Genomic DNA, 576716 nt, shown 5'->3' with positions numbered 1-576716 from the left:
CCGTGGTTTAACCCAGCAGGCAGCTCAGCTCCACGCAGCCATTGGTGCGCTCCCCGCAGTGGGGTGGGGGAGAGAACTGGAAAAAGGTAAAACTCGTGGGTTGAGATAAAGACAGTTCAGTAGGACAGAAATGGAAAATAATAATAATAATAATAATAACAACAACAATAAAAGAACATACAGAATAATTGATACACGACACAATTGCTTACCACCTACTGAGCAGCCCTCCCAGGCCGATTCCCCCCCATGAACTGTTCGGCACGATGCCGTATGATGTGGGACATCCTTTTGGCCATCCTGGGCCAGCTGTCCTGGCTCTGTCCCCTCCCAGCTCCTTGTGCACCCCTGGCCTCCTCCTCGCTGGCAGGGGGTATGAGCAACTGGCAAGTCCTTGGCTTCATGTAAGCACTGCTCTGCAACAACTGAAACCTCAGGGTGTTACCTGCATTGTTCTCAGCCTAAATCCAAAACACTGCACCATGCCAGCCGCTAGGAAGAAGATCAACTATCCCATCCCAAACCAGGACACTCCGGGGTTCCTGATCACTGTTCTCACAACAGTTCTCTTTCCAGGCATGACCAGCCCTGGCCTGCCCCAGCCCCAGACAACTTCGGGGCTGCAGCCCCCAGCCCGGCCCGTGTCCCTATGGGATGATGCTCCCCATCCCTCTCGCTGGGTTTGCTCATCACACCCCCGTGCCACAGCCATATTTGAGATTTTTTAGGCTGCTACAACAGGCTTGTCCCCTTTCTTAATGTTGGTGCATGAGAAGATTTTCTAACATGGCTTACATTGCAGAGATCAAACGCAGATACAGATTTGCTCAACACAATACCGGTCTCTTCAAAAAGCCCAGTTTTCTGCCAACAGACTGTCAAACCCTGCCCCCGATACAGAAGGAAAGAAGAAGCTCTAAACCTGTCCATGACCTTGGGGGTTGATTTCTCAGTGGCTCGGTTCACAGAGTATCTAACTTGCCAATCCACATGCTTAACGATTCAGAGGTTGTGTAACGCTTTGGAGGCACAAACACTATCTCAGTGTTAAAGTATTATTATGAACAGGGTTCTGATATTTTCCAGACTCCACTCAGCAGCAGTTTTGTTATTTGCACCAACATTACTGTGACAATAACCTCTCACACTAGATCATCAGCAACGTCCAAACTTTCCACCCATGACATGCAGCATGAAACTCATCTACTTGAAATGAGCTGGCAGAATTAGAATTATCCTCTCTATTTGCTATTACTGAGGCACCAGACATTTTGCAAACATCCTTTCAGCAAGGGACTATGTCAGTTTACTGATACAATAATCAACATAAATCTGCAAAACACTTCTGCTGACATTGCTGATAGGGAACAAAACACAGTGTTAAGTGCACTCAGCCCTCATTCCCCCAGTGCAGCTTATCTGGGGTTGCTTTGTAGAGAGGATGTTGTGATTTTTATGCTGGTGTATCCAATTTGATATTCATACCTGCTGTGTATGTGCGGAGCTGTAACTGTGTTGTGCCCAAGAGCTATCCTTACTATGCACCGACTACGCTGTAACCACCTCCATCGTATACTTCTAAATGGTTCCAAGCAGCGCAATAACATCTGTATTGATCTAAGAACATTTTATTGATTAAAGGCTGCGGAAGAAACCACATGAAACACAGGCACGTTATTTAACAATGTTTTTCCAGTGCCTGTGTTGGAAATAAAAACATGACGCTGTTAATTTTTTTTTTTTAAATCAAATGGCTTCCACTGAGATTGCTGTAATGATGCAAGGTCAAACTGCTAGGCTTTGGGTTCTCCCCCCTCTTCTCTGCTCTTCCACAGGGAGGAGAAAAAGACTGACAGAAAAATGCTGCTGGATGTTGACATTAAAAGGATAAACAAGATGAAAGCGCATCTCCAAACTTTCTACTGCAAGATGGCACACAGGTCTACCACAGCTCAGTGTGAGCAAGCCAGGTTTGGGGCAGGACAGATTTTAATGGTCTGTTTTCACTGTGTTTTTGTGTCGCATTACAGGATACTGTCAGGCTGAAGAGCCTTCCATCTCCCAGGCCTTGAAATTACTCTTGCAGACAGAGAAGGGAGAGTTTGTAAAGAGCTTGAAGAATGGCACAAGAGGAGCAAATACACAATTTAAAAGCCCACTGGCATGTGTAGCCAGCTGCTTTCACATCTAGGACACAGTAGAGAAGCTTGGAGTACAGGTACAGCGGATCAGAGCAAGGGTGCCTCCTAGCAGCCACCGACAATTTACAGTTCCTTCTGTTCATGTCTTACACTCCAGTTCCGTTCCTGAAGAGAAATTCAGAAAACACCACCTGACATCTCTGCCAGGAAATAGGAAATGTAAATAAAACCCAACAGCCCCTTGGGAAATCCAAATTCAAAGGCTTTCTGACTCAATCTCCGCACAGCTCTGAACTCCCTAAGATTGTGGGAGCTCGTTCTTGTATGAGAAATCCAATTCCAATTGTTTTACCATTGATGTTGTGTTGTAAGGGGGAAAGATACTACAAGAAGACGATGAAAATCTAAGTCAGGAAATAGGCTGAAATCAATGCTTTGGGGGGAGAAAGGAAAGGATTCGATGTGATCCAGGATTCTGACACAGTTCAGAGAAGGTCTGGCTATTACATTACGGCCACATTTTGAACTGGTTGTATTTGTTGCAAGCAGAGAAAAATATCTGGTGATTTTGATGTGACGGGAATGCTAATACCTATCTTTTAATGCACATCAATTCAGAGAGAAATTCAGTCACTATGTAGGGAGGAACAAAAGGCGTGGTAAAGCTGGTAGAGTCAGTTCAAGAAGGTGTAAGACCTGTCTCTGTTGAAGAAATTAAGATGAACTATGCTGGTCTTTGTGAACCTAAGCTAGACAACTGAAAAAACTTTTTTGTTCTGGATTTTTTTTCTACCCCAGAAATCAATACCACCTGCCAAATAGCATCTTCTAGAGTGCCAGGTTACCTGCCAGGTTTCGACACAGGAAACCAGTGCCTGAGCACACAGCAGGCAACCTGCTGCTGCTCCTCCAAAGACTCATTACAGTCCCTGCTAAGCCTCTTCACATCCCCTCCCATATCGGCATCATGGATATAATTCAGAGTGGAACACTGTGTCCTGGCTTTGACAGAAGGCCTACTGTGAAGCAGAAAAGTATTGCACAAATATTAGTAGTAGCAAGGCTGGAAAGGAATGCCCTAAGAGTTTTCAGCATTATCTTTGTAGATCTTATCCCAAAGCACAGAAAAAAAAGTACCTAAAAATCTTTTCTTGGACACACCCTTCCCAGTTCGGGTTTGCATTAATAACTTATTGATTAATAATAATATCACCCATTTTGAAAAATCTGTTTCAGTCACTGTTTTTGAGGTATGCAATTTAAATTATTTTCCTAACTTTCATTTTGTATTTTCAGGAAATAAAAACTGTTCATAAAAACTACTTGGCAGACAGCAGTGACTATTCCTTTAGAGATTAACGCATTCTTGCAACTACCAAAAAATTAACACTTTCAGAAAAAAAAAAAAAAGTCAGGTACATTATAGAAGAGATTTTGTCCTGTAGAAATAATGTCATATGACAAAGATTGAAAATTTAAGCCCACTTTGTTTTGTGTTGAAAAAAATGCTTTATGGTTTGCAATGGGGTAAGCACAGTTTTGGGCACTCTCTCAGCGATGGGTTGAGTGCACAACCTGGATTCAATACGGATTCCCTTTCAGGGAATCCTGTAGCTTGTAGCTAGACCTCAAATACCCCCAAGCATTTTGAATAAATCATTTCCCACCTCCTTTCTCCATCTGTGACAGAAGGATAATAATGCATTACCTCCACTTCATCTTCCATACTGAAATTAGGTCCTCAGGTTGAGATTCCTGGTTTCTAGGGACAAGGTACTGAGCATAAAGTTACTCACAGATGAATTTTGTGGGTAAGCCAGACAGGCACTACTGCAGGCTGGATGCGGGATCTGTACACTCTGAAAGAAGACTGAAGGACAAAGACTGCTTTAACTTCAGCAGTTTTGCCAAAGGAGTGCATTGTTCATCCCGGCTGCAGCTTGAGCTGCTTCTGCAACAGTTGAATCGAAGCAGAGACTTGGAGGGAAGAACCTGTAGATCGATGTCTGTTGGTGACATGCAGTCACTGAGGAAATGGCTGAGCCTGGCAGCAAGAAAGCAATAAAACTGGGGAGACTCACAGAAGTGAGGCAGAGCAGAGGTGTTTTTACAGCCAGACACGAGACCTTCCCCCTTGCGGCTCTCCTTGCAATGTCTCAGGGACCTGGAAATCAAAGTCAGAGTCAAGGACACTGCTGAAACACACTGTGGCTACACAGCCTGGCACAGCGTGCAGGGAAGCCCCTTAGGGGTGTTTAGGCAATTTAATGGCGGAGGGTAATGCAAATGGTGTGTTCGGAGCATTTACAAAACAGAATGATTCTCTTGCTGTTTTGCTACTGGAAGGAGACTTTTTTTTCAGTTAGTTACAGTTCATTAACTGCTGCCATTGAGTGGTTCTTATTTTAATTTCTTTGATCTAATTCAGACAGGTTTTTTCTTTTTCAGCAATCAGCCAGAGTGTAAGCTTTGGCCTAGTTAATGAAATAAATAACTAATTTACATTAATGACTATTATAGGACACCTAGAAACATTCGGACTGAACATTTTAATTTCATCTCTTCAGAGAGAAGTGCTGCCTTATGCAATGGAAAAGCTAATGGCCCACACTTCCAGCCTTTTTCTTGTTTTATTTTTAAAGAAAATAAGAGTTTCAAAACACCTTAATCAAAAACCACAAACATATGGTTTGGGAAGAGGAACTATAGGGACACTTAACGAACACACAGAGGTTCAGCAGAGCCATGGACACAGGCACTCTGCTGTGGTCTCAGACTGAAAAGCCAATTTCTAGTCTGGCCTCCGGTCCTCTGAGAACCTCCAGCAGCGAGGAGCTAGAAGTCCACATCCAGAAATCTCAACAGCTGGTTCTTCTGGACCCGAGCATTTCTAGGTCTGGGATCTGTGAAGGTGACAGGCTGAAATGAAGACATCTTTGGAAAAAGTCCTCCTGTAACTTGGAGCATAAGCCAGTGTTTTATCACAAAGGTATTATCCAGGAAACACGTTTCCATGGGTCCCAGAGAGATACTACTTGTGCCTTCTTTCCGTCTTTGGGTTTCAACAACGTGCAAGAAAAAATAGCTGCATGGAGCAGGCTTCAGAGGGGCATGAAATGTTCACACATTTGAGGATCAGACAAACCAGTATGATACAAGAGCAAACAGCACCATTCGGCATGCAGTACGGCCCTGGGCAGAGCTGCAGGTAGATGGAAGCACTCTGCCTGGAAGCTCACCTGATAGCAAGGGGCAGGAATCACAGCCATGCCCAGCATTTTTTTTTCTTTCCACTTGAAGGGGCAAAATCTCTGAACCAAACTTAGGCCAGAGATGCCATGAGTCAGACGGAACAAATCACGGCTGCCTATCAACTAGAAGAAGCAAGCTGTATGAAAAGTGACTAACAGCTTCTGGTTGTTTTTGTTTTCTCTTTAGTATCTCCTTTTTAAAGGGACTTTAAAAACTTGAGATAAGGAAAAAAGTTAGAGAATGTAATACTTCCAGTTCTCTTGATTGAGGAGAAGGGTTTGGTTTAGCAAAGAAAACCACAGAAACCCCAGGAAACCCAAGGCAAACTGTTGCTTTCCCAGTATTCATCGCTGGAAGGCTACAGTTACCCAACAGCCCTAAGCCAAAACAAGCAAAACTGATCGCATACTGGGGAAAAGCATGCGCTATTGCAAAGACCAAAAAACAAATAAATAAATTCCTACTCGAATTATATGGCACAAACCTGACAAGAGCATGGTTCAACTTCCTATGACTGAAGCAGACGGCCTCTAAAAGGCCAACCGTAGGAAGCACTGACAGACAGGATCCGGCCATGGAAACTTTCCTAAGAGTATCTCACATCTCGGCAGCAGGCACAAGGGCACGGTGAGGCATCCCGCTGCAGGGCGGTGTTTTACTGATCACTGGCACACCCACAGTACAGAAAGACATCAGGAGTGTGAAAAACCTCTGGACTCCACATTTTTTGGGGGGTGGACAGTCCATTTAGAGCTACAAATGCCTCTGATCTAATTCCTGATGGTTTATATATGAATAGAGGAAGTGAAGCAATTGTGGGAAAGGTGGAGTCTATGGCAGAATAATTGCTTTGATTATTCCAGTAACAACCACCCCAAACTGGTTTCCAGCTAATTTCTTTGCAACTAAGCATCTGGGATTCTATTGCCATCATTTTTAGTTGTCGAGCTCTCTTTCTAAGCCACTGAAGCTTCTCCTTTGCCTCCTGATCTCCCAGAGCACTGTAAACATGGGACAATGTAACACAAGCCACAAAATAGGCTATTACTTAAATAAACGGATGGGGTCGGCTTCATTTATTTGACGGCTGCCATCCTCCACCCTTTGCTTTCCTTTGTTGTCTTTTTTGATTGTCTTGTTTTGAAGCCAGGCAATTTGTCCCACATACACTGCTGTTCATGGGCTAATTAGAATTTTAGAAGTAATTTAAACACCCTTTGCAGTGTGATGTTAATTCCCTCCAGATTGCTGGGAACATTAGCTTCAGTGTTTGTTTATTTTAAGTGACTCTAAAATATCAAACGCATTAGAGGTTGTACCAGATTTGGGATAATTCACCTTTAACGATGAATTCATTACAAAAGTAAGCATCTTATTCAATCAGTGCCAGCTCGTGGAAGGACCCACACCCCAAAAGGTGGCAAAACCGAACCAGACGGCAGTGGGTCCCTGTGCAAGTTGGTCGGGCATGGCCTCGGCACCCCGTGCTGGCTGGTACTCATGTGGGGCATTGGCAGAATTCATCCCCTCATCAGGAGTGTGGGCTAAAGCCCCAGCTCCAGGACAACCCTGCTGCTGCTGTCTGTGCTGGCTGGACCAGCAGAACCCAAACCCTGGGCTTGGGGCACTCCCCCTGGCTCCAGCAAGGCCGATGCAGAGCATCACGGCGTGGCTGTAATGCAGGCAGTAGCAGGCACAGCAAACCCCCAGCCAGATCTCAGATGGAAGCGTCCTGACCACCTCCACATTGATACTTCTACGTGCAAGCTGTGTAAGTAGAACTAATTGCATAAGAAATAATGTTATAGCAAGAAACAGAATCGTGATTTTTGAAAAAAAAAAAAAATGTGGGAAAAAATTAGCAGCAGTCTACAGAAAAAAATAATAGCTCACTTCATTTAGTCTGCAGAGCCATTTCATTTTTCCCTTTCTACATCTCTCTGAAAAGATAAGCTATTCTATGAAAAAATAACTGGTGCATAATCCTGCACTTCGCAAACATCCTATTTGTGCAAACAAAAAGCTAGTGTCAGTAGAGATGTGACATTGCACAGTGAGCAGTATTATAAGCAATTAAAAATGAATTAAACTTGTAAGATAAGTGCATAAGGTAGACAGCAGCAGCCCCAACCACTTCTGCAGAGCGTATTTGCTTACACATTAATGCTCTGACTAAGCCAGCCAAGAAGGTGAGAGAACCCCATCTCGCCGAGCACCCCGGCAGGGGTAAGGTGACCCCTAGAACGGCGCAAGAGCGCATAGAAAAGCATCCGTGCTGCTTCTCAGTTGTCTCACAGCCTCTGAGTGCTTTCTGCTGAAGGGAAGTCAAGAAGCTAACATTGTTTGTCCATCCGGTAACACTCAGGAGACACCTCTTCCAAATGCTGTGCAGACTCCCTGGAACTCACACACTCTTTTTGCCTGTACGACGGTCTTTGGCCAGCAGATTCACAGACGTATTAACACCTCCGTTTGCCTTCAACACCTGCTACCCCTGCCCATACCTCCTGGGTTTTGGGCTACAGGGACTGAACAAACAATCCCTTTTGCCCGTTCTGGGCCACTCACGGTTTTGCAGAGCTCTGCTGTGTCTCCACCAAGTCTGCAGAGTGCTGACATACGCAGTCACCTCTCTCAAAGCAGCTGCTCCTCACCACCGACAACCAGTGTCCCCCTTCTCCAAGCCTTCTCCAGGTCTAACACAGCAGAACACCATGCAGCATTAGTATATGGGCCAGCCATGGATTTGCACAATTACATCATTTTATTTTCTGTTTCTTGATGACTTACTTTTTTAATTTGCTTTTCTGATACTCAGCTGACATTTTCATGGGATCCAAGCATGCCCCACACTCCCGTGATGCACACTGTACAGCTCTAACCCCTCAGCAATGACTGGTCTGACTTCCTTAGGTGGTTACCAGGACACCCCTGCAGCTTTGAAGGAGCCAAGGATGTTTATACCAGTGCAACCACATCTGTACTCGAGGCTGCTCAGGCTGAACTGCCGGTTAGTGTAAGAGTTCAGAACCGCAATACTTAGTGAGGCACGAGCCAGTACCCAGCCCAGCCCAAACACAAACCACCACTTCAGGGGCTTGGAGCACGAGTCAATTGGCACTGCTTCATCAGAACCAACACACCTGGCTCTCCTGATGTAAAAACACTCCCCTACTTCTCTATTATTAATCTCTATGCTTTTGTTTACTCCCCAGAAGAATTTGTACACAGCGCTCAGCCTCAAACATATCAAAGTATTAATGAAGAGTTTTTAAGCCATCAGGTTGGCATCAGAAGAAAGTTGAGAGCCAGTTTCCCTTCAGTTTCCATGGTTACTGCATCCCCAAAGGACAACTCAAATCCCTCCTGTCTCAATTTGCTCCAGGTAGCTTCCCAAGCTGCCACTGTGGTGCAGCCCCCCCTTGGATCACAAGGTGGAGGGCAAGGGCAGCCAGAGCAATGCTCACGTGCGTGGTGCTCAGCCACCCTCCTGCAGATCGGTACTGCTCACGGATGTCGGGTCAGATGCTCAAGGCTCAAACCTGGCCTGGCTGGAGTCAATGAGATTTAGTCTGCAGCTGAATCAACTTTCCATTATGAAATACTCGCTGATGCTTTTTATAAATCCATCATTTCCCAAGAGGAAGCAGGAGACTGCGCAGAGCGCTGCAGGCCCAGGTTGCCGGACTCCCAGGACCACATTTGATATGCTCAGAAGCCTTTGGGATTCCTTTGTACTCCAGCAAATCCCATGCTAAAGCTCCAGAGAGCCTGACAGACTAAAGCCAACAAGAACCCACTTAAGCAGCACAAAGGAACACGAGAAACACACAGAAGCCTGTAAAATGCACATTTGTAACCAGCAGATAACATAACACTAAGTGCAGACAACAATAACCGTAAATAAAAATCCCCGGGCCAGCTGAGATTACAGGTCTAACACATCATTTTCCAGCTACCCAGTCCCGCAGATAATCCTGTAGCAACAGGAATTGTCAGTCGGCTGCTCAGGGCCACGGGAGAGGAGCCCGCACAGCCGAGATGCAGAGCGCGGCGCAGCGCAGACGAGGCGTTACGGCGGCAGGGCACATGGCCCAACACATGCAGCACGTTTGGAGCTCGATCATGGAGTGGAAGCCAAGAGCTTTGTCAGAGCAGTGTACAAGAAATGGGTCTAAAGCAGTTGGGGCCAATGCTCCAGAACGTGAGAATGCTGTTCCATGCTCAGGGCTCAGCTCTGCCATCCCTCCCTCCCAGAGGGGCATGTCCTGTCCCGACAGTGTGACGGCACCATCCGTTCTCCTTGAGAGCACTCACCCACAAACCAAGCCAGACATCCCTTAGCGAGATGCATTTCAAGTTTCCTCAACTGGAGTATCTCAAAAGGCCAACTGCTGAGCTGCTGTCAGCTGAACACAAGCCCTGCTCGAGCATCTGAAGGTCTCGAGGCGGAGCCACTCTTCCTGCAATTAAGGCTCATGGCTTCAGGAATTAATTCAGACTGAAGGGAAGTACACCACCAGTGAGGAAATACAGGGAGAGGAAAAGCACCATGACTAATAAACACAGAAAATAGGAAATTTACTTCTTTACTACACCCAGTTAAAAATATTTTAATTTCTGATCAGTCTAGCTATGCTTATCTACAAAAATAAAATGACATTATATGTCCCTTCTGGTGGATAAAACTGCAAACAGTCAACAGCATGCAAAAATAATCAGGGCAGCAAGTGGAAAAAAGCTCTTTTCTACCACAATTTACACACAGAATCTAGAAAGAGAGACTAATCTCTCCCTGGGACCCTCTGATTAGCTAAATCTGACTTGTAAACAGCTGCAAGATCATGATATCAAGGAGTGGGTACCTCTGTTTTCTGTCTCAGTGGCTGCTTCTGACACATTTTTCCCCTGATTTGAGCTGATTGGGCCTCTCATTTACCAATTAGGGGATGAGACTGAACAGGGAGGAACGGAGGATGATTAAAAATCTGCTCTTTGCTATTTCTGCAACAACTGTGGACCATTCTTTTCCAAATTAAATCTGGCTGCTGGCGAGCTAACTGGCAAATGCAATCTCATTCCCCAAGTGCCAGAGCGCATCAGCAGTACATGTGCCATTTGTGGTCCATCTGCAGGAAACGCAACATGCCAATTGCTTTCGGGTGGGCTGGGAGGGGATGCAGCAGCAGCAAGAAGCATGTCACCGAGCTCTCCTGCTCCTCCCACCCACGTGGACGAGGTCTGGGAGCCTTGTGGGGCAGCACTTCAGATCTGCTTTGGCAATTCATGTCTCTAAACACCTGCTTTTGTCAACAGGTCTGGTTCCCAAAGTATTCTTTAAATGGGAAAAAGATGCTTGAAATTAGCCTTCCCTTCCCAATTTAGTAAGTCTTTTTTTTTTTTTTTTTTTTTTTTTCCATAATTCTCACTAATTGTTTTCCCAAAGTAATAGAAAATAGACTTGGATGCCTCAGGACCAGACTGTCTCAATGAAACCTTTTTATTGTTTAAAAACAATTACAATGTGAGCCAGGCATTGTAGGAAATGCATTTGGTTTTGGTTTGGCTACTCTACCTTTTGGGCTAGGGGAGGGTGCAAAGGAACCGTCCCCACAATCAGGAAAAAATTCAAATACAGCTACTTGAAATTCCCTCTGAGCCAGATGAGAAGTAAAACATACCCATACGAAAACCACATTCTCCTCAGGATAATTCTTGGGCACAGGCCTTCCACAGGAAGGAATTAAGCTGGTTTTATAATCTCTTTATCTTGGGAAGGGATTAGTGCTGTTAGGAGAGGAGTGCTTTCTAAATAACAACGGAGCTTTTTTTTTTCTGAACAACTGTGTGTCATTCTTTTTAAACTCCTTTTCCAGAGAGAGATGTCATACTGTATTTTATGATGTCACAGTTTCTTCCAGCATGATAAAGTCCTTACACCAGCACAGTGGTAGCAGTGCTGCCTAGAATTACAGCTCACTTCTCTAGCTCTGTTTCAGCGAATAGGCAAAATGAGCCCAACAGTGCTACCACAGCCCATTTGTCTCTCTCTAATTCATCCTAACTAATTTGTCCCAATAATCATCATAACCAGCAAATGCATTTCAGGAAAAACTTGAGAACTTTTTGCAGTTACCAGTACAGTTTACAGTGAACTGCCAGAGTTACAAGGGGAAGCTAACAAGGCACCTGACTTCATTATGCTTGGAGTAAGTCAGAGCTGTCAGTCTTCTACTCTTGAGCACTCTCATTTGAGAAAAGCACAAGCTCTTGAGTGCCTCTTGTCCTCTGTGATTGCATCTGCACTCTAATGCTGCCATCCTCTTCGAATTTGACTAAGCCCCATGATCACCACGAGCTTATTTGCTGTTTTCTCAGCATACATGGGGTTGATCCATTTCTTTTTTTAGCCTTTGTTTGCCTTGCCACAGCTGAAAGCAGATGCAAACAGATAATGCCCAACATCGTCAGTGGACAAATTATGTCAGCCACTGGTACCCTTAATGGTGACTGCAGCCTAAGCCAAAAACTGCAGCGAGTGGCCTGGCTGCACAGCACTGAATTAAAATGTTGCACTTATGAATAAGCTTCCTTGACATTAATATGAATAAAAATGGCAATAAGCCTATATTTTATATTCTGTCATTTCACTCTGCATGACTAGTACTGTAACTTTGTATGCTCCCACTACACTCATACAGATTACACTTACAAATTGCCCCTCTGAATAAAGAGCACTGCGCAGGGATGACAAGTATTGATTTTCAATCTCCTTCCAAAATGACTCTATCATTGCAAGTAAGTCATGCAATTTGCCTCACTTCACACTTCAGGCTATAGGCCTCAGATCACATTGACAGGCCTGATCCTTCAGGAGATGTTTAATTAGAAAAGAAATGAAAGGAATTACTGTAAATCAGCACTTAGTCAGCGGTGTTACAGAATTTGTAAAGCTCCTTTCTCCCGAACCCCTTCACATACCAACTGCCTAATTTATTCTCTTATCCTTACCAGGAAGTTTGAGAAGGTTGTTTCACATAATTAGAATCGCTGTCTTTTCTCAAGGAGGTATCTCAGCACTGTCTCGTCAGTGTTTTTCTCCTCAGCCAGATCCTCCTCCACCTGGTGACGCTGGAGGAGCACACCTGCACCACCGGGGCTGCCAAGGGCTCACCGTCCCCGAGCTGCCTGGGAGCTGCCCGGTGCTTTTGCTTTCAGAGCTACGTTTGAACCTAATTATGACTAACATGCAATGAAAATGCATCTTATCAGAGGAGAATTAGAACTAAGTGCTGCACACATCGAGAAAAACCTCACGTATCCCTGTTCAGAGGCACCTCCACACAGCTGCTCTGGGGCCCAGGCTGCTTCCAGCCCCAGCTCAGACGAAGCCAGTAGTTAAATATATTCCCCCCCACCCCAACCAACCAATTAGAGTTCTTTGTGTTTTGTATTATGGTACTTTTAAATCTGAGGTTCCATGACGTTTGTTTTGTGTGTTTAAACATATGGTTTTTAAGTTCCCTTCCACTGCCCCGTGCCTTGTTTTCTGTCACACACAAACCAGCTCATCCACCCTCCTAGCAAAGCCAGCGCAAGCTCCATCATACACCTGCAAACCCCACAGCGTTCTGAAGCTCCCCAGATCCCTTCATTTCACCTCACACATGCCCCCCACATGTATTTAGAAGCCATATCTGAGGGAAGACCCACTCACCTGTGCACACCACCACACAGCCGCTGCTGCCCAGGCCTTCCCGCCCAGGGGCCGCCTCTCCTCACGGCTGCGCCGCCATTACAGGTGGCACCTGCTGTGGCACCGAGGGGAAGCAGCCAGCTATGGACGAAGGGTGCTCGCCTCCTTCCTGAGCCTTCCTGACGCTGTTGAAACCCTCCTGAGCCTGGCTGCCTGGCCCTTGAGGAGAGGAGACAGTGCCCCGCTTGGAGGGGGGGATCTTAAAGCGACGCGGGGCTTTGGAGCAGTCTGTAGTTGTGTGAATGACCTATCAACCGTGCCATCTGAAAGGGCTACAGGAAAAACCTCTGGACCTTTTAAGTACTTGTTAAAATAGGAATATCTCTAACCTTAAAAAGAAGGATGTACATCCGTGACTATGAAAGAGGTTTTAAAAAATTACCTGATTTTGGGAACGCGGTAGGGAGGAAAAACTCTCCCACAATTTTATTAAAACGTTACAAATGGTGAGTGCAATCATCCATCACCTTGTATAGATTACTTTTTTCTTCTCTTCAGCACAAGAAATGAAACCACTTGTTTACTGTAGCAATAATACACAGAGAACTACTTTCAGAGCTCACAGCTGTGCCCCATCTACCACTCACCATGGAAGTGGCCAAAACGAAAAGCCAGCCAACAGGTTCAGATGCCAATCGTCTGACGGCACCGACTGCACGGACCACCGGCCTCCTCCCTGAGCAGCTTTACCTTTCTGTGACATGAAGGGAAACCATGCATCTCTTTGAGTCAAGGACAGCAAAATCCCACGAAACACTTCAGATTAATTTCTATTTTTGCTGTAAAAAGTCAGAAAAAGGTCATTTTATTTTTATAAATGCATAGAAAATTTGAGACATCTGGACTCTTCAGTATTTCTTTGAACACAGTGTTCAAGCTCAGTCGAGCCTATGGACTTTGAGTAGTGCTTTGCTGTTAATTGGGGTGACTGAGGTCACTCAGATGACTTGGACTTCTTCCTTTGGTGTTGTGAGGAATTCTTACCATAGAACAGTCTACTTGTCATTGCTGGACATAGTTTTCCAGCTGACTATGTACAAAGGCTTTTAAATAAATAGCTTGAGTCCCATTCTAAAACATGGTACTTCAGCCCTGACTTGCTCGAGTCAGTGGAGGAAGTACTGAATGGATATTTTTTCCTGAATAATTCTGTAGTCTAGAGAAGAGGAATCATTGTATTAAATAATAATAATAAAAACACAACACTATGAACTACTTTAAAAATACTCCATGATTAAAATATACTTTTATACTCAGAATTCATTAGAACAAGAACCAATCAGAGTGAACCTTTACTACTACCACCATTAATATTTTCAGAAATTTCCAACTGCTTCAACCGTTTGCTCTGGCACTAGAAAGGAAAGCTTTGGTTTCTAGTGGTCTAAGCTACACAGACAAAGTTGTTCTGTGAACAACAGAGCTAATGGAGTTGAACATCCTATGAAGTTGACCCTTCTGTTCCTTTGTACCCTTCTTTTTCTACCTGGAGTAACCACAGCCTCCTTACATGTCCTTTGTGAGAGCCACACTGAGCAAGACAGGCCAGACAGTAACTTCCAAGCCAAACACAACGACCAAGGCCCACTTGCCTTGTCGCTGGCAGAGGTGACAAGGTGACCCTCATTTGGGTCTCTACATTAGGTTGATACTAACTGGCACAAAAAAAAAATAATTATAGGAATGTATTTATCCTATGTAATTTTTTGTTAAAATGGGCCAGCAGGTTTTTAAGTTTATGAGGGGTTGTTTTGGTTGGTTGTTTTTTTGGAGGTAGACTGACAACGTGGTCACAAAGGCCTGGTTTCTTCAGGAGATCAGGCCATGGGATTTAATGGCTCAAGTTTACACTCATTATCCTGGGAACTTCAATTCAATTTTCAGGACATTCAGGAACAAGTAACACTTCCTCACTCTCAAACAGCAACATTGCACACAAGGATTAAAGAATGTAATGCAGTGAAGGGAGCCCACAGCTTTGTGATGGATAGGAAACTCCTGCAGCTACCATCATCCTCAGCCCCAGCTTGCTGTGGGTTGTAGTATTGCTGCAGAAGCTATGATAGCATCAAACTTGCATTGAGAGGGTATTTCTTGCAGCTTCATGATGCAGATCTGTTGGAATGGTAGCAGCAGCATAAAAACTCCTTCATAAGTCCTTATAACCAGAATAAACTATTCTTTTATGGGTCTCTCACAGGATGCCTGCAATTAATCTGACAGAATGGCCACACTACCCAGAAAATGTTAACTTGGTTCTCCTGTCCAGGCACTCCCTAGCACCAGTGTTTGATGCTACTTTAAAGTTGCTGAGAACATACCATTTTAATAAAAATATCACAGCTTCTTTCATGCAGATGAGACCCGAGTGGTCCAACCAAGTGCCCTTCCTCACTTGCACTCTCTTCCCTACTGGGCTGCTGTCATGGGGCTGTTTTCCTCCTGGTCTGCTGGCAAGCACCAGCAGGGAGCTCCTGTTCTGCACCCAGTTCTCAGAGCTCTGGCTTTCCAACATTACAAGAACCTGTAAGGAATAAAAGAATAATAAAATCTTGGCACCTCCTTAGGATTGTTTTTCAACAGATCTCTGTTGTTACACACAGCCTGTGACTATAAGGTCACTTTGCACTTACAAATATTTTCTGCTAGACAATGTTTTAGCCAGCCACTTATTTCCCAGTGTTCTGTAATTTTTTATTTTTTTTTTAATTAAAAAACAAAAGATCTATTAATCTCAATATGCCAGAATACAGGGCTGGATTTTCAGTGCATAAGTTATTTATATACGCTACAAAAGAGATTAGAATCGTGCTTAATATAAATCCCTTTTTCCTTTTAAAGCTCTTATGATGTAGGTACAAGCTGTACTTTACAAATGGGGAAAATGAGAACACGGTAAAGTAAATTACGGACGACCATGCAAAATTAGCAATGGTACCGGTATCACTAAGTATTCTGTTGCTGTTATCTCAGGAAGGAGGGGGAAATAGCAAGTATATAATCATTTCAGAAGCTTCAGATCACTGAAGAAGGAAAATGCTTTCAGATTGCCTGGCAGGAATGACTGTCGGAGGGCATCACTGCAATTCCTTTGTTGTGCAGCAGTTCTTAAATTCCATTACGCAGCTGCTATTTTGGTCAGTTCTTGCCCAAATGCAGGCCCTAGCTCTCAATTCACTTTGGTGGATTGCTACACCTGGGGTGCTGTGGAGCATTGTCTGCCCACAGGCCCGAGTACAAAGGACGGCTTTCTGGGCTGAACCATTTAGGGCTTTTTACATTGCCCTGCACAGCACCGTGCACACTCGAGCCTTCACCCACCAGCACCTTGACTCTCTGCTTTAAACTCGGAGGACTGAAAAATTACCTAAACATTATTTCTCCCTTATTACCCATCTCGTCCCTTCTGTACAAATAACTAATAATCCCCAGTCCTGTTTCAAAGGGATATATGCCTCCTTGTGCTATTGCCTTACTGAGATAACTTCTGAAGGAAGCCTTTTCATTAAGCCAAGTTCAGCATGCTCTGTTTTGCTTTTCAAAGATTGTGTATGAGAAGGAGGGAGATAAGTGACACGGGCTATTTATTGAACCAATCCAAAATACAGCACTTTACTTAGAATTAAGTAATGAAAATGGTAACTTAATTTAAAAGATTAATTAGGTCTTTGTAATTCTGTTCTTTCTCAATAATGCATATGATGCGAGGGGAAAGAGGCTGTCATTTGGATGATGGAAGAATAAGTGGTTACTAGTTGTTCACCAGATGATCAGAATGATCAGAATAAATTCTGACATTGACTTGCACCAGTGCCCTTCCCTCTGGAAAGAACCTACTTCTTATTTCCGTTATCAGTTTTGCAGTTTCCCTGATATTCCTCCCAAGACACACCAGCCCTCTCCTACCCCTCCAATATGTCTAAGGTGAAGGAGGAAAGTTTCCAGGGGGGACCCTTCTGTCCCTTATTATTTTCCCTGGAAATCCCTTATCTGTTCAGTAGTTTATTGTTCTACTTCCTTGTCCTATGTTCCTGCTCACCTTAGCCTCTGTATTTGGGATTCTCCCTCCTGCCTTGAGAAAAGGCTTGTTATCATTCCAGCTGTACTTGAGCCTGTGTGGTCTGAAGAGATCATTTTATTTAAGCTGCAGTTTAAAAATAAAATCCCCTCTCCACAATAATTATAGTGTTGCATTAGGAAATACTGGATGTCTACATATTGCATACATAGACTGTACTCTCTGCACTGAGATAGCTGCACCATCTGCTCTCCTGCTCCCTGTTCTTACTCCTGCAGACATTAGATAAACATGTTGAGAGAGCAGCAGGCTGTTTTCAATCATGACATATCTGAGCTGTGTTTAAAGTCAAAAGCTTTTATTTACAGCTCAGTGAAGAGAGAGGACTCATAATCAAGGGCAATAAACTAGATCCATAGCAGTTTAATGGTTCAAAGGGATAAGAGCTGTCTATGCCAGTCCTGTCACTTCTTTAAAACGGAGAAGACTCCAAAAAGAGAAGAGGGGATACAACTGTTCCCGGTTACCATCAGATGGCATTCAGTGCTCTGGGTTGGGTTTGGAGGCACAGCAGTGGGGCAAATATGTGCTGCTTCTCACAGACCTCATAGGGCGGCCTGAAAAAAAAATCAGTGCTGAAGCAGCATGAGATGTTGGCAGCAATACTTGAGAGGACATCCCTCCCCGCTCTGCACTGCCACAGCTGCTGCTAGCTGAAAAATGGATGTTAGGTCTTCCCCCATGCCTGGAAAGAGAGGAGAGCAATGAAAGGAAGGGGTACTGGCAGGATGGGCCTGCGAGGGCCTGGGAGTCAATTAGCCTGTCCCAGTTCTCACGGCAGGAACACGCAGAATTCGGTGCCCACCTTTAAACATTAACCCAGTCCTTATCAGCTGAGTTCAGTCAGTCCAGTACTGACTCAGTATTTTCACCACCACCAAGTAGCATCTCAAAACTAATAATCTAAACTCTGTCTGAACCTGGACACCACCTGGGCCTTTGTGGTGTGAAGATGTTGATCAGGTAACTCTTCAGTGCTGTGAATCGGATATTGGAGTTAACATGGAGCCTTAAACGTGATGGATTGGTTGCTTTGTCTTTGCAGGAGTTGTAATGGATCTGACATTCACTCTCCTGTTCTAGGGCTAGAGCTTATACAAAAGTAATTGAGTGGACAAACTGATCCTACAGCAAAAAGTCTCAAAAAGTCCCAAGCCAGCTTCTTCAAGCTGAGGTTCTCTAGCAATGTGAGCACATTTTCCTCTCCTCATTCCATCAACTTTTCTAATTTTACTTGTTTTCTCTCTGATCCTTGGAATTCAATTGTACTGATTTCCTGAGCATTAAACATACATGAATGTTCCCCTAGTCTGCTTAATGGTCCTAGCAAAAAAGTGTTTCGACTCATTGGCAATGCAATTGGAGCAATCACTGAACACAATCTTCTCCTTCAGGATTGGATGTTGGAACCAGCAATTTTTTTACAGTTAGTGAGCGTGCAAAGTTATGATATCAGAAATGGCTCCTGAGAAGTGATAAATGGGCTTCAAAATACAGCATAACGATCATTACAAGATGGGGTTGTATTTTGTTCTTGAGCTGCTATGCACATTTTATTGAGATGAGAGTAAAGATCCTACAGAGCGAGGCTTCAGTAGCCAATATGAACCCAAATTGGGCTTTCGCAGTGAGCATGAACTTGGAGTCCCATATTTCTATGAACAGCGCTAAGAAAGGATGATGTGGCTGTGGTGCACTGGTGAAAAGTGCTTTAGAAAAGCTAAAGGTGTGGAAACAACAGCTTTCCTCCAAGCCTGAAGCATGTCAGAGCTGCACCCTAGCAGTTTAGTGGCTGTCATGTTGCAAACTCTCTGGAGTATGAAGTCAAGTTAATGTTGGTAGAAAGTCTCTGAATTCTCTCTCAGGATCTGCTGACTGAAGAAGCACCAGACACTGTACGCTTGCCTGCCAGATAGCAACAAAATGGCTCTAGTACCTGAGTCGCAACCTCAAGTGCTGAAGGTGCTGGCTGTGTAGGCTGGACCCGTTATTCACGCAAGCTAAGCAGGTTCTTCAGACTGCTTCATGAGCATATCCAACAGTCACATAAAGCTGTTCCCAGCTGATTTCTGCTCCCCGCAGATCTCAAAGTGTAGGAAGTTTCTACTCCCTTGAGCTCCATCTAGGGAGTCTTCTGTCACCAGTAGGTTCTCTGCAATCCCAAAGTGCCTTATCTGAATACTAAACCAGTCAGGGGGAGGACACAAAAAGCTTCTAGTTGCAGTTTCAGAATGGTGCAGATACTTCTCTTTCTAAGCTCTGCACCATACCTCCACTATTACACAGTGCTTCATACGGTGCTCAGGCCAGGCAGTGTCAGCATCTGGTGAGGTCCTGCACTGCAGCATCGTGTGGATACTGGCCCTTGCTCTGGGTTCATTTGCAGCCAACGTGCAGAAAGGTGTAAGGGAAAACTCTGCCCCTCATCTATCAGTATACTCACAATTCCTGTTCCTGGTGTGAACAGCTGAGAAGTTGTGAATCTCCTGAAGTCACACTCAGCAAATGCAGAGTGAGCTCTGAAGTGGCGGGAGCAGTGCGTTAGATGGCACATTTGTGATATCCACCATGGCCCCCAGAGCTAAAGCCTGGATTGTCCATATTAGTCCTCCAAGAGAGGAAAATTTCATCTTTGCCTGCAGAGGAAGAAGTGTAATGCCCTGTGTCCAATTTTCTTTTCATTGCTGTTTTTATTATGGAAACAAAATGTTCACTGGTTCTAAAATGAAAATGGGGAAAGCTAATTTTTGTAGTTCTTGCTAATAAAATTCTTAATGTGCTCTTCTCCCATTATCATAAAGATTGTTATGGTTTACTTTATCTCTAGAATCTTATTATTTTCCCCCAGAATACACGGGCATTCCTTATCTTCAAAACTATTTTAATCTGTAGAGATACTCCTCCTTTATCTTACCTTCATCCTCATAGTTAGTATGAACATATTTTTATTATCCTACTTCTCTTCTCATAAACAATAAGTGGATATTGATCACAAAGGCTTTAGGGTCTTTAAGAAGATGAGGCAGCAAAACTATTAAAGCACTAGGTATGAGTCTAAAGAAGAGATTCCGGCCTACAAGTAACCAAAAATCTGGTGGGTAATGTGAGACAATACAAAACCTTTTAAAAATAGGTATTTCCAGTACTACTGATAAGTGTTGGCTTTATTTGCTTGATTTTACACACTGCAGGTAATACACTGAGCTGAGGCCCTATTCAGACTGGCAAAATGCAGGTCCAGTGTCTGTATCAAATGCTTTGTGGTTCAGAGACAGCTGTACTGGGACCAGTCCTACTGGGCTGCCTTGTGCCTGACCATACTTTAACGTGGGTTTCAGTGGGGTTAAAGGGCTGCTCTCCGTTCGTAAGATACTCTTAATTCTGAAATTGTTTTGTACTTTATAAGGACCTAAACAAAATTAAAATGATGCAGTCGCAAAAGATTTGTTGGGAAACACCTCTTAGCTGGTTTACTTTGACCAGTTTGCACAAACATTTGTGCTTTACAAGCATGACAAGTGTTCTGAGCACGAGTACAGGCAAGTTGCATGACCTACAGCCCTGGTAAAGGCACTGCTGCACATGGGTGGGGCACAAAGCCACCAATATTCTGACAGCTGACAGTGGGAGAGCAGGGCCCCTTCACAGTGACTATTTTCATCCCCAGAAAAAAATCACTACAGAAAGGAAAAAACAAGAATTCAGAATGATTTTTACCTTGCATTGCACTTGCAGAGTGTAGGAAGTCTGTAGTGTGTGGCCCAACCACCTCAGAGCCAACATGTCCACCGAAAGGGCTCAACTTGTGACAAGGCGTACCAACACATGCTCATGCTGTCTGTTGTGGGCTGGCTTCTTTGAGCTGGTCTAGTAGATCAGGCTGGTAAAAGAAGGAAGGAATATGGTTAATTTTAAGGCATTGAAGTCTGACTGTGCCTAGGTAGCAATTTAGCTAAAGGAGAGAATCAGAATTGTCACAAAATTTTGTGAATTTGGTGACTTGCAAAATCCTAGAACTTTATCTGTCTTTTCCTGAGATGGGAGCAGGAAACCAGTAGTAAGCATGCTATAAAGAGACTGAAATGCCTCTGAGCTGTGCACCCCCCACACCTGAATTCACCTTGTGTGAATTCTTCCAACATCCACCCGAATGAGTTGCTCTCTCCTGGAATAACCTGAAAGCTGGCAGCCAGGAGGGAGCCGGAGTATGATGGATGGCCCAGGCAGCCTCAGCGACTCTGGTGTTGGCGGGTAACAAGGCAGCTGGACCCATTTTCAGAATGTCCCCTTCATCTCCTTTGAGCCACCAGGGCAGGCGAAGCACATGAAATATGGCATGAATCAGGCCAGCTTTGCCGACAGCACACGCTGACAGCAGGCTCTCTGGTGCAGACCCTCACTCCTGCCGTTAATCTTCCTTGCGCAGAGCCAAATGCTCCCAGCAGCTTTCCTCCACCCTCTCCCTGCTGAAGGCAAACTGTTAGGATTGCTGCTGAGGTGAGAAGGAGAGCACAGGGCAGCCGCACACCCGAGGATCGAATCGCTGCCAGAAGGGAGAACATGCAGCCCTTGTCCTGCCCGAGCAAGGCTGGCCTCTGCACGTCGCTGCATCACACTCAGGCTCTTGCGTGACCTGATGCCATCAGCGAAACCCGCAGGAAGCACGGGCTGGCAGCAAAGTGTTTTGAGCCCTCGCCACCATTCCTTTTCCCCACACCATTGAACTCAGACCACCGCTGAACTCGCCAGCTGCTCTGGAGCACAGGCTGTAAGATTCCTGGAGACATAAGCTTTTCTGTTGGTTTTTGGTTTTTGCTTTTTGTTTTTTTTTTCATTATAACAGTTTCTGCCTTAATGTCCACACACTGCTAGTACAAAAAAAAAGGCAACAGAAGGATAAAAGCTAATTATAGCTGCTGGCAAAAAATGGTGGAGGCTCTCTCCATGCTGGCAATAGTTCACTTGATATGTGATTAATAGTGGTTAGTGTGGGCCCAGCCAAAGCTTGCGCAACCCCAAATAAATAATAATGAAATTTAAAAAGATATATGCTCCTTGAGTTAATAATTTTAACAGGCTGAGAGAAATGTTGCTGTTCTCATGGTAACAGGAAGGCTGTAATTTCATCTCTAATTTGAGAATGCTTGTATAATGCGTGCAGATAGCTTTCTGATGAGAACTTTTTTCTCTCTTCTTTAATTGAAGCCTTTTTAATGAAGCGATATTATTGTGTAGTTTGGGCAAACAATCCAAAATGGACTAATTAGCACTAAATACACCGTTGAAAAATGTTGTCAGAATTATTTGGAACTGGGATTGCTGTTCAGAACCACTTGTGTCCGTATCAATCGGTGCCTTATACTCGATTAAGAGATGTATGTGAGCATCTCTTAGGGCTCTTCAGGAGACTCTGAATGCATTTGTAGAGTCACATTCATTAGATAAGAAAGAAATGCATCCACTGGTCCTTATCTCTGTACTACAAGCATGTGCCTTCAGTGTGGTGAGTATTTGAATAGTGACCTCAAGAACAAAGACTCAGACTTCAAAACAGCCCAAAGATTTGGACAATCAATCTTTTTCTATCACAGCTTTTAGCCAAACATACAAAGACAAGAGTCCCATCCTTTCCACAGTAATCCTGAGAAAATACAAATCAGGCACCTCAATACATGCTGCAGGTGTGAGACTGAGAAGGAGTCTCTTGAAAAAACAGCAAGAATTAGGCCCGTGATTCTTGAGCACCTTTGGAAGTATTATCCCTGGTCCTTTTCAGTTTATTACAATGGCTTAGTCATGGAAACTAAATGACAGCAAACATAATGAAAGCACTTCTGCTAGTTTTACCAAAGCATCTCCACTGACTACTAATCTTAAGCCATTTCCAATGCTCATTTTTCCTATTAGAGCTCTATAGTCAGGTTTATTATCTTATATCTGTTCAAAAACATTTACGTGCCTGATACTGGGACAGTTCCAAAGCAGTTTTAGAGTACTTAGGAACACAGATTAGTGTTTTACTTACAGGAAAGCAAAATGTGACCTTGCCCCTGAGTGGATGCGTATGGGAATTGAAGTGGGATCTCAGAGACCCAGGGGTAGGAGCAGAGGAGCGGGTGGTTGGATGAGCCAGCGGGAGCTGGAGCTGTGCAGGGAGGAGGAGGAAACTGCCATTTTTAGCTTCTTGGTTTTGTCTTTCAGCACAGACAGATTGACATGTGATGAAACATAACATTTCATAGTTAGCTTTTCAAAGGCTGTGTTACTTCAGAATCATTAACCTGGCTGAGATCTTCGCATTCTTATCTGCTTTGTTGAATATTTTCATAGCAGCAATCGGTGGTGGCTTGCACATCCTTAAAGCTGCAAAGCTAGCATTTTAATTTATCCTAATTCAGAACCTAATTGTCTTGCACTGTTGGCTAATTAAATGTTCAAAGAAGTGATAAATTAGGCAGGTTGATCATTACAACACAAGTAATTAGTCAGTCCAACTGAATATGAGCCTTGAAATCCATATTCCCTGAGATGATGGGCATTTTGGGAACGTGCAAGAAAGCAAAGTGTGTCTCAAGGTTCAGGGGGGAAAAAATCTTCCCTGAATATTTCATGTGAAGTGTTCAAATTCATCACTTTGGGGACTTTAAGTGTGTTTATTTTGTGCGTAGGGAACTCCTTTTCTGGAGGCCACTAAGAGAAAGTGAAGTTCTAAGACAGAACTTATCCTGAAATACTGAGATCTCAGATAGTTTCCTACAGGACCTGCCATTTTCCTGTATTAGACACCCAAAGTGTACTCTGTGAAAATAGGTCTACGTGGGTTTTAAAAACAAAACCAAAAAATACCATAACCCTCTCAACATTAGATCAGTATCTAAATAGGCAGTTGCAAATGTAACACTCCCTGGTAGGGAGCTTCCAGTCACAAAGGTTTCCAAGCAGCATTTTACTAGAAATTGTCCCTGGGGCTAAATTAGTTAAGAACTAAAGACCAAAATGTATGTTCTGAAAATCTCAGTCTAACTATGCACCTGCTTAAATTCTCAAGACAACTATCTGCCTGAAGAAAAAAAATAAGAAATTCAAAATTATACAACATGACATCAACAGCAGCTTGATATTCTTGCTAATACATCCAAATCCCGTTTCATCTTCCCACACAACCCACCCTTACGGAGGTGCGTGTCGGCGCACCGGCTGGCAGCACCGCATCGTCAGAGCTGGGCTGAAATGGGAACCTGGGGATGTTGTGCCCGGGACAGCACAGCCCACCTTGCAGCTGAAACAGGGATGAAAAACAGCAGAGGTATTGAGATGGTTTAATTAAAGCCTGTGGGGGACCTTATCTGGGAGTTTGCCTCATTAGTTAGGCGAGTGTGGCTCTTGGCTCCTGGCTGCCAGAGAGAAGGATGGCGCAGAAGTAATCCTTGGTGTGATCCTGGGGAGTGCTGCATCCTTAGTGGCTCCTCTCCGCTCTGTGTAGCATCTTGCTGTTAGAAGTCAAACTACTCCACCCGTTCTTGCTTCCACACTGCTGAGCCTCTCTGTGGGTTCAATTCTCAGAACTCATTTCAGTCTCCGCTGCTGTTCGCGGTCAAGAGACGAGGGGCCTTGCAGAGGGATGTGGCTATGTTGGGGCAGCAGGCAATGAGCAGCAGCATGAAGCTGAGCACAGGGAACGCCGGGTGCTGCCCCCAGGATGGAGTAGGGCTGGGGGGCAGCTCAGCAGGAAGGGGCTGGGGGGGCAGTGGCAGCAGCCCAGCAGGAGCCCTGGCAGCCAAGGGGACAAGCCACACATTGGGGCACACGAAGCACAGCATGGACAGCCCCTGAGGGGATTCCCCTGCGGCATGTTGTGCTGCTGCAGCCTCACCTTGAGCATCACGTGGAGTTCTGAAGTTCAATATAAAAAGGTCCCTGAGGTGCTTGAGCACGGCGAAGCTGGTGAAGGGGCTGGAGGGCACGTCCTGAGAGGAGAGGCCAAGGACGCCTGGGCTGCCCAGCCTGGAGGACAGGAGGCCAAGGGGTGGCCACGCTGCTCCCTGCAGCTCCCTGGGGAGGGGAAATGCAGAGGCAGGTGCCAGCCTCTGCTCCCTGGGGACCGAGGGCAGGAGAGGAGGGGACAGCATGGAGCTGCAGCAGGGGAGGGACGGCTTGGGCATGAGACAAAGATCCTGTCCCAGGAGGGTGCCAAAGCTGGAACTGGCTTCCTAGGGAGGTGGCTGATGCCCCATGCCTGCTGGTGTTCAAGAGGCATTTGGGCAATGCCCTTGTTAACACGCTTGGACTTTTGGTTAGCCCTGAGTTCAGCAGGCCGTTGGACTGCATCGTCTTTGTAAATCCCTTCCAACTGAACTACTCTATTTTTTTAAAAACCAAAAACAAATTAAGCAACTGTTTGCACCATCTCCACAGCTTACAGCCCACACAGCTGTCTCACTTTATTTGCAATCATATCACTCACTGTTCATTTCATTAGTAGGGTTTTGTTCTCTCTTCCTTTGCATTGGAGGCAGTGAGATTTGAGGTTTCCAGTCTTCTGTGGTGGAAATAACAAATAATAATCGCTAACAGTGTCTCCCGAGGGTAAATCTCAAATGTTGGTGTCCTACAGGCTGTGATTTTCTCACCTAGTCACAGTGGCTGCAGTGTGGGACCAGCATTTAGATCATTCTCACTGTGCTGCTGCAACAGCTGACTACTCTGTCTTCTTCAGCCTGCCTCGTCTGGAGGTGATAATAAGTTTTAAAGGTTTTCTGCTTGTCTTCTCCCTGCCACGAAGAAAATGTCTTGTCATGGCTTTTCGGTTTATCTACTATTTCCATGTGTAGTGGGTTACAACTTGTTTCCTCAACTCACAACTCCTGCTTGTGTTGCTGAATCAGCTGGTCTTTCATGCTGCAAACAATACTCTTAAAATTAAAGCTCCTATAAAGTTATGATTTTTTTTCAGTGTTCTAATTGGTCTAGCTGGATTATGTTAATTATTTCTGATCAAAACTGCTTAATTAGCATGTCAGGTCAATTAGCAAGGGCCTTTGGGGTTTAAGAGAGTTATTTTGTTTTTACTTTTAGTTATAGTGTAGTCATTCCACTGTTACACATTTTATGTTTCTAGACATATCCCTGAATTAATGAAAAGTTAACAGACTGGGATATAAGAAAAAGCTTCATAAGCATCCACCAATATCTTACACTGGGGATCACTGGAACCTAAAATGCTTCTTTAATGCTTCATCATTGAAATCAGTCTTGAAAGCAAAGTTCACGGCCTTGCAGCTGGCTCACGAGAGGAGAAGCACCAGGAGAGCTATGTACTACCCCAAGTCTGAGGGACGAGGATTAAAACAGAGAAAGCTGCAACCACGAGAGTTCTCCCTTCCTGTCCATAAAATGCAGGGATAACAATAATTTCCCATCTGTGAAATCCACTTCAGGAACTCCTTGTAAAATACTGAAAGGCTGCTAAATGTTATGTTCATTTCTTGCAGATAACTTCTTGTAATACTCATTCATAATCAGAGAAGCCTTTGGATTACATTGGCATAGAGGCTGTCAAATAAAAACTGTCCACAGATTTAAGTCTTTTTTTTTTTTTAAATAATATTCTAAATGCTTGATTTATTCAAGTGAGTGTAGGGTTTCATCAAAACATTTTTCTCCTTAATTGAGCTAATAACTTTACTCCAGTCCTCGTCTTTGTTCAGTCTACGAAGCAATTTCCCAGCCTCATCTCCCATCTCATATATCCACTTTTGATCTGATTATTAGCATTTAATCTTCTCCAACATTCAGTTTATGATATTCAAACCCAGCCTTATTTAAGGAAGTAATACCTTTTGGTGTGCTAGGTGTCACATGTTTTCCTTTGTAAGGTAACAATTTTATCTTATGTTCTTGAAAGTTATTTGCTCTCCATTTTCATCCCCCCTCCCCCCCATTCTTTAACTGGCATATGACTTCTCAGAAGAAGATATAAATGGAAATGCAAATGCAGAATGAAAATTGAGGTAGGCATAGATTTACATATGAAAAATACCAAATGAGCAGGCACTGGGGGATTTAACTGAGATACTCTATTTACCTGCTTCCAAAGCAGCTTATACCTCTAGGTACTCAGTGGATCCTTCCAGAAGCGCTGGATCCCTAGCCCTTCCTTACCCCATACCCAATTCTCTGAGGCCAGTTGTTCAAACTGAGATCTGGACGGGAAGTATGCTATGATTTTCCTGTGTACCTGAATCCATCTGTCTGACAGCCTGGCCTTCACACTCATCAGCCCGGGTCACCCTGTGCACCTAATCATCTAGTTACAGACTGTGCAGGTGGGTGAGCTGCCTTGCTAAGTCCCGTGCCTGCACCTCAATCAGGGAGGTGTAGTTAAGCAGGCTCTGTGCTAATTGCTTTTAATTCTGTTCCATGGCTGGCCCTTCAGGCACAAGATGCAAGCTGGAGAACAGCTGGAGAACAGAAGCTCCCTCAGAAAGGCCACCACAGACAAAACCTGTGGTGCATACATAACATGTACAGATCACTTTTTGCTCTGAAACTTAACTGGGAGTACAGGTAACTGAAACAGACTGTTCACAGTTTACAAACATTTAAATATGGGGAAAAAATATATATATATATATCAAAAAGCAGCATGTGATCTGATTGCCAAGTCTCAAATGGAGGCGTGTAGTGCACAGACCTGTTAGTGGTGGGCTGGTCTACCAAGGACTGCTCGACCTGCATTACCACAGCATCTTCACCATGCTCACTGCTGCTCCTTGCTTGCTTATGCTTGTCTTTCCTTCAGCTTTTTCCAGTTAAACTCCTAGGGATCAATTCTAAGCTTCTTCCCCAGAGCACGGGACTGGTTTGCAGCTATAAACAAACAGGAGAGGTGGTGATGAACAACAGGTGCCCGAGTCATATCGCAATGGCTGCTGCACTGCTCACCCCTTCACAGGTGGTGACCTTCCTGCTCTCACATTGCATGGCTGCAGCTACCAACAAGAGATCAAAGAACCTTTTAGCAAACAAACAAACAAACAAAAAACACTCAGCATGAGTGTAGCACAAAACCAGTAAAATAAATTGCCTTCCTGCACCTCTAATTTAGTTGCCTTTCCATAGGTCTTGGCCAGCAGTCACCTCTGTCTGCGTCCCAGCCTCCATCCCAGACACATCCACTCCTCACTTCAGGAATCAAGGAACCAGGTTATCAGAATCAACACCCATTTTTAACAGTTAACAGCCTAGCGTGAGTATTCCTCATTTGGATAAATCAAGGCTTAAAATTTACTATAAAACAATTAAAGATTTGTTGTTGCATCTTTCAAGTGCATGCTTATTTTGTCCTTATCTGTGGCACCACTGAACATCCTTTCTGCTTGTTCCTAACTACAGTCCTATTCTATGTTAACATAGGCTGTCTCAAGCACCGAATTATTATCATTAGTCTTAGGTGCTTCATGTGTGTAAAACAATGAATCTCTCAAATCAGTATGTAATAAGAACTGAAAAAAAACCACACATGACATTCTGAACTCAGTCATCTCTGAGTAGCATGGAAATGGGACACAACTGCATTTTCTGTTTAGGTCTTCTTAGTCTGAACCTTTGCTGCAGTTACACTAAGAAAACGTGCTTCATTAGGGTCTAATGTATGGCAATATTTTAAGTAGAAGATTTTTCTGTTCTATGCAAATATATTCAAGGGCTATCAACAATCAAACTCGGATCCCTGAAGCACATAACAGTACTCTATTTTTCAAACAGTGTAACATGACTAGAAATTCAAATTATCTTTTTATACAATAAATTAAGAATATTTCCATTATTTTTCTTTCATTCTTTAATTTCATTCACATTACAGTATAAAGTAGCTCACTAGCAATGATTTACACATCAGATGAGCAGGTGATATTGTTTAGAAAATTTTAACAACAAATACTGTCACTGTACTTACTGTATTCACACTAGATGAGTTGGAGGGTGTTGTGGCTTCTTTTTGTTTGTTTTCTGGAAAATAGCTTTTATTTTAGTCCTACTTCTTTGCTGTGGGATGGGATGCTGGGGACGGGTGTCAATTTCAGATCTGATTAGGATTGTGAGTTGGTAATTTGGAGACTTGATTGCTAACAGCCGAGACATTATGGGGACATTCTGCACAGGAAGATTTGAAATGGCTGAGGGAGAACTGCTCCTAATGATTAATAACACCTTTGCTCTACACTTCCTCCAGGCAACACACTCTGAAAATAGTGTAAATAGGGTGTGGAAGGCATTGGCTGTGCAGCCAGGCTCAGCTGAGGATGGGGTTGTGTGTGGTCTTCAAGCACCTACAGAATGGGATGGAAAATCTGTGCTGAGGATGCAGATTTCCCTTCTAACCCTGAAGGCCCGTGTCTGTGAGTGACCACTTTGTTCCAGGTGCTGGAACATGAATGCTTCCACTCACACCACAAGCTCCTCCAGGCAGAGCTTCCTGCTCCAGAAACAAGCAACTAACACAGTATGGCTGGGGTTCTACTTCTCACACACCACTGGAGTGCTTATCCTTGTACTAGCAAATTCCAGTCACTGACTTGTGTATTGGCTTTACTCAGCAAAGTGTTGGTAGTGGGGGAGCTGCAGTGCTGGCAAGTGAGAGCAGAGCCCAGCAGCTGCCCCATGTCAGGTCAGAGCCAGATCTAAAAGTGACCTGCTGCTGGCCAGGGCTGAGCCTGTAAGAGATGTTGGTTGTGCCTCTGGGAGAGCAGAAAGGGAAAAAAACTGCTGCATGACAGCAGCTGGAGACAGGAGTGAGAGCACACAGAGAAGCAGCCCTGCAGCTCCCAAGGTGAGGGCAGGAGGTGCTCCAGGCAGGCAGCAGCAGTTCCCCTGCAGCCTGTGGAGAGGCCCCTGGTGGAGCAGGCTGTCCCCCTGCACCTATGGGTCCCACATGAGCAGATCTCCACACTGCAGCCCGTGGAGGAGCCCCTGCAAGACAAGACTCCAGGCTGGAGCTGCAGCCTGTGGAGAGGCACCCACAGTGGAGCAGGAGGCCTGGTGGGAGGTGCTCAGGGGGGAGGATGTAGAGGAGGATGGGTGTGGGGGGGAAGGTGTTTTTAGTTTGCTTTTAGTTCTCACTGCTCCAGTCTGTTAGTAATAGGCAATAAATTATATTCATCTCCCTGCACTGAGTCTGTTTTGCCTGTGATAGCAACTGGTGAGCAATCACCCTGTCCTTACCTCAATCCTTGAGCCCCTTTCCATCATGTTTTCTCCCCCTCTTCCTCTGAAGACAGGAGTGAGAGAGGTTGTGGTGGACTTCAGCTGCCCACTAGGGGGGCACCACCATGACTTGCAGGTGGCCTCTCCAAGGTGACCGGCCCCACTGCATAAACCAGTGATGACCAAGTACATGAGTTGGTTGTTTTTTTTTGTTTCTTTTGTTTTTAAATGCAAGAAATCAAATTAGATTTTCTTCAAACATGGCTAGAGGTTTTAGCCCTTCAGATATTCTGAAGGAAATGCAGGAAACACAATCAGAAAGCTGGGTGCTCTGGGGGCAGCTCTTCTTATTCACGTTAATTTAAGTGTGGTGGCTGGGCTTCTCCTTACTAAACATGCTGACACATCACAGTTTTATGATGTCTGTCTGAGTATGATTCCAGCACCCAGCCCATACTGATAAAACAAAGGTAGATCCCCTTAATCCCCTAGGGAATCCTTGGGCTAGACTTCCCTGCCATGTATCAGCACAGCACAGCTGGCTATTTAGCTTGTCATAATCAGTCTACCTGCATGCATGTGCACTAAAATGTCTTGAAAATGTTTTTAAAGTGCTTTTTGTTTGTTTGTTTGTTTTTTCCTAATTGTCTTTCCACTCTGGTTCCAATACAAGCAGTTATGTAAAGAATAGCTGACTTATTCCAGAAATAAGTGGATCTGTAACTGATAAGAAAACTGCCAAAATGATGAACTTACCATGGAAATATCCTGCTGCTGTCCCGGTCTCCTTGTGATCCCATGCTGCAGCTGTGCACAGGGAACAGTCTGTTCCACGTAGCAATGCACCTTTCAGCCACGGGGGAGGCCAAACCTGCTTGCATGAGGGATGAAAGCACTTCAATGCCTCTCACATGTTTTTATTGGTCTGTGTTCATTAATCTTAATTAGCAACATGTAAGGAAATCACTGAGTGATCTTGCAAAGTTTAATTCTGTCCTCAGCTAAATCCATTCAGAGCAAAGCTAGCCCTTTCGAATAGCCAGGAAGAAATAATTTCATACATTTAGAAACTGAAATAGAAGCAGGACCAACCAGTAGCCGGAGGCAGAGCACAGTGAACATCAAGGTTGCTCCGTTAGCAAATGGAAGCCTTCCTAATGACAGAGCTTGGTGTAACCATCCACTCAATGCAGCAGAGAAAGGACAGTTCAAAAGGGCAGAAGTACTAAGCTCCCAAAATTTAAGGATCTGATAGCTGTTAGATGGCTCACCACTTCTGAGTTCTTGCACAAAAACAAAGCTGTACTCAGCTCTGAATGAAAATGCATGTGTTGGTTTGCCTTTTTTTCTTTGAGAAAACATAATGAGAAGGCAGCGTTGTGGATTTTTGCTTAGGGTTTTGTTTTTTTTGTTTTTCCTCTGTTTGTATAAAGTTTCAGGTGCAGATTCTGTAACTTTTTATTGAAAAATCTTCACAAGTACTCTCTCTTCAACAATGTATCTAAAGACATTTTGATGTGTAAAAGCTCATGAAGAGTGGTTAATGTGATAAAAGCAGAAGCTTCAAGCAATGACATCTAAAGAGAGTCTGTCTGAAGATCTCGAAATCAGATAGAATAAAGAGAAGGCTAAAATGACAAATATGTTTGATCTTATGTACTTAAACAGAAAATCATTTCTGAGTCCTGTCTTATCCTATAAAAGAGCTGATGAATGTCTTGGATTTAGATACATGTAGCTATATTTGCTACAGAGGAAATTACATACTTGCAATTGAACTAGCACTGTATTTTGGGAGTTTATTTATTTAAAAACCCAAATCATCCACTTCATTCCTTCTCCCCTCTTTGCCTACAAAAATATTCAAGTGGAAAACAGTACTCAGCCTTCTTGTACAATGAAGGAATTCATTTCCTTATGGAAAAGCAATGAAATACCTCCAAAAATGAAGTAGTGAGATGAGTTTGGGGTTAAGTAGGAAAGAGCAATGCTCATAGAAGTGGTAGCTGTTAAGTCAAGTGCAGTAACTGCAATGCAAGTACACCATTTTCAGGGAGAAGGGCAAGTAATTAAGGTGAGAGATGACAATTTCTGTGGCATTAGACCTTTTAAATGAAGGAAGAATATGGAGGGATAATATGGAGTGTGTCCTAAACCTGTCATTTCCGCATTCAATCTGGAGCTCACAGATCAAGAGAAGCAGAGGGCTTGGAAACAAGGAGGTAATGATGATAAACCTCAAATTTATCAACGGATTTGTATAGGCACAGACAAGCTTACATGTGGAATCTTTCCTTTAAAAACACAGGCTCCATTCTTACAGAATTAAAGGAAATTTGCTTAGTATTTGTTCATATTTTGAAATACTTCCCCTGGCCTATAAAACATCTAAAGCCTTTAAAATAAATTTTATACAAGAAAATTAATTTTTATTGTCTGCATTCAGGAGGTGCCCAGTTCAACCCGTCCAACTATGGAAAGCTTTTGGTCTATCATGGCCCTGATTCAGCAAAGCATTTAAGTAATTGCTTTATTGCAAGTGCAGCAGAGCCCCATCGATGCGACTGGAACTACAGATACTTGAAAACTCAAAGGACTCGAAGCTCCAAGTTAGAGGGGAAGAGAGCTTTGAAAGTAGAGAATGGTGCATTAAAAAAAAAATCATCCCTACTAACTTCTGCCCCTGTTCCTTCATTTTTCGAAGAGGTGCCATGGGAAGCATAGAAGGCTGACACTGCAGTCTCTGCTTACTGATCCACCAAGCAAATAAGTTTGTGTTTACCAGCACATTCCCTTTCTCACAAATCTGCTTTTCTGTTCTCCACCCCCACCCCACTTCTGAAAGACCTGTAGGACATCTCTGGTTAATTCCTGCTGGCTCTGTCCATCCAAAGACATTACAATCTCCCCAGGTTCTTGTGAACGACTCAGTGGTGGAGCTCAGCTACTGAGCGGGGCTCTGCAGCCCATCACAAGACACCCAGACAGTGACCGAGGGAGCCTCTTGGCTCCCTGTCCAAATGTGAAGCACCTGCATAAACAAAACTATGAAGAAGGTGTCAGCACTAGATATCCATCAGTGGGGCTGGGGCCACCTAGGCCACTGTGCGTGGACTCCAGTCAGCACAGAGAAGCAGTTTTAATATTAGAGTCTCTCCAATTCTTTATGTACCCACATCTCTGGGATTACGCTGAAGTTGCACTTGAATGTACAATATTTGCATTCCACTTGCTAGTTCACGTTGCTTGTTCTCTCTAACCTCAATATCACAGCACAAATCCCTTTCATGCTCTATTTCCTGTGCAGTGCAGCCTCCTGGTTTTGTAGCCAACACGACTCTTTCCACTCAATGTGACTTCTGTAGTAGGCTATAGATAGGCTTTAACTCTCTCACCCACCCTACTCCTCAGGAGGAGCTGTGCAAACAAAAGGCAGTTTTTTATTACCTTTTTAATCACCTTACAGGCTACTGAACTTCTGTTCTTTCTTTTCTAAAGCCTGATGCAAAGCTGGCAGGAGCTGTTACATTCACAGCATTGTGGATGAAACTACTTACGACCAGTAGAAAATCAACAGAGACGCTGGGGAGCAGGAGAAAGGTCCACGAGGAAAGCAGAATGAGTCTCCATGGAGGAGGCAGGGACTCTGCATAGTACTTGCAAACAAGATGGTGAAGGGTCTAGCATAGAGTGTATGAGGAGCGGCTGAGGTCCCTTGGTTTGTTCAGCCCAGAGCAGAGCAGGCCGAGGGGAGGCCTCATGGCGGCCTGCAGCTCCCTCACGAGGGGAGCGGAGGGGCAGGCGCTGAGCTCTGCTCTCTGGGGACAGCGACAGGACCCGAGGGGATGGCATGGAGCTGCAGGAGCACTGACCTGAAGTGGCAACTGGAGGAGCATCTAGAACAACATTTTTGCAGCTGAGTCCCAGCCTTGCACTTTTCCCTCAACAGATGGAGAAACGGAGTTATTTTCAAAACTGAGTTCATGTGCTGACAAGTTACAGATACAATCTCTGTTCCTGTAGGACTGACAGAATAGTCCTGCGCTTCAATGAATACAGCAAAAATCATCAGGAATTTAGACCAAAAAAAAACAAAAAAACAACAGTAAAATCGTAGCAGGCCACACTTTGAGCCATTTCTAAACACACGGGAGGTATGACAGAAGAAATGAGCAGCCATTTAAAGCACATGCTGCTGTTAATGCTCACTGTCTCTGCTTTAGCCATGTATCAACTATTAAGCATATACTATAAAGTGCACTTGGACATCAATGGGTATTTCCTTCCTCCCCCTCCAACATGCAAAGAAGTTCATGAAGAATTTTTTATTATAAGCCACCCAGAAATGCATTGCCATGTCTCCTGACATACCTAGGAAAATACCTTTGTAAGAAAATGAAGGAGAACTAAAACGTGTCACCCCATGGCCAAAAGGAAAAAGCAGATGGTTTTCTGTATGAGCAGAAAGCTAATGCCGAGGGAGTAGAAGTAGATATATCGGAACTTTCACTGCATGTTGCCAGGCACAGCGATGGGACAAGGCATGATTTAAAGAGTTACGGTGTTGCTGAAGCTGGGGACGCTTCTGTTGATGTCTGTTGAGAAGCAGTTATATAACTCATACCCCAGCACTGAGAAATGTCAGAGAGCTCCAGCAAAAATACAACTTGGAAAGATTTTTCATTACAGATGGTCCAAATTATACTGCACAACACAGCCTGTGTTCTCTCCTACAGCATTCTGCGGGCTGTGTATGTAAGAAATCCTATATTCCCCGCTATTAAACTAGGAAACGGATCCTGAAATCGTTTCTTAGTGTAAAGTCAGCAGATATAAAACTGATGAATGAGCCTTGACTCAACATGACTTTCTCTGGGTGCCAAACCAGACCTTAACCAGGACAGGCCAAGATCTAACAGTTCTGACGTGACATTACAGCTGCCACTGAAAACAAACAAAAGCTAACCGAGTAGATATTTGGTCAGTGTTCATCAGCAGCAGCTGACAACTTCTTACACAGAAGGTTTAGGTTAGGTACTTTTAGCTGTGACATTGTTTTACTAAAAACAGGCCTGCATGGCTGCTGCAGAAAGAGTCAGCCGATCAGCAGAGCCAAGGGAGTTAAGAGGCTTTTTCTGGGGACATCACACATACTGAAAAATCACAGAACCAACGGAACATCCCAAATTGGATGTGACCCACAAAGGTCACCAAGTCCAACTGGCTCCACACAGAACCACCCAAAAACCAGACCCTGTGTCTGAGAGCCTTGTCCAAATACTTGTACTCTGCCAGGCTTGGGGCCGTGACCATGTCCCTGTGGTGCCTGTTCTAGTACCTGGCCACCTCTGGGTGCAGAACCTTTCCCTAACCCCCAGCCTGACCCTGCCCTGTCCCAGCTCCATGCCGTCCCTTCGGGTCCTGTCGCTGTCCCCAGAGAGCAGAGAGCGCCTGCCCCTCCGCTCCCCTCATGAGGGAGCTGCAGGCCGCCATGAGGCCTCCCCTCGGCCTGCTCTGCTCTGGGCTGAACAAACCAAGGGACCTCAGCCGCTCCTCATGTCTTGCCCTCTAGACCCTTCACCATCTTCAATGCTCTTTGTTGCCCCCTGTAGCTCTTTTGCGAGTCCTGTGCTACAACCACTGCCCTGGTCTGGATATTTCCCATTTTTAAGCACTTGAAGTTCAATTTCCAGGCCTTCAAGTTCAGTTTCTGGCTCTGCAACAAGTTAATCTGAGACTTTTTAAAGCAAATCTCTTGATTCCTCTGCAAGACACAGATAACGATCCTTTCTATTTAAACAGTGGGAGGTTTAAAGAAGAACAGCAGTTACTGTATGTAGGTATAGATCCTAGCACAGCGGGACCGCATGTTAGCTCATCCTCATGCACTAGACCATTGATATGCATTTCATCTCTCTCTCTGCAACTTGTCAGCATTCTCTGGCCAAGAGAACAGCCTGGAGGCATTTCAGGGGTAGAACGTGGACATTTAAAAATGTTATTTGTGCATTGTGCTAAGAAACTTAACCATTCTGGGACAAATGAATTGATACTACTTGTCCCAAGAGCGCTGCCACTACATGGTGCGAAGACCAGTCATAGCTTATGCAGGCATTTACATGGCATTGCCGACCTTTCCACTTGTTCACCTCTTGTTCTCTGAAGTAACACCACCTGCATGCTAAACGGTATATGGGACACAGCCAATTTTTATTATTTTCTAGAAGAAAAAGAAAAAAAAAAAAAAAGACTGTCTCCTTTAGACCAGAATACCTTCTACATAATGGTAAGCCACATACTTTATCTGTTTGTTATCTTATACTGGCTCATGGGAGAACATTAACAGAATACCTGTTTATGCCTCTAATTTAAGGGTTATGTTAAATCACATTAGTGCCCTTAAAAGATAACAGCACTGATTTTCCCTTTTTAAATTCTACCACTAATTCAGAACTACAAAATACATAATTATACTGCACAGAGTTTCATTCTCTCTTGTACGGTGCTTCAAGTGTTTCATTCACTTAACAAATGTTTTGTTTCAATATTTGTGGTCTAGGGTCTTTTCATGGGTCTTGGAATATCACAAATTCTCCAAAAACTCCTTTCAAAAGGAGTTTCAAAAGTCTTTATTTATGAAACCACTTTTTGTGTTTTTTCTTTTTCATGCTGCTCTCCACAGTACATCTTCACAAAGTCAGCTGCATTTTTTAATCAACAGCAGTTTAAAAATAATGGATTACATTTTATCTCTGAGTACAGCATTATTTCCTTCCTCCAGTGTTGCTTAATTCCTCACAGAAACTTTTCAAGAGGTGTTTTATTGTTGTTTTTTTGTTTTGTTTTGTTTTGTTTTCCTACTTGAATAAAACATTTCTGTTGTCTTTCCTTTGTCATCTCTACTTATAGCTTTTGGTTAAGGCAGTAGCCCTTGACCTGCCTGCAGTCAGCTACACAACAAACGGTTATTATTTAACGTATGTTCTCCTCCTTCAAATGTGTTGCTATTTCTCAGTCATAAAAAAATCAGAAACCACCCTCACAGAGCTTCAACCACACCGCTGGAACCACTTGGACAAAATGCCTTTGCTCTGACAGGTATTTTTCTCAACTTCTCGAGCAGGGGATGAGGGTGAGTGCAACACGAGTATGCAGAGTTGAGGTGAGTGCAACACGAGTATGCTTCCTGGGGTGAGGAAGGCAGTTTGGGGACTGAAGCCTGCAGGCCATGGAATTTTGTGTTTTGCAAATCATTGAGCTGTAAACAGTGCAAGACAGGAGATCTCTGCCACAGTCTGGTCTCTTGGGGAGCACTCTATTTAGAAAAAATGAGCTGGAAAATACAGTCTAGTGCAAGGTTAAAGTGTAGCACTGAAAATGGTCAAACCCAAACTCATACTGAGCAATAAGCCATGGATTTGGATGCACTTTCTACATGCAAAAGGCAGTTCAATGTACAGAGGCTTTCAGTGTTGTAATTGTTAAACAGATAAAAATGGAGGGTTATTTTCTACTGCTCTCAAGAGCAAACCAAGGTGGGGAAATGAATCATCTCCTTCGTCTCATGGCTGTTGGTCCCATTCCCAGTTCAGGAAACCAGTCTCTGCCCTCGGAGAGGACGGTGGTGATGTCTGCTCCTTCCAGCCTGGCTGCGAGCCGCAGCACACCCCTGGAGGATGAAGTGACTGACTGCTTTAGGGCTATACAAATGTGATTGCTTTGTTGATCATCAAGAATGATGACTTGCCATTCACAAGCAGCGTGCTGGAAAAAAGAATTTTTCATGGGATCATTTCTAGTTTACAATTTAACACAAAACCTGTTAAAGCACAAGAGCAGTCTGTTATAGTCCTGAAACACTGTGCACAGCAAATTTTGGTGTTTATTTATGAAAACAATATAGTGTGGTTCCAGTGGGAACTGATCAAGTTGCATACAAGATTTAAGAGTCCATTCTGTAGCTGTAATAATGCTTTTAGCACTTTCTCAGATCCTTCTCTATATTCCACCAGAGTGGCTTGTGCTAGTTTATCTTTTGGACCATAAAGCATTTTACGCCCTCGGTATTTTGGAAGTGGTATCACGATAAAACAGATTTAAGCCACAAAATAATACACACATTTTCTGTTTGGAAATGTGTTAAATCTGTTTTTGGGAAACTAACTGCATGTGAAACTATTAGCACAGTAGTGGTAATACCCTGGAATATCACTCTAAAAGTGATGGCAGTTTCTTGTTAGCCAGTAATCCTGTTTTAATATAACTCTATTGAGAAATTCATCATTGAAGAATTATGTTCAAGAAAAAATATGCTGAGTCCTCTCTTAGACTTCAAGCAATGTATTTTTTTCTTTTAAATTTAATCTAAAGAGTTTTTGCAGCCTTTTATGAAATGAAAACTAGTGTTTGTTCCCCCCCCCCCAAAGTTCTTTAAAAACAACAGATTTTTTGAGCAATACCTGGGGTTTTCTAAATATTCAGCAGGTAAATATGTTAAAATTAACAATAAAAAATCAGTATTTATAATAATGCAGGTAGGGTGATACTGTCCTTGGATAATGTTTGCCATGTGTGTGTCATAAGGGAGTATGGCAGCAGACAGGGCAATTTCAATGTGAAATCCTTCCTGTGAAGACAATTCAGGTATCATAGCTGGAGTGAAGCATTAACATCGATATCCATGCTTTAATAGGTACATGAGAAATAACTCCCTCTGCAGTGCTTAGAAGAAAGTAATTCCATTTAGGACTACATAAATTTTCAGTTTGTTAATTAGGTTAAGAGAGGAAAAATAACATTAGGAACTTCCACAGGAGCTCCCATTAACTTCAAAATTGTGAAGGAATTGAAAGTGAGTTTTTGTTATAAAGCAGGTTTGGTAACCAGCTCCACTTCCAAATCAGAGCCCCAAAGTCTTCCCTTAGACTGATGATGACATTTTGCTCCAGCAGCACTAACTACTTTCTATTTTCTCCTTTTTTTAATCATTTGTTTTTCATTGCCATTTCTTGAATACAGTTTTTAAAACATTCTCCCAGTACATAACAAAATTATTCTCAAATCTGTCATTTTAGGAAGCATTAGCCAGAGCAGATATACTCAGCCCAGGCATGCAAGGTCTTATGTAGCAACTACTTCAGAGAAATACCAAGTAGCTGGAGACACGTAGAATGTCAGGTCCCCCTTCAAAAATGATTCAGAGTCTGAGATCCTGACCTGTCGTCATGTTGGCTTTGGCTGGGACCCCAGGCACTGCTGTTAGCAGGATCACCAATTGCCAACAAATGATGAGATCCAGTGAATCTTGCTGAAAACTGGAAGTCTTCCAGAGCGTGGAAGAATGGTCAGGCATATTTTTGGTAATGCAGATGGGAGATTTTCTAAATCTGAAATAAGCTTTCTACCAGAAAGGTTCTGTCAGGTTCAAGAGGGATATTAATGCCCTCCAAAACCTCACAAACTGCTGCTTTAGGCACTCACACAAGCAGAGGAAAGCCTTGAAAAGTGGCCTTTAGACTCCCATCTGAGGATCCTGAGATAGATGGAGAGAGAATGAAAACCTCATCTTAGCCTTTAACCTTTCCTGGATGAAAACATTGTTGCTCATCTATCTCTATCTTGAATATGAAGGACTTGGATCACTTCTGAAAGCAGCCATGAATTTCTAGCTCAGTACTCACATCAGGGAAAAGATACTCAGCCCTGTACCTCTAACCAATTGAAGCACCAAAGCTGGCAAATATCTCAGACCTATCCCTTATGAATAGTTATGCCTGCTCTTCAAAACACCACTTTCAGATGTGGGTTACTGACCCTTGTCCACTGTATTCACCACCTATCAGTTAAACAGAGATTTGCACAAGGCATCAATGGCCCCATGCAGGACTTTGTGATCAGTCCTAGGGATGGCACCTAGATTTCACCTCTCAGCATATTTCTGTAGGCACTCACCCTCTTTCTGAGGTTTCTACTCCCAAAAACCCAAAGCAAGGGGTTGCGGTGTTTGCAGCAGATGAGCAAAGTGTTTATCTTGGGTGTAGGCCAACTCACAAGAACTAACATTAGCCTTGGTGCAATCCCTGCCCACTCTGTGCTGGCAGTTGAAAGCTGGCAGCTCTCACATGTGCTATCCAGCTAGTGGGCACAGGCAGCTCTCTGAGCTTTTGAGCCCAGTCTAACATCTCAAACCAGAGCAGGCAGGATTTATCTGGGGGCAGGGCTGAGAAGCAATCCCCTTCAGAAGAGTCTTAATGGGCTCTCTGTGGCCAAGAATCCCTGTGGACCTGGCTTAATAACCCACAGGAACTGTGATGTGGAAAGTGGTCCTGGTGCAGTCGTACTTGCCACCTTCGTCAGGGGAGCAGAAAGCAGAAGAGGAGAAAATCTAGGGTGTGGATACAAGCAGAATGTTGAGAAATGCTGCTCCAGTCTCAGAATACAACTTCCCTTTTCTGTAGCTTGTTTGAGTGTGTACTGAGCCACTCAGGGATGGGTGGGGGGTGCTGGCACAGAGTATCCTGGCATGAATAAACAGCATCGCTTACAAGACCAGGCAGCCACAATTGCAGGATACACAACACAAGGTATAGACCTCGACACACTTCAGCAGCCAGCTCCGTGGTGGGCACAATAGCCTCCAGCTATACTTACAGCTTCCTTTTGGTGTTTGGTCCCTGCCTGTCATCTGCAGCACATACTGAAGGGAACAGCATGCACCTCATTATTTAGATTTACCGTTCGATTTGCAGCACTTTAGAGCCAAGCAAAAGGGTTTAATAACCCTCTCCCCACCAACTAAGGGCTGAGGAAATCGGTGGGAAACCAGGGCCCCACTGCATACTTCCCCTGGCAGCAGGGGTTTGTTTTAGCTGCTGTCTGCCTGATACTGCTTTGTGTTCTGAGAGGCGTTCGCTGCACTCACTTGATGATTTTGTGTGAAGAGCAGGCATCTGATCAGACTTTTAACCGGGGGGGAGGGAAGCAAAGCAGAATTCTGGTGAGTTAAATTACCTTCTGCTGCATACAATCATCCAGCATAACACAGCTCAGCAATAACATTCATGTTGCCATTAATAGAAAACACTTTGCATTGCACTCCAGAGATTTTTTTTTCTTTTGGTATGGAAGCGATCCATTCAGATTGGAGCTGCCTGAACAAAGCCTAGGGGCTTAGACACCACCAGCAGCATCTCTCTAAATATCTCTGTCTTATCGTGTCATCTCTACATTTACTTGAAGGAAATGTGCCAACTGCTGAAGCTATAGTGCTCTGTGTATATAAAACACACACTTAGCTGAGTGGCCCTGTGGGGTGACATGAGTTATTTGCTGATTTACTTCAAGTAAGTCATGATAATACTTCAAGAGAATTGTCTTGGCTTCAACAAAATGTGTCAAAGCATTTTTACGTAGAACGCTTCATCTGTGCCTCACTCTCTCCTAGTATAAAGCAAAGAAGAAATGTGACTATGCACTATGCTGGTAAAAGGCTGTAAATTTTGATTAAATGCTGTCGGGCGGGCGTGCTACCATGCTCAGGGATAGGATATCTTAAGTTGTCTAAATATGAAAGCTCATCTTGGAAGCTTTTGGTCATCTTGAAAAATAAATTGAAATATAAATAATAATGATGATGTCAGAAGTCCAGAATCAACATTTCCCCATATATATACACACAAATATATCCCCCAGTTTATATACATTAACTGCTTCCACCAAGGTGACAGGTGCCCGTAGACCTCAGAGATACAGACAGTAACATGCTGAGAGCAGACAGTGATACCTGACTGAAAGACAATCGAGTTGTCAGGCAGCCCGGGTCCAGCTGTAGGAGTGAGAGGGGCTTGCAGAGGCTGGAGACAGGTGGATGCAGCATTAGTACCTCAAATGTTATGGTATTTTCCATCCTTTGTTCCTGAAACGTTCAAGGGACAGTTACCCTACCTGGCTAAAAGACAGCACCTCTTGAGTCATTTCATTAACATTTCTGTGTTGCTTAATGATGGTTGCATAGCCTAAGGCTGTCTACTCTGTTAAAATTAGCAACCATGCCTTGTGTTGGAAAAAGTCATCCTGTTTTCTCAACGGAGGTAAATCATTCAAAAACCAAGAAGGAATGCTGCAGCCAGCCCTTAATTGAATTTTGTGGCATTCTGAATGATAATGCATGAGTCTCCTCTCCAAATCAGGAATGAGGAATTATTACACAGAAGGATAAACAGGATAAAAATGAAAATTAATGCTCCTGGAAAACAAATCAAATATTTCTGCAAATCTGTTTACTGGCATTTCTGCTCATGGACTCATAAGTTAAAAGTCTCTGTTACTGAACCCAGAACAATCAAAGATGATTATCCCCTAATTCCTTGCCTTTTTACTCCTGGTAAAAGACCATGAAGTTACATAGAGCATTAAAAACATTACTCTAAGCAGTATGGTAAATAGACTGTGCTTATTAACCTTTGTATAAACAAGTAAGGTAGGAGTTGGATTATGGAGGATAAGGCTCGTGTTTACACACATTTATCTTACGTAATTAGACATCAGGGAAGAGGGGTGTAAACCACAAGTACAGGAGAAGAAAAATGAGTTATTCTCTGAAGTTGTCTGCCTTGTACAGTGAGATCTAAAAGTAGACACTATCAAGTAATAGCTTGCTATGTCATTTACATTTAAGAATGAAAGTAACAATTACCAGCCCTCTTTATAGGTCCAAGGTTGCTAGACAAGGTTGGCTCAGCATTTTCACACAAAATGCATTCAAGTCTTTCAAATTCAGACCTCTGTCATAATTGGATACCAGAGAAGTCCATCACAAAATAAGTAGAAACAACAGAGCAACAGAGGCAACCGAGTTTACGGACAGCGGTGTAATAGAAGATTGACACTGGGAGGCTTACTTCTCATTGCAGAAACTGAAGTCCTCCCTAAATTATCACCAGTTTGGAAAAGTGTTTTTGTTTTAAACTGGGAAGATAATTAAAAATCTCTAAATTCAACAAATTTCTGATGTACATCACTACACACTCAATATTCCCTATGTTACAGTGAGTTAATGTTAGCTCAGCAGCACTACTGATGAGATCCTGAGATACCACCAGATAAGATTTATTCTGGTTACTTTAATCTGTTTTCAGAATATCTTGTTCCTATAAATGGATGGTTGAGTAGTTGTCTTCTCTATCCAGGGCAGGAGTTTGTGCTATGGAAAGAGGAGGGAGAGGAGGTGTGGGAGCAGAGACTGCACTTTGGTCCAGCTGATCTAAGGAAGCATTTTCTTTTTGCTTGGTCTGTCTCTTGCCAAGCTGACTGTTTATTCTGAGTTTGAGCTAACAAGGCAACATTTTGAATGCTGGAGCTTGTAGTTTCATGTAACAGTAAATTTACCTGGGTTTAGCAGACTTCCCAAGTGCCTTTTCTCTTGGCTGAAAACAAACACAAGCAAAACATCAGGAAACAAAGCTGCAATTAACACTACAAGAACTACAATGTGAAGACACTTTAAGCTCTGTAATTAAATATTTTTTTAAAAAAATTGGGGGTCTACAAATATATTCCAAGATAGGTGAAGCATATAGGGTCACCCCTGCTAAGAGTTTAGATATCCCTGTGAAACATACTGAAAATGAGTTACTGAGGCTTTTTTCCTCTGCTTTTTTTTTTTTTTTTTTTGCTTTTTTGCTTTTTCTGTTGAGGATATTTTTGCACAGATCTGATGCCTTGGGATTGTTTGCGGGAGTGCAGGGACAGCTGTTTCCTTCCTGGATGCCAAAGATTTTTGTGGGGTGTTTTTTATCACTCCCTATCCTTCAAACATGTCTAGCACTATCATGCCTAAGACCACTTAAATGGAAAGCACTGTTTACCACACTTCATAGTCTACTTTACACAAAAGTTTGGCATGTTTGTATAAGAGAGGCTGATGTCCAAGTACGTGTTTCTCCTCTGTAGAGCTTGAAGCCAAGTGGTTAGGTAGCTAGTAACTGACTGGTACTGCTGCAACCTCATCTAATAGAAAACTTGTCCTGACCGGAGTTTAAGTTTCTCCTGGTGTTTGTGAACCATCTGTGCAGTTTTTCATTAGCAAAGCTTGCTACATTGACCATTGCATTTTGCAAAGGTTTTCTGTTATAAATTAATTGAAGGTAAGACAAGGAGCAAGTCTTAGCTCTTCCAGTTGCTGAGTAAACACAGAGATATGTTCCTGTACATCTCACTATTCACAGTAGCAAGCATTTTCTCAAACGAGTGTATCTGAAAATCATTTTCTCCCATGACAGCTCTAAACTACAGGTAATACAGAGTCAAACAAAGCATTTCTGTACGAGGACTTGAAGGAAATCCTCATGTGGCATCCCTGTTTGATGGAGATTTTGCTTTCCTTTATCTACATAGATTACTGCTGAATTTCAGCATTCCAAGATTATCAAGCCAAGCTTTGTTCAGACTCTAAGCAAGGCTGCTGCCTCTTACTACTTGCCATGTGGAAGTATCTACATTCTGTAGGATTGGTAATGACTGGGTAAAAACCAATCTCCCGATGATTTACTGCATCAGTACTTTTATTTGAGACCTGAATTAAAAAATGAGGGGTAGAGCAAAGGGATATTTTTCAGTATCCCTACTTCCTGCCTACACTAGCACATTTACTACCAGGACAACCAAGAGTTCAGTATTCCCAGTTTTGACATGCAATTACTTCACAGCATCTTCATTCTTCTCTGTATGGTTTTATAAATATAAGTATTAAGAAGATGGACTCACCCTGCAAGGTTCTGCCTCACGTGGCCCAGTGCAGATCAGCATTCTGGAGCTCAGAAACATACTTCTTATACTGATTTTCTTAGGACTTTGGCTAATTTCTGGCCACAGTGGAAAGAGCAAGTCTATTAGACTGCCTTCTGCGTGAAGGGAGCCATCTCAGCCAACGTGAGGACCAGGACAGCACTTCTTTAAATAGCATGTAAGCATTTCCCAGCTTTACCACTAGCTTCTCTGTCTGAAGGCTCCATAAACTAGTCAGAAATGGTTTGTAACAGTGTTCCCATTGTGTGAGCGTGCACGGGAGCTTTCTGATTCAGGACGTGTTGGTCTCTCTTTGGTATATTTTCTTCTCTCTCCATCGTCAGCTGATTCTTAAGCATGATAACATTTGGCACAGACACTTCAGGGTGAGAATGGTTGTGTGTTTCATTTGATGACAGAGATATTTGAGAGTTCACTATTGAGTGTGTTCAGATTTTTCTTCCCTTAAAAAAAAAAAAAAAAAAAAACAACACAGGATGACTGATTAAAGATACTGGATTCTCTTCAGGGAAAAATCATTTTTGCCAATCAGCAGAATATCAGCTCTGCGTTAGCAAGCTGGCTTGAGCACAAAATGACCTTTTTAAATTCATGTGTATCCATCTCTCTAGAATTAATCATCCATTCAGCTGGTAGTTTATTTAAACACAAATACCAAAAAAAGGTGCAGTAAGAGTACTTTCAGAATCCAAATATTTGCTTTCTACTTCTTTAACCACCTACTCACCACAAGAGTGAAAGCTGCCAACTGGCAGCTGAAAGCAACATTTTGTCTTCGATTAGTCATATTTGAATTTTTTTTTCCTGTGAAATAGTGCCATGGGGACAAACGTGTAACAACAGAGGGCAAATGAGGTCACTTGAAAACCAACTCCCGGGGCATGTCTGGATTGTGAATGGGTTCATGACTTTTGTTCGGAGCTCCCATTCTCCCACTGAGATTGTATTTCCTGCCTTAGACAGATCACTTCACAGAGCCAACAACTGCCTCCAGGCAAGCAGGATATAACGCTGTGCCCTGAGCAGCACAACACTTAACCTTGTGGGATATTGCACACGGGGTTTGTGTGTGCATGCACAGGTAGGAGGGGGAGGCCGGTTAATGTTACTTACTGACGCCACCGAGCGCTTCTGCAGTAGCGTGTTCTCTCAGCTGTCTGCTCCAAAGGAAAGGACTGTGTGAAATGCTTCATCTCCCTCACGGCACAAAAAATCTATTTTGCAGCTACTGATGTTAATCACTTGTGTTGGGGCTCTTCCAAGGATGCCCAGAGGTAGACCAGGATCACAGTAGGTGGTTTATGGACACCAAAGAAAAGATGTCTATTGAGATAGAGGCCAATTTGTTTGCTAATATTTATGTTCCAGCTCTCTGTGAGCTCCAGAAAGAGTGAGGAACTGTCCAATATGAGATCAGTAAGAGTTAATATGCTGACATGTGCTAATTATGTTTTGGGGACTGGGGTTTGATGGGTTGGAATGTGGTTGAGCACAAGGGTCACTCTGAACTGAGCCTGCTGAACCTTCACTTCATACGTGACTTTACAAAGGCTGGAAAGGTTACATGGAAGGATTCCCAGTGAAAGGAACTGGAAGTGACTGAGTTCCCCAGCTTATTTTTCAAAGTGGTAAATTCCCATGGGGCTATGTTATAAAATGACATGGGTAAGAGAGAGTACGTCCTCCGAAGACATATCCAAAACTAACAAGAACTCTAAGCACTGGCACTGTGATTGATTCCCCCAGCACTCAGAACTTCTATGACTAAAAAAAGCATGTCTAAAAGTAGGGGCTTTTTCTGAAAGGAAGGAAACAAAGTAAAGCATCCTCGCACGCCTACCTCAGGTCTGCTTTCTGTGTTACCGTAGTGGTTAAGAGATCTGTTTAGACAGGGCTGGCCACAGGCTGATAAGCCATGGACACATGAAAGCTGTAGCTTACACACCACAACTTCATCTCATTAGCACAACAAGAAAGTATTATCATAGAAATAGGCATTTATCTCCAGGCCCAAATCTTCCCAGTATCTCAATAGTTTTCCTTATACATCATGTTTCTAAAAAAAACCAAACCTGTTCTTGCAGCACCTGCACACCTGCTCCCATTTGCAGCACTGCATGGGTGACATCCTCTAATAGCTTGGCTTCTCCAAGCCAGCTCTTCTAAATAGCATCACTGGATGAATAGCTGCTCCTGTATGAGAAACAGAATGAATTTAATTCCTCCTTCCAGGACTTCTCTATGCACTCTGTTTTGAGAGCTCATACGATCAGATATGTTCTGCTTTTATGACTTAGTCCGTGCACATTACTAAACACTTGGATAGTTTCTCTAAGGAAAGCTTAAGAAAGCTCTACAACAACTCAAACAGTCTTATTGACTGCGAAGTCCCCAAATGGTATCAAATTTAAACTTAAATCCTGCTTGGAGAGGAAATGAAACAGAGAGGAAGGGATTGGGGAGAATCAGAGGTTTTTTAATTAGTTTGTGGTTGAGGCACAGGAATCATCTGCTGCAATACCCTGGCACTCGCATGCATGTTGTTCTTTCCAGGGTCAGCTCTGGGAATGTGCTGAGTGACAAAAGGAGGAGGTAAGCTTACCACTCCCTCCTCCCATTCTCTAGTCTCAAATCAGCACAGCACTGTTAAATTCTACCTTTACCTCTACCTCTCCTTGGCTTTGCAAGTTTTCCCAGTGCAGCAGTGAGGAGAAATGAGTTAGGTCGTGTACACATCTTGCGCCTGGACTCTTCAATCAGTATTGTGGCTGCAAGGCTAGGTTGCTTTGGTTTAAGTATTCAATTCAGCAATGACCTACTGTCTCATATAGAAAGAAAAACCACCTAGAACATAACTTCTATTTCGTATTATGTCCCTGATGGACAGCTAAACATCACTCCTGCAGCACTCGCTGCATGGATGAACAACGCAGCTGCTGCTGCTCCAACTCCCCCCGATGAAACCCAGTGTAAGGAGTTTTCAGCACTTGCTCTCCAGACACTGCTCTTTCACGGAGAACGGGCTAAGGAAACATATAGTGGTGCCGAACTTTCCATCAGCATAACGCCACCCCTTTAGAAAACTGACTTGACCTACTTTTGATTTGTAGAACCAAGTGACACGCAGTTTATTATGTGCAAAAAAAAAAAAAACTTACAAAAAAATTATGTAGCGCTCATGCTCCTTCCATGCAATCTAATATTTCTATCACGCTGCGCATGCTGCTAATTCAAAAGGCTGATATGGTCACAGACAGCCCAGCTTCTAGGATTTACCATTCAAACATACTTGAACTGGCACAAAAAATGCAATAAAATAATTCTTTCAGACAAGTTTAGAGAGAGGTATTCCCAAAAGACAGAATTCTGGCTTCCAGTCACATAAAGCTTACACTTTGTCAATAACACAGTGAAGGAAGGCATGAATGAATTTTATTTCATTGGACAAGTGACTTGGAATACAGATAAGGCAGGGTGAGCATATAAACCCTTAAATAAATGTTTTAGCACTATCTGGAAGGGAGGAATGCAATTGATTCCAATCTTTTCTGACAGAAAATCAGTTCCTCTAAAGCTCTTGGGGCAACAAACACTAACTAAGAGCGTCTGTTACTAATAAAATCTTTAAGTACAACAAAATAAAACATTGTCATTTGCAACTAATAGGCTATAATTAATGCGAATTATTACTCTGTGGTTTAATTGAAATATTAAACTGTGATATGAAGTCTTTGTTTTACTGTGGCTTTAGAGTCATATAACTTTGAGGAGGGATCTTTAAAGACCTCAAGAAAAACCTAGCAGAGAAATACTGGACAAAGCCCCAGACAAAACACAGTGCAAACACCAGCATCAGGAATACAAGATTCTGCTGCTCAAAAGCTAGAGGACTTTTTTTTTCCACTGAGCATATTTATGTTACCTTAGACTGCTATAAACAGTTAAAAGAAAACACTGAGCAATGATTATGCCCAACAACATTCTTTGTGGGTGTTTCTCTACAAAGTTGTTTCGTGGAAAATCTTGACCTTTCCTTCCCTCTCTGCCTGTTTAACATGAGACTGGTGTTACTCTGTGCACTGCTGCTACAAGCTGGAGCAGTAAAAATTGCTATTATAATTCTGGTTTTGCTTTGCAAACACCCATTATGCTTCGGACTGAAGGAGTGAATTTGGAGTTTTAGGAGAGCCACATTTGGAACTTTTACATGAATAACCCACAGAAGGTGCCAATTTGTTTTACCATTATAAATCTAACTCAAACCAGAACATTGATTTGCAGTTATATTTGCAAAACCACAGGTTGTTAAAATTCATAAATCAAACGTAACATTATTATCATAGGGGCCCCAGGGATGAATGATACTGCTAGAAAAAAGGGACTGTACTCAGTCACAACCCAAATTTCAGATAAAATGGTACTTCATTCATATTGCCTATCTCAACCTATCACATCTGCTATGTGCCTGTTTCCTTTGCCAATATAAAAGGTCAGTGAGCATCAGAAGAGGAAGTGCTGAAAGGGAAGTGTAATGCTGAGCACCTTGAAATGATTTATGTGCCTAAGTTCAGATATATTAAACCTAACAAATGTACAGACGAATAATCATCTGAACAGCATTTTAGGTTAATAACCCCCCCCCAAAATTGCGCTGATTTTCAGCACCTTACAGAGAGCAAAATTCTTGACTAAAAGCCGAAGTACTTGGCTGCTGCTATTCCAACAGCCTTGCACTCTGAGCATTTGAGAGAGAAATGGTTAAAAATGAACCAGCCTTCAGAGACCGCCACAAGGTGAAGCATTTGATCCCTGTTTTACATCCTGTCTCACATTACTTCTCACAGCCTTCCTGACATACAGAAGCAGGAAGGCAGCTTCACACTATTTATGTTTTCTTCTAAGATCTCGGCGCGCTGTCCTTAACTTATTGATTCATGCATTGCCCATTCTCACAGCATTCATTTAGTTTCGTACCTTTCTGTAGCTGAATCACTTTCCAGTTACAAAACATTTATTTTTATGGAGGGCTGAATGTCCTCTAGAATTTCTGAAATTACCACCTCAAAGGAGTAACTTTACTTCCAGTATTAAATGTTCTTCTCATAATGCCTTCCATAACAGGAGCAAAAATTATGGAATGGAAAAAAAATGCATAGAAATGGAATGCAAATATACTTCGCCTTCTAAAACCAATTTGTTGACAATTTTTCTTGTCCAGACACACCTGCAAGCCCCCATACTCATCATCTCTCCTTTAGCAGCAATGAGGGCCTGCAGGTAAGTTTTGCTAACGTAGGGTTGTGGCTGTTTCAGTGGCTACATTAAAGCATTTAGCCTAAAATATGTAGTAATCTCTTTATTAGTTGATAGAAAACACTTTCTGGATTAAATTTGCTTTAAGGAACTACTTATTGGAATCAACTTAATTCAGACTACTTTAGTTATTATAGGTAACATGTCCTTAAAAAGTAAAAGATGCCACGCTATTTCAGGTACACATGCTTGCCATTGTAATCATCTAAAGAGCTCTCATGGTAGACACTCAAGTTTAGGTCTGAGTTTCCAGGTCTCCCTGCCCAATAATGACAGGATGTCTGGATCTAACTTGTGCCTTCCCACCTTAAGCACTCTCTATTTAGAGTTAAGTTCTCAGCCCTTAGACTTCAGTGCAGGCGGGCTTTGGTACCACATGAACACAAAACACAAGTGATAAACTCGGTATTTAGAAACAAAGACGTATTTCTGTTTTCCTATTTCCATGGTGAGAGAGGCAATAGAATCCATTTGGCTATCCTCTTAGGAAGCCAAACTCCCCACACTGAGGGTAGCTGTTTCTTAAGGGACTGCTTTTTGGTTTGGCAGAAGAAAGCATTCAGAAAGCGCATGGAAACAAAAATCAAGTATTAAACAACGGACAACGTTTTACTTATGTGGATATGTCTGCACAGTAATCTATACTTCTGCACTGCTGAACCCAAAATAATTGCACCAAATCTCCAGGACATAAGAGTCATCACAGAGACCTCTAAAAATACGTCCCAGAACTCTTAATGCTAGCACAGGGTGGAACACAACCCTTCTGCAATCTCCTCTCTCAATTACACATTTCTGGCAACAGGCACTATGCATACATGTATATATGCTTTAAATAAATTTCTGTATTTAAGTGACACTAAAAAGTGGGAGTTTACATACTGCAGTGAGAGGTACTGATAGATAAATCTACGAAAGAAACATTCCTGTATACTCAGGGTGCATTTTTAAACATTAATTTTAACATTTCATCAACAGGAACAGAATTTCCTGCCTTGTGGTAGAGTACTGCAAATCTGAAGTTTTGGAAGTGTTTCTAGAAAATTTCTTCTGTATCTTCTGCCTTTATGGAAACTTTCAAAAATTCTTTTTGATTTCAAAGAGAGGTGGCAGATTTCTTCCCATTCTCCCCCCAAACTTTGGTAATTCTAATTTTCAATCATCTCTCATGATTACAGATGTCATTAGTGGTGATGGCCTCTGCTGCTTACACAAAAGCTGCACAACCAACCCTGCACCTGAGAACTGAGGGGTTCTATAGCCAGTGCTGATGCTTTCCCTCTCACAAACTGCTTAATTAATGAGAACTGACTGAAGCTGACTGATATACCATGGAAAACTTTCATTGCAGTAATCTGCCAAATATCTCCACCTTTGGCTGAAGGAGACTTTTCTTTCATTAAATATAGTTTTTAAATATAGTTTTCCTAATGCTGAAGAGAGCTAGTTGTGATTCTGTCATCAGCTGGCTATGACAAATGACCGGACAAAACAGTAATCTAAAAAACATCAGTTTGTTTTTATTTATTTATTAACCTATTCAGTACTGTAGATCATAAAACCAGAAGAGATTTTTCCATCATTCAGACCACGTAACACTTGAAAAGTTACAAAAACTTCTTTTAAAACAGACCCTGTTTAGCAGGAACGCGTGACCTGGAACTCTGAGTAAGGTAAAGTGTGTTTGGAAATTTGGATGTAGCTCCTGATACCCTAAGACTGTGCGGACTGTCCTCACCAGCTGCTCCAGGGAGTAAAACTGGGCCTCACATCTTAGTTCCTCTGAACTAGACCAACCTAAAAAAGGCTGACCATATGCACACTGGATTTGGCCTTTGTGCTTTCTGAAGCCCTTACAGTCTTGAAACTTTCTTTTTGTTTTTTGATTCAAAATAACGGTGACTACCAGCACGGTGTCCTTACAGTCTGATACGGAGAGCACAGGCCTGAAAGCTCGCAGTGACATTTGAGAGCACAGGACTGCCGGGGGTGCCACCACACAGCTCTCCTGGGTGGAGAAGCCTGAGTGGTGTTGGGTAAGGACAGAATTAATAACAAACAAACCTTAAACACATTCTTATGCTTTCCTCAAGAACTACCTGGGGCTCACTCTACAAGGCAGTACAGAAGTGAACTGATGTGCTTGCAGTATGGCAAACTGCCCTATGGCAAAGCAGGGACATGAGCATTAGACTTTGCCCTCTATTCTTCCACTGGAGGCATCTTCCTTAACTTGCTGTACCATCTCTTTCCTTTCACATCCCTGAAGTGTTTCCTCTTATTCCCTGTCCTCCTCCCTTTCTGCTGAGCTCCTCTATAAGCAAGGAAGCTTGCAATAATGATTTTTCCAGATATAGCCAGTTGAAAGTATTAAATGAATGCAAGTCAATCATTTGTGCATACACGGAGGAATCTGGTTTTGATCAACTAAGGCTTTTTTCAGAATGTTGTCTCGAGACATTTCTGCCTACTACATAAAATAATTAAAGCTTGTGGTGAGTGATTTTTATTGTTTTTGTTTTTTCTTTTTTACTAGCTGTATCAAATAGTAAGGAAAACCACCATTAAGATTTCAACATATCCAATTGTGCATGCTCTCCTAACAACTAATCCAAATTGTTAAATTTCTTGTCAACAGCAGGCAATGATTTATGTGGATGACCCTGACTTGCTGCACCTGTAAGTCTTTAACAGCTACACTTTCAGCTGCAGCAGCTTCCAGAAGTAAGTAATCAATCTGGAACATGTTGTTTCACAAACATAACTAGGTGATTTTAAAGCTGTGTTTTTCCCATAGTGAAAATACCAGGTTACTGCCAAATCGAGCTAGCTGTCACTCCCATCTGCCTTCATGCAGGCAGTGGGACGCACAACCAAAGTCTGCCAGGGAATCTCTTTGTGTCCCTTCAAGCTGGAGAACTGTGCGAGATCACAAGGCCCGGCGGCACTGGAAGGAAGTGCCAGAACATAATCCTGCAAGCATACTGTTACCAGGCAGATCTGCGGGGATGATTGTGCTGTGTAATTCACACTGACATCCCTCTAACGCATAAAATACCAGGTTAGTACCTGTGTCACACAGAGCACACTTTGCTCCTGCTGCTCTCGCTCCCTGCTGCGCAGATGAAGCTCGGGCTGAACTCCCCCATTTAGGAGGGCAGTGGCACTCTGGATTCATTTTTCTTCAATTTACTCCAACACAGAGAGCAAAGTAAAGCCCACGTGCAGCTTTCACCATGTACAGAACTACACTGCCTGTTACTCTAACACAGCCTTGCTCAGATAAATGGTGCCATACAAACTGTGCTGATCTCAGTGCAGAGAAAAGCTGCGGTACCTTGCAGGCACAGCTTCTCTCCTCCTCCCAAGTCCCTGGAGTACTACGGCTGGCGCAGATGTCCAGCCAGACTGTGCTGCCCTCCTCCTCCGTGTGCTGTGGTAGCTTCTCCCCAAGGATCTTCCCATTCTTGCTCTCTAAAGGCAGATGGATCCATTTGTTGTGCACATCTGAAAAAGAAAAGGGTAAGTTAAAATGATATATACATGGAAGAGGAAGGAGGAGGAAGTTTGCTCAACTGATGGTGAACGATCCCAAGAAAGCTGGTTGCTGGGCTGTCCACTCTGTTCCTTCTCTCCTGCACCACTGGAAGCAGGTACTTCTCTCTGTGTGGTTCCTCTGGAAGGATGCTGCAGGAGATCTGTCATCCTAGAGAAATACTACTTACCCTGTGCCTGGATGTGAGTTTGTTTAGAATTGGAAATAAACACAGGAAGCTAATTTTTATTCCTGACCCCATCACTGACCTACTGTTTGACTCCTCAGTTCATTTTTCAGAGCTCCCAAACCATAAAACAAAGTTCCACTCTCTCTTTTAACTGTGTCAGCTCTTGGTAGGTAGCAGTTACTGCGATCCTATCTTCAAATCAAAATGTTGCTAATAGCACACAGAACAGGGTAGGAAACATACAGCATTGCACTGTAAGTGAAATACAGCATTAACTGAAATGTTTTGTTGTAATTTGCTTTGCTTGGCTTTTCTTTCACAGAAGAAATTGAGACAATTCACCAGAATCAAAGCAAGGAATACAGCGTTTCAATCCTGCTTACACGTTCTTTTAAGGAAGGTGTGTGTGAGGACATACCTAAATCCCACCTCTTTGAGACACTGTATACTTAACTCAGTGAAGCCTCATTCACTTCTAGTCTTAATTCCAGCATCCCCCAGGACCAAATAAATCTAAACCTGACTTTGTTGCAGTAACTTACTCCACTTGTTGCAAAGTCTCATGACAGAAGGCAAGCATGATCCTGAATTTCCCATTACCAACTCTGACCGAGAAAATTATACACATTAAGAATGAAAACCTCCAGTGCTTTGTAAGCACTTGTATTTGCCTTCTCATGAATAACACTTACAAATAACTGAAGGAGGTGCTTCAATTGCTATTAAACATAGTTTTAAGTATAGCAAGGGCAATATGTCAAAGCCATTTAAAAAATAATATTGACAAAAGCAGGCTGAAGTAGGGGCTGGGACTTCCCAAGTTAAATAAAAGCCTTTATAAATGGCAATGCTGACCAACAGAAATTCAACTTACAAAGCTGAGATACAGACAAGAAATCTGGGGTGGTTTCCACGCTATTTTTTTTTAGTTTTTACTTTACCGACTAGCTGAACTGACAACTTGAAGAGGTTGCCTTTTTCCCCCCTCATCACACTGACAACATTAGCTAACAAATAAAATGAGATGCTGCCTTCAAGACCACACTCACTGGCTAATGACACCAGAATGTTTTATTTTTCAATAGTCTTGGAGCAAAGACAAGGATATTAGCATGCAGCTACTTTAATTTACAGAGAACTTGAAAGGATGCTAGCACAACGTTTGGGGAGGCTTTCAGGATGTTACTCTGCATTTGCAGCATCACTCTGACCATGGACAGGATGTTGTGTGATTAAAATTAAAGCCTCAAAACACGGAACCCGTATCCATTACCACAGGAACAAAAAGCTAGCAAGTCAATGGTTTTTGGTAAGATATCATAATTTTTGTTTACTGTATCTGCTAAATTATTTAGGAAAGCTCTGCATAATTTATTTCTTTCAACAAGATACTTCTATGTCTTGATGTTGTTATCTTTTTCAAAACAACTTGTATTCAAAGCTAACGTGTAAGCACAGGTAGCTTTAAGTATGTGTATGTGCAGTTATTTTTATTTTGTTAAAGGAAACTTGCAATAGTTTTGAGAAGATAATTTTGTATAAACTTACACTACCCAGCAACAGCACTCTGAAGCAGAAGAGTATTTGCTTGTCTTTCAAAAGGGCTTTTTCATAACCTGAATATTATTACTGTAATAATTTACTTTCTAAAATCAGATCTGGTAACTCTCAAGAATTCAGAGTCCTTTGTGATAGACAGCAGAGAGCATGACAAGTTTCCCTAAATACATTTCTGCATTTTTATGCAGGTGGCATTAACATTCAGGTATTGGACCCCAGATCACACTGCTTACCGATTCTGTCCCAGACCTGAGCTCTGATGAATATAGGTTTTCTCCTTCCCTGATTACATCAGAGGAAAACACACAATTACTTTAGAATTGAACATATTCCACGTTACCTCCTGCTAAAGATGGTAATACATTCTGCAACAGAAATCGGTTGATTGGTGTAACACATGGCCAACAACCAGAGTTGCTTATAACTCACCACCAGCTTACCTAGAATGAAATGAAATGCTCATTGAAATACAAGGAAGTGGCAGCTAGTCTACTTCTGAGGGGTCTGTGGTTTTGTGTTGTTTTTTTTGTTTGTTTGTTTTGTTTGTTTGTTTTTTAATTATGCAAGCATATCTAATTTCTTCAAATTCCAGTCCTTCATGTTCTCTCCACAGGAGTGAACTGTCATCCCTTACGGAGATGCTGTTCTCCTTTGTACCTCCTGTATCAAGTAACCTCTCTGTCCCTATTACCTGCTAGGGACCCAGCAGTCAGAGGTTAAAACTGAATTCTACTTACTAGATGTAAGCGCAGCCCTTATTCTTGATACCCTTTTGGTCACGCTGAGCTGCACAGAGCCAAGCCCGTTCCAAGGTGGGCCGTGCAGAGCAGCAGCAGGGCACACAGGAGCCGGCGGGGAGGGCAGGGCAGGGCACCAGCAGCCTGGGCTTAGATCTGCTTAACCTTCAACCAAGCAGGACCGTGTCTTACAGTCAAAAGGCTCACCCTAGGAGGACTAAGAAGAGCATGACACTTAACTGTGTGCATTTCTGGGAATGATTTTACCATGCCACCTTTTCCTGATAGTGTGAAGGGGCCTCTCACAAATCCATCACCTTTTTATCAGGGCATGGAAATTAGCACCTTACTGTGAAGCAAGTCAGTGCCTATCAGCTGAGCCAGCCAGATCTACCTGATATGGGTCCAGGGTACACTCCTGGGTCTTACGGCTACCGTACAGACAGAAGTAGGCAACTGCAGGCTACAGCCTAACCCTCCTCCATCCTTTAGTGAATACAGTGCCCTCCATTTATCTAATAACCTGGCGTCTCCAACTCCTGCAGCTGTGCTTAGATAACCTCACTCAGGGACATGGCCAGAAAACAACCCCCCAGAAGCTTTGAAACAGTACCCAAATGACAGGAGATCCTCTGAGCTGTTTGGGATCAATCACAATGAGAGTATTTTTAGTTGTGGATAGACTTGTATCTTTCTGGAGAATTTTGCCCAAATAGGTCAAGTGAAGAAATGCAAACACCTCCACATCAGGTAGCAGGTGGGGAGAGTTTGAAGAGCACATTTCTGAACACTTCGATTTTGATCTGGCCTCAGCACTTCAGCTACCTGCCTGTGTTTGAGTCAGAAGATACAGGATTCAACACAAGTTCACATAATTTAAATTCAGACTCATGTTTGTCTCTCTGATGCATCACCTCCTGCACACAAGGAAATAAACCCCACAGAAGATGGTTGATGTAATGAGAATTAAGTGTGGTTAGTTACAATGGAGTTGCAAACGCTGACCACAGACCTCCAAGAAAAAAAACAATTAAACCGTGCAGCAATTTCCAGTTAAAAACAAACAATTTGAAAGTTATACTTTCATTGTCAAATTGCCTCAAATCTCTCATTTTTCATTATTTACTGATCTTTGCTCATTACATACAAAAACTTGGACAAATGATGGTAAAATAAAATAGGTTCTCTTTAAAAAGAGAGCACTGAATTTTGAGCACTGAATTTGCAATTGGCTTTTCTTTTTGGCTGCCACTAAAACTTTTTCCCCTTTCCTAAGCTGTAGCTTACCCTCTGCTGTGAGCAGAGCTAGCAGAAGGACAGGCAACTCCCCTTCTCCGGTGATCTGTTGCTCCAGTCAACTACTGAAAATTCATTAGTGCACAGGTTACACAACATCCCTCTCCCACTCACCGGTACACTCAGCCCTCTCATTTATGAAGTTAATTCAGTGAGGTTAAATGACACAGTGTATTTGACTGCATTTTCTCACCTCCAGCTCCAGCCCTGTCAGGCATCCTAGGTACGAAAAGAAACACTCTCCTGCCTTGTTTTCATACCCACTACAAAAGGAATTGCATTACCTGCCCTCCCCCCCAACCCCAATTACGAGGCTGTGGAAGGAACTCCAATTAAGTGGTTAGCCATAATAGCATGGCAGCCCTTTAGGAAACTGCTTATCTAAATAGAGATGTACAGAAGGCAGTTTTCTCTCTAATAGTGATGCATTTTCAATTTATGCAATACAAAGTGCATTGGTCTGCAGTGTCCCTGGCTACTGATGATTAATAGCCCATACACTGCAAGGGTCTACAAAGAAAAGTGCCAAGGGAAGCAGATGCAGCGGGTTTTATATTATCATGACTGCAACAAACTCATTCAGTGGTGTCAGCTCTGACTGCAGGATTCTGATTATGAAATATGATGCGTGTTGAATTTAATGGCTTTCTCTGCCCTTCTGGTGAGTTCACTGCTTTCCAATGTCATTTTGTGTTCTCATCTGAGTGGTAATAAAAGGAATATCATTGACTGTGCTAGCTCTGTAACCACTGTGTGTTTTACAATAAATTGTGTTTCAGGACCTTTCTACCCAGGAGAGTGTGCAGGGCCAGAAAGTAATATTCCCCAGTTTTCCAATATGAATGCTTTCTGTGAGAGGACAGGAAATTATGCAGGGCTGCCCTTCTCTCGAGGCATTCCTTATGTGAGCAGGACATCTCTTTTTCAAAGTGGTTATGTAGTAAAAAGGTCAGTTTGGATTGCAAATGATATATAAAAAAAAAAAAAAAAAGATAAAATATCAAAATAAACAGCTACTGCTACAGAGCACAAATTATGATACCTAGATGACAAGACGGTAAAAGTTGTTCAAAATAACATTTAAATACGGAACCTGGACGTATGTAATGTTACGCACGTCCAAGTGTGAAGTCAGAGGAGACTTGTAAGGTGGAGGGGTGGCTCTTTAGCTGGCAGTTTGCTGTTTCACCCAACCTGTCAGCATGCTGTGGCCCACACGACTGAGTTCAGCGCTCACCCTTCCAGACAGCTGGGGAGTCAGCTACAGGTGTTCAGGCAAATCCATCTAATGCCCGCAATTCAGCAGTTTTCTTGCTTTTGCAAACAAAACAAGCCTCCCTACAAACACACTGTGCTGGTATCAGTGCTACAACAAGAGTCCACGTGCACAACATCACTGCGCTGCTGCCCGACACTGCCCCAAGCTGGGGCCATTTTACCACAGGGGGAACTTTGCTGAGCTGTGCAAAGAGAACAGAGAGGGTCTCAAATCAAAGCCGAGGCATCTTGAGTTACCTGAAAGGCTTCCAGTACTTCCAGCCTCCTTGCTTGCATGCATCTGCATTGACTGTTGGCAACTTCAGGGGCTCAGATGTTCACACATCTGGACTGACCAGGGAAAAGCAACATACCAGATAAATAGAAAGGAACTTTTTGGTTTTGAGACTTGCTGATAAATCAGCCTGTCTGAGCTTTCCTCTTGGTTTCTGCTGCAAGCTACAGCCATCCTGAAGCACTAAAGCCATGGCTAGGTTAGACACTGTGTGAGCAGAATGCAAGCCCCTTTACCCAGAGAGGGTGACACATAAATAGACTCTTCCTTTTCCACCCAAGAAAAGGCACAAGTTTAAGTATTCCTCACTTCTACGCTTAATTTCACAACTGTCCAAATCTAAAGCATCACTGAAACAGCCAGAGGCTCTCTTCACACAGAGCAGAACCATACTCACAGAGGCAGGAGCACATGAAACATAAATGGCACTTCACTCCTTGTAAATGCACATCCAAGTTTACCTGTGATGTTTTCTTAACTACAGACCCTGCACCAGAGTGTTGCTGCTTCTAGAAACACAAGATATTTTTTTCATGCAGGAGGACTGAATCTACATTTAGATTTCAGTTCACTATGATCTGAGTCCATGGCTAGGGCTTGATTTTATTATTATTTTTTCTGATGAAACCAAGTTGCAAAGGTTGTTCCCACGAACTCACAGTTAAGGGGGAAGCTTGCCTGATTGGTCACTTTGTACATTCATCTGTTATCAGAAGACAAAGGCCATCAAGAAACCAGGAAACAAGCAAGTTACTATCACAGATAGATGCACCATTCAGAGCCAGCACTGCCCTGATTCAGTTCCCTTCAACTGAGGAAGTTTGCATTCAGCAGCTCAGTTATATCCTGTACCACTATTAAAAGGGTCTTCAAAAAGAGTTTAGGAATGAAACTTCTACTTTTAGAATAATCCAGAACATTTTAAACCTTGTTTTCCTTTGTCTCTAGTTGAAATGCCAGTGATATTCTCTATCATATTTTATGTATGAACACTTACAAAGCTTTGCCTAAAGGACAAGTAAGTATATTCTTTTGTCCTTTCAGAATGTAACTCATGTATTTTCACATAAAAATGTATTGAAACAAGATTTAAAACTGTTACAGATTTCATCGAGACCTACCTCCAGAGGGAGAAGAAAAGCAAATTAACATTTAACATGGTGGCTCTGTCTTCTTCCTTCACTGTTTGCTGAAAAACTTGCAACAGTTGAAATGTAGAAATGTCAGACAGCAATCTGTGATCCGTCTCAAAGTCAAGTTATGTATTGCCATAATGAAACAGAGCATTTGTCATCTTCGGTATTCTCAGCAAAGAGTCATCAAAGGGGCAATGAACATTCCCAGAGGAAGAGATCATAGGAAAAGGAGGTCCTGTGAGTATGGTGGTGAGTGTGACAATCCAGTGATGCTCTTCCCTTCTACGCTATGTGCCCTTATCCCTTGATTTCCTCTGGTTTGTAGGCACAAGAAGTTGTGTGTCTGTCAGTGCCCATCTGCGTACAACACAGATGGGGCAGCGCGCACGAACCAGGCACTTGCTCTAGGGTTGGAGCCAACAGAGCCACATCAACTTCTGCTTTCTGCCCGCCATTAACAGAAATAAGAGGAACAGCCCACCTAAGATGCTGGCCATCCTACCCCCTGGTGTTCTCAGGATGCTGGTAAACTGCTGTTTGCAAGCAGAAAAAGGCAGCAGAGAAACTGCAGGCTTCTTGGAACCAATACAAAAGTGGCCAGCACTGAAACCTCTCCCTTTGAAAAAATCCCATCCCTCAGTCTTCTCTGCACAATTGTCCATGAAGCGCTGCTCTTTAATTCAAATACTCTCATGGACAGTTAGACTGATTCAACACGGAGAGGACCAGAGTACACCAAATGCATCCACGATGTTCTTCCCAGGCCAGCAGAGACTCTGCACAGCAGAGGAGAGCTCAGAACACCAGGGCACGAGAATTTCAAGTAGGTAGAGAGAGGTTCAGCATGACTAAGAGAAAAGTTTCTTTGGTGGCTGATTATCCTGAGTGGATGGGTGTAGGGGGAGAGAAAGATGTGCTATTCCCTGTGATGTCTGGTGTGAGGTACAGTGCTTATTCTGAACTTATTTCTCATGTTTGAAGTTGCAAATCTGGTCCTGAAGTTCAACAAAGTCTTTAAGCAGCAGTGTTTGTCATATTGACTTCAGTGGGGCCTCCGAGCTGCAGGTCTGCCCTAAGCAGAATAAGGCAACGTGTTTAAAGCCAACCCAGTGTAACCACCCGTCACACTCCACATTTACACCAATCCCTAACATTGCCTAACTGGAAGCCCTGATGTCCCTGCACAGTACGCCCCTCGATTTGTAAACTTTTTGCTGCAGAGGTACACAACCAGCCAGGTTTCTGATCAAGCTCTGCCTTTTGGGAACTCCAGTACGGTCCCACTAGGAGCATGGCACAAGGCTTGATTCCACAAACAGCAGCTGATCGTCATCAAGTGCTCATTACTCAGATCGAGGCCTCCAGTCTTGCTGTTTAATTTATGAGCACCTTGTGGTTACGATAAACATGAGATGCTAGATCACTAGGGTTGGTTTTGTTACTTTGGGCTGAGCAAAATTTCATACCAATTCTGCCTGTGCCAGGGCATGTGCCAAGAATGGCTATTTTGCTACTTTTTTTTCACCACAAAGACCATACCTGAAGTGCCCTGATGCATGTCAACGTTACCTTTGTATTTTCCCTCCACCTAACCATGGCTATCTTGTAACATTCAGGCTCCTCCAGTCTGGTGGGATAAGCTATATGAAACGTACTCTAAAATGTGCCTCTAAAATCTAACTAGCGGGGCAGGACTGCTTGGCCCTAAGAGAGTAGGTGTACAGGACAGGGACGATTAATATTCTTGGAGGCTTCCCTTAGCACACACAAAGGCACTAATAACCTCCTTGAACAGAGTGTCTTTTCTCTTGGGAGTAATAGCTCAAGGAGAGAAAAAGAGAATTTTTACAATATATAGGAATATTCTTTTTCTTGTATAAAACTAACCATTTTGGCTCTTCAGTGCAGAACTGAGCTACCTCAATCCTACCTGTGTATCTGCACCTGTGTAAGGACAAGTTTGAGCGCCAACAGAATATGCTGTAAGGAGTCTATCTTAGGCATCCCCATTTGCACTTAATTTGTTTCATCACATAGGGATAGGAATTAAAGGCCTTCACTACAGTTTAGGCAGCTTGCCAATACCTATTTTATAGCAATAAAATATGTACAAATTAAGGAATCTCATGTGGAAAATTCATTCAACAGCCTCAAAAGCCAAATGAATGGTAATTACTTCAAACACAATGTGGTGGCAATCAGGCAAGATTGGATCATGCTCTTAAATGTATGTCTAAATTTTTAAGAACCAAGATAATTATGAATTATGAAAATAACTCAGACAATGCCACAGCAAAGACACTGCTTGTGAAATAAGAAAGATGTTCTGCAAGGAATGGGGAGCACTCATTCCAGCACCTGCATGGGAATAGTCAGAGAGCAAACGTGGGGCTGATACTTTATTTCCTTACTTTGAGCCATCATTTTATACTTTAGGATGGATCACGAATGCCTTGAGGTAAAGAGTAAGTAGAAGCATATAAAATAAAATACAAGTAAAAGGGATTTATCCTGCTTACTAAAAGCAACAGAAGTCCTTCCTAGTCCACATTCACAGATATTGTAATGTAAAAATAAATTTGCCATCTTAGTTCTCCTGGTGAGTTTTCTTCAATATGGAAAAATGGCTTAGTGCTCATCTGCTTATGCAATGCCAACTGAATGAGCAGAAAGTGGGTTCATTTATCGTGGGTAAAGCTGAACAGATTTAGATCAATATATATGCCTGCCTTTTACAAGAAGACTGACAAATACAACCATACCTTTGCTGTCTTTTTGAGAAGTCTCTAGGAAACTCTTCCATCCAGGAAAGTGCAACAACATGGATCTAGATTAAAATCATATCATTCCATTAGCAATTAATCAAAATAAAAATACAAAACAAGATACATACAAAATGTAAGATTTATTTTTTCACTGGAAAAAATGCCAGGGCATTGGACCAGCTTTCTTGCAATTTTCTTTCTTTTGTTGTAGACAATCTGGTATCAAAGAATAACTTCAAGTTGGAAGGGACCTTTGGAGGTCTCTCGGCCAACTCCCTGCTCAAAACAAAGACAACTTCAAATGTTTTGCTCATGGTCTTGTACTGTTAAATAGTAGTGTCAGTACACACTGCTGCACTGCTGCAACTAGTGCTTATCTCTGCACCTAGCAGGGGCTGCTGACACACCAGCAAGTGTGAAAAAGCCTACAGGAATTATGTAAAACCTGGAAAACCTTGGCCTCACAATGCCTTGCACCACAAGTATTACACTGCAGCAGCAGGGTGGCATCACTGCCTTTGCATTGCTAACTTTTAGACCCTTTCTCACTGTGCATTTGTGCAATGTCAAATCCTTTCTTTGGGTTCATTTACAAGCCCTGGGAAAATGCCATTTCCTAATATCACTGCACAGTGCACCAACATTCAAAGCTGCTTTGAAAACTAGAGTGAAAAAGTAACCTGTCGTGGTTAGGATTTACCTAACTCAGTAGGGAGTATCCTGTCTGCAACAAAAGGCCGGACTCAACCTCATCACAGGCAGCACTGCTGGTTGCTTTGTCTTGCTATGGCAAGACAAAACCAGGTAGCACAATCGCTCAGTGTAACTTGAGAGTGAGTTATTTGTTACTGGAGGGTTATCCCAACTGTTTCCCAGGGAACCTTTGTTAACACCAGCAGCGTGCATGGCGAGGTCTGACATCAACTGGAATAATAAAACATTTCATTGATCCCTGAGCCTCCTCATCTTCTAGTGCTCTGTAACAGCTGCTGCTGCTGCCTTGGCTCCCTGTGCCACAAAGCACAGAGCCTGCAGCCCACGGGCAGAACAACCACCTTGAGCTACAGGGGAAGTTATCAGGCAGTGAGCTGCATCGCCCAGCACCAACAGGGAGCGGGGACACAAAGCTCACAGCCCCTCCTTCCCACCCTCTCATCAACTCCCAAGGAAGCTGTCCACCGCTTACTGCTGTGTGTGCATATTTATGTGCTGCTCTTTAATTAAAGCTATCCAAATTAGTCATATTTGAGAAGCCTCTCCCTGTGGGAAGGTCTGGTACTACTGTCAGATCCACAGTGGACGGCTGTGCCAGCTTAATGCACGAGTGAATATAACCACCACCCAGCCTGACAAGTGCAGATGGATTGCCACCAGCTGGGGTGAGAAGTGACAATGATTGACGTCTGAACAACCTCCCAGTGACAAACCTGGCCTACTTAACGCACCTTGGTCTCTCTCCGAAGTGAATTTGATCTTACAGACAGTTCAGCAGGTGCAGTATCAGGGAGCCCAACTTGAGGGTTGTGTTTTTTTTAAAGCTCATTGAAGATTTTCATGTTTATTTCAAATGTTTTTCCTCCTCTTCAGGCTTTGCCATACAATGAACATATCTTTTTCTTCTTTAAGGTTTACATGGAAATACAAGCATTTTAAAACTCTGTAAATGTTTGTGAAAGGAATTACTTGATTTCTTTTTAATTTCAATTCCCTAACTTTAAACCTATTAACAGAAGATCAGTTCAGGTGAGGTGTCAGAATTAAGTCTTCCCCTGACTCGTGCCTTTGCTCTTTGCTGACTTTTCAGCCTCCACCAAAGATGCCTACTGTGAAACAGGAAAGAAATTACAGCTCTGGCATTTTGTAGCTTCAAAATAAAAATAAAGAAATAAATGAATATTAGAAAGCACAGTAGCAAAAGAAGAAATATGTAGCAATGAAAAAAAAAGTGGATATATACTGAATGAATTAATTTTTAAGTTTAAAAAAAAAGGTTCAAAAATATTTCTCAGGATATTTAAAAATAGTGGAAAATGTGGTGCCTCAACAATGAAAATATGAGAATATGATTACCTGATGTTTTGCTGCTTCAAACAAGCAACATGCATTTTTTGTTTCTCAACTAACATCTTTATTCTCCATCTTCATACCTGGGCTATACGATGTTCCTATTTGTAGTCTGTATCTCCTGCTACTGAAAAATAAAAATGAAGCATTTTCATCCTTGAAAATCCTAGTACTTTGTAGCAAGTAACTTAAATCAACCCCTTTTGGAAAAAGTTCTGAGCCTACCATAAGAGAAATTATTAAATTCAGAGGGCCCCACACCCTCCCTTCCAATATTAATTGCTTCTTTTTTTCTTTTTTTTTTTTCAGCACTGGCAACTGCAAATTCAACATGACATCTCCTTGTTTAAGGATACCCATTATGTACACGGGTATTGCTGAACCTTAGTTTCTGAAGCTGCCAAGTAAGTGTTCTGTAAAGCAACAAAAAGACAAGCACAACATTGAAGACATTATCTGAAAATGACCACAAAATACCTCTTTGTAGATATTGGAAGTGGCAGACGATGCCTTGACTGTGGAAGAAAAAGACAAAGAGCATGCAAGGGTAATTCTTGTTTCACTGCTAATAGATGAAGATCCAATACAAGTCCTGATTTTCTAGGGGGCTGTGCATACGTGTGTGTGGTTTAATTTAAACAGCTCTGCATTTCACTAAATAGATACCAAAATTGATTCTGCCTACTTCAGGCTAAACGTGTGAAAATGCTGACTGACAGAATCACCTAAGGGTAATAAATCTGCCAAGTGTTTTGTTAAACAGCTATTCAGTTTGAAATGTATCCTGGCATTCTAGAATAACAATGGGCTACTGTAATGTATGGTGCATTAATTATATAGTTGACAAGAAAATTACCCTTCAAGCCAAAATTGCTAAAAACTTTACTAGGCTTTTTTTTTTTTTTTTTTTTAACCCTCTCCTCTTAAATGCAGTACTCAGTGCAGCCTGCCCGGAGGTTTTTCCACCTCCTCCTGCAGAGTTAACAGGCACAGCAATACAAGGAGATTTGCTCTGATGTTCCTCCACCAAGAACATTTGTTGCTTCCCCAAATTTTACCACAGCTGCTAAATGATAAATATCAACATAAAAAACAGCCTCGGCTTTCCTCAGTGTAAGTTTTTTTCTGATAAACATAAATAATAAGTTGTTTCAATGTGTGAGTATCTTCTGCCAACCTGGAAAAAATCCACCAGCTTTCGAACACTGCTCACATACTGGTGGAAGGTGACAGGTCAATGCTCAGATGAGTGCTGTAAGTGTCATGCCAGGACTTTGTTCTGTAGTCATTTCTTTTAGTACATATTTTTGTTCAGAAATTTCACGATGTGAGAAATCCTGACTATAAGACTTCAAATTAAACTGCAAAGATGACTAATTCTTAATTTTAAGATAGTAACTTTCTAAACACCAGTTATGCATTTGCTTTTTTTAGTTAGACTCTCTCAACACACAGCACAATTCTCCAGTGAGTTTTCAGTGTTCACGCACCATTGCTGATATGGAAAAGCACTTCTAGTATTGCCAAGACAGCAAAGAAACGTTTCAAAATTGTACTGAAGCATACTCTCAACAACGATGTGACAGGACTAAAGAAAATATTACAGATGGTGTAAGCTGAATTAAAATTGAAAGCCCTCTTATAAGCATAAAACTGAACACCCCATTTCCTATAAGCAGAGGTACTCGCGTGACTGACAAACATCTGAAAAACGGTAACACCAAGATCTGCCACCCTGCGGTACAGTCTGTAGGGACCTAGGTTTTTAACACAGTGTAACACTTTCTTGAAATGGGATACACAGAAATTGACTTCAAAGCATAATTCAAGTGAGTTACATCTTTTATAGTTTGTTTTACTGTAGGTTTTGTAAATGCACTATTAACACAGATGAACAGGTACCACAGACTAAAAACCATACCAACTTCAACCATTATAAACCCCATTTTACCAAATCTCATTACCATGCACGTTATTCTAATGCAGCACATATGACCCTTTAAAGCCAATTCCTAATCCTTAAGCATATCCCTGAACATCATTTTGGTTGACTTGTCTGATGGAAAGCCCACATCACTCAAAACCTTTCCATCCACCTCAGCAAGCTGCTTATTATTCACTCCAGAAGTTGTGATGAGTTTGGTACCGTAACAGTGTTTTCTTTCGAGGAAAGCTTCAGGTGAAACAGTGTGGACAAGATGCTTAAAGAGAAAATCAAAGTAAATACTGTGCTCTCACGATGACCAGGAAGGCCTTCAGCACCACAGGAGAGAGATTTCTGCATAGTGAGGACAGTTAGATCCTATCAAGAGATGCATCAACATCACTAACCATGAAGTGACCACAGCCACACCAATATTTAATAATGCACCAAGTGAATCAACAGAGAACAGACTGAAAAAGTACACCTGAAGTCCTCCTCCCACTTTCCAGGTCACCCACCTACTTATTTATTGCCACCGTCTTGGTGAGCATCTTCCACAGGTATCAGATGTGGCCACATCATTTACCTACATTTGCAGGCTTGTCAAGTTTCATCCAAAATTAGGTATGTTGTTCTTCCCATTGCCCCATGATTACCTGATTTGTCTAACACAGACCAGAGCATTTGTTGCAGAACATCATCAGATCTGCAGTTCTGAGGACTCTGCCTTGATCACGCAGACTTCAAGCAGCAGCCAGTGCCCGGCACACTGAAGGTGATCCAGCTGACAAATACACCCACAGACAAAACTCTGCCTTAACCACGTGTAGCTACGGCTGCCAAACACGGGCTCTTGTACTTTCTAACATGAGATAAAAGAGCTGTTATTATCACAGATCTCCTCCTCAAGTCATCTTTTCTTCTTTTCAAACAGGAGAAAGAGATTAAGCCTCTCTTCAGATGGCAGGATTTTCAAATCTTCCCTGTAAACCTTTTCCAAATCCTGTCCACTTTGCCAACATCCTTTCTGAAGTTCACACATCAAAATTGGCCACACATTTCTGATAGTTAAGTAAGAGCACTCTGAAGCTAATTAGAGCAGTTCTATTTAGCAGTTCTCCATTTTACAGCCATGCTTTCACCACTCACTGCCTTTGGGCCACACATGCTCTGTTTGCCTGCACTTCACTTGAGCTGGGCTTTCTTCAGTGGAAAGAATAAAATGTAAATGCTTGCTTCCTTTCTCATACAGCTTAATTCATGCTTGATCCTACACAACTCCATTACTTCCATCTGCTTCCAAAATGAGGTATAGTTACAATTTTCCAAAAGCAGGGTGGGAAGGGGGGGCATACAACTTTGTAATTGGCAAAAATCTGTGTACTTCATGCTCACAAATAGGCATTGCTGCATCTGTAGAAGAGGAATCTTGGCTTTGCTGACTTCAAATACATCAGGTTACAAAATGGGAAATCCCTTCCCAACAGGCAGTACAATTGCAGTTGCCATTACACGGCACAACTTCCAGCAATTACTGGCAACTTCTGCGGGCAGCTGTGCAGCCAGACAGCACCTGGCCACGTTTCTGAGGGTGATCACACCCTGCCGAGGCCCCACCTCACAGCTCCCCAGGAGCACCACTGGTTACTGACGAATTCTGCTGAGTCTCCAGAGCCCACGTGATCCCGTCCCAAATCAGAAATGTCACACAGATCAAATCACAAGAGGCATTTGTGCCAGGAATCACACAATTCCCATGTACATGTGCTAGGTACCTTCCATGATAACGCCCTCTGCACCAGCACTGCCAGCGTCAGCCAGACTCACCGGGACTAAACACAGCTCAGGACCATCTTAGCAGCCACATTTTCATGAGCTTGAAATGCTTTAACTGCAGCAAACACTTACCTCCACTCTCTACGATGTAAAAAAAGGCTGCCAAAAATGCTAAGCTTACAGGAAGGGGAGAAGGCACCAGAGGAGGTTAAAACCAAGCAACAACTCTAAAGAGACGCTGCGAGCAGTGACAGCAGCAGCTGCCAGGTACCCTGGCAAGCGTTAAAATCTCCGTTCTCCCCTGAGTTCGACATAGCCATTTTCATACTCCCTCCCTGAAGACAGTAAAACAGCATTAAAAGATAAAAAATATCAACAACCTTTCTACATTTACATGAGTGCAACAGTGAAAAACAATGAAAGCCATTTGGCATTTTTATATGACAGTTCAAATAAAAATTAATGGTACATGTAATAATAATTCCAAGCGCATTTTGTTTCCATTTATATCCAACTAAGAGACAATTTTTGGTGCATTTGGTTTTATAGCTCTGTGTATATGCAGCAAAGTAAAAATTCTGCACAGGGGAAAATAAATAAGTGGCTATATGACTGGTTGACAGTAAGATTTGTAGAGCTAATTAGTTCAATGAATAGGAAAGGCACTCAAAACTAACAGCTCATCAAATAGTTCTTCATACAAGAGATATCTGTCACCCTGCCTCCGCTGAACAAATATTTTTACTGTATTCCAGAGATCAATGCCAACAGAAGCAAATAAAAACAAACCAAACCAAAACAACCCTAAAAGCTGCGCAGTGACCCAGGCTGACCTCGCTGAGCTCAGAGGTGTTGGAGGTTACTGCAGAGACCACGCCAGGAATTACCTTCTGCCCTAGCCAAAAGCAGCTTTCTGCGATCCAACACTGATGAGCGCTGGAAGCTTCTTTTGAGCTCAGTCGCAGCTGTTGATGCACCTTAAACTCTGTAACAAAAATAAATAGTGCTCCCAGTTTTAGTCTGAGACCAAAATCATTTTGGCCAGTTGCACAGCGGGGATTATACCATAATGTGTTATTACAGCCCTGAACAAAACAACAGGTAAGAAATGGACGAATTAGCTCAACCCACCTGCTCTTGGTCTGCCCTGTAGGACTCAAAACCCGTCGGATTTGCTGCGACTAAAGATGCCTGTGTAGGAAGTAAGTCCTGGGTATAGTTCACCACAAGACAGGTATTTCCCTAGAAAAGCAGCACCTTTCAATCTGGTTATCCACAGGTATGCAGCTCTGACTGCAGGACAAAGCCAAGCTGGATGCAATTCAAACCCCGTCAGCTGACCAGCACCACTGACAGCCTGGGAGGATGGCGTGGAGATGGACAGGGAGCACCTCGCTCCTGTGCAATACAGCACAAGGAACTTAAGGACCTCTGCACATCTCCCAGGTACCCATGAGCAATACCTGTATCAAGACTCAGCATCTTGAAACACTTTCCAGTGGTTTTCCTACTGCTACTGTTGAGAGAGGTGAGAGGAGCTGGTTCCTTAAGGGTGAAAAACTTCTGCCCTATCTCTGAACTAGAAATCTGCACCTCTGCAATCTGTGAAGCAGACACTGGAATAAAACTGCAAACATACAATGCAAAAACATTTGAATTTGGTTCAGGGTTCAACTGAGCCTAAGTGCTGTAATGCTGCCAACCTGTCTCAACAGTAAGGGGCTTCACAGCTTGGGATGTGCTCTCCACACGCTATCCCGATGTTCATCTCAACGCTCATTTCCTGGATGCAAAGCTGGGCCCAGTTCACATACCTCAGCTCCATTTCAGATTCCACTGAAGGACAAGGAGACAGCACACAACTATTTGCAAATTTTCTCAAGCAACGCGTAAATTTACCCCAGCACTTCACTGCTAACAGCAAGCCAGCGTGCTAGAGCTTAAACCTCCCCGAGCCAGCTGCCAGGCAACCTGCAAATTACAAGTTCTCAGGTATCCCCAGAACATGTGCTGTAGCACAATGCACGAGCTGCGTGTGCTGCTGTCGTGTACCAAGTCCTCTCTTGCATGGACCCAACACGTTCCCAGAGCACACGCGTGCCCTGGCAGAAATGCCAGCACCCCATGCAGTGACTCTGAGGTCAGCAAATTCCCATGGGAGTAGCTGCTGAAGTGTTGCTTCATCAAACAGCAAGACGTTTAAGCAAGTGCTTTTGTGTCAGGGGGACTCAATGGGCAAAGTACTGCAGATTAAGGAAACAATCATGTTTTCAACTAATAACAGATTAAATGATAAAAATCAACACTCTTCTAAGAAGGATACTGATAATGCTGCATTTCATCTCAGTTTTTAAAACTCACATATATCACCTCTTTCAATCTCCTTCTCTAAAAAATTAGATTCTCGGGAATAATTTTATTCCCTGAGGAGAACTTGTACAAAATACTGTATGAAACACATAATTAGGAGAGACAAGCCAGGTTACAAGGAACTGGCCTGGGCAGAACAGTTAGTTACAGCTGGCACAATACAAAAGCATCTATCTGTCCGTATCTCCTGCTTCTTGATGTGCAAGAGAAAATAACGCACGAAGTAAAAATACAAAAAATATACAAAATACAAAAAAATAAAAACACCATACCACTAAAAAGAAGTGATAATCATACACTGAACACCGCCAGCTGCAGCCCAGAGCAAGGCCCTTATGTCTGTCCTTCCAGCAGCAAGTGCTGAGCAGGACGGAGAGGAGGAACAGACCGAAGGCTGGGAGCAGCCGATGGGAGGGAACCGCTCACACCGGCACCAAGAGGCAGCAAAACTCCCGCGCAGGACCCTGAGAGCTGCTTTACATCTGCTCATAAACCAGCCTGCCCATCTCCAGCAGCTCCTGCCAACTAATAGCAGCAGAACTGTCCCTGTAACAGAGAAATGTAATAATGCTCAATAGTCCGAAGTAATTCATGGCTTATACAATTTTATTATTGACATTTAGGTAAACCATCTCCTCCTCTGGCGAGCAGTATTTCTAATTGATTTGAAATTGTGATAAACCTGTTATTCAATCAACTCCGTTTTGCAAACTAAATTGATATCTGAAAGCATTCCAAGAGATAACAGGAGAATGCAGTAGCTACATATTTAAAAAAAGGAGAAAAAGTAAACCATCTGTTTGCTTTTGTACAGTAATATAAAACATATCCTTGCCATCTCTTTTGATTTTGCCACTCTACTCTTTTGAAAAAGCAACACAGGAGAAAAACGCTTAGGCTATAGCTGGCTTTCATCGTACACCCCAAATCTTAGTGCTCTTTTAAAGCAAATCACTACAATTCTATTCATCTTTTTATGCCTATAATCCAGTTTCAAGCACACTCTTGGATAGAAAGGCCATTTGAGACATACATAAATTGATGAAACATTGGCCTTGTCTTCTAAGCATTTGAAAATGATGAGATATATTTCAGTATTGAAATACTTCTAAAACTGAGGAGCAGGAGTGAATGAAAGCAGAATTGAGTAAACTCACCTCTGAACAGTCATTTGTGATTTAACTTTTTAACACCACTCTGTCAAATCTTCCTGAGCTATCTTAATAACAAAGCAGTGCAGCAGACACATTTCCACTCAGATATTGAAACCGACTCTTCAAAACAGGGTACAAAAAAAGGCTAATAGTCGCTTCTTTTTCACTATCTTAGCGCCAACGCAGCCCCCACTGGGTTCAGTAACTTCGCAGGGTGACTGAGCCAGGTGGCCAGAACGGAGAACGCCCACGTTCACAACGAGCAGCATTCAGGACAAATTGCTCCTACTGTGCTCACCCTCTATACTGAATTCTTCCTGTGTGCAGAAAGGCAGGCCATGGACAAGGCTGCAATAATAATTAAGGTTCGCTAAGTTGCTGTTTCCATTATCAAGCCCAATTTCCAAGGTTTAATAAGTCAGCGTTTCCAATTGCACAGGGGTGAAATTCGACATTTGACATATCAGCAGAGAGACAAGGTTTGGGCTTCCCTGTTTATCAAAAGCATAATTTAAATCCACTCAGCTCTTGCTGAATCAGAAATGTAAAAGGCAGGGCCGGAATCTTCCTCTTCATCTGTTTAGGGGTTTCATGCTCTGAACACCAAATTTTCCACCGGGTCAAGTGAGCACAGGTGCATTTCAGTGAAGGAATCAGAAACGCCTCCTGTCCCACAAGCTTTGGGTTTATCCCCAATGCTCCCTGTTTATTCCTATAGTCTCCAATGAACAGAATGAGTTACTTACTAAATTTAGATGTTCACATGCACATGTGCAAAAATTAAGCTACCTGGTAATTCAGGATCTGACTGTATCAAGAACTTAAAACAGACAAGACCCATAAGACTCATGGTACAGCCTCCTGGGGAGCTCAGGGAGTGAAGTGGGAGAGGAGAGAGGTCTGTGTGCATCTTACCAGCACAGAGCCCAGTCTGGGCCAGGCTCAAGGCCGGGTCCCAGGGAAGAGGCAGGGCCGGTGTCAGCAGCTCCTACTGGCTCCTTTCCCTTCACATCAAGCCCTTCAGCTTGCTGGCTGACCCAGCACCAGTTCAGCCCTGCCAGGCGAGAGGCAGGGGGAGCTGTGCCAGCGCAGACACCCACATGGAAACCTCTGAGGTATCACAACCTGATGGAACAAGCCACGGGCAAAGTTCATCACCTCCCAGAAACCCTGCAACCTGTGGTACACAGACCTGCTCTGTGGTACACAGACCAAGTGTGCATAGCCTTACAGAACACAGCATACTTAAGATTAATACAGCCAACTTCCTATTACCTTTCCCCTTCATCACTGAGTTAGGAGACAATTACATTACGAATAAGAAAAGGTATAACTCACATGTTTTGAAAGTTACGTGCAAAAAAATAGATAAAGCTAAACATAATATACTTATGTGCAAAAATGGGAAATACATCTGCAAAATGGTAGAAGATTCTTGATATCCCAAGTATCAGACTCTTCTTTGGGACACAAAATATGCCAGTATCCCACTGTGGTAAGATCAACGTACATGTAAGAGTCAAACTATAAATGACAGAAGAGCCAGTTTGATTCACCACTCTATCCAGGTCCAGGTCAGCTTATAGCTTCAACAGACACATCCTCTGTTCTTAGAATGTAACAGGAACTAACTTATTCCTATCAAAAAAAAATAATAAAGTAACTGAAATTAAACACAGGGAGAAATATCTCCCAATTTTTTGTCCACCAAAACATCCTTATGTAAAATTGGCAAAAAATAAAGAAAAACCTAACGGGCCTTTCTGCATCAAAAAGCAACACTGAATTCAACCTTAGTTCCTAAGGACTTGAATTTTCAAAGCTGTGTATGTAGGTCAGGTATGCAAGCCCCACAGAAATGCAACAACTTCCCTAGGTTATTTCTGAAATGCTTTCTCTGAAAGAACACAGATATGGACAAATTCTTAGATGGTTGAAATCAACACAGGCCCTTCCACTTCGGAAAAAACACCAGCTGAGAGCTGACAACTTTCATCTTTTCAGGTGTCAGCGTTTTGGCCTCTACAAAAAGGTGAAGTACGGAATCCTCCTGTGCAAAAGAGAACATGAATTCATTTCTCAGTCATGATAGTGAAACCTCTGGCCCACAAAACGCTTCTTTCTCTGCTAGTTGAGACATGCAGCAACTCCAAGTTGTCTCAATGGGGTCTGCGTGCCAGAAAAAGTAGAGGCTCACAATATGGTCCATGTCGAGCCCCAGAAGGGAGTAGATTTGGGATACCATGATAAAACATCTATGGGGTGCTTTATACAGTTTTGCATACATTGCTTTATAGAAAAAAGGCAGCAAAAGAGCCTAACATTGGAACTGTAACTGAACCTTTCCACACTGGAGCACCTGGATATAATCAGGAGTAAAGCCATAGCTGTGTAGATGAGCAGAAATGAACGTGCGTAGAAGACAGCAGAATGGTGAGCACAAGAGTGAAATGGAGGCATGTCCAATGTTTGCATTTAAGAGCCCCTAGCCAGGCAATCTCAGCAATTACTCTGCAATTGTTTTGTTGAGACACCATAAAATGCCTACCGTGCTCTGTGACAAAGCAGAGAGATGGTGCTCAGATTCAATTTCATGTGTGATAGAGGCAGAAAAGAAAAACCTGATCAAAATAATCCATCACATAGCATTCTTAGAGAGGCAGAATTTACTATTTTGGAATAATTTCTCTCATCTAACCGTGTTCCGCTCTTGAGATTATTTTAGTCTGGAGTAATTCCCCTGAACTGCTGCTGCCCAAAACATCCACAATACTTTGAGGAAAGATTTCTGTGATATGGAAGAGTGAAAAAATGATTAGTGGAACACTTCAAGAAGAATAAAGTGAAGCCTTGGTAATATCATTAATACAATACCAATACTGCTGGTATAAGGAGGACACAAGTCCAGCACCTACCTATAACGTGACTTTCAACCTTCAAGTCCTCTTGCATACTACTGAGAATTCAGAGCACTTTCTCTCCAGACAACCTAATTATAGCAGTAAGGAGAGAATGAAATACTCAAATTCAGAGATTCATTTCACCTTCCTCCGTTATCGTACCTTCTTTTGTTTTAGTCAAGATTGTGAAAGCTAACAATGATGAAGCACATCAGAATTGAGAAGATGAGCACATATAACTTGCTAAACTATCTCCAACGTGTTATGTAATGTTCAATATTGATTTTGATTCAACTAGACTTCTATTAGAATTATCTGTTCTAGCCAGCTGCCAAATATACCTGCTCAGTAATGTGTCCAAATTCATTAACAGTTTTGTTTTAATAATATTTCATTTTTAAAGTTTAATTTTATCCACACATTAGCTTCATATTACTTATGCAAATAAAAGCTTTATGGCTATATTAGCAATAATTCATTATCATTCCCTACTGGCTTAGTGAAGGAATTTGCAACTTTGGAGCACATCCAGCGCTTTTAATTGAAGATACTAAGGGAAGCCTACATTTAGTTAAAATCATTTGCACATACAAATTAAATATGATTAGCATAAGTCTCTAAAACTCTTTCCAGACTCAGAGATGGATTGTGATTTTTCCTTGAGCCCTGTCTGAAGGGTGCTGTATTAATGTGGAATCCAATGAGTGTCCTGGGGAAAGAGGCTGTAACTATCACAGCTGGCATCCAAGACAGGAGAGCAATCTGCTTATTGGAAGTTATTTCCCGCTCTCTTCCATTTCCACTCTCTTGGCAGAGGTTAACATTTGTCCCCTCCTCACCTGTCTACCCCACATCACTTCTGAACCGAGGGAGAGAGGAAAGCAGTGGCTTGACCCATGGTAATTTCCCTTCCAGGGACTCAGACCTGGTGGTAAGTGCTTACAGCAAGGAAATAGCAAGATTTGAGCATCAGGTTGCAAAGCCAGCTCTGTTCTTTGCTGGGAGAAGGAGCATGTTTTGGTGCAACTTTGTTCTTTTCTATTGCTTTACATCTCAGAACTAGCCCCACATAGGAAGCTTACAATGACTAAAAATACAGAATATTGCAAATACATGACATTGATGGTAGTCAGGTATTGGTTGCCACAGCAGTCCTGCAGTGCCACTCTTCGAAGTTCCAAGTGTTTCTATCTCTGCTACAAAGGTGGAAGACTGGACCCGAAATTATCTCAAAAGCTCGTTAAGGAGATTGCATTAAGCACTCTCCTTTCTTTGTGCTCCAAATGAGCTCTTGTTGGATTAGGAACTGACTCATGTTTACTTTATTATGTCCCAAGTCACATAAGGACCATGGGTATCTTCCCCATCTCCTAGAGAAGAAGATGTTTTAATTAGCCAATTATATTAGTAAAAAGCAATCTAATTTCTAGGCCAAACAATAGCGTGGCACAGATATTAAAATCAAATTAGCAAGACATACCAGTGTTTTCCTTTAGCATGCAAAAACGACCTCCTGCACGGATAATTAGCATTATGTCTGCATTGTGATCTGTGGCAGTGAAAAAACACAAACAGTGGCGAGTAATGAACACGGTAACAGGTGTAAGGATTTCTCTCCGCTGTCTCTCTACGACTTTTGCCCTTTTAATTTACCTTATTAATAACCATGGTGTGTCCTTAAAAAGAAAAATACTTGTAAACAAGCAGCAGTGCTGCTTCCAGGAGACAAGAGCTATGTGCAACTCCAGGATCCAGTTCTCAGCTTCCTGCAGATTTCCTGTGCCACTGGCAAAGCCACAGAATTTCTGTACCTCTGTTGTGTGAGGACAACCTTTCTCCCAGCTCCTTCTTCCCTCCATTTCAAGCAAGTGTCATCAGACACAACCTTCAACTCTGGTGGGAGAAATTAAGCCTTCTTCATAAAATATGCTTATTTAAAAAAAAAAATAGAAAAAAAAAAAAAAAAAAAGAAAATGTGGGGTAAATATTACAGCCTCACCTCTGTACTGCTTCTTTCTTTACTTGCAACTGCAAGTTTTAGCCCAAGCCGAGACTTCCAATTTTTGATCCAGGCTGATGGGTGCTTTTGATTGCCAACTAGCGTAAGCTGAAAGGAACCTTTTAAATGGTGCCCAGAATCCACGTTCCAACATGGGAACAGACTGAAAATGTGTTTATTTGGGAATTAAAAACAGACATTTGCTAAACAACAAGCTGCTTTGAAAATGCATGTTTCTCCCTTCCTCCCCAAAAGAAGCCAGAAGCCCGTTCCCTGCTGCCTTCCACCAGTAATGTAGGCACCAGCCATGCTCCCTGACAACAGCTGTGCAGCAAACTAAGTCGCTCTGAAAAGCGGTGTGGATTTGTCTGAATAAGACATTTATCCTTCAAAGGCCAGGGCAGCAGAGCACCCGTCCTGGAAAAGCTAACAGATCAATTCTGCTTAACCCCTGAACTCTGAATCTCTATTACAACCCTTTGCAGACTCTGAGGTGTAAAAGGACCTCTAAGCAAAACAATAACAAAGTCTGCTGTGCAGTGCAAGGGATGGAGAGGAAGAAATATGCTAACAGAGCAGCTGCAGCAGGCTATCGCCTGACCTGCTGAGCTGCAGAGCCTCTGTTTCTGCAGTGTGCCTGCCATGTGCTTCCTTACCTTCAGCCCCAAACTCAGGCTCGACTCAGACTTGGAGGCATTGTTCCCCTAACAGTGAGTGGCAGCCCAGAAACGCCCAGAACCAGCACTGACACTTTTCTCATCTGCCCTAATGCAGAAAGGGAATAATTTCCTGTGTGAAATGGTAGCTTTTAAAGGTGCAGTACCTCCACGTTTCTGAGGCCAAGTTAAAACTCTGTTATAAATCAGTGCAAGAGGAGAAGGGGGCTACAGGGACAAATCATGCTTCCCTGGCTGTTTGGTGTCATAGGTCCTTCTACATAAGTGTTGTGCTGCTCACCTGCAGTTCTGAGAGTGTTCACAGTCAAGAAAGGCAAATGAAACACAAAGGATGCCACTGACACGTACCTACTCTCACTGTTGCTGGTTACCCAAGTCAATGGGTTTGTATGCAGTTTACTTTGCCTGAGAGAGCATAAGGTCCTTCTGTAATTTTTCAGTCCAGCTCCCCTTCCCCTCACCTCACTCCATGCAACACTTACCCACTGCCCCATAACCAACTGGAGCAGCAGGATTATGCCCTGGATTAAACCACATGTTCCATCAGCTAAACAAAGTGATCAATTAAAAGCTCACTTCTCCACATGCTTCCAAAAAAAATGCATGCAGAATTATCCCATTTTTGAAGCCTCTGACACTCAAACCAATGACCCCAGGGCTTGCTATACCTGTTGCTGCTCAACACTTAGCAGCAATATTTTCTTAATTGCCTGTGTCCAAAGAGGGATTAACATTAGTATCTTAGCCCTCTAAACCATTCCATTTTTCTGTCTGTTGGAGAGCACTTAGGTACATCTTTTCTTTAGCCTTTTGCTAGCTATAGTAAATAAGATGTTCTGAAATTACAGCTCATTAATTCTGCAGAAACTTAAACAATTGAGTTTCTTTTCCTATCCTGCAGTTTGAAATGCAGTAAAGGGAATCAGGTCTGGACTTTGCAATAACATTTGCCTACACTAACGCCTAAACTTTGCCCAGACTAATGGTGACACACAGGAAAGGCCGACAGAAGGATACGGGGGAGGTGATGGTTTCTGGTAGTGTTTGCATCCCGTTTCTGGTAGAACAGAGCTTTTGGTAGCATAACAGATGGCTGTTTCCAACACCTTGATACATGCAGATTGCCCAGCCCACCAGCTGGAAAGCATTCACTTACAAATCCTCCAAGACACCCCACAGATCATGACCACCAGGGCAGCTCCATTAGGAACACCTGCAGCACCTACAGCCCTCTGCCAGGCACGTTACCTCCAGGAGCAGCACACCGGTACTGAGGTCAGGCACTGCTCTCACAACCACCACCAAATCCACTGCGGGTGGCACGGTTGAGCTCTGGGAATGAGCCACCCAACTGCCTTACAGGGGGACTCCAGACATGATCCAAGCACTGCGCTTGTGCTGCAGACATGCTGTCAGCTGCAGCTCATGTCCCTGGCACAGGAACACGGAATGGCTGAGACTGGCAGGGACCTCTGGGTCCTTCTGGCCCAGCCCTGCTCCAGCAGCACTGCGCAGAGCAGGGTGCCCAGGCCCACCTCCAGGTGGCTTCTGAAGATCTCCAAGGAGGAGACTGCACAGAGCCTAGCTCTGTTCTCTTCGCACTGTCCCTTCAGGTATTTATGGACATCGATGAGGTCCCCCTGAGCCTCCTCTTCTCCAGGCTGAGCAGTCCCAGCTCTCACCCTCTCCTCAGAGGAGAGGTGCTCCAGTCCCTTCACCATCTTGGATGCCTTTCATTGGACTCTTTCCAGTATTTCCACGTCTCTCTTGTACTGGGGGGCATTCTGAAACTTGACACAGGTCAGGTCTCCAACCTGCCTCACCAATGCTGAATAAAGGCAAAGCATTGCTTTTCTTGTCCTGCTGGCGATACCAGGCCTAATGTAGCCAAGAACTTCATTAGCCTTTTAGTGGCAAGGGCACACCGCTGACTCGTGGTCAACTTGGTGTCCACTAGGAGTCCCAGCACCTTTTCTGCAGAGCTGCTTTCCAGCTGGGTAGCGCCCAGCACGTCCAGGTGCCTGGGGCTGTTCCTCCCCAGGGCAGGGCTCTGCACTGCACGAGCTTTCCATCAGCCCCCCTCCAGCCTGTCGAGGTCCCTCCTAATGGCTGTGCAGCCCTCTGGGCAGTCAGCTACTCCTCCCAGTTTCGTGACATCTGGGAATGTCCTGAGGGTGCACTCTGTCCCCACTGTCCAGAGCATTAATGAAGACATTACAGCACTGGACCTAGTACTGACCTCCTGGGGTACTCCACTCCTTACTCCAACTGGACTTGGCACCACTGACCACTACTCTATGGGCCTGGCCATTCAGCCAGTTTTTGATCCACTGCACAGACAGCTCATCCAGCCCAGGCTTCAACAGCTTCTCTTCTCTTTCCTGTAGTACAGGAGTCAATATCCACTGCTCTGCTCCCCATTCATCCATTGTGCTGGTGACTTCATTATGGAAGCTCATCAGGCGTGGCTTCCTCTCAGTGAATCCACACTGACTACTGATGATCTACTTCACGTGTCTGGAAGTAGTTTCCAGGATGAGCTGTTCCACCACCTTCCCAGGGATCAAGATGAGGCTGACCAGCTTGTACTTCCCTGTGTCCTTCTTGCCCTTCCTGAATACAGGAGGGACGCGTGCTTCCCTCCAGTCCTTGAGCACCTCTCCCAGTGCCACAACTGACCAAAGATTACAGAGTGGCCTTGCAATCACCTGCCAACTCCCTCGGAACCTGTGGGTACATCCCATCGTGGCCCATGAACTTACACATGTGCAGTTTAGTTAAGTATTCCCTGACCTGATCCTCTTCCACCAAAGGTACATCTTCCTTGCTCCAGCCTTTCAGCCTAGTCTCTAGGACCTGGGATTCCTGAAGGCCACTCTACCTGGTAAAAGGTATGCAAAAAATGCATTCAGTACCTTGGCCATTTCACTGTCCTGGGTAACCAGGTCTCCCATTTCATTCAGCACCAGGCCCACAATTTCTTTAGTGTTTTGTCACTGATGCACTTGCAGAAGCCCATCTTGTTGCTCTTGACATCCCTGGCCAGATCCAATTCCATCTGGGCTTTCCCTACTCCATCCCTGAATGCTCTGACAGTATCTCCGTATTCCTCACAGATTGTCTGTCCTTGCTTCCACCCTCTGCAGGCTTCCTTTTTCTGATGGTTTGGCCTTGAGTTTGCTCCCTGTTCAGCCATGCAGACCTCCTGGCATTTTTGCTTTGACTTCCTCTTTGTTGAGATGCATCACTCACGAGCTTAGACAAGGTAATCCTGGAATATTAACCAACTGTCTTGGGCCCCTTCTTCCCTCCAGGGCCTTATCCTACAGGACTCTCCCAAGCAGATCGTGGAAAAGGCCAAGGTCTCCTTAAGTCCAGGAGAGCAGACTTCAGACAGACCCCTTAGGCTAAACAAGCCTGGGGCACTGTCACACTGAGGGGCGAGCAGAAGTGCATCCATGGCACCAGGCAACTACCTGGCTACTTGCAGCTCACACCTACCTTCAGTAATCACACCCCTCACGGCAGCATGACCAGGCCTTACCAGTGAAGAAGCAGTAAGGAAAAAATTAGTTTATTAGTTTTAGGCTTCTGCAGCACAGTGCATAGCTGGGATGGAAATATAGAGGCAAACGGCAGGCTGAGAGCACAACATGCAGAATCCAGTTTGTGAATGCTCCATAATCTAAGATCTAGCACCATGATTTTGGAATGAACTTCCCTCCCCCAGTGTTTAGCTACAAAGTATTTGAGTAAAGAATGCTAAATTACATGCAAGTCACATTAAGAACAATCAGTCTCATGTAATAGGGAATCTAATAGTTCATAAATGAGATGCAAATTCATTTTTACGGGTGCACTATAATAAGCCAATTATTTCAGAGCTCTTCAATTATGCGTTTTCAAAAAGCTGAATTGCTTTAATTTTTTATTTTTTTTTAAAGAAGCTTTAGGTTTTTCCATAGCTTACAAGGGGAAGAAAATATATCTGCCTTGCAAGCAACATCAAAAAAAAAAAAACCACCCTCAAAAACCATGCCAAGTTGCAAGCAAGGAGCAATACAAACATAAAAGAATAAGCCAGCTGGCAAGCCACACACATAGCAGACAAGCAGACAATGGACCTCTGTGTTCCCACCAATTAAAGACATTCAGAAGCCCATCCTATAGCAGGCTGGCATGAGTATCACAGCGTGTGAGATTAGCATTAGGGAATCTCAACAGCAGCAATATACCAAGTCTGCACACAGAACTGGCACTGCAGCTCAGTGACAATGCCTTACCACCCTCAGAATGGCCCTTTGTGACTTCTGGCACTGAAATCGTGAACAGAGATGTTTCTCCTTTGGAAAAAGGATCAATGCTGGGACAGTCTTCCTGGAACCCCTGCACTGCTGTTCTTCCAAGGAACTGGGGACAGGAGAATGTACGTACTGGTTTGGTCAGTAAAAACCTAACTGATTATGCAAAGCCAAAAGCATTCTCGTTTGTGCAGTACTTGCAAAAGAAGAAAAATTGAGCAAGAACCCAGCCAGACTCTGCAACCTGTACGGTAACATGAAGTGCAACCTGTATCAACTCAGCTGTAAATCTACCTTACAGTTTTTCCTAGAAATTTTGCAAAACCAAAGCAATCCTTCCAACAGGTGACACTCCCTAGTTTTACAGAAATCTTCCTTTCTTAAATTTTATTGCTGATTATTATTAACAGGCTTGAATCACAGATCACATGAGGACCAAACCTCTCTTTATGATTTTAAGACCTTTTAAGGTTTTTGCTGCAATGATTGCTATATGGGATCTTCACTGTTGTTGTCTTGAGTACCCCACTACTGAACCTTGACAGCTGATGAGACATGGCATGGTTTTGGTCTACTAAGTTCAAGTGGGACAAAATAGTTTGAATTATCTATGTGCAATTCCTCTCTCTCATATAAACCGTATTTTATTCACAGAGCCACACAGAGGAAGATCACACAAATTGAAAAATCACAATTGCTTGGATCTTAGCTACACAACAATAGTAAGCTTAGTTTTAAGCATGATCATAACATGCAGTGCCTGCCTCCATTTCTGCTATTCATCACTCCTCTTTATGCTGTTCTTATTCATACTGTGACCTCAGGAACAAGAAACTCTTCTAATACAGAGCTCAGACACTGTCCCAAAGAGGCTCAAAAGTGCTGGACTCCTGTCTGATCTTTCACATTATCTTTTAACCTTTTTCTGTGCAGCACATGCACATAGAGTAACTGAGGACAGCACTTCCCTTCTGGTACAATGAGCAGGCGTATCTTTCAACCCTTGCTGTGGAAGTGTTTGGAGCAAATGAAATGTGCAGACAGAAGTAAGGCTGCTGTGAGAAATGGTAATTGCAATGTAATGTAATCCGCCCCACGCCCCCACAGGTTTCCAGCCACCCTGCCATGTGGGTTCAAGGCTGTTGCTCAGGCACACTCACCGTCTATTTGTCTTGGACTGCTCAGGCTCACCTCCAGGCTCAGAGCTCTCCACTGGTGCCTTCTTGTAGCAGGCATAATACTGCTATCCACTGGCCTGAGCCGCTTAGTCCCTCAGAAATGCCTTCTGCTGGACCACAGGTATTCAGAGCTTCTCGTGTAACCTCTCTCAGGGCTGCCACAACAGGAAAGCAAGAATACATAGAGAAAAGTTAAGCTGGGATGCAGATGTAGAGGTGATATCTTACACTTCTGCACTGCACAATTCTTCTTCAGTTCTATTTTGTTTCAAAGCATGCTGCTTTTATTTCAGAATTCAAGTAGGCTTACATGCCTCAAGCATGCCAGCCAGTCAAGTAAAATACACAAGTTCTACTTAGGAACCTTGTCTTGGTCCGAATTTATCATCTAAACTGTTACTGAGATTTGCACATGGGTTTTCCTACCATCACAGAGATTGCTGTTTAAAGCCCTGCAGAGTCACACGATGCCTCCTCTTTTCTACCCTGCTTGCGAGCCTTTGTCAGCTTTGCTACCAGGCCTGGCAGAGCATGGCTTGGGCTGGTATCTCTGACAAATCTTCTTGCACAGGACATCCCAACAGAGTAAGTTTCTGAGCAGAAGCAAAAGAGGCAATCAAGATAAATTGTAGCACAGCATTTTACACTGTTTATGTTTTCTAGAGGCTGTACAAAACTGATGTTCAGATTTAGAACTAATTGTTTAGTTTGGAACATGATTTTGATGAAGACTCAGAACAAAGCCTCTCAGAGCTTCGAACACATTCCTATCTAAATCCACGGGTACCGCTTGAAACTGGAAAATGATCCTCATTTTAATAAAAGCCATATCCAAAAGAAAAAATATTGAAAAAATAATACTGGGAAGAGTCTAGTGCCTGGATCAGAAGTTCTGTGGCTAGAGGCTGTGACAGACTCAGAGATAGCTTTTGAGAAGGGCCCCCCTTAGCAGAGCTCGGCCTCCGAGTCAGCAGCCGGTTGACCTTCTGGGACGGAATGATTTTAATGGTATTCTGGGCTTATAATGCTATAAACCATATTGTGAATACATACATCAGTCTTGGGTAAGAAGCTTAATAATAAATTACTTAATTTTTTTTCCTTCAGCCAAAAGGCAGTCCAAGCCATAGCTTTATTTACAAAAGGTTAAACATTTCTTTAATTGGATTGCTGGCATTTAAGTGTGCAGCAGAATATCCTTCAGCAATGTCCCTTTTATTTGTGACTGGAGAAGTGCCTAGAGAAATGCCAAGGGAAGATTTCATTTTAATAAAAAAGAGAAGCTTAAGATCCCTTTGGAGGCTTATGTTACATCTCAAAACTACCATGAACTAATGAATTTAATCTAAAAGGTCCCCAACCACAGGACCGAAGAGAAATTGCAACAGTGGTGTAGCTTGACCAAGCTGACTTTCTATGCACGTTAGCAGTTGTATCTTTGTGCTTACATCCTGTAATGAATACAAACACGCACATCTGAAGATTTTAGTCATTTAAAAGATATTTTAAAATGAGAAATATGGTTGCCCTACAGCATCCTAAAGATACTTCAAAGAACCATTTGTGTCAGAGACTTACACACAAATTGAGCAAAAAGGAAAATCCACACCCCCCTTCTCCCAGGAGTCAGCACTTTGGAAAAAACATACACCAAAAACTCTACCGCCTGGAAAAAAAAAGAGCCCCTTGTTGGCTCATATTGGGGTCACGCTGAGGACCCAATTCTGCATGGTGCTGGAAACGGAGTGCACTCAGCCCTCCTAGGCTGAGTTATTATCTCACAGTTGTTACATGCACAGTATGGAAGTCTCCTGGGAGAGTGGCTAATGTACACTTTGCTTCCCTAGAAAGCAGGGCGGGAATTTATGAGGAAAGAAAATAGGGCCTATAAATTACACAAAGGACCTTTAAATGAAGGTACAGGTTTCATTACTGGAGCATGTTACTGGATGGTCAAAATTAAAAACAGCTTCTAAAAAGTGGATTGCATTTAACGTTCCATTTGGGAGAAAAGAAAAAGAGAAACAATTTCAAACACAGGCCTGATTAACTGGGCAAGTTATGAAGTATGATGCCAAGTTTGCATTGACACACTAAGTGACCAGCATGTAAGTTATCATCCATCAGGTACCTCTACTTTAACATCTCATTTTGCTTTCTGAAATGTGGTAATTCAAACATTGCTTTAATGCTACTGATGCATCTAGGAGACAGAATTTCCCTGGAACATACTTTACTAATGCCTGAGAAAGTGTGAGCCTGTAATCCTCGTACAATGGTTAAGCTCCAGTATGCTGCAGCTGCAGAGGCATAAGAGAGCTGGGGAACCGCTGCAGAATGTGGGCAGTGAACACCTTACCTCAAGGCAGGATTTCCCAACTCTACCAGCACAGAGTACCGCAGCCAGACCTCCCCACCTACAAACCATCCCAGAGTTTTGCCCTCACCAAACCTCTAAACCCATCACAGCCACGGTGCAAGGCAAGGCTCTCCAGAGATAAGGTTTTGCCCCTTACTGTACCTAGAGCCTGAAGCATTTAAACAAAGAATTACGATTTCAGGCATGCTGGCTCCTCTCTCACAAGATACCCACGCTCCCAGAAACACCAAACAACCCAGGAGAAACTCACCTATCTCAGGAATTTCCAATGCTGCTTTACTGTTTTAAGTCACAACTGCCAGAGTTTAGATCTGACGCTCCCATTTCACGGAGAAGTGAGCGTTATGCCTTTGTGGTGCTACAGAAAAGATGGAGAAAGAACAATGAATACTCTTAACAACCTGCAAACCAGATGGCAAATCGAAACAATCCACAGTCGCATCATACCAATAGTTTGATTTACTGTTTAATACAGTTTTTAGAAATTTGCAGTTGGAAACCTTGAACTTTCCAACTCTATTATACTCAAAGAGTAGAAGTCTCAAGTCACAAAATCAAGACACGAGTTTACTGCTACATAGACCTACAAATAGAGCTGGTGACAACCAGGCCTTATTGGAATAGAGGAATCCACATTCAAAGAAAACATTTCAGGTTCTTGCTTGCATTCCATCACACTGTTACTTGAAAAGTTATCTAAAGAAAGAAAAAAATAATAATAATTTATAAAATTTTGAAATGGCATTTCACTCCAAAATGTTTTTAACCATGGCTACAATCCTTTTATCTACTAAATCTACTAAAGACAAAAATAAAATATTGCATTTAAGGTTAGCCAAAGCATTCTTCCAGCTTCAAGAAAAAAAACAACTTCTTCCTTAATTATTTCGTTTTTCTCAATCATCCTAAAACAACCTTTCTGGTTTGATCTGAAACGAGAGCAAAACTTCAACAAGTCACTTACCTGCATGGGGTTTCTTCTCCCGGGAGAAGAAACCCTGTAATCACCTCCAAGGCCCAGAAGTGGTAGCTTCCTTCTTGTGGGACAAAGTCCTGAGAAAAAATCCTGGAAACATCAGCCTCAACTTCTTCTATTCTGAAGTCACATATTTGTCCTTTGAGTTGTGATTCTTTGACTCTACTCACCACTCTCTGTACTGGATTTTTACATTTAATGAGGTTGCAGGCTGCTGCTTTTCACTATTATCCTTAATCAAGTTTTATTGATTACTGGGACACAGCATCAATAGAAAGAACATTACAAACAAATGGAAAAGCTGCCCAGAAGCTACTGGTATGCTTTTTGTGTTCTAGCAAAAAAACAGCTGATGTTAAAAACAAATAAATAAATACTAATAATGTCATTGCCTCTACCATTCAATCCAGCGTACTCTGTTGCTGTGCACTCCCTGCAGGATACTCTGATGATCCTGGACTACTCTGTAACCCTGTAATCCTGACACTCCCTTGATGAAAATCTGGTTGATGGGCAGAGGCTGAAGGTGCAGGTATGCAGATGCTGAGGAAGAGCTTGAGGCAGGAGGATCACTCATAGTCAGTTTGATGTGGGCAGGTAAAAATCTTGCAATCTTACACAGGCTCTCTTCCTCTCAGATAGGAGGAAGGCTACAGAAGGCTGAAAGGATGGTGAAACACAAAGATTATTTATTTTGCAGTTATCTATAACTAATTAATCGTATTGGAGTTAATGGCATGGAAATCACCTAGGCCAGGTACTACCAGAGGTAATACACCTGCAGAAAATTAACAAATCAGAAAAAGTGACCAGTCATTCTCATTACAGGGGATTAAATTAAAATGTATTTAATATTCTACAATAAAATCCAAGGCTAGAAATTAAATCAGCTAAATTTTAAGCCCCTCATGAACAGCAGCATATGTACTATCAAGGTACATTAGAACATTAAATAATAGAATTGTGGAATTTATGATATGCAATATAGCTGTGCCCGAGGGACTGAGCTAATTAAAAAAAAAAATCTCTGCCAGTTCTTAAACATCCATTATTATTTAGAATGAAAGCAGGGTGACAGCAGTGACCCATACTGACACGTGCATTTCCATGAAGAGTATTTGAGAAAAGAAATTAGTTTGTGAGCCAGGATCCCATTAAACACTGCAACCCATTGAGATACAGGCTGTACCTCACATCATCACATCATTCTTCAAACTCATCCCATTCTTTTCTAGGCATAAGTTGCAATTTCCCAAGAAAGTTGAAAGGAACCAGAAAGTTACTGCTGTTCTACCCCTTCTGGCTCTTCTCGTCATTGTTACAGATGATTTCGTCATGGGATTCAGCATACCTTGTGAAAACATCCCTCAAAGAAAGCATGCTGGAGCTCTTGATTTCTTTATCTTGAAATTCCCAACTGCACTGCGTAAGATTAATGACTAAATGTTTTCCATGAAGAACAAACACGTAACAAAGGGTTGTCTGCACAGGGTGGAAAAAACCTTCCTTAATTTCGTGTAATTTATGTCTCTGCTACGCCATGAAGGAAATGGATCTCTCCCCATGCACCTAAGTGGAGCTACATGGGCAATTAATAGTCAACAAAAGGAAAACCTAACTCAAAATTTTGCCTTCATGCAATTACAATTATCTGAAAGGCATAATCGCATTAATGCAGCTCGTAATGGCCATCATTTGCAGGAGATAAAGTAGCCAGGTTTAAACAGATAAACCAACTCTACCACTAACTTAACTGCATGTTAAATGCATCAAAATCTGGGTGATTATTGTGATTATTTCACTCACCCCTGCCCCCACTTTTAAGCTTCTGGTCAACTGTCCTGAAGAAAAGAAAAAACATTCATTCAGTATCGCTTGCAGACGTGATATCCTGCATCCTTCCTGTAACGCCGCTGTGATGTGATGTGAGGATGTTATCCAAGGAGACACGCGGGTGAAGAGGAACTGGCTGCCAGCACTGGTATTCCCACACTTCAAACAGCTGCTTACACGGACACATGTCCAGCCCAGCCTGAAAACACACGGTGCAAAAAGCACGCTGGAGGAGCCCCAGCAACCCAGAGCCCCCTGCCACTACACACCTGGCATGGAAAGAGCAACCAGTGCTGAGCCCTGGGTACGCAGCGCAGCCCGGCTAGGTGCCTCATCCAGGTCCCTCGCAGCATAAGCCTGCAGACACACTCTGGTTACACACATGGGCTCGGAGAAGGCAGCAGATCACATGTGGTTTGAGGAAAGGTTTGAAGAAAACTGCATTGCAGTGATTGTTTTTTGGAGGTTTTACATATCCTTGGACATCTGATAGTTAAGGAGTACCCAGCACCGCAAGCAAAAGCATCTCGTTCACAGCTTTGTGTTCCCTGGTACCACGGGTCCTGATCCTTTCCTGGGGCTCCCCAGTGCTTCTGCAGTGGAAGTGATGAGTCCAAGACTTATTAAATGAGGGCCATTTCCTAGCTGTCCACTACGAGAGACAGCAAAGCAGATGCCTTGTCAGGCACAGACTACGGATGTTTTCCAGCTGGTGCCACTCATGCTCAGCACTACATTACTTCGTTCCATTTCTCTGCCCTTGTTACTCCTTGTTCAGAGAAGGTGGGATGGAAGTTCCCGGATCTTCAACCTGTCATTTGGTGACACAGCTGCAATGCTCACATGCCTATCTTCTGGCTTGCAGTTTTCCCCCTGCCCCCACTTTGTTTTCCCTACAACATACATGTATGAGGAGCTTCCTCTTGAATTTGCTTTATTTTATGTGTGCATTAATTGCTAAATTACTATGTGTCATATCCTTTCAACTGCTCATGAATGTCTTTGTAAGTATGATATTTTATGGCAATTTAACTGTGGAGATTACAAATAAAATTATCAGCTGAAAACAGAATGATTAGTAAGCCAAGATAAATGCTGTAAATTAATCATCATTTTATACATCACACTACGGTTTTACATTTTCACATTAATATAACAGACACAAGTTGCTGAGGTGAAGAGAGTTACAATTTTAACTACACCAAATACCAGTACTTAAACACCAAAAAAACACACTTTGGAAATTTTTAACTAACCTTTCAGTCACACACACCTTTGCAGAACAGTATCTGTTTTTTAGCAGATACTTACCCAATTGCCACACAATGGTTATTCTGTCGTTTTCTTTGACTGTTCAGCTGATGTTGAGGAGCATACAAATAGCACCACAGCCACTGCTTCCTTTAGTTAGATTTGAAAGAACAAAATTCAGTTGTCTGCAAGTCATGGTGGGGCAGGACACGCTGTTCTTTCCAAGTTTATGCAGCATTTGACACAAGGGACAGGTCCTCGTTTATTAGAAGACTTCCGGATGCTCAGGGAACATCTTCTGCAAAATAACAGAGAGAAACCTTTTCATATGAAAACTAACAGATGTGTACCCTGACACCCTCTAACATGAAACACACACACAAACATATTCCTCCTATGTCCAAACGCAGAAGCACACGCTCCCCCATTTTAAATTACACAGCATTGGCTCAGCTAGACAGAAAATGTGCGTGGTTACTCCAGACAAAGATTAATCTCTCTTTGATATATTCAATACTTCACATGCTCCACATTATCTGGTGAGTATATATGCCTTGCCTTCAAGAACGTGATGTACTATGCCATACATCATCGTCTAATTTATTGAGTGCACCTCTGCAGCACGCACTGTACATCGCTGCCCAGGGTCAGGATCACACGCCAATCTTCAGCCTCGCTTTTCCCAGCCCCAGGACTCTGCCGCATGCCAATACTGCCGTGGTCTGTGCAGCAAGCCGTGTGCTCACAGCTCAGCTGCACCCTACGCTGCTTTTGTCAGAGCAGGTGCATATTGAGCCTGAAAATCCAGAAGTAGTAGGAAAGGTGGCACCCCAGCAGGAGGCCATGGAACAAGGAAAGCACCTGGATCCACAGGCTCACACACTGGCAGCCAGACAGAGGTTCTCCTGGCTCCATTTTACAGAATGGAAATCCAGCTGGGGCAGTTGAGGTTTCCATTTGCCACATTTACCTCCCTGCAGCCCAGCTGTTTCGTAAATGAAGCTGAGACAGAAAGATGATCCTGACTCACCCAAATCAGGTTCAGCTTCAGAGAGATTTCCATGGACATGCAGCAGGACGTGCTCCTCGTTCCTACACCAGGCCCTCTCCAGACACCCGCTGTGCCCAGCAGCAACCAGTACTGGAGCTGCCGGCCAAGAGGTGCCCACAGCCTATGTGGGTACGAATGGCAGAAAGAAGAAAGGATCAGACAGAAATGCAAATGTCTTCTAAGTGCATTAGTTCAGTTTGTTATATTAAAGACATGGGGCTACGGAAGGGAAACAGCCTGGAGAGAACTTGCAGTTCTTTGTTACAACCACACACCAACTTGCTTCTTGTCAGATAATGGTCAGAACGCTCCCTCCTCTGCTGTGATTACCAAGACTACCTAACCCCACTTATTTCTCTTTCTTTGGTGTACATATAAGAATTGTCATCTACAGCTGAACTTAAATGGAAGCATGCTGCATAAATATTGATACTTGCTGTGATTAATATTGCTATTTACATTAGCGATGAATTGGGTTCACATAAAAATAATTAGCACAGCATGCCTGGGTATTATTTGCTCCTAATTATATCACAGTTCATTTCACCAACAGCAATGTGTCACCAAGTCAATAACAACCAATGATTAATACACAGAATGCATTACCTTAAAATAATACCTCGTGTAACTCCCTGCGTTACGATGAAATACTGTTGGGAAGCCCCTGGGTAATTGCTTCAGGTGAGTTCCTGGCTGGAGTTACTGACACTAACGTAAATTGTAAACGCAGGTTTAAAAAAGGTGTTACTGGGCTTTTGCTTGTTCATTTTCTTGCTTTTGCTCTTTTTCCCATTATTTACTTTCACGTTGAGAGTCAAGGGTGACTGGGGGCACCAAAGGTCGGCACAACCTTTCTGCAACGTGTGACTCCATCAGTCCCACCGCTGCCCCCAGGAGCAAGGCACAGTGGTTCAGGTGCTCCCCCTCAAGGAGCAAGCAGAGCTCCCTCACCTTCAGCCTGAGAGCTCCTGACGCACTCTTAGCAAACACCTCTCAGAACAGACGGACTCAGGCAATTACGTCCCAATCACACCACCCAGGCAGCAGCATAAATATAACAAACATGTAATAAACCCAGCCAACAAAATCATCCCCAGGGTCCGCCTCCTACATCTGCCCAGCCTCACTCATCTCCCAACTCCCCTGAGCAAGTCATTTAACCACTCTCTTTGCCATCTGGAAAGCTGGGACACTGCTGCTGCTGCAGCACTCACGGGCTATCAGGAGACTTTGTTTACCGGGTTTGTGAAGAAAACTGAGATTTTGGGATGAAATGAGTTGTCGTGGGCTCCATTCTGCAAGATGCTGGCTCTGGCCTGCATCCAGCAAAGCACTTAAGCACGCGGTTATCCCTTTATAAAAGTACAGCAAATTTTCTCTGATACAGTTAGTAGAAAAGATATCTAAAGGAGCTTAAAAAATAGCTTAGAGGCCATAAGACACCCTAATACAAGGGCAGACTCCAAGGCACAAGCTTTATGTTGTTCTCAAGAGCAGCCTTCCCACTTTGGGCTCTGATGGCACCTGCGGCATTTGAACAGATGAGAGCGGCCACGTGTCACAGCTGGAATCAAAAACTTTGAAAGATGCAGATCCACAAATCATTTTAAGACAGCAAATACAAACTTCTCTTTGCTCATCACTTACTGCTTAAGACAAACTTGGATGTAAGTTAATACTTCTTGCCAATATCTGTCAAACATCCAGCCAGCTAACGAATACTAAATATCCCCCTGTATATTGCATGCCCATAAATCAGCCCAGCCAGCATTAACATACTGAGCATCTTTACGGTGTGCTACTGCCCCCATGTGTAATAAACATTTCTAACACTAATCCTAGAACTGAAAAGCACCAGCCTGATTTTCATTAGCACAGAGCTAGCGGAGTATCATGGATAAAATATCGTGGTTCCCTGCAGCCAGAAAGCAAAATAAAAATCAGGTGACTACGGTACTGCAGGGATATCTGACTTTTTCTTAACCTGTCAATGACAGTGCAGCACTGTCCCTTCTCATTTATTCAACAACTTCATTGACAGACTTTTGTAACAGTCTTGATGAAGCACAGAAAACAGCATGTTGAGACACTGGAAGTGAGCTTTTTCAAGACAGTTCAACTATTATTTAGGTATAAAACCAAATAATCAGAATTTGAAAGTTTTCAGCAGGGTAACTCAGGTGCTTTTGAAAAGTTATCTGAAAGTGTTACCCTCAACACTTAATGAAAGCCTTTTCTCTTTGGAAAAAATGAGATTTTCAACAGGCTGCTGAGCACCCTGCAGAGCCTGGCAGAGTTCAAGAAACATCTCAGTGCTGGGTGCAAACACCCAATGGGAGGGAAAACACACACCTCGTCACAGAAATGGCAGAAACTCCCCAGTCTGATCAACCTCTGTGCATCAAAGGCTTCTCCCTCAGCGGAAAACAAATGCAGTTTCCTGTCCTGGCACACCTTTCAGTAACTGCTCATCCAGTGATCTCCATCTGCAAAAAAAATGACCAGGCCGATCATTTCAGTTTTATTTCAAGTAAAACCAATACTTCTAGCCTTCTTGTCTTAAATGCTGAGAACAATGTTAAGTAACAACAAAGAAACTCACTTTGTCATTTTGCCAATATTGGTATCAAGCATTTTGAAATTACTAAAAAAAATAATAATCCACTACCTTCTCTTGCATCGAGACCCAGTTTTATAATCAGCATTTTTTGATTAAAAACAACATAATGGCAACAATTCTCAACAGCTGTACTTAGTACCTCGAGAAACGAGCTACTCAGCAAGTACTTCATTTAATTTATGAAAAGAAAGATGAAGAGGATAAAATTTGCTTCTCTTACTTTCTAAGCACATATTCCCTCACCCAAGGTAAATGAAAGCAGGGCCCCTGCTCCCTCGCCTGCCCCAGCTCCTCTGCCAACGCTGTACGCAGAGGGCCTGTCCCCAGCACCGGCCTTGCACACCCAAGGGCAAAGGGGACAGGACGCGTCTCTTTTTCCAAGCCCTATGGCTCCCACTCCCACAAACCATCTCCCAGGTGCGGCCCCATTTTCAACACAGCTTTAATGAGCTGGGAAACAAGTGCAGCAGCTGCCCTCTTCCCCCGTTATCCCAGGATTGAAGAGCATGAGCTGCCACCCCCGGAGCTGCAGCTCTCTGCTGGCCCTGTAACTGCCTGACCACACTCACCCCATCAGCCAAGGCAGTCCCGGCATGCCAGGGCCACTGTCTGACAAGCCCAAATGTCCCCAACTTTTCTCAGGACACAGGATGACCCAGTTCTTATTCCCACATCACAGGAACTTGCCTTTTTTTTCCAGCAGAAGATGGGGAGCTAGGTGTCCCCTGTTTGCACGTGAGATCCTTTTCTGAAAGGCCTCAGACCACTTGCCCTATTTGCAGGCCAGCCCGTGGACAACCCCCACTCCTGCAGCACCACGGCCTCGCATCCCTGGTTCAGGGCAGAGGGGAAGGCCTTGAACAGCCCCTGAGTGGCCCCTGCCAGCACTCTGAGCGAGCCCCGAGCTGGCCCTCTGGAAATCCCCTAACAGCCACAAGATCTGAAGTTCCCACTGTTCCAATTTATGCTGCAGCTTTTTCTGCAGGACAAGGCAGAGCCCAAGCCCCGTCGAGGCCGCACCAGCCGTGACCGTGCCTCTCGCTGCACCCTCCGGGCGGAGCTGACCCACGACGGAGCAGGGGAAGCTGCCCCCAGCCTCACACCTCCAGATGCCCCTGCCAAGGGTGTGCAAGACACAGAAGCAGACGTGTTTTAAAACTTCAGGGCAGAATTTCATCTTCTGGCAAGCTTCTATGTTCGCTAGGTAGCATCTCGGATGGCAGCGGGCTTCTCTGCGCCCCTTCCAACTAGAAGCAGTGTTCCTCTGCAGTTCCACTTCACTCACCCTTATTTTTCAAGATGAATTAACCCTTTGGTCTCACGATTAATTTCCCAATGCAAAGTACATGCTGAGAGAGTCAAAGAGGCAGTGAAGCCCCACACACCTGCCAGAGGGAAGGAGCCCCGGGACAAGGCCAGCGGGATCACTGCTCAGAGCTTAGGGGCGTTCGGCCCGGTGCCCCTACGGCACAGAGACGCACGCAGCAGGACAGGCAGATGATCTATGGCTGCCCACAGAACTTTATTAACACATTCAGGTTTACAAAAATATGCAGCCTAAGCTTTTTCAGCTTTTTTCTTTTTTTTTTCTTTTTTTAAAGAAGATATTTTCCACTAACTAAACCGATTTTTAAGTACGGAGCAGTCATTTGCCAGGTTTTCAAAGCCATCTGTTTTCAAAGCTTACCTTCCTTGTTGTTTACCACAGGCTGTCTATCTGTTTTAACAACCTCCACTGGGATTTCACATACCTCATTATGCAAAATCACTACTTATGCATTCACTCCAGCACTTGTCTAACTAATCTGCACTCATAACACCTTCCGTGGAAGATGCAGCATTCCTCTTCAGAGGCTGCAGATCAAAAACAATAGTAGCTGGTGTCATAGCAAGACAAAACACAGCCTCCTGTGTATTACTGTTGTGATACAGGCCTAATCCAAGACTGCTCGGAGCTGCTAAAATATAATAAAAAAATACCCTATCACAAGAGATTTTGTATCATATGCAAGATAAAAAGCATCTATTTTTAATGCTGGGACTTATGCTCGTTTTCGTCAAGAGGACTCTCAGTATTTTGGGCTCCCGGGCTCGTCCCCGGCAATCTGACGAGCACCCTGACCCTCCTCTGAAGTTCCTCGCGGCCTCCTGTTAGGTTCATCCCAGGCACTACACTTTTCTTGCCAGTTTTCCAGCTGCAGCAGGCAGCCCGAGCAGCTGACGGAGCTGGAGCTGCTGTTCAGAGCCTCCCTCTGCCTCCGCTCCACCTCCCCGCAGGTCCCCGCCGTACGCCGCGGATCATCGACAGCGCCAGACCCGCGAACTGCTCCGGTCTGTCGTGTCGAGGCCTGCTTGGGGACCCTTTAACCACACATCATTGATACAATCCATCACGTTAAGAGCTTGCTGGGGGATGCTTTAATTCACGGATTATTAACACAATAGACTGTAACGTCTGGTACCATTACGGCCGGCTGTGTCACAGAACATCCTCAGGTAGGTTAAAAAACAAAGAAAAATAAATTCTGCTAGCAGGAGATCCACTGTATATAGGGTTCTCCAAATAATGAAAAGAATCAGAATTTATTAAGATCTTTTTTTGCGTAAGAGATTCAAGCATGAGTTCATCCTCCTTGGAAAATCGTGCTACTATCTCTGTTTGTCTGTATATTGTAAAATTTGAGAGCTAAACATGAAAGTAAAACTTGCTGTTCTTAGATCTTTAAAACATTACAGCTGCAATGACACTGCTGTGCTAAGATTTAACACTAAAATTCCAAAAAGACAAAGTGACTTTAAATTATGTTTATTTTACATCGGGGAGCAAGGGAACTCCTGTTGAGCAAAGCACAAGAGACTGAAGTAACAGAAAGAAGTGGAATTTCATGGTTATGATTTCCTAGAAAAAAATGTAATACGTCGGTCCTATAAAAGGCTTTTCATCTATGAAACTGAAAGCATTTTCTGAGTGAGGTAAGCATCATATCACTATCCCATTTCACACATGAGAAAACAGAGATTAGAAATAAAGGGGGGGACGTTTCCAAAACGCACGCATCCAGCTCTGGATGTGCCTGTACCACGTGCAGATGTCACGGCCCTCCACCCCACGTCCTACCCCTGCATGCTACTGCTCCCCAGGATCCATCAGCCTCACCCTTGGCTACAGAAAACCCCCAGAAAGATCTCCAGGCCCCCCTGACAGAGGGGTCAGCCTACCAGAGCCTGCCCTGAGCAGGGCGTGAGGGCGCATCTTTGGCCGCTCGGCCTCTCCTGCCTCCCTGCCAAGCAGGCAGCGCTACGCTGCCAGCCCACTGCAAAATGACTGGCCCCTAAAACACTGCCCCAAATTGGGCAGGATATTCTTCCCTTGCCCAACTGAATCAGTTCCATAATTGTATCTGTCCAACACAGCCAGCGCCTCCAAGCACTCAGTGGGACCCCTTCTTGTGCACGGCACAGCCCAGCAGCACGCTCCAGGATGTGGAGCGGGGTCTCCAGGTGGGAGCCTCGCTGCACCGGGGGGCACAGGGCACGTGGGGGGCACAGGACACAAGAGCAGAAGTCGCCTGCTTAGACAGCCCCGGCAGCCAAGCTGGGGTAGGAAACCAGAGCTTGCTGGAGGGGGTTCTACCAGGCGGTTTGGGAACTGGCTGTGATTTCACCTAAAACTGCATCCAGCAGGGCCCAGGCAGCGTCACCACAAATCTGCCAACGTCTCGTGTCAGCCTTGGTCCCCCTGAAATCAGAATGGTTTTTATTGCTCATGGAGTGAGGTTCCAGGAGAGAATTACCTGTAACATCCATGCCCGTATCTTCTGCCATAAGCAGAACAAGCCCAGAACCAGGGCGTGCATTTCATTGTGTCTTTCTCTTGCTTTGACTCAAAATGGAAATCATCCCATTCCCTCACTGTTGCAAACCATTCTGTGGTTAAACGTGCTTTTACATATAACGCCCGTTATATCTGGAGAGATTTAACATATACAGCAGCATTAGTGTTTTTAGTTTCTATGCAAGAAAAAAGCTTCACTTAAACCTCTTGTTTGGAAACACTAATTAAGTTTGTATACGCTGCATTATCCATCTCCATTATATCATAAACTGCTGTTTCTCTTTACTTGCTTTACCTGGCTGGTCTATTGTTACCAACAGTGCCAATTCAAGCGGTATTTGCGTTTTGCTCAGTGAGCACCTATTTTCTGTTGGCTGATATAACTCTGCCAGCACAGATGTTCCAGGTAAGCGCGCTAAATACCTGACCTGCCTCGTACACTACTTCTGAAACACATCGGGCTCATCAGTATGGCTGAACACTGGCGTGTCCCATTGTCAGGAGACTGCAGGTATGGATTAGGATTGCATCTGTGTAGGCACTGGATAAATATGGAATAATGAGCAGGTTTTGCACCACGTTGTTCAAATGATTTATATAAATGCCAGCTACAAATAGGATCAGATTAACTTTCAGCTCCGGTGAATACTAGTTTCATTGGAACCAAATCCTCTGCTTCTAGAGAGGCTGCTGGAAATAGCAGGCTAGCTATCCAAGAAGCGTTACGATTACAATACTTAAGAACAGTGGTTGGGTGGCCCTAAGGCAAAACCCCATCAGTTTAGATTACAGGTCAGATAGCTCGCACAGACCTGTTAAATGTTTGTATTTAAACTAATACACTCCCATCAGGAGCGGTTCTATTCTTCACCGCACAGCTGGTTTTCCAAACAGCACAGAGCGCAGCACCACTGTTCTTAAATATCCCCTTTCAGCTCACTCATGATGTAATTTAGCAAACTGCTACAACGGGGATCAGAACTGCATTAAACAAACACAACAGAAGTCAAGCTGCTGGAGACAAACACATAAAATAAACATTGTACTAAAAAAACAAAGCACGGGGTATGGGGGCCTGAGCTCCGTGCTGGGCGAGCAGTGGGACAGCCCCGCGTGGCAGGGAAGGCACGGACACCCCACACACTCCTGATACAGAGGCCGGGGCAGCTCCTTAGGGCTCTGATGGAGATGGAGAGCACACTGCATTCAGCAACGGGCATGGGAAGCTTTACCCAAGGGGCAGCGACCCCTCCTCGGACAGCTGGTTGAACACTGGAGATGGTGCAACACGGCCTGGGTGCACTGCACGCCCTATTGCTCGCCTTCGCATCAGGTCGAATCCTGCTTCTCCCCTGTCTCAGGAACACTTTTGCTTAAGGCAGGAGCAACGATAACCAAGTTAGGTGCTGGTCAGCAAAACAGGGCTGCCAGAACCTACCCGTTTTGATCATGAGGTGGCCAGAGGAAGGAGGACCGTCTCACAAAGATACCGTTGGCACTACAGCAATAAGCAGCTGCTGGTTTTGTTTTTTAAGAGTTTGATTCCTGACAACCCCTACTGAATGAGCACTCGCTCCCCATTTCCTCTGACCTCTGAAGCATTCCTCACTCCAGTAGTTAAGCAGCACACTAAAACCAAGCATCAACAGGTCCCAACTACAGCACAGAAGATGGATACAAGTATCTAGCCTTTTGCTTCTAGTGGACCTCGAGGTTAGCATGACTTTTTCTATTTCATCACCGTTTTTCAGAGTTTAAATTCTTTAGGAAGGGAACCTTCTAAATTCCTTCTCCAAGTCTGCACAGCGTGAGGTTAGATAGGTGGCTCTTGGCTGCTGCAGAGATAAGCAGAGACACAGGGACTGCTTAGAAAATATGGCCAAAGCCCAAGTGCAGAGTACACAAGAGGTATGTAATACACACTCATAAATGAGAACATCCTTCCCTGCAGTTTTTAACCATTTCCAAGCAGGGTAATCTTCAGTACACTAGTTTTAATATCTTCAGTAAATGATACAGTGGTAAAGCTGAAGCTATAAAAGAGTAACAGAGTGAAGTCCAAGAGTTACGATTACTGATGAACTTTACAACCAAGTCTAACAGCAACTTCTGGGGAGAAATCAGGTAAAAAATTTTGCTCATCTATGGTTTGATCTTTGGGGTCCTTCTGGCCCCCAGGATCACAAGGACTAATACTAACAGCCTCACAGGCCTGCTCCATACATCCCTGTACTCAGCCAGAAGAGCTTCCACCACCATTTGCAAATGCAGAAACCACCACGATGATGCTCTGCTCTATAGACCCCATCTACAAAAGCATCTCAGCTGTAGGCATCTGCAAAGCACAGGAGATAGGGAAGATCTCAGAAGCCTTAAGACTCATTGGGAACTTAGGTCCTCATCAACATCAGGAAGATTTGTGCTCTCAAGTCAGGTATCCTGCTTCAGTTACAGCCCTCGAGGGGCAGCTCTGCCCCCAAAGGGCTGCCAAAGCCAACCTGGGCGATTCGACGTGAGCTGGAGCAGCCCTGCTATTTCCTCTGTTCCACCTCCCTGAAGTTCAGGGCTAGCTTTTTGAAATCGCAAAGATCTACATCCAAAAGCTTAAAATCCAATCCAGATCTCCTAATGTAATATTTCGTAATATACTACTGAAAGATTTGGCATTCATCGATCTTCATTCACTGGAGTAGTCTAAAACCAGAAAAAGCGCTCCCCGGTTTCTCTTTGCAAAGTGGGATGACAAAATCTAAAGGCTCCTGGACTCCCAGCATTGGTCAGCTCACAGAGATGAGACAGCAGCACTACTGCAAGTGTTTGGGATTCACTGGACAAACCATGCAGCAAAGGTTGGATGTGTTTATTTTTAGTACCAGTCAACACAGTGCTTCCCTAACAGCCTCAGAGCCTGCTGGTGTCAGAAACCTGCCACCAAACCGAACTGTGACGTGTCCATATCTAAATCCTGACCTCACAGGAATCTGCTAGACAGGTGTGAGTTTAAATTAATGGTTTTGCCCTGGTTTACTTCTAGAAATGAGTGGTCTGAAACTGCCAGCATTAATGTGATGCTTTACTGTGCAGTTTAAATTTGGATTTTGCAGCAAAGCTGCAGATAATGTAATTGACTCCTTTTATAGCTTCTCAGCTACAACATCAATATTAGAAGAGGAAATGTCATTGCTAATTTAACTTAATTTTTAAAGAACACGTTTCTCTAACTTTAGGTATGTAATATCTTTTTATTTTAATTTAAAAACATCTCTTTTCAATGATAAAGTAGGCTAATATGAAAGCCAATATTCAGTTAACCGATAATTTCAAAGTAAACAAGCCCTTTCTGCATAAATGGAGGCCATCAGTCAGCTTTGGTCTAATCTTCTGAACTCACAAATATTACCCCAGAAAGGAAGTAATTAGAAAATATTTTATGCAGATTTGAATAGGGGTCTTTGTGCAGGCAAAGAGTGAGACAGTTGCTGTCACCACGAGCCATGCTACCAGAACATGTTGTTCTTTTGATTTCAGAGACTCCGGGCATATTTATGATTTTAAAAAAAAAAAGCCAACCCTGGGATTGGAAGCTACATGTTAGCTGACTTCAATTAAAATATTTAAGGTTGGCTTTTAAATCACGCTAGCAGCTTGGGCTCAAATTCCTTGTTTCTAAGGTTCTGGTCCCATGCGGATATGTAATGCACCGTGATAAAGAACAGGAAAGCAAAATCGGAACATATGTGATTTAAAAGGCACACTGCAACCATTTTAAAACCAATTATCTCTCCTCAAAATACTAAAGAAGGGAGAAAACCACCCACTCTAAAGCTTAGCTGGACTCCATCCAGAGCCATTAGTCCACGAATTCAAAACATGAATGCTGTCCTTTTTTTAAAATCCTAAACTTTTAAGTTTAATTTCTGCTATCTCTATCTTTTGAGTTAAGATGGCATCCTTAAAATGGATATTTAATAAACATAACATGAAGTTCACATCCAGTTTTGATGAAAAACATCAGTCTAACCTTTCCTATGCCTTTGCAATTACTGTCTTTCTCAGTTCCCATTTTCCTTCCTTTATTAACAATTGCCTTTAAATAAGGTAACCATAGCAATGCTTTTCAACCTTGATGTCTTTTGTTTAGCTTGCTTGAAGACAAAGTCACAACATAATTTTCACCAACAACTCTTATGACAAACAATTTCAATACCAAGATATTTTTTAAAGTGTGCTATGAAAGAGGGGGTTCCCCCAGAAAATGCACCTAAAATAAAGAAATCTAAAGAAATGGAAGGCACTGTGTCTGGTGGTATAAAGCTCTTACCTCACCTTTAGAGCTGAGCTGAACGATCCTAAAACTTTTTTGAGTTCGATGATGTACACAGGCCATGAATCGGAGTGAGGACATGGATTCTGTCAGGCCCCAGCAGCTCCTCGATGTCTGTTCGGGCTGGGCTCAGCCTCACCGAGCACACGAGCTGCACGTCCTGCTGGCAACTGCTGAGCAAAGCCACGCTTGAAAGCTCAGCACAGCCCAATACACAAAGACTACGACGGGTCAAAGGAGGTTTTTTTTAGCCATTTCCCTCACTTTGAGAAAGATGTGAAGACCTCTGGCACATGAAATTTGTAAATGATCAGTTCAGCTGCATTTTTTCAGGCAGGGCGTAAGGTGTCACACATTAACTCTCCTTCCACATCGCTCACTTTGGCGCACAGATCCGCGGTGTGGGGATGTCTTGCTTTCACGTGGTCCTGGCTACACACCCTTTACAAATCTGTTACGTAACATTCACCACCTACAATCACAATTTTACTTAAAGTACTGGAGTCCCAACATGAATTTTGAACAACGATATGCTTAATATTCTACCATACAGAGTTTGCGTCACAGTTCAAGTGTACCATTTATTTCCACCAAGAGTATTTTGCATTAAGCTGTATGCATGGAAATTGCATCTGAAGAAAAAAAATGTAGCAATTAGTAATCTGTTTCATTTAAAAACAGCCTGCTAGTTACCTCCAAAGTAGAGGTTAAAATGGGAAGATATAAATACTCTCCGGCCTTCTTTTTCTTCCCTTGAGGCTGTGTTAGCCCCACCCCATAGTCCTTCTGTGTCTCAGGCACGGTCCCACACCAAAGCTGAATCATCACTTCTGGTTTTGCGGTGATTCACGAGCAGGACCCCAGCCTACTCCTACTGATCAGAGTGCAGAAACGCCTCTTGTCTTTGGCAGGAGCAGGAACATTACTTTGAACTCGTCCTCCCCTACAGATGGGATGTTGCTAAGTCATGCAATGTTAACTTAAGCCATTGTCTTTGTATACTGCTCATGAACATCATTTATCTTGTGATTAACTGCACGCAGACTGCAGACCGGGACCTGAAAACCATTTATAATCCTGGCTGTGTCCAAGAATAATTCAATCTAAGTTAAAGAGACACTACTTCCAGCATTAATGTTAGAAAAATGGACCCACTGCATGTTTTAGTACTCTTTTCACCTGAAATTATCAATACTAGCCCATTATCATTCAGATCTGCTCTTCGCACAAAGACTTCTGCTGACCTTTACAAGATCCCTGTCGAGGTGCACTCTTGTCCTTCAGACCCGTCACTTCCTTTGGCCACAGGATTTTTCCATGTACTCAGAGGCTTCCTCTCTAATCAGATTACTCATCACAGCAATCTAAAACCCACTGCAAGTATCAGGCTTTGTGAAGGCTTTTCACAGGCTTTGGATCAGACCAGCACACTGGCAGCAAAACCCTTGACATGTCTGACAGCCTGGACAACATTTTCTTGTACTTTTTCCAAATGAAAAGAGCTCCAACGGCTCTTTCCAAAGGGATTTGTTTCTCTCTCCTCCCAGTAAGATGCTTACTACTGTGTAGGCTGCACAAAATATTTTGCTAAGGCAACTTGTTCTTGCCAGTCGAGACCTCAGTGTTTAATCATAATACACAATCATCTACAATACATATGGGCTGCTACTACATTTTGTAATTGCATGCAAAACAGAGAAGCTGGCAACTGCAACATTTGTATTTATTTTGCCTTCTCCCCAGAATGTCCCTACTTCTCTCTTACACGTCACATTCTTACCTCCAAGCAAAAGTGCTAAGTACATTTAATACTGGCAATTCCCCAGGATTATATTTTTTTTAATAAATCAGATTTTCTGCTGTTATAGCCCATTTCTCTCATCTCCCTCCCTCTGGCAATAGCAACTGCAAGTGGAAAGCTGAGACACCAAAGCTGGTTTCCTGCGGCAAAGCTCGGTGCCAGCCATTGTTCTAGCAGCGCGTACCTGCTCAACAGTGCCTGCATTCAGTGCCTCTGAATGTTTTCCTTCCCTCCAGGGTGACAGCTTTGAACAACAACCCTCTTACCATACTCAAACCCCCAAAAGCTTTCTGCTACTGCAGCAGTAATTTAATCAACAACTCAAAGGTACAAGCTCTCAGCAAACAACCACATCTACATACCAGCCTCCCCAGTGTGACGCAGCTTCCCACCATCTCTTTTTTCCTTTATCTTCTGTTGAAAAATCTTGAGAATCTTGCTTATACCATGGGGATGTTTCCCCTCTCTCACTGGTCAAAAGCTGGCTCCTTGTAAAGAACTTGAAGAACGAAAAGGAAAATAAAAGAGTCAGGCTGGGGAACTCAGCTCTGCTCCCTGCCTGTCTCCCCAGAGGACCTCGCTAGCACAGATCCTTCTGCAGCCATGGTTTATTAGTGCCTGCAGGACTTCTCTAGGTCTTTGTACAGATGGGAAAACATTCTCCCATTGTAGATCTCTTGCATGGCTCACTGTTAAATCAGGGCCTGCAAGCTTGCTTCAGATTGAGGGAAAACAAAGCAAAGGTAAAAACTGTGCCTCGTCCTTGAGAGTAACACAGATAGCACAGCCTGCCTGCAGAAGTCATCACCAACTGAGCTGGGATGGCCTGAGGCCACCAGCTGACACTGGACTTTGGTTCTTGCCAGGCCTGCAGCAAAGACGACTGAGAACTGCCTTTTTCTGGAGACCATGGGGCAGGAACCTCTCCGTTTGCCAATCTTAACAATATCTGGTGGTTTTCTCAAACCATCTGTGGTTGGAAGTTCAATAACAAGCTAAGGAAAAGAACGTTATAATTTGCAGTATTGTTCACAGTAAACAACCTCAGGACTAAAACTTTTCAAAAATAATACCCGGGCTCCTACACAACCCTTGTGGATTAAACCTGGCCTGGAGAGAAGAAGGGAAGGGAGGGAAGGAGGGAAGGAAGTAGGGAAGGGAAGGAGGACAACCCTGAACTTGCGTCTCCAATCCAAAGGAAGCTGAAACACAACGCCCAATACAGAGCACCACCAAAAGAAACTCAGAAGAGCGTTGTGTCCAAAGAGAGGGATTTTTAGGGTATTTTGCTCATTGCCCCCAGCAAATGAGGCTGTGGGAGGTAAAGGAGGCACTGCCCAGCACACAGCCCGTGTCCCTGGCAGGGGACCACCGACCACCTCAGTAACGTACTCCTGAACCACAGCATCTTCCTCACCAGAAACCCAAGGCATTTCACCTTGTGCCAAACTGAAAACCTTTCATTATTCTCATGTTTCCAATGATTTCATGACATTTTCTCTACTTACCCAAATTTCTAGTGGGGAAAAACTTACTTCTTTCTGTAATAAGGCCTATAGCTATTCATATATTTTAACAGACAACTGTCAGAGCATTAAGATCAAACTTCAAACATTTTACTCTTTTGTGTGTGTAGGTGCACTTCCACGCTCATTACCTGTCTTACTTACAAGCTCCTGTTGTTATTATGTTTTTTCTCTTCCCCACAGTAGCTTACCCAAATATTTCCTAGAGATTAAGAACCAGGATTAATCACATACCACACACGGTGATTAGCACGATGGTGGGACCAAAATTCACACATGCCTATCTGAATCAACATTTTGACTTCCCAGCTAGGTTCCCCGTAATTAATGCCCAACAAGCAGCATGTCTAATACTCCAGGGATTGAAAGTGGGAGCGGTTCATGTCGTGTCACAAGTTGATTTAAGTATATTTTATTTACTTTAGAAAATGAGTATTTTACTCTATTTAACACCAGAGGGGGTGATGCAGTTTTTAATTAATTTACTCTTTTGGCTTTTTTAATGTCAAGAAAACAAATGGAGCAATATAAAAACAACAGCAGAACGGCTGACGTGGGGGTCTATAATGTAACCATAAAAGGAGCATTTTCAAAGCACTTGCAAAGTTCCAGCCACATGATTCCCATTAACTGTAATGAGCACTGGACAGATAAATTCACACATGTTGCTTTGATGATTTATTCTAAATTGGCCTCATCTTTGTTAGCACTAAAGGAATAATGATACTACACAATATGAAAGAGAAATCTTTCAATTTGCCCCCTGCAATTTTCATCATTATCCACAGAATTCTCCAGTAGCCAGTCAGACTACAGATTCATAATCTTTCCAATTTTACAGACAGTTAAAAATATTAGCCATAGCAGAGCGGTCAATCTCTGCAGAATATAGTGCTCAAATGTTCCTTTGTTTAACGCACAGGCTTAGCTAGTTGTGCTCTGAAGCCGTATCAAAGGCCTGAATAAGTAGAATAGTGCAGGGAGAAAGCTGCTGCTGTGTAGACGCCAATCCATATTACCTTGCCAAATCTTTAATTGCTGTGTGTGTACATTTGGCTTGATCTTGGGCTGCTTTGAAGTAAAGATATTAGCTTCAATTAATCCCAAAATGACCTCAAGTTACGGGCTTTGGGAAAAAAAAGAAAACCAGAAAGTGGTACAGAAACCATGTGAGCTGCTTGTTTTTTTTTCTTCTTCTTCTTTCTTTTCCCCCTTCCTCCTTTTCTTGTGTGAGGACTGGATTTATGTTCATGGCAGAAGCTGAACAGGCGCTGCAAATGAAGGCTCCTCTCCGCCCAGCAAGGAGGCAGCGCCTCGGTTGTGTGAGCGGGCAGCTCCCCACACCACCACTCCTCACACCTGGCCTAGCCTGAGGAGATGGGGAAAGTGTTTCACAAACACCAGGCAGCTGAGCCAAACAAGTGTAAAACAAGTGTAAACAATGAAAATGAAAACCAAGAACCCACAGATCAGAACCTACCTGCTTCCGCTCTAGGACTTCTCAAATGAACAAGGGATTACAGGGGTTACATCAACCAGCAACCAAACAGGCATAGGGCTGCACCCAGCTCATGCTGCCAAAGCCACTGACCCCATCTTCCTACCCACCGTTTTCATCCCAGTGAGTTAACACTTTAGAAATTCATTTCATACTTGCGGTGTTTATGGAGAGGACACATCAACACTGTTAACACCCAGATACTCATACAACAAAATCTTTATAACCAGTGTGACCCAGAGTGGGGGAAAATCCCCAATAGACCAGAAATTTTAAGGTCTCACAAATGTTTCTGTACTAAATTGGTCAAAAATCACAACTGAAATATGTGCTCTCCGACAACACACAATATACATCATTCAAAAAAGACAAGCAATATAAACCCAGAAACACTAGAAAAAAGAAACAATTCTTGAATACCTTTTGCTTCTGCTATTGCTGTGTGCATGGCTCAAGCTACTGGGTCTGTCCCGAAGTTTACCATTTTCTGTACCAGACAGTGGCTTCAGAGAATAGCGGGATATTCTTCTTCAGCACTCAGAATACTCTTTCTTCAGGATTGCACCTTCAGGGAAAAAAATAAAAAATAATAATAATAATAAAAAGGTTTTGTATTTTAAAGCAAGTAGTAAAACAGTATGACTGAGGTTTCTCCTCACTGTATTCTGACACGTGCAGTGCCAAAGGCATGCTCACTGCACACCGACTGCAAACCCCTCATGCACCGCACCTAACCAGGCAGCAGCAAGCACAATTACCTCCTTAAGCTTCTTGCTGGTTTTCCTACATGCATTTTTTGTAGTTGGAATTTTTTTTTTCTTCTAATGGGATGGCATTTTTGTGCTGTTCCTTCGGAATCCTAAGTAGCTAACACTACTGAACCAGGCTCCAATTTCATAGCTTCCTTCAAATCAAAAGACTTCCGAACTACTTAGAGTTATCTTTATGTCAGCACATTCCCTTGAGGGCAAAATTGTCTTTTTCCCTTGTCAGTTAATTTGTTCATTGCAACACAAGTTTATTGAAAGCACTCTGAGTCTTAATTAGTGCTTTTACTTACTTGTTCCCTTAGCTGTTGTGTCTCAGTATACACCAAATGCTGTGGAGCAGAATTGAGAAGAAATTTCATTACAGCAGTGGCTTAAAAGTGAAATATTACAGGTACCGGTAGCAACATACTTGTACCTAACTTCAAGCCCTGGAATTTAAATATTTACACCTGAAAAAAATCACCCCTCCATTGCACGCATAGATGCACTGATTCCTGGAAGTCTCCGCGAAGCCAGACAGGAATCAATTTCAGAGCACAGAAAGAAGAAGTCTTCTCCTGGGCCACAAAGGTCTGACAACTGCTCAGGCAGGCAACTGTGCCTTACAGGTTCCTACACAACACCCGTGATGCTAAATGCATGTACCTACATGCCAGTGGCACACCTACCAGCAAACTGCTCCAACAATTCTACTCTGAACCTCCCTAAGTGCTAAAAACCTCCTAGAACAAGTCTACATCTATTTTTACCAATTTATGTGCCTTTAATCTTGTACCTTTGTTGTGTATGTTCTTTATGAGATCTCCCCCATTCTGTAGCCTTTCCTGCTGACCCATTTGCAGACACGGACCACATCCTGCTCCACAGGCCTCATTCTGCCAGGTGGAAGAAGCCCAGTCTCCCAGCTTCATCTCACAAGTTGAGCTCCCTGATCCTCCTGGTAGCATCCTCTGCAGCCGTTCCTGCATTATTTCATTCCTCCTAAACGCAGGGGACCAGATTTATCCCCATATTCCAGACACAGTCTCGCCTGTGCCTGACACAGCAGCGGTATAAACACCGTGGTTGTACTACCAGCGACTTGCTGGATGTATGCACTGTTGTTCTGCGTTTCCTCGACAGTTAGTCCCAAATTACAAAGCTCCACCTTAAAAGTGAATTTTTTATTACTAACCCCTAATTACTCACTTGAATTTTACACTAATATGTTTCACAATCTCTAATTTCAGTCCCTGGGACTACCCTCCACTTCCACTATGACAGTCTCGTCCTTTGCCCAGTTTGATGGAGGTCCCCACGTGATATTGTCAGTAACACGAGTGACTTCAGACCGACTCCTGTTGTCATTAAAGCTGGTCACCCTTCATTTCTGTGGGCATTCCAGCCTGCTCTGCCCCAGCCCACTTGCTCCCTAAACATCACAAAAAGGGGTTGTTTTTCAGCTGGATCCTTGTACCAACTTCCAGCTTCACTAATAATTTCCCATGTGGCCCTGTAGCTAATGCCTTACTGAAATCCAAACAGATTAGATCTTAGAGACTCCAAGATCCCTTCATGGCTTTGAAAACGACACCAGCAAGACCTTATGGTTAATGTTATTTTGTTTATTTTAATTATGTGCTTTGCTGCACATTAGAAGAAAGCAGCCTTTCATGTTTCTCTGCTCCTGCACCGACTGAGAGCTCTCTCCTTAATGAATCTTGCATCTGCAGGTGAGGGAGCCCAGGCATAAGGTAGCAGTAAATCAAGCACTTCCTCTGCTAGAAAAAAAGGACCTTCAGAGCTCTGCTGCTCTTGGTCAAAAGTTGCAATGACTACAAATAAAGGTTTTAGAGGAACAGGTAGATTATTAATCCCACCAAAATATAACGGATGTGTAGAGTGGGTGTGACTGTTACCCGCTGTCTCAAGTCCTGGCAGCTACAGTACCCCCGGGGCTGCAAGCAAAATGCTCCTCCCAGGGAAGAGGAATTGATGGGATGATAAGTGCTGGACAACTTGGTCCTGACTATTCCCATCTTCTTCCATTTACACACACTGAATTCCTTTCTGCATCCGTGGAAGGGAAGTATCCGATCATTTGGGGTTGTAAAAAACACTGCTCCAACTTGCCTGTCTTGAGACAGCAAACAGTAATGGAAACGCACAGACTTTGCACTGTGTGCTGGTCAAACACTGCTGATTTGCCATGGTACAGGATGACACTGGTGTTTTGTCATGTCCCACACCAGTTTCCACCATGGAAGCAGCAATGCTGCCCTATCCATGCTGGCCCAAAGCTATATGCCAGACAAGTTCTTGGACCAAGACTCTGTGGCACAGGAAATCTCATACATGTAACCTCACCTCTGAATCCATGTGATTCTGCAATGAATGTATTATTTCTCCTTCCAGACCTTGTCTTCTCACATTGCTTGTATGCAACACCATCTTGAAACCCAAAGCATAGCAAAGAATCTCACTAAGCCAACACTTCTGCGACAAAGAACAAGATATAGCAAGTATAATTTCAAGCAATTTTGAAAGAAATTGAAAAGAAACTTTTATTAGTCTAATAAAAATACATAACCCTTGAAATGCTTTCAAATAGTTCCACATTTCCATGTTTTAAAACAACTATATGAAAACTACGTGAACAAAATTGCATAAAGGAGCTGATTTGAAAGCTCCTCTGACTACATCATCTTTGACAACAGAAGAAATTTCACTCTAAGAAGAGTGGGCGCCAGCTTTACACTCCCCTTGGGTTTACTTTAGCAAAGGAGTTGTAGATGCAGAATTCCAGTTACGTGGCTTAGCATACAAGACAAAATATTTCCGGAGATCTGTGAAGTATTTTGCATGTACAGTTATGCTACTCCCATTAATTTTAATACGGAGCTGAGGAAATGTGTAGTTTACCAATCATATCATCATCAAAAACCTCCTTTCCCCAAGCACAAATTTAGTAAATCATACCTGTAATTTAATTCTTAATCAAGAGGCCCTTGAGCCTGACTCCCGAGACTCACTTTATGGATTTTGTTATGCATAGTATGAAAATGAAGCAGAAACTCTGCACTTTGATCTGCTCTCGGTTCACACCCCTATCTCCTGCCTTTCCACCATTATGAAGCTAAAAGAAAGAACGATCTTGTACTCATTTTTTTCAGTCGTTTAAGAAATGAATTTTCAATAGTAAATCACTGGCTACAATAAGGATAGAGACAGCCTAAATGGTTCCAAACCTGAGAAGCCTGAGCAAACTCCTCGTTTCTAATGTTCTGTGTCCAGAATTGAAAACAGGATTTTGAAATAAATTTTGTCTTCCCGTGTAAAACAAGAGATGACATTTATGCCTGGAAAAATTAGGTGTGGTAGGTTTATTTGTAGAGGGAAAAAAAAAAAAAAAAAAAAGAAGCCACCAAAAGCAACCCACAACTGCATTTTTTAAATGAACAGTTACCTGTAGATTTGGACTTGAGTCTGATAACCATTTCAGCTATTCCAGCTTCTGAAAACAGCAATTAATGCACCTAGTCATTGCATAAATGAAATATTTTTAATACTTGGTTCAAAGTTATATTGTATAGAAAGAACATACATGTATATTTACTTATGTTTCAAGTGTAAGCTGGGAAATTGAAAATTAATAAAATTATTTATTTCTCCCCAAGAATTATTTTAGCAATGGTGGAAAAAAAATGCTAAAAGCCAAGTTAAAACTTCGTGGAGTTGCAATTAAGCAGTTTCATTTCACACTGCTGCAGTTCCCCCACCTTTGCAGCAGTGGTGCCATGAGCTGGCCCTGCGGCAAGCAGGCAGAGCCACAGCAAAGGCACGAGCAGGGGCTCGGTCCCACCCCAATGCTCACCCCGCTGCTTTGCCAGTGGAAGAGCTCTGGCACGCTGGCGTCTTCTCCATCAGGCCTCTAGCTTAGTAGAAAATGATTAAGAGCTCACTGTAGGAACCTCTCCAACAGCTGCAAAGTCTCAACTTTAAGACATCGTTATTTACAGAGAACATTTCCTAACCTGAGGTGGCCCCCAGAGCCTATCGGAACAGGCAGTGAGAAGCAGCAGCCGGAATGGTCCCTGTGGAAAGCGTCAAAAGGAAATCCCAGCAAGTCCAAGTTGGTGCAGCATGTTGGTGTGGAGGAAAAACTTCAGGTACTAATTCTAAAGCATTCTGCAAAGAGATCCAACTGGATGTTCCTGGTTCTGACACTGCAATTCAAAACAACCAACCAAAATCCTGGTGGTATCATTTAGTAAAGCCCGGATTTTGGTAATAACCCAAAAAGAGGAACAATAAATGTGGTAACGGAATTTGTTTCCATGATTTGAAGACACAGAAGGAAAATTTCCAGCAATAAGCATGGAAGCGTGTCTTGTACACATAAAACTATATCCAAATTATATCCACACATGTATGTGACTGCATGAAACTCTAAAACATTTATTATGGCTAAAAAAATGTTCTGCCACAAACCTAGACCAGGTAATCTGTTAGTAGGAACACAAGCCTTCACGTAACGAACCAAAGATGAAACCTATTTAGTTTGATATTTCCTTAATTTGAAAAAAATGCACCAAAATAAACAAAGCATATAGAAAGGGCAAGGTGTCCCCTTGAATCACTGTTTTATCTCAGTGCGCAACTTATTTTGCATAAAGATTTTCAGTAAATAATTAAAGATAAAAACATTCTGCTTTCCAAATTGGCACAGATGTTGGAAGTAGGCCCACATAAATAACCTTTCCAAGTGGCAACACGAATAAAAGTCTAATCAGTACTCTAGCTGTGCAGAGTACAAAGTGAACATTTTAATACAATCAATAATCCCAAGGTAAAGAGATGATGGCTACACAGCAAGCCTCAGTGGGATATAGATTTCAGGTTACAAATCAACAAAGATGTAATAACTCACCGCAGCTGCAGCATATTCCTTGGAGGCCTACTTGCAAGCTCGTTCACCACCCAGGGATATTCTCAGGAGCAGATCGAACCCACTGAAGGATGCTTCTTGGCATGGCTGTGTTCTATGTGAGCCACAGGATGAAGAGCAGGAAATACAGCCACCAGAGCACAAGTCACGGGGATTCCTAGAGGCAAGTCTTATAAATCCCAGCAAGTGAAGCAAACTGGGTAATTCCCCCACTGCAGCAGCAAAGCCTACTGTTGTCACCCCAAAATCATTTCCATTAATGAGTGACTGGACTAACGTGGGAGTCCACACGTTACCCTCCATGATGGGCACACACGGTGCACCTGCCATCGACAAACTACAGACCTGACCAGGACCTGACTCACACCTTGCACGTGAAATTCAGCCAGCACCGGAACCCAGCTTCACGAAGTACCGTTCTGGCACGTTTGACTTCACATCTTACTGTTCCTTCGAGTGCTACAGCTATCAAATCTCCTAAAACGCCTTGCCAAACTTTATGAAAAGCTTCCAGAGCTTTATGGAAATTTCAGTTCTTACTGCAGACACACAAAGCTTTGGGTTTAAGACTCCGGAGGGCTGGCTGTCTACACCACAATGAAGAGTAAGTTCCCCTGCAGATGTGTAGAAGCACTCCTGACTGGACACATCTGAGCACAGTGGATACTCAGCAGCTCATCTCTATTTTTACGGTAAAAAAACTTTATTGCATTTTATTGCATGTCAAGTCTCTCTGGAGTCTAGACAGAGCTGGAATCTTGTCTGGTTTATGCGGCTTTGGTCGAATCATTAAGTGAGTTTTGCAGGGCAAAACTCTTTCAACACTGCACACCTGCATGGTTTGCTTTCCATTTTCTCCCCAGGCCACATTTTCTGCAGCTGCTGCTGCTGACTCAGAGCCATTTTAGACTCCATTCCTGCAGAGCCCACTCCCTGCAGCTTTGACCAAAGTATCTGCCTGGGCAGGGATCCAAGGGCCTCGATTACTCTTCCTGTGCCAATACACTTTTATAGACGTGGTAAGCCCTTGGAAGGCAGTTAGCCACTGTTCGTATCTGGAGCATAGACCTCTCTCTGTTCCCCAAATCCCTGCCAGTAATCCTTCCCTCCCCAAGACGAGCACAACCGGTGGGCATCGTTTGAATTGCACATGGAGTTAGTGCTGCTACACCACCAAGCAAGAATTAAAATATGGGACATTTATAAGAAGCACAACATGAGGGACAAGCATTAACGGACAGGAAACATGCATAAAAACTACCGGGGAAGCAGGACTCACACTAAGGCAGGCAGAGAAGACCTTCAGTGTCAGTTCCATTGCACACAGGCGTTTGTGGGGATTTCTGCAAGCTCCTTGTATTTATGAGCTTAACAGAAAGTCGACACTAAATAAATCACTTACATATGAGACATAATAAAAACAGTTTACAGTATGTTTCCTCTGGTTTGCAGTAACAGTTCATTTCATAAACTACATTATAGATTTTTTTAAAAGCTTTTCCTCTTGTGATTGAAGATGGCAGTCATGATACCTGCATTACCCAGATAATCTCAAACAAATAAATTGAAAAAACCGGCGACCATCACTGGAGCTGGAATAAGATGCACAGGTGCTTGTGGCCATTAAAAACTTTCCAACAGAACAATTTCCATCAGAAAAAAAAAAAATCAAGTTCATCAAAACATCTTAGTTGATTAATTTGGCTAAAATTCTGATGAAAACCAGGCACCTTTCCATCGGAAAATTACTTCATTTCCTCATAGCTCCTCTGCAATCATCCCAGCAGGCTGATGGAAACCCAGGGATAAAGAAACCCTGACTCCTAAACCCACAGACTTGCAAGTTCACAAGCCAAATTTGCAAGGCTCTCGGTCACACTGGTGGGCTGCCAGGCAATGTGCCCTGAATTTACGGTAACCCCACTGCCTCTGAAGTCTCCAGCTCCTTAGGAGCTTTCTAGCAATAGGCAAGCTGAACTCCAGGCCCTCTGGTTTCCAAGCGCTCCAGGAATTTGGTGCAAGCCTGGATACATTTAGAAGAATCCATGTATTTGCAGAAGGAAATTTCAACATTCCCATTCTGCAGGAAAGCTGAATGCTTCGTGTTTACACGCCGTTTGGAACAAGAACCTTACCCTTCAAACACCTGGCAAACAGGATGTAGGGTTTCCAAGTAAGTTACTGTTATCAATTGTCCTGAACAGGAAAAGGAGCCACACCAGTTCGCTATTCAGAAGGTAACAAAGCTGTGTGCAATAGAGAATCAAGGTTTCAGTTGCCGCCGGCTCACAATGACATGGCTGAGCACTCGCTAGACAAAGAACCTGTAGTTCTGTAGCAAGCCCACTGGCCCCTGTGAGTCCAGGCACAAAGGCATGTGCCCCTTTCTCTGGGCTTCATCACAGGCACACAAACATCAGGGCAACCAGCAGTGTCGTAAAGACGACTGCCAAAGCATACCAGGAACATGACAGCCATGATTTTCTTCTATTCAAAGAAAAAATAAAATCAAAGAGTAAGGTAAGAGCTTTATCATCCTTTCAGAAGCTGGAAAAACTGTTGTTTTTTTTTTAAATTTCCTAACTACTGTCCTCAAATCCTTCGCCAGTTCATAATCTTAAACTGGCACAGACTGTGGTGCGTGTTCCCACGACTGAGAACATTCCCAGCAAACGATTGCAGATACTCTGAGAGCAAATTGTAACCAGACACGGAAAGGTGGACTGAACCAACCTTCTTTCGCATGCAAATTCATTTCAGACAACTGGGATTTCTGCATGAAAAACAAAGTACGTCTAGTCAATCACTTTCAGAAAGAAGATGCATTGAAATTATGAACTTTTATCCACGGCACTTCAATGAAATAGGTTATTTTTCCATGAAAAATCAATTTCATGGAAAATTTAACTGATTGGAATACATCTGTCTCCTATCACATCAATATTTTGAAGATACTTGTAATTCCGAATTTCACACAAGCATAGCAATGCAGCGAGCTCAGCCCTGGAACATGCCTATGGTTGCACAACTCGGGCCTTTGGAGCGATCCCAGAGTCAGCACGGAACAAGGCAGCCGCTCAGCTCAGGCAGAGACGCGCTGTGGTGTCCCACCTGGGCAGCCGAGCCCTGGCCACACGCTGCTCCAAGGATCCAGCCTGCCCTTTCTGCACAATGCTCCTGCAATACACAGCCAGCCCCGTGCTAGTGCTCAGCACGTGGATGCAGACGGATCTTTACAGCCCCAGCCTGCCAATGCCCTTGCTATGCTTTACTCTAAAAGCTGACCTAGAAAGGATGACAAAGAAAAGGTTCCTCGGTTCACCCTTCTGTGCAGCACAGCCTCACAGTCCTGCAACGAGGGAGCTGCTGGGTGATGGCCCAGCCCACGCTCACCCTTTTGTCCTGATCACCACTGGATTCCGTGGTGGTGAGTGAGAGCTCTGAACTAATCTTGAATCTTCTCCCTAGAGCACCTGCATGGATACCCAAGCACAGGACAGGTAAAGCACCAGGAATTCATACCCGGGGCAGCATCTGCCCTCCATAGATACACCTACAGAGCACACGAGAGAGCAGTAACCAAGAATCACCCACACCACTGATAATTGGCCAAAGCAATTCTTTGCATACGAGGCCCTTTTCTTACTTGCCAGAGAATCCCACATCCTTACTGGCTGCATGGATTCCTGCTTATGAGATTATCAACAAAATTTCACAGCTTCCCTACTAGTTTAATATCTGAATACAACCTGTAATTAGCTAAGAGGGACAAAATAACTGAGTTGATTGAGTCAATCTGATTACCCTGTGCTGCAGCTGATGAATATAAGCCATTTAAAAAAAATTAAAAAGCTATTAGACTATTGAAAATAGTTTTGAACAATAATCTCTGGATGCATTATTTCCATGTTTAAAGACCAACTGGTAGAAGCACGAATGCTGATGCAGGCTGCCAGAAAATTCAATAACTGGAGATAACGGTCAATTTCTCCAACCTTACTGTCTAATTAGAGAATTCTACTTCAGCTGAAATCCATTTAAGTGAGCAACATCCATACATTGTAAAGAAAGATTAAGAATGTGCTACATTGGGCCAAGAACCCTTATGATATGAGCAGGCTATTACAAAAGCTGCCTGATTTGCTATCTCAACTTACTTATCTGCTCTGACAATGCAGAACAGTGGCAAGAACAGAAATCAGTAACAGCTCCCCTCCCCGCTCTTTTCTTTTTTTAAATTGTCACGGTAGAAAAACACAGACAGCTACCAAAAAATGGTTTTGCAAGAACACATAAATACGCTCACTAAGAAGCAGAGGAAAAGAACGATCAGCGTCCCCTCTAACACTAATGGCAAAACGTGCTGGAAAGCTGCACCCCCAGAAAAGGATGCTTTGTCGGAGCTTATGGACAGCCAGACTGCAAAGGTTTAAGGTGAAAATCTCACAGTAGCAGCCCTGCACATACATGTTTATGAGTAAGAGCAAGTGTCTGAGGTTCAAACAAAGGCCCTTTCTAAAGGCCCTTATCTGATTTCTAAGCACTGCAACACTCCAACTGAGTAAGACAAAACATAATCATCTCCAGGACATTTTGTGGAATTAGACTGCTGCCTAGAGCTCTGGGTAGGAGGGATTGTGGAGAACAAAGGGCAACTGCCCCAGCAACGCCAGCGGAGGAGGAGGAAGGTTCAAAAGTTGGCCAGAAAAATATCTGAAAACTGATACAATAAAGCCCATAGGAAACTGTTATTGAATGATCAGCTTTACGGTGCGTATGGCTACACTTTTATATCTCTGCAATTACCTTACCTTCAAAATCAATGGGAGGCAGCGTGGGATTTGTAAAACCCTAACAATCCTGCCGCGGTAAGAAACTGTTTTCCATGAGACACAATTGCATCATTTCATCTTGAGGCAGAAATACAACCTCATATGTCATTAATATTGGGAAATACACAAAGTTTTCTTGGGCTTTCAAGAGTGTTATTCCTTTTAGTTTGATGTATCAAAGAAAAAGGTTTTAAAAGTTCAGTGCAGAATTTACTGACTACCAATGAACTTTTGCAAACGCCTATGGTTAAGACAGGGTCATGGTTATGTCACTCCCAATGGCAAAGCCTCTTAGCTACTTTCCTTTCTTCCTTAACGATGATATAGTTAACAAGAGCAAAGTAAAAGTTAGATTTTCAGGTATTTGCAAAGTTTCCTCAATAGTCTTTCATTTCTATTTGGACTGAAACTTCATGTATTCCGAATAATGGAAACAATGTTCAAAGCATACTTTTCCCCCCCAGCATTACACTTGCTTAATGGTCCTTTACTTGTGATTTTGTGCATTAATTTCATATAAAGGTCTCCTTTAGGTTGGGGGAAAAAAAAAGTGTTTTAACATTTAAAGCAAAGCTAAATAATGCTGTACTGCTGGGCAATTTTCAAAGCCACATTAAAAGAGAATCGTAGGAAAAAGAGACATCCGTTACAAAAACACTACATGGCTCCTGCTCTGTGCGCCACGATTCTGTTAAGATACTCTTTTAATGCAGCCATTTCCAGTGATTCTCCCCAGTAACATGAAATCAGGCTTAATATTGTGGATTAAACGTTATTTCCTCCTCTAATTGACAGATTGGATTTGGTGAATCTTAACCCTTGCATCAGTTGCACAGAAGCCCCTCTGTGTACGGGTATCGGGGAAAGCACACTTCCCCGGTGAACCCGAAGTGCAATACGGTGTCTGCCTTCGGCATGCACGGGGCCAAGGGATGCAGGCTTTCAGCAAATGCTAACTAAACAAAATAATGCATAAAACCACATGTGAAAAGTTTGCTGCTAACATCTCCACACTCTATTCATGCAAATAACCCCGATATGTTCAAAAAATGGTACCTCAGCCTCCAGATATTCATCCGAGCACTTCCAATATTTGGTCCATCACGACAATCATGGTGCAGAGGAATCCCTTCCCTACCCCACCACCCAAAAAAGAACCTACAAACCAGAGAATTACTTCTAGGGTTGAAAGCAGAGAGAATGATTCTTACCCTGACATTTGAAATTCCTCCTGGAGGAAACACTGGGAGCGATACAGCTCGATTTTCTGACTGTGACCCCACTGCAGGACCCAGTATTTGCCCTTGTTGAACGTTGTGTGATTAGACTTGGCCCATCAATCCAGATCCCTCTGCAGAGCCTTCCTACCCTCATCAGTCACACCCAATTGATATCGTACACAAACTTACCAAGGATGTACTCTATCCCCTCAGCCAGGTCACTGAAAAATGTTGAACAGAACTGGCCCAACGCTGAGCCTTGGGGAACGCCACCTGTGAGCGGCCACCAGCTGGACTGCGGTCCCTTCACTTGGGCTCTCTGAGCCCAGCCAGTTCACCCAGCAAACTGTGCACCTGTCCAAGCCCTGAGCAGCCAGCTGCGGGAAAATCTGGGAAGTTGAATTCCCCCACAAGAACAATCACGACACTTCTCCTAGTTGCCCGTGGAACATTTTGCCTACCTCTTCATCCTGGCCGGGCAGTCTATACCAGACTTCCACCATAATATCTGCATTATTGGCCATTCCCCAACTCTTACCCAGAGACAAAAAAAAAAAAACAAAAACAAACAAAACATAGATAAAGGAGGATAAGTCAATTTCTTTGCAAATCATCATCCCTCTCCCCAGACAGTCTGTCAACATCAGCTGCTCTCTAGATAACAATCTCTGCTGTGCCCAGCATCTGTTTTTCAGGTCACTTGACTGGCTTAGCTTGCATGTTCCATTGCATTCCTCCTGCTCGTTCATCTCTGTCTCTGGCACTACAAAGAACAGCTAAAAGTGACATTTAGTTAAGCTTTAGACAGCGGAAGAGAGGAAGCCTGTAACGGCTAGCCATTTGCTCACATTGTATAATATCAGCTTCAGTACCTGACACTTGGTTTGGTCCACCCCGGTGTGAGACCTAGAGGAGGACACAGCAAGGTAGTACCTTAGGGGCACAAGTCCCGTGCGATGACTCCAGTCACAGCCCTGAGGAAGCCACTCTGGCTGAGTGCACGCTGCAGCAAGGTGCTGCACCTCAGACACAACTCTGTGGCAGCTCCTGCCCTGCTGTCCTAGTGCAGGCCGGCAGGTTGGCCCTGCAGCCCCCAAGCACCAGGCAGGGACAGGCAGCACAGGGGCACCACCATAAGCTCCTGTAATTCAATGGGAAACTGTAAGTGAATTACCACATCGTTTGGGCACTTGTAATTCCATAAATAACTTCACAGGTCTGTTTATTGGTGAACGTGAGGCCCCTAATGCTGGGTAAATTGGCTAAAGCTTGCAGGGAAGGTTCCCTACAGGACCATACACATCAGGCCAGAAGACAGGACTACAAGTCTCTAAGTAACTTCCAGATTTACTATCCTGAAATGAGGCAGTTAAGAGTTTCGCTCCTTTAAAGGCTGAGGATCAGACAGATCAGACTGTCTAACACCTTTTCCCAGATACTGTGCTCCAGAGCCTAGAAACTTCTAGGTTATCTCAATTCTGAATTTATTCCATGTGTGGATGCACTCACGCTCCTGTATTTAATGCACATATTAAATTTTAAATAGATTGCTTTTAACTAATCACATCAAGTGGCATTTGTGCAACGTAAATATTTGCTTTGTTCCTTCAACACTCTTTCAATTACACTGAAAATTTCAGAGAAATAAAATTACAGCAGGTTGAATATTAAAAGGGGTGGGGGTGGGAGGAAGAGATAGAAAACTGTAAGCTTCAAAGGGAATTCTACACTTTGATTTTAGTTTGCATATTCCAAACGCTCACATTTTGCTACACAGATGTCAAACCAGGAGGTAGGTAATAAAGCAGGTTTCTTTAAGATTAAAAAATATATACATTTGAAATGATCAAATCAAACCATATTCCAAGTGTGACAGAAGTAAATGACGTATTATTAGTTCTTCCCTGAACCTCATTGAACCACCTCTTTCCATCATAGCAGGGGTCTGTGAGCCATGAAGATCCTTGCCAAAAATAAAGAAAGAATGGCAGCATTCCCCATCTGCTGATGAGTCCAATCTAAGGAAAGACAAAACACTGATTTTATTTAACTCTGTTCCAATTACTGTCAGGCGATACAAACAGTCATCATGACACGCAGCCAGGTTTATTCATGTGCCCAGCAAGCCAGGCCAGACATAATAAAGAGATTACACACAGCTTGGAATACAGGCAACTTGGAATGGCTTTTATTAAAACTTAGAGCATGGGAAGTATTGGGTGGTAGATTTAGGTATCACACAATCAGAAATGTGTTTGGCTCCAAAGCACGACACATGGCATCCTCAGCGAATGAGGGCGACTATTAGTACAGCATAACAGGCCTGCTTTTCTCTCCTTGCCAAAAGAAAAGCTTGGAATAGCACAGAGCACATGGCACTTTAAACTTAGAAGAGAGAGACTGGCACGAGCTTTCCTGACAGAGTAGGAAGGAAAAAACAAAAAGGAGCTTTGTAAAGTGTCCGGCCCCTTGAAAGTCAGCTCCCCATAAAACACCGCCAGCCTCTGTACTGGTGACCCTGGACGAGAAAGGGCCCTTAACAGCAAGGGAGAGGGCGAAAGGGACAACAGGAGGGTCGTGAGCTCTGCTTGACTTCTGGGGTTCCCCTGCTTCTTGCTGGCACCAACTTCTCTGTAGGACACAGTTAGAGGCCCAGGAGCCTGCTCAGGGCACGGGGGATGGAGATGTGCAAGAGCACACACTGCCACAGCAACCAATTCTGCTTCGGCACTTCCCTCTGCTACTCTATCTGTGGCCATCTGTTGTGTGCCTTCTCATAAATATTTTGGGGTAGGACCGTCTGCCTACCCTGAGGCTGTGCAGGTGAGATACAACACCGTGGTCCTGAATCACAGGCAGGAACCCAAGGCACACCCACATGGCACCTAAGGACAGAACAGCTCACACCGGCAATCCTGGGCTATTAACTGTCAGACATCTCAGCTGTTTACATTTCACACTAACCTCACCAGTTCCAGCAGCTCTCCCATTCAGTCTTCTTGTGCAAAAAGTGTTCTTGCCTCATTCTAAAACAACCAAAACACAAAAAAGCAACCACTACTCAGGCACAACGAGGTGTTGCAGTTTCTGTGGGAAAAGAAGCCAGCTGAAGAAAAGACCTGCAAAATAAAGTTTGGGGGTTGTTATTTGGTGTTGGTTTGTTGGTTTTTTTGTTTGTTTGTTTGTTTTGTTTTGTGGTTGGTTGTTGTGGGTTTTTTTTGCCTTCGTGGTAACCTGTGCCACAGACACAGGAACAGCCAGGGCCAGGAGCCTTCCCCAGCCCATGATGCCATGTGGAGTAGAACGGATCTCCGTGCTGGGCCTGACAGCGACTGAACCTCGTGATGCAGGAGGATGAGATGTCTGGAAACTGAAGAAACTTCTTTTGCACTGAAGAAGACAGCAAGCTTCTGTTTGGGGTATAATCAAACAGATAAAAAATGCTGATATCCAGACAACTACTACTGCCATTTCACCTAACGTCCTTAACTCACACTACCTGTACTTTCCTCAATAACACATCACTCTTCAGCTTCTTCTTATTTACAAGCCTCTGTCCTTAGCCACCTGGCTCTTCTGCTTAGCTGTTTAATGCTCTCATTCAGCAAAGCAAGTTAGGCCATAACAATATAAGGTGTAAGAATCTCATATCAAAACCAAGAACTGCTCAACTGCATAATGGGGAAGTCCCGTTATGGGGTCTTTTGAAGATCTTCAGAACAAACCCTAAGCCTATGAGGACGGTAAAGCCTGGTCTCAGTTAACAAAAAATGGACAAGAACAACAGAAGAGGCTCAACAAACCACACGTATGTGGGAAGAACTGATTTCTAGAACTTTTACGATCTATTAAATAAAGCTCTTCTCAAAAGACAGGGCAATATTAACTAGCTGTCTGCATCGAGGTGCGCAGCAATGACCTTGTCACGGCGAGCAGCTGAACAGCAACTTTCCTCTGAATTAATCCGTAACAAGGAGGTGAATTGTCTAGACAGATCTAATGCAAATAATAATTATTGCATAAGGCAACAGGATCAGGTTGTATTTAACAGGGCTGCAGCTGGAGCACAACAAAGGTCACTGAGATAGCAGCAGCTCTTCGCAGTCAGGATGCAAGATGGGTCAAGCCGTGGAATGTCTGCTTGTTGCAGTAACGAGGCATCATAACAGCTTCAACATCTAAGGCTGGTTTAAGCTGGAAGGGAAAGGAGGCTACACCAGATATTACAAGCAGACAAAGCCTGGAGGGCTGATTTAGATGAGCATATTCTTGAAATACAGTATAAAAAAGCAAGTTAGATGTTTGTGTCATGGCATATAGCTGAATTTCATTTGAAACTGCTACCCACGACAGAACTGTGTAACAGCAAGGTTTTTATTTTAGCAACCAACATATTTGACCATAGTCCTAGACAGGATGAAAGATCTTTGGTTTTCAATTTTTTTTTAATTTTATTTTTTTAAAAAAAAGTCCCCAGTAATACAGATGGCAGCCAGGAGAGATCAGAACTCAAGGTCTCCAGGTCCTCACTCAGGGCATTCCTGTTCAGGCCAGAGGATATTTGTACTCCTCAGGCACGCACTGGAACTGAGATGTGGAATATCCTGAAAAATCTGGTAGACTTAAGAGCTCTATATTTCCAGAAACATGAATCTTACCCTAACTTCACATTCTTAGGAATTATCTTTCCAAGCAGCTAAAGTAACGACTCTATCTGAATACAATTCAATTTACTAAAACCCCTGCAGAATACCCACACATACTTGGAACAGGAAAGGGAAATGCAGTTATCTGACATTCTCCATTCATTTAGAGCACAAGGCTGCTGAAACCTGGATGTAAATGTTTCTCAACAGCACTCACAAGATGGTGTAGTAATTGATGCCAAAAATTCAGCAGCTTTATCATATGCAATTTTTTCCTACTGACAAAGTATTCCACGGAGCTGTATTTCAATTCTGATTCCATATGTCACTTCAATTTCTGATCAGAGCTTGAACATAAAAAAAATATATTATAGCCTGCCTCAATGGACCAATAAAAAAGGATCATTTCTTTTTACATATCAACATTTATTAGTCTCAATCATTTTACAAATATAATCATTATGGTCCCTTTTACTGAGAACAGCAATTTCCCTCCACACACTCATCCTGGGGGCTCCTCGGTACAGATGCTCTTATTCCTTTTATTTCTGAGGGTAGCTTGTTGTTCCACTGCAAAATCTGCCATCACGCATAACCAAGAGAAAAATTAATTAAAAAGTCACCCCCCTCCTATTCCCAATACCCAAGCTCTCTACATTACTATTATTTCCCTCCCTCTTCCCCCAGATACATAAACTTTCACTAAGAAGCCAAAGGCAGAGCAAGTTTCAAATCAGAGGAATGAGGGGGCTGAGCGGCCTGAGCCCTGCATCTCCTGGGCCTTTCTGCTTCCAGGATCAGCCCTTCTCGGGGCCAACTGTGTTTAACTAGGGCACAGCTCGCAGCTGGCTACAGCACATATTCCAGGAGCATACGAGGCCCTGGTTGGAGGCCGTCAATACTTAGATTAATCTCAGTTTTCAGAACCACTGATCATATCTGTTTGTTTTATGCTCTTTCAGAATCAACCCAAAGAAATTGATCCATCCTTCCTACTGAAAACCCAAGACAGGCAGGATGCTGTTTTTGAAGAGACTCTTACAAATCCCATCGATACTGGAATAAAACCAGAAAAAACAAGGCAGCTTTATTGATTTTCACATTAAAATAACATCTGCTTTTTGTGCATGTGCAGTCTCCCATGAGCGATAACTTAAAGAGAATCTAATATTGAACCGATAAGTATTATCCATCAGTTCTCCTCCCCCTTTTCATAACAGCTACAAAAGATTAGAGATAACATGCCTAATTAGTGTAGAATGATGTAAAAATCACTGCCTGGACTGAAACACATGGTGCAAACAGTAACTGAGCCTGCCAACTAGAGATCGTTTAAGTCAAACCAGGCATCTTTGGGCCTCTGGATACAGGACTGGGAAGTGGACACAATAAGACTTCTGCACAGTGCATGCCATTGAAAATCTTATTCTCGCTGAAGTCATTTTGGCCAATTCTATTACTTCCATTAAAGCATTTGCTCATTTTCATCCAAAATTGATGTCCTTGTAATTTAAGCCACCTCAGCTCAAAAGAATTTTATCTGAGCAGAGATTAATCCCCACATTGTGTGGAATGGAACAAACAAAACAAAACCTGTTTCTCATTTTCCAAGGCTAACTTTCCAGCTTCATGAGTTACAGCAGAAATGTTGAAGGTTCACAGTCAAGTTACACCTAAGTTTTCATACAAAGTGAAAGGAAGATAACTAACTGCACAGTTTTGCTTCACACATCACTGTTATCTCGAAAACTCACACCCTCTGCAGAAGTATGTGCTAAGAAGCAAAGCAAAATAACACCTCCCCCACGGCTCTGTAGGTTTTGAGGACTGGAATAAACTGTGTATGCTATATACACCACTCCAATCAACAGCACTCATAGCCAGAAAACACTTTTTAAAAAATCATCGTTTGGCTCATTTTGCCTTGATTTTTCTTCTTTGTATACAGGATCAGAGCGAGATCCTCAGGAGTTACGTTCAGCTTGAACAATACGAATCAGCTGCAAGCCAGGTGCCAGGGAAACCTCAGAAGATGACAAAATCCTCACCAGCACTGCTCCAGGCACAGCCCCGCCACAGCCCAGGGCTCCTTCAGCACGGGGTCAGCTGCTGGGGCTCCCAGCCCAGTGCCCGGACCTTGCAGGCTCCTGGCTGGTGCGAGGTGTTGGCCAGAGCTGCCAGGCACACGGTGATGCCATCTGCTCGTGCCCCGCTGGAACGAGAAGGCAGCCCCACGCCAACAGGGTGGAGGCAGCAACCGGAGGGTTCCCAAGCCTGGAACATGTCGCAGAGCCCAGGCTTCACCTACCGCAGGTCCTGCCTGACTTTCCTTCAGCCCGCCTTTGCTTGGTAGGAGACGCGGCGTGGCTACTCCAACACGTAGCAGACCACTCGGATACACAAATCTTAATTACAGATTTTGACAGCAGGCTCGTCAACCTCACGGCAGCTGCCTTGCCTGCACCCTCCCGCAAACGCTCCTCACTCTGCTCTCAGCAGGCACGGTGTCGCTTCACGGCTCAACCTAGCGGAGCAGCATTTTGTTTTTCCTACAGCCCTGTCTCTGTCACCACTCAGCGGGTGCTTCCACATCGCTCCACAAACAGCAGCGGAGCCGCTGCGAGGCCAGCAGAGCTGCCGGCCCAGCGGACGGCTGTGCCGTGTTGTAATGGGTCTGCAGCAAACAAGATTACAATGAAACTGCGGGGTTTGCATTTCCTTGCGGGTTCACGGGCAGGCCTCCGTCCACAATTTAATTTAAAAAAATAAAAAAATAAAAATCCAGAAGCTAAAGACCTTTGCCCGGTGACTCCTGATATCCTCTTGGGAGCCTAAGGAAAGAAACATTCTGACAAACTCCCCTCTCACTGCCTCCACGCCACTCTTAAATGTGGAAAACGTAGCCCCTGGCTTAAATGGCAGTAGAATCAGTGCCGAGGAAATAACTTCTCTCTCAAAACCATACTGTTTAGCACAATGCAACATAAGGTGAAAACAGGAAACAGGCAGTTGGTTTTATTTGTGTGTATGTGTGTGCACATATGTATGTACATAGCTCTCACGTACACACTACAGAAGTGTATCCTCCTTCCAGATCAGCTTTACTTTACAAAACCATCTTCACTCTTAACTGTAATTTACAGGAAAGCATCTCTGTGCAGAACAGCATTTAAACTCATAGCTTTACACTTCAGCAAAAGTCTTTGGTGACTTTAAGTCCAATTTATTTTAATGTTCATCTTTAGGCTGCAAGAAGACAAAGATATGATTGCTGAAGCATCCGCTCCAACAAAGGAGGGGAAGGAAACATGAACAATAAAAATAAAATATGTCAATATTCTCTGTCTGGACCTTTAGTTTTGCTGTGAAGGTTACCAGAGAGCACAGTGCCTCCCACAGACCCTGGTAGAGACAGGATCTCTGCTGGCTCTGCAGTCTCTAATAGCTTTTCTTGCTGACTTACATCTCTCAGAAGCAAGATGCAGTGCTGTCAGATTTAAGTTTACTTAGTGCTAAACTCAGCCAACAAATTGCTCGTTTCTGACAGATGTTTCTGTTTAAAGCCACCAGGAACCGTATGGATCATTCCACCTCATCAGTCTCAAGAGCCAGCCCAGCAACTCCAAGAGCCAGAAATTTGCCAGGAACAAATGAAAAACCTAATTAGATCAACAGACAAAATTTGGATCAAGATTAGAGGATCTGACATGACAATGGGATTAGACTATTAATGAGACACAACAAGGTTTGGCTATTTATCATTTCACAATCAGTTCTTACAGTATAAAAAGGAAGCCCTGGTAAATCAACATGAAAAATGCAAACACGAGAGCATCATTGTTTCAGCTTAGTGCGTGCTCCCTTTTGATGCCAAGCTCTACAGAACCAGTAAGTTTATTCTTGGAGAAAAACCACTGCAATAACAGGAGGAATTAAGAATTGAAGACAGCAATGGAAATAAAAATAACGAAGTCCTCAGAGCCAGATACTGATAGCTGCAGGTGTACAAAAAGGCTGAAAAATAAATAATTGCAAACAGCCGTTTGGAGCTATCCATATGGAAAACTGAGTGCAGACAAACATCTGGACAGTCTTTGCAATGACATTGTCCTTTTTGTCCTCTCCTCTGTTCCAAGCAAGCATAAACATGCTTTAAAACAAGGTTGAAAAACGAACAAATAAACCATTGTTGCTTCCTTGCCTTGGCACACAGTGGGACTGAACAGAGTGTAAGGGAGGGGGGACAGGAGACATCAACTGGATCCCGACTTTGTACCAAAATACCAAGTAGCAGGCACAACAGTGCTCGACACCACACACCGTGGTCAGGTGAACCGAGCTCTATTTGCTACCCGCTGGCTGCCCTTGCACAGCTCGTGTGGAATGCTCTGCTCTGCCTTCTGACAAGTCTCGGAGATCCAGCTGGCATCCAGGCCACCCAGAAAACGAGCAGAGCACTCAGCATTTCTTCCATCCCATTTCTGCTCAGGTATGCTGCACCTTCACCTTCTGCTCTCACGTCTGTGAAGCCAAGCTTGGAAACAAACCCAGCGGTGGAGCTCCTGCAGTGGAAGGAGCCTCTGCACATCGCTACCTGCCTGCTTACCTCTTCCAAATCACAAATGAAGCCACTGATGCCTGCCTGGAGGAAGCTCGTTACCTCCAAGCATCCCCCTGCCTTCCCTGGGGAAGAGATGCAGGCGATGCGCTGCGTGCTTCCCACACAGCAAAGCAAGCGAGGCCCATCCCCAGCACAACCCCGAGTTGGCTCCAGTAAAGAAGTTATCACCAGCTTATTTCTATTTTGAGCAGCAGCCACAGAGGCCTGCTCAGATACAACAACACGGTTTTAAAGAAAAGAAATTAAATCACAGTGCACTGCAGAAGAATTTTACAGACTGTGACACGCTGAGCTACATCTCGATGGCACCCGCAGGAGAAATAACTAAATCCCCACGTGCTGGCTCCTCTGCCTACCAGGAGTCTCTTGCTTTGTATTTCAATTGCAAAGCGAAGTTTAAAGCAACTTTAGCTGCACATGAACAACAACTGATGCAGCTGAATCCTCAGTTCAGGTCTGGAGGAGCTCCTTAATAGCACCAAGTTAATTTCCATTACCAGCACAAGGTATCAGAGGGGGGCTGCTGCACTCCCAGGATAATCCTGCCAGTGAAGCAGTGCTTCCTAAGTGCCTGCGAAAACGATCCTGAAGGAGGCAGCAATCTCAATGTAGTTGTCAGTCTCTGACTCAAGAAGCTTAAGAGAGATTACCCGAGTGTTTACAGCTTATCACTAACCAAACTGTAACACCAAGCAAAGCGATTAACTAATGATACACTATAAAATACAAGCACTTCTAGGATCTTTCACTGTGTGGAAGCGCCTGTAATAAGAAGCAAATACATCTGCAGCACAAGAAGCTGCAGCTTTGATTGCCTGGATGTCAAAGCGTGTTTGGGAGCACAGCTGATGGCAGTCCCAGGAGGTGCACGCTCCGCCCCGAGGTGTGCCTGCCTCCTGGCACAACCACTGACACGGCTGCACAGCACGGGAAGGCTTCAGGAGAATTCAGATGGGCCAGCAAGGAGGCAGAGACAGAAGATGAGATTTTTGTCCCAGATTGCTTCATCGCATCCTCAACTTTAAGCACAGCACCAGTTCCAGTCAGAGGACTTCTGTTAACGTCTGTGCCAGTGCTGGCAGCAAGAACAGGATGCATGGCAGCAGCCACGTAACTACTCTTAGTAAGTGCACGGTTTAATCCTTCCATACATGTTTCAAAAATAATTCCTCTTTGTCAAATTAAGTATGGCTTTTTGATACAATTAGGGATTTGCCTGGAGCTCTGGTAGTCCTGATATGAAAGGAATCTAGATACGCATCAGTTCTGGTTTCAGTCTTCCATTTAAAAAAAAAAAGAAATTAAAAAAAATCCTGCCACTCAAGTTCATCTTCTCATAAATCCCATTAACAGAGATATCCTGAGATAATTACAAGGAGCCAGCATCTTTCCTTTCTTCAGTGACTTTGATATAATACATTGTCATGAGAATTGAATAGCATCACTGCCAGTGCTAGCACCTATAAACACCATTTTAATTTAACCACTGCCTTTCCACTGAATGCTGTCTTAAAAAAAAAAATGAAGTTTCCTTGCTACTTCTTTTTTTTTCTTCCCTTAAAAGAAGCATGCACATGAACAGCAGAGAAGAAGGAAACAATGACAGAGAGCAGCACTCACACAGTAATAATTTAAAAATAAACAAATAAAAAGCATGCTCTCCAAGCCCATAGCAAGGACATTTCAACAGGGCAAGACAAAAACCAGGAGTTCTGATAGCACCTGAGCCATGGTACAGCGGGGGCTCCTGTGGGTAAGGTCCCTGTGGCTACTGCGGGGCCCAGTTAGAGATCACCCACAGGGCCTCACCTTCCCTGCCCAGCTGCCTTCTTGGGTTCTGGGACCCAGCGTCTTCAACCCCACGCAGCTCCATGACTTCTGGAACCACCTGAAAGGAGGCTGCAGCAAGGAGGGTGCCGGCCTTGTTTCTCAGGTGCCAGGACACAAGGCAGCGGCCTCAAGTTGTGCTGAGGAGGTTTAGATTGCACGTGGGGAAAAAACTCCTTCCTGGAGAGGGTCCATCCCCGGAGAGATTTAAGAGACATGTAGATGCGGTGACAGTAAGGGACGTGGTTCAGCTATGGGACTCTGTAGGTCAGGCTGATGGTTGCCCTCGGTGATCTTGAAGGTCTTTTCCAGCCTGGGTGATCCTACTCCATTCTCTACCCACAGCATTGGCACAGTGTAATTATTTCTCCAGGAAAGCCAGCAAAAAATCCAGCCACGAGGAATGTGCTGGGGGTGTCCTAGACAGTATTTTTTAGATACATTTGGGCCATTTGCACGATTCTGCACAGAAGGAGCAAGCTGTGATGTTCAGCTCTTACACACAAATGGCACCGAGTCCTTCTGTGGGACCCGCAGACAGAACCATTCACACTGGCTTGGAATCAGTTCAAACCTCTACTTTCAGAGAACTCAGGTATTTGAAGTCTGCAGTCCCACTTGACGTCTCCTATTGTAGTAGGAGAAAAGTAAGACCAGTAGGAATGCCACCTGTAAGATACTCCACGTGCTCAGGCATGAGCAGTTCCAGTGGCAAACAAAATTAAACGAAGCTAACATGTGCAGCTAGGACTAGCAAGGACTTCTGCAGAGCCAGAACGTTCCAATTACATCCCCAAGGTATAAATTGTAATTTCAGCTGTTGTTGGGAAGATGACGACGAGCATCTTACACCAATGCAGTGCCAGGGTTGCAGATCCTTGTCTGTCACAAATTTGCCCTCCACACGGTGATAAATGTCACAGATGCAATTCAGCTGCTTTTGATGCGTGGCACGTCACAAATACCTTCATCGTAAATAAATAAATAAATAACTCTTCTTATAATCATTGTAACTCATGAGGGCAAAACCTACCAAGAAAGGCTTCTCCAGTTAACAGCTTAAATGTGACAATTTTAGCAGCCACACGTGTACGCAGTACGGTTCAATTTCCCCCAAAGATGTGGTTCTGATCCTAGGGAGGCAAAGCAGTTCATTTGTCCTAATTCTGAACCAGAGCATGCTAGTCTCCTTCAATCTCAATTAGCTAGTAGGAAATTTATTTAGAAAGCTGACAGGAACTATTTGGGGGATTAATGATCACTGATTTATGAATATTGAGTAGCATTTCAATAATCCAAGCAGAGTAATCACTTGTAGCTGAAGCCAGTTCTCCCAACCATTATAGTCTGTAGCAATCACTCAAAGGCAGTTAAGTGATTCTGATTTATGACCTTAACCTGCAGGGCCCAGTACATTTGCTCTATCAGTGTGTAAATTCTAAAAACGCAATTCCCTGCACCTCTAGAGAGCCAATTTAAGTCAACATTATGCATGAGCTGAGCATGCTTGAATTCTCAGATCTCTTATTTCACTCATTAAATTTGCACTGAACATCTTGCAATTAAAATTTCATATAGATTTTTTCTTATGATTGACATTTGGCCTTGGCAAAATGAGTTTAAATTTTGTTTCTCTAAAGATTTAGAAGGAGATAGATTGATCTAGACATTGTTTTCTGCAAGATGATGATGATGGAGCACTAATGCTTTTATTAGCATTTTGAAAAGCCTCCCTTTTTGCTGGAAGACTCTCTCTAAGTAATAAGTGAGAGCAATTCAGTAACCAAAGCCAAGGCTACAGCTAATACAGCAGCATCAAAAATGCTGCTGCTCAAAGCCTGCATGTGACCCTTTCCTGTTTTCAGGCCAACTTCTTTAACTGGGGTGGAACAAATTGGGCCTTCCAGTACAAACCAATATGTGCTCATCTGCAAGGGCTGAACAGCCCCTCCGTTATGTGATTTGGAAAATAAGCCCAGGACAACTAAGAAGAGCTGAAAAGTACTCGAGTGTTTTCCAGTCCTGATCTGAAATGGTGAACTGTTTGGACTGACTCGAACACTGGATTTGTTGTGCTAACTCCAGGCACCTCATTTATTTTATCTCCTGCTCCATTCCCGGGGCGAGCAGTTCAAAGGAGGAACAACCTTCCCCTTCCGTGCCCCGGGCACTCGCGGTTCGCAGCAGACCTTCCTGCAGTGAATGGCTCTGATCACACGAAGCCAGCCCCTGTGTAGAGGAGTTCACAACAAAGGGACGGACAAACAAGTAAGGGAAGAAGAACAATTTATGCCTGAGTTCACTAATGGCTTAACAGGACTGCAACATTAATAGCCCGTGGACACGAGTACCACACAGCACAACTGAAGGAAACGCAAGGTCTGTTTGTACCGATTCATCTCCTAACACAATGACACATCAATTTCATACAGGACCTGGTGCAACACTGGCATGTCACAAATAACCACGTGCAGGCTGCGGCAGACGTATTAATATTAATGGTTTGTAGCTTAAGCAGCACATCAAGACGAAAATGTTTCACAAACCTAAGGAGCTGACTAAGGAAGCATCCCCTGGGCTGAAAAACTGTGAATATACATACACGATACACATTTAGCTCCACTGGTCCTAGAGGCTATGGAAGTAGTGCAGGAGATAACATTTTAACTGTTACCTAACCTGATGACCAAAAGATTATTTACACATCTGTGCAAGTACTCACAGCTGAAGCAAAACCCAAATGTGCTTGCATATTGAAAATCCATGTGATGAGAGAAGCTAATTTCCTTCTCATACCACAGGAACATTTAAGACACTTCAGGCTGCCATCCAAGCACAAGGAAGGGTGGGTAATACCAACGGCTATCCCACCTCCAGTCCCACCACCCCATCTACCTGAGCACAGTGTTTGCCTTTTAGCAAATTACCAGCAAAGAAAGCAAACCAAAATTTGTCTCAGTATGGGAACAGATCAATAGAGTACCTAATTCTATTATGTAGCTAAAGGAAAAATCCCACGGACTAGTCCTGGAGAATATCAATCTTGCAGCAGCACCATGGTTTACTGCAGAATAGTAAAGTCTTTACGGTCACAGCATAATTACACTAACATACCGGTATTTTAATATCATCTCTCTGAAATGAAATTTTGTTTCCATGTCCAGTCAATAATTCTGTCTCATCTCAGTGATGAATAGAGCTTAGTGAGTAATTTGTTATGAATAATTTATTCACTGCATTTCACCTTTCATCTCTCTTTGAACATTTTGTGAAATTCTGCAATGTATTCATTACGCAAAATTATTCACAACTAACTCGTGCTTGCAGACCGTGTGTTGACAGTTCACTGCAAATATTCAAACTGATTTGCCACTTGGTTACACTTACGAGGTGTTGTACCTGCTCCTGCACTGGCTGGGCTCTGTTCAACCTACCTGCATCCCCAATTGTTCCGACAGCTGGGGCTCAAGTTCAGTCTCAGCCATTTAAGCTCAGAATGCACATTATGCATCACTCACCGCTCCCATTTCAGGGCCTGGAGAGGACCCAGCAGTGTTTGACACTCACTGTTCTCAGTGCTGTTTCAAGTCTGGGCACAAGAATTCAGGCAAGATGGTGGGAGTTATCACATTACTTTACAGATAGAAACTTTAGAAAACCAGTACAACTTTTGTAAAGTTCAAAGTCTGTAGTAGAAATGGAAACCACCACCTTAAAATACTGCTGGTTTTCCACCCTACCAGAACTAAACAAGCCTATCAAGCCGGGAGAACCTTCTACAGTGTGACAATTGAGATAGCTGGCAATTTTCCCAATGAATCCTTTTTTGGTAAGAACAAAGACTTTTATCTCTTCCTGAACATAACAATTTGTCCTTTTCTTCTGTAAGAAGAAAAAATTTTCCATTGCAAGCTCTAAAGGAATTATTGCTTTTAGAGTTGGATGGGCCTGTCTGAAAACCAAACAGAAAACAACTGCCCCAAGCATTTTATTTTACATCACTGTAAAAAAAACATTACATTATGGGTCCAGTACTCAAGCAAAAAAAAAAAAACAAAAAAAAAACACATCTTTCTCCCAGAGGCAGCTCACCCCTTGCTAGCCCCCTAGAAGATAAAAAAAAATCTATCACTACAATGCAGATTTTGAGGTGAGATAAGCACTATTGTTTAGACACAGCACCAAACCCACAGGGACAAAAAATCCTGAAGTACAGGCTCCTGGAGGCAATTTGTCACTAGAAAACAATCCCATTTAATATCACACCACATCATAAGAAACTTACTTTAGTCGGATCAGTGCATCGGAATTTCACATTCCAAATTAATTACCAATCTTTCATACATTTTTTATACAAATTTTTCTGTGCAAATTTGGTTTCATTTCCATTTCTTGCTCCATCCCAAGAGAAAGAAAACATTGAAGTGTCCTTCTCATGGCACAGAAAGATTTGTACAAGTCTTTACTTGAGCTGGTGAAGCACAAAAATAGTGACTGTCTCATTTTATGATAACAACAATCAGGATGTGATCTCTCAGGGAAGACTGCATGGAAGGAGTGGTTAACCGCAGGTACGGGCCCTAGGGAAGATGATGGTTCTCTGCCTCTGGAGATACAGAAGCTTGCCAAGGCCCTGACCAGCACCACCCAATTGAGATCAGCCCTGCTTTGTGCAGGAGGTAGGACTGCATCGTCTGCAAGGGCCTTTCCAAACAACATAACTTTATAATTCTACATGGCCTCTTCACAAACAGAAATCTAAACAGTAACAGCAGCAAGGCAGGAGCAGTAGGAGTTCACCATGCTGTCCTCCTGCTGTACTGTGGCAGCTGTCTTGCACAGAAACTTCCTACAGTCTGGTTGAGCTGTCACCACACACATCTCGCTGCACATACAAATGGCTCCCTGTCGAAACACTCTGATTGTCTTTTGCCAAGCACTTGTTCATATACAGCGTTCATCCTTATAACAGCTCCAGAGTAACGTGGTTCTGCCATTCACACACAAACAGAACCATAAACTCAGCTGCAAGGAAGGTAAGAACCATGAACGTGTTGCTGCAGGATCACTTCCTAACAACCAGCTCCCAATCCCAGGTCTGCCAGTCTGAGTATGCACGCTGATTCAGGATCAGAACAGGAAAATCTGATGCAGAAATAAAAGGTGACAAATTGACACTAGAAAGGAGAAGAATCAGAAGCATTAACAGAATCAAAGGGCTCTAACAAGCAGGCCGTGCCAGAATTTGTGATACAGGCAGGGATCTTGGGCTGACATTCATGCAAACTGCATCTATGATCTGCTCTCATTACCCTGCACTCCGGACTGTCCATCTCTCATTGGGTTTTTGTTAGTAAAAATCTCAGCAGCACTCAGTATGCACAGAAGAGCAAAGCGCTACTACAAAACAGATGGCACAACTGAATATTAAGCAAGCTTGTATGAAGAGCACTGCTTTTCAGAAGAACCCAATTTACAATTAATAGCTCATAGACTGTAAAACTGACTAGCAAAATAAAATGCATCTCAGCTCAGTTATTATCAGGGGGATCTAAAGGAGAAAGCAGTCTGTAGATTATGCAGCTGGTGGAGTCTGCTGTCCTCTCCCAGCTGAGGCAAAGTCATGCACCCAACATTTTAGCTCTTAACGTGAGTCTGGAGTAAAAACTCTGTGCTCACCTCAATCCCAAGGCATTTTACTACTGCACCCTGCTATTGTGTGGAAAGGAATTAAGCTAGATTTCAACCAATTAGTCTGCTATAACCAAAGCTTTCCATCCACAATATCACACTCCTTTAGGACTGATAAAAGGTAAAGACAGTCTTGAGGCTACACATCCTGAAGAACTAAGACTGCTTCCCTGAATGCAGAAGGAATCAAAAGGATATATATATATATATATTTTTTTTTTTTCCCTCCACTGCCATCCTTTTCTTACGAGGAAATCTAGTTAGCCCTCTTCTTCTAGAGCTTCTGTCTTTACCCTTCTGCCTGCTGCTCTCATAGGCACACACACATATCCTACAACTCCTCCAAAGAAGAGATGAAGAAATCCTCTTGTCCACACATACCTACACTGTGGATGAGGAGAAATGCTTTCTCTGACACTGTAGTGAGGGATAGGTACTGTAGCAACAGCAGCAAACGAGATTTCAGTGCTTATTAGTATGTGAATACTGAAGGAGAAAGAATGGGACAGGACTAAATAGTATTTTCCTATATTTCTTAGCAGTTCTATATGGCTAAACCCCAAATTTAAGCAATAATACCGAGAACGTAGGAGATGAACTGCATGTCTCCCAGAGCACGCCAGATTAAAACATATTCACAGACAACACGTTCATTACGCTCATGGTTATGGATTTAAACACAGCCCAAGTCACAAGTGATGGATGGTCCTTGGCATCTGGTGGCTGTCTGATAGCACATATCGAGTGAATTGTCATTCGCACTCCATGCCTCAAACTGGCAGGTACTGCAAGTATTTGGTGATCACCTCAAGCAGTCAGATGAAGGCGTAAGTAACCTTAAGGATTTGGTTTCAGAGGCAATAGTTTGAAGCAGAGCCCTGAGACTGGAGCAGAAAAATGAAGACTAGAAAGGCCTTTATTCAATGACTACAGATATTTAATTTCACCCCAGCAATGCCAGTCCAAGATTTCTCTAGAAATCAAGGTGTTCTGCAGGTGAAACAAAAAGTAAAATTATTAACATCAGAATAGTAAAAACTGATTTCTTACGTGGTTTTCATTTTTCTCTCTTTCTTCAAGGCTGCTCTCCTAACAAAACTTGAAATCTTTCCCACAGTTTAGATTGTCCTACTTCTCTCTTCATCACTGCCAATTTTCATTAAATTTGACACCACAACCCAGAATCTAGCTTTGTTAAAATCTGTCAGCAGAATCTGAAGCTGTGAGTAGACAGGACATGCATAACACCACAAGGCTGGCTTTCTTCAGAAATCAGTCTTAAGGGTAACCAACATTAAGTGAGATAAAGCAAATTATGCCTGGACTAGAAAAGAGCAACCAAACAAGTACTTCTGAGAACTCTTTCTAGAAACTTGTAATTTGCATATGCAGGGGGGAAGCGTGACCCCCCCGCTGCCAACACTTGCTGGGGGTGCAGCACCCTCACTAAAAGGCACTTCATAATAAAACAGCAGTTGTTAAATAGAAGAGTTAATAAGCTACATGAGGAATTCATCAGCCAGAAGGGGAAGGGGAGGTTTAAAAACTTACTGTCAAGCCTTTTCTATGCATTTCTTGCCTAAAACCACAGCGTATACATGTTCGGACTGATCCCTGCCCATGACAGGGGAGCCCACGTTCATGCACTTAAGTTCTTCAGCATTGCACTTCCAGCCACTGGAAGCACACTGACCTGAGTGGAAATCAAGAACAGGAACACACTGAAATGAAACGAGACATCACGACAGAAGCCCCAGTTCCATTTGACTCCAGCCTTGAAATGTTTTGTCCTGCACCCAGCACCAAAGCGTACACATCCAGGACGTGAATTTGGAACGCTGCAATCAAGACCAAGGGCGCACTCCCTCAGCTGGCTGAGGTTACCAGCCCTTCCTTGAACAGGACCAATAATCACAGGCAAGCCATGACCCAAGGGAGGCCCATTCAGAGCAATCCACCTATTTTACAGGAGGAGAATTAGGTAGGCGAGTGTCTTGAAACAGTCAACAACACAACAGGGGAGAAGTAACAGGCAGCCAGGAAGGAAGGCAGGCTGCTGGCCTTGCATCGAGCTCTCAGCACCTCGGGGTCACTTTGGTGTTGAAATTCAGAGGCCTGCATCTCTTAAACACTATACACCGAGAACATGGAGGCATCTACATCAAGCATGTAACAAATAGAGTCTCTCTTCTTAACTGCCATGTCACAAGCTTAAAACAGCCACCAAAACATCAGTGACAGAAAACCAACACACGTACGTGACCACATGGTTAGCATGGCTATAACCTGTCCTGCCCCTAAGGGAAACAGCTCGCCTTGCAAGGCTACCTGTTCAATATACCAAAACTGGGGTGAGGGAGAGAGTTGTTATGATGTGGGGTTGGCTTTCTTGGTTTATTTTTATGGCTCCCATTTCTACTTGCCACTATCTGGCTTTAGACAGTTTGTAGCTAATGCAACGTAGCCAACAAAACAGAATTCCATGAAGCCAAATTAAAAGCTCTGCTTACAGATAAACCAATTCAATACAGGTTTGCTCTGCCTTCTCAAGTATGGTCAGATCTAAGAATCCATTTTATGTTACCATGAGTCCCTCTGGAAATATTAGATAACTTCACTAAACAATCAGTGGTTACTTAACTTATGGAAATCCAAGTGTTCAGAATGATGAGCTCTATTTCAGATCTGTGTTACAACAACAGCAAGACTTACAGAACTGTAAAGAATAATTCTTTAGCTTCACATACTTGTGTAATTATCTTAAAAATTGAAATGTCACCAATGATACAATACGGTCATAAGTAATTAACCACCTCATTAAAATCTAGAAATTAAAAGTAATTCATGTTCCAATAAAATTGTCCTTCACAGCTGGATCTCGGTAGTCCATGAACCTAAGCAACAACGGCAATGAAGGAAATTAAGAGACATCGAATACTTTTCAGGGGAGTTTGCAGTCTGAAGCAAATAGGAACAGCAGGATAGAACATGCCGTGATGATTAGTGTTCTGCTTAATTGATGTTGAGATGCCATCAGTGAGAGAAGGCAGGTGCCACTTTACTGGGGCACTTTTCAAACGCAGTTTTTAGAAGGAGGGAGTTAAGGAAGACAAAGAGCACAAAAGTTCCTGCGTTACTGGAAAAATCTTTGCCTATTCAGACTATGCACAACTGAAACATTACAGCATAAAAATAACGAGAAAAGAAAGTTTGTGAAGTCCAAAACTTTACATGAAATAAGTCATATTTTTCTCCTCTTCAGCACTCTGTAGGATAATTATCAAATGAAGAAAAGCAGTAGCAGCTTATTGCATGGCATCAAAGCATTCCCCTATTTAGAGATCACAAGTTGCAGCCTATCAGGGAGAAATTAATGCATTTTAAAGTATTCTCAAGCTTTTCAACAAAACACTAGCAATTGAAACTTGTCATTCTGCAGTCACAGAGTAAAGACCTACACAGTCATTACCGACAGTTTCTGTGTGTTCAGAGACAATGATCTGCGACAGGTTAAGACAAATTGCTGCGATAAAAGCAACTGAAAAATATATTGTAGCACAATTCTGAGGTCTGGCATTGCAGGGAGCTCCCATATTTAAGTCAAAGTGCTAGAGAATGATTAATGTCAAAATTTACACGGGTCCTTAAATAAGATTTGTCATCATGAATTCTAAACCTGAGATTAATGGGAGAACTTAAGTTTAGTTGCAGTGTAATATTCTGTAGTTGAAAAAGGCTCCGTGTGTTGCATAAGGAATAGGTGTCAGTAGCAACGTGTGCACACTACTAGAGAAATCACATCGGGGCTGACAAACTGAGGTCACAAAGGTACCAAGAACTCGCCGCACCTTCACTCCAGGTCTTAAAAGGAGTTAAGCACTTGCTTCAAGTTGGTCCCGAGTGAGCGTACCTGAGCACAAGCTCACCTCTACGCACTGACACAGGCAATGCTGATGTCAAGGGCCTTTAGCTGTGAGCACACATGATCGCCTGAAGAGGTGGCTTCCTGACCTGGGTTTTGCCAGGGGCCTCTACTGACAGAGCACGGCAGGACTAGATGCAGCAGCCTTGACCTCGCCAGCGTGCAGGGCTTTCACAGACCATCAGCCGCAGACAAGCTCTTTCCCTTCAGATATGCCCTGTTAGGAAGGGCTGGCAGAAGATGTGCATCTGGCTTTTGCAGATGTTGTGCATTTGTTTCGTGTCAACTTCCTCCAGAACACCAGACTGACAGTCCCAGCTATCTCACACACTCCCCACCATCTTTGAAGGGAGAGGACAGGTAATTGACACACCATACTGACCCAGTTATTTGGTTATACATGATTATATTTTGGTTATAGCATATGATAACATATATATATTATAACATATTTCAGTTATATTTCTATAGCTGTTATTTAGTTTTATTTTGAAAGGGCAGTGCTGATCATGTGTAATTTTATGACGACTACCCTGTGATATGGATTTTTTTTAAAGCAAATTCACTGGAAGAATCCTGTTTGTTTTTTTTTATTATTATTTTTGAGGTTTTGTGGCAATTTCTATAGAACTGCATTAAGTATTCATTACATAACAGTAGTACAACCATCTGCTCTGACTACCCGAAGGGGAATGAATTTTTGCATCCACCGAAAACCAGACACAAGGAGCCTGAAACCTCAGTGCCCATCTCAAAAGACCAAGTCCTCGTCACTCCACGCGGGCTATTTCACGAGCTGTTCGGAGACAAGCAGACAATGGATCGTTAATCTCTGATTACATTCCAAGACACATTTTAATGCATCCTGCATGGTTACAGGAAGGCGTTGCAGCTGGCTCACTGTTCGCCCACCCACTGAAGCTGACTGAAGCTTTGGCTTGCTCCCTCGCCTTCCCCACCGACCAGCACAAGCCGAAAGCCAAAAGCACAGAGCCAGCCCCCAGCAGGCTTGTTCGGAGTGCAGAGAGCGGGGCTGCTCTTTGCTTCAGACTTGTCCCAGTTAGAACTGGATATTTCTCGAACTGCCAAACTGCTTCACTGAGTTTCTGTCTGCTCATTTTTAATCACCACCATAATTTCAATCTTCTCCAACTACTGTGAACAATGAATTAAGAAGAAGAGTTACATAAGTCAGGGAAGACTTTATTATTACTTTTTTTTCCTGATTTGGAATGTCCTTAGCTTGCCATGCGGAGCAATGTTCTTTGGTCAGTAAATAATGCCACCTGCTGAGCCAAGGATACACCCAGAACGACTGCATGCACCTAGGTATCACCAGAAGACCCTTCTTTTACTTTTCTGTTTTATTCTTTTTGCTTGAGCAGAATTTGCAGGAGCCTTGTTTTATTTCTAGGAACAGAGAATGCATGGACAACACATGGATTTGTATAACCACAACTGAACAAGCTAATTAACCCAGTTTTTATACTAGCACCCAGCACTGTAGGCACGTACAAGCATGAAAGGTGTTGCACGCTACTGCCCACAGAAAGAAATCCCCAACTTGCTGGTGCTCTTCTCCCTTCGAGCTCCTGCGCTGTTCCAAACTCTTTGGGGCCAAAAAGCCCAGAAGGGAAGCGTCAGCACTTAAATGTTAAGACTTCTCAGGTGGCTGGTTCACCTTGTTATTTTAAAAAAGGTTGGGAGGAAGGGGGGGTGAGAAGACTCACCATTTTACCCCCATCGTCATTTCACAGATTAAGAGGATTTAGCATCAGTTTCGCCCTGGAGATTGCCTGGAAAAAGCAGGGTGACCCCCAGCAGGCTGCTCAGGACCATCTCCTGTTGGGTGTCGAGTATCTCCACTGATGGAGACTCCATAACCTCTCTGAGCAACCTGTGCCAGTGTTTTATCACCCTTAGAGTAAAATAGTTCCTTTCTTCTTATGATTAAATGGAATTTCCTGTATTTCAATTTGTGCCCACTGAAGACCCATTTTGTCTGCCTTGATCAAGCCTCCCTTTTTAAATGACTTTTCTTTAAACTAAATATCCCTGGGGTCATTATCTGTAACAAAGGGGATGGAAAGAAGCTGCATTAAGATTTATGTATCCGCATCACACCAGCCTGCACAGCTCAGCGATCAAACAGGCTGTGCACCTTGAAAGCAGGCAGCCCTGGAGAGTTTCTCTTACCCCTCAGCAGTCTTCAAGAGGTATTTGCTTCTAAAGGACATTGTCTCCCTAGCTGCTCTTGAGCAGTTCTGATCAATGTTGTTCCTTACTCAAGCCAGAGCCATTTATTATTTGTCCTAATGGCCAAAGAGATGTTTAATTTCATTATCTCTTTATGGGTTGCTTGGTGCAGAGATGAGTTAAGTGGATTACAAATGCCACCTGTTTTCCAGGGCAATTTTAGAAGCAGATTAAGAGGGAAAAGAAAATGCAGAAAGATACTGAAAATGACCCTATACATGTTGCTAAACTCGACATCAGGACTTCTCACATAGAAAAGTTTTGTAATGATTCAATTCTTCTGTCAATGCCAGGTATAAGCAGCGCTGGAATATTAACCCTGCAGTTCTGTACTCAGCAAGAAAAGTGAGAGTAACATTTATTAGGCTGTCTTTCTAAAGACTCCAGCAAAGCTATGCTGATTCTGCAAGGAACAGGAAGTTCAGAAATGCAAGCTGAAACGATTACTGCATATACTAAGAATATAAACACATAAATTAAAAGCCAGCCACCCCAGATGTGTTAGTTACATGAACCAAACTCTAAGCATGGTATTTCTTTCTACTTTTCCAAAGGCACGACCCTCATTTTCTTCAATTTTCTCCCCATATGGAAGCTCATCTTGTTTTTATCTGTTCTTTTTCTATTGTTAATAGCTATAGACCAGCCATGGCAGCAGAGGAAAGAAGAAAAATAATTTTAAATGAACACTTCCATTTTGTTAGGCGGAGCCTCCCTCCCTGAAATGAGTTACAAAAGAAGAAAAGAAAGATCTGAGACTCATGATAAATTCACATTCCCAAGTGACACCAGGAAAATAATTTCTTATTTTACGTTAGAAGTCATTGAGGTTCACCATGCTCACGAGGGCTCTGAACTGCAAGGATTCAAGGGACAAAGGAACAAGGCCACGCACACACAGACGTCCCTCAAACGTCCTGCATGAGCTTCTCTGTAAGGCCTCAGATCTCCCCACTCCCCACCAAGCTTTTCTTTATCACCATCTGCCTTTCCTCTACTAACTAATTTTTTATCCTGAAGATTACAGGGCTCTTCTACTTTTAAATAACAAAATGGACATTTCACAGTGGTTTAAAACATAGTAAGATTGTTTTTCCTTTGGGGGGAAAAAAAAGCAAAAAACAACAAATGCACTTTCAGCAACATTGCGAGAGAGGAAGGTACACAAGCAATAGGTTACACAGTCAGAGCTCTAAGGTGGGCAATCAATTTTTAATTCAAGTTTTTCTAATATTGAAACAGAAATAATATAATCCCCATATCATGCATGAACAGAGAAATCCAGACTTCTACAATATGCACAGGTTAAGTAACAGCTGTGTAACTCTGCTGCTTTTAAATACACTCTTAATGTTTTCACACAAGAGGTGGGGTTATTGATACAGTCTTGCATCCAGTTCAGTACACTTGGGATATAAACAAGACTGAAATCTGCCAAATTGGAGCACTGTAGTCTACTTCTCCCCATAATTAATTTCTTCATCAAGTTCTTTTAAAAAAGGACACCCCACAATCCTGATGCCATTCAGAAGTCATTTTGAAGCTCACTCTTCCCCCCTGATCCACAGCACCGCTCACAGAGACCCCTCCAGGTATCGGCCGCTGCTGTGCACGGCCTCGGTTACGGACAGAAGCCTAAGCTGTGAGCCTCATGGGGAGATGGGGGGCAGATAAAGATGGATTCAGGCTTTTTTGGTTTGGTTTCTGACTGGTTGTTTTTTCTGTTTGTTTTCCTAGACAAATGGATTTAAAATTAAAACGGAGCAAAGAGCTGAAAGCAATCTGTCAAGCAAGTGCCCAAAGCCTCTGAGAAAGAAGGCAGGCCCAGCCCTAGGCACGTCTGAATGCAAGCACACAGTCAGAGCTGAGCAAGTTCTCCTGGCAGGTCTTATGCCACATGCACCCAGCTCTACTGCGAGGTACAGAAACGCAGGGAACACTGCACCAGGCTGCTATCCCAGCTCAAGTGTCCCAAGAGGCAATTACTTACATTTAATGGCCGTTTGCTTTTCAGGCATGGCCAGGAGGCATGTGGAGATTCCCCTCAGGTCCACAACAGGGACAAGTGGCTGCCAAGGAATGGCCAACAGCAGCTCCCTGAAAACATCAGGAGGAACTCACAGCACTCACACTTCAGACTACAATCGCCCTGTAACACCGCTCGCTTGGCAAGGACAGGACAGAGTCTGTTCCCCCTACAGCCCAGGCAGCTTCTCCCCACAGGTCCCCAGCCCGCAGCTGGCTTCTGTTTGGGGAGAATGGGAATCGGAGCCGGTGCGCGCATCCCTGGCGTGCCAAACTCCTGTCCTCCTAAGTACAAACCAGGTATTCACAGACAAGAGCCAGCCAAGCATCCAAATACCTATTGCTCAGGCAACTATAACCACAATTTATACAGGCTTTTTCTGTTTGTTTTGCACTATCGCAGAGTAGTAAAGCACATTGTTTTTTCTCTCTCTCCCTTTCATCGAAACCATTCCTCCCAAATGCACTTTCCAACTACAAGGCCATTCTTCTTGAAAGGGACAAAAAAACTCCCCACAGAGAACCATAAGATCTATTTAAGCAATACTTTCAAAAGATACTAGCTTTTAAATTATCAGCTCAAAATTGTGGCATAAATAACACACCAACAATGGAAAACCATGTGTAAATCTTGCTGTTACGCAGAGAGCTGGAGCAGAAAGTACACAACGAAACTACAGCACATCTCCCAGGATTTGATCTTTGTGGGTTTGACAAACACACTCACAGTTAACATGGAGCAAACAGCCTTCCCCACACGAAAACTGTCTCCCCGTGAGTAAGGCATCCTGGAAAAGTTCTCAGGAGTCTAATGATGAAGGTAAATATTCCCCAGCATCAGTCTGTTCAGTTCTATGTGGTGATTTCCCAGGTCCCCTGCAGTCAGCAGCAGTTTTGCCGGTGACTTTGATGGAGCCAGGTACCACCTCTGGGCTTAGTGCTCGGAGACGAGCTCGCTCACCGCAGCACAACGCAGCCAGTACCCACCCGGAGGGGCAGCAGGAAACTCGCTCTGTAGCTCAGATGAACCTAGGCAATGATCATATTTTAAGCAATATGATTCATGCAGGAGTATCTGATTAGCTTCCCCATCCACTATTGGTTTTAGAATAAAAAGATGGCTCAATTATTCTAAAGGTGCAATTTTCCATTCCTCACAAATCCATAGTCCCACTGAGCACAAGGAAGGCAAGATTGGGTCCTTTGAATACTGTGGCATTGAGGTTAATGGGAGATTTAAATGCACAAGAAACGCGGGATCTGGTCATAAGAGTATTTGAAAGAGAATTATAATAGTCATAAAAATGAAAGGATATTTATTCAGAAATGCTTCAGTATCTCATAAGTTATTTCTTTTCCAGACTCTTTTCTCAGCTGGCTCACTGCAGCTCCTGCTCTCCTTAATCTTTCCTTTCTAATTCTTCTTTTAAATATTTATAAAAAATTTGCACAGATGGGAAAAAAGCTGAAGATCTGAAACAAAATTAATTTAATAAGGGAAGGACTAGAAGCCTATTATTGGTTTAGGCAGCCTCTTTTCATGCTGTATATTGTAACTAGGAATAATTAATTTGAAAGTCCTTGATCTTTGGGAGCTTTTTCATTAATATTATTATTAATAATAATAGCAATTCACATTCACTCTCTCCATTTCCCTTCCTGCCTGTAAGTACTTCAGTGCCTCCAGGCTCCCACACGCTGCCACAACACGGGCTGGATATAAAAGCTGCAGCTCTCTTAGATGTGCAACAAAGGGCTGCGGCGCAGGCAGGCGGCTGCAAGAGCCCTGCAAACAGTGAGATCAGGGCCAAGTCCACCCACACGCACCCGACGGCCGGGCTGGGGCAGCCCTGGCTTGTGGGGCAGGGCTGGAGCATGAGGACCTCGTGGCAGAGCGGGGCCTGGTGCTCCAGCACCTTTCTCATTTCGCATGCCTGTGCGACAGCCACAGCCTGATGCTGAGGGAAAGCACGGTGCTGCCGTGTGAACGCACACGGTGCCAGCACCTGCATCCCGCGTGTGGATCCTGTGTGTGGATCCCGTGCTGCCAGCCCAGCCTCAGCAGATGGGGCCTGGAGCTGAGGACAGCAATTTGCCGTCAGGGGAAACCAACAGGTCTTGACTTCGGTCCCAGCAATCACACAAAACACTTGGCCATGCTCTAACAACATGCTCAATCTACGCAGGTTTTGGTGTTTTGTTGTTGTTGTTTTGTTTGTTTTTGTTGTTTTGTGCTCAGGGCAGCTCCAGAAATAAAAGCTGCAGCTCCTGACCCCAGGGATAACGCACTCCGCACCGCACGGCCTGCTTTCACCAACCAGGCTGAAGTCCCAGAGGGGCTGCCTCACAATGTCTCATTGACTACTTCATGCCACTGTGCCCTATTCGTGACTACGGCTTCTCGGTCTTTATTCCTGTAACATGAACAAACAGCTTTCTCTTACCTTCCTTTCCAATGGCCTTGTGGTCTTGTATATCCTACTCACGTAACTTCTAACACTGCCAGGACACAGCAAGGCTATGTTAGCAGAAGACAGCTAAGTGAAGGCCAGGACTTTTTCTGTCTCCTGAGAGAGCACACAAACCTCTCAGCACAACATAAACACGGCATTCGCTTGGTCTACCTTTTGGTGCCTACATCAGTGCTAAAGCCCTGGCTAACCCCCTCGGAAGGAAATTACCAGCAGTTAATTGCACAAGTCCAAGCAAGCTGTTCATGGCTTCTGTAAGCTGATGGAGAGAAGTAGTTATGTCCAGAGGGAAATTTACCACCTCTTAAGCAACGGGCCTAAAACACTCCAGGGACTCTGAAGGGGACCTCCTTACCTCCACTGCCTGTAGAAAAGCTCAATTCCCATTCGTGAAGTGGAGCTAAAAGCACTTCAGCATCTCACAGTGTTTTCAGGAAAAGCACAAAGTTGTACAGCAGCCAGGTAGTAACCGTAGAAGAGAAGGTAAGTATGCCCTAGACAGTTGATATGAGCTAGCTTTGCAGTGCTCAATTTGTTTGCCCTCCAGACAGCTGAAGCAAATAAGTAATGCACATGCACTCTTCACAGCGCTCTAAGCTTACCATCTACGCTGACAAAAAAGAACTGAAAAAAAATAAGATCATAGAATACAGGACCTGGGAATAAACATCATGTTCCCCGAGTGCAGCTGAGGGCTAACAATGCATCTAAAGAGGGATCAAAACCCATGAAAAAGGCACCGCGCTGCCTGCTAATTCCCACCTTGGCCAACAGCCATGGGCACCTTGCTGCCCACTCTGCAGCTCCCACCCGCACACAGCAGGTCAGGGATTTCTGTCTGTTTCACGAGGAGCTTTGAGCCTTGTACATGGAAGTGTTAGACACAGGAAGCAATTATTAAATGGAACCAAGCTGCTCTTTGCTTTATATTAACAGACATTCGTATTACAGGAATAATTTCAAAATAGATGTAACACTTCTTTGCAGGAACTCCCAACATTTTATCCAGATGACCCTGCTTGTTTTAATGCCAGTAATGTGTTTGATACCAGCCAGCATCGTCAAATTCATACTGCCAAAACACACACACTCCACCTCAGCACCTGTACAGAAGTAGAATTACTGTAAGAATTACTACTTCAGTAAGTTTTAATGGATCTTGGGAAAAAAAAAAAACAAAAAAACACAGACACGTGGGTTTTTACCCAAAACAAAATTTCACCTCAATTCTAAGCAATAATACAGGCAGGGGAGAAGAAAATTCTCAGGAAGTGTTTTTATGTAAGAGAACATGAACATTTAAAAATTGCCAGACAGCTGCAAAATGCATTTAAATAAAAGCAAAGGCATCAAACAGTTGCAACAAAGCCTTCCAGCTCTGCTTCGGAATGACGCTGTTTCAACATAGTTTCTAATTTCAACAATACTTTTTTCTTGTTTGTTTTGGTCACTTTATTATTGTTATTATGCCTTGAAGCAAGATTTTCTTCCAGAACAAACATTCTGTGGGTATTTTCTCAAGATGCAACCTTTAGACTTATTGATTATTCTCCCTTATAAATGTTCATGCTCTGACTCCCATCACGTTTTAATTCAGGTATTTTTGTCGAGTGCTAAACAATTTATTAAAAATAATAATAATAATGTACTGCATTTCATCACCCTGGTTTTATCCATAACAAATTAAGAGAAAAATATTGTAAAGCCCACTGTGCTTAACCTCTCTCTCTAATTAGGAACTAGATACTATCATCTTTTTCTTCTGAAGTCAAAGGAAAAAATACGTTCAGTGTTGAACACAACTCTCCACACTGATCCTTTCACTCAAGTTTTTCAAACTTTAATTAAATGAAAACAATTTGTAGAAAAGGTTGAGTGGATGGTGTGCCATTTCATTTTCCCTGGTAAAGATAAACTCATAACAGAGCAGAGCTTAGCCAAGAAGAAAGGCAGAAGAAAGCCAGAGCCAGTTCCCTTCCTGCACCCAGCAAGAGCCACGAGGTGAAAACAACAACCTGCACTTAACTGACACTGAGCTGTCCCTTGGGGGCTGGATGGAGCTCACAGTTTAGCTTCAGACCACCACTGTGAAGTGGGGAAGACTACAAACCAGACGAAAAAGCTCCTGACTAGTGTAATATTGCAGCCAGCTGTTAAAGCCGGCCACCAGCTTTACTGACACGCAGTTGTGCAAAGCCTTGGGTGAATTCCTGTGCTCCCATCCCATCTCAAACACGTCCCAGGCTAGTGCTGAGCAGGTGTCACTTCAGACAGGACACACGCTTCAGTGATACAGGGAGCTCACCACGTCCCCTGCCAGAGGTGACTGCACTCCCAGCCTATGAGAACAGCCATCAATTTAACCAGGATTTAAAAATAATTAATTAATTACATGAGTTCTTGCTTAAGGAAGCCATCAACCTGCTCTGAGATGGAGCCATGTCCTTGGGTTTTGTCTTCAGAATACAGCAGGAAGGAAAGGTGCTGCCACTCGGATGTTATTAAAGGAACTCACAGCCCATCACGAAGAAGATCAGGGCATTATGCCTAATTCCACTGGTTCTCATGAGGCTCCTTGGCAGGTGAAGTTACTGTCTGAAGAGTCTTCAACTGCATGCTAGTGAGAAGCTACACCTCCCACAGGGTCGCACCTGACCCAGCTGCTCCTATGGAATAGTACCAGTAGCTGGGAACAAAGCAGTAAACCCACAACTATTGATCGTCACATTCTTATATAGAACACAAATGAAACAAATAAAAACATCTGGGAGAAAGATTTGTGAAATAAAAATGAACTTCTCTTTCCGATGTAGCAGTGAAAAAGCCATGTGTCCCAGTCATAAAACGCCCTGCCCTGAACACTCTTCTAACAACTGCAGACTTTTGCTTACAAAAAGGAAATCCTGCAGGATAGGAATTCACATTCATACTTCCTATTTGTCATCTTACCCACAGAAGAAATTAGTGCTTTGTATTACCGCCCAGAGCCGTGGTACTATTTGGAATTCAGGTCCAACAGGACCCCGACCAGATGATCGGCAACAGTGAGGCACAGTCCTGGCCTGCTCCAGGCTGGGAGAATCAAAAATAGAGATTTATACAGACACAGGAGGTGGCACCCTGCTTAAGACTGCTGCATACTAGGACATGCTGTACCTCCACTGCTTCCCCTCTTTGCAGAGGAGGTACAAAACCTCCATAGCACTTAACAGAAGAACTCGATGGCCATGTCTGTTTTTCAGACTTCACACATGTTAACAGACCTTCAGAGAGCCCTACCAAGTTTCAAATGAAAGCATCATACTCTGCTTCCAACCTGAAAATCACAGGGTAAGCGTTGCCGAGTCACACTAACTCCAGAAAAGATCTGCTACCTGAAGTGCCTGCATAGGAGATCTCGTGCTTTTGAGCTCCTACCTGCATGAAACATTGCTACAGTAAAAATCATCATCACTCTGATGACCAATAATCATCCATTTACCTTAGGTGCAATCCTCCCCCTCTGTGATGGCTGAAACCATCAACCATTTTAACTGCCTCATTTCAAATGACACCTGTTTGACTAAAACACACAAACACTGACATACACTTCCCTCATGGCATCAATGCACCAGAGTAACTGCAGGACGGCCACAACCTGTTTTTCCAAGCAACCTCTGTAACAGGCAAAGTCAGCTAAAAAAAGAGTATTTGCTACAGCTAAATCATATCCTTAACTCAGTGCAAATATTTTCCCGTATTTTAGATGCAATGAGAAACTAAATAAGTGGTGGCAAAACAAAGCCACAATGACAACGTTTGACTCTTTTAAGCATTTAGAAGTTTATCATTAGTTAATGTGAGGGTTTTTCTGCACACAGACAGTTTTACCTTCTGTATCTTGTTGCACAGAATGATCATTAACAAGATACATTACATAATTATTCTTTTCTGCTCTACATCTGAGTAGGCTCTCAGCTATAAATCTCACACACTCTGTACTGTGAGCAAAGGCTTCTGGCAGAATCCCATGACCATGATGAACAGAATATGGGGAGATAGTGTCACTCGATTTGACGAACTGACTGGTATCACCATCACCGTAATAGTCCCAGATCTGCAGCAGAAGAGAACAACATTGATTGTCAACATCAAAAGGGTCAAGATAAATTAAATATTTATGGCTCTGTGCTGTGCTGACAGCACTTGATGTGTTCTCAAAGCTGATACATTTCTTCTGAAAGTTGGCCCACTAAAATCTGTAGTGCTTTCTGACATTTACATGTTTATTTCCTGTGCTACTGACAGCTTGCAGTGCAATGGACTAACACTGCACTTCAGTTCTCCAGGAGGGCTCAGCTGAAAACCCCTCACTTCCACGTTTTCCTCAGCCACTGCCATGCATTCCATTCAAAGGGGAGGTACACAGCAGTAGCTCCAAGAAAAAGAAAGTAAAACAGCAATAGTTACACAAAAAAGTGGCTCTTTATGTTACATACAGTTTGTGTGTCTATTTCTGTCCAAAGTGGCTGAAGATTGGTGAAAAAAATCAAATTCAGGGTTGGGTCTTTGTTTTGTTTCCCCCTTAACAAGATAAATACTAATTTCAATAAGACTATTCCCGTGTTCAAGGCTAAGTTTCTGTGTTCCCATGGACTGCACGTGTGGTCACATCAACCCAAATAGGTGCCATGAATGGAATGACTGAAGCAGCGTTTAGGCAACGGAAAACCAGGAACGTAACAAAATGCCAGCAAAAATGGTATGATGGAGACCAGCTCTTAACAAACCCAATTTTGCCTTCCAGTAGATTTCAAGTTAGGTTAACAGCGTAAATTTCTTAGATAAGACCTCAAAGTTAGCACCGAGAATGCAGTGTGACTGCATTACACATTAAATGGATTAAAAATACCTACCTAGCTTGAAAACACAGACATTAACAGGGACTAGTCATCTGAGGCTCAATTACTGGCGAGTTCCCAAAGGGATTGGGCTGAAACTCTTTACAAAGAAATGCTTCCATCAATAAGGAAAAGTAACTAAAGCAAAGCTAACAAAGGGAATTGGTATTGCAGATACCTGCAGACTGAAAAATGAGGAAAAGATGAGAGCACTGACAAAGGAATCAGAGCCACTTGGGAAACAGGACCCACTTGAACAGGATTCATTTTAAATCAAAACTCACTAAATTGTTCATCTGGGAAAAGTCTTAAAAATTCAGAATGGAAAGGTCTAAGTACCATCCAAGCCTTTCTTCCTACTGAGATCTAAGACACACGCACAGATATTTGACTAAAAATTTCTTGAAAATCTCTATTGATCAAGATTCCACAGGCCTGGCAAGTAAATTTGGTCTAATATTCCTTCCCAACATGAAAGGCCTCTCTCACATCTGCACTAAAATGTCCTCAGCAGCCATTTCAGACGACATTTACTTCTTAGCCAGTCCCCAGTGGGCATGAAAACCAAGGCATACTTTGTCCTTGTGACATTTTACAACAGCAGCCTGCAGTCTGTTTGCCCATCTCCCCTCAGTTCTCTTTTCATGAAAAGCAGTTTATTCATTTTTTTTTCCCCTAGTCCTGTTTTCAAGAGTAGGGAACAATACTCAGGAAAATAGCAATGGAAAAAGAAAGCTTGGTTTGCAATCACTGTGAGCTCCAAGCACAGTCCTGTAGCAAAGACTTGATCCACTTGTTGGAAATGTTAAAAGGAGAGTAGGTAGGACTGCGCCTGTGTATGGCTTGATTATACACATTGAAAAGGAGGATACTGAAATAGATGTCTGGAAATGGAAAATCCACCTCTTTCTTGTTTCACTGTTAAAACCACCTGCCTCACCTCTTGTTTTAATTCATCTGGTTTCACTTTCAGTGGTTCTCAGCATGATTTGAGTCCTTCAGCACCCTGCATTTTCTCCCCATGAAAATCGGTACCATTTACAGTGTAATCAGGTCACCTCTCCATCTTCCTTTTGATAAGCTTACCAGGTTGCACCTGCAGAATCTATCACTGCAAGGCATTTTTGGAAGCCATGAGGTGCTCTCATGGCTCTTTTCCAGAGCTACTGTTGGGTCCTATGATGGAGGAAAGAGAATGGGAATCATCCATTCAGTGCTTGCTACAGCTCCTCCTTCCCGGGTTATTTGACAAGATCAGATTTGTCAGATTCAATTTTTGGAAAGTAGTATTTTGTGAGTTTCATCACTCTATGCTGAAAGCCAAGCGCATCTTTTACTCATGTTGGCATCCCTTCCATCATTCAAGGGGAGCAATTTCACAAGGACACGCTGAATTCCTACAGCTCCCCTTGTGCAGCCACAGTACCCAAGCTGACTTCTCACCATTTACATAAATAGGTGCAAGATTCCTCAGCCTGTTCACATGCTACCAGCCCTAAAGCCCACTGCCAGAATCCCAGTCCTTCCAACCAATGAAGTCAAGAGTTTTCCCAAAGCAGGAGCTGCTCCTTTCCTCACCCCCTTGTTCTGCCAGCTGTGCTCAGAGCGAGGGGCACGAGCTGCCCTTCCTGCTCCCACTGTTCCTGCAGCTTGGTGCTCAGCTCCACGGGCAGGGGCACCTTCCTTCTCTTCCATTTCTCATCTTTTTATATTTCAACATTAATTTTTACTGCTCACCCTTATTTCCCCCTTTCCTTTTTATCTCGCTGCTCTCTCTTTGCTCAACACCCCATCTGCTGTTTTGATTCTGATTTTACGTTCACTTCTCCTTTTTCACTGCCGTTATGTGAATACCTTCTGGCTGACACCTTCCATCCTTTCTCCCGGCATTACTATCCCTCCATTTCATTTCAGTTTGATCCTAGTCACAGTAAAGGAGAAAAAAGAAACCTTGTAAAGTTCCAAAACACATTTTCAAGCTCAAGAAATCCGTCGCACTTAGTTTTACATTACACATCTAACGAATGACTTAAATCAATGGCAAGAAGAGAGCATGGCAAAGGACACACACCATGCAGCGTTAGGACAACCTATCCCCACCAATATCAACAGCCAAGCAGCAAGGGCATTCTCCAGGGAAAAACTGGGAGGCCAGACTCTAGTGCAGCTGGCCATCAGGTGGCCCAGGGCTTTGAGTCTGGGTCTCCATCACCTGCAGGGTTCTCTCAGCTCCCCTGGGAGCAGCCTCACCGCAGCTGCCCGGTCAGCTTCCCTTCCACCTCCTCAGTGATGCTTCAATTCTTGCACGTAACCTTGTGCACACGCAGACCGACCTGACATTGTCTGGATTGATGAACAAAAAACACTCAAGCAAGGCTGCATCAGCAGTTACTCCAGTGAAGGAACAGTACCAACGAGATGTTTCATTCTCTGATCTCCATACAAAAGAAAGTGTTTTCTTTAGAAAAGCAGTTGTGAGATTACTAGGCAAGAGTTAATCTCCTAATTAACTGCACAGTATCTCAAGTTTTTTCCTTTATATTACTGAATATAAGGTTAGGGCAGAGAAATGCTTTTCTGCATTAATGACATCTGGTACCAGCAATTTGCAGTTATTTTGACTGGTACAGTACTTAAATTACTAACAACACACACACAAAACTCAGTGGGCTAATAGCATTCTGTGGCAGCAAGGAACATACTTTGTCAAGATCATATTTCCACAGGACCAGATTAATCTAATTACATTTTATTTTATTTATTTTTAGAAAATGGCACTGACAGACATGCATGGCAAATAATTCACTTATAAATTACTCCCACTCCTGCTGTAGATGTTATCAGCTCCAAAAAGCCACTTAGAACTATGTGAATTCACTGTCACTCTCAATCATTGTATACGAAAATGTGTGCAAAATTTTGTCGAAATAATACCCATCTTTTGCAAATACCATGTGTCTGGTATTTGCTGAAAGGCTGCAGACTGGGCAGGAAGCAAGCAGCATTTGCTGTAACAAATGTCGATGCTGATTCTTGGCAAGACACCCCTTCCACTGATACGCATTTTTAAGAAACATCATGGATCTGCATCATCAGGAACAGCATCTACGTGAACTTAGTTTGAACTTGTTTGAAAGAAATGTGAAAAAGCCATGACTTTATTGTAGAAGCACCTAGAGACATGGGCCCTGGTTGAAAACAAGCACCTGGAACTTGCAGGGGAGCCCCCAGCACTGGTTGCCTTGTGTTTTTCAGCCTGGGACTGGGACTCACCCCAGCCCACAACCTCCATCCAAGCTCAAGCCCAGGCCTTCGGCCCCAGCCCAAAGTGTCCTCGGCGTGCCCGTCCCAGCTCTGTCCCCAAGGTGATGTTTGGATTTCCTGGACTGCCCTCAGACCTGGCTGTTGCCCTCACTTCCCAGCTCTGTGGGGCTGTCCCATCAGTGGTGCTGCTCTCTGTTCTGCACTGTGAGCGCCCCTGGCTCCGGCCTTGCCCTGCTCTTGTGCCCTCCGACATGGGAACTCTTCTTCCACAGCTCGGCGATGCCGAAAAGCACTGCCCACTGCGGGCTGCCATGTGAGGAGGCAGCTCACAAGGTAGGCTTTGTTTAGCCTGCAGTTAGACAAAAGAGTGTTTTAAGCAATTAACTTCATGCAGGAACACAGTATGTGTGAGCCTCTCTTTAAATCTGGTTAAGAAACATTAAAAAAAAAAAAAAAAGAGAGAGGAAGAAAGGGCAAACAGACACAAACATACCACACGGCTGTATGCACCTTCAAAGAAGGAACCTAGTGTCATTTTCACAGAATCCTGAGAATCCCATAGAATATCTTGAGTTGGAAGGAACCCACAAGGACCATTGAGTCCAACCCCTGGCTCCACTCAGGACTACCCAAAACTCAGACCATGTGGCTGAGAGCCTTGTCCAAACGCTCCTTGAACTCTGGCAGGCTCAGTGCTGTGACCACATCCCTGGGCAGCCTGTCCCAGTGCCCAACCACCTCTGGGTGCAGAACTTTTCCCTAACACCAGCCTGACCCTCCCCTGTCCCAGCTCCATGCCATTTCCTCAGGTTTTGTCACTGTCCCCAGAGGCAGAGCTCTGTGCTTGATCCCTGAGCTCCCCCATTCTTCCATGTCATTTCTTTGTCCTTTTCCTGTTCCCTGGGTTCTCTCCATAGCATTTTTAAAAAGGAAAACTCCTTTTCCCTCCTCAGCCCTGCCTTAAGTGCCTATGTTCAGATTTGTGCCGTACCTCTGGTCTAAGCTTGTTTTATATTGCTAAATTAGCACTTGAAAGGCTCCAGCAGGTGAACTGACAATACCTCATGACAGCTCCTTCCTGCTATCACACCAAATTTCTGTATTATTAATGCTGCAGACACCTCCACTTCAAAGAATTCTATGATGCTTCAAGGAACAGAGTCTCATGTATACACCAGAAGTACTTTCATGATGATTTATACATAGTTCAGCAATATTAACTGGAAGGTGCTTCCTAATGTTCAGGTCACATTCATTTGGCAATCAGATTTCAGCAGAGAAAAAAAACTCTTACCACGTGTAAAACTGCTAGTTAGGTTCCATCATCCAGCCTGTTCTTTTGGGTAGTAGCAAAGCAGAATCAATACAAAACTCAAGAGAAAAACTTGAGCAAATTGAAGTTCAGCGAGGTAACAAGCACGGCACTTCCTGGGCTGTATTTTGCATTCATCAAACCAGTGCAGGCCAGCAGTGAGGAACAGCCCAGTGAGCAAAACTGGAAGTTACCAATATTACCACCATACAGCAGAAGTTAAAATTCAACCCCAGCTCAACAACACAACCCTCCTGGAAGGGGGGAAGAAAAAAAAAAAAAAAAAAGGAAAAAATAAGATGTTAGAAACCATTCAATATTTTATTATCTAATCAGTATTTTCTGCGTTTGACTACAGGATTTTAATGTGGGAAATTAGAGTTACATATGATAAAGCTGGATGAATTCCTATGATCCCTTATAGAACAGAGATTCACAATCACATCTCATATCCTGTGTTTTACTCTTATGTTGAAAAAAATCAAGGGTAATGCTTAGAGAGCTTAATCCCTTCTTGTACAAGTCACTCGGTGATTCAGAGGAAGCCAAGTTGGAGATTCACATATGATGAACACAATTATCTTCGATTCCTCCAACAGTTCCGTAGTCTGAGATCATTCATCTCACTCTACATTGCCCAACTGTTATGATATCATATTATTAAGAATATTTTGCCAACATAAAATAATGAGAGGAAACAAGAGTTCCTCTGAGAAACACAAATTCAGACATCTAATTTAATGACAGAGCCCTCAGATCTGTAGGAAGTAAAGGTTCTCCTCACCTGGAAACACAGCACGCAGTAACTAACAGTGACATCTAACCCGTAGTGCTGTTTTTATTAGTAGTAGACCGCCCCCTCCTTTACAGCGAAAGGAAAGATTTCTCACCACGCACAGAAGAATGACTGGCCTGCTTTACCCCAGCAAGCCAGCACAGCCAGCAGGGAAGTGCATCTTCTGAGTGGAAGTGCTTGGTTCTCTTCTCAAAGCCCCCATATTATACAGCTGTCCCTCCACTTTGCTAAGAGAAAACAAGGAGAAAAATAAAGCTTTGGAAATATTTTATAATATTTATCCCTTTCCACTGACATATTGAATAAAATAAATTCTTTTCAGGCTTCAACTCCACTGCCTGATCACTTATCTCACTTACTTTCCTCTTCACGTAAGGTAAGTAAATACCAGTATTTCTGAGCTGCTTCAGAAACCTGAAGTTCTTGTTCTGGAAGTGAAGGTTACAATCACAAACTTCAATACTACATACTACATTTATGTCAACAAATTAATTCTATACTCTGCTGCAGCACGAATTACCCCACTCAAGCAAGTCCTGCAGGTGAGCCTCCTACCTCCAGATAAATACCAGCCCTCTCTCTTTGCAGCTCTCTGTCTGCAGTTCCCTGACACAAGTAGCCGCAACTCACCAAGCTCCAGTGCAAGTAAAATGCATTTTATTGCCATTTCTTCACCTGAACCAAGCCAGAAGCAACACCGATGTCACAGAAACACATGCAGCCCGTCTAAAGCATTACCTCTGACCAGGTGGGTTCTCTCCAGCCTAAAGCAGGCCTTGGAAGTAACTTGCTTCCAGTCTCATATTTGCACCAGGGCACCTGCAGGTTTCAATAGGCAAGTTATGGTCTTTGCTGTAGTTTTAAACTTAAGTATATATATAGATATAGATATAGGTATATACACACATACAGACATTCCGCAGATTAGACTACAAAGAAATGTACACATAAAATTGAGAACAAGTATCAAGCCCATTCACAGCTACCTGTTACAGGTTTTTCTGGGCCAGCAAGCACAGTGCTCATCACAACTGCTGTAAAACACTGAAACGGCTCCACTGCTGCTCCACGAGCTGCCCAGCAAACCTCCCTTACTTCACACCTTGCTGCTAGAGACACGCTGCTGCTGCTGCTCCCTCCTCCCCCTCAGGTGTACCCATGCAGCCCTCCCCTCCCCTCTGGGCTGGCTCTGGCACCTGTCTCATCTCCCAGGAAGCCAGTTCAGCTCCTGAACCCAACAGAAAACCAACCCGGCTTTGCTGAGATTTATTCCACTCTAGACAGGCTGATTTGGTAGTCAGAAGATCTGACACAAGCACGCACACAAGAGAGAGCCAGAATGGGACCACCTTTTCCAGCAGGAAATTAATTCAGCCCATCCTTTGGCATCTTGCCCTGGCTTGATACCTTATTATGGACTTACAGTTCAGCCAAAATAGATGTTGATGCTTAGGCATATTAAAAAAAATCCAACGTCCCCACACAGCAACAAACAAAAGCTAAGCACATACTGACAGGTTGCAGCTGTGCACATCAGCATTCTCCAGAATGAGGTGTAAATTAGAAGGGAAGCGCTTGTTAATACATCTACCTATGAAAGCTCTTAAGTACCTTCTCTGAATTTCACTACAATTAGCCAGTCATTGTATGGGACAGTGTTCATTACCAACTCTTCTGCTCAGTGGTATAATTTCTGTCCCCGTTAGGGACACTCCTTGCTGGGTAGCCAAGGAAGGCCAGGAAACGCCGTGCTGGCTCCTGGGCTCTGTGCCAGTCCCATCGCCAGGGCCAGGTCAGAAATTACATAATCAGGTGGAGTACTGAGCATTCATCAACAGCTACGATTTGGGGGAAGAATGGAGGCAAAAAGTAGCAAATATTAAGCTACAAAGCCAAAAAGCTATGAAGTTACAACAGGTAGCCTAGCCAGTCACAAAGCCAAGCAGCACTGCTTCTATGTATAGAGCTCTTCATCACTTCATTTACAAGCCGCCATCCTCCTAGGACTATGTGACACCAGCGTAACAGTAACATTAGTAAGAGCAACAACAATAATAATAAAAACAAGTTTGCAATTTAATCATCTTAAATTTCTGAACATCAGATTTTATTCTTTTACACAGGGAAGACAAACTATTACAAATTTGAAGTACGTCCTGTAATTACAACTCGCCAGCTAAGCTCCACAGCAGTTCCGAGGCTGAAAAAGGAGCAGAAATGTTTTCAGCATTAAGTGAGATGTGCTTACTACAGCCAGTTAACTGCACCTCTTGCTTTAATTAAAGCAGAGCAACAAAATGCAAAAAGTTGCCAAAAAAAAAAAAAAAAAGCATCTCATTTACAGGAGTTTGCAGGTCTAATAACTAGATTACCTCCAGCATTTGAGCAACACATTTAATAATGTTCTCTTCAGAGGGAAAAAAAAACCTTCCTATGGAAGTTAAAGACTGCCCATTCAGAAACACTGGCCACACCAGAATTGTACCAGCTAGCTGAATTTTTACATATAAACATTTCAGTGACATTGTAAAAGCATCATTTTTCTTTTCTAACTATGCACACAAATTATTCATATTCTTACATAACAGCCAGCTCACTGCATTCATAACGCAGCCTGCCAAGATGGCTCACTTTTATAAAGATATAGAACAAAAGAGAACAATAGTACATAATTGCTTTACAAATGGCTTTATAGAGTAATTATATCATTAGTCCTGAGTGGTTCCAGCTTCCAAGTGTTCTGCCACTAATCTTTTGAATACATTTTTGTCAGGAACTAAGTGGATATCACTGGGGAAAAAACTTGCACAGTGCAGAGCATACGACTTCACTTGGTTCCACTCAGCTCACTGAAAAGGAGTCATTTTCTATCCCCACTGCCCTTGAGACAGCCAAAGGAGAAACACCTGACAGCTGCTTCTGCGTACCAGCTCCATAGTAACTCCACTCCCAAAGCTTCCTACCTTGAGTTTTATCTGTCTTCCTGCAGTCATCTGCGGGCAGAGGACCCCTGACAGCCCGCCTACAACCAGCGCTGACATCCTCAGAAGGTCGGGAGGACACAGGGACCAAAACTTCTTTAGGGACCTGGACGTAGCCCAGGTCCCCCACTGACAGCTTGCACAGACTGCACCATCCCTGCAGAACGCATGTCCTCATCTCCTCGCATCTTCAGCTCCGCCTTTGACTTCAATTTCTGGATGAGATCATCTGCAACTGCGTTAGCGTGTACCAGAAGGTACAGGCACTGTACTCAACACTTCTGCAGCTACTACCTGCAGGTCATCTGCAACATCCACTCAAATGCCTCAGACTGGTCAAGGACAGTGGATTTGAAGTCAGTTCAACACTTGCTCCCTCCAAGACCACTCTTCCCAACAGTGCTAGCTGCAAAGCAATGCACTGACCCACGTTATTTCAACTTCTCAGTGCCCTTGTCCTTTTTTCAACAAAATCTTTTCAGATTGGTATCTTGCAGGAAGGAGTCCCTAGTTAGCTCATTGGGGCAGATGCAGTGCTGCTAATCCTGCTTCGGACTTACAACATGCTCCAGTTTCCCCTGCTTTGGTTTCCTTCCACACGTGGAATCCCTCAGCCGAATCTCTGTACCGGCTACCCTCTTTTGTAGCATGTAGACAGGACAAGAATAAACACATTACTGAAGTACCGTAGGTGCTGTTACTGTGTGCAATTACATAGGCAAGTCATCCCAGCACTGAAAGCAAAGCGTTCAAATTCCCTTGCAATTATTCAGTGCACAGACAAGAACTACTGCAGAATCCAGTCCTATCCCCCGAAGCTGTCTCTGTCAGAGATAACCCGGGTCCTACCTCATTTCAACATAAGAGCCATATTAATCATGTGCAGCTTACCGTGACATAACAGCCAAACTTAATAATAAGCTGCATTTTGTAATCTACAAAAATTTGTAGGCTACACACTACCCAGCAAAATATGAATTGTCTGCCTTAAAAAAAAAAAAGCATCATTTGCATACAAATAATTGTGAACACATATCACAGAACCACAGATAGCAGAGAAGAGTTGGGGGGAGGGACCCCTGCGGATTGCCCAGCACCCCCCCTTCCCGAGCAGCACCACCAGAGCCAGCTGCCCAGGACCAGGTCCAGCCAGGCTGGATGGTCTCCAAGCACCCATCCTTGTCTCCCCAGCACTGGGCAGAGGGGATGATCACCTCCTTCAGCCTGCTGGCTGTGCTCCTGGAGCCTAGGATGCACTGGCCTTCTCTGCTAGCTCACGTTCAACTTCTGGTCCATCACGACCCCTCAGGCCATTTCTGCCAAGCTATTTTGCAGCCCACCAGTCCCCAGCCCGCAGAGCACATCGGGCTGTTCCTCCCCCAGGGGCAGGACTCTGCACTTCCCTTTGCTGAACTTGGTAAAGTTCCTTTGGCCCAGTTCTCTAACTGGTTGATGTCCCTCTGAATGGGAGCACAACCACGCGGTGCACCGACCCACCACCTAGGTCACTAATGAAGATTGCACTAATGGATTGCACCACTACCGTATGACCCTGCTGCCACCTCTTCCACGTCTTTTTATGCTGTGTCAGGAGCTCTGTGCTCCTCCATGCAGACCTCCACTCACCTGCTCTTCATTTCCTGCCCATCCACTTGGCCCACTCTTGACTGTGGAGGAGACTCTCCTTGAGCAATAACCAAGCAGGTCCACAAACAGGCCAAACTCTGCTCCCGTGAAGCTCTAGGCTGTGATTCTACTATTTGCCTTGTCCCTTTCCTTTAGGATCCTGAACTCCACCATATCAAGGCCACTGTCTCCAAGGATGTCTCTGAACACACACACCCAACCAGTTCTTTGTCTGTAAGTACGAGGCCCAGCAGAGCACCTGTCCTTGTTCTTTCCCTGACCACCTCTGCTTGGGAGTTTTCATCACTTCAGAAGCCTCCTGCATGACTTGTGCCCAGCTGGGTTGTCCCCTTCCAGGGGACACTGGCATGGCTACAGCTCCTGATGAGGAGCAGGGCATGCAAACATCAGGCTTCTGCCACTCATATAAAGGCCTCACGTATTTCTTCTTCCTAATCAGGCAGTCTGTACCAGACACTGTCCACAACACCACCTGCACTGCCTGGTGATGCTGACCCCAAAACTCTCCCCTGGCTCCTCACCCTCCTCAAGGTAGAGCCCGACGCCCTCCTGCTGCTTCCTCACAGACAGGGCAACTCTTCCTCACCCCCGGCCTGTCCCTCCCCAGGGCTCACATCCTCTGCTGCAGTGCTCCAGCTGTGAGCATCCCACCACATCCCGTGATCCTGGTGGGACCACAGACCTCTAACTGCCCTGTGCCACGTGCCTTTGGGTATGGACTCTTCAGATGGGCACCGAGTGTGCTCACATACCAGAAAGAGTGAGAGTGCCTCCCCCCATCCTGCTGCCCTCTCGGCAACTCTATTTCTCTATTAAAGTCATTTTCACAGCAATTAAATCAGATCCCTGGGGTACCTCTCGCTCAATCACTTTGATCACAAGCTAAAAAATACCTCACGTGCACTGCTTAATCCAGCTTGTACCTGACAGGTATGAAAAGAGCCATTATATTGTCACATTCAATCCTCTGAAGCCATTAATGCTGCACAACATGAGTGACTGTGTCACAAGCTTAGTAAGGGACGGGGGGGAGCACAGGAAGGCAAGGAAACACTTCGGGAAGAGAGGAGCTGAACACTGCCTGCACAGCCCCAGACAATCTCCAGACCTGCAGAACAACTAATCACTCGGGTCACAGACCTAACAGGGATTTGATTCCAGCAAACTTGATTGTTTTGCAGACAAAGTGCTTTTACAATGCCGTAATTAAAGACACCTGAGCAGTCTCTGGAAATGTCCTAGTGTTGCAGTTGGTTCCCCACCCACTGTGAACACCAGCACAAGCTCTGTTATGCCTGGCCTTGCCAGGAGCATGACAGCTACCACGTTACCCTGAAGGTGTACGTCCCCTGGTGCTTGTCCAGAGGGAAGGGGACCAGGTGAAAGCCAAGCAATAACCCACTCAGCGGTTACAATTAATAGCATTTACCACTTGCTGAGAATTTTACATTTCTTCAATGTTTTCAAAACATTAATTACTAAGTCAGGGGAAAAATAAATAAAGTGTCATTGCATTTTGTAGAACAACCAGTATGCTGTGATGTACTAATTACCGCGGGCACTGCTCTTAGATCTGCTGCTACCCGGCCCCTTCCGTCTGTGCAGCCGGGGCGCTGCGTGTGCCTGCAGACCCTTCGTGGCACCAAGGGCATGGAGCATTTGCAGATTGTTTTTTTTCCAGTCTGCTTCTTCCCAACCTCAGTTGCCAAATAAGGATTAATGTACAACAGGAACAGCGAGTTAACAACCAAACTTTTTAATTTTTTTTTTAAGATAGGCTTGGGTAAATTTAGAACGAAGCTTCCTGGGACTGTGCACTTCTCAGAGTGTCACGTACTGTAACCACCCAACATCCACAGAAAGCTTTCAAAACCAATGAGATCTGTAGCTCTTTCCACCTCAAAAGGCTACACCAAAAATCAATGACAACATCTGAATAATCACTATTCCAAAACTGGAAGCCCACTGTTACAGTAAAAATTGGGATGTAAAAACTGGTATGAAAATTTTTCAAACTTTTTTTTTTTTTAATCATCAAGTAGATAAACTCAGTTTACCTCCTGTTACAAGTGCTGTTTCCTCGTGAAGCTGCTATGAGATCTCATTTTCTTGGGCTGTGTCTGTTATGACTGTTATAACCCCAGGAAGAAGAGCAAAAAAATAAATCAATTTAAACAACAAGAAAAAATGGCATCTACTGCAAAACTTAGCGGTCCAAGTTCCCAAGGAGCTTCACCTAAATTCAGGTAGCACCTGGAATATAATTAAAATGCAATACTTAAAATAGGAAAAGGAGTTCCCACCCACAGCTCCACACCACGGACTTCTCAATGAGGTGGAAGCTCTGAAACCAAACTGCTGTTGCTGTTGTGCCTGTTAGCAGTGTCTGAATACTTCATAAATACTTCCCTAGTGCATCAGGACAGAAGCAAGAACGCTTGCTATCCCTTCCGTCTAAAGTCTTAATCTTTGTCCTCAGGAACCTTCAAAACAATTTGTTTCTGAGCTTAAGATGAGGGCATGGTTTACTTTCATAATGGTCACTTTACTATACGTGCTGAATTTGAAAATCCAATTAAAAATCCAATACTTTAAGCTTATTCTCATTAGGTTTCAGCCTATCTGACAATCTGAGGAATGTGAAACTCTAGACTGACATTTAAAGACAGAAAGAGAATTGGTTTAACTTAAGAAGTCACTTCAGAGACTTATGTCTGGCTCCTGTTTTTAAGGATTAAGCGGGTTGAGTATTTCAGTGCCTCATTTTGTATAAGCCTGGCCAAGCCTGAATTCTAACTTTACCATTTTATTAATTCTTTAAGAAAAAGTTTTGGCAAAACTGACAAGCAATAGCTACTTCTGCTCCATTTAACCTGAGGACATGAAGGCAGAATCATGACGCCATTAGGACTGTATGAACACCAAGTTTAATTCCCTGGCTCATGAGGTTCTTGGGAAGAAACCACATGTCAGTTCTCAAAAGTACTTGAGGCTTAACTGAAATAGGAAGCCTTTAATATTTCAGGACATTTCAATAAAGATGCAGAAAGAAACGTGGAGGGAGGTTAGAAGTTACTGCAGCTTAAGAATTCCACATCCCTTCTGGTGCCTAGCTACTTTACGATCCTTGCTCTACATTTCTATTCTGCCAGCAGTGACGTGAGGATGTCAGCTTTTCCCATTCCTGATGTGTTTGTGATGATGAAGTGCAAAGTGATTGGATATTAGAGTGATGGAACATGAGTGCCCAAAACATTGAAAAAAATAATACACAGCATAGTTCTCAGCAGAGCACCTAGAAAGTGAGCTGCTTTATACGAACAGAAGAGACTGCCCCACAGCATCATCTCTGACCCAATGGGTGTGTTACTGTTGCAGTACTGTTGCCTCCACCGAGCCCTCCGGGAGTACACCCACAGCAGCACTCGGCCCCCTCAGGCCGAGCAGCACGCTGAGTGCCGCAGCTGGGAAGCTGGGAGAGCTTCCCAGACGAAGCCCTCTCCTGTCTCTTTATAACCACATGGCCCAGAAGCCCACATCACTCGCTGCCCCTCACGCCTCACTTCAGCTATCACGGGGGCCCTGCATTAAGTTAACGGTGACACAGTTGAGCAAGGGCATGCTTGAAGCAGGGGGTATTAGCAACAGGACACTGAACTCCCATCCGGCTCTAGCCGCAGGTCAGCGCTGTCAAAAGATGCCGAGATGACTGAAAAGCTGACTGCTGCAGCTTCCACTAGCAAGAGAGCAAATCAGAGCATCGCTTTGCACCAGGAACTCCTGAATGAGGACAGGAATGCCATCTACTTCTCTAGAGAGCTTTTCACACAGCCCAGCAAGGCTCCACTGACAGCTGAATCTGCCAGGGCACAACCAGGAAAGGGCTACTCATGCCTCTGCCTCATTTCTTACCCTCTCTCCCTAAGCATCTGCTACCCAGCACTCTCTAAAAGATCCTGGCTCTTCTGTCCGACCTGACGCAGACATTTGCATGTTCCAGACAAGCTTCAAGAGGAGAGGGCTGAACAATTTACAACTGCAAAGAGTACAAAAGGACAAATCAGATTGCACCCAATACTTTTACTCTGCATCAGACAAAATCTCTTTATGTACGATCCAACAGAAAACCGCACTTCAAGCTGTTCACAACGGAAACTCTCGTAAAATCTCTTTCAATATCTTGTCAAAATCAGCATGCTCCGTGACTAGATGACTGTCAGGGTGATCTATAGCCCCTAGCTAGCACTGTAATATAAGCTAAATTGCCTGAGTCACAAGCAATGATAGAGTCATTCTACAGGAAATTGGAAATCAATTCTTGTCATCACTGTACGTAACTCCTTTATCAGAGTTCCAGTTCACCAGTGTAATGCGAAGGAAAGAGCCTGGGAACTGACAATCGTGACAAGTTGAACAGTCACACACAAATGTATGAAGTGCAGAAGTCCTGTGTCTGGAATAGCATTTTCCATACGGAACATGGCAGGTATAAGCAGCCTGACTGGGCAAAATATTGAAGGTTAATGGTGGTCATACACGTGCAAGCAGAAAAAGCTCGAGGTGTGTTGCATTGTGTTACATTAGAGGGATGTACATACCTGGGGTTTCAGCCTGAAAATGGAGGCTCTAGCCAGTAGAGTGTTCTCTGTGCAGTGAGTCCTACTGGGAAAGAAGGGACAAGCTTCTGCTAAACAGCTTGTGAGGTGCATGTGTGATTAAGAAAGGCAGGGCAGCAACAACAGTGCCTGCAAGCACTTATTCACAAGCTTATGATTCACAGCACTTTTTTTTTTTTTCTTTTTTTAAATCAGGACACAGTTAATAGAATCAACTGGTTAAATCAGCTTTTGTTTCTAAGGAGATCTTAGAACTAAGGGAGAAGCCACTCCTTTGATTCTGAAAGGTAGGAGGAAAAAAGAACCCAACATGGTGCTATTCTGAGAGCATGCAATCACCTTTCTGGCAATGATGTTACCCTATGTATGTGTTGTTATATCTGTTTTTATTTAGACTAACCATCTAAGCTCACTAAAATAAGTACAAAATTTCTCTGAAAATATATGCAATTTAAGAAAACTCTCCTTGGAACAAACAAAACACTTCTTATTTCTCCTTTCTGAACTGTCCTGAAAGAAAGCAAACTCACCAAGCTTCCAGCTATGCACAGCAAAACCACAGCCACTTCACAGAAACCCAGAGGAGGTTTCTCCACACAAACTCACTTGCAATTACTTAATACTGAAAACTGGGGATGTGGGAACACGAAGAGCACATGCAGAGGCCAGCACAGCATGTTTCTGAGCTTAATGCAGAAATCTTAACCAAAACTAAGTACTCCTACCAAAACACAATCTAACATAAAATCTAATACAAGGTGCTCCATGTAAAGCATACAAAAAGGTTCTTCCTTACTCTCTGGCCTATTACAGAAAAAGTAGTTCTTTCACAAACCAAATGCAGTAGGACAAACACTGAGGATCCCTCTCCACAGGAGCCCAAGGGCAGCACTCTTCCATTAAGCGGAGCACAGCCCACGGAGCAAACAACCCAGCCACAGCAGCCACCCACCCACCCGCCACAATAACGAGCAAAGCTTGGAACACGCTACAAAGGGGTCTGCTCATGGCTCTGAGAGCTGGATCAGCACTGGCTGCAACAATGTCTGGCATTAGTCAGGCAAACGCTGAGCCAAGGGGTATCAGGAAACGACTGAGAAACTAAATGCCATCATCTTGTGTTAATTAGCTGAAGTTAGTTTACATAAGCCACCGATCTTTTTATCCTCACTGCCCTACAAATCTAAGCACGATATTGTTTATATTCTTATAACTACATCTGAACAAAAACTCATTCATACCCAACTTTTGAAGTGTATGAATACTTTTCAGCTCTTCTGCTCCATCATTCAGAAATATGGTTGTTCCATGCTCGTTTTCATTTCTTTATGTAGAGGGTAGTTAGGAAAGGAATGCATGTTTTGTGGCAGAATAGTTGCAAAATCTACATTTTTTTAAAAAAAGAAAAATCCACCATTTCTTGCCTTTTGGTTTTTGTTGTTTTAAAACAAGCTGAAATCCACAATATCCCAGAAAGACACTCATTTCTACTCCAAAAGTCTTACTTGAGATTAAACACACTATCTACCCTTAATGATATGCCATTATTCATTAAGCTATTAAAAATTAATCTGGTAGATAGAAATTTGGTCAGATGTTTGTTTGTTTAACATCATTAAGCAGTTTTGAACCCATGAACCAAAGGAAAGAGGCTTTTAATTAAGGGATGCCGAATAAGAAGAGCACGGAAGCGTAACATTTAATTTTCAGAGTCTAGTTACATAACATGTATTCCTTGGTGGCAGAGCCAGCATCAGAAGTTCCTGCCCCACTCCACCTCTCCCTTCTTGTTCCCATTAAAATGCTGTGATGTTGTGATACGAGTTCATCACTGCATTAACCCAGGGTATCATTCGCCATCCCTGCAAAAGCGTTGGAATTCTTTTAAATGCTTCTAGGACAGCCTCAAAAGCATCCCGCTGCGAGGGCAGAAAACACTGGCCTGGAAACAGAAGCAACGTGATGTGCATAAAACATAACTCAGCAGTCAGCGTCCAGCCCGTACCACTGCACTAATACCGTCCTGGTTCCCTACAGGCTGGCACATGGCCCTAACAAATTAAGCCAATACAATGCAGCACTGGTTAAGAACAAGCTGCACTGATTTCTGGCTTCCTCAGGTTTACACAACAATACACTGGTTTTGAAAGAGCCAAGCCAAATCCACCCTGGTCCATTACCAGTGACACTCCCTGTTGAAGAAATACGGCCCGTCCTCTTCTCTGACAGTTCACACTTCTTTTGGTGGCCTTTGATTCAGTCTGGAAGTCCCAACAAAGACAGCAACTGTCACACAGACACACAACATTCATACCACCATGTACGGGTGGCCAGCTCAAACTGGAGATTTTTCATCAGCAGACATTTTGTTCTGGAGCTGCGCTCTTACACACACAGAAAGAATGTCCTCAGCTACCAAAAAGCACCACAAAAGAACCAGGAAGTGATGCCAACCATAAAGAGGTTCTGAAAAGTCCACGTGTGTCTGTAGGGAATGAAGGATTAGACGCATACAGCCCAAGTAGGCATAACTGCAGCGCTGTGAACAGCATTACTTACTGAATTTGCAGAGTCCTTCCAAGTCTGTGTCATCTCACAGCACAAAGTAAGGACGTCAACGGCCACCTAGTGTGAATCCGGAGCAGGAAGCCACCAGAGCACCAGCCAGTTGTACTGACTCAGCTGAGAGTCCCCGGCCCCACGAAGATCAGCCTCTCCCCACCGAGCAAGTGCAGCGGTTCTGCCGGCCAGCTGCTGGAGGCTCACAGCCATCTTACAACCAGGCAAAACGGTGCTGCTTGCTGGTGTGTGTATTGCAGACAGAAGGTACAAAATGATCCAAAAGCCTGTTAAAAACGAGGCAAGTAAGAGGGGGTTATCGCTTGTGAAAAAAATGAAAAAGGAGCCAGTGATGTTAATTACACCCACTGCTGGATCCAACATTCTCCCCTACTCTCCCTTTCCAAGCAGAGGTTTACTTTACAGCATCAGGTAGAAAACACGTGAGCAAACTGCCCAAGAAAAGTTGTGCAAGTCATGAATCTTCTCTACAACTGCCATCATAACCATGGGAAAATATTTTATAGCTGCAATAACCCCCTTTAAAGGAGATTACCAAAGTTAACAGCCATGATTGAAAAATAACTGGTCCCAGCTTTGTTTCAGCCCTTAATTTAGGCACTGTTTGTTAACTGCTAGTTATTGCTGAAGCACAGTCAATTTTGCTTGGTAAATCATTTTAAAGAGTGTTTCTCTATATATTAAAAAGCCCGAAAGAGAGGTTAGGAAAACCAATAAATTTTAAAGTATGGAAAGCTACAGAGGCAGAGAAATCTTTTATCAATGCACAGCATTGTAGTGAGACACATCCCGACATGAAAAAGTAATTTCCATGTTTACTGATGCATTGTGGATATTTGTTCAAAGCCTTTAACATAAGCTGTTAGTTACGCAGCACTGATTCATTTAAGTTCTGATGATTTCTCAAAGTTTTAATTAGTTCTGAGAAAATGTTTTATGTAGAAGTCACAAGTCACCGGGAAGTAGACCTCCCCTCCCTTCTTCCCGCATTTCAAAACCTCATGGGACAAGTCCTGCATATTACATTTGAGCAGAGAATAACAATACTCCTTAAACAGAAAGCTGCAGCACTTCCCCAGCTGCCACTCAGCACCCTGCATTTCTTTTAGCACCCAAAGTACTTTACAAAGCCAGCACATTTATCCACATTTTACAGATGAACAACGCAAGCTGCAGAAAAATTCACTAATTTCTTATGGACACGCAGCAGCGGCAGCACCAAGAAAAAGCAGCAGCAAAGGTTTTTGGAAAGTCAGGGCACCGTGCCCATGGTACGGAGGCCAGTGAGCCATGCAGGTGGGCTTGCAAGGCCCCTGCTGGGACCCACACCCCACAGCTCTGTCAGCATGGGACCACTGCCAGGCAGAAGCAGGCACGCTTGCGTTCACCTGGGCACCCCAGCAGCAACACCACCAGCACTGCTCGTTTGCTGCCGCCCTTTGTCTCTTCACACCCTCTGCTCAAACATCGGATACCAGCTGCGTGTTCAGGCCTGTGGCATGACCACAAAGCCCCAGCTGGTGGGAGCGCACGGTGCTCTCTGCAGTGCTGCGGCACAGAACCAGGCATGCCAACTCAGTCCTGACCCAAGTCCTAAGGATGGTGCTGAGAGCTGGTGTCCATGTGTGTGACCAGCTGAGATGGACTTTCTACACACTTCTGTCAGGTGTTTTCTAGTTCTTATTTTAGCTATGAAAGTAATTGGAGCGCACTCTTACAGCAACTCAGAAGATGACTTTCCTGAAAACTGCACCTACCAGACGAATTAAGCAGAGCAAAGCACTTTTCAATGTTACGAGGCCTAAATACCAAAGCATGTACAAAGTGTGCTTAATCTTCTATAAGACCTCTGACGTTTGAGTAACATCATCTCATTGTTCCTCCATTTGTTCTTGCATTTCCAGCTTCCACTTCCAGACTGTATTTAGGACTAGTGCGGCAGAAGGGAGAAAAACAGCTTATGTCTTGTCTGTAGTCTTGAGAGAGGGAAGCACCGGATCACCTGGCAAGAAATTCCAGTGCTGCAAGAATTCAATTTCTGCATCAGAATTAAGACACTGTAAATCTGAACAAGCGAGCACCCATTTTTTTGGATGTTAATCCAAGCTGAACTAAATCCCCGGGTTCTGCCGTTAAAGATGGCTCTTCTCATAATTCAGACTTTTTCACAGCTTGGAAACTTAATGATGCTAGAAAACTGAGCAGAGGAAGAATAAATCCCATGACAATTAGCACAAAAAGTGAATTAAAGGTTTCTTTATTAAATATCTTTAAAACTTTGTCTGAACACGTGCATCTTATGCCAGCCACAGCACAAATTACATACAAAGCACGTGCACGCTGCTACAGCACTGAATGTTATCAGCAGCCTCAATTCCTCGGATCAGGGCAGAACTCCTCGTCCACCATTCTCTCCTCCCAGCCCTGTGCAAAGTTTCTTCAGTCTTTGCTGCTGTTGTCGATCTGTCACGTCTTACTGTCTGGTACTGAAAGATATTACCAGTACAATTCTGGTTTTATTTAAATCACCTCCCCTGTAGGTTAATAGGTGATTCTTGGAAACTGCATTTCCAGTCACATACAGATCAGAGCAGGCACTTCTCTGGTCTCATTCATTTATTAGTATATATTGTACGCTTTTTCTTTATTTACCAGTGGCATACCTCTTTTATACAGTGATTTAAGGTATACCTCTAAACGGCTTATTTCCAAATGCAAGGCAAATAGTTACTTGCCGTGCAGCTGCTTGGAATCCACTTCCTTATAGAAGTTCTTTTCCAGTATGTGACAAACGGAATTCAAATTACAACAGGTAGAACAATCAATGTGATCATGGGGTTTAGCCTACCCTACAGTAACCATGTCAGTTCAGTCTTTGCTTGTAATTTTCCTATTTAAGAACCTGGCTTCCCTACGTCTTTCTAGAACAAGATGCTGAAATGCTCATAGCCTGTTACACCCAAGCTAAATCAGCATGACTGCAGACACATCTCAGCAGGCATCAGCCGCTGGTTCAGAAGTTTCCTGTGGGGTTTTACATTAAAGAAAACACTCGTTTCCGTCCGCAGCAAATCACTGCTATAACTTCCAGTATGGAATGACAGAAAACATGCATACATTGGTAGTGTTATTAAAAGAACAACATTCCCTAATGAAGATGTTGAGCATTACTGGCTTTGCTCTTTAGGCTCTTTTAGGATTGCTGTAGGGCTGATGATTGCACCTGCTATTCCTGGTGCTCCAGCAACCACAATGAGCTCCAGCTCTCAGTGAGGTTTCAACTCGTATTTCTGAAACCTCTTTGATTTCTATACAGATCTCACAAGCAATGTAAGAACATGACAGAGGAGGCCCTCTGCATGCTGGGACAGGGCAACACCTATACAGTCACAATCAGCAAATACTGTTTGACTTGCAAAGCACTTGTAATAGGATACTTAATTTTTTAATTGTAACTAAAGATCACTTATAATCTGGACTAGGTAACTCTGTTTGGTCGTGCCAAAATTAATGCAAATAACCTTGTGGTTGTATTCACTAATTTGAATTTGCTCTCTCTGTGTTATCCTACCTGTTTTCAACAAGTTAAGCAGCCCAAATAGGGAAAACCTTATTTCAAAAGGAAAAAATAAAGGGATGAAAGCCATCACAAGTTTGAAAGACAACCAGAGAAAACGTCACGTGATGTCTGTCTGATACCATAAAATACCCAAAATTTCACACAGTTCTGTTGTAACTGAGGAAAACCTACCTGAAGGGAGCACATTTTGCCCAAGCCCTGAATTCCTTAAGAGTGGTAACGAACACTCTTAATAGCGAGGTTATTTGATGAACTGATAAACAAAGCAAGTAAGCATTCAACAGTCTTCCTCTTAGCAGGTTTCCCCCAGCCATCAAATAAAAAAACTAATTAGGCAAAACCATTTGATGGTGTACTTAACTGAGTGCTACCCTGTTACAGTGGCACTATGTCTTAAAGAGGAGAATAAACTCCCCTCTGCAACTGTTAAACTACAGCCTTTGAAACGATTCCCTGGATACCAGCGATTCTTTACAGTCAACTTTGGTTGAGATATTTTAAACAAGCCGTGAGTGCTCACAGATAAACCCCTAAAGGCAGTAAAAGGAATTCAGCAGGGATGCAAAAAGCTTTGCTGGGAAATTTAAGTTACTGCTGAGGTACCCATATACTGTACACAGGGAGACTGCAATGTCCTTAATTACCTGCAGTCCTCTGACACTGCTCACTGCTCTGTATTTAAAAATCACAGAAAAACAGTGAACAAGCCACATATGTGTAAATTGAGCCTCACCTGCCTACATATATCAAGTAAAAATAGTGATTTAAGACCTTGCTCTGCTTATGCAGCTTTTCACCTGGCTCTGCTAAAAGCAGTATGATGGCAATCACCGAACATCATCAAAGGGCTCTCAAACTGCTAAAGAAAATACTATCATCTACAACCTAATGACACAGCATGGCAGTTAAATCATCCACGTTTACTGACTAGGACTATGCAGGCAGTCAGCTGTTGAAGCTGTGCTGATGAGCTGCTTGCTAAGCCACGTAACACAGTCACTCAGGATCCTAGGAACAAACACAAGGAGCTCCCACTGAAAAACCCAGGAGGCTTCTGCTCCCGATTGCTTTGGATACTTTTGACGATCGTGCCTAGGTAGGAACCGTGTTGCTCTGAGATGCTTCCACCAAAAGACACCATGTGTTCCTCATGCACTGCTCCCTGTTGCTGTACCTTGACCATCCTCTGAGGGTTATTTACTTCCATGGTACTTAGCACACAACTCAGACGTGACACACCAAGGTCTGCAGAGGTCAAAGGACAAGTACCAAACCATTTCACAGGACTTGTCCCATACACTGGAACTGATGACATGCGCACAACACAGCGGTACAGAGCATTCAAAAGGTTAAGATTATCCCAAATCCCCTTAAGAGCTGACGCTGCAGCACCAGGCATTCTTCTCTGTGGGTCTTGCTCTGTGGAGCAGGAAGCAGTTTTCTTTCCACATCACTGCAAGTCATGGCCCAGAGTCCCAAGTGACACAGCACTGCAGGGCTAACGTTGCTGATGTATCTAGCTAGAATGAAAGTTCAATAATAGCCTTGTCAAAAAAATTTGTTTACTACAGTAGGGAGGACTTTTGTGAAACCACAGCACCATCATCTGGTCAAACACCTGCACTGCTTTTTGTCCTTATCACCAGATCATCAGAGTATAAACATCTCAGTACCTATTGCCACATCTCACAGGATCTTCACAGGATGTGACATTATCATGTAACAACTTCCCTGTAATTATGTTTAGAATTTTAAAAGGTCATTAGGTTCATATTCCTTCTACCATTTTACCATGGTTTTCCCCATCTTTCCAGGGCCAAGTCCACTAATCCTTTGTTTCCCGTACATCTCACAGGAAGGACCAGGCTGGATGCAATGGCTCCAACCACTGCCCCATTCTCCAAGGCACCCGATACACCTGCTATGGGATAAAAGCAGAACAGAGCTCTTGCCCAGAGAAAACAGTTGAAAGCAGGCAGGGTTGGCTAGAAGCTGGGAAATGAGAAGATAAAACCTGTTTCACAGCCAGGGGCCAAGAAATGGCACTCTGCTTCAGCTGCTACTGCATGCCCTGGCACCCCAGCTCCCCGGCCCTCCCTTCCCTCTCTGCCACTCACACCCACAGCGCTCACATGCAGATCATGGCACAGAAAAGCAACCAGGGACTTTCTGGTCCTGCACTAACAGGACCCAGAGGAAACTACTGCAACCTACCTCCCACCCTCAGCTCGAACATGCCGTGTATTTACACGTTCCCCGTGCTTTTGTGCCAGCATCAAGAAGTTAACCTTTGGTCCTCTGCCACAGCCTCTCCCAGTACCACAGCACACGCTGCACGAGGTGGATTTAGCAGTCTAGGTCAGCACTAGCTTTAGTGACACGGTTACAGTGCTATACTCAGGGTGCACTTCCTCTGCAGCACCCCTACAACCCCTGTGCAGCACTAGGGACTAGATCAGGTGAACGTGAAACAGGACCACCCACAGCACCAAGTCTCCTCCGTGGCTGTCGAGGACGAGCACACAGCACAGCCCTGTGAAACTGCACAAACAGACACTGGGTTTCTGAAGTCATCCAAAGGATTTAGACACAAGTATCGCTTAAGTCAAGCTATGGAACAGGAATCACTTGTAACAGAGCAAAACGCAATTTCAGCGGTGAACCACAGGATTCAGCCCTCAGAACTTGCTTGCAGACACACACTGTTCGTATTCTCAAGAGTTTTTAAATAACATTCATTTTAAGCTGTAGGTCCACCTGGATACGTCCCTTCTCCACATAGAGCAGGTGAAGCAAGCTGTCTCTCTTGCATTCAAGACTCACGTTGCCCCCTCCACACTTCCCACAAAAAAAGTAAAGTTAGGCAATACCTGAGCTTTGCCCGCTACCGCTTAAAAGAGGGGGATGCACAGAGGCAGTGCTGTACAGAGCTGGAGACAACGTGAAGAGAAGCAGTTTATATCCCTGAGACAGGTAGGTTAGAAGTAGTTTGGCCTCTCAAGTTTTCCTGCAGGCCACAGGTGAGTGGAGTTAAGGTTGCTACACAGCAAATCCAAAGAGATTTCTGGCATCTTTCAAGGGCAAGCCTGAAATACCTGATGCTTCTAGTCCACACCTGCTTCTAAAGGCCTGATGAGGATTTTAACCTGTTCAGACTTTGTTTGCTTTCCTTACTTGATGTGCTACAAGAGCTCCTGCAGCACAGGGGACACAGCACAGTGCGATACACCTAGCTGCACCGAGTCACTGGAAAACAAACAGCCCAGGCATCGCAATTTGATGGGCCTTAATCACAGAGGACTCACACTGATGAGCAGGGATTGCACGGCTTTCAGTGGCTAATGAAGTTGCAGGGGGGCACTTACCAAATGATTTTTAAAGAAAACATCATCGATTTCCTTGCTGTGAAATGTAGCACCTAAGTGACAGGCTCAGAAATGGCTCTGCTACCTGGCCTCTGGGGAGCAAAAAGGTGCCAAGGACAGTAACCCTGTCAGCAGCCACGAGCACTGCTGCCTCCGGCTGGACTCACCGACTGTTTCAATGCAGCACAGCAAGGACTCGAGGATGGCTGCTTCCAGCCTAAGCTGAGCACTCCAACAAGCAGGTTTTGAACTGTTACAGGGGGACATCTCCCATGTTCGCAACACTCAAGACTAAGAACCCTCCTTTAAAATGTTTAGCTACACCAATATGCTTCAAGAAAATATTTCCTTGTTTTGAGAAACCAGCATTTTCTATATATAAAAAAAAAAATCACCGAAAAATTCACAACCAGCTCCAATTATGCTATTCCTCTGGGCACCTTGTGGGGAAGTCATTTCATCACGTTTCACAAACACATTCTAACATATTTGCTCTACCCTGTCCTTTATTTGGCCCCGCTACTTTTGTGCTGTCTCCTCCATCAGCAGCAACTCCATTCTTCCATGGCAAAGGCAGAAGAGAACCAGCCGGAGCTGCTAACTGGGGGAGGCAACACGTACTCCTCCATTTTGGGACACCGTGCTGCTCTCAGCAACCAAAGGCAGTTTGCAGTTCCACAGCCAGAGTAAACGTTTGCAGCCATTGATTACAATCTTGCTTCCTTTTCCCAAAGGAAATGCACTACGGACATCGGATTGTGGCTCCTCTCCCAAACCCCGCCACCACTGCATGGTTCACAGCCTTTTCTGAACCTCTGCACAGCTCGGCCACAGCAGCTGGTTTCTGTAGCAGCTTATCAGTATGGACTGCCATTGTTTTTATTTCTGGTCTCACCTGAAATTGTCAAACTGCTCTCAACTGAATTATGTCAAACAGTCACACGTGGGGGTTGGTGGAAGCAAACAATGCCCCCACAGGAATCACAACCACACCAGACCCAGATCACAGGCTAATGGTAGAGAAGACATCTGGCACATAGGAGGTTCCCTCTGGACACCAAGAAGCAGTTCCGTGCTGTGCAGTGACCGAGCACTGGCACAGGCTGCCCTGAGAGGTGTTGGAGTCTCCTCCTTGGAGATCTTCAAAAGCCACCTGGGCACAGTCCTGGGCACCCTGCTCTGGGTGGCCCTGCTGGAGATGGGGCTGGGCCAGAAGGACCCAGAGGTCCCTTCTGTAGTTCTGCGAGGACAAACTGCTGCAGACCATTAGCTTAAAGACTAGAAATCCCAAAATTACAAAGTCAGTTAAGCCTCTTGAAAGTAAACCCACCGATGTAGATTATAAAAACACGGTGCCCAAATTCAACAGCTGTATGCTCAGATATTTCAGGGGATGAACGCTCTATAGTACCTCAAACGATCTGTTACTGTTAGCCAGAAGACATTTGGTAATTGAACACAGTCAGCAATGCAGTCAGGAGCATGCACAAAAGAAGACTATGCTGGCACTGCACAGCTCATTGTTTTAGGGTACAATTGACAAGACTCCACTGATGCAGATTAAATGCAGCTGCAAGACCCAAATGGACAAGATGGACAAAGTGCTGGGGAAAAGAAACAGAAGAATGTGAAACTCCACAGTCATACGTTATTCGTGAAAGGCTGTTCAGTGACTATTTCAACATGCATCTCTGGTTATTAAAGGAAAAACAGAACCTACATCTAAGATTTAAATACAAATTCATGAAAAATAAAGTTGTGCAAGAGAGCTAATTATCTGCACTAATTGCTACTAAGAGATTGTCTACACAGCGCGCTTGCATTAATCCTCACAGTCGTGATTCAACATTAAATGAAAGATCACTGGTAACTTTTAGAGTTGCAGTGCTTCCCTTAGATTTTGGAGTCTGCAGGCATTTATCTCAACTCACTAAAGCAAACACAACTGTCTTTTGCTATATCAAAAACTGAAAAGCTGCCAGCAACACTTATGCATACTGCAGAAAACATTCTGCATGACTTCCATCTGGTATTCATCAATCTAACTGGATGTAAGGATGGCATATGTTAGTGTTCTCCCACAGCCTAGAGAAAGTAATCATCTTGCCTTCCTTGATGCAAGCACCACATTTTTTGCATCAGATATTTTTATTTAGTTGTTTTTAACACACTACAAACTCTTCTATTGGAAGGCAGCCTTCTGGGCATTCCCACTGCAGTCACCACACCATGGCTGGTGTAATGTCAAGTTTGCCAAGTCAGAAGTCTACCCGCAAGTCAATGAGTCAAATAATCAGGCTACAGGGAGAGCTTCAGGTGGTTTGCACCACCAAAAGATGCGTGGGGCTGCTGCTTTGCACACAGAGTAGACATCATCCTCTATATGAATGAAAAAAAACAAGATTCAGTTTTCCATCATTAGTAACATTAAATTTGCAACTCTTAAAATCACAAAGAAAAGCTAGGTCTTGCAAGACTAAGGGAATAAATTCCCAAACAGGATTATTTTTTTTTCCCCAATCGTTACCAATAACGTAGACTTCATTACTGAAGGGATAGCTGTGTCTACATGCAGTCAAATGGAAATGGAAGTGTGTTTGCTAAAATATGGGCTAAAGGCTTAAGGAACTAGCGTGGTTGCGTTTCTAAGTGCAAAGGGAATAGATGATCTAGCTGAACTCTAGTAAACATGGGGGTTCCAATTTCTGACTGATAAACCACTGCTACAGTGTGAAGTACAGCCCAGTGAACTCGTGGCAAGACTCCCTTCCACATAAACGGACACCAGCTCAGGTTCCAGGCTCAGAGCGTGAACACGGAGCGGCTGTCTCAAGTTTCAACCAGCAGATGTGTAGCAGAGAGCTCTCTGCCAACGAGGCACAAGCTTGGGTTTTGGGGTTTGCTCTTTCTCATGTCTTATTGATTTTGAAACTATTGCTATTAAATAAATTAAACAACAAGAAAATCCAGACAATGTTGGAAGAACAGACAAAGGAATTCATCAACTATTAAAAATGAAAAACAACAAAAAACTTCCCAGTATTTTAGGTTCAATTGGAAACAGTCTCTTTTCCCCCCTCACAACCAATTTTCTTTGAATCTGAAGTCCCAATCCTGTTCTCTGCATTCCGTGGTATTAGACTCCTCAAAATTGAATGAGAAACACAGAAACCTAAATAGCAAGCTGGCAGCAAAACTGTACCAACTACAGGGAAATAACGCTTTCAGCATCACCAGCCAAGAACAATCCAGCAAGGATTATTTCTAGTGCTTTGCATTTCACAACGAAGAACAATCATTTTTTGCCAACATGACCAGAAAATGTGGTGTGGAGGGGACACCAGTGTGGAAACCCAGATCCAGATAGGCTTTTCTGGCCTTGTCTGCTTTTGCAAAGTTAGCTATGTATTTATCACTACAGGATGTTTTTCAGACATTTAAGCAAGTAGTTGTTGTTTTGTTTTTTTGTTGGTTTGGATGGTGTGGGGTTTTTTTGTTTGTTTTTTTGTATTGAAATATATAGACTTCACTGAGAGAACAGACTGGCAAGATAGAAACCCATTTATCTAAGAGCATGCTTTCAGAGCCCCCAGTGCCATACAGAAGACACGTGAGCTAGCTTGTCCTGCCTGTTGGAAGCTCTTTGTTCCCCATATCATTCCTGGAGCCCTTTTCACCCAGTCCCAGTGAGAATTCATCTTTCTTTGGCCTTAAGTTGCACTGGGGGGGTTTAGCTTGGATATTAGGAAAAAAATAATCACTGAAGGGGTTGTGAGGTATTGGAACAGGCTGCCCAGGGAAGTGGTTGAGTCACAATCCCTGGAGGTCTTCAAAAAAAGTGTAGATGTAGAGCTTTGTGGCATGGTTTAATGGTGGACTTGGCAGTGCTAGGTTACAGGTTGGACCAGATAGCCTCAGAGGCCTTTCCCAACCTAAATGATTCTGTGATTTTATGATTCTCGAATGGCAACTCAGAGTTTTTGCACTACATTTTAGGTAAGGCTCTACCAACACGCTGGACAGTAGCAGTGATTGATCTTTGGATTCTAAATAACAGGGGGAAAATGGAAAGTATTGTCCAGTGAAAAGGCAGATGCAACTGCTTAACAGAAAGTTCTCACAGCAAACAGGAAAGCTGCAGTCACCTCACTGCTTCATTTGGGTGGTGATTCATCATTTGCTGCCTGAATCCAACCCCACAGCTGATGGGCTTGGAGCTTTCTCTGTTCAAAGGGCTGCTGGTAGAGAGCCTGCTACTGGCAGCTGAAGACACAATGCCTCCCAAGAAGGAAAAGCAGAGAACATTACCTTTGGGCTTCCACCCTCCAATCTACTCCTTGCTGAAAAGATTACTGCAACAGAAAACAAGAAAAAAAGGATAAAGTCACAGATCTTAAGGGCATGAGTGAACAAAGTCTTACTACTCAGTGTGACACACAACTTCAGTAGTGCATTTGTGCAGCAGGAGCAAAATTTCCAGCGAAGCTTGACTATTTCTTTTAGAAATAAACTCCTCAGTGACGGACCCCCCCACAAGATGGATCTTGATCCAAGAGTTACTCACCTTCAACGACAGGATTTTAAACCAATTTCTTAATTTCACTACATCTAGTTTCAGACTGCAAACACTGAAAGCCTCAGGCCCATTACAGCCAGATAAAAATGAAAGCCATTTTAGGAGCAGAACCACGTCTATATTAAATCATCCATACCAGTATTTCCTCAGGGTGCTTGTGCTTTTGTTTCTTCAGGGTTTTTGTTGTTAGGTGTGGGGGATTTTGGTGGCAGGGGGATTTTGTTGTTTTTACTGTCAGACAGCAAGACGTTCAACCATGACAAATGTCTTCAAAAGGCAGAGTTATCAAACTGCTCGTTCAGCTTGAAGCAATGCTTCTGAGGGAAGAATCCAACAGCCTGCTGAGATGGGGTTGCACTGCTGCAGTAAGCCCTGCTCACCAGAACCCAGGTGATGCAGATCTTAGCTCACCATCTCTTAGGTCCCCAGGCAATGTTCTATACATTCTCCTCTGTACTTTCAAGTTTTACGTGCATATGAACTGGAGAAGGTATAGAAGACTCATTTCAATATATACATGGTCATCTTTCATACACCCACATTTTCTGAGACTTCTACTCTCCTAATTCTCAGAAGAAATCTATACTCCCTATGTTTATTTTTTTCCCATATTAATGTTGTAGAAAAAAAGAAACAATGGCTATTGATTTCAGCTATAACTGCCCATTATTCTGCTTTCAGCATGACATAGTTCAGTAAAATGAATAGAAACAGGAGCAATGTTTTACAGTAGTGCCATATCAACGATTGGGAGACTAATCATATCTTATTGAGCTGTGAGCATCAGCAAGCTCAATACATAAAAACGGAAGCTATGCCCTCAAGCCACATACTTAGTCAATCTATTTAACACATACTCTATCTTTACATCATAGTACTACATACGTTCTGTCGAATACTCTGATGAAGCAGTTATGTTATAACTTGGGACCTCACCACGACTCTCTCCTGTTTTGCCACCTACCTTCTACATCAAGCAAGTAATATAAAAACTGAGTAAAAATCTGTGAAGGTACTTTTAACCTTGAAATCACTCACTGTGAAAATGTGAATAGATCAAGAATTGCTCTTATTTTTCCAGTCTTGCCTCTCATCCAAGCACATGGATTTAAACAGTTACATGCCTATCTGTAATTTATTGGAGCATTTGCAGCTTACATCATAAATACAGGCCTCGCCTGCAGGAAAAACAATGACTAATAGTTGAAAGAGCGCCTTCCAATTAGTCATCATGAAGAACACCCATGCTCACTGCTCAGTCCTCAGGTGCCAGCAAAGTCCAATAGGGAAGTCTGACAAGAGATATTTCATCCAGAGAAATACATCACTTACAAATGGCAAGAGCAGTTACATCAGAGACTGATTTTTCTCTCTAGGTACATACCAAAAGGAAAACTTATGTTTAAAAAAGTTCCCAAAGATGTGAATCCATTAAGGAAGCTGACGGGAAAAGCTGTGCTCTGAGCTGTGTTCCCACCACTCGAACATGCTGCATTCTGCTTCAGAAGACCCACGCCAGACTGTATTTTCTCTTTCCAATTTCAGCATTAAGCCAAGAGACAAACAGTTATGGGAGCCTGGAGAGGCTGCCTCTCGGAGGCAAGTTGCTGCTCAACTGCCACCTTTTGCTTGTGTATCATGGGGATTCTGCTCTGGCCATGTGAGCAACTCAGCAGGACGCAGTAATGGAAGACCTTATTTTTCATGTTCGTTTTTCCTCTCAAAATGTGGCAGCCTTGCCAAACACTACTCAGAATTCACCGAGGTGCTCTCTGGCATCACTGCCACAGGCTGTTGGACCTTGGATCAATCTGCTAAAAAAGTCAGTTGGAAAGCATTTGCACATCTCCAAGTCAGGTTTACTGAAGAAGCCTTTTGGTCAAGACTCTGTTCACTTCCATGGACCTCCTTCCAAGACACAGTGCAGCTCCAGCCTCAGTTCAGACCCTGGAGATGAAGACTACAGCTTGCTTGTGCTCTGTTGGCTTAGAGCAACATATGGCATTTTGCAACTAGAATTGCAAAGACAAACTCAAGGGGATGTAGATTTACCTGAGAGCAAAGGGAGCCATGGTACCTTTCCTCTCCTCCTCTTCATTAATAGTTGGCTTAACACATGTTATGCATCATCTGCCATGGCCACAGGCAGAGGCTGTGCAATCCCACTGTTTAGGTCAGGGCTGTGCCTGCTTCGTTTTCACAGCTGCATATGGTCATGATTAACAGCTTGCTTTGGAAAGGCACAGGGACCCTGGAAACACTGCACCTGGAAGGGGTTCCTTGTCTTTCTAAGCACTGAAGGAGTTTTGTGTTAAGAGTCTTCAGTGTACCCTCTACTAATCCAGGTGACATTTCTGTAGGATTTTACTACAAATTTTATTTGCTCTTTTGGACAACCTGGAGTTCATGGAGGTTAAGATATGACCTGGCCAGTTCTTAAGTCAAGTCCCTTCTACCTGGACAAGTGACTAGGAAGAATGTAAGAACAGAGATCTGAGAAAACCTAACAGTCATCTCTGTTCAAATAAAAAGCATGTTGTCTTCCTGAACGCATTATGCTAAATCTGCATGTAAATGAGAAATGTATAAATAGAATTGGGCATTAACTGACATAAGATTTTTATATTTTTTTTTTTAATGGGGATGAGGCAGGGGATGTTGTTATTAAAGGAGTTAAGTTCTAACATCTGTTTTTAATTCTACCAGCTTATTTGTCTGTTTATACCTACAGGCTTTCAAGGCATCATTCAACACCCCTAATTAAAGCTGACAAGTTTTGTTCAGTGCAATGCTTTCTTGCATCCCTGCAAGCCACTTACTGATGTCACTGCTGTCATTGCAGGTGACATGGCTTCTTGATGGAAAGATGACATGGGGCCAGAATGCCTCCACAAGGGACAAGAAGAAGTTCACTTTCATCAGACAAAGGAGGGAATGAGCAGTGGATGGCAGTGACCACTGCTCTGTCCACAAGCCTTTACCTCACCTCCAAGCTGGGGCAGTATCCTAACAGTTTGCTATTCTGGCTGGCTTGAAGCACAAATCTATGGCAATGCTCCCAAGCATCTCTCTAAAATGCCACAGAAATTGGACTCCAATTTAATAATATGATACCAATTGTATCTGGAGAATGCATGCCATGTTATAGACACGCACGCATAATCCCATCTGCAGTCATGCCCTAAGGAAATGTGGTATTTGTTCTTCAGTAAAAAGAGCACAATGCTCATTCTAGAGAGTAGCACTGCATATGCAAGTAGTCCGTGGCTATGAAAGCAGCTGAGATGCTCTGACATGATGCACTTTCTGGAACAAGCCACAGGACAAATACCAACAAGTTGTTTAATTGCTTCATGCTTTGGACTTTAACCTTCACAGCTTCAGCCACAGATACCATTAGTTACCCATTTCCCTACGTTTTTCATTAAAATTAAAAACCACCCACAGAATTCTGGTGGAAGGTCAAGCAGACCAGGGACAGCTGGTTACAAAATCCCCGTCTCAACTCTTGCACCACACACTTCTCATCATAAGCCCACTGTCACTCACGCAACCAGCATACGGTGATAGCTGTGCCCCACGCCGGGCTGCACAGACTGCTTTCCCTTCTTCATGTGTGTCCCTCTAAGAGGGCAATCCATAACCACGCACGGCGTCTTATTTGCCCCACAGATTCCAATCCCACCCCCCAGGAGTTTCACAATCAGAACAGACTTACTTCTCGGGACTACCAATATGCGTTAAATTGTATTTTTAAACCTGTTTCAGTCTGGCAGAGAGCTTTTGTTACACACACATACGGTGCTTTCTACCTGGGGGCCTGGCTCCCTGGGTGAGGTGTCTAGACAGCTCTGCAGTGGCAAGAGCTGCACAGCCCCGCGCTGTACTGAAGCCGCCAGTTTTAGCGTTAGGAGTAATTTCATGCCCCAGGTTGCCATAATCAAACACATCTGTTGCATGGAAATTATCCACTGGCAACTTGACTGCAAAGCACAACATGCCCAAATTATCTGGGTTCTGAAGATCGACTCCACTTCCTAAAAGACTGCATTAAATACACAACAAACGCCGCCAACATGCTTTAGTCATACCAGAATTCCTGGGAGATTCAAGGAGATCCAAAGACTCCCTTTGAGAAGGACAGAGTTCAGGAAGGATAGCTTTGACGACTAATATTCCAGCAGCCACAGCACTGCATGCCAGAAATAAAAAAAAATAAAAAAAATCTGTATTTCAAATACTTTCACAAAAACAAATTACAACACTTCTCTCAATCCTCTAAGACACAAAGAGTTGTGAAGAAAACAACCATTAAGCCAAGTTTTAGCTTCATTTGTCTACAGCTATATTTCCATAGTTCAATGCAAAAAAACATTATGACAGATATGCAAATCTGGTATTTTCAGGCACAAAAGGTGAAATCCCTGTATATGAAAGGTTGAAGTCTGATCTTTAAAAGAAGCCTGCAGCTGGTTTCTGTCATCTTCCTTTCTCTTCTTGACTCGATAAACAGATCTACAGCTTAAGGAAAATGATGATTTTGTCCACACAAGGAAAAGAACAACACACCTCCCCAGACTAAACTAAAAATTCAACTTTTCCTTGTGGGAAAACACTTTGGCACTTCTCAAAGAAAAAATGGGGTAAGGGGAGTGGGAGGGTTGTCCAGATCTTCAGATATTTATTACAAACCTTTCCATGAAGGTGAGAGAAAAAAAAAAAAGTAATCCTATGCAAGTATTTCAATTCAGAACACTTGGGATGTTCTACGCTTTCTGTCCTTATGTTGTCCAATGCTGTTACTGAACTAACAGGGAGATGTTTTTGCAACTACTGCTTTTGCTCCACATAACCTAAGTAAATGTTCTTTCTTCTCATTCTTATGCTCAGGATGATTCCTGTACTGTTCTCTTTAGCTCCAGGTCTAAGACATACCATCAATTATTGGCTGTATGACATGGGCCTAGAGGGCTGGAAGGCCATAGGATGCTGAGAGCCCCTGGATTACCCTTGCAGACAAGCCTTTGATGTCACAGGGTGTCACGCCCTGTACTCGTGAAGGCCACAGAGCAGGCCATCTCTCTCCCTGGGGCCCTGCACTGTTACCTCGCCTCCTGCCAAGCAGCAGAGCTGGAACAAGACGACTTCTGTGCAACACCCACCAGCAAAGTGCCAGCAGCACCCAGAAGCACAGACAAGGGCAGCCACTAGCCACCATGAAGCTCCCCAATCACCTCAGGTGCTCAAGTTATGAAGCTCGCACCACACACAAAGATGAACAGGGCCCAGAGAACAGCTTCCACATCAAATCCTCAGGAGCTCCAGCAGCTCACACAGTGAAGGTGCACAGCATTCAAACTGATCTCGCAGCAGCTTGCTATGATGATGTCCATTTTTCAACAGTTAGAGCCGAAGAAAAACTTCCTGAAGGAGACCTTCTTAAACATTTCAGATGTATCAAAATTAACAATTACCTACAATTTTATCAAAGAACTCACAAGCAAAACATTTCATCTAGAGAAGCAATACAAAACTGGCAAAGCACTCCTTCATTTGAGCAATGCTCTGGGGATGCGAGCACTCTGCGCTTCCTTTTTAAATGTTGAGCTGCCTAATTGAAATGCAGCTCATACAGCACCCAGGCTCACTTCTGGATCACTAAGAAATTGGTCCGATTTGAAAATGTCAGGATCTGGTTAGCAATTCAAATGACCACAGTGGTAATTACGCCTTTTCATGTTCCAGCATGTTGCACTGCATCAAAACTGACACAAATGCCTGGTTTTATAATATCACAGCATGGAAATAAATGTCCAAAACGATATGAAAATGTACTAGTAAGAGATTAATAACTGTTCTTCTAGGAAGAAAGATGGCTCTTTTCAACCAGTATATTTAAAAAAAAAAAACCTTCTCTGATAGCATCTCTCCTTGAGGGAAACTGAATTATATTATCACTCATAAGCTATAATCATTTCTGTCAGCACCAGTCAGAATATTTGAAGGAAAGGAGGAGGAGAAACAGGGAAAGGGTTGGGGGAAAGAAATAGTGCAATCTTATAAATAAGTCCAGAGAGATACTACTTAAAGGTTCCCCTCCAGCATTTTGTTCTCTCTCCCACCCAGCACAGTAGAACATATTTCAAGTGTTTTATTTTGATCATAAAGTGGAGGAATTATGTGGATAGGGAGCAATGCATCATGAGCGATGTGCTCTGCTCTACAATCTTTGGTACCAATGTGTCATTTTGAAATATGGGCCTAAAGCAATATGGGCAAGGGAAACTTTTTTCTTTTGCAGGGAAGGAGGAGGGGAAAAGGTCTTTCAAAGTCTAACATGCCCCCAGAAGTCTGTTTATAAAATAAATTAAATAAAGCAAGCCATGTCTTCAGCAGCTCTCTTGCGCAGCAGCCAAACCACATCCCAGAGTCATTCAATTGCCTCCTAGATATAGGATGGTTAAAACAGATCAACACTTGGTACTTCTGCCTCCTGCAGGAAGCACATGGGCGGAGATCCCAGCCAGCACATCCCTCGAGCAGCTGTTTTGTCATCTGACAGATCACACAACACATCCCTGGTCACACACATGACAGAGCACAATGAATGAAGTGGTGCCATGTCTCCACAGGTCAACTCGAGCCTTCGAGGAAGGCCCACGCTGCCTCTGCACTCTGGTGCTTCCTTCCCACCTGGCTAGAGGTGTGGGTGCCACTGTCCAGAACAGAAGGTAGCCATGGAGTTAAAATGGAGAGATCTTCTTGGACAATACCATACCCTCACCCCTACCCCACCAGTGTTTCTGTTGTGTTGTTTTTTTTTTTTGTCTGTTTTTGTGGGGGGTTTGTTTGATTGTTCTTGGCAGTATCCACTAATTCAGCAAACAGGGAGCACTGCTAGAACTGCCAGTCCCTCAGCCCGTTATCCACCAATACCCTTACAGACCCACGGCAGCCCCCATTGCCCAGCACTGCTCAGGGGTACGAGGCGGAAGAGGCTGGATGACGATGAAGATGTTTTTAGTTTGCTTTTAGTTCTCACTACTTTAGTCTGCTAGCAATAGGCAATCAATGGCATTTATCGCCCTTACGCTGAGTCTGTTCTGCCCATGATGGTAATGCCCTGGCCTTATCACAACCCACAGCCTTTACTTCATAGTTTCTCCCCCTAATCCTTTGAGGAGGGAGAGTGACAGCGCAGCATGGTGAAGCTTAGGCAGCTCCAGCATGAAGCCACCACGCTGCCACTCTGTTATCTTCTGGCAAGAGAAGAAAATCCTGAAATCACCCCGGAAGCAGACCCATGAGCTGAGGACTCCCCACCCTGATCAGATGAGCCAGGAGGTGAGAGCAGAGGAGACGGCTGCTTTGATCCACTCTTGCTGGGGGGCATAACACGGCTGGCCCAAGGAAAGGTGCTGCGGTCAGCAGGAAGAGCTTCCCTCCCACTGCAGGGCTGCCCTAGGCCCCAGTAAAATCCAACAGAAGCAGAGCAGACAAAGCAACAATCAGGTGCTTACCTCAGGAGGTACCACGGCCATTTAGACAAGACAGACTGAAATGCACGGGGCTCTGCCTTGCAGTGTGCAGAAGCACGTCGCAGCAGTCATGAGCTCACTGCCATGCGAGATACCATCATACATGGAGGCACTACCATCTGTGATAAGCACGGGGAGAGGTGGGAATAGTGAATCTCTGCGTTCCCAACTTGTTATATAAAGCCCTTTAGATGCTGGATTCAGCAGAAAGATGTCCTAATCTCTGCCACTATCGTTTATGACTTAGAGTACACCCTACCTCCATTGCCCTATTCTAAAACAGCTGCAGGGACAGCTGTCTACCTTAACGATGTACTTTGAGAGAAATAAGTGCAAGTCTTCTGTTACAACAGAAGCCTGAAGTATTTTCTCTGCTGATCACTTGTGAAGCATAGCTGCTGCAGAGACAAACAGCAGTATGTTTATGAAGTGAAGTTTACCAAAATTCCAAAACCCCAGCTAGAGAAGCTTCTGCCACATCACCTTTACTGGGTACGCTGCCACGAACTTGAATCTTTAGGAGAGCAGGCATGATTTTAATCAGTTGACCAACACGCAGCAGTCTACCAGCCTTCCTCCCTTAGGCTACCAAGTTAACCCCACAACAGTTCACTTCCCTTTCTCGAGTACAAGTACAACAGGCCTTCAGGGGCTGCACATTCTACTCAGGAGTTCAAAATTGTGTTTACAGAAATGTGGGGTTTGCTATCAGAGGAACAATAATATCCACCTTCCTTATTAAAGCAATTCAGCTGCAGATTCTGCAGAAAGTAGCGCCTCACCTGGCTCATTACCCGATGAAATGTGTTAGGTACATCTTTACTTTTAAATGGGTGGGCGTAGTTTGCTTGTATTGACTGTAAACCTTCACATGCACATAAGGTGCAAAACATACCCTCAAACACACTCCAACGTCCTGATCAAAACTTCCAAACCATCACTGCATGGCTTCACTATTTTATTGACTGGACTCCAAAGAGCTCTAAAAACGTGAGGAAGTGACCAGTACTTGCACACAGGGGGGAGACTGCAGCATGGCACAAGCAAGCCCAGGCGCCAGACATGCCCAAGCTCCAGGTTCCCGGTTACTGGACCCAACAAACGCAGGTGCCAGATTTTCTCCTCAAACTTGTTCACTGCAAATGCCACATCTTACTGGATTTTGAATCCAACTTACGTCATTGAGAAAATAACCAAATTCAAGCCTCTCGTCTACACTTAGAACATTACAAAGGAATAAAAACACATAATGAAAGCATTCAAGACCAAGTGCCACACAGAGCATGAATCACTCCAGAGCTACAGGAGAAACTGTCTGCCTAACGTCTTTCTGCCCAGCTAGAGAGGTGTTAATACACGCTATCACCCCAAGAATGTTTTCCAACATTTTCACGAGGCAGGTAGGTTTTGCAGAGAACTGACTGTTAACTTTACAGCTCCTTCCAGACTTGGGAGGAAGGGAACCACAGCCAAGACTGCAAATCAGGGCTCCAGCCTGACAAAGCACGGCTGCAGAGCTATGCTCAGCCAATCCTTTCAACACCATCTCAGCAAGAAAATTGTCTTGCAATGGTATTACACCAAATAACCGTAAAAGCTTAACCTTCACTCTTGCATAAAAAGTATTCATTGGAAATATACTAGCTACCGACTACACCGGGGAATTAATGAACTACCATTGCACCTCAAACCAGAAATCCCCAGGATTTTCATCTAGGTAAAAATCCCACACAGTTGGGACATCATAATATTGATGTAAGATAAAATAACCAGGAATTGGTAAATCAATGGGGACTATGCAGGAGAAAGTATGCTCATCTGGCATACCATTATTGAGAGCATTTCTTGTCTTCGGAAGCTTGGAAGTAAATCAGAAAACCGCAGAGTCACCTGGAATCCATTTCTGCTAGGACCATTTTGGTGAAAAAGTGCACACTTGGACAATGAAATAGTGCACAGTAGTTTAAAACTGATTGTTTGATATCAACATGCTAATTCTTCTTGAGTCTTTACTTTTTAGATATAGAAGTAAAACTATTCAATCTCAGTTTAAAAAAAAATATTCTCGAAGTATTAATAAGTAAAGATTCTCTTCCAGGTTAACATTCTGTTCAACTTCCATTTTAATATCCTTTTTTTCCCCCTCTCAGTTACAGTATTTAACTAGTCGCAATAAGAATCATAAAGTTACTCCTCCTGACTTCAGTTCTTGAACTGAACAGGTAGAGCAGAGCAAGCAAAATATTGTTCAGTTACCTGGGCAGGCTGCTCTCAGATCTATGCCCGACATCTTGGCAGTTTCTAAGACTTTGTTTGGGAAAAGAGACTGAACAGGACAGAGGCAGGAAAAAAAAAAAAAAGCAACAGAAGCCACACCCAAGAAAACAAGCTTAAAATAGATCTTTTTGCCCTGTAAAGATCGCTAATTACCCAAGAGAAACTGGAGCATGAATATATGGGAGGTGACCTGGTCATGAACATCTTGGTTCTGATCCCACTTGCACCTCTTAGACCCATTGGGGTGCACAGAACCCACTGAACTGCAATAAAGCTTTAAGTACAGGATATTACTCCTATACATACAACATTTATTTTCTTTCCCCTCCAGCCCTTCTCTATTGAAAGAAAAAACCTATCCCAGCCTAGTAGCAATTTAAAAGTTACTAATGAGTTACTTTCAGCTTTGCACATACCTGAACATACACAGTACTACCTAGTATTGAAATTTAGGCCAACATTCATGATCTTATATTCAAGTACAAAGGAAAAAAAACTAACATTACTTATACGATAGATGTGCTTCCCATTACAAAGTGCCAAAAGCTGAGATCCTCCATTCAGGCAGAGTGCCATCCTCAAGGCAGGACCTCAAAGCTGACAGCTGTGCTCAGCAGGTCACCGTCACGCTCCCATCAGAATTTGCAAGAATACACTTGGATGGCCACCACCCTTGTGTTGCAAACAGAATAGAAAAGAAAATAATCAAAGTGGGAACTAGAAATAAAAATAAGAAGCAACTCCTTTAAAGAAGCCCGTCTTATACAAGACAAAACCAAGCAAGAAATGCCAAGGCTTATTCTCTAAACTTGTTTCAGCAGAGACTTTTCCAAACAGGCCTTACCATAAGAAGGGCCCACCACATGACACAGGCTCCTAGGTGTGAGTTACAAACAGTAATAGTAGTAGTAATAATATTCAAAAAAATTGGCAGACTGGATTCCCAATGGATGCAAACAGCCTAACAATTAACAATGAACACATGTTTGAAGTCAACTTCAAGTAATATGCTAACAAGAATTATGTGCATCTGTTTCATGCTCCCTGAGAATAATGCCATCAAAACTGAATTCAAATGTTTCAAAGCTACAGAGAGCCTGAGCGCGTCTTTGACTAATTAAAATTAACCACGTTTCTGAGGTCACAAGCTTACCCCTTTGGACATTAGCAAATTCTGGCTAAGGTCACTTCATCAAGCAAAATAATGAATGTCTATGTTCAAAAGGCATGCACAATACATTTATTTAATTAACACATTACTGGTTTGAAGGAGATTTATAGCATCATTTGAATTTTGGAAGACCCACAATAGCTCTCTTCAGTCATAATACTGTGGAGTCATAACAATATGCAATAAAAAAACAGGTCAACACCAGACCTTAGCTGAATTATTAATTAGGGTACAATATTCTTTAATATGAAAACTACTTATTTCTAGTAAATCGCATACATTAACTTCCATTTGCTTTATTTTTAATTCAAATAAACAAAGTAAAATACAGACTTAGCTGTTTTGCATGTGTATTACTCGGGTTGTTGCATTGTTAAGTCCCTTAAGTTACAGATATTCCTTCTTAGGTGAAATGAAGAAGGGGAGCGGACAATCATAATTTGCCTCTAAACAGAAAATTCAAGACAGTGCAACAGCTTACAAGTTCTTCCAGGCTTCATTTTTCTGTAATATAATAACAAAAGGGGAAAACTATGATCATGATGCAGAAAATACAGATGAGGTTTCTCAGCCTGCTCCACACAGAAAGCCAGAGGAGCCTAATGAGCACGGATTAAAACCCAGACTCTACCAGTGGTGCTGCCAGAACACCCAGGGGAGCTGGGAAAGCTTGGCCGAGGTGTGCAGTTACCAACTGCCCCTGCACCAGGGGCTCCACTTTGCAGGGCAACTGCTTCCCTGTCAGGAAGGGCCTCCGGGTATCATTGCAACACCAATAAATAGTTAGGTGAGGAACAGACAGTTTTAAACACCATTATTTCCCTTGCAAGATATGGAAATACATGCTAAACCCTCCCCTTGGGACCCCTTCCTATCTGAACACAAATTTACGCACTGTGTTCCAACTGTCCCACATGACCACGAGCCATTTATTTCGTTATTTTAACATATTGGCACCAACAAACTGAAACCTACTAAATGAAAATAATCTCCTTATGTCATGAAGTGGAAAAAAAATCATTTTTACCAGACACTGATCTGATTACTCTATGAATAAAGCTCATCAGTGTAATTACACAGTGTAAAAGTGCATGCTGCGGACCCACAGATGAGCAAGGACAATACTTCTGTGGGTGCCAGCTGTGTTTCAGATTCACTAAACTAGAGCTTTACGTAAAATTTTCTTTAAAAAATTATATTGGTTTCAAAGTATTCTTTCAAGTTCAATTACGTAAAAAGAATTGGAAGAAGTTTCCTATCATTTGCTTTCCAATCAGAGCAGTTAGTGAAAAGCTAACAATTTTCAAGATGAAGCACAGTAATTTCATGCATTGTGGTGCTACGTCAGCAAAGGGCTAGATTTAGAAATACCGAGTCCCACTCCATTGCCCTGAGAAAGCCAATCAGCAGTGCGCTGTACTGCTATAACACAGACATTATCCCCACCATGTAGTATTTTGGCATTAATATGCAAGCCTGCCAAAGGATCCTAACTACAGAAATACTGTTAATGTTTAAAAAATAAAGAAATCCATGAGGTACGCAGCATCCTTGACTAATTAACCAGAAATAGATGAGGATGTAGCACTGCTCTTTCTACATAGAGCACTTTGAGAGAGAAATGTAAGGGACAGCATGATAGCCTTTTCCTTTTCATGCCCTGTGGCAGGCAAAACTTAATCTAAAACTTCCCAGGACCTCGGTGTCTGTGATCTGGGAATTCCAGCTTTGCCTTTACCAGTTCATCCAGCTCTGAGCTGAAGCATCAATGACATTCTCATGAATATAGGCTCAGCAGTTCTGGGTTGAAAACCACTTAGACACTTCTGGCTGGGTATCCTGCCCTCAACAAATGCATTTGATGCTCATGTATAGCCTCTTGGCTGCTTGCTTCCACAGCCATCTGTCAGGATGGCGTCCTGCCTGCTTACTAGGTGATGTGCCAGTTTTACTAGCGCGGAGATGCCAAGAGTAGGTGGTTTTAAATGCACAGCCAGCACAATGGTTCACTGCCATCTTGTCTTACTGCCCTGCCTCCACGATCTCACTGAAGGCAAGGAGGAGGCCACACGTCCACCCAGAGGCCTCGCAGAATGCCGCAGCTCATTAGCACAGGCTTAAAATGAAAGGAGAGCATCAAGAGATGAACAACTACAAAATAACCCACTCCTCAACAGCCTGCAAACATCACAGCTGAAAACTTGCATATGGGCTTCTCTGCAGAGCGTGCTATAAACCCTGGAGTGAACTCTCTCATTTCAAAATGAAAATGCCTCAATGCCATTTCACATGAAAAGCAAATTAAAGCCACTCCAGCTCTGACACAGTTCCTGTACAGAGAGCTTTAACACATTTAATTTGATACACAGTCAAAATTAATTTCTAACAACTTTTCTGTGTTTTCTTATCTCCACAACAGAGACGAGCTTTAAACAGAGCTGTTTTACTGCCAGAGTGTGATTAATAGGGATGTAAACAACTCGCCCTGCTGTAGCTTCATGCCTGTGAAACTTAAAACCCTGAACAACAAATGCTAGGTCTTCACTTCTGTGTCTGTCTCTCAGTCTTATGCCTCCCTCGCCCTAGTACAAAACACTGGGTGTCTGCAAGACTGAGGGCGCGATCCTGCACCGTGAGTGGGGCGCCCCTTGGCCAGGGAGGTCGTGCAGACCCGGTGAGCAGCAGTGCACGCTCCCGGAGCTCCCCCAGCATGTGGCAGGAGCCAATTCCACCTGGTAAACAAGGTGGAGCAATTTCTACGGGACGGGGAAGGACTCTGCAAATCTCTTCCTGCTCACATTTAAGGTATCTGTAAGGAAAAAAGCAGCAAAGAGGAGGTTGCCGGCTTCAGGTATCACAGTAACAGACCCACTCTTGAGGCAGGCGTTGTGCTGCTGCTCTCGCTGAAGCAGCGAGCACCAAGGTGGAGAGCTCTACCCAGTGCCCGCCTGCCCAGCCTCAGCACCATCTGACAGGCTCTGGACTGCTGGCACAGGCAGAACATGTATTAAAGATTAGCCTCAAGGCTAACAGCAACAACGCAGGACAGATCAAATCACACAACATTAAAAAGCAAAGCTGATGGTGTTCCAATACACACACAGGGTTCCTCTGAGGAGGTGAGATCCAGCCAGCACACATAAATACGGCTGACCTTGTTTGGCAGAGACTACATTTTTGTAAATACATTTGATTTCCCCAGTTATATGGCACACAAAGGTGCCAATTTTGAAACATTTGAACACTGAGTGCAGAACAAATACTTTGCAGCCCTCAATTAGGACTTCTATCCTATTTGGATAAAGCCCATTTGGAGAAGAAAAAAGAAAAACACACACACACGTCATGCTTAGACTTTCAGACCCCCAAAACAGACTTACCTTCTCTCCACTCCTCTCCCCTCTCTCCAGACCTTTCTCTCACTCTCCCACTCCAAACTCCTGTCCAATTCTGAGATCCAGCTAATGCCAGAACTCCCCAATAGACTCACCTACATTCGCCAAGTCAGCTAACAGCACCTCTGTCTGAACACCAGCCAGAAAGGCAGTTCTGAACCCACCACGTCGGGAACAGCAGCCAGGCTGCATACACCGAACTCCAGGAGGTTCCACCCCAGGACGGTGCCACTTCCACCGCTGGGCACATCCTGTTCTGACAACAAGGGCTGGCACTTGAAAGGAGAGGATTTCGCATTGAATTTCACATTTGCATTATCAGGTGCATGAGTGAACTACACGCACAAGGCCAATTGTTCGTTTGTTCCACGCTGTAGTTGCCGTTATTTATGGATGTTTCAGGTCCTTGCTACATGTAATTGAGCATTATTAACTACACCACTCAAATGTTTCAATACAAAGATATTTCCTCTCATAATTTATTTGTGAAAGATACAAGAGCTGTGAAGAACGCTTTTATATGGATAGTTCTAGTCATGAAAACACATTTCAAGCCTTCCCACAATTGTCCATGCTTTCGGGCAGTAGGCCAGCCACACTAACTTGCACCAGCCATTTTTAATACCTTCTTTAACACCCACCATGGCATCACCTAGACTCTCCCCTTCACTTAGCCAGCTACAGACCCTGAAAAATGTCCCTTGGTAGTGCCAAAACGGGCTGTACAGGCAGCTACATTCCCCTTTCCCAGAACAGCAGCAGCAGAGGTCCCCCTGAGGTACAGCAGCAGCTCCCTCTCCCAGCTTCTGGCTGGAGCATCAGAGCACAGGAGGGGGAACTCTCAGCACGTGCTCATGGAGCTCACCAGCTAAGCAGGGCCATCAGCAGGTAGCTTAAAATCAGTAAGACACATCTAGCGTGCAGCCAACACTAAACTGTGCTCCTGAGCCCCAGATTAAGGAAAGCAGACAGCATTTATCCCTGCATCTCCTGCTCCCCAGCTCAGCTCTGCTCCTGGCTCCTTGATGGCACAAACAGAGCTGACTTGGACCAACCTCTGACAAGAAATAAGTCACAAGAAAGGTGAAACTCCAGCGCATTCCCTGCCAGTGCCGTCTGCTCAGGAGGTGAGCAGCACGTTCTCCAGGTCAAGACGTGATTTCCATTCAGTGGACGTGTTGCTCAATGTGTGCATAGTTCCCTGCAGTATCTGTATTTATCTCCCTTTTGAGAACTCATTGCACATTAAGCTAAATTCCTTCCATTCTTGCTATTTCTACACTATAATTACATTACAGATTTCATAAGCTAAAGCTGTGAAAAGCAACAATCCAGCTCTCTTTGAATGGGAACAGATTACACTTGCTCCAAATTCTATAGAATTTGTTTATGTTTGCATGATTTGAAAACCGCTGTGGGGAAAGAGGATTACTGTAACCACCATGTTTGTTTGGTTTTTCAAAGTGCTTGTTTTTCCATCATGCAGCAGATAACATCTGTAGTCATCATGCCTTAGTACTGTGAGCCTCCAAGACAGATAATTATAGTAGAGACGGACAAGATAAGGCTTGCTGGAATATCTCAGCTGATGCATTCCCTTACAAGCACAAGAGTTTCCAGTGCTGTTGTTTACTGGTACCTTGCTCAACTTAATTTTTCAAGACCTCCCACCACTTTCCTCTGAAAGCTTTTAATTCTTCAGACAATTGCGTGTCCATCTCCATCCCCCCCAAAAACAAAACAAAACAAAAAAAAATCCCTTCTTTTAAGCCTTTATTACAGGAACCATCCCTATTCTGGGAAGAAAAGACGGAGTATCAGGGCAGGCAGGGAGAGCTGTGTGTGTTCCTCAGTCAGAATTACGTTTCCCTGCTTGCTGGGGACTTCACACTTCCACGAGGGAGATGCTGTTCCCACCGCCTGGAGGACACCAATCTTTAGGTGACCCCATGTAGCATCCTCTCCTCCTGGAGCCATGCCCTGACCCAGAGCTAAAAAGCCTGCTGCTTGGGATTCCCTCTGAAGAGGCTGAGGCACCTGTTCTCTTGCATGAAAATCAGATTCGTTCTGTCAAGAGATGTCCTTCAAAAGGGTTAGGTGCACGCGTACACAAAACATCTTTGACAAGCCCAGTTCCCAGAGAAAGGTCGCAGTGGTGCTGCACAGCACACAGCTGTAGGTTACACACAGCTGCAAGTCACAGCCTGATACGACAGCAATCAAAGCGTACCGGCAGCGCGCAGGAGATGCCGCCATGCTATACAAAGCCAGGTTTTAATCCAGTGTACCTCATAGCCACAGAAAGGCAGAGGAAAAAAGTCATTCAAAAGGCTGTATAAAGCCAGTCTGTTCAAAATGTTTAATAAAGCAATTACTGAAGTATGAACTAAACCCACAGAGTATTAAAAAGGCAAGCAAGCCACTTTTAATTGAATACAAGCACTTTTTAAAAGCTCTGCAAAGCAGGTACTGTGTGTATGAAGCTTACTATTTCATCTAGACATGCCTTTAAACGTGAAACATAGCTGAACAATGAATCCCTGGCAGAAGCAGAAATATGTTTCATATAGCTAAAAAAAAAAAAAAAATCAATGAGAAACTCTGAAACTGAACAACTCTGTTAATGGCATACCTACGTCTGCAGTGGTGCAGCAAAAAGGACTGCCAAGGGGCAACACGACATAGGAAATTTTGCTGCAGATCCATGTTTTGAGAGATCAGTAATGACCCCAAACCACTGCGCTGTGGTGGTAACACAGGGGACAGCAGTTTCAACATAACCCCCTGGAGTACCTGTAGGCAAAATAAACTCATCCCATACCTGAATAAAAATATATTCTTGGTAGCATGTCAGTCCCCCACGGCTTTAACACCTTTGTTCTTATGCTCCTTAGAAGTTAGAAACAATTTGCATGTTCCTGGATATAAAAGACAACATAAAATATAATCAAAATACAATAAAACTTCCACCTAGTGTTAATTGAAACAAACCAGGAGAAAGCTCTATTACTGAGCACGGTAAGCCACTACAGCTCCTGCCTTTTATTCTGTTCATGTCGTATTACAGTGATTTGGATTTTGCAGTCTTTTCTCCAAGGAAATTCTTAATATGAAGGGTGGAAAGCTAGTGATAATAAAGATTAACATATAACAGACAGAAAGCGCTCCTTCTGAGTAATATCTCAAAGGACTACGTTTTCACTTAGACACCTCATTCTTTCCTGTAGAGAATCTGAAAACTTTGCCTAAATATATCCAACCCCACTGGATACATTTGGGCTTAAAAATATCATTTCAGTAATCATAAAACCATTAACATATGAGAAGAGCTAGTATTACTACAGTAATACCACTGCTGCCAGAAGTAATTGCACATTAGTTAGCATATAGTCCCTGTAAGAAACATCCACATCACTATACAAATTGCCTTTTTAAAAAATAAAAATTAAGCTTTTATTCCTCCTAATGGCAACAGCACAGGTCCTTGGTGCATTTAAGAAGGTTTAAATCAACTCTAGTTTCCCAGAGTTTCAAATGTCTTCAACCTTGTCCAAGCTGCTGCAGAAGGAAGTAGAAATTCAGCAGCTATAATTACAAGTAACTTTTTAGAACAAATACATGTACTTGGAAAAATCTATTTTAGGAAACATCAGCTTAGAAGAGGCATTAGTCCAGCTAGTACTGACACCTAGCAGTAGTCAAAAATGGAAGAATAGAAAGCAATTAATTTTCTTAAGTTACCTCCCAAAAATGGAGTCCCAAAGAGTCCCAAACTCATTTTTCACATAAAAATGGCAGCATTGAGAAAATGCCCAAGGATCAGTAGATGAAAAGTAGTTTATTTTCTGAAGAGAAATTAAAGAATGTAGATGACCATTCGTATTAATGGTAAGGTCAAACCATGACTACTGTTACCATCCCTACCAGAGATAGCATATTTTTGATTTACAGGTGATGTTTAAGCTATTTTGTGAGCAAAAGCAAACCATACAATATGTACCCAGAACCCCCAGTTCAGGGCTGCTATAACTGTTGATTTGTGTCCAACAGTAGCTCCGTAAGTACACTCATTTTTATCTCTTCTATAGTCCCAGCTCACTGCAAAACTACTTTCCCAACCCACCCAAATGTCAATCAATGCGGAAATGAACAAGTCATTCAAGTCCTACACTGACAGGCAGGCAATTCTGCCATAAAATTAGCACTTTCTCTTACTTCTGTAGCAGTCATTATTGTCAAAATTGAAGTCCTGTAAGAAGGAAGTGACGTCTGTGTGTAACAGTATAATCGAAGGAGACACGGGGTTGAAAATCAAACCAAAACTGTGCAAGGTGAGATGGCAAGGGAAGGAAATCTGACTGGCTGGCTAGGGGAGTTATGTGCTCTGTCTTCTTGGTGAAGCAAAATGCCAGAAAGAAGCCACAATGTTAAGGTTAAAATAATCAATCTCATGTATTAGCTTACATTTCAAAAGACACCTGATCTTAATCAGCATGACATTCAAGCTCAGAAAACATTTCAATTGTCTTCTTCAGGTAAAAATATACATGGAAGTCAGCACAAGTTTTTCCCATATTTTGGTCTGCAATTATACCATTTTGGAAAATAAATTATCTATGTTCTGTCACTGCTATAGTTTCCTAGCTGGCTGAATATCCTTCCTGATATTACCTCCACTTAAAATACATCTCTCTAACTGGCTTTGTTCCCAAAATGAAGATCAAAAACTCATTAAGAATGCTCAATTAGTGACAGGAATTAACACCTACACATGATGAAAATGAACTTGTTTATTCTGTGAGACAGGGCACCAATTTATTGCAGACATTGCCTTTCTAAAGTTAAAGGAAATATTCTTATTTATATGGATGAAATACAAAAACTTACCCAAGCAGAAGTCACCAAGTATCTTAAACAAAATCCCTTACCGTTCTTGCCATCACATCTTTCCAATTTCACACCAGTTTTAGTTTTTTGTTTTAACCAATCTAGTTCCCAAACTATTTTTTTCCATGTTTACTGCAAGTAAACTTAATATATTCTACAGTTAAATGACAGCATCTTCCTCAAATAACAACCTCATTTAGCACTGGAACTCAGGGATCCTCGAATCAGTCTGAACAGAACAAACCACTAACCTTTCCCACTCAAAGAAGCTACGTGAAGCCATTCTCATTTGAGAAAAAGGGGATGCCCACAAGGGCTACTGTGTGAATATTCATGATGTTGGCAGGAGTGGCCACAAAAGTTAGCATATGTACAGGTTCTCCATTGCCAGTTTTTCTGGGGATCCAATTCCATTTCACTATAGGAAGCTTCTGGTGAAGCACCATACCCTGGCCCCACACAGCCATAACCTATTCTACACAGAGCCTCACAGTTTACCTTTCTCTTTTCTGCGTCTCAGACTCCCTTCCTTCAAGGATGCTAATCTCCTCCAGGTAGAATGTGGCTTAGCTTTTTTAAAGCAGAGTATCTCATACCTGAACAGATTCCTCGATAATTCTGTGCAGACAGAGTCAAAATGCCAAAAAAAGAGCATCATGGAAGTTACACTGCATCCAGCCTACCCACATTAGCGTACAGGCCAGCACATAAATGGCTTAAACATCTTTTAGTTAAGAATCAACATCATGCAGTGATCTCCTAACATGTTTTCAGGGCTTCTGTTCTGAGGTTGCAGAAGATGTGAAGGTGTATATGAAATAAAGTGATAAAGGCTTTTAATCCAGTTGGACAAACGCCAAATGCCCCGAATCCCCACAGACTCCATATCTAGCATTTCACATTAAAAATAAAAATAATATAAATAAATAAATATAGAAAAAGAATTTGTAGCATTTTAAAGGTGAGAAGATATCATTCTTCAGGGCACAAAAAGCAGTCCCTAACTGTTAAAGATAAGGGGAAAGAATTGAGTTTTATCCCTTCTATTCTAAAGGATAGCCACACAGTCCCTAGTGAGTACAGCCTAAGCTTGCTCTGGCCGTGCTCCAGGCTTGCAGGAAAGTACATAACCATGTTAGCCTAGCACTGAGCACAATCTAATAGCTCTTGTCTCTCAGCAAGAGCTATTACCTCAGTTCCAATGTGATTTAACTCAGTAAGACAGTTTTCAAATCAGAGTTCATTTACCTGTAGTTGGCCCGGTCTCTTTTGCCCCTTGACAGAGCTCTGATCCAGGTGAAGGAAGGGTGTGAAGTCTGGACAGAATCCTTTAATAGGAGTGAAACTTGCTGCCCTTGTACGTATTGGTGATGGACAAGAACTGCCTCACCAGCTGTGCGTGCCCTGTGCCTACTGCTTGGCTGCTGCTGGCACCCAGAAATACTGGACAAATGTATTGTGCCGTGAGGTACTCCTGGCTGGCAAATCTCTCCTCAGCCTTTCCATTCTGAAACACGTATGCAGAGCAGGAGGCATTAGGAAGTGGCCACAGGTATAATTCTGTGGTTTCTCCTGTTCTCCCTTAAATCTGAACCCTCTTATCTTAACACATGCAACAAGAAAAGACAAAATTGTGAGCTCCAGGAAAGCACACTTCCAGACTGCTGGCTGCAGTGCCAGAAATCCTAGTGACAGGATACAAGGCAACAGCCTCAAATTACACCATGGGAGGTTTAGATTGGGTATCAGGAAGAATTTCTTTACAGAAAGGGTAGTTCAGTGTTGGTATGAGCTGCTCAGAGAGGTGGTGGCGTCACCATGCCTGGAGGTAGTTAAGAGATGTGTGGATATGATGCCTGGGGTCATGGTTTCATAGTGGACTTGTAGTGTTAGATGGATGGTTGGACCCGATGATCTTAAAGGTCTTTTCCAAACTAAATTATTCTATTAAAAGGTCAGTCTGCACTACACAGAAAGGGCTCAGAAAATTCTGATAAGTCTCCTGCATTGTGCAGAGTAGAGAGAAATGAAGGCTGCTCACTTTTAACGGTTGCTTTTTCATTCTATTAGGATACCTTTTTAGCACTTTTTGTTTGTTTGTTTTTGTTCTTTTTTTAAAAAACACTTTCATTACCTGTTTTCTTTTCAGAAAGAAGTAAGTATCTGGAAAATCCACACCAGCTGCTGAAGTTTACAATTTCTTTTTTCTTCCCCCTTTTTTTGTATTCAAATTAGCACTAGTGGCTTCCCATACCAAAAGCTTCCCAGCAGAAAGGCAGTTCCATGACTGACACTGTGCGAGAAAAGGCCAGCTGGTCTTTAAAGCCTGCACACAAGGCAGTGCACTACTGGCTCAATACTTACCTTAACTGTAGCTTAAAAGGCAGGCTCCTACATTTCTATGAAAAATCCAGGATACTTTACCAACAGCTTTAGAAAAAGAAAAGAGGTTTGAACGACTCAAGCAGTCGGACTCTTTTACTTGCCAGCGGTGCTGCAGGGCTTCCACGCAGCAGCTAAGAACATGGAACTACTGCCTCTACAGACAGCAGCAACTGAAGTTTACACACTACAAGGAAAAAAAAAAATACGTTGCACAAGACTTCAGGAGAATGAGGTGGCAACAGAGGCACCACCAACTCAAATTCAAAGCTGCCAGAAAGTATGGCAGCTCCTAAAAGATCCCAAAATGAAATATACTGGGACAATGCACACTTAACCCCTTCCCCAGAGCAGATTTTGCAGCCCTAAGAAAAAAAGGGCAGAGTCTGCCAACTTACTCCATTCAAGTAACTGACAGAAGTCATTTTTGGTATAGCAGTATTGCACAAACAAATGAAAACATTAGCTTGCTTGTTGTATTTCTTTTCTGAGCTCTATGGAAACACTAAACGGAAACTCTTTCTCCTAATCCTATTGAGCTGTTGTGCATACTTGGTTATTTGTTTGCTCACTGGAGTATTTTCTATTCCAGTTTATAACAGCTACACTCACTAAACCCAATGGTTCCTATAATCAGAACACAACCGAGATAGTGCACAAATAGAAATGCAGACTCCAAAGCATCCATGCTTACCACCAGCACACGGCGTAGCATGGAAATAATAAATGGCACATCAAAGACAGTTTCCCAGCTGTAAAAGATTCTCCTTTTTAATTCATCAGTTCATTCAACTGCCACATTACTTTGTTACAGTTCATATTCAATACAAAGTAATCACAAGTGTTTTACTGGACTAAATATGGAATAATTTGTAGCAATTTGATCCAGAAGACAATAATAAAGGCTTTAATATCGCCTTTTCTGTTATTAGAAAGCACTTTTATGATAAAAACAAAGTTTCTTGACTTTCAGTAATTCACCATTTGGTCCTAATGTACTTAGATCGAAAAAAAATCCTTGGAGGTTTCAAAAAGCTCAAAATAGAGAAACATCTGCTAAAATTTAGGTGCAGCTGTTTAGTGAAGAGGTCCAACACTAGAAAAGCCAGTATTAAAGCTCCCTCTGTAATCAATAAAAACTCTATTAAAAATGTCAGGGAACTGCGTGAAATATTTGCCCAGGTTCAAAGTAATTTTTTATTTATTTTAAAGCACTGACATCTTTTGGTCATCAAAACTTGGAGGGACTTTCTAATTTAGTGTCACACAGGTGTTTCAGCCGAAGTCCAACAAGGCCAAATTCCAAAGAGGCCAGAGCCTGCTGCTTTTCCAAAGCAGAGGTAGTTTGGTTTCCAGAATCAAGAGCCCCAAAGCACGTTACCCAGTCTGAGTTTTGGTAAAGAAGACCTGCTGTATTTCTGGCTTGGAGGTGACTGCGCTTTAGTGGTGATCAAAGCGACTCCATGTCAAGTCTGTTACCAGCTCTAGACTCTTTTTAAGAACTCAGCAGAGGTTTGTCTGTGGAGCACTTTACATAGCATTACTGCATTGCTCTACTGTTTGGAGAGAACCTGAATGATATTTACCTAGAAGAATAATCCACATGATGCTAGAATAACCAAGGCGGGTGACCAGACCCTCCTTATCCTTAGCAATGGCTTGGAGGTGTCCCCCTCTAACCTGTTCATTTTTAATTGAAATGAAAGGGCCAGACAGATCAGTTTGGCAGCAATATCATCAATCACTAAGCCTGTACAGAGGAGGTAACACTCCTGGTGAAAAGGACACGGACTGCTCAGATGAGAAAGCTGCATCTGCTCCTGTACCGCAGAGCAATCAGAGCATACCAGAAAACACAGTGAAAGCAAAATACAGGAGACTCAACATCTCCCTGGCTAATGCTATCTAGTGCCTGTGAGTACAGTGCAGATGACAAAATTAGCTAGCTGGTACATAGCGGTGAATAGAGTTCAAGGATCTATTTCAAAAAGCAGCAGCAGCACTACACCCTTCACCAGTTACCCAAGTCAGCACAACTGGAGCAAATTTGTACCTTACAGCCTGTCAAGTTTCAGATGCTGTCTCCTCAGTATTTCTCACGTGGTTTGTACAGCTCCAAGCACTTGTTCAACATCACTGGAATAATTATAATAATGCAGTAGTGTGTTTTTAAAAAATAAGATAAAACATGGATAGTCTTATGCTTGTAATGGAAGAGTGAAAAGGAAGGATTCAAAAACAGTATTCACAACTGTAACATTGGTACCCAAAACCTCAACATGCTCAGATTTAGGTGGGTCTTGATTCCTCATAATTCTTGGGTTGGAGAACCTGACTGATCGCATCACAAATTTATTAAAAATAAAAACCACAAACTGCTTTCACCCTTTGGAGTTAGGAAGCTGAGGTTGTGCATGACAACTACTAGGAGTCTATAGAAGGTAATAAAACAAGGCGGAAGAGAGCAAACTGCACACAAGCTGTGGAGAAACTTTCTGAGCTGAAAGTGATGTGACTGCACATCTTGTGGGCAGTCCCTGTGCCTTCAACAACATGGCCATGGACACAGCCTCTTCCTTCCACCTTCCTTAGATTGAGGTTAGAAGGACTTTGTAATACTAATATTTATGTCACCCTCCTGCATTTTAGGAAAACGTTGACCTAAAGCACTAAGTGCATCTTGAAACAGGTGTGTACTTCTGTCTCTTGTAAAAGATTTGCACTTCCCCTATTAGACCTCCTCAAAAAAGCTGTTCAAGCATTAAAGTGAGAGCCACTCGTTAAATTTGGAAATGTGTTCCCTACCACACAAAAGACAAAACCAAGAACAAACCCCACAGTCCCAGCTGTAACAGAACATACTAGGGTAACATTTCTTTATCAGAGCACAAGAGAACCATAGAATGGTTTGGGTTGGAAGGGACCTTTAAGACCATCTAATTCCAACCCCCTTACCATGGGCATGGACACCTCCCACCAGATGAGACTGCTCAAAGCCCCATCCAGCCTGGCCTTTAAGACTTTCAGGAATGGGGCATCCACAACTACTCTACACAACCTGTGCCAGTGCCTCACCACCCTCCTAGTAAGGAATTTCTCTAATATCTAAATCTACCATCTTTTAGTTTAAAACCATTACAGTTCCTGTAAACTACAGTTTTCCAAATTATAAGATGTTTAGCCACAATGCATAGACATCAAAACCTTTTCCTTTGCATTGTCACTTGAAACACATAACTTCCCAGGTCTTCCTACAAAAGAAGAATTTTCTCAAGAGCTACATTTACAGCTCAGGGATGTTACAAAACCATACTCAAAACAGGTCTGCCCCAAAACAACTATTTTCCTTTTACCTCACAAGATTCATGAGCTGGCAGCTTAGATACATGAAAGATTAACTTCTGTACAAGGAGTAACTTAAGTAGATGAGGACTTTCCAGGTGGGAAATCAGAAAATGGGGGCGGGGAGATTTGAAATCACAGGGAACATAAAAATTAAAGTTTGCTCCTTTGTTCCACAGTGTAAGAACTAAGGAGATTCAAGTGAAACTTCTGGGGGAGCACTAAACCCAGGCAGAGACAGTAGTTAACAACACACAGTTTGCCTCTGGAACTTCTTGCTGGAAGACCTCATGGACACTCGTAGCTTCTTTAACTTCAAAAAGCAAGCAGATAAATTCATGTGGCTCAGGAAGGCTCTGAGCCACAAATGGGTAGCAGTAATGATTCTGAAGAATGTCAACATGCACTTGTCTGTTCCTATACTCACCTCAAGTATCCATCACTGGCCCGCATTGGAGACAGCAAAAGCTCAAGGGACTTTTCATCTCTCCTGGTACAATTCCATGCTGATGAATTCCCTTCAGGGAAAACCAGTGAAAGAATGGAGAGAGCTAGAGACATCCAGGTAAAATTAAGTATTTCTTTGCTGACTGTTCAGGTTAACAGCAAGGGACTGCGGCAACATTTTTTAATTATTTGGGTCAAAAGAAAATGGCTTGTCACGGTTAGCTTTACTGCTGAACAATGCGCATCTGTGAGTGCAAACACTACCCAGAATATCCAAGTGACTTTTAAAAGACTTTTATGGATATTCCACTCTCAAAGGATGCTGGACGAGATCAATGGACGCCAACTGAGATCATTATGTATGACTTACCTTGCCCATTTCCTTCCCTTTCTGCCTTTGAGGCTCTTTTAGTGCACTGAATGTCTTTCTGGGGAATTTCATTTAATATCTTGGCAGCATACTCAATTCCTCCTGTCAGATCCTTGAGGCAGTCCTATAAATAAAGGGCAGAATGCTTTATTACTAGAGTCAGCAAAAGAATTGTGCACAATGATGTCCTTACTCATACCACAACGTTATTAAAATGTGCACAGTTTCTGTGGTTCAGAAGCAAAGAGTCAAGCAATTGTAACTTCATGACTTCAGTTCCCTCTTCTCCTAGCTAACACTTTGTATTTTGAATTCTGCTCCACATGAGCTGCCACCTCTGCCTCCTCCACGTCTGTTCTCTCACTGAGGCCCACATCTCACTGCTCTTGCATGGACCTTCACATTCACTTGGTTTGTTTAGTACTGATACAGCAGTAGTGCCAGAGGCTTCCGAGAGCAAACTGCAGGCTGCAGCACACAGCAGCCTGCTAAGACACAGCCCAACGTTACAGGCAGAGCTCAGGACTCCAACTTAACATTTTCAGTTCTAGTTGCCCTTGCATGCTAACATGCACGAGACCTGGAAGAAGTCCTGTAGGGTCCCCATTCCACGTCCACCAAAACTTCCACAGCCTGTTACTGTAGAACAGTGGCCTCATAAAAAGTAAAGTAAAATAGGAAGCAGGTCATTCATTGCTGAATGTACTAATTTAAAACTAGCCTACTTCAAAAGACTTCAAAGTACTTGCTAGTGTTATGGAACAATCCGTTCAGGGATGACTTACAGACACACATTGCAGCCAGACTTGTGATTTTATCATGACGCTCATCCGATTTGTGCACTCTATACCCATGGGCTTACATGAGCACGCAAGAATTTTAGTATTTACTTTTTTAAAAAGGGGATATTTCTAACGTGAAGAAAGCTCTAAAATAGGACCAAATGTTGCTATTTCAGCGTTTGGGAACTGCAGTCCTAACATCAAAAACATAACCAGTTTTGAACCGGGCAAGCAGAGAGGAAGAAAGGAGACTAGCTCCACTCTATGAGATTTTGTGAAGTTGATCCTTGCTAGAAAGGAAGATGTTGATTGCCAACGTTGTTTCATTTTATGGCAGAGCAACATACATTTCACCTAAACTCAGACTTTTGAATGGGATGTAATTCCTCCAGGCTCCCTCTTTATGATGGCAAATACCTACAAAAGAGTGAATTATCATTAAACGCACAATGACAGCCTGCACACTGCTCTCCCCTTCTCATTCTAGCTGCAGTTGCAAGTAAGACCCACATGGTCGGAGCACTACTCTCACCCTTATTCCTGCCCTCTTGAGCTCCCCTCCTCAACAAAACAGAGGAAGTTGTACCTTACAACAGTTTTATGGGAGATGAATAATATTCAACCAGCAATAAGTCTACACTCCATTAACCAGAGTATCTGTATTTCTGAATGCAGACTTGGGGAAAGACCCATTTAATTAACTGCTGGGCTCATTTCTTGGAACAGGAGGGGGACTGGATATGGACGCATGCAGGTGCTGCCTGCCCAGCTTCTGCTCACAGCGACTCTTAGCCACGGAGCAGATGGGAGGTGTTATAAATGCCTCTGCTATGGTGCGTGTTGGCAGTGAAACAGAGGGATGTTGCAAATGATGGATCTTCTTGAAGACCTAAGAAGCTTTTTTTTTTTTTTTTAACAGGTATCAGGCAGTACTGGAGCAACACTTCTACTTTGAAGGAAAGTGAAAAAATTCCTCCTCCGTTTATACCCAGTGCCTTTCTGCATTTTAATACAGTTGCTCTTCTTAGGCAAGATAACTCAGTTCCACATACCTTGTACACAAAAACAAGGCCATGCAAGACAGAGTATTGGCATGCCTTTCACTTCAGCCCACCTCCAGCCCTACAGTAACCAGTTATCTCCTCCTGCAAATGTATTAAGTTTTATTTCTCAACTGCAGAGATTCTGCTTCTAAATGCTGTATTAAACTAGGCTATCCCTCTTAATAAAGTGTTCATGTAGGCCAGAACAAAGGTTTCAAATAATAAAATTACTGCTGGTCTAGAGTTGTAGCTGATACAATTCAGTATCACTCCACTAGGCCTTATTCACTTCACTGTTTACACAGTAAAACTCATCCTGCTAAGATCAGTCATCAGCTTTTTCAATATGCACTACAACATCTAAATTTTGAATTTTTAATAGCAGGTTTCTGTGAGGGCTTCAGTTTTAATAAAACTGAAATTGTAGTTACAAAGTTCAAGTAGGCTTCACTTATGCGCACGGGCAATTTTTATCACATAGTCATGGGGAACACGAGCAGTTTTAAGCATTATGACCAGAAATATGATTTCATCTATACTAAGGCCAGAATCAAAAGAACTTGCGATTATTGCAGTAATAGAACCAGCAGCTGCCATCCATTAACACAAATCAAAATGTGAGAAAATAAAAAGTGCCATTACACGTGGTTTCTAATTATTACAAGCCACTCAATAAACCTACAAAAAGTGACATTGTTATTTGAACTGCATCCAGCTTAGTTTCATGCCTGTTATGTAGGTCTGTAGCAAAAATGCAATGAACTGTACACTTCATAGCAAAAAGAAATCTTCTGACTGGACATCTGTTGGTGGCACACAGAAACTCTGGTTTCCATTTACCTACAGAACAATAAAAACAGAGCCTGAGGTCTCAAGAAAGAAAAAAAAAAAAAACCAACAAGGTTTGTAAAGTGACTTCTTTAAATTGGTCTGAATAGCCAAAAAAATAATGCAGATGCAACACACTAAACTGTGCGTCAAAAAGCAAATCAAAGATCTATTTAGCAGCTCACAAACACAGGTATTAAACTTGGAAAAGGAGGACGTTCATGCAGTCCTAATAGGTATTTTATCTGATATACACACAATTCTCATTCATATACATAGAAATGAATTGTGTGTGTATATCAAACTAAGGACATACAGTTTCATAGTCAAGGATTAAGCTAGCATTGTGGGACAGACCGCCTTTAGGCACATTAAGGGAAAAAGAAAAACTCTATAAAATCATACATTATGCATTTTTAAATACAAGCAGGCAGTAACACTCCTCACTGTCTTTGAACAGGTATCAATGTCAAATGCAGGGCTGGAATGTCATCGCTGCTGGCAGGGCACTACTGTGAGGACACTCAAGTATGCAGCGGTCCCACTGACACCATCAGGTGTTGTTTATGCATGATCCAAGTCTGGATGTCAAGGCAAAACAGAAGGAGCCAGCAGGGAATATACCGCAGAAGAATGGGGTAAGAGGAGAAGCATTAGCCACAGATACTAATAAAAACGAGAACATTTTTTCCTTCTCTCTTTCAAAAGGGAGCTTATACAAAACTAAATTTTACTGTAAATGGGAATGATCCTGACATTAAAGAGTTGACATTTAGGCTATACACACACTTACGAAGAGCTTAAAATTGGAAACACATTCCTATAATATTCAGTATCCACACACAAAAAAAATCTTAACCCCATTGTTTAAACCAAGTTTTGCTCCAATCTGCCAAAACATGGGACCATTTTGATAGACAAAGCCAACGGAAAACATACACATAAGTAGTTCTCACTTTTTAAAATGAGGTGACCTGCACAATACTTCTAGCTTCACAGTCCATACATGCTTTTGATTTGAACCACAGAACAGCTTTGAGGAAAAAAAGTAACACATTTTAAAAGACTAGATATCTCTGAAACCAGTCTCAGAAAGCATTTGAGTACTTTCCCAGAGGCTTCTTTCACTGCACAAAGAAGCTAAACCCACGGTGCCCAAACACTCTCCTTTTCAGATGAGACACATCACTGTGCAAAGCAGTTCTGCTGCTGGGCAATCACGCTGTATTTCAGGAGATCTGAATTCCAACTTCTCTTTTCCCACTCTAGACTCATGCTCCCCCAAGGGAGCTACAGTAAATTACTTGATTTCTTCCTGACTTCACTTCCCATAAGTAGATAAAAATATTTCTTTGGTTCCCCTCTGTGCCTACTGATTTGGATTTCAAGGTGTGCAGATTTTTAAACTACATCTGCACAGCACTCTTCCTGTACTGTTTGATTCCCATTGATCTGTGCTAATGACAAAGCATATAAAAACTTCCACAAGCTAAAAGAGAACTGATAGGGGCACATCCAGGTTTATGCTTGCAATGGCACCAGCACTGTTTACACCCAAATGCAAAACTGGAGAGCCTGGGCCGGGGAGATGCAGCATATAACTGCTACAATGACCATTCGTACTGCAGGCAGAGCCTGCCTCTCCTCTGAATTTGTAGGATGTGGAACAAGGAAAGCAAAGTGCTAGGGCTTTATGAAATGGTTACAAACCTCTTTAGTTACAAATGTTGTTCTACTAGGTGACCATAAACAATAAATACGCATTCACTGATGTAGCAGAGCACACCACATCAGATGGCCACAAAGTCACAGCGTTGGTGTAAGCATGCTTCACTCTCAGGTAAAGCACACCAACGCATTCACTTGACTGATTTCCCCTTATCAAGGCAACATTTGCCTTCCGTAATCATGAGACATACACTGACAAACATAAGATCCAAGACTAGGCGCAGCATAGGGTACATGTTTAGTGGAATCAAACTAGATGAAGTACTACAATCAGCCTTTAAACCTGGCCACAGAGCAATTGGTTGAATTATTTGCATGAAACCAGTGCTATCTTGGGACACTTTCAGTTCCCCCCCTTTGCTAAAATTCACAAGAGTCCTCATTAAAGATATGAAGGTGCATTAAATGAAGGCAGAAATTAGAGCTAATTTTAAATATGCACTGGTTTAGCAGAGCCTTGTAATCTGCCCAGGTGCATTACACTTGTGATTTCCTTAATGTTTCTTTAATGATTTTGGAAGGCAATTCTCTGCTGCATTGCAAACCAGTTTTGTTCAGACACATTCAAGTTTTCCCACAGTGGAGTAAGCAAGTTATCAAGAGAACTAATTAGCTTGACCTTCTATTTGCCCAGTAATGAGAAGTGCATCAAACAGGTCTCTCTTTTCATGTCTGAGCCTGTCAATTAAAGCCCTGGCTTTCTACTCATTGCATTGTCCTCAGGAATATTTACCATAAGCACAGCCAATATAAGCTATGCCCTATCCACTCACCTCTTCACACCACCCGGTAATAGCTTTGAATTTTCTTCAGTGGAGGAAGACAGCTTTGAATGAAAATTCCTCTGCAAAAGCTGCACAAAATATTCTGAATTCAGAGTTCTTTAAGCAAATTAAGGGCTACAAATACGGACACTAAAGTACTCTACAAGCAAGAACCACTTTCTAAAGACTAACCATAGCCTGATTTATTAAGAAATCCAGGAATTGCTGCATTTCACCAGCTATAGATCCTGATTTCTCTAGCACTCTAACAGACAGCACACCTTTATCATGCAGCCACTTAGCTTTTATATCCCATCTCCTTTCACAAATAGAGGAAGCCAGAAGAGAAACCATCAAACCATCAAAATCAGAGACAAAGACCTGAGGACTAATGGGAATACGGACTCTGACGCAGATTATCCCTCACGTTACACAGACAAGCTCTTAACAGTCAAGGCTGCGGAATGACAGGGGAGCAAACTGGGGAAGGCTTTTTGTAGAGGAAATAAGGCGTTTGTATTTTTTCTATTTTGAGATAACCCAGATGTAAGTGTAATTCCAGCAATTTCTGCAAGACCACGGAATCACAGAATCACAGAAGTAGGCGTTAACACCTAAGACAGTAGTTTTCCATTCTACGGCCTCAGTTCTGGACATTCCTGACATCTTCTGCGCATACTTTTACAAACGAAACCAAAAGCCTTGTAACGTAACATTCCATGAGAGTTCCTCTGCTTGTTAAGGATATTTCTAGGTCTGCTGGATTCAATATTCTCTACCCAATTCATGCCAGGTATGCAAAGCAGCACCCTAACTTTGCAGCTCTGACTCCTCTCCTCAAGCGTGCGATCAAACTGCAGCGAAGCCAGGATCAGGTCCCCAAAGAGACTTGCTTCTCACAAGCACCGCAGGTACCTCACCCACATTCACCAGTGCTATCCCTCACTGGATGTTCTTGCTGAGCTACCCACCAGCTGAACTGCCTTTTGCAAGGGGCAGCATACCTTGCGTCTCCTTCCACAGGAATCCATCTTCTTTCTCTTCTGGTGTTCACACACCTGGCACATCTTGACAAGCTGTGCACTTGCAGGTTGTTCTACTGAACACCAGTGAGCTGTCAATCTTCCCTCTGAAACAGGGCTGACCTGGGGTGTAGTGGCATCCTCCTCTCACCCTAAGCCCTGGTGCTCAGGAGGTAGGAGGTCCAGTTTCAGTTTCCTCCTTTGCTAGAGGGAGGTTAAAAACCACACCTCTCATTGCCCTATCAGCCAGGGCACCCCAGAGCCTGGGAACTTGCCATCAGTCCTGGGCAGAAGATGATGCAGATTTGAACTAGCTGGCAGGCAGGCAGGGAACTAGAACTAGACAAATTCTCATGTTGACATCTCAGAGCCTTTAGGAACTGTCTCTCGAGTAATGCTTAACAGATCTAAGAGACCAAAATCCCAACTTCTAAGTCGCAGCTTCGATCCTATTCCACTTCACAAAACTAGCATGCTGCTAGAAACCTGCACCCACATTACTCCCTGGAAGAAATGAGAAAGTTGAATCAATTCCGTGTCACGCAGTTTTTCGCAGCAGTCTTAACTAAGAAGATATTATTTGCTCTATAGTAAGAATGCACCGAATTTTAGACAACATCAGACATCAGAATTCAACTGGTGTTTAACCAGCTGAACTAGGACCTGCTGCCTCATAGATAGAGCACTACCTGGGAACTGAATCTCTCAATTCTGCCTTAGAATTTGCCTTTGAAACCTCAGGAAGGCCACCAGTTTCTCCTTCTCCAACCACTTCCACAGCTGATAAATTGAGATAATCTGTTGTTGCATGCTTTAAGAACTACATTACAGTAAAATAATGTCAGTACTCAGGGGTAATCAGCACGCTGTAGTACCTGAGGCTCCTTCAAATCACTGGCAAAGAACCCCTGCACTTGAATTTTCCAACAAACCCAGGTAATTACAGTGAAGAGAGTAGCTCCCAGCTAGGCACCCTGCATTCTCAGTCACGGTTTTACACAACCATTGTGAAATCTCTTGTCCAAATTTCCCATTCTTCTGACTTCAAAATGAGTGCAGACTCCCTCATTCACTCTCTTGGGCAACCCAGGAGCTGATGCTGACTGCTCAGAGTCCTCAACAGAACACACAAAGCTTTGAAGCAGCCCTGAGCCCTTGAACACATTCTTGCTCTAGCCAAGAGAAAGAAAAATGAAGTCTTTTACCTTGCAAAAGAAAGAAAAGTCATTGGATAGGGGAAAACAACACAGAAGAACATTCTTGTTTTATAATTAAGAGTATTTAAGAGTAATTAAGAGTAGTATCTTGGAGAAACATGTTGCAAGGACACCTGCCCAGATGCTACAGCCTCTGCCTTACTCCCACTATCCGCACCATCTAATGAGAGCAGACAACCAGCACGGTGAGGTCAGCATGCTGGTAGCTGATATACATTTGATTGGTGACTGCATTCACGTGGCATTGTGCAAGTTACTGTGACACGCACCAAAGGGAAGTTTTCCTTGCAAAGCACACATCCATTTTAAACTACTTTGTAGTATTTATATGATGCAGGAAGGAAACAAAATAAACTGGAAACAATTTTAAGATTATAACACCCATAACTTTAGCTGCATAATCAAATGGCAAAATTAACTCATCCATTACATGAGTATTTCTTTCTTAGTGCCATAAATTAAGCATATTTTTTGGCAGTTTTTTCCTTACCAGGAACAATTCTTTTATTCATGAATCTGCTTACTTTAAGGGCTGAGTCTTTAGAGCCCATTAGGAAAACATCATCAATGCTTTTTTTTTTTTTAATGCAAGGAAAGAAACATTAAGCAAGCTGCTGTTCCCATTTTTCAAAATAAATCCATTCTTCTCTCCCACAGTTATATGCCAGTACATAAAACACTGATTTCAGCAGAGTTATTTCTGATTTACATGGCTGTGGAAGCACAGTCACAAACCCATAGCATACGTAAAAATTTCTGCAGTGTCTCCGCATGTTGCTGAGTCGGCATACACACAACCAAGGACAGCAGAAGAATTTAAAGCGCTATTATGCTGCAAAAGGAAAACGTGCCTTGCTTCCTTGGCTAAGGATTATTATTCATATTGCCACAGTGCCCTGAGAGCAAGACCCTATGTGCTAGTTGCTGTACATATCTCAAGACAGAACATTCTCTGAATATTTACAGCCTGAACTGACAACAGCAGAACTAGAGGTAGGAAGCTGAGACAGAAACTTCCATCAGGGCTTCCTCAAGGTCTCCGGGAGCACCTGTGACAGGCCTAAGTGCAGCTCTAGACCACAACACTGTATTTCTTCCCCACTTGCACTCCCTTCGAACAGGACAGGGCTTTCTGCTACAGCTTGGTATTGTCCTTCTGAACTACAACATAAACACAGCATGACATAGTAAAGGATCTCATACTTTATTCTTTTCATATATGTGGGGGGAAAAGGCCTTAAGTTCCTCTTTACCTTTGGAAGTACACGCATTAGAGCACTTGCAGGTATTTTCTCTCTCTTTTTAATGACAAACAAATGGGGAATTAAAAAAAAAAAAAAATTGTATGCCACCATCCTGACATCTGGATTTAACAACCAAAGGTAGGTTGCTCTACAGTGATTTTACAATCTTTGTGCATAACAGCGGCGTTCCTGTAGGTAGAAGTATTCCTCTGCAAGTCCTTGGGTCAAACAGATTGTTAGGCTTTGCAATTTAATAGGTACTTGGAGGTATTCATGAACTTATGCCTAGAACACACACACTCCAGCTAGTCAAGGCATACCACAAAAATACCTAGCTCCAGTACTTCAGTCAGTTATTGACTTTACACCAACCAAAAGTTCTCATCACTGTTTGTTCATAACTTGCATGTCTTTATCCAAAAAAGACAAAGATAAATAATTCAGTTCTCATTTCACACTGAAGGTACATTAATTTGTTCATCAATTAGTCTCAGACGAAAAGCAGAAGACAAATAATCCTCAGCACTCTCAGTGCCACAATCCGACCTGAAACGAAACAGTTCTCAGACACCTCAGAGGCTGCATGTTTCACCAAACATAACAAATGCCAGCAGCTCTGCCAACTGCCTCAGCATCAAGGCTGCCATTCATGTTCATCCTCTTCTCCAATTAACCAGCACAGTCCAATTTTTGGCCTCTAGTAGAAGGGTAACCAAAATCAAATTTTTACTAGACCCTATCCGTTTAAGTACTCGCTGAACAGACACGTGAGACAGGAGAGTAATCACACCTCTGTCTACACCCTGATTTAGGTTGAGTTGCAAGTCTGACTTCTTCCACATCTGATGCAAGAAGCTCAACAGAACAACACATCACATACCCCGAAGAGATCAAGTCTAGTGAAGTTAGTGGGAAAGTTCCAGAAAAGTCATTGCTAGTTCTTCTTCCTGTTTTGCTGCCCAACTTAGACAAAGAATATTTTTCATCTTCTGCCTGATTTATGTTCACATATACGTATGACAGAAATCCATGTTACCCTTTTGTAATTAGGCACTGTGCAGCCACCTGCCAGACTGTCTGTGCTCCAACATCTCAGCATGTTCCTGTACAACAGAGGTACAGAAATCACTGCAATGCTGCATGGGGTAACAAACTGCAGTAAATACCTTACAGGGAGGCAGTCTGCTTTGCTTACATCTAGGATATAAAACCCTACATTCAACTCAAAAAAACAATACCTAGTGGGAGAGAACAGCAGATGAACAGATGGGAGAGGTTTTTCTCCTTCCTTGGTGTTTTCCAGACTTGCTTTCTACCTTATTGTACCTAGGTTATAATATTGTAAAAAATTTATTTTTCAGTCTGGGTACTGTTAACATATCACCACTCTGTGTGTGGTGTTTACATCCATACTTTATAAATAATTAACAGTGAAACTAAATACAATTTTCCAAACTGATGCTTGATATCAGAGTACTCAACTTGAGCATTAGAGAGGTCTTATTGTCAACATATGGGGGGAGGAAGGGAACAAATCGGGCCCTCTCAAATGGATGTGCAAAAAGCCTCAGAAATCACTCACTGTCTGTCCAGAAGTGGATTTGCACCTTATTTCCACCAAGACATCACTAAAATGTCAGTGAGACCATTTGTGTGCTCACATAGCCATTTTATGATCAGGAGGGAGAGGCAAAACTACTGAAATAACCTCAGTCCCACTGAAATAAATGAATTCCTAGTCAGCAAGATTTGAGCACCTGAACAACACGAAGGATTTGGCCTCAGTTCTGCAATTTCACACAGAACTCAGATGTCAGCCCGTGTAATTGTTTAATAATCAGATGACTTTTATTACCTATTATTAGAAGAACAGGCTATTACACAAACATGTTAAGCAACACCGCAGATTTGTTTCTTTAATTTTGTGACCTACAAGATCCATCACATCACATGAGATAGGCACTCACATGCACACTGGTCTCTTCAGGCAGCTCCATCCCTGCACCAGGGCTTGAACTTTCTGTGCTTCACTGTTGCAAAGTGCCTACCCATAAAGCACCTTGAACCTGCCCACTCAGGTAGATACAGAAATGGTGTAAGGGAAATACGCGTATGCAAAATACCTGAAAAGGATGTCAAAACCAATTCTCAAGGTAAAACATACATACTTGTAATTCAGAGAGCTTGTATTTTAGGAAGCAAACAGTCCTAGACAGAAAAGGTTTTCCTAAATTTTAAGTTAACAACTAAACAAATAAACAGACAAAAATCCCATGCTTGCTCAGTCCAGCCCTGCAATCACAGCTCTACAGCTCATTTTACTGTTTTATTAAATCCATAAAGACCACTGCATTTATAGAATGACAGAATCATCCCGGTTAGAAAAGACCTTCAAGATCACCAAGCCCAACCATCAACCTGAGCTACCGATTCCCATCTCTGCACATGCCTTAGTGCCACCCTCGGTATTAGCCGATCAAATTGCCTGCTTTCATCACATCTGAAAGCACACATCCACTTTCTATTTGGGGACAGCAATCAGGAAGTAAGCAGGCTGAATGTACAGATTACAAGTCTTCAACACAACACTGACATTTCCCCAGCATATTGCACATTTTTTCTTATTAGGCTTCCTAGGCGAAGTTTACAGCAACTTCACTGGAAACTGGTTCAGACCCAACGCTAAAAGTGGTCTTTGGTGAGAGGTGCATACCACTATTAGCTGGTCCTAAACACCATGATTTAGAAGAAGAACTAGAAAGCAAAATACTCATTCTGCAAGGAAGGATGAGAGTTTGACATTTGGTTTCACTGTGCATTAGAACAAAAGCTGGAAACATGAGAAAGAGCAGAAGAGAAGCCTTTCTCTAAATCCTCCCAGACAAGACACTAATGTGAAACACAGGAAACCCAAAATCCAATTACATCTGCTGCTTTCATCCACCTCGAGCAGGGTCTTGAACGAGTTTTTCTCTGAGCAAGAGAAACAAACCTTAAAAACAAAGCCTAAAACAAATAAAATGCCAAAAATCTCTCATCAGACCGGAAACTGTTTAGCTCTAAAATTACCACTATGTTCAAGTAGCATTTATACTCCACATGCAAACAAATACCCTCCACACCATTTCAAATACTACACTTCCACATGAGGGATCTTATCAGCCCTGTAGCAAAAAGTGCACCCTGTCCTTTGTCACATCCATTTTCATTATGCTGTCTATCGATCCATTCAAAGACTGAGTTCCTTCTACAGATGAAAATAGCCTCTTTTTTTCTGGCTGAAGAGTAGATAGGCTATCTAGGACACTAACAGGAAAAGAAAGACTTCAACTTATCTATTATATCCAAGAGGTTTGTCTTCACAAACAATCCCAGTGCAATGTATTGCTCCAAAACGAATTTTCTCTGTTCTCTTTACTATTCAAGTCAGTGGGCATGAAGCACATCTGGATGTGACAAGTAAGAATGAACACAAACACCAAAGAGGAAAGGTGCCTAAGATAAATTGCATACTTGCAAGAGAAATAAATTAAACAGCAAACAGCTATTTACAATGGATTCTGTACAATAATTGTAAATACAGTGCATTTGACTTAAAAACGGACCATGTAACAACTGCCCATCATGTACAAATTCTCAGGTAAATGCTGTTTCCTAGTGCAGTTTCAATAACCCCAAATACCAACTTTTAGCTCCTCATACCTCTTTCCCTTGCTAATGCAAACTGTAACCCAAACAGTGCATCAGCTTGTGTGCATCCAACGATTTCCCCTCATCACCAGCGTTTCTATATTCTTCAACACAAAAAATGTGTAAGTATTAAACTGAAAGAGTTGTTACAGAAAATAGGCCTACACATAGCCTCACAGAGACGCCTGGATCAGGCACCCTTTGTAAGTGATATGCCACTCCAGAAGAGTAATAAACTACACGTACACGAAAAGCAAAAGCTCACTCCTGAGAGATGGTTCTTGAAGACCCTCGCCCACTGCTTTGAACGAACAACAAAACAGACAAGGAAGCAGGTGGCCAGCACCTCGTCTAGCACTGGTGAAGGCTGTTTGCTTACAGAAAACGCAGAGGACTGGCAACACTAGTAGCAGCACCACAGACAACGGAACTTCACAGGCCTTTAAGTGAGAAACGTGCAGGCAGGACATCAGTTGCAGGGTACTGTTAAAACTGGAGTAATAAGCTCCAGGAAGATGACAAGCTCGTGGGTACTAAAATGACAGTTTTAGACAGAGCTGTTATTCAAAGGGCTTTATGCCACAGAAGGAAATTTATTAGAACTTTCAGTGTGATCGTAGCAATATGTAAATTGGACTGTTTGAATGAGGATTTATGGTGTCGATGGATGGTCTGACTCACCAACTACAAACTAGAAAGAGGGATGAAAAAATGATGTGACTAGTTTGGTAAGGCATGCTGAAGGCCTTAGTTTAGCACATTGAGCAAGATGTACTACATCAAAAAACGCTCTAGAATATCGCTGCTCAATAATAATGAAGAGGCTGTCTTCAGCACTGAGCTGCAGAGTACAGTATGTCAAGAACAGGTCATTACAGAGACAGACAAAAAGACATGAAAAATAAATGAGTTATGGTCAAGCTAGAGATTCTGCCATCAGTAAAAATTTTGCCAGAAAAATTTATGAAACTCTTGGATTTGTGTTGCTAAATGGTTACTGTTCAACCTATACTGATGTTCAGATGTGAAGAACAATTTATACAGAGCAAATGATTACAATTAACCAAAGCAGGCGTGCAAGTTTAGCCAGCGCTACACAACAGTGAATTGGGCCTCATTTATTTATTTTTATAAATATATATATGTATAAATAGAACATATCTTCTGAGACAAAAAAGAGCAAAGTTTTCTTACAAAGCAGGTCTGCTTTCAAGTCACAATGAACTAAGACCTACAGCTTGAGAAGGCATGCGTAATGCCCTTCAAATTTAAATTGGGATGAAATGCACACAACCACAGCCATCCAGGGACTACCAGATCCTCCCCTGCCAGCCAGACTCCTCAATAAACCTCTACTGTCATCAAGTGCCCACTATTCTTGCCTTCAGAGCAGCCTCAAGATCATCTCCGATATCTCATTCCTGTACCACAGGTGCTGCCCGTCCCTGCTGGCGTGCAGACAAAGGAAGCGCACCGAACGCAAGGCGTCACCAAGTACCCCGCTGACCTGCACACCTCCTGAACTGCTGGCGTACTGAACAAATCTCACACCCAGGCAACTGCAACCACAAGGAAAGCGATTTGCAAAAATCCAGTGGGAGGTGCAGAACAGCCATATTGCACAGATTACAAGCAAAGTTTGTATCATGCAGAAACAGGCACCTTATAGGCCAGAAGAGATCTAAAATAAGTGGAAAAGGCATGCTGGAGTACTATTAAGACACCTAAATCAACAGAAGAGCCAGCAGAATAAGTTACAGTGAAAAAACACAGACATCTCACCACTTACTCCATGACTACACCATTTCTGCTGGAACGCTTCCCTCCTTATCTAGGTCACATCTCAGACAGCCACTTTCAACCCAAATATATATATTTTTTATCTACAGCACATGGATCCAGTGAAACAAATCGAGTTTTACAGCATCCCTACATATTAACAGTGCTGTTCAGATCACCACATAGCCTTGAACAATAGGGATGCCAACACGTGTTTCTATCCCACCACAGTAGAGCTAACCCTCAAGGCAGATGAGCAATCACACAGAAAATTCCGAGTTTTCTAAGGACGAAAAACAGAGACACTTGAGGGCATCTCATCTATCCGTACCAAGGTCCAACAGACCTATCACTTTCTTGTCACTGAACTCAGGGCTCAGGCTGAGAACCGGCACTGACACCTGGACTTTGTCCACAGCAAGACAGGAGCACATGCACTACAAACCACACTGGCAAGCTTAATTCCCACCTGGATCCACTACAGGCAGGAAGGAGCTTGAATAACCTACCTACCTGCAGAGTAACCTACCTGCAGTAGCTCCCTGAACTCTCCTCATGATAGCTGGGAGCCACAATGACAGCTGAGCTGTCAATAACAAGAATATTTTTTTAGGGTGAGGGGGACGAGCTATCTTCTGGAGTAAGCTCAGCACTGCACTTCAACATGCTGCGTCTTCATACTTCAACATAGAAAGCTACTGCAACTTTGGCAAGACTGTGCCAAAAACAACAAAAAAGTCATTTCTACATGACACAGAAGTACTATTTATTTATTTATTTATTTAAGCAGGAAATTAGAGGGTACAACTAGAGCACCTGTTTGATCGTCAGACTACAAGTAGCAAGTCTGATATCTGGTATGCAGTCACGGGTTATACATGAGTAATCAGGATTTCTATTTCCACCTTCCAGTAAGAGCAGAGGATTTATATTTGATATGTAATGGATGCAATCCTCAATGATACTCACAGAAGCATGAAAAAGCAGACATAATATGGAGGGGCTTCCAGGACAGATTTGTCAGTATCCGGTATAGCCCAGAAACTGAGAAACTGCTGTCCTAGGAGAAAACTTGTCAACCACCATACCTGTTTGGCATCTCTAGAACAAGATGAAGACTTCAAGATATAAAATAACCACATTTTTATGCACAGCTTGCACCTGCTTTAACAAAAGTGGTCATTGTAAGTCAGGGTTTTGTTGGCTTTCTACAATATAGCCCTTAAGGCGCCTTATATAAAGTTGACTAATAGAAAAGAGACTTTCTAGTAACTGTGGTTTTCAGTAGCAACATATGCCCTGGTGACTGGCAGAAGTCCAAATAAATCAATTACCATAGTGAACTACCTTCCAGGTCTTCTTCATAGCAACATAACAATTTCAGCTAGACTAGGAGGATACTGTGAACACACACACACACTAACTGACCTTCACCAACAAATAAGAAAACTATTCCTGGATTTGCCATTTATAGAGATGAGGTGGCACAACTTATCTCAGCACGATGCAGGCTGAGCAAGTCACTTGTTCTACAAACAGATCCCTTTTTAAGGGCCACATTTGCAAAGCCTAAGTTCTGCTCAAGTCCCTGTATCTTGCAATTCCTGCCAGCTGACTAAAAATCGGACTACAGCTTAACAACATAGTTCAGTCCCACGAGTTGTTCTCTTTGGCAGTTGCTCTATCAGTGGCTCTGCCATCACCTACAAGACACATTGAACTTGAGTGATTTTACCACCTCTTAATAGAGTTACATGACAGGACTTCTGGGACCATATTCTGAGTACTATATACAACGACCACAGGTGCTGCCTAGCTGCCTTTTTACCATCTTCAACAAATGCTTTGTTTTGTTTTTTAAATGAATTCTGTGAATTGCTGTCATCAAAAAGAAAGATGCATAAATGCATACTCCCTTTAGAACACAATTAGCAAAGCCTGTACCCTCTCCATGGTGAGATCTCAGCAATGAATCTCCAGAAATATCACAGCAGAGTTTTATCTGTTGCATCCTACAGCTGAATGGGGGTGAAAAATAATAATAATAAGCAGGACCTTCAGCTTCAATCCGCAGCGCATTCCAAGATCACAAATTGCTACAGTGTGCAAAGAAGGATCTGAAATGCAAATGACCAAGAGGCCATTAGAGACATTAAAGATTTAGCAGATGTATGTTCATCCTGTTTTTATTGTGGGGGGATAGAAGCACTAATTCCAGAGAAACAGATAATGAAACACCGTTACCATATTCAGCCTTTCACAGAATAGTTATGTGTCTCATTAAGAGCATTCTTACCGTCCAATCTTTAATGTTTCATGTATTAAAAATAATTACTCCCCATTCAGCTCTAACTTTAACGACTGCTATTTACACCAGTGATTTCACTTACAGGAAGTGCATGAAATGGAGGTCTTCCCCATTGGTGTCCACCCACAGACTTCCCTTCCGATGACCTTCCCTTCGACATGGGACTGGCCATACACTCCTCAAAGGGAAAGAGAGTCTGAGATTCCTCTGCTGCCTAAACTAGCACAACATCGGGACTTGACAGGGTGGTCCTGGGATACAAATTTTGCAATTTGGATTTTCCAAAGCAAAAAGAAAATCTAAGCCTAATCCTTTTTGAAGGGCACTCCCGACGTTTCCTGCAGGACAGACATGAAAATAAACCTTATTCATAGTCACATCCACAAACACTTACGTATGTGCGTCAACAACTGGAAGAATTTTTTGGGGGTTTCTTTAATTTTCATTTCTAGCCATCTTTATGAACAGTAGTGTAAAGGTTAAAAACCCTACCTTTCAACTAAAAGTGGATCTATAAGTTTCTATTTTCAGCCTACAAGCTTTGGGACTCTATTATTGTCACAGTCACATCACGTTATTTCCACCAAAACAGCTGGAGGTTTCCAGTGTAGGAAGCAATTATTATGAAAAGTGTCAATGTGTCATTCTCCCCAAGTCAAATGTTTAACTTCATGTTATAGCATTTGACAAGTATCCAGCTCTCAGTCTACACCACGCAAAAGGAAGAAAAAGAGCACATGCACAAGTCACAAGAGAAAAGAATAGTTTATCCACTGCTATGCAAGCAAATTTTGACATTGCTGACTGATGCCACAGTTGTGTTTCTGGAGTTTAATTGCTTTGGTGGAAGGCAGGCTTAAGTCTGTACGCATGAATGAACACACCATTTGCCCTGACTCAACAATGCATATACAAAAGGTGTCATTCAAACAACATGCTAAATAATTACAAATTCAATGAGTGGCGCAAGCATTTTAGGAGGTAGTAGTCGCAACTCATGGAGGGAGGACAGCAGAAAATGTCCTGCCTGCCTGCCAAATGCACAGTGAGGAAATAAAACGAATCTCTGCTGCCTTTCAGACCTGAAAGACTCGACTCAACCACAGCGCCAGGCACAAAGGACCACACACACGCCTGAAGCTTCCTGGCACAAAAACTTCCTGGGGTGCACCCACACAGCAACACAAAGGTGTGGCTGTAACCTCCAGCAGGTGGATACAGCAGCACATACCATCCCCATAGCTTAACATACACCCACTGTGGGCAGTTGCATTAGGAAATAATAGGCACCATAAGAGCTAATAATAAGCCAGTGACCTGACCGCACGTTCCCAAGAGCGTGCAGGAGTCCCTGCTGCTACACCTTCCCAGTAACTGCTGGCCTGTAAGCACGTGCAGCTCACTCTGGCATGCCCAAGCACACTGCAGCATGACGCTCCTCGGGGGCACAGATATAAATAACCTCCACGTCTCCTCCTGCAGAGAAAATGTGCCAGCACCCCTGTGTGACCCAGGAAGCTTTGACTTGTGCCGCAATCAGTGCATCCCAATGAATGCTGCTCGGGTTCGTGGCTCAAACCACTACTTCTGCCCCCCTGCACAGGTCCTGACCCAGAACACCCAGTTGTGTGGACAGATTTCCTTTCAGAAAGGCGCACAAGATGCACTACACATTGAAGAGGGAAACCCACAGGTAGCAAAAACCACTTTGCATCCTGAAGCACTAATGTCTCTTTCTCCCATTCCATTTTGGCAACACAAGGACCACGTTATTAATTTTGAACCTAACAATTTACAAAGTTACTTTGAGGGAAGACTAGGAGGAACTTTATCAAAAAGCACTCCAATACTTTTTAAGATGGAGTCAAGACAAGGAAGTGATACAAAACATATGAGACCCCAAATCACAATTTCTGCTTAGATGAGGGAATCTCCTGCTAGTACAGTATATTCTCCAGCAATGCATGATATATTAAATTAATGGAAACTCTGAGCTTTAGCATATGTTTAATAGTTACAGTCTGTTTTTCAGAGCAACTTTCTTACCATATACAAAAAAACACATATGGATGCACTTATGTCAAAAATACCCGTGCAGGCTTTGATATTACTCAACACGTATTGTCTATGGCTAAGCAGTGCTTCAGGCTGTACTGAGCAGCTCATAAGTAAGCTAGTAGTAAGTGCACCAGTTCCTCAGAACCTAGCAAAATCTTAAAAATCAGGAGTAAGATGTCCTTCCAGTCAGCCTGAGTCCAACAAAGCGCTGTTCCTCCCACAGCAGAACTAGAACATGGTGCTAGAACCCAGACCTCCCGCACCCTTCCAGCTGCGAAAGGCTGTGGGATGCAGCAAAACAGCTGGCAATTCTTCAGATGAATTACACACTGCCACTGCCTAGCTGCCCAGGCACATTTTGCTAACCCTTGGTGACATGTCACAAGGCAAGAAACCCAAAATCTAATCCTCAGTACGTGCTGCCCAAGACGAGGGTGGCATCACTTCCATGTTTGGAAGGTGCTACATAGCAAAACACATCAAGAATCAGCTGTTGTTGCCACGGTACCGAAATAACTGTGGAAATGTAATCAGTTGCCTAGAAAGTTAATCAAATAAAAGGAAATTACAGCTGTATTTCAATTGTGGCATTTTGTCATACGAACACTGCGTGGATGCATCTGAAAAAGCCATCTCCATAAACTGTACTAAATCCATGTTCCTCAAATTCACTAGCATGCTGCACATTCAACCACAGGAACACCATTCCATTTTCCTCTCACAATACACGCGGCTGAAAGAAACACTGTACCAGAACACATGACAACCACATCAAGGTAGCATCACAGCAGTGTGCAAAGGGAAAAGCAGTTTGGCAGACAGAGTGGGGGATTTCTCAAACAGCTTTCTCCCGCGAGTCAAGAGTGACATCTGGCGGGCCTCACGCTGCTGAACACTGGGTTTTCTTCATCAAGAGGAATGAGATAAACCTAACCCCAAGAAACCTCCCTTCACTGACTGCCAACACAAAGGCTTTGATCCAAACAGCCTGGGGGTGGGAGGGAAGGTTACAGAAAAGCAGGACAAATTGTAATACCATCATTGCTGTCCTAGTAACATGGGCAAAGATGCCTCATGTCTGGGATTTAAACACAATATTGTGCTGTAGCTTGGTTGGAAAACAATGGGCAACGTTATTGTGATTAGATGTACTCCACCTTTCTGTAAAATTTGTGCAGGAAAAAAAGAGGACACAAAATTGTCCCAAGAGTTTCTACTGCACTGTCTAGTGTCTGGCTGGGGCCACAGCTCTGGTACCTTTTTCCCCATATAATATGCAGATATTTTTCAAGTAAGTAATCCCACACCCGTTCACGACAGGAATGTAAACACTGCCTCTGAATGAATGAAATTTTCATTCAAACTGTTTTCATTTTCCATGGAAACAGTTTGAACAGCTATTTTACAGAATTGACAAATTCAGGAAGGGAGCCATAATGGAAATCGATTCATGAGTTATTAGTAAGATAAGGCAGAGTAAAGGCCAACACAAGGTAAAGGCATGTCCTGGTTTTGGCTGGGATAGAGTTAATTCTCCTCCTAGCGACTGGCATGGTGCTGTGTTTTGGATTTAGGCTGAGAACAATGCAGGTAACACCCGGAGGTATCAGTTGTTGCAGAGCAGTGCTTACATGAAGCCTTTCCAGCTTCTCACACCCACTGCCCGTGAGGAGGAGGCCAGGGGTGCACAAGGAGCTGGGAGGGGACAGCCAGGACAGCTGGCCCAGGATGGCCAAAGGGATGTCTCACATCACACGGCATCATGCCGAACAGTTCATGGGGAAGAGCTGGCAAGGGGGTGCTGCTGCTGCTCAGGAGCTGGCTGGCCATCGGTCAGCAGGCAGTGAGCAATTGCACTGCATCACTTGTTTATTTTTTTCCAATTCCTTTTTCTTTTTCCCCTCTTATTAAGCTGGCCTTACCTCAAACCAAGAGTTCTCACTCTTTTCTCCCCCATCTCACTGCAGAGGGAAGGGAGCAAGCAGCTGTGTGGCTAGCTGCCTGCCCAACTAACCTCCACAGGGCACCAGAGGTGGTGAGCAGCTCCCCCGTGACACAGACCTGGCCTGCACACACCACCAGAACTGCACGCTCCAGCTGAGAACAAGGCCACACGATTACAGCCAACACAAGGCCATTTCTGAGATAAGGCCCCAAGAAGTCATTATTCAGATTTGTTCTGAAGAAGACCACAAGAGAGCTTGGTAGACAAAACCACCTTTTTTCTGCCGTAAGTAACAGAAAATTACATCTACACCACAGCATGATTTGATGGTCCCTGTACTCAGATCTCAGTCTGTGCTGTCTCGGTCCCTCCGGTGCGGCTCCACAGGGCCTGTACCTAGCAGAGGTCCAGTAGTGACTGGAGGGTTGGTGAGCATGTTGCAACTCATGTTCCCTCAGTACCAACCTCGGTTGGATTCAGTTTGCACGGGTTTGAGGAAGGACGCTCTGGTAACTTGTTTCCCATTCTATCCCACCCCTGCACCTCAAGGAAAAACAGGAAGAGTGGAACAAAGTCTGTGTGTCTGTAGGGGAGAGGAGGGGGAGAGATGCAAATGAAGTCATCTCCAAGGCAAAAAGTCTCAGCTTTGCATTCTGCAGCTCTAACTTCATGTCTGTTCAACTCCAGGATAGTGAATGTAAAAATAGTAGAGCATTACTGCCATCTTGTGCTACATGAAATCTCTACAATCAAACTTCTCTTTTTGCCTGTTCCCCTCCTCTCCAAAGCTAGCACCAAAACCTGGTAGTATCCTGCTCACAGGGTGAGCAAAGCACTCACATCTCACCCCACTAAGGGCCTGCCTTGGCCCTTCAGCTGAGTGCTGGGGCCAGGGAACCCAGCAGGCTGCGCTCTCCTGAGCCCGGTGCCCAGCGTCCTGCAGGCACCCAGGCAGGGCAGAGGGGCCCAGCACAGCCCCCACACAGCACCTCAAGGCGCCAGTTCTCCCCACTGCCCTTTAACCAACAGGCACCAATCATTTAACACCTCTTTTTTCTTTTAGTCCTTACTCACTAGTCTAAATCACCCCATGCCTTTCTATTCAGGAATTGAAGCTCATCACAAGTATTTGGCATGGCACTGCTTTCACTGTCCTACAAGGGGAGGCAAGCAGCCTACAAAATCTCTTTTCATTTATGGTAATCAGAAACTCTGATTCTGGCTGAGACTGCACCAAGTAACTAAATACCAGCGCTCACTTTATGCGGGCTGTTTCCCTGGCAAAGTTTATGTTTGTTTCCATGCTCAAGCACAGTTAGAATAAAGTCATATTCCTATTGAGAGATTTTTTGCTACACTGATCTCCCAGAAAGATATTTAAAGGGGGCTGCATGATGATCCACATCTTTGGCAGTCACATAAAGATCCTTTATGAAGTAGACCCTTACAATTTATTATAGATGAAATTGAATAGCTTCTTCATAAATGACACATAAATGCCTATAAAATTATAATCGAAAATGACAGATATTCTACAGCAAGTTTAAACAATCCCCGAAAGCTTACTAGACAAGTAGAAAATTCTGCAAGAGAACATTTCTTCCATAAGACCACTCTCCTTAAAAAAAGTAGATCTGAACACAAGATTAATGCATTTTAACCAAAATATTTGTCTCATTGATACTTGAGGGTTTTTTTTAATTGTGCTCATCTCCTTTTATCCCTTTTTTCTGAAATCCATTTCAACTGAAAACTCCTTTTAAAATACATAATTATGATCATTCTCCCACAGCAGCTTCGTGTTAACAGAAAATTATCCAAAAATGGCAAAATATTTTCACATCTTAAATATCAATTCAAACCAATGCTAACACAGAGATGGAAAGAAGGGCAATTGGTGAACAAGAAAATAAAGGAGATCTTAATTCCACCACTAAGTACAGAAATGATCTCTCAGAGAGAGATAAGACTTCATTTCTGAACCATCCGGGATACCTGTCCCTGGCAAATTGGAAAGGCCCTTTTGAAGGCCTTATGTCCATCCTCCACGGTTCTTACATCACAAAATCCTCTAGCCAAAAAGAAACACGGAAGGCTTCTCTACCTGCTGGTACAACAAGCTGCAGAGAACGTGAAGTCTCACTTATCTGACCAAGGGATTGGCTCTGGCCAGGCTCTTTCCTTATCCAGACCAGATTCTATGCTGCTCAACTGATGCTTTTTTCACAAGAAGAAAAAACAGTAGAAGGTCTTGCAGAATTGTTTGATTTTTCCTTCCCTCCATTCTTCTTTCTTGTTCTGTGCTAGGCACCAACATTCAGCAAAACTTTGTGTATATAACAAAGATCTGTACAAAATGGTAACTTTACTTCACTGTTGTTCCTTCTGTCACCTGTTCTGCTAATTCTTAGGTTTTTCTATTCATATCATCCCCTCCTATCAGTACTGCCATAGTTTTGAAAAACAGCAGTGACTTGTGTGACTTGTGTCAAGTTTGGTATACCTGGATTCATTTTTACCCAACTGTTATTTAACAGGGAGATTCTCTTTTATTCCCTGCTCAGTTTATGCAGGAAGGAAGGACTTCACCCTGAATCAGGCAGAATGGACAATAAACATGGAGCATCCCCCAGTCCAGTCAATCATCCCATAACTACAAACTACAACCAGAGATACGTGCATGCCTTTCCTCAACGCGCTTCACAAAAACATTCCCGAAGCAGAATGAAAAGTGTGAGGCTTCCTTCTGCTTCAGCAGGTCTCTGTTGTCTTGGATAACCGAGGTATCCAAAGGCTGTTAAAGGCATTCTGTGACTAGAAACATTTTAATACTTCACTAAAGAATACAATTCCTCTTTATTCCTAATTGGGACTAGCAATGTGATGAGTTTAGCAAATTCAGGCAAGGCAGTGCTGCAAGGTTAAGCAGGCACACAGCAGCTGTGCCTTTCTTTTCTCTGCACGATGCTGCAGCCCCGCTGTACGCAGGCAGCCATTTTGCGTTCACTTCAATTAAAGGCAGTCACCAGCATGACCCTGCCATGGCAAGCTCGCCAACAAAGACCCCACGGTTGTTTCCAGCCTAGAAGTAATTTTGACAGAGACTACAGACAGCCTCTGTGCATGGAGAAAATCCCAGCATTACTGCTCGCTCTAATGCTCTTCATCCATCCTCTAGCGAACATGCAAAGCATGTGTGTTGTGACAGCCACCCACGACAGGAGCTTGGCTCGTTCACTGAAGCTGTCGGCTCTCATTGTTTGAGCTCTGGAGTCCTCCAGTTCAGTCCTGGCCCGTGAGCCAAAAAACGTGGCTACAACACAGACGTGGCTGGAAATACCAGCAGCCAGGCATCCGTCTAAAAAGCTAGCGCCTTACTACCAAGTAACTCAGACATATCCCAGTAAGATGGTTTTTGGACCGCTCTGACATATACCACAGAACTTTTCGGAAAGGACTTAAAATTTTATCCTTGCCAGCTGCGGAGAAGCGGCTCTGACAAAGTGGCAACACCTCTGACACTGCCTCCTGTCTGGTACCTAATCTTGGTGTATTACAAGCTCCAACTAATCTTTTTCATTGTGGACTTCAATTTCATATTGTAACTATTTAAGTCCTATTCAGAAAGGTCATTCCCAGCTTAAATAAAACATTTGTCTTCTAAAACAGGATAGGAGTAATGAATATTATTTTAGTTATGGATTAAGTGTGTTAATACAATACTTCACCCTAATCCTGTTTTCTGAGCAGCATGGGTACTTACAATCTCAAAATGAACTGTGTAATGAGAGCAATTTCATACAGCGTCGGGCTCCTAAAGGTTTTACACAAACGTCACAGATGTTGGGGATAACATCCACAACTGATTAAGCCTGTTCTGAGTGGTACTGGAACAAAGTAAGAATTAATTACCATAGGAAGGGCAAAGTGTTGAAGGTAGTTGGAATTTAAATGTCACATTTATCCAAATAAATCAGTGGTGAATGAATACGTTGATATACTTCTGTGTTTAAAAATCAATTTGTTTCTGTAGAAATCAAATTCTGGATACAAAGCAGTAAGCTCTAATAAAGAAAGGCAGCTTCCAATTTCTAGGTTGGGTTCTTGTCATAAATTCACAAAGACTTTCTTGCAAACAACCCTTCACTCGTGTTCAGAGGTGCATGGGATCCAGGTGCATACACTGTACCGGTGGTGTTACTGCGTACAGCCAGAAGGGTGCTAAAGCGTGCACAGCCTTGCTTTGTGTGATCAGCCCCCAAATGACAGGGGCCATGCTGCAATCCTTGCAACCGCAACATACTGCTTCCATATTTCTGTCCCCAAGAAATATTGAAAGCTTGTCCATCCTAAAGCATGCAGAGATGGATGAGCTTGTAAATCACTTAATTGATACCAGTTGACAACCAAATAACAGGGTAATCACAATTGCTTCTGTGAAGCTGGATTCCTCTGAGCTTCTGCTAGCCGCAGAGTTAAAGAGGCTAGCCTTAACCTCGCTGCAGTTACAGCCGAAGTTTAGAGTGAGGAGGTGTCTCAGAACACAGGAACAGATTTTCTAGCAGGAATGTATCAAACTAAAGGAACATTGTGCTTTTCTAGCAAATCTGTGTCCTCTCATCACCAAACTTGGAACTGAACATACAACCAAGAAATTAGGATTTTCTGGACCATGGTCTTGCATGTTGCAGTTTGGGAACCCGAACAACTCTGCACAGAGCAGAACCCATGAATGCAGCTGAACAAGATGCCTGAGGTGGCTACACGTCTGTCATTATTTCATCAGCTGCCTCAAGATCTGACAGTTTCCAGGGTGCTTCATCCTCAGCAGAGAAGGGAACTGTTAAACTCTGGAACATACTTTGCAGGTCAACTCCTCCCCACGTGAACACAAATGTAGTATAAAAGTAAATAACAAACATAAGCTGCTGCCTTCCCCTGGTGCAGAAAACGCCTGCAACTATCACAGAGCAGCACCGAAACCCCAGCAATGTCAATGCCATCAGCTGCCCGCCCCCTTGGATTTCTGTAGTGCCACCCAATAAAATCTAGTTTCTCACTTTATTCTTAAAAAAATACCCAGACTTGACTGAGGAAGTGCAGTGGTCACTAGCTCCATGTCCAGGTGGAGGCCGGTGACAGGCAGTGTCCCTCAGGGTCTGTCCTGGGACCGATGCTTTTCAATAGCTTCATCAATAACATCAATGATGGGATTGAGTGCACCCTCAGCAAGTTTGCAGAGGGCACCAAGCCGAGTGGTGCAGTTGATACACCAGAAGGAAGGGAAGCCATCCACAGGGACCTGGACAAGCTTGAGAAGTGGGCCCACGTGAACCTAATGAGGTTCAACAAGTACAAGGGGCTGCACCTGGGTTGGGGCAACCCAGACATGAGCACAGACTGGGAGAAGAGCTCACTGAGAGCAGCCCTGCAGAGGACTTGGGGGTTCTGCTGGACAAAAAGATCATGAGCTGGCAGTGCGTGCTTGCAGCCCAGAAGGGCGGCTGCATCCTGGGCTGCAACAACAGAGGAGGGGAGGGAAGGGATTGTGCCCCTCTGCTCTGCCCTTGGGAGGCCCCACTGGGAGTGCCACATCCAAGTCAGAGGTCCCCAGCACAAGGAGGCTGTGGGGCTGTTAGAGCGGGTCCAGAGGAGGTCACGAGGATGCTCAGAGGGCTGGAGCAGCTCTCCTATGAAGACAGGCTGAGAGAGGTGGGGATGTTCAGCCTGGGGAAGAGAAGGCTCTGGGAAGACCTCAATGCAGCCTTTCAGGACTTAAAGGGGACTTATGAAAAAGATGGAGAGGGACTTTGTACATGGACAGATGGTGAAAGGACAAGGAGAATGGCCTTAAACTAAAAGAGAGGACATTTAGATTAGAGAGTAGGAGGAAATTCTTCACTCAGGTGGTGGTGAGGCACTGGCACAGGCTGCCCTGGAGGTGTTCAAGGCCAGGCTAGACGAGGCCTTGGGCAGCCTGATCTGGTGGGTAGCATCCCTGCTTTTGGCAGGGGGTTGTAACTGGATGACCATTAAGCTGTTCTGTGATAAGAAAGGAATCTAGACAGTAGCAGGGATAAAACACAAAGACTTCATCCAGGGAACAAGCCCTGCTTTTGGACTGGCTCTACACTAGTTCTTTCTTGCAGCTGAAGGGAACTTCAATACTCTTTCACCAGGGAAGACTTCTTCTTTTATTCTAACAAGGTTTCTTAGTAATCAAAAAGAGCAAAATAAACCAAAACCAAAAGCCCGTAAGACAGCATGATGCCCACGTCCTTCTCTCATTTCTAGCTGTAGTTAAGTATCAAGTGAAAAGCAATACTATGGCCTTTTAAACAATAATATTTTTTAAGACCAAAGAAGCAATGAATCCCTGAATCTACAGCACTATATGTGCTACTGATATTTTATGGAACACATGGTTCAAAAAAATGCCTATTTACATTGCACACATGCTTAATCATAGATATAAGAACTTGGCAATGAACTTAAACTCTAAACATCTTTAAATTATTGCACATAAAAGAACTTAACAAAAGCAGATTACAAGCTACATGCTTACGTCTCAAAAGCAAAACATGGACTTAAGCTCAAATGAACTTACCTCTCCTATTTTATAATCAAAATTCCTATCACTTCACCTACATGGAGTGAAACCTAACTCCCTAAGCATTCTCAACACATGGGCATGCAACAGAAAACACACACAGGCTGCCTAGTTGTTGAGATCAAGAGCTCGATAGGCTTGCATATAGTAGCACGGTATATCCAACCATCTATGGGAAACATAACATGAGAAGCCCAAAGTCACTTTCAAATACAAACTGTTTTTCTGAAGCTCCGATTCCTGGCAGAGCTAGACTGGCTTAGCTCAGCTTTATTGTTTAAGAGCGCTGAGGTTAGCCTACACTACACACTGCAGCACTGCCTGGCAACCCCAGGGCTACAAGTAGCCAAGGCAGAGCAGTCCCACTCAGATGCCGGCTTTGTCCCTGCGAGGAAATACAAAACATCATAAAGAAATAAAAGTCTTCCATACAAAAAAAAGTCAATGAAGTTGAGGCAGCATTGTCCACTCCTTTTCCCATTCCCCAACCCCACATCTCCAAGCATAGGTTTAGAATACCATTTCCAATACTACTGCTCCACAGGCTGTTTTCTTTTAAACCCCACACCGATGGTACTTGTCAGGCAGCTGTCAGCACTTCCACTGGGGTGATGGTCCCTGAACCAGCCAAGCCTGCCCGAGCTGTCCCTAAATATAAGCTGAAGGGCCCTACTGACATACCAAGACACTAAGGGCAGTACCTGCCTGTCACCATTTAAGTTCCTCCCAGTTTTGACTCCTGCAACAAGGCAGAGGCTCCTCAAGTCAGCACAGCTGCTCCACATAAAAGAGCTGCTCCACCACTGCCCTAACCTGGACCACATTGCGGTCCTTCAGGAACCACACAGTGGCATCCACAAACAAAAGTTAACAAAACTTCCTTTTCTGACCTGAAGTCAAACGCATTCCACAACAATTTCACTTGAGATTTTTCTCCAGCTGCAGCTATGTGAAGAGCAAAGTAGCAGGTGCAACTATCTGAAGAGCGAAGCAGCAGGTTAATCTAGCAAGTTCAAACCTGCCTTCAAACACATTTTCCTTCACACTTCAGGCCTTACAGCCTTGGCTAACAACACTCCTACACCAGCAATTTTCATCCTGTGGTTCACACTTCTCTGGGGGGCAGGGAAGGAGATCATGAACTATTTGTGACAGATTCACAAAAGGAATCTAAGAAAACCGAGTTTGTGCATGCTGTATAGCAACCTGTGCGTAGACCCATCTGAAATTTCACACAACTCCCCCTTGAAATACGGAGGGGAGATTGCAAGAGCCTGAAAACTACCATCTACTGTGATACTCCCATGTCATCAGAGAAGTCATGCGAATTAGATTTAAGTCTCAAGAAATCCAAGTTATTTTATCAGCACTCCCTGTCCATCCTCCACAGTGACAGACAGGACTTATCACTGTCCCGTACCTTAGTTTCTCCACCTGTAGAACAAGGAAGAAATTATTGCATCTGTAGCTTAGGATCTAAGACCTACCTGGGAAGAAGCATTATTTAAAAGGTATGTGTTGCTCTGCATCTTAAATTCACCTCCGTAAACCTCTGCTCAGTACAGCAGGTAGTCACCTTGAATTCTTGAGTCTCCCGTAATCAAGTTCTGGGATTCTGCACTGGATGCCACAGAGCTATAAACCATCTTGCTTGACTACACATAAATAACAGCTGTCACATTGCTTCCGTGTTTACACGGGGTGGGGGAACAGAGGAGGGACGGGACACCATAATATTCTGCTAATTGCTCTGTAAATATTAACGTAGCTGGTGACAGTTACACCATTCTGAGTCATCCATTTCCAAACAATTGGCCACCCAAATCCCAGTAAACATTATCACATAAAATTAGAGCAGGAAGAGAATGCAGAAAAGCAGCAGCAGCAAAGCAGCAGGATAAGCCATGCTACAATTACGATGGCATTAAGAAAAGTCTTACCTAGAAGAACTACTTAGTCACCCAGGGATAGAAAGAGAAGATTTCTTATAACCAGCACATTCACGAAAGTATTTCCATTGCTCCCAGTCACTAGGGAGGGAAATGATAAAAATCCTACACATCTTCAAAGATGCCTTGGTCATTCACACCCTGAAGGATGCTATTTTATTCTAGCAAGTTTACTATTTGTCATTAATCATATATAAGGTTTTGCATACAGACCAATGTGCTAGCTACCATACAAACACAAATTTACAAACATTACCCCCATTCTTGCAAGTATACAATCGTTTTAATAATTACATATGTATTCAAGATCTCATATACAATTCTCTCACATTACTTGATCTGGCCTTCCCATACCCTTGCTTTTAAGGTTCCATCTGTATTCCTACTGCCTCCTGGAGAACCCCCAAGGAAAAGATTTTGTGCATGCTTATTACTTTAAAAAATGCCTGACTTCATCAGAAGTAGTCTCAGTTCTGCTCTGTAGAAACATCACCCAAAACCAGTTTAAAATCAGTGGGCACTTCCCAGCAGCTACACTGAGCCTGTAGAGTCATATAACTGTAATTACTTTACGCATTAATTTGTGCAACAAATGAATCATGCTGCTCTCCATCCATCGTATTGTTGCTTCAATGTCTACCTTCCTGGACATTTCTGCTGGTTTTAAAATATAAACTTAACAATCTATTTTGACCCCATTCTACCCAACTAACATCCCAGGAGTCAAGGAAACTAGATAGGCTCTCGGCACCAATCAGCACTTTCTCTGTCCTTCATCCAATGCCTCAGCTGATGCTTCCTACCGCACAAGCAGATCATTCACAGGCTTGCTCAAACACGCAGTTTCCACCAAGAAAGCTTTAGCTGAGCCTCTCAGGGGAAACAGGACACAGGTCACAAGTTTCCTCAGCTAGAGAGAGCCCAACTTGCAGGTACCACACTGCAGACAACTGCCTGCCCAAGTTTGCTAGGCTTATCTCTGTGAAGAGCCAAAACCAGCAGGATTCCTTCAGACAGAAACATGTATCCTTAGCAGGACACAGAAGGATGGAGGAGTGAGAGGAAGAACGAGGAAAAACTTGAGAACAATGAGATTACAACTTTTAGGCTAAACATTTATGTTAACTTTGGCACACTGGGCTGCACAGAGAGACCTACAGTGGTACAGCATCCTAGCCTTAGTAACAGTGCAACACAGCTGTGCCACATCTCCCACAGCTGTGGACAGGCCTACAAAGGTGCTTGTGCTTTACTAACAAGTCTCTAAAGAGAAACAATTACCAAGAACTCTGCTGTTTGAAAAACAGCAGTCCTCTTGTTATGGTGTTCCCATAGAATGTTTGCACTTAAGTCTCATATTTGTTTCCATCGCGCATCAGAATGAGTACTTAAAGTTTCCAACACTTCATTCAGTAGAAAAATTAGAAGCTGACTTCTTTCACGAAGGCTTTCACCTGGCTGCAGCATTGCAAAAGCTACCACATTATGCAAAATCCAACCCAGCTTTAGGCAACAGGCATTACTGCCTGGGCAGCACACTGTTAGTTCTGAACATCATTCTCCCCTATTAACACGCAAGTGATGTAGCTGTTTTTTGCTGTTGTTGTGTTTTTTTTTGTTTTGTTTTTTTCCCCCCAGGATAAGCATATTTAAAAACATAACGCATTAGCTTCACTCTGCGAAAACCACCATTCTGACCATGGTGTCCTCCTTACCTGAACCAGACCCTTGGAAAGTTTTATTAAGTTAGGAGATGACCTCCTGCTCAGACTGCCACCTTCCCAGGCATTCCATATGTTTGCTTTACCAGCAAATACACTCACTCTCCCAGACACGTTTTTTTGCCATAAATGATAATTGCTTTCACAAATAAATGCCTTAAGGAAAAAAATCTAATGGCACCTTGTGAGTAAACTCACTACTATAGACTAGTTAGAACCATATATAAATCTTCAATTTAAAAACTAAATAAATAAATTACTCAAGTGCACAATGTTATCTTTTTGCCTCCAGAAAAAAAGAACGAGGAAGGCAAAATTAATACAAACTTACATTTTACTCATTTTAATCATTTGCATTTCATGGTAGATCAGCTAGTATTGCTCCCGTGAGGGTTTAGGAGTTCTCACTTCCTTTCATCTAACCACCAAATTCGTATCTAATTGTCCTGTACTGCCATCTCTCTGAACTAGTGATCCTCTGGGGTGGCTTCAGGATTTTCCGACTGTAACTATCTAGCACAAGGGGTTTGTTTATTTTTGGGGGTTTGGGTTTTTTTTTAATGTCTCTTTGAAGGATTAAAGTCAAATGTCTCACCATACCAGCATGAATTATATCTTTACAATACTGCCAGTAAGTTAAACTTGGGCAGCCAAATATTCTTATTCAGCAAGCTTTCACCATGTGTTGGTGGGAAGCCAGAAAAGGGGAATGTATATCTGTGTAACAGCAAAACTAAGCTCACTACATTAACAGAAGTTCTATAGAGCAATTAACACGATCAGCAACACCACACTGCTAGTAACATTTATAGGACTGCCAACAAAAAAAAAAATAAGCAGGATTAAAAAGTCATAGAAAATTAAAAATGCTTTTAAGTATCACATTGTTCTAACTTAATAATTGCAAGAAAGCTATACTGCTTCACTTTGTGTTGAATTACAACACAAAAGTCATAGAACAAGTATTACAGTAACCTATGTCTAGTGAGGTGCTGCCCATACCCAGATGATTTTTCAAAACATTTCTCCCTTCCATGCTTTTGCTAGTAGAAGAGGTATTTTTCTTAGATGTTTCTCTATTGCTCCCCATTCACTTGCTGTGTCGCACACACTGTTCCATTTATAGACACAAGAACTTACTGCTTCATTAATGCAGAAAAATCCTTGATCAGGGAAAAGATTTTTAAAGAAAAAAAAATCAATTCCAACCAGGAAAGCTTAATAAAGCACAGAAGACCTGTCAGATTGGCACAGAAATAAAGGTAAAGAGGGTCTTAAGAGGAATGTAACAACATGCTGCAAAATACAGCTCCAGTAACTCATACTGCGTGGCAAAGAAACTGCTGCATTTGGGATTTATTTATCAATATATTTTTATTTATGTATTTAACATACCACACTCCTGGCAAAGGTGAATTTTTCCATGGGCATTTTAAACGTCCACTCTCATTTACCTCAGGTTGAAATCCTTCTTACACAACAGATCACAGGGAAGTCCTTTTAAAGGGGGGGCAAAAAGTCAGTGAAGAGGCTGGAAAATAAGAACCTGTAGGCACCATCTCTGAGGTAAAGCTGGTCCCCAGGCCCCAGCCCTCACCACGTACCTCATCAGAGCTGGAGGAGAGCTCCGAGGCTGACACAGGTCAGCAGCCAGCGGCACTTGTCACAGCTGCGAGCACACTGCATGGCCCAGAAAGTTTTCTGTCAGAAGAAACAAGATAAAACATGATAGTACAATTTGTGGCGCTGAAAGCCCTCAGGCCGCAAGCACATGATGCTCCCACAGCCTGGTCTCCCTCACGAGCCACTTGAGCGATGGCATCAAGCCTGACCCTCCCTGCAGGAGGGCCCCGCAACTTGCAGCACCCAGGATTACCGTGAGATAATTTAACAGTAAGTCACCGCAAACTCATCTTCGGGGCAGGCACGAGCAAGGAGTCCTTCCCGGTGGCACCACCTTAGTTATGAGGCGGCAGAGCCGGGATGGGGCTAAGGAGATGCGTGAGGAAGGAAAAGAAGATGGCGGCGCGGTGCTTCAGGGGCTGTGGGTGAGGAGGGAAGACAAAATGGCGCCCCCTGGCGTCGCGTTGGGGCCGGCCTGCTTCTCTGAGGAGAAGTGGCGGGAAGGGGAGGAATAGGCAGCGCCCTCAGCTGACTCTATTCCTTTTCCCCTTAATCCATAAAATGAGTGTTTTTGTTGCTTTCAGAAACTTATTTGAAGGGGAGAATTGCGTTATCTTCTCATGTCCTGTTAGAGGTGGGGCAACATAGGCTGGAATAGTGGGATTGGCTTGTTTCAGCAGGTTAGTCAGCTTTTAGTTCAAGCAAATGCGAATCCTTAGTTGGAAAAATTGCAATTAGTACAAGATGATGCTAGTAATATCTGTGGCTTTTGTTTATTAATGTTGTGTAGGTGGCTTTGTGCTGATAAACTCCAGGTAATCCTGCTTGGATAACCCCAATAAAACACAGTGGCTGTCAGGGGATGGAGAAGATACAAGGTCCGTTGTTATTAGCCAGGAGTTTGCAAACATTTGGATATTAAAGCTGCACTCTGGTAAGAAGCACAAAGCAAACAAATTCCCTCAGCTTTGCCCTGCCTGTGTGTAGGCCTGGCTTCAAGGAGCAGGCCTCTGGGAGCTGTAGATGGAGGAAGCTGAGCTCACCGCTAGTGATCGCAAATGTTGTGTCCCTGAATCACGGGTTCATGGGTAAGGCTCGTTTGTGATAGCTTCAGGCCAAATTCATCTAACCCAAGGGGGTTTTAATTTTCTTTTAGTAATCTTATTCAATGAAATAACACAGGCTTTTTTTAAAATAAACAGCTCTGTTGCTCGATGCGTTTAGATGCAAATTAGGAAGAAATAAGCTGAGGCTAATAACTGTTACTTTTTTTTTCTCTCTAATTTTGTTGCTTGAAATCCAATTATGTATAAAATTCTCAGACTCAAGATTCTCTTTAAATACCTGATATTGCAGGCAGCATATGAAGCCAACAACACTGTTATTCCTAGTGCAGTGAAGTTTTTGTGGGTTTTGTTTTTTTCACACAAGACTGCTGCTAGCCCTAATATAACTCAAACAGTACAGTAAGTACTAGTCTCAGTCCTAGAGCTTGCCAAAAAAATCTTTCAGTATCAATTAGACAGCTTTAAATGAGGCTAAAGGCTGAAGGTCATATGTGCCTTTCATGATGGCCAGTAGTGCTCCTGTTGTGCATGGAGGAAGTATTCTAAATAGGGCTGATATTTTTCTAGTATTTCCCAACCTTTCCACCTTTCCATGATAAGTAGTAGGAAGAAGCAAAAGTGAGCACAGTGTTAAAAGTTACTCCAGATCTCCAGTGTGATTTCTTTATGCATACGTTTTATCTTGCTGTGCTGCTGTTTCTCATACCAATCATCTGATCTAATTCTGTAGGGAAAGACATACCCATCTATTGCATGATCCTTATTTCCATTTACACAGCCCTGGAAGGGATTTTTTGTTGCCAGATAGCTATTGTCATTATCAACAGGCACTAATTTTATTTTTCTGCAATAAAATGCAATATTAAAGTTAATACACAGTCACTGTTCAGGCAGCACAAAAAAAATAAAATAAAATAAAATAAAATAAAATAAAATAAAATAAAATAAAATAAAATAAAATAAAATAAAATAAAATAAAATAAAATAAAATAAAATTTCTGTTACTTTAGGAACACTTATGTAATATGGAAGGAAGTGCCATGAAAATTACCTATTTGTCCAGCTGAGAATTCTTCTCCTATGTAACCTTTGTAATACGCTGATTTTTCCATGTGTATCATGACTCCAGCAGTCTCTAGGCAGAAAATGCTGAACTGTGAGTGACTTTCTGCCCCTTCAGGAATTCTGGCAAGTCTGAGTAATGATCACTTCCATTCTGAAAACAGCTGCAGCGAGGAAAGTATCGGGTTGCTAAAGATTTCCCTGACTAATAATCCCTTTGCATTTCTTTTATGTATGGCAGAGTGATGTTGTCGTTTGTCTAATAAAAAATGTTCTAAAGCTCAATAGGCCAGTGAAGATGTAAAGCAGGGTAGATCTTTGTTGTCTGCATGTGAAACACCTGTATTTAACCTATAGAATTTAAAGATAGTCCTGAAAAATTCATACCAGCTATTAAAATAATAACTTGCAGTGGGAAAGCAGCATAAATCATTGCTGCTTGTGTTGGTTGGCAGCTTTCTAATTTGTTCTAAACCAGGCAGTAATATTTCACTGTTCTTGCGAAACTCCACAAATGTCTTTAAAAGTAGAAGACACTCTGTGTATCCAGAGTAGGCCAGACCCCAGTGTGTTTGTCTCCCTAATTAGCTGTCTGTAAACCAGTTAAACTGTTCAACTGTTTCTGAAAAGTGTGCAGAAATAATACATTATATTACATTAATAATGCGTTATAGACTCAACTTAGGAGTCAGGTGTGTAGCTCCATTATAAGGCATGCTTTAGGAAGTTTTGTAGCATTTCTTAATGAATATGACACACTTTCACGCATAGGATAAGAACACTTCTCATCAAGAGAAATGGTAAAAATTCTTTGTTTAGAATTGAACTTAAAAAGTTTGATGTATAAGGAAATCTCAAATGGCATATAACAGTAAGGCTTGCTCTTCTGTTGTTCTTTATCAGTTGAGAGCATTGTTGAAGTTAAACACTTCCATTAAATTCCTTTAAATAAAACTATCAGTGTAATTCACCTGCTTGAGAATAATTCACCTTTACCCGATGGCTGTTATACTGGGGTGACCTTTTATGAGCTAAGGCATTATGTAATCTCTGGTGGGACCTAGGCCATCTTCATGTGTGTAAGAGTAATTGTCATGTCATAGACTTAGACATCTCCCATCTCCAAAGCCAGACAGCTGAACACACTAAGTTTTGTTTTGTTTTGCTGGTCCATCACACAATGTTTGTCACTAACTTTCGCATAATACACCTTTAAAAATATTTGTTAGTGTATCATAAAAGTCATTTCCAGGTAGCATTAATTCACTTATTTATGATTTTATTTATTTATTTGTTCTTTATCAGTTAGCAAGGCAGTCTCAGTCTATGCATCCACAGAAGTAGCAGGGCCAGTCAAGAAGCTTTAAACTCATGCTTCTTCATTAGTTTTTTGCATTGTAATATTTTGGTTTTGGAATGCAAGTGATACTTGTATAACTTGGTCATGAGTCACATTTTGTCGTCTTTAGACAGGCTGAGGTGGTACTCTTCTCCAGGAATAGTCCTGATGGCATCAATAGCTTAAATGTAATGCTGATTGATTGGCTTGGTTATCAGTAGAGGACTGAACTTCATTTATGATTTCAGCTTTCTACTTTTCATTCATGTTGAGTAGAGGAACTTCGGTGCTCTTTTCCTATGCATTATGTAGCCATTGAAAATTAGAAGCAGCATATATCAAGCCATGTACTAGAAAAGAGCTTGCAAGGTCATCTGATCTGTCATCGTCTTCCAAAGAAGAATCATTGCTGCTCTAATCGCAGAACATGGAAGGTGACACAAGCTCTGCAAGTATCTTCTGCAGCCTGGAGACAGGGGTATCCATCAGAGACAGTTCTGTGAGATGACTGTGATATTTATAGTTATGACTTCTCTGTCTATTTTGCTCCGTTTTCCTGTCATATAGCCTATGGCAAGCACTACTGTCTCAACTATTCCCTTCACGTTTCTTAAGATGAAGGTATCTCTGCTATTCTGAAGCCCTGCCATGAATCCTCTGGCAAGTAGTTACCTACTGACTCAGTGAACTGGAAGTAAGGAGACTGCTTACCAGTACGGGTAGGGGATTTGCAGTCTGGACATTTTACAAGTTGCACTGTTTGACCTTCAGCTTGGGTGGTCTGACCAATCTGCATGACTCCTGTTTAGTGTGTGGGAGTCGTGCAGCGCAGGATTATGCACATGTTTATCCCTGAGACCAAGGGAGTACATTAGTGAAACTGCATACACAGCATTGGCTAATAATGCCACTTCTGCTGGTGATGGAGTCAATGACTCGAAAGGGATTATGTTTGTTGACAGAGAGCACATCTGGCTGCCATACAGCCGTGTGCTCAAGAGGTCTAATTCTGTCCTGATTTACTCCCCATCCGGTCCATGGCTCTAACTCTTCCAGATGTGCCACATGTTGACAAATATAATTCTTTTATCAATGACTAAATCAAGAATCAGGATAGAACTTAGCCTTCCATTTGTGCCTGTAAGATTTTAATTTAGCTTTATCGATATACATCTGGGTTTAGGAGGCTGAATGTAAGTGGCTGTGTGTCTAAGGCTGTATGTCTAAATCTGTAATGTCAGTGCTTCTAGACTGGAATACAAAATTGTTGAAATAAGGCCTTCTTCAAGTCCCTTGTTTTATTTAAAAGAGTGTTTTTCCTCTTTAAAAAGTTTAACTTCTAGGTTAGAACAGTTGCACTGTGTATATATTAAAAAGTTTGTACGTGTATATAAAGAATGATAATAGTAAGAACCTTTTGGCCGCATAAACACTTTCCTTTTTCCCTGGTGTTGAATTTCATGATTGCTCAGTTCTGCAGCAGGACCAGTGCTAGAGTACAGATTTTTTTATATATATATTTAGTGTGTGTGTGTGTGTAGACAATGCTTTTTAGAAGATTTTCTAGTAGCTGTAATTGTTCTTAGGAGTGGTGTTGATTACTTGGGACTTACTTAGGCATATGACAGAGGGGAGCAACAAAAACTGTACTTAAAAAAAAAAAAAGTCACTGTCACAGGGTGATGTGTCTTACAGAATCTTTTCCACACCCTTAGATGGTTCAGATATGTGCAGGCAGTTCCAGTACTAAATTTCAAATTAAATATATGATTTACCTGTGTCATCATTCATTCTTGTTTTATTTCTTTTGTGATTATGTAAATTGCTTCTTTTTATGGCAGCTCCTCCAAGTTATAAAAGGAAATAAAGGAAATATACCTAGCATGTATTAAAGGAGTTATGAAGTTACGAAGTTGAATATCTTACTTTTTACCCTGCTGTGACTGGTTTCTCTGTGTAAACTCATTGACTTCAGCGTACTCTCAGGAAAGCTTTCGTTGCGTCTCATTTTGTGTATAGGAATTTACAGCTTCCATCCTGCTGCTGTTTGGAAAGGAAGTCAAGAGAAAATCTGATGTACTTCTGGCAGGACAATGAGAGTGCTTTCAACTAGATTCAGAAAAAACAAGTGACTGACTGTTGAAGTCAGGAAAAATACATTAAATGTATTCTACTTGCATATATGTTTTCTATGACTGTTCTACTTTTGCACTCTTTTTGGCCCTCTGATGAAGTAGAGGAGTGTAGCTGTCCCTTTTACAGATGAGGAAGGTATTTTTGACCAATTTGTGAATTTAGTTAAATGGGTTTCAGGCTTCCCTGCTTGTTGATGTGCTTTTAATCTTTTATATTATATTTTGATATTACTCTTTTTTTATTTCACTTCAGATACCACAGCATGCTCTGTGTATTAGCTGTACAGTTAGGTAGCTTGCCTGCTGTTGTGGTTTAACCCGGCCGGCAGCTAAACACCACACAGCCGTTCGCTCACCCTGCCCCCCCTTCCTCTCTGGGACAGGTGAGAGAAATGGAAAGTGAAGCCCGTGAGTTGAGATAAAGACAGTTTAATAAGACAGGATGATAATAATAATAATAATAATAATAATAATAATAATAATAATACAATGATGATAATAGTACTACTACTAATAATATGTACAAACAAGTGATGCACAATGCAATTGCTCACCACCCGCTGACCGATGCCCAGCCTAACCCCAAGCAGTCCCAATCCCCCTCCCCCAGCTAGACACCCCTATATATTGTTTAGCATGACCCCAGATGGGATGGGATACCCCTTTGGCCACTTTGGGTCACCTGTCCTGGGTCTGTCCCCTCCCAGCTCTTGCTGCACCCCCAGCCTGCCCATTGGCAGGACAGAGCAAGAAGCTGAAAAGTCCTTGGCTTGGTGTAAGCACTGCTCTGCAACACTTAAAACATCGGGGTGTTATCAGCACTCTTCTCATCCTAAGCCAAAACATAGCATTCTACCAGCTACGAGGAAGAAAATTAACTCTGTTCTAACTGAAACCAGGACATCTGCTCTCCGTCCATGCCCCTGTCCTGCTGGTTCTGTGTGTGTGTGAGTGTAAATAAAAATAGTTCTTATATTTCTGGTTGTAAGATACTGGTGTATTTACTTTTGTATCCACACAGAATTGAGACAATGGGATCATGAATGTAGAATAAATTTAATGGAGCTCATCTAGTAAGCATGAGCCAAAGGAATGGAAATAAAACTTGGAGCTGCATACTAGTTTAAATTTAGGTAATGACAATGATTAATGTTTTTGATCCTTTTTTCCTATCTGTAAAACAGGAGTGGTTATGTTTATACCTTTTTAAAAAAAGCTTTGAATGGCTTAATTAATACTTTGAACATGTCAGCTGCTAATATGGGTGTTGCATCACTAAATCTCTAATTGCAGCTTTCTTTAGACTTTCATAGTGATCCCAAGTTTGATAACTCACCCCCCTTTTTTTTCTTTTCTTAAGAATATTCCAGTAAGTCTGAAATGTTTTTCTGTTTGTTGTTGTTTGGCTTTTTCTTTTTTTTCTTTTTTGTAAAATGTCAGCAATTTACAAGTATGTTGTAACTAATTTCCCCACTGTAATTTCCTTATGCTGAACAGATTCATTCTTCAAATACCATCCTCAGCAAGCTTGCAAAGAAGTTTAAAATACATTATTTGCTACTCCTGACAAAACATAGTTTATTGGTATCTAAAAAAGGTGATAAGGACACATCAGGAAACTCAGAGCTTGTGCTTTTACTTACTCACTTTGTTCCAAGTAGCACTTTGCTGCCTTTTTTTTTTTTTTTTCTTCCCAATTTGTTGTGTGCACTTCCTACTTTTTAAAGTTACATAGGGAGGGGAATGACAGCCACACTACTATATCGACTCTGGCAACCAAGGAGCCAACTGACCAAGTTCTGGTCGAGAAGGTGCAAGGACATTCATTGGTGGTACTTTACCTGCTTTTTTTGTTGTTGTTCAGCCACACACAGGCAAAATTTCTGTTGAAAGAAATTAGATAAGCATTAAGATCCTGAACTGAATGAGAACCTAATGCCGTCAAAGACCTTTTTCATCAGTTCAGTAATTGTAAAGGTATGAGCTATAGGCGAAGGGGTGGGTGATTGTGCAAAATTATGAAATGAGTGGATCTAAGCCTCCCTTCCACTACTCTGAGTTCAGTTCAACTCCCCTTGATGTCACTGGAGATACATGTGTGAAGTTGTGTAATGCAGTAGAGAATCCTGTCTACACAAATTCTGCAGTTGTTTAAGACAAAATGATGTTTAATTAAATGCCTGCTGTGGGCTTCCCTGATAAGTTTATCGGATGTGCAGTAATACAGCCCATCTTAACTCAGGTAATCAGAAATCTAATCAAACACATTAACAACCAGACTTAAGGCTCTGTGGATTATGATGAAAAACTGTTTTCTCACATACTGTGCTAAGGTTTCAGCTACTGCCTTTTCAGGTTCTCCCTTTGCTTCTTCTCATATTTAACCAATACTTTCTTCCCTTTCCACTTACCAGACATGTACTTTTGTCGTTGTTGTTGTTAACAAATCTGTTCCCTGACGTAAGTCATGGTGCACTTTACAGGAACAGATCTGCTTGGGGGTTACCTGAAAGTGTGGATTTTTTAGCTTAAAGATTGTCCTGTTTCTTAAGGAGGTAAGTTTCCTACAGACACCCATTGTGATAAGCCATATCTATATTTCATCAAGGACAGAAGGGACTAAAGAGATTACTTCTCAGCTTTTCTCTGACCTGCTTGTTTCCTGCTAATGGTCAACAGTCTCTTGGATCTGAGAATTCCTTTTAAGAATCAAAATCAACCAGACCAATACTTCAAATGCTCGGTTTTTAATTCATCTCAATCAAAAATGTAGGCCAGTCTAATATTTATTCACTAATATAAATTGTTTAGATATGCTAACGGTTATCTCTGTATTCATATTAATATGAATAAAATGCTGAAATAATATAGGCAAACATACCTAATAAAAATTGGTTTGTAAAAAATTTGCTTGACAACACTCATTTGAAAAAATATATCTATATCACTTGGGCTTTTCTGTTTCCACCGAGGATGAGCTGGCTTTCACGGATGCTGTTCAGGTCTGATCATTTTAACATTTGTCTCTGCAGGCAGCAGTGAACTGTGCTACTTATGTGAGTCAAACTCTCAGCCAATTTCTGGTTGCTGGGTACCTTCTATTGTTTTTAATAGACAAAAGGACCATCCTACTCAGACTAAGTGTATGCTCACAGTAGTGTATCTTTTGCCTGGGAATAATATGTTTTCAGGTATCTCGTGTAAAGAAGGTGGCAGGCTGCTTTCAAGTAAGGCGGTCTGTAGGAGCTCATCACGGCAGTGCGCTTCTGGTGGTATGTTTTCTGCACAGATAACTAGAAAGGAAAATTGGCTGGGTGCACTGCAGTGTGGATCTCGGCTTCTCTACTTAGAGCAGAGATAAGTCTCCCAGCCTCTGCCCGTGCCCAAACAAGCTGACAAACCTGATGAATGGAAAAGCCTCGTATCTCAGCGTCATGAAAAGCACAGAGGTGAACTCGGCAAATGTTACATTCTGAATGTGCTTGAATTATCAGCTGTAGCCTAACAGCAGCTGAGCAAATGGCTTGCCCTTGAGAATACAACCTTCTGAATCAAAGCCAGGGATGTGGCTGTGGATCCGTCAGTCAGACGGGTTATCTTGCCTTAGAAAATGATGTCAGTAGCAGGCTGTATTTGTGATACTTTGGGTTTGCATCTGTTTTCTTAAGGAGGAATACTGTAAATCTGCAAAGTACTTAAAACTTCGAGGTTCTTGCCCTGTTCCCTTTAAAGAATTGAAGAGCCGCGTTTCTCCTCAAAGTAACTCTATGCTCCAGAAGAGCAATGTTGCTGAGTGTCAGTGTTTTTGATGGCATTTGTCTTCTCAGGAGCAGCTCTGCAAACTGCTGCACTGAGGCAGTAGTTATGTGAGCACATATTAGTGAGAGAAGAACCTGGAGCTGCAAATGCATCCCCTTAGCTTGCTCCACAGGGTACTCAAACAGGAGGAAGCCAGAGGGGAGAGAAGCTTGTGATGAGGAGACAGTTATACGCTTGATGGTTAGAGGTATGCCTTTACCTCTGTAACTCAAGATCTTGAGGTTAAACACATCTCTGTGCAGTGGTGTACATCATATGCATGACTTCTCTGCAGAGTAGGGGAAGGAAACAAAACGTTAAATCCCAGGGGTTGCTGTATGTTTGGGGCTGTAACCTGGTGTGACTTCAGAAATTTTTCAACCTGAAAGTTGCGAGAGGTAGCTGATTTAGTGCTACCATTAAGGGTAAGAAATTAATAGGTGAGATAGAGGCCTTCACACCTGTTATTCCAGTGCCTGTGTGCAGTAGATATGAGCAAAGTAGCACAGAGCCTTTAAGGAAAACCTGAAAGAAGAGGCCTTATGTGAGTTTTGCCAAGATCGCAAAAGGGAGGAAAGATTTCAGACAGTGGGCACTCAGACCCACAGCTCGTAGCTTTGTTACTTCAGGAGAATTGTGTCAATGACAAATGTGCATTTCTTATCCAGGTGATCGGTATGCTGCATAGCATCTCTTGCCTGTTTTATTTTTCTCAACACAAGTCATCTTTAAAAATATTTAGGGTAGTGTTGGTATTCTCCTTCTTGCCTTATCATTCATTTTCCTGTCTTGTTTGGTGTATCCTGCTAGGCTCTTCCTCTTCACATCTCGCTGAAGTGTGTGCAGCACTGCACCTTGTTTTGCTTCCTTCGCACAGGCCTGCTGATGGTCTAAAGTATTACTGCAAGCGTGGAGACAAGAGGATAAAACTGGAAGCTGGAGTTCTGCTTCATGCTTCTGGCTGTGCCGCCCGCTGACAGACGGACTTTGGTGCAATCCCTTTACTAGGAATGCTGAAGCACAGAGGGGTAACTTCTTAAGTGGCTTCACCTCGATGTTGCAGTCTTTTTAAGGGGAGATGATTACTTCCTAGCTCTTCAGCCTTGTTCAAACAAACTGTTGAAGACCAGAGGTCAGCTCACTCAGACTGATCAAAACTCACAGGTGGGAGAGGTCAAGTTGTTCTCCAGGAGGGAAAGAGATGTTTCCTTTTTTGACCTTGATTTCAGCTGTATTTGGCAAGAGAAGCTAACTGATAATACAAGTGCCCGAGAGCATGTCTCTCAAAATGTGATCTCTGGCTCAGTGAGACCATCTTCATTTAGTAAATGAAAACTTATCAGTCACAACCCAAGGCGTGGGAGATGGCCTCTGCTGTTAATGATTTTGTTGATTACAATATCTTGTATTTAATTGCAATGTGTGCTACTGGTATGTTCCAAGCAAACAGTGTGTCATCAGAGAAATTGGGGGAAGTGAGTTGTTTGCTCTGCCAAGAGGTCAGGCGTTTTTCTTCATTTCTCACTGAGATCTATTTTGTGTGTTCTATATTCATGCACATTAATCAATGTGGACAGTCTTTAATTATAGGCAAATGGTACTTACCACTTCACAAATCAATGCATCTGCGAAAGTATGTGCTGGCATACAAGGAAAAAACTCCATGAGCAAAAATGGAGTTGCAATGGAAGTCATCTTCATGACCTGGTGAAATCTCGCCTGATCTTTCAAACAAGTAGCCTTCAATGGAAAGAAACATTATTTTCTTAACTCTGTAAAACAAAGAACTGATTTATAGCAAAATACATTTTTGATCAGAAGAAACAAGAAGCACGCATATCAGTGAAGTGTCTCCCAGAAGGCAGCTTTCAGTATGTATATTTAGTGGATGCAATGAATTATATTGCACTTGGGATGAATTTCTTTGACACTGAATGTATGTCTGCGCGAGGGATCAAGGGAGAGGCTTGCAAATTCAATATCATGACTCTTAAATTCATGGCTGTGTTTTCAGCTGCCCAGCAGCTGCTGACTCGAGTCACCTAAAACAGCGTTTGTCTGCTGCAGTTCTCTGAGCTGTAGGTAAAGTTTGCTGTTGTAGGTTGTATGGGATGTTGAAATTGTATGTGCATGCATGTGTTCTGTATGTTTTAAATAGGAAATTACACTCTAATCACCCTGAAGAAATTAACTTGTTTAGGCTGAAACAATGTCAGCAAGGAATGCATAGATCCTAATTAGCATACAGCCTGTTATTTACAGGTATGAAGGGGTGTGGGGCTTGGCTGCAGGGGTGGGTTACTTCTGATGTTACGGATATTTGGTTCTCCTTCCTTGGAAGTCCTTTCCCATGGCCTGATAACTATTTTAAAATTCAGAGATGACTTTGAATGTTTGAGATGTTTACTTTAGGTAAATGTTTCCTCTGTACATTGAAGGAGTGTGAGCCTGGACAAGTGAAATTCTCATTCTGAAGGCATAAATGCTTTTCAGTCTCAAACTGTGCTGTTTATAGGATGCTCTTCAACATGAAGGTAAATGCAATGCTAATTTTAATTTGTATCAATGTACATAAGTTCTGCTAATAATTTTTTTACTTAAAAACTGGTATAGTTCAAAATTAAAGATTTGCAAAGAAGTATAAGGAAAAATCTTAGCAGGATATTTTTAAAACATGATTTCTGAATTAAAACCAGCTCTTTTATTATTGTTTCATAAAGATGGGGAAAGAGTATTGGAAGCAAATAGCAAATAAAATCACTATCTGTTTTAGCTTGTAATTTGTTATTCCTCTTTCAACAATATCCAGTGGAAAACTGTCACATTTGTCACTATTAGTTTCTTAAAAGCAAAACCACTAAATTCAAAACTAGTTGGTGTCACAGGTTTAGGCTCCACATAGCATATGCATGTCTTGTACTTAAAATTAGTAGTCCAATTTTCTGTTCCTTTGCCCTTTGGACACTAACATGTACTTAAATGACATGTAAGATCTTCCCTTAACAGGTCAATGGTGTTAGATCCCTGTATCATGTCTCCTCTTGCATGGTGGAACTGAATATATCCAACAGTAAATGGTTTCATCTGTTTTCTGTTGATACCTACTAGGATGACAATATTATGTTTATTGTTTATGATTGTAGAGTGCTTTCTTGTCCTATACCAGCTTTTCCAAAATAATTCAAAATTTTCAAAGTGGCATTGACTAGGCTAACCAGGGTCACAGTGTATGGTCACAAATGTATGACCTCCTTACAAAAATCAGTTTATCTACCTGTCTGCATTTTTCAGCAGCAGCAGTTGTTAGAGAGCAGAGATTGACATTTGTATGTGAGGCTTTCTCCCTTCCAGGGCACTCAGGGCAGTTGTAAAAGGTTAAACTATGTGATAAAATATATATTTAGGAGTGTGTGTGCATATACATGAAGGTATATGAACAAATCAAGGCATGGAAGCGGTGAGGTTCTTGGACCAAGACGTGAAGGCATTAACTATTCTCCGTTGCCTTGGTGGCTGTACCATCCTCCCTCTTTACACTGCCCACATATTACACCTGGTCAGGGTATCAGATGTAGCTCTACAGCTTTTTCTCTACTCACAGTGTCTGAATCTTGCCTTGAGACTTCACTCATCAGTTCTCTTCCTTCAGAGTTGACACTGCTGAAGTGGCTTACCTGGTAAATTAGATAGCTATAAATGCTGCCATCAAAAAGATCGTAAATAAGCAATTAGAGTAACCTGCAGTGATGTTCTGCTACACTGACAGTTTGTGACAATCTGATGCATTACAAATGCACATTTTAGAAGCATGCTTAATCCTAGAACAGAAATACATAGGAACAGCTCAGCTCAAACACTGCAAGTGAGTGCAGGTGGATTGCAGCAACGATGTGTTAGAAGACTAGCGATATGATTTCTAAGGTGAGCAGTAAGAAGACTTACAGACCTACTCCGTGCAAAGAATTTACCAAGTGAGCCAAAGGTAGAGAGGTGATTTAACTGTATTCTCTATAGGAAAAGCTAGCTAACCCCACTACTTGGATCCTAGACACAGATTGACAATGCTAACTGCAACCATCAGAGATTTCAGGAATCTTTGTCAGGTATAAACGAAAGACTTGACTCTTTAAATCAGTTGTTCAAATCATTTGATAATTAGATGCCCAACCCAGGGGAGTTCTTGAGTCAGACCTTTAAGAACATGAAATCCGATAGTGGACTGCCTTATCAGACAGTTTTAGGCACCAAAACTGCAAGACTTGTTGCTAAATCAAGCTTTGTCTATGTGCTAAAGCTCCTCTTGTTGCTCTAGAATGCCACAGAGATGATTGGGATCTCTGGTCAAGCAGTTGTTTACAGCCATTTATTTGTTCCAGCTACTTTCTGTTTTAGCTCACTAGCAGGAGTTCATGATTCATGTATGTGAAATACACTCTTGCTAATAGAAGTCACCGAACTTGTACCAAACCTAGGGTCAATACTGTGACCATTGTCACCAAAACTAGGAGAGGAAATGCTGCTAATGTGAATAGTCCTATGATGAATAGTCTTTTTAATAGCCTCTGGTTTTGTATCTCATCCAAAAGGCAGGCATGTTTTCTGATAAATTAAAGGATTACCTAGCTCTTGCAAAGGTGTTATCACAGAAGCTTGTGAATTGCAATATCTGACATTAAGCAGGCTTCCTTAAAAATTCTAGGTTAGTAACCTTCGTTTTTGATTCACCTGGCCCTTATCTGACTGCAACAGAGCATCCTCTCCTGCTGCACCACTCATCGGTAACACGGTGGTTGCGGTCTTTGTTGTTGAAAGAGCTGTAGAATTAAGAGCAAGCACCTTTATAGTTTAAAAGGAAATAACATGTTTCCTAGCTGGAAGCTAACATGCATTCACATCATCTGTGAGTCAAGCACAGGCGAAAAAGCAATGCATGTTGAATACTGTGTTACATCCCTGCCTTCTCTTAAAGCATTGCAAAAGTAGAAATTTAGGCTGAAGAAAGCATCATGTGCATTAGTGTGAATTTACTAGATAATACTGTTTGTATTTGATGAATTTGCTTTTTAGCTTGCTTACAAAAAAACTAGTGTACACTGATTATTCTGAGAATAATCCCTCCAGGTAAACTGACAATTAATTTGCTACAGGTGGTGCTTAGGCAATTGCTATCTCATTATGGTAATCTGCATCTAAAAGACATTAAAAATGTCTTGAATGAGTCCCATAATTATAAAAATAATAGTAATAATAGTAGATTACAATCCGTTTCTGAATTTTGTTCCTGGCTGGGGAGCAGAAGTGAATTGGAGGCTTGAGGCTGGAATTTAGCTGTTCTTTGTCACTGGCTGGGATTGGCGTGACCTCCCCAGGAAGACTGTAGGGAGGACTAAAAAAGATGATCAATGGCAGGAAGGGACTTGAGTGAGACTGGCAGTTTAAATTGAGCTTCAGGTGTATTTGTGTCTACCTTTGACCCACTGTTTTGCTTCATTAGTGCCCACTTGACCTCATCTTCCCATCCTCCCCGACCCCATTATGGAGTTTCTCTGCCAGGTTTGGATCTGCAACCAATGACAAATATCACTGCATCATCTTCAAGCAGAGAGAAGATCTTCACTAGATTTCAGGAAGAACTGAAAAACAACTTTACAAACTAATTCATACAGGAGTTGTTCCACAACAATGCAAGTCCTGCTCTGAATTTAAGTCGAACTTAATAAACCTTACAGCATGCAGCCAGAACGCAGTGGACAGAAAAATACTCACGTAGCTTCAAAAAATAGTTGAACAAGCTTATCAAGAAAAAACAATCAAGACCAGTTGAATACAAGGAATCATTGTTAGCTTAGGCTGCCCCTTGAGCTGCAGCTCCACGGAGGCTGGCAAGTTGCTGCAGATGAGCCGTGAGGTTTCCTCTCTTCCTACATTTCCCAGGCTGACTGTGTCAGGGTACCAGGCTAGTCATACACGTTCCCATACAGGTTGGTATAAAACCTCTACTGAAAATATTGGCTGATTTGTATTGCCCAGCTCTACCTCAGCCTTGCAAACTTCTTTTCCCCTTTTTAAGAATGTGCTGGTATGTTTTACGAGTTGGATCAGTTCTTCTCCGGTTGGATGTTTTTGTCAAGTTCTTCAAGATCTGAAAAAGGAAACCAAAGATAACTGCCTGTCTGTCAAAGATCTGCCTGTCTGCCCCAGAAGGGCTATTGTTCCATTAGTTAGGAATTAGACTAATTGAAATCTAAGTCAACTTAATTCTTAATGAGATGCCCTCTGTGACTGATTATTTTTAATAGTTGCTTTATGATCCTCTGGGAAAAATTTAATTTCTTAACTACATTTATAGCAAAAGGCTTCCATGTGGGTACCAAGAATTTGTTGGATTTAAGTCCTAGATCTAAAGCTTAATTTTTCCTAAGGTAAACTAATTTTATTATGATGATCTCATAGTTAATCTTAGTGGCTGTTTCCTGAACCCACATCAGTGCTTTTTTAAAATTCTGAGGTGGCTTTTGCTCAACACTAATCATTACAGAGCTCCTCTCCTTTTTGTTAGTGCCAAACAAAACCTAGCTGTAAGCTATAGGGACTCACCAAATCATCACTGCCTGGGCAGAGAGGCAATTTGTTTTTATCTTCTGCTCTCAATTTCTTAATGTCTGAACAAGCTGTGGCAAGACAACTTGCCATGGGAGTTTTCATCTGAACTTACCCGAGGCTCTGGTTGAAGCAGACCCGAAGTACTGGGAACCAGGTACCTGCAGAGGAGCAGTAACACACACGGTGCCTTGGTTCAGCAGACTGCCTGAAGCAAGCAGTGCCACTAGGAGACGATTTTCCCCGCACCCACCAGATGATGCACATACCTCAGATCAAAATGGCATCAGAGGCTGCCGTGGCAGTCATCACGTGAGATCAGATTGGATGTGGAGCAATATCCAACTTTTTTTTCCACTCAATTAAGAAGGATTATGGCTCATGTTTGGATATTTTCCAGATCCCTTGAACTCTGTTACTTTGTCAGGAGTTTCATTGATCTGAAGGTAAAGAGATTACTCAGGTTCAATCCCTACAAACTGTTCTGTCACCCAAACAGCACATTCCTGCAGGAAGTTCAAGGGGGCCTCTCCAGGCTGGTTTATATGACACAAGAAATGCATAAATCTGCCTAGGTAGGTTTAATGATTCATGATTCTTGCATGTTAGAAGTAAAATCTGAATAATGGTTAACACAAATAATCCTTGCACATAGTCAGGTTGGTTGTCAGTGTGCCAGAAAAACAATCCACAGCCACCTCCTGCCTACCACGGCAGTATGCTAGCGATTGATGGATTGCTTGGTTGGGAAATGTGCAAGGATTGGGATAAACTTCTAGTCAAAACTTTGCAATATGGAGAACATTCATGCTTATCTTTTTCATGCAAGTTAGCCAAGAATATTTACATCTACAGCAAATATCTGCACTCAAGACAAAAGGCTAAAGTAGAATACTTTTCATTATTCTTGTCCCCATTTCTCTGAGAACAGGGACAAGACATCTCAAAGGCACTTAGAGAATTCTTCCTTTAAATAAAGAAAAGGTCTGGGGGGGAGGAACAGGTTAGTAAATGTATTAACTGAGCAAGAAGTACCTCAGAGCCGCTGTGGAAAGAGAGCTGCTGAAGCGTATGTGACATTAACAGGATGAAGAGTTTGAATAACGTGTTCCTCTACTAAGGCAAAACTAATCTGGAGGTCAAGCCTTCATGGATTTGGTAGCAGTCCTCCATGGAAGGCTGTAACTAAACTCTAATAATGTTTTCCTTCTAACTCATGTGTGGATTAGATGGGAGTTATAGAGTTTTGAAGCCTTCTGATGACTCAGCTGAAGTGGGAATAGGTGGCTCACTGCTGTGTGGGGGTAGAGCTTGGTCTGGATTCCACTTCACCAGGAAAACTCATGTTCTCAATAAAGAACTGTCTGCATGAAACTATTCTTTGCACACTCCTTTCTTTGTGCAGATAGGTCTTCTTTCTTTTCTTTTTATATATTTTTTTGCACTTGTTTTTCCTAATTAGTCATTCCTGAGGGTTTAAAAAATTTACATTTTTTGCAACACAAGAGTGGTTGGCTGTTCAGTAACTGCTTCCTATCTGTAAGTTGTCCTGACAGCATCTATCGATCCATAGTGCTTGAACGTGTGACGTTTCTGTTCCCGATTAACTTGATTTAAATGACTGAAGAGTGACTAAGTCATTCTGTAAGGAAAAAGCCTGACTTGAGTTATATCTGGTGGTATGCTGACAGCCCACACAACATAGTCTTTATACTACAGATTTCAGGAAAAAAGAGAAAAAGATTTTTTTTTTCCTGCAATCCATTGATACCCAGGACTATGAGATCTATGTGAAGTCCCATACACACAATGTGTGTTTTGGAAGCTTATTTATTTCCCTTTCAGAGTTGGAGCTTAAATACAGTTGACTCTGCATGTTGCTCTGGGATTTTGAGTGGCAACAGGTTCAATGTGGTTGATGTTGCACGTGCAGATTGTATTCATATAATGAACACTGTGTCAACCTTTATTTCTTCCTACGTGATGTATGAGCTCTTTTTTGACAGGCATGTTATACAAATTAGAGCAAGTGAAGCACTATCTAGGTGTTGAATATTATTTGAGGTATTTTTGCAGCCCATCCTTTTCATTAATAAGTGCAAAGGTATTGAAGGGCTGTGTTGCCCTTTTTGGAGTGGGAGTTAATCAAATTTCCTGTGTGTGTATTCTGGCAAGAGAGCAATTTAAATGCTGAAGGTTTAGGCAAGTGTAATTTCAACTGGTTCTTGATTTGTTGGCCTCGTAAAAGCAGGTGGGGAACTGGAGCTTGGCTTGGTTGAGTTGTGTGTTTATACACATGCGCTGCCTTTTGCTTTCTGATGCAGCATTAGCAGCAGCTTCCCTATCATCCTATTGCTGTCTGTAAGCACCTGATAAGGAGCAGGAAGCACTAGAAGATAAGGAGATGGAAGCTGCCACAGCTTTCAGCCTTGAGCGTTTGAAGGGGCAGCTGAGTCTTACACAGAAAATTGAGTGCTGCTTTCTTGTAATACCCTTTCGCAGAAAGAGAGCCTTGGGAACACGATGCTTCTCTTGACTCATCAGTGCAGGTCCTTGTACAAAATGCTAAAGGTAAAATATTGAGCCTTATTATATGTTATGCTTAGACTTGTTACGACCCAGTTTGTACTCTGAAAACAACACAGCCTTATATAATTTATGCAGAGATGTGGTTGTCTGAGTATTTGGCTTGTTAAAGTACATTTTTTTCAGAACCAGAGAGCACTTGGCCAAGTGGAGGACAGCTGGACAGTTTCCCAATAAAGTTCTGCTCTGCACAGCCAGGAATAGCTGGGAAGCTCCTGTGTCTGCTTTGCTGTTACCATTTCTGAACCACCAGAAGGAGGGTGCCAGAGTGGCCCATGGTTAAACACCGAGCAGTGCAATGGGGGACACACACTGTCCTCTGCCCTTTATCTTTCAAAACACAGGAAAGTCAATAAGAAATCTGTATTCTCATCCTGGCATATTACAAGATACATTAATTCTTTATTTTTCTTTTTAGTTCAGTCTACTACATGATATCCAATGAGGAGGCTGCAAGGCCCAAGTTCAGTGTAAGAAAATACTAAAGTATCAATGCGGCCTATGAACATTTAAAAAAAAATCTGCTGATGTTGTTATTTGTAAGCTTGTCACACGTGCACGCACACAAAAAGTTAGGTCAGCAGCTGTTGGTTATATAGCCTGTTCTTTTTACTACAGGCAATTGCTGTTGGTCTGTCAATAGAGGTGACACTTGGCAGAGGCATGGGAACCTGTGCTGGTTCAGCGTCACTGTGACTGCGACTGACCATTGAACACTGACACAAGGATAGCAAACGTTCTTAGTTCTTCCCACTTTCCTCCACATTGTCTCCAAACCACGTCTCAGAGGACTAAGTAGAAGTGTGGGCAGTTAGCCTGGGCCAACAGCTGCCAGTGTAAGTCAGCTTTGCAGATGGCCAAAAAAAATATATTTTTTTTTTAAGTCAGGCTTCTAGAATTGTGCTGGAGCTCTGATGGGTGTGTACAGACAGCCATAATGTCAGGCTGATACCCCTAGGATAGTCCCTGAGCTGAATACACTTCCATCTGTAGGTCTGACTTCCTCTCACAAAGAGACTGTGTATCTGAGGTTCTGCTGCAATTTGTCCAAGTGAGAACAAATGTCCATTTTCTGTTTTTAAATTAAACAAATGAAAAATCAGGGAATATGGCTATGCTATTTGTGTCTAGAAGCTGAGATAGTACAGCACAGATTCTGCCCCTTTAAAATTATAGTAACACATTAATTGGAGTGTATGTTGATGAGAACTGTATGGGAAGTAACTAGCTGCCTTGGAAGGAGACCTCATTGCCTATTTTGAAACTCTGGAAATGCTTCTATTGCAGGATGAGGGAGGGAAAAACAAAGACCAAGTATACACGAGTACTGATAAAGAGATGCTGTGAATCATCTTTGCAGAGCAATGAGAATGGCAGACTTGCTTTTAAAAATAATATGATTATATCGTTTTGCTTCATGGTTCTGCTTATTGTCCCTGAGTTTACTTGGGGAACAAAGGGAAACACTAATATGACAGATAAATCATTGTCTGCCAAAGGGTATAGAGAGCAGTAAAGAAAAGAAGTCATCACTTTTGTTTCCAAAGCCAAAAGCTCTCTGGCAAATTCAAGGTCACCCATGGGTGCTGGGTAGAAGACGAATGACTCGGTGGTGGTTGAGAGGGTGTTTGCTGCAGTGCCCGAGTTCACACCATGCAGTCAGAGTCATCTGTCTTCTGGAGGCCTCCTGAACAACCACGGTGAGGCCAAGGTCACTGAAAACTGCTTGGATAATAGATGTTTTCTCCATAGTAAAGGGCAGGGAATTGCTGAATAGGACAATTAATGGGCACTACTTGGGAGTGGGAAGGTGAGAGGAAAGGGTCAGGTGAGCTTTTCTCAACAGAAAGTTTAGCGATTTCCTTTCATAGCAAATGCTGAATGGAAAAAGCACAAAAAGGGGGAGCAAAAACACCTTTCAGAGTAAATTGGCTACATCAGACTAGGTGCAAACCTCCTGTTGTGTTGTCCATATGTGCCCTATTGACATGCTACGTTTTCTTAGCTAGCCACACTTGGAAACCCACTGAAGCTAACACATGCTTAGATGTATCTGATATATTCTAAAAACCAAGCCAATACCTTCAGAACAAATACAACTGCTAGCATAGCTCCTACACGATGGGAAACAAACACTGAGGGGTAGATTCTATGAGTACTTGTAATTATTGCTAACTTTAACTTTTAATTTATTCAGTTTTTTAAATGTATCATCTTGAACATCTGCTATAAAGATATTTGGGGTTTCCAAATGTGAACAGAAACCAATGAGATCAAAGGATTAAAAAATCTCATTAAAAAAGAATGTTCACTTCTGCACTGTCATACAAAGTTTCACTTCTAAGAATTACTAATACACTCAAATGAAACTGAGAATCCCAAATTTCCTTAACGCTCTGGAAAATATTATGGTTACTGTTTTGCCTAACCCTGATTTCTCAGTCCCAATAGGTTCGTGCAATGGAGTCAGTGTGGAAGAGAGACTGCAAAATACATTCCTGCTCTCCTAGCATTGATTTAGTGGCCATTTCCCTTAAAGAGTGAAGTTACAAAATCGGGCATACTTTTATGCCAGGGAAAATTCTTTGTGGCTTAGCTGATGCAGAATTAACTGTGCTAGAATAGCTATCCCTCTTTCACTCCTTAATCTAAAATTAAAGTGACTTTTATTTTGCAGAGATAGGTCTGGAGCTGTGCTGGGTAACTGAACTGCACTGAAAGGGGTATTGTGAAATAGTTCCTTTGTAGTAGCTATGGAGCTCAGTTTCCCTTAGGTATAGAAAGGCCCTCATACATTCAGTATCCCAACAGCTCTTTAAATAAATCAATGTATTTCTTTCTTGAAATCCTGCAAAACTGAATTTGAAAATCCAGCTGGGTTATGTATGTAACAAATACTCTCCACCTTTAAGGAACTTACATTGAATTAGGAAGAAGACATGTAGAAGAAAAAAAAAAAAAAACACCTCAGGGTGGGGAAAATGCTAAACTGAACTGTAAACAAAATAAAAAGCCAAAGCTGTAATGAAGAATACAATTGAGAAATATTTTCCTATTAGATACCAGAAACTATTCTTAAAGCTCTACGGACTCCTTTGCCTTGTTTCCTTCCCAGTGCATACAGGCTGATTTCTAACGAAATATGATCCCAGTGAATCCTGGGCTTATGGTGAGTTGCACTGACCCCATGAATCTTGTTTTTAAGTGTATTCTGTTAAGCCTTCTGGAAGATATTTGTTGTCTTTCATTGCTGCCTTCAAAAATAACTTTTCAATTTATAGAGACTGCAGTACATCTGACCACTTTTAAGCATGTGCTTCAGTTCGTGCGCTCAGCAGAGCCTTCAAGCACATGCTAAGTCCCTTTGATATCAGGAAGACTTTAAGAAGGGGTTAACAGTAAGCACATGCTTACAGGCTCTGGTAGACGCTCACAGATGACTGTCACAGTTTGGGGCATCATCTCTGTTGTTTGTACCTCTTCTAGGCCAGAACCTTCTGCTGAACCACAGCGGTGGACGGGGAACCCGTGCAGCGCCGAGTCCCAAAGCCCTGTGCACGTCTCTGCCTGTGCCTCCTGTCTGCTGCCTGCGCAGGACCCTGCAATTACACTCCGTGCCTGCGTTGTAGGGTTTGCTGGTTTCAGGGAAGCTTACCATACACAAAGAGGAGCTATTTGTTTAAATGGGTCTGTAGGGAAAGATGACTGCAATAATTGCAGGCTGTTAAATATGCACGTTTGAAGGTTAATTCATGTACTGCATTCAAAGCCAAATATCCAGGACAGATGACTGTTTTTAAAAATAGCCTGGTTATTACAAAACAAACAAGGGAATATAGATGAAACAGCAAAAGCCCACCTGATTCCAGTACTATAAAATGTCAGTGACATACAGTAGGGGCCCTCATGCCTCTTTAACTATTGCTTTTCTTCCAGAAGGTGTCAGAAACAAGCCTGTGCGCTGTCAGGTTTAGGCACTCGTAGTGTGCTGGTACTAGGATGGGGGGAGGTGGTGGCAGCTCCATATGCCTGAACTTTTTTTTCTTTTCTTTTTTTTTTTTTTTTCCTGGATGTGAAAGTTTTGTGTCTGAGTGTGATTAAATGGAGTACAGCCACGTCAATCATGCGCATGTCCAGGGCAGTTGTTCCAGTACTAATTCCTCAAGGCTTGCGACCAGAAAGCGGAGAGCTGTGTGTACAGAACAACATATAGCACAGCAGGGGGAAAGAACAACTATCTTGCAAATGTATACATACGTGTCTATATGCAGGACATAGCTGTGAAACGCTGACCTTTTCATTCCCCCTAGAAAGTACTGGCAGTACTAGCTTCTTCATTTCCTTTTCTGCTGTTTGCTGTATGAGCTGCAGCAGTGTGGCCTGGCTGCTGCTTTGTAGTTTGTGCTCCCAGAGCCAAATATTGGTCCCAGTGAAACCAAGGGAGCTCTGCCCTGCAAGGGAGGGGGAAACTCTCTGAGGAAGATTACAACTTGGCCTTGATAGTATCCAGTAGATGTAGCCAGCAACATAAATCTAATGGCAGAGCTCTGTATTTCCTTCTAAATGCAGCTCTCCTGAGGGTTAGTTGGTGGGATGTGCATTTGTTTTGATGTTTGTTAGATGATATTATCATGACAGAGGGTTGTTTTAAAACCAGATACTGCATTTACACAGATCTTATGTGCATCACTTATAAAGATAATATACCCTCTGCAACCAGCTGAAATTGGATGCAGAGCCAGGGAAATGACCTGGCTGGCTGTTCAGTGAGCAGAATATTTCCCTGTGAGCACTGGTTGTAGCCAACATTGCTTTCCTGTTGATAGGAGTATGTGTGAGGTATGTGCTTTCTGCAGCAAGAGTGTTTGGTCTTCAGCTTTCCAATGAACTGTGGAGCTTGTCTGTGTCCCCATCATGTGTCACCCCCCAGACCCCCCGCCCCCAGTCTTCTCAACAGTAGAATTCATTCCCTTTGTTGCAGACCAGTTCCTGAGCAGTTCCAGTCTAACAGTGGTGTCAGCAACAGTCGTTTATTTTACTGTGGATGAATAAATTAAATAAATGGTTTGCCGTTGTTTCCTTATGGAAATTATATTGTCTTCAAGGCCTGACCCTAAGAAATAATGAGCTTCTCCATTTGATATGAGTAGGCATATGCCGCTCTTCATATTGAGTTCTTAATGTGCTTTCTGAGACAAAATGTAAGTGGATCATGGAAGCAGGTACATCCCTGATGCTTGTGGCCTTCTGGGTCTCGTCTGTCCATCTGGGGCGCCGTGTATGCCTTCTTCCTTTGTCTCTTTGATGAGCAGTAACACAGCCAAGTACAGTATGTAATCACTTGTCTCTTCTCAGGTGTAGAGCAGAAGTAAATCTTATTTGTAAGGTGAAAGTCTTTGATAGAGAGAGAAGGTTTGACAGGTACCCTTAATTATACTTTTTGGCTTAAAAATGTATAGGTGAATGTTTTAAATGTGTGCAACACATTGTCATCTGCCTGTACAAACTTCTGTTCAACAAACAACTGTGGAAGTGACCCTCTGGAACTATATTAATGTTCATCTGGCAAAGTCCTGGAATTTCATAATCATATAGTTGTCACCAAGATCTTTTTCTTTCCCTTCTCTCTATTTTTATATTAATGGCATCTGTATTCTGTGAAGGTTTTGCTATACTTTGCTGCTGCATAATGAAAAATGATCAAAAGTCAGCAAGCCCATACTGAAAGAAAGTTCAAGCCATGTGGAGACTTCTGTCCACCTGCTCGGAGAAGAAACGTGTATGCAGGAGTGAGCAGTGAGTCCTGTATTTGGGTGCAGGTTGCAGCATTGTTTTTTGTGGGTTTGAAATTTGCAGGTGTGGAGAGGGAAGAAAGTAAACAGCAGCACTGACACTTGGAAGGTGCAGTTAGGAAATCTGGCTTATCCTCTCGCACAAAAATTTACCGTTTTCCAAGTCATTGGCATAACCATGGAAAGTTGACAGCATGCTGTGTTGTTACATCAGCTCTAGTGTAAACTTTTCATCATGGAAATGTAACCGACACTATCATGTTCATGGCAGCTCGGTGTTGTAGTGGCATTGCACTCCACTGAAGTGTGGAATCTCAAGATTGAGAACATGCTCCTAACTCACATCCCGGGGCAGAGAACGTACAGCTGTGCTCTAAAGAATAAGTTTAATACATTTTATGTATATCATCAATATAGGTTCAGAACAAGATAATGCACAATGGTTAAAGCCACTCGATGTACTCTTCTTGTATTCCTCACTGAAGAGCATATAAAAAGATATTAGAGTGGCAAGTGAAATACAACAACATGCTTTGTTCTGTCCTGATTTGTCAAGGGCATGTGGACTGCATTGTTCTGTTGTCGTTTGGAGGGCAGTATTTTCTCTGTGCTTCCTCTGAGGTTACTGGAGTGTCTCATGAAGGAGAAGCACCCAGGTGGCTTTGAGCACATACCTGTCTCTAGCACCCTTCAGCACACTTGCTCAGTAATTCAAGGCTCATAGATAGTAAAAGGATGTTCTTTCTTGAGAGGTTATTGGGAGGAATTAATCAAGAATTTCTTATTGAAATGTCTCTGTTGTAAAACGATAATTCATTAAAATCAAACATGTTTTCAGGAGAGGGCTTGTTCTGAGACTATCCTATCACATTCTGTCTTTTTTAATCATTTTTGCAGGAAAGGTTTTGACATTGTTGAAACATCTGCTTTGAACAATTTCTTTTATAAACTCTACTCTTTGAAACATGTAAATGGAAGTCTAAATTGAAAAAGATAAGACAAAATGAACAGTTTCACTGAAAAAAAAAATCAAGCTGAATTTTTCATTCCAAATTAAACGGGGAAAAATATTTTTTTAAATCACATTCATGTTGGATGGAAGAATGTTTCTCATTTTGTTCTAAAAAATAATGAATAATCTAGCTGGAAATAAGTGAAAAGAGAGCAAAATGACAGTTAATTTCTGCTCTTTGCAGAGGGAGTTTACCTCCTGGTATCTTTATGTTAGTGTATGATGTTTAACATTCCTGGAGTATTCTCAGGACCACTGAGTCCCTCCTGGCATTTGCCCTCACTATGTTTCTGTTCATGCATGACCTTTGAAACTGAATTCTCCACACCTCAATCAAAACCCTGTGGGAATTCCAACTTCGTAAAGATTGCAGGTTCAGTACTGTGGGCTGCTTGCTGCTACTCCATAGTAAATCTATATTTCTTGTCCAATTTCAGATGCAGGTGTTGCACAAAGTGATAGATCACCATAGCAGGAACCAGCTTCTAGCTTAGCTCTGATACTGTGAGGGCAAACAGGGTTAATAAGGAAGTAGTCTGTAAATTGGCAAAATATGGTGCAAGAAAACATAGAACAACTACAGAACCACATCAGTCTTTTCATTACATCTCTCATAATTGTTTCCACACATCTTACTAGTAGGTAGGTAATGTGCCTGTAAGTCAGAGCTGGTGTAAACTAATATTATCCCAGAAAGGTCTGGTAGAGTTGTACTATTTCATGCTAGCTTCCCAAGAGAGACTTGCACAAAATGACCATAATATGGAAATGACAATGCTATCCTCACTGCTGCTGGAGCAGATGAAAATTGATATAATATGAAGAATCTGCTAGAAGAAGGTTCCTTGAAACATCTCTGCAAAAGCAGCTGGAGCTATAGCAACATGCTTCTCATTTAATTGAAAGGATTTGGGGCTGTATTTGCTTTCTGCTTATACATAATGAACAAGTGAGGGAAAAGAAAATAATTATTTTTGAGGTGTGCTGCTTGGATGCAAAGCCCTGTGTTGGTTTATAGCCATTTTGAAAAGCAGCCACAACACAACTGCCTTTCTCTGCACAAAAAGATGGGGACTCTGCTGTGCCAGGGAGGCAGCCTGCCTTCTGTCGGCTCAGCGCCTTAGCAGTGCCACTCTCTCCAGACAGTCGGGACAGACTCCCTTTAAGGGAAGGGGGAAGGAAAAAAAAATTAAAGAGGAAAAACAAACCTTTAATAATTTCTTCAGCAAAGGCAGTTAAAGGCACTTGGAGTCTTGAAAAGAAGTTCCTTTTTTATTTTGTGAGTAGGAAAAAAAAAAAAGCTTTCAGTAGTGGTCTAAGCATGATATTTCTCATTTTCAGGACATTTATGTTCAGAGAACTTGATTATTCTGCAAGCCCACGTTACTTGCAAGACACCTTTCTAATGAATCTTTGCTTCTGTGTTGGACAACAGCACAATAACCATGTTTTTCTTGACTATCGGATGAAGCCTCCTGTGATCATGCTTGATATCTTTTAATTTGTCATGGATATTTGTGTTTTCAGTAAATTGTTTAGACTGAAAGTTAGAAAGAAACAGACTTAAAAGGCTATAAATATGCCAATGATTCTGAACACAGAGGAGACAAGTGTGCCAAAATCTGAATTTGAAGTGTGACTGAATAAAACTTTACATGATTATATTATGGACCTTTCTCTTACCAATAATCAAAAAGCTTATAGCCAAGCTTTAACTTCATACAAAGCTTGTAAGTATCCACAATAATACTGAAGGTGGGTACTAAGGGGTTGCTAATGAAATCACAGCCTTCTTGTGCATCAGATGCAGATACATGGGTGCAATATCCTAATAGAAACTATGACATGGGGCGAGTTTATATTACTGGTTTGATCCGAGCAGATTCCCACTGACCCAGTCTTTGGCAAATAGTCCCTCCCTCTCACCTACTGGCTCTTGAATTTTCATGGCCTTCTCTAGCCTTTCAGTTTTTCAGCTCAAAAACCTGATGGCAAACACAGCCTGGGACCAAAGTGTCTCTGCTAACCTTCCTTTGGATAATTTCTTGTGAAGGTTTGATGGCATGGCAACGTGCTTTAACTCAGCCCTCTGTATGTGGTTAATGCATGGGTCGTTGTTCCTTTCTCCCTGGGCAGTTTCCTCTGGAGTGGCTTGTGCATCAGTAAACCCTAATGTGCAAGGCACAGTCCCTTGTTGCCACAGCAGAGATTGTGTACAGCAAATGAAGGGCATAAAAATGTCAGTCACATAATACTGATCCGCAAGTAAAGCTTATTTTGGACCACAGAAGGACCTAAGATTAGATAATGCCATGCTTTTTGAAACAACCATGGTTCATATTTTAATCCTAACTGCAGACTCATGTCAAGGTGGCTGTGGGCTCACAGCTTGTTTGTGGACTCATTACTTGATTACTTGGAACCTCAATTAATTTAAGCTCAGCTGTGTTCCAGCAGGCAATGTCTGCAAGACCTCGTCTTGATCCTGTTCTCATGGCCTGTGGCTGATTTTATAGCTAGGCATATGAACATATCCAGAAAGTAATCCTTTCATTTTTTTTTCCCCAAGTTTGATAGCAAGTTGATAGTGCTGCCATGGGAAACAGAATCAGGAGGCGGCACAGTTCTCTTTGGACTCTAAACACCGACAGTGAAATGTGCAACACCTGCCTACGGCAGAGATGCCACAGAGCAGCACACCCAGCTCCTCAACCTTCAGCGCAGTCAGCAGCAGCCCCCTTGCAGCCATCAGCATGGACAAGGGCATACCCAGGGTGAGCTAACTGGGAATTTGCCAAGCAGCTGAGCTGTTCTAAAAAACCTTGGGGCCTGAGGTATTTGGGAAGGGAGTTAGAGAATGTGATTGCTCACGATAGCACAGAATGGGATTCAAGGACCAAAAAGGTCTTTCTTGTGTTTTCTATCCGGGCTCTAAAAAACAAACTTTTCCTGCAATTACATTCTTACAAACAAAATCTTACTGCAGCCACATCACTTAAATGGAGGATCAGGCAGTTGGGGGCAGTTTTTTAATGCTTCTGAACACCAACAGAAAATGCAGTTCCTCTGGTCAGGGGGCCTAGCTTGCATCTGGTTCCACTGACATAGCAAAATGGTGCTGGCAGCAAGTACAGAAGTGTGTACGTAAGGAGAGTCAGCCTCAGGATGAAGGATAGAGAGGGAGGCAGGATTTCTTTCATTTTGGATCTTACGCTTAATCTTTCCAAATGTAGTGCTATCACACAGAGTTGCAAGGTTTTGTTCTTGTTTGTTTAGTTTTCTTGAGCCAAAATAATTACCAAATCCCTAGTGTGAATACAATGATATCATTTATGTTAAAACTAGAGAGTGGGAACCAAGTGCTGTTTCATGAAAAGTTAATGTGTTGTGTTTTGGTTTGGTTTTTCCTTTTTTTTTTTTTTTTTTTTTTTTTTTTTTTCTTTCTTCTTTTTTGAAACAGAAAAACAAAGTGCCTGAACCCGTTATCTTGAAAAAGGATTCTGAGACAGGAATCAGCACCCTTCCCATATGGTGGTAGCCCAGTGGGAAAGGTCAGGTTCAAACACATTTTTTAAATCTTGCCTTCCACATTAGAGGTTGCCCTTTCTGGTTTGTATTTATGTCTGTCTGCTGGTCTGTCTGACTGCAGTATATGGCAGTGCAGAAGAACCCCAGAAGGAATGCTGTATCTGTCTGGTTTTGCCAAGCAATTGTACTGTGAGCACAAGAACTGCTTCCCAACCAGTATTTCATTGAAGCTGATGTTTTTCCACAGAAAGCTTTGGTTTCAACAAATCAGCACTTTCCAATGGGGAAGTGTTTTGCCAAAGAAATTCCCCAAATATTTAGCTGTGGTTGTGGTAGCTCCTCAGTAGGGGGAGTTCTGGTATGCTTAGTTATAGGTTCACGTCCAAGAATTTGCAGGACGTTGCAAAGTGCTTCCATGAGTGTGGTTGGTGTATGTGAAATGAATAAAAACCCCTAGGATTTCTGTTCTTCCATAGGCTTCATTATCTCCTACTTTTGCTTTTGCACACTCCTGCATTAAGCCGTGTACTAGTGCACTCCATTCTTATTTCCCCTTGGGACAAGTTCCTCCAATGCAGACACCTTTCTGCTGCTCACCCTGTGGGAACAGAAGCAGTGAAATAATATTCTGGTGGATGTGTTGCCTTACCTTCAACTCATCTGTTTGTTCTGCAAACACATGCGCCCATTTAAAGTGTTATCTGTGTCTCAGAAGTTTATCCCATTTCTAGCCCTGCCCAAGGAGCAGATCACGTAAGCACTGCCTATTCCACAGCAAGGGTAAGCAGAGCAGGAATGAACTGGGAGTTAATGTGGAAAGAGAGGGAAGGAAGACCATATGTCAAGAACTGAAGAGGCATGGTCTTCAGGTAATAAGCAGCTTAGGAAGCAAGTGTCTGTCTAGAGTCTCTCTTCTCTGTGTAACTCTTTTTTTTTTCTTTTTTTTTTTTTCTTCTGCTTTCTGCTAGTGACGAACAGCAATGCAAAATAAGCTGCTACAAACAATCAGCTTGGAGTTCAGAGAATGGTTTTTGCTCCCCTTCCACCTGAGTGCCAGATCTCGCTCGCCCTTCTCACCAAGACCTGTCCTCCCTTGCATTTATGCATGTACTAAGAGGCGGTGGTTTTCTGTGCATGGTGTTTGTTACAGCTCCACTTCTCCCCACCCATCCCCCTCTGCTCTCTCTACCCTCCCTCCTTGTTAGACATGATTACATGTTGTTTGGCCTCATTCCATTTAGGTTACTTTGCTGTATCATCCTGAATTTGTGCATAGCATAACAGCTCCAGAGATCTCCTAGTTTGAACCAAATGATAGAGTAGGCAGAGTTCATTAAAATAAATAACAGCATAGCATGAAACGTAGCCCTGAAGTAATCAAAACTGAAATTTGAAAAAGTGACTCTGAGTGTAAAAGAGTTTGTTGCTTGCTGTCTGTGACAGGCAGAAATGGGGTCTTGCAAACAGCCAGTTTTATATGCTCTATTTAAACCTGTCAGCTCACCAGACAAAGGCATGGGTGCTTATAACAAGGGGAGAGAAAGCAGTTGGGAGGGGGATATCTGTGACCATATTGTAGCACCCAGCACATAAATTCCTCCCTTGATCCCTGAAGCTGGGACATTTTTCATGTTGTTGTTTTTTACTGGGGCCAGTGGCAGAGGAAAGCTGTGATTTCAGCCTCAGCGTGGGGAATGTTTTATACAAGGCAAAGTTTCTCTGCTGTTAAATGCAGCTGACAGCCTCCTTCTACTTGCTCCCTTGTGTGTGGATCTGTCCCATTTCTTTAGTCTGCTTGTTTTCAGTGTTTGTGGTGTTCAATTTCAAACTATTTCTGTGACTTTTTCTCTGCTGTCTTAAAATCCCTTTGTTCCTTGGTTCAGCTTTTTTTCCTCAGAGCACTCATTATTACTACTAAACTTCTGCTCTTAAGGTGAAGGTTCAAGGTCCAAAGAGTAGTTTTGAAGAATGTGAATTTTTTTACCAGTTAGATACTAGACAGGGTGCAGCAGAGGAGGCTACAGAAGTGTCTTATTCTTGCATTCTGCTATCAGCATTTGCTACTGTCAGAAACAGGATTCAAGGCAAGATGGTCCAGTTCTGCAGCTCTTTATGCTCATCGCTGAATTTATTTTGGCAACTCCTCCCCTGTAGCATCCATGAATCTACAAATACGGTGTATAAACCAAGTTGAAAGTATTCCCTGGTCATCTTGAAGGAATACACAATCCAAAGATGCGAAAATCCATTTCTGTTTCTCTGCAGAGGTACCCTGTGCATAGATGAGGCATTTCTGTGATTTTTGCACTTGCACACTGGAATCTGAAGCAATTATACCTGACTCCCAAGTGTTGTAGAAGCAGGCCTTGTGTAGGTAAGGAGCTGTGCATTTCCTAATTGTGAAGTGATTTTTATGTCTTCTTATTCCATCCTTCCTTTTGCTTTTAGTCTGTCTCTAGTATTAAAAATCCATGGAGTGCATGCCGCTGTATCCTGTTTGCAGGGGTTAGCAATGGGTTAAAGTCTTGCCTGGCATGAGAGGCAAGAGGAGGAGAGTGTTTTCAAGTATTTGCTGGAATGCACTGTCTGGAATCAAGGGCTGAGATATTTGAAAGAAGACTCCACATTACAGACTATGGGAACAACTGGTTTTATCCTCCAAATCACTCCAGAAGGCATCACTTCTATCAAAGTAATTGTGTAAAAAAGACCCTGCTGCAGAAGACAAACAGGAAGGAAAGGAGGAGAGGACATGATAACGTGCCAGGGGACGTGGAAGCTGCTCGAGAGACCAAGCTCGTGCCTGGAGAGGCCTGAGCATGCCTCTTACCCACAAGTGACCAACAGGCCCTGCTCTGTCACAGCAGGGCCTCGCGCCTGGCTGGGATTCCTGCTGGCTTGCACAGCTTCCCTCAAAGGGGGCAGGCTGTTCCCCTGTCTGCTTTTCTTTGCTAATTTTCTGACACAGGATCTCCCTGGCCGTCCTGCAGGCAGACAAAAGCTTTGACTAGCACAGCAAATGTGTAGGAATTAGTCCCTTAGGGCAAGCTGCAACTTCTAAAGCCAGCTTCAACAGCAGTAAATGCATTGCCACAGCCAGAAATTCCCTAGCAAGTAAAGAGCATGGCAGTCACGGACCCACAAAGTTAACGAAGCCACAGGACTCATCCAGAGGTTAAAACAACTGAGGTTCGTTTATACCAAGAGATTTAAGAGGTCTGCAGGTGTAAAGGGCAAGTCCTAAACAAAACCCCGTGAGCCTGACTTAGCTACACCAGTTGTAAAAGAAGCGTAGTGTGACCAGAAGTAAATTGCCTTCTGTGCACATTTCTCTATAAATATACGGGCAAATAAAAGAGTTCTCACCATCTAGATGTGGAATATAATTTCTTGAGAAGGTGAGAGGTGACATGCAGGGAATTTTTCCATGTGGTATTTCATCTAGAATTAAATCTTGTGGATGCCTGAATCCTGTGTTTCAGTAGAGCATACAGGATTTCCTTCTGTGCAATGGGATCTTTCCAGAGTGTAGAAAACTGTTCTGGAAAACTTTAGTGGCTTATATTTTAATTTGGTCTTTGGGAGGAATCCCAGGATTGATCTGGAGCCTGCCATTCCCTGAGCATCTCCCATGTGTGTTGCAGTCAGGAGGAGACATTCATTCTTCACTTGGAGGTATAACAAAGGGTGTTCAGCAAGATGCTGATCAATACTTTCCCATGAAAAAAGTCATGGCCCCACCAGCAGGCACCTTCTTGCAGAAAATGAAATGTTCACTGCCTCCTGTGATGTCCAGAATCAGCTGCTTGTTGCACCAGGTTTGTGTGGAGCAGACACAGTGTCTGACTCAGTGCAAAACGGTGAGGTGAAGGGGGAGCCATGGATAAATATCGCACAAGTTCCAAATCCTTAATTTGTGGATCATTAAGTTCACACGGTAACCCTTGGGAGACAAGGTCATCTGCTTCATGGGCTGGGAAGGTGGTTTTGCAAATAAGGGTGTTTGTTCAACATTGCTGATCCCTGCTGATCCGTTATGAAAGCCACATTAGTTACTGTACCCACACGTTATGTGCAGTCATGTGATGCTCCAGGCCTGAAATACATTTAGCAAGTCAGAAGAGATAAGGCAGGCTACAATCTGGCTTTCTTCCCTTAGGTTTGCAGAATGTGTTTGCAGATGTGTTGCTCTTTAGGAGGCTGGCAGGAGGAGGGGGGAACGTTTTCTTTAATTGCCTGTTTCAATACCAGAAGCAAAAGATGAGGTCATCTTTAACACTTCCCAGTAGCTGTGATGTCCCTCCCACAGCCTGAGCCATGCTTGTCTCAGTTCTGCCTCAATGATGATTTTTAGCCATCGTGAAGTGGACATGACTTTGGCCATTTCACCTGGGTTCATGTAGAGCCAGTGAGCTGAGCTGGCTCCGTCTCAGTGCTGATGGCTGCAGCCAGTGGGTCAAAGTAGCGCACCTAATCAGTAACCAGTGTGTGACCAGCATCGTGGCTTGGAAACTTTCAGCTTCTTTGTCGGGTAGTGTTTTGGTTCAGCAACACATGCACAACTTTTCCTCTTTTGGTTAATAATTGTGTTCCCTTGCAGACATTACATGTTTCCCATAGAGTTGTAGGTGCAACTCGTTCATACATGTGTGTGTTACTGTGGATGAGAGATTCATAGGAGTGGCTGTAGCCATCGAACATTCAAGGATGTGGACAGGCTTTGTCAGCCAGTAGCTAAGAGAACAAGGGAATAAAACACCAAATACCTGTACTAGGCTCCTCACAGGCCAAGGCTGAGCAAATTCTGCTTGCCTTAGATTAGCACAGCCTTAGCCTGTTGCTTTCTGGTGCACCAGGTTTTGGTTGGTACAGCAGTTGGAGGTTGGTATGTCAAGTTACACGCAACCTGTACTTGCTTCTTCATCTCCAGAGGCTACGTAATGCTGATTACAAGTGCCAAAGCTTGCTTCTGCTAGCCCAGGACTGGGAGTCCCATTCTTTCCTATTCTGCAAGGACAGTAGCTGTTAAATGTCACCAAAGCATAGGACACACCTGGGAACCAGTGGGTGAGGTATTTATCTCCCCTCCCTGAGCAACGTACGTGGTTGTAACACTCCGGCTGGACATCTGGGTTCCTCACAGGGGCTGGTGCAATGGTAGAGGCTCATCGGCACCTCTGCTGCCCTGGGAGCATGAAATGCCTGACCTGCTCAGCCCACTTTGTACTTCAACAGTAAATTAAAGGTCTTCATTAGCTTATTTGATAGTTGAATAAAATGCTTTGAAACACTGGCACATTAACTGCAATCAAGTTTTGAAAGGTCTCTGGTTGCTAGAAGGAAATTAGCTTGATAAATCGCTCTTTTCAATTAACAAATGGGTAATTTTTCACAAGCAAGCCCAGAAGCTATCATTTGGGAAGGGTGTTTTTTTCTTTTTTTTTACTTTTGTTTTTCCCTTTGCTTTTTTATTTTTATTTTATACATGATTTTTCTTAAAGAACTGATTGAGAGAGACTGGTTGTCACTGGAAGCATAAGATAGCAGCCTGTAAAGCCATCCTCCCTGTCTGCCTCTGACACCCTCACAGGGGTCCCATGGCCAGGCAGTGCCCTGTGAATTGTTCATCCAAAATGGCAGTAGCTGATGGCACAGCTTTGTTTTTTGCCTGCCTTTCTGTGCCTCTGCTCACCGGTTTGTGTAAAGACGCGTTACCCTCCCTGGGTCAGAAAGGCCTGTTTAACTTAAGCTAAGGGTTCCAGGATAATTATAGTTACTTAGTAACTTTCATCTCTAAATAAACCGGTTAAGAAATGTGATGGCTTCCCTTTTGGTCAAAACCAGAGACTGACCCAAAGATACCTCCAGTCCTCAAATCTCTGAACACAGTCTGCATTCAGAAAGTGCTCCCCGAGGCTGGAACAGATTGTGTCCCCTGTGTACTGAGCCTGAAAGGGACCCCAGAAATGCATGCTGACCCCAGTTTCACACCAGAGCTACAGACGTGCTAAGAACTTCATATGCTCTGTCTACTGCGGAAAAGCAAACGTTAGTATAAACAACTGTGGCACTGGATTCATCTTGCCTTGGGCATATTTATCCAGGGTATTGCCATTACGTCATTCACATTGGGACTGGCATTATCTGCTGTTTCACATCTTGGAAGCTGGTACGAGCCCTAGTCAGAGGTCAAGATGCTGTTGAAGTTCAGATGTTTCTGAAAGAAAAGCATAATTCTTCCAACAGCAGAGTAATGTTAGATTTGCAGCGGTGCCATGTCAGACAAATCATGTGAGAGAATTGAAATTATATTTCTTTTTTCTTTTTGAAAATGAGGTTTTATTGCCAAGAATTTAGATACTGCATGTTAAAATCTATCTGTAAAAGGCAACCATAGCCTCATCTTTGAGAACTGAATAGGGTAATTTGGGGCTTTTTTATGGTATCAGAAGAGACCACAAATGATATAAGAACTTCCTTCCACCAGCTAACTAAAATAATACTGAAATATCCTGCTGTAGTTTGGAGTAACTGCATAAAACATGATGACTCACGTGATTAGGAATTCTCCTTTATTTTTCCTCTGTGCACAGAGCTGCTCCTGGTGAACTGTTCGTCACAGTGCGTAATTACATTCCTTTCACCTAAACTGTTTCTACGTTTCCCATTTCTTTTTCCTGCAACGCTGATTGTTCTCGAGTGTCTTGGTTAGAGTGGAAGCGATCTGTATGCAGAGACTCGGGTGTCAGGCTGCAGTGTGGTTTATGAGAAATTTAGCATTGGGACAAAAGACTCAGCAGAGTTGGAGTCTCCCAGAGGACTGCTGTTGACCCCTACCTGGCTGCTGAGGCAAAGGTTCAAGGCACAATACAGACTATCTCCTTGAACTTAGGGTTATCATAAAACATCGCATTCCTTTGGAGGACCTCACCTCTAGTCAAACGGTGACTGGGGGCGAACAGAAGATGGCTCTTGCCCTGCTTGTGGTAAGAAGGTCCATGTGAACATGAGCAGAAGCTGAAATATCTGAAAACTGCCCATCTGTTCAAGTACAGTCTGCACTTCTACAGGGATACCCTGCTGCTTCTGGCCTTGGAGCTTCAAAGGTTTGCTAAGTGTTACCGGTGGTCCCCGACCTAGGGCACTCAGAAATCTCTTCTACTTGTGCTGGCTTGTAAGGGCCCTGCTCCCCCTCCAGGCAGGAGGTGAGTCATGGTGCCTGGTCCTCATACTGAGATTTGTTTGGCTGCTATCTCATCTTCCTGTTTTCTTGTCCGTTCTCCCCATTTCTTTGTTCTGTCTGCCCAGCATGTGCTGTGGTAACCGACATTGGAAGCTGTGTGGGCAGGGAATGGGTTTTGTTTTTAATTAAAAAAAAAAAAAAAAAAGTGTGGTTACATCATCTTGCACAACAGGTCCCTGCTCTGTGGCTGGGCCAAGAGAGTCCTTCTGAGCTGCAAAAAATATGAAAAACTTGGAATTGCAATAATTAAATGATATTACAGTGTGTTGTATGTAATAACAACACATTCCAGTCTGCTCCCTGCATGGAAACTCCCAGGTACACCTGGCAACGAGGGAGAGAGAGATCTGAATACTAATGGCAACTGGAGGAGGGGGCACCTAATCGCATTTTGGCTAATTGCCAGGTTGCCTGCTCTTGAAAAATGTGCCTGTGCTGAGCTAGGCATATTTTATTTTATTTTATTTTTCATGTGGAGAAAATTGGGTTGGGTGTTGGTAGGGCTTGATATTTTCCTCATGCTTCCTCCAGTCAGCTGTGTGAAGGTTCACGTAGCCATGAGGGCCGCGCTCGCTGCCCCGCGAGGCCTTCGGGCCTTCTTGGAAAGGCTTGGAGCAGCTGGTCAGACCCAGGGAAGAAATTGCAATTTTGGAGAGGAGCAGATGTAAACTTACAAAATGAAGAAGTATTTCTGTGTTTTGTGGGTTTGGGGGGATTTTTTTTTTTTTTTTGCTTGTTTGCTTGATTCTTCTTTTTTTAGTAAATCCAGATGACTAACTCAGGGCCTCTTTTCTCCTTCCCTGCAGGCGGAACAAAAGTCTCTGATGATTTGCTTGCTTCAAAAGGTCCCCACTGATTTTACCTTTGGGTCTGTTCTACCATCTCTCATTGTTTCATGTAAGCATTTTCTGTGGTAATTAGGCTGGTAAAAGCATATTCCCTGGTGGCCTTCCTGGAGTGCCTGCCCTCTCTGGGTTGAGAAAGCTCTGCTTGGGGGCAGCATATTTTGTCTCTGAGCGGGGAGGCAAAGAGTCGATATTGTGAATGCTGTCCTGATTATGATGGAAAATCTTTTAAAAGAGGAAAGTTTTGCTGCATTTCCTAGAAGCAGTTCAGGCTATGTTTGTCTGATTTCCTCTGGAAGCTCACAGCAACCTTGACGGTGAATGTTTTGTCCCTGGCTGTTTCCTTCTGGACTCTGAGGCCTGCATTGTCCCGCAGGAACACAGCTATCTCTGTGATTTGCAGATGCAGGTGCAGGCACTTTCTGTAGCTGGGCACAGATACAGCCAGAGCTTTGAAGACCAAGACCTTGAACTAGCAGTGGAAGATTAAAAACCCTCTTCAGCTTCCTAAAATGCAACGCCTACAGTCATCAGGACTTATGCATGAGGCAACGAATGAAAACAACCCTTAGGTTTTTAAAGGCTTTTAAAAATTGTACGAGAGATTCAATATTTTGTTTCCTTGCCTTCAAATGATTTCAAACTATCGATATGAATGCCTCTAATTTCAAGGTTTTTCTTTTGGGATATAACAGAATTTAGATAGCCTCTCAGAAGTATGGCCACGGGCAGGGGAAGAACGGACGTGTCCAGCGGGGGAAATACAGCCATCCAGCGGGAATTAACAGAGCAGAAAGGATTTGGAAATTCTAGTTTCTGAAGCTTGCAGCAGGGCTGGATTCAAGGGATTTCTTCAACAGGAACACAGGCCCTAAAAGGTTATTGAACTGTGGAAGCTCATCTGAAGCAGAAGAGTGGCCTGAGGAGGGGCTTAGCTCACTGAGCTGTGTCTTTCCCCCTTGCACACAGCCCGTGCCTCAGTTTCCCCACGTGCAGAGCACAAGGACTGCCAATGATGGTCTTTTGCAAAGCCCATTTGAGATCCAGCAATGAAAACTGACACGGCCGTCTGGGTATTGCTGTCATTCAGGACAGAATCAGCATGGTTCAAAGCCAGAGTGAGCCCTTCCATGTGGTGGGTTAAAACCCCAATTTTTGGTCCAGGTTCTGAGATCCCCCACCCTTGGCACAGCCAGGCTGGTGTGTGGGAGCTGCCTCACCAGTGGGGTGCTAGTGTGGGGCCCAACCCATCCTACCCCAGCAGCACGGCCACCACCATCCACATCCTCACACTGCTGCTTTGGCCTTCCCACTGGCCACAGCTCTCCTTCTGTAACACCTGGGTGCACACTGGGGTCGTTTGTTCGCTTTAGTTTTGATTTGTGGGGAAACTGATACGGGCTGCATGTTAGCTGTAAAGGAGAACAAACACGGTAAGATGGGAGTATTTCTGTATAGGGTAATAAATGGGGTAAGATGGGAGTATTTCTGTATAGGGTAATAAATGGGGTAAAATGGGAGTATTTCTGTATAGGGTAATAAATGGGGTAAAATGGGAGTATTTCCTTTATTATTGAAAACTTGGGAAGCCTCTCTTTTTTGCTGGCTCTTTGCTCCTGAAGGATTGCGCTGCGTGCCTCCTGAGCCAAACGATAAAATTAAAGAAAATTAAGGAAAAATAAATAATAAAATAAAGCAAATTAAAATAAAGGAAAATGAAAGAAAAATGAAAGAAAATTGGTAAAGATAAAGAAAATAAGGAAAAGATAAAATATGAGGAAAAGAAAATACAAGGAAGAGATAAAATATAAGGAAGAGATAAGATAAAGATAAAATATAAGGAAGAGATAAAATATAAAGAAAAGATAAAATATAAGGAAAAGATAAAATAAGATAAAAATAATTTTAAATAAAGATAAAAATAATTTTAAATAAAGTAAAACTAAAATAAAACAAAGTAAATTAAAATAATACAAAATTAAGATAAAGTAAAGTAAAATAATGTGAAATAAAGTAAAAAAATTCAAGACATGACATTTTCAAAAATACAAAGGACCGGGATGGGGGGGGGGGGGGGGGGGAGGCTCGCGGGCAGGCCCCCTCCTTTCCCTCCGAGCCGCCCCGGCGGGGACTGGCGGGGGGCGCGGGGGCTGCCGTGGCTGCGCGGACTCCAAGGCCCGGCGTGCGGCGGGGCGCTGCGCAGGCGCGGGCCGTGAGTGGCAACTTGTTTGTGCGGCCGGCCCCGCGCCGCTCGGCTCGGCCCCGCTCCGCTCCCTGCCCCTGCCCCTGCCCCGGCCCCGCTCCGCGCCCCCCCGCGCAACTTTGGCACCCCCCGCCCCCGGAGCCGGGCAGGGGGAGAGGAGCCGGGCGAGGAGAAGGAGGAGGAGGAGGATAAGGGAGGAGGAGGAGGAGGAGGAGGGAAGGAGAGGAGGGGGAGGGAAAAAAAAAATAATAATAAAAGCAACGGCAACACAAAAAGCGAGCCCGGGGCGCCGGCAGTAAGAGCCCCCCCCCTCCCCTCCCAGCCCCCCCATTAACGCCGGGGCTAGATGAACTACAAATGAGAAAGAGGAAAAGATGGAACTGCACATCCTAGAGCACAGGCTCCGGGTGGCCAGCATAGCCAAGGAGAGCATCCAGCTCTTCACCTACGGATTGATCAAACTTGCCTTCCTCTCCTCCAAGACCAGGTGGGTGCCGGGGACCCCCCCCTTCTGCCCCCCCAAAAGGGGACGGGGTTTGGGGGCGCCCCCTCCTCGCCCCCTCGGGGGGAAGGGTGCAGGAGTTTGGGGGCTCCCTGCTCGGGGGGCACCCCCCGGCCGTCCTGCACCCCGGGGTGCTGCTGCCAGGGGTGGGGGCACCTTGGGGTGCTGCGTTTTTTGGGGGGGCACCTTGGGGTGCTGTGTTTTGGGGGGGGCACCCTGCTTGCTAGGAGCCGGGGTGCTGGCCCCGGGGGACACCTTGCCCCTTAGAGGGGTGTTTTTTGGGGGGAGCAGGGGGTGTCCCCCCCCGCAGCTCTCCTGCCCCATCCCAAGCTGGGGGGGCCGGAGTTTGGGGTTCCCCCCAAAAGGTCCTGGGGCAGCGCAACGGGAACAGGTGGGGGCCGGGGGGGCAGGCTCGGGGCCACCGCCGGACAACAAAGGCAGCGGCAGGAGGAGGAGGAGGAGGAGTGCTTAGTGCTGGTGTTTTTTTCCCCTCTTCCCTTTTTTTTTTTTTTTTTTTTTTTTTCCCTTCTTGCTCTCTTATTTTTTTTCTCTCGCTTTTTTTTTTTTTTTTTTTTTTTTTTCCCCTCCCCTCTCCCGGTCCTTGCCGCTCGCTGCCGGAGCGGCTCGTGCAAAGGTTTGCGCTAAAAGGTGTTTTTTTGGTGCTGCCGGATTGCAGGAGGGCAGGGGCAGTGCTCGCCTTGCACTTGGTGCTCTTTAAAAATCGTGGTGTTGAGTAATAGGGATTGTGATAGCTTTCTGGAGGAAAAAAAAAAAAAAAAAAAAAACTGTAATGGAAGGCACCGTGAAGAATTTTATTTTTTTCTTAGGGAAAGGAAAGAAAACGCTCTGGCCGGTATTACTGAGCGTGCCTCGCTGCCTAGGCCTTTCACAGCAAAACAACTTGAATTGCAAATGCATATTCTTATGTCTTCACTTCGCTTGTTGACTTTGTTGCTCTATTCAGAAAGAGGAATGGGAATGTAAATAGCACGACTCAAACTCTTCTTGTTTTTCCAGCCTGATAATTGGTATTTCAGCTTTCTCCTCAGATTCATCTTAGATAGCATTCTTGTAATGAAGGTGGGAAATTTTCTTTGGCAGTAGGACAATAATAAATAGATAATAAATTTGCTTTTTATTTCTTAAATTGTTTTATTCCAAGCTGTAATTCAATCCTCTCTCTGCAATAATGCTTATGGATGAATGGACCTATTTGTGGTGTAATTTGATTACAGTCCCTTATCTCACAGTTAAACTTCATGCATTGAAATCTCACTCTGACTCTGATTTGGGGCTCATCCCATTTGGCTCAGCGCTAACGTTGTTTGCAGCGTAATGCACATCAGCACCTTGTTTACTGCTGTCCCTGAATACCCAGCAGGGTATTAAAGGCTCTTCAATCTTAAATTTCTATTTTTCATGTGTTATTTCATTGCTAATTGAAAGCGGTTGCTGATTTGGTGGGGGGGCTGTTGCTCCCCCCTGCTGACAAAGTGTCGCTGTCGGCGTCAGCAATGAAATCTTCAAACCTGTCACTTCTAATGCATAGGCTGGGGGTTGGGGGTTACTGATTTATTTACGTATTTAAGTTCGTGGATGATCCTGTTTTCTTTTTGCTTCATGCTAAATTTTGTATCTGTACGTAGAGAGGTGTGAAAGGCTTGGACAGCAAGTGTGCCCTTTGCCCTGCGGTGTGATAGCTGGTCCCGCACTGGGGTGCAGCACTGGGCAGTTTGGGATTCCCCAAGTCACTGGTGTCTGGCTCTTTCCACACAGTGAGTATCAATAACGCTTCCGTGGAACCTCACTGGTCAGGAAGAAAGCTGTTTGTGGAAAGGTTTTGTTTGGCATGGGGAGCTTCTATTTATTTCCCTTTTGTTTTGTTTTTGCAGAGAGTAGCAGTGTAGGGGAAAGAAGGGAAAGCTTGCCTCTGTCGTTCTTGAGACAGCCGATAGTGCTGAGATGTTGCTCTTTCTCCTCTGGGTTTCTGCACCCAAGACCCCTGCCCCATGGACCTTCTGCTCTGATGGATGTGTTTGTGTGACAAGTGAAAGTCTCTGAGAGATGTAACTGAATTTATGGTCCTGCTGGTTTATTCTCACTCCTCTAAAAAGTGGATGCATCCAGCAGACAACAACTTCTTATTCATGTGCAAGACAAATGTCCCCCCAACCACCCCACCTGGGAAGGACTATGTGGGGGATGAAAGCAGAAGGTGGCCCACATCTCTGCTGGTCCTTTCTGATGAGATAAAAATGCCCGTTACTTTTACTACCTGTCTTTTTCCCATTGAGACCTTAAACAGAGCTCTTACCTGTGCTGCAAGGCTGCCAGTGAGAAATAATGATTTGAGGGACAGATGTGATCCAGAGAGGTGGCAATGACATCACCAGTATCCTTCTGTTGGTAAGGCAAGAGATTCCACAGCTTTACATAGGCTCTCACTTCTGAGAAGTGATCTGGAAGGAATATTGGAATATCTTTCACGTTCTCGTACACTAGGGAATAGGGCTGGAACAATTTTTCAAATCTTGTACGTTTTTCTTAATCCTCTTGGGAAGGAAAAGTAACAAATCTCCCTCTCGTTAGTTGGCCTTTTGCCACTTTGTCTGCCCTTGTTCATGTCATGAGTCTTTTAATTTAGCTTCTGTTACAATAGCAGTATTTTTTTTTGAACAAAGAACAGCAATTTTGGAACTATTCCGATGGCCAGAAGCAAGAAAGCAGTTAACGAGGTGAAGAGGTGAGACCAGTAGTGAATAAAACAGTGGGCTGAACTGAGCTGAAAGAAAAACACTATTAATCATAACTTTGTTAGGTATGAGATATCTTATGCAGAGATGCATTGAGACAGATAGTCAAATGATAGCTAATAGTGAAACCCCGACTTAGTTATGCTGAGCAATGTGCTTTCGGTGCTCTGCTTGTGTAAATAAGTGCAGACCCATTGACTTCACCTGAACTCTGCCAGGCACCCTAGTGGAGGATCAGGTCCCTGTAATGTTTAGTTGCATGCTGAAGATTTGCATGTACCTCATCTCTTTGCTGTTGCTCTCAGCGTCGTCATCCTAGTGTTTTACTGATCGTGACCTGTCTTCATTTGGCTCATGGGTTCCTTGGTGCCAAGGATCTTCGCCTATTCAGAAGGTGTGCCTTGTGTTTGTGCATGTAAATGGAACTGTGCCTGGTTTTAACACTGCATCCTTTTCTCTTTGTATGTGCCCCTGTAAATGCTCATTCTCTGGGGCAGGGAATTGTGCTCATCCTTCCCACCTGTAGTGCTGCAAGAACAGCTTCCCTCCCACCAAAATTAAGCATCTCCTTTCTACAGGGTTAAAACATCTCATGCTGTCAGATGATGTGTCCCAAACAACCTGCTTGAGGACTTGATAGACATCCTAAGGTGCTACCATGCTCCAGCCTTGATCTTTGTCCTGCGTGCAGCACACTTCTAACTACGTCTCCCTCTACAGCATAGGAATTAAATCTGGATGGAGGGGGAGGAAGGACAGTTTCAAGTCTTGGGTAACGCCTGCACTGAGCCACTAGTACATGGAAAAAGTGAGGTTGACCTTGTCTTTTGAGTTTATAAAAATATATACGGAGAGTTCAAGTCCTGGAGAATCAAGTGGGGTCAGGGTTTTTCCAAGCACTGTGTCTGTGTAAAGGAACTGGCCTTCGCTTGCTGCTTTCTGGGTAATGCTGAGATAGATCCTTGAACATCTGGAGTCAATGAGTTAACAAGTAGCCTTTCCTCTCTTGGTCCCAGTACCTAATACAAAGGTTTGGTGGTAAACAGAGAATTAAAGTAGTTGAGGGAGAAAGGTGTTACTTAAATTCTAATGATATTAAGTTATAATTAGGATGAAGTTGAGAGGTTGGTTTGTTCACAGAGCTGGGCAGTTAAAATAATAGTAGGTCCTGTGCCTAGCATCAAAAATCTTAAAATCTGTAATTGAGAGTTTTCTGATAGCGTTTAGTTTGTGGTGGTCCTTGTTATTTCAGTGTGCTAAAGAGAAGGAACAAATTCTCCATGTGTGAAGGGTGAGACCTCAATCTCAGGAGTGTTTAAGGCAGCCATTTCTAAAGCATCTTGGTTTCTTCTGCAAGGCTCCCAGGTCACCTTCTAGAGGTGCAGTTGCTGCACACCGGTGGCTTCAAGCAGAATCACAGGTACTTTGCAAGGTGCAGATTCCACACCTGGCACTGGATCCACAAGGCTGGGCGTGCGAGAGAGGAGATGCTTCCCAGAGGAGCCGGGTGGGCTGCAGGAGCCAGGCTGGCCTCTGCCCTGTGCTCAGCACTGCTGTCACGCTGCCTCTGCCAGGGGATGCTCGGAGGCAGGAGGGGTTCTCAGAGAGGTGCTTAAAAATGTTCATTCCAATCAAAGGGTGGTGAGAAGTAAACAGCGATAAGCTGTGTGGAATAAACTGGCTTCTCTCAGGGAAGTGGTGGAGTCACCATCCCTGGAGGTCTTTAAAAGACATTTAGATGCAGAGCTTAGGGATATGGTTTAGTGGGGACTGTTAGTGTTAGGTCAGAGGTTGGACTCGATGATCTTGAGGTCTCTTCCAACCTAGAAATTCTGTGATTCTGTGATTCTCTCGTATGTGAATAAGCCGTGAAGCTAGGTTTGTTATTTTTGCTAACTTTGTGATAGTTTCTTTGGTGATGTGTCCCTTTTGCTTAGTAATAATCGACACCCCTACTTATAAACAATGTGTTGTTGCTATTAATATAAGTGTTTTTCATTCCCTCATCGCTTGTTTACCGTTTAGGTGTCCTGAAGTTGGAGATACTGTAATAAAAGATCTATTTTGGATTTCAAAACGTAATAGGATGAACAAGTGTTTGAAATATATCTTAAAATCTGCATCATTTAAGGGAGTTCAGGAGATCAGAAGTCCATTCCTTTGGTATAAACTTAGACAAACAAGGGTCATTTATGTCCCTATTATGAAGTACAGACCGGTCTGCAGCATTGGGTGATCTGGCAAGGATAAGTTACTCCCATTGCTAAAACCTATTGCTCTTGGCTTCTGCCCCCCGAGATGTCCCAGGAAGACCACTGAATGGAGGCTTTTGCGGTGTTGACTCACCAAAACAGGTTGCTCTTGTTTTCTTTTGGTGTGGCAAAGGCTCCCAACTGACTCGTTTTTTCTTTTTGGTGTGTGGTGTTTGAGGTCTGGGGACTCCTTTTTCAGCCTGGCTGGCTGACCATCAGTTATGGAGGGACCCAAACATTGATGTCCAGATGCCACGGGAGGCTGGAGCAATGGGAAGTCTGGTGGCCGAAGCCCCCTGCCTACCCTTCCCCAAAGCACTCGGCCTTCCTGACTGCCTTCCCATGTCCCTGTGTGGTGCTGAGCTTGCTGGTGCATGGTCAGGACCAGCGAGAGCTGGGGAGAATCAAACAAGTAAGAGGGAGAGCGAACAGATGTTTGTTTGGGCCTAACCAAGGACATCAGCTCTTTAATTGTGAACGTCATCGCTCTGTTCGGGGCTGCTGGGCATCCCAGCTACCACTGGGATGTGAGGACATTCCGTGGTATTTTAATACATTAAACCTTGTAAAGAGTAGGTTTCCTTCCTGGTAGTCTCTTACTGTTTATCTTCAAACGTTGTTGTGATTTTCCTTTCTTTTCTGCTCTGACGCTGCCCTGGTTTACTCCTGTCTCTGCCTGGCAAGTGTCCCTCTGTCCCCAGCCTGCCCTGATGCTGGTGCCCAGTCAGAAGCTGTCAGGAGCACTTAGAAAGTAAGTGGGATTCAGAAGGCAGAATCTGGACCAAAGCAGCAGTTCTGGACCAAACTCACAGTGCCTTGTAGCTGGAGAAATGTTTGGTTTAGATGTTGGCTTTTGTAACAGAACTGTTCATTTTGTAAGATTTCCTCCCTTTCCTCTCCCACCCCCCATCTGAACTTGGACATTTGCCTTTTAAATAAACAAACACCTGGCTGTAGCTTGTCCTGGGGTGGTTGTTATTCCTCATTTCCCATGCTGAACTGCTGCTGTCCATGGGCAGAGCTGTTGCACAGATGCAATCCATCATCTGGGGATACGCTACAAGTTCAGTCATGTAGAGGAAGCAGCACTAGTGCCCACTAATGTTGAGCTGAGAAATAAAAAAGAGGAAAAAATATTTATCTTTTGCCATGTAAATTGTTAAAACTCCCTTCAGCTGAATATTTGTTTATTACTTTCATCTGAGAGTCAATATTTAAATGAAAAATGTGGCTTTTGTTAGTTCCTAGATGGCTTCCTCTGCAAGCTGGGCGCTCTTCTGCTTCAGCAGCAGCGCTGCAGGTCTGCTAAGGATCGCATGACTGTTGTGCATTTGTCATCGAGAAGTAACAGTTGAGTTGTTCATTAACACAATAGCTTGAATCCACAGGCTATTCCTGCCGCTGAGTTATAACTTAAATTAGGCCCCGTTTGATAGCTGGAACTATTTGACAGTGCCTTGTTTGTCCTCTATAAATATGTAGATCTTTTCACTTAATTCTGCTCTTTTTTTATATCTGTTGAGCACACTACCTCATTTATCTAATACACAACTCCTTAATCGTCCTGCATGTTTCAATTTTTTTTAATGTATTTGGACAAGGGCTACAATTTCTTTTTCAGAGGAAACAGTGCAGATTTGTTCTTTTGTTTACTGCCAACTCCAGAGTAAACTCCAGCTCTGATCTGCTGATAGCTGAAGGCTGGTGAAGGAAGAATTATACAAGAGGAATGTGAGGAAATAACTCCATTCATTGCAGTTCAGAATCAACAGAGCAAAGCCTGTAAGTTGCAGTTATCATTTCAAAGTAAAAAGATCTCTCCTCCCCCAAGCTCAGCTTGGTTTTGTATAACTAACTGTAAGATACAGTTGTTGAGAAAACAACAGACAAAAATGTTTTATTAGGGAACAAAGGCAATAAAGATTGATAAAGCCTTTTTCATGATTATATAGTCCCATTAGCTTCAGACTTACAGCACTAAGTTTTACTGTGCTGCCCATGGAAACAGAATCAGATCTCATTTTTGTGGTCTGATGTATCATAAACATTTCGTACTGGTTGATAAAGTTTTATTTTCACAACCAAAAGAAAGCATTGAATGCCTAAACTTCCTCACCAACCAGATCTTGTTCCTTACTTTGGTTAAATATTCTTAACTGGAGATTAAAATAAAAAAGTCCTTCTGTACTGCAGCCTACTTCAGAGGGCTCTCAGCATTAATGCTGTGCTATTGGAGTTGCTGTTTAGCACAATGTTGGCATGAGGAAAAGACAAGTGAGTTTGGTGGCAGCAAACCATTGGTAATCTTTGGAGGACTTTGGGACGTGCTATTGTGTGGATGGCTCAGTTGGCAAAGCAATTGCTTTTCAGACCTTTCTGGTCCAATTCAGTTTAGTTGATGTGACGGAATAAGTGTTTTTTAAGATACTTGTGCTATTACTGTCCATTAGTTGTAGGGAGATGTAGGCTGTAGTTGCTGGTCAGCTGTCCTTGGCCCAAATTCTTTTAGTAGAAATTGTTTGTAAAGAAGGAACCCAACTGCTTCATAAGTGTGAATGTGTTTGATGCAGATGTAACTCTATAGGAAACGTTGCTTTTCTTAACCCACAGTTTTAGTGTCCTCATTACAAAGGATACCAGAGATGTCATAAGGTATTGCAAACTACACGAATTTGAAAGTAAAGAACGCAACCTTGAAGTGTTACATAAAAGTATTCAAATCGGTGGACTTTTTATTTATTTATTTATTTATTTTAAATGATACTGGGGGCAATTTCTAAAGCTGGGAGGGGAAAATTTACAAGCTTTGACACAGGTAGAACAGTTAAAATGTCTTTTCCTGTCTTTTTTTTCTGTTCAGGCTTTTAGAAATATTGTGTCAGAGGATCTGAGCAATGATATACGCTGGTTTTAGTGATACCTGAATATTTATTCTAGTTCCGTGATTAAAAGATGAGCATTCAACCCTTTATTATGCTAGAGAATATATCCTGTTTTACAGGGCGAGTTGGCTGAAGTTGACAAGTCAGAGACCGTGATGGAAACAGCCCATGTTAATCTTGTTTAACATTTGTTGTTTTTATTTCTTTTCCTAAAGAGCGATTGACTCTCCTCTGCTGATAGCCTCTAAGGCACTCGCTTGCAAATAAATGTGGTCTCGGCAACAAGAAAAAAGGTTGTTCTAGTAATGAGAAGGATATACTCTGTATGCATCTAAGCAACTGTATACATTTACATAGATTTACTCAGTCTTTATTTTTATGCTTTTTTGAAAATGATGGATGACTTATTTATTACATGATTAATCTTCCAGTTGTGATCTTCTTCACGCTGCTTTTGGGTGGAAATTGGAGTTTGGTTATAACATGGCAAGCAAGCATTTTGATTTGCTGTTTTAAAATAATAAACAACATTAAATGTGCTGAGTATTTAGAAAAAAAAAAGTACGAACCTATTTTGTGTATGCAACTAAACAATTTGTTCTGATCTGTATAAAACAAACTGAATTGATGGTGACGTGAGACTATGCCTGTCAAGAGATTAGAGCTAGTAGATCTCAGCCTCCCACACCTACTTCTTGTTTGCAGACTGGAGGGAAAAAAAAAAAAAAGAAAAAACAAATTTACTTGCTTTTTCAGTTCCTAATTTGTGTCTCAACCTGGAATGAACTAGTGATCATTCTGAACTAAATTGAGAGAATATTTTCCTTGTTTCAAATTACTCTTCTTGCAGAAGATGCTGTTGCTATTAAAATCTGGCTTATTGCGTAAATGGACTGGTTCCAGTTGCTTTGTCACCGATTTCTCCTCAATTGACTTGTTAAATTTGCTTTGGAGTTTCAGCAACAAACATACTTCCTTTGATAGTTAATTCTTATTTAAACAATCTTCCTTACACGTAAGATGCCATCACTCAAAAAATGATTTCAGGTATCTGGAATCTTTAGATCGTATTTTATGATGTTAAAATAAAATTGTACTTTTAATTGTTTTAATGTCCTAACTACTGAGGTAGCAAGGTGGGAAACCATACACGCTTGTGGCTCCTTCTCTCGAGCTCACCATGGGTTTTAGAACAGTTGGTGAATGGGTTTCTGCAGCAAGAGATGGGGCCGTGTGTCCAGCAATGCTTGTCTTTTGTGGGCTATGGCACACAAATCAAGACAGATCGCTTTTTCAGTTGAGGTCTTTTTTCAGGCAAAACTCAGCAGTGTAGACTGTCTGTAGAGATTTCTGTGCAAATAAAATTAATACATTATTCTGGAAAATGAAATGGATTTGAGTTACAGGCATTACAGATGAGGCAACGGTAGTTAGGAATGGATAAAATGATGAGATTCCTTGAGAACAGAGCATTGCTTTTAACACGGAGACTTTTGGTTTAACGTTTACTTTCTTTTCAGTGTCCCTGGCACACAGGTGTCTCAGTGTTTTGATGGCCAGCGGGGACCTCTCTGCTAGACCAGAATGATTTTGGCTGAGCAAAGCAGAGGTTTGCAAGAATTCAGCTTGACCAAAGCAAGCGTTACGGTTTTCTTCAAGGGGGGAGAAGAACGACAAAGCACGAGGTTGGCTTGGAGACTGAGGTCTCCTAACCACATGGTAGCCTCTTGTGGGACTTACGCCCGTTAATGCTGTAGTAGGACCTTAACCTTTTTGTGGTGTTTTCAGTCCAAGCCTGGTACAGTGCTGTCACAGAAGAAGAAAACAGCACATCTTTACAGAGTGGTTGAGGTTGGAAGGATCTCTGGCCATCATCAGGTCTGACCGCCCCCCCGGCTAAGGCACAATTGAGTGGAGATGGTCCTGTAGGGTGCTGCCCAGGTGAATCCTGTACTTAAAGCCCTGCACGTGGCTTTGCTCTCCTGTGAGTTGAGGTGTTGTTGACCTTCCCGACATTATAACTTTGTTCTGTTTGGCACTGCTTTCCCTATCCTAGTATAACTTGTGATTTAATGTTTCATTTAAACAGGACAATGTGTTTTTTGAAGGTAATAGTGGGGTTGTATGACCTCTTAGCTTTGGAGAGGTCCCTCAGTATGGAAGAAAAACTGTCTGTTGCATTAATTTATTGGTACTTTATGTTTCTTCGTGAGCATTTCATGTGAAACTGCTTATTGGCTGCACATTGTTTAAAGAAAAAAAAAAAAAGAGCTGAAGTTAGAGCAGCCTCGAGGCTGCTCTAATTTAAACAAAGTAGAAGCCAAAAAATTCCATAGCTGGATAAGAGCAAAGCTGGCCTTGGGAAAGGGCATGTACTCACTTCTGTATCAGAGCAGGCAGCTGAATTACAATTTGTAGGACCGTTAGATGGATGTACAAGACTAATGAAGCCACTTCAACCCCAGTCCTCGACATGGAAGCTTTATTTATGTCTTTGACACAAGTAAGGGAAAGTATTAGAATGGCATAGAGTCCAAATGGTGCTCGGTTTAACGCACAGCACTGTGTGGTGGATGGCCTGCAGGAAAAGTGGTGCTTTGGTTATTGCACAGCTCCTGAAATCCTTCTGCAATACTCATCATGCGATGAAACCACACTATATGGAAGAGTTTTCTCTATAGCCCTCATACCCGTATCAAGTTACTCCAACGCCCTGCCTTTCTGAGTGGTTCTCATAATTCCTGTGCACGCAGTCACTTTCTTGGCTTCGTGCCTTGCCACATTACCCATCGCAGTGCTGTAATTCGGGGGCCGCCGGGGCCTGACCCCGGGACAGGCGCTCCGTGCTAGCGAGGGCCGATGCCGTGCGTCTGGGCAAGGAGAGAGGTCTCGAAGGGAAGGGATGGTGCCGAATCACCGAGCTGTCCCCTGGTAGCTCTTCTGGTGTCACAGCGTAAGGGAAATAAATACTTCTCCTTTGCGCAGCGCTGTGAAATCAGCCTGGAATGACTAATGTAAAAAGACTTTGTGCGTCCTGTACCCGTCTGAATGGCTTTGTTCGTTCAGATGGTGGCTGGATTGTAATCTCAGGCAATGATTTAAATATGAAATAGTCTCAAAACAATATGGTTATGTATTAGCTTTTAATGGGCTTGTGAAGCAGCCTGTTTTCAATGGGTATCTCATTGTGAAAGTGTACAAGTGATAATGACCTACTTCTTGGTGGGGAAATAAAACAGGAAAAAAAGTCAGAAATGACTGTGTGTGCATGTGTGTGTAAAATGCCTCCTGTAACATTGGTGGTCTTTGGAGGTGTATGTTGGTATATGCTTTAAATTAATTTTCTTCTATGTTTGCAGTATATCAGCAAGCCTTTGAGCCAGTACATCCTTGGCTGTTAATCCATGCTCCATAGCCTTCCGTGGCGCGTTACTGCAGTGCATCTCCTTTTGAGCTCCCCCTAACTGGAACATAACCGTGTGTTTTCTTATAGATTTGTAGATGGCCACAGCACTTAAAACAGTTCCTGACTCTATCTCTAGGCACAGCCCCTGTTGGCTGGATAGCTGAGGGTGCAGATGGAGGATCGTAGCCAAGCAGTTGAGATTCCTGGCCCCGAGTCAGCAGCTCCCACCTCCGCTGTTGTGGAGGTTGTTGTTAGCTTGCCGAGCGTGATCCAGGTTCAGTGAGGGGAAAAAAAGGCACCTTTGAAGCCAAATCATTTTGGTTATGTGTATGGCACGGGCTCACAGACAGCTGCTGTAGTGCAGCTGTGGGATGGCTAATTTTGGAGTCAGGGTACAAATGATTGTTTGACTTCTTAGCCCTTCTTTACTGGGCAGGAGAATGGTCAGATGATTGGATCTTGTTGTAGGGATAGAAATAACTTGTGAAGTATGAGATACATGAACAGGAGTGGCGTTTACCGTTTTTCCAAACTATAGGATAAGCACATCTTCTATGTATCACTAGTATCATGTTTTGAGTATTACATTTGCTCCTTTTGTGTTTTTAATTCCAACAATAATGATTTTTACTTGCATTTGAAAAAAAAAACAACAACAAAACACTCAATGACAGGAATAGAACAGTTCCTGGATTCAAAATAGAGTGGTACATTTTCCTTGGCTTGTTTGAACATATTACTGTTTATATATTCCTTGCAGGATCAGCACAGAGAAAAGGACAATGAGAGAATTTCATGGTGCTCCTTAAACGAGTCTTACATAAAACAAAGTTTGAAATGAATTAGACTCTACCTTTTAAGCACTTGTCAAATGTTCTCAGTGTCAGGTTTTCTTCCCACTTAATGTTCACTTTATATCAAATCTAATGTGAGGTACATGATAATATTTTCAGAATCACCTAAGTCCCATTTAAAAAAAAATGGCTTAAGCACTTGGCACCCCAAGGCTCATTAGAAGCCAATGGGGCTTAGACTCTGAAATGTCTGTTACTGTGGGAGGGAAAAACACTTAGGGGCTTTTAAAAGAAAATTGCCTCCTGGACAGGCTTGCTGACAACCTTTCAGGACAAAAGCATGGTGAAAGTGTACCAAAGCCGGGGAGGGGGGAGGCTTAGTGTAACTTCATGCAGGAAGGAGTGAAGATGCATTGCTGAAAATTAGTTCAGGGAATCAAAAGAGGGATCTCTGTGCTCATCTTACCCCATAACCATGTGGGTTAGGGACTTGCTTTACTCCATTTCTCCAGCAGTGCAGCATCAGGCCCCCGCGCTGCCCCGCTCTGCAGCTGCAATCCCTGCAGCCGCTGGGTGCTCAGGGGTCACCCATCTCCGTGCATTTTGGCTGCATCTCTGAGAGCTGGGAGACACGGCTGGCTTTCTGCATGGAGGGAGAAACTGAGGGACACAGAGGGGGTGAGGGACCTGCTCACCTCACAGAGCAGCTCTGTAGTAGGAGCCTGACTCTTTTTTCCATGCCCTGCACCACCACCACTGCTGAACTGCCTCTTTCTGGTAGGAATGACAAGAGCCATGTTTCCAGTCCGTGTTTGCATTAGCCACTTGAAATCCCTCTCATCTGACTGCTGTGCTTTCCTTCTCTTTTGCCTTTTCTGTTCCTACTTCTCCTAGGTTCGTTACTGAAGGTGTGCTCTGTCTTCTTTGCTTATACTTTCAGAGAGAAATGTAAGTAGGGTTGCAAGATGTCCATTCGAGCTTCCAGTAATAACAGCAGTCTTCCTGAGCGTCATAAAGAAAACAGCCAGGGATGTACTTGTGAGCATGTGTGTTTTTGAATGCACACACACAAATAAGTAGAAATGTATGTATATAATATATATGTATATATGTCATTCTGAAGTCAGAGCACTCTTGAAATGGAAATTGCCTCGACGAGAAATGAGAGGTAGCTTGTGCTGACAAACAAAAACACATGTTTTCAGGGGCTCTAATAGCTGTGCTTCAGGACAGAGAATGTCTCTCTTCCCGGTACCCTTCAGATGACAGCTGCCACGACGGGGGCTGGATGTGAAGAATACATTTTCAGGCGGCTGTATCCTGGGTACTGGGAGGCTGTGGAGCTCTGAACAATAGCAGAATACGGAGCTGCCAGCAGGGAGTCTGAGTGGACAAGTATAATCATGCACTGCTCAGCTTTCAAGGAAATTACAGTTAGTGCACTGACTTGCTCATAATAGTGATGCATTGTTTAGCTTAATAACTTATCAGCTCTCCAGGAACCAGCCAGCGATCACTGTCATCATACACTGCTAATCATTCTGTTCTCACATTGTCCAAAGATGAACTGAGGACCTGTCACATCACCTATAAAACTGGCAAATTGAGTGCACTGTAATTTTTTTTAAGCTAGAACGAACAGTATTGCCCACCTTCTTTGTTCTGTTGTTTTGTCGTTATCATATGTGATTGTGCATGTAGGTTTTCTTTTTTTTTAATGTCAGGTTAAAAGCCTGATCTTGAAAGGACATTGCCAAATTGTGTTTTTTGTTGTTGTTGTTTTTCCCCATTTGTAGAGTCTTTGTTAAATTGCTGTTCTTTGTGGTAGCTACTGGGGAACTGAATCTGAAATCTTTTTTTTTTTTTTTTAAATGAACATTTGTTTCTCATCAAGCATTTTGGGGCAGAGGGGCAATTTTTGGTGGTGCTGTCTGTAGTACCTAGGCTCCTGTCAATCATTAGTCAACATGATCTGACAATGGCTCTCTGTAGCAGCAAGGAGCGATTATCCTTGTTACACAAATGTGGATTTAGGCACGGGAAGGTTGAGTGATTTACCCACAGGCATGCAGGGAGCTGGAAAACAAGAAGGAGAGCAAGGAGGAGAAGCAAGCTGGTTTGAGTCCTGGTCCCGGCGGGCCGTATATCCTCCGTGGACACAGGCTGGCTCCTTGTCAAAGGGTTATTTGTGAGTGCTGAGCTGCTGGCACTGAAGGAGCTATTTCTGATCGTTTGTTCTGAAGGAAAAGTGGCCACTGATACACGAATAGACTTCACTAGATAATGTATCTAAATCTTCTCTTTAAGAGGTAATGTTTTAAACTCTTCTGGCTCTGACTCTTGCTGCTGCCACTGCTGCTTTTTTCCTTACCCACCTGGCTGTTGCGCATTGCTGGAGTGCAGGAAGGGGGACGAGGTGCTGGGATTTCATTTTGTATTTTGTTGTTGCCTGGTTGTGTGGCTGGGGATGGAAAAAGTGAATGGTTCCTACCTCAGGACCGATCTACGCCGCAGTACCATAGCTAGAGATTCAGGCTAGGTGGCTTGGACAAATCTGGTGCTGTAAGCAGCGCAGTACAACCTGGCACGGGCTAACTGCGGCCACGTTTACCATGTTTTTAGGTGGATTTTTGTAGTCCGTGACGGTCTGTGCTGCTACACACGAGAGCCCTTTTCTGCATGTGCTGACAGCCACCGTGGTCAGATGCCAAATAAAAAAAAAAAAACAACACTCCTGTGGAGTACTGCAAAACAGCTTTATTTGCTAACCTTTAGATGGCAGATCCTAGAACAGTGCAAAATGTCAAAGCTTTAGGGACACCTTTTTGTGGTCAGCAGGGCACAGATCTGCAAGTCGCGGTGGGGGAGATCTCCCACCAGTTCCATGCTTGCGGCTGAAATGAAGCATCTGATAAAGGGAGGGGGAGACAGATGGATGTGCCCCACTGAAGCAAGCCTCCGTACGGTTCTGAGTAGTGCAGGCAGCTGTAGGATAATATCTACTGATCTCAGGGATTGTGCAAACAGTGGGGTGGGCTATTTTTATTAGACCAGAATGAGTACACTGGGATTTAAATGAAATCCTGAGTATTTCAGTGTGTTGTGTTGTGTGTGATTTTTTTTTCTGTTGTTTGGGGTGTTTGCTTTGGCTTCATCTCTCTCCTGTCTGTCGTAGCTTGAGAAAGACAATTGTATCTTTCCATCGGTGACGACTAGAATTAAAATAGGAAGGAGCCTTCTGCTGCAAGATTTATTGCCTGGCACATCTATGTTGTCTGATGAAATGTCATCTTTCGTTATGTTTTGAGACGATGCTGCCTGACTACGATATCTCTGAACTGCATGAGAAAAACATTTGGCCACACCTAATCTTGTCAATTATTGGGGTATTCTTTTAGCTCATGTGATAGAAGTCTGTGTATATAGTATTGAAAATTTTAAGTCAAGCCTCTGCTAATAAACAGAAAAGATCAGGTTGTTGTGAAATGGTCCCTATAGAGAGTTAGTCTTGTGTGTGCTGTGGATGAATTTGCTCTTTCTGGTAGCAAGAAGTGAGAAAAATGCTGAGTAAATATCTCTCGTCCCCAAAATCAGTTTCCAAAATAAGGAAATACCTGAAGCTTACAGGTGTGTCTTTCTCTTCCATGGGAATATTTCCCACTTATCCAGGAGTCCGCTGTCTTCCTTCAAAAACAAACTGATGTTGTTCAGGTTGTTTCTCCTGCAAATAAATCCTGTTTTTTTGGCTCCAGTTGCTGTAGGACCAACAAATGGCATTAGGCCTAAGTTCCAAGGTGGTACCATTTAACTGTGTTTTGCATTGTACAAAGCTAAAAAGCACAGCCAGGTGAAAACTAGAAATAGTCGGGTTGAATAGTAAAGCCTAAAGGCTGGTATGAAATAATGCCAGCGTGTACTTTAAAATAGCGTAACCACTGCCTAATAAGTTACCTTACTGTTTGTATTGAAAAACAGCTGACTTTTGAGTTATGCTTGACTAGAGATTTCTTGTGCAAGAGGTATTTTTTTCTTCGTCATGCCTACAGATACAAGAGTATAAATGTCAATATTCAAGGCAATGACTTCATTACAAATCTGCTTGGAATGTCCTGATAACCCAGTTCATACCTGGCAAAGACAACAGGTTTCTTTTCATTGATTTCAGTGAGCTAGTGCCCACACTGTAAATCTGATGTGAGGGGGAATGTTTCTGCAGACTCCAGTTCACGAAACCTGGACAGCAATACAGCTGGGGTGTCTGGGAAAATAAACCATTTTCCTGGGTGTAGCATGCATGAGGATTCTTGGATTAATTCATGCAATATTCAAGCCAGCTCTTGATTATCTCCGGGTAAATTATGTAAATGGTGAAGTTCCTGTACGAAGAGGGCAGAAGCACACCCAGTCTGGATCTGGATGAGCAGACTGAAAGCAGCATGCTGCCTTCTGCTGGTGTTGCATCGCCCATTTCCCGGCTCAGGAATCTCAGCAGGCAACAGGATTGCTGCCTGTTCTTCCACCCCCCAGCCCGTTCCAGGCTCATTTGTATGATTTCTGCTACTTAGTTTTATTTTGCCAAGGCTCTCCCACCCATCCCTTTGTTCTGCATAACTGATGTTTGCAGCGCTCCTGTCCTGTTGCTCAGCAGCTCCACCACAGTCTGAAGCCATTGTGCGTTGTGGTGAGCATGGAGATATGCTGGTACGAGGGTCTGCACCCTCAGAACTCTGTTATAAACGTTTTGTTTCCAGCTCTCATAGCTGCTCCAGAGCAGGATGTGATGCCCTGTGCTGAGAATAGACCACGATACTTCAGAGCATCTCAGGCTGCTAGGCAGGAGTTGGATGCTGTGCTGGGGGAGCGAGGGTGCAAGGAAGAAAAGGTGTTAGCCTTGACCAAGTGTCTAGGAAAACTTGTATGTAATTTTTTGTTTTGGTCAAGTTTTATTTATAAAACTGGGGGGGAACGTCCCTAATGTCCTTTCTACACATCTGATGTGCAAGGTTAGGTGAAGAGATCCATCTGTTGGGTACAGGTCACAGTGTTGCTGACTTCTTTACGCCTGCTTTGCTTAGAACAGGAAAAATTGAAGTTTGTAGTGCTTAAATAATTCTGGTTAAAACACAGTTATTTTCTCGTCACCAGCTCTCTGTCTTCTTCGTAATTTTGGTGCGTCATTTGGTCCTTTTTTCAGGAACGCTGTGTGGCTGTGTTACAGGCCCATCAAAAGCAGTGGCTATATTGACATTAATTGAAAGGGACAGACTTCGTCCGTATCTGTTGATAGATTTGAGTGTTACTTTCTCTTTTCCAGCACGCTTACATTCATTTCTTTATGGCCCTTTGAGTAGTAGATGCTGCCTACTGTACACACGGCTCCAGAATAAAGCTTTATGTGTCAAGAAACTCCACAGCAGTTGCAACTTTGCTTATTTGGCATCAGATGAAACTGAAGCTTATTTTACAGAAATCCAGTGAATTGAGTTTCAGCTTTTCTTAGGACTGCTGTGAAGACAACTCCCTTCCCACAGAGAGTAGTCTGGCACGGCAGCTTTCCAGGAAACCTTTAAAAACTGCTTCATCTTGGCCTACCTTCCTCACTATGTGCAACATTACTGTTAAACTTATAGTAGACTTCGGTACAGGCTTGCACACTCACAGGTTTGAAGCAACAAACTCTATAAAACTGTTTTATCCCATGGATCTGTGTACCTATGTGGCACCTCCTTCTGAAATATTTGCATCTGTGGAGCAGCTTTCATATTCTGCAGATGACAAACAGGGAGCACGGTTCCTTCTTGATGTCATGTAGAATGATCAGTGTCATTTTATTAACGTTTTTTCTCGTGTACTTCTCCAAACAAGTGGATGTCATGGCTGGGCCCAGAATTGGGAAGAGTTGTCATAGGAGACGAGCTTCAGTGGAAGTATCTGATTTTCTGGTTAGCTGATTCATTGCTGGGTTTCTGAAAACCCCATAATGCCCTCCGATTGTTTTCTTCCAGAATTAACCTGTTTTTCTTGGTCTGGATTGCTGATACTTAAATAATGACATCCTTCACAAAAGCAGTTTTCATCTTCTGTAAGCAGAAGACAGACTGTTCTCCTCTGTGGACTCGTATCAGGATTTGTTCTTTTGGATTGTGCTTTTCTTTTAATAAGAGTCCGGAGTGCTTGGGGATTCAAGGATTGTGTTTATTCATTTTCAAAAAAAAGATCTTGGTCCTTCCACTGACAGTTTGTCTTCAGCTGGCTGCCTTTAGAAATCAAATTCTGTGCTGGCAATCCGTCAATCTGTTGTACAAGGCACGGAGTGAGTGGCATTACTTGCTTCTACATATCACAACTGTTACACTTGCTCCCTCTTGCCCTGTAGCATCATATTATGTCAGAGTGTGGGAAGGGGTTGTAGGGTTGTATGTATTTTTGTTGTTGGGGATTCTCCTCCTGAACCTATAGTCTTTTACATCTCAGGCCTTGGAGGTGTTTGGTTCTCCCAAAAATGTGCTGTTTCCAAGAAATGCAACTTGTGCTCAGCTGGCTAAAGCCTTTGCTGCTGCTGGAACAGTGGGATTTGTGTGATGCAGCTCAGCAAGCTCCTCAGGGCAGAGCCCATTCGTGTGAGATGCCTGAACAGAGGCTGGAAGCTGCTGCAATACAGCAGGTAGGACCAGGCAGGATGAGTGCTGCACAGAAAGACTTGGTACAAGTTACAGGGTTGATATAGGAATCATTACATCAGGTTTTTCAGCCTGTTTTTCAGAAGGTCAAACTATAATTAAAAAGCCTTTTATCTTCTCTCTCCCTCTCCCCCTCCATCCCCCCTTAATCTTTTTTGTTGTTCTTCTTTCTCTTTAGTCTACAGAGAGCAAATTCCTGCAGAATTCCTGGCACGAAGATGGAGGCTGATAACACTGGTGTGTAATACTGAAGTGGGAGCTGAAGCTACAGCTGTTTCATAGTTTCCAGCACAGGGCCTTTTCAGCATAGCTGATGGAGGATTCCTGAGTAAGGCCTCCCAAGGGCAACGTGTGCTGCTGCTGAGCCCCGTTCTGTGCCCGGGTGCCCAGCACGGTGAAGGCAGAGGTTGCAGAGGGCTGAGCACCGCCAGGTTGTGCCCTTTGGAAGTGTTTGTGTAGCGGGTACAGAATTGGGAACCAGCATTCACAGCTTTTATTGTATTCTTTTATTTCCCAGCTCAGTAACCGCTTCATTGCAGAGCCTCTCACAAACCGTTCAGGCCTAATCCTGAACATACAGCAGCCCCAAATAAAGTCCTTCCAGTTTTTTCACTGGGGACATAGGATCAGCTTCTTACCTGCTGTTCTCCTCTCACTCAGTATGACTAAGGGAATGAGAAACATCGTCTTCATGCATAAAGTGTGACAATTTGTTAGTGTTTGTGAAGAGATAACATGGGCATCTCTGTGTGGTGTGAGACCTGGCTTCCAGAACAGGGACTGATGGATTGCAGTTATCAGCTGGGCCTTTGGAGCATGGGTCTTTTGGCCTCTCTCATCAGAATACAGTTTTTACATGATTATAGAGGATAATGCTGGAAATGCCTCTGCACTGGGCTTGCCACATGTCCAGATGGCAAGGTCGGTGTAGCGTAGACCTTGCTCGGTTGCTTTGTGTGCCAGGATAAGTGCTGCTGCTTCTCTTTGTGCTACTGGCTCAGCTAGAAATCGAGGAGTTCTACGGCTGTCAATAAATTCAGAGAGTTAGAAATTATTATCTGCAGTGAACTCTGCTCTTACTGGCCTTAAATTAATTTCCCACCCCTTTGAAAAGGCAAATGGGCATTACTTTTTTTTTTTTTTGTATGGTGCTTTTGCTTTAAGAAAATCCGAGCTGCAATCCTAAGCGGAATGGAGTTAAAAACATTCTGGGATAGGAGTTAATTACTTGAGTATCTTGGAAGATAAAAGGGCACAAAAAAACAAGATGCTGTAATGTGCAAAAATTTTACCTCTGCATCTGCCAGTGTTGTATCTTGTAGCTGTGTGGTTCTGGTATCTGCCGAGTGCAGCATCTTGCCCTGCTGGTCTGTGTGAGGCTTTATTTTCCTGGTGCAGGGACAGAGATGGATTAATCTACAGAGCTATTGGCAAAAATCTGCTAGCAGGCTTTCCAGTGGGGGATCAGCCAGAAAAAAACATGGCTTGATTTGTGTGTCAGTTGCGTGCTTGATGGGTGCTAGAGGAAGCATGGTCTCCCTGTTAAACGCAGGTCTGAAAACCCAGAGCCTGGCAGTGGATTATTTTCTGTTTTTTAGGAAAGGTTTGTCAGTGTAGCAGCACTTCGTGCTCACGCCTGTGAAGGGTTGGGTATGTCCCAGTGCTTACATACACTTGACTAACAGGGCTTTGAAGTGGGCAGCCTGTGATGAATAAGTTATGTAGGTGAAGTAAGAGGCAGAAGAGCAGAACTATTACCTCCTGTGCCTCTCAGGCTGGGGTGGCATCCTCCTTTCCTCTTTCCCCAGTGAATTAAAATGTTGTCCTGACCTTTACAGCAAGCCAGTCCTGGGAGCCTGGGGGGCCAAGGGTGCAAAGAGCACCGGCAGCCATAGCCAGCAGCTGGAGGATGGCTTTGAGTTAGCTGGGAGCTACACTGGAGAGCCTGTGCTTCAAATACACTTTGTTAATGAGGTTCCCTCAATTTGTTCCAATGTATTTTCTCATCCTCGCTCTACAGGAACCGCTTGCTTTCCTGTCTGCTCTCTTCCTTCACCAGTTGCTAGATCCCTGCTGCCTGAAAGGGAAGGCTCTTGGAAGGAGCCTGTTTGCTGCCGATCTGCCTGAGGGTACCGGAGGACCCTGTGTGTAAAGCCTCGGATGTCTGGGGATGAGTTGGCTGGCTTCCGTGTCTTGAGAGGGCTCAAAAGTAGATGTGAGCTTCCAGTTCTCTTATCCCTTCCCTTGCAGACAGGATGGCAGCCCCAAGTGCTTTTCACTGCAGAAGAGCAGGAAATTTCTTCTCTAGCAAAATGGGTATTGGAAGAAGAGCCAGGAGAAAAACCTTTGCCCTGCTCTCCAGGTACAGCCCTGGATAAGCGCAGTAAGATGCACTCAGTTGTAGCCCAGTGCTGACCAAGTTCTGGAGTTTAAGCTTTTAGAATTTTGACTAAAGCTTGCTCGAAGACGGGGAGGCTCATATTTTTGCTGTGTTTTCATCCATAAAACAATCTTTTTTTCGTTTCATGTTCATTTCCTTTTGCTGACACTAGAGTATCATATGATTTAGGGCTTTGTTTTCGAGCTTGATATGAAGGCTAATTACTTCCTTCTTGCATTCTCTCTGTAAGAAAACATGGGACTTAATCTTTTACAAAAGAGAATAACGAGGAAGATTTTACTGTTTTTAAGTGCATGGAAGTCTTTGGTAAGTCCCTAGATTTGAATTTATTTTTCATAATGGTAATACACGAGGAGCTGAGCTCCAGCCTCTATAGCTCTGTGTGGACACAGTTTTCTGTTCATTTTTTGTGCTCACTGTGTAATTATGCAGTTACAATTTAGTCTGCATTGAGTACTTTTAGCAATTAGGGATATACTGTGGCTATTTAATGTTTATAGAAGAGTCAGAATGTATTTGTCCTGTTTTGGCCCTGGGACTTGCTTTGATTATCTGTAGCCTTCCAGGTAATTAAGCTGTATATTTTCTCCCTGTCATATTTTCTTATGCTCTCTCTTATCTTAATTTGATAAGAGGGAAAAACTACAGTGGGAAACTTAGGAGCGTTTGTGAATTGTTTCAGTAGCAATGTGTGACAGTGTTCTGTGGAGATGCCCACTAAAGGGCAACCTGCTGCCTAGGCAGTTTGGCAAGAGAAAGGTTATTGCTAATAAGGCCAATTTTTAGGGAATTTTGGAACTCCACAATACGGAGTAAACACCAGGTAGCTTGGGTGATGTTTCTCTGAAAGCAGTGGTCTCAACAGAGGAAGGTGGATTTTTTTTTTTTTAACAAAACAAAAAAACACACGTTGTTTTATATTAGATGGGTTGTTTTTTCTGCAGGGTCAACATGCATCGCTCCCTCTATCCCTGTTCCATCAGGATGCCTGTAGGCATGCCTGACTTCAAGCACATGAGTCACTCCATTAAAATTTATTAGCTAGGTATGTGATTAAATAACTTGATAAATGGGGAATGCAAGTGGGGAGTGAGGGGGCTGTTCCCCAATTCTCTCGCCTAGCCGTAACCCCATGTGTGGTGGTGTAATTGCAAGATTCGTTTGCTTTCAAGCTTTACTCATTAACTTTTTCAAAGCGTGTACCCTCCTTTTGGCAGAAGAAGAGTCGAGTGGTTCTTTTGGAGGCAGCCTTGTGGGATTCAAAGGTGATAAAATCAGAAGAGTTCTTTAAAAAGCAACTAAGTTCTGTAGAGTGTCATTGAGGACAACTCTTTGTCCATGTCTGCCTGAACCTTCTTTAGCATTTGATATAGATTAGAATTCATTGAGTGCTTTACAGAGATAGATAGTAACTTTCTGCAAGTGCTTATGATACTTCTCTAGACTTTTCCAGCAAGATACATAGAGGATATATTAAAAAATAATAAAATCAGTAATACAAGCTTTGTAGCAAGGGAGTTTGCACAGCCTACTCATGCCTGTGGCCATTTTCTTTGGAATCTGGAGTTTAAAAAATGCAAGATAGTTGGCTTTAAACACTTTCGTGCAGATCAACTACACATACACAGCCAGTCATCCAAAAACAATGACATTGAAATCTTTTTTTTTTTTTTGAATAAGAATTGAGGTGTTCTTACTTCATTCCAGACTGAGCCTCTTTAGTCACACATGTATCATTTTTTCTTGCTCAGATGTCTAAAAGACATATTCTCGACCATTTGTTTTTATAACCTTGAGTTAAAAAAGCAAAACAACAAAAACTCATACCATGGGATCAGTGACAGTAAGACAAAAAGATTAGCAATACTCGATTTTATTCCGAGTAAAATCCCGAGCAGTTATATGCATTTGGTAATTGGAAGCTGGAAAGCTAAAGGAAAGATAAGAAAACTTTTTTTTTCTTTTTAAAAAAAAAAAAAAGCATGATGAATGTCTATCTATATCTTGAATTAAAAAATAGGCTCACGTCTTGCTCGAAGTGATTGAGTCTGTCTTGTGCCTGTGTAGGGCTTCTCAGATAATTCTCAGCCATAGTTTGGGGTTGTACTTCGTAAGAGAAAGTCTGTACTCTAATTTACAGTAAAGGGCCACTTTGTTCAACATCGCCTCATAGCACTGTTCTAACAGCTGAAGACATATTGTCTTCAGGAATATGTTTGTGTAGTGTCAGTTGTGATGGAGACAACACTTAAATGTAGACCTTTATGTAGGGATCTGGATGGCAAATTGTTCTGGTTTAATGTTTAGTCATCTTTTGCCATCAGGTGAACATTCAGGTTATAAAGGCTGGTTTGTTCTTTTAAGCAGAAGAAAGGTGAAATAAATTGGAAAAAAAAAAAAAAAAACAGCACAGCACGACGTGGACAAGCACTTTGATGGCATCTGTTCAAACAGGCAGAGACTTGCCAGAGGGCAAATGGAAAGAATGTGATGTAGAGGGCTTGTTGGAGTTGCTTCTCCAAGTTGCTATGGTAAAGGATCTTGTCTTGATTATTGCTGTGTGGCGTCTGAGCTTGGAAGATGTGCAGAAAGCTGACTCTGCTTCTGGGCTCTCCTGGCCTCTACTTGGTTGCTCCTAGCCTGGGTACATGAGGTGAGTGCTGCGTGGTAGCCAGGCAGAATTGGAGAAGATGCTGCTTGGAGACCTCTCATAGCCAGCTATTTTAGGAGCAGTGTTACCACAAATTCTGAGTAGTAATAGCTGTCAAAGGACCAGCAGCGCTTCATTAAGAGTGGTTAAGCCACAGAACACCTGCGTGAGGTACGTGTGGGCTGGGCATTCCATTTTCAGCATCATCATATCCAGATATCCCAAAAAAAAAAAAAAAGGAGGTTGGGCCCCAGCAAATAGGAAGACTGTTATAAAAGTTTTAAAAGGTGTGTTTTATTTAAAAATATTCAATATGTATTTTTTTCTCTGATTAGTAGCCAGGCTTTTGGTTTAGATTTGTCAGCAAACAAGCATGAACCTATTTATTTATTTTTTGTGTTTGGTCTTGCTCAATCATGCTATTCTAGGGAGAGATTCAGAGAAAGCCACCTGCTTTGTAACCACATGGCAATGAATGATGGCCCAGTATTGTGCAGGAGGCTGGAAGAGGTGAGTGGTGTGCTCCACAGCTGCAGTACCACAGCAGTTCCCAACCTCTCTTGATTCATGGAGATAATTTGTTTGAATGTGATCCGCTGCCTTTGCAGAAAATAGTTCTCCCAACCCCTCTGCCCAAAAGACCTGGTTGTTAACTCTGGGTGTAAATAAGTTTCTAAAGAAAATGGATAGGGAGGCTTTGGAAGAGGAGGAGGACTGATTAGTTGACTTTGAGATAAGAGCCACATGTTTATTATTCCTGTGATAGAGGTTTAAACTAAATACTTACGACTGTCTAAGTGGTGGTGCTCGGAAGACTTCTGAACATGTAGAGCTTTTATTTCTTGTCTCAAGCCAAGTTTTGACAAAGCCCGGAATTTCCTGCATGTGAGACTGCAGGGATATGGCTTCTTGGTATTTGATCAATGTGTTGAGCAAAGGGCATCTATTGGAAACTTCCTGGAAGAATGGTACCAGACCCTGACAAGCAGAAGGAACTAAAACAAGGAAGGAAATTGAGGAGGAATGAGATTACATTTTACTGTTTTGCATTTGAAATAGCCACCCTTGCAAGTTTTGAGCCCGTGCAGTTGAAGGGTAATAACTACTCCAGCTATACCACTTGTGCTTAGATGGATAAATGGCCACCCGCCTTTGGATCAGTAGAGCTCCCAGCACAGTGACTCCCATGAAATCCCTGTTTGTAAGAGCTCCCAAGCTGAGCCTTGCAGATAAATATTCAGTGTGGTGTACGGAGCTGCTTATCATCAGCTCCCATAGGCACCAGGACAGGGGCAGGGTCGGCTCCTCTGCTCTGCTGACCAGCACCAGGGTCTTGGCCAGCCTGCGGGCACCTGTGTGCATGATACATCTGTGATTTCTTACAGAGAGCCTCAGGAGCTGCTAGAGGGACCTTCTACAACACCTGCTTTCTTCTTCCTGTCCTTGATCTTCATGTTTCCATCTTCCAGGAGGTTTCACACTGCAGTCACCGGAGGCTTGTCCTGCCTCAGCACAGGGAGAGCTATGATTTGCATCTCTTTGTAGGAGAATGACTGATCTCTTCTCCATGCCTTCTGAGTTGCGATGCCACTGTGTTACAGTGCGATGAAGCCTACGTTCCCTCGGTGTTTGCCAGGGGTGTGTGTGAGGAATATGTGAGAAGGGGGGAAAAATAGAACCAAAAAGCTGCAGAAGTCAGGGTACGGAGGGAAAATGGGCCTTGTTATCTAAATTGATACTTGGTGAGTGAAGTGAGGGCCATTGTTGTGTGTCAGTAGTGCTTGATCATTCATGAAGGCATTATTTCGTGGCTGGGTGTTGCTTGAACAGACCCCATGGCCAGCAGAAACGTGGAACATGTCCCAGCATGGAGGTGGCTGAGGGATGGCTGCATGGCCGGGGTAGGCAGGGTGGTTGGTTGGTGAACGCATTTTGTTCTGCAGTTGTTTTCCTTGTGGCAGGCTTTTATTTTCAAGTCACATTCAACCCTTCTGGCAGCTTCCACATCACATCCCAGACATGTTGACTGAGCCAGCACATGGGACGTCAGTCCTCTCCCTTGTAACCTTGCTTAGTTCTTCCAGGTGGGAAGTTCAAGGCCCTGACTTATGAGCATAGGTCCCAATTTTTCGCTGAGAGGCCTAACTGAGGCATATTTCTGAATTCAGAATAGCTCCCTTCTACAATTCCCCATGCCATAGGAGAGACTTAAAAAGTAGTTGAATTTTTATGTCATTTGTGAGCATATAACCCAAGTATTTCCTCTTCCCTACAACTTTCACAACACAAACTTCCTGTTGGCCTGTCTGAGGCAGCTTAGTGGTGATTCCAGGGACTGAAAGTCCTTGTTTTTTGACATCAAGTCTTTTTAAAATTGTTTATAGGTACAGAAAGCATCTCTTTTTTTTCTCAAAAAAATGACTATTTTTACGTGCCCTCCTAGCAGTCAGGCCCTACACAATGAAACTGTGACCCTGTAGCAAATAACCAGGCTGTTTACTGAATTGTTGTAGTGTTGAGTCAGCTTTCTATTTTGACAAGTATCTCATTGGCTTGTAAGATGCCTCTTTCCAGGCACTTGCACTTGTGTGTTTTCTGCTGTACTGCCATCAATTGTGAGAAGGAGCTTCCCAGCCCCGGACTGGGAGAGATGGGCTCAGCCCTAAGGAGCTTACACAGATCTCCGAGGCCTGTCCTAGCATGCGATTTTGACAAGGAGATGAATGTAACTTGGAAGAGCAGTTTCCCAGAAAGTCATATTCAGTGTATATGGAATCTTTTTATGACATGGGCAGATTCTGAGGAAAAATCATTATTCCCCGAGCCTGTTCTGAGTTCTCACTTGTTAGCTTACACGAACAGGCCATTTCAAACAGAGGAATGAAACAATCGTTGCCCTTTAAGTTGCCAAACCGAGCTACAAAAAGGAGTTTAGAGAGTATATAAACCTGCAATAATTCTCCTTTGTTAATGTCTCAGGTAAGTTAAGCCCTTAGTTCCTGACATAAGCAGTTTTGACTTCCTGGGCTTGTTTGAAAGGCTCTGGCTTGAGCCCCGGCGCCGCAGTGGGTGCGGGCAGGTTCAAGCACCCAGCGAGTCCGGGCAGCAGGGCCGCACGCTGCTCGTCGGTGGCTGCCCCGGGGCCGTGTCTGCTCCTTCAGCAGCACAAGTCTGCAATTGAAAAAAAGTGTAGTTAAACAGCTAGCTGTAGTTAAATCCAGCAAAACTGCAGGAAATAAACTGTTGAGAGATCTTAAACAGAGCCTATCTTCTGTTGTGTTCTTGCTGCTAAAGCTGTACAGTTTCCAAAGTTCTTCCTAGAATATATCACATATGTAGATGGTTCAAGCAAATCCCCTAAGTTTTCTGCACTTTCAGAGTCAAGGAACTCTGTTTTCAGCTGTTTTCCTACTGCTCAAGGTGATGGCTTGGATGAGGAGCAAGGTTAGAGCAGGGATGTCCTTGTCCTTCCTGCAGCTGCATGCTGATCACTCTGCACTTGCAGTCTGATCACTGCCATCCCAGGTGAGGGTGTTACTTCTCATGAGCATACATCTGGGAATGAGGGTGTACTTTGCAAGCAGGAGGCCCTGAGAAGCTTCCCCCATTGCAGCAGAAGAGGGCTGGGGTCTCATGGGGCCAGGAGGAGGCCATCCTTGTCCCTTCCCTGCCCTCAGGTGGCTCTGTCCCTCTGTCCTCTGCTGCCAGGTGAGCCAGCCTGGGGCTCCACAGCTGGGTCTGGCAGTCAGTGTTTACCTGCTGCATTCTGCTGTGGTGCCTGTGCTGGTTTGGGGGGATTGTCAGAAATTTCTTTTTTTTTCCTCCCCTTTTTCTCCAGACTGTCAAACTGGAAGAGCTTTGACACCCGATGGCCCTTCACACAAGGACAGTTTTTAATCAATACACTTCACCATCTCTCCTCTCCAAAATACGTCTTGTCCAAGGAATTTCCTTCCAGCTGTAGTTTCATGGAAAGGTCTTTAAAAAGCCAGGGAGACCCAGAACCGGTGTGAGCCCTTGCTTTTGTGGTCAGCCAGCCCGTCCTCCCAAAGTGGTGAACCAGGGGGGAAATCTCTTGTTACCGAGTAGAGCTAATCAATTAATTAGCAGGGGACAGAGTACACCAACCAATCTGTTATGCCAGATGGATGCTTCAGCGTTAATTTATGTTCTCAAAATAGCTGGACATAGATATGCTCAGCACTGCAGCCTAGATCCTGCTTTCATTGCACTTGGTGATGAAAATGCGGTTGGCTTTAGCAATGCCAGTCCATAAATTTTCAGGAAAAATGTATTTTGGCATCAAGCAGTAACAGTAAAAATGAAATGAATAAAAGCTGTCCAGAGCAATGGACTTTGTCTTCTTAAGCAGGCATATATTACTGTAAAAACTGAAGTTTTACTTTTATCTCCCTAGAGCGTTCCTACTATCTGAATGCCAAGCAATGAGTAATTTGCATTTTTGTTGCTTCTTCATTCTTTTAAATAACTTTTGATGTATTTTTGTAAGGAAGTCTGAACTAAAGCGTAGTGCTGGAAAAGTTAAGATGTACATTGCTTTCTCTTTGAAGGCACCAGGAATGAGATTGAAAGAAAAAAGCAATTACAAAAAAAAATAAGGTTGCGGTGGTGGATTATTCTGCCACATTTTATTTTGAATGAAGGAGGCTCACTGCAAATTTCCACCCATATTTTTCTTCCATTCTTTCTTTTGTGTGTTTTTTTTTTTTTTCCTCCAGTTTTTCATAGCCAAGAGTTAGCTTGCCAGACAGATTCGTTTCTTATGAACTGCCTGGTGGAGAAGCGCAGAAATCTCTGACAGGCCGTGGCCTGAATTCAGCGGGGAGCTGAAGGCTGTTCCTGCTCGCTGTGGGGAAGACGTGGCCCACCACCTCCGTGATGCTGGGGACGTTGCCAGTTAGATCTGAGAGGAGCCCTGGGTCACGCTAACAGTCCATCCACGTTTTGTAAAAGGCAGCGTCGTGCTCATGCAGAGAGTTAGGTATCTATTCAAGGTGTTGTTTGTAGAGTTGGAGAAAAGGCAGGCCCTGGAGGAGGGAAGAAATCTTGAAGTTTTCTGTTCTTTTTTTTTTTTTTTTTTTTTGTAATTTAGATTCAAAATATTGGTGATACACTAACATTTTTTAACGCATGGAGAAAAATCTGCTTTCTATACTGACCTTTCCCCATGTCCAGCTGTTTTTGATGGCTCCCTACAGCATAAATTGTCTGACTTAAAAGGCAATTCAAATCACTTTTCTTCTTGCTCCATTAGTATGCTTTAAAAATAAAGCATTATTTAGTATGCACAGAGTGATCTCACAGACTTCGGTTCTGTTTTCAGTGTTTAACCAAAACATTGAATTACTTTTACCTTTGTGATACTGTTAGGATTATTTTTAATTAAGTGAAGTGTTTTAACATGCTCTAATTTGTTTTTCAGCAAATGTGTCTAACACTTGATAGAGAGGGGCTGGTTCTGGGAACAAGACGTGCTCTGTCTTGCCTCATTTACCTGAGAGTTGGGTAAATACTCCTTGAGGACCCAGGAAGGAGATGAATTGATGAATTGCTTCCTATTATAGCCATGTGCAGACCCTAGAATACTTGTGTGTGGACTACAGGAAGGAGACAACGCGAACAGGTTAAATGCTCTGATAGTGAGTTGTGTCATAGGAGCAACTCTTTCCCTCAGTAAACGGTGCAGAAAGCAGAGGTTGAGTCTGAGCAAGTCATTAGCTCAACTTATTCTTACTCCCTGGTGTACTCTCAGCCTACTTTTAAGGTTATACCCAAGCTTGAATTTATATTTCCCTGAAAAAATATGCCATAAATAATAAAACTATTTCTGCAGCAAAACAACACTGCACAAGCAGTTTCTTACTTTCTAAAGCAAGACAGCCACCAGATGTGGGGGGGTCAAACACACTGCAGAGCAGCCCTCATGTGGCTCTTGCTGCCAGGCTCTTGAAGGGTGGCATGGGACAGAAGTCTGGCCTGGGCCATACTGTACAAGGGTGACCTTGTACCCTACGTGGAGCGGTGTTCTGGTGTAAGGATGTCAGAGTGGAGAAACAGGACTTGGCTCTTTCGTTACTGATCGTTTTATGAAGAGTGCATGTTATAGTAGTGCATATAGTCCATAGTGCAGGGAGTAATCAGAAGTTTTCTTAGCAAAATGCAGCTTTAGAGGGCTTTAAGGGGGTTCTGTGGCTCTCTACATGAAGTCTTGGCCTGAGCGTAGAAGATGGGGCCAAACTGCAGAGTGGCTTAATCCAGAGGAGGTTTGAAGGTCCAGGGAAAAAAAGAGGCTCACAACAACGGACAGAAGCACGGCAAAATCTGGGAAACTGAGACCAGATGCATAAACATCTTCTGTGCCATTGCAATGGAATTTCCTTCCCCATCAGAGTGAGAGTGTCAAAATTTGCAGAGCATCATGGTGTGGGGCAGAACTGAGCTGTAGCAAGGCATTTGGGTACCGAGACCTCTCCCCTTTCCTCTTTGTTCCCCAAAAAACAGAACTAGCCTCAGGTGAGTCCTACCCTCACATCCGCTTGCTGCAGGATTCTCCTTTTCTTCTGACCTTGTTTCTGTCAGGTTTAGTCAGTCACCTGGTCTGATGGCAGTAAGGTACAGGGCTGAGGTGTGCCTGATCCCACTCTGGCATCCCGTGCTGTCGCTGCAGACAGGGTGAGGCTCGCTAAAATGGCAGCGCTGTGTGCTGGAATTTCTAGAATGGATGCCCTCGATTATCTAGTCTTCTAAGCAACATTTTGGGGAGATGCAGAGGGGATAAGGATGTGTCTGCAAACAAGAATTTGCCATGTTGTTCTGTTCCCTGTTTGGTTGCAAGTAGGAGGTTTGTCCTTATTTACTTAGTCTGCATTCAGGTGCCTCTGAGTATGACTTTCCTCACTGGCAGCCGAAGGTATTTAAGCAGAGTACACAACTAGGTGGTATCTTAATTTTATGCTTGGTAGCTTCCAGAACCTCAGAGAGGCTAAAGAAAGTTTGTGTTTGTTGTTTGTTTTGGAGGGCAGGATGAAGGGTAGATGAGAGGTGTTGGCCTTATAAGTAATATTTAGAGAGGCAGGGTTAGAACTCAAGTTTATAGCTACCCAATGCCAACTTGCTCAATAAAAACCCTGTTAGGTTTCCAAGAGTATCAGGAAACCCAAGGTGGTGTTGGGAGAGGGATGGGAAGCCAGCTGCTTTTTATAGATCAGGTTGCAAGAAAACTTGGGTTACTGTGCAGTTGTATTTATTGCCGTGCCGGGGGGTGTTAAGCACAAGCTGACAGATGCATTGCAGATGAGAGCTGGAAGTCCCTTCTAGTATGCGGGCTAACTGAATGAGTGGCAGCTAGATCATTTTAAGAAATGATTGCTTCCCTTTGCTATGTTGTTATTTTCTCCGTCTTCAGCCCAAGCGGTCTATGGCAGCAGGCGCTGACTTCTAGTAATGCGTAAAGCAGAGCTTCAAAGCAGCACGTGGCCACTGGATCTGCTGCAATTCCAGGCCCGTGGGCTGCTCAAGGGAAAAGCTGGCTGTGTCCGCAGGATCACAAACCGGGTTTTGGTGTCTCGGTCAGGGTAGAGTGCAACTTTTGGAAGTACACCAATAGATGCAAGTGCTGTATGTGAGCCCTAATCGCTGTACTGCAGCAACATTGCTTAAATGTGTAACAACACGTCTGTGGGGGGGAGCGGGGAATTACACAGTTCATTCACTGCACAGGTAGGAAAAATTGCTTTCCTTGTGCGTCTCCTCCATGGCTCAGCTGGGATTTATTGTCATAACTAAGTAATTTTGTATTAGCAAGTAGCCATTTTCTCCCATTGTAACTTTGATTTGGCGGTGGGAAGGCAGCCCCGAGATCCCTGCGGCTGTGTCTTGCAGCGTTTCCTTTTAGTGCAGCTGGCGGCGCAGCCTGGAGCATGGTGGCTGCTCTCCGAGGCCTGCCCACCAGCAGAAAGTGAGAAGCTGCTGGTTTTCCCTGCAATGGGAACTTTGCTGCCCCCCTTCTCTACATTTTTCCCTTCCAAAATAGATCTTGTAATGGCAGCATACCTAGGAGGGACTGGAGAGGTCTCTGCAGCCATCCTGGAGGCAGCAGCCCTCTCGGCACAAGGACCGTGTCAGTGTTGGACGAAGCTGAAGTCAGCGCTGGTAGGAGCTGGGCTCTGTCTTTGAACTGCAAAACAGGGACTTGCAGGTGTTTCTATAGGCCATACAGGCAGGACTCGAGTTGCTCTTTGGGCTGCGGCTTGGACCCTGCTGTTGCATTTTGGTGCTGTCACTGTAGCTGCCTGATGGGTTTCAAGAGCAGCAGCCCACTGATGGGCAGTAAAACCTTCCTGAAGCCAAACATTGCTGTTTCTAGCCTCGGTTTCTCCACCTCCCTTCCCTATTTGCAAAGCAGGATAAATGTCCTTCCTTCTCTACCCTTCCCTGCTGGGTCTGCCTAGATAAGGAGATGGCTGGTGGTGCAGTCATAGCTTTGTGGGGGGACATGTGGGATGTCTTTCCCATTTCTCCAGGTTGTCATCCCTCAGGGCAGCCTCAGGACACCAGCAGCAAGCCAGGAACAAAGGCAGCTTCAGGACCGGGTCCTCGCAGTGCTGCTCTTGTCGCCTGGTCCGTTAGATTTGTTTGTGTGTTTTCCACTTCTTTCTAATTATGCTGATATTTACTACTCAACAGCTGTAGTCTGGGAAGGAAAGCGATGAGCGACAGCTCTGCAGCTGACAACAGCCTTGTGCCTTGGCTGCTTGTCAGCAGAGGGCTGCTGCCGGCTGGGGTGGAGCTGTGCAGCCGTTGCCTTCAGCGGGCTGAAAGGTTGCTTGGAGTCACCCGTGAGGTAGCCCCCTAAAAGTCCTCCTAGAAAAAGCACTTGCCAGGTTTTGGTGGCAGGAGCTACCTGTTGCCTTGGCAAATAACTGAATTTCTAAGAAGGACATGTTCCAGGAACGGGAGCTGTTGTAGTGAAACGCTCCTCAAGAATGAATGCTGGGGCAGTTCTGGGATAGATGTTATCTTGACTCCCAGACCTGCATCGCCTGCTGTCTGTCAGTCCAAGTTTCATGGTTTTCCCTTACGTGTTTTTGAGGATTTGGGGATGTGCTGGCTTCACAGCTATATGCTGGGTCTGGGAAAGCATCTGAAGGTGGTCCTGGAAATGCTGCTTGTGCAGAGTCTTTCATGCTCTGGTCCCTGAAGCCCAGCTCTGGTGTGATCAAAAGGGACCTGGACTGAGTGACACAGTGTTGATTTTGGCCTTAAACTTCAGAGTTCGCTAATGATTTGCCTCTTGATCCTGCAGTCAAGTGTGTTTCATCTTTTGAAGCAGATTCACGCTCTCATGACTCTTTTCAGGGGTCACTGCTCTAATTCAGGAGCTCTTAAATTTGCTTGATATCTGCTTCCAGTTTCCATTTCCAGCCGTGGGAGCGCGGGGGCATGGCGGGAGCAGTAAGCTCTGCGTGGTGCAGAGATGGGGGCAAAGGGGTCGGGTGTCTGAGCTGCTCACAGGAGGGGCATCTGGGTTAATGCTAAACTCAGCTCTGATCGAGGTCTGGAAGTGGGTTTCACCCCTGCTTCCATGTGCAGAGATGAAAGTGGTGGAGTTAATGACAATTTACACCTGTTTGCTTCAGGGAGATGTGAAGGTGTGTTGGTAAAATGCGTTTGCTGAAGATGCACGTCCTGAATTGCCAAGTATCAGGCATGAATGTGAAACGGGCTGTTGAAAAGCCCAGTGACTGGTGCTGGACACTGCATCCTTATTCCCGTGTTGGTCCCAGAGGTGTCGGCCTTCCAAGCCCTGTTTTTCCCTGGCAGCATTAGACATGAATTATCCCCAGCTCTGGTGATTGCAGGCTGTTTGCCAGCACGCGGCTTTGTACCGAAATCTCTGGGCTGGCAATTGGTTGTTTTTTAATTTCTTCCCTTTCTTTAAACAGGACTTCAAATGCTGCAGCTTTGCCACAGGGGTATAATTACATAAGCCATAGAAACGTACTTCAGTGACCAGTCAAATGACTTTGTTTTTGCCAGTAGTTTAAGCTTGCCATTTATTAAGCTGTTGAAGGAATATAATTGAAATTCATTGGGGAGTTTAATTTTATCAAGCCTGCTATAACTGCATGCTTTTGCTTTGTGTCTGTGTGCATTTGGGTTGCCTATAAATGGCTTGTTTGCTTTCATAAAGGAATTAGCACAAAAGTGCAGCTGTGTAAGGAACAATCCCCGATCCCTGCCCCGTGCTGGTTAGGGTGCGAAAATATTGACATAAACGTGCAGAAGTGGCCTCTGAGTGTTCTGGCTGGTAGAAAAGTTCTATATTTTGATTAATTCTGCTGCAGTCCTTTGTCTCATACTACTTCTGAGCATTAAAAGACAGGGGGTTCAACATGATCCAGGTTTTAGTGGCTCCTCAGGATGTTGCTGCAGCGCTGGCTGGTGCTGGGGAGGCGTTTGCTGCCCTTTAGGACTACGCTGCAGCCTCCTTGGGTCTCATGGGCAGCAAGAAACTCTTGCTTCATCTCCCTTTAGGGCTTTCCAGCTCCGTTTTGCGCAGTTGCCAAACGGGGAGCTTGCCTGCTGGCTCTGCAGGTGTCAGCCTGATCTGGGGTCTGCCCATGGGCTGGCGCGTGGGGCTGTGGAGCAGAAAACCAGAGCTTTGTGCTGCAGGGAGCCCTCTGCAACACGGAGCCTGCTCCCCACCATGCCCCCCTTCTTCCGTGCTCCCGTGTCAGCATCAGGACCCTGTGGTGTCCAGGCTGATGGCCCTCTGTTTTGCCTCTTCTTCCCCCATGTGAGTTGTGAGCCCCGAGGAGCTTCCTGGCACTCCGAAACTGGAAGGGAGGAGTCGTGGGACTTGCACTGCTTTCGATGTGGCAGGCCTCTCTGCTGGGATTTCTATAACCAGCAGATCCGGGGAGGAGTTAAGGCATCTCTTTTCAGATCTCAAGGCATGAATTAGCAGAAGCCTTCTCCACCAGCTCCCGCTCTGCGGAAAACCCTGCCTCGACAGCCAAGCCTGGATGGAAACCTGCGGTGTGTCGCTCGGCGGCTGTCCCGGCATCTAGGTGTTGTGGCTCCTCTGCCATCCAGGACATCGGTGTGCTGATCATGCATGCTGCCTTGTCGTACGGCCGCTAAATATGTAATCACCGCTATCCCCATGGAAACGCATGAACTTTTTTTTTTCCTGTGCATGATAGTGCCTAGTCTGGATTTTGATGCTTTGGCAGTGTTATTCCTTAAAGCAGTGACCTTAGCTGTGCCAGGTGAGCATGTGGGCATGTGCCCGGTTACATAGAGCTGGGCAGTAGCTCTGGCTTTGGGGTGTTTTGCTAGTGGGGTTCAGGCACCTGTTTTTCACCCCGTTCCCTTGCAGTGGGGAGGGCAGTGGGATGACACCGTGGAGGGCTCGGTTCTGCTCCATGGGCTGGGCTGGGGCTGGGGTAGGGGGCTCTATTGCCATGCTAGATTTTGTTTAAGTTGGACTTCTGAATAATTTTAAAGATTTTTCTCTGGTCTGAGTGTATTGGCATGTGATGCTGTCCTTTGTCTGGCATCCCTGCAATTTTTCATGTTAAAAAAAAAAAAAGCAACAGAAACCCCCCCCAAGCTGTTAGGAGCTGTTAACGTGGGCTGAGCCCAGCAGTACAGATGTGCTGCTCTGTAGTGCAGTCTCCTTCCCTTTTCTTTTAATCACACTTCAGAGTCTTCTAATTACTTTCTAGTGATTGTGCTCTGTGCTGACTCCATCCTAAAAAAGGGCTCAGCCTACTCGGTTTGCACCAGAGCTTCTGGGCTCTTTGGCAGTGTCATAATGCCAGTCCTCTTCAAACCTCTTTTTTTTTTCTTTTTTTTTTTTGAGGTACAAGGGAAGGGGCCAAAGAGGCTGCCCTAAAATCACACAAGAAACCTACCATGACTGTGCAGGAGGCAGCTTTGAATTCCCAAATTTGATCTGTGAAACATGGAGAGAAAAATCGCCTTACTTCACAGTCTTCAAAGTGTAAATGCGGCAAAGGCAGTTGAGAAAGTAAGATATTACAGTTCTGATGCCCATGTAAATGCAATGTATTTCAGGCTGGGGGTGGCTACTGTAATACAGAGGTTCCCCAGATTTGTGTCATGTCAAAGGCTCCAAACGCCTTGTGTGGTCTGTAGGGTGAGTGGTCGGTTGTTCTTAGGGTGTGTTTTGTTTGAAGGTACTGCCACAAGCACACAGCCCAAACTGCCTTCAGAGAGGAAATTTGGGGGGGGGTTTAACTTGGTTATACTTGCCTTGAGGTTTTCTGCTTACTCAGTAAGTATAGCTTGATTTCCACATCTGAGATGTTGAAAAGGACTGAATGAAATATTAGGAGGTAATTGGTGGGGAGGGAGGCTTTGTTAAGCAGCCTTTTTTTCCTTAAGCATGAGCATCTGTTGTAGGGGATCTACTGTAGTGCTTCGAACAGTGCTGCAACTAAACCATGCTTATAAAAGCCTTGGGATAACAGGAGCACGAACACAATTAGATGATTTGTTAATCAGTCTTGGCTCCATGTTCAGGGTTACTCAGGAACACTGGTAACCAAGGGGGTCCAAGGCCACCTGTGGCTGGCTTTGCAATGGACGCGTGCTGTTTTGCCTTTACTTACCAGAATATTTAAATTCAGGAACATAATTTTAATGTGGGAGTGTTCCAATCGCCACATCTGCAGTGAAGCGCTGAGCAGGTTGTTCCCGCTGCAGCTCCAGTTGATGCCAGCAGGAATTGCAGTGGCTTGGCGCTCCTGGAGCCGCTGGGGGACCTGGTGGGGTAGGCATTGAACCTGAAAGTGCAGGCTTGAGTTTACGTGGCAGGGGAGGTAAGAGTAGCAAGAAACAAAGCTTGGCAGAGAGAGGAGCCAGTTCCTGGTAGCCTACCAAGAGAAAAGTTTTATGGGAGGTGAACTCTTCTCCCTAGCTGCTCCTAGGGTACTAAGTCAGCAGATGTGAGCACCGGTGGTGTCAAACCAGTAACGGTGACTCAGTGCTCAGGAGTTAAGTGTGTGCTGGCTCATCGCTGGCCTTTGTGTTGCATTGATGTTTGATAGGATTGTTCCAGCCCAGTGAATCACAAGCTCTTGCTTCTGATTTCCCCACCCACAATGGCTTAATCCTCCTCCTTTGGCTAATTGGTGGCAAAATTCTCGTAAAGTTGCTGAAGATGCACATTTTCCTGCCATTGTGTTACCCTGCCAGGACTGCTCTGATGGAGTCTGCACTAGAGGACGGGGAGAAATCCTGACTTTTGGTCCCTATGTCAGGACTGTTCTAATCCAGCATCCCTGATGAATCTATCTGGAGAAAAATCCAAGGAAAAGTTATTGTCAACCAGGAATGGGACAGCTGTGGTCTTGGAGGAGATTGAACTTTTTCCACTGCTTTGTGAAATAGCAAGCACGCATAAAAAGGAGCAGAGCTCCTCCAAGTAAGACTGCCTTGGTACTTGCCCTCCTGGGTGCATCAGATGTCCCAGCACAGGGGCAAATATTAACAAGATGGGGCTAGCAGGAAATCTTAGAGAGCACTGCCTGCAACTAGCAGCTCTTACCCGATAGCAGGAGCTAAGATTAAGTGTACAGGTGAGCACTTGATAACGTGATAAGCTTTGTACTGAAGCAGCAGTATGCTCAGAAATGCCCTAGTATGTGCTCTGCTCGTATTCCTCCTCTGTAAGCCAAGAGGGGAAGAACGGACGTATTGGGAGCACAAGATGGTGCTGCTTTGTGCGGAGGCTGAGTGACACTGCTGTAGTGCATCAGTGTTAGTGTTTCTGTGCAAGAATATGCAGTATTTATATTTTAAAGCCATAACTAAATGTGCTTTGAAACCCTTATTCTACCTATTGCCTCCTTGCCTTTCCCTCCCATACCTCTTTTTGCCTCTTGCTCTCCTTTATGTGCACGACTGTTTAATTCTCTCTGCAAATTTTTTTCAGTCCAGGCAGATGTGAGTTGGTCTGGCCATCAGACTTCTCTTAACTGGGGAAATAATTTGGCTCACAGGGATCTGTTGCTTTCATTGACAGAGTCCCCCTCTTCAAATGATCTCCACATCATTTAAAGAGAAGAGACATCTTCAAGCGCTTTTCCAAGTCTCCTCTGCCAAAAAATTCCTTCGCTCAAGGAATTATCCTCTGAAAGAAAATGAGAGCTTGCTTGGTAAATGATAAAAGCAGTGTTACGGACGTGGCAGTGTTCACAGGCGGCCAGGCAGGGGGAAAGTGGTAGTTGTTTTGTAGGGGCTTGTTAGTGTTTGCTGTCTCCCCTCCTTTCTCTTTGATGTGAGATGAGAATTAGGGCTGTCCAACTCTCGATTGGATTCATGTTGGATGTAAACAAGAAGCAGTCCTTGATAGAAAGAAGAGGAGCATTTCTGGGGTATTGCTGGTACTGTTCCTACGGAGTCAGTGTCTTACTCCAGTTTGTGGTTTTGGTTGCTACCTGAATATTGGTCCTGTTATATGCTTCTCCCTCTCTGCCCCCCCCCTTCTGCTTTGTGGCTGGTGTCTCAGCATCTTCCTGGGAAGATGTGAATTTATGCAAATAGCAAATGTCAATCCAGAATTCAAGATGCATCAGATCTCCATGTAGGCATGTATTTTGGCATCCTGTTTTTGAGTGGTGGGTGAATGCTTCAGACCTTCCTCCACACCTGCAAGGGCTAGATGAGCTGCTTCATTCTAAAGGGCTCTTTTTTTAAGAGCACATGATTACATGAAAACTTCATCTGTTGCCTTGCTAATATATCATAAGATTTGACAGTCAGAAAACCATGCAAATTTGGCAGCGAGAAACAAACACAAGAACAACTTCCTGCAGCTTGGTGAAGCTGTTTTGGGGGTACTGCTTTCTGTGGCTAGGGATGCTTTTATGCTGATGTCAGCAACTTCTGAGCCATTGGTACAAGATAGACTGTCTGGCAATAAGGCGGCAGCAATCTCTGTAATTAACTGGATTTCTTTGTATCTGGTTCTGGTTTAATAACACACCAAAGCTTTGGTTCTCCTGCCTCTATGCTGTTGAAATCATCTAATGCCTTAAAAATAACCCTTTATGTCCCATCTTGCCTTGGGTTTCATAACAAAAGGAGTTAACTTGGTGACACAGGTGGACAGTACTTTGTCCAAACTCTGGACTTCTGACCTATGTCACACCGTTTATTTCTTTTTTCTAGCAGCAGAGGCAGCTGATAGTATTTAAATTGGTAATAATACATGAAGCATGCCTGGAAACATCTGATAACTTGCTTCATTCTTTTGATAAGAGATCAAGGCAGAAAAAAACAGAGCTTAGTGTAAAGTTTATTAAATGGCAGAGCACGTTTAATCTTCCCACCCCACGCATTCAAGCCAGAATTCAGCATTTGTCATCAACAGTGTCCCCGGCAGCATTACTTAAAACGGATTTGTCTTCACCACAGCAGGTTGTTTTTTTTTCTTTCTCAGATGGACACAATGGGTTGTTTGTTCCTTCTCCTTGGGCAGCAGAATAATATGTGCACAAACCCACCTACTTCTGTGTGCTTCAAAATTCATGAAAATCAGCAAGTTGCACAGCTACCCATTTTGACAGTACAGTAGCACACTGTCAGCGCTAATATTCATTAATATGCATTGGCAACTGCTTGTGTTTCAAAATGGAGTGTTCTATAATTCCCAGCAAAATGACAGATGAATGTAAAGAAGCTGCAATTTGAGGGACAGGTATACAAATGCATAGAGTATGTGCGTAAGCACTGAAATGCCCATTGTTGAATTCTTCTCTCTTTATCTCTGCCCCATGCCTTGGCACTTTGATGCACTTGTTTTAATGAATTTTAAGGATGGTTGCAAAGTTCATGAGAGCTGGATTCAAGTCCTGAATAGTTGGATTGTCATAAACTCCTACCCAAGCAGTATAGAAGAACATAACAGAAGCCGTTATGTTACCCCCAATTGCACGCATTTTATATTTCCTGGCTTTTCTCCATGATTTTAATGGTTTCCCATATCTACTGAACTATCATATGAAAAATAAAATGACTCCTCTACTGAAGCGGGGTGAAAGACATCCTTTTGAATTATAGTGCATCCCAATAGCTGGTAAGCGCAGAGGGTACTTGAGAGGTTGCCTTCTGTGCTTTCTTCACTGGGAAAAGTATGGCGAAGAGGATTTGGGGCTGCCGGCCCAAAATACTGCAGTGAATCCCTGTTGAAGCCATGAGCTGCACCTAAGATCCCCAAGTCCCAGTGCTGCCACTTCCATTCAATTCCTTCCCTCTTGCTTGCAGCTGGAGGTTGAGGATCCAGGCTCATCCTGGCGGTTTGAATGACCACATGCACTCGTACCCTTTCCTACTCATGTGGATGTTTCAGTTTCCACTCCAGCTTTCTCAGGCACATTCTTTTTATCTAGGCTGAAACTGAAGGTAGTAATTTGCCTGCTCCTGTGCTTGAGAGAAAAAAGCCTTTTCAATCATAGACATAAAGAGAGCCAGGGAGGAATGCAGGAGTGAATGCCGCATTCTTATTTTGCGGGGACGTTGTCTTAGACTAGAGGAGCTGGCCTTTTCCCAAGGGAACAAGGCTGCCCTTCGCGTTCACCTCTTGAGAACAAGAGCCCTCACACACACTAAAGCACCTTAAAATGGAAAAGTACCTTTTTTGGCTTTCTTTACTAAAACCACAGGACTTTGTTCCAGAGGACTCAGCACCTGTATGTACAGTTGTTTTCCCACACTTGAGGTTCTGCTTTATATGCAAGTTGTGGACTTTGTGTCAGAATCTGTGGCTTGCAGTAGGATGGAGATCAGTCAGGACAATGTCTCCTTTTGTCCCTCAAAACCTGTTTTTGGAGGGCTGGCATTTGTGTAAGTGTTTTTTGAGACTGTTTTGTCTTTGAGATGCATAACTGGGAAGGTAAAACTGCTCTAAGAAAGACCAAAAAGATCTGTCTGGTTGCAACAGGTAGCAGAAGTGGATGCTGGCCTGTGTTGTCGAAGCAGGTAAGTCCTGTAGCTCCTCTGAGATACGTGGGGAGAAGCACGTGCCCCACTAAGTGAAAACGTTTTCTGTTGTTCCTTTGAGTTTCATCATGAGTGCTCCTTGAAGCATGGTAGCTTCCTATTCAAATGGCTGCACCTCCCTTAGAAAGGGTTTGTATTCCTTCAGTCCAGTGGAGTAACAAGATAAACTGTCGAGATTGATGTGGCCAATGCTTTGCACAAGTAATTCCTAGTGCCTTGAGCTTTCAATATTGTCCGTGAGTGGTTCAGAGGATGGTGTGCTTTCTCGGGAGTGGGATTTTCTGGGTTTTACTAAAGGGCTGATCAGATACAGGTGATGTAAGAGACCAGTGAAAACCAGAGGAAGATCATAAATCATTTCTTTTGTGTTAGTTTCACTGGTATGTTTATATGTAGTGATGCAGATGCAAATGTACATAGGAAGATGTAAATGGCATTTATCCAAGATAACTGCTTGTCTTATGAAGATGAGTGGAATTTCCCCTACCTCTCTTACCTGCTATGGAGTGGAATTTCCATGGGTACAGAGAGAAGACTAGCAATACTAGATTCAGTCATGCCTTTAAGAGACAAAAATAAAACTGTCAGTCAACTCCATAGCTTATATTTAGCGTGTCCATTTAAAGATCTGCAGCTTGAGTATATCTGAAACCGATGCAGAGGAATGAATAAGAAAGCGTAGCACAAATTAGTGCAGGATGACGTTCTGTTCCATGTGTATCATGAAAGCGTTTGGCACCACGAGCTCATTTTGATCTCACTTGTTGTGTCTTCTGCCTCCTACCAGCCTGGAAGAGAGCTGGAGCTGTGCCTTAGCCAGATTAACACAACATGAATGATCTCTGGTTGTCTCAGGGTTTATCTAACTTAACTTTTGTGACAGCAAGTATTGCTTAGATGGGGTTCCCCCAGCCTGCTGCCAGTACTCAGTGATACACTGGGAGTAGAAATGATGCAGCTCCTAGAGAAGGGACTTCATCTTCCTGGGAAGGAGACCCTATGGTACAGCAGCCCCTGGGGTGGGAAGCAGAATACACCCCCCACATTTACAGGCTGAGACAAGGCACTGAGTGTGCAAAGGCATTTAGTTCGTTTTGAGATGTGGTTAATCGTATGGATTTTCAGAGGCACTGAAGTGCCTGCCTCCTTTTCGCTGTCTTGAAGGGGTGGACGCTTTGGAAACCTCACAGTCTGCACTGTTAGCAACCCCTTCGAAAGTCTGGCTGCTGGGTTTTAGTTTGGAAGTTGGCTGGCTGGCAAGTAACTGTGGAAAAGTGCTGCTGTCGGTGAGGCGGAAGCAGCTCTAAGTTGATTTTCCCCTTATATCAATGACTAAAACATACCTTCCCCCGGCCTGACTTCTGGGGGCTTCTCCTGTTTGCCCCGTGGCTTATAGCTAACAACCAATGCTGAAACCTGAAATTAACTCAGCCATGTCAGGGTAAACAGATGGCCATTCCCAAGGAGAGGATACTAAGCTCTCTGTACAGGTTTTGCAGTGTGGTGAATACCCAGGTAACGGAAACAGCCAAAAGTGAAGGCTGAATTATATTGGAGTCCTGAGTCATCGGCTATTGATGCAGAAGATCCTGCTACCTACGCCTTTGTGGTGATGCTGCTAAGTAGCATTTCCAGCCCTCTGGGCGATGACATCAAAGGACTGCGAAGATAAAAACAGACCACTGTTGACTTTGAGAGAAATGCTATATTTATACGGGCATGTGTTGAGGTAACTGAAAACTTTTAGACTGCTTAAATGAAAGTTTGCCAGTCCTCGGCCTTAAAAAAAAAAAAAAAAAAAAAAAAAAAAAAAACCTCATACTACTCAGGCTTGTATTTCTCTCCTCCAAAATCACGCAGCTGGTTTTGGTGTCTCTGCTTCTTAGCAGAGGAGAGCTGCTGAGACAAAGGAGCTGCTCCAGGAGGGCAGCGGGGCCTGCTGTGAGGGTTCCCAGAGATGTCCCTCGGCCATGAGAGCCTCCCCAGGGCAGACCCTCTGTCTCCTGTGGGCATCCAGGTGCCTCTGTAGGCAGCTGGGCTTGGGTCAGGTCTGGTTCCTGTTTTGGGTGGCAGCTTTATTGTGTTCCTGTCCCTGGCCCAGGCACTGGCGCAGCTGCTGGCACTCTCCAGCACAGCCGTCCACGTCTGCTTCCCTTGGCTGGAGACGCTCACCACCAGGTTTTCCATCCCCTTCAGGCAGTCGATGTAAAGAAACACGGCAGCTTATGCAGGATCCCTACAACAAATAGGGCTCTGCATGCCCGGGCTGCACATCTCTGACGAAGATGAGCAGCCAAACTAGCAGAGCTGGTTTCCTCTCGCTTTCTCCTGCAGCAAGGCTGCCTGGAGTCTGGCACAACGGGAGCAGTGAGGTTTCCTGTGCCTGGGACGTGCCCCTCTTGGATTCATCGGTGTCTTATGAGGTCTATGCTTGTGTTATGGCCTTTCCCTCAGCACTGCTGCAGGCAGGCTTTCCTCTTCCTTCTAGCACCCATTTGAATGGACCTTACTTCACTTTAGTACCTTTTGAAATCTCCAACTCTGATGTTTATTGAAAATAGTTCAAAAACTTATGCAGGGGACAGATTGGATAGTGGGAGTGCATAAAGCACCTTTCCCTTTAAACTAGTCCCAGAGTAGGGGATCTGTCAGTACTTCTTTTCCCAAACCTTCCCTGCCCTGACTGTGGGAAGGACGCGATCATCTCCTCTATGCTCCCCTTGCTGCTGAGCAGTGGGAGAGTGACAAAACAAGCAGAATTTCTCATCTCAGGAAGACCTTGGCTCCTTCAGCATGTCACAGCTCGTCTTCCATGTTGGGCAGGTTCGTTGGGTGACTCGTGGCTTGGCCTTGTCACCCTGAATGACGGCTGCCTGGCTTGTGGCCAGGTCACCGCTGCCGGCAGCTGCCCCATAACGGAGGAACATCTAGGTGGGTGACCCTGCATCGTGCTTCGTCTGCTAGTGTGCATGCACAGTTCCTACAAATGCCTCCAAGGCATCTCAGCCCTGTAGTGAGGTTAAACAGTGCAATGTAGTTATAGGAAAGAGAGCAATTAAAAATTCACGTTCCCCAAACATGCATATTGCAGTGCCATGTCTGCACGAGACAGCAGTGCCTAGACATACCTTCTCACAGCTCCACCATGGACCAGACTCTTCATCCTACAGTCACAGTGAGTACAACCTAAATCCATGGGTGAAGTTGCTGTTTGAAGAGCAAAATACTGTTTGGACTGACTCTTTGGTGTGATAGGAATTGGCTGCTTTATATGTCAGAGGATCATTCTGCGATTCATCAAAGTACTCATTTTAGCAGAGGAGCAAAAGGCAAAATGGCAAAGAACTTGCTGGCTAATAAATGAATGGTAACTTCCCTCTGTTGGATTTATTCAGTTCTTTGAGATATAAATGTGTTCTTGATGGCCAAAGAAATCGGTCATTCTGCATTAGGAAGCTTGATTGATGTTTTCAGCAGGCCTTTATGAAGGGCTGTGTAAGAAGATCTTGAAATAACCTACAGGGAAAAATACAACATGGTGTAGTTCATTTAATACATGACTACTCAATTATGTTTTTGTTGGTTTTTCTTGTGTTGCTACTTAAGGAAATTTTAATCATTCAGACTTATGAAAAATAAGTTAGTACATCCCTTGAAAAACACCCCTTGTGTGACATTCATCACCCCCAAACTACTGCGACTTCAGCCATGTCTGAATTTTAATCACTGTATCGTTATATTTCAAGTTGATACCTCTTGCTGTGACAGGATCAGATGGGTTTAATTATGGAACAGGATCCTGCTGTGGTGTACAGATAGCGCTTGCCCCAGTGATGTTGAATCTGAAGCATGGGGCTTCTTGTCTTCCTCAGCAGCCTCCATGCCCTGTGCAGATTGTCATCCCCACAGCGAAGGTGGTGAGGGGGAAAGCTGCTCAGCACAGTTTGAGCAGTGATTCATAGAAGAGAATCATGGAAGATCTCAAGTTAGAGGGGACCAACAAGGACCGTCGAGTCCAACCCCTTGCTTCGTGCAGGACCACTCAAAAATCAGACCACATGTCTGAGAGCCTTGTCCACGTCCTCCTTGAACTCCAGCAGCCTCGGTGCTGTGACCACATCCCTGGGCAGCCTGTCCCAGTGCCCAACCACCTCTGGGTGCAGAACCTTTCCCTAACACCCAGCCTGACCCTCCCCTGTCCCAGCTCCATGCTATTCCCTCAGGCCCTGTCACTGTCCCCAGGGAGCAGAGCTCTGGTTGCACTTGGGAGAAGGTACGTCAATAGAACAGACCAGAATTGTGTATTGAGGTATTCTGCGTTGAGAATAATAGCAAATGCTCTAGACTTGGACTAAGATGGACATACTAGAATCTGAGGTCTTGTCTGTGATAACGTAAGTGCATTAATGCAGTATTTTGAACAGAAAAAACAAAGACTCCGGGACTGGAAACTGGGCACACTGTCATAGCTTTGGAGAAGGCAGTTTTGTTCCTAACCTTCCAGTGGGATTTGAGTCTCGGTGTTGGGTGAATAAAAGCTTGTGCAATAACCAGTGGGTTTCCTAGCACCTTCTCTGTTGCTCCCCTTCTTGATTTACAATAGCTCCTGAGATCAGAGGTTCATTTTTGATTGTTTTCCGTTCTTTGAGCAGCTTCCACCCCCTCTCTCTTTGTCTGATCAAAAAAAAAACATGTTGCTTGCTTACTGACATAGGTCAATGACAGCAGGAAAAAAATGGTGACTAAGCCATTTAATTGCTACCAGAACAAAGCCTGCAGACCTTCTCTCAAAGCATGAGCTTGATGGTAAAGCATAGGGCTCAGCAGAACAGTAAAGTCCATATTACAGTGGAGGTCTATCTTTCCCAAACCATCCTGTGCTCTTTTCTTCATCCCCCAGCAGTGAAGTACCAGTTCTAGACAGTTTTCCTATAAATCCTTCAGGTGCTGCACAGAAAGGAGCAGAGGCAGCCTGTGTTTTGCAGAAGCCTCCTGAGACAACTGCTGGAGAACGGCTGCTGCTGGAGACAGCTGGTGACTGGAGGCCAGGTTCTGCTGGGGACCTGTGAACCACATCAGATGCAATTACGTGTAATTCCCTAGCCATGCTTAAAAAATCTAATTCATATGCATCCTCTGAACGGCGCTGAATTTTATATTTCAGGTCATTACTTCCTTTTCCAGCTTTTAGACCATTAGTTGGGCTGAGCTGTGACCAACGATGTTGGGCTGCTGGTGGTTTGGGTCAAACCCTGCTGTCCTGTGGGACCTTGCTTCTTTCTGATCTCCTCGCTGCTTTCTCACCCTGTAGAGCACGCAGACAGCAATACCTGGTGGTTTTATTCTGTTTCTTTCTGCTGTGAATAAAGGAAAGTCTTGGCTTGAAAGCAAAGTCTTGTATATTGCCAAAGGCTATGCTCGCTTTATCCTCAGCATAGGTTTAAAATGTTCCTTAACTGTTACGAACTGTTTATTCTGCTAGCAGACTTGCTGGAAGAGCACTAAATGTTCAGACCTGTCTGGGTTATGTGAGGCTGGAGAGAATTACTACCTTGTGCTTTGTCCTGCAAAGCTGAGATGCAATAAAAGCTGATATTGATACTGACTTTCTTTAGAAAGTGCTTTGAGGTCTGTTTGTGAAAAGCAGCAAATAGGAGCCAGGTGGGATTGTGCCTTTCTAAGAGTATTTTTCTCATGTTCCTCGACAAGGGTAATTTAGTGATTCCCTACCAGGCCCACTCATAGCCTAGCAATAACCTGTGTTCTCCAGGTTTTTTTCAACCTGTGATAGTCGTAATTCAACATTGTACTTGTTTTTTGGTTTGGTTTTGTTTGTTTTGTTTTTAAATCTTCTCTGAGGATATTTTAGTGTTTTCTGTGACCTAAATGCATTTTAAAGGGAGTTTTTTTCTGATAGTGCTAATCACAAGTATTTGCTGACCCTGGAGAACAAGAATTGTGTTGTGTGGGTGAGGCTGTAAGTCTCATTAGTATCTTCGTGTCTTGTGCTATGCTACCTAAAGTCCTGGGCTGCATTTCACCTGAAGTTCTTGTCATTCATCCTGAAAAGAATACTTTTAGTTTCACTCTTCAGGAAGCATTATGCTGTATTTAGCACCCAAATGAACCACTTTAGCCTGTCTTATGATCGTGCTTGAAATGCAGCTGGCAGACAGGGCTCTCACAGGTGGCGAATGTGAAGCCTCATCTGTACCCATAAAGTGTGTTTTAAATCCTGACTGCAGTGGAAGTGGATCCCTGATGTACCTCAGGGATCTCTCTCAGTTCACAAAACTGCTTTCCTTACAGCTACAGACACTTGTGTTCTACGTGGATTTGTTATCCTGGAACTGCTGAAAGGCTTGAGTTAAAAATTAAGTGCAGAGCTGAGGTGACAGAAGAGCCTTCTGTGTTAAAGGCTCAGATAACAAGACTTTGATTCGTTTCCTTTCTGAGATGGGTGCTGCTGATGGTGCAGGCCTGAGTTGCTGGGCACCTGTGCTGGTTGTGACAGCAGGGGAACAATCCCTTCTGAGCTCTTCAGCCGTGGGTCAGTGCCCACAGGCAAAATGGGTGCTTAAGGAGTCTCAGGACCTCTCTGGAGGAGTCGTATCTTCCCTTTCTGAGTCATCCGAGCATGTAAGCTTCTTTCTCAATGAAAGATAAAAGCAACATCTGACTGTATTTTTGGTTCTCTCGGCTTGGCCACTTACTGCTTGAAAGGAAGGATAAAGTAAGGGATGGAAGTGGTATTGACAGTGCCCAGCCTTAGCCTGGTTGCTTTTGGGGGAGCCTCAGCATAAACACATGTAGAAGAAGATCCTAGACTCATCAAGATCTCATACTTTGGAGGTGTCTTTTGATGGTCTAGCCCTGTATTGCTCTGAGAGAAATGGTTCCTCCCCAAGCCCTTAAAAGAGGAAGATTGTGTAGTTTTCTTACGTTTTTTCATCCACACTAGTGATTTCACAATTTTAATTTTCTGTAAATCTTTGAGAGCAGTTTCTTTGATGCTTTAATTTTTTAAAATCGATTTTAATACTTATCCTGCACAGCACTTGGTGAGGACAGAGCACAAGTAGATGATTACAGCCTGTTGGGTTTTCATGAGGGCTGGCCGTTTCTCAATCTTTGGCTGTTTCCAGAGAACACGTTCATGGACCCTGCCAGTTACTAAATGGCTCCTCTTCCCTTTTCTTTTCCTCTCCTTCTCTGTGGGGAAGCAAGGAATGAACAATACAGTAAAACATAAACTGAAATGGTGATTAGAATTTCATGTGAAGTGGTATTTAAAATAGTTCTGCGCTTCATTCATCTCCATTTTAAAGCAAAGAGGGTAGGGCAGGGGCAAATCTGTTAGTTCAGGTATTAAAAACTGCCTGCGGCACAGCATTTCCTTTCACTTCCAAAATTCCTATCCAGTCCAAGACAATTGGAAATGGAAAGATGATGTCTGTGCCTTCAGGCTCTTATTTAGAACTACTTGAACTTCTTCCTACGTCTGCTTGTGGAAAGGTTTTCCCAGCATGTTGTGTTGTATTTGTTCCCATAGACTTTAAAGGCCTCTTTAAAACACACAGCCTGCTGCTGTTCAGAAGCTTTTTAATTTGACGAAGATGACAGCTAGCACTGATCTCTGGTAGCTGAAACCTCTGAACCATTACTAAAATGCCAACCTTTTTCCTGATACAATTCTCTCCAGTCCCCCTTCCCCAGCACAGTTTGTCTCGCTTAAAAAAAGCTTTTATGAGTTTAGTAACCATGAAAGCTGTGCCAGGAGAGAATATATCTTGATCATGGGCTTTACCTGGCTTCTAGCTAAAACTCCCCTTTTACCCATCCTGAAACATATGGGCTTGGAAGTCTGAATTTGAAACTTGTGATTGTATCTGAGGCTGTGGGCTATGATTTATCAGGACCGTTAGTGAGTTTATGTGGCAAGGTTTTGGTAGCAGGGGGCCAGAGGGGTGGCTTCTGTGAGAAGGATCTAGAAGCTGCCTCATGTTAGGTAAGGGCCCCACTGCTGACCAGAGCTGAGCCAGTAAGTGTTGTTGTTTTACGCCTCTTATTTAAGATGGGGAAAAAAATGCTGTGCCACACAGCAGCTGGGAGAGTGAGAGGAGTGAGGAACAGCCTTACAGGCACTAAGGTCAGTGAAGGAGAGGTGCTCCAAGCGCCGGAGCAGAAGTCCCCTGTGGCCTGTGGTGAGGACCATGGTGCAGCAGGCTGTCACCCAGCAGCCCATGGAGTACCACGGTGGAGCAGGGTTCCGCGCTGCAGCCCGTGGAGGAAACCACAGTGGATCAGGTAGACCTGCACCGACGGAGACTGCGACCTGTGGAGGACCCCTGCCGGAGCAGATTCTGGGCTGGAGCTGCAGCCCATGGAGAGGAGCCCACGCATGGACAGGTGACCTGGCAGGAGCTGCTGCCCATGGGGGACCCAGGTTGCAGCAGTTTGCTCCTGAGGGATGGACCCCGTGCTACGGACCCATATCTGGAGCAGTTCTCGAAGAGCTGCTGCCTGTGGGAAGCCCACGCCGGATCAGTTCATCAAGGACTGTGTCCCGTGGGTGGGACCCCACAGCACAGGGGACAGGAGTGACTGAGAAGGAGCGGCAGAGAAGCGCTGTAGACTGACCATAACCCCCATTCCCCCGTTCCCCTGTGCCACTCAGGGGGAGGAGGTGGAAGAGGGTAGATGGGGGGAAGGTGCTTTTGGTTTCTTTCCTGTTTCTCCCTTCTCTAGCTTGTTAGCAATAAGCAATAAATCTTATTCTCCCTATGCTGATTCTGTTTTGCCTGTCACAATAACTACTGCACAATCTCCTCATACTTATCTCAACCCTTGAGCCCTTTTCATCATATTTTTTCCCTGTTCCCCTTTGAGGAGGCGAAGTGATAGAGTGGTTGTGGTGGAACTCGACTGCCCACCTGTGTAAAACCACCACAGGACCAGAAGCTTAACTGCAGAGGAGTTTAACTCTGATGTTCTCTCCTCCCCACCATGAGAAAGGACTGACAGATTTCTCCTGAAGTGGCAGCTCAGCATGAAGTCCCTCTAGGGTTCATTCCCAAATACAGGGAGGGTGCAGTGATGCAGACAGGACTTTGCTCTGGGACTGACTGCATCTAGGGTCATCCACTGACCCTCCAGCTAGGTACCTCGTAGATGTTGGAGAACACCAGAACAGCACAAGTGCTTCCTAAAGGGGAAAAAATAAATAAAAAGAATGGGAGCAATCAGGTTTTTATTTCATGCTATCTGCCTGTCCCAATCTATTCTGGTGTTGAGCACATGGGGCTGGTCAGAGCAAGGAGCTGGTGCTGACTGTGCTGCTCAGGGAAGCGAAACAGGGCCTGCATATGTACCCTGCTATATCCTCCCAGAGCCCGAAGCATAAGAGGTGTCCTAACCAGAAGATGGGGCACCTGGGGCACTGGGTTCACCGGTGAACTCTTCTTCCTAGAACCCATTGCTTCCTTGTACATACTGTCTTATGCATTACTTTCTGGCCGTGCCCCTCTCATCCACAATCATTTTTAAATGGAAAACTTTGTACTCTCAGATCACTTTGTTGCATCCCCTGTTTCACACATTGTGAGACAATGAATAATTCTTCTTTACCTTGGCCGTAATAACTTCTGTAATCCCATGCTGACCCATCTCTTCTTGCAGTTGAATCTCCCGCATCTGTTCAGTTTTCTATGCCTTGGTTTCCCCTTGGGCCCCTTCTGTGTGTTTCTTACAATTCAGTTCCAGCCCACTGGTAGCCTTGGGATAGTCAGATCATGAAGTACTTGGCAGCTGGGTATGTGCTGGATTTGTGCACTGGGGCAAGGAGGTACTCTCACCTCCCTCCCTGGTTACTGGTATTCTCATGGCCCCTTTGAAAGTCACTGAACCTTTTGGAGAACAGCCCGTAGTGACTTCAAAATCTCTTTCCTGAGTGGTAATAGCTCATTTAGAGCCTGTCATTCTCCATTCAGAATTAAAATTATTTTCCCCCTGTATGCATTAATTTCCATTTATTGACTTTGTATTTCACCTGCCATCTTATTACTTAGTCAGCAGGCATTATAAGATCTTTAGGTAAAAACTGAGTTTATAAATCTTTGGCTCTAAGCAGCTGTTTTCTCATCACCTGGCAAACTTTTTAGGCTGAACAGCGTTACAAAATTTGCAGTATTCCTAATGCAGGCCTTCGTGTCACTTGAGTTAATGCTCACTAGAAATGTCTGAGCCCTGTTGTGCTAAGTGCTGTGCAGACCACAAGCAAGAGTTGTCCTGAAGCTGAAGGGGATCAAAAGACAAAAATCTGAAGGCTCTGCAGGTACAGTGCAGCCAGTTGAAGTAGCAAGCAAACCTCTCCAGACCCCAGAGAGGGAAGGGCTAACTCTGTGACTTCTGCCGCATTGGCCCTGATCTGAGCGGCCTACCAGCTTGTTTAAGGCCCTGATCTGAGCAGCCTACACTGCTGGCCCTGCAGGGGTCCAAAGCATAGCCAGCAAGGTTAAGCCCTGTGGAGTGGCCGAAACGTTCCCTCAGTGACAGAGCAACACAAAAATGTGCATGGGATTGTGGAAAACTAACCATAACCTCGCTTCTGACCCAAAGAGTGACCCGTTCCGCATTATCAGCGGGCTTCATTTCTCCCAGAGCTCTGGCTTTTGTTTTGGGTGTTGGTCTGGCAGCTGGATTTAAGGGGCAATATTCAGAAAGGGCAGACTTCAGTCTGAGCCCATGTCATGCTCACTTGCTGAATAATTACTCGTGTTTTTCTTGGGCCTGGTAGGCCTGGGAAGAATGTCAATGTTGGCCTACCTTTCCATGGGTCCTTCCTTCGCAGCCTGACGAGGCTGATTTAAAGCGTTTTAGAAAAGCATTTTTAAAAATAATACTGGCTGACATTTTACGTTTTCAAGGCTGAAACTTGTGGGATGTCAATACTGACTTATTAAAAAAAAACACTTCTTGGAATACACTTTGCCCCTTTGCTTGTATTTATAGGGATTCGTTATCCAAAAAAACAGTGATTTGGTGTTTCCTTTTGCTTCATTAGCAAGGAAGCAAATGAAGCTTCCTTTCAGCTTCTCTGAGTGCTGCAAATTTAGTCAACACCTTAACTGCTGAACTGGTTCGTGGAAGGCTGGCTGCTGGCACATCTACAATGCTATCTTGCACAAACTGCCAGCTAGGATGTGCAGGAATATTGCTTTTCTCATCCGTAGCTGGGCTGGTTAATACCCCAGGACCTGGAAATGGAGCCTGGGAGAATGAGAAGAGTCAGAGGTAGATTTTCCTGTAAATGTGTCCTTAATTCATTCAAGAAACTAAACCTACTGTCTGTGCAGAAGGGAAAGTAAGTGACCATTTTTTTTTATTATTATTCAGGCTCAACAGCATCTCTTAAATTGTTAATGTGCATTAAATTTAGGATTGACGTGCAGGCTCTCACCGTTGCCCCTCGGATGGGTTATAATGTGGGGTTTTGGACCCGCTCAAAAATGGAAGCTCTTTGAAAATGATGAGGACTGAAATGTGTTTCTCCTGCCGCTCCGTTTCGATGGAGTATGGCTTGCTCCCTCCTCCCCCTCCAATCCCCCTGCCACACATGTTCTCAATTACTGCCTGCATTGAAGCTGCAAACATTTCTTGTGCATCTAGCTTTCTATATTGAGCTCTGGAAATATATTTTAGTAATTTGTGGGAGAACTATTATGTCCCATGCTGGGAAAATTGTGTTTATGGTTCCTGCAGGGAAACAAGTTCATCAATTCCAGTCCACAACAGTTTTGCAGTTTCTTCCTCCCTTCTTTGTATCTTGGAGCAGTATCGTAAGAACCTCTTGCCCCTGTTGGGTTGAGCCTGGGTTTCTCCTGTCTTTGAAATAGAAAGCACATGCTCTGCAGTCTCTGTTTTTCAGTGTTGCCCACACAATAATTATTGGGTTTTGGCTGAACACAATAATAGCTACTATGTACCCCAAATATTTGGGTTTGGATATGCAGTAGCACTCCACTTAGAAAAAGTCAGTTCTGTTTTATTGCCGATAGAATTTCAAAGTCAGTATTCTGCAGCAGAGGGCATTGGAGGAGTAACCTAAGGGAGAATCAAACTTGCCAGTGCTGATGTACAGTGCCTGAATTGGAAGGGAAGCAGGGCTTGCTCTGTTGTTGTTGTTGTTCTCAGCATTTGCATTGTCCTCGTCGGATAATCTTTCTGGATCCAGTCAGTAAAATGTATTCATGAGCCTTTGTTGTGCATTAAATCATGCTTTGTTTTCAACTGTAAACCTTAGGTCCCACACCCACATCTGTAATGCGTTTCTCAACACAGTTGCTGATTTGTGGAAGATAATTTTGTGGTTAAGGAAAACTCTGTTGTACTCCACCTTTCTTTGCTGAAATGAAGTTCAGCTCCAATAGTGAAGCGTTGAGCTGAGAATACTGTTGCTGCTATAAAGAAAAAGTTTTTAAAGCATAGCTACTTTCTGCTTAAATAAACGATGGACTATTTCCAGTGGAAAGAATAGCTTTTGCGTCTCTTATGCGGGTGAGCTGGCTCTCAGTAGATGGCCTTTTAACGGTGCTGGCAGGCAGGAATAGCGAAGAGAGAAGAGGAAAAGGTGTGTCTGGATCAATTGGTTAATTGTTAGATAATAAATGAGTCCTTTTCCAATGCACACAAACTGAGCTTCCTTTTCATTTGTTGTTCCAGCTTCCCCTTCAGAGGTTTCATTGCAACATTCTCTCCCAAAGCAAAGAGATCTTGCCTTTTCAATGTAAACATTCGTTGACCCTCTATGGAAATTTGAAGAATGACTTCCCTGTCATTAACAGTGATAAAACTGTAAACAATATTGTTAAAGATGCTTTGGGGGAGAATCAAGCCAGAAGGAACAAATTAAAGCACTTGAATGAGAAGTGATGTGCACTATTGCCATCATCCTAAGAGAAGGAAATTAGCACAGGCAGCACTACACAGCACATCAGATGATAGTTTTAACTCTGAAAATAACTTTATGATTTTTGAAAGTTTGGGGATTCAAACATTTTGCTGTTGCTCTATTGCTTTATTTCAGATGCTTGTTCAGAAAATAAAGCTGGAGGAAGAACAACAATAAAACATAAGTGAAGCGATGCCTGAGATGCTCATTTAATCCCCAATAGCACACTAAATGAGAGTATGATGAGGTTTGGTGTGGTTTTATATCACCATGCTGCTCAACAGGGATGCTTGTAGACCTGCTTTGTAAATGTAAACTGAGTCACAGCCCAGCCCACAGGACCCGTGTGGGGCAAGGTGTTAGGTTAGTCTCTCTGGAGATGGTAGCATAAGTCTGATAGGTTTGGTAGTGGTGGGGGTGGTGATGTTCTTTGGCTTATTGTTTTTAAAAAGTGGCTGAGAACTTTGTCTCACTTTCCCATTTGTAAATCCAAAGACATTGCAGTCAAAATCAGTGGACTAAAATGATTTCTGATGTAATTTACGGGCTCACCTAAAGGGAACAGAGCCTCCCCTGCTGCTCTGTAGGCTCAGGACAGTAGTGATGCCTGCAGCCCTTGGGACTGGACCCTATAAGCCCAGAGGCGTGTTGCCCGGCTTCACAGCAGGCAGGAGCTGGAAGGGCAGCTGTGCCTGGGTGCTTTCGCTTGTAAAACAGGGTTGAGTTGGTGATCACAGCCTGTTTTGTGACTGTCCTCACGTAGCTGGGGCTGGAGGAACGCCTTATCTAAGGCTACTTTATCTTTTGAATATTTCCATTATCAGCTGCTCTCACGTCTCTTGGGCCCGAGGGCTGTGACACTGTTATTTGTGCTGCCAGGGTCTTAGTCCCTTCTCAGGGTTGTTCCCAATAAGTTTTGGGGGGAGGGAAAGAAGGGAGAATCAGTTTAAATAGAGGGTTTTGGTTAACAGAGGAGAACATGCAGAGAGTCTGTACAGGCAGTTTTCTGCTATGCTTAAAGTAAACGAGCATCCTTGCTCCTCCTGCACATTAATGGTTATAGAGGTTCCTGCTAATGGTTATAGCACGCCAGCATTGCACAGACAGCACCCTGATGGACATGTTGGGTCTGCTTTCAAGGCTCTGGGTATCACTGCTGGCCGTGCCATGCCGGAGAGACCCGCTGCCTGATGTAGGTCTGGTATTTCCACTCGTGCTGTGCCTCACCTGCTGCCTTAGCACGACTTTCATTCATTTCATCTACTACAAAGCCTCCTGGTACTTCACTTGGATGTGAAGAGTTGTGAATAGTTGTTTGTTTGTTTGTTTTCTTTACATCACTTTCCTGGCTTTGTGGGGTTGTACCACTCCCCGGTAGTCCATAGCTCAGCACCACGCTGGCAGGAGCTGCAGAAACGTGCCTGGAGCCCGCAGTGTAAAGCTAAATACAGATGGAGCTAGACGGTCCTAATTGGAGTTCTGTGCAACACAGAGACACAGTACTGCTGTTCTTCCAGATAACAGTGTTAAAGGCAGATTTCTATAAAGAAAAATGTCCTCTGCTTTTGCCCTTTGTCCGTTTTGTATTGAATAAAGCTACCGTTGGGTTTGATGAAAGTCAGGAGGGTTGGGAAGAGAGTTGGTGCAAGCCACTAACTGGGTTATGTTCAGTGAATGGCACAGAGAAAAAAAAATAATGTGGCTACTTTTTAGCTCAGAAAACCATGCTAATAATTTCTGGGCTTTTTTTGGTTGTATTTCTGTGAACTTTGAAAGCTTGTTGTTGTTTTTTGTATGTTGTTTTCTTTCCTCCCCCTCCAAAATTAGGAATTTGCATTACAGTGACTCTCCCTGAAAGTTCACTTTTCAAGTTGAGTTTCTGTAACATGATACAGGTCAACCAACAATGAGGGCTGGAAGAAGAGGACTTTGTTTTCAGTGTTCAGAACAAAGAATATGCCTTCTTTGCACACTTTGTTGGGGAGTATTGTATCTTTAGTGATCCAAACCAACTTAAGCAAGATCCTTCTATTCCTGCAAAAAGGTTTTGCTTATGTATCTCAGTAACTAGAAAAGTGGGAATTCATGGAGATAGACATCACTAAACTGCTTGGCTTAAATACACTTAATTTCCCCTTTTATTGTACATAGGACTCCTTAAGTTGCAAGCAGGGCTGTAGTCAAGCCAAGGGAGGCTCCTCCTGGTGAAAGCTCAACATCAGCTGCCACTTCTGTTAGCAGGTGGGAAAACAGATCCTGGGAGCACTTGCAAGCTGGCAGGATGGGCTGCTAGATGAGGGATAGCCCTGGTCTGTAGTGCCAGCCTCTGCTCCACACGTGCTTTAGATGCTTCTCCAGCACGGCCAGCAGAAAGCTCTGTGCAAACGCTGATAGCATGGCGATCTCAGATGGTCTGAGTCAGTAGAAATGCATGCACCATTTGGTAAAAAGGGGCAGCACAAGATGAACGCCAACCTGGTGAGGGTTGAATGTCCAAGCCCCCAGCTTTGCCACCACACCGAGAAATCCCAAGGCAGGAGGGAAGCTGCGGCCTTCACCTTGCCTGCTGCATGCCCTTACCTGAGCTCCCTGGTGATTTTGATTTCTAGACAGGCAGGGAAAATCGGCTAATACTGGTATTAGCTCTAATTATTATTAGTAGTAGTATTGATACTGGGGGACTTGAAGTTGCCAAGTTCATGTTATGAGAAAAATGGGAAATCGTTTTGGAGTGTGGAGGAGCACCTGTTATCAACTGTATGGCTCTGTTCCCCTGTGAGCAGGCATGCTGATGCTTTTTGTGCAGGTAAGGGACAAAGGTGTAGAGCTTCAGTTCATGTTATAGTTCCCTCAGTTCATGTTCGTGTGTATGCTGATGAATTTGGGCTCAGAATTACTGTGTGATGACGGGAGAAAACTAGCACCTTGCAGGCAGCATTAAGCAACGTGTCTTGAAATTTGTAACAGAAGATGAATGACCCACTAATTTTCTTCTGTTTTCTGTCCCCAGTGGTTAGAGCATGGAGAGATGTCTGCTTTCAGGAAGAAAAGCAGCCAGTTCCATCAGTAGTCTGACACCTGCATTTTTTCCTGTAATCTAGGAAGTCCAAGTAGTATTTGGGATGGTGAAACCTAACTGAACACGTTGCCTCCCTCTCATTTCCCCTCCCCTCCAGCCCTCAGTTGTGATTTACTGTGTTCCCCACTTAGGCAGGTGATTAAAAATGGCTTTTCTGAGACAGGGAAAAGCCAGCACCGTGCTGTGCAACTTGTGTATGGCTGCAGGAGAGGGAGCTGGGGTCTGTCCTGGCTCACTCACTGCCATGGGATTGTTAAACCTGCTCCAACAGCAGCGTTTGCAGTGCACAACGTGCATAAGGCAGAGAAATAACCGTGTGGTTCCAGGTTGAGCATGAGCATGGTAGTGCGGCAGCCACACGTGCTGTAAAACTTGGTTTCAAAGGCCTGAGATGTGAGTGTAGGAGCAGAATCCTAAGCCTATACCTACCAGAGTGCTGCTCGATTCTAATGTCTTATGTTTAAAGTTAGTGGGGGATCTTGTTCCTGTCTGCGAATCTGAGCCATGGCTGCTGGTTTCCTCTGTCCCCTCCTTGTCATCTGCTGCACCAGGATAAATGAACGCTTCCCAAGCAGAAGGCATTCACCAGTTGAGATGAGAAATGAGAAATGGAGGTGGGGTAATCCCATTTGCAATATATTATTATTATTATTATTTTGTTACCCCAGGAAATTTGTAATTATGGTGCTACAACTGATTTTTAAACACTGATGGCTTTAAAATCAAGAGCTGCTTCCTGTCTGAGCACCAAATAGGCTTTCAGACACATTGGATCTGCCAAACCCCTACAAACACCAGTATCTAGTATCACAAAAAATCCAGTAGGAATGCTAAAACCTTGAGTGAAGCTTTGTGCTTGGATGAGGTGAGGCGCAGTGTGGGTGCAGATCTGCTGCAGGCTCTGTCCTTGTGCTTTGCCCCCTGCAGCACATTTTGTGTTGTGGATGCTTGCATGGCGCCTCGCAGACTGGAGTCCCAAAGAGCAGATGAGCCATTTGCAGATAACGGGGTGACTTTCCTCAACATATGGGCAGAGGAACTGCTGCCAAGCACCTGGCACATTCATCATCTGAGCACCGGCCACAGCAGTAAGGTTCAGATCCAGGTTTTTCGTTCAGCCCCATGCACTAATATAGGTGGTGAATAGTGATGTTCTAAGTAAAAACTGCACAGCAGAGCTCAATTGAAATAATTTATGACCGGGGAAGAAAAATCTGTGCTAAGAATAACTTTTAATTACATCAGGTCAGTAAATTATTCTGCAGATCCATGACCAGGATGAGCCTTGGGTGTAAGAGATGCATTAACTTCACTATGTCCACACCTAAAGTCACTGTTCTGTGCATTGTTCTTGTGAAGTTCAAGAAAAATGCTCTATATTTAGCCCCTTAGTGGACAAATAACAGATGAGCGCTGTAACACTTGCATAGTCTTAAACTGCATTTATATTTCCTGCAGTACTCTCCGCTCAGCACCGCAGGCTTCTTTCCTGTTTGCAGTCGTGTTGGGATGGGAAACCAGCATGGTCATATTCATCAGGTGGAGTGGTTTAACGAGGGAGCTGCACTTGGGTGGACTCAGACCTTTCATCTCCCATAGAGTCTCCTTCACTGAGCTGAGTTTTCCACTCTGTTCCAGCACGTAACATGCCTTAGTTTCTTCACATGGTGTATTCTTACTCCTACTTAGTGTATTACATTGCTTTTGGTAAGAATTTATTTCTACACGTAAGTCGGGATAAAATGGATTTTCTTACAGAATCTTTGTAAATGTGATGGTGGAAGTGTATTGAAGGGGGAGAAGTAAGCCGGCAAAGCTGCATGTTGCTTTCTAATTGTTTTTTTTAGGAAGTATTAAAAAAAAATCAATGCTATCGTGACAAATAAAAGAAAAAATTGTTTTAGTTTCTGAAGTAACAGTTTTAGAAAGCAGTACTGCAAACTTCGTGCTTTGACTACTGAAAGCATCATGACTTAGACTTTGCTAGTCATACAAAATAAACTCCCAAGTGTGTGTCTATAGAACAACAACAAATTCTCCTGAGGTTGTGCTGCAAGATACCTCTTGAATATCGTAGCTTTTTTAAATCCGCATCTTGGGAAGTCTGGACTGACTAAGTCTGTCTCCAGAAAAATGGAAGTCATACCAGAGTTACTAGTCAATATTGTTCCAAGCTACTGCTAATCTTTCATTTACAGCAGTAATTTGATTTGCATGGGCTCTTGCAGTCCAGACTACATGGAACTGTTCTGATGAAGATAGGAACCATGGCTTGATACTGCTTTAATGAAGGCAAGTACAGTAGGCACCCGGCTGACATTTTTTCCATGTGTCCTGGCTTTATCAGTAAGCTGTACTTAAAATCAGTATTTTTTTTTGAGCACATCCACATCCTTCTCCCCCCACCCCCCCATTTTTTTTTCTTTCCTGTTTTCAGTATTGCAGGCATCCTTTTTGTGTTTGGTCTTGATTTCCATTCCTTCAATAATGCAGATCATTTTTCAATTATTCTATTCCCAGTTCTCTCAAGGTCTAAATAAAGGCTTTAGATAACTTCCCCAGCTACAGAGAAGTGGCAAGGAGAGGGGCTGACTGAAGGTCCCCCCTTTCAACTGTACACAATGTAATCTGTAGCTTAAACTGTCATTATTATTATTACGGATTAGACAAGACCGTCATGGTTATCGTGTTGGAAGTCTTGGCATAGCACAGGCTGTAGGACTTCCCAGAATTTGTCTGTTTGTGAGTACTTGCTTTCCTTGGCCACAAATCTGTTAGTTTTGTTCTGTTGATTCTGAAAATGATTAACTTTCTGTAATGAACCAAACTCTGCTATCACAGTGGCTCTGCATGCAGTCTCTGAATGTATTTGCTGATGTCTGTGTCTCAGAGCCGAGCACAACTAACGACGGGGAGGAATGTCACCGCCGTCCTTTGACCGTTTCTAAGAGTGCTGTGCTATCTTCAGAGTCGCCCTTGGCAGGGATGGTCATGCAGAGTTTTACACAGTTCATACAAACAATAGTGCTCCTTTTAACAGGGTAGGAGCCTTCTCATACTAAACCTCAGAACTACATTACCGTAAGAAAGGTGAATCTATTGCTTTCTGACCTTGACGTTGAGTAGAAGGCAAACAGGCAACTAGTGCAAGGGGCATTTTTGTCTTTGGAGTTCGGCTAAGCTGTACTTTGAGTCTCACCAAAAAGATGGCAAAGTGTTTTGGCTAACAAACAGATACGCTGTTTAGAAAACACCAGCCATTTCACTGTTTGCAATTTTCAGTGCTATTTGACTGTGTAGTCTTGTAATTAGATGGTGTAAAGTACTTAACATGTTACACAAATATGTCAAAACGCATTAACAGCACAAGTGTTCTTTACTGCTTTCCTAAATACATTTCACAATATGTCGTACTAGAATTCACCTCTTGTCATTATTGATAAAACTGCAAAGAAGTTAAGATCACCAGGATGGAAATGATTAGCATGAGACTGTCTTTCTGTACTAAGAATATATATTATCATAATAATGTACGGAGTGAAGCATATAAATCCTTTCTCAACTAAAACGAGAAGACAGCCTGGAATAAAACCCAACAAATTATGTTTTTCCATATTCACTCAGATCAGCTTTCTGCTGCTACTTCTTAACTCCCATTCAGATCAACTGCTTCTTCACAGACTTTTGGGTTACCTCCAAACTTTGCATTTGAATGCCTTTTAACCATTATGTCGCTTTTGAATGGCACTCAGCTGTGCCTTCCGAATTGTAGGGAGGCCGGATGCCCACCTGCTCCTGGGAAGGGTCTTTTTCCATAAAACAAACAGCTTTGCAACCCTCTACCCTGCCTACGCAACAATTAATTGAGTAATTTCCTTATAAAAGAGAAGATGGGATTTGTGGTTTCCTTAAAGACCATAATCTGTGCCGAACTTCCTGGTAACCCCTATTGAGTCCCCTCAGACACGTCCTTGTGCGTATGACCAGACCCAGGGAAGTTGTGTTGATCCTTGTGATCCAGGCAGGTCTGGGGAGCAAATGTCTGGAAGAGACGCTTCTGGTGCTGACCTGCAAGTGAGGCCAACGGGGATGCTCTCCTGCCCGCTTGCCTCTCCCAGGGAGGCTTACGTGCTGTTTGCAAACTGAAATGATGCTGTTGCTGCATCCTACACATGCTTTCCGGCTCTGTGCAAGCTCGGGTATTACTTCCATACACAGTGTAAGCTTTGCAGTTTCAAAGATCTAATCTAATAATAGATTGGTCTACATTTGCTGCGTTGCCAGAAAAAGACATATGTTGTCAGGCAGTCGAAGTCAGCAACAGTGCTGAAGTGGAAATGTGCTGAAACATGAAGAAGGCAGAAATCCAGAAGAATCTATCCGAGGCTGGGCTATTAGGGAACTAAAAATATTTTCTTCTTTACATATATATGCTTTCCACACGTAGTTAGAAAAATGCTGCTTGCCTGATGTCTCAAAGCGATTAAAGGGCATTTCCTTTCCTTTCTTGGCTGTGGTGTGAGATTACAAGATGCTGGTGGCATTCAGCTTTTCTAGGACTGGTGTAAGAGGGAAGAGAAATGGCTGGAATAGCTTGAATGGAAGAGGCACATGTAGTGTGGCACACAAAGAAATATGATATTGGGCTCCTTCTGTTACTGATGCCTCAAGACAATTTGAGTTTCACTCAGTGGAAGTAGATGCGATGGTAATAAATTTTCCTGGGCCATATATTTATCACACAATGTTTGCAATTCCAATTTTTCATTTTTAGCTTTTCCCTAAGAAAAAATGCACGGTTGGCTTGAACAAAGCAAATACATACCCCAAGAACTACTGGTCTTTTGTGGGCTGGTGAAAAAACTGCTTTTAAAGTCAAATAGCTCTGTGCTGCTGACCTTTTGCAGAAACGCTGTGAGGTGGGGATTGGGCTTGGAGCTGGGATATGAAGATGTGAGGTTTTGACATGCTTTCTGAGCCAGCAATTATGGGATTTCATCTGCACGTATCCTTTAAATATCATCACTTTTAAATGTGTGCTAAGAAAATGGCATCTGTCAACGTTCATGCTTTTTCTGCTGGGTCAGTGTGCACACACACGTTCATTACCATCGTGGAACAAAATTTCTCTGTAAATCTCATCGCAGATCAGTGAAAGCTGGTGTTGTTTTTGTTGCTTTGTTTTTGGTTTTTTTTAATATTAATGTTTTCTCCTTTAAGACCATTAGGTTCTCCCTTGTCAGCATGCATGTGGGTAGGCAGCCTGTTAGTTGCAAATAATTTTATTTCAGTGACTTCTCCAGGGAATTCATCTGCTAAATAATAAATATTGATACCTCCTGGGAGCCACCTGGAGCAGCATACCAGAAGTCCCTTTTACCCGCCATAGATCACCCATCACAGGTAGCATCCTTGTGCAGTTAAGAAGTGAGAATAAAAAATTGGGGCTGCTACTGTTTTCTGCTTCTCTTGGCACTATTCCTGGAGAGAGTTGAGTTAGTAAATGTGGCTGTCACGGTAGCTATTACCAATGACACAAAATAATTAAGTTGTGGTTTCTGTTGTGGTGGGGCCACTGCTGTATTTTATAGTGATACATCTGTGCTAGGAGGGAGCATGTCATGCTTCATTGTCGTGACGGATGCTTCTAGGAAAGCAGGACGAGTCTGTAGAGGCAGGTTGTCCGGTGTTTTCCATTTACATGAAGCCCTGTAGGTTGCGTGGCAGATCCCTAATAGAGCTGCGTGTTGTTTCTTTGGTTTTCCTGCTGAGGTGATGCGGAGGGCAGCAGCCATCTCGTTTTCCTGCCTGTTGTTTTTGGAGGGGATAGCTGCAGTCTTTGTTCTTTTCAGCCAGTCAAAAGACAGCCTACGCCAGTTCTTAGTCTGATCCTCTAATCAAGTGGATGCCTTTATTTTCTGATGTGGGGCCATGGTTGTGGGGCACCTGGCTTCCACGAGACCTGAAGACTTTGGGACACAGGTGCTGAGAAGCCCCGGTAGTGTGTGCTTGGTGAGTCCTGCTGAGTTGTACGGCGTACAGGAATTACACTGCAAATGCACTGTGAAATTTGGGGACCTTAAGAAAAACCTGTATTTTGCCAACATTTAAATATTTTCTATAGCTGGCCTCAGGTGAATCTGATAGCATTACAAAGTGCGGTTGCAAAATCCTGCTCTTTGCCATCTCTCCAGTGACTTGGGCTGCAGATGTGGTCTGGGCGCTCTGGTGTGCTGCTGGGGACCAAGGGTAGAGGAACAGAGGTGGAGGAGGTCTTTTTTCAAGTAGGCGTTGCTGTACTTATATCGGTATGCGCCACACATTTCCATGTGGGAAAAAAATTCCTTCAACTCTCTCTGGCATTAAACCTTAAGGCTGAGGCTTTTCTTGTTTGTGTGTCTACAGCCTGAGATCCTCACATCACTTCTATTTCGTGTCTCGTGTTAGGGGTGACGTTGGGCTCAGTGATGAAGGAGATGGAGAAGCCGTGCCTCGCGTGGCCTGCGGTGTGAGGAGATGGGCCTGGGGCAGAGCGGAGGCAGCAGAGGATGGGGAGGAGGGAAGCAGGCCCTTGGGCTCAGGTGCATGGCTTGCTGCCCCCTGTCTCTTCACCTGCAGCTCGCCCGAGGAGGGAGGCTTCCTGCAGGGCTCAGCAGTGGGATTTGGGATGCTGTCTGCTCCTGGGAAGAGGCTCTGAAGCAGTAGGAAGAGGTGCAGGGGCTTTGGTTGAGAGATCAGCCTTCAAACGTTGATGTGGCAAGAGACTTCAGGGGCTAAACGGGAAGAGGGGTTCACGTGTGAACCATGGGGAGGCTTTTGGAGTAGGTCGGAGGGATCCGTGTGTGAGCAAAGCCTTTTGCTCTGTGTTGGGGCAACACAGCAGGTCCGGGGCTGTGACGGAAAGCCTTAAGGGATAAGGTAATTAAGAAAAGTAGCTAATAACTAAGTCATAAAAATAATAAGTGTTTTACCAGCTCCATGGTGTATAGGCAGGCAGCAGGGAATGTGGGTCACACAGCCTGAGTGGCTGAGCCAGGAGTAAAGTCTGTGTCTGTTAGTGCCCTGGGCTGCTCCGTGCGCACCAGCCTGTGGCTCTTTTCTCCAGCAGAGCTTGGGGTGGGAAAGGGCCTCTGCTTTAGCTGGAAGACCTCAGCTCAAAGGCTAATCCCGTTCTGCTGTTTGCCTTTGCCAGGTGCAAGTTCTTCAGCCTCACAGAAACCCCAGAGGACTACACCATCATTGTGGATGAAGAGGGCTTCCTAGGTAGGTGTCAGCGTGCGCCGCTCCGGCACCCGACCCGCGGGGAGGAGGAGGAGGTGTCAGTCCTTGGCGAGATCATAAGGCAGGGTGTTTGTAAAACAGCTCTGTTTGTCACTGCTCATGGTGCAGCTACGGAAGGTGCTTTGATCAGTTAAGCACGCTGTCTGTGCTGCTGTGCTGTACAAGGCGTCTCACACGCAGAATATGAATGTGTTTTAATGCCAGGAGGAGAAGACACACAAGTCTTAAAGAGCAGCTTAAGCATATTTGAAAAAGCAAAACCATCTGCATATTATTATGTTAAAACGAGCTGGCCTTTGTTCCCAAGCCTCTACAAGCACACCACGTCTTGCACCTCCAGCTTGTTCCTCTGTTCTCCCTTTTTATAAGGAGAACTTGAGGATGAGCACTTGGTATCAGCCCCACACCCGTCACAGCGCTGCAGAGTTGCGAATCAGCTCCTTTGACTTGTCACCAAAAGCTGTGATTTATTCTTGTTTTCACACCCATCTCAGTCCAGACTGTGTGCCACCAATGCCCACGGTGGCTGAAGGTCTCTCTCTGCCAGCATCCAAGGTGGAGCGGGGCGGTTACGCGCCAAAGAAGGCTCTTGGGAGCTGCAGATGCTTGGTGTTGGGCGAGTGTGGATGGAGAGAATAGTTTGGCTTTGCGGATGGAAATAGTTTGTAATAACATTTATCATGTGGGGAGGTTTTGTTTGTAGCAGTGTTATTGAGGTAGTGGAATGAGGAAGTGTTGTGCAGCTATTATTATTTTTGTTCAATTGCTGCTTTCTGTGGTTGGAATTCAAAGACTACACATTTTACCGGTTTGGAGAAAATTCATTAAAATATGAAAAAGAAGAATTTCATTCCTGAATAGGAATTAACTGCCAAGTAGCTACTTGAGACACTGTAATATTCAATGGTTCTGTGATACCATGATCCTAAAGAGAAAATTAGGAACTATACCATCTTTATTTAGTACAGATCCAAAATTTTATAATCAATACCATTGCTGAATTATTCCCCCTTCTGTTTCAGGAGTACTCATAAACATAGAATAAATTATTACATTTTGGAATACTATAATGGTAGCTTAAACATTTTCCTAAAATAATCGCTGTGTTGACAATAGGTGGATGGATCTTTACAGCTATTGCCGTTTGGGAGTTGTGGTGTTTGCTTGGAAGCGGAAGTCATGTGTTCTGGTTTTGTTCCCAAAAGATGTGAAGACTTATGATCCTGCTGCCAGAATGTCCCTTGTTGCATTTGTTCAGGTGGCATATGCATGAACGTTTTATTGCTACTGTTGACAGTATTGGCTTTTCTATTATGGGTGTTAGCTGGGTGAGATGAATTCAAATTTGGTCTCCCTATTATAGTAGGATGCAAAACCTACTTCTAAGAGCTTAATTATAACAGAGAAGTCACCAAAGGAGGAGATTATTTTTTTTTCCCAAGGACTGCAGCATGTGGCAGAGCAAGAAATCCAGAGATTCCCCTCCTTGGGAGGGAGTCTGCATCACTGAAGCTGTGCTGTCCATGTGGATTTGCTCACCTCCAGTGTCAGATTAATGCTGTGATATCCATGGGGCTCACTTCTCTGCCCAGCTGGCACAAGGTAGATCCCTCAGTTCAGTTGCTGGTGGCAAATCTGTATTGCCACCACCCTTGCACAGCCTCTAGCGTTACCAGGCCATGCTGCTGTTTGTCCCTCTGGAAATGATTCCGGCTTGAAACAAAGGTAAGCTGAAACAGAGGTTTTGCTCATCAGCAGTGGGGGTTTTGTTGCACTGTGTGCCAGTGGTTGTACTTAGAGCAAATCCTGGGTCCAGCCAGTCCTGTGTCCTTGAGGAACTGCATGTCCTGCTGCTGCCCCAGGTTTGCTCTGTGAACCAGGCAGTGCTGCTGCACTCCAAAGCAGCAGTGCTCTCTGCTTGCACCCTTTTGACTTTGTTACCTTGGTTCTCATGTGCGTGAGAATTTATTGCTGGTAGTTACAGTACCCACGTAGCTTCTGTTGGCTTATGGTTTTGACAGCACGTAGCATCCCTTTTGTCAAACGCACAGCGTGCAGTTGGGGTGTTAAAGCGGAGATTTGCAGGAGTAATGGGTAATGGTCATCTTCCAGGCAATGCAGGGGAAGGAGGGAAGGAAGGGGCACACTAAGGTGATCCTCTGCTCCAGCAGGGCATTGAAGTCAGGTGCAAAACCCAGCATGAGTAGTAGTGTCACAGAACCGACAGCATTATCACCTTATCTTTGCTGTTAAGTGAAAGACTTCTGCTTGCAAGACTCGTGTTAGGAGAGTTTGAATAATGCAGAGGACACAACCCTGTTCCCTTAGGGACCATGTCCAGCTAAACCTCTTCTTTCTGAATTGTCACCACCCCATCCAAAGCTTCTTTCTCAGGGTGAGCCCTGCTGGGATATCCCCACTGTTGTTCCATCCCTGTTTCTCATTTCCACGTGCTGCAAAGTTTTCCATGGTCTGGAGGAATTCAGGATCTAAGTGTGAAAGAGCTTTCCTTCGCTCCCTGCTTCCCCTCACCCTCTGGCTTAAGCCTTTGAGCAGGAGGAATCTCCCCTGGCCTTCACATACAAAGTGCAATCAGCCCATGGACTTGGAGAGGATCCAAACCTGTACGAGCTGCAGCATCCCACCTCCTTGCAGAGCAGTACCAAGCATCCCTGCCGCAAGTGGATCAGCTGCCTCTTGGCCTCACTGGAGAAGTGCTGGGTTCAGCTCCAGAATTGCAGGGCAAGTTCACCTTTGGTGAGCAGTGTCAGTTGCAAGTCCATCAGCAAGAAGATTTTTATTTTTCTTCCTCTCCAGGTAATTTTTCTTCTTGCAAGGCTTAACAAACTTGATTCAAGTTTCTGAAGGGTAGGCATTTCTGTGACGAAAATTGGGACTTTTCTCTCTCCGGAGCTGATACAAATTTTTGCCGTGGCAGCAGTGAGAGGATTGCCCTGGCACCTTGAGTCAGCCAGGGCCCTTGTTCTGCATGGCACAAACAGTACTGCAGGGAGAAGAATAGGCTGGAGAAATCCTGGCACTTTCAGCAATCCTTGAGGTTAACACTTCAAGCATACTGACATGCAGTAATCATTCTTAACTGTTTTGTCAAAAAAATAATCCTCAGGCTTGTTTCCCTGAGAGAAGCAAGTGAGCTGGGCTGGGAAAGAAGTCATTACTTCTCCCCAGAAAACGTCTGCAGTGCAAAGCCGTAACCTGCTTAAGCATTCATCATGCTGGAAGGGAACGGCCACAGCCTAATTCTTTGCTTTAATTCCCTGGCACTGAGGTGAGGATTAGATCTGCACAGAACCTCGTTTGTTCCAGGCACCGTTTCTTGGGCTTTGGCCTGTTAATGGGGAAGAATTTTATTCAGCGAAATGACACGGGGACCGTGCACAGAAGGCTCTTTTCCTGGCTGATGCTGAGATGAATTAGCAGAAGGAGCTTGGCCGTGGGCCCTCCTGTGTGAGGACAAGTGGCTCGGCTGCTGGGCTGCGTGGACAGCCATGTAAAATCCTTGCGTTTATCACCTGCCGCGCAGCCAGCACGTGGCAGAAAAGTCAAGTGGCTGCTGCTTCCTGACGTACAGGAATATTTGAGTTTCATTTGCATTTTTCCCCAGGTTTGGCCGAAAGCAGGAGCTACCTGTGCGTGGGGCAGATATTATCACAGCCCCTGTGCTCCCTGCGCAGTCTGTCCCCCTTCCAGCCTCCCTCCATCATCACGGGTTTCAGTTGTCTCACACAGTGAAAGCAAAGCACACCTGGAGATAGCCTCTGAAACCCTCAGTACGGGCACTGGGAAACAGGTGCTGGCATTGTGGTGCTATCCTGGAGGTGCCACCTGGATAAAATGATGGGTTTGGGGTGTTGGTGGTGTGACAGCGTTCCTCCAGTGGCATTCCCAGCAGCTGTCACATCCAGCATCTGTAACTTGTATCCAGAGAACCTTGTACTGGGGGGAAAAGGGCATTGTGGGTGTGTGGTTTATCTCTATTCTGATCCCAGTGTCTTCAGCTGGTTTGTTTGCAGATTTGTTCTTCCTTTTTTTTTTTCTTCCCCTGGAAGTCCACTTCTAGGTTTAGAGATAGTTCTGCTTGGGTAGCTCAGCGAAGAGCCGTTCATCTAGCCCCCTGTTTTACATTGGTTGTCTAATTGTACAGCACAGTGTGAAAGGAAGAATTAATGCTCTCCCTCGGCCGCCTGTGTTCTCTATAAGCCATAGGAAGGAAGAGCCCACCCGGTGTCACCTGTATAAGTTGGTCCAGTTGCATGGATGTGACAGATGTCTATGGTTTACCTACAGATTATTTATTTTCTCTGTATCTCTTGCATTTGCTTGAAACAAAGCTGTGGGGTTGCAAAGACCTTCCCAGAATGACCACCATTTTTTGTTTCTTTTTAGCCTTAAGCTTTGAGAGAATGAGGTAGAATCTTGCTCTCACTTTCCATGTCAGGTTCATGCTTCATAATGATATTTACATTAGTTCCCTTATCTTTTGGTGAAGCCAGTTTTTGTGGGTCATTTTTGGTAATTTTTGATGGGTGCCCTGGCTCTGTGCTAGGGCAACAGGAGCCCATCTATAACATCTCTGGGGCAAGACAGTCCCTGCACCTAGAAGGCAACAAGCTCTCGTTTCTGAGTTTCTGCTGCATTCATGATGGAAAAAGAAGTCCCCCTTTTTGCCACCTCTTCAAGGGCAGCATGTGGGGTTTGAAGGCGTCTTTCCCCATTGCAGGGAGAGCACTGAGCCTGTTGCTGCCTTGACCCAGCCTCCTCTGTGACCTTGGCAGCTGCTGAGTTGCTCTGTGAACATCTGCATAAAAGGGTTTTGTGACAGTCTGTCACAAGGGAAGCTGTCCTGAGCAGAGTAAAGCAGCCTCTTGCTAGGCACGCACGCTGCCTGCCCAGCCTTGGCATTGGGCTGGAAGCCCTTCCATGCAGTTTTTCTCTGCAGGCAATGAACTTAAAAAGTATCAGAGAAGGGGAAAAGAAATAAAATGCTGAGGTTAAGGGAGGAGTGAATCCCTGTGGTTTCTGGGCTGGCAAACATGCTTCTTCCAGTTTCAGGGAATTGAGGGTGAGTAGGGGAATGCAGCACTTTGTGCTCTGGGCTTCTGTCTCCCCGACCCAGCCAGCCCTTTCATGCTGGTCACTGCCAGTAGCAGACTTTGGTCCTGACTGATCTCTTCTGGATGGGAACCAGGGGAAGGGTGCTTGGATTTCAGTACTGAAGCAGCAGGGGAAAAACACCTCCTTTGGTGCAGATCCCCTGTGTAAGTGTAGAGCAAGGCTGTCAGTCTCCCCACACGTGGGTTCATCTCCAAGTGGAGGTGGCAGTCCTTCCTTCAACCTTCTTGGGCTGCCTGATGTGGGTGGTGACTTCCCTAAGGCCAGAAATCCGTGTATTTACACAGCTTCCAGAGGGAGGAGGCTCCTAATCGCAGACCTCACAGTAAATTGCCCAGTGTGTTAAGAATAATGGAACTATTTGAAAAGCCTTGACTGGTTAGAGTGGCAGAGAGATTTTGTCAGAATTCTTAAAACGTTGACCTCATTCTAATAAAAAGAAAGGATAAAAAGAAAAAAAGCCCCCCTGCTGGCAGTGCTTTGTTTTGATAACCATCATCCTCAGACAACCTGTTCCCTATCTGACCTTGGACTCAGGACCATCATATACTTTAGTACCACGTTGATTCCCTTTTTCAATAACATCAAAATGGTAAATTGCTTTCAGTATCCTCTCTCTCATCCTGTATATAAAATGGGCAAGAAATCAGCTTATAAATAAGTGCAAGCACAGAACCCATCTAGCTGGGAGCAATCTGTAACTTTATTTAAAGATACTCGGGGAAGCAAGCTATTAGATGCATCTTTTTTTTTTTTTTTGAATATTTCTCCTGTAACTATTTCTCCTTTAATTTTTTATTGCCCAGTGACTAGGCCTTTGTATCTCAGGCATGGTGGCTTAATTTGCTTGCTGACATTTATAGCGCTGAATTCCTTCCCCTGGACCGCCAGGAGAGCCGGCTGGTTGCTAGGCAGAAGATGTTTTTCTCTATTAAACACGTGCACAATCGCTCTCCTTTGGATCTCCGTATTGGCCAGACTATACTGTGTCTGTGGTTTTCAGGTTTTTTTAAGTAATGTGGTATTAATGACCTAAATACAAATTAAAAACACGGGGATTTGACTACGGGCTAATGAGGGATATGTGCTTGCTCAGAAGGGTTTTTGCTGCAGTGCATGTGTGTCAGCACGGATCAATATGCATGTCGGGGGGCTGTGCTGATGTGGGATTTCTGCCCCCTCCTGAGAGGCGGTAAGGTTTGGTACTTAAATCTTTTGGGGGAAGGGAGGATGAGAAATCTGTAATATTCCAAGGTCTGGTTTGTGTCACCTGGGTAAAGGAGCACTTCAGCTTCTCCTTAGTGCTGACATGTGAGTGGGTTTGCAAATCTTGATCGCACATATTATTCCTTATGTTTGTAACGTGCCACATAAAGACTTTTGGTCCAGTTTCTCTGCTCCTATTTAAAGAAATACTGCATAAATAAGACATATTTTTCACTGTTTCTTCCTGTAGATGGGTGTGTATCAATATCTATTTTTGTTTCACAGCCCGTGGTGAGAAAGCCCAGACATCTCTTCCTGAACCACTTGACTGGCCATGATTTCCTCCTTTAAATTTATTACATCTTGGCTGCTTCCTAACACTTTCCAATCTGAGACAGATGAGTAGATGGATACCATGGCTTGCTCTTATCAAGCCACTCTTATAAATGCAGGACCTAAAAAATGCTTTTCTGGCTGAAACAATGGAATAATTCACTGAAATTTTAGGTCGATCTCTAAAAGCAAGATACAGCTCAACAGAGATGTAGCAGCCCTATATATATTTATGTATATTTTAGGCAGGACTTAAGGGGAGTTGGTTAATTAGGTTGATTGCCTGTGTCTGGAGCTAATCGCAGTCTGTTGGCTTGGTGGAGACAAGCCAGGGCAGCCAATGGTGCACCCCATGACCAGGAAGGGACAAGGCTGAATGTACCTTGTAAAACTTTTTGAGCATTTGTATATTGAAATACTGGTAAAACTGCAATTTGTCATTTTTTTTCTGTGCTTCCTAAGTGTTGGTTTTTTTATAGAACACTCTGTGAGAGATGAGGAAGTGCTGTTACCCCCCCCCACGGGTCAGGAACTGAAGCACAGGGAGAGCTGAGCATCTTTCCCAAGAGGGATCGGTGATATGGCAGTGAAATACTCCTTTTCCTAAGATTGAAAGCATCCAGCCCTCAGTTCCCAAACTCTGCAATTAAGTTAGACCACGCCATAAGTTTCAAGCCTCACTTCTCTCAGGTTCATCACCTGATGAGGAACTGGACTTCCCCACCTTGGCATCCCCTTCATAAGTACTGTGACCTTAATCTAGAAACGATGAGCCTACAATAACCATACTAAAACACATGAAGAAGGGATAGTCTTTCTTTTCCATGTTGAGCTGACAGCAACACATTGGCCAGCCATCATCTTCACCCTGTTTCTGTCAGGCCAAGGTCCTGTATCTTCAGGGTTTGTGGAAGGGCTGCCCGCTGGGGAAACCTTTCTGCAGCGAGAGCCTTTGCTGCTGCAGTTGCAGGGTGAAGGGACAAGGAGTTGGAGCTCAAGTCCCCAGGTCTGCTGCAGGCTTCTCTCTTTGACCTTGGACAAGTCTCTCATTGTGTCTCAGTTTCCTCATCTGAAAAATAGGGATAATCCTATTAAATCACCTCGTAACAGGCTTTATAATGATTAATTAGTAAACATGTGGAAATGCTTTGATAGTGTAACAGGCAAGGGCCGTGATAAATAATAATTGAGGTAGCTTCTGTCCCAAATGATTCACAAAGCCTTTTACAATGGGTACACTTGCAGACCTACTGAATAAATCATCCCCACAGTGGAACAGATTGGAGATTATGGTGGAAAAAGCACCCTTTTATGAAAAAAAAAAAAAGTTCCATAATCTTTTTAAAATCTTGTATCTTAGTGTTTAATCTTGCTCAGGATTAAGTCATACAGCCTCAAGGTTACAGTCATACAACTGTTAGGAATTCGTGGCTACATCTTCCAGTCTTGTTTGAAATGTAATTATTTGCACTGCTCTGTCAGCCCGGTGAAATATCATCTGAAATGCAATTTAAAAAAAGGAAGGGAAGAAAAAAAATACCTCCTTGTGCTGTTTTACTTGAAAATAGAAAAGAATTGAAAACATGAGTCTATCCGCATTGGTTTCCTTTTTTTTTTTGGTTGTCTTTTCTTTCTAAATTCTTGGTTTCTCAGCAGCAGGCACTGCTTGCTTCCCCTTGCTGGTGGGAACCTGAGCCCTCCGCAAGTCTCGGGGCTGGGTCCTCCCCACCCCTGGCTCGCAGATTCTGCAAGCAAAGCCCTTGCCAAGAGATTTTGAAATACAGGGATCTTTTTATTTTTGTATTTTTTTGTCAGGAAGTGGGAAATGTGCTGATTTCTGCAGTTCCTGTAGCCTGATTGCCAGAGACAAAGTCCTCGGGTCTTGCAGCCCGTGGAGCCTGTGTGCTTGTGAAGCCACCAAGTGCCGTGGGCAGGCTGGTGGCCTCGTGGCTGAGAGCAGAGAGCCATGCTCGGCAGGTTGGGGACATCTTGGTCATGGCACAGGGGGGGCATCGAAGTGTATTCAGGAGGAATTCCTGGGCAGGGGGGCAGATAGACCCGTGTCCATGCTCTGGACACGTTTAGAGCCAAACTTTTTCATCTTTCATTGCTTACCATTAAAAAAAAAAGCCAATTTCTTCTCCTTTCTTCCATCTCACAAGCAGACTCCAGCTCACGGAGCTCAGATCTGGTTTTGATTTTCCAGGTTTGCTCATTATTAGCGGTGCGTTATCCCGTGAAGAGGAAGGAAGAGAGCAGCCTGATTTCCTGAGAGCAGGCTGGAGCCTAACCTGGATTTGTCTTCCTAACTCGGTTCTCCAGCGAGAGTGGACATAATGATTATTTTTGGAGTTCACCTTGCCATGTTCTGCACTTTTAGCCAAACATAATAACGATGCTTTGTTTTTAGAGTGCATTCATACTTCCCGTCCTATGATACCCCTGTGAGGTAAGAATTTTCTCCCACATATGAGGAAACTGATACACAAAGGAGACTGAGCAACTTGTTTAACATATACATTTTGTGGGACGGTTCAGTTTTTGCCTGAACTTCGAGCCCAGATTTCCTTCCAGGTGTCTGCATTTTAAAATCGGACATCACCTACCATTGTATCCCAAGGATATGTGTATCTCTTCTAAGACACTGCTGTAAAAACTTGATTTTCCAGTGACCCTCCTGGCAGTCTGTAGCCAGTCACTTGCCCCTCCCCTGCTTGCAGCCAGGTGGGAAGGGTGCTACCACACCATAACTTGCATTATGACTCAGTTTCCTCGTGCAGTGCAATTTGTTGCTAAATCCGTCTGGCCCGGCCAGGCCTCCTTGCTCTTCTGCTGCTATCAGAGTTGTTTCTCACGGCAGAAATCACAGGCCATACACACGTTTTCCAAAATGGACATTTCTGTGCGTTTCACCTGATATTGCCAGTCCCATTGGAAATTCATTCCTCCTTTGTGTTTAATTTTTTAAAAAGCCACTATGTAAATATAACCAGCTTAATTTTTAGATTGCTGTCAAAGTTTAAAGTTACAGGGATTGCAAGAGGAGAATTGATTGAAAATGAGATGAAAGCAGGGCTTTCTGTGTAAGCGTTTCCTTTTATCAGTCCTTGATTGCTCTTAGTGGACCCTTGTATGAAGGTCTTTCCTCAGGATGTGCTGATTATTTAAGTGGAGAGAAGGCAGTGTCTGTGCATACATACGGATTCACAAGTTCCCAGTCTCTAAACAGCTACAACATCAGCCACTCCAGAAGGACCAGTATCGTGTTATCCTGTGGCATGATAGAAGAGGGTAGGTGCATGCCCTAGTTAGATGTTCAGTCCCTTGGAAAGCAGAGAAGCTACTTGTCAGAGTCAGGATTTCAGAGCTGGGCTCTGTGTTTGTACAGCTTCATTTAATTCCAAGTTACCCTTGGGTTATTTAATTTCCTGACAGCTGCAAAAACAGTGTTCTCAGATAACAATAGCCTCTAATTAGGCAATGTGCCTAAAATGGTAGAATGTTTTATTTGACCATGGCACTAATATTTTGCATGCAGCTTACACATGAGAAAGTTGAACAAGTTGCATTTCCAGCTTCCCTTGGCAGAGACGTGTCTATCTTGTGATACTCAGTGCATAATGCTAAAGGCATGCCCGCTCTTCTTCTACCCCTGTGGTTAAAACACTTCTCATCTCTTTCGGACTGTGTCATCAGTAAATCTGTCTTTCAGCTGCAACCACCTTCCAGAAATATGTTTTATCGGCACAGCGAGACTAACAGGACTTGCACAGCTGAGGATGTGAAGCATTTTAGAGACACACAGGCACCAAGAGAGCATGTGAGATTTACCTGTGGTGGAAGGTTGTAGCTTCTTGGGGGTTATATCACAGTGCAGAGTTCCCCATATGTTGCTTTTATGGCTCACGCACTTAGTACACAATCAGGCAATGATAGAAATAAACATACAAGTCAACTCTTCTTCCAAATCATTTATTCAATTTGGAAAGGGTGTTAGCGTCAGGTTATGTTAATTAGATCCTGAATCATGATTTGTGCTTACAGAAGCTTTATGCAGTGAGCCGTACAAATTGATGTTTTCTGAATTCTCTCCTGTGATAGTGTTTGTTCAGGAGTCCTCTTCCTCTAACTCTTAAGATTATCTTGAAGTCTTGAATCCAAAAGATCTTTTTTTTAAATTTTCACTGTTTTTTCTATTCTAATTCATTCCAGAGCTTGAAATTCTGATAATTCCCAAACCAAGTCCTCATCATTGCAGTCCTGTAAGCATTTTATTTAAGCTCCCATTTAAATAACCGTGATGCAAAATTGCAATTCCTGATGTATTGGATACCTATTTAAGTCTTGCAACTTTAATGAGTTGCTTACTAATCTGCAGTCAGAGCTTTCAGCTGAGCAGTCTTCACACCCACGTCCTGCACCATGAACCAGAGGGCTCTCTGTGAAGGGGGCTTCTGGTATGGATTCTGCACGTCCATTTCCTTTTAGGTGACTGATACCCTACTCTGGCACAATAATGCGATGAGAGAGGCATTGCCACATCAACTGCGATGTATAATAACAGTGAAAACCTATTGTCTACGTTAATCTGCACTAATCCTGTTGTGTTGAGACACCGATGTATCTCAGAAAACTGGGGTGTCAGCTCAGGTTTGCTTTTGGCTAAAGAGCATTGCCCATGGGGTGGATGTCCTCTGTGTGATGTGTGCAAGGATAGGAGATGAGCCAGGAGGTTCCTATCCTCCCTTCCCTAGTAAGTTCATACAAATATGAACACTTAATGCTGCAGCCCCAGAAGATGAACAGAAAGAATCACAATAAATCTGGATTTATTCACAATTGATCTGGATTTATTCAAGTATATACAACAAGTATATGTATGTCAGTCTGAATCACAGCATTTTAAAAAGCCAACCTCCTGACTCAACAAACCTCATTGAGGTGTCAGATGTGGTTGGCAGCAGCTGACTTCCTTCAGAGTATCAGAAAAAAAACAAGTTGTTTTCCCTTTTCTTCCATAATCCCTCTCCTAGCTCTTTGCATACCATCTAGGCAAAAGATGGTAGACATGTTACTAGTTTTCTTTGCATCGGTTTTGTCCATTTTCTCCTGGGTTTGCTCTTGCAATGTTCTACTGAAACATTTTCACTTTTATTTTGCAAGATTTACCAATCCCTCTTCAGTTCCAGCTTCCCCACTTCCATATTTATTGCGTTTCTAAAGCTGGAATGAACCATATCGCCGCAGTCAGTCTGCATTTATTTTGAATTGTTTGTGGAGTATGTGAAATTGAAGAGTTTCATAACATGAGAGGTGGCTTTGCGAGGGTCAGAGGTGCCAGGAGCACCGGGTGTGTGGCTGACGTGCCCTTGGAGGGTCCCCAAAAACCTGATTTCTTTATTTTTGTATATTGTACGTTGCTGAGCAGATTGCAAGCACTAAATGGTAATCTCTGGAGTCCTGCTGAAGTAACCATGTCTGCGAGGTATTTATTTCACAGTTGTTTTTCTCTTCTGCTTCTCCGGGCTTGGGTAAAGTGTTTATTTACTGAAGCACTTTGAGCTGAACTTGCGTAATTAAGAGTTGCCAATTTATATAATGCCTGTGTGTATATACCTATATTTGTGCATTTATGTGTATATATCTCTACAGGGCTATAGAAGGGGATTGAGTGAAATTATTTAAGCTGCTCTTTCAAAGAAACCTGTCCTTAAACTCTAGCTTAAAACTGCAATATTTATTGGAATTTCAAGCTTTGATATATCTACTGAGAGCATCTGCCAGGATCTAGCGGTCCAGGATCAACCCAAAGTTTTCCTTAGTTGGTGAATTAAATAGCTCACAATAGCAGACATAAACATCCAAAAGCGAGAACAGTCCAAGGGAGGAGGGCATCCCCTGGAGCTGCCCAAGTACTGCTCTCAGACCACTGAAATCCCCAGTGATAGCAGATTTTAAGTTGGGTGAATTTGAGTGAATTAGGGTTTGGTTTGTTTGTTTGCTTGTTTTTTTGTTAAAGTTACGTCTGAGCATTTGGAGATCTGGGATGAGGACTTAGGTGGGTCATGGTGTGGATCAGCCCCTGGTGGATATCTGTTTTGGCATTTCAACCAGTGAACACGAAAATAAAACATTCTCTCAGACAAGCTCTCTGCTGTTTGCAGCAGACAGGAGTGCCTGCTCTGATGGATGTTTACCATGTCTCTATGCTCTAAACAGAGATCATTTTCCCCCCAGACAAATTCATTTTTAGAATTTGTGTAAACAAATTCTTGACCTAGATGAATATTGCAGCATGCCACAATGTGCCTGGTTGAGTGGCTTGTATGTACCTTTACAAGGAAATGTATTTGTGTGTCCAAGAATCAAGGACGATCCATGCCAGCTTCTCAGATTGCCTCCCAGTTGGATGAAAGGAAACCACAAACTGAAACCAGTTTGTTTTCAGAAGTACAACCTGCGTCTCATAAACACGAAGTTCAAAGCAGCTGCAGAGTATACCTTACCAACCCCAACAAAAAACTCTGCTGAGAACAGGAGGTTTAATAGCAACGCTCTTGGTGGAGCAGTGGCTGCACCTTTAAGGCATGTGCACCTGCTTAATTTGAAGCATATTAAGCACGTATGTTCTGCCACCGGGGCACCACAGTCATTCGTGTGCTGAAGCCAAATGTGGATGAAATATCCAAAACATCAGGGCCCCTAAATGTGCAGCCCCACAGAAAAGCACGGCTTTGGAGGAAGGGAAGGGGGTAGGAGGGAGCCCAGCTCTTCATGGTGGGGAGGAGGAGGGCACGGGCAGAAGTTTTACTTGCATAAAAGCCTCGTTGCTTGAGTATGTCCGGCTTGGATTACATGGCAGGGGGAATTGATGGTCTGTGGACAGGGCAAAACTGGGTTTCAGACAGGGCTCTTCCATACGGCAGAGGAGATGCATGCTGCAGTGCTTGTGCAGCGCTCCGATAGCCCCTGCGGCATTTCAGGTTGTGCTTGGTGCCAACCCTCAGTCCTTCCCCAGGACTCATTCAGAAAGTTTCTGGAGGGAAATGTAGAATGAAAAAAAAAAAAAAAAAAAAAAAAAAACACCAAAAAACGCTATTCTATAGAGATTCCTGTGGTTGGGTTTGGTATGTTTTTGATGGGTTGCCCTAAGTGGGGACGCTGTTGTCAGCTTTGATTAGTTGGGCTGCTGGCGCGGGGCGCAGCCTGCTTCCTCGTTTGAGAATGGAAAGATGATGCTTGGAAAGCACTCAGTGGAAAATTGGGAAAAGAAAACGAATTAGACACTGCTTTTCATCTGCTGCTTTTCCTGCTTTTGAATTTTTCTGATTTCTTTTCCCTAGTGAGCTTGAGGCAGCTGGGCTGTGGTCCACGACCAGGTCTCCTAGCCTCTGCCACAGCGTACATAATAACAGCAACGTGGTCCAGGGAGCAACACGCCGAAATACTGGTGTGCTCAGCAAGTAGGTTTTTCCAAGCAGCCATTGCAGAACGTTCTAGGTGGCAAGAAGGGTTTTTAAAAGAGCACAGAAGGTACCTTATTTCCAAGTTGAGCACGTGGCAGGGGCTCAACGTGAGGGATTTCCCATATAGAAAAGTGCTGGTTTAATGAACAGTACGTTAATGCGCGGACAGTCCCTGCTGGATAGTAACAATGCCTATTTCTGCAGCAGATAGGTGTGCTGTGATATGTTGTATTTTTTCTCCCAGCTTGCTTCTTCATTTCTTCAACAGCCAGGCTACCAGGAGGGACTCACGGATCAGAGAGTAAGCTTGATTTCACCTTTTTAAATGGAGGCGAGTGTAACCAGGCAGCCCCTTGCCAGCCTATGTCTGATTTGACTTGGTCTTCTCCGCTTTAGCCAAGGAGTGGGATAAGAGCTGGAGATGCTGCTGCACGTTGGGAGGGAGCTGGTGTGACTGCTGCAAACACGTAGTGTGTAGCGGGGTGGGGAGCACTTGATAGAGAGGAGGCCCTTGTACTCAGAAATGCCAGAGAGAAATCGCGTGGAAAATTCTTTCAACTAATGGTCTGAAAAATATTCTGCAAAGGCTATTTTCTACCCTTACTTCTAATTACATCTTAAACATTAATAGCCTGAGCGACTGGAGAATCGCACACACTAATGTCACAGTTCACTTGGAGCAATTTGTTTTGTAAGATAATGAACTGTGTCAGCAAAAGTTGAAAACTTGTTATAGGTAGAGCCGATCGTACCGCCTCGTGCGAACTGCACCCGGTGCTTCCAGTCAAACACCCGAGGCCTTTGCCTGATTCCCTGCTGGATTTGGTAACCTGGGGTTGGGTTGTCCAGCAAGGGGACCTGACTTCGTTCTGTTTTTTAATTTAAACCATTCTTGGGAGCATCTTGGAAGGAAATGCTGCAGAACACTGACAGCCTTTTCTTTGAAAAGCTCCCGTGCAAGTGTCTGAAGCGACACTGAGTCTGGGCTGTGTTTTCACAAACTATAGTGTAGCTCGTGCCTGCTGTACCCCTGGGTTTGGGAGAGGCGAGAGGAAAGCCAGCTTTGTGCCCCTGCCTCTGTGCTGCGGGGGGGAGCAGGGCCCCTTGGGGTAGCAGTAAGGGAGGTTTCTGGCCCCGCTGTTAACATCGTAATGCAGAGACAGAAGAAAGTTATAAACAGTGGGGGTGTAGGGTCAGGTGAGTGGGATTGGAAGCTGGGAGTGAGAGCAGCAGTGATGGAGATGAGGACAGGCTGCTGCTGGGGGGAATGGGGCATGGGATCCATTCCCTAGCTTTGGGCAGAAAGAGGCCACAGCTACAGTGGCAGGGCTCACAGCAATGGACCTAAACGGGCTGGCTCTAAGGAGCAGTGAAGCTCTGATGCAGTTGCAGTTTTTCAGCAGTTTTCTGTGTGTAGGCCAGTACTTACACTGGTTTTGTTTCTGGGCATTTTGTTTTAACTAATATTAAAAACACCTGGGATTATTAATAGGGATGATGCCAAAATTCAGTTGGCCTGGGATGATTTACCTCCCCGTGTGTCTTCTCCATTGTGCAGATGCTCAGTTGCAACCTTACAGGCTGCTGCTTGGATCCCAAACCCTGGAGTGCCCAAAGCTCCTGCATTGGGGTGGCGTCTGGCTCAGGTAGTGACGGAGGCTGCTGCATGTTGGAGACTAAATAGAGGAAATGGCAGGAGAAGAAAGAGTGGTTTCATGGTAAATAGGATGGTGACCCTGTCAGCTGATGATAACCGCTGCTGGGCTGTCTCCTTCCTTCAGGGCGCTCAGTATTGCACCACTGTAAACAACATTTTTATGTGCAATATAAATCCTCAGCCGCTGTGCTGGCATGGGCTGATGTCCTGCAGGCTCCAGGGTGATGGTTTGTGAGCAGCCTTTTGCGAGGATCCCCTGGTTTTGCTTCCAGGTTTTTAATCCCCATGGATGTCAGCAGGACTTGGGCATGTCTGTCCGTGCTTTTCTGGTTGTGCAGCATCCCTGTGGGCTGAGCTGTCCCGCTGGGGACTGGCTGTGAGTGGTGCAGTGCGATCCCTGAGCATCAGGGGATGCATTGCTTCCCAAGCATAGGTAATACCCCCCAAATTTCAGGCCATCATGGGATTCAGGAGTAAATTGTCCATACAGAGGAGCTCTGCAGATGTTGAGCAGCTATATTGAGAAGGATCACCCTTTTCATTAAAGACGTGTGTATAGGAAAGTTTTAAAAGGTTAATAAATGGTAAGTTTGTTATCGACAGTGAACACCGTGAGCCCAGCAGGTCAAGACATCGCTATCACCTGTATAAAGGGCCGTCTGTGCTGTGACAGCCAGCGTTCAGGGTTTTCTTTCATCTTCACGATCAGTTGGGAGTCTTGGGACCAGAGAGTCGTCTCTGACTGTGTCTGGTTCAGAAGAAGTCCAGATTTGTTTACCCTAAGGAGGAGGTCATGCGAGTCCACGGCAGACACAACGGCTTTGTTCTGCGGGACGCTTTGCTTCTATGCCCCCTTTCATACCGCGCTGTCCCGTGGCGCTTGACAACAACAACAAGGCACAGCAGAGCTGCAGAAGTTAGCTGTCCTCTTATTTATATTTTTAGGACCCAGGATTGGTGTCGCTCCGTACAAATCAGTGTTTAGCTGCTCCAGGGTAGCACTTGTGAAACAGGCTTGAAGGAGGTAGCCCGAAAAAAGGCAAGTGCCTCAGCTGAAGAGCACGCCGAGCAGCGGGGCTGCCAGCAGGGCTGTGTGCCCGTCTCCACCGATCGACTTGTTTGAGACAGGAGGGTAAAGCTGTGGAGCAAATGTTTCCGTCTGCAGTGCCTGTGAGCCTCCGTGTCTGGGGCATCCGTCATCTCTCTCGATCGGCTCTTTCAGGACCTACATTTATATGAAGATGCCTGTTTTATTTCTTCGCTCAACAGCTTGCGCTGAGCTTCTGCTAAGTCCTGTCATGGGACTTTATTTGGCGTTTGATTCCCTGCAATGCGCAGAGAAATTCCACTTTGCACTTCTCTGATCATGTCTGCAGAAATGAATTTAAAATATTCTTGTCTGTGCTTACCTCCTTTAGTCTCCTAACACTTCTAGTGCTGTAAAGGCAGCCAGAATGCAGTTAGCTTATGTGCTTTGTCTTCCTGTGTCAGAATGAAATGTAAACTCTTGAGGGCAAGAACCATCTTTCTGAAACAAGCACATGGCTTCTCCTGGTGGCGTCTCATCCGCTCTATTAAAACTTGTATTAAAAACTTAGGTGGTACAGGCCTTTAAAACAAAACTACGTGATAAATCAAATTGCTCCCAGCTGGCGGAGCATGCTGAAGATACCAATGCCTGCTTTTCTGCTTGCACTGTTCTTTTTTTTTTTTTTTTTTTTTTTTAAATTAGCACCTCTCTACGCAGGGTTTCCCTTCCCTGAGGGGTGAGCAGGTAGCAGCAGTGGTGCCCGCTCAGGAATCTGCCCTGAAAGCCCCCCTGGGTTACAAACCTCGCTTTTTGGAGGATCTCCAGAAGCTGCAGCAGTTACTGCGAGTCTGAATGCCCACCGTGGCTTTCAGAGAGCAGGGCTCTGGCTGTAAGAGAGGCCCGGGCACCAGTCTTCTGCACCTGCTAAGTGGTTCCTGCTTTTAGAGAGCTCAGATGAGCACTGTGTTTACCCATCTTCTTTCAGGCAGACCGATTTGAAAACCTCTTAACTGGCATTATTTTCCAAGCCTCTCTATTCTTCTCCCTCTTGTTAAACATTTGCTTTTCTCTACGTGATGATCTGCAGCAATGCAAATAATCTCTCGCTGCATCTCAGGAGAGTAAACACTGTGGGGAGAGTTGTGGTTTTTTTTGGTAAGTAATCTGTTTTTTTAATTTTTTTTTATTTTTATTTTGAATGGAAAGCAACATTTTACTGATCTTCCAAATCTGTCAGCTTAATTCTGTGCTTGTTACCAGCGTAACCTTTTGTCCCTGTAGCATTCTGGGCAATTTGCAACCTGTGAGAAGTTTATAGATACTTTGCTCAGCACGAGTCAGCAGAAGGCACTGGCTTGATGAGCTGCCAGCTCTCCTGCCCCAGCACAGGCAGGTTTCGGCGTACCTGGGGCTCAGGGGACACTGATGCAGTCTGACAGGTGCTTCTGGTAGTTGGCGTCACGAGCCTGTGGCAGTGCCTTTAATCAATGTGCTATTAAGGAGGCCACAGACTCTCTATCGCTGGGTGGTTTAAAGGAACACGTTAAATGGAATTGGGAAGGATCTAGGGGTAATGGCATCACCAGAGCCTGGCTGTGTTATGCCTGATGATTGTTCAGCCTTGCCTTTTTACATTTCACATTGTGTACATTACAGATGTACACACCTCTCAGCACAAAAACAGGGAGAGAATCACGTCACGTACTGTATAAATGTAGGAAGAGGTGGTCCTTGCTCTGCAGATTTGGTCTTAAATACCAGGCAGGCCTTAGGAGATGGCATGTTAGCCCAGTGTTAGAGGGGGAGAACCAAGGTACGGAGAGATGCTCTGCAAGATAATCTGTGTCAGGGCCTTGTCCCAGCCCCCCAAACCGATATTCTGTGCTCTAAATGGCCTTCTCTTTGCTGGAGCTAGTTTAAAAATACATGTCAGTGAAACAGAGCTTGCAGGCCGCTTGGCTGGGTGCCCATAGCTAATCACTGGAGACTTCACAGCGAGGTCTTTCAGAGTGTCTGTTTGATTAATGGTCCATATTTCGCAGATCTGAGGCTTTTTATTTTATTCTTAAATTTATTATATATCATTTAAAAGAGTTAAATATGTTTTAATTCCGTCTTAAATACGGTGAAACGATTTCTACAGTGAGGTTGGCGTTTTCACCTGGCAGCAGCATGTTTGTGGAGGCTCGTGCTTGGGACTGCAGATGGTTAGTTGGGATTTTTTGTGGCCCTGTGGCATGCACTTCCCCAGAAGTCTTGTAAAAGTAAGAAACCAGCGAGCTCTGAACCACCACCAGGCTGAACCTCGGTGCATCGTGCCTCGAGGTGTTGAGGGATAACTGTGCTGCTCTCACGGGAGAGGGGATTGAGGTGTCAGGGGGGATTGATGCAAAGGTGTCTGCAGAGGGGCTGGGTGGGGAAGGGAGCTGTAGTGTGCTGAGATACGAAGATGAGCAGGGCAAGGGGAGGTGTGAGCTGCTGCCCTGTGTCACCTCCTGGGCTGGTGGGCTCAGTGCTTTGGGCTCAGGTGTGAGCACACACTTGGTGCAGAGCAGGGGTAAAACCCAGGGGTCCTCTCTGCAGCTGCTCTGCTGCCAGGCTGCTTGCTGTGGCTGATCCCTGAGTGCAGGAGTTGCACTTGGAGCCCTTCTTCAGCAGCTCTTCATTCCCCTGCTGGCTGGGATGCTGGGAGCTGGACGAAGGAAGCTCCTGGTGGAGAAGGGCTGTCCTCTGTCCTCAGAGAGCCCAGCAGTTTTCTTTGGCCCAACCTTCAGTACGTCAGAGCGAAACCTGATTTTTCTAAGTTCACACAGTCTGCACGCTGCATCCCTTCCTTTGAAATTAAACATCCTTTTTTATCGCCCCCCAGTGAGCCCACATGGCAGGAAGACCCCCCAGGCGCGCTCCCATTGTGGCCGCTCTGCTTGGGGCCGGGCTGTTTGCTGCGGCTCCAACCAAGCGCTGCAGCAGCAACTGCACGCGGCTGCTCCAGAACCAGCACCCGGCCCTACCCTCAGCTGCTGCTTCCTGAGGACGTCTCTTTTTTTTTTTTCTTTTTCCTCCCCCATTTGCATACATGCATGAACAAGCTGCCGATACCTGTGTACAACCACGTAGGGTTCGTTAACGAGGGCGGTAGCTGCTGCGCCGTGTGTGCCTGCAGCGCTTTGATCTTGGGAAGGGCACTCGGCAGCAGAAGCAGCGCTGCATCCAAACCGGTATCAAAAGCCTTTATCCTGAGCACCTGGGGCTGGAGGCTCGGCAGGGCAGGGTTCTTTGAAATGAATTAGGAGCATTTCTCCTGAGAACCGGGAGCATTTGTCTCTGTTAAGCTTGTTTCTGCTATTTCCCAGTGCTGCGAGTGATCAGTTATTGTAAAATCCCTTAATGGTTTTTATAGAGGAGAAGAAAACCATGACAAATACAAGCAAACTTGCTGCTTTTGCTTGTTTTGACACTTGTTTCTCTAATATTTTCTGTCCTAAATGACAAATGGCTGTATTCTTTGTGGTTGCTGAGGACCACTTGCAAAGCACTGCGGAGCAGGACCCCCGTGCATTCAAAGCTTCCCAGCTCCAACAACTTCTTGAGCCAGCTTTTCCAGCAAATTGCTTTTTTCTCAACTTAATTACTCAAGACCATATCGAAGTGTCAAAAGTCCACAGAGCAGAGCAAGGCAGTGTTCCTCATGCAGTAATAGCAGTAATATACCTCGCTACATTTGTTAAGTTTTTGTAAGCTATTCCATCTTCCCCTAACCACATTTTAGCCCAAACCTAGCATCGTCATGCCAGCTAACTCATTTTTATCCCTTCTGCTCCCGCTTTGTCCTCTATTCTTTTTTTTTTTTGCTTGCATTTACGTGACCAGCCCTGCCAGGCTTTCCTTCTACACTGGGCTGCAATTGCTGCCTCCAGAGCCGCTCTCAGTAGTGGGGTCTGCTCTGTGCCACAAAAGCTTTTAAGGGCAGAAAGCCTCTCTGAATTTACTCAGTGCACTCCAAGCAGCTGCATTTATATTTGTTCCCTCTCTGCTCTCTCAGGGTTGTTTTTGTTCCTGTGTGTGGCACCCAGCGATGTGCTCAGCATGATGCCTTCCCATCTAGGTAGCCCTGCTTTTGGTGTATTTATAAAGCTAGCACGAGCCGGGAGAGCATCGCTGGCCTTACCAGGTTTGGGGAGGTGGGAGAGTGAAACGGCAGAGGGGAGCAGCCAGCTAGCAAAGTGGTTATGTCAGATGATGTCTTCTGCTCTTTCTGGAATCAGCTCATTTGTTTCAAAGAGGACCAGCCTGAAAAAAGGCAGAGTTACTGAGAGTGCTGTTTGTTAGGCTGTGTGCTGGGATAACAAAAGCAAAGCGAGCCCTTGCCTAAGCCCACAGGGCAGCGTGATGCGGGAGCTCGTGTTGTGCCACTGAACTGATTTTTATTTTTGCCTTCAGAGGCAGAACACCCACCTCAGCTCTTTTTAGGTCCAGAGATAGGAAATAAAGGAAAAGAAATATTTCCAGCTTTTGGAAACTTTCTTTTTTTTTTTTTTCATGTAGCACCTAGTTTGGAAGCAAACGTCTCTGTTGTTCTGCCAGGATGGCTGTTCAGAAGAAAAGATTAAAAACATATATATATGCCAGGGAAAGATTTTAAAGGGGCACCAACTGGCATTGATCTTGCTGGCAGATAAAGCAAATTTCCATCAGCTTCCCCTCAGCATCTTCTGCATCGTGCTCCCCCCCTTTATTTTTATCTTCTGAGCTATCATCAGTAAGAGATTTAAAAAAAAAAAAAAAAGATAAACAACAACCTTCCAGTATGGAGAAATTTAGTGTCTGCACAGAATCACAGCCTGTCCCTTTAAACTACAGATAAGCCTTAGTGGAATTTCTATTCTGGGAATAGTTAATTCTGTTTGAGGTTGGGCAAGAGAGAAACGCACACAGGCTTAGTAACAATATTTTTACTCCATTTGATTTTTTCTCCTAAGGATTTGCCTCCCTCATTTGATGGAAAGTGCAATTATTGATCAATTTTCCACTAAGAAGAAGATTTAAAAAAATAGAAAAAAAGACGAGAGAAAGAAGAAACAAACAAAAAGCCCAAACGAGAGTATTTGTAGCTGTAGTGCAGTTATATAATAGCCATTATGTAATGCCTGTTGGTGCCAACTAAAAATATACTGGAAGATAACTTCCAATTCATTGAAGCATTTAACTAGCGTCATCCCAGGGTTTCTTGTTCTGGATTCAGACCCTCCTGCAGATGTTGAGAAGGGCTCACAAGTCCCCTAGACCTCACAGCAACCTGTTCTGTCTCCTGTCCCTCTTTCTCCAGTCTTGTTTTTCTCTTCTACCCGAAGCTTTAGCAATGGTCAATGTCTTTTCAGACACCTCTGCTGACTGCACATTCCACTGACCGTGCCATCGGTCCTCGCGTCCCCTTTTCTAGTGCTTTATTGGGCTGAGCCTTAAATGTCCATGGTATACACTGCATTTTCAGAAGGTGAGTAGAGAGCCTAGCAGTGAATAGATTTTGCAATTGCTTATGCAGCAGCCATCGAACACTCGACAGCTTCATGGGCTGTGTTTTATAGGGAGCTCATCTCCTGCAGCTGGGCTGCAGCTAGAAGGACTCTGCCTGCTTCATCCCGAGCCCCCTGCGAGCTGCTGGCAGGACCTGGGGCCAGTACCCAGATGCCCAGGCAGGTGCAGTTACAGGAATGGAGTAAAACCCCACGGTGCTCCTGCCCAGCGCTGGAGAGGTGCAGCATGAGCTGTGGTCTGCAGCAAAACATTGTGATGGTGCTGGCTGGGCCAGACCTGGAGCAGCGCTGCCAGCAGCATCACCCCTGGTCCCTGGACAAGGGGACACACAGGGCCATGGGAGGTGATGTGGGCAGCAGCAGTGAGCTGCGCTGCTGGTGGGGACCCTGCAGGGTTTGCTGCTTGGGCAAGGAAAGTTCAAATAGCCCTGGCTGAAAAAGCCATGAGCAAAAGCCCTCTTCGAATCCACGTATCCAGGGTTTCAGTCGGCACAGAGGTTTATGACACTACATATCACAAAATGTCATGGGTGCTTTAGTTAAAGCCTCACAGTAGTACTGGGGAGAGGGTACCCAGACCTGGTGTCACCACTGGGAAATGGATGTTGTTGAACAGTGGTTGAAGCAAGTTCTGTTGGGTCACAGGGATTCGGATAGTGGAGTTCGGGCTCCCATCCTTTGTGGCAGTCAGTGTATGACGCTGCCGTTTCTGTTCCTGATCACAGAAAACAGACCCGTTGTGCCTGTACCCAGGCACTAGGACCAGGATATCAACATTGATGGTACAAATCTGTATTCAGGCTTTTTGCTGTAGCAGATGCATCTCGTTAACGCTGTATTGCACCTCTATGGTCAGTGACACTGGTGGTGCCACGGCAGCAGCCAGAGGTGCTCTTGTAGGTGGCTGGAGATGCCATCGAACTGCCCGAGTGCTCTGGGTTCACTGGTTCAGCCCCCAGTGAGGTCAGCAAAGATTTTTCTTTTTCAAAAGAGCAGAGGTTGAATCCATCTTCAGGACTTACAGAGGCTTTGTTTTGTGAGGATTAACCTACGAAGAGCCACGATTGCGTCCAAGCAAGCGTTATATATATGTGGCGCATTTTGCTGTTGAAGGTGCAGTAGGAGTCATTAGTACCCATAATAATTATTGTTGCTATTGCTTTATTACAGCCATATAATAAAGTATGAGTGGAGATAACTCCTGGTTAAACTTAATTTCCCCTGCAGGAACAGAAATGTTGACAAACTAATGAAGGGAACCAACAGTGCTTTGCACTCGAGTTGGCTCAGTGTCAGCCACAACAGCAAGTGCAATTACGTTGCATCCAGTTTAAAGGAGGGGAAAGTCCTGATAAGTGGAACTAGGATTTTGCCAGCCAAATATTTTTTTTATCTGCTTGCGTTTAACTAATGCTGCCTCCTTTCTGCCCTGTGGATGTGCTTTGTGCCCCAGCTCCTGGCCAGATGAAAGACGTCTTTCTCCTGGAAGATGCCTACGTATGAAGGGGTTAAAGACAGTGATGTGAATGCTTACTCAAAACCACAATAAATCAGATGAGTGATGATTATTTAGCACTATAGGATAAAGGGTTAGGACTCCAAGCCTCAGGCCAGTGTGATTTTCTTTCCATGGGGTAAGATATTGCCTACAGCGTGCCTGCTTACTGCCTTATTTATATAAAGAGGGACAGGGAGGCTGTGCAGAGTGGGTCTTGCTGATGTGTGTGTTAGCAGAGGCCACTCTCCCCGTGCCTATGCGTGTTAAATGCCAGGTGGCAGACAGTTGGAGAGGAGAGACGCAAAAGCTGTGGAAAAAAAGAGCCAATGGCTCTGGCGCTGCCCCGCTGGCCCAGCCGGGCGCAGCTCGAGCAATATACTTACTTTGGCTCCCTTCCCTCGCTGGCGTCATCAGCGTATTAACTGGAGATGTGGCCATGAATTTTTTAGTGCCAGCAAAGAGCTGAAAGTCTGAAACGTTGAATAGGTAACGAGAGCCGCAGCTCTGTGCGTGCTCCCCCGGGGGAGAGGCACGGGGCAGGTGCTGGGTGCCGGGGCTGTGCCGGTGCCTCTGCACCCCCTGCGTGCCTCCAGCGGGGTCACCGGCACTGCTGCAGCTCGGGTTCACGAGCTCCTGGGCAAGATGTGCTGAGAAGAGCATTGATTACGTTCTGAATAGGCAGAAATAAACCAGGCAGTACTGTATCAGCGAGATTGTTGTGTCGGATTGTTATTTAAAACAGCGTTTCATCTGGAAGCTCTGACCAGCTCTTTGATTGGAAATCAGCTGGGTTTGTTACCGTGCCTACGTTTAAATTCTACTTTCCATTTAATCTCTTTAGTCTGCATCTTGCATTAAAAACCCACTTGATTTTATGACCAGAAGATGCCCCGGCTGCTCCTCCCGTAACAACCGCCTCGCCACCAGATATGCCATAGCCATTAAGCCGACCCCTGTGGTGACCTGCATATCTTTAAGCATTTAAATGAGTCCTACAAATTAGGCTTTTAGGATTAGTCATCGTAGATTTGCAGCATCATTGGTGTGTTGCCAAGGCCCCCGGTTTTGTCGCCATGACTACTGCGGCGGGGTTACCGAGGAGCACAAACTGCAGGAAAGTTTATTAAACAGGGAACTCACGTGCCAGAGCCCGGGTGGGTGCGCGGTGACAAGGCACCCGCTGTGGCCAGGGGAGCACCTGGCTGCTGATACCGGAGGTGGGCCTCTGGAGGGGGGAAGGTGCTGTTTTCCAGCCAAGGAAAATCACCTAGTGTGTTTTGAGAAGCTGGAGAGGCAGTGGGAATGTGTGCTCAGCCCATGAAATGCCCTCATCCTGCATGGACTGTCCCCAGAGAGGGCCATGCACCCACCAACGTGCATGGAGCTGCAGGAACAAAGTCCTCTGGTACCGTGTTGTGAGACTGAGAGGGAAGGACTGTCAAGTTTGGGGGGTTATTTTAAACGTGAGCACCAAAAAAAGGATGCCATGGTTTGTCTCCAGTAGGGGATGTAGAACCCAACTGTTCTCTGCTTTCACCTATTTAGATACATGCCTGCCTTGGGCAAGGGGAAGCACCTGGCCTGTGTCCACCTTCTTTTCAAGACCTTCGGACATGGGAATTGGGGCTTTAGAAACTCCAAAGTGCCATTCCTTCAAGTCTTTAATCATTTGAAAACCCAGCCCCCATAGCTTTCTTTTTTTTTTTCTTTGTTTTGTTTTTCCCTTTGGATGTCTTCCTCTAGTGCCTTTAACATGTGTACACATGAGTTTACTTGGGAGCTCATGAAAAGGCTGTGCATTTGGTAGCTTCATCCTGGCCTAGTTATCATCATGCTGTTGACGTAGATGGCTCTTCCTCACAGTTGTCTCCAGTTCCTCAGCCTGGCTTCTCTGGTTCACAAGAACATGGGACCAAAGTCTTCCTTCTTGCCAAACATGCTGTCCTCTTTGTCACGTCTTGGATTCTGTTGTTGAAGCCTTCAACAAGAGAACGCTAGAAATCATCAGCAGATGTTCACCTGCACCTATCGGTAGTAGTATCTACATTACAAAGCATCCTTTATAGTCCTTGAAGGGAGAAGGGAATCCACAGAATGGTTCTTAGGTCTTCAGCAGTTCTGCAGACACTTTCTCCTGCTTTGGGCAACACCAGTCAAGCAGCTGGCCAACAGCAGGCTTAGTGCTAGGCAGGAGCTCCCTGAAGGTTTCCCTCCTGCAGGAATCTGCTTTTTTCCATCTCACCTCATCCCTTCTCACAGGCTTGTGGCCAAGCATCTCCCCAAGGTCAGCTGCCCCATCTGAGCGTGGGATGCTCCCTGGGCTCTGCCACCAGCTCTGGGCCACCAGCTTACCATCCTGGCATAGAGGCCTGAGCGTTGTGTTTTGTTTGTTTGTTTTTGGAAGAGATTCTTTGAATTCAAAGCACAGCAAATTCCTGATGGGGCAGCTGACGGTTCACGCTCTGCGAGAGCTCCGTGCCTGGGACTTGCTCTTCCGTGGTCCTTCCTGACCTTCCAGCAACAGTGCCAAAAACCTCTGGCATGGGTTACAGATCAAAACTACAGAAATAGAACAAACCAACATGCTAGGGTCAAGAAGGGGACAAATTCTCCTGATGCCAGCTCATATGTGTGGCCTGAAGACAAATTGCCTGTCCTGTGAGCCTGATACTGGCTGAAAATGGGACTGGTTGGGAGGGGAGAGCCTCGCAGTGCGTGCAGAAGCTGGCACGTTTCTGTGTTATATATAGGAGCGTGGATGTATACACACAAACACTTTATATTTGCCTGCTAGCAGGCCACCACAGCCCTACTGCTTCCTCAGTTCGGAGGTTTCCCGCTTAAACCATTCTGGTTTCCCTCTTATGTTTTGTTTTTACCTCTAATTTCCCACAAATGGGCAGTCAGGGAGTTCTCCTACCACTCTCCTAAAGGTTTCCTTCCCCTGAACTAAACTGCTTTTGCAGAGGATTTTCACTTATGCAGTAAAGTGCTTGTTAGAGGTCTGTGTGGGTGACTAAATGCTGTTTGCTTTCCAGTGTCGGTCCTGTTCCATATTTGTATTTGTCCTCAATGTCCTGGAGAAATAGGGGAAAACAATGTTTTAGCATGAGACCCATCTCAGTGTAAGTGAATTTTGTGCCTATTTCTTCTATGTCTGCCTACATTGATCTCATGGTTAAGAGAGTGGAAATAAGGAAGTAAAATCCTGAGCTGTCTTGTTTGGGTGAACTGGCTGCCTCCAGAGCATACAGCCTGCCGTGGAAAGCCTCTCTTTTTTAATTGCACATAAAGCTGCCGTTTGGTGGGATTTAAGGCTGGATTACCCCAAAGCCTGGCTGTCTCAGGAACACCAATGTTCTCCGTAAGAAAGTGAGATTTGCACACGTGCAGTGAATGAGCCTCTCTTTTGGCTGCTTTCAGCCAAATTTGCCAGAGGCCCCTTTTGGAGCCAGCCTTCCCCTTATCCTCACCCGTTCATCCCTTTTATCCGCTGGCAATTACCTTCATGATAACAGAATCAAATGCTGCAGATGAGGTGAACACACCAGAGCACCTCTCCCCAGGTACAGCATTGGGCCTGGCCACCCGAGCAGGCTTTGCTGGGAGATTTTGGGTGCTCCCTCCTTGCGGGGTGTTGCAATCCAGCAGTGTGTACTCTTGAACTGTCTTGTTCTTTGTCACTCAGGGTAATAATTACCCAGACCATTTTACCTTCCAAATGCTTTGCAGCTATTAGTCACTCATCAGCATTCCTGAAACGACAGGGTTCATATCCCCATTGTGGAAATAAGGAAAGGGAGACAAAGAAGGCAGCAACAGAGCTTTGCAGAAAGTGTCTGCAGCCCTGGGGGGTGCTGGGGGGCTTCGTTTGCAGCCTTGCTATTTCCAAGGTGAGAGCAGTGCTTGTGCAAAGTCAGGCTCTGCGTGTCCTGGAGCGGGGAGAGGCTTTTGAAAAATTGCCCCTGAATTAGAAAGTTGATTTAGGAGTTAGATCAGCTTTCCTCCAACTGCGAGGCTTGTTTGTCTGGGGGACTCAGCAGGGAGATCACGGGCGAGCTCCCAGCGAAGCCAGCGCCACGGGAGGATGGGCAGCAGTTTGCAGCCTTCCTGCATCGTTTTCACGAAGCATGAAGCAACCTGGAATGAAGAGAGGGCTTGAGTTCTGCCAAACATCAACCAGCCATGCAGAGGCAAGAGGGAAAACTGCTGTCTCCTGCCCGAGCTTTGTCTGCAGCTAACCCTTACGTCCTGGCCATTTGTATTCCTGGTTTCTAGCCTGCCCTCTTGCATCTCTCTGTATCCTGGCGAAGGAAGTGCTGTGATCAAATGTTAATGCTCAGGAAAACCTTGCTGTGAGCAGCAGCGCTCGCATCCTGCTGTTTAATTTTGCTTGTCGTGGGCTACGGGGATCAGTGGTTAGGTCAGGCTGGCCGCCGCAGCTTCCCTTGCACCAGGCTGCAGGGAACCGTGCGAACCACGGCCACCTCCCTGCCTTCGAGTGCTACATACGTGGTGTATCCTATCTGTAATGCTCCTTATCGGGGCCTGGCTTTGTTTACTTGCATAATTCCCTCAGTGCCTTACCAGATTAGCATGATTTCAAAGTGTTAAGAGCATCAGTGCCTGAAAGAGTTTTGCAGTCAGCTTGCCTGGGCCTCCCCCATTCAGATTAGATGCAAACACATTCGTGATAATAGAAAACCGTTTGGACAGAGGTGGTTTTCCTTTCATCCTAGATGAATAATAGAAGCATGGAGACCTGTTAGCGAGGAGCAGGGCTTTCTCAAGTGGCTGCTTTAATCCTTGCTGTGTCTCTGGTACCTGGCTTTTCTGCAGGCTCGTGTTTAGGAGCGGTGGAGGAAGCCCCATGTCCTGCGGCAAAGGCCACAGCCCCTGCGAGGACACTCGCTCCTCCAAAAGGGACAGGTCCTGAGCCTTGTCTTGGGCCTGGGCCGAGCCCTAACCCAGCTGGCACCTGCCTGGGACCTTTGCCTTGTGGCCAGGCCGCACCTCGTGCCCATGCACGTACCCAGCACAGCCGGGGCTGCTTATGAGGTCCTTTTACTTTGCTTGGAGTGCTGGATACACCAGAGAAAGCTGAAGCTTTGGTCTGTGGGGTAACTGGGCAGGTATCTTTAGCCCCAGCCAGTCCCAATCTGCTTGTAGCTGCTCTCCCTGTGCTGTGTCCCTGCTGCATGGGAGCAGTGCTGGCCGCCCCCCTTTTGCCTCACAGAAACGTCGGCCAGCCAGGCCTGTATCTGAGCTTGGGCTCGGCTGGAGCCCACCCCTGATTTGGGTACCCAGGAAGATCTGTCGTTGTTCCTGCTTGCTCTCAGCCTTCCCTCACCACCCTCCCCTAAAGCTCTCACCCCTCAGCTTGCTGAATAATTTCAAGGTGCTAATTGCCCCGCGCTGCAGCTGATGCATTGATCTGGAACGCAAACAGTCTCGAGGTAATTTTCTCTCAGAGCCGGCCTGGGGCTTACGCAAGCGCTGGTGTTTGTTTCCTTGTTTTTAATTTCCTGCAAAGAAAAGCTTTTGTGTTGCTCTTGACGAGATGCCTGTGCCTCTGTTTCAGCGGCTGCTCCGTCAGGGCATGTGGGTCTCGAGGAAAATGGACACTGACAGTGCCCGTCCCTTGTGAAACCAAGGTCTCTGGGTACGAATGGGAAGTCCTGCTCGGTCATGTCCCTCCGTCAGAACTGCGCTCTGCTTCTCGGGGTATCAAGTGGCTGCTCTTGCTCATCGTTAGCCCAGCCTTTGGAAAGGCTGGGAGCAGCTCAAACTCATTGTCCTGTTAACTAAATACTTGTTCTGTTAGCTAAATCCTTGGAGCAAAGCTTGTTCATCCCTGAGGACTGACATCCCTGCTGCGGCCGCTGGCCACAACAGCAGAGGGCTGGCTACCAGCCCCTGGAGAACACAGCACGCACCCTGCGTGGCAAGGAGTTAATTCTCCTGTGGCTGTTGCCTCCAGCTGCCAGCAGAAGCCTTGTGCCGAAGGTTGTGCTGGTTGTGCTGAAGGTTGTGCTGGTTGTGCTGCTGGTTGTGCTGTGTGCTTGCAGGCTTTGAGCCGTGGAGGGGCGGGGGTGTGCAGATGATGTAATGTGAGCAACTCCCGGTGCTCTGCGAGCAGGAGGCTGTGCAAAAATAAACCCATCGGCAGCCGTTTCTCTCCCCGGCTCGCAGGCACAGGTTCAATTTGCCTGCAGGTTTTGCTCTCGTACCTTTTAAATAAAATGGGTGGTGGTTCTGCTGAGCAGGGAGGAGGACAAGGCTGGTGGTGCAGCTCTGGGTCAGGGTGGCGATGGGGAGAGGAGCGCACGCAGGTGGGGGCTGTGCACGGGGACGAGCACCCATGCACCCCTCCAGGACATCCACCTTCATCAGCAAATGGTGGAGCAAACTTTGCATCTGATTCTGCATCAGCCCTGCCTGCAGGTGGTGTGCATGTGTGTGTAAGCAGCAGTGCACAGCAGTCGTCTACCCCTGAATCATGAGAAAAGTGAAAAGGAGCGTACCACCTCCCTCCCTCCAGAGAAGCAGCCCCTTCTTCACAGGCTCATTAAGGTGCCCATGGCTTCCTTCAGCTTCACTGACCCAGAGCCCGTTGAGAAACGCTGCCACCAGGCCAGCAGAGCTGGAGGACAGCTCCTGGGTGTGCAGTAAGGAGGTGGGAGCAGGGAGGTGGTGGCACCGTGTGTGCTCCCGGCCTCTTGCCAGGCTGCCTGGTGAGCGCCTGCCAGGGGCAGATTTGTCAGAGGGGAAGGTTCACGCCAGCAGTGTCACACCGTGCCCTTGCAGGGAAGGGAAGCTGGCTTATGCACCAAGCCGTAGCTTTGAGGAGAAATAGGAAAATTTCTTGTGCTGCTATTTCAAAAGCATCTGTGTGAGTGTGTGTGTGCAGCCCTCACACCTGTGTGTTCAGCTTTCCAGAAGTGGCAAGGATTGGTGACACCTCCAGAACGCTTCAGCACCTCCCAGCCAAGGAAAGATTTTCTCACTTCAAACAAAATACTGACATATCCCCTCTGTCTGTCCACAAATAAAACAGGACATGGGAGGTAGAAGGAAAGAAACAACTCACAAAATGGAAACCAAGCTGTTGCGAAGCCCCTTCCCAGCACTGTCCTGTGTCACCTGCACGCCTGCTGCTGGCAGGAGATGTGGATGGAGCAGAGCTCAGCTGGTCCGAGTGTCTGGCAGCCGGGGGGGCTCTGCTTTTTGCAGCAGGGGGTTCAGATGGCAAGTGGCGAGCAGGTGTCATCCTCGGGACAGTGGGCTGTGTAGCCAGCACTCCCCTGTTTCTCTCTCTTTCACCCACAGATGTGCAGGTATGTCAGTGCTGCCCCAACATTTGTTTTTGAGCTGGTGTAAGTGCTTGAGAAGTGTTCTGGATCCATTTTGCAGTCTCAGAGTGAGACGGGAACACCCAAACAGCAGAGCTGTGTGATCCCCTGTCACTTGGACACCACTGACACCGCCTGTGGCCTGACTCAGTGTGGCCATTGGTGTGGATCCAAAACATCTCCAAGAGAGATTTCTGCTCCTCCACATCCACTAACTGGAAACGAGGGGTGGGGGCATTCAGAAAAACAACTCCAAAGGTCGGAGAGCTTGGAAATTTCATATAAACAGATTTACTCAGCAGAGATTTGCTCTAGCATTGCTGTGTATCAGAGACCCACCTGAACGTTACAGATGGCCTCCCTCATTCATTTCACTGCCGTAGCATCGTCTGTAGTTCTGGACACGACCTGGGATGACACAAGTGTTCTCCTGTTTCATGGGGTGGCAGATCACAGCACCACAGCAGCACGTCCAGGGACATCCATCCCTTGCACCCACAGGGAGCGCAGCACCACCAGGCTCTGCTTCTTGCCACAGCCTTCACTCCAGGCTGGGGGAAGGAGCAGTCAGCCTGGGGGCTTCTGGAGTCCAGGGAACAGTGATGCTCACAAAATCCTGAGCCCACGAAGGGAGAGGGCTGAGCACATGAGCTCACGTGGGTCTGAAGAGCTTTGCACCAGTTGCCTCTAATGAAGCTGCTCGAGGTCTGGTAGGTGTGCAGGAGACCACACCACTGCTCGGGCACGCCTGTGGTTGGTGTGGGACATGAGGAGACCCCAGGCAGCGTTTCTGGCCTCTGCCTGCAGCACCTGGAAGGCTGCAGCAAGTGCTCAGCGGTTGTGGAGTTCAGCTCTCCGTCACGTCGACACAGAGATGCTAGAAGATGGGGACGCTGAGACTGGGAGGAATGTTTGCAGGTTTGAGAGCAAACGTATCTTGCTTCACATGGCTGAAGATCCTTCTCCTTGCATTGCAAACTCATTCTTTTCTCCCCTGGGAAATCCTGGCCTTTCATTGCTGCAAGGCGATCCAGCTGCACTCCAGCTGCAGACCAAAGGAGTCACTTGTTTTGCTTCTAGGTTGGAGCCTAATGGAGGGAGAAGAAAGCGACTGATTGGATTTCTGCAGCTGTTGCTGTTTTTCCTGCTTCAGAGTGAAAGAAGGCGCGGAGACCCCTCAGCTCTGGGGTGGGGGCACTGCTGGGGATGGCTCCGAGTGTCCTGGTGCTGCAGACACAGGTGGCTTTGGGATCACTGAATAAAAACAAAATACCTGGAGGCAAATACAAAGGAGCTTCTTCCTGGAAGAGCACCAAGCTCCATCTCCTAAACTCCTGCTTATTTCTGGCGTTACTGCTGTAACACCCAGGAACCGCAGCTGAGCTCAATGCTCCGTGCTGCCAACATTTTACATGTGTTTCGTCAGACGAGGACTTTAGCAGCCAAATATTTAATGCGGAAGAGAAACGCAGGTAAAAGGAGGTGACGCGATGTGCCCGAGGTCACCTCACAACCTAGTGGCAGATGAGGGTGGGTGAGCCGTGTCTGTCGGGGCCAGACCACTGCAGGGTCAGCATCCACCTGCAGCACCTTGACCCCTGCTACTGCCCCAGTGTCCCTGTGCCCAGCCCGTCACTGTCTGGCAGGGCCACGGCACCTGCAGAACATCCTGCAGCCCTCAGCATCAGAGTGCTGTGATTTAACCCAGCCGGCAGCTCAGCACCACGCAGCCGTTCACTCACCCTTCCCCCTCCCTCTCTGGTATGGGGGAGAGAAACGGGAAAGTGAAGCCTGTGAGTTGAGATAAAGACAGTTTATTAAGACAAGAAAATAATAACAGTAATGTGTACAAACAAGTGATGCACAATGCAATTGCTCACCACCCGCTGACTGATGTCCAGCCGGCCCCAAGCAGCCAGCCCTCCCTCCCGGGCCAGCCACCCCTGTATATTGCTTAGCATGACCCCAGATGGGATGGGATACCCCTTTGGCCACTTCAGGTCACCTGTCCTGGGTCTATCCCCTCCCAGCTCCTGCTGTACCCCCAGCCTGCCCGCTGGCAGGACAGAGCGAGGAGCTGAAAAGTCCTTGGCTTGGTGTAAGCACAGCTCTGCAGCAATTAAAACATCAGCATGTTATCAGCACTCTTCTCATCCTAAGCCAAAACATAGCACCCTACCAGCTACTAGGCAGAAAATTAACTCTGTCCTAACTGAAACCAGGACAGAGAGCATCAGAGTCCAGGAGACAGAGAGACGCTGCTGCTGCAGCCAGGAGAGCATTCGTCTTGAAAACTGGTTCCTCCAGAGAACACCAATGACTGCAGAAAATCAGCAAAGCTTCATCTTTTCCAGCACGAGGGTGATGTGTACTTCAAATCCCTTGTATTTAAAAGAGAAATAAGCAATGGGGTTGAGGAGGAATGCATTTTAATTATTTATCTGAATATTGATGAAAGGTAGCATTACGTGGGCCCCAAGCACTTCATTACACATTTTCAGTTACAAAAAGCCATCCTACCTGCAGAGCATTGTGTTCATGTTTTAAATATCAGTGCACCCTTCTCCCATAAGAAGCTCCCATGAACTTGTGCAAATATCTTCCTGCTGTTTGGTGGCAATTTGGATGGTCACCAAACCCAGGCACGTGGCTGTACAGGTGAGCTGCAGACACCTCGTCTGCAGGGCACTGCGGGCAGGAGGGGACCCACACCTCCAGCTTGGAAGGGCATCTGCCTGTACCTACATCTTTGAGGTCAAAAGCAGCAAGGCAGAGTGCAGCAGGAGACTTTCATCCCCTGTGCTTCCTCTTCGCCACCTTGGTGGCCAGCTGCTCTTTAATCCTGGCTCTGCTGTCTGGGTCTGTGTGCTGAGCAGGCAGCAGAAGTGCATCCCATGCCGAAAAGCCTGGGGAGCAGAGATAGAGCCCTATCCTTGCAAGGAGAGCAGAGTGCCAGGATCTCTCTTGCAGCCGCTGACATTTTAGTGGCTAGGACTAGCCAGGGAGCCAGCAAAAGCCCTGAGGTGCCGATATCCCCAGTGAGGGCACGTCTGCCAGAAGCTTTCTTCTCTCTATCTGCAGTGCGATGTTGAATTGGATCATTCAGGTCTCTTTTCACAGGTGACAAGTGATAGGATGTGAGGCAGCAGCCTCCTGGGGAGGCTTAGGTTGGATATCAGGAAGAATTTCTTCCTGGAGAGGGAGATCAGGCCTTGGAACAGGCTGCCGAGGGAAGTGGTGGAGCCCCCATCCCTGGAGGTATTGACGAGACGTGGACGTGGCACTAACGAATGTGGTTTGGTGATGAGATTGGGTAGGTCAGGCTGATGGTTGCACTTGGTGATCTTGAAGATCTTTACCAACCAGGAAGACTTGATGAGTCTGTACGCTCAGCCATGCCATCTCTTTTAACAGGAGCAGAAGTCTTTGCAAACGTTAAGGTACCTTCATTATGGTGAGGGAACACAGGCTGTGCACAGTGGGTGAGCATTACCAGGCAGTGGGGCACTCCAGTTCTGGCCGAGTGGTGCCAGGTGATAGCTGATGAGTGCTCAAGCACATGCACATCATGAGCTGGAGGCATCGGGAGCATTTCTGGGTGCAGCACGCTGCGGCAGCGCTGGGCTTCAACACGAGAGCGCCACGAGGCACAGCCCGCAGCACACGATGCCGGCTGTGCGCCCAGGTCCAGCTGTAGCTGGGACTGCTTGCTCTGCCTGCTCTGTTTGTTGGCAGAGGAATGCAGCATGGGTGTGAAGATGAATCTTTCTGCCTCTACCTTTTAAAGGAACGAAAAGCTCAGGCATTTTTAACCTGGCTTTTGGAGGCTTTTTGCATACATAGCAGCGTCTGATAATAACATCCAGTTTATTTTCTCTCTTTCCCAGGAATGGGCTTTCCAGGTTCCTCTGCTTGCTGTTTTCAGGCAGCAGAGAGATCCTGAATGGCTCGGGGTGGGTAGAAGTCACTGGCTTGTCTCCTCAGCCCCAGCAGTGTGCCAGGAGTATTTGATTGCTGGAACTAGCCCAGACTCCTGTCTGCACCCTTAATTGGGAAACAGGGATGGGGATGAGCAGGGGACTCCAGAGGTGTAAATAGATCAGTCAGCCACATGGCGTCATCTCTGCTCTGTACAAACGCAGCTGAGGACACGCTGCGCAGAAAGAATAATTTTAATTAGCACGTACTCCTTCCCAGGCTCCGTGACTAGTGTAAATACATCGCCACTTCTGCTGCTTTCGGCAGCCTAGCTAGGAAACTTCCCAGGAAGGTGCTGTACCAGCGCGTACCTCATCTCATTCCTCAAAACCCATGTGGGCCGTGGCCATGTACTCAGAGGTGAAGATCACTTTGGCATCTGCTGAAAAAGGGACACGCGTCTTCCAGATAGGCAAAGAGAAGCAGCAATAAACTGTCCTCTCCCATCATCCAGGGCATGGAAGACATGCCTGGGTTGTGTACTGGTAACGCTGTGTAAGTGGTAAAAATACACTGACTTCTCTGCCTTTGAGCATGACATCTCCAGTGCTGTCAGAACAACGTTCCCACTTACTGCATGCGGATACGTGGGCAGGTCTGGAGCAGTGAGAAGCTGCACAGCGTTACGTCCTCCCTTCCCAACAAACTCTTACAAAGGTCTTGCTCGAGAGCTGCTCAGCTGTAGTGCCCGCAGCAGCAGTTGTGTTTCACGTGGCAGTGGCTGGGGCTGGTTAGGTTGTTAGGTCATAGAGATCGTAGAACCACAGAACGGCTTGGGTTGGAAAGGGCCTAAAGGTCATCCATTCCCAACCCCCTGCCAAGGGCAGGGATGCCACCCACCACACCAGGCTGCCCAGGGCCTCGTCCAGCCTGGCCTTGAACACCTCCAGGGATGGGGCACCCACAGCCTCGCTGGACAGCCTGTGCCAGTGCCTCACCGCCCTCTAAGTGAAGGATTTCCTCCCAAGCTCTAATCTAAATCTCCCCTCTTTTAGTTTACAGCCATTCCCCCTTGTCCTTTTACCATCCGTCCATGTGAAAAGTCACTCTCTGTCTTTTTTATAAGCTCCATTACTGAACATCCCCAGCTCTCCCAGCCTGTCTTCATAGGAGAGGTGCTCCAGCCCTCTGATACAAGGGCAGAGCAGAGGGGCACAATCCCTTCCCTCCCCTCCTCTGCTGATGCAGCCGCCCTTCTGGGCTGCAAGCACGCACTGCCAGCTCATGGTGATCCTTTTGTCCACCAGAACCCCCAAATCCCTCTCTGCAGGGCTGCTCTCAGTGAGCTCTTCTCCCAGTCCGTGCTCATGTCTGGGTTGCCCCAACCCAGGTGCAGCCCCTTACACTCGTTGAACCTCGTTAGGTTCACGTGGGCCCACTTCTCAAGCTCGTCCTGTACCTGTGGATGGCTTCCCTTCCTTCTGGTGTATCAACTGCACCACTCAGCTTGGTGTCATCTGCAGACTTGCTGAGGGTGTACTTGATCACTTGCCTATGTCAGTGAGAGAGCGATGAAACAGCACTGGTCCCAGGACAGTCCCTGCTTCACCTGGACATGGAGCCAGTGACCACCACTTCGTGACTGCAGCCAGAGATGCTTTACAGAAAAACATCCCTGTTTGAAAATGCAGAATACTCGCATGCCCCTGCAAATTGTTTATGGGGACAATGAAGCTTTGGTGCTTACTGCTGAGCTGACACAGTCTCTTTCCAGTTGCTCCTGAAAAATATTCTGTATTAACTCAGCTGCTGCCTCTGGCTAGGAGCTACTCCTCTCTGCGCCTGAAGGATTGCCCTGGGTGAGCAAGGTGATCTGGGAGGCAGGGAGCCGAGTCTCCCAATTTTTAGAAAGTTAAGGGGGGATGAGCATGTTTGTGATTCCTCTCCAGTGAAGGGCGTGGATAACTGCCTTGCTTTTGAGTAATAACAGTACTTTGTCAGATGGACATGGGACCTGGGGTCACTGCGTGCAATCCCCTGTGTGTGTCATTTGTCCTGTTCGCACAAGTAATGTGAAATTCAGACTGCTCATTACGCTGGGTAGAGTTTGATGGAACTGCCAGGAAAACACGAGAAAATTGCACGGGGTACATTCGTCCATTCTGGTGTAAATCCATGAACGGCCTTTTACATTGAGTTAATCTGAAGTTGAAGGAAAACCCATAATGGCAGGCAGGGACCAGGAGAAGATAAATCTCACATGGGCAATGGCTGCATGGCTTGACGTGCTTTGGGAGTGCTTGCAGGAGGTGCAGACCTGTGGAGGGCTGGGCCAGGCTGGGTGCTGTGCAAGCTCCAGCTGCCCAGGGCTCAGGAATGGAGGCTTAGGCAGGCTCTGGGTGCTTGTTTTCCCTTCTTTGTCTTCTTTTCTCCTTTCCTTTTGTCTGCCTTTCATGGTCTTGTTAGTGGAAAGTGAGAGACCTTTGCCTTTCAAACCTACCTTAATATCCCCAGAATAGCCCTAGCATCAACAGCTTCCTCCCACAGCAGTGAGAAAGCACATTACCCTGGAAAAATCCTCAGAGGCCAGAGCAATGCTTCCCTGTTCTTCCCATTCTTATTCTGTTTTCAGACACTTCAATCTTTGCCAAATTCCTTTTCTGGGCAGAAATTTTCCATGCTGTTTTTCTCCATAGTGCTGATTTTTGCATTAACTGTGAAATGCTTTGATTGTGAGATGTGTATAAACCCCAGCTAAACAGGTCAGCTGTTTCTTGGGAGCAAGGCTTAGAGGAAATGTTATTTTTTGTAACCACTTTATAGGTAGGAAACTGAGGCACAGAAGCACTGAGGTTAAATATATAAAATGTCAAGCTGTCATTTCCTCACTGCAGAGTGTTTGAGTTTATGAACCTAACAATGTTCTTTTGACAGTTTTGTGAGTGGGATAATACCTAAATAGGAAAATGAGATGACGGGTTTCACAGCTTCCCTATTGAGGGAGTTTGGAATAAGAAACTCAGTTCTGCATGTTCTGTTAGATAAAAATGTCAAAAACACAGAAGCAGGTGGTTGGGGATGGCGAGGATCCCCGGCTGTCGATGCAGCCCTGCAGAGGTGCCTGGGCATCCCATCAGGAGAAAATATGGGGCAAAGAAGAGTAATAAAAGAGACAAAAGTCGAAGTTTTCTGGTCCACTGTGGTCCTGGAGAAATCTGCCATCCCATTTCCTGGTAGCATGTGGCATCTAATGAATGCTTGGAGCAACCAGCACTTAAAAGATCCCTGATGTCCTGCAGGATCAGACATATCACTGCCAGCTTGTGCCTCCAGGGCTGACCCAGAGCACACGCAGGTCTGGAGGCATCACATTCCCTGTGATGTGACTCGTGCTGGCAGGACTTTCTCCTCTGCCTGCGTCTGGCACCCATCACCTCCAGCATCGTCCTCTGAAGAGGGTGGCACTTGACCAAACCACTAACATAAAAAGAGAAAAAAAATTGCAAAAGCTGCGTGGTTGCAAGCATGCTGACCTCTTCCCAGGACGAGCTCAGGTTCATTGAATGACTTCAGCTGAATCAGAGCTGTGGGATTTTGTCCTTCTCTCCTGCACAGAAGCATTGACTTTTTGGACCTAATCACCTTGTTTCCTAGCACAAAGCCAGGCGATGCGCTTTCATCTCACCCGGCTATTGTGCTCTGCTAAGTCCCTCGGTGTGAGAGCGCTCCGTGGCACTCGAATCAAACCGACTCAGAGGACTTTCTGCCTGGCGGCCATCTCACACCGTGCTGCAAACACCTGCAGGGCTTATTGAGAGTTGGTGTGGCAACGACACTGCCTCTGCTCCCAGTTATTAAGTGTGAAGCTGGCGGTGCATGTGCCCAGATGCAAAAGAAAGGATATTTGCATCCTCTGACAGGTTATGATTGGCGCTGTAACATCCCCAAGACACTTCTTCACCCTGGTGGGGTCCCTGTGGGGGAAGCTCAGCAGTGGATCACTTCGGCTTGTGGCAGAGCAAAGTGAGGAAATGCAGGAGTAACCCAGGTGATTCTGGGGTGGTGAGGACTGGGACACAAGGAGCTGGTCAATGCATTGGCTCCAGAGCTGTTTCTGGATTTTAGCACACCACAGAAACTGATAAAATGAAATCTCTACCTCAATTTCAACCTATTTGCATTGCTTTCTGGAAATGAGAGAAACAAAGTGCCCCATTTCCTAGTGTTAAAGGAGTGTTACTTCACATAATCTCTCCAAAAATGTGAGTCTCAGGTGCTTATCCTCTTCCCACTCTCCCCAAGAGCTCATGTGGCCAGTTTCCAGTTTCCAAGAAGCCTCTGAGAGGTTTTCTGAGCAGGGACATCCAGTTCAAACACATGCACTGTGTTAGGTATCAGGGGAACCAGGCCATTGGGTGCTGGAAACCCACCCTGGGCATCCTGGCTCCCCATGGGCTCTGGCTACTGTGCGCTCATCCCGGCAGCACCCAGCTGCAGCGCCCGGTGGCATCTCATCTCCTCCTCGGTGACTGCGTGACAAAGCCGATCGAGAAGTCAGAGAGATGCCCGGGCTTTGGATCAGGCTTTACGATCCAAGATAATCCCTCACTTCATTATAAGATAGGATTTTAAAACTGCGGAGCAACGGACAGCTTCCACTGGGCAGCGGGAAGAGAACCTTTTAATAAACATAAAAATCATATTAAAAATATATGTACATAAACTGTGCTGCCACATAGAGGCATGGGTGACAGCTCTCCCAATTTATCATGAATTTTGCAGTTGGCAGCACTTTTATTTTTAATGCCTGACCATTGGAGTCCTACTATTGCAGGAGCTTTTTCCTCTTATCTTTTTAATGCAAGCAGGACTCTAGCTGTCATTTTTGCAGAGGGAGGCTATAAAAGGTGAAATAAGCACAGTGTAAGGGATCTAAAGCCAGAAGGCTGCTAAAAAAGAAGCACAGTAATTTTTAATTTCATTATTTTTCAACATTCAGAGTTAGCCATGTCTGAAAACGTAAGCCCTATAATGATGAATGGAATGAGCAATTGTTTCACCCAGAGTACTCTGCTATAATGCAAAAATTTGTGTACCAAGTGAAGGTAGGTGCTTAGGAAATGATCCAACATATCACACCAAAGAAACAAACCAGCTTAGCACCTTCATTTCCCTCCAAGCACCACAATAAATCCATCATATATCTATGGTTTCATTTGAAAGCTAATAGGTGCCCTCAAGTGCATGTCTGATTGCTGTTAACTTGGAACAAACTCCGCAGGAGATGGGGAGATGCGTATCCACTATGAAACCATTCATTTTCCAGTCACTGTTGTGGCCCCTCAATTTAAGCCCTTTGAGTAAATTGAACCCATTTAAATGAGGTGCAGGAAGACAAGTTCTGGTGGTGATGCGCTCTCAGAGCATTTCGCCCATTTTCCAGCAGGAGGGCTCTCCCAGCTCTTTGTGTCCTGCCCCACAGGGTGCATGAGGCCATGGGATCCCCGGGGAAACGGGACAGGAAAGCACAAAACATTTGCACAGATGAAAACCAGGAGACTCCTTCCTTGCTTTCCCCATGAGGTCGAAGCTCATCATCTGCCCAGCATCCTCCCAAAGGTATTTTCACAGTGCCACAGGGAGCCCGGCTCGCCGTGCTTACAGCATTTCCTAGTGCTCTGGAGGCAGCTGCTCAATCCTTGCTTGGGTCTCGGCCAAGGTTTGTTGTCCTCACTGGAAATGGTATTGATTATTTGTGCTCAGGAGCCAATTATGGCCGGTACGACACTCACCAGCTCTCAGCTCAGGGTGGCGTGTGCCATGGAGGCTGCTTTCCTTCAGCTGCGCCTGCCAAATGGGCCAGCGAGGTTCTGGATGATCACGGCTCGCGTAGGTTGATGGGGTTAGAAGCCAGCTAAGGGGGGTGAAATGGCAGCTGGAGTGTGTGACCTGCCAGCGGTGGTTGTGGTGACAGGCAGCAAATGGCGGCGACGCAGCCTGCAGGAGCAGAACCGCTCCTGTGGGCCTTCTGGTGGCAGGCCTGTGAAGTGTTACACAGCCAAAACACCAAAACCAAAAGGCTTCGCTCTAAATCAGGCTCCAAAATCCTGCTCGTCATGAACAGAGCTCAACCCAGACCTCATAGAGGTCCTTCTCAGCCCGAGGTGAGGCGTGCCCTGTGGTCAGAAGGAGGAGTGATGAGCCAGCAGTGAGGGGATCTTGAGAGCCCGACGGGGGGATCTGTGCTGCATGGGGGACGCCTCGGTGCCAAAGCCACGGGGCATCAGGAGATGGGGGAGATGGTGGATTTGGTGGGTTAGGGCTGAATCATGGACAATTCCTCATTTTGCTCTTTATTTATTACCTTTGTCTGCCTCACTGAGTCTACGTTAATGTTCGTCTGGTGTTTGCAGCTCTCCTTATGCTTGGTGCCTTTAACAGCTTCCTGGGCAAAGCACCTTCTCACGTGGCTTATTTGGTGCTATTTAGATGAATTTGGTGAGCTTCTAGCCTGGGTTTGTTTCAATAAAGTTTGGGCTGTACCTTTCCATCCAGCTGCCTAGTGGGAACAGTGCGCAGAGGTGATGCTTTCAGTCACTTTCTCTATAGCTTTTGCACGATTAATTGAATTATGAGAAGCAGGTTCTTAAACAAACAAAACGGCCCTGTCACACTTCCTAGGGCCTGTTAAACCCATAAAAACAAATATGATCAACGCTGCCTAGCAATTACAAATGCAACTGGCAAATTGGCCTCCCTGCCCCTTAATGAAGAGGTTGACGAGGTCTTCTCGGGGCAGTCCTCCAGCACCACGGCTGCTGGAGGGAATCACAGTAATGCCTCCGTCCACTGAGCAATGCTGCATCTGCCATTGCATCCCCTACCCAAAATAGCTTACTGGTATTTAACAGGCTGTGATCACGTCACCCATGCACAGCAGGAATATTGTCCTGGGAAATGAGCTGTGATCTCTCCTTGCTGCTGGTGGTGAATTGCTCGGAGAATGGGGTGTGCTGGGGATGTGCTGGCTGCGGGTGGGACAGGCCAGGGAGTGCAGGGATGGGGCAGCCACCCTGCCCGCTGCTTTGGGGGTGATTTTGCAGAGAGGAGAGGTGCCACTTGGCCCTGTGGTGGTTTAGATGCCTGCCTGCTTTAATGGCTTTGGGATGTGGGAAATGCAAGTGTAAATACTGATGACGTGCAGGTGCCTTTCCTGTGCTTGCCTGCTCCATGCTGCCAGGGAGCAAATACATGTCCAAAGAAGGAACACTTTTTTTTTTTTTTTTTTTCTCTCCTTTTTATTTGTGTCTCAGGCAAGGAGCAGAGATGGGAATAAAGGAAAAAAGGCGTCAGCTGCTTATTAGATCAGCAGCAGTTGTTTTGAGTCCTAGCTTCTCCATGTCAGTTGATGTGGTAAGCTTTGTTTTCGGGGTACCTTCCTGATGTGAGGGTGATCTGATCACCAAATGGTATTTTGCGGCCGTAATTTTCTGCAAGCAACTTGCAGTGGTCTCTCCAAGGTAACGTGCTGTTGATTAATGCACAAACTTATCCAATCTCCCCAGTGCCCAGTTTTTATTCCGTGCAAGCTCTGATTATTCAGTAAAAAAGAAACATTGGCCTATGAAGCTAAACATCAAAATGCAAAAGCAGAACCCTCAGTGTCCCCACTGTTTGCAGTGTGTTTGCTCAGGGTTATTTTCATGCCACACACAATTGAGGTTATTGAGGAGAGCAAAACGAACAGTATTTGTTATTCAGTTCTTTTTGGGTTTTCAGCACTATCCTCATCTCAGAGCAGTGGTGCCTGGGGATTCCGGGGGTGTGAGGTTATGAATTTATTACATGGTGTGTGGAGCTGTACAGAAACAGCTCCCAGAGGCCTCACTGAAGGAGAAGGAAAGGATACAGCATGGAGGAGCCAGGAGTGGGTGGATGGAGTAGGAGACATGGGTACGGACATGGGGCAGCGTGCCTGTGGTGTCGGGGTTTGAGTGCAAGAGAGCAGTATGACAATTTATGTTTTCAGACTGCTGGGCTGCTCTAACCTCTAGCAAAGTGTGTAGCTTTCCACTGGGACCTCCGTTGAGTCTTTGCTGGCTGAATCTGCATCTGAGGTCAAGTTCCTTAAGCCAAGGAGATTTAACTGGGATTATGCATTTGTGAGTCTGGCTCTGGCTCTGAACTGTTTATTTCTGCAATTTGCCAAACCAAAATCCAAAGTCCAGACGATCTTAGAGAAGGTTATACCTTCATTTCAGAGTTTGTGTCTGGTTTTACAGGCAGTTAATACATTCAGGTTTCTGTAAAACAGTTAGAAATTTGTATTAAGTGGTTTAAGTACAGATTTTGAGCACCTTAATGACAATAGACTAGAAGCAAATGGAACGGAACTGGGGTTATTCTTAAAACAATTTCCTTTACCTCAATGTGTGATCACCTTGTAATTTCTTGTGAATGTGTTACACCATCCATCCCTTACAGAGCTGTGGGGTTCCTGGCTTCTGTGTTAGAGGTGGAGGCAGCAGACTGCAGATGCACAGGGGTCCTGCTCTGCACCTCCCAAGCCTTGCACTGGCACCCAGGCTCCTCCATCAACTTCCGTATCAAGTCCAGGAGAAAACAAAAAGGGTTTAGAGCAGGAAAAGCTAAAAAAAAAAAAAAAGGAGGGGGGGAGAAAAGCTTGAGTAAAGCAGTTGGAGAAATAGGGTGGTAGAGAAGACTGAAATCAAAGACCTCAGGCTGTTTCCATGCGTGGATGTCAGCAGTGTGGGTCACCAGCATCCAGGCAAACAGCTGAGGCTCATGTAATGCCCTCTGTCATCCCTGGAAATCTGTGTGAATGTTGGTGTGGTTGGCTTATCTAAGAAGCACCAGGCTGCGAAGCAGCGTGGGATGCCCAGCACACTTGCTGGATAAGTGGGCTCATCTCATTCCTTGCACTGAGGTCTGTGCTAACCACATACAAATCAGGTGGTGGACATGGCTCTCTCTGCTGCTAAACCAAACCTCTGTCCTCCCCCTCTGTCTCTTTGCAGAGCTCCCATCCTCAGAACACTTGAGCGTGGCCGATGCGACATGGCTTGCCCTCAACGTGGTGTCCGGTGGAGGTGGCTTCTCTGGCTCCCAGCCCATTGGTGTGACCAAAATTGCCAAGTCAGTAATAGCACCACTAGCTGACCAAAACATCTCAGTGTTCATGCTCTCCACCTATCAGACGGACTTCATCCTGGTAAGAGGACATGAGAAAACTGGGCAGACACCTGCCACCAAATGAAAGTTCAGTTGGGCAGAGTTTTATTGGCAACAAGTTGTTTGAGGAGCAGCAGGAACACCAAAGTCTGCTTTCCCCAGAGCTCTGTGCCATGCTGTTGGGCTCTCTGACATCTCAGGAGCTTTTCCCATTCTCAAAATGCCGTGAGGCATTTCTTGGTATGGGTTATCTGGTGTCTAATGAGAGTGCTGAGCCCACTCTGCAGTCTCTCCCTTACTGGCACTGGCAGCATTTTCCACCTTCCATCTGACTTTGGTTTTTTGCATTATAGGAACATAGTGTTTGCTGTCAGGTTGCCTGGTGATGGACAGGAGGCTCCAAAGTTGTTTTGGAGATGAGCAGACTGCCTCACATGCATGCGTGTGTGTGCATGCACATAGGGCACAACCACATAAGATCTATTTTCTTAGGGAACAAGGCTGAAGAACAAGCAGTGCTAAATTCTTGAGGGGATGCTGGAAGAGAGGTGAAACATCTCCCTCTTAGTCACTGCAAGCTGCTTCAATCTTGTAGAATTACACAGGCTCTTCACAGACCTGAACACCATGGTGTTTAATCCTACTGATATTTGCAGTAAAAGCCCCAAAAATGCTTCCCTAGACACAGATCTAGATGGCAATTATCCTTATTTACCTGCTGGCTCAAACCAGAATGATGTGTTCACTCTCCTATGCCCTGACAGTGTGTAGCCTCACCTGCAGCGTGCTCTCACTTCTGGTGCATGCCATCACAAGCTAACCCTGTTGTCACCTGCAGGTACGTGAGCGAGACCTGCCCTTCGTGATGCACACGCTGGCTGCTGAGTTCACCATCCTCAGAGTAGTGAACGGGGAGACGGTGGCTGCCGATGACCTTGGGATAACAAATGGATTTGTCAAACCAAAACTGGGTAAGGACCAGCGTGGGCTCAGCCTGCTGGGGGTGAGGAGTCTACCTCCTAGCTGGCTTCAGCGTTTTGGTGGATGGTTATCCTGTTGTAAGGTAATAAACCATCTTAACACATGCCTCAGTCCATCCCAGTTTGACCAAGGATTTGAGTAGGTGCTTAACTTTCTGAGCAATGGTGATGAGCTTTGCTGAATTCGAGGCTTTTAATGCTAGTTTAATGTCTCTAGAGGAGATGTGCCTTTTGTAGGACAGAAGGTTAAAATACAATTCATTTCAGTTGCAAAAATGACATTGTCTGTAGCCCATGCTTCACATTTTAACATTTCAAAGGAAAACAGCTTATATAGAGGCTTGTTTATGCACTGCAGCAGTTGGTACACAGAGAACGTTGTTGTTCAACTTTCACACTTCAGTACCACTCAGGATCAAGGCCAGAGTGAGCCCTAGGCCGTACAAAACCTTGGGATGTTTCCACTGTAATGGAACAAGCATCAAGCAAAGGGCACAATCAGGAAAGGAACTCGTTAAATACACGTCTACCTACACACCTATGTGCAGTTTTGTGCCCACAAGCAAACAAAGCAGGGATCATTTGTTTTGAAGTGCCACTCAGCCTCATCACTCGATAGCTGTAGATCATCTTCTTAAGAAAATGAGCCTTACACAAAAGCATGAAGGAAAGGCACAGTGAACAGCACAGGTATGCAATTTGCTGTTTTGCTGTTTAACAGTTCAGTGCATAAATACTGGCTGCTCCATAGCCACCGGCTGCAAGTGTGATTGCAAAGCTGCTGCGTGTCAGCTGGTTTTTAATTTTTGTCAGTGTTAGAGCAAAATGGGCCTTGGGAAAGGAGGGAAAAGAGGGCGTACTGCCAGCAACCACAGCCAGAGAAATGCCTTCCATAGTCCTTTCAAATGGTGGAAGCCTGAATTTTTTTCTGCTTTACAGTTTGTCTTGCCACCTTTAGCTGCCCCTGGTTTCCTGTGGGTGCACCTGGTGGCCTGAAAGCCCCTCTGAGCAGAGAGCTGACCTGTGCTCCATGCGGGGCAGGGTACTTGGGATGCCCTCAGCCCACACCTTGGGGAGGATGCTGCTAGAGGAGGTTGTCCTCAGGCTCCTTAGTCCCTGCCTGAGAGCCCATGGGACTTCAGTAATGAGAAAGTTTCTGCTTTTACCTTAAAAACACTGCCAGTTTTCTCTGCGTGTGCATGGATAATGTCTGGTGGGATGTGAACCTGCTGCAGGTGTGGCTTCATAGCTGTGCGTCTGTGTGTCTCTTCCAGTTCAGAGGCCTGTCATTCATCCCCTTTCCAGTCCGAGTAATATGTTCTGCGTCACCAGCCTGGATCCAGATACCCTTCCCACTGTTGCTACACTCCTAATGGATGTCATGTTTTACTCCAATGGGTAGGTCGTGGCAGGGAGACAGGCTCCCCGGGGAGGTATGGCTGGTGTGCAGAGAAACAAATTTGCATTGCTCCTCTCAGATGCTCTGAGATCTGCTTACACTGTTTTGGTGTCTTGCATTTAGGAAGGGAAAGGAGGGAGCTTTTACAGGCTTGGGAGGGTTGTCCTGACAGGTGGAAGGCAAGCAGGAGATTGAGGGTGCCCAAAGACTTCGGATTTTTTTTTTCTTCTTTTTTTTTTTGGCTTTGCAGAGGTGAGCCTTTTCAGACTTAATGTAGAAGTAGCAATGGAGTCCATATGCTGCAAATCCAAAGGGTATAGAGCTGGTTATGCTACACCCTTCTGGTGCCTGCAGCTCCTGGCCCACTGCTCTCCTACAGGAGGGATCTGGGGCAGGGGTGGGAGAGTTTGGTCAGTTGTGAGGACTGGGAATTCTTCCCCTGCAAAATTAAGAAAATGAAAAGCAGTGTGATGTGACGGTACTCACTGTCACTTCCCTAAGTCCGTGTATGAACATCTCTGGTTTCACAGGCTGTATCTGCTTTAAAAGCCTTCCTTTGATCTTCTAGCCACAGCTAATGTTGATCTTTTCTGTTCCTTCAGAGTAAAAGACTCGGTGGTCGGCAACGAAGACTCGGGACACATTCGCTTTTTCTCCTTTTCTCTCATTGAGGGTTACATCTCCTTGGTCATGGATGTCCAGACACAGCAGAGGTGAGCTTTGGTTGTAGGGTCTTCTCAGCTCCCAAAAAACACCTGTGATGTTCTCAAAGGAGTGGGAAGTCATTTGAGCTCCTACATGTTAATTGTGGGGAACCTCATTGTGTGGCTGTCACATTCCCGTGCATCCTGTCACTTTACTGAGAGAAGGCTGGCATGTTGATCCAGGTCCAGAATTTTGGGCTTGTCTGTCCAAGCCCTTGGTGAAGTAATAATCCAGAGTAATGTAGGATCCCAAGAGCTGTCTCACTTTGCAAGAGGGACATTGGAGCGAAGTGGTTTTGCAAATTTTATTCCATTGTTCATTACTTGTAATTTTGAGAGCAAAAACCAAAAAAATCTGGTGTATGTGGTTGAAGGTTTACTGCCAAAAACCGAGAGTGGGGTGGGTACTTTGGTGACACTGTCCTCCCACTTCACTTTCACACATGGCTGGGCTTGGTGCAGTCTCGTTGTGATGATAATGTACTGAGTCATCCCTGTGCAGCGGGAGCCCATGGCTCGTTTGTCTGGCAAGGCAAAAAGTCAGCTAGGGAACGAATATCAGCCTGTTTGTGTGTGTGTACTTCTGCAGCTCCACGTCACAGGAGTCTCTGAGGTCTAGAGGCTAGACAGCGTGCTGCACTGAGATGCAATGCATAGGTTTGCTTTTGACACACAGGGCAGTGCTTGGTTTGATTCTTGACTGCCCTAGGGACTTGTTGTGCAAACTATTAATTGCCCTCTTGAAAGTTTCTTCAACCTTAATTGGGGTAAACCTCTGTCTGCCTTCAAGAGAGGCCTGAGGCTTGGAGCAGCAGCCTGGTGCTTGGGGAACCGGGGTGGCCAGTTCCTTCTCTGTCACACACCGCCTGCTTGACCTCGGGCAAGTCACGTAGCCACCAACCAGCCTTCTTCCCTCACTACAGAACTGGGATCTCTGCAGGGATCCCAGGGGCCTCCCAGGGATGGTACAGAAAAAAGCACTGATGATGCTCAGACACAAAAACAGTGGGTGCTGTCACGTACCAAAGAGAGTGTGTCTGGAAGCATCAGCCACCCCTAGGTGCTTTGAAATGCAGCTCAGGTCAAACATTCAGATTAAAAGTCTTAAGGTTTTTAAAGCTGGGGCACGGCCTGTTGCTTAGGAATTCTTTCCTGTGCCTCACTGAGTGCCTGTGCACGCTTCCAGCATCAGAAGCTTATTTAGTGTAGGACATCTGGAGGGGCAGGCAGGTGCACCTGTACCACTTGCCCTGACTTTTCTCAGTTTCACCGAGCTGCTGCTGCTGCTATTGCTGGCTTCAAGCAGGGCAGGGATACAGGAACAGCAGCATCCCCACAGGCAGAATCTGACACACTGCTGTGTTTTAATTGCTGCATTTGGTGTTCCTTTTCTTTTGCAGATTTCCTAATAATTTGTTGTTTACAAGTGCATCTGGCGAACTCTGGAAGATGGTGCGGATTGGTGGGCAGCCTCTTGGCTTCGGTAAGTAAACATTTGGGGGATCAGTTGGTGCACAGGTAGTCACTTGCCTCGGGGCCTTCAAAGGTGATGGAAAAATCCATCTGCGACTGAGGCTTTTTGAGAGCCAGCAGCTTAACCTGACTTTGCAAGCTGAGGTAGAGTCTCTACCTTTCAAATAGGTAGAGTCTGACTCCTACCTGATAAGTTAGACTTCCAGGTATACTCCTGAAGTGCCACCTGCTTGACAGCTCCATCTAAATTACATTCATCTGTTGGACTTCGGAGGTACATGCAGCTAGGTCTCTGTTTAGAAATTAAAAATGAACTAAAAGGTGGCAAGGGAATGCATTGTAGATTACTGAAAGCAGCAGTCAGAAAGCACTGTTGTAATCCAGTGCAATCCTTGGACAACTCTGGGGCTTTAGTAGATTGAGCATTGAGTTACAGCAGTCCAAGCAAGGGTCCTATTCACAGACCTGTTTCACTTCCAGTGCTTCAAACGTTTTCTCTACTCAAAAGAGTATTGGACCTAAGCAGCACAGAGCAAATACATCACATCTGCAGAAGTATTCCTGTTATTTTCACGTCTCCTACAATTATAAAGAAGACCAATCTTAGTTCTGCAATAAAGATGTGATAGTCAGGAAACACTGGGGCTCCATACCGTGGTTTCTGTAACAATTCCAAAATACAGGCTTCAAGAAAATTTCTGAAAATTTCTTTCTTTTTCTTTTTTTTTTTTTTTTGGTACTATTTAATACTTTCTTCTACACCAGACACAAAAAATGATGCAAGAAGGAAATTTTCATGCACCTTCTTTTAATGCATCTCAGAGGCAAAATATGTAGAAATGGCCCAGCATATTTAATTGATAGAGCTTGCCAGTCCCCTGAGTATGCAATATTTTAATATGTTAGCGTAGAATCCAGTTGAGATGTTAAATTTGTATCAGTGAAATGGACACTCATTCTTTTTTTTTTTTTTTTTTTATCTTCCCTACAGATGAATGTGGAATTGTCGCTCAGATTTCTGAGCCTTTGGCCGCAGCTGACATCCCAGCCTACTACATCAGTACTTTTAAGTTTGATCACGCGTTGGTGAGTCTTAAGGCAGCTTCTTTGGGGCACGGGAGGTCTTTTGGTCCTTTTTCCTGGGAGAAAAACTATGATGAGAATAACATTTCCCATCCAGAGAACTCGTGGAGGGGCCTTTGCTGTGATGCAGTGGCCCTGTGTCACAGGCTCCTGAACCAAGTTCAGTCCTACCCTGAGGTAAAACCTTATGAGGGATTGTCATTCTTGGAGAATCATGGAGACTTCCTGACCTTCCCAGTCTCTTCCAGTGCATCACTGTCCTTCGTTAGAAACAGCCACCAACCCTCTCCATTTTCCTACAGTCGTGATCAGAGGTGGCAGGCTCCCAGAGCGTGGTGCATTTGTGGGGGAACCGTCTTGCACCAACAGCACCCTGCTGCCTTCATCTGCTGCCTGCGTGGCCCTAACCTCTGTGGTTTGAGATCCATCTGTGAGTCAGGACTAGCTCTGCTCTTCCTGCTCTGTCCTCCTCCTGGTGGTGACCTTCCGTAAGGAGTAATAAGTGGCAGCAGGGCAAAGGCAGGTGATTTTGAGGCCATGTTTTTGGGAGCATCTGTAGCAGTTGCAGCACAGGCATTGTCTTGTCGTTCACGTGAGGCTCTCTTCTCTTTTATATCAGCAGACGTTTTACCTTTTAGGCATTGGGTCTACCTCTGTTCCTTCCTTCAGCTTTATAGGACACCCTCAAAAACGAGGAATTTCCCTGAAAAGGGAAGATTGCTACACCTGTGCCTGTGAGTGGGATGGCATTTGACATGGAGCCTGTTCCTCAAGTCTTTATGGAGGGAGTCAGTAGCCTATACACTAACAAAACTCACAGAACTCTGCTGTTTTGTGCTTTTTGTTTTCTTAAATGTGCCCTTTATTGCATTATACTTCTCCTTTTATCACTGTAAATTCACTGTCCAGGCCCTGCTTTTGACCCGTAGAAGGGCTCCAAGGAGTTCAAGGGTTTTTTTTTGCACTGTTTTTTCTTCAGCTAATTACTTTGGTTTTTCACAGCTGGCATGAACCATTTGCAGCCCGTAGGTCATATGTGTAAAGAGTAAAAGGTAAATATTATTCTAGATAGCAAAGGTCAGAGTGTTATATATGTTTGTCTTATTTTCTTGAATATTAACTGTGCTGATAAGATAAGCTAATAAAACACCATTTTAAAATCAATACTGTTAGCTTTGCCTCACATTCCTACCTGTTGTTGTGGCCACAGGAGCATGCTTTCTGTGCAGGGCACAGGGTGCAGAGTGCTTCTAATTGTCAAGTGATATCTGGAGAGCTAAACCCTGCTGCTGAAAATAGATTTTTCACTTAAAACTTGTGCCATACAATTGTGATGACTCTGCAGCAGCTCCGCCTTTTAAAAGTGTCTCTCCCTGCTGCCTCCAAGCCCAGCAGCTCCCTGCCTCCGAGCAGCTGGCAAGGTGCTATTTTGGCCACGCATTAAGGTCTTGCAGATCTCCCTTCCTCAAATCAGTATTTTATCCTTTTTCTTGCTACTTGTTTGTTTGTTTGGTTGTTTTTTTTTTTTTTTCTTACAGTTTTAAAAGCCTTTTCATCCAGTTGGTGCTATTCCAGCTGTCAAAACCTTTCACCAAAACATGTTGGATGCTGGTGCATTTCAAGCCCTCCTTTGCTTGACTTTGCTCCAGAAGCAGTGGCTGGGCTGTGCACTTTCTGGCTCTAGGCTGGTTTGGTTAGCCAAGAACCTCACCTAGATTCTGGCATTTTCCCTAACTTTACACTATTTTTTTGCTACACAAACACCTTGACTTCTAGTGGCATTTCTCAAGGTCTAAAAGCATCCTGAATCCTTTCTCTGCATCCTCTCTTTCTTTATATAAAGTCATTCAGTATTTGTTGTCAACAGTTTAGAGTGCTTTATAAAAAAAAAAGTTGTTCCCCTTGACCTGATCTTTTTCCTGCTGTGCATCTTAAGGTGTTTTTTGTTGCGTATTTTTTTATTTGATCTGGCTGTTAATATTCAGGTCTCTGCATTGCTGTAGCAGTAGAAGTGTGCTCTGGAAACCAGGAGCTGAGCTTGAGAAGAGATCTTTTTGGGAGACGCTGCTGAGATGGGAACCTCCAGGTCTCTGGTGTGATACGTAGGGTTGGGCTGGAGAGAGCTACGGTTTCCAGCTCCCTCTAGAGAGAGCAAGTGAGAAGGGTCCCTCTTAGCTTTTCCAGGTGCTCTGCTCTCATTGCCTCATGCTGGGAGGTGTCTTGCTCTTCTTCACCAGTATTTTGTATCCGATGAGGCTGAAGCAGTGTCTGGGGGGTAGTCTGGAGCTTTACTTTGCCTTTCGTGGATGCTTTGATCTGCCCTCTGGCTGGCGAGTGGACGTTCTGCACCAGTTGCCCTGGTTTAGGGATCCTCTGTAAGTGGCAGAGATGGGAAGGACTTCTCCACTGGTAGCAAACCAGGATGTTTGCCTACAAATCAAAACTGTTTGCACATCTGTCCTGGAGAAACTCAAGCCAAAACCTTCGTGGTATGATTGATATTTCCTTGACATTAAGGGCATCAAGCATTTTGCAGTGAGTGAAGGTTCAGCCTGCTGAGTTTAATTAAACAAGGAGGTGCAGGTCAAAGCCAGCTCTGCTTCCTCCTGCTTCTGTACTGCCCTAAAGGAGCACATGGAGAGATGCTGATCCTCCGCTGGGTCTGGCTAAGGAAATGTGTTCTGCAAACTGGGTTCCTGTGTCTTTTCTCATTATCTTCTGGAGAAGCAAAGAGCCACACAGCATCTCCCACCGCAGTATTGAACGTACAGGGAAAAACAATGAAAGAGAAGCAGAGGAAAGTCCTCTCTTATAGTCCTACTTCATGCGGTGGATGTTTGCTGGAGTTTTTTTCCAAACCCAGAAAAAATAGCTGTATGGTTGTTTTAAGATTATTTTCTTCCTTTCCCAGCTGACCTTTGTTCACACATCATCAGAGTTAGCGGCTCCTGTTCCATCTTCCCACTGGAAAATTGAATGCTTTTCTTGTTATTTCTCATGGTTTTTTATTTTATTTTTTATTTTTCTCAGTTTTGTTAAAAGCCCTGCAGAAAATCACAGCCCAGTTTTATTTCCACTGTCTGAGCTTTGAAGGGTCTCCAATGAATCCAGGTATTGTGCTCCTGGCCAAGGACTCAAGCACCTCACAGACGAAGCAGTCCCTTCTTCAACTTACTTAACGTGAATTATTTTGGCTTCTTGCAGCAGCTCACAGATAATTTATCTTTCCCTCAGTCCCCTTTCCACTTTCCAGGAGCTGTTAGCTGCCTGTCCCCTGAGTGTCATCTGTGGTTTATGTAACGGTCAGACGCCTCTTTCTGTCTCACCTAACTTTACTTGTGATATTCTTTTCTACCGATGACAGTCACTCCGCGATCTTTTGCATCTTCTGTTACAAGGGATTTTTCCTGCAGCAAGTGTGAACAGACACCCACTAATAATTTTGTGTGTGGACTTCTGTGGTTAAGTTTCATCACAAGATCGGAGTAAGAACGCTCAGGTGCTGTGCCGCACCATCTGGGACTCCCCCCACAAACAGATGGGCAGGCCTCTTCCTCTTTGGACAGACGGTCCCTTCGTCACCTGATGTGGTCTCCCCACCCACGCTCGTGTGTCCCAAACCTGTAGGATGCCCTGGAGAGCCTTGTGGGGCCTCAGGCAGGGGTATAAATCCTTCAGACAAGCACCATGTTCGAGCGAGCTCCTGGCATACAGACGCATAAAGCAAGTCTCTGGGATACATGAGCCACGAGGGCTCGAAGCTTTACCTGGATCTCCCCTTACCTGTGGAATCCATATTGGGAATTACAAGATTTCAGGTGTTTTGGGGTGTGTTTTCTGTGGTCCTGGGTGGGGAGAGGCTGCTCCCCCTCCTGCCAGGAGCAGCACTGCTCGCCCCAGCACAGTGCTTTGCCAACAACAGCAAGGGAGAGGAGGGGAGAGGGAGAAGAGAAGGCAAGGAAAGGCCCAAAACAGTCACCTCCCCACCAGCAGACACCATACAGACAGCAAATAGCCAGCTCTCACTTAAAACACTTGCTCCTATGGGAGCCACGCATCAGCACTTTGGAGCTGGAGGGTGTCTCTCATAGATGGAGCCCTTTCTCAGTGGAGCTCAGGTGTCCAGCATCCCACCTGGCACCCTGGGGCTCTTCAGGCTTTGTCTCCTGCCTCTCTCTTCATTATCATCCTACCCTGGCTTTTGCTAGAGCCTGACCTTTCTCTTCTTCTGTTTTCTTGCAGGTACCTGAAGAAAATATAAACGGTGTGGTCAATGCACTCCAAGTCAGTCAAGCTGAAAAGCATTAGAAATCTTCTGAGCTGGTTCCAGATGCTTTTTATTATTATAATTATTATTATTATTATTATTATTCTTTTTTTCTCACAGTATTTCTTGAAAAAAAATCTGATTCCAGAGAGTGACATGAAAAGAGACTGTGGAAAGTTGAGCAGAAACAGCTCCAATTAGCCTTTGTTTTAATTATTATTATTATTATTATTATTATTGTTATTTTATTAAATTTCTTTATGAATGAGGGGCAGGAGGAAAGGGAGTTCAGATGGTTTCCTGAGGCCCAGCCCCGAGGCGAAGGGCGACCTTTGGCGGTGTGGAAGGAGCTCCCCGGGGACACCGGTGTCTCCCCGAAGTGCGGCGGCACGGCCCTGGGCGCTCTGCCGAGGGCTTGGTGGCACGGCCGGAGCGGAGGGGCCATAAACACTACGAAATGTGGAATTAAACGGAAAAGACGTCGCATAGTGCTGGCTTGTCTCCTCGCATCAGCCTTTCTCTGAGGACCGTCCGTCGTTGCGTATGTTGAGATAGGATGGGGAGTGGGTTCTGTTCCCCCTGACAAAACTCTCTGGCGTTGGAAAAGGGGGGAGCATCCCACTGTCTGAGTTGTCCCCTGCCTTCCTTTCTCCCCGCAGTCAAAGCCTGGCTGCCTGGAGAAAGCCCGGGGTGGACGTGTTGCTCTGGCCTGCCTCCCAGGTGGTGCCACCACCGCTTTGTCTGCTTCAAAACCCGGCCGTTTCAGTTCAGTTTTCCCCAGCCACCCTCGGTGTCCTCCCAGTGTGTCCCCTGTGCAGGGGCAGCCGTTGTCCCTTCACCCCACATCACAGCAATCCCCTTTTCCCCCAGGGCCAGAAGAGGAGGAGGGAGGCTTCTCTTCTCACATCCCCTCTGTTCCTTTCCCATCCTATTTTTGGACATTAATTGGGGGCATGAAGCATTGCCCAGGGCCCCTCAGTAGCTGCTTCTCCCCTACCCTGCACAGCCTGGGCCGTCTTGTCTGAGCCCCACAGCAGGTGGTTGTCCCCTGCAGGGCCAGGAGGGTGCCCAAACCCTGCTGGGACCCTTCGGTGGGTTTTATCAGCTCCTTCATCGCCAGGGTGGAAATCGCTGCTGCCTGGGGACTCGATTCCCAGGGTCTTTCCATTGGGTTCAGGCCTTTGAAAGCCTCACGGTGCTGAACACTCCGGAAAAGCAAGGTGTTTTGTGTGGCCCCGCCACAGGCAGGTGACACAGCTCTTCCCCTGGGACATGTTTGTGTCTGCCTCATGTCACAGCTCCCAGGTGGCAGGGCCGAAGCGCTGAGGTGCCACAGGGGACAGCAGGAGAGCAGGAGGCCTTCACCTGCAGGCCTCTGCTCCTACAGCGAGGAGCCCGAGTATTTCTTGTGTTCCTGGGCTTCTTCCTGCCTTTGACGTGAAGAAGGAGTGGTCTCAGAGTTATAATGAGGACTTACTGACGAGACAGCCTCTAGCATGGATTTCGTGAGGCTGCGTCTCGCAGGGTTTTGCATGAAGCTGCAGGCAGTGCGCAAGCTCTTGGGATCGCGCCGTGGGCATGGATTGTGGTGGTGTGTAGGACACGCAGCCGGGTTTATAGCGGGGTGCAGGACATGCAGGCACTCACACTGGTGCACGGCTCGCTGGTTAGTTCTCCTTTCATGGCACTGGAGGGCTGAGATAAATTTGAGTTATATTTGTGCTTTCTGGTGCTGCTGGACCCAGACATTGAGCTTCAAATCCCTTTGTTTCCTGATCAGTGGGGTGTTGTGTGGCAGCTGGGCAGGGAATCGGAGCATCCACAAACAAAATCAAGGGTAACTTTTATTTCTAGGCCCCAACTGCATTGAAGCATCCCGGAGCACTTGGGCACACGTTTAATGCTTTACCCAGCAGTGTGTTTCGCTCTTCCTTTACGTGGGTTTTCAGAGTTGCCCTGTGATACCTGCAGTCACACCAGATTTCTGGACTAAAAGATTATTCCCGGTGTGGCACCAGGGATGTTTGCTCACAACGATGCTTCGGTTTCCTGCCACGTGCCGTGAGGATGCTGGCACAGGCCGTGCGGTGCAATAGTAGAAAAATGACAAAGCAAAACAGAGATGTTTTAGCTGAGTCTCTGTGGCGTTGGCAGCCGTGAGCTGAGCTGAAGGTTGCGGCAGGGTGCTCGGGAGCTTTTCACCACATGAAGCGTTGAAGGGTTTCTCTGTGGGGTGGCAAGTTGGGGTGTTTGTGGGGCCATTCTGGAGATGGAAGCCAGCACAGCGCGCTGCTTGCCACCAGAGCTTCTGGTTAGCAGAGTTGAGCCTGAGCTTTCCCTGCGTGCAAGGGCAGTGCCAAGGGGACAGGTCCTGTGCACAGTCCTGGGCTCCACCAGCCACTGACAAAACGGGCATTTGGCCCCTTTGTGCATCAGAGGGCAGCGTGCGTTGGCCTCCCCGTGTGCCAGTGCCGCTTGCTGAGGGCCACGACGTTAACACTAAGGGATTACTTGAAATGAGCAGCAGCTTTACTGAGCCTTAAGAGAAAGCAAAAAAAAAAAAAAGTTAGTGTTTATTTTATTGTATTATTTTTTAAATTTTGCACTCAGGCTATTCTAGAGGGTGTTTTTTATTCATTTACATTTTCCTCTTCTTTCCCTGAGGGAGTCGGCCTTAAATCTGTGAAATCTGTGGATGTCTCCGGGGCGCTTCAGAGCGTCACAAAGCAGGTTGATGTCCCGCCCTGACAATGTCACAAGGTGGAAAACCCCTCGGGGGCCTTCCTGTGTCCACCATCATCCTCGGACTCACATTTTTATTTCCTCTTTCTGTCTTGATAACCAAGTGGATGGTTCCAGGCGACGAGGGGCAATTCCTTCTGGTGCTCCCTGCCTCGCTGCGGTGCTGGGAACGGGGCTGACCCTGCGTGTGGTTCAGATCAGTACCAACCTGGGATCTGGTGTTACTTGTGAGAGCATCGATACGAGGCTAAGGCAAGACGGGGGCTGTGGGGGCTTTGGTAAAAAAATAACAATAATATCACACATAATGAGCACACTTAATGAGCTCAAAGCAGTGGCTCTTGAAGCTGCCTGACAGCTCCTCCTCGCCAGCACTTTGGGGTGGGGGAAAATGGAAGGGTCTTTTTGTTTTGTAATGTCTTACGATACTCACGTCTCTGCGCATCCCTGGCATTGTGCTGCTTCTTTGCCACTCTGGATAAAAGGAGGAAAACATCCCCGTGGCACAGGGTACGGCTGGGAGTCTGCAGCACTGAAAACCAAGGTTAGGTGCCAGCTGCCCACGCTGTGTCCAAGCCTCCGCGCTCATCTTCTTGGCGTTTTCTCTCTTTACGGCCGCGGTTGCTGCTGATCAGGGACCCCTCAGCCCTGCAGGACCCCCCTGTGCCCCCGGGGTTCCTCTCGGTGCACAAAACTTCACCAAACGGCGCAATGCAAAGCGCATTTCCAGCCCTGCAAGGAGGGGTGGGCAGGGGAGGAGGAAGCAGCCCTCGCTCACCCTCCTTGCTTCTCCGAGGCCTTCGTTTCTTAGCAATTGAAACTTTTCTCATGCTGTGTGTTACTGCCTGGGGTTTTTTGTCTTTCTCCGCACGGTTAGATTTTGGCTGCAAGTTCCTTTCTACTGTGCAAGAGTGCGCATATGTTCATAGAGCAGTGTATAGTGTTTCTGTAGGAATAGTATGTCCCTGTTGTACACATGTAGAAATGCCCGTGTTTTCTGTTCGTATGGCTGTATACTGTACATAGCATATATACTTGAGCAATATAGGTTAATATATACCGCGTGAGTACCCGTGTGTGTGCTCCGGGCACAGGCAGCAAGTGCCGCACACACACATTTACTCACCATATATTTTTAATTCAAGTATATAGGCAATACGAATACTTAGTTATACTCTGGATTTCTTGACACGTTTCTAGCAAAGAAACGGAGCAGAGCTGCGGCTCCTCCGCTTGCTGTGGGCAGGCAGAGCCCAACCCCAGTGCGCAGCGCGGTGCAGCCGCAGCGCCGGGCTTCCCTGCCTGCCTCGGAAACACCCTGCTCCTCTTCAGTTCGGTGCCTCAAGCACAAAGACTTTAGAAAAAAATGCTCCTTTTTCGTTTTTAGTTGCTGTCCTGAATGCTTCAGCGTCTCCGTGCGGGGCTGCCTGTGTGGGTCCCTGGCTGATCTGGGGTTTCTGTTTTCATCTAGAGGGCAGTTTGGGCAGAGGAGGTGCGGGTTTTGGTGGGTTGGTGGCCTGAAGGCAACCCACGGCCACTGCGGATGTCTGGTATTTATTGGGTAGCTTGTGTTTGTTGAGCTGAGGAGCTTTAAATCGGTGGGTTATTAACTCAGTGGGTTACTTTTAAATAGATGGACGCGGAGGAGGGTTTTATCCCGTTACGAGTGACAGAGGCTGCCTGAACTCTGTAACTGGAAACACGTGGGCTTTGCATCTCGTCACCAGACTTCCCTGCTGGCCAGGAGGGCGTTTGGAAGGCTCTGGGTGGGAAAAGGCTCTCACCCTAACCCCTGTCCCGCAGTCACACTGCACCAAATGCTTCCTGGCTGCTCGCCCTTCGGCTCCTCCAAGTCCCATAACTGCACCCGTCAGCAGCCTCGTGCAGCTTTCTGCTTCTTCTTGGGCACTGGAGTCAGTTTGGTTTGCAGGTGACAGAGTTTCTGAAGCGTGGTGCTCTGGGTGGCGTGCGATAATCCTTGCGTAGGAGCCCTTAGCAGAAGCATTTGGATTTGGCTGGAGCAGACCGTGGCTCCTGCAGTGGGTGACGTTAGCACTGGGACTGACTCGCTGGGAACGCCGTTTGTAGTGGGCATTCATGGTGTAAACGCTGCGCTGCTGCTTCCAGGCTGGCTTTGAACTCCAGGCTCAGCGTTACCAACATGGCATGGGTGGGGAATGCTGCTGAGGGGGGAGATGAACCGACCCTGGGCCCTAACACAGACCTGTCGGTGTCGGACCCTTTCCCGTTACTCTCCTGCCTGCCCTGGGGCCACCTTCTTGGTCCGTGCTGACCCACAGCAGCCCCAGGGGCGTTTCCCCGCCGGAGGAAGGGAGGGGACGGCTGGGGCACCGGCTGGTGCGAAGGGCATTTGTCATTTCCTTTGGACTTGAGCAAGTATGAAGGTATGTGGTTTCGCTCGTTTGTCGTGAGCACGAAACCATTTCTGTTCTTTCTCCAATTTGACCCAAGCAGAGCTCCCCTCCCTGCCCAGTTCCCCTCTCATTCCCCGGGGACACTTTCGTCCCGGTCCCAGCTGTGGTGCCAGGGCCCCTCCCAAAGCCCCGGTCCTCAGAAATCCTCCAATGTGCAGCCTCTGCCCTGGGGAGAGCCTCCGCGGGTTTCCACGTGCTTGGAGGCAGCAGATCCTTGGAGAAGGACACCAGGTCCCGTGTCGGTGCTCCTCTGGCACTGCTTCAATACGGGCAGCTCCTGCCCTGTCGCTGGGTGAGCGCCGGTTTCTGGTGGCGACACGGGAGGAGCCCGAGCCTGAGCAGCAGCTGCCAGCTCCTGAGAAGTGTCTTGCTGCGGCATTCGGTGATGGACAAGAAATCGTTTCCTGGTGGGGATTTCTTTTCTTTCTGTTATTACTGCTGCTGTGGACATCTCCAATAAGCAGCTTAAGGCATCTCACTTACCCGGTCCCGTCCTGACTGCAAATGCTGGACTGGATTAAACTTTTATTACCTGCTAGAGAGTAAAACCCAGTAAGCCTTTTGCCAAATAGTATTTACGTCGTACCGCGCGTGCTGGGGTGTGTTTACATTGGCCGAGATGTGCAGATCTGCCTCGCAGATTGAGATACCTCCTCCCCACACACTCATCTGTCTGTCTGTCCATCCCCCTGTGGGCTGTCCGTGTCAGGGCCAGCGATACCCCGTGGGCTCGGTGGGGGCAGAGCCCAGGTGGAAACGCTCGGGGTGCTTCACCCAGCACGGGCTGTGGGACCTCAACCGTGAATCCTGAGTCCCTCTGCTGCCTTCAGGCCCTTTCCATCCCCCTGCCTCCTTCTTCACTTAATCTTCATTAAGCACAACTCGGTTTAAATACCAGCTCTAATTAGCACAGGGGAAGAGAAGTGTTTGCAATACAGCACAAGCACTGGAGGCTGCTCACGCTGCTGCAGCTGCCCCTGCAGAAGCTCTGGTGAACGTGGAGCAATGCACAGACCCTGTTTTTGGCAGGGGAAATAAATGAAGTATGTATCAAGCAAAGTGTATTATAATTTTAGGGTGTGAATGTGCAGGGAAACATACCTCTTTGGAACACATATAGCCAAGAAGTCCCTCTCTTGGTCTCTCTAGACAGCACCAGCCATTTCTCCTGCTGGTTGGGAAGCAAACTCCTACGCTGAGGGCTGGGACTGAAGGCTACCTTCAGACCACAGCTCAGAGCCTTCCCTCGCTCCGTCATCCCCTCTGTTTTGTAAATAACCTGGGGGTGGGTTTGGGACTGGGGACGGATGGCGTGGCTGGGGTCAGCACAGCAGGGCTGTTGGTTTGAGAGCCGTGGGGTGCTGCAGGTCCCTCTCCAGTAGCTGTGCCAGCGTCCGCCCCACCCTGATGCCAAAAAGTGGCTCCGTTCCTCCTTCATTTTGGGGCTCGATGTGGTAGAGGTGATGGTGCTTGCATGGTGCATTTGGGAGGGATTTGGAGTCGGGGCCCTGCTGCCCCCACCTCCCTGCTGCCACCTCAGCGCCTGGACCCTGCTGCGACGGCAGTACTAAGCCTTTTCTTTCCCCCAAAGGATTCCTACCAGCTCTTTTGTAACTTGAAAAAATGTTTTCCGAGTACCCTGCCCTTTGTGGGAATGCTGCTGCTGTCCCAGCGTGGCTTCCAGCAGCACAAGGGCTCCGCTGGTGGGAGAAGCTGGGGAGCGTTCGCCGTGCGGAGCCACAGGAAGAGGTGGGGAGCTGTGTGCTTGGGACCTAGGGGAAAAACCCCACTGCCCTTCATTATTTCTTGTAATTAGTTTTGATGCCTGGCTTGTGATTGTTTTTGAATTGTTCAGATCAGCAAAGTGACCCAGTGGGTTTTTGCTACGGCTGCAGGGCTGCTGGGGGCAGGACGCCTGGGAGGTGTAGGGGGGAACAAGAGGTTCTGCTCCTTTCGGTCAGTCCTGGTGCTGGAGAACCCGCTGGGGTTTGAACAGCTCCTTTAGGGTGCGAACCTCAGCGGTTTCCCTCCTGGGGCAGCGTGCTGCTGAGTCCAGCCCTGGTCCCCATTTGTAAACCCCAAAACCTCGCTGCTGCTGACACCCCGGTGCTGGCCCCGTGGCTGCGGGCAGTGGGGCTGTGAGGATGGCATTATGTGGGGGTGGGACAGGCGAGGGGTGGCCTGGCAGGGACCTGCAGCAGGGCCCTGATGTGGATGCCCTGTCTGAGCCTCTGGACGAGCCGTCTGTCTCCCTCCACCTCCACAAGCTGCACACCCGCCTGTTCTCCCGGTGTTTTTTTTCCCACTAAACCCAGGGGGTGCAATGCCCTCGCTTGGTCCTGTCGCTTGTCTCCTGCTCTTAGGGCACCGTAATGCACCTGAGGGGTTAATTTGGGGGATGGCGTTGAATGGAGGAACCCGATCATCCCCATCGGTGCTTAGGGACAGATTTTGGGTTGGTTCCTGGGGCTGACAGGCACTGTGTTGTCAGCCCTGGGGTAATTCTGGGCTCACGCTGCAGCTGCACTGCACAGGGCAGTGTCACACCGCGTGGGTGCGGGTCAGCAGCCGGAGGGCACCGCCACCCCCTTGGTGTCTCACCTGGCTTCAGCAGCACTCGGCATCTCTCCCCCCCTTCTTTTGGACTTGAGAAGCAGCCTGGATTTTCCCCAAACGCCCAGGATTGCCCGTAGTCATAGCAGTGCCCCAAATTTCCAGCAAGCAGAGGGGCTCCTGGTGCAGCATCTTCCCAGCGTCACTCAGGGTCTTGCCCCTGGCTGCTCCGGGTGGCCCAGCGGGGCAGCCCAGGGGCACACAGACCTTGGGGACCTTAAAGCCCCTTGTTTAGGCACCGCTGTCTCTGTAACTGAGCGAGATCCCACTGCTGACCCCTGACACCCACCTGCCTGGCAGAGGCTGGGCTGGGGACAGGGGCACCCTCAGCACCCCGACCTCCCGCAGCCCCGCTCGGGACCCTTCATTTGGGGGAGTACAAAAAAAAAAAAAAAAAAAAAAAAAAAGCATTTTTATTTTTCCCCCCATTTAACTACTAGACTGATGCAAACCAAGGCAGGGGCTCACCCCGAGCTGTGGGGGGGCTGCTGGCACTGGGGGGGCTGTGGGGTTGTGAGGCACAGGTGGCCCCGATGCGGTGACACCTTCGTGCCCACTGCTGCCCGAGGGGCCCGGGCTGCAGCCAGCACAGTGCCCCGGGCGCGATGCGTGGAGCTGAGAAGTGGAGGCTTTGCTTTCCCAGCGAGTGCACACGCTTCTTTTCTTTGCTGGTCTTACGCTGAAAAGCTGAGATTTATGTACTGTATGGGGAAAAAACAAAACAAAACAAAAACACACAAAACATACACAGAAAAAAAAAAAAAGAAAAAAAAAAACTAATGTTCCAAAACAAATGACAGTATATTTTGTACTTTGTAAAGTGTTAATTAAAATGAAAAAGAAAAAAAAATGAAACATACGCTGTCTGCTTTTGTACTGATCAAACTGATGAAAATAAAGCAGAGCTTGGCATTGTCTTTATAAGATGTAGCTCACTTTTTTCCGGCCCCTGGTCGCACTGGGCTGTATTCAGTGCCTGGGGCTCTCGGCGTCCCACAGGACTGGCCCCAGGGTGAGCTTCAGCCCCGAGGGCTTCTCCAGCCCCCAGGCTGCTCTCAGGGAACCCGGAGCCTGCCCCATCCCTCTCCCTGGAAGCCCAGAGGCAGCAGGATGTCTTGGGGTGGGTACCAGACCCATTTTTCACCCACTCGCAGATAGGCCTCAGACAGCCCAGGGGATTTGTCCGAGGCTCAGCAAGCGACGAGGCTGCCCAGGGCCGGTCTCATCCTGGGGGAGCTGAAGGACCTGGCTGGCCATGCAGGAAAACCCAGCGGATTCCCCTTGTGTCAGAAGCAGCTCCTCTGCATGACCTCTGGCTGCTTAGTCAAGAGATTATCTATATATTTTTTTAAGGTAGATCAGCCCATTTTTGACACTTCTGGCCAAATTTAAAGAGCATGCACCTAAGAATTTGGTATGGGCTCATTAACCTGGGAAATTTTCATCTGGAAACAAGCACCAAGTGTTGGTGACATGCAACCTTAATGCTGTGCCTTGAGAAAAAGCCATTGCAACACAAAACCAGTCCCCGTGGGCTCCCAGGCACATGGCTACCCACAAGAGACTGGGGTCTTGGGGTAAATGTGCAGGATTTTGGCTGTAAAACTGGAGCTTAGACTCCTAAAACTCCATTTGCTGATGGTGCCCTCTCATCAGTGGTTCTCCACCTTTACCCAAAGAGGCACAGACGCTGGGGGGGTGGCCCAGCACACCACAAAAAAACACCACAAAATCTGGAGTGTGATGAGTCACGCCGAAGGAACATCGTTCCAGTGGCATTTTGAACGCCCCAGGCTAATTATTAGTTCTCTGAGTCACTTGTTTTTGAAGGATCCTGTGGAGAAAAGAGCTCACCGTAACGTAGCAGGTGCCTAAAAATAACTGGTTTCGGGGGCTCCGATGCACCCCGTCGCTGGGCTGGCTCCAGAGTGGAAATTCGGGTGAGTCCCTCGTCCTGCCCTGCCGCAGCCCACTGGGGTGCTCGGGGTGGTTCGTGCACAGCTCTGTTTGAGCAGCTCGTCCCGGGCTGCTTTCAGGCTATTTTAAGCCCAAACTGACAGCACAAAGGTGTTTGGAGGGCGAATTACTCTTGCTAATCAATGCAAAATCAAGGAGGTTATTTTAGCTCTGATTTGAGCTGCTCCCCGTGTGCGTCCTGCGCCCACCCCTCGCTGCAGGTAGGTATATTTAGGGCTGGCTCGTCTGCGGCTCTGCAGGACGAAATGGTGCAAAGTTGCCTCCCAGCGCATCGCTCCCAGCTCCCCAGAGGGGTCCCTGCCCCTTGGCAGTGCTCGGACACGGCCCTGACCCATCCTGGGGGCTGCAGGAATCCCTCAGGACACGGCTTCCTTTGACTGGGGGTGGAAAGCAATTACTTTTCTATTATTTGCATCTTTTTTATTTTGATACGTTCCTCTTTATTACTTTCTCAGTAGAAAACCAGTGCAGGGAAGGTTGTTGCTGGTTTATGAGGGCTGTGACAAGCGCCCCGGGAGCTCTCTGCTCATCCCTTCCCTCAGCACTTGGGGCCCGATGCGGGATGTGCAGAGACAGCTGGAGGCAGGGCAGGAGAGCAGCCCCTGCACGCACCCTGTGGGCAGCCTCAGGCTGTGCTGCATGAGCTGCCCAGCACGTGCAGCGTTTCACTGGCAAGTACAGGGGGAACTGGTGTCAGTCTGCCTCTCGAAACCAGCCCCATTTTGCAGACAGTGCAAGATGCTGAATAACAAAGTGACAGGTGCCACGTTCAGTGGCTCTGGACAAGCTCTGACCTGATCTCATCACTCCAGCACTGCCCCTGTAACCAAAACGAGGGTTGGGTTTGATGCTTGCCAGAGCACAGGTCTCTGCCACCACCCCTGTTCCCACCCCACTGTGTGTTAGTGAATGCCCACAGCCACTGCAGTGAAATTGCAACCCTCCCCAGTGCATTAAGCCATGTAACACTTCTATTCAGGCTAAAGACCTTGCTGGCATTTAATTAACACACAGACTTTGCAATTTATTGCACAGCAAGACTGCAAGACGAGCAGGTAGGACACGGCACCAGGCCCCAGCCCAGCTCTCCAAGAGGTTGGAGCAGCGCTGGTGGCAGAGCAGCTGCAGGCCTGCAGAGGGCCCAGGCACCGAGCTGCAATCCTGCAGCCCCGGCAAACAGCAGCGTGCCCGAGGGAGTTGTTACAAACACCTTCCTTGCCAGATCTTTTTGTATTTATTTCCAATGCTTTAATAAGCTTCCTCATGTAAAAAGGGCACAGCTGCTCCCAGGAGGCCAACACGCCACATTTGGGCAGCTCAGGCTGCTCCCAGCAGCTGCAGAAGGTATAAATCAGGGCTCAGTTAATGGGAAGGCACAGCAGCGAACTGTCACAATTCAACATTCACAGATTGCTCTGCCCCAACCCACCACCACAACACAAGGCTCAGAGCAATGTTAAGAGCAGCTCATAGACAGGGTTGACTGCAAACTTGGGTTCACCTTCATGGTAGTTCATGTGAAGTCCTCCATAAGTTATTGCCTCAGCATAGAGCTCGGCCCCAAGCTCTGGTCAGGCTAACACAAAACCGATTTGGTAGAGAAATCCAGCTAAGGGAGCTAAATATGGCATCCTCAGGAGCATGGCTACAGGCCTACAGCAGTAGGGCTCCTCCTGGGGGAGGTGTCGCAGGTGACAGAAGTTCCTGCCACACCACACCAAAATGCCTGAATTTAAACACAGAACAGCCCCTATGTGAAGTCAAATAACATTTCCATTATTAAGAAACAAAGATACAAAGACTTAATCACTTTATTTATAACAAATGCTTGCATTTTGCAAAAATAATAATAATAAACATATATTTAAAAATGTTATTATTTATTTATTTTTACAAAGCAGGAGTACCCCATACATAACTGACACAGCTACGCCTGAGGTTGGGAGCATTTCACAAGGACCGTCCCACACTTGTGTGTGAGATTTGCTGAGTGCCTGCTGCAGGCACATGCAGCTGCTGCTTCCCATCTCCTTTAGCTCACTGCATCCTAGATGAGCTTAACACAACTCCTCTGCTAAGAAGGCACCACGAAACAAGGCTGTGCCTACAGCCTGCTAAGGCTCACACACTGCAGGAGAGCCAGGCTCAGCCCAGGGGCTCTTTGCAACTCAGAGCCACCGTAACCCCAGGGACGAGGACTGCCAGGACTCCCCAAAAATCAAAGGCAGCAGTTTGTGATCAGCACACAGAGACCACTATGTGACAGTGAGTGCTGCTTATTTCCACTGCCTGAACATCAGCCCCATGTGCAGCTCAGAGGGACCTTTATGGAAGTAGGCTGGAAACAAAGATGCTGGACTGGCCCCTGTCCTTGGGCCTGTGCTTCCACAGCAGCAGCACTTTCTCCCTGCAGACAAGTTCCCACTCTCCCAGCGGGACAAACGTGTTCCCTGGATGTTCCTTGGCTGTTCAGTCTGCAGTGCACGTGCAGAGCCTGTGGCAGGTGGTGTGCCCAGGGCTGTCTGCAGGCCCCTGGCCGTGTCCAGCTTCCACAGGGAACGGCAGCCTGGGCAGAGCACAGCAGGGGGGGGATGCTGAGCAGAGCTGTGCTGGACTCCAACAGCCAGAATGAGTTTTCTTCTGCATAACAAACTAGTAACTGTAAAGCTTTCCCTGGGGAAATAGCTTGGCTCAGTCCAATGCTGACACCCCAGAGCTGGTGACAAAGAAAGCACCCGTAAACGAATGCCCTGTGCTACGGATTTCACCTCACACCATTTCTTCCCTGAGGGAGATCTCTTCATCCTCACACACAGGACGCACCGGCTGCGGGCTGGGCCTCAGCCTCTTTGGGAGCTTGTCAGGAAGCAGACAGAGCACTCCGTGCACTGCTGCCCTCCTCAGAGAGCATCCTTCCCTCCGGCAGCCAGGCCGGGATGTTTCAACAATGCAGAGATGAGAACACCCCAAGGCACTGCAGGGGCTGTCCCTGCCCACAGTCACTTCTTGCCTGGCTCCATGGAGTGAGTTTTCCTTTCCCAGACGCTCATCACCGAGCTCCCCGTCTTCAAGGCGCAGCGCCGAGGCCCAGCAGCATTGCTAGGTGAAAGATTTAACCATGCTCACCATGTGATCCACGCCACATGCAACGTCCACCACCTCACCGGGCACAGTCACCTGCATCAGAGCACAAGAGCAGATTATTTCTCAAGCTGGTATCTTGCACCCAGTATTCCCTATTTTTCATTCCCCCTCCTGTTTAATATACCAGTTGCTTTTACAGGAACTTGTATCAATTGATATGTCAGCTTGAGAACCCAGAGAAAGCAAGATCCAGCACCAGACGTGCCTGTGCATCAAGCTGCCAAATATTCCCCTTCCCCCCTCCCAGGAGGGCACAAAGCTCTGGAAGGACAAAAAGAACCATCTCAGCAGCAGCCAGTGAGGAGACCAAAGCCTCAGCCCATCTGCTCAGCAGCAGCACAACCGACCAGAGCAAAATGCAGACAAGAGGACGAGGGCCTGCCCAAGCACCACAAGGATTAGCCTCTTCTCTCATCAGCAAGGACAGGAGAGATGCAAGAGCTTGGCTTTGCCTCAGGCAGTTTTTGCCTCGATGCTAAGCAGACCCAGCTCACCAACCAGTGCAGTTGCACTTCTTGCACTTCAAGTACACTTAAGCTCAAGGAAAGCTGAAGCTACAGAGGGCAAGATGCAAGCTTTTCCTCTGAGCTAAGGGAAAGTAGAGATGGCTAGCTCTAGAGTGGGACGTGACAGGCAAAGGGTCTGGTAACTGCCCTTTTTCTGGTACACTGCTGTACCATAATGGTACTTTGGTATCTCCTTAGGAGCTGGCTGCTGGAGGGAGAAATACCCTCAGCATCCACCCCGGGAAACCTGGACACACCGTGTGTGGTGCAGTCAGATCCTGCTCAGCCACAGCGGTGATTTCAGTCAGATGCTCCAGAGATGGTCTTGGGGGTTCCTTTTTAAAAGGAGGAGAGCACATGCCAAAGAAACACATCCACTGTGGGTTCAGGCACACAGAAGGGGACTGCAGGATGGTCCAACTGGTCACCTCCCTCCTCTCTTACATGGCCCCTGGTGGAGGCTGGGAATATCTGTTGGGCTGAGCGCTGAACTCTGGAGCCAAGCTTTCCTACACCCCCCAGTCTAGCTCTCAAAGCCAAGAGCCTGACTGCCTCTCAAAGCCAAGAGGGAAGAGGCAGTCAGGCTGGGGACATGAGGAAGATGCCATTCCTGTGGTTCAGGAGTGATGGCACAGCACCAGGCCTTGCTTTGGGATCTGTAATCTGTACTGAAAGAACAGAACCAGAAGACTCAAATTTACTGAACACCTCCACCCCTAGAGCACACTAGGCAAGGATCTCTGGAAAAGAAAGCAGTCCTGCAGTTATCTGAGGTTTCCACTTCTTCCAAAATTACTTCAAACTATGCAGCAAATGTTTCTCAGCCTCAGTATAACAAAGGCTCGCTAAGAAGTACACTCTGGGTCTTAATCCTTACCCTCCATGGGAAATACTGGTCTTCCATTCTTCCAATTCCCAGGCACCCTCTTAGATTCTTGCCCCATACAAAGAGTTCTCCTCTGTCTATGTAGAGAGAAGAGAGGAAAAAAGAATTAAAATAGTCCTCTTTTTTTTTTTTTTTTAAAATGAGACTGCCCTATTTGTGATGTTGGCAAGTGTGGCTACAGTGCTGCTGGGAGCATAAAGGGTTATACACACAGCATGAAAGCCCTGAAGTTCAGTTCCAAGCACAACAAATGTGCTTGTGCTTAGGGAAAGCGATGCCTAATGAGCAGGACAAGTAGCAAACTCTGAGCGTAAGTCTGCCTTTGCCTTCCCTTCTTACAGCTCTTGCTTTGGAATTTTATTTGAAGAAAGAATGCAGCAGAAGAGATTCCAGGCAATCATTTGTAGTAAAGTGAATGAATTGCACTGGAAATTAAACAATTAGAGCTGACCCCAATAAGCTATCAGTAAGCAAGGCAGTGAAATCTGCCCCAAGCCATCACCTGGACACGGGTTGTTCAGCTGCCTGACAGAAGTGACCTTCTAATAGTAGCTGGGGAAAAGAAAAGAGTCTTGTATTCGTCTGTATTGGAGAGAGAGCATTTGTTAGGCCTCTCAGCACACAGATCTCAGAAGTGTGCAAATCAGCTGCACAGCACAGACAGCTAAACCCAGAACACCAGTACCACCCAGAGTGTAACTCTTCCTGGCTCACAGGGGACAGCAGTTACAAGCAGCCTGTGACCAGACTCAGTGTCACACCCACGGCTTCCCCAACAAGGACCAAGCACATCTGCACCCAGCACTTCTCATGAGCCAGCTATTGCATTGCCAACAAGCACACGGGCTCTCTGTGTTGCTGCCCCCTGCTGCCCATCTTTAAGTGACCTTCACATTCAGAACTTCCCTTAGAGACAGGCAAATGCACTGTGTACATACCAGACTGCCCTACCCTCAGCACACTAGATGTGTAGGTCTTCCACCTGAGCTTGCTAACTGAATTGGTGAGGGGGCAATAAACCCCGACATCTCCCTCTGATTTAGACTCAGTTTTACCTTGCCCATTTATCACATGTACTCCTCTTGCTGCTGAAGTGTAACTGACTGACTTACTCTGTACAAGGAAATTAAAAAACCTTCCTGGGTTTCCTGTTTGAGGTTTTTTTTTTTTTTTTTGGTATTAGGGTTTATTTAAGAAAGTGTTAGAAGTGACAAGTAGGTAAGAGCCCCACGTTCACATTGTAATGAGCTCAATCACAGCAGTACCTATGCTTAGAGACCATGCTGCCAACTGTGAACATGCTGTCTGTCCCTCCTGCTGCGTTCCAGTGTGATTTAAGAAAGACCTTTTAGTTTTCAAAGCTGCCAATAATACAGCCATGTGACTTTCTCTTGACAGCAGAAGTAGAAACTTACTTGTAAGTGCTGCAAATTGGCTGAGTCCACAGCGAACATGAGCAACGCGGACGTCCGGATTCAAGTCTGACCAGCCAAAGAGGCTGGGCGGGATCATCTCTGGCACCGCTGTTTCTGTTAGGTTTGGTCCTTTCCCAAGAATTCCATATCCCCAGACAAAAACATTTCCTTCTTCTGCATCACAATAAGAACAAATTCTGTAAGAACGTCTGCGCTTGTGAAATTCACACCACGACCAAAAGTTCATCAGATCCAAAGGTATGCAATCCTTTCTCCTACAGCAGACTAAGTCCTTTTGAACATTTAAAAGTATAAAAGAATGCATTTCCATCCAAATGCCTTCATTTATTTTTTTTCTAAGCTGTGTAAGCCAGTCAAGCTTCATGGGCAAAACTTTCATGGGGGAAAGTGCCAACATAGTGCAGACTGGATAGAATACTTCAGCTGGAGGCTGAGTGTTTTATTATCACTGCTTTCTCCTTTGAGGCACAGCCAAAGCAGCGGCAGGCTGGTCGCCCTGCCTGGCATTCTGCCTCCAGCTGGGTGCCTGGGAAAGGCAGCAGTTGGACAGCGTAAGACAGAGGAAGTTGCTACAACTGCCAGCCCCACTGCCTTCATGCTAGCAGCTCCCACATCATCACAGCAACAGCACCATATAGAGGAACCTCTTCATCAAGAGGATCCTTACTCAAACTAGTAGGATCCTTTCCCTCAATCAGCGATTTTCAAGCCGTGCACCACTGGCAATCCCCAAAACTATTCCATAAGAAACCTGCTGCAGTTTCACTGTCCTCAGAACTCTCTGCTTTTCAGCCTGGTTTATCAAGGTTTATTTACTTGGCAGACTTATACTGAGTCTGAAGGGGTGTTCTCCCTCTCAAGCATTGCCTTCCTTCCTATATTCCTCTTCATATAGGCCACACAGGGCCCATGTGATGAGAAAACAAGGGATCAGAGCAGCAGGCAGTGACCATGCTCTCCTAGCTTGCGTAAGCACCACCAACAGCACACACGTTTTCTACCAGCACAGGCTAGAAGAGATGCTCCATGGCTCGTGCAGAACCTCTCCAGAATTTTTTTTAAACCACAGTGTTCTCAGTCTCCCAGCTCTCCTCACACAGGCAGCAAGCCCTGCTTCCAGCGAGCAAGATGCCTGCTCCAGTAAGTTACAGCCCACCCACTGCAGGGCCCTGCGTTAAGGAGCACAATTGTGGAAGCAACCTCACCTGTCAGCACAGCATTGCCCGTCCCTCCACACGCAGCCTCCTTTATCTTCCCGATCTTGAACGGCAAGTGCCTGGGAACGCTGACCTGCAGGAGGTTGCAAAGCATTATTAAAGACAAAGTACTAAACTGGAAACAAGACATACATTTTTAACTTGTCCTCTGGTTGTGGTAAGAGCTCGCATACACTGACAACTTAAATGCAGACAGCCTTTGCTGCCTGAATAACAGAACAAACGCAAGTCCCAAGACTAAAAGAACTACATGAAATTCATTAAGGTTGAGAGCGCAGACACACCAGAAATAGCTACCCAGCGGAAAGCCTACGCAGGGCAGCAAAGCTGGGAGCACTTAAGGCCTGCTGGTGTCACCGGCTCTGCAGGTCACACAGCACCAACGTCAGTACAAGACTACCCTGCCACAGCCTCCCAGTGGGCAAAGTCACCAAAATGCTCTGCAGCAGCATTTCTGAACACACCAAGGAAAGCCACTCAAATATCAGTCTTATTCAGTAGGGCTGGGTACAACAGAAACCTACAGAGCTTGCCAGGTGTCAACACTGACCTCAGACACCACAGGTAACACCCAGCTCTGCACTTTCACAATTTGGATGTTATTTATGTGGTACCTAAAATTCAGCTTTGGCAGGCGTGCCACTCATCTGCCTCAGACCTCTCTGACCTCAGTCGGGAGCACGCAGCCAGGAAGGTGCTACACTGCTTAACCTGGCCACTGTCCTCAGGCCTCCCGGGTCCCAGCAATTAGCCCTACAGTAAGGGTAGGTCAGGAGTAGCAGGGGACACAAAGGTACCTATTTAATAACAGCCACACTAATGTAATTGCCTGCTCTTAGCCTTCTACCACGAATACTGAGTATTATGAATTCCCTGACTCTGTTTTCTGCACTGCCTCTAGGAGACCATCTGCCTAATGTCCTCAGTACTGCACCACTTAGTGTCAAGTCAGCACCATGTTCTTTCCCCCATGTAAGCTTGCTCCAAAAACAAACAAACAAACCTATCTTCAAAACACTGGGATTTGTTTAGAAGTCAGCTATAAACCTACTGAAGTAGCTGGTGAAAAATTCAGGCCCACAGCACAGAGCTCAACATTATGAAGTATGGAACTAAAGCAAGCAGATTTTCTGCTGTATTGTATGTCTCAAAACCTTAATCAGAGTTTATTAAAGCAGCTGAAGAGTTAGAAGGACCCTCTGTGTACGCTGCCTTCCATGGATTCTTCTGCAATATACTTTTTCTTCTTTCTACAGATCTTAAGAGTGCCTCAAAAATCTGTTCATAATTTACAAGTAGCGAGACTGTAGTCCCCATGTACACTAGCCAGCAGCCCAGTACTCCACCCTGCAAGTCACAAAAATCTGAAAAATAAAAAGGCAATTCCCCTTTACTTCCTTTCAATATTCATCATAAGTGCCCAAAAAACTACGACAAACAACCACAGAACCAGTTTATAAACAGTCAATGTACTTCCCACTCAATGTTGACAGTGAGTGAGAACCAATCTAGTCCGTGGGGTTTCAACGAGCAACCTCAACAATCAAGTTACTACAATTCTGGGGCTGGCTATTTGTTGAGGTGCCTTCATACCTCCGGTTTTAAGTTGATGGGTACAATTACAGCATTATTTAAGGCAGAAAGTATTGGGAATTAATGCTGCTATGAAGCACACTTTCAAGGATGTCTTGTTCCGTCACCTTCCTTTTTATCATCAGTTGCTTTCTGTGGTGGGGTAGAAGTTCAAGTGTTCCTTTACTGTATCAGACTAAAGAGCCACACAATCCCACCAGGGCTGGTTGGAAGGCACTTCCAAGGGTCACCTGGACCAAAACCCTGCTCAAAGCAGGGCCATTCAAAGTTCTTGATTAGCCAGCCAAAAATCCTGCTTCTTCCATCCAGAAACCAGCACAAACACTCAAACTGGATCTCACTTGGTGCAAAGTCAGCAGACTGGGGATGAGGTCACAGGGTGTGCTCTTCCTTTGTAACTGACAAAGTGGTGTGAGGTCAGCCAAACCTCTGCCTGTCACCAGCTAGCTAACGTACTGCCCTAAAGCTACACGACCATTTCAGACAGGTTGGCTTTATAAGCACTGGGAAAATCAGCCTGCTACTGGTGTTAATTTATACTGATTTATCCTGCTGTCAAATAAAAAAATAAATAACAGAGCTGGGAGAAATGTGTCATTTTTAACCGCAGCATAACAAACATGTAAACCCTCCCCAGGCCAACTGACCTGCGTGGTTTCTGTGACAGATGCCAGCTGCAAGTACTCAGAATTCCCCCAGCCAAAGAGGTCTCCCTCATCTGAGACAGCCAGACAGCAGTCCCCGTAGGAAGAGACCTGGATGATGTTCACTCCAGCAATGTCACCACCTAGCTTCGTAGGAACACTGGTGATATTGTAGTGCCCAAGGCCTGAAAGGAAGAGGAGAGAGGTGATCAAGATTTTTTTTTCAGAAACACTTCAATGCCCACATTGGACCATTTTGTCACATTACAGACCACTCATCTTTGTAGCAACCAGCCCTAAACACCAGATCTGCTCTCTAGTACTCTCTAGAGCACAAAGCAACTTCACACAATCACACATGGAGAAGTCTAGGCCCTGGTCTCTCATCTGCAAGAGTTTGAGAGCACTAACCAATCCAGGCAGTTACCCTGAGAGAGGCAAACTTTCATAAAGCTGCTGCACCGTGTCTTCTGCAAGAACAACCATGAGCGACAGCACACTGCAACATTTTAGACAACAGCAGGTGAAGTGGCAAAAGATGCTGGGAAGCAAGCACACTGCATGACAGCTGCCTGGACAAGAGGCCAGAAAGCAGATGACAAACAGGATGGGCTGTGGTATGCCTGCAGGAGAAAACCACAGGAAGAATCCAGCTTCAGGAGCTGGAGAAGGACTAAACAGTACTCTTCTAGAGTCCTCTGACAGCAAGAACCCACCCAAAGATCCCATACTAAGACAGCAGCAGCCACCAAAGGTCTCTGAGCAGGAAGCAAAACTGACCCTGAAATGAGAATCAAGAAGCAAGATCTGTGCAGAACCAAGGAGCTCACTTTTGTGTGCCATTTCCACATTCCCTCTAAACTGAGGTAGTAAATAGAGTTGTGCTCAGACTGCATGTTTGGATGCATGCTTGGACTGCCAGCATGGCATCCTAAAAATGAACTGGTTTGTCTCTGTGCGGCTACCCAAGAGCACTGAGAACATCTGCACACAGCTGGAGACACCAGCCCCTTCGCATCCACACATGGAGACCAACATCCATCATGAGCTCTGGATGCAGACAGCTCGTTAAACTCAATCACTAGAGCACAGCTGAGCTCAGCTCCTACCTGTTTGTCCATCAGCTCCCCAACCGCACGCAAAGACCGTGCCTTTCTCGGTTCTAAACAGACTGTGGTCCTGGCCACACACAACCTGCACACAAACAAAAAGCCAGAGCTGGTCAGGAAAGGTCCCGTGTTCAGAACTGATTTAATGAAGCATTACAGGCAGACAAATTGAGCAATGAACCTCTACAATGTCTGGCAGCACAGATTTTTGACCTTTCCTTGCACATCCAATGGCTCTACAGACAGGGAAAGCTATGAACTGCATGAGATGGCACAACAAACAGAATTTTCTTCGTTGAAAGTGATGCTGCAGCTGACTTGGTCTCAGATCCAAAACAAGGCTTGGTTAACAGAAAGCTCAATTCAGCAGTGCAACGTAACAGAGCAGTAAAGAATAACTAAGAGCTCTCCCTTCCTTCCCAGAGCACTACCACGTGGCTCCCAGTGCCAGCTACAAACTGCCATTGATCCCCTGCCACGCGAGCGCTCTAAGAACACATCTGTTCTCAAATGGACATTTATATGGAACCAGCAATCATGTCAGCCACAGGCCTGGCTTAAGTTAAAGCCTACATGTCCAGAAACAGAGCCTAAACATTAGCCAATGATTGCAGGGGTTAATCCACAAATTAAGAGATCGACTACCAAGAATTTTAAACATGTAGGTGCTGTGAAAGTACAAACAGGTACCATTTACTCAACTCCCCTTAAAAAAGCCATAAAGAACATAAACAGAAGTTTATGAGCCCAAATCTAAACATAATTAAGATGTACCACGGTGGACTCTCATAGTGCTGACCTAAATCCTTGCCTTTGGGGAGACTGCCTGGAGCAGGAACAATGTACCCACAAAGCACTGTTATATCTGCCCAGTCATACTAGCAAACATCTCCTGTGCCTGGAAGTGCTGCAACAGTGCGAAGAATCGGTGGCATGTACAATGCTCTGCAGTCCCTAAGCAGGTCTCGCAGCTCACTTTTGACATGAGGAAGGCAAAATTCAAAATAAAGCAGTTGCCAAGTGACCAGGACTCCCACAGCCTTTTCTGCCAAGCTGCTCCCCAGTCAGTCAGTCCCAGTGGCTGTTCCTCCCGAGGCAGGGCCCTGCAGGAGGCTGCTGCCAGCCCATTTCTCCAGCTTGTCTGTGGCCATCTGGATGGCAACACAACCTCTGGTGCTCCTCCCATCTCGGTGTCATCTGCAAAGCTGCAGAAGGCACACCCCACCCTCCAGACCATTAATGAAGCTGGTGCACAGGATGGGGCCCAGTGCCGACCCTGAAGTACACTTCAGGGATAAGGGATTATCAGCCCTTGGTGCCACTGACCACTGCCCTCTGGACCAGCCATTCAGCCAGGTTTCAACCCACCTTCAAAATTAGGTTCAGGAGTTCCTCTTACCTGGACAACTCTGCTGTCAAAATCATTCAGCTGATGAATCAAATGGCTTTCACTGGACACCACCAAACAAACAACAACCAAGAAGAGAAAAGGCAACACAGCAGAATTCAGAGGACTGCAACTGGTTAGCGTGAAAGCAAACCTGCTTTCACTGAAAGCAACTTCACTAGGACAAGAGAGATTCTTTCACATTCTTATATATTCAGAAAGCACAGTTCCACTCTAAAATTCATTCTCCTCTTTAAGAAGTTAAGAACTGTCACTACTTAAATATAGTCTTTTAGGGGAACTGGGGGTGCGAGCAGCCCTCAAACACCTTCCCTAGTCTGGAACGAGCACAGACATTCAGTAATACTGCAGCACCTATACAACGCTACGCTGAATTACAGACTGACCAGATTTAAACCCCAGAGCATGAACAAAGCAGTGTCAGCATTCATTTCACTCTTTCATACAAAGAGGAATTCTGAACAATCCAACTGACTAAATTCCAGTATCCAGGTGAAAAAGAGCTGGCTAAACTACAGCTATTTTCTTAAACTCTACAGGCCAAGTCTTGAGGATTTAAGAGCAATCTGCAAGATCTCTTATAGGTCTTGCCACGGAATCAGTAACTTTCAACATATTCCCACTACCCGCTTGCATCACTAGCGTCTTACCAAGTATTTTGAGCATATGCTTTGGTGTAGCCCACAAAAACACTACAAAGGAAAAGCAGTACAGATTCAAACAGTTACAGCAAAGAGACTCAGTAAAAGGATCTCTTTCATCATTACATGGCATTTCTAATGCCCTCAGAAACAGCACTTGCACACCCCTCTGAGAGGCTAAAGGGAAAAAGATATACTAACACCGATTACCTCGGGCTAGTTACAAAGGTTGGGTTTTCCTCGCTATGCCCTGTGAAAACTGTCAGATGCCGACAGCTTGTTCTATTTTATGAACATGGTCAGAAGAGCACTCGTGCCCAGCTTGGGTTTAAAGCCAGGCCCTTTGTATGATGCCTGCAGCATAGAAGCCTGTTCTCAGACTCTTTAATCTTGAACAGTATCCTTGTACCACCAGACTTTTCCTACCTCCAGGTTTTACTGAAGGGTTATTTTCATGCAATAATGTTTTTAACATTAAGAAAGATCAGATTCTTTGGATTCTCACCTGTAAATTTCATCTTCAACAATCTTCCGACCACACTGTCCGTAAGAATTGTTTCCCATGGTGAAGACTGAAAAACAATAATAAGATGCATGAGTTTTATTATTGCCCAGCCTCACAAAAGCTTCTTTGCAGGTACACAGAATATTTTCATGAGGTTCTCAGCACAAAAGATCAAACACAGTACTGTAAAAATTGGCATAAGCTTTCTTCAAAGCAAGTCCACTTAAATTCAAGTGCCCAAAGCCATTTTAGCCAACAATATCCAGGCGGTAGTGCTGCAGGCACGGGGCAGTACCTGGAGCCCAGTGGCTGTTCTTCACTAATTGCCTTGTTCAATCTGCCGTTACCAAGGAGACTCCGAAATAGATCAGCCTCCCACAGGAGCATTCACGCAGCCAGCTCACCCAGCGATAAGCAGCACTGGATTGCTCTGTGCGGCGCTGAAGCCATTGCACCAGAGTTACCAGAGACATGGAAAGCCAATTCACAAAGCAGATCTTCTGTATGAAGGCCTATTAATTCATGGCTTTTATAAATGCAGCACTCAGGGGCTTCATAGGGAAAGTAACACACAACTACTGGCATAGCCATCCAAAACGGAGTTCAAGAACACATCTGCCCGAACGAGACAAATAGCCTACACTTAAACGAGGCCTGGGGCTAAATAAACAAACCGTATTTTGTAATACTTGTAGCAAAAAAGCATCCAACACATTTACAGCTTGAGCCAAACAGCATGCAGAGCTCAACACCTGGTTATCAGCTGAGGCTTCTCCCTCCTAGGAGCAATCGCACGAAGGCCAGCAGCTACCTGCACCACATTTACAGTGCAACAGCCCACCTGGGGTCTAGTTCTCGAGGATATAAGGCAATCCTTCTCAGATTTTTTTAAATGAAAGCACAGTCAGGCATCCCTTGTCACCACAGCACAGGCGATCCCATACCTCCTTCACTGTCTGTCAGGATCAGGGAATGGGCTCTCCCGCAGGACACCTGCAAGACTCGAGTCTGCTGCGGCTTCTCCAGTGGTAATGGAATTGGAGATGGTTCCAAGACATACTCGTAGCCTTTAGCTTAAGGAATAGAGAAAAATTAGGAAGTCAGTTCTATAAACCAAATTCATCAAATATTTATTGATTACATCCTCCATACACAAACTAATCCCTATGTTGTTACAAAAGCAGATGTATTTTAGAAAGCCAGGATGCTAAACAAGTAAAATGGCAACTGATATTCACCACTGGGAGGAAGAGATTAAAAAAAAAAAAGTGATGACTGAAGCCAGGAACCATAGCCTAATCAAAAATCCTAGAGACTGAACCATACTAAGGCTTCAGGTGGCCAGAACTGGGAAACTGAGGCTTTCAGACATATGTTCAACCACTTTGGTGAATAAAGCTGGATTACTAGAAAGCCTAACACTAAGCACAAACTAAAGTGCTCTGTACAACTGGGGATACTGCAAACAAGGTATAATATCAGCAACCACAAAAAGACAGCATGAAAGACAACCAAAAAATCTTAGGGCTTCATATTTAAAGAACAGCAGATTAAAGCCCTTTCAGAAACAGGCATGCAAGAAACATTAACAAGCAGGGCTCCACAAGGGATAAGAGATCTAAGGTTTAAGAAAGGAAATGACAGACTCAACTCCAAGCAGATTTAGTAACCTGAAGAATATGCAATCAGTTATGGTCAACTGGGGAAAAAAAAAGAACAGCAAAACAGAATCAGTACTTGGCAAAAGGTTAAGGTGAGATAAAAAGCTTTGATATCAAAGAAAACCACTTGAACAAGTAAAAGCAAATCCCGGAAGACCTGACGCAGCATTCTGCTCCCATGTAGCAGCATTTTAACTAGTTCTCACTGCCTTCAATTAGAAAAAGAAACAGAACACCTACACTACTCTTACAGTAAGACACTACTGGATGCGAGGAGAGGGGTCACAACCAGCTGTTTGCAAGTGGCCTGGCATGCAATACAGCAGGGAGGGAAAGACAGCAAGGTCTGTACGTGTCTAAAGAGATATGGACATCACAAAGCAAGAGAAGAGAACTTTTCCTTCTCTTTCTTCCTCCCTGTTCCTTCTAGTCAAGCCAGCAAGCTACAGGGATCTGTGATAATTAACTCAGTGCCATCACTGATGATATCTGAAGGATCTCAAAGGAAAAGGAACAACAAGGTGGCTAAGGCAAGCAATGGTTAGCATGAAATGTAAACAGTTTAGCTTCGAAGCAGCTGAAGTTAGACCATGAAATACAATGGCCTGGAAGCTGGTGGGTTGTAAGTTCTCCTGGAAACAGCTCTACACAGACATGGCATTAGAACAAGCAGGTAACAAACCAGGTTTGCAAAACCAAGTAACAAGCAACTTATCCAAAAGGAAGCTTGTCTGAGAGAAGTTAAATAAGGAGCAGCAGCAATCCCACTGCTCTGCACATCACTTTCAACAGCTCTCCAACACTGTACATTCCCTTACTTTGGGCTTTAACTGCATAGCTATTTAACCTGTTTCTACCCTCCAGCAAAAATTGATACATGAGAAGAAAAACAAGAGAAAGACAAAACACTCCTGATAAATGAGCAGGTGCAGAACTCAGAGTAAGAGCTAACACCTTTAAAAGCAAAACCAAAGGGAGGTTCCTGTGGTCCCATCATTTTCCAGTTGCTGTTTAAGCCACACACATCTGCCGTACATGCAGACTTGGAAATCTATACAGGATTCTAGCAGCAATACACAGGAGTCCCACTCTAAGCTTCAGCATCCTCCATAGCAACAATCATTTTCTTCTGGTTTGCTAGAACATTTAACCTTTTGCCCATAAAAGACACACCATACCTTGATGGATTAGGCTCTTACAAGGCATGAAAAGGAAACAAATGGTTTTCTGCACAGAAACCATCTTCTCACATATATTTGAGAGCTTGTAAGACCAAATAACTGAATAAAGTGTCTTTCCTTCAAAATGCAATTTTGTATTATAACAAAAAAAAAAAAGAAAACCTACAGCTTCACAAGTCTCCACTGACTTTGCCAGATTTCTGTGGGAGAGTTAGTTCAGAGATCCAAAAGCAACAGAACTGAGCAACCCATCTTGCCAGAACCATTTTATTAATGACCCCACTATCAAACTACGGACTCAGAGCAGCACCCTAACCTGCAAACATGCACTTCTGCAGAAAAGCTGCTTCCACTTCAGTTATAGCCAAGCAAGGACACAAGTATAGTGCGTAGAACAGACGGATCTCTCAAACAGTTACAGTGAAAACAACAGCCATATTAAAAAAGATATATAAATTTAAATAGAAGTACGGCCCTGTGGTCTGCATCACCCCATGAACATTTCCATGCCCCTGACCCATGCCACACGTATCCTGCAGTGCCACCCCATCAGTCCTTACAGGACCTCAATCCTTACTTCTGTCTCTTATGCTCCTCTGAAATCCAAGCTGGGAGTCCTTGTTCAGCCCCATGCCCCACACTTTGGTGATATCGGTGGTGTTAGAGGACAGCAGTGTGAATCCATAGCCACAGGCAGCAGAGGTGATCTTTGAAGGCAAACAAAAAGCATAATGTTCAGTAATAAAATACTGTTTAGGAAAATAAGTTCGGCTCCAGACTGTTTTGTCATTAGCAACTCTTTAAGCCATGTCTAAATGCAGCCCAAATTCATGGCCCTTGGGAAAACGATCAAAAATCACATTTAGCGATTAGCATAACAGTGTAATCACAAGCCTAACGTTAGTGATTTCGTGTTTTGCTTTTGTGCTTGTACAATTGCTTCAGGACCCATTCAGACACTACAGCAAAACCTATTTGCTGACCCACATCGGGAGATTTATATAATAAAAAGGGAAAATATTAGGGGATAACAGCCCCATGTTGCTCTTTTTGCCCGAGGCCCAGCCATTTGCCCTGCCTCGAGCCGGCCAGCAGAGCACGAGCCCTGACGCACGGAGACAAAACCACAGTAAATACAGCAGGAGCTTCTATTTTCCCTCAAAGAACCCCAAAAAACTACCAAAACCGCCTGCTGCGACAACCAACCCCCCTCCTGCTATCAGGGGCCTGTCGGTGGCACGCACACCCGCTCGCGCCCGTATCGCCTGTCGCGACAGAGCCCCCCCGGCACCTTGCCGTCCGTCTCCAGCCGATACGGCGTCGGCTGCACCCGCCGCGGCCGCTTCCAGCCCGCGTCCGGCCTCACGAAGCTGGGGACGCCCAGGGCGCCCGCCAGGCAGAAGCCCCAGACGAAGACGCGGCCCCGGCGCCGCGCCGCCTTCCCCGCGTACTGGAACACCGGGGCCGCCTCGTCGGCCTCCCGCAGCTGCCGGGAGCTCGGCGGCCCCGCCGGCCGGGCAAAGCCGCGGTGGGAGGGAGGAGGCGGCGGCCGCCAGGCCCCGCTCAGCGCCCGCCTCAGCGCCGCCATCGCCGCCTCAGGCGCCCGCCGCCATTTTGTCGCCCCCTCACCCGCCGCCCCTCTGCGCGTGCGCCATGCGCGGCGCTGTCCCGCCCTATGGAGGTGATGCCTGCCTTAAAGCGGCCATGGCGGCCGGCAGGGAATCCCACAATCATCAGGGTTGGAAAAGGGCTTCAAAATCGTCTGCTCCAAGCACCGCCATACAACTATGTCACCACTAAACCATGTCCCCACGCACCATGTCCAGCCATCCCTTGAACACCGCCAAGGATGGTGACTCCACCACCTCCCTGGACAACCCGTCCCAGTGCCTGACTGCTCTTTCTGAGCAGAAATGTCTCCTCATTTCCAACCTGAACCTCCCCTGGCACAACTTGAGGCCATTTCCTCATGTCCTATCACTGGTTATCCGCAAGAAGCAGCCAAACCCCAGCTCCCCACCCCTTCCTTTCAGGCAGTTGTAGAGAGCAAGACCCTTCACACAGGATGGGCCCCCAGCAAAAATGGGGATCCCAAATGAAATGCAAACCCCAAGCTCAACACAGCTGGTACGGCTGGGTGCAGTTTCACCCACACATAGTCCTAGTGTGCTCCATGTGGTGCTGTCCCAGCACTGCTCTCTGCACTGTCAGGCCGCCCTGTGATGGCTGCCAGCCCCCCAGCATGGCGGCCCTAGGGCTGTGAGGCAGACAGAAGGCTGAGCTGGGCGCTGCTGAGCAGCACCAGTGGCTGTGGGGAGCCCAGCAGCCTCGCTCCGCTGAGAGTACCATGGGTCACCCTGTTCCCCTCACACCCCACCACCATTTGGGGCCTTTTCATCTCATGGCCTCCTCGCCTCACAGCCTCCCTGCCTCATGGCCTCCTCGCCTCATGGCATCTCCACCCCATGGCCTCGCTGCCTCATGGCCACCCCACCTCATAGCTTCCTTCAAGGCTTGGCTCGCCCCAGCAAATATCACACCCGCACCCCCAGCCCTGCTTTTCCACTAGAGGGAGCAAAGAAAGATTTCATCAGAGAGCTGCTGTTGTTTAACCTCCCCAGCAAATTTCCTCCACATCGACATTTTGTACAAGATGAGGCCCTGTCCCTCTGGCCAGAGCGGGTTGGAGGCATGGGGAGAAACGCCACCATGAAACCCATGGGAGACAGTGCAGAAATGCTGATGAGTTTATTAATCAGCCATGCAAACAGCATGAAAGCCTTGAAATACATACATAAAGTGCCTCTTTGTGCTACACTGGTCTTTGTACACATAGTTTACATGTTAAGGTTTTCCCACAATAATTGAAGGCCCCAAAAAGCACTATACACAAGGCTGGTTATTGATGAAAACTATGAAACCATTCAGAATACAAATATGGTACAAAAGGGGACCTAGTGACGAGGAATCTTCAGCAGGCCACTGGAATGCTCAGCCCTCAAAGATGCTGATGGAAGGTGTTCACACCTCTCCTCAGGGATTCACCAGGACATCTTGGACTTGCTGTGCCGTGGAATTAACATGGGGCCCCGAGCTGCATCTCTCCAGGCACTCAGCTGCTGTGGGAGCCACACAGATCCCCCAGTCTGTCTCTGCGTCCCCATTGCATAGGAGTCAGTGGAGATAAAGCATCTGCTCACTTGGTTTTGGGGACTGAGGGCCTCACATGATCTTTCTCCTGGTGCTCTCTGTACAGCGGTTCATGATGAGGTCTTTGCTGGGCCGGGGAGGAACAGCAGGTTGAGCCTTGGACTTGTTCTCCTCTTGCTCGTTTTTCTCAGCTATGGATAGAGCAGATGTAGAGATGGGTCAGAGCTCTGCACCACCCCACACCTCTATGGATAAATTCAAAGTCTTCCTATAGAAGGACCACAAATCGTCCTGCAGTTAACATGCACAGTATCAGTAACAGCAATATGGGCAATGATAGGAGTGCACAGAGGAAAGCACAGGTCCTAACAGTGGGCTGACCTCCCACTAGGACCTACTGAGGACAGACATGTCACCGCTTTCCTTCATGCTCCTTCTCTGTGAGACCTATAACCAGAGGTGAGAAAATTTGTTGAAAAGAAACCCTGCACACAATTTCCCCATAGCAGGACGGGGTGGACAGGCAGTGACTACCCACATGGGTTGTCCTACTGAATCATGTCCCTCCTGTGATGGGGCAGAGGCTGGAGGCCGCGCTACCTTGTAATGACAGCCTAAGGCTTGGGGCATGAAGTGCAGAGGGTTTTGGAGAAAAGAAGACTTGTTTCCTTTTCTCCCCACAGATCTTTCAGTCTGGCACAAAGATTCCCAGGTTCGTTTGCTCACAAAACATCTCCAGCAACCACTGCTGGAGGTCACAGGACATGTCTGCAGAACTTCAGACCCATCTAGGGCAAAGGCCCTGCTGAGACTTACAGATGATGTTGGCCTTGTTCTGCAAACTGGCCTTCACGTTCCTCCGGCTCTGGATATACTTCTTGCTGTTCCTCCTGTAGGTCTCCTGGCTAATCTGCTTCCGGCTCTGCTTGTGGATGCTCTTAGCATTGCGGATGGTGGATCTGCAGCGAGTCAGAAATGAAACGTTCAGTTTCCACAACGGCAGCTCTCACTCCACCACTTTCTTGCTGAGAATGTCCCCAGTCCTGCCTCTCCCAGCCCCACTGCAGCTGGATGCTGCGCTTCCCCCTCTGCCTCGCCTAAACACCTGTACCTGCTTTGCCTTTGTGCTTGGCAGAAGGCAGCAGGTGAATGCCAGCCCTTGCGGGTGAGCTGCCATGTACAGAGGCAGCTAGAGAGGTGCTTTGGAAGCAGGCGCTGGTGGGTGAAGCCTGAGCACAAGCCTGGGAGGTGGAAATGGAGATGGCAAGAGAGGTCAGGCATAATGCTGAAAGGGCAAGCTATGCATGAGATTTTCCCTGGAGTTCAAGAAAGTCTTGGAAGCAATGTAGGGCTTTGCTCACAGATGGATGGATATATGCATATGGCTGCAGAACTAAGATCCCTGGTGTGGGGTTTTAGGGGACAGAGCTTGGGACAGGTGCCTATGCAGCCGTTTGTGTGGCACTATGCCAGCAACAGAGAAATTACAGAGAGAAGTGAAAGGCCAGGCCCTGGGGCGATGCAGAGCCACACTGCTGTGGGAAAGCCCCAGCGTGCAGGACTGTCCTCAGGCAGATGGACAGAGCCACCTCTTTGTCGTTATTACCAGGGTGAGAGGTGGCTTCAACCGCCCACGGCATCGTCCTCTCTCTGCTGGAGGCACCTGCAGCCCTCTGCAGTGCCCAACTGCCTTCAGCCCCACTCTGGTTTCGACACATGCCCCATTTCATAGCCAAGCTCTTCCCCACAGGGACAGGTCACAGCCTTTGCAACGGGCGTGCTCTGAGCCCAACTTCATGGTTTGGCCGCTCCCTGGCAAGCGCCACCCCAGCCTCCATCTTCTGCTGCTGCTGCGTGCTGCCATCAGCAGTGCCACGGGGATGGCTTTTACCACGGGAGCAAGTCACTGGCCTCACTGCCTCACCTCCCCAGAGGTATCAGGCAGTGTCACTGCACTCAGATAAGATTTGTGCTATTTTACACTGGCTCACCTTCAGCCCATGCACCAGCTGAGCTGGATTTTGAGAGATTTTATGGAAGGCTGCCTTGTTTTCTTGTATGGAAGAGAGGATCCAGGCAAGCTCTGCCCTTCCTAGCCATTGTCATTGCATCAGAATTAATGAGCTATTATTGCTTTTTATCTTTTTAATCAATATAAAATCCCTTCCATTAGCTCAAATCCTCCCATCAGATTAGGCCATTTGGCAGCTCTGATTAGTCAAATCTCTCCTCGCTTCTCAAAGATTCAGTGGATGCACTTAGGAAAAAAAAAAAAATCTAATTTGAAAATTAAACGAGATTAGCCCAGAAAAGAAACTTTGCAGAAGGACAAGGAGAAATGTGCGGGGCTGTGCTGCAGCAGAAGTGCCAGCTGCCCGTGGAAGTCAGGAGCACTATTTTTGCTGCAGCCCTCCAGGATCTGCCTCCTGCTCTCTCTGCCCTGCTCACGTCTCTGCTGGGCAGTTCCTCATCGCCAGGCCGAGCAGGGGACACCACAAAACCACTGTCTGGTTTCATTTCACCCCCCTCGAAGAACAGCTTTCACCCTCCTCCCTCCCTCCTGCAGCTCTTCTCCTACCTGCGGGGGGGAACGCTCCGGTTCCTCAGCTCTCTCTTCTCAGGGGTGTTCGGCTCCCCTGATCTCTGCAGGTACATGGAGGGGTAATACCCCGTGCTCTCATCCTTCCTGCAGGGTGACACAAGACAACGTTGCTTGAGCTTGTGACTCGGTGGCCACCACCTCCTCGTGCCTGACGCTGGGTGTCTCGTGCTGCTTGCAGGGATGGGGGCTTCCACTGTCCCCCCACCTTGTCTGCGTGGGGCTCTCCCTGAAACTGGGGCCTGAGTCCCAAAACCAAGTAGGCAGCAGACAGAGCAAAGCCTCACAGTTTTTAGGCTCTCACCAGCTTGTATCATTTCTATTATCTCCTGTTTTGTTTTTTGCATGTGACACATCGGCCAGGGCTCCCCTCCCGCGGTTTGTAGCTACCACGTGTCCCTGCAGTGAAGGCACAGGCTATGACTCCCCAGAGCTCAAATGCCACTGGGTTCCCCCTGGGAAAGTCCAAGACCACAGAGCAGGCCAAGGCTGGGATGAAAGCTGAGGTTGTGCAAATCAGATTGTGCCAGAATGCCAAATAACAGACACATTTTTTTCCATCTGACGCCTTCTTGGATATTTCTGAGGTGCCCAGCAGAGGAAGCCCCAGCTGCAATGTGGTTGCACTTCGCGAAGCCACAGGGCTTCTAGAAACAGTCCTGCAAAGGGAAGTGTTGGGCAGCGGCACCAAACGGTCTGCAGATTTCACAGCCCTGACGGGGAGGCCTCTGCTTCGTCCCTCCTCTCTGCCCGTGGCCCTTTGCCTGGCTTCTTCTCGGCGTCTCTCACCTGACGACCCACCAGCCATCGAGCAGCTTGTGGATGACTTCAATGGTGTCGCCCTCCGTCAGCGTCAGCTCGTCCTCCTCCATGGCTGTGTAGCTTTTCTGGACCACGTACCACTCACCTGTGTGTGTGAAATGGGGACGTTTGGCGGGTGGGTTGTGCATCACCCCCAGCAACAGGGCTCGGCCTCCCCTTTCACTGAGCCCCAGAGGCACCAGAGCACCAATCCCAAATTTTTGGCAAGACCCAGGGGGCTTCAGGTCTCCAAGCCTGGACCAAGACTTCCCCAGCCCTGACAGTGCCTGTGCCTCATCCAGGCCCCTCCAGCACCTCTCTAGGAGAAAGCTGGTGAGTACAAGTGGAAGGATATCCTTCTGTGCTGAGGAGCATGTTTATAACTTGGGTGACTAAATGAGGAAGGAGGAAGTGTTGTGCTAATGGAGTCCGTTGCAGTGTTTTGAAAGCCACAAAGACGAAGCCCTGAGCGCAACCAGCATGAGTCTGCAGGAGCCCTCCCTGCTTGGGGTGGTGCGGGCACGCTCTGTACTGAGCTCATGGGCTAACCCAGCAGCTCAGCAGGCATCCCCCGAGCTCAGGGTGGGCTCTGGATGACAATGTGCATCTCTGAGGAGCCAAAACCAGCTTAGGGCACTGAGCTGCAGGTCCTGATGTCAGACATGAGGCGCTGAACCATGAGCCTGATCCCTCCTGGCAGCTCCTACAGCAACGCCTCCGTGCTCCTGGGGACACCGTGCTTTTCTGAGCGTTTTACCTGCATAGTTGGGCTCCTGCTCTTCAGACTCATCGGGACCGTCCATCGGCTCCAGATAGGCAGCTGGCACCCAGCCCCGTTTATTCTTCAACTGGCAAAACCACCAGCCTGCAAAGAAACCAGAGTGGGCAAGAGCAGGGACCACAGGGGCAGCCTACACCAGCTGTGTCCCCTGGGTGGTGTCCGTGCAGGTGTCCCCGTGTCCCGTCCAGAAGGGAGGGCAGTGGGGACGGTTTGTTTTTGTGCTGTGAGCGGGGAGCCCGGCCAGCTCACCCTGCTTCCTCATGGGCAGGAAACCTCGCAGGCGGAGGCGTGCGAGGAGCTTGCAGGCTTTTCTAGGATTGCCTCACACCCTGGCCCAAACAGACCATCATGTGGCTCCATGTGAAAGTGAATCGTGCCCCAGCGGGGCAGGGAGGGCTGCGGGGCTTGGTGCTGAGCTTCTGCTCTCCCTCAGAAGACCCCGAGCCAGCCTCCCACCCCTCTGTAAGGAACGCCCTGGGGATGCTGTGGGGTGCTGGGTTCAGACACGAGGTGTGAAGGCTGACCCCAGCCCTGCCGAGGTGGTGGCCAGGAGGGGGCTGGCCCTTGGAGGCACGGACACTTACCGCTCTCGCTCTTCTCCACGATGTCCACCATGTCCCCAGCTTTGAGAGCCATCTCGGACTTGGAGTTCTTCTCGTAGTCGGCGATGGCTCGGTACGTCTGCAGGATGATGGGGCCCGTGATGTCTGCGGGGGAGGAGAGAGGCGTTCCGTCCCGGCCCAGAAATACCCCATTTCAGCCAAACTCCAGGACAGCCTAAGGCAAAATCCACCTGCAGCCCTCTGAGGACTCTTACCGCTGGCGTTTTTCTTGGCATCCTTTGGCAGGAGGAACACCTCGGGCTTCTTGATCCTAGACGGGTCAGAGCAAAGGCAGCTCAGTGCTGGCACCCTTGGACACGGTGGCAGTGCCATCCCCAGCATGGAGCCAGGGGGAGCAGGATGCAAAACCCACACATGGCCCTGCACCCCTAACCTCAGGGTGGGTCCTGAGGGCTAATTATCTGGCGGCTAATTGTTGCTGCACCAATTCAGCACCGCCAAGCACCAGCACCTGGGGCTGGCGATGCAGAGTGTGCCCCACTGCAGCTCTACTCACTGGCTGTCGGTGACGGGGCTCATGTCGTCAGGCCGCACCTTGAAGAAGTTGACGACGAGCAGGCAGCGGGAGATCTTGTGGGGCAGGTTCACCAGCGCGTAGCAGTACTCGGCCAGCGTGCCCTGCCTGCTCTGGGTCGACCGCTGGCCGTCGAACCACTTCGGGGCTGGTGGAGAGGGGAAAGGAGTTGGGACAAGCAGGTGAGAGCTTTGGTTTTGTCACTTTCTCCAGCAGGCTGCTCTGCATCGTTAATGCTGCCCCGAAAACGAGCGGGTTTGGCCCCAGGCTGCTGCGTGAAGCTCTCCGTGGACGTGCCCCAGCCTCCTCCCTCGTGGCCAGCTCACGCGGGGCACACGTGGGGCACGTGGGGAGCCGAAGGAGCTGCAGGGAAGCTTGCTGCAGGCTGCGGCCGGTTTGCAAAGTGCTGCAGCCGCCCCTTCCTCATTTCAGCTCTGTGTGGCTGGGGATGTGAGCGCGGCCCCAGGGCCACAGGCAGCTGGAGGAGAGCTTGTGCAGCCAGGCTCAACACTGCAGCCCTTGTGAAGCTCTAACAAGCCTCAAAAAGACCCCATTAGACCCCATTTCAGCTCTGGGATAACCTCCATGTCCATGCTCTGACCAAACCCAGCTGCACCAAGGGCTCTCCACCCCTGGTAGCCCCAAAACACCACCGGCAGCCCCAACCCACGTCGCAGCATTGAACTCTGCATCAGGGGGTGCGTCTGCATGGCTCACCCAGCCCCTGCCGCTGTCCCACCCCTGCCCAGCCCCTGTCTCCATCCACCCCCAGGGCTTTCGGTTCCCCAAACACAGCAGAGCGCTGCCCCAGGCCGGCCCCGTGCCCCGGGGGAGGCTCCGAGCAGCCTGGCACAGCAGCAGCACGATGGAAAGGTCCCAGCACGGCGGGGGTGTCTGGCCCCACGGAGAGCAGCCACCCTGCTGTGAGCTGTGGGTTTACTCCTCCGGGGGGGGGGTCACAACCCATAGCTATTTTTCATGCTCCTTCTTGCCCCATTTGAAGCAGGAAACTCCAGAAAAGAGGGATGTTTGCTGAACCGCGCCTTGCCTGGGTACAAACCGCCAGCTCTTTGGATCGAGTTACTCCCTCTCCTCGAGCACACACTGACTGCTTCCCTTCCTCTCGTACAGTACGGGCACAAAAAGCCATCCAGGGGGTGGTGGCACCAAAGGAGGGCTCTGCTCAGCTGAGGCTGCCCAAAGCCACTTTCCCTTTTGCATGTCCCCGAGGTGCCCGCTATCAGGGAGGATGGATGGGGTCTGCGGCCAGCTTCTGCTGGGGAAAGCAGCCACCGTTCAGGCAGCCCCTGCTGGGGTTTTGGTTTCAAGCCCAGAAGGCAGGAACAGAAATTGCAGGGAGCACCTGCGCAAGGGCACCCACAGAGCAAGGCAGGCGGGGACTTTCCCAACCAGCTGCAGTTTCTGTCCCAACCTCGGCCCCCGGCGCTGTGCCCCTCACCTGGTAGGTGCGGGATGATGCGGTTCTCTGCGTTGATGTCGCCGGATTCGATGGGGAACATCTCCTTCAGTGTTTTCTGCGGAGCAGGGCCAGGCAGGGCCATGAGGACGGTGCAGGGACCCCTCCGCGGCACCCTGCCCACTGCTCACCCCCTCCTGGCTGCACCCCATGGATCGACACCAGGAGAAACCTCTGCAGGGGGCATGGGGCCAGCAGCTCCCCCTTTCAAGCATGAAGGAGATCGAAATGTTGGGACCCAGGAGCCCCTCTTCAGCCAGGTTTGTTTCAGGGGAGTTTCAGCTGGAATTTGCTTTCCTCCTTTTCCTCTTTTGCCCCCTGCCCAGCCCTGGTACACCAGCACAGGGGCTGGTGCCCCCCCCAGGACCACTCACATGGAACTCGTAAATCTCGGTAAACCGGCGGTAGACGAGCTTTTCGGTGAGGTCGTTCCACTTCACCAGGAACATGTAGACCTAAGGGGTTAGAGCAGAGGCGCTGCAGCCCCGTGGGCAGCCAGGACCCAAAACCCTGCTGTGGCCGGAGCCCCTTGGATGTCCCACAGATGCTTTGGTTTCAAATTGCATATTTTCTGTCTGTTCCCTCCTGCACAGCAGTAGCTTTGTGCAGGCAGCAGGTGAGCTGGGAGCTGGGGACACACAGCAGGGACAGAAACACGAGGTTGGGTGGGAATCAGAAGCCAGAGCCACAAGAAGTCCTTTCCAAGCCTGAGAAGCAACCGAGAACTTGAAAAGGTGGTGCCTAAAACCTTGTGTGTTTAAGACATCTCAGCCTCTGGCTGCCTCCAGCTTGTACCACCAGCTGTGGCCCCTCCACCCCCACAGAAGCGATGCTCTTAAACCCTCATCAAATTTATCTCACGAAATGCCTTGGCCAGGCTCCTGCCCCTGCCAGTCCTCACTGCACAACTTGCCGGGTACTCGTACTCACGTAGTGCTGGCTGGGGAAAAACCTCTTCTCGTAGCCCAGCAGCTCGATGTGCCGGATGAAGGCGTCCCCCATGGCTGCTGCAGCTCTGCACCGTGCTCCTGCCTCCCCTCTGCCCTCGCCCCGCGCTCGCTCGCTGTTAAAACCCCTGGGAAAGCGGAAGCAGCGCTGCAATCGCGCTGTAATTGTTTACCCGCTGTGGTTTGTATTGAGCCGGGTGCTTCCCGCTGGGAGTCTCCAGCCGAGCCCCCTCGGTGGCGCCGGGCAGAGGGGAAGCAGGGAGGTGGCCGGGCCACCAGCCCCCATGGCCCAGTGTCCCCTCCACCAGCCAAGTGTCCCCTGCACAGCCACCCTGCGAGGCACAGGCGCTGCAGAGCCCTTGCTGCAGCAGCCACGGGCAGGACAAACACCTCAGCAATGGGAGCAGGAGCCTTTCCCTGCTGCCTTGCAGAGCTGAAGGTGCCACGTGGAGCTCCCCGAGCCCAGGGACAGCAGCACCGTCCTCCTGGGCACCCTCTGGGGAAGCCAGGGCACAGGATGGGGTGGCCATGGGCTGTTGTGCAAGAGGTGCTGCCCTTGCCTCGCCATCGCCTTTCTGCCACCTGCAGCTTCCCCAAAAAGCTGCTGGCAAAGGGCTCTCAAGTGGCCCTTGAGGCTGACCCTTGCCAGCAAACTGGGACCTGGGGAGAGAGCAGGAGGTGGGGCTGTAGAGGGATCAATTGATTCAATCAATCAAAGGGATTGTAATCAATCAAAGGGATTGGTGACAGCCTCTGCGCGGGATCTGGGGCTGCGTCCTGCATGGACAAAGGAGGAATCCTCACAGAAGCTGAGCAAGGTGAGCACCCTGCCCACACAGCCCAGCCCTTCCCAGCACTGAGAAGTTTTTATTTCATTATATTGGGGACTTCCCTGTACACCAGGCAAAATTATGCAACAAGTGATCTATATATAAAAACCCCACACCCAGGGCTGGTTGGATTCTGTTTCATATGCAGAACCATCAGCAACATTTGCTTGAAAGCTCATTTCATAACGATGCTTGTACTAAATTTAAAACAGAGTTACAGGCAGCGCATTACTGGAAGCACTTAATTCGGATGTTTCTTGTTTCCTCATTTGTTGTCTTGTGATGTGAGAAATGGAGTTTGTAGATTTTACTGCTGGTGCCAGTTAGCTCACACCGTGATGCAGGACATAAGGCGGCATGACACGTTTGGTGTTTCCACTAACTGCCCTATAGTTACTAGAAAGGAAGAAACACAATTTTAGAGGAAAATTCTTGGAAGAATAATGACCCAGCTGAGAAATAAGCTGATTTACGGAGTTCACGAGGTGATCCAAGTTTTCAGATCAGGAAAAGAAGGCCAGCGCCTGAGGGCAGGACCTGATTTTTGAGAGGAACTGAGAGCTTCCACTGGCCTCCAGAGTGACAGCAGCAGTGTCCCACTTTTCTGTGCTGCTCCACCCAGAAGCAGTACCAAAGCCTCCTAGAAATTAAAATCTGATGAATGGAAGGCCACCCTCATTTTGTTCAAAATATATATTTAAATCATTTAAGCTTAATTCAAGTCAGAGTCAGGGGAGAACACATTCATGTCACTGACAGCAAACCGCTGTACGTATGAACAGCATTAATGCTCTAGCAGAGGCTGCGAAATCACCAAAGTGAGATGCAAATCTGTCCCCTCCCCTAGTCACTTGATAAGACATAAAGAAATGAAACTGTATGTGGAAAACTTCACATCGCAAAGGAAAAGCACCAGCACAAAGACCGTGCTGGACCTCACCTGACACCTAGTGGTTACTGCTTGAGGAAACTGCGGTGCCCTACCTGCGGGACACCACGCTCCAAGATCAACACCTCGAGCCCTTGGAACCCAAAGTCCCATCTGAGGGAAAGGAACGGGTCCAAGGAGCAGGCCGGACTTTTTAGGTTCAGCAGTGTGCAGAGGAGAGAAGCTTGTCTGCTACTTCATTGCCACAAGGGTTCTCTGCTGCAGGAAAAAAAATCCAGAGTTCTGTTTAAGTTGTTGCAATTTTATTTATTTGCTTGTTAATTAGTACAACCAAGGCTTTTTAGGGCATTATCAGCCAATGCCCAAAGAGTGACACACCTCATGTATTACTAGTTTGGAAACGAGTGCGATTTTCATACAAGGTCAACATATTAAAAGTCTGCTACCTGTTAGGACTATAGATATATATCATTTTTAATATAAAATTGATATTTAGAAGGTATAAATATCGGTGCAATTATTTTGTCAGTCTAATTTCTCTCTACTGGTTATAACTCAAAATGTCTGAGACCAAAAAGAGACTTCAGTGTTGATGCCAATGGGCACATTGGCACTGATCGAACCCCCCAGCGGGACGGACACGAGGCACACCACTACCCGAGCTCCCAGCATCACGGAATTACTCCAGGACTTCCAGCTAAACTGCTGTCATCAGTTTTCGTTTCATTTTTTAAGCTCTCGTACGCACAGTACATGACACATCTGCAGGACATCCACGCAAGGCAGCAGTCTGAACTCCGTCATTCTCAGTTCTTTTGCTCTGATGCCTCTCCCTCCACTTGTGGCAGCACTGGCGGCTCCGGTAGCAATGTTTGGCTTTGCTGGGCAGGCAGCTGTGCAGAGTGCCTCCCGAAGGGGCTGCGAGAGAAGGGACGGACCATCCTTCTGCTTTTTCAAAAGGGGAAGTCGAGAACCCGAGGAAGGCTGCATGAACTCATTTCCCCACTCTAAATTTCTAGCAGCAATCGTGAAACTGTCTGTCACTCCGTAACAACCTATTTCTGGAGATACGTTAACTGCATCTGGTGATGGTTCAGCGTGGAGCCAACCCTGCTCCCGCTGCCACCAACAGCACAACAGCCTAAATATTTCATGGGAGCATTGAGACCTACCCCGAGCAATCAGGAACACACCTGCACGTGGGCTGTAGCTCTGCCTTGCCTCTAGAATGGCAGAGCAGGAGCTGCTCTGAACTGATCTGCCGAGTTCCAGCTTGCTCGTGCTGGGTATTCCCAGGAACAGACAGCATGTCTGACTGCATTCATGTCTTCAAAGTTTTTCTTTCAGATGCCACAACCTCACCCACCCAGAGCTGGTTTTCTGTCTGAAGGGCATGACAGGAACTTACTTTCCTCACTGGAATTAGTAACTACACTGTAGTGTATTCTACCTGCTAGAACGTCACATATAAACGTTTACTGCATGGACAGTCATAAAAACCATCAGAAATGTCTTTATTTCTTAATGAGGGAATAAGGTTTAGCATTTGTGCATAATGCAGTCAATCCCAAACTCATGCCAATGAAAGAGAAACCTTTACAATAATCTCTATCTTCTCTATAGAGAGTATCATATAACCAGAACTTCACAACTTTATGGTTTGTGAAACTTCAAAAAAAAAAAGCATACATGAGTCTCTTACATCATGTGCGGCATGACCAGGACTGTAGGGGACTTAACTTTTGACACGGGAGGACTTAGAGCAGCTTGTAGTGTAAGTTTCCGTAACTAGCTGTAGAAGGACAGCAGGGCTTTACCCCCCAGCCTTCGGGAGAAAAGCCCTCCCACAGGTCCATGCGAGCTTTGTCTACATTGGGACTGCAAGACCAGAGCCTTCATACACAAACCAAGATATTCTGATAAAACATGCACTTACAACTTCGAGCTAACAGAACAAACTACGGAAGGGTTCAATTGGTTCCTAATCCACACACTGAAACACTGTCCACCTCATTAATGCATACTAACGGTCAAGTGAACCAGTTCATCTTTTATTTATGAAAAACATATGAATTGTGGTAGATAGAGGAAAAATTAGTTCAAATATACAGATACTATTGTCCAAGCAGCTGTTAAAGGAGTGATAACCAAAAATTAGTGATTTGTTATCTCAAAGTAAAACTAACAAACTGAACTACTTGCAGGATGTTTTTCTTCATTACAAAAGCTGAGATGCATTCAGGTACAGTGAAGTTCAGCTTTTTTGGGAAACGCAGACAGCCTCTGTTAAGTCCCTGTTGATTTTAATTGTTGTCATCTCCCCAGCATTGCTGCATCAAATTTAGTCCTCATGATATATTCCAAAGTAAAACCAGCCATTCCAAATCTACAGTCATTCTTTGCATTAAGTCAATTCACAGAACTGCTGAAAAAGTAGACATTTCTATCTAAAAGTACAAAAAGGGTTTGTATAGAAGGTACTTCTCTTATACAGTTATATTACACGGATCAGGACAGGCCTGACAAGCTCTTCGCAGAACTGGGTGCTTCTGACTAGACAAAAAAACAAATCATAAAAGTGAGTTAGTTTCATTGCAGCTCTCTATCTTATTTATCTTATTACGAATACTAGTAGATTATGTTTTTTTTGTGTCTTTTTTTTTCAGTTAGAATTAGAAAGCATGCAGACGGTGAACATTGCTTTCCATAAATGAGAGATTAAAAGTACGCTTGAATACTCTCTGCAGAAGTTTAGATGGAATATTCGCTTTAGTACACATTCTCTAGCTAGTCTAGACGGTCTACAGTGTCCAAAAATTCAGAGCAGTGCAGCAGCAAGCTGTGGAGCCACTGCTCAGACAAAATTTCCATGACCTTTATTGGACAAATGAGATGTCTTTTTATATCTCTATTAGGTGAAGTGCTTCTCACTAAAAAACAAACAAAAAAAAATACATATATATTTTCTAATGACATGCTCAGCTTTATGACAAACATTTCCAAAGCAGAATTCAGCAATTTGTTAGAAAGGCTGTACTTCAAGTTCTCAGGGCACAGACAGTGGGTACGTTGACATGTCAATCTCTGCCAGTTCCTACCACTTTTTCTGGATTTGTCCCTTCACTCTGTCACCCCCCTGCAGCCAGCAGCTCTGCACGTGCTAGCTCTTTGCTAACCCCTGGAAGCAGCCATACCATCCAGCCACCTTCCGAAGACTCAGTGCTCCAAGGATAAGGACTTCGGTGATGCAGCCCAGCTCCTTCCTCCAAGTTTCCAGCAGGTTAGGGACCTTGTGAGCCAGAGACCATCTCTAACTTTTATGTTTAATAGACACAAATTAAGCAGAAACTTCCCTAACCCATTTGTGAATGATTTTTCTTTTGGCCTACTTATCATTCTCAGCGATAAAGGCTACATTTTCTACTTGTTTGTATGAAAATGTTTTTTTTTGTTTATTGAGCAGGTCAGGGTTAGGTTCTCATTTCTCACTTGTGTGCTCTCAAGACACCTTTGGATTCTTGCCTCAAACTTTACAAGCCATGCTATCTCCCCTTCACTAAAAGGCCTGTCCGCTCCAGCCAAAAGCACTGCCCCTGATTAGGAATGTTTAGGAATGAAGCCTGTCCTGCACATCCTGCAGCACAAAGTATTAAGTGCCCAGGCCAAAAGGCTAGGGACACTACTAAAGGAAAGAAGAGCACGAGTCCGTGCTCAAACATCTGGCAGCCAAGACCAGCCCTGCAGCTAGATCTGAAGCTCCTTTACAAAGGAGACAAGGACCTCGTAGCTCTGGAGCCAGGCTGTCCAATGCCACTGCCACACAGCGATGGAGCAGACCCTACAGAAGCACAGAAATGCTGGTTGCAAGCGACCCTGGAAGCCACCCAGCCCAGCCTCCCTCCCTAAGCACTACAGCTAGCGATAGTTAAGGTTGGCCCTGGTTTTGTCCATGCTGAAACCCATCAGTGGGGACGTCCCTTGCCCTGAGCACTAGAAATGCTAGAAGGACTGAGAGCAGACACCCAGCATCCAACAGGGAGCATCACTGCCTCCATCACCCTGTGTTTGTGCTGCCCTGACAGAGGGCCACGGCCTTGGCTGTCCTTGTCTCCAAAAAGCCAGATGGTGCCAGGAGTGACTTCCACAGGCTCCCCCAGCCACTGCTTCTTGCAAGCTGGCAAATACATTACCAGCCTCATCTGCTCAAGCCAGGAGAAATTAATGGTGAACAGCCAGGGCTTGGCTTTGCTGATTGCCTGTCTGTGCCCTCAGAGCTAGAATAGTACGCAGAATTTTCTTCTCTGTAATGAATAAAATGTCTTCTTCTTATTAAAACTACACAGACTTCAGCTTGAGCATACCACATAAATACATCCTGTTTTATGTCTATCCAATCCAATTACTGAAGTATCAAAAATTACAAAATGAGGATCGCACTTGGTACCAAAAAATTGAAATTGGAAAAAGTAGTAAAGATCTGCGATGGCTTAAAAATGCCTTTTTCTTTGAATGAAGCATATAAACTCACACGTGTGGGGGTCAGCCCCCTTTACATTTGGTGACATAACAACATTGCTAGCACTGCTCTCCACCTCCACCAAAATGTCATTTTAGAAGTAAGTGAAGTTAAAAAAAAAAAAAAAGTTTCAGACATTTCTGCACTTGGAGTTAAACTAAGCTTTTCATAAAGTTTACAGAAAAGAAGCAAACCTTCTCAGGTTAGTTGGTTTGTCATCATGACTAACGAATTAGCAAGTGTCTTGAGCTTAGACACTATTGCAATCACGGTGGAGAGCCTTCCTGCCCGATTACAATTTAGAAATACGTGGGCTTTACCAAGAATAATAATGCTCTTTCACACCACCATGTCAGAGCTCTTCGTAAACACTAATTCCCTAAGCTTTCATTTACTCTGCCTCTGAGGTATGTAATTACCATCACCCAATTTTATTTATAGGCTATTACAGCCCACATTTTCCTAGGAATGACTGCCACACAAATTTGAACGCCGTATGCGTTCATTGTATTCTGATGAGATACTGAAAACGTCCTACATTTTATAGATGAAAACTGAGACAAAATACTTCAGCAGTCAAGTAAAGGACTGGCACCTTCTGGCATTCAGCCCTCTCTCTTCGCCTGCTTCTCCTCACTCCAAATTACCAAAGTATTATTCCTTGACAAGTGTTTATTCCTTGACAAACACTGACTTCAAGAAACGCTAAATTACTTTACCGTAGTATTGAGGTCTACCACGTTGGGTCTGGTTCTTGCTTTATTTGAGAACTTTCTTCTGTTTCCATAACATCTGTTGGAAAAGCAGTAATGAATGAAAAAAAACCCTTCTCAACCAATTTTGTCATAATTATTGTAGTTAGTAAGTAAAAAAATTACGAAAATATGAAAAGCATTCATTTATCCTTTTAAACTATTAACAGCAAACAACAACGTATTCACAATAATCTGATCTGGTGGAAATTACCATATCCACTCGAATGTAAAGCACCCTGAGATCTTAGAGATCTACTTTTTAAGGTACAGAAATTGCTATTGGAAGCGTATGAAACTTCAAAATGCTTTTTATGTAGCTCAAAACCTTGGTAGGAAAGGAACTTTTTTTTTTCTTTAGTGGGGGACATTGGTGGGAGGGGGAAGGTTGGACCAGAGGATCTCGGAGGTCTTTTCCAACCTTAATGATTCTATAACTTAATCCACAAAGAAACCACACAATTCATGGAAACACATCAGAAATATCACTGTTTTGGTCTGAACCCTACTCTTCAGTCCTTCTCCCTCTGTCAATCCCCAGCACCATTCCTTCCTCAGCCACCTTGCAGACGCTGGGTGAAGCTTTCCCAGCGCTCACAGCCCGTCTGCAGCCCATGGCTTCAGAGACAGCCTCGTGGATGGCTTCCTTCACCCGAAGTTTTAGGGCACAATCGCTGCTTCACATCTGTTCAAATGCTGTCTAAATGCTAACAACACCTGACCATACCTGAGCTCAAGTCATGCCTTCTGTGATGGTGACCCAACATTCATCGCACAGACTTGTCCCAGCACTGACCATTTTTTGTTCCCATCTATAAAACCGCTGCTCTTCCCAACTACATACAGACATTTTTCTATTTCAGTCTTATCCAAAAGAAATTTGGACCTCATCTAATTTTTCTTCTTCAATGTATTACACAGGAAGGCATTAGATGCTTAAAAAAAAAAAAAAAAAAAAAAAAAGAAATTTGATCTTGTTGGGTAAAGCATTCATCATCTTTTCATATAGATTTTTTTTCAATTCCAGGAGACTTCATTACAAAATCTTTCCTTTTCTTGTTCACAGGGATGCTTGAAGGTAAATCAAAGAAATTGTGTGTCTTTATAGCACTGCCTATACGACCTGGAGCCTGATTTTGTTCTTTTCATAAGCAGAGACGATGATGTTGGAAGGAAATTCGTTTTTCACTGAAGCTGTTTGCAAGGTTTGGGGCTAGGGTAATTCATCACAGCAAAGCTCAAGTGTTTCACCACTTGATCACCTCCCCGCCTGGTTCTGAAGCGATTGTGTGTTCTTCAGCCTTGTCTCAAGATCATTTCTCCGGTAACTGGCTCTGAATGCAGTTTTGGATGGCAAATTCCAAACCACGTTTGTCTATTTCTTTTAAACAATCTCCTGAAGGGCCCATAGCTGGATTGCCCCCATGAGGAGCACTCAGCAACAAGTGTCCCACTCCATCGAACAATTTCAGTGCTCCCACATAGTTTTGGCATCATAAAGACATTTGATATTTCAGCTTTCAGTAACTATGTGCTTAAAGTCTGCAGCTCAGCTCCTCGACAGCTCTCACGCTTCTCTCCTTTTTCACAGATTTTTTTCCTCTTGCTGGTTACAAAAGGATTCATCTAGACTCCTACTCACAGCACTCAGGGTGTGCCTGTAACTGAGCTCGTAATGCCAGTTTTGGCTGAGCACGGTAGAATCACAGAATGGTTTGGCTTGGAAGGGCCCTTCAAGACCATCTAATGCCAGCCCCTGCCATGGGCAGGACACGTCCCGCCACACCAGGCTGACCAAAGCCCCATCAAGCCTGGCCTTGAGCACCTCCAGGGATGGGACAGCCACAGCTTCTCTGGGCACCCTGTTCCAGGGCGTCACCACCCTCTGCGTAAAGAATTTCCTACTGGTATCTAACCTAAACCTGCCTCTTTTAGTTTAAAGCCATTCCTCCTTGTCCTATCCCTACACCCCCTGACAGAGAGTCCCTCCCAGCTTTCCTGCAGCCCCCTTTAGGCCCTGGCAGGCCACTGTAAGACAAGTGCTGATGCCCAGCCACCTCCCTCCCAGTGCTGCAGGCTCTGCTCTGCTGCCGTCGTGCTGCTCCTGTGTCAGACAGCCCCGCTCAGCACTGCCTGGTACACAGGGAGCCGTCCTGCAGCTGTCCCAGCACCTTCCCATCACTTCTGACCCTCACAGGGTAGCTGCCTGTGGGCCTGCTGAAAGCTGGGGCTAGCAGGGGCAGCGTTTGAGGGACCATTCACAACAGAAAACAGCATCCAAATTGTCAGGTCAGTTCCGTACTCTTAATGCTCCAAGACCATACACAAAAGCATAAGGGGGCTAGAAGTCCTACAGCCTCCTTGGTCTCACAGAGGTCAATGTCCAAAAAATACAGCTCAGGTCTGTTCCTGGACAACAGGTCAGTTTGGAACTTCTCTCAGCTGAAGTTTGGGAGGAAGCACAAAAATCTTCTTCCCCCAGGAAACCCGTACGAGTATATTCAGCCCAGCGTGCTGTTCTAATTTCCTGATGATGGCAATCATTCACTTGCATAAATCGTGAAAAGGACCGCATAGAATAACTAGATGCATTGCTAAGGATATGAGCAATCATTCAAAGCCTATATATAGTCGTGACTCACCAGCCCAGAACAACAATTCATAAAACTCTTTTGTAAAATTCTTCGAATAATAGCTTTTGCTGCAGACTATCTTTCACATGATGCAGCAAGATATTAATACAGATGAAAAAAACTTCCTAGGAACCAATAAATGCCTTTTTTGTTGTTTTGATTGACTTGCCTTCTTTAAAAAAAAAAAAAGGAAAAGATGCAGCTTCTTTCAAAATGACTTAAAAATATTTGTTGATAGTAACTGAAGACAGACACTCACCTCCTACAGATACTTCTATTTGGCTCGGTTCAGCTGGCTCTTAAATGAAAAAAATATAGTCTAGTGAATACACATCCAATTTCAACAATATGAAACAGAAAAGTACCTTAGCAAAAGTTAGGAAATTAAGTTTACTCTGAAAAAAAAAACACCTAATTTTTTCCTCTTCTAATCAAACTAAATTATCTTTGTCTCAGATAACGGTCTGCAACTTCCTATAGGCTCTATAACAGAATATAAGAAATACCCAAACATTTATAACGTTACACTAATTAACACTTTCTCTTTAGAGGATGATTTACTCTAGCAGACATCGTTGAGTCCTAGCTGAACATAACGTGTACTTGCACAGAATATACCATGTTTGGACCAACTTACTTCAAACCACTTAAATATAAATCTGGATTTCAAATAGATGTCACTACTTCTGGTTAATACTGTTCTTAGGGGTGAGTACGTTTATTTTGACAGAGAGGGGGAAGCTGCAGACTAGAGGGCACAAAGTACATCTTACTTCCAGAATGCTTTTTCTATGGTCTGTGTTGACGGATTACAGGTGGATAGGTGCAGGGAAAGTTGTATAACCCTTCTAATGGTGCGGGTGAGTTGAGGACAGATACACTACAGCAACTTCACTGGACAGAAGTTTATTTTTTTCTCCCTTTTCTTGTTTTTTCTCACTCCCACCACTTCCAAATGTAAGCAGAGGGGGCAGCAGGTTCTTTTCTGTCTACCACAGGAGTGCCCCTTACTCTTCAAATGTTAATTGAATGTTTTCCCTCAGTTTGTCAGTTTCTTTGAGCAACAGCCTGTCCGGTCCATTGCAAAAATCTTGCCTGCACTACAGATAACTTGATACGTGCATTTTTAGGTCTGTGAACAGTTAGAAGCCACACTATGTCAAAAGGAAGCTGTGCAATCACATTTACTTCAGCAACTCAGAGCGTAACGCTAAGTTCTCCTTTCAGACTGGAGGAGCTGATGTGCGTGCAGTCTGGGCACAGGCTAGCAGGGGGTCAGTGCTGGGTGTCGGGGACAGAAATTCCACCAGAACTTCTGTTCTAGGCTCTTGTACGCTACACAAACTTAATTTGGCTGAACACAACCTGGTGCAGCCACGCACTTTGAGTTAAGCAGAAATCAATAAATAGATACTGAGCTGGCTTTATATATTGCCCCTAATGATGCTTCTTTTCAGCTCACTCATTATGTGCAAAAATCAAATCAAGGAACATGCCAATGACAAGACCTGAAGGAAGTAATGGTTCTATTGATTTATTAATATTTAATAGCTATAAGCGTCACCGTTGCAGACGATCTGTCAAAATGAAATGGCTCATCATAAGCAGTGTGTACCCAGGACATGACTACTAATATCATCTGCCAGTGAGATCTCGAAGTGCAGGCCCTACCCCTTCTGCAAGGACACGTGGCACACTCTGCACCACCTGGTAGTACGGGTGCTGCTGCTGGGGGGGCTTCTGCTTCAGCTTCTTCCATCAGCTCTAAGATTAGACATGATCACTGTTTAACTTCACAACAAAAATGGTCCCACATGTAACACAAGGGCGATCCTACCTCTTGTATCTGCAAATCCCCAAACTTGTTGCATTAACGGGTTACTAAATAGTCACTGTAACTGAGTTGTGCTTCGGTATTTTATGTTACAGAAAAAGTATTCCCTGTCTGCAGGCACCAAAAGGTTTCCTCGTAAGTTCTCAGATGTTCTTCACAACAAGAATAATGCATCACAGCTGCAGTAGGCTCAGAGGCTTCCAATAATTCACCTCATACCTATCAATATCAGTTCATTTTGATCATAATTAATGGACGTAGATAGTGCATAAAAATCACACGTTCAATAACCAGCTTCCTGCTGCAGTGATGGAGTGTGATCAGGTATCCATGTTGTTCTTACTGAGCTGATTAGCTAGTGTCAATCCCATCACATGCCACAAGTTTTGCAGAGAACAGTTAAATGGATTCTTTCATTTCTAAGTCAATTCTCTGGAAGTGTTATTACACATTTATCTGCCTGGAAGGTTCCCTCATAAAAAAGGATCTCTCACCTACCTAAGGTGTACCTAGGACTGGTGGACAGCCCAAAGTGAGTTACTAACTATAACATCTTCCTGAGAACACTTTTGTCCTTGCCACTCACAGACCTCAGCACGCTAGCTGGAATATACTTGTGGCTGGATGCAAACAAGGGAGTACTGGGTTGGTAAGGCTCAGTCTGGGTAAGGCCAAACTAATGACAGTTACCTGGCCTCTGAATTTCTAATCTGACACTGGCTCAGAAAGAACATGACACAAGGGATACTTGTAATGACAGTGTTTTGCTATTTGCTTTTTCTCTTAAATAAGATGTTAAAAAAACAAGGTGACAACTATTATAGAGAACTGAAAATACTAAGACTTATTTTTCAAATAAGATTCAAGCATCACTGTCAAACTGCACTTCTGGTAATTACACTCTGCCTCTCTAAGCTGTTACAACTTCAGCAGAATGTTTTTCACTGGAACGTGGTTCTGCAGCTATTGGAAAGTTCTTGTGTAGTAACCGGTACTGTGATGGATCCGATCCTAAAATCTAGACACTCCCATCTAAGTCTGTTGCACAGTCAGGGTCCTAAATCTCTTTGGGACTCTGCAGCTGAAAAATACAGAATCAGTACCTTGCATTTTCATATCAAAGTTAACGCCAATCTTACACTGGTCTGTAAATTCCTCATGTTGCTCTTATGTTAATTGCACATGCATTTGTAGCCAGGAATTTCGATTTTAATGACAGAGACAAGAGTGCTGTATGTAGAATTTAACCATGATGGGGCCTCCTGCCACAAAGCCAAAATGTAGAAAGCTGGTTTTGGTAAGTTACAAAAATACATTTGCTATCTGTGTCACATAATTACTTACGGTTGTTAATCACAAGTCCTGGAAATGGTCTGTAAAAAGACAGAAAAACAGAAAACATGCTGACTCTAAAACATACTGCATGGGGTCTCTCTCTCAAGGCTTCCTCACCCAGCAATTTGATAACAGAGATTACACTTTCTAACAGAAAGTAGTACAAAACAGGAGGAACAGCTCTTGAGCACAGTGGTTTGTTCACTAGCATTTTGAGAAACAACATACACAAAAATCAAAATCCTTCCCCCAGTCATGACTAATAAACAGGGAAATCATGTCTTCATGAGAGCTCAGTGAAACAGAACGTATCTAGCAAGAGTCCTTTCAGTTTAGAACTCTTCTTGGTTAAGGGTCAAGAATTCGGACTCCAGAGTAAAATTTAAGAAATCTCTCTCTAAAGAAACCGAAGTTTTCTGTTTCTTGTGAAGCAGACTGTGATTTGAGAAATGACAAAAATTAATACCTTTTTGGTTTTAGTTCCTAAACCTCTTCTTAGTATGATTTCCACATTTCATCTGTTCTGCTTCACACATACAAATATACCTTGCGTACACATGCAAATGTGTCTTTATGAATATACATATAAATTAAAATTCACTTATATTGTAATTGTATAATGCTGTATTTTTAAAATGTTGTAGATGAAGTCATTTTATAGGAAAAAAATATTTATGAAAAATCTTACCTTAACTCAGGAATCTTAGTCCAACCAAAATACTTCATAAATAGTAATACTACCACAAACATACTATTTATTGCCAAGAGCCAACAAATTTCAGACCAGGAAACTGCCTCAGAGCTTGATCTTAAAAATGGGACAGCAAGGCCCACAGCACTTTAGGACTCCATTATATCGTAGGAATAGATTGCATCTCAGAAGACAGCTTGCTTTAATATGCAGTAGTAATATTCCCTTTGTCCTACTGCTATGAACATCTGGGCTTCATTTGACCTGATGTGTTGTTATCCAAAAGAGTCGTATCTTCCACTATTTAAAGATGCACTGCAAATTCTACTCTTTCAATCTGAATTTATTAAAGCTACGGGGCTTTCCTCACAAGGTCTGTACAATCTAATCAGTGATAACCACGTACCGAATGACTGTAAATTTGATAAACTCTGATGATTCCAAAATCTTCCTCATTGAGCTGATTTCCAGGTAACTGGGAGCTTTAAATGCCACGCCAGGAGGCATCCCATCTACCACCACACAGCCAGGGTTGATGGTGATTTTCCTATATGGGACCTTCACAGGAAAACTCATACCAATGGCTTCACCTAAGCAAGAGAGGTCACGTTTATTTTCAAGCTTATTCGTTTACGATTACATTGAAGGAAAAGAAAACACAGATAATTAAGAAACTAAATGCAAACACAAGCTTTCTATTGGATCTGAAACTGAAAATCCACTTGACTATTAAATCATTACAGTGTCAGAAACAGATGTTTTGGATTACACTCATGAACATTACTACAAGACTATTTAAACTCCAAGTCTGACAGCTCACCATATAAAGAACTCAGATTTTCTTTTTTTCCTAAAAAAGGTATAGAACAGGCTATCTAAGCAAGTAACTACGTGACAAAAAACAGTAATTTCCTGCAATGCCCACAAAAGGCAATTCAACACAGCACTAGCAAAGGAATTTCAGATAACGAAGCTCAGGTCATTATTGTACAGTGCAAATACACAGAAAAAATAAAGAAAACTATATAGAGCAAAAGGCTAACTTGTGTTTTAAAAGTTAAAATTACTCTAGTGTCAAGTATTAATAGCTCGGGACGACGAAGCCCTAACAAGAATCATGGTTTGCAAGCAAAATAACTATTTCATCCATGTTTACACAGAAAGAAACAGGATGTGGGGGTAACAAAGTTATCTGTGCTCTTGGGATTTTTTGTTCAAAACACCAGGCAACCCTCTTCCCTTATAAAAGATTCTTTTTGAGGTCAGAGCACAACTTTCATACACAATTCTCAAACTTCTGACTTTTAACGATAATACATATCATCCACTGTAAGTGATGATTCAGTAGCATCCCCATGAACAACATTTGTTCCATTCACACCTATGTAAAAATGGGGGACTAAGAAGCATTTACCAAATTTCCGGCTAAACAGATCGTTTACTTGCTCTCTCAACTGTCTGGCCTTTTCTACTTTTGAAAGCCGCTCACTTTCATCATCTGAAAGAAATTGTTAGAAAAGCATTAGAATTAAGCACATTTTTTGAGCATGTTTACTCAGAGCAGGCATATCCACGTGCTTCAAAACAGACCATGTCTTGTTCTTAGTTTTAGTGGTACCACAGAATTGTACAAATATGCAAAAACGGATGGTTGTGAAGAAATCCGTGAGAAGCTTCTACGCATTTACATGACCAACATTAGATTTATTATTTAGAGATGATTTTGTAAACCTAAACTAAAAAAAATAGTGTTTTATTTTCTTACATTGCATATGATGGTGAGGGAAAGCTAAAAGTGCAGTCAGATCCAATAGATGGCCATGGCATGCAATGTTACTTGTTTCTAATGAATGCAGTATATGCCTGAGAAAGCAGTCATCAGTGTTGTTTAAGACAAACCAGTTCAGTCTGTGTGGTTATTCAATTTACTTCAAGTTTGGATCTCTTGAAGTTGCCAAGGAAGTTACAAATCAGTGTTTAATTTATTACATGAGATAAAAAGGGAAAAATGAGGATTCTTCTTGACTAGGGGCTGGACCAAGAATATTCTAAAGATGTCACTGAATAGATATTCATAAAAGCTAGAAAACATTTAACATCTCAGTAGAAACAGAATACTAAATTATGCTCTTTGTAGACTGTACTTGTGTCACTGTGAACCAGCTAGACTGTAGAAAAACTCCAACGGATGAAACAAATGTCATGAAGAATGTAAGCACAAGGAGTGTGATATGAAACGAGACAGTATACACACCTGGTATAGTTACTTGAATAATGTTGAGATCTTCAACACCTGCAGCTGTGTTTACCACTGTATTCGTTGTGGAGCTTGCTGTATTGGCAATATTAGATGAATTATTTTTTCCTGAAAGTAAGAGATTCAAAAAACAGTTGTAGAGCCCAAAATCTTCAAAGTCATATATAAAGCAAATACTGCAAAATAACAGAGATTTGCAAAGTTTTCAAAGCAGATCCAATCTCATTTGTAAAATGAGGCAATCTTCCAATGAGACATGCTTATCGAAGATGCACACCATGTCTTTCCAATTACAAATCCAAGAGGGGAGAAAGGGCTACGTTAAAAAATGTTAATCTTTACTTACTGGGTTTTATAAAAGACTATTAAGAAGAAGAAAAAAAAAAGACTACATGGAACATATGGAACATGTATTTTGTTACTTGTATTAATAAAAAAATTGCAGTACTTGCAGTTAATTCAGTAACACCTACAGATCCGTGCATTCACAGAATAAATCTCTTGCAGTTGTATTTGTAAGCCACGCTGTCCCATGGCACGAACTAGCACAGTTTGACTAGCTCAGTGGAATTAATCAAACTAGCTGACAATTTCCTACTGGCTATCTGTGCACATCACCCCTGGAAAACCTCTGTATTGGGTTTACATGGCAAGGTTGTGGTAGCAGGGGGCTGCAGGGGTGGCCCCTGAGCAGAGCCCAGCAGCTGCCCCACGTCAGATAAGGGCCAGTTTCAGCCAGCCCCAAAGTGACCCACTGCTGATCAGAGCTGAGCCAGTAAGCCATGTTGTTTGCACCTCTGTGAGAGCACGTTTAAGAAAGGGGGAAAAAAAACCCGCTGTGCAACAGCAGCTGGGAGTGTGAGGAGTGAGACACAGCCCTGCCGCCCCCAAGGTGAGTGCAGAAGGAGGGCAGGAGGTGCCCATGGGGGACCCGTGCTGGAGCAGTTTGCTTCTGATGGATGGACCCCATGGTACAGAGCCATGTGGGAGCACTTCTTGAAGAGCTGCAGCCTGTGGACCCCCATTGTTGAGTGATCTCCCTGTCCTCATCTCAACCCTCGAGCCCTTTGCATTGTATTTCCTCCCTCTTTCCCTTTGAGGATAGGGGGTGAGAGAGAGGTTGTGGTGGAGCTTGGCTGCCCAGCTGAGTAAAACCACAACTTCTCATTTGGAATGACTTCTGTATCAGGAGCAATTAATTTATCTCTAGAGCTGAACTACTCCTGTGAATTGCACATCACCTGTTACATTTTGACGGAAGGCAATAAAGCACAGATTAGGCGTGATAATTTTATTGTGGATAACACAGTTTTAATACTCTTTTTCTAAAGCTATATTCAAAGGGCAGCTTCTAAGTGCTTTTCCCACCTCATCAGGGCAATCCAGAAGCCAAGGTTTTTGACATACCACATTCTTTTGCTGAAGAGAAAGCACTGTAACATGCTTTACATAACATAAGCTACGTATTGAATGCTTTTAAGGTGTTCAATTACAAAAAGCTGCTCAGAAAACCAGAAATAGACATGCCAGAAGATGAAATAATGCAAGAATTAGTGTACTACGTAAAAACAAGTAATGCAATAGTTTGTAAATGGGTGGGTGGGGGGGAGGAGAGGGAGATGAGAAAGAGATCTACTGTGGGTATGGACCAGTGGCACAGTACTTTAGGCTTTGCCTCAAATTCAGCTTGGATAACACTCTCCTTGCAAGTTAAAAACCAACCAACCACAATATAGAACAAATCTTTCAGGAATTCATTAACACCAAGCAGCATTCTTGATTTGTATTCAATCCTTGAAAGAGGCTGTTATCTAGGACATTAAGCAGATGTGAAACTCACTCTGGGGACTTTTAGCAGAACTTTCCTTAACTGCCGCCTCAAACATCTCAGGCCTGCAAACAGATTGAAGATTTCATGTGTGACAATAAAATTACATTCATTTCATCAGCATAAAAGAAAAGGCAATTTTCTAATATTCATTTTTTAAAGACATGAACTAACTGATATCATAAATACTGTTATTTCTCTAGGTCAAACAGACAGACAGGAATGCAACGGCTGAGAGGCTCCAGAACTTCCCCTGCTTGTTTCTACATGGGCACATGGATTTCTTACCTGGGATAGGTTTAGATAAACCAATTCTTATAACACCCAGTATAAATCTCCACTTCTCAGCCCTTAGTACATTGCTGATAAATTTTAGATCTGGCTAAGTCGTAAGTCAACAGGAACTAAAACAGTGATGTCAGCACTGAAATGGGCTAAGAAATCTGGACTTGCTCTTCCTCCCTAAACAGGTCAAGTCAGAACAAAGAGAGCTGACTGTAACTCACTCCACCTCCACAAGAGCTTTCTGAATATTTGCTCATTTACTACAAATATTCCAGTGTGTATTTGAGACTGGTGAGGGTAATTCAGTAACTTGGCATCCTAAGTTTATTTTTCATTCTACAATTTTTTCTAAAAGAATTGATTATCAAAGAGATGCAGGACTCTTACTTTTTAATAATGAATTTTATCTTAGATTTGTTTCTCAGGATCTTCTCTAGTCTTGGAATTCCAAAAGTAGACGGTCGTCGGAATGGCACTCCCTCTGGTAGGCCTTCCACATAGAAAACCTCTGGGAAGGATTCAAATAACGCAAACGGCACCTTCACTGGTTCACTCAGCCCCAGCGCTTCCCCTGAAATGCAACACAGCCACTGATCTACCAGCTAGACAACTGATATGTTTATAGAGTGGAAAACACCTCAGGTACAAATAGCGTATAATAGTTGGCACATACATACTAGGTTAGGTGGAAGAAGCAGGCTTTGATTTTTTTTGGTGACAGCTATAAGTAGGCAGGAAGAAAAACAGTCGCAAACATAACTCATTCTCTTGCAGTAGATCAGATCACAATTAGCAGTTGAAAATATTAGCTTTTATAGACAGCTTATGCCGCTGGCTTGGCCTGCATACAAGACTATCCTTTGTACTCCACTTTGTTACAAGCAATATATTCTGCTTCTGTCTTTCCTAGAGACTAGCACCAATGGCAGGTGACATTAGTGCTCTTGTTCTAAGAACTGCACTGGTAAGATTAATGACTTCAGATTCCAAACAACTTGCACTAAAAGAAATACTGGGATACGATGGGGCACACACCTCTCCAGATACCGCCCATAACATGTCAAGTCACGCAGAGGCTGAAGTCATAGAAATTCCCATTCATAATCAGGGTGAAGAATGCTTAAAAAGATGTGGCAGGATGTCGATTCACTGTGTCCCTGGGTCATTAAAGAAGCAGCACACAAACCACAACTTCTCCATTTCCAAACCCAAATAAAATAACCAGTGGAAATGAGACACAGAACTGCAATTAACCTGCATGAGAATGAACTAAAATGAGAAAAACTGACTAAAGTATGCAAGGATTGTAGGACCTTTGGAAGAAATAAGTGGACTTATTGCTCATATGCCTAACTATATGCATATAAGAAAGATATCCCAGTAAACAGGAATTAATAAACTTACCACATTTTTCATTAAAAAGATTTTCAACTTTTTGCTTTAGGTCAGTAATTTTGGCATTCCATGCCTCTGTCAGAAGGAAATGGGAACAATTAAATCAACACTCACACAGTGAATCAGTACTTGAAGAATATTTATAAAGTATTGTCATTACAATTGAAAATAATTCCAGAGTGATCAAAATTTACAATACCAGGCAAAAATTACTCATCTCAACCAACACCCAAAATAGTGGCAGAAAACTCTTCATACATTCAGTGTAATAACCCTAAGACACATGCCCTTCTCGATGTCACTTCCAGTCCTGTTTGGCCTTTACTGATTTTCTGGAACTGGCAACCCTGGAGAGGTCTAAAGCTGATCTTGCAAAATCAACTTCGACAGGGCATGACTCACTGATGTTAGTTCAGATCCATCCTAGTTCCTGCATACTCCTCGTGTACTCATGTATCCCTCTCTGCACAGTGAGGTTCAGTATTTGAGATTTGTGGAGGACTTATTAAGCTTATGCACAATGTAAGATCTCAGCTCAGTTTAAACACCCTCATGGTACTGTGCACCAGACAACAAATCCAAGACTGCAGTACTGTGAAACAACAGAGCAGCAAAAGTCTGGAGAATTTGATTCTGAACTTAGGTTAATAAGATTTTAATGGATCCATGATGCATTTGTACAGCACTCTCATAAAATCACCCAGGATATCTCTGAGGCATATTATTCTTGATGACTGAGAACTGAATCTACATGAAAATAAGTAGTTCAGTCATTTCTTACCTTTAGAATAAAGAATGAATTCAAAATATCCCTGATGTGAAATCACCAGAATTTTCAATACCAATGTTAATAGAATGTATGCATGCTAATTCCCACAATATTTACCAAAAGAAAACTCTCTTCCTCGTGGCTTGAAATTCATATTGGACCCATTGGTTTGAGAATTAGTTCGAACATCTGTCGTTTGTGGTTTATTGAGACCTGTAAAAAGACATTACATATAGAGATCAGAAGTAAGTCATCACACAAAAAAAAAACAACAAATCAAACTTGATTACTAGAGAAAGTTTAACTTCTGAATCAAAAAAAAAATCTTTTAGAACTTCAAGGATTGTAATTAGGCATTTGATACAATTGCTCACATCTGTCATTTCTCTGCTCAGGACAACATTTCCCACATCTCTGCTTGGAATAAAAGGCCCAAGCAAGCTGTCAAACTTGAACATTTTATATAACCATCATCTGCACAGAATCCAGTATTATTCAGAAATGAAAGATAAAACTGTTTCCATATTGAAATGTATCTGCAGCCCTGAAATCAAACTGTTTGCCACATGAGGTGCACATAGCAGTTAATTATAGGGTATGAAAACATAGAATAGAATAAAACGTTAGAAGAATAGAAAAAGATAAGAAGAGTATTTAATATTTCTTCCATACCTTCATCAACAGTAACTTCTATTTCTGGGACCTTTGAATTGCTTGCAGGACTCCGTGATCTTTTTAAACTCTTTGGACTCATTGCTAGAAAATAATATAGTAAAAGCTGTAATGCACATTCTACAATACATAGCTTGCAAAGCTAACAAAAAAAATAACTGTATTCTGAAAATCCTAACAGACTGACTAACTTGTGTCCGTACTAAGTACAGTCTACGCTCTGAAATCTGAACAATATAGTGAAGCTCATGTCCTTAAAAAACAGGTTTAATGCTCTTGAACCAAGGCAGGTATCACACCTAAAGTTTCACTTCATCATTTTAGGACAGGAGATATTTTTGGTTTTAAGTGTGAGGGAAGGCTTTGGTACTTTTTACTACCAAAAATTCAGAAGCTAGTAATTTTCTTATTTATAGAAAACAGAAGATTTTTCTTTTTTTATGAATCTTCATTGCTATTTACTTCACATAAAAGCTGTAAGTTGAACATATTTTAGACTGTTAGTAGCAAAATAGATGTAGCAGAACTTGGGTAAATTCAATTTTCTCTATTGAAATAGCCTTAAGTAAAAGAAAAAAAAAAGTTTGAGTAACTTTTAAAATAATAGCAGTTTTAGACTCTACCATGCTAATTCACCTTAAGTAATGCCTTTTGATTGTGACCTGTGTTTTTGAAGCACAGAAGTCTTCCAACTCAAAGTATTTATGAATTGATGGCAGCACATAATGCTTAATTATTTACCTTTAGTGTTTACTTTACTAGCCAGTCCTGGTGGCAAATAGGAAGTGACAAGCTCAGGCCTAAAAATTGAACAGAACACAATTCAATCAATTACACATGCAAAATATCACAAATTTCTTGGAATTAGACCAGGTTCAAATTTTAAAAATATCATCATTCTATAATAAAATCCTGCCAGAAGCATGCGTGACTCTCCATCTACTATAATAAGAAAAAGTTAGAAAACAAAGCTACGTATTCTACTCTATAATTTTCTTCTGAGTTTACTTAAAAATAAAGAGGAAAAAGAAAGAATAAAGCTTCCAGATACAAGGCCATTTTTTCCCTAGATCCACGATGCACAGAACACACAAATTATGCATTTAAATTTTATAAGGAAGTTACATCCTTTTATGAGATGAACTTATGTGCAAAATAATCTTTCTGTTTCATGGAAACAGAACTTAGCTAGCATTTAAAACCTAAAGTTGCTGTGAAGAAAATTAATTAACTTCAAAATCAGGGGTAAAAATAACTGAATTACAAACATACTTTTTAACAACAAATTTGATTTTGCCACTCCCACGGACAATTCTTTCAAGGCGTGGAATTCCAAACCATGTGGGACTCCGGAAGGGGATTCCTTCTGGCAAGCCTTCGACGTACAAGTACTCGGGGTTTGATTCAAATACAGGATAGGGAACCTTCACTGCCTCTGAAATCCCGAGAGCTTGGGCTGAAAATAAAGATTTATTGATAGCTTACACACTAAAATGGGTGGTATTTTATCTCAAGTGATTTTAAGAAGCTTGGCTTACAGAAGCTCTTCTACTCAGAGATAACAAAAAAAAAAAACACAATTGAAATATTTAAATAGATTTTCTATTATTTTCTGTAGAGTATTTTCAAGTGGGGACTTTGTCCCTTTTGCTACAGATAGATAAAATCTGTTACCTAAGCCTCCTCTATCTAATATGTTTTTCTGAGAAATTCCTTCATCCAAAAGCTTTCTGTACATTTGTCATACAATTGGAAAATTATCTCTGTCATACAATCAGAAAAACTATGGCCTAGGATGTTGCTCTAAAGTAATTCATATCAGTTATAGGGAAGAATCAGTAAAAAGTAGGTAAGAGAAGTCAAGATTCTGTCTGACCTAGTACATTTCTGATGCCTAAGTAAGTGCAGTAAAAAATAAAACTCTTTTTACAGAATTGTTTTAAAACACAGCAGCATTATATGACAGTTAATTTAACATATAACTTACCAAATTTCATATTAAATATCTCTTCTACTTGCTTTCTTAGCTTTGTGATCCTAACATTCCAATCTTCTTTCACTGAAAAAAGAAATGGATAAACTATTACCCAGGGTATCTAGAACTGGGTTTGAACACATTATTTTTCAGCGAAAGAACCTGTAAACTATGAACACAACCAAGTAGGAGTAGGCAGGGACATGTAATAAGTAATGACAATGGCAACTTAAATGATACACGTAATTCCCTTTTTGTAACGGAAAATCTGTTTAAATGTGGTTAGAAATGTCAAACGTTATCCTAGGTAGGAGAACTTGTGCTTCAGAGCCTTTAGATGTAGGAAGGAATCATTCCAGTGGCTTTTACAAAGTTAGAATTAATTAATTCCAGTGCATAAGAATAACACCCTTTAGAACAGAAGACACAGATTTAAAAAGTGCTCCGCTAAAAATTTTAATTAGCTTAAAAAATAACCTTCAGTCCTATCTTCTACTACAAGTAGTCAATTACAGGAATGCTAGATAGAGCTGACAATTTGTAGCTTAGGTAGAGAGCAAAGGATGCTCTAGCAGCAATAAAATGCATTCCTTTACTGACAAACAGCATAATTCATTACTTCTCATCATAACCCACAAATAGCAATTAACTGTTACTGAGCAGTGAATACCATTCAGAGTTGTGGAAAGCACGCATGAAGAATTCTAAAGAGATTTTTTTCATTTATTTCCGAAAGAGATTTTTGATCATATTTTTGGATTTTTATTTATTTATTTACGCATTTTGAGAATGATGACCATTGCATGTCAGTTCTTTCAAAAAGAGAATTTTATTAGATGATTTTTTACTGCTGTATCTTTTATCTGCTGTTATTATTCTATTGACAAAGTGTTAGTTATACTGTCAAATTTGACAATAAACAGAGTTTTGGTAACAAAACAAAACTCAATGCTACCTTATACTTCTGTTCCACATTGAACAGTCTTTTCTACTGAGCTACCCTCTTTTGGAATAAGAACCTTCCCCTCAAAATTCAAACAAAGTCCATAATACTGAGTGATTATACAAGAAGACTATTGCTTACATGATTATTGAATCATATTCTTTGTCCTTTTTTCTTGCAGAGAACTCTATACAATTGTTTCTTGAAGTCACAGTTTATTTATACAGTGAAATATGTGGGGAAAAACCTATGAACCCCTGGGTCTCAGTTTGTGTTATTACTATAAGCCAATCCACACTTAAAAATATATATATATATTTGGACTATACACTTTTGTAGCAAGAAAGGAGCATTCTATTGTCTCAGGAAATTAAAAGGTAAATTAATCTGGATCCTTTTCATGTTTTAAAGGCACTTTGTGCTTTCAAGAAGTCATTAAAATTCTTTACAAACAGAGGCCTGAAAAAAGTCCAACAAAATGAGCTACAAAATGCAAACGTCTGAGCCTGATATCAGACCAGGATAGCAGGTCTGGTTCTCCTGGGCCGTGAGTACGATCCATCCCAGTTATTCAGACTGCACTGCAATTCAGAAATCCACCCATTTTCATGATGATTTATTTATTCTGTTAAAAACTCATGGAAAGCATGTCATGACACTCATCACATAAGGATCACCTCTTGAAAAATGTTGTATTGATCCAAATTTATTTCTGCACCGATCCCTTACATTGCCACTTGGAGACAGCACCTGTCTTACCTGGTGTGTTTGTCCTAGGCTGAATAATTTCGGTTGAACTGAGGGTTAGCAGCTCCGGCCTGCAAACACAAAGCAAATAATCTACCTATGCTTCACACTAAAGAAATAATTCATACTTTTTACTACATGAAATACAAAGTTTGGATTTTACTATTGTGAATTTCACACTTGTGAAAATGCTACAAAGATATTTTGGAAGACTCAGCTGGATTTCAAATACCCACTTTAAAATGCAGAATATTTAATATTGCCTGTTGAGTAAATAAAGACTGAATGTTTCATGACTTAATGAAACTGAGTGCTTGATTACACAAATGGTGTTTGTTTGGCCTCTTTAAAAAATAAAAAATTAGATATTAACAAATGCTTACCTTTTGATTACGAACTTTATTCTGTTGCCCACTTGAATTATTTTTTCAAGGCGAGGGATCCCATACCAGGATGGACTCCTAAAGGGAATGTTCTCTGGCAGACCTTCAACATAGAGTTCAGTCGGATGGGCCTCAAATTTCTGGTATGGAACAGCTTTAGGCTCGGTGCTCCCCAACGCCTCGGCTGTTAGAACAAAACCAAACCAGTAACTGGACAGTTTGGCCATCTCTCTATTCAAAACTAGCTTTATTAGAAGCCACAAAATCTCCATGCTATTACAAGCATGATCTTAGAACCCGGGACAATGCAGGAGACCTAAATCCAACAGAGTCCAAGCCTCAGCACATCAAGAACACAAGCATTTATCATACTGTGGCATGCTGACAGTGAGCAGTCACAGCGCTACGCTTTGTTAATGGATTTTTCCCTGGGTATAATGCAGTGGTTTTATCCAAATTTTTAAAACTATTGTTGAGCAACATGCAACATTTTGTTCAAGTTCTTATGAAGCTGACCATTTTTTATTTTGGAGAGAACATAAAAATTCACCAGAACCAGAAATGTTCTGGTACTAGTTTTATGGTAGTGCAATGGATATAAATAAGTAAATGGTTGTTTTATTCACCATCAAAGGTGGAAAACAAAAACAAAAACAACAACCAAAAAATAGTAATGATTTAAAAGCAATTAGAAGAGCTATACATTGAAGATTTATATATCTTTCTTTTACTATGACTGTAACTTGTATAAACAGTAAATGCTTTTGTTTTTCAGTCAACTGCCAGGATTTTTTATTTTTTTTTAAAAAAGATGATGATCAAAGGTGTCATTCATGTTGACATTCAAAGGAAATAATGAAAGCAACCCTCAAGAAATACAAAGCCATAAAAGAAAATAATAATTCTGTGCTCACCAAACTTCTTACAGAAGAGTTGATCTACCATCTTCCTCAGCTTGGTGATTCTAGCGTACCACTCCTCTTTCACTGTATTTGAGAGTAACACAAAACGAAGATAACATTCCCTAATTATTTTGGTTTTATTTTCACTTGCATAGTTTATAGTAGGCGTAACCATGATGCATTATCAGGTAACCCAGAAAATACTCTGCTGGGGAAGTATGGATTCAATCCCCAATTAAGAAAATTGCTTATCAAAAATGACAGAATATTAAAGCTGTACAAATATCCACTGAACCAGAGACTTGCCCTTGCTAGAAAACACACACAGCAAATTGGCATCAAAAACTGCAAAGCTTTTATCCGCCTTCAATCTGTAAATCCCTTTTGTAGATGGGATTAATTTTTTTTTGCCAGTTTCATCTCCTAAAACATTATCTTGATACTCTGTGCAGAATTGAGCAAGCATATGGTATGAAAACTTGTTTCCATAGAATTTTCACTAAGCACTGAAAATCCCTAAGCAAGCTTTTACAGTAGGTGCAGCATCAGCTTGCTCCCTGCTGTATGTTCACGCTGAACTGCCTGCATCTATTTCTCCCATTGTTTGTGCACAATGCTTATTAAATGGTCCCTAACAGCTATACCAAATGACTCCAGTGATTTTGTTACTCAACTTGGAATGACAAGCAGCTCAGTTCCAACTCTCTGAAATGTTTCCTTACGTTACTTAAGACATTAGTTAAGTCATAATTTAGGCACAACCCAGCATGTGGCAGCTATGTAGAGTAGCATATCCTGGGGAAATAAAGCAAGCTTAAATCCAATGTCTCATCATTTTATCACTTGAGCTTCTTTGTTCATTCGTTGGTACATATGCATCTTCAGTAGAGTTTGTCACAGTTTTGTACCTGAATGCTTTAGATTTGGTCCTCCAGCAGACCAACAGAGCACAATGATGATGTTATTTCTGTCTGATTGGTAGCAGGAATGGTAACAGCTTTTGTTCGTGTTTTGTCACGTGTCATTTGGGATCAAAGCACAGGTAACTCTGTTTTTACCAAGAAACCAGAGAGCTGCCAAGCTGTGGCTTTGGTTTTTAGCATGCACAAACAACAACTTCTCTTGCATAACTGCATTGCACCACGCTGCGTTATCTTCAGAGGCACCTGTTCACACTTCGCTCACTTCCTGAGCCAAATCAGTCTTCTCAGGGCTTCGGGGCTGAGGCTATTTTAAGAGCCTTCCTGACCAGCCTCCTTCCCCCAAGAACACAAATGCGAATCATCTTCCTCCTGCCAGTCAGAAACACGCCTTCCATACCCACCCCGTTCCCCTTCTGCTGGGGACACAGCTAGCGCGGCTGTGCAGACATGGAGCAGCACGTGGCTGAGGAGACGCTGACCTACTGCGAAAGGGGGGATCCAAACAGGGAGAAAAACGAGGGAAAGGAGGGTCAGGCAACTGCTGTGTGCTGAGGTGGGGTCCCTGAGAAGTTGTCAGCAGCTTTCACAGATGTTCTCTGAAGTAACGCCGAGGTCACTCGTGGATGTCAGCATCGATACAGATTTGTGAAGACAGGCACAATAACGGGGCTGCTCACAACACCACAATCCAAAGGGATTTTCTTAGCTACAAGGCTTTTGCAGGATATGTAACATACCTGCTTTGTCTTCATAATAACCATATTAAAAACAACAGAGAAAAGGGCTAATTCAGAAACCCACATAAAAGGACAGTTAAGTTTAAGACTCAATCATTAGCCTACCTACTATTTTATAGTCAAATTTGGTGCTCAAAGGAACAGTAGATTATTAAGACTGAAAATACTAAGTTAACTTATACTGCAGGAAAGCTTTAATTTCTGCACATCTTAAAGAGACATCCTTCAGACATAATTTCTTTGCTTAATTTAGATCCTCAATGTTCATTTTAAGTACAGTCCTTGATATGCCTTTTATAACAGAGGACTACGAGTATGTAATGCAATATAATGGTGCTGCAGCAGTGCAGATACCACCATTTACATGCTTGTGTCCCCGTCTGAACTCAGAGTTGTTCTGGTATTACTAAAAAAATCACAGTTCAGCCAGGCTGAGGTTGTCAGCCAACAAGCATTTTGGGGTTGGGAGCAATTTGTTACCGTTGGTTCATGCATACGAGCTTTCAACGCTTGGCTTACTTGGACAATTAAAAAAAAACCTTGAAGCCCAAGAGACAGTGAAATACAACCGAGGAGCAAATCAAGTCCAGGCAAGTTACTTTACCAATTATTGCCTGTGCAAAGGCATAATTCTTTCAAAACTTCATTTTTTCCATACTCTTTTTTTTTTTTTTTTTTTTTTTTTTCCCCCAGCTTGTGGGGAAATGAGCTGGTGGGCTCAACTGGAACAAAAACCTTTTCTTGCAGTTTTGTTTTTACACATCCATTTTTGTTATCTTTGGATGGGTGCTCAGTGGACAAAACATCTCAGAGCAGGCACCTGCTGATGGCAAATGACTCAGGTGGTTAGAATGCTTTGCCACTACACTACTACTAGAAAGCAAAGTCCCACCATCCGAGCAAGTCACTATAAACGTGTCTATTCTGTCTCTAGAACCAGTACATTCATTACTGCACTCAAGTTAATCTAATTTTGGCAAATACCACATGTAAGCAAATATTCCATGATAGAGACAGTTCCCTAGCCGTTAAACTGTATCAGCTATAGGAACTATTGGCATTTCTCTATATTTCAACAGACTAGCACTTAGCTCATTATTTTTCTTTCTGGCCAGATGAATCAAACCAGATGGCAGTGTTAGCATTAGTTATTATATTTTTAAAAGATAAAAAAGTCTTGGATAGCCAGTGTTACTTTTCACATCCTAACCTGACCTTCCTGATTTTCTTCTTAAACTCTTGAAAAAGGTTTCCTTGCTGTATTCCTGTTTTCAAAATAAAAAGAAGGAACATCTAATTTTTACATAACACTTCCAAACAGCAGATCAAAGAACTTTACAGGGTACTGAAACATGCCTGTTCGCACTCCTAAACATTTAAAATTTTACATATGGTATTGATTAACATGTGACAATTTATAAATTTTGGGACAGTGCATCATCAGAAAAATTTTATATCATCCTAAGTCTAATTATATTAACTTAGAAAAGCATTGTACTCTTGAATAAAGAACAAACATTGGGGAAAAACTACTAGATTTCCAAAGTATTTCCAGGATCCAAAGATTTTACTGGAAAATTGCTGTCAATTTCTTTGTAGATAAAAAAAAAAATTCAAAACACCAGGAATTATTTGCAGTGTGTTATTAGTAAAAGCAGATGGTAGTCACCACTAAGACTGACAGACAAACAGGAAATCATCCTGTACTCAACTCACACATTTGAAGACCTACCTCCTGCAACTGGTTTGTCCAAGGGTACATCTTCTCTTGTCGAATTCAAAAGCTCATGCCTAGGAGATTTAAGATACATGCTTCAACAGTGACAGACTTTGACAAACCAGAAGTTAGAGCCCACAGTTACAGCCTCTGTAGCAAACACACTACCAAGTACAAGTTATCACTGAAGGATCAAAAGAAAAAAAAGAAATCAACCAACAAACAAGGGATGTCAAGATTCATGATGTTAAATTCCACTTAACACCTAAGTATTATAAAAACTGGTTGGAACTCTCCTGACAAAAACATTTTTCGTTCCTGATACTCATATTCACCTGAGCCATAATATTTCGTGGTAACATGTATATATCACTAAAATTATCTCTGGGGCTAAATGCACTTCCCAGCCAAACCACCATCAGAAACAAAGATCCAAATTGAAAATTCAACCATTAAAAACAAACATAAAAACAGGTATTTCTATTTTCCAAATACATCTGGTTTTACCCACACTAGAAGAAAGACAAATTTTGAAATTCTGACATCTCTCACAGAGATGAACTAGTTTTTGAGCTATTCTGGTTACCACAGATTGCAAGACTGATGAACAACATAAATGAGTTATTGTTAGCAACTAAGAGAAATTTGACAAGAGCCAGTGTTAGTATTACATTAATATTAAAATGTACGCATAGTGTCTGATTTTAGGTGAGACAAAAGGTAGATGTACACCTCTCCCTCTATTCTGATTATCTGCAAGCTTTAGGATGACAGAAACTGAACATGTAACTTCTCAAATGTCAAAAACTACCATCAGTGCTAAAGGTGGCATGCACAGGCTGTCACTTCCACTGATGCTGAGCCCGACCACTGCAATCAGCAGATTCCTATCCACTTCAAAAGCTCTTGGATTAGGCCCTACACCCCTGCACAAAAGAAAAATGTCAGCTGTTATTCACAGTAGCTTCATTTAAACTGTAAATGCCCATCTGTGGTGTGAAACAACACATCTGCCTAAAGTGAAGCAACAAATTGCAAAAGATAAATATCCACACGCTGCCAAATCTGCGGATCAGCCTACCAAAGTGGAACCCACATTGCTAACATCTGGAAGTGCTCTGCAGCTCTGAGACCCAGCACTCAGCATCTCTACCGTTTCTCCATGTGTATCCTGAATTCACACTAGGTTCGGGCTCCCTTCAAATCCCATCTGTCTTTCTAGCAAGTAATGTCAGGGTTCTTCTAGAAAAGACACTGAGGCCAGAGATGAGGAGAAAGAAAGAAGCCCAGAACATCTTCTATGTCTCACATCCTCACTTTAAAGATAGATGATACATTGCCAGGGCCATAGGGCAGGCAAACAGTCTCTAAGCACATCTGAGGCCTCCCCTCACAGCAGCTATCTGATCAAGACAACCCCAAAGGGACACACACAACTAAATCATAAGAACCTGTTGCTGTTTTGGCCTCAAGCCTGTCCTGGGTGATACTATATACGGATAACACCATAGACACATCTACGCCATTCCAGCAAGAGACAAATAAAAGCACAAGCTGAAATGTAGGCCAGGATCCTCAGATAGCCTAGCATGTGCCAAGGTCAATGGCTTTCAACACACATTACAGCCATTGAGATTAAATTATTACAAAGAGATCTGCCCATGATATGATAAAAGTCTGTAATGCTGAAGAGATCTATGCAGATCTTAGTCACCACTGTGGTGCTCTGATGATGTGAGAAGCTGAATTTATCAACAAATCAATCTGAAATGAAAAATACCCATCAGCGCGGCAGTAGAACGCCTCTGTGGAAATCAGTTTGGTTGAAGATAAAATGAAGTAGAGCAGACCCTGAAGAAACCAACATGTAAAAAAGGGACAAAAATGCCAAATTCCTTACTTTTTAATCACAAACCGGATTCGCTCCTTTGCTAGAAGTATCCTCTCAAGACGGGGAATGCCGTACGTGGATGGCCTTCGGAAGGGAATTCCTTCTGGCAGCCCTTCCACATACAGGTCTTCCACGTGTGACTGGAAGAGTGGGTATGGGATAGACACCGGACCTTTAGCTTTTATAGCTTGAGCTTTAAGAGAAAAGGACAATCAAATCATTAGACTAACTTGTGGCTCTATCCAAGCTTGATACCACTCTGAAAAACATTAGAATTAGCAGACAGGCGATCAACCTCTCAGCACTTTTAAACATGAAAACATTCATATTTGCGTTCCTCCCCCCCCAAGCAAATCACTCTAAGTCACAGCAGAGAAGATGGAGACCTGCATACACATGCATGCATATGCAGATTTCTTCTTTTGCATTTACTCTGTAAACATTTAATAAGACATGGCATTTGTTAGAGTGAAGTTTCATAGTATTTTAGTTTTGTTTAAAAACATGATTTTAAATATGAAATTATCTAGACTTAATTATACACCAAACATGTTTCAGTTCATTAGCTCTCATTATCATTATTTGTTATGTTTAATGGTTTACAAATGTCATCGATGCCTGGGAGGGGGCACATATCCATTCTTTTGAGTGAATTCCTAAAGCTTTGGTGTGTTTCAGAAATACAAGAAATCACCAATCAATTCAACAGTACACCTCTAACACCACCCAGAAAAGTATGTCTTTGGAGCAAATGAAAAGCAAACAACAGATTCACACACAGCTGGAGAAAAAAAAAATCAATGTATTTCTTTAAGTTATGAGGACCTTAATCACATTAATATACCTATCATGCTGGCAAACCTTGGAGAACAGCAGGATGGTTTGCAAATACTGAGGGCTAATTTCTTTAGACTCATAAGAGTAAGTTAATTTTGTAGGCCATGCAAGAAGAATTCTCTATTAGCATCTGACCGGTCCACAAACAGTGTGCTACGTTCTGTTGTTTTGCTATGGAAATTAAATACAAGAAATGACTTGAGGAAGAAAATATTTTAACAGATCAAAGAGGTGCCCTCAATGCAACTTGTTGAATGCAATTATGGATCTGAGGGGCAGCATTTGGCCTTTAAAGCTCACAAGGAGAGCGCACTGATTTCACCAGCACTGCAAGATATTCAGCCAACTGGAGCAATAAAAAAGCTTCTCAACGATTTTTAAATTAACAAGGACAGTGCGGTCATAACTAAGTTTCCAGCAATTTATTCCAGGTGTCTAATTCAGCTCCTCCAGCTCTCCCGGCTCTTGGGGCAGGCCAGGTTCCTGCAGGGAGAAGCCAGCAAGGGCAAGGAACAGACATGGGCTGTGCTCCCCGTACTGATCCCGCACTGTGAAACCCCACATACAGAAATGTTCTCACACTGGACATTCTGCAAGGCACTGAAGGACAGTCCAGATGAGGTCTAACCTCTGATCACAACGTTAAACACCAAGTGAAGTGACCTGAGTTAGGCCAAACCAGAACACAGCGATGTGGCACGATTTCTGAAACTAGAGGCAGTTCTTCAAGCCACACATGGCAAATAGCCAGTGGTTCAGACACTGGTATATGCAAAATGCTCACGTTAACTCCCAGATTCTTAAAAGCAATCGAACAATTTAGGTTTTAAAGGCGTTTGGATAACACCCTTTCCACCATGTGGAAACAGACTGGTTCTAGGTGTGTTCAACACATAAGCACCTCGAGTGCTGTGTTCAGCTTTGGGCCCCACACTGCAAGGACACTGAGGCCTTAGAGCGTGTCCAGAGCAGGGCTATGAGGCTGGGGAAGGTTCTGGAGCACAAGTCCTGTGAGGAGCGGCTGAGGGCACTGGGGGTGTTTGATCTGGGGAAGAGGAGGCTCAGGGGAGGCCTCATTGCTCTCTGCAACTGCCAGAAAGGAAAGTGTGGGGTTGCTGGGGGTCGGCCTCTCCTCAGATAACTGGTGATAGGACCAGAGGGAATCACCTCAGGTTGTGCCAGGGGAGGTTCAGGTTGGAAATGAGGAGACATTTCTGCTCAGAAAGAACAGTCAGGCACTGGGATGGGTTGCCCAGGGAGTGGAGTCACCGTTCCTGGGGGTGTTCAAGGGAAGGTTGGACGTGGTGCTTGGGGACATGGTTTAGTGGTGACATTGGTGGTAGGGGGTATTGGACCAGATGATCTTGGAGGTCTCTTCCGACCTTGACGATTCTGTGATTCTATGATTCTAAAAAGGGAAGCTTTGAAGATACCGTATGAATCTTTGTCTTATATTCTGATGAGCATTACATATAAAAATTGGTAAAACTGTGACAATTGTGTTTCAACCAGACTTGATTCCAACTGCTACGTATACCACGGCCAAAACTAGAGACAGAATATATACGTACAAAGAGAAGGACAAGACTTGAAAATGTCTCTTAGCAAACAGACTAAGAAAACCTGTCCAAACACGACTGTCAGAGACAGGACAATCACCGAATGAGCTGTTGTGTATCGTACTAGTCCTTCACTAAAGTAGATTTTTATTGCAGTCATATACCTCTTCCAAGAAATTCAAACAAAACCTGCAGCCCTGGAGGCTGTTGTGAGTAGTAAAAAGTGTAACAAATCCAGCAGCCGAGTTTCAGATGGAAAGAAGTGTTTGTGAACAACAACTGGCCGGGGGAAAAAAAAAATCAAGTACATCACTGAAATCTAGACCATTCCAGAGCTTCAGAGTAACAAAAATCCCATTTAAATAAATACCTAACAAAGTTTTTTTTGTTTTGTTTTTTGTTTTTACAAGTGAGAATCTATTTCACCTAAACCAGGAAATGTTTTAGCAAATACTCTTCAAACAAGGCACACAATCAGCAATACAATTTACACTGAGACGAAGTGGTGGAGTCACCATCCATGGAGGTCTTTAAAAGACGTTTAGATGCTGAACTTAGCGATATGGTTTAGTGGAGGACTTGTTAGTGTTAGGTCAGAGGTTGGACTCGATGATATCGAGGTCTCTTCCAACCAAGATGATTCTGTGATTCTGTTTGGATTTACAAGTTCTTGCTTAGAAATCTCTTCGGATATAGATTTCATTTTTATAAATTTGCCAATATTTGTGAGATTCTCTTTTGTATTTACCCCATAAAAAGTAATAACATTAGTTTACATCTAAACTCTAAAATTAATGTATTTTCAACAGAAGCACTCTGAGATTTCTGGACATCCATAACTCATGTCAGGAAATAGGAAATTGCATGCCTATACAATTAGAAAGAACTAGAATCAGATATGGAATTGGTTTATGAATTAATGATATGTTGTCATCCACAGGGAAAAAGGGAGTGGTTTAATACTGTATGACCTTCTACAGAAAGTCAGGAATAGCTCTTTCAATAGACTAGACAGATTTCTAGACTGGCTATGTATAAACAACAAAACCAAAATTAAAGCAATTCTCAGAATTCAATGATGCTCCTTTCAAGAGAAATAAATAAATAAATACTGTGAATCAGATTCTGAGCTGCTTTTATTTGGTATGAGTTGCTTTCAGGGGGCTATTTAAATGTCAGCTTATAGTCACACCTGAAACATCTAATGGCTCTAACATATTGTAAGCTCCATTCCAAGGATGCCTCCGCTTCCACTGGCAAAGGAGCACCACTATACTATATATTTTTAAATTTTTACTAATGGTGTTTTACTTTGTGACATGTGGTCACAAAATATGTCTAGGTGCAACAACTGGAGACATTCTACAGTCTAACACGCGTGTTTCTTTTTCTCTCCAGGAACCACTAAAATCTAATTGCTGCTTCACTGCAAATCAATCAATCAGAAAGCAACAATCAATCATTGGTAACCTCTCCCCAAAGACATTTTCTAAGATTATTTCACTTAAGAACTCAATGTAATTACAGGAAAAATGCCAACTCTCTCAAATGTGCGTGCCCGAGACATGAGCACACGGCAGCTCCAGGGAATTGAGCACAACTGAAAAATGAAATCAAGTTTTGCACTAAGATGCCAAACACAGTCACCCAATTTCAAAATTACTCTGCTCATCAAAAAGCTCCTGCTCCTAGTCTTAAGCCTTCTAACATTTAACCCTTTGATGCTGTCAATCCTGGTCTACTGCAGAGAGAACAAGACGCATGCCAAAATGCTGTGGTTTCCAGTGTCAAAGGACTAGAGGCAATTGTTTGGAAAGGAGCATAACACATACCATATTTTTTCTCAAACAGTTCTTCAACTTGCTTTCTCAAATCTGTAATTCGAGCATTCCATTTCTCTGCAAAGAAAAGAAGAGAACATGACATACCACAGATGAAACTGAGAATCTTGTTAAATCTCTAACTACTAACTGAAATACACACTGTTTTTATTGCTTGCTTGCACACAGATGCCTGGGGAGTATGGTATAGCCTATACCTCAAAATATATTGATACATTGTGAAAGAAAAAGCACAGATTAAAATGTTTCAGATTGCCTCCCAAACTTGTGCAGATGTAAAATCAAGTTTAAAAACCATAAAAGGACATAACCCAGGCTAAAGTCTGTCCAAAACTGGTTTCTCTTTGATGCAGCCCTCACTACCATCAGGGGAAAAGTCAATTTGAGCTGCTGGTGATAGCTGTCCAAAGCCAGGGCCTGAAAAGCTTAATAAAGCTTACAGCAAGTACATGATCATCTTTTGTGTCAATCTGTACAACTATATGGATCAGGAGGCATCATGCCATCCTCTTACTTAATCCAGCATTTCCCCAAATCCTGATTTTGCAAGACATCCACATAATTCCTACTTCTGAAGTGGGATCTGAAGATGCAGGTTGCAAGGCAGAAGTTATCCTACTTCAACTGTGTATTCCCTGGAGAACTGGATTAATTGGCAATATTTTAACATCTTATTTTCTGCCTGTGACAGAGAGCACACATTTTCACAGTTTTTTTGTATCATCTCTATGCTTTAAGGAAAATGCCACAAGTCTTTTGTAGATGGTACCAGATGCTTGCTGGCCTTTAAAAATGAGTTAATAAGCAAGTTTACCTGCAGCTTATTTTTTACACCGAAGAATTGAGTCTAGTAACTGCAGAGGTCAAAATATGAGGCCGTTCAACCTACTACAGTTCCTGTTGTCAAAAAGCTCTTCTATCAGATGAAATGGAGGAATTTTGAGTCCATATCAAAAGAATTTTAAATATTCGTTCTCGGACCAACGTATACAACTTTGATCACCATTTTTAAGCCTGAAGTTTTTAAATGTAATTTTGTAGACATCAAGAGGACAGCATACCTCAGATGTGGGCAAGAGTAAGACCTAAGGAAAGACTGTTTTGGCATGCTGCCTTGCATCCATATAAACTCTTTATTCTAGTTATCTAGCAGATCATTTACATAAACTAACCTGTTTGTATTTTAATATTGCATGCTTGTAGATAAATTGACATAATTGCTTCTGCTGCCCTTTTTACTGCTACTCCGTAGTGCACAGATTCTTAGCTGTTAAATGTCTCCAGCACAATATTCTCTACTCCAGTGTCACTTTGACCATACTGAATTTACTGGGCTGAAGGTGAAACCCTGCTCCACTGCACAGAGCTGGTGAACACACACAGACAGTCCCAGGACAAGGGTTTTGAAAGGCACTTACACAACTCTAGATTGCAACCCGGGGGTAAACTGTCACAGAGTTGAGCTCCCTTCAAGTTCATCAAGGTCTGAGTCTGACTCAGCAAAAGACCTACTCTAAAATTCAGTCTGGTTTTCTTAAGAGGGAGAACAGCCAGAAAGAATGTAATGCTGTATTACAAAACAGCTATATACATGTATTTAAATTATGTTGTTTTGAATATTGGTTATTACTGCAGTATTAGGAGAGGCTGCTCCCATCCAGCCTTGTCTCCCTTTGCTCATTAGCACGCACAAGAGAGAACTCTTATGTGAGCCATTAAGTTGTCAAGGGTTCATTTTTTTTCAGTTATCAAATCCTACAATTGCTGTCCAAATATTCCATGTGGATCTTTTCAATCAACTACCTCCATGCCTTTCTCTCTTCAACATAAACCTTACAGAGATTAATAATCAAATATATTTCAATATGGGCATGCTTACTCAGAATGCTGGATACAGAAAAAATAAGCAACTGAAAAAAATATCATCTGGCTCACATTTTGATCAGCACACTGATCTTTTAGGTACTTTTGTATTTCATGAGTAAATTGCCATATTAGGCTGCAGAGTCATTTCAAAATTCAGAAGGGCTATCAGACAGCTGGCATTGTTTTTAATCAAATTGTCAGCATCATTAACCCCTTGGATTTGGACCAATTACTGTAGAAACATTTTGTCACATAATTCATGCCCACATAGGAAGGCTGAAGACCTACCTCAAACCTAAGCTCACATTTTGTTTTGGTAAACACTCTGCCAAGTAGTTTAGGTATTCTGCAGCTACCTAGATAGGTAGTGGTTTCCTTCTATCCCTGTAAATACCTTCTGAGACCTTGGAACAACACCCTAAGGAAATAACAATCCCGACAATTTCCCCAGCCTGCCCACAGTCTGTTCAGTTTAGCCCACACTCTGCTACAGGGAGACAGGTAACATCCAACAGACTGGGGGCAACCTGCACAGTGCACGCAAAATCAGACTCAGATACTGAGCATATTCCTACTCCCATCAACATGCCGTGGAGAAATAAAATGGCCAACAGGCAGCCACCCGAAGCATGCTGTAGTCTGAGAAAATCCATATTCAACAGCATGTCAGCATGGGGAAGAGCTACACGCAGTTTCCATCAGTGTCATAGACATCACCTTGAGACAACAGCTATGGGGACTTATTTTTCCCCTAAAATGCTATGACACAACTGCACTGACGTTTTGGGTCTTTAAGCTTCTGAGCTTTTGACTGAATCTCCCAGAAAGCAAAAATGTTGTGGGAAGATATTTTTACTGACAATGACAGTTCCTTTCAGCAAAGATATTTTTAACTTTTAGTGGTTGGTTCAGAAATATTTTTGAAATCCAACCTTCCTTCCTAAAGATCATCAATTTCCACCAAGCATCTTACCAGACACTTTTCATCCTCCCTCTGGTTACAATTATCTTATTTTCCACCAGCTTCCTGTTTGCATGAAACCAAGAGCACAGCAAATCATTCACCCTGCTTCTCTGGCCTCTTGGGGTACCTGATCTCTGGCTCAATCAAGACATACAGGAAATGTCTCCAGCTCACAGTTATCAGACATCTGGAACTCATCAATGTTATGTAAAATACTGAAAGCTCTGATCAGATAAGACAGACTACTCTCTCAAGCATCTGTACCTCCTTCCCAGTCTGCTGAGTGCACATGCCATTGTCATTCTGCAGCTCCTCATGCTGTAATTAAACACCACCTTCCTCCTGTCCAACTGAATTGTCTGAGACTTCATTAGACAAAGATGCAAAATCCTCTGAGATGTCCAAATGCCAGCACTAAAACCACCAACAGTTGCTCCTTTTTTCAGTGTAGCAAGTCTGTATACAGCAGTCTATTCCTCTGAAGCTTCCCACGTTCATTCTGTGGTGTTCCAACAATGCAAGGTCCACTCAAGCTTTTATCACCCAAATATTTTTCTACGTTTGCTCTCCATGTCTAGTCAACCTCACTGTTTATTCCTTTCAAATACTGCTGGCCTGCCAAGCTTAGATGCTGTTTTCTACTAAGGGTATATATTCTAGCAAAAGCTTCTGTGGTATTAACTGCTCAATTTTCTTCTCGAACTTTGCCACTGTGTTCTCCTGATCCAACCAAAACTAACTGATGCTACATGTGGAATTGCCTATGCACGTCAATGATCTTTTGAGAATACAGCTCTTTTCTTTTCTTTTTTTTTTTTTTTCCCTATTTTCACTGAAATTAACATGAAATAGCATGTTTCACACAAAACAGATGTCGCAAGAGATTCTATGAAGATTTCCCAATTGACCCCAAATCCCAGCGTTCCTAAACATCATCTTAAACACTGTGTCAAATGGCATATTCCTGATTGTGCAGAACCTTACAGAAGTATACAAACTCAAGGGATATCTGCCCAGATACCAACCCAAATCAATAAAATAAAGGAGAGGTAGAGGACTGTGACAAATCACACGGGAAGTACCTTACAGCAGGAAAAACTGCAGTGTGTGGATGTCTTTTCTACAGTAAGAACTCTACATAAGGTATCATGGAAGAACACTACCAAACCCACCTCAACTTTTTGTATATCCACAAGGATGAAGGCATGCTACTCAGCATAATGGAGTCACTAGTTACTTTCTCAAGAGTGGCTCGTCTCAGCACATCTTCATTGTTCACCCCATGTATCAAGAAAGTCCAGCTAGACAGGCTCCTGATCTAAAGCCTGGCATAGCTGAGTACACTAGTGAATTTGGTCTGATTTTCTTGCCCAAGAAATCAGCTGATAAAGATCTGGAGTTATTTTTATTAAATTATTTGCAGTGTCTATATTTGGTGGTCACTTTGACTAATGAAAATCAACAGAGGTAGCCTAAAGATGTTTATACTGCTGCAATACATCTACAAATAGCCCTGGGCTCTCAAATGAATATATGCACGGGTGTGTCTCATTCTGCCACTATGAAAGTATCTAATACCTTTTTACAAAGCAAAACAGAGAGAAGAAATAACCTTTAATTTCTATCTTACCAAAATTGAATTCTCTCACTTTTCTTCTCCCAGTATTGGCAGTTTCATTTGCTGACTCAGTGTTTTTCGGTTTCTTGTTAGGGGGCGAGTAGTCTTCATCATCTGAAAGAAACATGAAGATACTACTGTTTTAACATTCAGAAAACTGACAAGCAATGTTGGAACTGTTTGAATTTCAAGTTCTGCAAGCATCGATCATTGATAAGAGCTTCAAATTTTGCAACAAATAACTGATCTGAGTAACTTTAGAAAGCTACTGGCCTGTGTAAGAACAACCTGTGTGAAGCACACGAGCACAAAGCAGAACAAAGCAAAAAATCAAGGCTTCTTTTGCACTTCCCAAGGAAAACAATATTGTGTTCTGAAATGCAATTAGTCATATCATGATCATAAAATGAGCAAGTTAAAACAGGAAATATATTGTGTAGACAGATAAGATTTTGTATCTAATTGTAAGTAACCTTCCACTAGTAAGTCTTGAAACACAATACCTAAGTTTGATCTTGAAGAGCTCAAAGGTGCTAAAAATAATTTCAGATCAACATGCAACCGAGGTACTTAACTGGAATTCATCTAACAGAAGGTCTACCCTATCTCAAACATATACGAGTAGGTGGAGTGCAGACCTGCAACCCTCAGAGTCATTTTTAGTGAGGTGCTACTCAGCCAGTTAGTTCCCAATCCAAAATACTAGGTTCTCTGCTAATTCACGACTTTAAGAAAACTGATCAATTACCAGTACTTCCGTTCTTAGACAAAATAAATGGTTACATCAGACAAAGATGTTCATTTCCCATCCAGAATAGCTCATGCCCAGGTCACCAGGCACATAGTTGACTTAGGAAGTATAACATTACATGCTGGCATCTCTTGCACCTATACAGTTGTATTACTTTGTGGTAAAGGCATTTACATAGACACAGAATTTAGTGACTATTCTACCTACCTCTTTCGTTAAAGTAACGTAAGAATTTTCTCATTCCCATATTATAAAAAGATAAAAGTAATACCAACAAGCAAGAACTCTCTCCTAAAATGCGTTGCTTAATTTCTAAATTGCTAATCTGGTGGTCTTCATTTTACCTATTCCAAAAGCAAGCAATGCCAAAGTCAATCTGAGAAGTGTTTTAATGCAATTACAGAACATGTAACTCACAAATATAAGAAATACAGCTCACTTCCAACCAAAACCCTACCATGAAAGAAACTTGGATACTGGTTAGTGGCTTTAGTACTATTTTCATTGCAGCTATACTGCTGATGAAAAAGGGGAATGGTAAATGTAAAGGTTTTTATCTCGTAGTTATCAGTATCAGACATGTAAATTGAAGCTTCACTTAACACCAACTGTAAAACATCACTTCTGCTATGGTGCAATTCTTCCCAGAATCTAGTGGTAACTAGAAATTGGATATAACTACTATGTGCTTAGAAAAGAACATGCTCTTCAGAATGAACATTATAAAAGCTTTTAAAAATCCAAATTAATGGCTGTTAAATAATGAGTACTCTGTATTATTAATACTTGAAAAATATATGAAAAACACACCTCTATCAGACATTATTTCCAGACTGGCCCAGGAAGTCCAATATGATTCAGCATGCTGTAGTTTTTCTTATGAAACAACTGGAATAGGGATGTTTAAAAGCAGTGCACAGTGCAAACTGCAGCCAAAGGCTGGTTCATAATCCTATTTATTCAGTGCTAATACAGGCATGGGTACAGCATTTTTTTTGACCTAAAAATGTCCAATGGACTGAAATAAAGGAACCGGATAACTAACCTTCGATGGTGACCTCGACCTCAGGATCCTCACTTGTTTCTGAAGGGGCGTGCTGGGAAGAATCTGAAGGGACAGAAACACAACTGGTGAACGACTGGCACAGAAAGGATTTTTAAGCAAATGCTCAATGATTTTGTATTTTAACTAACACCTGTCAAAGAAGCTCTCTGTCTCAACAAAACATTTTGCATTCACAGTGTGCAACAAAAACAGAAGCAATGATATCTTACCCTAAGCCTTTAAGCAACTCTAGACATGGGTAAGAAGGTAGGGATTATACATGCTAAATTGCGTGTGCAGCAGTGCAGAGAGTTGGCATTAATGACAGTAGGAAATTCTTTATTCTTGGCTTAATAGGATTAATAGAGTCATAAATATTTTTCTCTTTGTTATCAAGGATTACTGAATACATAAACAAAGGCTGTGTGCCCCTACAGATGATATATTTCTTTATCATTTATACAGACTTATAGTTGTTGCTCTGCAATGATTTCCCTGACAGGCTGCAAGGCCAACAGTGAAAAATGAAAGGGAAATGCATAATCACAATGCTTGTGTTAGGGCAGCCTGCACCAATATAATAAACAGGATTAGGCCTATCAGCACCCTGTAGGAGAAAGAGCAATTTGAATTTAACTCCAATAAAGTTTAAAAAAGTGAAGCCAACTATATTGGAAACTGTTTCAAAATTAAGTAGTAGTGTATGAAGGAAAATAATTATTCTGGCAATATATTCAAACAGTTCTGTGTTTGTACACTTTGAAGAATGTCTTCTTTCAGGTTTCTCTGAGCTCTATCACTGTATATCACTTGGGGGGCAAGTCTGAAGGAATGTCCCCTTTTCACTGCTCTTCACATGATGCCACCTATGGCAGAGATTCAGAAATACCTAGTGACGTACCGCAGCTGGAGTACATTCAAACTGTGTCAGCTATCATCAGGTTCATGGAAAACACACTATGGCATTTTGATCTAACTCAGACTGAGTGCTTGGTAGGTAACGAGCAAATGCAAACCACAATAAACAGAATGAATTAATAAGCAATGGTCTTTTAGTACGTGTGAACATGAAGTATCATCATAAAAATAAGTGTCATGTCAATTGATCACGTAGAATCTTTTATATATATATATACACATTTGAAAAAGAAATACAACTGTGGTAAATTTTGTGGAAGTTTATGAACAGCCAGGAAGACTGAAAATGGGCCATTTAGTGCAGTACCAAGTCCCTGAGAACTAGTCCCAGTTAAAAGAAACATGCAAAAATATCAAACCAGATGGTAACAAAGCTATGGAAGGAAACTCCCAGAGCAGACGTTTCTTCTTAAACCACATTAAACCGACTGGTTAAACACTGAAGAAGTTTTTAAAGTGAAGTATTATCACCACTAGGTACTTTTTTGCTAAGTACATCTTTGTGTCAGGTAATAAGGTAAATGCACACAGCTGCTAAGCAGCAGCCTTCTTTATAGTTCTACATGTCATCATTGTCTGGCACTGTCTCCAGTTTCCCAAACGTGATTTCATTTGGTTTAGAACATTTCTTCTGATGCACATAACCTTGACTTTCTGATTACTGAATTTCAACTGCACCACGCTCATGCAGCCTTACTGAGACCTCACAAGCCTTTATCAGCCACAGCTAATCTGGGCAATTCCACGCTCAAAGTAATTTTATCACTTCCTCGTTCACCATCTTGTCAAGGCTACTGGAGGAAAAAAAAAAATGTGAGAACCACTGGTGACAGACACCAAAAGATACTTTTATACATGCATCCATTTTTTTTGCTATGCAGAAAGCAGTACCTTCTGCACATCTGCTACATCACAGCCCAATTGTCAGGGCAACTTTTGGAAGAACTTCCAATGCCTATTATCTACATTTCTTTAGTAATAGCCGGCAGGGTATTTGTCAAAGACTTCATGAAATCCGAGCACATTCATTGATTTTAATTCCTTACTCCTGTTTGTGAGGAGCAGACATAAACATTTATTTTTATTTTACAGAATCCAGGCAAGACTGTCTACACTGTATGCCTATTAAAGGAAAAACGAAAACTGAGTTGGACTAAAATTAAAGTTGGACAAAACTAAGTCGTTAGGTGCAATTTTTGTAACTGCCCACAGATCTGCTGATAAACACCAACCCTCACAAACAACAGATTTATTCTATGTAGCAAAATCAGGGTGTAACTTTCAGCATATCTTTTTACAGAAGCTTGCAAAGCAGAACAGATCTGAGGAAAGGATGTAGGAAAAAACACAAAGGGCCACACTCAGCATCTACAGCTATTCTACAGAAGCAAAACCAAAGCTAAGTCAAGAGTTTCGGTCATTTTATAGAACACTTCCCTCAGGCTCTCTCTTCAAAACCAGACACAATGGCTGATGGCATTATGCTTAGGAAACAAAGCACCTAGATTTTTTAATTTCTTTTCCAAAAAAGTAGTGCTAGTTGTAAAGTCAGCAAGAGCCAAAAACTTTATTCTCCTTCACCAAGAGAAATGCTTTTGAATTTCATGTAGTGGTACCCTTAACTATGGTGACACTTATCTTCAAAGCAAAAATAATGAGATTTGTAAGAACGGGCACTGCTGCTAGCACAACTTGGCCTAAACGTCCAAAAAAAATCATGCCTCAGGTTCGAGGGCCAGGTGCTTAGAATGAAACTAGCTGCAGAATGGTGTACTCTTAACGTCACGTCAAAGCATTAAATGGTGGGTGAGGTGACAGGCACCTCACAAATGCAATTTGTCATTCACAAGAATGACAACTCCATCCCAGCTTGCCTATAGTAAGCCACAGAGTGGCAAGGTTTATGAGACTAAAAAAATAGAAAAAAAGAGACTAAAAAAATAGAAAAAAAGAGAATGGCTGGAGAAGAGGTACAGCTTTAATTAAAGTGCCATCTTTTCAAGTATTTCCATAAAAAGAAAAATCCAATGATGTTATTTATTTTCTTCAAAAACAATTTGTATCTGTAACCTTCTACCAGTATTTCCACATCTGTTCCTTCACTGCAAACTGAACCCTGGTGGCTTCCTTTAGACAAATATAAAGCAAAAACATAGCATAACAAACATACAAAAAAAAAAACTTTTTTTTTTTTTTTAAACACTGAGTATTCAAAGCAAGGATTTTCAGAAGCCAAAAATCCAGAATTATAACGTTCATATGAAAACCTAAAGACTCAACTTCTGAATCTTAAAAATTGACAACAGCACAACCACTCTGACCATATAATGAATGTCATAGCTTGAAACACAAGTTAGTTTTTTCTAACGCCAGAAAATGGGCAAAACAGTATTTTTAATTCAAACTGGAAAAGCTGGGAAAAAAGAATAGGTAAATTCAATTCAGATATTGTTGAGAGTCAGCAAGGAACTGCTTCCCCTAAACACAAACTTTCCGTATGCTTGGTTGTCCGTGTCTGCTCACTTCACACCCAGCTAAATGAAAGAAATGATCAAGTTCTATTCACAACACATAAGCAGAGGCTCACTGAATTTTGTAACTAATTATGAAACAGACTGAATTTCATGAGAAACATACACTTGCGCTTATAAATTACTACTGCTTTAGAGTGATCAATCTGATGCTCCTTTTCAATTTTAGAAAAGAAATAAAAGAAATAAGATTCCTTTTTGTATGTCTCTTTATTTGGATACCTGAAAATTAAGGCACCTGAAAATTTCAATTATGTTTTAAAATTTAAATTTCAATTATATTTTAAAATTTAAATTTCAACACCCTAACTCTTCAAATCAAAGAGGCAGAGCCCTGGAAAGCAAAACTCACACAATGAACTCACAAAATGGATGTGAGAAAAAACTAGAACTATAAGGCCTACCTGTGTAACTTTTTGCAAGAGCAATTTTTTCATCCATCTCTGATGTTTCAGAAGGGCCTGCTTGGGAACAAAGAGAATGCCTTTTAAATTGTCTGTCACAACAAACACATTTTCCCAGTCCATAGAGGAATTTGCCAAATAACTCTTATCTTCACATATCATATGCTCATTTCATACTTTTTGTAAAGTTAACTTAGGAAAAATTCTGTGAAATAACAACAACCTGTAAGTCTTTACTTGTTCAATTTAGCAAAATACAAATTTGAGGGGCTAATGGAAGGTGCTTGCATTTCCTGCACTACTAAACAGGCAGAAAGACTCACGTAGAAAAGCAGGTTTTGAATTTTTGTATTTGTGTTAATAAACTAAACTAATTTTAAAGCATCAAACGCTGATGGTTTTGATTTTTTCAATTATCTTTTAATTAGCTCTATCTTTTCCCTGTGTGTTAAAATTTATTTCCGCAGCAAATCCTTTCTGACTCTAAAATTTCTACCTACGTTAAATAGACAAAATCAGAAAGGTTGAAAACATTTACAGCACCGCAAGTTTGCCTGCTTTTAACCACAACAGCTCTTTTGACTCCACGTATGGACTGCTTTACAAAGGCTGCTGCAGAAGCCCAGAAAGTAAAATCACCACCACCAAACCCCCACTGCTGAGTGCTTTGGCACTACAGCAGCCAGACTGCAAGAGGGCCCCACCGACCGAGCAAGAGATCATTTCCTACCGCAGAAACAGCACAGGTGTATAAAACTAGCCTAGGTGTGGCAGACAGGAATACCATCCCAGGACTAACTGGAAGGATTTGGAATAATTGTTCTCATAAACTGAATCACTTCTGCGTCCATTTGCAAATACGGTCTGCAGAACATCACACAGCCCCCCAGAAATGGTGGCCATTTAGAGGGAGGTCTAAAAGGATACCAGCAATCAACATTAACAGTTTAACAGGAAAGGCTACTGTTAACTCACAAGGCAAGTGAACTATTTTAAACTCTATTTCATCCACACGGTGAGAAAAGCTAGAAAAGACTGCTGCCACAACCAGACGATGAATATTTCAGTCTACTAGAAGTACATATACAATATTAAATACTACAACATGCAATGAAAAAAAAAAAAAGCTGGAGTACACTGCTGGTGCTCTAAGACACAGGACAAGAAATTCTCATCAAAAGAGTGGGACTTGCAACTGTTACGGGGGAGCAGGAATAGTGCGTGCACTCACTGGACATGCCAGAATATGCCTCCATGGCCTAAATTTGCTTTTATTTGACCAAACAGTTAGTGTATGCAGGCAGACAGGTGCGACACTTCCTAAGAGTTCTTCTGGAATATGCAATTGTTGTATTTTATAGTGCACCAGCACAAAAGCATGCATCCTATTACAGACAAAAGCATATATTTTTGTGTTTATTCTGTAACTTTTTTTTTTTTTAAAGTGACTAACACAGATTATTTTATGGAACTTGAAGAGCTTTTCCCATCGCTAGAATAGCCAAAAACAAGTAGGGTGATAATAAGGTCAAAAAGAGTTCCATCTAGGAAGAGAAGTAGGAAGAAAATCACAAAAATGAATAAAGAAGAAAACTCATGAGGTAAGAATTTAATTCCAGTGCCGCAAGGACAGTGGAGGAAGGATGATCACAAAGGTGCAAAACTTAATTGCTAACACCCCTGGAAGCAGTTATACTATAAGTAAAATCCTGCAATAAAGTCCTAGGAGCCTAATCTATCCGATTTGTAGGCAGAGCCATGCAGTATCGCCTTGCATCAGAAGAAGTGCCAAGCACAGTTACCAGCTAACAGCAACTCTCCTGTGCAACACAGAGGCTTACAAATTCTTTAACACTCAGACTAAATCTAGGTCTTTTGTGAGCCTTCTGCTGCTTCTTGTTCTCTTTGCTTTCACTTTCCAAAGCCAGGCTGGATGGGGCTTTGAGCAAACTGCCCTACTGGGAGGTGTCCTGCCCATGGCAGGGGCTGGAATTAGATGGGCTTGAAGGTCCCTTCCAACCCAAACCGTTCTGTGATCCTACGAACTTCAAGGCACCTGAAGACTTGCATCCATAAAATCCATTGGACATCACGCTTCTGTCATGAAGTGCTTGGTACTTAGTCAGCAAATTGCTCAGTGCTGTAAGGGCCACGTCTCCAAAAACCCTTGTTTCAGTCTGTGCTGATGAAGAGCACGTGTTCCCGAGTAATTTTCTTACTATATCCCTGCTTCTTTGGAAAAAAAAAAAAAAAAAAAAAAAAAGATGGATAGCTCGATTCTGTTCTCTTAATTGCTTCAGAGCTGTTCTTCTTTTGGCACTGACAGTATCTTGACCTCATTCTTTTCAATTAAAACCTTTCCAGACAGCTTGGATCTTATGGATAGCCTTCTAGTAAAAGCTCTGGGCTTTTTACTGACCAATACATTTACACATCAGCTAAACAGCCTCCTGAACACAAGGAAATGGGCATGGACACAGATGTATGTACTTGTTTCAAGGACACCAAACTAATAACAGCATTTTAACTAACATCTCCTTTCAGAAGAGCCTTAAAAAATGGTACTTACAGATCAGGTATATACAGGAATGTTATATTTGGAATGCTTCCACATGCTTTATTTAGTCCTGATTTTTTTTTTTACTATCCTTTTCCTCATGTAGTCGGTCAAAATCCGGACCTTTCTCCCAAAACAGTTTGTCTCTGATGTCAGACAAAGCATTTAATACTGCAGTGACCTTCACATTTGTCCAAGATACTGGAACCAAATCACTCACTGCCACACTGCTACTGCCTACCGATGGAAAACTGCCCCCATACCCGATCAGAACACCCACATGAAATCTCTGGTGGGAAGTTCCCATTTCCTACTCTTCGTACTGTGTGCTGCTAACACATCTCTAAATTTAGTAATTCAGTATTAACTCACGGCAACATCCAAATGCTGCAAGGGATTAGCAGATGATAAGAGATGAAGAGAGCGCCTGTCCCCAGCTCTAACTTTGCCCCCTTTGATTAACTGGCCATTTGTGCATGCCACTAAGGCACGCAGGCCTTTGGTGAGCATCCTGGGTTTGTGAGAGGAAGCAGACACTCAGAGAAAAACAATAACTGTGAAATTTCACCAGGAAATCATATTCTCCAGGAGGCCCCTGGCACATTGCTGTTCCCTAACAGTGAAGTTGTTTGTTCTCATAAATCGATAAAGCCAGCTCTTGCTGGAGGGTATTTTTAGTAACAACTATGACCCTAGCCATTTCCCTTTCTTTCTGCAGCATGTGTCTACAAAGGAACTGCTGGGCAGCCAGACCCCATCCTTCAAAGACACACCTTACTATAACTGTACTTTTATTAGGTTTACTTCTTTGCACAGCATCTTCATGCACACTTGAGCCCCTACATCCCTCTTGAATTTATATCCTTCTGCATTTTTTGTACAACTTCTGTTTCAAACCTTAGAGTTCAAAGAAACGAAGGGGAAGCTCCTTTCCTTCAGGGGAAGGTGACAACATGACACCGTAATACCTCTCCTGGCTCACAGCACCCCCATCCTTTCTAACAGCACCTTCTGTATAGTCTCATTTTAAATGTAAGATTGGGAGTGAGGTTAGAGGGATTTATTAACTGAGCAGGTATGATGTTATGTGGCTATCTGAAAAAAAAAAGCATATTACTTTCCACCAATCAGAATGATTAAATTTAGAGATAGGTAGGGAAAGACAAGAGAAATCCCCGAAGACACCCGCTTTGCTTAGGCTTTGCTATGGAACCGTACTGTACAAATGGAATTTTTTAGTTCCAGCGTGCTGCACGACAATGGGTTACTGTGCTGTAAGTAAGTGGTTTCAGCACAGACGCTCCTCAAACAGGGTCGGATTACACTCCAGGCTACTGGCCAAATTCTGACATTGTTTTTATGCATGAAATGGAAAGCCACAAGGGGATGAAAAGCAAAAGAGATGACAGGGCTTGGCTTTGGAAGTAACAGTGATTAGGATGTCTCCAAAAAGGCATCTATTATTATTGCATTATATAATGCCTGTAAACCCACGGACCTCTGAGGCGAGGCGATTTACAAACACAAAGAAAAGATAATCCTAACCCCAGAGAATTCACCTTTCAGATTCCGCACCAGAGTAGCGATATTTTGGTACACCATATGGTGAAGATCATTCTGAACAATGTTTGTTACTACGTTACTTAAGACGTGCCAATAAGAGAACACTGATTCTGCAATCCTGTAATTAGTAATTAAAACACGTATTAAAATAATCTCAAGAATTTTTGTGTCTAAACACACAAAAATGCTGTCTCAATAATAAATATTATTACAAAATGACAGGATGTGCAGTTTTGCCCTTTGCTGTTGAACATACAGTTATCCTTCAGAGAGGCGTGACAGCTTTCCTGTGTTGTTTTTTTTTTTGTATTGCTCAGACAATTAACCTAACAGCAGATGCAAGCAAGCTGAAATAATACATTCAGGGTTCTACTTCTTTTATATTGCCATTTCTATTTAGGTCTTCTTTCTTACTGTTTATTTCAAGCTACAGAAATAATTTCTTATGATTTTCTCTATTCACTCCTGGCTGAGATTAATGTGCAGTATTTCAACTAGATGTGTATAGATGAGGCAAAGCAGCTGAGAAAGATTTAAAAACACACAGTTTTGAAGCTGAGTCATGGACCTCATAGATGTTGCTATTCTTTGTCAACAGAAATCCATCTTGTAACTTCCAAAACATTTTTGACACATATTGGTCCTTCCATACAAGGAAAGTGATTGATACACTATATAATTTATTGAAACTGTAAAGATCCAAGAAGTGCTCTGACCAGTAACATGACATTTTCTTTCCTGTTTAAAGAAGCCAGTGGAATTAGTCTGCGTACTGGACTCTCAGGATGAAAACAAAGAAACACCTGAAATTTCTCCTTAAGCCCCAAACACACTTATATTGTTGTGCCAACAATGTAGTGAAGAATACTGGAAGACCTGAAGCACAACTTAAATGGAATCCAGCATGGAAACGCTGTATCCTAACAGAGCTAAGTAAGCAGTTACATGTTTAACAGCCGCCACTAAGCAAAAAGAGAGGTACAGAGAGAGCAAGACTTAAGCAATCCACCCATTCAGGAGATAAGCAGGTACAAAAGTTAGCATCATTACCTGGAATATTATACTGATAGTAGTCAGGATCCTCTGACTCCTCCTTTACTGTTACTGTTGACATTTCCAGTGAAATTCCTGCAGAAGCAACAATGGAATCAAATAAGGAGACTAATGATAACCAAATTCTTAAAAACTAATAAAGAAATTAAAAAAAAAAAATCACAACACCAAGATTCTAGCTGGTCTTTAGTCCAAAAAAAGAAGAAAAAGAAATTCAAGTACTGACACAGAAAATAATTGTTGAACTAAAACAACAGTAACGAATGACATGCTGATGCTTCAAGTTTCTTGTGTCTGGGTGGTTAGCATCAGAAGTGACCGAGTATGAAAGGCTTCCCTACAAACAGACATCCCTGCAAATTGCTACCTAAGATCTGAAGAATTAAAAATAATGGTCTCCTTGCTTTTTGCCCACTATCAGCAGAAAAAAAAAAAAAAAAGGAAAAAAAAAGTTTTTTTAACCTCTTGTGCTAAAAGTGATTCAGGTACTTCTAGACCTACTCCAATCTCACCCCTCTGTTTCCCTAGTTTCAGATAAAGTCCAAATTTTGCTGCTCAAGGCAGCAACAATGACAGGCCTCAACTGCTCTTGGCTTTATCAAAGTGAACTATTTCCCCTGTATGCCTTCCCCCGTTCCCTAAAATGCTTTCAACACACTGGGGCAAAAGAATTACTTCAAATGTCTTGAAAGCAGCACTGGAAAGAAGCTGGTGAAAAGCTCAAGTTGACTCTTCAGTTGTGTTAAGCTAAATATTAACCATTAAGGGTTACTAAACACCAAGCTTAAAGTTATGAAGCAAACAGAACTAAACCAAAATACCGGACTAAACAAAAAATCTTGGTTTTGTGCAAAATGCCAAGCAGTGCAGCCCAACCTAACAAAGCAGAAGGTCACAAGCTTATCTGCAGGCCTCCCTGGGATCATTCGTGGTTATCTCAAAGCACACACTTCAGCACTGCCCTGCTACCAACCACTCTGCCTTGCAGCAGCCTGTCCTAAGAGCAGGGGAACTTAAGATTGCTTGATTTTAGTTTTTAAAAACAATAAATAACATGCTTAGCTATTTATTTCAATCTTAGCTAGAAAACGGCATTCAGCATTCTGTCATTTTTGATATTCTGGTAATATTATTGTATATAAACTAAGTTTTTCTCTTCACATTAGGGACAAAATGATCTTGAATTAGGACTAAGTAAAGACCTGAGGATCTTCCTCTTTTCCACTTCCAAGTAAACTATTTACAAAGAAATTATTTTAGTCTACAAAAAGTTACAAATCTCCTCCATCTAGAAATGGAAACCTCTAGCCAAGGTAAATAAATAAATAAATAAATAAACATACATATAAAAACTGCAACTGAAAAGTGGCCATTTTTAAGTAAAGCTTTTCTTTCTCACATGTGATGGCTCTTTGCGGCTTTTATTGGATTTTCCTATCATTCCTTAAAAGAACCTTCTGAACAGAAACTGATTCATCATTTTTTGCAAATGAGGACAAAATTTTGAACATACCAGAATCCTCATTTGGTTCCGTTTTCACTTGAATAGGAGGACAACTATAAAAATAAACAAAACAAACACTGACATTATAAAAGAAATATATCACATTTCTAGAAAGTTCCTTCAGCTTTACAAGCTGTCTAGTAAAATCAACCTCACTGTATTGTTTTCAAACTAGAAAAACAGAAGTAAAAAGCTTTGCATCTTGGCTTATCTGAATTATCTGTAGGGAAAGGGGAGGAATCTCCCATCCCTACATTCTCAGGATGTGCACAATATTCAGGAGCGTTCACCATTTAACAAAAAGTGCACTCACAGCCACAGAAACAACAGTCATTTTGCTCTGTTTCCACATTAATCAATTTTTGATTTATTCCACATATAATCTCTTCATTGAAGGATAAATATATATGTACTGGGTTTTTAATTGAGGAGGGGAAGGCAGGAGCATTACAGCTGTTCCCCATCACTGCTGCAGCACACAACAGGACAAACATCCCTGACTGACAGACCGTGAATTAAGAACACTCGCTGGGCTAATTAAACTGAGGGGAAACTTTGCCATCTGTTTAATTCGCAACAGCTTCCCCACAAATAATGGTCAAAAGAAAGAGAAAATTCAACTTCATGCTTTTTATAATCCCATGCAAGCAAAAGTTATCCAAAGGTCAGTTGGACAGAGAAGGCACATTAAGAGAAAGATAAACTATATGAAAACACGCAGTTGGTACCAACATCAAATCATACTACACAAGCTTGTCTGTTTCTCAGTAGATGAAATATTTAAAGACAGGCAAAAAAACTACATTATTTTAAATTCACCTTCCACCTGGAGGTATAATTGAATGTGAAGGATCTGTCATATGAGCTCCTGAAAGTTAAAAGACAACCTTTGAATTTCCTGTTCTCCGTTCACCTTAAACACAAATTGAAAATGTAACATTGATTTCATGAAGCAAAAACCTGTTCAAATTGGGCAGGTATGTGCGTATGTTCTCTGTACACAGATATGAAGGATGGATCTCATTAAACTGCATTTAACACCAATATAAAATTACTTCAAATGTGCCTATCAGTATGCTTTTCAGTGCTCTCTTTCATGATTTGAAGTGAAAATCTTGGGAAACAAAGCTAAGCAAATCCTTCATCTAAACTGCTAAAAGGAGGAGGATGGTTTTATTCCTAAATTACAGCTACACAAATGGGTTATGTTTTCAAGAAGTTGCTTACCCACTGAAACCTACCTTGCTTTATCAATATAAATATTTAATTACTGGAATCTCTGTAATTCCCTACTCTCTAGTTTTCTTACTAGGCACAGGCAACACATTTCTGATTTTACTAATCAAGCTTCAGTTTCTAGCTGTTACACATCAGAAAGTGAAACTTTTCTTTTTTGACTACATTCCTATAGAGATTCTGGTAAACAACATGCTTTATCCTCTCCATAAAACAAATCCTCACATGCACTTCTTGCAACTAAAGCAAAATATAATTTCACAGCTGGAACAGGGGAAGGGACTTCTTCAAAGCTAGAAATGAATCTTCAGAGTTCTTAAAGAACTACATTAGCTCAGATTTTTTAAAACGTATAGGCTTTCATAGAAACTGCAACACCTAACCACTTCAGAAGATTAAATCAATTTTTAAAATGAGATATAAATGCCAAAATCAGCTACATATTGGAATGCAGAGCACAGCAAAGACTAGGCATCTTCTAAAAATGCAACGCACAGCCTTTCATCAGTTCATTTCTCTTTTCCCTAGGATACTATCCAATTCACATTAAATTTAAATTGAGTAAAAGGACAAAGAACACAATAGAACAAATTTGTCTCTAATTAGTTGCTCCTAGCAGAAAGCATAAAGGAAAAGGTTATAGTTCCAAAAGCGAGTGAGGCAACTCACAGCCTAGGAATTTCCACGAAGTTTGCCTCTTTCTCCAAAAGACCAAATACTGCATTTATACTGCTATCCTGCCAAGTACTGGAGAAAACGATGTTGCCTTTTTGAAAGTAAAATTCTAAGCTATTTTTGAACCTGAATAAGTACTAACTTACCTAGATGTTTCTTTGGCTCTAGGAAAGGCCTGTATAGAAATAAAGGGAAAAACAAACAAACAAAACACATAGCTTTAGCCAAGACATCAGTATTTACTTCAGAGTATATTAAAAAAAGGCAACACTTCTGCTCAAGCAAAACAGGCTGCAATGTATTTAATTAAAAAATGAATGCAAATTTAAGTACAAAAACTTTAATGGACAGAGTAAAAAGAGGAGGCAGCAAATAACCTTTTGATGATAAATGAGATCCCTGACTTGTTTTCCAAAATCCACTTCAGGGTTGAAACATCATAATTTGCTGGATGTTTAAATGCAAGTCCTTCAGGCAGGCCCTGCACCACCACAGCAGACTGGTCTCTCTGAATCTTCTCGTATGGCACAGGTACTACTGTTGACTTTCCTAAAGCTTTACCTAAAAATAAAATGAGATTGTTACAAGGTCAGAAGGGTGCAAGTTAGCAAAAGGATCTGTGCCTCATAAAACCCACTACTACTTTGGAGAGGACTGGAGAGAAAACAAGGTGCAGATGCAAATCTCTGCAGGAAACCAAGTACTGCACACACCAACATGCAGTGGAACCCACTGAGGTACAGGGGCTTTCTTAAAACAAAACTAAGGGGACTGTACTGTGCAGTAATCCCAAATTATATCCTGCAAAACATTAGAAAAAAAACGAAATCCAATGTGTACACTTCAGAATCAGCTAGTAAAAATGAGGCTGTTGTGGTTTAACCCTGCCAGCAGCTAAACACTACACAGCCGTTCGCTCACAATCCCACCTCCCTCTCTGGGATGGGGGAGAGAAACGGGAAAGTGAATTGAGATAAAGACAGTTTATTAAGACAGGAAAATAATAATAACAACAATAATAATAACAATGATAATAGTACTACTACTAATAATGTGTACAAACAAGTGATGCACAATGCAATTGCTCACCACCCGCTGACCGATGCCCAGCCTAACCCCGAGCAGTCCGGCCCCCCTCCCCTGGCCAGCCACCCCTACATATTGTTTAGCATGACCCCAGATGGGATGGAATACCCCTTTGGCCACTTCAGGTCAGCTGTCCTGGGTCTGTCCCTTCCCAGCTCTTGCTGCACCCCCAGCCTGCCCGCTGGCAGGACAGAGCGAGGAGCTGAAAAGTCCTTGGCTTGGTGTAAGCACTGCTCTGCAACACTTAAAACATCGGGGTGTTATCAGCACTCTTCTCATCCTAAGCCAAAACACAGCACCCTACCAGCTACTAGGCAGAAAATTAACTCTGTCCTAACTGAAACCAGGACAGAGGCTTATTACCTTAACAGCAGTACAGCTGAAAGGCTAAGACTGTACAGGACCTCCTTCCCAACTGGAATAAAAAATAAGGAATCCAGAACAGGTATTTTGAAGACTTTAAAGCACCCACCATAGCAAAAGCAGAAGAAGTCCTCCACAGACTTTCTGAGCGCTTCCAGTTCCATGATATCCACAGTCAGCCTGTTTACAGATGGCAGAGTCTTTGTTTTCTGCATCTCTGCAGCCCTCTCCTCTTCCGTAACACCTAGAGTTTGTTTATACAAACGAGACAAAATAAAATAGCAAGTTACTAAAAAAAAAACAAATCCCCCCGGTTTAGACTACAGACACTTCAGAGTGATTCCTGCTTTGAAGCTGTAAGAACTTCTTCACCTTAGAGGCAAACGCACTTACCTATGCACACAGGCAACGGGTAAATTTAAACTTACACCAAAATTATTTTATTTTCCCTACAACCTTTGTAAACATCACCCTCTGAGGTATGAGAATGATTTAGAGACACAAACGAGTAGGCCTTTTTGGGAATGAAGATGTAGAAAACATTGCAAATCTCAGGAGAGTGAAATACAGTAGAAATAAGAGGCAAAAATGCCAAGAATAAAAGGATTGATACAGTCACCAAGGAAAATTTAAAATGTCTGTGTGGAGTCTCATAACTCTCTAACACTGTGCTTGATGTCTCACTCAGCAGCTGTGTTATAACCTGTTTTGTTTATGCTGTTACGTGCTTAACTGGATCTTTTACAGAAGGGATCTGGCTTTTGACACAACAGCTCCTGTGCAGCGCAGCTCTCTCACCTGCTACAAGACATCCAAGCACATCTCTTGTTGCTGGATGGGAGGGGCTGCAAACAAGCTGCCACCAACAGAACAGATAAAAAGGAGATTTCAGCCCTGAACCTTGTTCTGTTTTCTGAGAAAGTCATTGCAAAAGGAGCAGGGGAGTAACAACGCTTTGATCTTAAACAGAAGTGATCTGTTTTAGGCTGCAGCCTCCTCTTCATATCACTGTGTGCTTGAGATGTTTTACCAAGAATCACCCAGCAAAAAGAGGGGGAAACAACAGATAGATTCCGTGGATGAAAGAGAAAGCAAGAAAGATCTATGTTCCTAAGTGCAATCAATGCTGAAGCTGCATCATGATTTCACCGTGAGCAAGGACACGAAGCATTGGGACCTGCAGCACCAGCACTGCTTGCAGTGATGTGGTGCACAGGGGCAAACACACAGCGCTTTGAACTGAGCATAAACGGTTGTGAAATGAACTGGGAGCACTTTCACGGTAAAAATGCATTTGTCATCTTGAAAACTCATTTCTTCCTTTAAAAAAGAATCGATTCCTTCCTGTAGAGGCCAGATCCTGTGCCCTGGAAGCCCATCCCCATGGGACACCGAGCAGCAGCTCAGCACTTCGGGCCCAACTTCTGCTTTCTCTGAGATGTGACAGTGCCTATCGTAAGAAAAATAATGCAGGAGTAGAATATTATTATTCACCCGTAACACAAGGGCTTAATTAACAACAGTTAATAAGGTTTGCCTGTGGACTAAGGGATTACAGGTCTTAGTTTCCGTGCAGCATGGCTTTTTGGCTTTTTTCGCATAACGACTGATTCACTGAAATGCCTTTGTTGTCAGTAGCTCTCTAAAGTGTACTCACACCTTCAAAAAATAATAAGCAAAATAAAAATGACAACAGTGCTCACATTCCCATTAAAATGAAAAAAAGACAAACTTTCCTTCTTATTTGGAAAAAGATTACTGGTTCTTTTTATTACATGATTTTTATCCAATTTTCTCAGGCAGTACAGCTGTTTGCCTCCCTAATCTCTCCTATGCTTGTTGGCCAATTTCAATCAAGTTGGACAAACGAGATCAGGTCTCAAAAGACAGCAAGTTTTCGAAACCCACTGCCCATTTGCCTCCTCCTGGCAGCATGGGCAGGGGCACCTCCTCGGGTCAGAGGCTGCACAAGCTACAAGGCTCTGCAGGAGCTCTTACCAAATTACCAGGGCTCAAAGGAGGTTTCGGGCTAGATTTGGGAGAGGGGATGCCTGGAACAGGACTTGGAAGGGAAGATGGATGGTCCAGCTGTATTTATAAGATAAATGGCTCCGTAAGGGTGGGGAAGGTCATGTAGTAAAGAACTGCATTCTCCCCAGCTGGGAGCATACAGCAGGATTAGTCCGTCACTTTGCAAAGTTCAGCAGGACTACGCTGGTCTAAGTACAATAATCCTCATTTTGCAGTAAGCACCTGCATGTGGCTGAGTGCCTCTTACCTCCTGGTGTTCCCCAGGTGTTTGTTACTCAGAACAACCCTCCCAGCCCTCCCTCTTCCCTGCCCAGCCTGCCACAGGGCTGGCAAAGACAGCACCCTAGCAGCATGCAGCTGCCTCTACCCTCATAAGGAGAGTATATAATATCTGCATTGATTTATTTTAAGGGCTGAATAGGCTGCTTTGAAAGAAAAACCCTCCTTTTTTCTGTGACATAGCAACAAACAGAATATTCAAAACGATAAAATCTCAATTTCTAATTTTTTTTTGGTACTGGGAGCTGATGAAGCTTAACACTTCTCCAGCAAAGGGGCCATCAGCCCTATGGTATGTAAGGCATCTTGTAACAGCAGGAGGGTTTTAATCCCTCAAGTACAGGAAACCAGGAAAAGGCTGTAAGAAGATGAATGTCATCCATGTGCAGACAGCCTGAGAGGCAATTTAAGGCCAACCACTGCACTGTAATGACACTCAGGGACGTGTATTTTAGTGGTGGTGCTGAAGGAAAACTGTATTTTATTAGTGGTGATGAAGGAAAATTGTGCTCCAAAAGTAACTGCAAACAAGCGAAGGGAAAGTGTGTCTATGTAGCTAAAAGCAGTTTGCTTTCTTTCATCCACCCAGTTCATGTGTGAGCTTTTTAAACCCAGCCAGTTCTACAGTTCAGGAAATTGGACAATAACCTCAAATTAAAGAAAAATCATTTTATGTTTATCAAAGGATCGCTTCAACCACAAGAAAAGCAGATCACCTGAGGCAGAATTTAGGAGCCAGGGACTATGAAAGAGATCAGCTATCTGCAGTGACTTCGTTTGTTTGCATCTACAGGCAACGAGATGGGTGGTCTCCACCAACGTGTGCCTGCACTTTTAGCAAGTTTTTTTTTTATTTTTATTTTATTTTAGGAAAAAAGAGTAGTTACTAGCTTCATAAGCCTTAACTGGCTAGCCAGAAAGAAGCATGAAAGGCTTCTGCCAATCACCCCAGCTCTAATAAGGATGCAAAAGAGGCCAGCCAAGTGCTGAACAAAGCCAGTGAACCAGCACAGAGCTCCGGGCTGGCTAGGGCACGGCTACAGCTGGAGCTGGGGGAAAGGAAAGGTGTCTGGGCTGCCTGCGATCTTTTAAAACAAAAATACATTTTCAAAACTTTTAAAATAATTAGACAAGTTATTTTTATTTTAATAATTTGGGAAAAGGCATAAACTATTTTTTAAATTGAGGGAAACTGCCAGTACTGTAAAGCTTAGTAAAAACAGTAATCCCTAATACTGTGGAGGGAAGGGGGGAGGCTACAAAGGAGACAATCAGAAAACGCAGAGCTGGCCAGGACAGGCAGGCATCCTCTTCAGGTAAAGCCCTACTGGCAACGTGGGGAGCTGGGGGGAAACAGGACGAGGAGAACCACAAAGGAGAAAAGTCAAACAGTAAAGCTGGCCACAGGGCAACGCTAAAAAGGTACAAGGACTAGTCCCATGCCTTTCACAAAAACCTGGATTATTAATGCAGAGTTCAGCTAACAAACACATCAACGTTTAGGAAATGTGCGGCATGGGACAGCTCAAGAACTACATTGTGTGTGTTTCAGGAGGTTAGACAGGAAGGGAATGTGAGCCAAGCCATTTAAGTGATCTGAAACGCAGGCAGCAGTGGCAAAACAGCAGCTCTCGCTAAGGCAGGGGATGATTACTTTGGGTTTTATTGTCACCCAACAGTTGCAGTTACACGCAGTAAGTACTAGAGGAATGTTATCTTTAAATAAAGTAATCTGTTAGTGTGTGATTTATTATGAATAAACTGATCACGTCTTCAGAGTTGGATGCTCTAACTCACAGCTACAATCTGAAAATACAAATCAGAAAGTGATGGAAACAAGTCCCTAAAAAGCTCTTAGGGATTTAAAGAATGAATGCAGTGCTGCTAGGTTATCAAGTAGTTACAACTGCAACTCCCCCAAAGAATAGGGACAGGGGTGAAAACAACCAAAATGTGCACTAGTGCTTCTGATGAACAGAGTGTGATGTAAAAACCTAAGGGACTGGGAAAGCAGAAGCCCAGAGTGCTGGAAGTAGCCAAGATGCCTGCAGGAAGGCATCTCACCTTTCTAGGAGGAACATACACGGTTTCATGCTTTTTAATGAAAAATGGAAAGGAGACCATACCATGGAACATTTAGCAACCAGGACGCTCCATGTATCATGTTCACATCCTTGGGAGACAGGGACCCCAGAACTAACCCCACAGTGCTAATGTTTTACAATCACACAATCTCCCTGGGCACAAAGCAAAAGCACATCTTAGCAGAGAGCTGCCCAGAGAAGGAAAAGGAAATACACAAGAGGAAGCGAGGGGTTATCATGCCCACACCTCTCAAGCAAGGATTATGAAACTGTTCCCTAATTACCTCCAGGCAGAGCCAGCCAGGTTGGCAAAACACCACTAAGAAGGCCTGATGCAAAAAGGCATGATGCAACCTGGCTCACAGAGCACAAAACAGACAGGGGAGCACTCACGTGGTCCCCTCTGCCAGCAGGGAAGAGAGGTCTCAGCTCCAAGGCAGCCACGCAGGAGTAAATACGGTATCATACGGTATGGTTAACCAGCACCACTATGGCTGGGCTGGGAAATGGGGACAGGCTACAGCCAGCATGGCCAGGAGCAGCTGTCAGTCTTCTCCCTTCTTGCAATTTGCAAAGTGGAAATTATTCCAAGTCAGCTGCCCAGGAAAAATAAAGGGGGGGGGGGGGGAGAGAGTGAAATCTCAAGGACACAGCTGAGAGCTGCAAATGAATGAGCTCCCATGAAGACTGACGGGGAATTGCCTGTTCCAGCAGATATCCGAGCAGAATAAGCATTAAGCAGAGGTTGTTTTGAAGAGGCCACTCCCAAATTGCTGAAAGGAAATCTGGCATGAAAAAAAAAAAAAGAGGTCAAATACTACAGAGGTGTAACACAGCTCTAGCGTGGTAGTAGGAAACATCCCGGTAAGTACAGCCTTTAAATTCTAATCCAACAGCCTTTTCTGCTGCTATGCTTCCTTTGCAGCATACTAGGAAAGGCAAGAATCCTGGCAGCCCCAGCCCCCAAACCTGCATTTACAACAGGTAACAGATGAGGGGATGGCATGCATGCAGCTCCACGGGTGTTTTGTCAGGATTAATCCTCAGCCCAGCTCTTACTGTTTTTCTTTCACTTAGTGTTTAAGCCTACGATTTAATGATTCTTTTCTCTTCCAAAATATTCTGTAGCTTCAGGAGCAGCAAAAGCCAGGGAAGTCTCAGCTGACCACAGAATAGCTTAGGGCCAAAGAAAACAACTGTGGGAAACCAGTTCCCCCACTGGCGCATCACCATCAAAAAAGAACTGGTATTTTTACATCAGCTGCATTAGTGTCAAGGGATTAGCCTCTGAGCAACACAGAAAGATGTCAGCCAGTGACAGAACGGTATTTCCACCATTTGCCCTGGCACACTGATGATTATCCTTTGGATTTTATAACAAGTATGATCGTTAGCAGTTAGAGCCACTAATAATCTCTACTGTTAGAGGAATGCTGAAATAACGTATTAGGCTCTTTGCATACACGTCAGGGGATCCAGGCTGCACTGCAAACATTTTGCTTCGTGGCCGAAAAGCGAACTGTCCTGTTTAGAGACCGTGTCTGAAATCACAGGCATGACAAGCAAGAAATAGATAATAACAGAACATAACCAGGGGTAATCACAACTGTAAGGAAGCCACAAGTCAGCTGCATTTCTACGTGGTTTCCATCATTGCTGGAGCACCCAGACAGAACCACAGAAGGACTGTGCCCAGCCTGACAGCATTACACACAGCCAGCAGCAAGCTGCAGGAGCAGAGAGCACCTCGGTAGGTTTCATTAAAGATCTTTAAGCACAGGGCTAAAATTAACCCAGAGCTACCGAGTTAACAAACGTTCACGCTGCTGTAGCTTGACTCCCACCCATCATCTCCTAAATACCAGCACCGTGCATGCTGTCCTCACGCCTGCAGTATCATCAGCCTGTGCAGCACTGCTTACACTGAAGGTACATAACGATGCACAGATTGGATCAAACACGTAAATAGCTTCATCGTTAGACACCGAAAGAAAGCAGCAAAGCTTGCCTGTCAGCTTCAGCATGTTTGAATCTTATACCGGTATCCCATACACTTCACTCTGCTTGGTTAAAAAAAACAAAGTCACGATTTCTTACACCATGCTTTTTGAATACCAGCTACGAAAGAAAAAAACAAGGTTCGAGACAAAAATACTGATTTACAAGCTATTTAGATGCCTACAGGTAGATGGCATGGAAACATTCAAAAGCACTACTCCAGATTTTTAAAGCAGCTACATTGCTTTGTAAATCTGGCTGTGTTGCTAGCATTGCCTCTGTTATTGCCATTATTAGAAGTAATTGCAATGTCTGTGGTATAACGAACAATATTGACATGTTTTAAACCTCAGTTGCAAGTATTGACTATTGTCTTTCACACAATGCTTATAGATTGAAAAGAAAATAGTAGCCAGGCAATTTGGAGTACTGGTGCCTCTTGTCACTACCAAACAGTGCACGACAGAGAACAGGCAAACAAACGACAGGAGGAAGCTGCTGCATCTAACAGTGGGGCTCGGGGCCATACTGTCCATCTGCAATTTCCATGGGACATGACTTGAGCCAGTGCCACCAAATCCTCTGTAGGAAAGTCCTCACGCAGACAGCAGTTATGGAGCTCCTACTTGCTGCCACCGAGCAGTGCCACCAGTTGTGACAAAAGCAGATCTGGAGCCTTACGATCACCTCGCAGCTGGCCAGGATCTTGGCATTGTGTCCATGACAGCATGACGCTGGCCCAAGCCCTGGTGACATGGTGAAGTGCACTCTGCTGCAGGTATCACAGCTACAGACACACTGGGTGATTTAATTCAAACATATGTCTGTACTCAGAACAGCAGGAGTAGAATTTCTTAAGAAGAAGCCCTAGAAACAGATCAGGAAAGCAAGTAAAGAGGGGAGGAAGAACTGAGATAAGAGTCCCAGTACTTCTACTCTGTGATGTCCAGTACAGACAGCACCCAGCCTAGCCAACAAAGGGAACACAGAATGCAGACAGAAGCGAGCTGTACCTCTTGGGCATGGCTAGGACACAAGGTCAGGGCGGTGACAGGTTTGCTTTAATGCTGCACAGGAATCTCCAGCCTGTGGGGATGAGCAGCGAGGGGTGACGCAGGCTGATGCTCTCCGGTGTAGGCGTGATGTACAAACCGACTACTCACAGCCCAGCTTTGCACACCCATCCTTGAAGATCGAATGATTGCTCTACAGCATTTTTGTGCATTAGCCACCATATTAGACAAAGATAAAAAGCTCATTCTCTGTAGCGGGGAGATCCCGCACAGTGAACAGCAGCTTCTGGAGAAGCCAAACCCTCAAATTACGGCAGTCACTGCATGCCTGTAACTGCAGCTACAGGATAGGAAGCCAGCAGCTTCTACTACAAGAACCCCGACACAGTGTAACTTCAGCCAGGGGTGCTCAATCCTCCCTGGACTATGGGGGCAAGTTACTACATAGCCCAGGCATGCTAATTTCAGTTATTCAGAGATCGCAGCAGGCCCCTTAGGTCCAACAGTTGACAATCCAGTTGGAGACTTGCCAGTTTTATTTAGAAAAAACGAAACACTAAGATCTAGCTTTCCATGGTTCTGTTAGTTTACTTCTCCTTCCCCCCCAAACTGCTGATGTTTTAAATTAGTTATAAAGTCAAAGCAGCAAGAGAGCACAATGCCAGAAAACATTTCCCTGGAAATCCTAATGCATTCTACTCAGAGACTGCAGATTCAATGAGAGGTGCCACAGATCTTCAAGTAGGTCCACAATAGCCTAATTTATGGGACAAGTCATTTTACTTGCCTGGAAAAGATCATGATGGATATCCAAGAGGGAAGAGTAATCCACATAGCACAGATAGTGGTGAACAAAAGCTGAGCAATCTTTCTAGTAAGGCCTTTGGAGCAATCATTCATCACAAGCAGGGGAAACAGCTGTGCCCACTAAAGCATTCAGATTCTGATCATTCTTGAAGCTACAAGGAGCTTTTGCAACCTGTGGCTAGCTGGACACAGAGGTACAGGTAAGGAGAGTGGCTAGGCCAAAGTCTCCAGCAGGACCTGAAGCAGAAATTCTGGCCCACACCAGAGGCATTAAGGTCAGCTTGGAATCTGGGGGTCACCAGGAAGAAAAACCAAGACCTAGCAGGGCCACGCTTCCATGCTTCCTACGTACCAACAGAGCAACGGTACCAGCGGTATGCTAGGGGAGGCTGCTGGGACTCCTGGAGAACAACCAGCTCCTCGGCAGGTGGGATGGCACACACAGCGCTTTGTTGTTTCTTTCCAAGTGCAGAGCAGATGACCCAAAAGGTGTTTGAGTCAACAAGCTCTTCTCAAAGTCCGCTCTGACAGGCGAGCACAACCCAGGGATGAGCTGAGGCCTCTTCTGCTCCCCCCTCCTTTTTTTTAACTCCCCACCAGCTCCATTTGAATGAGAATGAATTCCACAGGGCCGGTGCCAAACCTTGACCAAACCTCAACGGAAATTGCAAAGGTGACAAAAATGAGCACAGGAAGGGAGCAGCACTCCTGAGGCGCCCCAGGCTTCTGTTCAGGATGGCTGATAACCCAGAGCTCCCAGCACTCAGGCGTTTCATCTCGCCATAGGCCGTACAATAAATACACTTCAGCAGGGAACAGCAACTAGAGCAAAGAGGCACTGGTAGGGCAAGAAGCGTATGAGCTTGAGTACCCATGGTTGTCCAGATTCTGTACGAGCAGGCACTCCAAGAATATCTCCTTTTTACGCACAACAAACTTTCCTTGGCTTAGAATATCTGACACCACAGGTTACCCAAGTTCTGCAAACAAGCACATGCAGTTCCACATTAGGAGGCACGCCTGAAACATCCGATTTCACTGAAACACAGGGCTTACAGACACCTTAATTAAGCACAGTTTGGAAGAGTATTATCTGATCCAAATTTAAACAATTAATACCTCTTGCCTGGCTCTTCAACATTTTAGTACACAACACATACCAATATTAAAAGGAAGCATTGCCACGGTCTGTTTCTAACACACTTTAAGGTAACAAGATACATGAGATGTGCACAGTGTTTCCTCCTTCCCCTGCCACTAAGCATTTGGGAATCCACGTGGATGAAAGTCTTTGTGAATGACAGCCCCGGGAAACCAAACTCCAGCTCTGCTGCTCAGTGAACCAGTTTTTCAGCCAGTCCCAGACTGCTAGAGGACACCGATGCTGCTTCCTTCACACCCCTCATACGTATCGCAGTTTAGCCCACTAAGTTATACTCATTACTAAGAAGTACACACACAGCAGGTTTGAAGCCTCAGCCTTCCAAATTCTGAGAACTCTTTGTATTTACGTGAACTATACAAAGGAACTACGGGAAAAGTGGGAATGAAGCAGTACTGCGAGGCACACACTGGCTTGTCACAAGAGAGAAGTCAGACACAGCTTAGTAACTACACTTGCTTCCGTACTTCAGAAGAAAGACCCAGACAAGTCAATACCAAGTCCTTGGAACATGTGCTGCTGACAATATTGAGAATGACACCACAGCTGAAATTATACAGGTTTTACAGCAAACTAAAAAACTTCTTGGAAGCCTTTATATTTATCACAAAAGAACAATGGCACCACTACAGCTTATTAACAGAACACAGAGAACCACAGATGTTTTTTTCTGAAAAAAATAATAAAATTGAAACCATCAGGATCTACTGCTAAATTTCATATTTAGCTGAAGAAACAAAGGTGTGAGGGAAAACTCACACTGTAGAACTGTTGCCTCCACAGTTTTACATCTTCGACCAACCAATCCTATACTATAAACTTCATGAAGTCTTCGAAGTTGTGAAAGGGGGTGATGGAATCAGCATCACCAGGACTATGTAATGCTACTATTCCTAAAAACTGGTGTTTTGAAGTCAGGTTTTCTGGAATTAGCAACACTTTTGTCAACAGGAGAACACCATCTCCACCACTGAGATCCCCAGGAACTATGGGGGACTTGTACTTAAAACCACAAACACAATGACCGAGGTTTGGTTGGCTTTATTCACACAGATCTACCCCATGATGATCAGGAGGAAGCACAATGAACACAAAGTGGATATTGTTTAATCTTGACTACGTAACAGTATAAACACGCTGAGTATGAATATCTTGTAACTGGAATAAAGCAAAGGATCAGGATTATCAAACTCATGTAAGCTTTCAATAAACACGTGCACCTCTATAGAAACCACAGCTGGTACAACCACATGAGCACGGATGAGCAGGCAGTGCTCCTCGTGGTACTGAACCAGAAATACAGATCTGGCCAGGGAGATGGAACATCAGAACCCAGTTACTCCTCTACCAGATGTGCACAGCACGCTGAGTCCCCAGCACAGCATGGCCTATGATACTGCTGTACTGGTGATAACACAAAGTATCTGAAATCTCAGGGAAACCCTTTGAAAACAAAAAACACGTGAAAAAAATGAACTTCCCTCCGTTACTCAGCAAGCAGTTTTCATAAACACCAGTATGACACTGCTAACCCTGCAAAAACTGCAAACAAAGAAGGAATGGATTTATCTTATCTTTGATTTCCCAGTAAGGTCATAATTCTGCATTTTCATATCAGTTCATATCTTTATTACAGTCCAACATTACAGCAACTTTTCTTAGAGTAAATATACTGATGCCCACAGAAAGTCACTGTCCAAGTGAGTGTGACCACTGCAAATCCAGCGCTCCAGCAAAAACAATGAATTCGTCGGACAAACCTTTCAGGAGTGCTTCAGCTAGCAGCAAAAGCATTTTTAGGAGTAAATGTTTCTGTTACAGATTAAACATAGTTGCTTTGCAAGCAGTATTTAATTAGTCAAGCCAGAACATTTTACAGCTGTTGTTTTTAAATTCCCTCACAGACTGATTCTTCCATATCCTGCTCTTGACCTGCATTGTCTCCCTTCCCTTAGGCAGATAAAGGTACGCTGTGTTATTGATTAAGCAGTGCCCATCAAGAACACTTTGCTAAATGAGCACAAACAATCCCCAAAGAGTCACTGAATCTTTGAAAGTGAACTAGTGAACTCAAAATATTGCCCTGTACACAGTGGAACATGCTTTATAAACAGAAGTTCCACCGTTTCACCATTAAAATAAAATTAATCAAAAAACACCCTCCTACAGATGTAAAGGAGAACAAAAGTAACGCAGTGACTTACAGTGATACAAGAAAAGGATGTAAATAATATATTTCTGTCAAAGAGGCGTATCTGCTGTAGTGAAACAAGTGACCTGAAGAACAGGGATCATCTAAGTAGACCGAAACAGTCTCTGACCTTTTCTGTGCCCTGACTAATCTCCACGAGAGGGGGAAAAAACACTGGGTGGAGGGGGATACAAGGGAAAACTAGTGTGAATTAGGCAATGCAGAAGATGTTTTAAGGCTGGATAGCACTTCCTATTGTACTAGTTTGTCATTTATCTAAGAAATGTCAGTTGAAATAACACTGAAGACCACTGTCAACAGTGACTTTTTAGGATCTGGTTTTGCCCCAGCCAGCAGTTATAAGATGTAGCCATGATTTACAGAACTGTGCTCTCAGAAGATATTGTTATCACACAATAAACATTAAGAAGCTAGTGAAATACAAAGACACAATGTTGAAACTTACAGTATTTAACAAAATCCTTCTGAAAATCTTTCCTGGAGTTGACAAAGGCTCTTCCTCTCTCAGTTCCAACTACAAACACGTCTGTTTCATATACAGCAATACAGGCAACTTCTGCCTTGGACTTGGCAAGTTCTTTGCACTGTAAAAAGAAAAAACAAAAACTGTTTATTATTATAAAGTATAGTCAATAGAACGTATGTGGAATCATTTAAAACAGTTACTAGTTCTGCTGCCAGCATTCACCTCTCAGAAGACACTGCAAGTAACATCACATCAACCATCAGCAAAGGATAACTTACACGTCTGGAGTACTTTTCACAAGGAATCTGAAAAGCACTGCAAATCCATCAGTGAAATTCAGGCCTCATCTAGACCCAGAGATTACACTGTTTTTAATTAAAATGATTTAGTCTATCCCTTGGAAATTATTACTTCACCATTGGACAATCACATTGTCTTATACCAACTCCAGCTTTCAGCAGAGTGTACAGAAGTCTTGTTCTTTAACAGCACACCTAACACGAGTTGAGCTGGTTGGAAAGGTGTAATTGCAAGCAGGAAGGGCTGCTCAGTTGTTGTCCTGCTGGCTGTGCTCTGGATCAGGTGCATTCCTCCAGAGGAAGGGAAAGAGCACACCCTCCCTGCACACGTGTAGGTGAGAAACTGCTGGCAAGGAAGTCAGGAAACTTGCAGTGCAAGGAGACAGCAAGATCCTGAGAAAGTTAGGGTAATCATCAAGAAGTGATCATTAAAAGTCAGTTTTTCCTAGGAACTCAGAGTTTGCTATAACCCAGAAAGACACCGTAGGTGCTGCCTGACATGAAGTGGCAAAACCTTTAGGAGCTGAATATACCCCCTTGGGAAAAAGGGTTTGAAACCAATTCTCTTATAGAGATCCCATTCAAAGTTTTATTGCTAAAAAGAAACAAGAAAGACCACACAACAAAAAACAAGACGACTGCTAGCGTGAACTTCCACAAGCAAACAGCCACAGGAAGCTGGACAGCACACACTAAGGAAAAGATATGACATTACACTCCAGCTCCCTGGGGTGTAATTACAGCAAGATATTGCTGTAATCTTGCAGGTGCCAAGACAGAGCTGTGCCACAGCTGCTGAGCTCGCCTACTAACCATTGACTCAAGTGCCGACATGAGGAACGTAACCACCATCCTGCTTTCAGAGGGATCCTCATCGTGGATGGACGCTGCTGGGGCTGTAGCTTGGGCCATTCTCCTCCTATAAAATCAAACACAAAACCTGCTCAGATACACACAGCTGTGCAAGAAATCTGAGCCCTCCCTCATGCAAGAGAAGAAATAAATAAATAAATCAATATATGTGTGTATGTATATATATATATATATATATATATATATATTCCAAGACCCAGAACAGCCCCCATGAGCAAATATGCAGGTAAAGTAACAGGATCAAGTGTTTGCTCTTGTTTTTACACTTTCTGCTGTTTTATCCAAAGCGGAAGCTGAACATTTCAAAGTTAAAATGCTGTGCCATGCTCAGACCAAACAGCCTCTGTGCCTAGAAAGATACTTATTAATTGATTGGACTGCTAGAGTTACAGATGTGCTTAGAGAGAAAAATCAATGTAAATTCAAATAGCCAGAGATGAAAAACATTGGAATTAATGGTGTGACAACAGGAATGACAAAAAAAACAAACAAACAACACAGTTGTGGTACAGGTATTCGAACCCCCCTGTAACTTTCAGTACAAATTTATCACTGCCTGACTCAAAAAAAAACCCTCCCAAAATCACAGCCTCAAACTACAGTGTCAGCAACCAGAACAGGACATTTTATCTGCGTATTCATCAGCTGCAGGATTAATGTCATAGCTATGAAGTCCCAATTAAGGTGCTAAAATTAAAAACCAGACTTCAGGAGTGACAACAAAGATTTAAACCTATTTTATGTACAGCAGTCAGGACTTTCAGCTTAGCTGAGTGCTAATCAGGACTTGTTTCTGCTTTTGCTGGCAGAACTGTCTATAGACAGCAAGGAATATATTGAGCAGGAAGTTTTGACAGCTGCTAAGAGCACATTTCTCTGTTGGAACGGTGCAACCGATGTTTACATGGACCTAATGCAATGAGCCGACATGCCTGCAGGAGGAGAGAATCGCGGAGATGTAGCTGCTCAGCTCCACGCACCTTGAGAAAATCACCTAGAAGCCCAGGTGAGATAAACGAGACGTTTCACAAGAGGCTGGCAGCACCTTGCTGCTCCCACAGAACCTGGGCTCGCGGCACGGCTCGGGTCCTCCAGGGTGATGTGCGTGCTGAGCAGTGTGCAGGCACGTCAGGGCAGCGCGAATAACAACCAGTGCAGGTGGTAAATACACGCACGCAGTGGGAAAAGGGCACCGAGCTGTTCTTTGAGAGGACTTACGGCACTTCAGAACTGAAATTACGGGGTACGGGACCCTGCAGCACCAACAGCACAAGGTAACAGGTTGGAGTAGGTGATCTTGGAGGTCTCTTCCAACCTAAAATGATTTTGTGATCCCAGCAGACATCCAGCAGCCCTCCAGGTCTCCAGACTGTCCCAGCGGGGCTTGGGACACAGAGGCAGAGGGATTACCACCCACCAGAGGAGGGGGAGATGCTGAGGGATGGCCTAGGGACTGTCAGAGGTGAAAGGGGGACTGATGTGACATTAAAATCCATCTTCACTGAGTTTGGGATCCAACGGAGTTCCCAAGCTCATCTTTGGAACTCTTTGGGGTTAGTATGTCAATGGGATTTTGTACACCATGGCAGATTTTTGATGATGTAGGAACAATGCAATATAAAAGATGAAGCAGAACACAAGCCTGCGTTTCCCTTCTCCCATGTCCACCCGCAGCCTGATGGAGTTGTCCTGGTCACTGCCACCCCCTAAGCCAGCAGGGGCACGGACACACGCACCCACCCCATCCTGCACGGGAGAACTCAGGCTGTGCACAACCAAGGGCATGCACCTTCCTGCTCTGCACAGGCACCTGCTCCAGAAGAGAGGCCAAAGAAGTTCCTGGGATTGCTCCTGGTCCACAGCCACGCAGGAGGACGCTGATTATTGCAGTTACACAGAGCAGGCTGTGGTCCAGAACCCCTAACGAACCTGAACCTGGCTGAGTTTCCAAGCTTGGATCCTCGAGGCACCCCGTGCAAATGCTTTGGGGTTGGTACTGAGCGAGGTGTTGCACGTGTACGACACAAAAAGGCAGATTTAGACATCATTTGAGCGGCCAGGAGCTGGCTGCCAGAGTACTCCTATGTAATGCATCTATTAATCACGTATTACTAGCTGGTCTGGAAGATTTTTTTTAATATGGGTATAATTGCCCATAAATCCTTTGGCTTTGCCGTGCCAAGATGAGCCCCTGTCCAAATCAAGGCTTGTAAAAATGAGCAAATCATTACAAGACACTGGTAGAGTACCACGGATCAGCATTTAACCATTCCTGCCCAATGAGAGGGTCACTGGGGCAGAGCAAATAAACCCGTGCTTCCATTTCACCAGAAAAAGGACAGAGCAAACCCAGCAGCTTCCAGGAAGCCAAATCAAACCAACACGCACCCCACTCCATGTGCTTCCTGCTGGCTTCTACTTTTGAGAGCCAAAAATTAGAAATACTCAGGGCAAGAAAGAGCGAAACCGCAAGCCAATTTCCATCTTCCCTGTGCTCACACAGAGGCACGCGTGCCAATCCTGTTACAGCCACCAGTAAGGGATACTCTGTTAGCTGCTTGCCAGACACACAGAAAATTACAGACACAAAGTTGAGCTTTATGGAGAAAAATTGTTATTTAAGGATATAAAGAATAGACATGGAGAATAACGGAAACACAAGCCCAGAATTGCCTTTCTTAGAAGCAAAGCCTTAACAACAGAGAAGTGGTTTTCCTTTTCACCAGACACAATGCACGTGGATATTCCCACAGCGACCTGCGTGTTGTTTGCTGCTCTCACTGGCTCTCACTGATCGTATCCCCTGGCTTCTCTGCCTTCTGGGCCAAGACATGACGGCAGCACGCCGACCTGCCCCGACCCTGGGCTGCAGGGGCAGGGCAGAAGGTTCTGCCTCCCAGCTGCACGCATTGATGCTCGCAAGCTATGAAGTGCAAGTGAATCTTGTTAAAAAGAACTTATCCCACCCCCTCAAAAAAAAAAAATCTGGTATTTTTCTGCACAATATGGTTCAGTGATCCTGAAACTTACCTTTCAGAAAAAGTCAAGCCTGGTGTTCCTGAGATAACCTAGCAAAGAAGCAGTAAGGGCATTTGGAGTCATTAGGAAACCACTGCCATCAGGCTCCATTCTGTGTTAGAGCCAGGCCCAGGAGGGGTTCGTTTTGTCTTTAGGTGTGCAGTGTCCCACAGCAGCACCCAGGTGCTCGTGAATTACAGCTAAGCCATGTAAACAGCATGAAATATTAATCACAGCAGGCCTGACCGCCTGATAACTCCTCTCTTCACCCACTTAATTGTATTTTGCCAACATGACGATGATGCTAAATAACTGCTGCTGCTTTATCTCCCTGTGTCCACCAACAGCAACACCACGTAATGTCTGAGATGTTCGTTGGTCTGAACCCCAATGGCATCGATCTCGTTATAACAGAGGTGCTGGCACATCTTGTAGAGTGAGAAACAGGTGTGCTCACTACAGCAGGCTGGCCTGGGGATTTCTGTGTTGCACTGTCAACAAAAGCCCCAAAATAACTTCAGGGCAAACCAAAAACCCCTTTAACTCTTTTAGGATTCCCACAAAGAGTCATCCAACACGACACATCCAGCTGGGCTATAACACCTTGTAAGGAGCTAGAATTAGTTGGCAGCAGCATGTGAAGCTCACTGTCACATAGCAACGAGTCCCTGCATTTGGCCATCAGCTCCCCCTGCACCTCCCCTTTGTTCCCATTACTGCACGTAACCAAACACCAATTTCCACGGGACAGATCCCATTCACCCTTCCCCTAAGCAAAGCACGAGTGCCAACGCTGCTGACAACCTCTCCTCGCCTTGCTCACAGGCTCTGAGCACAGGAACACAGGGCAGAGCCACGGGGAAGAGCTGGGGAACGCCACCAGCTTTGGGGTGGCTCCCCCAGTGCAGCCCCAGCCCCAGCCCCAGCCCCATTCATTGCCCCGCCTCATTTGCATGCCCCGCCCCCACACCTGCTGGGCCCCGCCCCTCGCCTCATTTGCATCCCCCCCGCCCTCGCCCAATCACCACCGCCCCTCGCGCAGCCCCGGCACGTGCGCGCCCCCCCGCCAGCCAATGGCGGGTCCCCAGGGAGGGGGGGGGGGCAGGGCGCGAGGCTCCGCCCCCAGCAGCGGCGCTGAGGGGGGCGCTGAGGGGGGCGGGCGGAGGCCGCGGCCCCTCCCGGCAGCGCCCGGTGCCCCCGCGGGCAGGGGGCGGCCTCTCCCCGCTCTCCCCGCGGCCCCTCAGCCCCCCGCACGCCGCCCCGAGCCCTTCGCCACCCGCCCGCCCCCTCGCTCCGGGGCTCTCACCGCTGCCGGGCTCGGGCAGCCCCGCTCCTGCTGCCGGTCCCGGTCCCGCCGGCTGGGAGCCAGGAGGCGGAGGCCAGCGGCCGGGTGTCCCCGGGGGGTGGTGGCGGCGGCGAGGAGGCGCTGGCCCCGCGCGTCCCCCTCACGGTGTCGGGCTGAGCCCAGCGCCGCTCCGGGGGAGGGGAGCGGAGAGGAGAAAGGGGGGGGGGGGGGGGCGCAGGTTTTTTTGTTCCACTCGCCCACGCTGCGCATGCGCAGGCCGCGCGGGGGCTGCTGGGAGTTGTAGTTTTTCCATGTGGGGTTTTCCTATCACCGCGCAGGGCGGGGGGCACGGCGGAGGACTACAGCTCCCGGCGTGCCCCGCGCCGCGAGGGCCGGCCCGACCCCAGCGCCCACAGGGGGAGCGCGGCCCCGGCCGCTCGGGCAGCGCGGAGGGGTCTGGGGGGAAGATGGCGGGGGGGGGGGCCCGGGCCCCTCAGGGCAGCCCCGCTGCCAGCTCCTTCCTCAGGCTCTCCTAAACGCCGGCGTTTTGGTCATGTTCTTGTAATAAACACGGCTGTTGTGTGTATAAAGCTGGCAGCGCTCTGCAAACGCTCACATTTCTGGTTGTGGCTGGGCACGGGCAGCCCCAAACCCTCACAAACCCTCACATTTTGGGATGTCGCCAGCCCGTTGTGGTGGCAGGCAGCGCACAGCAGCGGCCTGACAGCAACAAAAAAAACACAGCCCACAAGCAAAACCACCGCCGTCATCGCCACCTGAACCCAAACCTGGAGGTTTTGCCCTGCGGCACTGGGGTGGTTCCTTTCTCCAGCTCTTGTGCAGGGAAGGGCATAACCACCAGTGAAGGACTGTAATCATGAGGGCAGGAATAACTGCCCAAACTGCCACAGCTATTTTCTGAGGGAATGCATCAGCTCCCTTTCCACATGCAATGCCCTTATTAGAGGTAGCCATCACTCCAGCCTGAGAGCATGCTGGCATCTCACAGAATCACAGAATTTTCTAGGTTGGAAGAGACCTCAAGATCATCGAGTCCAACCTCTGACCTAACACTAACAGTCCCCACTAAACCATATCCCTAAGCTCTACATCTAAACGTCTTTTGAAGACTTCCAGGGATGGTGACTCCACCACCTCCCTGGGCAGCCCGTTCCAATGCCTCACAACCCTTTCAGTAAAGAAATTCTTCCTAACATCTAACCTAATCTCAGCCTAATCTCAGCCGTACCGCACTACACGCACGGCCCTGACCCATGAGGAGACACGGGGCCATGGCTCGTTTGCCTCTGTGCAAGGTTTGCTTCACCCTGGTGCTGGCAACTTTGCCCTGAAAGAGGGCAGAGTAACAGGGACTTGCTCAGCAGCCCAGCTGCAAGCAGCAGCGTACACCTGGGCACTGAGCTATTTTAGCTAACACAGGAGATTTTTGACAGGTAACACCTCATTTCATACAGATTTAGATGTCCTAAGAGGTCCCTTCCAACCTCAACTATTCCGCGATTATGGATAGCTGGCAGCTGCTGCCCACCTGGCTCACTGGCTACCACATGGCCCCTCACAGGAGTGGGAATTGGGTATTTCTCAGGGACAGGATCCTTCCCCCTCCTCCCTATCCATCTGTACCACCTGAACCAGCCACATGTGCTGTGGGGCTGGGCACCCTTCAGGAAAAGAGGGATGCATAATGAGAATTGAGTCATGCTTTATTTGGAATAATGTTTACCCATTGTGGTTACAAGCCAGCTAACTGAAAAATTAGTTCCTTAAGGCTTCTATATCCATCAGAGACATTCGCTGGATGTTGTAAATCAATGCTCAGAGTAGGAATATCTTGTGTGTTTTAGTAGCTACAGTAATTAACAACTGCAACTTATTACCATGGACCGCAAGAATTTCTCCATCAATTCAGACCCTGGAAATCCAAGCAGCTTCCTTCTGAAAAAAGACATTGAAATCAATGCACAGCCTCCATGCATTTGTACCAGCAGATTCCTGAATTGATAGTTATACAGAAACATCTGACTGGTTCATCTCGATATACTTCTCAGGCTTAAAATTCAAAGGGCAGTCTTCTGGCAGAAAATACTTTGGTCTAAATTCCTTGGTTTAAAGCATTTTGTATCACTTTGCTTTTCCCTCTACTAGTTAACCAGCTGAGCTTCAACTACAGATTGACCAAGATTTTCACACAGCAAGGCAAGAAAGACATTTCTCTTAAACAGGGCAGCCAGACTGTAAAAACAAACTGTTAGAAAAGAAGGGTAGAATCCAGAGTTATTTTAATCATAAAATAAAATAAAAAATAATAAAAATCCTACTTCAAGTTCCTAGTCTCCTTCTGAAAATAATTTGAGACCAATACATACAGTTTTAGTTTGGTTGATTTTATTTTATTTTTAAACTTATTCATTAGTTTTGGAAATCATTCTGTTTCATCCCCAGAAACATGTATTATTCTCTTTAACACTCGAAAGAGTTAGGCTGTCTTTATCAGCAGGCTTTGCTTCAACACACACAGTGAGCTACAAATTGAACCTCCAGCTAGGCAGAGCATAGGGGATTTCAGTCAGCTCACACTTCAGATTTCTATGGGTAAATCTAAATATTCCTGACAACTTACATCTTAACATCTAGCACCTGAGAGTAAAAACCTTTGTGTGAGCCTGTTGAAACTACTGAGTCCTTAAAACCTGGTGGAGGCGTGATGCAAAGCCAGCCAGATTCTCGCTGCTCCCCAAAGAGCTGCTTCTCCAGGCAGACGCATCTTGCCCTGCACAACTTCTTGGGGGCTTGTTACAGATTTGATCCCGACTCTTTCCCCAGGTATTGCCATTTATTTGCCTTGGGTTATCAGCCGGGGTGTTTTGCCATCTTTCTCTCCAAACAGCTTTGTTTCAGGATTCCCAGCATAAACTTTAGGCAGGGGAGAGGAGGGAGGCAGCCCCAGTGCATCAGGGTACAAAACCAGCGCAGAGTTACGTTGTCTTTTATACTCTGTGCAGAAGCTCAGTTCAGTGTCAGGCAGCCCCGTAAAGCTGTCAGTCCCTGAGAGCACAGGGTTCAGAGCTCCCCGCTGTGCAGTGCTTCTGTTATATCTAGATGCAATGTCTTTTCTTCTCCCAAGTTATTATTATTTTTTTAAATTTCAATTCCAAAACCACCATGGCTCCACAACAGCCAAAACCAGCAACATACTCTCAATTTGAGAACACCGGTGCAGGATGGACCAGGATGGGGCCATGTTGCTGCAGCCTACGCCTCTGTGGAGCAGAGCTCCAGGCACGCTCATCCCGTGTGCCTTTACTCATTTTCCTTTGCTCCAGTTGGCTCGATTCCTTCTCAGCTTTCTTTCACTGAGCTTTTCCTCTGTTAAACAGTAAGGACATCCTGTATTTTCACTTGGAACACGGTGTGCACGATAAGGCTGGTGAACACATGGGCAGTACAAATATTTGGATGGTGAGAGCACAGCTGGTTTTCTCCAATCACTTGCTGCTCTGCCCTCGGTTAGGGATGCTCTGGGACATTCAGCAAGGATGGGGCAGTGATCCCGGACTCCAGGGTGCTCCTGGTCACCCCTCTCCACCACATCTGCCTTGCTGTCCCCTCCAAAGTGATGACCTTAACTCAGGAGCCTCCCATTGCCATTGGTTTTAATGTCTCTATAAAGCCCACCAAGCAGGCAGGAATCCTGCACTGGCTCTTGTGCCGCAGTCTTTCCAAAGAAGGAAGCATTTTAAAATCATTTGCCTTTTGTGACAGAGGATTATGGTGATAGTAAATACGCACTGCTCTAAATATCAGCATTAACAACAACAGCAAAAACTAACTCAAAAAATAACCAAACTTGACACATCATCTGAAACTGCAGGTGCCAGCAATAGGTCCTGGGGACTTCTAAACGCATCTCCTTCAAGCACAAAAGCAGTTACTTCTTAGGAAATACACGGCAGATCCGTGCAATGAGATGCTTGGATGAGCACAGCAGTAAATGTGAACATCGCGTGGTTGTGCCTCATATTCAGCTGCTCCCGCAAACTTATTGAGACGAAATTACCTTTTCCCCCCCCCCCCCCGTTATTAGGAGGAAATTAGATTGGGAGTTTGCCAGCAAGGCTTTATCATCTGAGGTTGTTTTTTTGTTTTGTTTTTTGTTTCCTTCTTCTTGCTCCTCACCAAGCCACCTTTGCCAGCAGAATCACGAAGCCTAGCCCAAGCTGCTGACAAACAGACCCACAATTTTCTCCTACATGTCTGCATGTCTGATACAAATACCCGCAAGCTGGAAGAGGGATTCTTGAACTTGTTTGCTCTAACGGAAGGAAGACCTTTCTAATGACCTACATTTCTAGGAAAAGGGACTTCAGGAGCTTCCTGAAATACATATATTTATGTATACACACTTATACCAAAGCCAAATAACAACAAAACCAACAAACAACTTCAGGAGCCACGTGCCTCCGGTTTGTTATTTCAGCCCTTCTTCCCCACACATGTTCCTGCGTTAGGAGCTCACAGGGATGGGGGTGGCAGCCTGGCTGCCACCAGGGTCACCTCTTGGGCTCCCTGACACCTCGGTAGTGCTGCTCTACCTGGGCCTTCTCCCCTCCCCACATCTCCTCCCAATGGAGCCGAGCCCACCCCATGCAGAGGTGAAGCAGCTTAGGACAAGCACAGAGGGGACACTCCTGCAGCATCTCAGAGCCACCCGCCTGGGGGCCTTCCCCAGGCAAACCCCTTTATTTAGTTTTGGGCTGAACACGCTCGGCTGTCACTGTTACTTACCCGTGTGCCAATCTGTTAGTGCTTCTGAACATCACTGACTTACTGCATCCTCATCGCCAATTAGTCTGCACGCTATCAACATTTGGGCATGAAGATGACTGGCGTTTTATTTTACTTTATTTTGTTCTGGCTGCAGTAGAGGACTGATTTACTGATGCAGACAGCAGCAGCACAAACAGCAGCTTAAAATGAGTCGTTAGCATCATTAGAGCAAGGGTCAGGCTGCTGGCTGCAGATGAGGGCTTTCCTGAGGATCTCAGCTCAGCTCCAGCCCAGCCTACGCAGGGCTTTGTCGAAGTCCTGTGCCACCCCATGGCAAAGCAGCGATGGTGCTGCCTGCGGCTGTTTTCTTAATTCTCCTCACTCATTTCCAAATGGGTTGTGTTGATTCGGTCAGGGGGAAGAGGGAAGCATGCTTTGGAGAAGCTGAAGCAGGACAGGAGAGGCCGGCACCACGAGGCACCCAACCGCAGGGCTCCCGGTGACAACCAGGCCCCAGCGAGCAGCACTGGTGTGGCACAGCCCCACGCAGGGGACAAAAGCAATCCCTCAGTGCTGACCCAACGCAGGACCCAAGAGGATCAGAGCAGTGGGCCCAGAGCAGCACTGACACCTCAGCTTGGGTTCAGCAGGACCAGCACAAACAGAGGCACAACCAGAAGCACCCACCTGGCCTCCCCCAGCACAGGCCACCTGCGTCCCTCCCAGCTCAATCCCTGGAGCAGGGCAGGAGGTTCCTGCCCCCATGGGCCTTACCAGCCTGGTAGTCCTCAGCAGATCCTGCTGCCAGGCTTCTCCAGCCTCCCTGTGAGCCCACACCAGCTTTCCATGGCACCCTTTGGCACTACCATGGCCAGTCCTTGAGGAACAAACACCCCCACTCCCCTCAGAAACCTCCTGCCCAGGCTATTAATGAGGACTGTTAATGTGCAGGTTAACGACCAGCTTTGTTGCCCTCCTGTGACCCACAGCTGCTACCTGAGATGTCTGGTAGTCTTTCTGCCCCACTCTCCCAAAAACAAGGCAAGGGCTGCCCAGCACCAAGCCAGCCATGTCCCAGTCCCGGTCCCGGTCCCGCCACGAGGGCTGTGGAGCCACCTTGGTGAGGCTGCTGCAGGGGCCTGGGCCTGTCCCACCTCAGAGGACCCTCTGCTGGGTCTTACCGTGTGAAATAGAACCACATAATTTTAATGATCACAGGGGTTCATTGCACTTAACCCTCTCCTCCCCAAAAACCCACTGATGAAAATGTTAATCTTATCCTGAGCTCAGTTTGGCCACATCCCTCTGCCTCTGTACCCCACAGAACTGTTAATCTGCCTCCGAGGCAGCTGTTTCAGATGTGAATTTAACAAAAAAAGTTGTCATTGTCCTGGAGAAAGCACCCACATTGGGACCCTGGACATCTTGCTATGGGAACGGCTTTCTTCTGCCTCATGCGGTCCTGTGCAATGTCACAAGGCGAGCCCCAACCCCGCTGCAGGCCTTGGCTGAACCCTTCCAAAATTAAAAATGAATAAATAAATAAAAATACAACCAAAATGCTGCTTTTCTGGGGTAGGGAAGCACCAAGCCCTCTGGCGTGGCTGCAGCAGTGGTTTGTGACACATTTGCCCTCTCCCCGCAATGTTTCGCCTTGAAGCGTTCGCTCACACATGGATTCGGGCTCTGAATGGAGGCGCAGATGCTGTTTATGCTGTTCTCTAGCATCTCGTTGCACTATATTTTTAAAAAATGATCTGAATCAAAGCGCTCATTCTTTAATTAAACTTCATTTAGCTGCCATCTGCCTGGGATCAAAATGGCTTCATGTTTTGCAACTCTTAATGAGGATTGTTATTGGATTTGTAAACACATAAACAACAACAAAAAACCACCACCAAACTCTTTGAAAAGTAATAAATGAGGAACGCGGCTTAAGTGTTAAGATCTGCATCTTCATCTCCTAATTGTAACCGAGCGCATCCCATTCAGCAGATAATCACGTTACACACAAAAAACGGGTATAAAAATACCCTGCAACTGGAGGACCGAGGGGAGGGAAGCTGGGGGAACCACGGCTGAGCGAACCCAGCACTAACGCGAGCTGCGGCGTTTTGGCAGCGGGCAGGGTCAGCACCGCTGGCTCCTGAGCAAGTGCAGGCACCAGTGGTAGGAGCTTCCTACCCTGGTCCCAGACAGCGAAAAGGGGGTGCTGCGACCCTAAAACCCCCAGAAATTACAGTGGAAATGACTGCTATTTGCTCCCAAAAATGTAATTGTTGTCTGAGCCCAGCAGCTTCAAAACTCAGCCTGGGAATGGCAGAGGTGGCAGCCACAGAGCATTGTGCCCCAACCGGCAGGGCTCGAGCTGCCCCGTGGAGTGGGGTTTTGGGGCACGGGGAACCCAAATTGATTAATCAATTTAGCCAGGTTCACAGCAGGGAATGCTGCAACTGGATTTGGGTTCAGCAGGACCCTAATGCACCTGTCTGGAAAACCAAACAACCAAGTGGGGAAACAGCCCTGCCGTCTCCCTTATTTTCCCCCTGCCTTTTCCAGCCTTTACGATTGCAGTGCGCTTTCCGAACTAAGTCATTAGTCCCTTGTGTAGCTCTGGTGCCCTAATTTAACTTGGCTGCCTGGATGCCCCTGCCTTCAGCAGCAACTCAGTAATCCGGCCCCACAGCCCGCCCCGAGCCTGCCCCACTGCTGCTCACGGCCACGGGCTGGGGCAGCGCCGCAGACCTCTGCTCATTACCGAGCCTCTCCACCGCCTTCGGTGGTCCTGAATGAGGCCTTTTAACTGCAAAAAAAAAAAGAAAAGTCAAAATATAATGAACGTGCCCTCCCAGGAGACACCTCCTCGGGGTGGTTTGATCTGTGAGTAAGCCCCTTTCACACATGTTGGGAGAGAAAAAAAGTATTTTTACCTCTGAATCATGTTTCTTTGTTTCCTAATTGGAGATGCCACGGGTCTCAGCATCAGGCAGAAACATAAAAGACTTCAGATTTTGCTGCTGACTGTTCAGATGTCAAACTGTATGTCTAATTGGGGTCACTGATACAGATCTTTGCCCTTCTTTAGGCTGCTGGCTTTGTGCCTTCTCCTACGTTTGTTTGGGCTTTTATTATCTCATGCGATCATTTGCATCCAACTCCACAGAAAATACGAGTCAAGAAGAAGGAAATAAAATTGCAGCCGCTTTGAAGCAGCTCCACCCGCGCTCCGAATCCTCTGGTGGCACGGCAAGCCAAGGACTCAAGCAGATTGAAAACCCATAAAACAAATAAAGCAGCACATTACACTTGTTAAACTCCTCACGAGTTTGATCTCTCCGTCTGATACCATCCTCTTCCTCCTGGAGCGCATGTCTGGATGCCTGGGGGCAGCTTTGCTTCGTGGGAAAGGCTGTGACCTGTCCTGGAGCCTGCAAGGAGCCTGGGTAGTGGGCACCGACTTCTGCACAGAGACGTTTCTGCTCGCTGGCTCCTTACACCATCAAGCATTTGCTCCGGACACATCTCACCTGAGCACAGCTCTCAGCACGCACAGGCACTGATTAAATACCTGCAGCAGCAATAACAGCGATCAGCGACATCAGCATCTGCTGCCAAGATCTGCTAGCAGAATTATGTTAAAACTGTGAATATTTCATCTAGTGTCCCTCAATTTACTGCGTTACTTCATCTGGCTCTCATGGTGCACAGAGCAGCCCACGGGGCTCTCCCACATGCTTGCAGCTTGGGGGCCAGCGACACGGAACCGGCTGAGCATCAGAGAGCAGCCTGTACTCACCGCGTGAGCTTTCCTCCCTCCAGAAGGCATCAAAGCCTTGTAGGAAATCACGGATAGCAAAGAACTTCGCCGTTTCAGAGGACAGTTAAATGTGCGTAACCAAAATTGCTTCTGTGACTTCACTGCTGCAATTTGGTCCTGCTCCTCCTGCAGCTCTCAGTAAGTTTTTACACCTTTGATTCAAACCTGAAGACATCAGTGGCAAGTGAATCATCAAAGCGCGTCGAACCTCTTGGTTTCAAACACTGATGATGCTAAAAATCCTATTCAGCAGCCAAAGCGTAACGAGGAGGTCTGTCCAGAGGAGCCCTCCTGCACTTACTCTTACCTACATGTGCCATTTGTCAATAATGTATGTAACAAAATAAGTACTTTTAAGAGCAAGGCAACACTTTTTATTTTTATTTAAAAAGGCCTTGATGGCAGGAATATAGTGTAAAAATCATTGGAAAAACTAAAAGGCATTGATACATATTGGAATATACACTTTTTACATAAATTACATTTATTTATTTATTCTTTCATTTGAGGTTCTTATTCGGTATTGAGGTCTAATAGTTAATAGGTCCTGGGATCTGGACGTTTAGACCACCATAGTCTAACATGTACATGTTCATGGGCCATTGCTGAAAGAGAGGGAGAGAAAAAGAAGGCAAAAGTCTCTGTTAGGACACAACACAAAAACATGCATACATCAAATCTCTGACATGTTCAGACACAGGCAGTTGCTCCCACTTTCCAAATAAAAGAACCAACCCAAAAACAAAACACCACCAGCAAACCTGACAAAAACCTTCTAAGCTTATATTTCTCTTGTGTATTTTTTTTTTTAAAGAAGTGTTTGGTATCATCCACAACCGAAGCCAAGCCCTGAGGGAGAACAGGTTGAATGAATCTCCACTGATCTCATTTCCTATTTTTTTTTTGCAGTTTTGATGCATGCCAGAGCTCAGCATCGCGCCCAGAAAGGGGACTGGAGGGGGGATGCCGGGTCCTGCTGAGAGGCGCTATGGGGCCAAGGTGCCCCCGCTGCCTGCGTTTGGGGCCCGGGGGAGCCCCCGGGAGCATTGCTCCACTGACACCCCCAACAAGCCCGGCAGGAAAACGCAGCCCCAAAGCTGCGCCAGCTCCTTCGCCAAACCTGGTCGTGCCACTTAACGTCACACTTTAAGGGTTTGTCGGGTGGAGGGAAGTGGTGATGGTTCGAGGAGAGCAGAGAGCAGCATCCTGAAGCAGAAAGATAGGTAGGCAGTAACCCACTTAATATTTGGAAGGCTTTACCACAAGAGAGATCTGATTTGTTGATGACGTGGACTCCATATTGGAAGAGGAGGAGGAGGAAGATGAGGAAGAGGAAGATACCGAGTTCCCTTCGGAGATCCTCTTCCGCTTCCTCTTGGGAACACTGCTGTCTTTTTCTGCGGGGAGAGAGGGGAGAAATGAGGTGTCTGTGCCCCATGAGCGTGGCCGAGGGGTGTGCAGCCCCTCGGGCATGGGGACGCCTCCTGCAGCTGCCACCTCTCCTCCCGCTGAGCGTCCCCGCAGCCACCACCATGCTGCGGCTGGGGACATGGGCTTCACCTCTGCCACCTGGCACCGAGCTGCCAACAGTGCTCAGGCACCCCCAAAATGGATAAATCCCAAAGTCCAGTCCTTGCAGAGCCTGATAGCCTGCAGATGGTGCCTGTGCTGAACGCTTCAGGGCTGTGAGGTTGCCAGCTCTGACACCAATACGCCCCTATATATATATATATGATACACCCATATATGATACACCCATATAGGTGTGATATACTCTCACTTATATACGTGCCTATAAAATTTCTCCTTGTCTCATTTTCCATCAGCTCACAGATTGCAGGCTTGCCAGATCTCTCTCCTCTACCTAGCCACCTATTTTCAAAAAAAATAACAGGATCCTAATTATCTCTGGGTTGCTAATTCTGACACATTTGATTAAATGAAATTTATTGGGGAGGATGGGACAGAGAGAGAAATACATTCGGAGGGATCACAGAAACCTTGTTTCCTTAGAAGCTCGACTGATAAACGATGGATGAAATTAAGGGCTTTAACCAGCGAATAAATTGCTCACAGTGAATAAATTGCTCATGGGAAAGGGACAATCAAATCCTCCAGAAGACGATGAAAATTTGAGTCTAATGGCACAGGTCTCTCGCCAGCTCACAGAAATACAATCATCTAAGATGACAGCTTGCTCCTGAGCCAACGCTGAGCCTGACTTTTCTGTTTCCAGTAGGATGCGGGAGGGACAAATGCCTCCCCACAGCCCCCCATCCATTTTGCCCATATATTCTCTGCCACGCTGCAGGGAAAGCCATGGATATGTCCCAGCCCTTACCTGTTTGTTTGGCCTCAGTGCAGATTTCAGAAAAAGGCCTGTGTAAGAGACAACACGGGGTCAGAGCACGTGGACACTTTCCCCCCACTCTCTGGAGGGAAGCAACCCTAAGAAACTCAGCTGGGTCTCTGGGCCAGCCCCTTATCCGCCCCATGGTGGCCCCTGGCCCCTGTGCCATGCCCCTTCCCAACACCAACACCTCAAACTGTGCAAGAAAAAGGGGAAAAATGGCTGGGCACCTCCCGTGGTGCAGGACTGTGGGTGGTGGGGATGGGGCAGGTCCTCTGTGGGTACGTGGTCCCATGCAGGCAGCCCCATGGGGCCTTACCCGACTCGTGGCTGGGACAATGCTTAACCAACTACAACCTCTCCATGCCACAGAGCTGGGGGAACTTACTGGAGTTGGTTTATAATCACCATCCGGATGCTCTCTCGTGCCTTCAGGATCTTCTCCAGCCGGTGGATGTCGTAGGTATTGGGGTTTCTGAAAGGGATATCGTCCGGCAGGCCGGTGACCTCCACCGCGTCGGGGCTGTCCCTGATGAGTTTATAGGGCACCATGACGGGCCGGTTCAAGCCCAGAGCCTCTCCTGTAAGGGCAGAGCAGAGGACACCGCACCGGCTTTACCCACAGGGCTCGGGACCACGCCAACAGAAGGATCGGGAGCCCTGGGGGGAGCTGGGGAACCCACAGATGCTGCAATGACCACAGACCTGCCATGGGGCTGCATTGCCACATCCTACTGAGCTGTTTCACATCTGCCTGTCCTATTTATTTCCTGCCTCTAAATTGTTGGTCTCCGCTGGTCTCTAGGAGCCTCATACGGAGGCTGGTTCACGGTCCCAGCACCTCTGCTCAGTGCAGAGCGCACCCACTGCCCTGCTGCACCATGCACCCAGCGAGCCCAGCACCCTGCCCGTGGAGGATGTTTAGGAAGCAGGGCAAATGAGGGGGATTTGTCCATCTCTCCTTGGCTCCAGCTATAGGTAGTTTTGGGGTCACTGGGGTGTGGAGATCACATCCAGCACGCTGCATTCCGCAGCCCCCAGGAGCCCCAAGAATTGCTGTTGCCCACTTTTTGAATTCCTTCAGCCCTTTGGCTTCCACAACACCCCATGGCAGCAAAATATGACGATTTAATGATGTGCTGCATTAGAAGTACTTCCTTCTGCGTGGTTTAAGCTCACTGCCCATTTCTCTGGGTCCCCCTTTAGTTCCTGCCCTTTGGGGAACAGCACGCATCCCTCCCTTCTGTGCTTGTCATGGTTTTACAAGCCTCTCTCCCCACCTCTTTGCCATCACTTGGCTGTTTCCCTACTTTTTCAACCAATTATTTACATCCTCCCCCTGGCTCCTATTTCTCCCCACTTCCAGTTGATTTTCCTGTGATGCCTTTTCCCAACGACCAGCGGGGATGGGTGGGCTCTCCAGGCAGCACAAGGAATCCGCAAAGGGCATTTGCAAATCTCCCTCCACCTCCTGACCTGCTTTTCTGCCGCAGCTCCAGCAGGCTGGCGCAGGGCGGGCACGCACCACGGCTCACGCTAGCTCAGGACGCATCAAAAACGCATCAAAGGCTGATGGCAGCCTGAACAAATCCAGCTCCCGGGCTGCGTTTCGCCCTCCTCCCTCCCCGCTCCAAGGATGAGCTGTCACCAAGAAGGTCACGGTCCCACCTGCAGGAGCGAGGCGCGGGAGCGTCCCCGGGGACGGGCTGCAACGCGGAGCAGCGGGAGGAAACCTGTGCTGCAGCAGGCTGCCGTGTGCTCGGCCTATAAATAGAGCCCTTCAGCCTAATTAATTTTAACTACGGCTGCTGTCAGCAAAAACAAACTCGCCTTGCTCTGTGTGCAGATGGGAGACTCACCGTATTTTTCATTGAAAAGCTCTTTCACTTGCTCTCGGAGAATCACCTTCTCTCCAAGCCTGTTGGCGTCGTCCTCATCTGCAAAGCAAAAAAGGGCAGGGAATAAAACCTCCCGTTTCTTCCTGACCCCTGGAAAGCCCACCCCACCACCACGCGGGGACAGCTCAGACGCGGCCGTTCCTCGCTTGCACCTTCTGCCACCTTTCAGAGCAGCGTGCAGGAGCTATAAAATGCTGCCAAATCTGCATTTGCCACGCGCTGCCATGGCTGAGAGCATTTTACATCCACTTTGCGGTGCTGGAAATGACTGCAAAATATGCAAAGCGATGGAGACTCAGGCCCTGAGCGCCACAAATGCTCCCACAAGTGATATCAAGGAATGAGATAGCGCTTTTATAGCCGGGCTCCTAAGTACAGTATTGTTTTATAATACGCCATATAATCAGCTTGGCTTTACTAGCTTTTTTAATTATCCTCATCACGCCAACCAGTTTCTTCTCCGCTCTCTCCTTTTAAATGAGGTGCCCGTGCCAGGACACTTCTCCCCAGCTATTCAGCATCCTCGGGGGGCTCCAGGATAAAGTGACCATCTGCGGTACCTGTTCCTTGCGATGCTTTCCCACCCCCCAGACATAAAGGACAGCCCAAACGAAGCTTTTCCACCTCTCTGTGTGCCTCACCCCCCCAGCCCTGGGACACGAGGCAGGACCACAGCACCCAAGTTGGGCAGAGCAGGGGTGGGCGCTGCCTTCCCAGCCAAACTGAGCTGGTCCCCGCTGCTCTAAAGCAGACGGCAGTGAGCTGGGATGTGCACGGGCACCATTACACAGGAATTTAATTCAGCTCCTTAAATACAGGAGTCCCAGAGACATCACCTCCACGAACCAAGCTTGCCATGCTGAAGGCAGGTATTTTGCCCAGGGGCAGTTATTTGAAATACCAAGGTGAACGCTGCAAGCCTTGGCACAGCTGTAAAGGACCCGAGCATCCTCTGCCTGCGGTCCGGGACTATTTAATTTGATTTTGAGCAATCACGTGGCTTGAAATTTTGTTTTATGTACATATGGAAAACCTCACGTGGGTCCCTGCCTCCCTGAGAGGGGATTTGGAGGCTGGCACTCAGCACTGCCACTCGCAGCAGGAGCCACGCGCTGCCACCCTTACATCTCGGTGCCCTGCTGCCCCAGGGCACGGCCCCAGCAAAGCCTCTTCTCGAGCTGCTGAGCCTGAAAAAGGGGGTTTTGTATGCCCAGACAGAACCGGGAGCAAAGGGGAGAAGTTTCTGCAAAGGAGCCTTTGGGCCAAGTTGTGCTTCAGATCCAGAAACGGCAACAAAAGGAGCTCGAAAGGGATGGAGCAAAAAACAGGTAAAATGGAAGAAAATAACACCAACATCTCCAAGGCCCTCTGGTTTCAAGAACCAAGCCGTCTGCTTGCCGTGCCACTCCTGAGGCCGTGGCACTGCTGCAGGGGGGCTGGCGGGGGCAAACCCTGCGGGCTCCCTCTGTGACTTCCCTGTCATTTCTGCTCAGTTGCTGGGATGTTCGCACACACCCGCATGGGTATAGATGGTAGCAGACAAAGAAACAGCAGAATGACGTTGTTCTCACTTGGTTCATTTTCCTCTGAGACTGAAAAACGCAGAAGCTCTTTCCTTTCCGCTAATGCCCCGGGAGACCCAACTGGCAGAAACACAATCCCAAGGTTTTTTTTTTTTTCTGCCTTGTGCAACGGGCAGCGCTCCCGAATTCCCAGCCGGGGACACAAGCCAATGCCACGAACTGGAACTGAGCATGCGTAACAGAGAAGCCAGAGAGGAGGCTCCGTCCCGGGGACCTGCCCCTGCATCCTCTGTGCCCCCACCGCCCCTGGGCAAGAGAGATCTCGATCCACCTTTACATTAGACATTTGGTTTGGGACAAAAGCCACCAAGGATGTGCTAAGTCCTGAACAAAAAGCAGGTTTATGCATGCTGCTGGGTTCAAGTCTGTGCTATCGATTCAATTTATTATTTTTTGAATTAAATGAGTAGCCAGTTGACTATTTTTTTTCGCCAAAAAAATCTGTAATGTGCTTATTGCTGTTTTATCACCGGATCGGGACTCCCTGCCTCTAGCAATTAACTCAGCAGGGGCACCCTTACGCCTGCACCGAGCCCAGGCACGAGCTGGGGATGCTGATGGGGCACTGTGGGTGTCCACACCCCGAACCTGGGTGATGAATGAACCCCGCTGTTATCTGAACACCTGGGTGCTCCAGCAGGTGACCACTGCCCATATTACGTCCCCACAGCCTGGTACCGCTGCCCTCACAAGGGGATTGGTCCCTCCTTGGGGCAATCCCACTGATTTCAATGGAGCACACCACCGGGCTTGGGATCAGCGTGCTGACCGCTGTCAGGATCTGGCCCTGAGCCTCCAGAGGACCCCCACACACCTCCCCTTCACTTCCAGCTTTTCTCAGGGTGCAGTTCAGTGACACCAGTGCAAATCCAGCACAGACCCGCTAACATCGCTGCGGCTGCTCCGCAGTGACCCGGGGTTAAGGCAGACAGGGGCAGCTCCAGCTCTGCGTGTTCTCAGAGCACAACTAGAAACGTGTGGGAGCACACGGTGAGCATCCAGACACGGCCAGAACCCCAGATGATGGGAATAAACCCAATCCTGCCAAAGAAACACCGGGCCCTGCACCAGGCAGGCTCCTCTACTCCTATGTTAGCGGAGACGTTAAATCCTCGGAGTCTGCACAACTGCACACCAGCACCCAGCGTATTAAAGCAAAGAAAAACATAAAACAAACCAACCCTCCCCCGAAAACAGCCCCCAATCTGTGCAAGTGCTCATTGCAAATGGCAGGGGACCTTTTAACACCGTAATTGCTGGGCCATGTGGAGGAGCTAAGTGGGACTCGTTAGGTCGGCGCCCCTCGAGCCGAGCTGGCCCCGATGGCCACAGCCCCGCGGAGGAGAGAGCATCAGCAGCACAACACGGGGCTGGCACACACAGCTGGGCTGGGCGTCACAGGGAAACACAGCAGAGAGGAAAAAATACCTGCAATTTGGGGTTGGAACGCATTTTCATTCCCACATTAATAGGCAAGTGCATTTCTTGTCTGCTACCATCTACGATGCACCAACTGAGCTACGTACCATTCAAGGCAGCGTACGCTTTTTCCAATGATGTTATCCGTCTAGGGGCTACAGCGCAAGTTAAAAGAAGAAAAAAAAAAAGAGAGAAAGAAAAAGAGAGCAATGAGTGCTACAGCTTGGTTCTGTGTTCACAAACAAAAGCAAAACCCAGGGCGGTGCTGTCCCGACTAAGGGTGCTCTGGTCCCTGGTCCTCGTGGCACAGAGCTGGCGGTGGCTGACCTGCCCAGGGGCTGATTTTGGGAACTGCCTAAGGCCCCGAGCATCCCACGGGGTTATGCTGTGCCCCTAAAGAGTCTGGGGGACACTTGGGAGGGTGGGCAAATGTCACTGGAGGGAAAATTTGAGGTTGGAGCAGACGGAAAGCGGAGGGGAGTTGGGTTAGTTCTGCAGCTATGGGGGGAAACGGAGCAAAGGGCTCCCTGCGGGGAGGCTGGCCTCGCCTCTGGCTCATAGAAACAGCACCAAAAAGAAACAAATCTGCTGGGGAAAAGCCCTGGCGAGGGGCCAGGGCCACAAATCCCATGGGGGGCGGCAAGCAGGAACCTCAGGGGAAGGGGTGAGCGAGCAGTGGGGCGCTGCCGAATTTGCTGAGCGGAGAGGAGCAGCAGCACGCCTCCCAGGAGGGGCAGAAAGCAAAGAGTTCCAGCAGGTCTGGGGAAGCGGTCCCTGCACAAAGTATTTTGGTGAATGAGTAGAACAAAGAGGAAGAAATGCAGCTGGGGAACGCCTGCACGGGCAAGGGAAACCCGCTGGGGAGCAGGGTCGGGGTGCTGGAGCACGGGCAGGGGGTGAAGGCAGGTCTGAGAGCTATTGAAATATATTTTAATTGTTATTTCTTTGGAAATAAATAAAACAAAGCCAAACGTTTTCATCCTCAGGTGAAGATGTCAAGGTGCTGTTATTAAATCAGGCTGATTAAGGAAGATAATTGAATTTCTTGCCCTGGTAACCCAGGTGTGCTCAGCCACCCACCAGGGTCACGGCCGCTGCTCTCGTGTGCGGAGCGCGCGTGCGCCGCGGCACCGCCAGGACACGGCAGTGCCTGGCGCCCTGAAAAATGCAAAAAAAAAAGTTTTTTTGGGGTCTCTGAAGACCACAGCAGGACATGAGGCTGTGGGGAGTGGGAGCAAAGCAACTGCAAGGCTGGGATCGGCTGGGCGATGGCACTGCCTTCCATGCAAGGATGCTGAGTGCACCACGTGGAAGGGAAAAGGAGGCAAAAAAAAACAACAGAAACGCAAAGATCTGGGATCCCAACCACAGAGGTGCTTAAAGCAGGCCTGGAAGCCACAAAGCCATTTACACCATCATCTGCTCCATGTTCCACCTCCAGACTAACAATGCTGACCAGCTTAATGGTAAAGCAAGAAATAATTCATCCTGGATAAAGGCAGGCAGAGCAGGACAGAAAACAACCTGGCGGCTCTCATGGGGCTTAAAAATGGGGCTGAGGGACGTGGGGATGCCCGGGAGCTCTGGGGATGGAGTGAGCCACGTTTCGCCCTGGTTCCTGCTGAATCCAAGAGCTTTTCTCTCATTTTTTTTTGTGGTTCGGAGTTTCCAACGTGAGGCACATCTCATCAAAGTCTTGCGGAGGATTGTGCTCTTGTGATTAGAAAAAAAAAAAAAAAAAGGATGCCTGGATGTGTGTTTTTTTTAATTAAAGAACACTGCCTGCCCTACTTTATTAATTGGAGTATGGGAAATAATCTATCAGGGTGGTGGGGAGTTTGGGGAATAGGACAGATGGAGCTGGTGTACATTTTCAATCAAAGCACATAAAAATTAACATACAGAAAGATATTTTTTTTTTTGCAAGATTACTTATGCCTGATTTTTTTTTTTTTTCAAAGGCTCAAATTAAGCCTGTTTTGTATCTCTGTGCCTCAGGAAAGAGGAAAAGAAAGGCTAAGTGCTGTGTTTGTAGCACTGGAGCTTCACCCCTGCTCCCCCACTCCTGTTTGAATGCTGTCAAAAAGGGGCTGCGAAGGTCTTCTGCCCCGAGCAGACACCAGCAGCGGGAAGAAAAGGAACTGGAAGACAAAATGCCAGCCTCTGGAGGCCGGGGGGGACAAAGCCCCGTGGGACCCCTGCCCCCCTGGCTGTGCTGTGCCTGGTTTGGGGTGCAGAGGGGTTCAAACCATCCTGGGGACAGGGATGCTGACTGCAGGGAGCAGCACGTGGGTGAGGTGCTGGCAGCAGCACCAGGAGCACTGCTGAGCCTTGGCAGGCAGCTGGAAACCTGTGCTGAACGGCTACGCCACAGATACTGGCCTGCTGTGGACACCGGGGAGCACCCACGGCTCCCCATCCCCTCGGGGTTTGCTTTTTCCTAAAACCGGCCCCGTTCTCAGAAAGCACCGCTGGGCACCTCTGTGCACGCAGGCATCAGCCGATCCCATCCCCACAGCCGTAAGGGAGAGAGCACCGGGGCAGAGAAATGACAGAGAATTTGGAGACAAAGAGCGCCGGGCATCCGCTTTGTATTTAAACCCATTTATCTGGTTCTGTTGCACTCAAAAAATGGGTTCTCCTAAAATCAGGAGAGCAATAGAGAACCCGCCCCCCTGCAGCCCTGCGGTTATTTGGGCAGTTATTTGCCATGCAGAGGGTGCCCAACCTCCTTAAAGCAAAGGAAATGCTGTTAATTCACCTTAAAAGCACCTAAAATCACACCACAGCGATTTTTTATAAAAAGAAAAAAAGTTCATGTTCAATTTCCTTCCTCCCTTAAAATGCATATTTTTCACATCATTTCTGGCCAAGATGCGCCATGAAAATGTAACCTCCCTTCTATCTATGAAGTCATCTCCTGGGCTTTCCGACCTTCAGGTGCCTTTGCAGTGCCCTCCCGTTTGGGAGTAGCCCTTGCTTTTATTTTAACACTCCTCCACGAAATAAAGGAGATGTTCATTGATTTTGTTCTAATGCCAAGCATGCACTTCTGTTGGTCTTAATTTCATGTGGCAGGACTTCACTACAGAAGATTGAGGCAAAAAGAACATGACAACCTCTCTTAAATCTGAATTTTTTATGATCTATGGCTATTTGGAAATCATTAATTTTGTTAAGGCAGATAAAAAGCGATCGAAGCAAACGCGAGGGATGTGCCACTGCGTGGCCACCATCCACCGAGGTGTGAGACGATGGAAAAGCAGGAGAGAGGTTAATTGCTGTCAGTGGGGATTTTTTTGGGGGGGCAGGGATGCCGTGACCTCCTCCGGAGCCCTCTAGGTAAGACAATACACAGCATAAAACGTCTTTGATTTTGTGCTGGCGTGGGCAAACCCGTGGTGCGCACGTTCAGCTGGAGAAGGAGGGAAAAAAAATGTGCATGGAAAATAAAATCAAATTCTCCTACATCTCTATTTATCACGCTGCATTTCCAAGCCAGCTGGCAGGCTGAAATATTTGCCTTCTGATGCGCTCCTTCGTTAACGGTGCGATTAGTGTCAGGTCGGTGTCTCCTAACGCAGCTCCGCAGCTCTCGGCAGGGGATGGGAAGGGCAGGAGCAGCGGCTGCGCCCTCGGCTCGCCCCAGTGCCACGTCCCTGCGACCCCACGGAAAAGCCACGTTCTGCTGAACTGGCATTCGCCCAGGGCTCGGCCAAAGATCCGGCCGACACGAGATAAGGAGGCTGATAAGGAGGCTGCTAAGGAGATAAGGAGGCTGCCCCAAAGCCTGCGGAGGTCTCAGGGGATTTCTCTGTGGACGTGGCCGGGCAGGGAGCGGTGCCGCGCAGCCCCTGCTCCCAGTTTTGCAGACAGACCTCCTCGTGTCGGAGCCGTCTCTGGAGTCTCCCACCTCTCTGCAGCTCCCAATGAGGCCATACAAATGTTTTCCTCTCTGTCATATTTTTCTTCCCTAAATTGTGCCATCTCCGTGGAGGCTGGCCAAGGAAATGGAAAGCCATCAATAAAGACGACAACGGTTTTTGCACCCATCTGTGCTCTTCCACTGGCTGTAATTACAGACATTTAAAACAAAGACAGGTTTTTAACTGCATTTCTAGCAGCAGCTCTTTTCCAGGGAGCCCAGGAGGGAGAGACGGAGCTGCAGACCGGTGCAGACCGATGGGGGTCCCGCAGCACTCCCCCCTCCCCAGCACCTCGCTGGTGAACCCCCGGCTAATTGCAAGGTGTTTACTTTTCGGAGCGTGTGCTTTCTGAAATGCAGAACCTGGACTCCTGCCCTAGATGAGCTCTTTAAAAACGCTGTCATTTCAAGGAAACAGCGCCAGTACAACTGCATGAAGCTGAGGCCAGCTGCCTCGGTCAGGGGAACATCATCAGATGCAGCAAATAACAGCAAAAAATAAAGAAATGGGAAATGCAGGAAAGCAAGGTCGGCGACAACCTTCTCCCAGCCGATAAAATTAGTGCACCATTCACACCACGCAGCTCCCTGCCCAACAATAAACACCGAGCCAACGCGTTGCTTAGGCAAAAAGGCATCATCTCTTACCGGGTTTGGGGATGAGTCCTTGGAAAGGCCTGTGAAAAAGAAGGAAAAAAGATTATAAATGATTTCAAAAGATTTCACGCTCCTGGCTCTGGGCAGCAAGCTCTTTGTGGGTATGAAGACACGCAGCGGGGCCCAACAAGAGCGATGGATTCACATGAACCTGTTTCCCCACCCGTTTGCACCAGTGCCTTCCTCTTCCCTACTGGTGTCCCCCCAGTTTGGCTGCAGAACCTGCCCATGGAGCCATCCCCCTGCTGCAGGAGCCCATCTCGCTGCCCTCACTCCAGCACTAACACTTTTCTCCCACCTCAAGTCCTAGGAAAGCTGTTTGGGATTTCCCTGCCCACGCACCCAGTGCCCTGCGATCTCCCAGAGCCGTTTTGGGGGCTGCAGCCCTGCCGGCGCCGCTCTCAGCCCCTTCCCACCTCCTCCCCGGGCAGCAGGCAGGAGGAAGGAGCAGGAGGAGGCTCCATTTTAGGACCCACTCCAAAGCCTTAAGTGCCAGCCCAATTGCTGTCTTGGGGCTGGAGGTTTGTGCTGCATTTACAAGGGCTGGCGGAGCCTGCAGTGCATTTAGGATGAGGCACAGCAGCCCCGTGGCTGCTCCCTCTGCTTTCCCCCTGCCCGCGGGGTGCAGGCAGCTCTGGGGGCCGTACCTGGTCACTGTGAACTTGATTTTGTCGGCCACGGCCAATATCCGCTCCAGGTTCTGGGAGCCAAAGGTGCAGGGCTTGCGGAAGGGGATGCCAGGGGGCAGCCCCTCGATGATCACTGACCCCGGATTGCTTTTGATCCGCTTGTATGGCACTTGTACGGGGTATTTGATCCCCAAGGCTTCACCTGGAAGAGAAGCAAGAGGTAAGCGTGCAGGATGGCAGGGATGTGACCTTGACCGTGGCTCTGGCTCCATCCCCAGTCCCCCCCAAACCCCGGTGTTTGCTTGGGGACGTTATTTGGGGATAACTTCACATCCACGTCCCCTCTCTGACATCTGGCTGTAGGGCTGAGCCCACGGGCTGCCTGGCAATAATCACACTGGATTTCTGGCTGATGGAGAGCAGATCCTGGGGGACCTGGGCGAGGCTCATCCCATCTAGAAAATGGGATAAAGGCAGGTGCTGGGTGGGCAGGGCATGGGGATACCCTGCAGAGCCCAAGAAGGTGTCCCTGAAAGACCCTAAAAGATGAGAAGAGCAGTACCTGCACATCCAAGCACTTGCTATATGCCCCCCTTCCCCTTATTTTCTTCCACCCCCATCCCTAGGCACTCCGACAAATCTCTCCAGCTCCACTCATGAAATCTCCAGCGCTGTTCTGCATGGAGGGGGGATAAAATATGGAACAGCCCATCCAGGGATGGCATGAAGGGTGCCGCGTGGGAGCCACCCACACAGCCAGCAACTGCGGCAGAGAGCACCTCTTCCCCTCCCCAGGAAACAGAAACGGGTCCTTGGGCACCCAGCAAAACGCCCGCTGCTCCGCAGGGGAAGGGGGAGACAAAAGGAAGCACCCAGCAAGGAGTGGGGGGAGAGAGGGAGGGATGGGGGCAAAAAATCAGGGAGGGGAAAGGGGAACAAGAACAACTCCCACCCCGATTCCTCACCATATTTCTTATTGAACAGGTCCTGGACTTGTTCCCGCAGTGTGTTAGCGATGTCTATTCTGGAAAGCCTGGCATCATAATTTTCTGTAAAATAAAGAAACAATTATGGACTTCTGCTGTTAAATTAAAAGGCACTCTGTGACTTTTAAGTAATACGATTTTCTAATTATAGGAAAGTCCTTATCTCGCAATTAGCTAATCTCTGGAGTAGGCCATTCAAAGTCCTTAAAAATAATCTAAACAGAAATATGTTTTTTTCCCCTGCCTGTTTGCTAAGAATAAAAGCTGCATGAAATCGAAGATTCAGTTGTGATAATTAGCGGCGTTAAAATAAAGCGCACTCAAAACCCTGCCTGAAAAGCTGAAGCCCTTTAAAGGCCTCCATCCCTCTTTGTGGACTGCTCGAGTGGGGCAGCGCTCGCCCATAACAAGCCAGGGGCTCTCTGTGGCTGCTCCTTCCCCCGATTTTTTGAGCCATCCCAAAAAGACGCGCCCCGTGCTGGAGATGTGCTGTGGTGGGAGCGGTGTTTGCACAAATATCACCCGGGTGGAATAAGCCACAAAAAAAGGCAAACCCCAAATCTTACAAGGCTTAATTATGTGTCTCGCAAGGTCAGATGGCGAGATAAGCAAAGCTGTTTAATTAGGGCACCACCCAGGGCACTTCAAGGCTCTCCTGTGGACCTGTGGGTCCTGCCCCTGGCTGCGCATCCTTCCTCCAGCTTGCCTGCTGCCTCTCACCCCATCTCCTTTCCTTTCCTCCCTCCCATCCTTGATTCTACCGACCCCTCAATCCCTACAATCTCACGGCGGCTCCTTTTCCACCTCTGTTGCCTCCATGCAGCCCCCACAAGGGCTCTGTGGTGGCCAGGGGACGTTCCCCCAAGCCCCCCGGTATGTGCAGGCCCGTCCCGAAGGGCTCTTGGGGCTCACCTTGGAAGCCCTGCCTCTTCACAGCGTCATCCAGCAGCGTGTCACTGCAGTCCCTCTCGGCGGCAGCTGTGGCAGGGGACACAGAGGCGTTAGGACCCGCGGTACCGCCGAGGGGATGCACAAGGGCTGGGCTCCGCAGCGCCGAACACCACAGCTGCCTTTGCACAGCCCAAAAACAAGGTGGAGAGGGACGGCACGGGATGTGCAGCAGGGAAATGCCCCCGTTCCTCTGGTACCCTGCCCTTAACGGTGCTTTGAAGCCTACCTTTGGCTCCTGGGCTGTCCGACGCCATCTCCTTAACGCCCTCTGCCAGCAGCTCTGGCCTGGAAAAGAGCAAGAAGCAGGCGCAGCGTGAGCGAGCCCCCAGCCAGCAAAGCCATCAGCGTTTTACTGCTCCATCCATCACCGAGGATAACGCTCCTCCAGCCGCAAACCCACTAAACATATCTGGCTAATGCAATTTTAAAGCTCCTGCAGTACAGCAGGGGAACTTTGGAAATAATTTTCATGCTGACAGCCTCTTTAGCGAGCCCGTGTAACACTCCGCGGGATAAGATTAAGCCCGCGCTGGCTGAGCAGCTTAAATCAGTGCCTACAAACTTTTATGAGATGTGGTCCTGCGTGCGTCTCGGGGACGGGAAAAGCCTGCCTAACTGCTTGCAGTGTACAACTGGCACACAAAATTGTCATTGTTTGGGTGAGAAACCCTCAAAGATACCTAAAGACATTTAAAAATCCATCTCTGCGGGATTCTTTCCCGGTGCCGTTGCTGCGTGTTGCCAGTGGCTTCTTACAGCTCCCCCCAGCTTCTGTGACACCCCCTCAGTGCAAGGACAGCATCTGCCTGATGCCTGTAGCATCCAACACCCCTCTGGGATGCAGATGTGCACAGCTGGACCTTGGCTGGAGCCACTGCATGCAGGAAAACCCTCTGGGGTGCCCAGCCCCTCCTTTCCCCACACCTAGCACCCCTGCTCCTAAGGCCAAACCCTTGCAAAGATGAATTTTAAAATAAAAGATGAAGAGGAAGAGACCAACAGCAACACCGTTGACACCCTGGGGACTGCTCCACCAAGGCCACATCATTTGATGGCTCCTAATCAAACAAATTCACTGCAGGTGACCAAGTGATGGGTGCTCTCCAGGACACTGCACGTGTGTGTGTGCTCCCCAGGAGCAAGAGCTCGGAGCTGCAGCACCCTCCCCGCGGGACAGGCACTCCGCTCGCCTCACCTTTTAATGACAAACTGGATGTTGTTGCTCGCTTGCAGGATCTTCTTCAGCTTTGCAATCCCGAAGCAGTTGGGGCGCCGCAGCAGGATGCCCTCCGGCAAGCCTACGACAAACAGGTCCTCGGGGTACATCAGGAACTTGGAGTAGGGGACCTTGACTGGCTCCGATATTCCTATGGCTTTCGCTGCGGGAGGACCACGTCTCGTTAGTTTGCCCCGTCGGGTCAGTGCAGCAGAGACACGATACATCACTGGGGGGTTGGAGAGGTTTTGGGGCCGTTTCTGGTTATGCTGGTAGGGCCGTCCTGTCCGCCTGATGCAGGTGGGTGGGAGTCAAGGCGTGAAGCCAGGCAGCCCCCAGGATTTCTGCTTGCATTTGCTGCTTTTATGTGACCAGCTCGGTAACGCATCCTGAAGCAGCTGCAAGTGTTTGCAGCGGGGACCCCACGCCCAGACCTCCCGGCCATCCCTCAGCCCCACAAGGAGGGGGGTTATCTGCTCTCACAGCTCTGCCTCTGGCATTTGGTGGGCCACACGGGCAGAGCTGCACCTCCTGTCCCCAGCAGCACAGAAACCTTTCTGCCAGCTCGCAGAGCGCACGTGAGCTTGTGCATTTTTCCTGAGCTACGTAACCTTTAGAAAAAGTAGTGGGAGGTAAAGTACATATTTTGTCTGCCACCCCGAATGCCCTGATGAACTTAATTAAGTTAGGAGACGCATCCTTTGGCACCGAAAGCAGGCAGTAACCTGCTTTTTGTTATTTTTACAGCGTGCTTCCCCAGCAGACCTCTTTGCCTTTCCTTGCGAGGAGGAGGGAGCATGGGATGCTTGGTGCGTGCCCCCAGGGCAGGGCATGCCAAGTGGCAGCCCCTGCACCCAGCCAGCCCTCCTGGCCACGACACGGCCCAGAAGGATGGAAAACCCTCTCGGATATTTCACACGAGTGCTGGGCAGCCCTGCCAGCCCCCCGCCTCTGCAGGAGGAAGGCTGAAGGTCACCGCCACAACTCCTGGGCTGCAGCCAGCAAAAAGGCATCGAGGAAGCCAAGGGGAAGAGCTGCAATAACGAGGCCCAGGGAGACTTCAGATGCGTTCATAAGCCCGGCAGACAGCAAATGAACAAATTAGATTGCACCTTTCCTCAGCAACCGGTTTGGAAATGGTAGGTGACATTTCTTAGCAATTAGGAGCTCCCCGCGGCCGCAGGCAGCACTTGGCATTACACACACGTGTCGATGACCGGCTCACCGTATCTCGTGTTGAACAAAATTTCCACTTGTTTCCTCAAATGACTTAAAACGTCCCCTATACCATCTGCAAAAAAAAAAGAGATGCTCTGAGAAATCTGCTGCCTCCAGTGCAAGCAACATGCAGCAAAGGCGAGCAGCCCTCATGAGCTCGTCCTGCCCCCAAAGTCAGAGCTGGTCCTGTGGCAGCTGCCTCTGAACCTCCTGAGTGAGGAAGGGCAGGGATGCAGCACCAAACTCCCCGCTGCACAGCAGCAAGGAGGAAAAGATAGGGAAAATGTGAGTCTGGGCAAAATATGCTACCAATGTGAGAGGGAGGACAGAGACCTCCTGCTCATGCGTGGAGGTGGTGCTGGTGAGATCTGCTCCAGCCACCAGCACACATTGTCTGAGCATTTCACCCCAAAATACAGGGGTGCCCTCTGCATGGAGCTTTCTGGGGGCTGGATGCTTTGCAGATGCTGTAGGCAGCCCAGCAAAATACATCTGTGTCTGGCAAAACCTCCCAAACCTTGCAATTATTGGAGATGTTCATCAGAACCTCACCTGATCCCTCCATCTGCTTCTCCTCGTGTCGTGACTCCTCACCGGGCCCCTTCTCGGTCCCTGCTGAGGAAGAGGAGGGTGAGCAGTGGCCAGCACCAACAAAGCCAGACCAGGTATGAGCAGGAGCCTTCCAGGTCCCCCACCATCACCCAATGACCCCCACATCTCTCGCTGAGCCCCTGCCCAAGCACAGGCTCGGGCTGGCAGTGTCACAGTGTCCCCTGGAACCCTGGCTCGTGCCATGGCAGCACCCAACACCCCCCCTGTCTACCAGAGCTCCCAGCCAGCCTAACTGAGACCATGACTCTGGAAGAGGGTCCTGACCCCATCACCTTGGCTTGTATTTATTCATTTCTGATACATGCATGAATTGCCATGCGCTGGATGGGACATGCAGGCTCCCGGCCGCGACATTTCCATCACCTGCAGCTGCGTCTAGGACGTAGCTCGACTCCTCCGAGGCCATGTGCGTGGTCACCGGGTCGTGCATCTCATCCAAAGTGGGTGATCGGTCTGTGGACAACACACCACGGGCAGCTTTTGTTTCAAGGAGAGGGGCACCAACCGCAAAAAGACGTTTCAGAGGGGGTTGGCCCATCAGCAGGGGCTGCGCTAAGGGCACCCCCGGTCTAGGTGGGATCCCCATGCGCTGTGGCCTGCAGCATCCCCAAAATGCACCCAACCTCTCAGACCAAGGGGAAAGAGCAAAAGTTTCTTCGTAACTTTTGCAGAAGGTGAAGAGCAAAATGGGTTCAGAATGATTTAATTGGCTTAACTCCATCCGGACACTCAGTTCTAGCTTAAAAAGTTAATGCTGCTTGGAACAACTCCACCTTGGGAAGACCATTCCACTACAGCTGCCTTCCTCCCTGAAATGACACCTCCTGAAGTCTCCCTTACACGTGTATGTGTACGCCCTCTTAATTTAAACCTGTATCCCCTAATGCCGGACTCTCCGATGCCCTCAAAGAGCTATCCAAATTTAGCTTTAAATAAACCTTTAGCTAGTTTAAATACTTCAATCAGGTCACTTCTTAATCTGCTCCTCACAGGATAAATAATCCAAATTTCATCAATTTCTCCTTGTACATGAGCACCTCTTTTCTATTAATCATCTCCATTGCCCTAAGCTGTACTCCCTCTGATTGAACTGTACCTTCAAATAAGGCAATAAAAAGTGGACTCCAGACTTCAAGTGTGATCTACCTGGCTCTGAAGAAGTGATAACACCTCCTCCTCCCCCGCACTGCCAGCTCACCACGCATTTAACTTTCTTCTCTTCCACGAGCTGCCAAGTTGAAAATGAAAACGTTTGATCTACCGCTTGCCCTCGCTCCTTTCTCCATCCCCTGTAGTAACCATATGTTAAATCCTTTCTGCGATAATCCTGGAGCGACTCCCAGAACATCACCCCCGTAAGGGGACCGCTGCCTTGGGGTGCAATGGAGATTGCAGCAATTTGGGTGCAATCCAGGGATCGGCATCATCGCTGCTGCCAGCATCGCTCGCACTCGGGCACGTTGGGAGTCGTGTTGCTGCCCTAATTCTGGTGAGATTATTAATTAATGTTTGTAAAGCACACTGAAAATGCAAAGTGCTACCTATCTACTCCTTAAGCCCTAAGCATCGCCCTACCATTCGGGGCGCTACCCAGGTCAGGTAGCTGCTCTAGAAATGGATGTTCCTGGGGAAGCAAAGCTCCCAGCTGCCCTCCAGCAGCAGCTGCTCAGTCTCTGTCCCCAGCTCTGTCCCCATCTATCACCACCAATCCCTCCCGGGAAGAAATGTGGGGAAACACACCAGCGTCGCCATATGCAGTGTGTTTTCAGCATGTGCTTAAAATGAAGCTTCTTCTTACAATCTCATCCTCATCAGGCTGTCACTCTAAATGTAGTGCCTTGTCACAAGTGTCCCACACTCAGTATCTGGGATCTTTCCAAGCCCATGCCCGAAGGAAAGCAGCAAACCCAGCTGATTCCTGATACGCCCCCTGAAATGACTTTCGGTGAAGAGCCAACAGTGCAAGCGTCCAGGCAGAGAGCCTGCACGGGGAGATGCCCCACACGTGGATCTTCTCCAAGCAAAACTCTGAGACACCTCGATGCAGCACTCCCTTTGAAGAGGACCCCAGCGCCTACCTGGAACAGTGATCTGAATGATGTCCAGCTCGTCCGGCTCGATTTTGATCTGCCTGATCCCACCCAGCTCTCCTGAGGTACCTAAGGGGGAAAGACAACCAAAGACAATCTCTAGAGTAGGATCGTAGAATCATTCAGGTTGGAAAAGAGCTCTGAGATCATCCAGCCCAACCTTTAACCTCGTCCTGACAAGTCCACCTCTAAGCCATGCTGCTAAGTCGAACCTACACGTTCCTAATTCACTCAGAGTGGCTTTGCTTGTCTGGTGGCATTTAAATGGGTCCAAGCCCCCAAGTGAATCAGGCAGCAGTGCAGCAACCTCATACCAGGGAAAAATCCTGGGGAATTCGTTTGAGCCTGGGGAAAATGTTTCCTTCTTGTTGGCAGTGGTCAGAGCACGGACACAGCCGATTGCTGCTGCTCAGCTGACGTCCAGTGACCCAGCCCTGGCAGCTTTCACGTGGAAAGGAACTTGGAGATGAAAAACTTCACTTAGCATCATTTTTAAGCACGTGCTGAAGTCCTGATATTTCGATTTATGTGCTTTTTGGATCTAATTGCAGGGTCACAGGGTAAGACCCTCCATAACTGCATCTATCAGACGGGGATAAAACCCCGAAAGGAGCGCCCCGTGGGGAAACTGTGTAACTGAGGCCACACTTCAAAGGTACTTCACAGCCAACTTCTCCAGTGGCTTTCCAAAAAAATTCCACTCCAAACCAGCACCATTTTGCAAGAGAAAATGAATTGTTCCTCACCTGGTTCACAGCTTTCAGAAACACTGCATTTCTCCGACCTGGAAAGGAGAGGCAGACAAGAGGGGTAGTAATGAAGCAATCAGAGGGAAAGGTTAAAGCCACGTGTGTGTGTTGGACCCATCCCGGTGGGAGGGGGTTTAACAACAGCCCCAAACCTCACAGACCCCATCCCATCCCGGCAGAGAGCAGTGCATAAAGCCTCATTACAATGTGGTTACTCATGGAGCAAAAGCAAACAGAGAGAAAGGAAAAAAGTCAATTGATTTGGTAAATATTTATTCTGCCCAAAGCCTTTCTCCCCTGGATACTGGGCACTATCCCAAACTTGTGTCTACAGTTAACGTCGCATGCTTAGAAATTTATGCAAGGTGTTCGGCATCCAAATTAGATCACTTTGCATTCTCAGGACGGATTTTCTTCCTGTCTTTCTTAAACAAGAACAAGCATGGCACTTTGGCAGTAAAGCACATGAGGAAAGGCACTGGAGAACGCCGTGCTCCGTAATGCTGGTCCTCGGAGGGAAGGGAAACCCTCCCGAGCAGGCTTCACATCCCTGTTGGCTCAGGGGGGATTTTCAAAAGCATTCCTCACTCGACTAAATCCACTCAACAACGTCAAAGCATGGGAAATGTGAAGGGATCCAGGAGAGCTCTTGAAACATTCTCCCCACTCTTGCTGTAAGGACAGATCTTAAATGGGTAAGAAAGGATGGCTTGTCTACAACATAGATCCAACTGGGGCTTTGGGAAGGGGGTTAAACTTCTCCAGCTCAGGTCAAAGTCAAGCTTTCACTAGGGAAATTTAGGAGGATGTCTTTAGGAGGGGTGCGTTACCCTGGGGTGTCTGGCACCTCCCTGGACCTGGACTCTGACCTGGGTGGACCACAGGTATGGAAATGCTGTGCTCCGAGCAGGGAACTGAGCTCTCCTCATCTGCAGGAAGGACAAAGCAGGATTTGAGTGTCTTTCAAGCACACGTATTTTTTTTCCTGCAGGTCTGTGTGATCAATGCATTGGAGATTTAATTTCTGCCTGCAGGAGAGCAAAGCCCATTTCGCACCACCAGCACCGCAGGAATTCACAGCTCCCATTGTACCTAAATTTAACCACAAACATGGAAAACTGGGAAACGTGACCTGATTCAGTGTGCACGCACACAGCATAAATCAGGAACGATGCACATGTGTGCACAACCAGGACAGGTCTGATAGATTCCAAAGGGACCCCAGGATGATCTCCAGGTGGTGCCCGAGTTTTAGCAGTGGGATGAGGCCAGCCCAGCCCAGCCCAGCTCCGCGTCCCAGCAACGCCACGGGAAGTGCCATCCAAACCTGGCTGAGCATGAACTGCCCCTACAAAACCCATTTTTCTTCCAAAAAGTCTTCTGAAGTGGTTTTACTGCACCACACAACCCCTGCCTGGTCCCAGCTGGAGCACGGCAGCTGATACAGGGCTGGTGCAGCACTGGGGATGCTCCCGCAGAGATGCAGCAGCTGGTTTTCCACCTGCTGCTTTGCAGAAACCAGCTCAGCACCCCTCGGCCCCTGTCTGTCTGCCCGCTTGTTTTCAGTCACACCAATTTATCAGCGCGGTGAAATCTTCTGTGGCAAAAATTAGAAGTGTCCTAATTGCAAATGTTAACAAATTAAGAGAAAAATGAGAAGCCTCGGGCCAGCCTTCAGCCCTGCAGTGTGCTTGGGGAGCAGCGATATTTGCAGCATCACTTTTCCCTGCCACCCCTGTGATACTCTGCTGCTCTCCAAGTCTAAATACTTCCAGCCACGGGGCCGTTCAGCAAGGTGTGGAGAGCAAGCTGAAAAATAGCTTTGTGGCCAAGCCCTCGTGCAGGATCTTGGAGATCTGAGTTTAATTCCCCCTTTGCCACAGGCACCCTGAACCACCAGTGAAGTGCCTGGATTCAGGCCAGCCTGGTTTCCCCTGCTGTAATGCAGGCTCTCACCTGGAGACCCTTCATGGCTTCTGGGGGGAGAAACGGGCACTTGGGTGTGATTCCTCTACTCAGCTTTCGATTCCTGCCTCGGGAGGAGATGAATCACCGTGTTCCAGCTCTGTGCTGACGCCAGCGGGGCCTGACTCAGCCAGCCCCCCTCTGGCACAGCAGCCACGAGCTGCCCCCCGAGCATGGGGGCAGCCTCTGGGGATGCTCTCCTTTGGGGCTAACACTGATCATATCAATTCGTGTCCAACACCAGCCAGAACACCAACCACACCTGGGCCAAGCGAGCCAGCCCAGCCAGCGCTCTTTGCCCATGCCTACAGCTGGCTCTGCCTCTCTGCAACCATCCACAGTGAATCTGCTCACCTGTGGAGCCACCTCCTTTGGCAAAACTCAAACGTGGTCCACCAGCCCCAGCTTAAATAGCTGATGTGCAGTGAGACCTTGTGCAGGGCTCGTGGGGAGCTCCTGCACCTCCCTCCTAACCCCCTGCAGCCGGCAGCACCCGTACCGATGTGCAGGAAGGCACCCCAGGAAACTTGGCAGGGAGGTAAACGCTGGGGCTAGCGTTGTTGCTGCCGGTCAGGTGAAGCAAAATTGAAGGGAACGGGGGCTACACAGAGAATAACATCTGCCCAATCCCCCAGCACAGCCTGGGGAGCAGAGCCACATGCTCTGTAGGTGCTGCGGGCACATTACGGACCTGTGGGGCTCGTGGCACAGCCGGTTGCCAGAGGCAGAGACACAAAAACCCTAGTGACCTGCTGAACTCTGCAACCCCACCTTTATTAAGTGTTGGTTAATCCGCTATTAGTCTCCTGGTGAGCTTTATAAACAAATAACACTTAATTAGCAGGATGGTTTGTTATGGTGCTGGCGGAGGGTGGATCCTTAGGCCATGCTTTAACACTTGAGATCGCTGCTGCAGATAATGCCAGCCTGCCTGGGCACGGCACCCATTTCACCACTTTTCTACAAAAACAGGGACTCCAAACTTCACTGTTTTGGCACAGGCACACCGAAATGCCACTTACCTGCTGCCGGCCTGCGATGTCCCCGCCAGGTCCAGCACGGCCCCGCGGTGCGGCTCGGGGGAGATCTCCCCGGGGGGGCTGGAGGGCTCCAGCTTGGTTGGGTCTTTGGTAAATTTACTTCCTGGTGCCAGGTGCGCAGGGCGGGTTTGGAATTAAAAACAAAACCAGAATTAGCAACCAGAATTAGCAACCTGAAAGGTAAACACACAGCAACACAGCTCTTCCTCCTCCACGTGCCCCCTCTCTAGTCCCAGAGCTAAAATCAGGACGAGGGACAGGTTTTCAAGAGCTGTCTGTTTGCAGAGAGAAGGGCGCAGATTTAATCGAGCTTACATGTCAAAATAATAGCACGGCTCTTGATTAAACCCCTGCAAAACTCGGTGTGTGCTGGGGAACCTTGCTGAGCACCACCCGAAGGGGCTGGCTGCTGGGACTGGGAAGCAGCTCGGGAGAAAGGATGGGCTGCAGGGGGGCACAAGGATCGGGTCACCCTGCAAAACCTCCCCTTTCCCTTCCGTGTCCCTCAGCAGCCTGAAAGGAGCTGAAACGAAGCCTCAGCAATGACCTTGGAGATGAAACGAGTGATTTGATGACAGGGTAGGAAATGAAAATCAGGCAGGGAAGGTGAAGGAAGAGCTGAAGGATTAGTGCTGGGGGAAGGAGGGAATGAAATTATGCCGCCAGGCTGCAGAAATCTTGTAGGTGTCTTGTTAAATAGCTGCAAAAGGCTCTTGGCTGGTCCCAAAGCACCATCACGACATCCCCACCCTTCCAAAACACATCCTGTCGCTGGGAAAATGAAGCCTTTTTTCCTTTAGGCTCCAGCCTGCATGGGAGGGCAGGGCTCTAGCAATAGGACCAGCAGCAATACAGAGCCATAAAGACACTATTTATCTACCGACAGTCCAAAAGGCTCCTTTTAATTTGTGCTTTCTATGGACCAAATCTTGTTCTTGCAGCAACGAAGCCTACCTTAAGCTACTACCCAGGGGAGCAGCAAAAATAGGTTTCCTAGCAGTGGTGGGTATTTTAATTAAAGGGTGAGTAAAACTGTATGGGGAAGCTTTGGGATGCTTTATAGTCGGCAAGTTAAAATACAGCTCTGCGCTGAAGAAGTGTCTTTGCAAAAATGGCACCTCCTGACTCAGCAGATGCTTTTTTTTGCACAGTCAGAAGTGCTGACACGAATCGCAGAAAGACAGGTTTAATGTGTTTTGCTTCTGGTAGCCCTGCAGGGAGCGGGCAGGGAAGAGGGGGGCTGCCACCCGCCCCAGCCGTGCTGGATCTGCTTCCCAGTCTCCTCATTTCCACTTGCACCTCCCTGCCAAGTGACCCCGAGCTCCCAGCACGGAGCTTTCCAGCAGCAGCTCTCGAGCGTGGGCAGGGAGGAGCTGCTCCATCACCCCCGTGTGAGCCTGCGCGCGATGCCTCCCCCAAGACATCAGGCAAACTGATGGATTTGCAAGGAAAATCCAAGCGTCCAAGAAGCGATTCGGAGCTCCATCCCTTAGGGGTGGGCGAGGGTTTGAAAATCATTTTCTTGAGCAAAGAAAATCATGAATGGGACTGGAGATGGAGAAAACCACCCGTGGAGGTGGGACCTCCTCCAGGCTCTGCTGGGATTTCCCTCTGTGAGCACCCCTGGGGTGCTGTCGCGGTGCCACAGGGGTTAATCCACCCCGTGGAGATGTCAGGTGGTGGCTGGGATGCTGCCAGCATGCGGAAAGAAAGGAAAACCCCAAACACGTCTTTACTTGCTAGCCCAGCCCGCGACACCTGGGAGCAGGGCTGGGCGATTAACCCGGAGCACTCGGTGCCGTTCCCGCAGCACCTTCCCAATTTTCCAGGCTGGGACGTGGCAGCCGCTGGAGCCAGCTCCTCTCTGCCCCGAGAGGGAGCTGGGAGCTCCCCAACACCTGCCCTGATGTGACGAGGAGCACTTAACGTGGCTGCTCCATCTCCAGCGAGCAGGATTAAGCGTGGGGAAAAGAAAGCAGAAGAATCCCCCCAGGGTTTTGTGACTGATCAGATTGATTTTTGGCGTTTTTCTTCTAAAACCAGTCGGCGACTGGATGGTGCTAGCACCTTCCAGACAAAAGAAAGAGGATAATTTACCAACGAGGAACCCAGCAGCGATTTTTCTCCCTCACAAAAGCACAGAAACACATCACGTGCTGCCTGCAGCTGAAGCTCAGTAGGGTGCAGGGAGCAACCCAGCCTCGTGCCCCGGGTATTCCCCACTTTAAGCCACTGTCTGGGGGTGCACAGTGCTCTGGTCCTGGGCAAAGGCAATCGCATCGCCCCCGGGCACGGCACGCAGCCTGGGCTTCTCCTCACCGAGCACAACAGCGAGCCCTGCACTATTGCTGTTTACATATGATGTTACTTCAACGCTGCTCCCCTGGATAATCTTTCAATTTGCAGGCAATAAAATCCAAAGGCACAGAGAACATACCTGTGAAAATTCTCTCGTCGAACATCCTAGAAGGGAAGGGAAAAAAAAAAGGATTAGAAATAGGTGCTTCTAATGACTGACTTTTAGGTTTTATTTATGAGCAGCATTAAAGCGAGTCAAAATAGTCAATTTATTTATTCCCTAAAAAAAGCCTTTCAGATTGTTGTGCAACCAAGCAATCTCACACTGTATGCTTTTTAACTGAAGCACCTTCAAATCTGCGTATAAGTCATTCTCTTCATTCAATTAACTTATTAAATGAGGCTGCTACAGGCTGGCTTTACCAGAAGATGACGGGACCAAAGCAGAAGCTTCCAATCCTCCCGCTCCAGAAGAACAGCAGTGACCAGGCCCCAGCACCCTGCCTGTATGTGACACATCCTCGTGGTTGTGTACATTGCATGTCCACAAAGGAGCACCTCAGAATAGAATAACAAATCACCCAAATGCTCAGAGAGGCACCAGCAATGTCCAAATGGGCTTACAACAGGGTGAGTGGGTGATGGTGCTACAGACAGCCCCGTGGCATGCTCACAGAAAGGGAAAGGGATGGAAATTGGAAGAGGCAGTGGGGGAGGGAAACTCTGTCCAATAGCTGTTTAACTCTTTTCCATAAAGAAGATTAAAATGAGTTTTGGGTGTAAAAGCAATCCCTCTGAGCATAGAGGGAACAGAGCTTAAATTCCCGGTCCCCTCGAGGCACATGCAGCCTGTCGGGGGGATGGCTGTGTCCCCACGGAGCGCTCCCAAAGCACCCAACCAGCCAAATGTGCTGTGAGCAAGCCAAAATGGGAGCCAAATGCGCTGTAATTACCCTGTTAACGTGGAGCACATCGGTGCCGAGCTAACACCAGGGGACTGCACGGAGAGCAGCCCGCTCCCGACACCGGCAGCTCCTGTGGAGGGAGGATGTGACCCGCCTCACCACCCACCTCTTGATGACAAAGTGGATGTTGTGCCTCTCCTCCAGGATCCGCTTGAGTTTGGGGACGCCGTAGGTGCAAGGCCTTTTGAAGGGGATTTTGTCAGGGATGCCGATGATTTCCACCGCCTCGGGGTCGCATGCGATCTTCCGATATGGGACGGGGACCATGTGGTCTAACCCCAAGGCTTCGGCTGAAAGGTGAACGCATGGCTCTCACTTCAGTGCACGCTTTTTCTTTTGCGAACGATGAAATGAAGGTGAAAGGGCTTGAACTCAAGCTGGTGTGAAAAGCAGAGCGTGTGCCTCCTGTTCTCTTATCTCTTGCTTGGCCCGCAGCAGGTCGCTGAGCAGTACAGCTCGCGAGTCACACAGCTCATATATAGGTTATCAGTCACACAGCTCACATAAAACCCCAGCTATACGGCCTGATGAGGATGTCACAGGCAACAAGCCCCAGCCTGTCAGCCCATTTGTGAGCCATTTCCCAAGCCCAAACCTCCAGGGACCTAACCTGAAAGTGCTGCCCGTGGCAAGGGCAGTGCCAAAGATGCTCGTAAGCTCTGCGAGCGGACAAAAAGCAGCAACAGCAACGATCTGCCTTTTTTTTTCGTGCCACATTAATTTAAAACGGCTGCATGCGACCACTCCCCCTCGCCCGCAGTGCCGGCGGGCGCTGACCTGGCCGTGCCATGCTCCAGGCCAGGCTGTTTTACGTCCAAGTTATAAATTCCTCGACGGAGAGACTCCAAATGGAAATATTGACATAACCTTCAACAGACACCCAGACTGGGAGCTGCTGGGCTAAATGTGTTAAGAAGAGAAGGGAGCTCTAGCATATGGCTCCTGCTGCTGTGTTAGGGAACAAAAATGATTGCTATATAATGATATGCAAACCACAAGAGCTGCAGATGCATAATGGGATATTAACTCCTACTCACCATATCTGCTGTTAAACAGAATTTGCACGCACTCCCTAAGGGTGTTGATATCTTCAGTTTCTTTTATAAAACTGTCCCACTTATCTATCAAAACAAAATATAAGAAATAAGGAACTTCCATATGGTTCATACACAGCAGATGCACTTTTCTCGCGCGAAGTGTTGAGAACCAGGAACAAGACTTTGTTGCTTTAAAAATAATTATTTCCCCCTTCCTGAGCGGCTTCTGCCAGGCTGGCAGATAAGGTCTGGGCTTCCCCATCCCCAGCCTGAAGCAAGCTCCTCTGCAGCTGTGCATGTGCAAAACAGATTCCTGAGAAATGACCCCATAAAACATCTCAACCCTGAAATGAAAGACCCTCCGGGATAGAGCAAGCTCTACCTGAAACAAACCTTTGAAAGGCACAGCGATTTCACAAAGGAGCTTTTTCATGCCTTCTCTTTCCCAACTTTCCCACCTTTTTTTTTTTTTTTTTTAAGCACAGAGGCAAGGGTTTTGGCGTAAACACGTCAGCATTTCTAGGCTGCAGGTCCTTGGGGTGGGGTTGAGGTGGGGAAGTGGCAGAGTCTCCTCCTCGCACCGATCCTGCCTTGGGCACTGCAGCAGAGTCAGGCCGGGGTGAGCAGGTTCCAGTTGTTTTGAAACCATGCAAAGCTTTCGGCGCCTGTTTGCCCTCGGCAGCTTGGGCAAACAGCCTCACCCGAGCCGTGCCCCAGCTCCCCATGCACAACGCGGGGCTAGGACTTCCCTGCCATCTGTGGTGGCGTTGCAGGGTCCCTGAAGACCACGGGGACAGATGGAGACTATTTATGGCCGGGTGGGGGAACCTTTCCCAAAGAGGTGCCCAATGGCTGCTTCTGAGGTGGGACACAGACCTGTCTTGTCGTGGACGATGGAGAAGAGGATGCGCTTGGACGAGTGCACATTCTGGATGAGAGGGCCCCCAGAGACGGCCGATTTCTGTCCTGGACATGAGGGAAGATGAGAAAGGGCTGATAAGAGCCCGAACGATGCTTTGGGCACCTCAACAAGCTCCTAGGTGTCCCCACGAATGACAGCGACCTGAGGCTGGGCAGCTGTGCCACGTCCCTCACCCCACCAGCTCTCCTTCACCCGCACTCCCCTTTATCACCCCGCGGGGTCCTGGCCACACCGTGTCCCCCCCAAACCCAGAGAGGGAACCCAGAGAAGGGCCGGGACAGTGCCACGGGGGTTTCCTCATCTCTGCAAGGGCTGTGTGAGCACCAGGGCCAATTTTATTACCAATTTGTGCTGCCACAGCCTGGGGTCCAACCTCCAGTCACACTCTGCCGGCCCCACACACCCCACAGGTTTCAGCAGGCCGCTTTTCAGCCCAACCCAGCCCCCCCCCCAAAAAAACAACATCTTTCCCCTTTCAGCTCTGTGGGGCTTCGCACCAGGCCCTCGTCTGCGAGCAAACTCGAGGCTATTACCACAGCAGTCGCTGTACTCCTGTGAGGAAGGCACCTTCAGCTCTCCTGAGGGCCTGGGCAGCAGCGCCTCGCTGGCCGCGGTCACCCCGTGCAGACCGGAGGACACCTCTTGCTTTAGGTCCACGGCAATCTGCGTAGGCAGCGAGACACCGTATAAGAAATTGGTCACGGCTACGGCGGAGGGAGCGTCCTGCCCGGAGGCTTTGGCCATGTGGCCGTTGGCACCAGCGTCCCGGCTGCCCTTGGGAGCGAGGGAGGTACAAGTCAAGTCTACGCTAGGGTTCGGCTCTCTGCTGGGCTCGTCCGCCGGCCTGAAGGGAAAAAAAAAGGAGAAGAAGAGGAAAAAACAGGTTCCTTCGGGTCCATGGTGACCTGGGCGCTGAGCACCGCGGCCTACGTGTGCCGGGAGCTGCTGTCCCACTCCTGCCACCAACACCCAGCACCTGGGAAGGGGCAAACTGCTCAAAGCAAGGGTGGGGGAAAGATGGGGTGTGCAGAGCTCCGAACTGCGGGGACAGAGGCTTTGGGAGTTGCCCACATCATCTGCTAATGTTAAGGGCAGACAAGAGTAGAATAAATTAGCTGGATGAGCAGAGATGTGGAAGGGGGCAGGAGATGCCCAGGAGGGGACACCCTGAGGTGTACACTGAGGGCTGCCTGGCTCCGTTTTACTCATTGTTTCAAAAATTAAGGCAGCCACCTCGCCTTCTACAGCCTCCTCAGGCACCTGCACCATTTCCTTCTTCTTTAAGCAGAGCAGGGCAGTCTTATGGTAGTTCAAAATGTTTACAGCTCCGGCAGAGCTGTCTAGCTCCGTAGCCTGGTGCATTTAAGGAGTAAAACAATTTGTGGGACTGTCACCAACCCACTGTATTGCCCTTCTCAGCACCAAGGACTCACGGCACGCTCCCCTGGGACCTCAGGCAGCCCAAGGATGCATTTCGTAGCAAGGAAGCACACATGCCTCACACGAGACAGGCAGCCACGGTTACACAAACAGCTCAAATTCTGCGTGTCCTACTTTTAGCTATCTCAGCCTGATTTTCCAGAAGTGCTGAGCCTTCAAAGGAGGTATTTGCAAGTGCTCAGCATTTCTCTGAATTGATCCAAGGTGCTTCAACTCAGGCGAGCTCAGAGGAAACGCATCCCAAACCGACAGGCCCCTTGTGACAGTGCGGCCACAACAGCCAGGGGACTTGGCCCCGCCGCTGTCCCCAGCCTCCCTCATCAGCTGGTGTAAAAACACTTAGGAAGGAGCCTGAAACATTTACATTGGGAACCTCTTTGGAGACAAGGAAGCACCTAGAGTACTGAGGCTGAAATACTGGCAGTGCCCCCCTACAGCGAGGGCATGGATGTGCTCAGCAGCAGCCCCACCGCATGCTGGCATTACAGGGGCCAAAACACCAAGGATTCGTCCCCCTCCAGCCCCGCCGGGATCCCTGAAATTACCTTTTTAGCCTGAAGCGGATGCTGTGGCTGTGCTCTAAAATGGCCATCAGGGACTTCACGTCGTACTCCATGGGTTTCTTGAAGCTGATCCCCTCGGGCAAGCCGGCCACCGCCAGCAGTCCCGGCTCTTTCAGGAACCGCTCGTAGGGCAAGGGGACCACGCTGCTCTTCCCCACCGCTTCACCTGGGGACAGGGCAGAGTTACACAGGGCAGGGACCCCCAAACCCTCCGGACTGCAGCCAGGGAGGGTTCAAGGAGCAAACACGAGAGCAAAACCGCGACCACGGGCACTGCTGTGAGATCCCAACGGAGATGGCATTAGGTGTAGGTAGGTGAAGGAAGCCATCTCCTACCTCCGTGCTTAGCATTTAAGGACCTTTAGAATTTTCAAAGCATTAATTAATAAAAATCTCATGAAAGCCAATAAGCAGATGTCTCCTCTCTGGGGCTGCACAGTGAAATCCCTCACTGGGGTCACTTGGCTCACCCACGGCATCCCCGTGGACCCGTGGCAGCGAGGGATCTGGTCACCAGCAGGAGGAGAGGGAGCTGAGAGCTGACAAAGGAGGATGGGCTCGTGTGGGTTTCTATCTCACGTTTACTGAAATATTCTGCAAATCTTATTTTCAGCCTTTTTTCTTATTTTAACCTCTTGGTTAAAAAAAAAAAAAAAAAAGAAAGCACTTTGAGCCCTGCTGCTGTCAGGCAGCCTCGTCACACATGGAAAGATAAGAAGAAAACCCCCAGCAGTTTGCCTCCAGTCCTCAGGTGGAAGGCAGAGTGAACATCAGTACCTTCAACTGCACGATCCCCTTCAGCAGCCCCAAAATTCCACAGATGCATGGGGCTGGCTCGGTGACACAACTGGTACCTCTGATGGCTAAACCTCCCTGAATAGCTGGGAGTAAAAGGGAGCAAACCCTTCCCCAGCAGTGAAGGCTGACCAGAGAGCATCGCTGCTCTGCGGAGATTTTCTAAAATTACCGCAGAGGCCGTGTCCCCACAGCTGGGATGCTTGAGGCAGCCCGAATCCCAGACAAGACACAAAACCAGGCCCCGCTGAAGTGTTTCAGGGGGAAATCGCCAAGCCCCTTGAGCTGCTGTCTCCTGAGCAATTACTCTGGAAACCAACCCGACTAACTGCAACCAATAAACCTGGTGCTCCAAGCACGAAGCAGAAGGAACAGCCGTGCATGAATGTGACCTGTCTGGCAAACCAGCGTCCAGATGCACAACATCTGGCTGCGTGGTAAGGCAAGGCTTCGTTCCTCCATCTCCAGCCCCATGGGGTCTCCATCCAGGCCACAGCACCGAGCTGAGGAGCAGAGGAGATTGTGGGACATTTAAAGCGTGTTGGGATTTTATACTGGTGATTTTCTTTCAAATGGTTTCTTTTTTTCTCTCTTTGAAAGATAAATAAATAAATAAACAAACACAAAAGATCTTACAGAAACCCTGGAAATCTTGTGGCACTGTCAGCAAGTCCTTATTAAAAGTGATTTCTTCAACATGTTCTTTGAAGCAAAGCATGATAACTAATGATGTGTGACTTGCACAAGCCATCAAGGTTCCTTATAGCCGAGATGGATAATGTTTTAATTAAGCCAATAACAGAAGTTTCGAACCAAACCTTTGAACCACAACACTGCAAGAACACTTTCTGCAGGCTCGGGAGGCACCGGCAGCTTCCCTGCCTCGATGCGCCGGCGTTAGCGGCTTTCCACCTCCCACCAGCGCCTCTCTTCGTGGCGGGGGGAGACGCTCCCCGTGCCCAAGCGGCTCCTTATCAACTCGGAGCTCAACAACTCCCCGAACACATTTTTATGGGGAATGTGTTACTGTCAAAGTGACCTTCACCAAGCCTCGCGCTGCCACGCAGAGGCTCACGGTTTAGCTAAAGAGAGACAATAATCATCATTAATGCCTGTTTAATAGAAGCCGGCGGTAATCAGTCATCCTGTTGGTGTGGAGATTACCCAGCTCTGGAGGGAATATGCGAGCTTTTTGACTGAGCGTTTTCTAAGATTTTTGTTTCCAATCCCTGTTGATGGGAGGCAACTGAAAGGATAAAAAAAAAAAAAAAGGGTAAGAAAGATAACTGCTAATTTCTACCAGTCCTGTCGGTATTAGGAGCAGAATCACCCTGGGACACCTTCTGTCTTCTGCGCTATTTCTCCCTGGTCAAGCAGCAGGGAGATGGCCTTGGGACGAGCACAGCCCCATCACAGCCCCAGTGCAAAACCTGACCCCGGGTGTGCCGGGAGCGATGGCCCCACTGCTCGCCTTGCTGGCAAGCTGCGTTTCTCCCCCAAACCAACAGATGTTCCCCAAGCCACAGCTCCTTCTGCGGAGCGAGCAGCTGCCGAGGGCGAGCATCTGCCCGGCAGATTTCCCTAGACGGAGAGTCAAGGTAGGTGTGGGGATGGGAACAGCTCCTGCGGCTGAATTAGCAGCAAAGCCAGAATTACATCTTCGTGCCGGGGCCAAACCCCTCTGCTCAGGGATGTGTCCAACTTGTCGGGGCTCCGCGTCCAACCCACGCACACGCTCACCACACCCCAACCCTGCACGCTGCATCTCCAGCCTCACCCTAACACACTGGCCATCTAAGTCTGTCCCTCACCATGCCAACGCACCCTGGTCAAACTTCTCATATAAGTAGGTATTCAGATTATCTAAGGATTATTGCCATATTCCCCGGAGGCTTTAAAGGCCAGCTTTCTTTAAAAAGCTTTTTTAAAGAAAAAGTTTTTTTCTTTTAAAGGCCCCAGCTCAGCATGGGGCTCTATCCACGCTGCAACGCCAGCCCCAGCTCATTCTTTTGGCTCTTCTGCATTTCCCTTTCCTCATGATTTGGGCTGAGCCTTTCAAAGGCAGCGAGAGGATTTGATCACCCCCTTTAATGGGAATACCTCATCCAAGTCCTTTAAGTGATTTTAGAAAATCTCAGCTTCTGATCCCGACTGTCCCGGCCGGGGGAAGCGATGCTGCCTCCTCTCCCTCTGCAAAGCCCGCGGTGCACGCTGGCGGGGCGAGCTTCAAATAAATAAACAGCAGCAAACTCTGCAGGTAGGAGCAGGCACTGAAACGCAGAGCTGCACAACAACGAGGAGCCCGATCCTCACCGCTGACACCCAAAACTCTGCGAGCAAACCCCGTGGATCCCCGATCGGGGACGTCCTGAGCGCGGAGCGGGCACTGCCACAGCTCCAGCATCCACAGCTTGGGCCCAGAGGGAGCTCTGCAACCCACCGGGCTACGTAGCAGCAGCCATATGGTCATCTACATTTTAATTGCTGAAGCTTTATTGCTGGGGATGATGCATGCGCTGGAATGGCACCAGCTCGTCTCACGGAGCTGAGGCTGTGGGGCCGCCTGCGAGAAAAGTCATCTTTTTCCTTTTAAGCAGGCCTGCCATGGAAAGGGGAGAGCGAGGCCCCGCGGAGCCCCGACACACGCTGCTGAGGAGGTGCTGTAAGGCAGCGTTCGGGATGAAGGCGCACATGAGAACCCCATTTAGCCCTCGGCAGAGCCTTCAGCTGGCCTGATGGGAGGGTGCTCCCCCCAAAAGTGGGGTTTTATTTTTGTGGCACACGTTGTTACCCATTTGGGGCACAGCCCCTTTCATTGCCAGCCTGCAGAGGGCCGAGGCAGAGGCTGGACCTGCTCTCAGCACAGCGCAGACCCTGCCCATCAGCAGGTCCCACCGTGCTGGGGACCACCGGTCCCAAAGCCGCAGGCAGGGGCGCGCTCGCCGAGGCAGGCTGGAGCTGGCAGCGCAGCGAGCCCCGGGGCCATCCAAATCCCCAAATGGAATCGTGAAGGTTCTTACTATAAAGCACATCAAACACTTCCTCTACCATCTTCCTGAGGAGGTACACGTCTGATCCCTGGTCCGGGGAGACCCTGAGCATGCTTCGCCCGCACTCCTTTGCCTTCTTCTGCGCCTCTGCGTCCTGCTCCCTCCGCTGCTGGACTCCTGTGGGCGGAGAGAAGAAAAGGGGAGATGCTGCAGTGGGAAAAACTTCAACAGGCAACACCCCAGCACCCTCAAAGCAGCTGGCAGTGACCACATGGAACGATGAAAGCAGTCAGCACAGCTTCAGCACACATCCCTGCCCACCCAATGCACAAAGACGGAGTCCCACGGGCTCCGGACCCCCAGCCAGACCCCAGTGTCAGCAAAGTCCTTTAAGCAGCAGAGGTGACCATGGCATCTGGCAGCCCCAGACACCCAGGGAAAGGTGCAGGCACAGGCAGCAGTGTCATCCTGCGCCCCAGCACCCCCATTTTACACACCCAGCCGCACTGAGGCTGTTGTGATTAATTGGCCGGTGTGTTTCTTTTCTCTGGCTTCAATCTGCTTAGCCTTCAATCTCTCCGAAAAAAGAAAATCCGCCTTTCTCAGAGGCTTTTTTACCCTTCAGCATCACGTACCTCAGTAATACCAGCTATTTCCTGCTAATTTCCCCCATTAAACCTCAAATAAAGCATATCTTCGGCAACGACTTCCTTGCGTCTCTAAATGCACAGAAAATTAAACACTACAAGTGCATTATTGCCATTCTAGCTAAACCGATTCACCAGGGATTTTCAGTGGCAAAGGACTAATTCCTTCATCATCCTCGACAGGCTCTCGCCAGCGATCAGCCCTGGCTGCCGCGTGGGTGCTCGAGGAGAAGCTCGCCCTCCCCTCCTGGCACACAGGGACACAGGAACGGGACGGCCACCTCAGCCCGGACATCGGCACCGAGGGCAGGTGACCGCCCTGTGCCCAGCTCTGGGGCTGGCCCGCGTCCTCTTTTTCCTGATAGCCAGCACAAATGGCTTAATAAATAATAATAATTAAAACAAGTCACTGTAAGCATCAATCTGCCACTGGTGGGTGGCTTTGGGGAGTGTCCCCATGTCACCCCCATGCTGTCCCTCCTTGTCCCTGCTCTCACACTGCACCTTGCATCCCGGCTGCAAAGTGTCTCGACCGCCCATCAGGGACTTGAGTGGAGACCTCCACCTGCTGCCCTGACCCTTAATTCCCCCCCCTTATTTTATTATTTATTTATTATTTTTTAAGGAGCCAGAGGGATGGGGCACGGAGATGCTGCTGGGGAGGAGACCCTGGGTCATTTGCAAACACGGTGAAATCCACCCAAATTCACACCTTCCAAGAGTCTCCCTCCTGTCGAGGCGCAAACACCCCTCCATTAGCATCAATCCTTATAATTGTCAAGTCCCCCTGCGAATCAGGAAAGGCTGAGCCAGAGTTCCAGATAAACGAGAGCGTTCGAGTGAGGTCTGTGTGCCCGGAGGAGCACAGCTCGGCAGATAAGAGGCTTCTTACATCTCCCGGTGATGTCTGGTTTAGATTATTTCAGATCCTTTCTAAGGGGGCAGCTAGACTATAAATCAGAGGCATTTCCAGGGATGCTTTACGATGCATGCCAGTTGTAAGAGCTTTATGTAGTGGAGCTGAGCCTCGGCCATTTATAATTCAAGACAGAGTTATCGCATTTCACCCTGTCTCGAGTATCAGCCGCTTTGTCAGAACCCCACCGCCAGGATTTCATGGTTTGTACCAGATGTTACAATTCCATTTTCACAAAGGTGTAAATTAAACCAAAGGCGAGGGGAACTCCGACCCGACGCTGAGTGCCTCAGTACCTTTAGGCTCACCCAGGACAGTCGGAGGTCAGCGAGCAGAATATTTGTGGCTCTGCTTCCAAAAGTGAGATTTGCAGTCATCAGCTAACGAGAGCTGTGGGGTGACACAGTTTGTCTTTAACTTAAAGGTTTTGCTCCCTTGCACTGACCACTAAGCTCCTCTCCTGCCTTTTGCCCGCGGCGGGGAGCCAGAACCCCCAGCGGACGGTGCAGGAAACTTCCCTGAAATGCCTCTGTTGAAAAAACCCGCCCGCAAAATGAAACGCATCAAGATGGAGAATAATTGCAGGCGGCTTTGCTGGCTCCAAACAGGGGGAGAAATGTCAGCCTGCCATCCGCAGCAGGATGGAGGAGCAGGGCCGGGAGAGCCGAGGCGCTCGGGGAAGCTGTGCTGCAAATCCGACCGCTCCGGGCGAGCAGAGCCGCTTCGCCCGGCACATGTGCAACGAATCATCCAAGCAGACAGTGACCCTGGCAGCTTTACAGCACTCATGTTTTCACTAGGATGAACCGTTCTTGAGCAATTTCTCTAACGGATTAAGCACGAATATGGTTTCCATCAACACCAGGCCATGTGTGCACGCAGACGCGGGCTGTTTGCCCCCACCGACGTCCCACTGCGCGTGGTGGCCGCGCTTGCTTCTCTGGGCCACCTCTCCCCAGCTTGGGGTTCACCAGGGCCACCAAAAACACCTCCCTTCCCACCACTGGGGGCAAGATCCAGCTGGCCTGATAGGGATGATGCCAAACCTCAGGTCCTCACCTTTCCCCTCGCCTCTCGGTTTGTTTTTGTAGGGCCTACAATAGGACAGCGTGCGCAGGTCAGGGCGCAGTGGGTGGTGGCACCTGGGACACTCAAGGTGTCCTTCCATTTCTGTTGTCCCCCAAAAGTAAACAGGCCCACAACCAGTACTCTCAGCTCCCCATAACCATTCCTGTCTTTCCAAAAGCAAAAGAAAACCCTTGGCTCCTGGCTGTTCCCTGGAAGAACCGATTTCTGCGAATTCCCCAAGACGGCCGTGCCCCAGACCTCACTGACCACAGGATGCGTTGGAAAGGAGTCAGGGCATGCATTGGAAAAGGCTCCCATCCACCCCATTCCCCCAACCACAGCCTCTTTGTGCAATTTTGGGGTCAGGATCTAACGGAGCACCAAGCTCCTGCAACCGGCACGTCCTCAAACACACAATTAACGAACCCGAGCGCATCGCCCCGCCGTGCTCCCCCTTCCCACCCGGGATACTCACGGCAGAACTTCTGGAAGTCGGCCTGCAGCTCCTTCCTGGCGCTGAGGAAGACCCTGCCCTTCTCGGTGCCCACCACGAAGGTGCTCTCGTCGTGCACGGCGATGCAGGCCACCTCGGCGTTCAGCTTGGAGAGCGCGGAGCACTGCGGAGACGCGGCCGGGTCAGAGCCGGAGCGGTGCCTCGCATCAGCCACCCGCATCCATCATCAATAATATTCTTGTATTGGCCCAAATATCATGGTGTTTATGGTACCTCCTACGCTATAAACACTTTGGCAACTTTACGACCCCATAAAGGGACGTGGTTTAGATATGCAAAAAGCAGCTGGTTGGGTTTGAAAGCATTTCCAACCTTCTACTTTTCCTCCCCTAAAAGTAACCATTCCATAGTAGTTCTTTAGAAGAAAACATCCCTGGTAAAAAAGCAAACCCAACAACTTGTATTTTTCCACCAACCCTAATATAATAAGGAGCACGGGAATCTTATTTCGGCTACAGAACACTAATATGGTCAAAGTCTGGATTAGCCGAGTGATTCTTCTTGTACAGTTATGCAAAACATTAAAGAGATGGAAAAGAACTTCCTCCATTAATCCATTTTACGTAACGTGCGCTTCCTGCTATACATAACACACGTGTAATGTGCATTTTTCTTATTATTTTTCATTCTGATTGCTACGCAGCGCCCGCAGCCTGAGTCCCATCCCCAAAGCCACAGCACCAACACCATGAGGACACCAGGCACGGCACAGAATTTAGCTGGGGATTTTCCCACTTCCATCCTTAAGCGATGACAAGAAGTGAGCGCAGGTGACCCAAAACACAAGCCAGTGAGCTGGAGGATGCTGCGAGCCGCAGGCAGGCAGGGATGGAGCAGGAAAGCAGCTGCCCATGGGCCAAACCCCACCACGGCCACCACCTTCTCGCAGTCCCCCTGCATGTTTTTGCAGTGATTTTGATTGACTTGGGCTTAAAGCAGACTCAATCTGCCATTTTACCTCCTGCTCAGCCTCTTCGGGAAGGGAATATTTAATCACATCACCAAAATATTTAGTTTTTAGAAGCCTCCTTTCAAGAACCCAACATAACTTGAAGTATTTTGCTCAGGGAAGCTCAACGTGCAAAAAGGAACCAGGAAACCTGCAGCGGGAGGTGAGGCTCGGAGGCTGTGCACCGTGCACTCAGCAGGCACCCGACGATGACACCACGATTTGCTGTACAGGATGGCACGCGTGTAGCAAAGCCACATGGGGCGCGTCAGCTCCGGGGAACCTGCTCTTTAATGTGGGGATGGTGGTCAAAAAGAAGGAAATCGCTGTTTGGGGGAAAAACGCCTGCCTGCACGGAGTTGAAGATGCACTCGAGGCAAACACCTTGGCTGCTGGGCTTTACAGGGGAGGGCTACTTAGCACACTGCTTTTTATTAGGTATTTGTTGCCACACACGCACTTTCCCTTCCTGATCACACTCACAGTTAAAAATAAGATTAGCTCTGGTCCACGAGAATTAATCCCACCAGTTATCTTGTTTATGTAAGCACGCCTGACTTATGCAAGGCTTCCACCGGGAATTCTACGTCAAAAGATATGAAAGTTATTTTCTTTGTTCTCCCAGATAAAAGCCATTGTTCTCCTGTTGTGTAAAAGCTCACGGTAACATCGGTAAAACAGCAAGAAAAAAAAAATCACAATCCAGCCCCTACATTCGGCTGACACCGGCATAAATATTAATGGGGAAACACGGCGCAGCTGGGATGAGTTGGGGCTGAGCCCCGTCCGCAGGGCATCGGGACGGGGGGCGCTGCGTTTTGCAGCTCCACGGGCTTTACCACGGCAGAGGGGAACGTGACGGGCTGGGTGATGGAGGTTTTTCCCTCCTCGTCCTCTCCTGAGAGCCCTGGGGCTGTCAGCCCTGCTCTGCAGCGATGCCCTCGGGGGGTGGAAGTGGCAAATGTGGGAGGGAGGGGACAGGGACGGGATGCCGCGCGCTGGTGCCCACGGCCTCTTACCATGGAGTCTAAGGCAGACACTAAGCTGGTGATGATTTCGTCTTTCTGGGGGAAAACCATGTTCCACTGCTCAGGCCTGGAGCTGCTGAGGGTCACGTCTAGAGGCTTCCCTGCCAGTGCCATATTCACCTGGAAACAGGAAAAAAAAAGGTGTTGTGTTACTGACAGGAGCGCTGATGGCGCGTGCCCCTCATGGCAAAAAAATGATGAAAGTCGCCAAAAAAAAAAGAAAGAGAAATGGGTTTTGAGCAAGCACTCAGCTTGCTGTCAGTGCTGCTACTCCTCCTGGGTCCCCCTGCCCCACGGACAAGCACCGGGATGCGGCACCACCACCACGATGCCAGGGGAAACCGAGGCACGGCACGGGGCTGGGGCAGCCCACGCCCCCGGCCCCATCTCTCCGGTGGAGCCGCCCCGCACGCGGGTGGGTAGGAGCAAGAGGAGAAGCAGAAAATCAAAGGCATGCGGAAGACACCCACGTGCGAATCAGCTCATCCCTGCCAGGAGCAGAAAAAGCAGCTACCCGCGCTCGCTGCCAAGCCGTAACCAAACCCTGGCGCCAGCGCCACGCGTCCCGGCAGCACCGGGACCAGCGGATCCAGCGGGGTCACCTCCAGCCCTGGGCCACATCCCGGGCAGGTGCCACCACCACAAGGGGCACCCTGCCCAAACGGGGTTGTGGCTGTGCCAAGGGGGAGGATGCGGAGCAGAACGGGTGACACACGTGTCCCCATGAGGACGCCGTGCCATCCACCCCGCGCTCCCCATCCCCAGGGCACCCAAAGGTGTCCTCAGGGTGCACCAAAGCCACGGGGTGCTCTGCCGTCACCTCGCTCACCACCAAGCTCGGTTTGGGGAGAAAGCAAAAGTCTTGTTATTTTTTTTGTCTTTTTTCCTTTTTTTTTTTGTCTCAAAGGGGTTTGAGGCAATGGGGTGTCACCCAACCAGCCGCTCACGAGAGGGTTTGGGGTCCTGGGGGTCAAAGCCAGGGGGAGCAGGGACCCTGCAGCCAAAAAGGAGCTTAGCCCCAGGAGCTCCATCCCTCACTGTAAAATGAGGAAAAAAAAGGGGAAAACCAGACTGGCTCAAGCCAAGCCACAATATCCAGCTGCTCAGAATGAGGTGGAGATAAGCACGGGGAAATGTCCCATCCCATTGCACCAACACCTGGTGTCCCCACACAGCTCTGTGTGGGGCCCAGCCACAAGTGCAGTGACAGCGCCAGGTCCCTGCAAATGGGTGTACCCACAGGACACGACCCAGGGCAATGCCGATGCTTCGGGGGAAACTGAGGCAGGGGCTCGCCCCGCACCAAGCTCTCTGCTCCCACACCATGTACAACATCGCGCCTGCAGCACCCAAAAAACGTGGGGAGGGGGAGATGCAGAGCGCCGCACGGCCCGGCTTGAAACCTGCAAAGAAAGGATGGCGAAAGGAGAGGAGAACGCCGGCGAGCCATTCAAAGCAGACCGTGAATCATGTGCTCGAAGCTGCGAGCAGATAAAAGGGGCCGGGGAATTTCTAATGAGGCGAGATTAGAAGGAGCCGGGCAGGGCGAGCCGAGGAATATGAATGAAGCTGCCTGCGCGTAACTCGATTTGCTGCGCAGACAAAAACCGCAGCCGCCCGGCAGCCCCGCGCGCGGTGCCGGTGCCTCCTGGGCCGAGATTAAACCCTGCTTAAAAGCAGGGCTGAAAGTCAAAGCGAGAACCGAACCGGCTCACAGCCCCGCTCTGATTCACGCCTGCATCCGACCTGCGGGAGTCAGCAGCATGCAAATCTGTGCCGGATAAAGCAGGGGGAAAAAAGTGGGGTTTGGCCCCCTTGCCTCCATCGGGGCATCTCTGCCGGTGCCTGGGAGGGATGGGCGCACTCAGCAGGGCACCAAACAAGCTGATGAGGGCAGGGACAACTCCTCGTTAGGGAAATGTTAACGACCAAACTGCAGAAATTGCATCCCAGACCTGCCCTGCGTCGGCTGCTGGCACAGGGACAGTGGCAGGGGACAGTGGGGCTGCGCTGGGGCCGCACGGGCACTTCTGGCTGGCGGAGCGATGAGTGCCAGGGCTTCTGCTGCACCACGCCAACACTGACCCAGAAAAATCCTCTTAAAAGCCGCTGACATTTCTTAACAGCGCTGCCTGCCCGAGCGAAGCTGACGGCGGAGTTTTGTCCCTGGGGACGATGTTGGGGAGGGAACCCAAAAGGCTCGCCAAAAGCGCACCGGCCTGCGGGCTGGGGGACGAGGGGCCCAGCCACCTGCAGGCTTCGGGCAGCCCTCGAGCAGCTGGGTGCCACAGAGCCACCAGGAGCTGGGACATCCGTGCGCGTGGGGATGCCACCCATGTCCCAGCCAGGACAGCGGGCTCGGACCGTGCATCTCCTGGAGGCCCTGTCGGGAAGAGACACAGCCCAGGGACGCAGCACCGCTCGCTGCTGGGCCCCCCTGAGAGCGCTGGTGGACAGCAGCCTTATTTTGATCACGCTGCCTGCATGCGTTTCTGAGCACCCTAATTATTATAATGATAAATTGCTGCTATTAGGGAGAGGTCGGTGCTGCTGGTGGTGCTGAGGAGCCGGCCCCAGAGGATGGGGCTGGTGGCGGCCCCGCAGCGAGCACGAGCTGCAGCTCCCTCGTCCCTCTGCCTCCCCCCCAGGGGCAGCACAAACGTGGCCCAAGTGATGCGTCTGGGGCTTCATCTCGGGGGGGGGGAGGAATATTGCTGTAATTCTTTTAATCAGTTATGGTCACGAACAGCAGCGACAGCGGATTTAGAAGGGGAGAAGGGGAATAAACGGGAGGGGAAAAAAAAAAAAAAAGACTTCATGGCAAGCGATAGGCTTATCCAAATCAAATTAAGATGTACAGCTTGAAGTTGTTTGTCTAATCAGAGGGAAACTAAGCTTTAGGGAAACTGGGGTAAACCATTCTTACACCAGTTAGGGCTGGCTGCGGGTGGGACGGGGGCACGGCGAAATCCCCGAGCGAGGGGTCCGGGCGCTGAGGACGCAAGGACGAGTCCCAGCTGGCCACCTGGAGCTGTTCCCGCAGGTGCCGCTGCGTCCCCGCCACCAGCCAGCCCCGTCCTGCCCCCTCTGCCTGCTCCCGGGGCAGGGACAGACCTGGTCCCCGAAATCCCCACCCCAAGCCTGAGCATCGCCTCCCCGCCCGCCTCGCAGCATCCCTCCCGAAAATAAACATCCGCCCGCCCGGCGCGCTGCGTCACCATTTCCACAGCCTTCCGAGCAAACAAAACAGCAAAATAAGGCAAACAAAGCAGGAACATCACCCCCCCGCCCCCCAAAAACAAATTTCCGAGCACAGAACGGCGTTGTTGCAACTTTCAAATTATAAACAGGTTCAGCTAGGACCAAGCAAAGGGAACGGATGCGTGGCAGCATCACAAGCCAAGTCCCACAGCCAGAAGGAAGAAAAAAATGCAAAAACCTCTTTTTTGGGGCATTATCCCCGGCTAAGCCCTGTGCCGAGCAGGGGACCTGTGATGCTGCGGGACGGGAACAGCCGCGTGCCCAGGACCGAGGACTTTCTGCATCGCCTTCCCGTCCTGTTCCCTACCAGTACCGGCTTTCCACAAATCGGGTGATTTATTTATTTTTTTCCCGCAGGTCCATAAAAACCTAGCCCTGGCCATTTTTACTGCATGAAGCATACACAAAACGCACCGAATATAGGCAGTCAAAGCAATGTATCAGGGAAGGACTTGAGATGGGCTCACGGCGCGTTCACCCCTCTCGGGGAGAGGAGGGACGGCCTGGGGCAGGCGTTGGGGCACTGCCGGGGGAAATTGGGCTGCCCGGAATCAAAAGGACTTCTGAAAATGGTGCCGGGGCTCCTGAGTCACTCGGGAGGTTTCACCTGAAACGCCGGTGGCCGGAGGGACCATGAGCCACGTCCGTGTGTAACGATGAGCTGGCAGAGATCTGGGGTGTAATTGCCTTCTGCTCTGGGCAGGCGCGTTTAAGGGGATTTTTAGAAATTACACCAGCCCTGGAGGACATTTCAGTAATTAGCCCCAGCTATCATTAAACGTGTTTTAAAATTCTGCATGAGCTGTCCCGATAGGAGCTGCAGGGACAACTCACGGCACTGGCTGGGCACAGCACCCCGGGACAGCACCCGCCCTCCCGGCACAGGGACCGGCCCCGATGTCCCCACAGGCTGCAGGAAGGGGAGGCTGACCGAGGGCACTGACCTACCCCGACACATTTTGGGGACTTTGGGGTCTTTTGGCGGTGATGAGCACCGTGGCACGGCCCCGCTCTTTGTCAGCACGGCGGGGATGTCTGCTCGGCACGGGCAGCTTGCTCGCACGCCGGCAAGCGACTGCTTCGCACCGTGAAGGGGCTCACGAAAGGCTCCCCCTGCATGGCCTGCCGGCAGAGAAATAACTGCTCCTCACACCCTGGTGATCCCAAAACCCTAAAATGTAATCCCCTGCGCCTAACTCAGCACAGTCTGCCCCGCCGGCGGTCGGTGAGCGGCATGGTCAGCGCTGATGCCAGCTCCAGCAAATTACCACGATACCTCTGGTCACAAAGCATCCATCAACATCCTCAAGTGTCCAAACACTCCCCAAAGCCCCCAGATCTCTGATCTCACCCCAAAGCTGCTGCGCAGCCCTCCTGAGGGGGTGGGGGCTCTGATTTTTGGGGTACTCACATAGCCCCACGTAGCCCTGCTAACGTGGCTGCTGCGAGAACAAGGCCAGGTTTGCATGCCCCAGCCCCATAACCTGCCCCATAACCACTGCCCCATTGCGACATCTCTCCCCACATCCCCAGGCCTCCTTGTTTGCTACACCTGTTCACAAAAGTCCCAAAATGAAGGTGATCGGGGCCAGACAGCCCCCGGGCACAGCCTGGGGTACCCTGACCACGCATGTGGTTTGCGCCCACATCCCCACGGTGCCGGCAGCCCCCGCACCTGGGCCAGGAGGGGTCCCCCAAACCAAACCACCAAAACCTGGTGGTTTTCTTTCACCCTCCCCAGCTGGGTAACACCGGGAGGAACGGCTCCAGGCCCCGAGACACCTCCTGGCTGGGTTACTTTACCCACAGGAACCAGGGCACCTGCTGGAAAAGCTCCTCACGTCCGTGCCGGCACAGAACCGAAAACATCCCCAGGCAGCACAGCCCGAGCGCCGCTGCCCCGGCTGATCCACGGCCAATCTCTCACCCGGCGCGGCTCCGTCCCGCTCCGCAAACAAGCGCAGAACAAACCCGAGGCTCCTGCGAGCAGCCAGGAGGTGTTTCCGCGGCAGGAACGGTGCTTTTTCCTACGGGAAGCAAAATCCGAGCGTTTCATTCTTCCGCTACCTTTCTTTTTCTAAATCCCGCTCTCGGCGCACGCAGGACGAACGGGGAAATTATCGTGGGCTTCTGCACAGGGCGAAGGGAGAGGTGGGAGCAAAGCGGCGGCTGGAAGTCGGGGTGCCCCCCCCCGAGAACGCCTCCATGTCACCGCAGCCAGGCAGGATCGCTCCCCCCAGCTCCGCCGCGCGTTTCAAGCATCCCCACGCAGCCAAGTTTCCACGCCGCAACCTCCCGGCGGGCAGGCGCAGAAGCTCTAGCTTCGAGCAACTGCCTCTTCATTTATTAAAGAAGGAAAAAAAAAAAAAGAAAGAGAGACAAAAAGGAAGGGAGGGGGGAAACCCAAAGCGTTAATCGGAGCGTCGCCGCCGTGGCAGGGGAGGGATGCTGCGAGCGCCGCGGTGGGGAGTGGGGAGCAGGCGCTGCTAGCGTGGGGTGCCCGGGTGGCAGGGCCACGAGGGATGGGTGCTGCGGCGATGCCGGGGCTCGGGTTGCATTTCCCAGAAGTGGGTGGCCCGCAGCAGCTAAAATTAGGAGGGGGCACCGGGAGCTTGCTCTGGTGCCGCACCGCCGCAGCTGCCGCCCACGAATAGTTCCTGCGGGGCGGCCCGAAACAAGAGTGAGCCTCGGTAGGAAGATGAGACCAACCCGGGAACCCTGGAGCCGTCGGGGCAGGGCTTGGGGTGGCACCAGGGGTGTGGGTTGCACCTCGCTGCCATGTGAGCAGGAGCCCAAAGCTGGCTGGTGGCGAGGAGGCGCGCAGCGGTGCCACGGATTGTCCGCCCAGCACCACGCGTGGGGCTTTGCATCAGGAGCGACTCGGGGCCAAAATCCAACATCTGGTGGTGGACACCGGGTGTCACGGGGGGCTCGTGCCCCATGCCGCCTCGTGGCACCCAAATTTTTAAACCTGGGTCCAACGTGGCACGGGGCGGCTGCGGTTGAGGTGCCCTGCAAGAAGCCAAGGGCGATGGGGAGCGGGGAGAGGATGGGATCCAGTTTCCAGACTCTGCTTTCTTGGTATGTAAGCTAACACTCGTGTTATTTAAAGCCGGAGTTTTAGCAGCGTTCAGCTACTGTTTGCGTGATCAGGATAAAAAATCGCAATCCTAATTCCTGGCCCCCCGGTGCCTATGGCAACTGGTATCCGTCTCCTTGGAAACTAATCTCGTGGTATTTGAACAATGTACCAAGGGCCTTTAATCTCCCAAACACTGTAAATCTTTATTCTAGCCTGCTCTCCTCCTACCCCGAGAGCCAACATAAAAAGCCTGTTGTTTTCCATGCAGTTACTGAGATCCAAACTCAGATTTTATATCACACAGCCACACGGATTTATTTTTTTCCCCCCCTTCCTTTTTTCCTCCACATCAAAGACAAATCCCGCGTGCGGGTGAAGGTGATGCCCCGCGCCTGGGGATGCAGAAACGAAACCCCAAAACGGAATCCCTGCCGACGAGGTCCCAGCCCCAGCACGTTTTCTGCCGCCCCATCCCACCCGCCGGCGACGCATCGTCGCAGCTCCTGCGCCTGGCCACGAGCTGGGCTGCTCCAAGGCAGCGACACACAAAATCACAGCCACCGGGGCGTGAATTTGGCGAGGTCTGCGCCTCATCCAGCTCCTTGGGGCTCAGCCCCGTTCCCCTTTTCCACCAGGAGCAGCCCCGGCACCCATCCCCGTCCCTTGTCCCCATCCCAGCCCGCGGCCGTGCCCGCAGCGTGCTCACTGCTCTTCCCGGGTAATTATCTCCGTGCGAGGCGCGCTCGGATGGAAGAGCCACTGCCTAATCTCATTACGGTTTAATTTTATCGCTGATATTTCAGCTCTCTGGTTATTGTTGTTTCTGGAGCGAGTATTCCCCCTGTTACAGGACGTGCTGCTTGCCACCCCGTGCCTGGCTCCGCTCCGCATAAATAAGCTCGGTGATAGCTAACGAAATGGGCCTTCCGCGGGGATTACAGGACCCACGCGCAACCATCAGCACCACACAGGGCATGGAAAGGCGATTTGGGGGCTGCGGGGTTAGCACTGACACACGGAGCACACTGCTCCTAAATCCTGCTTGGTCGTTTTTTTCATTTCTTTAAGGGGACGACCCAGAGAGGATCTGACAGAGGAGCTGCGGGCCATGCCAAGCGTGCGCATCGGGATGGGAGCCCCAAAAACCAGCACCACACTGGTGATCATGCCCTTACCTGGTGTTATCGGGGTGCTGCATCACCAATCACCGCCAGCTCCAGGACACAAACAGCCCCAGGTGCCCACGGCCCCCACCCAGCCCGGGCAAGAATCCAAAATTACCCTGCACATCCCGCATGGGCAGCAGGACCGGCCGGGGACGCATCCTGCTCCCCCACACCCCAACAGCACGGGCACGGCATCCCCGGGGGCCCTGGCGGCCGCAAAACCGCACGCCTTGGGGCCGGGACGTCCCCTCTGGTGCCACCTGTCCCGTGGAGATCCATCAGTGGCGGATGGCACATCCCAAATCCAATTGCCCAATTCCTGCAGCCGGCGCCCGGTGGGAGCCAGCCAGTCGGCGAAAAATTACTAGGGCTGGGCAGACAGATGGACGGGGACAGGCAGACGCCCTGAGATGGGGATGACGCTGCTCCCAAATGATCGGCTCCCGGGCAATGCTGCTCCGCCCCGGGGCTACGAGGAAGCCTCGGAGGGAGCTGGGAGCCCAGCGAGGGCTGCCCCAGGCCGGAGGAGGCCAGGATGAGGCCCTAAAACGCAGCCGGGGCCTCTCCTGGATGCTTCCACGGGGAGTCACCGCCGGGACAAGGTGACCTGGGCGCTGCCACCCAGCCCCGGGGGACGCGGCGGATGCGGACGCTGGCATTTCTCCAAGCACCTCGCTCCCCACGAGGAGCTGTCTGTCCCCACATCACCCCACGTCCGTGTCACCTCGGGGGACGCTGTCCCTGAGCGCACTCCCAGCCGGTTCAGCTCACTCGTCCTGCAGAGGAACCCCCCCCTGTCGGCACCCGGACGGCCTTCAGGCTGCTTTGGCACAGCGCACCGGTGGCAGAGGGGTCCCCCCACACCGACAGAAATGAGGAGGGACTCCACAAAAAAATTCACAAGAACTGAGGAACGGGGAAACGAAATCCCCCCCTTGCCCAGCACGGGCTGGGGGTGCTGAGCATCACCCGAGCCCCGTCCCGAGCCCCCACAGAGCCTCAGCTCTGGCGGAAACACACACGGCCCCTGCTCAATTCCAGATTAATTCTAATTTCCATTGTGTTATGAAACACATTATCTGTTGAAACTAAGTCAACAGTTGTTTGCATTTACGTGTAAACACAGCGAATATTAGGAACGGGGCCAGCATGATATTTGCATACGAAATGCAGCCTGCACTGCCCTCTCTCCCTGGCTTTTTTCCATCCCTGCAGTTAAAGATACGGGCGTGCACGGAGATCGTGAAACCCAAGACCAGAGCGGACCAAGAAGCGCAAACGGCTCTTCCCTTCCTATTTTTATTTTTGTGCAGCAGGAGGAAAACATCCCTTTAAAACTACATAATGCACCGACACGCACACCCCTTAATCTTGCACCCAAAACTAAACCGCTTCAAATTCTCGCTGATGTGCATATCTTATCGAGCCTGCTTTGCATACTGTATAAATATTTATTTGCTTTTAATCCTGCAAAAAGCAAACCTGCCTTATGGCACATTTCCCTTCCAAGCAGCGCTGCGATGCTTTAATCGGGTTGCCAGCACCCGGAGAAGCGCAAAGCGAAGCGGCGCCTCCGATTCAGAGCCTCCCGTGGGTGTGGGGATGAGAAGGAAACAGTGCCGAGAGGCTCGGTTACCCAAATTCAGGCCCGCACCAAGCATGGACACTCACCCCAAAACCCCCGAACCCACACACCACTAAACTTGTAGAAACCAATAAAAAATAAGAGTATTTTCCCCATCCCAGGCACCCCTCTCTGCACACAGGGCTCTGGGCTCACAGAGGGTATCTCCGCGCTATTCTTGGGGTGAAACGCAGAGAAAAAAGGACAACCTACACAGAAACAAGCCCGACCACCTCTGCGTAAACCCGCGCCGGAGCCGTGACCGCCCGAACGGCAGCCGTACCTTAATTACCTCCCGCCGCAGACGGATGGCGAGCAGCGCCTTCGCCCGCATCCGTCCCTGCTCCGCGGCGATCAAAGCATTCAGATCGGGCTCTGCGCCGCCTAAGACTCTGAATTAATTTCTTAATCGGTTCCCCTTAAATGGGCGGCAAGCAATTAGGCAATCGGAGCAGCCGCCTCCGGAGCAGGGCGCTGGAGAGCCCTCGACCTGCCGCGCACGGCGGGGAAGCGCGGAGCTGCCTTGTGCCGGGAAGGTAAATATTTAAGGAGGCTGTAGTGGGGCTGTGCGCTGCCATACCTCCTCCTCCGAAACGTCTCCAGTGCCTGCCCTCTGCCCTGCGCCCAGCCCGAGCCAGGAGGAGCCCAAAAAGCTCGTTAGAAGCTTTATTTGCTTACTGGTAGCAAAATCCCAGCGTGCCACCAGCAGGAACGTGAGGACAAAGCTGGTCCAAGCTACAGCCTAGGAAGGAACAGGAGCTGGCCACCCCAAACACATTTCTCCCTGGGAACGGGGCTGTTGGGACTTATTCTGCACCCCCTGCCCACCTCCTGACCTCCTCAGGAGAAGCAGCACACCGAGCTCACAGCTCCATGGTGTGCCCAGAACCGAGGGCACAAAGCTCACCCTGAGCTCCCGGCCCTGCCGCACAGGAGCCGAGCTCCTTTGTAGGACCCCAAGGAGCTGTGGGATTTGCTGGGATGCTCACCCAGCTGAGACACAGCTCTTCTGGACACCGCTGCTACCTGGGCACCAGGAACCTGAGGCTTCAGAGCCCTTTCCACACATCCTCGGACCCCTTTCCACTCACACGGAGCCGCGGGACGGGGACACCTCCAGGGCTTGTCCCAGCCCTCACCCCACAGTGGGAGGCAGAGGAGTGGGGAGCTGCCACCACCAGGGATTTCTCCCTCAGCCTCCACCCATGCGAGGCAAAACTCTTCGAAGCGGCAGCTCAGCTCTCCCTGCTCTCCTTCCAGCTCCTCAAAATACCAAGGGCAATAAAGAGAGATTTAAGCAGAAAGCAAAATCAATACCGAGAAGGAACGTTCTGGGCTTAAACGCCTTGTAACAGCGCTGGCTAAAAGCGGGTTAGCACAGGGAAAAAAAAAAGAAAAAAGGAAGAAAAAGAAAAACGAGAAAGAAAAACCCTTCACAAGCCCGCAGCACATCAGTTTGAGAGGAGCTGCGGTTGCTGCAAGGCTTTGCACCGGCATCGCTGTGAGGTTCCCGGCGGGGAACGTGCAGGGGCTTGGCACCCCCCAACCCGACCGGGACCAAACAGTCGTGGGGAGGAAGAGCAGGAGGAAGAGGAGGGAGCTGCCGGCACCCACATCTCAGCTCCCACCCGTGCGACACCACCGTGCACCCAACCACCTCCGTTCCACTTCGGGGGAAGGTTGGCCGGGGCAAGGAGGCCGGGGACAGACAGCTGTCCGTCTGTCCGTCCGTCTGGCGGTGCCGACGGGGAGCGCATCCCGCCACCGCTCTCCACGCCTGCAGCCGGATCCCCGACGGCAGCGATTTCCCTTCCTGCTCGTCTGGTCCTGCAGCACCCACGCCTCCGAAGGGCTCCGGTGGCCACCTGCCTGCCGGCCCCGGCAACCCAGAGCATCCTCGGCAGCGCCTCTCCCCGGTGGGGCCAGCCCGCGCGTTCACGTTAATTATCAGGTTTAAAAATGAGAACGGATGCCTACGTGCTCCCGTGCATCAGCGGCAGCGCGGTAAAATCCTGGCTGTGTTAAAAATAGTCCTGCGCCGGCAGCCGCCCACAGAAGCCCCTTCGTGCTCATGGCTCCATCCGACGGCTCCGTCGCACCAGGAGGTCGGCGAGCATGAAAGCACTCGTTTCGCCCCCCAAAAAAATCAACCGGGAACCAAAAAAATATTTATGCTCAACAGCAGAAGCGATACCTATGATGCTAGGGGAGGAAGAACTGGGGAACAAGAAAAAAAAAGGGCGGCGTGCCCACAAAACCAGCAGCTCGCTTCCAAGCAGCGGGGTGTGCGAGGAGCGGAGGAAAGCGGTGGTGAAGTGGGGGAAACTTTTGCAGCGCTGCTGCGGCGCCAGAGTCGGCTTTTGTCACGGCGTGCCTGGCGCACGCAGCCACTGATGGGCTGTATTTATGCAGGTGTAATTCCCACGGAGATAAAGACCTTGTTTTTCAACAAGCGGCAGCATCATACATAAATTACAATAGCAAACATCGCAAAACAAAGACGTTTTCAAGAGCGCGCGTAATCCGCGGAGCAGCAGCTTGGGAAAACCCGAGGAGGGATGCAGGGAGCTCGCCCACAGCCCAGAATAATCCCCCGCTTGCCAGTCCCATCCTAAGGGAAATAAATACCTTTGGGCAGGTGGGAAAAAGCCACCTAACGCTGTCCTTGGCTCTTTTCCACCCCTGGCTCCAGCAAAGCAACGCTGGGACCCATCCGGAGCCAGGGGATGCACTGCACCGGTGCAGCCATCTCACGGGGCTCACGTGCTCCAGTTTTCGTAAAATAAAAGAAAATAAATAAATATAACCTGACGCTAATCCTAATGGTTTTAATAAATGTTTAATGTCTTGATAAAGGTCGCCCACCTCCTGCTCTAGCCACGCATTCGTATTAATAGCACGCGGGCTGCTTGGTTTTAGCCCTGCTGTTTGGCCGGGGTTTCGGGTCAGGCACACTGCCGCACGGTGAGCGATGGCACGGGGCCAGCGTGGCCACCGGGCACCTGGCAAAACCTGCCCCAAACCCCTGCAGCAACACCCGGCTAATCCCTCGTTCCCACCCCGTGGGGTTCTCAATGCAAACCATGCTCAGCTCCTCCGGCCGAGCGCTGTTTGGGGTGCCTGCATCTTCCTGGTGAGCTGGGGGCACCAACCCCCGGCTGGGAGTCAGGGTGCAGTGCCCCCCTCGTGGGCTGGCTGGCTGTAATTTCATCCGGGGGCTTTCTAGGCATTTGTCCCCAGAAAGACGAGATGAAATTACAGCACAGCGACGGCCCGAAAGGGTGCAGAGCGATTTATTCTCGGTGATCCTCCTCTAATGGCGCTAATTTATAACCTTGTCAGGAGGCGCACGCAGGCTCCGGGCACCCGTACAGCTCCCTGCCCCCCCCGGCCTCCCGCGGGCTGAGCATCCCCATCCCCAACCCCAACCCCAACCAGGATGTTTATTTAAGGCCCCAAACCCCAAAGGCTCTTTAAACAAGCAGAGTTCCTAACATATTTCGCCTCCGGAGGTTGCGGGAGGGCTTCCAGTGCCTGTGTGGGTGTCCCCCCCCTCCCAAAACCCCCGTCGCTGCTCCCAGCCCCACGGGAGGAAGGACGGCGGCGGGGGAAGAGCAGAGCCGTGTGTCCACAGCTCCCATGGCTGTGGTGGCATCTCAGGGACATCCCTGCAGTCCTGGCTGTGCCCATCCACCCCCAGAGCCCTGGACCCCCAGAGATGTCCCGGTGCACGAGCACGTCTCCTTACAGTACAACCAGAGGCTCCGGCTCAGTAAGGTGGCAGCAGCACGCCTGGTTTTTGGGGGACTCGCTGATGACCCTCAAACGAGTCTCCCCACACAAGCCCACCCTGCTCCTGTGGCAACCAGTTGTCCCAGTCTGATTTAACTGTCCCCAGGCAGGGGAAGGAAGCCATAAGGAAAAGCCCTTTCTCCGCCCCATTCCCACCATGAGGTGCGCGGCCCCAAAGAAGTGACATCTCTCCAGCCCTGCCAGCAGCAGCTCACCGAGGAGCTGCTGCCACTCCACACAGTGCTTTGGCAGATGGCGGGTTGTAACACCGTTGTATTTACCCAACGAGGCTGTTTTATCGCGTTTCTTGAACAACACAGGGCGAGACAGAAGCCCAACCCCTGGGCTTCAGCAGCCCCGGTGCCGAAAAGAACAAGGCAAAGCGAGGAGGGCCCCCAGGACTAAAACCCATCGCTCCGGAGCTCACATCTACACACTGATTTAGGCAACAGGAGAGCGCGGGCAGCTCACAGGCACCACAAAATGATTTGTGACTCGGCCTTTTGACCACGAGGCTCCACAGCGTGGGGGAGCAGAGCCATGGGCACAGGTCAGAGCACGGCCTGGCCCCGGGCCTGTGAGGCGGGGGGCACACCGAAGGCCGTGATCCTCCACGCGAGGGCAAAACAACCACCTCTAAATCCTTCTGGTCATCAGATGAGAGAGGGAAAGCTCTGAGGTTTTCCTGCTTTTCCATTTTTTTAGTCAGGGAAGGAGGAAGCCAAGGGCTCCTCAACCACTTCTCTTTCAACCACACAACCCATGGGGCATCCCCTGCCTCGGCCAGGGCAGGGCTCAGCCCCAGCCTGGCTGCACAGCTCCTCGCCTCATTTAGAGGGATTTCTCCCCCACAAATTACACCACGAAGCTCCTGATTATTACGGGGCAGGCACTGCCTTTCTCCTGGAAGTGTGCAAATCCCTCACGTGCCTCATGGGGGGGGGGGGGGGGGAGAGGTTTGTTCTCCAGGAACATCAGTGCTCCCCCCCTGAGCTAAGCAGGAAGAGCAGCACCTGGCAGCAACCAGACTGAGAGAGTACAATTAAAAAAAAAAAAAAAAAAAAAAGGGTTACGAAGCCTTCTTCCCACAGGATTTTCACCTCTGTCACCTCCAGACCGACCGAAGCTCCACGGCACCTTCCCACCCCCCGCAGCTCCCCCTGCTCCAGGAGTGGATCTCAGCTCCCTGATGCTCAGCCCTAGCTGCTGGGGTGGCTCAGGTGAGCACCAAAGCCCTGCAGCCCCCACGCAGGACACCATCCACGCAAGGGACATCCACCTGTGTCCCTTTCAAGCTTCTGGAGCAAACGGTGGAGGAGTTCCCGAGAGGCTCTGAGCCTCCACGTGTGGGTTTGCTCCCTCTGATGTTGCAGGTTGAGAGGAGACGAAGATGGAGGCGCCTCATAATTCAAGGGAAAGGTGGAGATTAGCTTTGAGGAAGAAAGTCCTGGTAAAGGATGATTAGATTGCTGTGAATTTGCAAAGGCAGAGCAATAGTCTGTGCCGGTCTCCTATTCATCTAGTTGAAGTTAATTCTCTTCTTAAAACAGCCATCACAGCACTGAGCGGAGACAAAGCCACAAAAGCCAGAAAATTCAAACAGAAGCTGTTTGGATATACAAATGTAAATCCCACCAAGGTGCAATCTGCTTTTAAGAAGGCAATTCTTGCACTGAGTGCTTTTCTTAATAACATTTACCCGCCGGGGAAAGCCTTCCTGATGCTGTAGGTAAGCCCCCTGGAAATCACCATCAAAGCGTCTGAAAAGCGACAATTGGCAGCAGATCTGGAAGCACAAGGCCCTGCACAGGTCCTCCCACCTGCCCTGCATGTAACATGGAACCTCCCCAGCTGATAAAGCTCCTCCGTGGGGTTGTCTCAGACCAGAGCCCCCCTGCCAAATCCCAGCACCCAGTCGGTGGGACCCAGCCTGGGGCCGCGGCTCCTGCTCGGACACGGCCGGTGGGGAAGGGGGACCTTGGCCAGGCAGGGCTCCCGGCACCACTGAAAGCAAATTCGATCCATGGGGTCATGTTAAGTGATGCAGAAAGAAGCATTAAACCTGCAGCCTCGCCCAAAACAATAAACAAAAAACCCCAAAGCCACAATCTGTAAGGTCTGCTTGAATCACAGCCTGGAGTCTCCCACAGCTTCTGACCAGACCAAGGACTCCTAACCTCTTTTTAAAGATGATGTCTCAGGAGATTGAAATAAAACACACAGTGGAAAGTGAAAGGCTGCACCTGGGCAGAGAAATTTCTCTGGGAAACCTTGCCCTGGTCTGCAACAACCGCTCACCTCCCGAGAAATGGTCCTGCTTTCTGCCTCAAGCCCTGCTCTTCTGATGAACCTCCAGGTGGGAAGATCCAGGAGCTACCAGGAGACTCTTCCCTACAGCTCTCAGCTGGGAGCTCACCAATAAAGAAACTCTACAAATACAAAATTTAGCTCCAGGTGGACACCTCCATCCTGGGAAGAGGCTCCCAGTAGGTCCTCTCTTTCCCGTCTTCAAGGGCAAGGCTTCTGGTGGCACCACTCACACCTCAATTTCGGTGATGACCACCACCAGCACGTCCACCACCAGCAGCAGCTACAACCTACACTCAGGCAGCAAACGGAACAAACGCACCCTCTGCCACGGGGACGGCTGGCACCTAGTCCTGTGCCCGCACCGTGGCTGGCAGCGAACGAGCCCAGGCCCCGTCGCTGTCCCTCCGCATTCCTCCACCAAGCCTGACCGCCAGGGTGCAGCCGATGAAATTCCCAGAGGAAGTACAGGGCATTGATAATTGCCTAAAAAAATCCCAGCTATTTCCTGTGGGAACAGCAGATGGGAATCCCCCATCAGCTCCAGCAGCGGGAGATCACTCCAACCACTGTTATGGTCTGGGGTTTTGGGGTTTGGTTTTTTTTTTTCCTTCGTTTCAGGCGAGCGCTGCTTGATTGAGAGGTGGCGCCGTCCATGCAGGTGTGGGTGCAGGACAGCCCGGCCTGTCCTCCGGGGGCTGGGAGATGGAAACAGCCTAAAAACGGGCCCTTCTTGCACCGTGCGAGGTCCTGCAAGTCGCCTCCCTGTGCCAGGCTGCCAGGACAGTGAGCAAGGGCAAGGCGTCCCTCACGCCGGGCTTGTAGGGCAAGTTGCTAAATACGTCCCCGAGCAGGTTCCTTCCCTCCTCTCCAGCTTCTCATTAGCAAACCCAAAGGCGCCGGGGACCTTTGTGCCTCTCCTTCCTGGCATGAGCGGAGCAGGAGATGAGGCACAAATGTGGGGCTGCTTTCGGGATCAGACCCAAGAGCAGCACCAGGCTCGAAGCAAAGCAGTGACATGCGGGCAGGGATGCACCGTGGCACCTGGACCTGCCCAGGACAGCCCCGTCCCCCTTACTGGGAGGTTTCTCCCCGCACCCAAGACACAGACTGGGGCGTGTGGGAACTGCCTGGTGTTCCCGGTGTCCCCTTTTGCCATGCTGGTTCCCGAAGGCCAGCACGAGCCCAGAAGGCGTGCCAGCCCCGCCGCAGCGCCAGCACCCCACAGACACACAAAACCCCTCCAGGAGGGGCAGCACGGGCGGGCAGCGCATCCCCAGGGGTGCGTGTCCCCTCTGGCACCCTCCTGGGTGTCCCCTCAGGGCCGCAGCACCCAGTGGGACCCGGGCGGCCACCAAGGCAGTGTCAGCAGGGAAGGAGGGAGAATTGCAGGAGCGGGCGCGGTATTTCGGTGGCACAAACAGGCATGCAAGGGTTCTGTGCTCCGGCGTGGGACCCGTGGGACACACCGAGCTGCTTCGATGCCCGTGGCAGCCGGAGAGCTCCAGCTGGCCACAGGCAGCCCGCGCATCGCCTCCTCGTCCGCGGCTCGAGTGCTGCGGTGGTTTTCCTAGAAGCACAAAATTCTCCCGGCTCGGATGGGTGCCGGCTCCTCCAGCGAGGATCTCCAGAGCCGAACCCCCGGCGCTCACATCGCAGGGTCCTCCTCCGGCTGCAGCCCCTCTGCAGGAGCGCAGGGAGCAGCCACCCCATAGCGGGGGCTCCCAGCACGAGCGGCTCCGCACCCACATCCCCACCCGGCTGGAGCTCAGCGACAATGCGACCGACCCCGAGCATCCCTGGTTCATGGGGTGCCCCTCGGCCACGCACACCCGGGGTTACCTGCGACGTGCCACCGGCTCCAGGGCTCGCTCCAGCGCAGCACAGCAGTGGGATCGCTCCGACCTGCGGCTTATCCCGGATCAACCCACTGCCAGCCCCGAGCGCTGGAAGGACAAGGGCACCGGCTCCCCGGGGAGGAACTTTCTCCCCATCGCAGCGCTGGCTGTCCCCAGCCCTGTCCCCAGCCCTGTCCCCAGCCCCATGCAGGGCCAGAGCCCGGTGTGGCCGGGGGAGCCGCAGAGGAGCTCTGGTGCCCAGCTCTGCTCCTGGGGTCGGTCCCTTGGTGTGTCCCCAGCTCTGCTCCTGGGGCTGCTCCCAGCCCTGTCCCCAGCCCTGTCCCCAGCTCGGGTCCCCCAGGTCTGCTCCCAGCCCTGTCCCCAGCCCTCCCACCACCACCACCACCTTCCCCCCCGGCCGCCCCCTCCCCTCCCCTTCCCTCCCCACCTCCCCCCGGCCCCCTCAGGGGAGTGGCGGCCGCGGAAGGGCCCCAACTTCGCTCACCGCGCTCCGGCCTCCCCGGGCGGCTCCGGGCGGGGGCGGGCGGCGGGGCCGGGCCGAGCCGGGGCAGGAGCCGGGGCCGGGGCCGGGGCCGGGGCCGGGGCAGAGCCGCCTCCCGCCGCCCGCCTCCCGCCGCCGCCGCCTCCTCCCCTCGGGCCGGGCCGGGCCGGGGCCGGGCCGGGGCCGGGCCGGGCCGGGGCGGGCAGGGCGCCCTGCTCGGGCGCGGAGAGCTCTTTGTTCTGGAGCGGCAGTAAGAGTGGCAGCCATTCGCCCCGCCGCTAATCCCAGCCCCGCGCAACAGCAGCATCCATTGGCTGCCATTTACATACAGCGCTAACCGGCACCACGCCGCCCGGGGGAGGGGACCCGAGCCGAGCCGAGCCGTGCTGAGCCGGGCAGGGCTGTGCCGAGCCGGGCTGTGCCTCAGCCACCCACCGGGGCTTGGGGGTGGTGGGGATGAGCTGTGTGGCTCGGCCCGGCCCGGCCCGGCCCGGCTCGGCACCGGCCGTGCCCGCTGAGGGCTGCGGGGAGCAGGGTGCGGGTGGCAGCGGGGCCCATCCCCGGGTGCCTGTCGCCACCTGTTGGTGCCGGCACGGCTCGGCACGGCTCGGTACGGGTCAGCCCGGCTCGGTACGGGTCAGCCCGGCTCGGTACAGCCCGGCTCGGTACAGCCCGGCTCGGCTCCCCAGAAGCGCTGCTCCGGCCGCAGGAGGAGCCGGGCGGGTTTGGGTTCGGCAGCAGGGAGCCGGCCTGCCCCCTTCCCCAGGTCCCCGCCGCCCCATGAGCGGAGGCAACTGACGTGCTAAATGAAATAAAAAGGGTTAAAAAGGATTAAAAAGGGCGTGAGAGTGAAGTTTGAAAACCGCTGGTATCCCCCCTCTCCTTCCACCGCCCCCCAAGCACGTATCACGGAGCTGCTCCGTTAGCTGCGTTTTCTCTTAAATAAGTGATGATTTGTATCTGCTCCGGGGTCAAAAGGAGAAGAAGACACCCTAGGAGAAAACAAAAAACACTGGCTTTGGGTTTCCGAAGGAGCAGGGAAAGGGGGTTCAGCCCCTGTACCCCCAGCTCCCTCCCCGTGGCACCAGGCCTGGCAAACCCACTGCCCTCATCACCCCCCTGCAAGGGGCCGGGCATCCCCCCGCATCCCCCAAACAGCCCAAATCCCAACACAACCCCAATGAGAATGAAGGGTTTGGTGGGACGGGGCTGCCTGGGACAGGGTTTGTCCTGCTGGTGGCCAGAGCAGGGCAGACCTGTGTGAATCGCGGTCCCAAAAATGCTCTGGGCATCAGCGGTCCCTGAGACCTAAATAACGTAAATGGCGAGTGAAACGACGAGCTCACTTTTCTGAATAATTAAATGGAAGGTCTTACTCGGAAGAAAGAAATCAGGGCATCTTTTGGCTAATTATCTTTTAGCCAGACCGGGAAAAAAAAAAAAAAAAGAGCACACAAAATTAATTTAATTAGGTCACCCGGGTGCAGGAGCCAAACAACGCAGTCGCCTGCGGAGCAGCCGCGCGGTGCTGTGTGGAGCTCCTCGCCGTGACTTTATCTCCCTGTGTCACCATGGGGCTCTGTGGCCAAAATCTGGGGCACCTGGCTGGGGAAACCTCGTACCAAAGGAAAAATAGGGGAAAAAGTGTGTTTTGATGCAATGCCTGGGTGCGTTGTCCAGGGTCATCCCTGCTCTGCATCCCTGCTGTGCCTGTGGTGATGTGCAGGTGTTTTGGGGAGCTCTGGCTTAGTGCAGGGGCTATGTTGTTCCTTGTGCCCTCTGTAATAAAGCAGGTGTGTAAGGTAATGTCCGAGGGCTGCAGGTGCCTTTGTTGGCCAGTGGTTATTGAAGGCACCTCATCCCATGTGGGGAGCTGGGGGTCGGCCTGTTCTCGCAGATAACCAGTGATAGGACCAGAGGGAATGGCTTAAATTTGTGCCAGGGGAGGTTCAGGTTGGAAATGAGGAGACATTTCTTCCCAGAAAGAGCAGTCAGGCATTGGGACGGGTTGCCCAGGGAGGTGGTGGGGTCACCGTGGTTGGACGTGGTGTTGGGGACATGGTTTAGTGGGTGATACTGGTGGTAGGGGCCAGTGTGGTTGGAGCAGGTGGTCTTGAAGGTCTTTTCCAACCCTAATGATTCTAGGATTCTCTGATTCTATGATCCCCACACAGGGCTGTGATGTGTTGGAGGGGGAGAGGCCGAAACCATCCTGAAAACCAGGAGAAGCGGCCTGGGACTGCAGCGTGGGTGAGGGCTGCGAGCTCACCTGTGGGGCTCTGGCCCCAGGTGAACCACCTGGAGGCAGCCCAGATCTTCTCCAGATGTCCTGCAGATGGAGGCACGGGGCTCTGAGCCCCCACCCTGTGCTATGGTGCCACCACCTCCCCCAGGGACATCACCCAAAGGGCTCCTGATGCACCCGTGGGATGGAGGCGATGGCCGGCACATTCCTCTGCGGCATTAACGTCCGTGAAAGGCTCTGAAAAAAAAATAAAAATCACCACGAAAGGATGAAAGTGGGCAAGCTGTTCCATTTGGGGGCTGAAACAATGAGCCTTACAAAAACATCCGACGAGGAGAATGCGGTGTGAGAGGGATGTTTTAATCTGATCTCGCGGTAGAAATAAAGAACTTCCTTGTCGCAGTGCTGACAAAAGAAAAGGCAACATAGCCAGAAAACAATTATATCTGCATAAAGATTTTTTTTTTTTTAATTTGTTAATTAGTGACTGCTGGGCATCACAAGAATCGTTGTTTTCTCTGATATGCTGATTTATTCTGTCTCTCAGTGGAATTGGAGATCACAAAAAAAAATGCTGCTTCTTTAGAACAGGGAATAGGGAAAAAAGTTTTAGTAAGGTCAGGAGAAATTTAATTGAAAGAGTGAGTTTTAGTTCTTCTTTCCTAAAGGGGCATTGTATTCCTTAGCTGCAGCAAATTGCTGGTGAAAACTACCGAGACAAAACAAAATGGTTTCTGAATTATAGATCAAGAGCAGGATGGTTTGGGGAAGCCCTGCAGGACATTGCCCCTGGATGCTTCAGGTGAGTTGTGCAGGTATGGGGCTGCAGTGGGGGCAGAAAGCAAAATCCAGGGCAAGAAACCGTGGGAGGAAAACCCAAGAGGAGACAGTATCAGGGTCTGCTTCCTGAGCTGGAAAACATTGAGTTTTAGGGGGAAAAAAGAACTTTTCAGTCCATTTCCCACACTTGGAGCAGCGAGGCTTTGGATGCAAAGAGGGCTGCAGCAAAACAACCCCTGGTTTTCCAGGCTGTTGGCAGCGAGGCCACGCTCGGTCGCTCTGTTCTGCACTGAAAACTGCTACCACGGGGAGAGCGGTGTGCCCAGGGAGCCAAAATTATTATTAGCTCTTTTGCAAGATATATACACTATTGGCAAGAATTCCCTGCAAAACCAGGGCTGCTATCTATTGGTCGCAAACACATTCATAGAAAGAGCAAAAAAAAAAATAAAAGTCTCTCCGTTCCCTGCCTGCTGGGGCATAGAGGATGGCTTATATTGAATATTTACTCTGTCTGCCTGCATTTAACATATCTATCTGTGTTGCCAGCTGTCTGCATTTGTGCACTGCTTTGAACGCTGTGCTGCAGAAAGAGTTTGCTCCAGCGCAACAGATAAAATGGTTTTCCAGTTGTCTCTCGTTCGCTCCCTTGAATTATTTGCATGCTAATGAGAGCCCCGCAGAGGCACTCCCAAAACAGAGCCTCAAGACAGCGTCCTGGGGAGCAGAGCAGGGACATTTCCATCTCCTGCCCCCCGTCCTGCCCAGCTCCATGACACGCAGCACCAGCACCCTTCCCAAAGCTGAAGTTGGCACCTTTAGTTTTTTTTTTTTTTTTTTTTTTTTTTGGCTTGGCAAGGGATGCTGAATCCTTTGGGAGGGCTGCTGTGGGTACCAGCAGCATCCCTGGTCTCAGTGAGGTGTGGCAATGGGATCGCTGCATATTCAGCCCCAAATCCACAACTCCCAGGGAGCTGCTTCTCAACATAGGGCCTCCGTAGGTCCCCGGGCAGCCCCAGCGAAGCTCCTGGCCCCCTACCCCAGCTGCTTCCAGCCCCAAATGCACCTCCCCGCCTTGCTGCCCAGCAAAGCCAACCCCGACAGAGAGCCCACAGCCTCGCAGTCCACTCAGATGCTGGGAACAACCCAAAACCATCAGTGCCAGTGCCCCCATGGCACTGCTACCCCATGCAGACCCCGGCGCCTCTCGGGGCACCCCCTGCTTGCAGCACCAACGCCAAGGGCAGGAGGCATTGGCATTCCCGGCGGGTCCCCACGGAACAAAAGTAAACTTAACGACATTATCCGCCAGCCTGGTAATTAATGCCCTGGATGCTTTTTATTGGAATAAGCGAGGGCCAGGACATGCCGGGGGTTTTAATGAGGGGCTGTGATGGAGAGGTGCAGCCCCTGCTTTTCCCTGGAAGGTGCTGTGCCAGGGCTTGGAGATGGTTTAGGGTTGGTTTGGGGTCCGGAGGGGCTGTGATCCCCCAGGGTGCCTTACACTTGATGCTGGGTGCCCCCAGGCTGGTCCCAGCCCTGCACCCACCTCACTGGTGGCCCAGAAATGCCGCTTGCCCTCTCCATGCTTGGAGCTCAGCGCCATACCACACCTCACCGGCTCTTTCTAAACGAGATGCTTCCAAAATCCCCAAATATTGGGGAAGAAGCATTTTGCCAGGACCTCGCTGGGGCAGGGAGCAGGCAGGACCTGCTGCCCTCCAGCACTCCGACCACGGCACCGACCCTTGCGCCCCTTTTCCTCCAGCACGGCTGGATCTGTGGTTGATCCCCCTGCTATTTTTAATACAGATGCCTTATTGAGATTCAAATGAATGTTTCAAATCCTCGCTCCTTTGCATAATTCTTTTTAATTAACACTTCAAAAGGTTTGAACACAAGATCCGTGCTATTTCCCTAACGAAGTTGACTGAACCTCCTTTCGCCCAAAGCTCCCCCGCGACGTTTCTGAGGGCGAAAGCCAGGGACGGAGCTGTCCCCAGGTCCCCCAGGTGGGAGGGTGATGCTGTCTGGGCTCGAGCTCTGCAGAAATAACTGCTAAGGAAAGAGAGGGGCGAATTGCTGCCGGGCAGGGGCTGCCACCCCACTGCCCACTGAGCAGTCAGCAAAACAGCCTGGGTTTGGCACAAAAAAGTGACCTCTGAAGTGGATGGGATTAAGGTTGCTGCTCTGCCATCCCCTTCCCCAGCAGCAGCTGCTGCTGTCACACAGCCGCACCTCCCAGGTGGAACAAAACCTCCCCAAAAAGTGCGAGCTGGAGCTTCTCATCAGCCATCCCGAGCACAGGTAGCAACTGACAGCCCTGAGGATATCACACAGGTGTAGGGCAGAAGCAAGGTCCCTGTCTGACCATCACCCCATCACCGTACCCACAGGTACCCCTGGTATGGAGTGGGATGAGCCCCACTTTGCAGGATCAGGCCCCAGAAGATCAGGGCAGTGCCAGCAAATGCAGCAATGGGCTTTGCTTTTAATTCCTGCAAGCGCAGAAACAATTAGACACAACAAAACTGTATAATTAGGATTTATTAAGAGACCATCCCAGACATGCGAAAGAAGTAGGTTAGACAGTGGCCTTTGTTCAGCTACAAAAGACGTTAATTTGCAAATACTCTCAATATTCATTTTTTGTTATTTAGGCTGATGTTTTGAAAGTCTCCGATAAAATGAGAAATCTGGACTAAGCATTCCAGTTGCATTTCCAAGCGCAGGAATCCGGCTTTGATGTTCCCCTTGATAACATCTTTTTCGAGCCTTGACTGCATCAAATTAAATTCTGATTACTCTGATAGCGCAATACAGCTTCCAAATGTATTCAGGTGACTTTTTGTTCTGGAAGGAAATTAGCTGTTTTGACAAGGATGCTCGTTAGACAGCAGT

General features: G+C 45.4%; 5 protein-coding genes and 4 long non-coding RNA genes across 28 annotated transcripts; 3 read left to right on the top strand and 6 right to left on the bottom strand.

Moving 5' to 3' along the window:
• Positions 1 to 65031: 65031 nt before the first annotated feature.
• LOC137842247 (uncharacterized) lies at positions 65032 to 111999 on the bottom strand. Of its 2 annotated transcripts, XR_011088977.1 has the most exons (14): positions 110973 to 111999; positions 110755 to 110865; positions 109874 to 110002; positions 107178 to 107322; positions 104096 to 104232; positions 93506 to 93639; positions 91133 to 91274; positions 88825 to 90400; positions 86630 to 86738; positions 86293 to 86400; positions 84089 to 84255; positions 83645 to 83817; positions 65390 to 65510; positions 65032 to 65142 (listed from the first exon to the last, which is right to left on the bottom strand). It is a non-coding gene; the product is annotated as an uncharacterized lncRNA (long non-coding RNA). The 2 variants fall into 2 exon arrangements; XR_011088978.1 differs by lacking the exons at positions 104096 to 104232; positions 107178 to 107322; positions 109874 to 110002; positions 110755 to 110865; positions 110973 to 111999 and adding an exon at positions 101935 to 102447.
• Positions 112000 to 155308: 43309 nt separating this feature from the next.
• LOC137842280 (uncharacterized) lies at positions 155309 to 238231 on the bottom strand. 4 transcript variants are annotated; one of them, XR_011088997.1, is made up of 8 exons: positions 237936 to 238231; positions 237664 to 237760; positions 205372 to 205495; positions 204982 to 205072; positions 168021 to 168307; positions 156956 to 157036; positions 156312 to 156439; positions 155309 to 155675 (listed from the first exon to the last, which is right to left on the bottom strand). It is a non-coding gene; the product is annotated as an uncharacterized lncRNA (long non-coding RNA). The 4 variants fall into 4 exon arrangements; XR_011088999.1 differs by lacking the exons at positions 155309 to 155675; positions 156312 to 156439; positions 156956 to 157036 and adding an exon at positions 166894 to 167946 and having other exon boundaries at positions 237936 to 238229; XR_011089000.1 differs by lacking the exons at positions 155309 to 155675; positions 156312 to 156439; positions 156956 to 157036; positions 168021 to 168307 and adding exons at positions 177132 to 177365; positions 179295 to 179338 and having other exon boundaries at positions 237936 to 238227.
• A 29060-nt stretch (positions 238232 to 267291) lies between these two features.
• Positions 267292 to 276471, top strand: LOC137842281 (uncharacterized). Its single transcript, XR_011089001.1, has 4 exons — positions 267292 to 267470; positions 268867 to 268975; positions 274651 to 274741; positions 275385 to 276471. It is a non-coding gene; the product is annotated as an uncharacterized lncRNA (long non-coding RNA).
• Positions 276472 to 276927: 456 nt separating this feature from the next.
• Positions 276928 to 404515, top strand: CASTOR2 (cytosolic arginine sensor for mTORC1 subunit 2). 3 transcript variants are annotated; one of them, XR_011089021.1, is made up of 10 exons: positions 276928 to 277379; positions 341488 to 341558; positions 385742 to 385935; positions 386734 to 386866; positions 388150 to 388273; positions 388877 to 388987; positions 390379 to 390461; positions 391443 to 391537; positions 395777 to 403084; positions 403207 to 404515. XR_011089021.1 is itself a non-coding variant. In XM_068656214.1 (9 exons), the coding sequence occupies exons 1-9, from the start codon at positions 277267 to 277269 to the stop codon at positions 395840 to 395842; spliced, it is 990 nt and encodes a 329-aa protein (XP_068512315.1). In that variant the 5' UTR covers positions 276928 to 277266; the 3' UTR covers positions 395843 to 404515. The 3 variants fall into 3 exon arrangements, 2 of the variants coding, with proteins under 2 accessions (XP_068512315.1, XP_068512316.1); XM_068656214.1 differs by having other exon boundaries at positions 395777 to 404515; XM_068656215.1 differs by lacking the exon at positions 276928 to 277379 and adding an exon at positions 291750 to 291790 and having other exon boundaries at positions 395777 to 404515.
• Positions 404516 to 407361: 2846 nt separating this feature from the next.
• RCC1L (RCC1 like) lies at positions 407362 to 423147 on the bottom strand. Its single transcript, XM_068656213.1, has 11 exons — positions 422791 to 423147; positions 422077 to 422206; positions 419602 to 419730; positions 418658 to 418724; positions 417503 to 417554; positions 416104 to 416188; positions 414998 to 415179; positions 412746 to 412830; positions 411520 to 411693; positions 410096 to 410181; positions 407362 to 408745 (listed from the first exon to the last, which is right to left on the bottom strand). The coding sequence occupies exons 1-11, from the start codon at positions 423085 to 423087 to the stop codon at positions 408668 to 408670; spliced, it is 1365 nt and encodes a 454-aa protein (XP_068512314.1). The 5' UTR covers positions 423088 to 423147; the 3' UTR covers positions 407362 to 408667.
• Positions 423148 to 424223: 1076 nt separating this feature from the next.
• On the bottom strand, positions 424224 to 432529 carry NCF1 (neutrophil cytosolic factor 1). Its single transcript, XM_068655520.1, has 11 exons — positions 432375 to 432529; positions 431819 to 431899; positions 431427 to 431502; positions 429950 to 430115; positions 429648 to 429703; positions 429415 to 429537; positions 428807 to 428914; positions 428038 to 428155; positions 427228 to 427335; positions 425466 to 425608; positions 424224 to 424840 (listed from the first exon to the last, which is right to left on the bottom strand). The coding sequence occupies exons 1-11, from the start codon at positions 432444 to 432446 to the stop codon at positions 424722 to 424724; spliced, it is 1170 nt and encodes a 389-aa protein (XP_068511621.1). The 5' UTR covers positions 432447 to 432529; the 3' UTR covers positions 424224 to 424721.
• Positions 429532 to 435372, top strand: LOC137841992 (uncharacterized). Its single transcript, XR_011088853.1, has 2 exons — positions 429532 to 429731; positions 429789 to 435372. It is a non-coding gene; the product is annotated as an uncharacterized lncRNA (long non-coding RNA).
• A 768-nt stretch (positions 435373 to 436140) lies between these two features.
• Positions 436141 to 505349, bottom strand: GTF2I (general transcription factor IIi). 8 transcript variants are annotated; one of them, XM_068655513.1, is made up of 35 exons: positions 505215 to 505306; positions 503921 to 503958; positions 500831 to 500936; positions 499698 to 499836; positions 487776 to 487910; positions 486595 to 486778; positions 486364 to 486392; positions 485126 to 485174; positions 484316 to 484359; positions 482800 to 482877; positions 477630 to 477689; positions 473777 to 473839; positions 471993 to 472094; positions 467524 to 467589; positions 463305 to 463488; positions 461420 to 461478; positions 458040 to 458111; positions 457126 to 457309; positions 456755 to 456813; positions 455065 to 455136; positions 454350 to 454533; positions 453819 to 453877; positions 453078 to 453161; positions 452523 to 452618; positions 451646 to 451711; positions 450629 to 450812; positions 449969 to 450021; positions 448126 to 448236; positions 447286 to 447369; positions 446278 to 446461; positions 445190 to 445218; positions 443719 to 443775; positions 442271 to 442309; positions 439346 to 439418; positions 436141 to 436663 (listed from the first exon to the last, which is right to left on the bottom strand). In XM_068655513.1, exons 3-34 carry the CDS (start codon positions 500927 to 500929, stop codon positions 439360 to 439362), a joined length of 2967 nt encoding a protein of 988 aa, XP_068511614.1. In that variant the 5' UTR covers positions 500930 to 500936; positions 503921 to 503958; positions 505215 to 505306; the 3' UTR covers positions 436141 to 436663; positions 439346 to 439359. The 8 variants fall into 8 exon arrangements, with proteins under 8 accessions (XP_068511614.1, XP_068511613.1, XP_068511615.1 ...); XM_068655512.1 differs by lacking the exon at positions 503921 to 503958 and having other exon boundaries at positions 505215 to 505349; XM_068655514.1 differs by lacking the exon at positions 503921 to 503958 and having other exon boundaries at positions 436141 to 436659; positions 505215 to 505349.
• An 8797-nt stretch (positions 505350 to 514146) lies between these two features.
• GTF2IRD1 (GTF2I repeat domain containing 1) lies at positions 514147 to 571018 on the bottom strand. Of its 7 annotated transcripts, none has more exons than XM_068655799.1 (28): positions 570794 to 571018; positions 553210 to 553338; positions 551203 to 551344; positions 548127 to 548273; positions 544294 to 544477; positions 542842 to 543152; positions 542263 to 542352; positions 541387 to 541470; positions 540456 to 540639; positions 539524 to 539549; positions 537069 to 537189; positions 534079 to 534116; positions 533321 to 533401; positions 531564 to 531695; positions 531183 to 531245; positions 530638 to 530703; positions 529392 to 529575; positions 528423 to 528481; positions 528158 to 528223; positions 527225 to 527308; positions 526278 to 526461; positions 525622 to 525650; positions 521156 to 521203; positions 518008 to 518085; positions 516537 to 516729; positions 516140 to 516177; positions 515059 to 515195; positions 514147 to 514403 (listed from the first exon to the last, which is right to left on the bottom strand). In XM_068655799.1, exons 2-28 carry the CDS (start codon positions 553330 to 553332, stop codon positions 514329 to 514331), a joined length of 2967 nt encoding a protein of 988 aa, XP_068511900.1. In that variant the 5' UTR covers positions 553333 to 553338; positions 570794 to 571018; the 3' UTR covers positions 514147 to 514328. The 7 variants fall into 7 exon arrangements, with proteins under 7 accessions (XP_068511900.1, XP_068511899.1, XP_068511895.1 ...); XM_068655798.1 differs by lacking the exon at positions 570794 to 571018 and adding an exon at positions 570293 to 570425; XM_068655794.1 differs by lacking the exon at positions 570794 to 571018 and having other exon boundaries at positions 531183 to 531242.
• Positions 571019 to 576716: the final 5698 nt, after the last annotated feature.

The sequence above is a fragment of the Anas acuta genome, chromosome 19, assembly GCF_963932015.1.
Source record: "Anas acuta chromosome 19, bAnaAcu1.1, whole genome shotgun sequence".
Taxonomy (NCBI): domain Eukaryota; kingdom Metazoa; phylum Chordata; class Aves; order Anseriformes; family Anatidae; genus Anas; species Anas acuta.
Note: the sequence above shows the minus strand (reverse complement) of the source record. Positions and strands in the feature narration are given on the sequence as shown.

What these genes read in the sequence shown, in the direction of transcription:
- CASTOR2 (XM_068656214.1), top strand. Translation starts at nt 277,267, where the DNA reads ATGGAACTGCACATCCTAGAGCACAGGCTCCGGGTGGCCAGCATAGCC. An exon ending in ATTTGTCAAACCAAAACTGG is followed by an intron (nt 386,867 to 388,149) that starts GTAAGGACCAGC and finishes TGTCTCTTCCAG; the next exon opens with TTCAGAGGCCTGTCATTCAT. An exon ending in TGGGCAGCCTCTTGGCTTCG is followed by an intron (nt 390,462 to 391,442) that starts GTAAGTAAACAT and finishes TCTTCCCTACAG; the next exon opens with ATGAATGTGGAATTGTCGCT.
- RCC1L (XM_068656213.1), bottom strand. Translation starts at nt 423,087, where the DNA reads ATGGCGGCGCTGAGGCGGGCGCTGAGCGGGGCCTGGCGGCCGCCGCCT. An exon ending in GAGGAGCATAAGAGACAGAA is followed by an intron (nt 419,731 to 422,076) that starts GTAAGGATTGAG and finishes CTATTCCTTAAG; the next exon opens with CTAAAGGCTACGAGTATGTC. An exon ending in CCTGACAGACAGTGAAGGAG is followed by an intron (nt 418,725 to 419,601) that starts GTATGGGATCGC and finishes ATTGTTTTTCAG; the next exon opens with TCTTCACCATGGGAAACAAT.
- NCF1 (XM_068655520.1), bottom strand. Translation starts at nt 432,446, where the DNA reads ATGGGGGACGCCTTCATCCGGCACATCGAGCTGCTGGGCTACGAGAAG. An exon ending in TTTTCCCCAGCCAGCACTAC is followed by an intron (nt 431,900 to 432,374) that starts GTGAGTACGAGT and finishes CTAACCCCTTAG; the next exon opens with GTCTACATGTTCCTGGTGAA. An exon ending in CATCATCCCGCACCTACCAG is followed by an intron (nt 430,116 to 431,426) that starts GTGAGGGGCACA and finishes CCTCTCCACCAG; the next exon opens with CCCCGAAGTGGTTCGACGGC.
- GTF2I (XM_068655512.1), bottom strand. Translation starts at nt 500,929, where the DNA reads ATGGCCCAAGCTACAGCCCCAGCAGCGTCCATCCACGATGAGGATCCC. An exon ending in GGTCGAGGTCACCATCGAAG is followed by an intron (nt 472,095 to 473,776) that starts GTTAGTTATCCG and finishes TGTTTCTTTCAG; the next exon opens with ATGATGAAGACTACTCGCCC. An exon ending in GCCTAGGACAAACACACCAG is followed by an intron (nt 455,137 to 456,754) that starts GTAAGACAGGTG and finishes TTCTTTTTTCAG; the next exon opens with TGAAAGAAGATTGGAATGTT.
- GTF2IRD1 (XM_068655799.1), bottom strand. Translation starts at nt 553,332, where the DNA reads ATGGCACTGGCAGGGAAGCCTCTAGACGTGACCCTCAGCAGCTCCAGG. An exon ending in CGACGAGAGAATTTTCACAG is followed by an intron (nt 537,190 to 539,523) that starts GTATGTTCTCTG and finishes ACCTGGCACCAG; the next exon opens with GAAGTAAATTTACCAAAGAC. An exon ending in GAAGAGGCAGGGCTTCCAAG is followed by an intron (nt 527,309 to 528,157) that starts GTGAGCCCCAAG and finishes TTTATTTTACAG; the next exon opens with AAAATTATGATGCCAGGCTT.